This window comes from Carassius carassius, chromosome 42, assembly GCF_963082965.1.
Source record: "Carassius carassius chromosome 42, fCarCar2.1, whole genome shotgun sequence".
In the NCBI taxonomy this organism is placed as follows: Eukaryota; Metazoa; Chordata; class Actinopteri; order Cypriniformes; family Cyprinidae; genus Carassius; species Carassius carassius.
In genome coordinates, this window is record NC_081796.1 from 10,494,328 (window position 1) to 11,054,700 (window position 560,373).

At 39.9% G+C, this 560,373-nt stretch overlaps 3 protein-coding genes and 1 pseudogene across 3 annotated transcripts in view; all 4 read left to right on the forward strand.

The window, feature by feature from the left end:
- Positions 1-29,095: 29,095 nt before the first annotated feature.
- LOC132123875 (leucine zipper transcription factor-like protein 1) lies at positions 29,096-74,955 on the forward strand (annotated as a pseudogene).
- A 55,941-nt stretch (positions 74,956-130,896) lies between these two features.
- Positions 130,897-142,411, forward strand: ccr9b (chemokine (C-C motif) receptor 9b). Its single transcript, XM_059534520.1, has 3 exons — positions 130,897-131,033; positions 131,410-131,450; positions 141,009-142,411. The coding sequence occupies exons 1-3, from the start codon at positions 131,009-131,011 to the stop codon at positions 142,050-142,052; spliced, it is 1,110 nt and encodes a 369-aa protein (XP_059390503.1). The 5' UTR covers positions 130,897-131,008; the 3' UTR covers positions 142,053-142,411.
- A 43,663-nt stretch (positions 142,412-186,074) lies between these two features.
- On the forward strand, positions 186,075-487,307 carry LOC132123790 (transcriptional activator GLI3-like). Its single transcript, XM_059534428.1, has 15 exons — positions 186,075-186,469; positions 225,588-225,761; positions 310,664-310,906; positions 361,278-361,383; positions 410,874-411,079; positions 440,749-440,904; positions 448,918-449,122; positions 453,062-453,278; positions 468,408-468,521; positions 472,343-472,483; positions 481,390-481,539; positions 481,702-481,866; positions 482,324-482,608; positions 483,446-483,842; positions 484,446-487,307. Exons 2-15 carry the CDS (start codon positions 225,629-225,631, stop codon positions 486,689-486,691), a joined length of 4,764 nt encoding a protein of 1,587 aa, XP_059390411.1. The 5' UTR covers positions 186,075-186,469; positions 225,588-225,628; the 3' UTR covers positions 486,692-487,307.
- Positions 487,308-492,688: 5,381 nt separating this feature from the next.
- LOC132123791 (serine/threonine-protein kinase PRP4 homolog) overlaps positions 492,689-560,373 on the forward strand; it is a 117,945-nt gene continuing 50,260 nt past the window's right edge. Inside the window, exons 1-4 of the mRNA XM_059534429.1 lie at positions 492,689-492,811; positions 493,512-494,744; positions 527,962-528,114; positions 553,291-553,434. Coding sequence (XP_059390412.1) covers positions 492,765-492,811; positions 493,512-494,744; positions 527,962-528,114; positions 553,291-553,434 — 1,577 coding nt within the window. The 5' untranslated portion in view covers positions 492,689-492,764. The remainder of the gene's footprint in view (positions 492,812-493,511; positions 494,745-527,961; positions 528,115-553,290; positions 553,435-560,373) is intronic.

The window sequence follows — 560,373 nt, forward strand, 5'->3', positions numbered from 1 at the left end:
TTCATTCAATGTTTAGTGCAAAACTTGCCAAACTGAAAGATGCTTATGTCTAATGAAATAAAATGTTTTTTGCAATGCAGTGAGACAGTTTTTAATGTGTTAGAAGTTAAATGCACAAAAACTTATGTTAGAGGTTCTGGTGAAACGATGCTAAAACAAGCCCACATATGCAATACAGCTTATCTCTCAGCGAGAGAATGTAGCTTTTTACAATGTTAACTGCAAAACTTGCCAACATGAAAGATCTCTCTGACTAATGAACTAATGTGTTTTTTGCAATGCAGAAACACACCTTTTAATGTTTTATGTTCTATTCACATAAACTTATGTTACAGCTTCAGTGCTCAGGATTGTCAGTATAGAGCTACTGAGAGCACTAATGTTTAGTTAGTGGTTCTGGTGAAATGATGCTAAAACAAGCCCACATATGCAATACAGTTTATATCTCAGTGAGAGAATGTAGCTTTTTACAATGTTAACTGCAAAACGTGCCAACATGAAAGATCTCTCTGACTAATGAACTAATGTGCTTTTTGCAATGAAGAAACACAGTTTTTTTAATGTGTTACATGTTCTATGCACATAACCTTGTTACAGCTTCAGTGCTCAGGATTTTCAGTATAAAGCTACTGAAAGCACTATTGTTTAGTTAGTGGTTCTGGTGAAACGATGCTAAAACAAGCCCACATATGCAATACAGCTTATATCTCAGTGAGAGAATGTAGCTTTTTTGCAATGTTAACTGCAAAAATTCCCAACATGGAAGATCTCTCTGACTAACGAACTAATGTGTTTTTGCAATGCAGAAACAGTTTTTAATGTTTTACATGTTCTATGCACATAAACTTATGTTACAGCTTCAGAGCTCAGGATTGTCAGTATAGGGCTACTGAGAGCATTACTGTTTAGTTATTGGTTCTGGTGAAACGATGCTAAAACAAGCCCACATATGCAATACAGTTTATATCTCAGTGAGAGAATGTAGCTTTTTACAATGTTAACTGCAAAACTTGCCAACATGAGAGATCTCTCTGACTAATGAACTAATGTGTTTTTTTTTGCAATGCAGAAACACACCTTTTAATGTTTTATGTTCTATGCACATAAACTTATGTTACAGCTTCAGTGCTCAGGATTGTCAGTATAGAGCTACTGAGAGCACTACTGTTTAGTTAGAGGTTCTGGTGAAACGATGCTAAAACAAGCCCACATATGCAATACAGCTTACCTCTCAGTGAGAGAATGTAGCTTTTTACAATGTTAACTGTAAAACTTGCCAACATGAAATATATCTCTGACTAATGAACTAATGTGATTTTTGCAATGCAGAAAAACACCTTTTAATGTTTTATGTTCTATGCACATAAACTTATGTTACAGCTTCAGTGCTCAGGATTGTCAGTATAGAGCTACTGAGAGCACTAATGTTTAGTTAGTGGTTCTGGTGAAATGATGCTAAAACAAGCCCACATATGCAATACAGCTTATCTCTTAGTGAGAGAATGTAGCTTTTTACAATGTTGACTGCAAAACATGCCAACATGAAAGATCTCTCTGACTAATGAACTAATGTGTTTTTTTTTTGCAATGCAGAAACACAGCTTTTAATGTTTTATGTTCTATGCACATAAACTTATGTTACAGCTTCAGTGCTCAGGATTGTCAGAGCTACTGAGAGCACTAATGTTTAGTTAGTGGTTCTGGGAAATGATGCTAAAACAAGCCCACATATGAAATACAGCTTATCTCTCAGTGAGACAATGTAGCATTTTACAATGTTAACTGCAAGACTTGCCAACATGGAAGATGATTCTGTCTTATGAACTATAGTGTTTTTGGCAATGCAGAAACAGTTTTTAATGTGTTACATGTTCTATGCACATAAACTTATGTTACAGCTTCAGTGCTAAGGATTGTCAGTATTGAGCTTATGAGAGCACTGATGTTTAGTTAGTGGTTCTGGTGAAACGCAGCTAAAACAAGCCCACATATGCAATACAGCTTATATCTCAGTGAGATAATGTTGCTTTTTACAATGTTAACTGCAAAACTTGCCAACATGAAAGATATCTCTGACTAATGAACTTATGTGTTTTTTGCAATGCAGAAACACAGTTTTTAATGTTTTACATGTTCTATGCACATAAACATATGTTACAGCTTCAGTGCTCAGGATTGTCAGTATAGAGCTTCTGAGAGCACTAATGTTTAGTTAGTGTTTCTGGTGAAAAGAAGCTAAAACAAGCCCACATATGCAATTCAGCTTATCTCTCAGTGAGAGAATGTTTTTTTTTTTTTACAATTTTAAGTACAAAACTTGCCAACATGAAATATCTCTCTGACTAATGAACTAATGTGTTTTTTGCAATGCAGAAACTCAGTTTTTAATGTGCTAGAAGTTCTAAGCTTCAATGCTCAGGATTGTCAGTTTAGTTGCTTAGTTAGTGCTTCTGGTGAAAAGAAGCTACAACAAGCCCACATATGCAATACATTTTCTCTCTCAGTGAGAGAGTGTTGCTTTTTACAATGTTAAGTCAATTTAAGTTAAGTAACCTTTATTTATATACCGCTTTAAACAAAATACATTGCGTCAAAGCAACTGAACAACATTCATTAGGAAAACAGTTTGTCAATAATGCAAAATGACAGTTAAAGGCAGTTCATCATTGAATTCAGTGATGTCATATCGGTTCAGTTTAAATAGTGTGTGTGCCTTTATTTGCAATTAAGTCAACGACATCGCTGTAGATGAAGTGACCCCAACTAAGCAAACCAGAGGCGACAGCAGCAAGAATCTAAACTCCATCGGTGACAGAATAGAGAATAAAACATTGGGGGAAACCAAGGCTCAGTTTAGGGGCCAGTTCTCCTCTGACCAGACAAAACCAGCAGTTCAATTCCAGGCTGCAGCAAAGTCAGATTGTGCAGAAGAATCATCTGTTTCCTGTGGTCTTGTCCAGGTTTGACATCTGAGACAAGGACTTTGGAAGGGATCTGTATCTGTGGCTCTAGTTGTCCTGATCTCCGCTGTCTTTCAAGGATGTAGAGGTCCTTTCTAGGTGCCGAACCACCATCTGGTCTGGATACGTAGTGGATCCGGGTGACTGCAGTGACCCTCTGATCTGGATACAGACTGGATCTGGTGGCTACGAATAAGAGAGAAACAGACTAATATTAGCATAGATGCCATTCGTCTAATGATGTAGCAAGTACATTGGGTGTTATGGGAAGTGTTCCCGGTTCCGGTTTACCTAATTAATGCAGCCTAAAAATCCTTTAACGTATTTGGATATTAAAAGCATATTAGTATGTTATGTGTAAGCCAGGTTGAAGAGACGGGTCTTTAATCTAGATTTAAACTGCAAGAGTGTGTCTGCCTCACGAAAAATATTAGGTAGGTTATTCCAGAGTTATGGCGCCAAATAGGAAAATTATCTGCCGCCCACAGATGACTTTGATATTCTAGTTATTATCAAATTGCCTGAGTTTTGAGAACGTAGCGGACGTGGAGGATTATAATGTAAAAAGAGCTCATTCAAATACTGAGGTGCTAAACCATTCAGGGCTTTATAAGTAATAAGCAATATTTTAAAATATATACGATTTTTGATAGGGAGCCAGTGCAGTGTTGACAGGACCGGGCTAATATGGTCATACTTCCTGGTTCTAGGAAGAACTCTTGCTGCTGCATTTTGGACTAGCTGTAGTTTGTTTACTAAGCGTGCAGAACAATCACCCAATAAAGCATTACAATAATTTAACCTTGAGGTCATGGATGAACATTTCTGCATTTGACATTGAGAGCATAGGCCGTATTTTTGAGATGGAAAAACGCAGTTTTACAAATGCTAGAAACGTGGCTTTCTAAGGAAAGATTGCGATCAAATAGCACACCTAGGTTCCTAACTGATGACGAAGAATTGACAGAGCAACCATCAAGTCTTAGACAGTGTTCTAGGTTATTACAAGCAGAGTTTTTAGGTCCTATAATTAACACCTCTGTTTTTTCAGAATTTAGCAGTAAGAAATTACTCGTCATCCAGTTTTTTATATCGATTATGCATACCAGTAGTTTTTCAAATTGGTGTGTTTCACCGGGCCGCGAAGAAATATAGAGCAGAGTATCATCAGCATAACAGTGAAAGCTAACACCATGTTTCCTGATGATTTCTCCCAAGGGTAACATATAAAGCGTGAAGAGTAGCGGCCCTAGTACTGAGCCTTGAGGTACTCCATACTGCACTTGTGATCGATATGATACCTTTTCATTCACTGCTACAAATTAATGGCAGTCATATAAGTATGATTTAAGCCATGCTAATGCACTTCCATTAATGCCAACAAAGTGTTCAAGTCTATGCAAAAGAATGTTGTGGTAAATTGTGTCAAACGCAGCACTAAGATCCAATAGAACTAATTGAGAGATGCAACCACAAACAGATAATAAGAAAAGGTCATTTGTAACTCTAAGGAGAGCAGTCTCAGTACTATGATAAGGTCTAAATCCTGACTGGAAATCCGAACATATACCATTTTTTTATATAGGAATATAATTGTGAGGATACCACCTTTTCTAGTATCTTGGACAGAAAAGGGAGATTCGAGATTGGTCTATAATTAACTAGTTCTTTAGGGTCAATTTGTGTTTTTTTGATGAGAGGCTTAAAAACAGCCAGTTTGAAGGTTTTGGGGACATATCCTAATGATAATGAGGAATTAATAATAGTCAGAAGAGGATCTTTGACTTCTGGAAGCACCTCTTTTAGGAGCTTAGATGGTATAGGGTCTACCATACATGTTGTTGGTTTAGATGATTTAACAAGTTCATACAATTCTTCCTCTCCTATAGTAGAGAATGAGTGGAACTGTTCCTCAGGGGGTGCACTGTCTGATGAGTTACTGTAGCTGACTTCTGAATGGTTACAATTTTATCCCTAATAGTATCGATTTTAGAAGTAAAGTAGTTCATAAAGTCATGACTGCTGTGATGTTGGGGAATGTCAACACTTGTTGAGGCTTTGTTTTTCATTAATTTATCCACTGTATTGAATAAATACCTGGGGTTATGTTTGTTTTCTTCTATAAGAATTTTTTTTTTTCTGTAGGATAGGTTACTTTCCCGCCAAGCAATACGAAATACCTCTAGTTTTGTTTTCCTCCAGCTGCGCTCCATTTTTCGGGCTGCTCTCTTTAGGGTGCGAGTATGCTCATTATACCATGGTGCCAGACTGGTTTCATCAGGTTTTAGCCAGGTTTCTGTCAAAACAGAGCAAATTGGCCTTTATCAGTGGCACACGAGATGCGGTGACAATATAAGTGTCATTGCATTATAATGTTTTTGTTAACCTATACAGTTGAAGCAACTAGATACAACACTGCTGCGATGTTCATTCAAAATATAGAGGAAAAAGAGAATGTGGAGAAGATCTTGTTTACGTAAAAACTGAAACCAAGCCATTCACACAGAATGCATATTTCACACATTTTCTAGAGAGGGATATCTTCTATCACTGTTGCACTCGCGTCTAACACAATAGAGCCACTTGTTTAGAAAGCCATGTAAAATTAAGGTGTGTTCAATTTTTTTCCTAAAACATATCTTGAGACTTTATGGTGGGTTTTCCCCATCCCACTGCATCTCATGTTAAAATGAAAAATGTACTCTGTGTGGGCTTTCACCCCTTTGTATTAAACTATGCATGCACACATGATGCTGTTTTGTTTATAGTTCAAGCTACTTAATTATAATTGGTTTATAAACATTATTTTAAATATTAAGCACTTTTTTTACAGTAGTATTTTCTTATGCTTTGAATAAACGTGCATTAGTAATATTTCGCCCAATGCGTCCTCTTGTGGCCTCAGAAGAGAAGCCAAAAGCTTTTCTTCACCCTAACTGAAATTATGCACTTTAAATTTGAATATAATTCGAATTTTGATAATATTTAATAGCAAATTCAAATTTAGATTTTCAGCCATTTTGACAGCCTTATAAGACTGTGGGCCCTATTATACACCCGGTGCAATGCGACGCAAGGCACAGCGCAAGGCACAGCGCTAGATTCAGTCCGGTGCCTTTTCGCATTTTCCCATCCAGCACCACATCGTTTAATTAGCAAATGCATTTGCACCCATTTGTGTGCCCATGGGCGTGCTGGTCTAAAAAAGAGGTGTGTTCAGGCGCATTGCTGGCGCATTGCTGGCGCATGGCTACTTTAAGGAGCTGCAAATAGACTGCGCCATAGACCAACTCAAACCTGGTCTAAAGTCTAAAGTCAATGGCGCAATATTTTTTTGTTATTTAAAGAGCGTGTTGGTAGAAAATTTGCCTCTGGGTGGGTCAACAGTGCGCGTTGACTTTGCTTATTACACACAGGGATGTGCATCACACAAACATGCCAAATATATATATAAAAAAAGGATTACAGTGTAAAAGAATATTAATGTTTAGGCTACATAACTATAAAAATGGGATGATGGTTAGTCATTACGTGTATTAAAATTAGGCTACCTATTTGCAATTCAGCCTATTAATACTTACAGTATAATGATGAATGAAATTCTACTAAATCCCACACCTTCTACATCTTGGGAAGCTTTGGTGGATTCCTGCTTTTCCTGTAGATGATCTGCTCGTGCGCGAAGTTAAAGCGTTTCTTCGCTTGAGAAGCGTTCAGCTTTTCAACTATAACAACTATAATTGTTACTATAGTGTAGCTACAGAGGAAAGTGATACATATCGCCAATGAATTGTTTGAATTTGGATCTGTTCCTCACACCAATCATCACATGGTTATACAGAGGATTTAAATAAAAAATAAAATACTGTCATGATCATTTTATTTAATGCTTGTGCATGACAGCATACTAATAAAAATTATGTGCCCCCACTCTCTTTTATAGATCAGTGTGTGCCCCATAGTAAACCAAATAAATATAACATGATAATGTTAAATGATCTCTCTCTCTCTTTTCATGTAAGGATTCTAGGATTATTTGTAACGTTATATAACGTTTATAATGTTACCTGATGTAGCATTTGGACCAATCAGACACAACTATTTGTTACATTTAACAAATAATATCTAATGCCTCCTCATCTAAACAAAGGGTCTATGGACCCTTCCCCCAAAAGGAAACAATCACCTCAAAAAGGACAGAACAGGCCTCTGGTTCCCTAGCAACCATAGACACACTATCGTATAACACTAGGTTTACGACACCAAAAAATGTGGCTAAGCCACTCTTAAATCAAGCTTAAAAAACAGACACATAATGCACATAAAAATGCTGAATGTATGTATTCATATATGGATGTATGTAAAATGAATTGTTACTTCAGACTTATGTGCCCTCTAAAAGCTTGATTGTGCCATCCCAAAGAAGCACAAAGTCACTTTTATGGACTTTTAAATTAAATGTTCCCTCCTGGTGGAATGACCTCCCCAACTCAATCCGAGCAGCTGAGTCCTTAGCCATCTTCAAGAATCGGCTTAAAACACATCTCTTCCATCTTTATTTGACCCTCTAACTTTAACACTCACTATTCTAATTATATTCTTAAAAAAAAAAAAAAAAATCTAACTACCTTTCTAATCTTTCTGTATTCTATTTTCTTTTCATTTATTATGCAATTGTGTGTGTGTGTTTGTATGTGTAAAGACTTCTAACACTAGCTTGCTCTATTCTTTTTTTTTATTCTATCTGTTTTCTTTTTATTTATGATATTATTTAAAATACCATGCTATGTGTACTGTGTTAACCTAACTGAGACTTGTTATAGCACTTATATATCATTGCTCTTTTTGTTGTTTTTGATTGCTTCCGCTGTCCTCATCTGTAAGTCGCTTTGGATAAAAGCGTCTGCTAAATGAATAAATGTAAATGTAAAAATGGACTCTTCTCTAATTAATTCATAGAAAAACCTTTCTTTTAATTAATTCACATATCCTTTAGGGCATTGTGTATGCTGTAACTGTTCTTTTATATTGTGTTTTGTGTTTTGAGTTGTGATCTATGAGTTCGTATTTTCATGATCTAAATGAGAGTGTATATTATATGTTGATGCCTATGCAACATATTAGTTTTATAAGAATCTTAAAGATTCTTCTCTTGAACCCCCCAATCTAATTTCATATGCAAGACACCATACTAGGAACAAAGAGTTGTAAAACTTCCCTCCAAAAGGTACCATTCCTCATTAGCTCACTCGAATCCTGAAGGTGTGACATCATCCCCCTATATAGATCACTGATCACCAGATCAGGGTGGTTCTTTTAGATTCAGGAATTCCAGGAGAAGGTGCTGAGCTAAGAGCCCAAAAAACATGCTAAGCTTGTGCCAGACTTCAGCCTTGACTATTCATTCATCAAGATCCTGATGAGATTCGAACTGGTCTCATCAATTCACTTAAGCAGAGACCAACTGCAGCCCCAAAGTGCATCATGACTCTTTATCAAACAGGCGAGACTTGCAAGTATCAAACTTAGTCTTATAAATTGATTATTGGATTGTTGATTGTTGGACTAGTTTAGTTTAAGTGTTTAATGTAGTTAATAAAGTCTTATTTGTATCACACTTGAGGTTGTTCATTTTTGCTCATAACTGAAGTCCCTAATCATGCAGATTTTAGCTACAAGCTCTGAGTAGTATTGTACAGTAAGAAAGTTTATTTTCCTTAACCAGGAAATTAACATTCTTAGAATTGACAGACAGTTGACACTGAGAGGTCAAGTAAATACGTACATCGGATCTAAATATTTATAATTACTCATAACTAGTTATTATTGATTATTCATATATCCCCTTTGAGCCAATTCGTTACACAGATTAGCGTGAAAACAGTGTCGCCCACTGACGCTCACTGCTGCTTCAGCCATCATATGGTAGATTATCCAAATAAAAGTGTGTGTTCAACAAGCTGACAGAAGGCAATCCATTTCTTTGTTGGAAACTTATAAATGACAAAGTAGGCCTATAATTGTCATTATAAATATAAATTTTTCCATTACCACAGAGGCGAATCATAAATTGTGAGTCAAATTCAGCGAACAGTCACGAACTCACTGTACTTTTTATAGTTGTTTCAACAAATGACAATAAAAATCAAATCCCTAGGAGCTTCTGAATAGTTCTGTTGCATTTTAAAATGCTGGTTTAATGCACTTGTGTGATAACAGTGATGCTAAAATACATGCAGATGTGCCGGAATATTAATGCGATATTGAACGTAAAGAGTTTTCCTCTCTTTAGAAAACTGTAGAAAGCACTCGTATTAATACAGGTATATTTAAAGTTAATCTTTTGGGCTCATCTGTTTTTCTGCACGTTATGCGTTATTATTAAGATGTGTACTGTCTCTGTGCATTAAGCGTATTCTTTATATGAGAGGAAAATGCTTAATGTGTTTTAACGCATTGTGTTCACATTTTGAGCTTATATGCATATCTGCACATAGTAGGCTATATGTTTTACAATTTTGTTTTTATCACTGTCTTGGTACATAAAGCCACTTTAAGCATTTTGGAAAAATCTCCTGTTCAAGTTCAGCTAATTCACAAGGCTATAGATAATGCCTGCAAAGAAGCTAATGTTAACTATTAGACCAGCAAATTTAAAACTTTCAAAAACACACAGCAATGCGATTCTTTTACTGAGTGAGAGTCAGTGGGCTTAATCAGTGACATTAACAGATTTACTATTCGACGTCTTCTCCGCAACCTCCTTCCCTTGGTGTTTTTACACATAGAAAGGGTGAATAAAAATACTGCACTGTCCAGTTCCCTTTTATTCAGTCACTCTACATTGCTATGGGAAGTACCCTTTCCTCCAAATACTATTGAAGCCTTATTGAATTACACCAGTGAAACTGGCCAATGGCGTTCAAGCAAGCTAAATATGAGGGGGCTCCCACTCTACATAAAGCAGTACTTTTATGTATTTCACTTAATATGAACGCGATATTGCGTAGCTTGTCAGTGTTACTGTTAATACAGCACATAACCCTAGTCAACTTAATATATATAACAAGGCAAAGATGAATGCACTCTTGGAAGCTGAATGTAAGGGAAATTTTGGAATTTCTGTGGTCTAATATGTGATGTTGTTCTTGTTCATGATGAAATTTTATTTTATTGCTGTAATTAATGTATACCATTAACAAGATGACCCGTTGAATTCATTTTGGAAGTGATGACTGATGAATCTATTTTTCAGTCAAGTCAAGACCCATTTATTTATATTAAACAAAAAAGATTGTGTCAAAGCAACTGAACAACATTAATTAAAAAAAACAGTGTGTCAATAATGTAAAAACACAGTTAAAGACAGTTCATCATTGAATTCAGTGATGTTATCATTCAGCTCAGTTCAGTTTAAATATTATCAGTGCAACCATTTGCAATCAAGTCAACGTTATCCCTGTAAACTTCTCTCTTCAGCTCTCAATGGAGGCAGTTGCATTTCTTTCCTCTCCTCCCTGCTTCGCTTGTTTTCTCTTGTCTCATCTACCTTGAGAGACTTTATCTGAAAGTCAAAGTTGACGTGACATTCAGCCAAGTATGGTGACCCATACTCAGAATTCATGCTCTGCATTTAACCCATCCAAAGTGCACACACATAGAGCAGTGAACACACACACACTGTGAACACACACCCGGAGCAGTTGGTAGCCATTTATGCTGCGGTACCCGGGGAGCAGTTGGGGGTTCGATGCCTTGCTCAAGGGCACCTAAGTCGTGGTATTACCAGCCCAAGATTCGAACCCACAACCCTAGGGTTAGGAGTCAAACTCTCTAACCACTAGGCCACGACTTCCCACATCTGCACTGCTTTCCTAAACTGAAACATGGATTTTATTAATTGACACCATCTTTTCGATGAGGAGCTTGGGTTTGGGGAACCTTGACTGCCCTGCCGGAACGTTTGCAGCTGGCTGACGTGTGGGCGAATTGGTGGGTCGTGTGTCTGGCGGCTCTTTCCGTGGAGGACATTTAAGACATCTACCTTTTCGGAACCATGATAACAGGTATTCTGCTGATTGGATTAGTGTCACGGTGTCTGGTCTCTGTTTCCCTGGGTCTCCACTAGTGGTCTCACTTCCCCATAGGCACCTCACCGCAGGCACTACAATTCCCACAAAGCCTTGTCCCTTCATCACAGTAATTGCACTCCTGTTAATTGCACTCAGGTGTCTTCACTTGATAGTAATTACCCTGCCTATATTAACCGGTCTGTTTCTGTTTGTTTTCATGGAGTCCTTTCTTTCCGTCACCCAGTTTCCTCGCCTTCTGAGTTTCAAGTTCCTATTCCTGTTCCTATCCCTGTTTGTTTGTTTGTTTGTTTGGATTGATTTTTGGTTTTGACCACCTGCTTGTTGGATTCTGAATTTGGATTACCCATTAAAAACAACACTGCTTTTGGATCTCTCGTCTCCTGTGTTCCCGAACGTAACAATTAGGCTTGCCCTGGGTTATCTGTAAGGCTGTCATGTCATGATTGAAGCAGTGGGCAGAGCGGTCAGCATTGAGACTGGGACTATTAAACGCAATATGGATAACATCATGGAGAAGCTCATGGCTTTGGAAAGGAAATTGGAGAATTTGGAGACCAAAAATGGACAAATTAACAATCATAGTGACCGCCAAATGGAATGCGGCTACTAGACCAAACAACTGGTATCTTATCTTCTTTCGGCTTTCTCTACCCTCTGGCCTTGGCTAGCTTGGAACAAATCTCCTGGGCGAGCATTGCAGCAAGACTTCTCTTGCGTTCCTCCCCCCTCTCCCACACACACCTGCTGATTGTTGACTCTGTCTAGGACCTGACCAAGGCTGTCTCCATGGCAACTTGCTGTGACGCTGTATAATCTGCGGACTGAGACATCTAGAGAAAATTGCAACTCTCCAGGCCTACTAATACACAAACTCTTACACATATACAGATATGCACTCACCTCACCTCCCCACCCCCATCCCTCGCCTTCGCCGCTTTGTACCGCCAGTCTGGCAAGCGTGTCTGTGACTAGCGCTTTAATAGCTGCAGGGTAGGATGGCTGCTGCCTGCACTGGATTACCTCAAACCCCCCAATTTCCGTCCCCAGTTGCAAAATCGTGTGCTTATGGTGATGATGTGCCGAGCCTCAAAGGAAAGACAAAACACATTCCACAACACACACATACACACACACACACACACACACACACACACACACACACACACACACACACAAACCTTTCTTAACGTTCTTTACCTTCGTCATTTTATTAATAAGATGTGTTTTGATGGGTTTGTGCTGGGTTAACAGAGTTAATCCTGTTAGGCCAGGATTACAATTTGCTGACTTGTAAATTGGAAATGTTTTTGGAATGAATGTTCTCAAAAAGAGTCATGATTCTGTAACCCTACTCATGACCAGCTCATAAAACTTTATGATCACACTGGGAAACAGAACAGCAAAGCCAGCTCACTGTTACCTTTTCTCAATGTATTCTAAACTGGTACCTTTTCTCAATGTATTCTAAATGTATTGAGTATTGCCTTTTGGTGCATTAGATAATTTCCATAATCAAAAATTGGAGTATCTACAATTTTATCATGTGTTAATCAAACTTTAAATGTGTGTAATTCTGCATATGAATGTAACGTCTTGTTTCTATCAGTTATATATGTCATTTTTGGTATCTGTGGAATCGTCATACTTTGACGGACTCACTTATATAAAGGAAATTAATGTAAAATGTATTAATCTGGAATTACGGACTTGCTAGAATATCACTGCTGAAATCCCATAAGCCATAACTTATTAGAGTGGGTGTTTCCCCAGAGACAAAGGAACGTTTTTCCTGCTTCAGATCGCGGACGTTCATTGGTTGTTTGCGCAAACAGAGGCGTGAACCAGTCACTCCATAAGTAGAACTGACCCAGGAAATTCCACCCTCTCTTGCTCTTGGTCGCGCTCTTGGTCCCCGCTCTGGTTCTATCGTCTCTGATCTCAGCACGGCTCCTTCGGGAGCTTCCATCTCCGTTGTTTTCGTTTCTTTTCCTTACTAAGTTTATTCTCCTATTCGCCTCTCCACATGAGGAAGACGAACTCTGAAACATTACTTTGTTGTTTACTTTGTTAAAATATAGCGCAATTCCGCAGCAGCCCCGGAAGACACGAGAGAACACACCCAATCACAAAGAGACCACATGCAAGTATTATTTTATAGAGAGATTTAAATGCTGCTTAAAGTTTGTCTATTACCTTTTCAAGGTGATTTGATTCGTTGTTGTCTTTCAAAAGGTTACTGTCTGTGAGTTTGCATAACTGAGCACGTAATTCTGTTATCGCGCCTATTCTCTCACCTCTCTCTCTCATCCTCTCTCACTCATCTTCTCTCTCTCTCTCTCCCCCATTTGGATTCTGTTATGTCTTGTACAAAGTTTACTGTCTGTATTGTCGTACTCGTATTTACTCTGTGTGATTTGTAGTTTGATGTATTATTAGTTCAATTATTAAAAACCAATATATATTCATGATTGCTTCTGTCTAAAACGCTCACATCATGAGTCAATGAAATTTCTGATCTTTAGCTACAAGCTCGTTACTTTTCAGTAACCGAAATTTCATAATTATAAGAGAATGTTTCATGGCCAGAAACTATTTTTCCTTGAATTATAAGAAGTGATAACCTTATTGAAAGTTGATAAGTTAATCTTACGGCCGTTTGCTGGACAAACCACTGTTTGATTTGCGGTAATTCACAGTAAGAGATATCACTATAATTGATATGAAGAATGGAATATTGACATATTAATGAGTAAATTACAGTGCCTTGTAATGAGTTATTGATATATACAATTGACCTATTTTTCATCTTCAATAATTTTAATGTAACTGTCATATGAGATATATATATATATATTAATCATATTCCTGATTAATTATTAAAATTCCCTATATATCATTTGAGTTAATTATAATGTACAACCCAGTGCGGCTACACATTATTGGTGGAGAAACGCGGGCATTTCAAACTTCGTTTTGTGAGCAATCCAGTTCAATCTGTGTATATGGTTATTAATAATTTCTGCACGCGCGCTATGAAATTATGTACTTGTGAGATAAGTCGCGAGAGGCAAACTCACTCCTAACTGACTGAGGCAAAAAGCTGATCAGTCAGCACGTTAAGTTTCTATAAATACCTAACAGTATAGTCACTGTTATTTTATGAAAGTAAACTGCAGTATAATGTTAAAAATCTCCTGTTAAGAAAGACCAAGATCTCTCTGCAGTGAGAACATTTGAATATTAATAATTAAAAAGATGAAGAAGTCTCTTTTATTAGTTGCAATATGTAAATCTGAACATGAGCGATGTTCCTGATTCAGTTAAAAAGGCCTTGCTTAGTACATATCGTTATTGAATTTGTGGTGAACCACAGTTATATTCAAAAATAAACAATAAAAACTCCTGGTAAAAAAGAAATTGGCTTAGCTTCCCAATTTTAAACCTAAAACATTTAAATCATAAGTGCTATTTCTATAGATGTTTATGGGAGTACAACAGATGGACAAATTCCTGTTGTTCACATTTGTGTGTTTTGTGCAGTGAAAGGAATCCTGCCTCACACTTTTGCGCACAGAGTTTAGATCACATTGAAGTCGGCTGTAATTCCGCTTACTAAACACCAGAGGGTGTCCTTAGTTTAGAAGTTCAAAATTACGCCCTGCCTTCTGATGTCAGCCTGCATGAGTGCAATTACGCCATCTCGTGGCCGTTTCAGATAATGCACTGCTAATCTATTCCCTTGTGATTTATTGAATTAGATGTCTAAATTCTCAATAATTATTTGCTTTTACAGCTTTGCTCGTGCGAATATTATTTTTCCTTACTTTGACTGTTTACATTTACTTTGAGTTTGGTTCAAACATGATTTGAATTAAAATTTAATTGTTTAATAGTGTAAAACTAGATGTTTCAGGTCAACCACTGATTGACCCACTTAGAAGGAAGTAAGCCATCTAGTGGCAGTCTCCTGTTAAATTGACTCACAGCTCTCAGCTCTCTTTTTAATTCTGTTTTGAATTGCATATTTCTATTATTACCCTTTTTGGATTAATTTCATAATTGTTAATGATACCTTACTGTCATCATTGGTTATTATAGCATATTGTTCTGATTTTCCTTTTAATTCTTCTTACATGCTTATTGTAAATTTCAATTTAAACCAGTTTTGAATTTTTAAGTTTTATGCTCACCAGGTTAAGCACAGAGAGGAGGACGCCCCTTGTGGTGAAAACCAGCTACTTCTTCTCCTGTGTTTCATTCCTGTCTTTTGTTATTTTGATTTTTATTCTTTTTCTTATCTCTTTTGGCTTAGGTTATTTTGATAATTACCATCATTATCATATATTTTTTTGTTGTTGTTTATCATTATTAGGTAAAGCTGTTACCTCTCATTTCTACATATATATTTACTCAGTTGATGTTAAACAAACCAAACCTTAATTAACTTTAAGTTTCCTTTGTTCATCCTTTGTGTATTTGATTGTAGAACTCCCTTGGTGATTGGACAGTCATCTCAGGTTTCCAGTGAGCAAGGGAGCCGACCAGCGTTACCGACACTGGCTGTGAGTGAAACTCGGTTCCTCTTCTCTCGGTCCATTGCGGCATGCAGTGGAGACATCAGCAATTTGGAACTCCAAAGGCAGTCAATCTTTCCAGCCGACACAAACAATGCAATCTCTGGGACCAGTACCTAATCCAGGGCATAAAATGGGGGCCACTCTCTGTTAAGAGAGGGTTCTAGGGAACAGCCCAATTTTGCAGTGCTGTTTGGCAGTTGACATCTTGGTGTTGCCAGGTTGTGTTAAAAGTCACAAGCTGTTTGAGAAGGCACAATGCCAGAGTAATGGAGGGCCGGGGACACTGCAGTTGAGTGTTTGGGGAGCGCCGGAGAGGTTGACCAAGCCACTGGTTTCCACCTGAATGGCTTCAATTCACCCAGGTGAACCAAATGTGATAAAACCCATCCACTTATTATAAGCCACAGAATATTAGATATTCCCCCGGATATATTTTAAGTGTTTGACCCATTGCTTCTTCAAGCCACACCATCTTTCTAGGTTTCCTACCCAGATAGCCCCACTCACCCGTTGGCCCTATCTTATAATCTAGCAGTAGGCTTAGTCCTCCTTATTCTCACTAACACATCGTGTTACTGTTGTTTTTATCTCATTTCAAGTGTTGTGTTTCACTTTTATCTTTTTCTATCCTCTGTTCTGTTGTGATTTGTTTCTTTCATTTCACATAGAGACAGATACCTGTGAGAGCCACCAAAGAAGCTAAATAGTAGAGCGACAACCAGCAGCCGGTGTCATCACGCGACCCCCTAGGCTACTGCCTGTCAAATTTCCATTTCAGGTCCTTTGTTGACCCAAGTTAATTGGCTACTGAACTGTCTGACTGTTTGCATCAGTTAGCCCCAAAATTTTCATAAACGGCACAGCCCGTATGAATATAGCTCGTTAACCATAGAACAGACTTGCATTGGTCTTTTTGTGTGTGTGCTATGTTTCTCTCACCTACAGTGAGCCAGGATGTTCCAGTCATCCAGTCCAGCAGTCCACGGGGGCCACCTCTCGACATGGTTGAAAGCAGTGACGACCCCCTTCCTGCCCAAGGAAGCCAGTAACCTGCAGCACCCAGAACAACTAGACACCGAGCTAGATGGAACTGATGGCACACGATCCAACCCAAAGCGACTACTACAAAGAACTCGCCAGGATCCTCGGAAGCCTAGTTAACATTCTCGTCGCCCAGGCACGGCTCAGTGAACGGAGCAACATCGACCTTGAACAGCAAGCAGCAACGCTCAAGCTTCAAGCGGAGGAGGCCTGGAAGGACCAGGCCCGAACCCAGAGTCACCTTGATCAGCTCCTCCTCGAGACCCAGAACCAGCGCGAGAAAGAGGACGACACAGTTCCAGAGCTACAGAAAGAAGTGGAAAGACTTCACAATGCACTGCAAGATCTTTGCCTCGACACAGATCAAAGAGAACAGCTGGAGAGAGTAGCCCTAAAAGAACTCAACAAAAAACTCCAGCAAGGTGACTGTATCCTAAAAAGAGCAGAGACTGAACTGAAAGAAAGAGACTATAAAACCTGGGCCTGCAAAACACACCTGCAAGCGGCCCGAGCTAAAATCAACGAGCTTACTCTGCAGAGAGACGAGCTCCAAGATGAATTTGACACTGTTCACACAGAACTGAAACATTCTGACAGATTACAGAGTGGCTGGATCGGAGAAACGCACACCACCGAGTTTCTCCCGGCCTGCCACTCCAACCCTTTCAGCCAAGAACCCAGAGCTGAAAAAGGGGGTGTAAGCCCACGGCTCAAGAAATCACCAGCCAGCTTACAAGAACACCTGTCAACAATGGAGGGGGGAGAGCCCTTCCAGAGAACGCATGCCACTGAACCCTGCACGGCTCCCCGAGAACTTGACAAGCTAGCCAGAAGCATCCCTACGTTCAATCCAGATCCTGCAGGAGGACATGACGTTCACGCTTATTTACAAGACATTGACTTTCACTTGCAAACTGTCACCAACGTGACAGATGTGAACACATTGTACCTGTTAAAAATTACGTCCAGCCGTGATGTGCATAGTTTCCTGGATCGTCAACCAGAGACCGTCAAAGCGGACTACCAGCAACTGCTAATAACTTTGATTCTTGAATTCTCTGACCCAGACTCAGACCATGGGCTCCTTAACGCTATGGACCTCAAACAGGGCCGACTTGAAAACCCACAGACTTTCTATAGTCAGCTACGAAAAGCCTACTTCGGAGCATGCAAAGAACCAGGTATGGAACAGGATGTCGACTTAAAAACTCTGTTCCTCCGAAACCTACATGCCAGTTGGAGTTTTCATCTCAGAGTCCCAGCGTGTCCGCGTAACATGACTACACAAGAGTTACGGAACTTAGCCCACAAAGCTTGCACCAAGCAAAAGACTATTTCTGAAAAGACTGTGAAAAACCCCACAATCTCTGTCTCTGAGCACTGCTTGGAGTTAACCCTAGAGGGCGCCCCACAACACCACAGTCACAGACCTTTTTAAAGAGAGTCAATACCGTTCCAAGCCAGCAGAGGGCAACACAATCGTGGTGGTGGTCGTCCAAAGCACCAGAGCGAGCGCTCTGAAAGATTCTGGGACCGGCTACCCAAAAAGAGCCGATCCCCACCATCCAGGACACAAAGCCCCGACAGTCGGCAGTGGAACCACTCTCGACATGACACTGGTAAGCTCAATCCTGAGCCCACATCAGAAAAACAAAGGGCAGCCACGTCTGATACAGCAGAGATCCTGAGGGTGCTGAAAGAGCTTCTTTACATGAAATATCGCAAGAAAGACAAGAAAGGCAAACCAAACATCTTATGTCTAAGCATAAGAACTGAAACCAACACCCTGTCTAACTGCCATCTGTATGAGCCAAGCACCCAGAACACTGCTCATCATCCACAGACCACAGAGCTAACTGTCACATCACAAGGTGACAGCATCACCCAAGCTCCACAGCTGACAGCTACACACCCTGAACGAGACAGCACAGGTCCTCACACCAGGTACCACAAACCCAAGGTACCAGAAAATGCTGTTTGACTACCTGCCTTCGCAGCGAACTACATGAGACCGGTCCTAACCACCCATCGTTCGTCACACTTGCCCCGATGCCAACATTCCTGGGCAGCCTTGTCGAAAAGGGGGTGGGCCGAAAAGGAGTGAGCATGGAAGACCTGATCGACACAGGATCACACCTTACGGTGATCTCATCTCACCTTTTCAAAAGACTCCAATGTGAAGCTAAGAGACAAGATCGAACTCTTACACCTCAAACTTGTGAACTGAATGTACAGTCGTACGCCCAGAAGGACATCCGGTTTGAACAGGTTGCGCCCATTCGTCTGACAATCGGTCCGATGAGTCTAGTACATCCTATTTATGCCTTACCAATGAACACTCATACATTTCTCATTGGCAAAGACCTGCTAGACCACTTTGACCCTTTACTGAGCTTCAAACAGCTAAAAGACTTTGCTCAAGTGTGAGAACCTCTTTCCCTCCAGCCACACAGGTTGCCAGAGCCAGACTGTCAGGTCACAGAGGCCACGGGAACTCCCACAGAGCCAGACTGCCAGGTCACAGAGGTCACGGGAACCCCAGCAGCCAGCCATGGGTACACAGCCCCAACGGCAGACCAAGGCTCAAGTTCACTCCTCTGCACCTTAGTCAATGAACAGGGTACGGTGGTACCAGCTTACACCAAAGGGGTCGCTGTTCGGCTCAACATGTGATGTGGTCAAACCTTAAACCACAAGCTGGGTTTCTTCCAACCCTCACCTGAATGGGTGGAACTCGGACTCACAGTTGAAGCCACACCCCTCACTGAAGTGTCACCTTGTATAGTCTACATCCTGTGCAACAACTGCACGGCAACTGACATCAATATTCCCAAGGCCTACCGGCTGGGATGGCTAGTGATCCATGACTTTAATGACTTTGAACTTGTACTACCTGTCATTAAGTCCATTCCACCTGCACTGATACCCGAAGGGAGAACAAACAACACATTGTTCACTGCACCCTTCAAATCCGTCGCCATCACATGTCATGTCGGTGACCAAAGACCAGGTGTGCAGAATGGATCTGACAGAGGACCACCAGAACGTCAGTGAGACTGATGAAGCTGCTACACCTCTCAATACCAAACTGACTGATGACACACCGATGGAGGAGCCTTACACAGGTTTTCAATCTCAAATGCAGCAAATTCTACTTGACGCTCATTCACTTCAGAGCGATACAGATCGCCAAAGACTCAGACAAGTTCTTTATAAGCTCAAAGAATCCTGTGCCAAAGACTCTTTAGACTGTGGTCTTACCAACCTACACACGGTGCGCATACCTATGCACCCTGATGCTCCTCCCACTTCTGTCAAACAGGACAAGATTCCCATCGCCTCACAAGAACCAGTGCAGGAGATCATCGAATCTATGCTGGAGAAAGGTGTCATTCATCCATGCAACAGCACCTGCTCAGCCCCCATCTGGCCTGTCCTCAAACCTAACTGCGAGTGGTGACCCACCATGGACTACAGGAAACTGAAGGAACAGGTACCGTTGTCACGATGGCACAAGACCCGAATCAGAGGAGCCACAATCTTCCCTACACTTGATGTGGCCTCTGGATTCTGGACCATTCCGATGCAACCGTAAAACCAACACAAGCTGGCATTCACATTTGGCAACCGACAGTTCACATTCTACAGGTGTCCGTTCGACTTTGCCGACTCACCAGCTGAATTCAACATCTGTTTGAACAAAGACTGTACAGACTGTAACTATGCTAGACTCAGTTTCGTGTGCCATCTTCCGTGCTGTAAACAGAATGGTTTCAAAACTGCAAACAACAAGCCAGTCAAACAACAACACCTGTTCCAGCAATGTGATAACATCACAAAAACACACAATGTGACTGTGTACTGGAAGAAGGTAAAAAGACACTTGAAGCTACCAGGTCTAGACAAGGACTTAAAAGATCAAACTGACACCCTTGCCAAAACTGGCACACTAAACAACAGGCTGTGGTCACTCCCAACCCACCCACCCACTTTCAAGGTTAAAGTGATTACACACAGCATAAGAACTTTACTGCCTGCCTCAGAACATCATACGCTGGCTCCGCTGTCTACAAAGACCAACATAGCCGACATGTGGGCTTCTGACACCTCCATAATGACTTTACTTAACCACCTCTCAGACCTCTCCATCCACCCTGGCACCCCGTCTACAGTCAGAATCACAGAACTACACAGAAACGCAAGCAGAGATTGTAGGTGACAGATGGCTCGTCAACACTCCTGTGCGTACAGCTACACTGACCTACGACAAGCATGACACTGCCACCCGTGTCAACCTGCTTGACCAGAGCATGTGGATTCAAGTACCAAAAGTTGCCACCCGACACATTGACATTGCTCCCGTCGACACAGCCCTCCAAGCACTGTCTCGACAGCCCGTTCTGAACCCGTCATCTGCGGTCCGAGCCTGGACTGCTGCCGACACTGCACGGTGCATCTCCACTGTCATTGGTCACACCCTGACCCTTGGAGTGACCTTCATCCTATACAGGAGACTCAACGATGCAAACCTCTACAGCCAAACTCACGACAGCCGTGGCTGGTGGTCTCCGATGGAATCCCCGGAAAGGGGATGCCAAGTCAAAGACAACACCGAACCTCATCAAGCTGAATCCTCAGCTCCAGGAACCACCTGCCATCATGAACCACCTGCCATCATGATCCACCTGCTACACGACCATCATGATTCACCTGTCATCTGCCCATAGTGATGATTGCCGTCGGATGATGTCCACACAGGGACTTCATCCGACGGAAAGGGGGAATGTAGCACTAATGAGCAGATAGTATTTCAGCCATCTGTTCCATATGAATGAATCCCGACTCTCTAACACATTCTGCACTCAAAGACCAGAACGTGAGTAAAACAAGGACCTTTGTTTTAAAAATTCTTCCAACATAATTCACCATTTGGGGCGCCCCGATGTCTGCAATATCCTATGACGGGGTGACATTTATTGCACCTTCGAGACAGTCCAGAGTTACACGCCGAACCTCAAAGGAAAGACAAAACACATTCCACAACACACACACACTGACACACATAAGCACACACACAAACCTTTCTTAACGTTCTTTACCTTCGTCATTTTATTAATAAGATGTGTTTTAATGGGTTTGTGCTGGGTTAACAGAGTTTATCCTGTTAGGCCAAGATTACAATTTGCTGACTTGTAAATTGGAAATGTTTTTGGAATGAATGTTCTCAAAAAGAGTCATGATAATGCAACCCTACTCCTGACCAGCTCATAAAACTTTATGATCCCACTGGGAAACAGAACAGCAAAGCCAGCTCACTGGTACCTTTTCTCAATGTATTCTAAACTGGTACCTTTTCTCAATGTATTCTAAATGTATTGAGTATTGCCTTTTGGTGCATTAGATGTTTTCCATAATCAAAAATTGGAGTATCTACAATTTTATCATGTGTTAATCAAACTTTAAATGTGCTTAATTCTGCATATGAATGTAACGTCGTGTTTCTATCAGTTATATATGTCATTTTTGGTATCTGTTGAATCGCCATGCTTTGACGGACTCACTTATATAAAGGAAATTAATGTAAAATGTATTAATCTGGAATTACGAACTTGCTAGAATATCACTGCTGAAATCCCATAAGCCATAACTTATTAAAGTGGGTGTTTCCCCAGAGAAAAAGGAACGTTTTTCCTGCTTCAGATCGCGGACGTTCATTGGTTGTTCGCGCAAACAGAGGCATGAACCAGTCACTCCATAAGTAGAACTGACCCAGGAAGTTCCACCCTCTCTTGCTCTTGGTCACGCTCTTGGTCCCCGCTCTGGTTCTATCGTCTCTGATCTCAGCACGGCGGCTGAGAGAACAGCCGTTCTCATGGCTCCTTCGGGAGCTTCCATCTCTGTTGTTTTCGTTTCTTTTCCTTACTAAGTTTATTCTCCTATTCGCCTCTCCACATGAGGAAGACGAACTCTGAAACATTACTTTGTTGGACCTTAAAAATATAGCGCGATTCCGCAGCAGCCCCGGAAGACACGAGAGAAAACGCCCAATCAAAAAGACCACATGCAAGTATTATTTTATAGAGAGATTTAAATGCTGCTTAAAGTTTGTCTATTACCTTTTCAAGGTGATTTGATTCGTTGTTGTCTTTCAAAAGGTTACTGTCTGTGAGTTTGCATAACTGAGCATGTAATTCTGTTATCGCGCCTATTCTCTCACCTCTCTCTCTCATCCTCTCTCACTCATTCTCTCTCTCTCTCTCTCTCCCCCATTTGGATTCTGTTATGTCTTGTACAAAGTTTACTGTCTGTATTGTCGTACGCGTATTTACTCTGTGTGATTTGTAGTTTGATGTATTATTAGTTCAATTATTAAAAACCAAAATATATTCATGATTGCTTCTGTCTAAAATGCTCACATCACGAGTCAATGAAATTTCTGATCTTTAGCTACAAGCTCGTTACTTTTCAGTAACCGAAATTTCATAATGATAGGAGAATGTTTCATGGCCTTGAATTATAAGAAGTGATAACCTTATTGAAAGTTGATAACTTAATCTTACGGCCGTTTGCTGGACAAACCACTGTTTGATTTGCGGTAATTCACAGTAAGAGATATCACTATATTTTATATGAAGAATGGAATATTGACATATTAATGAGTAAATTACAGTGCCTTGTAATGAGTTATTGATATATACAATTGACCTATTTTTCATCATCAATAATTTTAATGTAACTGTCATATGAGATATAAATTAATCATATTCCTGATTAATTATTAAAATTCCCTATATACCATTTGAGTTATAATTATTCCTTGAATTATAAGAAGTGATAACCTTATTGAAAGTTGATAAGTTAATCTTACGGCCGTTTGCTGGACAAACCACTGTTTGATTTGCGGTAATTCACAGTAAGAGATATCACTATATTTTATATGAAGAATGGAATATTGACATATTAATGAGTAAATTACAGTGCCTTGTAATGAGTTATTGATATATACAATTGACCTATTTTTCATCATCAATAATTTTAATGTAACTGTCATATGAGATATAAATTAATCATATTCCTGATTAATTATTAAAATTCCCTATATACCATTTGAGTTATAATTATTTATTTATGTACAATTAATTATAATGTACAACCCAGTGCGGCTACATATTATTGGTGGAGAAACGCGGGCATTTCAAACTTCATTTTGTGAGCAATCCAGTTCAATCTGTGTATATGGTTATTAATAATTTCTGCACGTGCGCTATGAAATTATGTACTTGTGAGATAAGTCGCGAGACACGAACTCACTCCTAACTGAGGCAAAAAGCTGATCAGTCAGCACGTTAAGTTTCTATAAATACCTAACAGTATAGTCACTGTTATTTTAATGAAAGTAAACTGCAGTATAATGTTAAAAGTCTCCTGTTAAGAAAGACCAAGATCTCTCTGCAGTGAGAACATTTGAATATTAATAATTAAAAGACGAAGAAATCTCTTTTATTAGTTGCAATATGTAAATCTGAACATGAGCGATGTTCCTCTGATTCAGTTAAAAAGGCCTTGCTTAGTACATATCGTTATTGAATTTGTGGTGAACCACAGTTATATTCAAAAATAAACGATAAAAACTCGTAGCTACCCAATTTAAACCTAAAACATTTAAATCATAAGTGCTATTTCTATAGATGTTTATGGGAGTACAACAGACGGACAAATTCCTGTTGTTCACATTTGTGTGTTTTGTGCAGTAAAAGGAATCCTGCCTCACACTTTTGCGCACAGAGTTTAGATCACATTGAAGTCGGCTGTAATTCCGCTTACTAAACACCAGAGGGTGTCCTTAGTTTAGAAGTTCAAAATTACGCCCTGCCTTCTGATGTCAGCCTGCATGAGTGCAATTACGCCATCTCGTGGCCGTTTCAGATAATGCACTGCTAATCTATTCCCTTGTGATTTCTTGAATTAGATGTCTAAATTCTCAATAATTATTTGCATTTACAGCTTTGCTCGTGCTAATAATATTTTTCCTTACTTTGACTGTTTACATTTACTTTGAGTTTGGTTCAGACATGATCTGAATTAAAATTTAATTGTTTAATAGTGTAAAACTAGATGTTTCAGGTCAACCACTGATTGACCCACTTAGAAAGAAGTAAGCCATCTAGTGGCAGTCTCCTGTTAAATCGACTCACAGCTCTCAGCTCTCTTTGCTCTCTTTTTAATTCTGTTTTGAATTGCAAATTTCTATTATTACCCTTTTTTGGATTAATTTCATAATTGTTAATGATACCTTACTGTCATCATTGGTTATTATAGCATATTGTTCTGATTTTCCTTTTAACTCTTCTTACATGCTTATTGTAAATTTCAATTTAAACCAGTTTTGAATTTTTAAGTTTTATGCTCACCAGGTTAAGCACAGAGAGGGAACACGCCCCCTTGTGGTGAAAACCAGCTACTTCTTCTCCTGTGTTTCATTCCTGTCTTTTGTTATTTTGATTTTTATTCTTTTTCTTATCTCTTTTGGCTTAGGTTATTTTGATAATTACCATCATTATCATATATTTTTGTTGTTGTTTATCATTATTAGGTAAAGCTGTTACCTCTCATTTCTACATATATATTTACTCAGTTGATGTTAAACAAACCAAACCTTAATTAACTTTAAGTTTCCTTTGTTCATCCTTTGTGTATTTGATTGTAGAACTCCCTTGGTGATTGGACTGTCATCTCAGGTTTCCAGTGAGCAAGGGAGCCGACCAGGCTGTGAGTGAAACTCGGTTCCTCTTATCTCTGTCCATTGCGGCATGCAGTGGAGACATCAGCAATTTGGCACTTCAAAGGTAGTCAATCTTTCCAGCCGACACAAACAATGCAATCTCTGGGACCAGTACCTAATCCAGGGCATAAAACGGGGGCCACTCTCTTTTAAGAGAGGGCTCTAGGGAACAGCCCAATTTTGCAGGGCTGTCTGGCAGTTGACATCTTGGTGTTGCCAGGTTGTGTTAAAAGTCACAAGCTGTTTGAGAAGGCACAACGCTAGAGTAACGGAGGGCTGGGTACACTGCGGTTGAGTGTTTGGGGAGCGCCGGAGAGGTTGACCAAGCCACTGGTTTTCCACCTGAATGGCTTCAATTCACCCAGGTGAACCAAATGTGATAAAACCCATCCACTTATTATAAGCCACAGAATATTAGATATTCCCCCTGATATATTTTAAGTGTTTGATCCATTGCTTCTTCAAGCCACACCATCTTTCTAGGTTTCCTACCCAGATAGCCCCACTCACCCGTTGGCCCTATCTTAAAATCTAGCAGTAGGCTTAGTCCTCCTTATTCTCACTAACACATCGTGTTACTATTGTTTTTATCTCATTTCAAGTGTTGTGTTTCACTTTGATCTTTTTCTATCCTCTGTTCTGTTGTGATTTGTTTCTTTCAATTCACATAGAGACAGTAACCTTTAAGAGCCACCAAAGAAGCTAAATAATAGTAGAAGCTAAATAGTAAATAGAAGCTAAACAACCAGCAGCCGGTGTCATCACGCGACCCCCTAGGCTACTGCCTGTCACTCGTTAACCGTAGAACGGACTTGCATTGGTCTTTTTGTGTGTGTGCTGTGTTTCTCTCACCTACAGTGAGCCAGGATGTTCCAGTCATCCAGTCCAGCAGTCCACGGGGGCCACCTCTCGACATAGTTGAAAGCAGTGACGACCCCCTTCCTGCCCAAGGAGGCCAGTAACCTGCAGCACCCAGAGCAACTAGACACCGAGCTAGATGGAACTGATGGCACACGATCCAACCCAAAGTGAATACTACAAAGAACTCGCCAGGGTCCTCAGAAGCCTAGTTCAAAACAAAAAACTCCAGCAAGGTGACTGTATCCTAAAAAGAGCAGAGACTAAACTGAAAGAAAGAGACTATAAAATCTGGGCCTGCAAAACACACCTGCAAGCGGCCCGAGCAAAAATCAACGAGCTTACTCTGCAGAGAGACGAGCTCCAAGATGAATTTGACACTGTTCACACAGAACTGAAACATTCTGACAGATTACAGAGTGGCTGGATCGGAGAAACGCACACCACCAAGTTTCTCCCGGCCTGCCACTCCAACCCTTTCAGCCAAGAACCCAGAGCTGAAAAAGGGGGTGTAAGCCCACGGCTCAAGAAATCACCAGCCAGCTTACAAGAACACCTGTCAACAACGGAGGGGGGAGAGCCCTTCCAGAGAACGCATGCCACTGAACCCTGCACGGCTCCCCGAGAACTTGACAAGCTAGCCAGAAGCATCCCTACGTTCAATCCAGATCCTGCAGGAGGACATGATGTTCACGCTTATTTACAAGACATTGACTTTCACTTGCAAACTGTCACCAACGTGACAGATGTGAACACATTGTACCTGTTAAAAATCACGCCCAGCCGTGATGTGCATAGTTTCCTGGATCGTCAACCAGAGACCGTCAAAGCGGACTACCAGCAACTGCTAAAAACTTTGATTCTTGAATTCTCTGACCCAGACTCAGACCATGGGCTCCTTAACGCTATGGACCTCAAACAGGGCCGACTTGAAAACCCACAGACTTTCTATAGTCAGCTACGAAAAGCCTACTTCGGAGCATGCAAAGAACCAGGTATGGAACAGGATGTCGACATTATAAACTCTGCCAGTTGGAGTTTTCATCTCAGAGTCCCAGCGTGTCCGCGTAACATGACTACACAAGAGTTACGGAACTTAGCCCACAAAGCTTGCACCAAGCAAAATACTATTTCTGAAAAGACTGTGAAAAACCCCACAATCTCTGTCTCTGAGCACTGCTTGGAGTTAACCCTAGAGGGCGCCCCACAACACCACAGTCACAGACCTTTTTAAAGAGAGTCAATACCATTCCAAGCCAGCAGAGGGCAACACAATCGTGGTGGTGCTCGTCCAAAGCACCAGAGCGAGCGCTCTGAAAGATTCTGGGACTGGCGACCCAAAAAGAGCCGATCCCCACCATCCAGGACACAAAGCCCCGACAGTCGGCAGTGGAACCACTCTCGACATGACACTGGTAAGCTCAATCCTGAGCCCACATCAGAAAAACACAGGGCAGCCACGTCTGATACAGCAGAGATCCTGAAGGTGCTGAAAGAGCTTCTTTACATGAAATCTCGCAAGAAAGACAAGAAAGGCAAACCAAACATCTTATGTCTAAGCATAAGAACTGAAACCAACACCCTGTCTAACTGCCATCTGTATGAGCCAAGCACCCAGAACACTGCTCGTCATCCACAGACCACAGAGCTAACTGTCACATCACAAGGTGACAGCATCACCCAAGCTCCACAGCTGACAGCTACACACCCTGAACGAGACAGCACAGGTCCTCACACAGGGTACCACAAACCCAAGGTACCAGAAAATGCTGTTTGACTACCTGCCTTCGCAGCGAACTACATGAGACCGGTCCTAACAACCCATCGTTCGTCACACTTGCCTCGATGCCAACATTCCTGGGCAGCCTTGTCGAAAAGGGGGTGGGCCGAAAAGGAGTGAGCATGGAAGACCTGATCGACACAGGATCACACCTTACGGTGATCTCATCTCACCTTTTCAAAAGACTCCAATGTGAAGCTAAGAGACAAGATCGAACTCTTACACCTCAAACTTGTGAACTGAATGTACAGTCGTACGGCCAGAAGGACATCCGCTTTGAACAGGTTGCGTCCATTCGCCTGACAATCGGTCCGATGAGTCTAGTACATACTATTTATGCCTTACCAATGAACACTCATACATTTCTCATTGGCAAAGAACTGCAGACCACTTTGACCCTTTATTGAGCTTCAAACAGCTAAAAGACTTTGCTCAAGTGCGAGAACCTCTTTCCCTCCAGCCACACAGGTTGCCAGAGCCAGACTGTCGGGTCACAGAGGCCACGGGAACTCCCACAGAGCCAGACTGCCAGGTCACAGAGGTCACGGGAACCCCAGCAGCCAGCCATGGGTACACAGCCCCAACGGCAGACCAAAGCTCAAGTTCACTCCTCTGCACCTTAGTCAACGAACAGGGTACGGTGGTACCAGCTTACACCAAAGGGGTCGCTGTTCGGCTCAACATGCAATGTGGTCAAACCTTAAACCACACGCTGGGTTTCTTCCAACCCTCACCTGAATGGGTGGAACTCGGAATCACAGTTGAAGCCACACACCTCACTAAAGTGTCAACTTGTATAGTCTACATCCTGTGCAACAACTGCACGGCAACTGACATCAATATTCCCAAGGCCTACCGGCTGGGATGGCTAGTGAGCCATGCCTTTAATGACTTTGAACTTGTACTACCTGTCATTGAGTCCATTCCACCTGCACTGATACCCGAAGGGAGAACAAACAACACATTGTTCACTGCAACCTTAAAATCCGTCGCCATCACATGTCATGTCGGTGACCAAAGACCAGGTGTGCAGAACTGACTGATGACACACCGATGGAGGAGCCTTACACAGGTTTTCAATCTCAAGTGCAGCAAATTCTACAAGACGCTCATGCACTCCAGAGCGATACAGATCGCCAACGACTCAGACAAGTTCTTTATAAGCTCAAAGAATCCTGTGCCAAAGACTCTTTAGACTGTGGTCTTACCAACCTACACACGGTGCGCATACCTACGCACCCTGATGCTCCTCCCACTTCTGTCAAACAGGACAAGATTCCCATCGCCTCACAAGAACCAGTGCAGAAGATCATCGAATCTATGCTGGAGAAAGGTGTCATTCATCCATGCAACAGCACCTACTCAGCCCCCATCTGGCCCGTCCTCAAACCTAACTGCGAGTGGGGACCCACCATTAACTACAGGAAACTGAAGCAACAGGTACCGTTGTCACGATGGCACAAGACCCGAATCAGAGGAGCCACAATCTTCCCTACACTTGATGTGGCCTGTACAGACTGTACAACAAAGACTGTACAGACTGTAACTATGCTAGACTCAGTTTCGTGTGCCATCTTCCGTGCTGTAAACAGAATGGTTTCAAAACTGCAAACAACAAGCCAGTCAAACACCAACACTTGTTGCAGCAATGTGATAACATCACAAAAACACACAATGTGACTGTGTACTGGAAGAAGGTAAAAGGACACTTGAAGCTACCAGGTCTAGACAAGGACTTAAAAGATCAAACTGACACCCTTGCCAAAACTGGCACACTAAACAACAGGCTGTGGTCACTCCCAACCCATCCACCCACTTTCAAGGTTAAAGTGATTACACACAGCATAAGAACTTTACTGCCTGCCTCAGAACCGCTTACGCTGGCTCCGCTGTCTACAAAGACCAACATAGCAGACATGTGGGCTTCTGACACCTCCATAATGACTTTACTTAACCACCTCTCAGACCTCTCCATCCACCCTAGCACTCTGTCTAGCACAGAACTACACAGAACTACACAGAAATGCAAGCAGAGATTGTAGGTGACAGATGGCTCGTCAACACTCCTGTGCGTACAGCTACACTGACCTACGACAAGCATGACACTGCCACCCGTGTCAACCTGCTTGACCAGAGCATGTGGATTCAAGTACCGAAAGTTGCCACCCGACACATTGACATTGCTCCCGTCGACACAGCCCTCCAAGCACTGTCTCGACAGCCCGTTCTGAACCCGTCATCTGCGGTCCGAGCCTGGGCTGCTGCCGACACTGCAGCATGAATGAATTGGAATGAATGTTCTCAAAAAGAGTCATGATACTGCAACCCTACTCCTGACCAGCTCATAAAACTTTATGATCCCACTGGGAAACAGAACAGCAAAGCCAGCTCACTGGTACCTTTTCTCAATGTATTCTAAACCGGTACCTTTTCTCAATGTATTCTAAATGTATTGAGTATTGCTTTTTGGTGCATTAGATGTTTTCCATAATCAAAAATTGGAGTATCTACAATTTTATCATGTGTTAATCAAACTTTAAATATGTGTAATTCAGCATATGAATGTAACGTCGTGTTTCTATCAGTTATATATGTCATTTTTGGTATCTGTGGAATCGTCATGCTTTGACGGACTCACTTATATAAAGGAAATTAATGTAAAATATATTAATCTGGAATTACGAACTTGCTAGAATATCACTGCTGAAATCCCATAAGCCATAACTTATTAGAGTGGGTGTTTCCCCAGAGACAAAGGAATGTTTTTCCTGCTTCAGATCGCGGACGTTCATTGGTTGTTCGCGCAAACAGAGGCGTGAACCAGTCTCTCAATAAGTAGAACTGACCCAGGAAGTTCCACCCTCTCTTGCTCTTGGTCGCGCTCTTGGTTCCCGCTCTTCTATCGTCTCTGATCTCAGCACGGCAGCTTAGAGAACAGCCGTTCTCATGGCTCCTTCGGGAGCTTCCATCTCCGTTGTTTACGTTTCTTTTCCTTACTAAGTTTATTCTCCTATTCACCTCTCCACACGAGGAAGACGAACTCTGAAACATTACTTTGTTGGACCTTTCAAATATCGCGCGATTCCGCAGCAGCCCCGGAAGACACGAGAGAACACGCCTAATCACAAAGAGACCACATGCAAGTATTATTTTATAGAGAGATTTAAATGCTGCTTAAAGTTTGTCTATTACCTTTTCAAGGTGATTTGATTCGTTTTTGTCTTTCAAAAGGTTACTGTCTGTGAGTTTGCATAACTGAGCATGTAATTCTGTGATCGCCCCTATTCTCTCACCTCTCTCTCATTCTCTCTCACTCATTCTCTCTCTCTCTCCCTCATTTGGATTCTGTTATGTCTTGTACAAAGTTTACTGTCTGTATTGTCGTACGCGTATTTACTCTGTGTGATTTGTAGTTTGATGTATTATTAGTTCAATTATTAAAACCCAATATATATTCATGATTGCTTCTGTCTAAAACGCTCACATCACGAGTCAATGAAATGTCTGATCTTTAGCTACAAGCTCGTTACTTTTCAGTAACCGAAATTTCATAATGATAGGAGAATGTTTCATGGCCAGAAACTATTTTTCACAGTAAGAGATATCACTATAATTAATATGAAGAATGGAATATTGACATATTAATGAGTAAATTACAGTGCCTTGTAATGAGTTATTGATATATACAATTGACCCATTTTTCATCTTCAATAATTTTAATGTAACTGTCATATGATATATATATATTAATCATATTCCTGATTAATTATTAAAATTCCCTATATATCATTTGAGTTAATTATAATGTACAACCCAGTGCGGCTACACCAGGCTCAGTCTGGGGGCCAGTTCTCCTCTGACGAGTCAAAACCAGCAGTTCAATTCCAGGCTGCAGCAAAGTCAGATTGTGCAGAAGAATCATCTGTTTCCTGTGGTCTTGTCCTGATGGTCATCTGAGACAAGGACAGTGTTTTCTCTACTTCCTGTTGGCCTTCTGTAGCAAATCGTAGCTCCGTGTAGCTGTTTTTTTTATTTTTTTCTCTAGAATCTTTATCTTACTATCACTCTCTGTTTTTTAAAGTGGTAAAATATAACTTAATTCACACCATATTTCTGATATTATCGATCAATCTTATCAGATTAACTTTGATCGTTCACTTTTATTTTATATCCGTGAGTGCAGTACACCTGCAAAGCGTTAGCACTCGTTAGCTTGTCATTAACGTTTTCATTCGAACCTATCGCTGTTTTCTTTTCTCCTCTCGCTCCAGTTTTTCACAAGTTCATCAAACAACCGCAGTAAGAATTTTCATCAAGCACGGTGAGTAATGGCTTCTCCCGTCATTGTTACTTGCACCTCTTGCCACATGTACAGCTTATCTATCTCTGTCGATGATGAGGGATTCACATGTGATAAATGCAGGGAAATAGTTAGGCTAACAGAGAAGATTTCAGAATTAGAGACACGCATCCAAACTTTAATTGAGGACAGTAAGAATGTTAGGGCTCTAGATACGGCTTTGGATGCGTCTAGCTCAGGGATTCCTGTACATTGTTCGGTTCCGGAAACAGAGCCCTTGCAGCAGGGCAACTGGGTGACGGTGAGGCAGCGTAGTCGTGGGTCAAAACACTGCTCTTCTGTTCCGATCAAAACATTAAACAGGTTCTCCCCACTCAGTGATGCACCCACTGAGAAACCTGATGAAAGTGCTCTAGTTATTGGTGATTCTATTGTACGGAACGTGAATATAGAGACACCAGCCACCATAGTCAAATGTTTTCCGGGAGCCAGAGCACCTGACATCTTGGCAAATTTAAAAGTGCTGGCTAATGCTAAACGTAAATACAGTAAGATTGTTATTCATGCCGGCGCCAATGATGTTCGACTTCGCCAGTCGGAGATCACTAAAAATAACATTAAAGAGGTGTGTGAACTTGCAAGCACGATGTCAGACACTGTAATATGCTCTGGTCCCCTCCCTGCTTACCGTGGTGATGAGATGCATAGCAGATTGTCATCACTCAATGGCTGGATGTCTAAGTGGTGCCCACAGAATAACATAGGTTTCATAGACAATTGGACGAGCTTTTGGGGCAGACCTGACCTGTTGAAAAGAGATGGTCTTCATCCCTCCTGGGGTGGCGCCACTCTTCTCTCTAGAAATATGGCAAATAGTCTTAGTGTTTATACTTGACTAACTGGGGCCCAGGTCAGGAAGCAGGCTAAACCGACCGTCTGCTAGCTGCCTCCCGTCACAGAGGTCAGTTAATTCTCAGCACATAGAGACTTTTTCACCTAGATATCACACTATAGAGACTATGTCTGTTCCCCGAACTAGAAAAAACAAAAAACGTCCAAACCAAGTTAAGATTAACAATTTAATTGAGGTTCAACAAATAAAAAACAGAAGCAATATGGATAAACAAATGATAAAGCTTGGCTTATTGAATATCAGATCCCTTTCTACGAAAACACTTTTTGTAAATAATATGATCAGTGATCATAATATAGATGTACTCTGTTTGACAGAAACCTGGCTAAAACCTGATGATTACATTATTTTAAATGAGTCCACCCCCCAAGATTACTGTTATAAACATGAGCCACATCTAAAAGGCAAAGGTGGAGGTGTTGCTTTAATTTATAACAACGTTTTCAGGATTTCTCAGAGGGCAGGCTTCAAGTATAACTCGTTTGAAGTAATGGTGCTTCATATAACATTATCCAGAGAAACAAATGTAAATGATAAATCCCCTGTTATGTTTGTACTGGCTACTGTATACAGGCCACCAGGGCACCATACAGACTTTATTTAAGAGTTTGGTGATTTTACATCCGAGTTAGTTCTGGCTGCAGATAAAGTCTTAATAGTTGGTGATTTTAATATCCATGTTGATAATGAAAAATATGCATTGGGATCAGCATTTATAGACATTCTGAAATCTATTGGTGTTAGACAACACGTTTCAGGACCTACTCATTGTCCAAATCATACTCTAGATTTAATACTGTCACATGGAATTGATGTTGATGGTGTTGAAATTATTCAGCCAAGTGATGATATCTCAGATCATTATTTAGTTCTGTGCAAACTTCATATAGCCAAAATTGTAAATTCTACTTACAAGTATGGAAGAACCATCACTTCTAACACAAAAGACTGCTTTTTAAGTTATCTTCCTGATGTAACCAAATTCCTTAGCATATCCAAAACCTCAGAACAACTTGATGATGTAACAGAAACTATGGACTCTCTCTTTTCTAGCACTTTAAATAAAGTTGCTCCTTTACGCTTAAGGAAGGTTAAGGAAAACAGTTTGACACCATGGTATAATGAGCATACTCGCACCCTAAAGAGAGCAGCCCGAAAAATGGAGCGCAGCTGGAGGAAAACAAAACTAGAGGTATTTCGTATTGCTTGGCGGGAAAATAACATATCCTACAGAAAAGCATTAAAAACTGCTAGATCCGATTACTTTTATTCTCTTTTAGAAGAAAACAAACATAACCCCAGGCATTTATTCAATACAGTGGCTAAATTAACGAAAAATAAAGCCTCAACAAGTGTTGACCTTTCCCAACACCACAGCAGTAATGACTTTATGAACTACTTTACTTCTAAAATTGATACTATTAGAGATAAAATTGCAACCATTCAGCCGTCAGCTACAGTATCACATCAGACAGTGCACTATAGACCCCCTGAGGAACAGTTCCACTCATTCTCTACTATAGGAGAGGAAGAATTGTATAAACTTGTTAAATCATCTAAACCAACAACATGTATGTTAGACCCTATACCATCTAAGCTCCTAAAAGAGATGCTTCCAGAAGTCATAGATCCTCTTCTGACTATTATTAATTCCTCATTGTCATTAGGATATGTCCCCAAAACCTTCAAACTGGCTGTTATTAAGCCTCTCATCAAGAAACCACAACTTGACCCCAAAGAACTAGTTAATTATAGACCAATATCGAATCTCCCTTTTCTGTCCAAGATACTAGAAAAGGTGGTATCCTCACAATTATATTCCTTCTTAGAGAAAAATGGTATATGTGAGGATTTCCAGTCAGGATTTAGACCGTATCATAGTACTGAGACTGCTCTCCTTAGAGTTACAAATGATCTGCTCTTATCATCTGATCGTGGGTGTATCTCTCTATTAGTTTTATTGGATCTTAGTGCTGCGTTTGACACAATTGACCACAACATTCTTTTGCATAGACTTGAACACTTTGTTGGCATCAGTGGAAGTGCATTAGCATGGTTTAAATCGTACTCATATGACCGCCATCAGTTCGTAGCAGTGAACGAAGATGTATCCTATCGATCACAAGTGCAGTATGGAGTACCTCAAGGCTCAGTACTAGGGCCGCTACTCTTCACGCTTTATATGTTACCCTTGGGAGATATCATCAGGAATCATGGTGTTAGCTTTCACTGTTATGCTGATGATACTCAGCTCTATATTTCTCCGCAGCCCGGTGAAACACACCAATTTGAAAAACGAATGGATTGCATAGTCGATATAGAAAACTGGATGACGAGTAATTTCTTACTGCTAAATTCTGAAAAAAACAGAGGTGTTAATTATAGGACCTAAAAACTCTGCTTGTAATAACCTAGAACACTTTCTAAGACTTGATGGTTGCTCTGTCAATTCTTCGTCATCAGTTAGGAACCTAGGTGTGCTATTTGATCGCAATCTTTCCTTAGAAAGCCACGTTTCTAGCATTTGTAAAACTGCATTTTTCCATCTCAAAAATATATCTAAATTACGTCCTATGCTCTCAATGTCAAATGCAGAAATGTTAATCCATGCATTTATGACCTCAAGGTTAGATTATTGTAATGCTTTATTGGGTGGTTGTTCTGCACGCTTAGTAAACAAACTACAGCTAGTCCAAAATGCAGCAGCAAGAGTTCTTACTAGAACCAGGAAGTATGACCATATTAGCCCGGTCCTGTCAACACTGCACTGGCTCCCTATCAAGCATCCTATAGATTTTAAGATATTGCTTATTACTTATAAAGCCCTGAATGGTTTAGCACCTCAGTATTTGAATGTGCTCCTTTTACATTATAATCCTCTACGTCCACTACGTTCTCAAAACTCAGGCAATTTGATAATACCTAGAATATCAAAATCAACTGCAGGCGGCAGATCCTTTTCCTATTTGGCGCCTAAACTCTGGAATAACCTACCTAACATTGTTCGGGAGGCAGACACACTCTTGCAGTTTAAATCTAGATTAAAGACCCATCTCTTTAACCTGGCATACACGTAACATATTAATATGCTTTTATTATCCAAATCCGTTAAAGGATTTTTAGGCTGCATTAATTAGGTAAACCGGAAACACTTCCCATAACACCCTATGTACTTTCTACATCATTAGAAGAATGGCATCTAAGCTAATATTTGTCTCTTTCTCTCTTGTTCCGAGGTCACCGTGGCCACCAGATCCAGTCTGTGTCCAGATCAGAGGGTCACTGCAGTCACCCGGATCCAGTACGTATCCAGACCAGATGCTGGATCAGCACCTAGAAAGGACCTCTACATCCCTGAAAGACAGCGGAGACCAGGACAACTAGAGCCCCAGATACAGATCCCCTGTAAAGACCTTATCTCAGAGGAGCACCAGGACAAGACCACAGGAAACAGATGATTCTTCTGCACAATCTGACTTTGCTGCAGCCTGGAATTGAACTACTGGTTTCGTCTGGTCAGAGGAGAACTGGCCCCCCAACTGAGCCTGGTTTCTCCCAAGGTTTTTTTCTCCATTCTGTCACCGATGGAGTTTCGGTTCCTTGCCGCTGTCGCCTCTGGCTTGCTTAGTTGGGGACACTTAATCTACAGCGATATCGTTGACTTGATTGCAAATAAATGCACAGACACTATTTAACTGAACAGAGATGACATAACTGAATCCAATGATGAACTGCCTTTAACAATCATTTTTGCATTATTGACACTGTTTTCCTAATGAATGTTGTTCAGTTGCTTTGACGCAATGTATTTTGTTTAAAGCGCTATATAAATAAAGGTGACTTTGACTTTGACTTTGACAAGGTCTTTACAGGCAATCTGTGTCTGGGGCTCATCTAGTTGTCCTGGTCTCCGCTGTCTTTCAGGGATGTAGAGGTCCTTTCTAGGTGCTGATCCACCATCTGGTCTGGATACGTACTGGATCCGGGTGACTGCAGTGACCATCTGATCTGGATACAGACTGAATCTGGTGGCTACGGTGACCTCGAAATAAGAGAGAAACAGACTAATATTAGCGTAGATGCCATTCTTCTAATGATGTAGCAAGTACATCGGGTGTTGTGGGAAGTGTTCCCGGTTCCGGTTTACCTAATTAATGCAGCCTAAAAATCCTTTAACTGGTTTGGATATTAAAAGCATATTAGTATGTTATGTGTAAGCCAGGTTAACCCTTGTGCGTTGTTGGGGACATTTTCGTCCACTAGGGGGTAAAATTTAGTCTTATTTTGACCACAACTTTCTCTGTGTTTGAGCTAATGGAATGATTTTTGGTGACAAGTCTTATTTTGACCCATATTTTGGGAAAATGCTCTGAAATTTTTCAAAAACTCAACGGTACACTGTGGGCAAATTCACTACCCTTTCGGGATGTTCGTGGATGAAAACATCCACTAAATTAAACTGCTGTAAAAATGTATCAGATAAATATTTTCTTTCAAATTTTTGGCATAAATCTATTAATCAACCTCAGTCCTGATCAAAACTACTAAATTTTTAAAAAATTTCCAAAATTTTAAGTTTTTAATTACCAAGTTCATAAATGATGTCACTGATTTGGGAAAAAAAAACACACACACAAAATTACATATTTTCAATATAAAAAGTGATTGTGGACTGGATTTTTTTTTGACCTTTTATCACAGTCTTGGGCATGTAAAAGATTAGTAACAAGATTGGCTTTGATGCATTCTTAGTTTTTGTGCAGCATTAGATATACATTTTACATTACATTACATTACACATACATTTTTTCTCCCAAATTTGTTGTTGGTGGCTGTTTTTGCTCCATTGACTTCCATTATAACGACATTTTTTGATTGCAAAGCCATGACACCATATAATCATGCATTCTTGGTTGTTTGTGGTTTTCACTTTTGGGAAGAGATAAAAAAATATTTTTACAGTTGATCACTAGGTGGGACCGTTAACCCTTTAAATAGGCCTGTGCAAAAAAAGGCTTGGTTTCTGGCTTGTATATGGAGTTATATGGAGTATAACAGCAAATTATAGTGTTTGTGTGTGTGTGTGAGATTCTTGATTGTTGGTGGTTTTTCCCTGTTGGGAAGAGGTAACATTTGTTATTTTTTACAGTTGATCACTAGGTGGGACCATTAACCCTTTAGATGGGCCTGTGCAAAAAAAAGGCTTCGTTTCTGGCTTGTATGGAGTTATATGGAGTATAATAGCAAATTATAGTGTGTGTGTGTGTGATAGAGAGAGAGAGAGAAAGAGAGGGTGTGAGAGAGACCTTTGTGCACTTACCTTGATGTACAGTATCTGAAAAAATCAAAATATGCACCTCATGCTCTGAGAACTACATGGAGTAAACAATAAAAATGTTTATGCACCTGCTTCCTTTTGATGGTGAAAAGTACAGATGGCCTATATGTGAAATGCTCCTCTTTTCTTGATGGTAAAGCCAGTTTAAAACCTTAAAATCCTGTAAAAAAATCTACTTTGCATCAAATTTATGAACATAATGTATTATGAACTAAAATGCAATACCAACTTCAAATAAGCTTCAGCATGCTGGAGGGGTCACGCTACATAATAATTTCTAAAACTTTGGTACAAGTCAAGCCCTTTCTCGTGTTGCTTGCTGCTCTTCTCACCATTAAATATCCAGCACGATGGCATGCAAGTGTTTAAATCCACGTACTTTGCTTTTGTTTAGTCTATTCGCTTGTTAAGTCTGATGTCACGTAGCAGCGCTTCCGTGTCCAAACGCTCTATCAGTTACCACGAGAAAACAACAAAAGGTGCTAATATAAACTCACAATGTGATAGAATACTAGCGAAAAAGTTATAATATTAACCTTTAACTCCATACCGAAGTACCAGATAGCCAGACAATGAAAATATAAATATAAAAAAAATATATAAAATTTATTTTTGTTTGGGATGCTGTGAGCACGGAGACTGTAGTGTATATCGTAAGTTTGAAAGCGTTCAACTTAAATTATCAATATGAATAAACAGTGCTCATAAACGGCTGTTGAGGTCATATTCTCAAGTGAAGCGAGTTGAGGCCTGGACCCGGAAACAGCACTTCTTACGTCATCACTTAACAACCGAATACTTTCACCACCATTAAAAGGCAGCAGGTGCATAAATACACTTTTGTTTACTCCATGTACATCTACATGCCAGAGGCATAATGGGCAGTAAGTAAGTAAGTTACTCCATGTAGTTCTAAGAGCTGAGGTGTACATTGTGATTTTCTGAAATACATTAAGGTAAGTGCGCAAAGGTCTCTCTCACACACACTCTCTCTCTCTTTCTCACACACACATACACACTCAATATAATATGCTGTTATACTCCATATAGCTTCATATACAAGTCAGAAACTAAGCTTTTTTTGCACAGGCCTATCTAAATGGTTAATGGTCCCACCTAGTGATCAACTGTAAAAATACAAATGTTACCTCTTCCTAACAGGGAAAACCACCAACAATCAAGAATCTCACACACACACACACACACACACACACACACACACACACACACACACACACACACTATAATTTGCTGTTATACTCCATATAACTCCATATACATGCCAGAAACTAAGCCTTTTTTTGCACAGGCCTATCTAAAGGGTTTATGTTCCACCTAGTGATCAACTGTAAAATTAACAAATTTTACCTCTTCCCAAAAGAGAAAACCACAAACAATCAAGAATGCATGATTACATGGTGTCATGGCTTTGCAATCAAAAAATGTCGTTATAATGGAAGTCAATGGGGCAAAAACAGCCACCAACAACAAATTAGGGAGAAAAAAAATAAATCTAATGTTGCACAAAAACTAAAAATGCATCAAAGCCAATGTTGCTACTAATCTTTGACATGCCCAAGACTGTTATAAAAAGTAAAAAAAAAAAATCCAGCCACAATTACTTTTATATTGAAAATAAGTCATTTTGTGTGTTTTTTTCCCCCCAAATCAGTGACATCATTTATGAACTTGGCAATTAAAGAGTTAAAATCTTGGATTTTTTAAAAAAACATTTGGTAGTTTTGATCAGGACTGAGGTTGATTAACAGATTTATGCAAAAAAAAATTGAAAAAATTTTTTTTTGAATCTGATACATTTTTACAGCAGTTTAATTGAGTGGATGTTTTCATCCCGAACAACTCGAAAGGGTAGTGAATTTGAACAATCCACGAGGCTTAAAGAGATGGGTCTTTAATCTAAATTTAAACTGCAAGAGTGTGTCTGCCTCCCGAACAATGTTAGGTAGGTTATTCCAGAGTTTAGGCACCAAATAGGAAAAAGATCTGCCACCCACAGTTGATTTTGATGTTCTAGGTATTATCAAATTGCCTGAGTTTTAAGAACGTAGTGGATGTAGAGGATTATAATGTAAAAGTAGCTAATTCAAATACTGAGGTGCTAAAAAAATTCAGGGCTTTATAAGTAATAAGCAATATTTTAAAATCTATACAATGTTTGATAGGGAGCCAGTGCAGTGTTGACAGGACAGGGCTAATATGGTCATACTTCCTGGTTCTAGTAAGAACTCTTGCTGCTGCATTTTGGACTAGCTGTAGTTTGTTTACTAAGCGTGCAGAACAACCACCCAATAAAGCATTACAATAATCTAACCTTGAGGTCATAAATGCATGGATTAACATTTCTGCATTTGACATTGGGAGCATAGGCCGTAATTTAGATATATTTTTGAGATGGAAAAATGCAGTTTTAAAAATGTTAGAAACGTGGCTTTCTAAGGAAAGATTGCGATCAAATACCACACCTAGGTTCCTAACTGATGACGAAGAATTGACAGAGCAGCCATCAAGTCTTAGACAGTGTTCTAGGTTATTACATGCAGAGTTTTTAGGTCCTATAATTAACACCTCTGTTTTTTTTTCAGAATTTAGCAGTAAGAAATTACTCGTCATCCAATTTTTTATATCGACTATGCATTCCATTAGTTTTTCAAATTGGTGTGTTTCACCGGGCCGCGAAGAAATATAGAGCTGAGTATCATCAGCATAAAAGTGAAAGCTTACACCATATTGTTTCCTGATGATATCTCCCAAGGGTAACATATAAAGCGTGAAGAGTAGCTGCCCTAATACTGAGCCTTGAGGTACTCCATACTGCACTTGTGATCGATATGATACCTCTTCATTCACTGCTACGAAATTGATGACGGTCATATAAGTACGATTTAAACCATGATAATGCACTTCCATTAATGTCAACAAAGTGTTTAAGTCTATGCAAAAGAATGTTGTGGTCAATTGTGTCAAACGCAGCACTAAGATCCAATAGAACTAATAGAGAGATACAACCACGATCAGATGATAAGAGCAGGTCATTTGTAACTCTAAGGAGAGCAGTCTCAGTACTATGATACGGTCTAAATCCTGACTGGAAATCCTCACATATACCATTTTTCTCTTAGAAGGGAGATTCACATAAACATATTTCCTTTATAGGTTGGGTCATTCTTTCAGTTGATTCCTGTTCACAGTGTCCCTGACTATTACTGTATTCATTTTCAAATAATAATTAATAAGTAACTAAGGGCACAAAAAAGTAAGTCTGTAAAGTTATATATATATATATATATATATATATATATATATTATTGTTTTTAATGTTGTATTCATTTTCCCTCCACAATTATTGGCAGTCATGTTTTCATTCATTCATTCAACCATGGCAAATGCATGGAGAATAAAGGCTCTTGTTGTTGCACTCATTTACTGGAGACCCAAAAATAAATACTCCAAATCGGTGTGGGTAAAACACTACATGGCTCGGAGGAAACATCTTGGCAAGTATTGTAAAAGTAGTGCAAAAGATGCGTCTACACCAAAACGGGGAAGATTTCCGTAAGTATTTTCTGGTCTCACGAGAGGAATTTGATGAGATTCTCCAGGCTGTTGGCCCAAAAATTTCCAGGGAGGATACTTATATATATATATATCTTTATACAATTTACATGAAATAGTATAATATGACAAATAGGCCTATAACATTTGTCTGAAAAATAATAAAATAATTTATAATTGTATTATTTGTAAATATATTTTATTCTCAAGCAATATTATTTATAGCATAACCTGCATTTTTAAAATATAAATGTTTACCACCAATTTATCTTCTGTCTTATATTTTCAGATACCTAGCAACTGGAGACTCATACCACTCAATGTCGTATCGCTTCAGAGTGGGCTGGTCTACAGGGTCCACCATTGTCCCTGAGGTGGCAAAGGCTTTCTGGGAGGGTCTGGTCCATCAGAATAAGATTGGCAGGTGTTAAAGGTCCCGTTCTTCATGATCCCATGTTTTAAACTTGAGTTAGTGTGTAATGTTGTTGTTAGAGTATAAATAATATCTGTAAAATTCTAAAGCTCAAAGTTCAATGCCAAGTGAGATATTTTATTTAACAGAATTTGCCTACAACGAACGACCCGTTTGGACTACATCCCTCTAGTTCCTAAAGTAATGACATCACTAAAACCATTTTTTGACTAACCTCCGCCCAAATGAATACACAAAAAAGGGGGGCGTGGTCTTGTTGCGCTCCGACGGAGAAGAGGAAGAGTTGCGTTTGTGTTTGTCACCATTTTCATCTCGGAGTCCAATCACCTTTGTTTGGCCTTCCCAGGGACGCTGTACTTAGAGATCAATGGTTACAATTTGTGTTTAACTCAGTTCCTGAAAATTATGATCCACATGTAAAACTATGTGCAGCACATTTTGCTGAGGACAGCTTCCTCAATCTCAATCAGTTTAATGCCGGTTTCGCACAAAGATTATTCTTGAAAGATGGAACAGTTCCCTCTTTGTCTGGAGAAGGCGTTGTTTATGGACCACAACCGGTAAGTGTATTTTATTATTTAAGTTGGTGCATTTAACAGTTTTTGTTACTTATTACACAAAGGGCAACACTGTTTAGCTGTTTAGCATTCAGGATGAGGGCGTCGCTGTGCAGGCTAAGAGGTTAACTAGATGTTAGGGCTGTTAAAAAAAAATCAAATGCGATTTTCTTGCGCATCTCGTCAGTAAAAACGCTCCTATGATTATAAGTAAATCTCCAGCACGTGCGTTCAGATCATGATTGCCAGGTTTTCAAAACAAATCCTGCCCACTTGCTTCTCAAAACTACTCCAAAACTAGCCCAATCGCGTTTCCAGGAGGGTAACATGCGCTAAGCTGCTGTCGAATCACAACACAGGAACCGCTGGCACAATCAGAACTCGTTACGTATTTCTGAAGGAGGGGCTTTTTAGAACAAGGAAGACATCAGCCCGTTTTTATGACAGTGAAAACAGCGGTATACAGATAGGTGAATTGTGTGAAAAATACTGTGTTTTTTACACTCGAAACATGAACACATGTTATATTTCACACTTTAAACACAATCAAAGCTTCAAAAAAGCACGAAAAACGGAACCTTTAAAGTGACGTGTCCTCCACAGTCTCCTGCGGAGAAGCAAAACCACTAACCCCTCTGCACCAATGGATGGAACAAACAGCAGCATGCAAGCATCGCCCGTCAAGGTCGCCATCTGAACTACTGCGCCAGCTTAAAGGCATAGGGGTGTACATCATTGAACACCTTACCAAAAAGAACGCCGATATTGCTAGACAAGCGCAGAGTTTATGGAAGCAAAACAAGATACAAGCAACGTGGAGTAGAAATGGTCGTGTGATGATTCGATTAAATGGGACACCAGAAGAAGCAAGAGTAATCATGGATAAGGAAATCATCGATCTGGAAAAGTTTAAATGAATATTATGGGGACATTGCTAAATGAATTTTGTTATAGGCCTATTAAGAGTATTTTAAGTAATGTTAAGTTGATTTCCTCTAATAAGAAGGCTATTTGTGTTAAAAGAAAGACAGGTAAACTTGGATATAAGATTTACGTTAAAAATAGACTGTTTAATGGCCTAAAGACCAAGTATCAACTCTCATCCTATTGCCTAAATGAATTGGATATTTTTAGCATAATGTTTATTAATTTTGTCTTGTTTTTTATTTAATTTTTTTTGCTTGTAGACATTTTATTTATTTGTTTTCTTTTGTTCATTATGTTATTAGTGGGGACAGGTAAGGATTAAGTCTGAATATTAGTAATGAGTTATACAGACCCTGAACATTATATAAACTTAATTTCTAATTTAGGCATTCATAAAGATGATAACATAGATTTATCTGATACATCTAACAACTTATTTGAATTTTAATAATTTTAGATTTATCAGACCCAATAAGTACGACATTGAGAGAGAAATTGATCCTTTAAATTTATCCTTATAATGAACCAAATTGTCAGTATTATACAGAAGAACAATTTAATAGTAAAGTCCATATGAAACAATCTTTATCTGTAATACACATCAATAGTAGAAGTCTATGGAAAAAATTTGCTAAAATTAAAGACTATTTAAACAGTTTTCCAAAGTTTAGTATAGTGGCTGTTTCTGAAACATGGTTGGATAAGGTTAAGGTACTAGATGTAGAGCTAGATGGATATGAACTGTTTGTAATGAATAGGGAAGACAAAAAAAGAGGTGGAGTTGCTATTTATGTGGATTCTAATTTACAATCCAATCTAGTTAGAAAAAATGTGACTGTTAGTTGTATGTATACGACTCCCGGTTCACCACTTGAAATCTTTAATGAATTTATAGCAGACTTGTATCGAAGTCAAAGTGGAAACAGGACCTATATTGTCTGTGGGGACTTTAATGTTAACCTGCTTAATCCGGGAGAACATAAAGGGACCACAGATTTTATTAACACCTTCTATAATATAACATTATTTCCAGTAATAGTAAAACCAAGTAGGATAACAACAACATTAATAGATAATGTTTTCACTAACGAAATGGATCAATTAGATTTAGGGCTTTTAATAACTGATATTAGTGACCAGCTACCTGTTTTTGCAGTCTTCAAAATGTATTTAAAGTAAATTCCAGTTCAGAGTCCAGAATTGTGAGACATAGAACACCAGAAGCAATAGAAGGATTTAGAGATTTCTGAAATCTAGAACAAGATATGCTGAAAATAAATATAAAGAATATAAGAATAAATTGGTAAAAATAATTAGAAACAGTAAAAAAGAATACTATACAATATTATTGATAGAACATAAACAAAATATACAAGGAACATGGAAAGTGCTACATAGTGTAATACATAAGAGAAAATATAAGGGTGAGTATCCAAATAATTTTATTAAAGATAATAGGATTATAAATAATATTAATGAAATTGTAAATGAGTTTAATGATTATTTTGTCAAAATTGTTTATAATTTTAGCAAATAACATCCACAAAATAAATCCATAAACATCGATTCTATCCACAAGAGCTCAAACTTTTTTTTTAAGCTCAACTAACGAAACTGAAATATTAAAAATTGAGATATTGCAAAGAAAACAAATTGGTAGATAACAATTGTATATGTAATTGTATATGATAACAATATGTGTATATTTAAGGAAATAATTTATAATATTGCTCAGCCTTTTACCTTAATTTGTAACCAGTCATTTAAAACCGGTATTTTTCCAAATGAAATGAAAATTACCAAAGTTCTTCCATTATATAAAGATGGTGACAAGCATTTGTTTTCTAATTATAGACCCATTTCTTTGCTTCCTCAGTTCTCCAAAATATTAGAAAAGTTCTTTGTTAAAAGGCTGGATAAATATATATAATTAAATAATATAAACAGAATATAAACAGAACAACAATTTGGTTCTCTTACGAGAGTTCTCTCGTACTGCGTCTTAGCTAAGACGCTATGGGAAAAGTCTCTTTTCACGATACACTGAAGCAAAAAATTATCCTTAATTTTGAATTATTGTAAAGGGCATTTGCAGCAGCACACAGCCATAGGCGAGACGGCTCGCTCGCTCATTGGCTGCTCTGCGGCAACTGCATAAGCCTATCGAGCGCAGGCTGATGCAACATCAGACCAATGAGGGCCTCCATGCCACTTCCCGCTGAAACGGGTGTGGCCTAGCCCTATAAAGGGAGCTCGAAAAGGCTGACTCACCTGAATTTTCATCTCTTCAGCGAAGCTCACGCATCGTTGATCACGAGAAGAAGCAACGCGTCGTCTTATAAGCATCTCAGCGGGACGAGCCATTCCTGAAGCTGATGGCCAACGCCGCCTTCCACTGCCGTTCCTGCTGCGCTCTCCGGCGCCCATATCCTTTTCAATTCCTTTTATCCTGTATGTGTTCGCCCTGCGACACACACTCGTAAAAGAGCTGCGTCTTTTTAAAGATGCCTTCTTGTGGCTCGTGCAGAGCCCCACTCAGCGAGGGAGACCGTCACGCCATCTGTGTTTCCTGCCTGGGTGAAGATCATGCAGCGCTCGCGCTCGCTGACGGCGGATGCCCTCACTGCGAGCTGTTGCCAATGGTGACTCTGAGGACTCGCTTGGCTTTTTTCTCTGAGCCTGTATTCTCCGCTGCGCTGCGGCGCCGTAAAAAGCGCCGCTTCCAGCGGATTCCGGAACCGTCTCCAGCTCAACCGAGCTCGCCGGTTCGCCCTGCTTCACCGGCCTCCCCTGCATCGCTTCCCGATGGTTAGCGCCCGCTGTCTGCCGCCGTGTCTTCCGAGGAAGTCGATCTCAGGGCCGCGTCGGGGGAAGAGGACACGTGCTCTCTGCTAGCTTCGGGCAGTGAGGGCTGGGCAAGCTCCGGGGATCTCGCGCCTTCTGCTCAGAAGCCCAGCAGACGAGCTGACATCGAGAAGGAGCTGATGCGAGTGCTCACGCTGGCCGCGACGAGCCTCGGCCTCGAGTGGTCTGCACCAGCGCCCCCCTCTCGTTCCTGGCTGGATGGTAGTTTCCTTTCGGATGAGCGTACTTCTCCGAACTCAAAGCCCGCCCCATTTCTTCCTGAGCTTCACGAAGAGGTGGCAAAGGTTTGGAACGCTCCATATTCAGCGCGAACTCGTTCGTCTGTCTCACTAGCATTCTCCACACTGGTTGATGCTAAAAACAGGAACTACCAGTCACTTCCGGCGGTGGAACAGGCGATAGCGACGCACCTTTGCCCACCCTCTGCTGGACGGCGGATGAAAGTGGTGTTGCCATCTAAAGCCTGCCGCATGACGTCATCTCTGCTCGCTCTGATCTTTTCTGCTGCTGGGCAGGCTGCGTCTGCACTACACACCATAGCCACGCTGCAGATATTCCAGGGTGATCTCCTCCGTAAGCTGGACGAGATGGGACCTGAGGCTATCTGTCTCGCGGATTTGAGGAGTGCTTCGGATCTCTCTCTTCGCGCTACTAAATCCGCTGCACAGGCCATGGGACGAGTTATGGCTTCCGCTACGGTGGCTGAGAGGCATCTATGGCTGACGCTCTCAGACATGGCAGAGTCTGAACGCACTGCGTTCCTCGACGCCCCGCTGACTCCCGCTGGCCTCTTCGGATCTTCTGTCAACGAGTTCGTTGAGAGATTCGTCGAGGACCAGAAAGCGTTGCAAGCATTCAAGCACTTCCTCCCGAAGCGCTCCGGTTCTGCAGCGAGTCGTGCTAGTCCGGCCCCGCAAAGCTCTCAGCCACACCCCCTGCCTCCTGCTGCTTCATCGCAACAGCGTCAGCAACGCAGCTCGAGACCCCGTTCTCGCTCTACTGGCCGTCGCCCCGCGCCGCGGGGACCACGGCAGAGGATTACGGTGAGGCCGGAAGCCCCGAAGCCATCCTAGCACTCCTAAGAAAGCGCCGGTGTACAAGTCCCGCCGCGGCCGAACTCTCACACAAGCGCGCCGCTGTTTCAGTTCCAGGGATTGTGACTGTCTCAGCGTCTTTTGCAATGCGCAAGCCTGTACAGTTGCCCGCTTTCCTGCACACAAAAACCGTTATCACGGCTACCCAGATATTTCCCGAAAAAGGTGTAATTTCTGGTGTCCCGGCCACGGCCGATGGTGCTATAAATGAAGTGACAATGCCCACTGCTCAGTGCCCATCTCCACATATAAGCACAGCCCTTCACACAGGGCTCGCGTCCATAAAAGTGACTCAGGTCGATCGCGCGCACTACATAGTAAATGTGCCCACTCCTCAGTGCCCACAAACTCTATGTCACACACGTCATGTGGTTTCTGTAAAAACGAAACCCGTGCACGTTCGTTCTGCCCAGGCAGACAGCGAGTCAAAAGCAGTAAATGTGCACGCTTACATTAGCCATTAGCAACCCTTAGCCATTCATGCAGACGCATGGTCAGCGCTTCCAGGGGTTTCGGATTGGGTGCTAGACATTATAAAGAGAGGCTACTCGCTACAGTTTTTTCGACGCCCTCCGCGCTTTTTAGCGCGCGTCGAAACTACGGTCAAAACAGAAGTAGCACACCTACTTCGAGCCGAAATATCAAAACTGTTGAGCAAAGGGGCTGTGGAGCCTGTATCTCAAGCTCAAAGCGAAGGGGGGCTGTACAGCAGATACTTTCTAGTGCCCAAGAAAGACGGGGGTTTCAGACCCATACTGGATCTAAGACAGCTGAACAAAGCATTGGCGAAACGCAGTTTCAAATTGCTTACAACCAGGAGACTCCTCGCGCACATTCGCAGAGGAGACTGGTTCATGTCGATAGATCTGAAGGACGCGTATTTTCAAATACAGATAGCGTCACGTCACAGGCGATACTTGAGATTCGCCTTCGAGGGCCAGACATACCAGTATACAGTCCTGCCGTTCGGCTTGTCCATGGCTCCTCGTACGTTTATGAAGTGCATGGATGCAGCGCTCGCTCCTCTCAGACTCAGAGGCATGCGAGTGCTGAACTATTTGGATGACTGGCTGATTCTGGCTCAATCACAATCAGAGCTCGTGGAACACAGGGCCATTTTACTCTATCACCTCGAGAAACTTGGTCTCAGTGTCAACTGGACGAAGAGTTCGCTGAACCCCAGTCAGACGATACTGTTCTTGGGTATAGCTCTGGACTCACGCTCCATGACGGCGCGGCTGTCGCCACAGCGCGCATTTGGCATTCAGCGCGCAGCGAGCTCTCTCCGCTGCGGCGCGACCTTCTCGCTCAGAGAATTTCAGAAGATGCTAGGTCTCATGGCCTCAGCATCACCAGTTCTTCTCCGCATGCGCCCCTTGCAGTTCTGGCTGAAAGCGCGAGTACCGCGCAGAGCGTGGATATCCGGTCAGTTGCGTCTCAAGGTCAATCAGAGCTGTGTTACAGCCTTGAAACCCTGGACAGCGAACGACTGGTACCAATCAGGTGTAAGCCTGGGGACTTCCTCGAAAGTGAAAATGGTGAAGCGTGTGGTTGACCTGCACGCGCTCTCGGTGAGCCCGACGTGCTTGGAGTTTGGGCCTAATGACTCAAGGGTCATACTCAAACCTAGGCACGGTTATGTGCCGAAATCCCTCAACACGCCATTTCGGGCTCAGGTTATTTCCCTGTCTGCCCTGTCGTGTCAGGAGAGGATGGAGACTCGAGTCTTCTTTGCCCCGTTAGGGCTTTAAGAGCTTATGTGTCTCGCTCCGCTGTCTTCAGACAGACTGAGCAGCTGTTTGTCTCGTTCAGTGGACGTTCCAAGGGAATGGCTGTTTCGAGACAGAGCCTATCCAGATGAATAGTTGATGCTATAGCGTTAGCTTACGATTCCAGGGGCCTTCAGTGCCCACTGGGCATCAGAGCACACTCCACAAGAGGCGTCGCCTCGTCGTGGGCGTGGTCTAGTGGGATCTCCTTACAGGATATATGTATGGCGGCAGGATGGGCCTCGCCGTCTACATTTATCAGGTTCTATAACCTGGAGGTTCCCGCCCTGCAAGCAAAGATGCTGTCGGTATAGTTGAATCAGGGTCCTGATTGGAACTCTGAGATCGCAAGCGCTATGCGCTGCCGACTGTTATATGGGCACTATTGCGTAAGACCCACATTACCACATTGGTCAGGCCTTGCCTTGATTATGTGATGTCATATTGCCGCATCTACGGACGCTGCTAGGGTCATAAAATGGCATGGACATACCATATACAAAATGTTCAAAAGAAAATATCAAAAACAATTGCAATTTTATATAAATTGCAATATATTTTGAACAAAAGGGCATTATATATATTATATGTATATATAATATATATTCTCTCATCACTCCATATTTAACATATGGAATAGAAATCTGGGGAAATACATATAAATCTAGAACTACTCCAGTTTTTCTACTTCAAAAAAAGGTTATCAGAATAATTACATATTCTCCATATAATACCCCAATGAATCCTTTGTTTACCCAGTTGAAAACATGAAAATTCTATGATTTGGTAGATTTGTATACTGTATACAAGACAACATATCCTCCCTCAGTTCTTGCAAGCTATGTTCAGCTTGAGAGACAGTAATTAGGATCTTAGAGGGACATATATGTTTAATATACCATATTGTAGAACCAATTTAGAAAAAAAATGTGCATCAAATAAAGGTGTTCAGCTTTGGAATAGCTTCCCTGATGAGTTAAAAAAGGCTAGTTCATTAACACAGTTAAAATACTTTATAAAGGATTGGTAATGAAAAGATATACTGAATAATGATGATAATGTTAGTAGTAGTAGTGATGATAATAAAAATAAGAAGAATAATGCATATTCTTCTAAATATACATTGAGAATATCATATATTGTCATATAAAATGAATGTTAATTAGTGATGTTTGTCTGGAGTTAAGGGTAGGCATATTAAGCTTTAGCTTCAGCCTACACCTTTTTGGTCAATAAGAGTATACATATCTTTTTTTTTGTAATTATTTTATTTTGTATGGTTATGTATGTGTACATGCATATGTACAATTGTATATATGTACCTGTAAGTTTCATGCTTTCCTGTGCAAAATGATGCAAATGGAATTTTGCTTGTTGACCAAAAAAAAAAAAAAAAAGGTGCTAACAATTCCTTGAGGGAGGCTGTCCATGTGAGGGAAACCTACACATCTTACTTTTCCTCTGTACATGGTGAGGTTCCATGGCAGCATCTGGTGTAGAAGTCCTTCCAACAGACCAAAGGCCTTTTAAGGGCCATCACAGTTTCACAAAAGGCCTTTTTCCAGTTCAGTTTGTATGGTGTCTCTTATTTATGTTCATGCTTAAGCTATTAAACCTATTTAAATTATACTAATTAGAGAATTTAATAATTTATATGACAAATTTCTCTTGGTGCTGGTTGCTAAAACAACAATGCATGGTAGCAATTAACACAAGTTCAAGTAAATGAGTACTCAATCTTTATTAAAGGACAGTGTGTCAGTGAACATAAGTCACTGGGAAGTCATGGCCTAACGGTTAGAGACTCGGACTCGCAATCGAAAGGTTGTGAGTTCGAGTCTTGGGCCGGCAGGAATTGTAGGTGGGGGGAGTGCATGTACAGTTCTCACCTCCGCCCTTGAGCAAGGCACCGAACCCCCAACTGCATAAACCGAACCCCTAACTGCTCCCCGGGTGCCGCAGCATAAAATGGCTGCCCACTGCTCTGGGTGTGTGTTCACTGCTCTGTGTTTGTGCACTTTGGATGGGTTAAATGCAGAGTAGGAATTCTGAGTATGGGTCACCATACTTGGCTGAATGTCACGTCACTATACCGGTAATAGTGTGTGTATGTATGTGTATTTGTATAATGACATGGGTATGACACAGGTATTACAAGGAGAGGGTGACTTATGAGGACATAACCCATGTCCCCATTTTTCAAAACGCTTGTAAACCATACAGAATGATTTTTTTTTTTGAGAAAGTAAAAATGCACAAAGTTTCCTGTGAGGGTTAGGAGCAGGGTTGGTGTAGGGCCATAGAATATACAGTTTGTAAAGTATAAAAACCTTTACGCCTATTCGGTTGTTAAGTCCGACGTCAAGCGTGATGTTTAGCCTCTTCCGGGTCAAAGTACTCCGTTCGTTGTATCCGTACAGCCAAATAGCCATGGCGTAACCTGTGACTTTGTTTACTATCACGTCCTTCTTTAGTGAGGCACCCTTCGCGGTCAAAAAGGGTTTCAATTCTTTTAAATCCAACAGAGTAGTTAGTGTAGATCATCATTCAGGTGGCATAATTAAGGGTAGAGTCCAGGCATCCATGAAAAAGAAGATTTACGAAGTTGAGGTGATTTCGCTGTAAAGGTAATGATACTGTACACGGGGCATTTTTTTAATGAGCAGTGTTGCCGAGCGATGTTGCTTCAGGACTTTCCCATTGAGAATGGGCAACACATTTAGATGTAAAGTATTCAGGTAGAAATGTCTTGCCCATCCTTAATTGGTAAAGTGCCCAAACAACATCGCTCAGCAACATTGCTCAAAAGGTTGCCCAGTGTATCATCACCTTAAACTAGGATAAATTAGCTAGTTGACATAATAAATGTGACCCTGGACCACAAAACCAGTCTTAAGTAGCACAGGTATATTTGTAGCAATAGCCAAAAAAACATCATTAGGATATTAAGTAAAGATCATGTTCCATGAAGATATTTTGTACATTTCCTACCGTAAATATATATATATATATATATATATATATATATATATATATATATAAATGCATTGCTAAGGACTTCATTTGTAAAACTTTAAGGTGATTTTCTCAATATTTAGATTTTATTCACATTCAGATTCCAGATTGTCAAATAGTTGTATCTCAGACAAATATTGTCCTCCTAACAAACCATAAATCAATGGAGAGATTATTTATTCAGCTTTCAGATTATTTATAAATCTCAATATCGAAAAATTGACACTTAAGACTGGTTTTGTTTTTCAGGGTCACATATGCCATGTTCTGTATGAAGTATTTTTTAAAAAGAAAAAAATGTACAGGACTGCTTAAACTTTGGATGTAAATGAAGATGAAAAAGTAAATATGTACCAGGTTTTGGAGAGTTAGGTTAGTTGGCATACTATATAACATAATGACCATGCTAGCTGCAGAAGTATCATTATGATAAACAGTGCTGAGAGTAATGTGTTTAGAAGTGTTAGGGTGAGGGTTAAATTGTTTTCGATACAGATGCATGTTGAGGGTCAGACAGTCAAGTACAACACATGTGAGTGCCCAGTTGGCAGAGACAAGTGCCATCATATGGAAGCTTTGTTGATTTGGGTAGAGAAATTTTTTTAAATTGTTATATTAAATGTTAAATTGAGATATTTCCATCATGTGTAACGATCCTAAATACTATTTCTCATTTTTATAACCATTTTTTTGGTTTGACTTCACAACTTGTGCCTAACTTAAAATCTAGAATCTCTCAATAAAGACATTTGATGGGCTGGTGACCAGCACAGGTTTTTTCCAAGCTGAGGACAAGGCTTTATACTTGCTATCAATACTTGCTTTCAGTGATCAGGAGAAGCAGCAGATTTGAGGAAGCAACAGTTGGCCAGGCTAAGAACGCATTATGGTAAGAAAGCTTATTAATAAAAACAAAACTCTGGTGATTCTGAGAGCCCAACACATTGAAACTTTAACACATGCTAACAGACAACACAAGCATAAATCGAGCGCAGCGTTAGTTCAGTCAGGCCACGGAGGCAAGGCTGTGAACAGCTGATACGGTCAGCTGTCAAATCGCTCCAATCACCACCTCTCTCCTATTAGACACGAGACATATATATATACGTGGCACTACGGCTCGGTAAGTATGCTCAACGGCTTGCAACCCTCCCTCCCTCCCCATTATAAGCATGAGCACATTACTGTGCACCTTCTGGCTGTCGTCTTCTTTGTTTCAGATCACTAAGGCTTCCAAAATCTTAGCTGGTATGGACCTCACCGCTGCGAGACACCCATCTTCATAACCAGGCTACAGGATAGATGTACCATTGCCACATCTACATGATTATTACTGTTTGCTTTAAAGACTTATTAAAAGTCTTAATTGTTATGTATTTCTAAATTCATGGTTCCAGGGGGTTAATGTTAAAACTCTTGTATGTCAATTATTCTGGGAGTAAGAACCCCCATAAGAAACCATACCGCCAAAGATAAATTGTGTTCAATAAACTCAAGTAAACTTGCCAAAGTGGTTCCTGTCTGAACTAAGTTAGCCCTGATGACATGGTGCTGTCATTTCTCTAAGAGAATGTTTGTTGCTTACGAAAACTACGAAAAACCGATATGGATAAAAGCATCTGCTAAAAGCTGTAATATTGCTCAGAATTTAGAAAATGCTTTGCAGAATGTCAGATTGTTTTTACATGAAACTGTAATAAGTGTTGAGCAAAAAAAATTTACCCTAGGGTTATCTCTCAAGGTTGGTTTCTTTACAACAGGTTTGCATATCGCAAGAAAAGGATCACAGCGAGTAACTTTGGTTTGGTCTTGGCAGCAGTCAAGCGGAAGTCTTACCCGCCTTCCTTATTCAAAACCCTGCTAGGCCAGTACAACCTCAATGAAGGATCTAAAGTAAGTTGTAGTAAATAAGTGAATATTTAAAATTAAGGCATCTGTGTCTAAGAATACACTTATCAAGACTAAGTGGTATTTGTCCCCTTCCCCCAAGGCATGGTGTTGTTATACAGGACAAGGGACTGTTTCTATCTAGCAATGGCCTGCTTGGTGGATCTCCTGATGGGATGGTGTTTGGAGACTCCCTGATTGAAGTCAAGTGTCCATGGTCAGCCAGAAACAAGACTATCCTGCAGGCAGCAGAGAATAGGGACTTTAAAACAGACACAACTACTGGCATCAGATCCAGGGAAACCTACACCTGACTGGAGCTAACAGTTGTTACCTGCTTGTGTGGACTCCTCTTGACCTTGTAGTTCTGCCAGTGCTCAAAGACCCTACCTGGGCTGTTAATATTGACACTATGGAGACATTTTATAAAGAATGTTTCCTTCCATACATTCTCTCACAGTTGTTAGTTCTGAAAAACTTTTAAAATTCAAAATAGTGTCTGTTGATAAGCATGTAATGACAAGTTGATATGTCAGTCAGTGTTCATTTTCTCTGTTAAAGCTACAACTTAAAAGTCTCCCTGTTGTTTTCTTGTAAACCTTGATTTAGTGTGTAAGGGATCACTGATAAATAGAATCAAAACGTTTTGTCATAAATAAAATCTAATAAGCTATACTGATGTCCTTTGAATAATCTGTGCTATAATAAATGAAAAATTTGCATTTCACACAATCACGGTCATTTATTTATTATACAAGTTTGTAGGCCTTTCATGCTACACGCACAGAACTTAGATAATTAAATGTATATTAGAATATAATAATTAATAAATCACTGAAATATCATTACTTAAATTATTTGTCATGTGAACACACTACAATAACAGTAAAGCAATCATTGGCAATAATTGCCGTCTACAAATGTTTTGTTTCTGGTTTGTGTACTGTACACTGTAGTTTGTGTCTGTATTTATTTAGCTTGTTGTCCTGTTTGTTTTTGTGTGATCTGTGTATGTACACTGAGAACAGAGTCAAATATGCGAACATACCTGGACTTTACAGTTTTTTTTCAATTGTTTACACGCAATTTTGAAAACGGAGTTATTTTTGTCAAAATATAATCACAATTATCCAAACACCACAATCAATTAGCAAAATTACTAGATTGTTTGCAAAATGACACACTTCAGTCAAAACATATACACATATTTGTGAAAATGCTATTTGTTTTCATTTAACCAACACAGTCATCAATGATCATACACTTATTGCAGACAGTTTCACACTGCTGTGATAAATAAAAAACACATTTGTAAAAAAAAAAAAAAAAAAAATAGATTTTTGGCCAGACATTCTTATTGTATGTAAGAGATAATTTGGGTGACAAAAAATAGTGAGAAACTCACAACATTATTCATGATTTGTTTTGAGATATAAGGAGAATGTAGACAAATAGTGTAGGCCTACTATAACCTTACCAAGCACTGCACAACACTTGATGCTGCAGACTGAATATTTCAAGTATTTATTTCAATACTTACAGTATTTCTTACCATAATCAGTTACAGTAATCAACCAACAATGATATCAATTACTGTAAACAAATAAAATCTATAGACAAATAAAAATGACTGCATGAATTACAGTACATACACTTTGACTCTGAAGAAAGGTAAAGTAAAAGTAAACAGAAATGAAAGAAACTACTGTAAAAGCAACAAGAATACTGTAACTATCCGTCTCTCCGTCTGGCTGGATCAGGCAATAAGATTTCATCCACATCACAGGCTATGTCTTCATTGGCAAGGCACCGTTGGAAGAATCGCCTTGTGTGACGAATCCACCCCTGCACTGAAGCTGCTTCAATAAGATCACATGCCTGTTCGATGGCCTGAATGAGGGGCAAACGCTCATAAGGCCGCAGGTCATATACCTTCCACCGCCACGCTGAAAAAAATCTTCTATAGGATTCAGGAAGGGGGAGTATGGGGGAAGGTATAAAACTTCAAAATCAGGGTGATCATGGAACCAGTTCTGGACCAGAGCAGCCCGATGAAATGAGACATTGTCCCAAACGACAATGTACCGCATCTGGTCCACTTGGTGTAATGCTGTGACAATCTCATGCAATCGGTCAAGAAATGCAAGTATCAGATTTGCATTATAGGGTCCCAGATTTGCATGGTGGTGGAGGACCCCATTTTGTGTGATAGCAGCGCAAAGGGTGATGTTACCCCCTCGCTGCCCTGGCACATTGGTGATTGCCCTGTGCCCAGTTACATTTCTCCCTCTTCTTGTTTTTGCAAGGTTAAATCCAGCCTCATCCACATATATAAATTCATGTTGAATTTCAGCAGCATCCATTTGCAAGACTCTCTAAAACACATTAAAGAAAATAGGATGCTATTCAATATCTATAGCACAGTATTTTTTTTGGTAATCGATACAGTTGCTTCATGTATATTTGATTTTTCTTTAGGATTCGACCTGATGTTGACAGAGAGACTCGTTGGATGTTATTGAAAATATTGTCATCATTGATGATATTGGCTTGGATTTCTCGTAGCCTGATACAATTATTGGCCAAAACCATGTTCACAATGGCGGCCTCTTATGCACGACTAAACATAGGGCCCCTTCCACCTTGGTGTCCTCGACGCTCAATCCTATGTAAAAAAAAAAAAAAAAAGATATATATATATATATATTATATATATAAAATATTATATATATATATATATATATATATATATATATATATATATATATATATATATATATATATATATATATATATATATATATATATATGCAGCCTACTGTCAAATGTCACAGTAAACAATATTGATTATACAAGCTTCAGTTTCAATGTATACTGTGTGGTTAGCTTACCTGTTTTCTCGATGAAATGTCCGAATTACTGACGCAACAGTATTTCTGCTGAGATTTGGTTGAACTCTTTGTCCAGCTTCCATCAGTGTCAGTCCATGGTTGATAACATGGTCAATAAGTGTTGCACGGATTTCTCGAGTCAAATTTGGTCCTCGTCTTCTTTGTTCAGGTTCTATCACCTCTTCAAGTCCTTCTCTACCTCTTCCTCTACCTAGGTGTCTTCCTCTACCTCCTTCTCCTCTACCTATGCCTCTTCCTCTACCTTCTTCTCCTCTACCTATGCCTCTTCCTCTACCTCCTTCTCCTCTTCCTCTACCTCCTTCTCCTTTTCCTCTACCTCTACATCTCCTCTTTGAGCTCCCCCTCTCATTCTCACTCTTCTTCTTCTTCTAACTCCTTCCATTTTTGTTGAAGACAGGTGAACTCACCTGCTGCCTTTTATAGCACACCTGAGTGCTGCGTTTTCAAATTAGCACATGTGTGCTTCCACACCTGGTAGATGTGTTTATCCAATTCGTTCATTAGTGTGGTAATTGGCAATCCGGTGCTTTGTAATTACAAGGAAGAAACCTCACAATCCTTATCTGTGTCTAAGGTGTGAAAATGTGTGTAGAGTTTTACAAATCACTGTGTGTAATGTTTTGCAAAAAGGGTGAAGCAGACATTGTGTGTAATGTTGTGCAAATCTGTGGAGGTGTTTTGCTCATTGGAGTAAAATTTTGCTAATTGTGTGGAAATTTTAAATTTAGTGTGTAAACAATCGTAAAAAACTGTAAATAATGATTCTGATCTTATATCTCGGGATTCCTTCAACAATGCTCAATTATTATAGAAATGAGAAACGTTAACAGATTATCATACTTAAACTGGTCTTACGTTAATGGGTTTCTATGCTACATAATTTAGGCACTTCTTCGGCTTGTCCATAGACTGTTGCCAAATGAAAGCTAACGTTACCCACTGGGGCAAAAGTTTCTTTATTTGTTTAAGATTTGTAACTTACCTTATCAACTGCAGCCATTTCCTCTTCTCTTTCTCGTCACAGGGAAAGTGGTAAAATGACAGTTGAATGTCACTTGTTTTTTAAACTCTGATCTAGTCAAACAACGCGGGACACAGCACGGCGGCATGGTAAATAAAAAAAGTGAGTGAAAGCGGTAGGCAGAGGGGCCGGACTTTGGACCCGGAAATAGAATGGTTACGTCACGACTGAACAACCAAATGGGATGTCCCCACCTTTCACAAAAACAAACGTGTGTGTATGTGTGTATATGTGTCTGTGTCAGTGAACATGTCAGAACTTAATAACGTGTGTGTTTACTGTATGTATGTGCATGTCAGAACATACCAGGCAGTAATTGTGTGTGTGTGTGTGTGTGTGTGTGTGTGTGTGTGTGTGTGTGTGTGTGTGTGTGTGTGTGTGTGTGTGTGTGTGTTTGTGTGTGTGTGTGTGTGTGTGTCAGTGAACATGTCAGAACATAACTGATAGCATTGTTCATTGTTATGTTTACCACATGGAATAATAGTACTGTATTGAAATACTAGGCTTACTTAGATGGTAATTTAGGCGGGACAAAGATTTGCATTCATTCTTCACATTTGGCAAATCAAAACACACCTGGCAGACCTAGAATCCCGCTAACTCTCTTCCAAGCTTAATTTTTCCTCATGACATTTCTATATGATTCGAGCATAATATCATATAGAATGGGATATTCGGAGATGGCAAGGATCGACTTCTCTCCCATGTTGCCGTGTACGATCATAATGAAAGGTCAATGCGAGTGACACTAGGGGGGCGAAATGCGACAATCGTATGCGAATGCGGTTTGCAGTGGAAAGGCGGCTTCAGTACTATAAGTGCATGATTACCAGGGGGGCAGGGTTTCATATTTTATTGAAGCATCCCTGGGCGCCGCCATTGGCTAGCAGACCCCCACCTGCTGTTAGCATTCAATTGACTCCCATTCATTTTGGCGTCACTTAGACAGCGAGTAACTTTACATCTGAGGCGTTTAAAGACTCCATTTGTCCATTCATTATTTCTAAAGTTACACGAAAATATATAAAAGGCCCCATTACCTTGTATCTTACGTTGTGACCCCGTAGAAGCAGTTTTTATAAAAATAGGCTAACGATTGCGTCATAACCTGCAACTCTCTGTCGCACAGTAGAGAAATTACCATATGGACAGGAGGAGAAGCTCGCAGGCAATCTTTTACTTTCTATGAGGCTATCGGGGGGACATGGAGGCATGAAGTCAAGGGAGAAGCCCATAGAGAGTCCATAAAATCAACGGGACAAAATTATTCAACAACGTCTGCAAGATTCGGTGGGTGATTCAGATTTCTCTTGGCACAGCGATTAGAAGACTTACAATTGTCAGACAGGTTGCTCACGTAACATCTACGTCATCAAGCTCAGTTTGTTCTGTTCTGTTTCCAAGTGCAACTCAGAAGCACAACGAGGCTCTTCTTGCCAACGTTCATTGCAAACCTTCCAGTCGTTCATATCATTCCAAGTCTGTTTTTATGACAGTGCAGTTTGATATTCGAACCTTATATTAACGCTATATATTCAATTCTGGTGACGTTTATTTTTCTTGTGGTCACGTTAAAACTCTTTTCTGCATCACCCTGCTGTAATGGTAAGTAGCTTAGCCAGCTAACATTAGCTGAAAATTGGAGAAAAAAAAAAATAAAAAAAAAAAAAATAATGCTTGTGGCTATATTTTAGTAGTTTATTCAACTACGTATTATCTCTGAGCAATAAACTGATCTGATCTCTTAAATAAACAATTTAAAGAGGAGATCTGGAAGACTAGATAGATCTATAAGATCACGTCAGGTTGTAAAATTTTCAGGCCATTAATACCTTTAAATACGAAAAAAAAAAAAATCTAACTCTAAAAATAATGTAATGAAATTCAAGCATATCTGTAACTCCATTGTAGCGTAATATTTTATTATTATTATTATTATTATTTACAGCTACAAGCAATATACCAAAACAAAAGCTGTTCAGAAATCGCAGTAATTTTAGCAGATCGTTCAGTAATCACTCCCCTATAATAACAGTATTGATATAATTAAACAGTTTCTTAAAAGTGTTTCTAATTTTAATTAAACACTGCGTTAATAAGAAACGCCATATAGACAGTAATACAACTACAACCCGAATTCCGGAAAAGTTGGGACGTTTTTTAAATTTTAATAAAATGAAAACTAAAAGACTTTCAAATCACATGAGCCAATATTTTATTCACAATAGAACATAGATAACATAGCAAATGTTTAAACTGAGAAAGTTTACAATTTTATGCACAAAATGAGCTCATTTCAATTTTGATTTCTGCTACAGGTCTCAAAATAGTTGGGACGGGGCATGTTTACCATGGTGTAGCATCTCCTTTTCTTTTCAAAACAGTTTGAAGACGTCTGGGCATTGAGGCTATGAGTTGCTGGAGTTTTGTTGTTGGAATTTGGTCCCATTCTTGCCTTATATAGATTTCCAGCTGCTGAAGAGTTCGTGGTCGTCTTTGACGTATTTTTCGTTTAATGATGCGCCAAATGTTCTCTATAGGTGAAAGATCTGGACTGCAGGCAAGGCCAGGTTAGCACCCGGACTCTTCTACGACGAAGCCATGCTGTTGTTATAGCTGCAGTATGTGGTTTTGCATTGTCCTGCTGAAATAAACAAGGCCTTCCCTGAAATAGACGTTGTTTGGAGGGAAGCATATGTTGCTCTAAAACCTTTATATACCTTTCAGCATTCACAGAGCCTTCCAAAACATGCAAGCTGCCCATACCGTATGCACTTATGCACCCCCATACCATCAGAGATGCTGGCTTTTGAACTGAACGCTGATAACATGCTGGAAGGTCTCCCTCCTCTTTAGCCCGGAGGACACGGCGTCCGTGATTTCCAACAAGAATGTCAAATTTGGACTCGTCTGACCATAAAACACTATTCCACTTTGAAATAGTCCATTTTAAATGAGCCTTGGCCCACAGGACACGACGGCACTTCTGGACCATGTACACATATCGCTTCCTTTTTGCATGATAGAGCTTTAGTTGGCATCTGCTGATGGCACGGCGGATTGTGTTTACCGACAGTGGTTTCTGAAAGTATTCCTGGGCCCATTTAGTAATGTCATTGACACAATCATGCCGATGAGTGATGCAGTGTCGTCTGAGAGCCCGAAGACCACGGGCATCCAATAAAGGTCTCCGGCCTTGTCCCTTACGCACAGAGATTTCTCCAGTTTCTCTGAATCTTTTGATGATGTTATGCACTGTAGATGATGAGATTTGCAAAGCCTTTGCAATTTGACGTTGAGGAACATTGTTTTTAAAGTTTTCCACAATATTTTTATGCAGTCTTTCACAGATTGGAGAGCCTCTGCCCATCTTTACTTCTGAGAGACTCTGCTTCTCTAAGACAAAGCTCTTATAGCTAATCATGTTACAGACCTGATATCAATTAACTTAATTAATCACTAGATGTTCTCCCAGCTGAATCTTTTCAAAACTGCTTGCTTTTTTAGCCATTTATTGCCCCCGTGCCAACTTTTTTGAGACCTGTAGCAGACATTAAATTTTAAATGAGCTAATTAAGTGGATAAAAGTGTAAAATTTCTCAGTTTAAACATTTGCTACGTTATCTATGTTCTATTGTGAATAAAATATTGGCTCATGTGATTTGAAATTCCTTTAGTTTTCGTTTTTATTAAAATTTAAAAAACGTCCCAACTTTTCCGGAATTCGGGTTGTATTTTGCGTACTTAAAATGACTGCATGAATTGGAAAATTAACATAATTCCTATCACACAAACTTGGAATTTGAGTTTTTGATATGAGATAACTTATTTGTATATAACTTTAATCATTTTAAACCAGATATGAAAGTCAGCTTTAAAGTAGTAGTTTGAACTTTACAATGACATTCTTACAGTATAGTAGATTAGTGTTTAAGTGCCATGATGTAACCAAAAGAAGGCGCTGTTTCTCTGTAGTATAATTTTGTGCCACCAACTTTGTCTTTTAAGTCCAGATTGCCATTAAATGTAATATTCTGGACCCTATATCAACAGGCTGATTTGGGGTTTAATGAGCATCATCAGAAAGAGGTAATAAGTTACATGCGCTTTGCCCACTCTAAACGGGCACTGAGACTAAAGACGATTGACTCCTGCTTCCAAGACCTGAAGGACAGTAGGTGAGGGACCACAGTCACTTATGTATTAACAGTATCTTCCTTTTAGCTTTTGCTTCTGTCTTCAGATGTTCTTTTCTGATTTTTTTCTTTCTCTCTTTTTACATCCATATTAAAGGCTCATGGAAGAAACTTGTTCGGTGGAGGACGTATCTGACATGCTGGATGGGCTGCAGGTGCTGGTGCGCGGAGAAGTGGAGATGGAACTCATAAACACAGCTCACACTAATATGCTGCTGCTGCGACGACTCTATTCCCAGGCAGAGAAATTCTACCTAAGATTGCATACAGACATTTCAGAGCTGGAGAACAGGTGAGGAGAAGGAAGAGGTTAAATGGTTGAAAATTAAAGGTTTAAAGCTGGGGGACTCAATAGGCAGTCAGTGGGCCGCATCTGGCCCATCTGCATTAATTTTGTGACCCAGGTCGTGCTGAAGATTAACGTATTTTTTATTATGATTTGCACTCAAAAGTAGTGTAAACATTAGGCAGTGTGACTTTATGTTTGTATCATTTAAATGCAATTGATGCTCCTGTTAAAATTTTTTGGTTGTAATGAGAGGATTCGTCAGTGCAGAACTCAATAATGAGTTTTATTACATCTGTGATGCATATGTGGAGTTTCCGCTTGAGGATGCCCTCTGGCATCCAGTAGGTATGAAACAGACATTGCATGTGTTTAGCTTTCAGTAATGTGCACTAAGTCATATTTTGACCATAAACAGAAAAATATTACTTCTGAAAAAATAATGAACTACAGTTGCTCAAGAATGGTTTGAGTTTGTTTTATACTCTGAGTATGAATTATATATATTTTTTGCATAAATATAGCAAAACAAATGGTTAACAAACTTTTTTGTTCCATACCTTTTTTATTTTCATGTTCAGTATTGTTTTAAATAGGACAAGGACAAGCAAGACTTAGATAAGTAATAAACTGCATTTCTAATTCAGTAAAATTGTAAATATTGTCTTAAACAAAGTCTTATGATGCAAAGAGTAATTTGTGGCCCCTCACATTTTATGTGGTTAAAATGTGACCCGCTTGGCCTCTGAACTAAAGTTCATGTTTACACCAAGATAAATAAAAAATGCTTTAAATTTGGTAAAAAAAAAAAGTAAACAACTTTTTTTAAGTGCATGTTACAGATGTTAATGTGAACAATTTATTAGTGCATATGTTATTTATTTATTAATCAAGGTGTCATTACTGGACCTTACAGTGAAAATTACATAATCTGGTGATGTATGTTATTAATCAATACCCCAAAAGTGACTTACTTGGAAATAAAACCAGCAAATTCTTTAATATATTCTGTATAGTGGCCTGTATACAGTAGCCAGTACAAGCATTACAGGAGATTTATCATTAACAATTAGGGAAGTCGTGGCCTAATGGTTAGAGAGTCGGACTCCCAATCGAAAGGTTGTAAGTTCGAGCCTCGGGCTAGCAGGAATTGTAGGTGGGGGGAGTGCATGTACAACTCTCTCCACTTTCAATACCACGACTTAGGTGTCCTTGAGCAAGGCATTGAACCCCCAACTGCTCCCCGGGTGCTGCAGCATAAATGGCTGCCCACTGCTCCGGGTGTGTGTTCACAGTGTGTGTGTGTTATCACTGCTCTGTGTGTGTGCACTTTGGATGGGTTAAAAGCAGAGCACGAATTCTGAGTATGGGTCACCATACTTGGCTGAATGTCACGTCACTTTCACTTGTTTTTCTGGATAATGCTGTATGAAGCACCATTACTTCAAATGAGTTATACCTGAAGCCCGCCCTCTGAGAAATACTAAAAATAATTTTATTAATTTGTAGCAACACCTCCCCCTTTAAATTAGCATAATTTTGGAAGGCCTTATGATGAATAAGTAGAGGCAGAATGCTTTATTTATCTCAAGAGAACAGAACTGTGAGGCAGGATCTGTCAGTAAATGTGACCCATACACCTGCTCCACTGTCAAAGCCACATCCTTTCCACTGCTCTGGTCGGGCCTCATGCTGAAAGGTCAACTGAAAGTCATACTTTCACTCAAAGCAAGTAGATTTCTTTGTTGATGATGAAGACATTTGTATCGATATAATCGATATAATTAATGTATTTTGTATTTATTTTTTTGCATTTTTTTTTTAGGTTTTAGGATTTAGGTTTCTTGGAGGTGCATGTGATGTTTCCATGTAATCTTTTGTGTACATTATTATTGAGACCAATCTGCTTTCATAAGTGTGCCTCAGCATTATTGAGACCAATCTGCTTTCATAAGTGTGCCTCAGCAAAAATTTAGGGTCAAGTGAAAAAATTTGAGAATCACTGCTTAAAGGGATAGTTCACCTAAACATGGAGTTTGTCATCATTGTCTTGTTTATACAAGTTTTTTTCTTCCTTCGCTTTTATCTTCACACAGTCATAAAAGCTTTTATATGACTTCTAATTTAGAACTCTTGTAAAAAGTAAAATGGACTACAATAAAAATTACAGACAAATCTGAGACACGTAGTAGCATTTACAAACATAAGACTGTGTTCTGTATTATGTTGCTTGTGCAGTATGTGCATCGTGCTTGTGGCTAAGTGTGTTTTATCTCTTTTACATACATAAACAGCTGTATGTGTTTGTGTATGATCCTCCCTCCATGATACATCAGGGATGGGCCTCACACAGAGGGAAAACACCCATATTTGCACGTCCTATGTGTACACCGCAATCTTCACAGACCGTGCACACAGCTAAATGTTTTGCCTACCACAAACTGTTTTCACAAGGAGAAGGAGGGGCTTTATTTTTCCTTTTAGAACAGTGTAACTGACATGCATGTGTTTTTTAGAGGCTCTTCCTCTCTCTTCCTTCTTCGACTCCACCTACAACTAAGAATCCGAGCAGGTGCATCTGCTTTTGTCATTGATATGTCTTTTCTGTAACTTTGAGATATGTATCATCTACTTTTTCATGTATTTTATATAATATTATATTTATATATATATAATATAATATAAATAATATATAATATTTTTGATTTCGTTACTGTCCACTTAAAAGTCATTTGTGTAATTCTGAGGTAAAACATTCATAATATTGTTTTTATTACTATTTTCCTCCCTCTATGACTTGGAATTAAACAGGCTGTTTGTATAACATGAGCGAGGACCTGGTTAAAAATACCTATATATATATATATATATATATATATATACCGTATATATATTATAAATACACACATACACACACACACACACACACATCAATTAACTTATCTCAAAGTATGAATAGTAAGGAAGGAAAAGTATGTATCCTTATGGTTTGACTCCTTTAAAGTTAATTATAACCCCCCCCCCCCCTCTTATTAGAGAGTTACTAGAGCAAGTAGCTAGTTTGAGAAGACTGATTATAAAGCCAACAGCAAGGTGAGTTCATTGCAGGTCTTGACACAACACAACTGTCTCTCATACGTAAGTGTAGTCAGTTATTTTTAATGTTGTTTAATTTGTAGAATATTACGCATGTCAGCTGCAGCCTGCACAGAATTTACACATTTTGCATGTTAATGTGTGAAATACATCTTTTGTTCTTCTAGATTGTCGTGCCATGTGATGTTTTTTCATGCTTATCTATAATGATAGTAAATAAAAATGGTCAAAACATAACTTACCTTAATATCTTGTGATGGGTTCAACCTAAAGATTATGTATTTAATGACCCCATGAAATGCATAAAGTTGAGTTTACCTCAGGTGAGCAATATTAATGGCTTCAGCTAATAAACCACAATAGTCCAATTTTGATTTTGTGTGTATTTAATAAAAAATGAAAATACTACATGACAGTACAATGTTTGTTCATGAAAAACTACATTCAGCATCTACTTTATTTGGTTTTAGGTAAATCAGGAGTCTAGTTAGCCAAAATTAGCACAATTTAATGAAGGAGGAGTGTCTGAACTACCCCAGAAGGTTTTTTTTTAATTTATTTATTAAATCTGGACAAATCAAATATGTACACATTCTGAATATTAAGAAGGTCTGTTTCACTTTCTTTTTAGGAGATTTCCAGACTACAAAGAGGACAATGACAAAATTGAAAGCTAGACTCAGAACTTTGGAATCTCAGGTGAAGTAATGGTGATAATAACATTAATAATAATAATAACTTTTACATTTTAATAGTAAAAACTCAGTATGTCTTTACTAAATTGGTAAACTTTATATATACTGTGGTCCCTGAAACAATATTCTTTTATAACTTAAAACCCAGCTGATATTCTTTTACTATTTTACTTTAAAAGTGTGCTTGTAGTGTTTTATTATTATTATTATTATTATTATTATTATTATTATAAATGATAGCCACTTAGTTTGATATTTTGCATCTAACGCAATGAAATTAAGACATTTTTAATTGTGGCTTAAGTGTCTAATTAGATTTAGGGCCCTTTTATGGTACAATAGCCGTGAGCATTATGTATGAGAAGTCCAAAGCAGAGAGAGCATTGAAAGACCTTCAGAAGAGTCAAGGAGACCAACAGGTATACTTATCTTTCTATGTTACCGCTCCGTCTCGCACACAGCTGTAGCTGTGTCCATGCAGCTTTTAAAGTATACTCAGCCCCGGATGAGCATGGATGGATTAGTTCAGCACATACGCAGTACCACCTAGTGGACTCTTTTTATCTCAACATTCACCTCGCGTCTGAGCTGTTGTATACAGATTGTCTGCACGCAGACGTTGTGTATGGATGTCCACAGACAGTTCTGATGATGAAAATTGCATTATGCAGAACACGGACCACTGAATCCTTTTAAGACAAGTCATGTTCACTCGACAGCCATCTTTAAAACGCCTCTCGGGCATGCAAGTGCAACTACTGTCTCTTTGATTGGGGAAACATCAAATTCTCCAAAACTGTACACTAAGCTTACGATTAAATTTCATATTTAAAATCACCAGAGAAATCTGACAACAACTGTGTCATAAATGTTGTAACGTTTGCTCAGATAGCGTTATAAAAAGCTTATTTTTCAGGCTAGTTCCTTAGAGCATGTCTCAGAGCAGTGACTGTTTCTATAGCAACCACAACTTCTTACGGCAGTTGCAGTGACATGATGACTTTACAGATTAGCGATTGGCTCTTTAATTCAGAGGGTGGGGCTTCCTGTGATTGAGCGGCCATATTGAGCATTGGATTTTTCACCATTCAAAACTATAAGAGTGACATGTCTTGGGTATTCTATAGTCTTTACTTTGGGCATTATTATTCTTTTTCACTATTTTAATTTTAGTCAGTGTGTAGTGTGTATGTTTGGGCATAGAAAAGCTCTACAAAGTTACAAATAAAAGGCAAAAGGCAAAGGTGGAGGTGTTGCTTCAATTTATAACAACGTTTTCAGGATTTCTCAGAGGGCAGGCTACAAGTATAACTCGTTTGAAGTAATGGTACTTCATATAACATTATCCAAAGAAACAAATGTTAATGATAAATCCCCTGTTATGTTTGTACTGGCTACTGTATACAGGCCACCAGGGCACCATACAGACTTTATTAAAGAGTTTGGTGATTTTACATCTGAGTTAGTTCTGGCTGCAGATAAAGTTTTAATAGTTGGTGATTTTAATATCCATGTTGATAATGAAAACGATGCATTGGGATCAGCATTTATAGACATTCTGAACTCTATTGGTGTTAGACAACACGTTTCAGGACCTACTCATTGTCCAAATCATACTCTAGATTTAATACTGTCACATGGAATTGATGTTGATGGTGTTGAAATTATTCAGCCAAGTGATGATATCTCAGATCATTATTTAGTTCTTTGCAAAATTCATATAGCCAAAATTGTAAATTCTACTTCTTGTTACAAGTATGGAAGAACCATCACTTCTAACACAAAAGACTGCTTTTTAAGTTATCTTCCTGATGTATCCAAATTCCTTAGCATATCCGAAACCTCAGAACAACTTGATGATGTAACAGAAACTATGGACTCTCTCTTTTCTAGCACTTTAAATAAAGTTGCTCCTTTACGCTTAAGGAAGGTTAAGGAAAACAGTTTGACACCATGGTATAATGAGCATACTCGCACCCTAAAGAGAGCAGCCCGAAAAATGGAGCACAGCTGAAGGAAAACAAAACTAGAGGTATTTCGTATTGCTTGGCGGGAAAGTAACATATCCTACAGAAAAGCATTAAAAACTGCTAGATCCGATTACTTTTCTTCTCTTTTAGAAGAAAACAAACATAACCCCAGGTATTTATTCAATACAGTGGCTTAATTAACGAAAAATAAAGCCTCAACAAGTGTTGACATTTCCCAACACCACAGCAGTAATGAGTTTATGAACTACTTTACTTCTAAAATCGATACTATTAGAGATAAAATTGCAACCATTCAGCCGTCAGCTACAGTATCACATCAGACAGTGCACCATAGACCCCCTGAGGAACAGTTCCACTCATTCTCTACCATAGGAGAGGAAGAATTGTATAAACTTGTTAAATCATCTAAACCAACAACATGTATGTTAGACCCTATACCATCTAAGCTCCTGAAAGAGGTGCTTCCAGAAGTCATAGATCCTCTTCTGACTATTATTAATTCCTCATTGTCATTAGGACATGTCCCCAAAACCTTAAAACTGGCTGTTATTAAGCCTCTCATCAAAAAACCACAACTTGACCACAAAGAACTAGTTAATTATAGACCAATCTCGAATCTCCCTTTTCTGTCCAAGATACTAGAAAAGGTGGTATCCACACAATTATATTCCTTCTTAGAGAAAAATGGTATATGTGAGGATTTCCAGTCAGGATTTAGACCGTATCATAGTACTGAGACTGCTCTTCTTAGAGTTACAAATGATCTGCTCTTATCATCTGATCGTGGGTGTATCTCTCTATTAGTTTTATTGGATCTTAGTGCTGCGTTTGACACAATTGACCACAACATTCTTTTGCATAGACTTGAATACTTTGTTGGCATCAGTGGAAGTGCATTAGCATGGTTTAAATCGTACTTATATGACCGCCATCAGTTCGTAGCAGTGAATGAAGATGTATCCTATCGATCACAAGTGCAGTATGGAGTACCTCAAGGCTCAGTACTAGGGCCGCTACTCTTCACGCTTTATATGTTACCCTTGGGAGATATCATCAGGAAACATGGTGTTAGCTTTCACTGTTATGCTGATGATACTCAGCTCTATATTTCTTCGCAGCCCGGTGAAACACACAAATTTGAAAAACTAATGGATTGCATAGTCGATATAAAAAACTGGATGACGAGTAATTTCTTACTGCTAACTTCTGAAAAAACAGAGGTGTTAATTATAGGACCTAAAAACTCTGCTTGTAATAACCTGGAACACTGTCTAAGACTTGATGGTTGCTCTGTCAATTCTTCATCATCAGTTAGGAACCTAGGTGTGCTACTTGATCGCAATCTTTCCTTAGAAAGCCACGTTTCTAGCATTTGTAAAACTGCATTTTTCCATCTCAAAAATATATCTAAATTACGGCCTATGCTCTCAATGTCAAATGCAGAAATGTTAATCCAGGCATTTATGACCTCAAGGTTAGATTATTGTAATGCTTTATTGGGTGGTTGTTCTGCACGCTTAGTAAACAAACTACAGGTAGTCCAAAATGCAGCAGCAAGAGTTCTTACTAGAACCAGGAAGTATGACCATATTAGCCCGGTCCTGTCAACACTGCACTGGCTCCCTATCAAGCATCGCATAGATTTTAAAATATTGCTTATTACTTATAAAGCCCTGAATGGTTTAGCACCTCAGTATTTGAATGAGCTCCTTTTACATTATAATCCTCTACGTCCGCTATGTTCTCAAAACTCAGGCAATTTGATAATACCTAGAATATCAAAATCAACTGCAGGCGGCAGATCCTTTTCCTATTTGGCGCCCAAACTCTGGAATAACCTACCTAACATTGTTCGGGAGGCAGACACACTCTTGCAGTTTAAATCTAGATTAAAGACCCATCTCTTTAACCTGGCATACACATAACATACTAATATGCTTTTAATATCCAAATCCGTTAAAGGATTTTTAGGCTGCATTAATTAGGTAAAGCGGAAACGGAAACACTTCCCATAACAACCTATGTACTTGCTACATCATTAGAAGAATGGCATCTACGCTAATATTTGTCTGTTTCTCTCTTGTTCCGAGGTCACCGTGGCCACCAGATCCAGTCTGTGTCCAGATCAGAGGGTCACTGCAGTCACCCGGATCCAGTACGTATCCAGACCAGATGGTGGATCAGCACCTAGAAAGGACCTCTACATCCCTGAAAGACAGCGGAGACCAGGACAACTAGAGCCCCAGATACAGATCCCCTGTAAAGACCTTGTCTCAGAGGAGCACCAGGACAAGACCACAGGAAACAGATGATTCTTCTGCACAATCTGACTTTGCTGCAGCCTGGAATTGAACTACTGGTTTCGTCTGGTCAGAGGAGAACTGGCCCCCCAACTGGTTTCTCCCAAGGTTTTTTTCTCCATTCTGTCACCGATGGAGTTTCGGTTCCTTGCCGCTGTCGCCTCTGGCCTGCTTAGTTGGGGACACTTCATCTACAGCGATATCGTTGACTTGATTGCAAATAAATGCACAGACACTATTTAACTGAACAGAGATGACATAACTGAATCCAATGATGAACTGCCTTTAACTCTCATTTTTGCATTATTGACACTGTTTTCCTAATGAATGTTGTTCAGTTGCTTTGACGCAATGTATTTTGTTTAAAGCGCTATATAAATAAAGGTGACATTGACATTGACATTGACAAATCTCAAAGTCCACTCCAGAGGGAGATATTTCATAAAAAAAAAAAAAAAAATAATCCCTTTACAAGAACTACAACTAACTGCTCTTTGGACTACAGCATTGTTTTCCGGGTTTTGTGATGTCACAAAGAGGCCCATTAGGATATCATTAAAATAATTCCCGCCTATGGAAATTATAATGGTTGGGGGTGGGGAGGGGCGAGGCCATGGTTAGAACGCTTGGTTGAGTGCATCAGACAAGACGACGGTGAAGAAGAAGTGCTGCTATAGCATCAAGTTTTCGTCCATCCATCCATCTTCTACCGCTTATCCGGGGCCGGGTCGCGGGGGCAGCAGTCTAAGCAGAGAACCCCAGACTTCCCTCTCCCTAGACTCCTCCAGCTCTTCTGGGGGGACACCGAGGCGTTCCCAGGCCAGCCGGGAGACATAGTCTCTCCAGCGTGTCCTAGGTCTCCCCCGGGGTCTCCTCCCAGTGGGACGCGCCCGGAACACCTTCCCGGGAAGGCATCCAGGAGGCATCCGGAACAGATGCCCGAGCCACCTCAGCTGACCCCTCTCGATGTGGAGGAGCAGCGGCTCTACTCTGAGCTCCTCCCGGGTGACTGAGCTTCTCACCCTATCTCTAAGGGATCGCCCAGCCACCCTGCGGAGAAAGCACATTTCGGCCGCCTGTATCCGGGATCTTGTCCTTTCGGTCATGACCCAAAGCTCATGACCATAGGTGAGAGTAGGAACGTAGATTGACCGGTAAATCGAGAGCTTCGCCTTGCGGCTCGGCTCTTTCTTCACCACGACAGACCGGTACATCGACCGCATTACTGCAGAAGCTGCACCGATCCATCTATCAATCTCCCGTTCCATCCTTCCCTCACTCGTGAACAAGACCCCAAGATATTTAAACTCCTCCACTTGAGGCAGGAACTCTCCACCAACCTGAAGTGGGCAAGCCACCCTTTTCCGACTGAGGACCATGGCCTCGGATTTGGAGGTGCTGATTCTCATCCCAGCCGCTTCACACTCGGCTGCAAACCGTCCCAGGGCATGCTGAAGGTCCTGGCTTGATGAGGCCAACCTGACAACATCATCCGCAAAGAGCAGAGATGAAATCGTGTTGTCACCAAACCTGACCCCCTTCGGCCCCTGGCTGTGCCTAGAAATTCTGTCCATAAAAATCATGAACAGAACCGGCGACAAAGGGCAGCCCTGCCGGAGTCCAACACGCACCGGGAACAAGTCTGACTTACGGCTGGCAATACGAACCAAGCTCCTGCTCCGGTCGTACAGGGACCGGATAGCCCTTAGCAAAGGGTCCCGGACCCCATACTCCCCGAGGACCCTCCACAGGCCGCCGTGAGGGACACAGTTGAATGCCTTCTCCAAATCCACAAAGCACATGTGGACTGGTTGGGCAAACTCCCATGAACCCTCCAGCACCCTGTAGAGGGTATAGAGCTGGTCCAGTGTTCCACGGCCTGGACGAAAACCACACTGTTCCTCCTGAATCCGAGGTTCTACTATTGGCCGGATTCTCCTCTCCAGTACCCTGGCATAGACTTTCCCAGGGAGGCTCAAGTTTCGTGTTTTATATATATATATATATATATATATAAAATGTAAATTTAAATTAAAAATTTAATTTATGCATTTAGCAGCCGATTTTATCCAAAGCGACTTACAGTGCATTCAGGCTATCAGTTTTTACATATCATGTCTTCCCGGGGAATCGATATATATATATATATATATATATATATATATATATATATATATATATATATATATATATATATATATATATGATCATAATATTGATTTAGCCAAAAAACAACAATAACGTTACCACTCTTTATATGTCTTTGCAATATCCGTGCAAGCAAAGGTTCTGTGCGATCTTCTGTTTCAGTATTCTCAGGGTCTGAATCCGGCTCAAATTGATATGGCAATATTGATGCCATCCTTAACAATACCAGAGCACTTACTTCATTGGCAAGTGCTGGGGCAGTACTGAAACACGTCTAAGCTGTTCGCCAATCACAATGCACTGGGATAGCTAACCAATCACATCACATTTCGTTTTTGGAAGGCGGGCTTCATCAAAGCCGGAACTTATTGAGCCATTTGTGCCAGGCTGGGGAGAAAGGTATTATAATAATGTAAATTATATGAAAAATAATGCATTTTTCAAACCACCAAGCATGATATCATGTTGTAATACACCCCCTAAACAAAATCAAGACTTTGTAAAAGAGCATAAAGTAAATCTTTGATATATCTTTGATATATTTGAGCCAAATTGGCAATTTTATCCTTTGGCTTCATGATGGTAGATATTTGTTTTTGTTCACATTGTGATTTAGATTGTGTTTGAGCCTTTGTCAGTGCCCCTGCAAACTCATAGTGTTATTCAGCATTGTTGGTAATATGATTTATTTTGAGTTGTTGTTTTTTTCTCTCACCACTTCCTTTATAACTTTCCGTTTGGCTTCATGGAAATTCTGTGGTATGTGCTATTTTAATTTTATTGCCAAGTGTTTTTTTGGTAAATTTACAGTTATTTTGTTTGGTAGACTGCAATACATGCTCGGGAGATCACAAATCTGGAAGGCACAGTTGCAGAGATGCAGGCTGACTTTGAAAAGACCCTAAATGCCAAGCTGCTTCTCAGAAAGATCTGCAGGACAGCCTGGTATCTGCTAACCGTGTCCAGGAGCAACTTTCCCTTGCTGAGAAGGTACACTGATTCAGCACTTTAGCACTTATCAGACACTAATCTTAATGTCTGACCTGACTGTTTATACTGAGATCACATTGCAATTTTTTTTTATACATATTCAGTTTAGTTCCACATATGAAAGTCAACTTCAACTTGAAAATACTATTGAAGTCTTGTTTACAAACCTACTGGATTCATTATTTCAAATGATTTATTTACTTAAGGAATTATTATTAATAACAGTAATTATTATTGTTCGTATTTATTGTTTACAAGTGTATCTGCTTATAAACAAATAGGTTAATGTGTTTGATGAATCATATCATGTTTATTTATCCATTAAGGGACTGGAGAAGAATTTTCAACAGATGGCTGCTTACATGAAAGAGATCCTCACTTAAAGGAATGAACAGATTAAAGATTTAAGAAAGAGATTACAAAGGTACAGTATCACTTTATATATTATGACCATCATGACCATCATCATGTTGTGAGAAACTGCCACTGGTTTCAATTAAATATATTTATGAATTTGTTGCATTATATTCCCTCCTCAGCTATGAATCAGATGAGTGAATGTTTAACCTACAAGGACACACATGAAGAGGTCAACTGAGATTATCACTACTGGATCTGATGTATCAGCTACACCTTGTTGTACAGTTTAGTGGTTCACTGTGGATTGGAAATATTATTTGGACACAACACTACAATTTCTTAGTCATCACCTATCTGTATTCTTCAGTGTTTATTGCCTTTTTTTTTCAGTTCACTTTGTTTAAGAAGAAACGTGTTGCCCTTAACTTTGCTCCCTTCTTTCCCGGAAGAATACAGCTCAACACTTTTGTCAAATTCTTGTTTCTGGGTACAAAATACATTATTTTAACAGTATATTGCAGCATAAACAGTATCTGTGCATTATTTCTGTTTTATGTCTGTATGCATACATTGAACTCATCTGCTAGGAGCTTTAGCTGTTGCCCCAAGTATACAAAACTATACAAAAATGTGTGTGCATATAATTTTATAATTAAGAACAGCCCTATGTTTAATGCATTATATATACAGGCATCAATAATGTTTTATTTAAAAAAAAATTGTATTGACACTGTTTTTATTGAAGGAATAATTAACACTAAAATTAAAATGTACTCTCAAGATGTAAGATACATTTAGCCTTACATCGCTTGCTCAGCAATTGATCCTTTGAAGTAAATGGGTGTCATCAGAATAATAGCTCAAAGAGCTGATAAAAACATCACACCAATCAACATGTAATCCAAATGACTCCAGTCAATCTATAAATGTCTTGTGGAGTAAAAAGCATGTTTATAAGAAGCTTGAACTGTGTATATTTCTCTCATGATTCAGACGAGATTATTTTTACACCAGGGAATCCAATATAATGGACAGTTAAGGACTTGTTCAAATTTAAAAGAATTAATAACGTAATTGTTTCTTACAAACACACAACTGGTGAACTGGTGTTGGATTACTTGGTTTATTTATTTATTTTTTCCTTGACTAATTAGATACCGGATGACTTTACTTGTGTTAAAAATAATCTTATTCCCATTTTTACTGGCATTACAATGGGGCTCCAATCCACATAATTTATATTGAACTTTACTGTTTAATATTATTTTGAATCTTTTGAAATATTTTGTGAACAGGTGTATTTACAAGTGGAGACCCCAGTGCTTTAAAATGTTTCCTATATAACACATTCATTCTATATTTATATGCTATCCACAGTATATATTATTTTAAGTGGTTGGGGTCTTTTATTGTGTGAATATTCTAGCAATGTAATATAAGTTTGAAATGTAATTGTTCACATGGACTCAAAAAGTCTGTTCTAACTCATAGATATATCTGATATTTTATCATTATGTTGGCATCATTTGTCGCACAGGCATAGTCTCTAAAAGGGAAAGAGGAAATTTATTGTGAGGTGAGAGAATGTGTTCACATTGTTTTGAACATGCAATATTAAGGACAAAAGATACAGTTAACTCTTGATGTGACCAAAACTTTAAATCTGCCTGTTTATATAATCATGCATTTGTTCATTTGGCTTAAAGAAACAAAACTTTGTGAAAGCATAATGTCTGTTATGTGTACGAAGGATTTTTTTTTTTTTTTTTGTGAAGGGTAATTCTATAGTATGGTGATACTGACTATGCAGCAGCATAGGTGGGATAGGTTTTCATCAAAGTTCCCCAAGGTTTGTCTGTGGCTTGATTTTGAGTTTGGCAGTCTTATTATAGCTTGCACAGTATGATATAGCACCAGCCTTAAAATATTTGTGGTATGGTTAAAAAGAGTATCAAGTGGTAAATTCCTTGATGTTTGTAGTAAATGTTTATAGTGACGCTTTCAAAGCCACTGTCTGTTTAAGTAACCCAGTGGTTTCCTGATTTATAATATGAATGCACATTGGAAATCATGGGTCTGTATGAACTATGTATAGGTTTTTATAAGCAGTAATGTGTATCTAATATTTCAAAGTCTTTAAACTGAACCCACAAAACCTATTAAATGTCACTTCAGAACTTCAGATTGGAGATTTATTAGATGTGGAAATATTTAATAACTGAACTAGATAATTTTTTTTTTTTTTTTAAGATTATAGAAATAGTTTTTTTTTTAGTGCAAGATGAATTTATAAAACTAAGATGAAGAACTTAAGGAACTTTTTTTTTTGGCCCTGACCTTCAACCTTGTAATAATAAACCCTGAAACATTTTGTTTGTAAAACATTTGGGCTGAAAGGCCTTTTGAGGAAGTAAAGGTTCTATTCTTTAATGTTAATATTGATTATACACTGTCAGAATAAAATGGTTGCATTTTATGTATGCAACAGCCTTTAACTGGCAGTCCCTTATGAAAATTAACCATGGTTTTACTAAAGTGACCGTAGTTCAACTACAATATTTGTTGATTTCAATTGTTACCACTACAGAAAACATATTTTAACCCTGTGTAAAAAAAAAATATATATATATATATATATATATATATATATATATATATATATATATATATACAGTAGGAGGACAAGCTAAATGGGCATTAACGCCGCGCATACCGCCGTAAAACATCAATAGCATTATATTATAACATTTTAACATCCTTAAAAACCATTATAAAATTTAAAGTAAGAGTTAATTTAAAATCGTGGGATAGTCTTAGGCTACAGTAAAAATGTAAAAAAAAGACCTTTACACAAAGTCTTACTGCTATTGTCATTAAACAGTCATTACTAGGTATATATATATATATATATATATATAAGTTTGGACACACCTTCTCTTTCAAAGAGTTTTCTTTATTTTCATGACTATGAAAATTGTAGAGTCACAATGAATTCTCAATGAATGAGAAGGTGTGTCTAAACTTTTGGTCTGTACTGTATATATATAGGAACACACACACACGGATTAAAAAAAAAATATATTATCATTCTGGTTTGCTCTTAGCAAAAATAAATAAATAAAATCCTTCAAGTTCCATATGCGGAATGAAATGAGAAAGGTCCAGCATTAAGACCTCACTAACAGCAATAATTCTTATTAACTGCTATTGTTCTTGATTTTTCAAACTGTGTCCAATTATGCCTTAACTGTGTGAGCAAAAATTGAGTATGGTATATTTCAGCTGTTTTTTGCGCTGGTGCCTCACGTGCACATATTCATTGTAAACAGCGCAGTTCAGCATGAGCAGCGGTCTACTGTGGCATATTTTTGCTAATTATAATATTTTTCCGTCGATACTGAAACACACGTGAACCACAAAGCCTATTTTACCTAATAAATAATAGTTTAGCTGCAAATACGCAACATCACGAATATGGAAACATTTGGATGTGTCCAAAATGAGAGAGGTAAACCCAACAGGTAAGCTAAGTGGATGTACTGTATATCAATTTATTTTATTTACTTATTTATTTCGTGTTTATCCCATTTTTTTCATTGCATATGAAAATTTAAGAATAAAAAAAACATCCTACCCCCTAAAAATTCTCTTCACATTCACTTGTGCGCTATTGCACAATACCTTCCTCTCGCGTTGCTCAGTTGTGGACGACGTAAAAGTGTTTGGTATAAAGGTTGCTGTCCCATTTTATACATGAATTGTTAATAAAAAAAAAAATCGAATTATATTGTTAGTTTCATGGTAACATGCAATCAAGGTCTTCTGTTATTTATGTAAAATATATATAATATAAATATATATAATATAATGATAAAGAACTATGTTAAAACTCGTTTTGTAAAATTTTTTCGTCATTTGAATATTGATTTAAAAATAGGTTTAAATCATATATCAGATTTTTTTTTTTTTTTAGGCCATATGCTATTGCCCAACATTAAAAGCAAGTAAAGAAGGCTCCCTTTAAAATCACTTCAGTTGTCAATTACTAAAGCTATTTTTTACATCTTGTGTATTTTGTTGATTATAATGAGAGAACTTGAGTTTAATCGTGAGGACGGTGTATTAATCTGTCCATTCTTTAGAGTTTCAAAGATTTAATCGTGCCGGTTTAATTTTATTCGTTTCTTGTTTTAGGCTAAATAGGCATAAATAATGGGAATGAAATTATACAATGCTTCACAAATATGCAACAATTTCTTAATCAGTTTGCAGACAAATTTCTTTTTCCCAGTAAGTTATGTCAAAATAAAGGACAGGTAACGAAAATGCATGTTGTTTTATTAAAGGAAAAGAAATATTTATATTTAAAATATAAATTAAAATATAGGCATAATATATGAAAATATTGACATTTTGCATATTAATCCATGTAGCCTACCCCCCTAAAATAGGCTACCACTTTTAATGCTCCGATGCAAAGTAAACCACAATTTCATTTGAATAATATAACACATAATTAATATAATATAAATAATACTGCACACCTTTTAAATGTGTCAAATCTAAAATATGGTTTAATACCATGTAGCTTAGAGAAAATATAAGCACAGGCTCAGGCACAGGCTTGACATTTATCCTGCTTGAATTCGTTCTAAGAAATGCACATAACTTCATAAATACCAAACTTTCATCTGTGAATATTAAATATTAAATATATTAAATATTTTACCTGCAGTGTTTTTCTTTCATTTTCCCTGACTAAAGTCATCAAATCTAACACATCAGTGAGGCAAAACTGAAGTGTATTAGTGAAAATGTGTTTTGATGCGCTTGTTTGATAACTTGTGGTTAAAGCACCACTCAGCGGTCAAAGGCTGCAAATGCACTTTATACCGCCACCGCCGCGGTACGTGCGGCGGTAAAAAGCGCCTTTGGAATGTCTACTTGCTGTATATGTATATATATATTACCCAATAAGCTGCAATTAAGGCATATTGAAAGTTAAAAATGTGTTTGAAATATCATGTTACCCATGTTATTCTTAGTAATTGAATTATTTAATAATTTAGTTTAGAAGTATCGTATAAGTATCGATATAGGCAATATTGGCCTTTAACAGTATCAGTATCGTAAAACAAAATAAATGGTAACGCCCATCCCTAGTTGGATTGTTTCCCCCCACGGTGAAAGTCCTGACATTTGCCAAGTATGGTAACCCATACTAGGAATTGGTGCTCTGCATTTAACCCATCCAAGTGCACACACACCATGAACACACCCGAAGCAGTGAGCAGCCATTTTGCTCCAGCACCCGAGGAGCAATTGGGGGTTCAGTGCCTTGCTCTAGGGCACTTCAGCCATGGGTATTGAGGGTGAAAGAGAATGCTGTTCATTCACTCCCTCCCTCCACCTACCACTCCTGCCAGCACTGAGACTCAAACCTGCGACCTTCGGGTTACAATGCCAACTCTCTAACCATTGGGCCACAGCAGCCCAGTTGTATGTAGATTATCACACAAAAAACTCAGTAATATGTGTGTTTACATGCTCATGCACAACAAATCATCTTGCACTTGATCATCTTGTTTCCCAGCCAGCTGCTTGACTTATAATGTGAAGCATTCGTAAAGTCTATATATTCTTCTTTTTCAGTCTGTGTATAGGTAAAATTTTTCCTAGTTGGAATTTTTCCCCCCACAGTGAAAGTCCTGACATTTGCCAAGTATGGTAACCCATACTAGGAATTGGTGCTCTGCATTTAACCCATCCAAGTGCACACACACACACCATGAACACACCCGAAGCAGTGAGCAGCCATTTTGCTCCAGCACCGGAGGAGCAAGTGGGGGTTCAGTGCCTTGCTCTAGGGCACTTCAGCCATGGGTATTGAGGGTGAAAGAGAATGCTGTTCATTCACTCCCTCCCTCCACCTACAACTCCTGCCAGCACTGAGACTCGAACCTGCGACCCTCGGGTTACAACGCCAACTCTCTAACCATTGGGCCACAGCAGCCCAGTTATATGTAGATAATCACACAAAAGACTCAGTAATATGTGTGTTTACATGCTCATGCACAACAAATCATCTTGCACTTGATCATCTTGTTTCCCAGCCAGCTGCTTGACTTACAATGTGAAGCATTCGTATAGTCTATATATTCTTCTTTTTCAGTCTGTGTATAGGTAAAAAAATTTCAGTAGGTTAGTTGTGTATAGGTATAGTATTATGTGAAGGATTTGTATAGTCTGTATTTTTTAGCTTATATATAGGTAAACATTTATATATAGTTTATTTATTGTCAAACTCTGTCAGTAGGTTAGTTGTTTATAGGTATAGTATTATGTGAAGCATTTGTAAAGTCTGTATTTTTTACCTTATATATAGGTAAACATTTATATATAGTTTATTTATAGTCAACATCTATCAGTATTTTAGTTGTGCATAGGTTTATACTGTTTTACTTCATTGTTGTATGTTTTTGGATTATTGTGCGGTTGGAAGATCCAAACATGGCCCATTATAAAATTTCAGAGACAGAATCAGACACTTTTAGATTTTTTATCTGTTGGTATTTGATAGAATCAAAGAGTCCTGAGTGCTCCTTTTTATTGACAGCAGCGGATTCATAAAATATTATCATTACCAATTTGGGAAGATGCACGTATCACATTGTCATTTGCCTTGTAAAAAATCATAAAAGTGTTACTAAGAAACTAACGAGTAACACAGTTTCAGGCAGATTTCCCTCACAGTTTGGACTCTAGCTCCTGCAGCGCAGTTTGAATGCAGTTCGTCCATGAATTAGAAAACATAACTTTCTGCAGCATATTTAATTGTTTAAGGCCATTTCTGGATTTTAATCATACAGTACAGACAGTTTTAAATACCTCCACACTGCCGTCAAATTTGCTCCAATCAGTGCGTGTCTCTAGTTGATTGTGTCAGGTCAGTGTTCTGTACAATTGTTTCTTTCTTTTTGCTAATTTCAGCTGCCAAACAATCAGTGCATCTGTCATCAAGTGGCTAATGTTATACCACTGATATATATATATATATATATATATAAAATTGGAATTATGGAATTGAACATGGAATTGGAATTGAACTGCTGGTTTCGTCTGGTCAGAGGAGAACTGGCCCCCCAACTGAGCCTGGTTTCTCCCAAGGTTTTTTTCTCCATTCTGTCACCGATTAAGTTTCGGTTCCTTGCCGCCGTCGCCTCTGGCTTGCTTAGTTGGGGTCACTTCATCGAAAAAGTGTGGAAGAAAAAGATGCACAACCAACCGAGAGAACCACAGCCTTATGAGGATTGTCAAGCAAAATGTATTCGAGAATTTGAGTGAACTTCACAAGTAATGGACTGAGGCTGGGGTCAAGGCATCAAGAACCAACACACACAGATGTGTCAAGTAATTTGCTGAACCACAGACAAGTTTTGTATTTCATTTGGAAATGGTCCTAGAGTCTGGAGGAAGGGTGGAGAAGCTCATAGCCCAAATTGCTTGAAGTCCAGTGTTAAGTTTCCACAGTCTGTGATGATTTGGGGTGCAATGTCATCTGCTGGTGTTGGTCCATTGTGTTTTTTGAAAAACACTGCACCCGTTTACCAATACATTTTGGAGCACTTCATGCATCCTTCTGCTGACCAGCTTTTTGTAAAGGCTGATTTAATTTTTTTCAGCAGGCTATGGCACCTTCCCACACAGCCAAAAGCACCAAATGTTGGTTAAATTACCTGGTGTTGGTGTGCTTGACTGACCAGCAAACTCACCAGAGCTGAACCCCATAAAGAATCTATGGGGCATTTTCAAAAGGAAAATGAGAAACAAGAGACCAAAAAATGCAGATGAGCTGAAGGCCACTGTCAAAGAAACCTGGGCCTCCATACCACTTCAGCAGTGCCACAAACTGATCACCTCCATGCCACACCGCATTGAGGCAGTAATTAAAGCGAAAGAAGCCTCTACCAAGTATTGAGTGCATGTACTGTAATTGAACATAATTTCCAGAAGGACAACAATTCATTATTTTTTTATTGGTCTTATGAAGTATTCTAATTTGTTGAGATAGTGAATCAGAATCAGAATAAGAATGAGCTTTATTGTCAGGTATATTTACACATACAAGGAATTTGTTCTCTTACGAGAGTTCTCTCGTACTGCGTCTTAGCTAAGACGCTACGGGAAAAGTCTCTTTTCACAAAATACTGAAGCAAAAAATTATCCTTAATTTTGAATTGTTGTAAAGCGCATTTGCAGCAGCACGCAGCCATAGGCGAGACGACTCGCTCGCTCATTGGCTGCTCTGCGGCAACTGCACAAGCCTATCGAGCGCAGGCTGATGCAACATCAGACCAATGAGCTTCGCGCCCTCCATGCCACTTCCCGCCGAAACGGGTGTGGCCTAGCCCTATAAAGGGAGCTCGAAAAGGCTGACTCACCTGATTTTTCATCTCTTCAGCGAAGCTCACGCATTGTTGGATCACGAGAAGAAGCAAGCGCCGGCAGATAGCATCTCAGCGGGACGAGCTATTCCTGAAGCCGCTGGCCAACGGCGCCTTCCACTGCCGTTCCTGCTGCGCGTTCCGGCGCCCATATCCTTTCAATTCTATTATATCCAACTGTTCTTTATGCGTGTGTGTGTGTTCGCCCTGCGACACACACTCGTAAAAGAGCTTGCGTCTTTTTTAAGATGCCTTCTTGCGGCTCGTGCAGAGCCCCACTCAGCGAGGGAGACCGTTACGTCATCTGTGTCTCCTGCCTGGGTGAAGATCATGCAGCGCTCGCGCTCGCTGACGGCAGATGCGCTCACTGCGAGCTGTTGCAATGGTGACTCTGAGGACTCGCTTGGCGCCGCGGCCGAACTCTCACCCGAGCGCGCAGCTGTTTCAGTTCCAGGGACTGTGACTGTCTCAGCGTCTTTTGCAATGCGCAAGCCTGTACGGTTGCCCGCTTGCCTGTACACAAAAAACTTTTTCACGGCTACCCAGATATTTCCCGATAAAGGTGTAATTTCTGGTGTCCCGGCCACGGCTGATGGTGCTATAAATGTAGTGACGATGCCCACTGCTCAGTGCCCATCTCCACATATAAGCACAGCCCTTCACACAGGGCTCGCGCCCATTAAAGCGACTCAAGTCGATCGCGCGCACTACATAGTAAACGTGCCCACTCCTCAGTGCCCACAAACACTATGTCACACACGTCATGTGGTTTCTGTAAAAACCCGTGCACGTTTGTTCTGCCCAGGCAGACAGCGAGTCTAAAGCAGTAAATGTGCACGCTTACAGCCCACAATTACTCACAGACAGCACGAGTCCCACGGGACCCGCTCATTGAAGCGCGCATTGAAACTACGGTCAAAACAGAAGTAGCACACCTACTTCGAGCCGAAATATCAAAACTGTTGAGCAGAGGGGCTGTGGAGCCTGTATCTCAAGCTCAAAGCGAAGGGGGGCTGTACAGCAAATACTTTCTAGTGCCCAAGAAAGACGGGGGTCTCAGACCCATACTGGATCTAAGACAGCTGAACAAAGCATTGGCAAAATGCAGTTTCAAAATGCTTACAACCAGGAGACTCCTCGTGCATATTCGCAGAGGAGACTGGTTCATGTCGATAGATCTGAAGGACGCGTATTTTCAAATACAGATAGCGTCACGTCTCAGGCGATACTTGAGATTTGCCTTCTCGCTCAGAGAATTTCAGAAGATGCTAGGTCTCATGGCCTCAGCATCACCAGTTCTTCAGTTGGACCTGCCCCGCATGCGCCCCTTGCAGTTCTGGCTGAAAGCGCGAGTACCGCGCAGAGCATGGATATCCGGTCAGTTGCATCTCATTGTCAATCAGAGCTGTGTTACAGCCTTGAAACCCTAAACAGCGAATGACTGGTACCGATCAGGTGTAAGCCTGGGGACTTCCTTGAAAGTGAAAATGGTGTCGACGGACGCCTCCACTTTGGGATGGGGAGCGCTGCTCGAGGGCAGACCGTTCTTTGGCTTGTGGGCAGAACGGGAAATCCCTGAATCTAGGGCCACCACGTCTTAGTCCGTTCGGACAACATGTCTGTGGTGTCCTACATAAATCGCCAGGGCGGTCTCAGGTCCCGAAACCTGTACAGGTTGGCGGAGCGCCTCCTGGTTTGGGCTCTGAGAGCAGTTCATGTGCCTGGGCTACAGAATCTGGGTCCAGACAGGCTGTCCAGAAGCAACATTCCCACGGGCGAATGGTCTCTACACCCGCAGACAGTCCAGCTGTTTTGGGAGAGATTTGGCAGGGCGGAAGTGGACCTCTTCGCGTCCCACGAAAACGCTCACTGCCCCGCGTTCTTTTCCAAGAACGAAAGCGCGCTGTCACGGAGGTGGCCGTACTGCCCGCTCTATGATTTCCCCCCTGTCTCCCTACTTCCGCAGGATTTAGAACGGGTGAGGGAAACGAGATGCTCAGTACTGCTTGTAGCACCACTTTGGAAGAACCAACCATGGTTTCCAGATTTGATGCAGCTAGCAGACACTGCCCCGTGGCCAGTGCCGCTGAGGAGGGATCTCCTCTCGCAGGCCAGGGGCTCGATTTGGCACCCTCAACCGGAGTTGTGGTCCCTCCATGTGTGGGCGCTCAATGGTTACCCACTGATCTCTCAGTGGGAGTGCTAAATACCCTCACTCAGGCTAAAGCTCCGTCGACGCGACGGCTGTATGCCTTGAAGTGGTCGGTGTTCTCCAGCTGGTGCACAGCTCGGGGATGTTCACCCCTTAGTTGTGAGGTGACGGAGGTTCTCTCCTTCCTACAGGAGCTGTTGGATAAGGACAGAGCCCCCTCCACGATCAAAGTTTACGTGCTATCGCAGCGTTTTCTGAGACAACGTTCGGTCAGTCCATAGGAAGGAACGATTTGGTCATCCGCTTCCTTAGAGGAGCTAGGAGGCTGAATCCTCCCAGACCTCCGTCAGTCCCTGTATGGGACCTCTCGACGGTTTTTGGAGGCCATGAAAGGTTCCCCTTTCGAGCCTATCCGAACCATTAGCCTCAAGCATGGGAAGCAGGGCTGCTGTCGGTATAGCCGAATCAGGGCCCTGATTGGAACTCTGAGATCGCAAGCGCTATGCGCTGCCGACTGTTATATGGGCAGTATTGCGTAAGACCCGCGTTACCACATGGGGCAGGTTCATGCCGTGCGCACGATTCACTCTGGTTCGCTTCGGCGATGAAATAAATCAGGTGAGTCAGCCTTTTTGAGCTCCCTTTACAGGGCTAGGCCACACCCGTTTCGGTGGGAAGTGGCATGGAGGGCGCGAAGCCTATGGCTGCGTGCTGCTGCAAATGCGCTTTACAACAATTCAAAATTAAGGATAATTTTTTGCTTAAGTATTTCGTGAAAAGAGAGTTTTCCCGTAGCGTCTTAGCTAAGACGCAGTACTCGTTCCCTCTTCTAGAGAGAACCGAGAACCGAGTACGTTTTCGTGACAGAAGCTCGGCAGTGCAACAGAATGACAAAACAAAAACACATACTAAAAGAATAAAAAATACAAATAAGTAGGCAAGGAATAAGAATATACAAATTGACAATTGTATGTGCAAGTATATTACAATAGGCAGTTTTGTAAGTACAGATATATTATGTGCAACATTTGAAGTGTAGACTAAGTATGTGTGTTAGATAAATAAGTGTATGTGTGCATAAATAGTGTTGTGTGTTCCACAGTTATTATCAAGTGTTCATTAGATAGATTGCCTGGGGGAAGAAACTGTTCCTGTGTCTGGTCATTCTGGTGCTCATAGCTCTGTAGTGTTGACCAGATGGCAACAGTTCAAAGAGAGAGTGTGCTGGATGTGAGAGGTCTAGAGTGATTTTGCCAGCCCTTTTGCTCAGTACAGTACAGAAGTACAGTTCTTGTATAGAAGGGAGGGTTGTACCGATGATTCGCTCAGCAGTCCGGACTACCCTCTGTAGTCTTCTGAGGTCAGATTTGGTAGCTGAGCTGAACCAGACAGTTACTGAAGTGCAGAGGACAGATTTAATGATGGAGGAGTAGAACTGTTTCAGCAGCTCTTGTGGTAGGTTAAATTTCCTCAGCTGTCAAAGGAAGTACAATTTCTGCTGGGACTTTTTCACAGTGGAGTCAATGTGAATGTCCCACTTCATCCTGAGAGATTGTGGTACCCAGGAAACTGAATGACTCCACTGCAGTCACAGTGCTGTTCATGATGGTGAGTGGTGGGAGAGCAGGGGGCTTTCTTCTGAAGTCCACTATCATCTCCACTGTTTTGAGTGTGTTGAGCTCCAGGATGTTGAGACTGCACCAGACAGCCAGCTCTTTAACCTCCTGTCTGTAAACAGACCATCCTGAATAAGGCAGATGAGTATGGTGTCATCAGCAAACTTCAGGAGCTATACAGAGGGATCTTTAGATGTGCAGTCATTGGAGTACAGGGAAAAGAGCAGTGGGGAGAGAATGCAGCCCAGGGGAGCTCCAGTGCTGGTTATAGGGGTGCTGGATGTGTATTTTCTCAGCCTCACTAGCTGCTGCCTGTCTGTCAGGAAGCTGTTGATCCACTGACAGTTGGAGGTGGGCACGGAGAGTTAGTTTGGGCAGGAGAAGGTTTGGGATGATTGTGTTAAAGGCCGAGCTGAAGTCCACAAACAGGATCCTCACATAAGTCCCTGGTCTGTCTAGATGTTGCAGAAAATAATGCACTCCAATGTTTACTGCATCATCCACAGACCTGTTTGCTCTGTAGGCAAATTGAAGAGGATCCAGTAAGGGTCCAGTAATGTCCTTCAAGTGGGCCAGCACTTCATGACCACAGACGTTAGAGCCATAGGCCTGTAGTCATTTAGTCCTGTAATTTTGTATTTTTATTTTTTTTTTGGGATGGGGATGATGGTGGAGCATTTGAAGCATGAAGGGACTTTGCACAGCTCCGGTTATTTGTTAAAGATCTGTGTGAAAATGGCGGACAACTGGTCAACGTATGATTTCATACAGACTGATGTAACACAATCTGGGCCTGGTGATTTTTTCCTTTCCTGTTTCTGGAAGACCTGGTGCACCCCCTCTTCGCTGATCTGAATTGCAGGTCTGGTGGACAGGGGGTTGCAGGAGGTGTGAATGGTGTGAGCGATTGTTTGGAGAGGTGTTCAGGGCGGGTTGCAAGAGGTGTGAATGGTGTGAACGGTTGTGTGGAGAGGTGTTCAGGGCAGGTGATGGGTGTTCTTTCAAACCTGCAGTAAAACTGCCAGTTGTTGGTTCTCCACAGTCCTGGGGGATGGTGTCTTGTAATTCGTTATTTCCTTCAGATTTTTCCACACTGATGCTGATTCGCTGGAACTGAACTGAGTCCTTATTTTCTCAGAATATTTCCTATTTGCCACTCTGATCTTCTTTTGTGTGTATTTAGACTGTTTATACAAGAGATTGTCCCCATTCATGTAAGCATCTTCTTTGGCCTGACAGAGCTGTCTGAGTTTTGCAGTGAACCACGGTTTGTCATTGTTGTAAGTTAGATGAGTCCTGGTAGGAAAACACACGTCCATCTTTTTACAGTCCTTTAAACACAGAAACTGATATAAGATGTTACAGAGTCTGTGAGCTCGTCCAGATCGGTGGCAGCAGCTTAAAGAACACTCCAATCAGTGAGGTCAAAACAAGATTGTAAATCTTGCTCTGCTTCATTAGTCCATCTTTTTACAGTCCTTAATACAGGTTTATCTGATTTTAGTTTCTACCTGTAGGTCAGTATAAGATGAACCAAACAGTGATCAGAGCACCCCAAAGCTGCTCGTGGAACAGAGTGATATTCATCCTTTATTGTGGTAATCCAATATATTACTCTCTGGTGGGACATGTGATGTGCTGTCTGTATTTTGGCAGTTCACAGGAGAGATCTGCTTTATTAAAGTCCCAGAGAATGATTAGAACAGAGTCCGGGTGTGAAGTGAAGTGAAGTGAAGTGAAGTGAAGTGACATTCAGCCAAGTATGGTGACCCATACTCAGAATTTGTGCTCTGCATTTAACCCATCCGAAGTGCACACACACAGAGCAGTGAACACACACACACTGTGAGCACACACCCGGAGCAGTGGGCAGCCATTTATGCTGCGGCGCCCGGGGAGCAGTTGGGGGTTTGGTGCCTTGCTCAAGGGCACCTCAGTCGTGGTATTGAAGGTGGAGAGAGAACTGTACATGCACTCCCCCCACCCACAATCCCTGCCGGCCCGGGACTCGAACTCACAACCTTTCGATTGGGAGTCCGACTCTCTAACCATTAGGCCACGACTTCCCCCACAGAGACAGTGTTGTTCTGTCTCTGTTTTTTGATCAGCGAGTTTCTGTAAAGCCAGGCTTAAGTGCGCTTGCGGAGGGATGTAAACACTCACCAGAATGAACGAGTGGAACTCCCGCGGCAAATAGAACGGCTTGAGGTTATTGAATAGTGTTTCTAGCATTTATTAGTGGTGGGCAAGCCAACTTTTGGTGCATTACCACCACCAACTGAACTGGTGTGTGGAGTGACAATGAGAAGGCTTAAAAAATAAATAAATAAAAAATAAAAAAATAAAAAAATTGTATTATACTTACAATGAATCCTTATATTATTTTGAAGATTCCCATGTCTATTAGATAACTTATAATTTTTCTGAATTTCAGAATAACGTTGTTTCCAGCATCTGTCTCTCTTTACTATACGCTCTAAACTGTAATAAAATATGCTCAACTGTTTCAATTTCGACACAAGATTTACATAATCCAGAAGGATCTTTCCTGATTTTATGCAAATTTCCTTTTAAAGATGAATGTACTAATTTTAATCTTGCTATAATTAATTCTTCTCTTCATTAAAAGTCACCTCCATTTTCATTATTTTAAAATCTTACTCGTTTACTAACGTAACCTCGGTTCCCTGAAATACTTCACTCATACTGCGTCGAGGACGCTATGGGAAAAACTCCTTTTTTCTCCTGAACTGAAGCCTTATTCAACCACGCAGTGAAACTGCACGGCTATTGGTTCGTACAGTGTTATTAAAACAAACCAATGGCTCAGCAGTGGTGCTGCACAAACCTATGGTAGCGAAGCCTGCCAAAAAGCCCGCCAAAATGGGCGGGGGATCTGACTATATATTGGCCGCTTCGCCACAGGAATTCAGGTTACTTCGACTGAGGGAACTGAGTTTATGTTAGTAACCGAGTACGATCCCTTTCAATACTTCACTCGTACTGCGTCGAAGACGCTATGGGAACCCAGTTCAATCACGCTGTGCTAAGAAAGGGAGGCGACCAATGCAATCATCCTTGATTTGAGATACCAAGATATGACAATAGCAACTAGGAGCAGAATACGCTCAATGAGGTTATGTCTGGGCTAGCTTGGTCATCCTGTGTTCGTATTGCCTCAGTACCAAGGGGACCGAGTGCATACGAGCAGAGTTTGAATCTTGGGCAAAGAATGACTAGGAGCATGGGAGTGAGGAACAAAAAGGTGACCTTTAGACAGAAAGTATCCTAGCATGAAGTGCCGGGACGTCTAGATTATAAAATCTAGCAAATGTGGACAGCTAATTCCAATTGGCCGGCGTACATATTTCTGCAATAGTCACACCACTAGACCATGCCCAGGACGAAGACACAGCTCTCGTCGAAGGGGCTCTTTCTCCAATTGGGCATTGCAGGCCCAAAGAAAAGTAGGCTAGCTGGATTGCGTCCACAATCCACTTAGAAAGCCTTTGCTTTGAGACCGGTAACCCTCTGGTACAATTTCCAAAGCATACAAAGAGCTGCTCTGATCACCTTATCGGCACAGAACACTCTATGTAGACTTTTAGAGCCCTCACAGGGCAAAGCAGATTCAGCTCTCGATCATCCTCTGTGTTTTGTAATGTAGAGAGAGTAACCACTTGTGGTCTGAAGGGTGTGGAGAGCATCTTTGGTACATAGCCATGCCTTGGTTTCAGGACGACCTTCAAGTTGTTAGGCCCGAATATTAGGCAATTAGGGTTTATCGAGAGTGCTTGCAAATCGCCCACGTGCTTAACAGTCACTAGTGCCAATAGCAAAGCGGTGTTTAGCGACAGGGCCTTAAGGGCTATGGATCGTAGCGGTTCAAAGGGGGCCCTCTTTAGGGCTCTCAGTACCGTGGGCAGGTCCCATGAAGGGACAATGGTAGGACGAGGAGGATTAAGCCTTCTGACCCCTCTCATAAATCGGATGACTAAGTCGTTTCTGCCCAACGACTGGCCTGCAATAGGGGCATGTGACGCCGCTAAAGTCGCTATGTAGACCTTGAGCGCAGAGGGGGATTGTTCCTTCTCCAAAAGATCTAGAAAAAATGACAGTCAAGTCAAGTCACCTTTATCTATATTGCGCTTTAAACAAAATACATTGCGTCAAAGCAACTGAACAACATTCATTAGGAAAAGAGTGTCAATAATGCAAAATGACAGTTAAAGGCAGTTCATCATTGAATTCAGTGATATCATCTCTGTTCAGTTTAAATAGTGTCTGTGCATTTATTTGCAATCAAGTCAAAGATATCGCTGTAGATGAAGTGACCCCAACTAGGCAACCCCAGCAAGCCAAAGGCAACAGCGGCAAGGAACCGAAACTCCATCGTGACAAAATGGAGAAAAAAACCTTGGGAGAAACCAGGCTCAGTTGGGGGGCCAGTTCTCCTTTGACCAGACGAAACCAGTAGTTCAATTCCAGGCTGCAGCAAAGTCAGATTGTGCAGAAGAATCATCTGTTTCCTGTGGTCTTGTCCTGGTGGTCCTCTGAGACAAGGTCTTTACAGGGGATCTGTATCTGGGGCTCTAGTTGTCCTGGTCTCCACTGTCTTTCAGGGCAATAGAGGTCCTTTCTAGGTGCTGATCCACCATCTGGTCTGGATACGTACTGAATCCGGGTGACTGCAGTGACCCTCTGATCTGGATACAGACTGGATCTGGTGGCTACGGTGACCTCGAAATAAGAGAGAAACAGACAAATATTAGCGTAGATGCCATTCTTCTAATGATGTAGCAAGTACATAGGGTGTTATGGGAAGTGTTCCCGGTTCCAGTTTACCTAATTAATGCAGCCTAAAAATCCTTTAACGGATTTGGATATTAAAAGCATATTAGTATGTTATGTGTAATCCAGGTTAAAGAGATGGGTCTTTAATCTAGATTTAAACTGGAAGAGTGTGTCTGCCTCCCGAACAATGTTAGGTAGGTTATTCCAGAGTTTAGGCGCCAAATAGGAAAAGGATCTGCCGCCCGCAGTTGATTTTGATATTCTAGGTATTATCAAATTGCCTGAGTTTTGAGAACGTAGCGGACGTAGAGGATTATAATGTAAAAGGAGTTCCTTCAAATACTGAGGTGCTAAACCTTTCAGGGCTTTATAAGTAAATAAGCAATATTTTAAAATCTATACGATGTTTGATAGGGAGCCAGTGCAGTGTTGACAGGACCGGGCATATATGTTCATACTTCCTGGTTCTAGTAAGAACTCTTGCTGCTGCATTTTGGACTAGCTGTAGTTTGTTTACTAAGCATGCAGAACAACCACCCAATAAAGCATTACAATAATCTAACCTTGAGGAATAGCACACCTAGGTTCCTAACTGATGACGAAGAATTGACAGAGCAACCATCAAGTCTTAGACAGTTTTCTAGGTTATTACAAGCCTATAATTGGGTCCTATAATTAACACCTCTGTTTTTTCAGAATTTAGCAGTAAGAAATTACTCGTCATCCAGTTTTTTATATCGACTATGCATTCCATTCGTTTTGCAAATTGTATCATCAACATAAATGTGAAAGCTAACACCATGTTTCCTGATGATATCTCCCAAGGGTAACATATAAAGCGTGAAGAGTAGCGGCCCTAGTACTGAGCCTTGAGGTACTCCATACTGCACTTGTGATCGATATGATACATCTTCATTCACTATGATTCAGTACTATGATAAGGTCTAAATCCTGACTGGAAATCCTCACATATACCATTTTTCTCTAAGAAGGAATATAATAGTCAGAAGAGGATCTATGACTTCTGGAAGCACCTCTTTTAGGAGCTTAGATGGTATAGGGTCTAACATACATGTTGTTGGTTTAGATGATTTAACAAGTTTATACAATTCTTCCTCTACTATAGTAGAGAATGAGTGGAACTGTTCCTTAGGGGGTCTATAGTGCACTGTCTGATGCGATACTGTAGCTGACGGCTGAATGGTTGCAATTTTATCTCTAATAGTATCGATTTTAGAAGTAAAGTAGTTCATAAAGTCATTACTGCTCTGGTGTTGGGAAATGTCAACACATGTTGAGGCTTTATTTTTCGTTAATTTAGCCACTGTATTGAATAAATACCTGGGGTTATGTTTGTTTTCTTCTAAAAGAGAAGAAAAGTAATCAGATCTAGCAGTTTTTAATGCTTTTCTGTAGGATATGTTACTTTCCCGCCAAGCAATACGAAATACCTCTAGTTTTGTTTTCCTCCAGCTGTGCTCCATTTTTCGGGCTGCTCTCTTTAGGGTGCGAGTATGCTCATTATACCATGGTGTCAAACTGTTTTCCTTAACCTTCCTTAAGCGTAAAGGAGCAACTGTATTTAAACTGCTAGAAAAGAGAGAGTGCATAGTTTCTGTTACATCATCAAGTTGTTCTGAGGTTTCGGATATGCTAAGGAATTTGGATACATCAAGAAGATAACTTAAAAAGCAGTCTTTTATGTTAGAAGTGATGGTTCTTCCATACTTGTAACAAGAAGTAGAATTTACAATTTTGGCTATATGAAGTTTGCACAAAACTAAATAATAATCTGAGATATCATCACTTGGCTGCATAATTTCATCACTATCAACATCAATTCCATGTGACAGTATTAAATCTAGAGTATGATTTCGACAATGAGTAGGTCCTGAAACATGTTGTCTAACCCCAATAGAGTTCAGAATGTCTATAAATGCTGATCCCAATGCATCGTTTTCATTATCAACATGGATATTAAAATCACTAACTATTAAAACTTTATCTTCAGCCAGAACTAACTCGGATGTAAAATCACCAAACTCTTTTATAAAGTCTGTATGGTGCCCTGGTGGCCTGTATACAGTAGCCAGTACAAACATAACAGGGGATTTATCACTAACATTTGTTCCTCTGGGTAATGTTATATGAAGCACCATTACTTCAAACGAGTTATACTTGAAGCCTGCCCTCTGAGAAATCCTGAAAACGTTGTTATAAATTGAAGCAACACCTCCCCCTTTGCCTTTTAGACGCGGCTCATGTTTATAACAGTAATCTTGGGGGGTGGACTCATTTAAAATAATGTAATCATCAGGTTTTAGCCAGGTTTCTGTCAAACAGAGCACATCTATATTATGATCAGTGATCATATTATCTACAAAAAGTGTTTTCTTAGAAAGGGATCTGATATTCAATAAGCCAAGCTTTATCATTTGTTTATCCATATTGCATCTGTTTTTTTATTTGTTGAACCTCAATTAAATTGTTAATCTTAACTTGGTTTGGACATTTTTTTGTATTTTCTAGTTCGGGGAACAGACACAGTCTCTATAGTGTGATATTTAGGTGAAAGAGTCTCTATGTGCTGAGAATTAGCTGACCTCTGTGACGTGAGGCACTGAAAGGAATTAAATTATTTCCTTACGAAATTAACTCCCGAAGCCAAAACTCAGGAGCTCACAGAAAACAGATACCATTCTGCCATGCAATAAAACTGATCTGGAAAAGAGATCTTCAAGGAGTGCAAACAACACCTATTTACGACCTCCTTCCTCCCTCTCCTCTCCTCTCCCCTCCTTGCCTCTGACTCTCACTCTTCTCCTCCAAAAGCAAGAATATCCATATGCCATGTTATATCTTGTGAAAATGTTGTTTTTTCCACTTCATGTTTAGTATCATTTTAAAGGTCTCTGTGCGATTGGTACAATGGTCTCTATTTCACAATATTCATTTATATTATGAGAAAGATCAAGAACTTTTGTATCTTTTGTAAATTGTGTTCTGTTGAGAAGGAGGTGTGTCCCCCTTTAGGGGTCTTTGAGAATGTTTAACTCCAACCAGGTTTGACCCTTATGTGACCGCAGGAACCTATTGAACAAAAATGACCGTTATGTTTTTACAAACTCCAACCAGGTTTGACCCTTATGTGACCGCAGGAACCTTTTGAACCAAAATGACCGTTATGTTTTTACAACTGATTTGAAGATTTCTTTGTTGTCTGGTCTGAGTATTTAAGGGGAGTGACAAAACAGGACGGGGCGATTCTGTAGTCAGATCAGCCCATAGTGTGGAGTATATCTCATATGCTCCATACTATGTATCTTTCTGAAGTCAGGTATATTATTATTTACTCAAAAATGTAATTGTGTTGAACACATTGTGCCCATAGAGCACGTTGTATAGTTGTTTGTGTTACTACCTGTGCACATTGTCTAGTTAAGTTTATTCTCTAAAACACCTGAGTGCTTTGCTATACATTTTAGAACATGTGTCTTAAATTAGAATAACTGTTACATGTGTGACTATGTTAAATTTGTTTGTCTCCTGCGTGGATCACGTGGTAGTTGCCCATATGACTACAGTGTCTGTGCAGGAGCAAAGTTGCCACGCGGTTACAATGTGATTCGCATGTGAACCTGTTTAATGTTTTGATCGGAACAGAAGAGCAGTGTTTTGACCTACGACTACGCTGCCTCACTGTCACCCAGTTGTCCTGCTGCAGGGGCTCTGTTGCAGGAACCGAACAATGTACAGGAATCCCTGAGCTAAACGCATCCAAAGCCGTATCTAGAGCCCTAACATTCTTACTGTCCTCAGTTAAAGTTTGGATGCGTGTCTCTAATTCTGAAATCTTCTCTGTCAGCCTAACTATTTCCCTGCATTTATCACATGTGAATCCCTCATCTGCAACAGAGATAGATAAACTGTACATGTGGCAAGAGGTGCAAATAACAATAGCAGGAGAAGCCATTACTCACCGTGCTTGATGAAATATTCTTACTGCGGTTGTTTGATGAACTTGTGAAAAACTGGAGCGAGAGAGAGGAGAGGAAAAAAGAAAATAGCGATAGGTTCGAATGAAAATGCTAATGACAAGCTAACGAGTGCTAACGCTTTGCAGGTGTACTGCACTCACGGATATAAAATAAAAGTGAACGATCAAAATTAATCTGATAAGATTGATCGATAATATCAGAAATATGGTGTGAATTAAGTTATATTTTATCACTTTAAAAACAGAGAGTGATAGTAAGATAAATATTCTAGAGAAAAAAATAAAAGCAGCTACACAGAGCTACAATTAGCTACAGAAGGCCAACAGGAAGTAGAGAAAACCAAAAAGCAGTAATTCCTTATGTATTATTCAGGATATCGTAATATATTACCACAATGTATTATTCTATACGGCTACCAATATACTGAAAATTCTTTAATATATTGACCATTCATATATTATACATTTACTTTCCACAAGGAAAGTGTGTGATACATGAATTTAAATTGTATTTATTTACAGAGGTATATGATGTCACACTTGTCTGTGTGTGCAGACGTTGTACAGCCCAAATCCGTGAATGAATGTTCCGAAGTGAAGTAAACTTCAACAGATTTCCCATGCTCAGTTAGTAGGGAGCAATGAACACTGTGTAGAGATCATGTAATTCGGAACACAGTTCATGCATGGAGCTCACTTTTAATGAGCTAATAATCTGAACCAGGTGGGTTAACAAAGAGAGACATACAAAATGTGCAGAGCAGGGGGAAGCAAGAACTGGAATTGAGAACCGCTGGTTTAGAGTATGCTGCTTGTTTGTCGTTTCTCCGATTACAAATGCAGACATGTTTGTTTTTCTTTACATGGTGCGATGCAATGCAATGCATATAAAGACAGTATAAGTCATTATAATCTGTAATTATGTCCCAAATTGATGCAACAAATGGCTCGTTTGAAATGGGTTTTATTGTTTTTGTCTTGTCCTGCCACGCTGTCACAATATAGTAAAGGGCGTAACATTTCCGTCACACGCTTAAAGCATTCAACACACTGGATAGCTGGCCAATCAGAGCACCTTGCTTTGTAAAAAAAAAAAAACTATGCGTTTCAGAAAGGCAGGGCACAGAGGAGAAACAATTAAACCAAACACACAAAATAATGTTATAACATGTTACATTATATGTTATAATGTTTTAGCAACATCATATGACCCCTTTAAAGTCTAGTCAGCATAGTTATCAGTGCACAATCAATGCACATTATGTGTCAATAATTACCAGAAATTGCTGCAAAAGTGAAACTGTCTATCTGTCTACTTAAACCCATTGAAACATATTGACAGCATGGAGTTGTTTGGAACTATTGAGAGTCCCATGTCTGAACACCCAAGGACACCTTACAGCAAACAACCAGTGAAATAATAACAATATGAAAATAAAATTATAAAATTTACAGCATAATTACATCCATCACACAAAGAAAGGAAAACTGCAATTCACACATTAGCCTGAGTACAAAGATAAGTTTTTAGACGGGATTTTAAAATTTGAAGACTTTCACAATTCCGTATGTTGGGGGGAAGCGAATTCCACAGCCGAGGTGCCACAAAACTAAAAGTTCTCGCTCCCATTGTAGTTAAGCGAATACGTGGCGACACAAGGGAAATAGAGTGAGACGAAGAACGAGAAGGAGTATAAATGTTTAAAAGATCAGTGAGATACGAAGGAGCCAAATTATGTAAAGCCTTAAATGTGAGAAGCAGAATTTTAAAATCAATACGGTACTTAACTGGAAGCCAATGTAATTGTTGAAGAATTGGAGTGATGTGCTCGCGTAAAGAAGTCCTAGACAGGACACGTGCCGCTGAGTTTTGAACCAGTTGAAGTTTACAATGAAGTTTTGTAGGAAGACCAGAGAGAAGAGCATTACAGTAGTCAATTCGTGAAGTGACCAACGCATGAATTAGAATTGCTGTGCTGCTCTTAGTGAGAGAAGGACGAAGTCGGCTAATATTACGCAAATGAAAATATGCGGCGCGTGTAATATTATTTACATGTGCTTCGGAGGAGAGTGTGCTATCCAGGATGACACCCAGACTCCTGACCTGTTGAGAAGGATAAATTTCAATATTGTCAATAACTAAAGAAGGACAATCAGATTTAGCCAAAGTTGATTTAGTACCTACTAATAAAAATTCGGTTTTGCCACTATTTAGTTTGAGGAAATTACCTGAAAGCCAAGCTTTAATTTCAGATAAACATTCATTCAAAGCAGGTCGAGGAGAAGAACTAGAAGGTTTAGAAGATAAATACAACTGGGTATCATCAGCATAGCTATGGAAATTAATACCGTATTTCCTAAAAAGGAAACCAAGAGGAAGTAAGTAGATCATAAATAAAAGAGGCCCTAAAACAGATCCCTGAGGAACTCCAAAGTTAACTCTATATGACCTTGATTTAAAATTTTTTATTTGGACATATTGATTACGACCTGTGAGGTATGATCTAAACCAGGACAAGGGGTACCCGTGACTCCTATAGATACTAGCCTGTCCAAAAGTATCTTGTGCGAAATTGTGTCAAATGCCGCGCTAAGATCAAGATCAAGTAGGACTAGTATAGTCAGAAGACCAGAATCAGCTGCTATTAATAAGTCATTAGTTATTTTAACCAAGGCCCTCTCAGTACTACGATGAGAACGAAATCCAGATTGGAAACGTTCATATAATGCATTCTTGGACAGGTGTTCATGAATTTGAGCTTTGACACACTTTTCCAATATTTTAGTAATAAATGGCAGGTTAGAAATCGGTCTATAGTTTTCAAAATTTAATGGATCAGCCCCTATTTTTTTAAGAATCGGAGTAATGACAGCGGTTTTCATGAAGGACGGTACATGCCCGGTATCAAGCGAAGAATGAATAATTTTAGTGAATAATGAGGACAGTGACGATACACAGGCTTTAACCAAGCAAGTAGGCATTGGGTCGAGCTGACAAGTGGAGGATTTAGATCTTTGAATATGATCCCGTGTCTCTGCTGTAGGTGGTAGGGTAAAAGAATTAAAAGTAGAATGTACAGTCATTTGTGGGACTAAGAGACTCAGAGGATTTAGAGCTAAATTACTGATAGCCAACTGCTGATGGATCTTATTAATTTTTGACTCAAAGAATGTCATAAAATTATTACATTGTTCTGTAGAACACAGGCTTAAAGGCATGGCATCTGCTGGACAGGAAACCTTCTTTACTAAAGAAAAAAGAGATCTAGAGTTTCCTTCGCTGGCTCCAATTATATTAGTATAATAATCTGATTTTGCTTTAAGCAGAGCTTCCTTATAATGGTACATATGATCACTCAACATATCTATGTGTACCATTAAACCAGATTTAGCAAATAAACGTTCAAGCCTCCGTCCCTTAGTTTTGAGTAGACGCAGATCAGGGATAAACCATGGAGCAGAAACATTAAAAGAAACAGTACGTGTTTTAACAAAAGTAAAAACATCCAAGATCTCAGTTAGTCCACTGTTGTAAACGGAAATCAGAGCATCAGGAGTGGAGAATTTCACTTTGTTTGAGAAGCTGGCCAGTTCATCAGCAAGATTAGAGACATCAATGTTCTTTATGTTCCGAAAAGTGATACTATGGCCCGTCTTTAACTTAAAAACTGTCAACTGAGCACAGAAAGAGACTAGAAAATGATCTGATAGAGACAGGTCAGAAACAATACAATTATATGGTGCTAAACCAGAGCAGCAGATAAGGTCAAGAATATGACCTTTAGAGTGAGTAGGAGAATTCACAAACTGCTGCAAGCCAAAACTGTCCAAACAAGATAAAAAATCACATGTACTTGCATTTCTCAAATTGTCCATATGAATGTTAAAATCACCCAACATAATTACATTGGAAGACATGGCACAAAGGGCAAGAGTGGTGGCGCTGTTCCAAAAACCAGTGTAAACAAACACAGAAAAAGAAAGAAGAGAGTGGATGCTGAGTTCTTGTCATTATTAGTATCTGATAACAGATTTATTCTCACATGTTCTTTATACAGAATATATATTCTGTGAATTATGTGATCTAAAGAGTACTCTGAAGTGAGGACGGAGTGTTATATGTGACGGGCTTTGGCTGCAGCAAGTGACCTAAGTAAGGAGGTGAGTGGCCGAGAAGTGTCTTGTAAATGAAGGTGAACCAGTGAATTTTATGGCGATTGTGAAGGGAGGGCCAGTTAACAGATGAATATAAAGCACGGTGGTGTGTATTGAAGGGTGCATTTGTGGCAAACCTGATAGCAGAGTGATAAAAAGCATCAAGTTTTGAAAGAGAGGACTTGCAAGCAACCCTGTATATAGTGTCTCCATAGTCTAACAAGGGTAGAATGGTCATTTGAATGAGAGTAAGTCTGGCAGAGGTGGTGAATGAATAGCGGTTTCTGTAAAGGAAACCAAGCTTGGCTTTGACCTTTGATTGCAGCTTTGATATGTGAATGGTGAAAGAAAGTGAAGTTTCCAACCAGATGCCTAAGTAGTTATATGCTGTGACTTGTTCTAGAATAGTCCCCTTGCAGGTAGTGATGTTAAGTGCAGGAGGAGGTGTAGTACCCTTATGGTAAAACCACATTATTTTTGTTTTGGAGGTATTGAGAGTGAGTTTGAGATGTGTAAAAGACTACTGTAGTTGGTAAAAGCTATCTTGCAGGGTAGCTTGAACAGCCTCAGGGGAAGAACCTGTGGCATAAAGGATTGTATTATCAGCATATAAGTGAATGAGTGAATTATCAACTGCCTGGGGAATGTTATTAATATAAATTAAGAAAAGTGTAGGGGCCAAGGATGGAGCCTTGTGGGACACCCCTGGTAACTGGGAGAGAATGGGAGAAGCGGTTTTCAAATCTTACAGGTTAAACCCTGTGAGACAGATTATTTGAGAACCAAACCAAAGAGTGATCAGTGACACCAATGCTGCTGAGTCTGTGGATGAGTGTATTGTGGTCCACGGAGTCAAAAGCTTTTGCAAGGTCAATGAAAATAGCAGCACAGTGTAGTTTGTTATCTAACGCAGTTGTAATATCATTGAGCACTTTAGTGGTAGCTGTAACACAACCATACCCTGATCGGAAGCCAGACTGTGGCCCGGAGATGATACAATTCACATTAAGATGATTAAATTCGGATAAGACAGAGATATTAATTATTGGACCAAAAAACACCACACAGAATCTTGTAGATTACAATCTGCAACTAGACGGATGTACTGTTACTTCCTCTACAGTCAGAAATCTGGGTGTTATATTAGACAGCAATTTGTCTTTTGAAAATCATATTTCCAATGTTACAAAAACCGCATTCTTCCATCTTAGAAACATTGCCAAGCTACGAAACATGTTATCTGTTTCTGATGCAGAAAAGCTAGTTCATGCTTTCATGACCTCTAGACTGGACTATTGTAATGGACTTCTAGGTGGTTGTCCTGCTTCTTCAATAAACAAGCTACAGGTAGTCCAAAATGCAGCAGCTAGAGTCCTTACCAGGTCAAGAAAATATGATCATATTACCCCAATTTTACAGTCTCTGCACTGGCTACCTATTAAGTTCCGTATCTGTTACAAATTATCATTACTTACCTATAAGGCCCTAAATGGTTTAGCTCCTGCGTACCTAACTAGCCTTCTACCACGCTACAACCCATCACGCACCCTAAGGTCACAAAACGCTGGACTTTTGGTAGTTCCTAGGATAGCAAAGTCCACTAAAGGAGGTAGAGCTTTTTCACATTTGGCTCCCAAACTCTGGAATAGCCTTCCTGATAATGTTCGGGGTTCAGACCCACTCTCTCTGTTTAAATCTAGATTAAAAACGCATCTCTTTCGCCAAGCATTCGAATAATGTATCTCTTAAATTGTGAGTGTAGTTGCATCTGCATTTTTATTCTTTAGCTTGGGTTAAACTAATTTTACTTTGTTGGATCAGCAGCTATGCTAATGATGTCTCTATTTTGTTTCTATGTTTTGCCACGGGATTTACATCCCGTGGTAACTAGGATTTACACAAGCTCCAGTCTGGATCCAGAACACCTGAGAAGAGATGATGCTGACCCTCAGAGGACCCCAGATGATCCTAACCTTGAATCAACAAACAGAACTAACAATTATTGCTACATGTGTGACTGCATCATATAATTACTATTAATTAATAATATTGATAGTTCATCATCTAGCTGACTACGTCTTGTATTATTATTATTATTTTTATTTTTCTAAAATCCTGTCAAACGTGCACAAACTACTAGCTACTACTAAATATTGTAGAAACATAATTTTCTGTAAAGTTGCTTTGTAATGATTTGTATTGTAAAAAGCGCTATACAAATAAACTTGAATTGAATTGAATTGAATTGATTGATTAGTTGTTTGTTGACAAGTTTTTCCAGTATTTTAGACACACAAGGCAAGACGGAGATTGGCCTGTAATTGTTTAGGTCAGCCTGATCACCACCCTTATACAGGGGAAGCACAACCGCTTCTTTCCAAACAGGTGGAATCCCGGCTGTATGGAGATAGAGATTAATGAGGGCTGTGAGAGGAGCCGCAATGACAGGGGCAGCAATTTTAATAAAAAAAGTGGCAAGATCATCTGACCAAGCTACTTTATTGGGGTCCAGAGTGGTCGATTCCTTCAGGACTTCTCCCACTAAAACAGGCCGAATAGAAAAACTGTGATAAGGGGCTAAAAGGCTGCAGGCATTAGAGGCTGCAGGGGCTGTAGCTATAAGGTTTAGTGCATTGGAAACAAAGCCAGAATTTATGAAGTGGTGATTGAATGCTTCAGCCATGGAATTTTTATTAGTGACAACAATGTCATCCACTTTTAGGGACAATGGTATGGTCCGGGGTTTGTTTTCAAGTTGTTTTACCATAATCCAAAATGCTTTTGGATTCGCACCACAAAGTGTGAACTGTTTTTTTAAAGAATCCAGCTTCAGCCTCCCTCACTGCTTGTGTGGCCTTATTCCTAATTTGGCGAAATAAAAGGTTGTATTCGACAGAATGTGTCTTACGTGCTTTGCGCCAGGCTGTATTTTTTTGCTGAAGCAGAACAGCTAAATCACGATTAATCCATGGGCTGTTGCGTTTTTTTATGCGTATCTTTTTGTTTGGGGCATGTGTGTTGATCACAGCAGTAAGAAGATCTTTAAACAACAACCTTGCATCATTCACGGTGGGAATCAGGCTGACTCTATACCAGTTTACATTGGTCAGATCACGTACGAAGGCTTGAGCATCAAAATGTTTCAGAATGCGTTTAGTAGTGATTACGACAGGCTGTTTTAATCAATTTTAATATATCAACAGCACTTTAAATATGCATATTTCACATGTTAAATACATGTTGAAAAATCAGTGCATTAAATACACATATTCAACACATATATAACACATTAAATACATGTGTAATACACATTAAAAACCAGTTTGAATGGGCCAGGGTCATTGGGTGAAGACTTTGGTCAAACCATTTTTGTGAGTTTAGGGGTGTGTACCATCCATAGGCTAAGCTACCACCATTTAACATGCTATAGATGAGCTTATTCAACCTAATCATGTTGTGCTTTTTTATGTATAGCATATAGAAAGAATTTGTTACTGGCAGCAGATCAAGAGAAAATATAATTCAGACTCCTTCGTTGACCCCTGTGTTTTTGTGTTTATTTAAAAAACGGCATGTGTGGGGGAAAAAAATGAGGCAATTTTATTGTTATCAAATTTTTTTAAATATTTATTTTAAATATACCTTTATATAGGCTATACGAATATGTGTATTTAACACACTGATTTTTTACATGTAGAATACTCTAAAAATATTTTGAGTACTCAAAAAGTATTTTAAAGTGTTGTTGACTTATTAAAATTGACATGTTTTTGGCCCTTTTGGCCTTCCATATGTGTAGGTAGTCAATAGAAGGAGCGCTAGCATCTCCAGGTTACATATGTAACCATGGCTCCCTGACGGGAACAGGTGTTGAAGCGTTTTTGGAATGCCCTGGCAAGACCATGTTCTAAAGAATGTCTAAATCAGTCCAGTAGAGAAGTGAGATGTCGCGAGCGTGGTGATGTGAGCTACAAGAGAGCATAAAAACATATCCGGCAAATGGACGTTAGCTTCTGCTGAAGTGAGTGTCATGTTCCCTTCGGGGAGCCATGGTTACATACTTAACCTGGATATATTCTCCTTGAGGATCTTGAGGTCTCGGGTAAAGGAATGCCCTTACCACGCCAAGGGCAAAGTCCAGGCATGATACAGCAAGTGCCTGAAGATCCACTTCAGTGAGGATATGGTGAGTAAGAATATTGCCTTCAGCGAGAGGAGCTTGTCAGAGAAATCTTCAATGGGTTCAAAAGGAGCATAGAATTTCCTCTGGGTTCATCGCTTCAACACAAGCAGGAGACAGCCATGCCTGGATCCTTGTCAAATCCCACTCCACGCCCAGAGATGAGGTCCTATGTAGAGGAGAAAGCACACTTTTCTTGGCTTTGAGCCGTAACCCCAGCTCTTTCATATGGGCAAGGATGACATCTTGATGCCGAGCTGCCATCTGCTCTGGCTGAGCTAATATCAACCAGTCAGCATTTAATTCAGTATGCGTTGTGGAGTCCCTGGAGTCACAACAGAGCCAAAGCAGCATCCACACACTTCATGATAGTGTGGGGTGAGAGTGACAGGGTGAATAGAAAATCCCGATACTGCTTTGTCCTGCTTCAGGATTCTCCTATGTTGAGAAAGGATGGATACATGGAAGTATGCATGCTTGAGATCTATCGTAACGAACCAGACCTTGGACCTGATTTGAGACACAATCTGTTTGATAGTGAGAAACTTAAACTGAAACTGTTGATAGCGCGGTTCAAAAGATGCAGATCTATGATCAGACACAACCCTCCATCCTTCTTCAGAATGATGACGTAACGGCTGTAGAACCCTGACTATTGGTCAAAAGGAGGAATATGCTCTATGGCCTCCTTCCTCAAGAGAATGTCTACTTCCTGTTTCAATATCAGAGCCTGCTCGGGGCCTACTAATGTAGGAATGACCCCGTTGAAGCGAGGTGGACGAGAACTCTAGAGGGCGTTAGTGAAACACCTCCAACGTGACCAGTGTCTGAAGCATGAATGAAAACATGACAATGAACTTGACATTGGCAAGCGGCAGCCTATGACGTAACAATAAAGTGACTTTGGGTATAAAAGAGCATCCGTGGAATATGTCATCCTCTTCTTTGTCTTCAAGCCTTGTGTATGGAAGCACATGCATTTGACTCCTGAGAGAGAAGGATGTGCTAACTGTTTGCATTCACAGGACTACTAGAGCAGAGGTATGTACTCAAGTTTTTGTCACTGTTTGCATGAGAGTGTTTGCCTCTCAAGGGAGTTGAACAAGCTTAATGCAATACATTCGTGGCTGTTTCTGTTCTTGCCTGATTCAAGAGGAGACTTAGTGTTTGTACAGAGTGTGTTTGGCTCTCTAAGGAGATATAGCTACGCTGTGAGATGTGATTGTGTTGAGAATTCCTTGTATGTTTGCGTTTTGGGTCTTGCGGCTGCCAAAGCAGTTAGTCAGACAGATCACAGGGATTATAGGCGGGGCATGGAAGGAATCTGATGAGGAGTGCTTTCTCTTTCAGCATTCCTTTTTAGTTTCTATTTATTTTACAGAAATTGAACTGTGTATAATGTGAGATATTGATTGTACTGTAATGCCAAAAACCTCTGATATTTACATTATTGGTGAAGGAGGCTGAGCCTTCTCTGAGCCTCCTCATGCTCCCAGTCCAGGTGTGTGTATTAGGTTGAGCATGGTTTCTGCTCCTCTTGTCTAGAGAGTTATTTATGCTGAGCACTCTGCTCCCTAGTATTTTTTGTTTTGCAGTTATTTCAAGTTGTGAGGCTCTCTGTGAGCCTCCCTGATCAGCTGTTCTTGAGCCTGATAGCTCCCCTCTCTTTGATGGTCACTATGTTGAGATCACAGTTCCCATTGTTCTCTCTACAGAGCTCTGTGGCTGTTTTAGGTGTTAGGCATTTGTGCGCCTCCTTGATAAGTTGCTCTTCAGGGTGAGCTTTCGAGTACTCCCCTCACTTTGGGGTCTTTGTATTGAGTACGCTGATTGCACTCCCCTCACTTAGATGGTTGTTATGCTGAGTGTTTGCTCCCTAGAGCTCTGTTTAGAACTTAGGAGCATGGTTAGTACTCCTAGCTCAGTACTGTAGCTTTTTGAGTCGTTATGCAGTGTACTCTGCTCCCTAGAGATCCGCTTATACATTAATATTAGTATGTAGGCTCCCTCTCATTTAAGAGTCAATCTGCTGAAGCCTCCAATCTCCAGAGCTCTACTTTTGGCAGTAATAGGATTGTGTAGGCCCTTTCTTTTTGAGGCTCACTAACTGCCTCTGCCGTTGAGTGTAGCTAGGTCTCCTCTCACTTTAGGGAGTCGTTATTCTGAAACCAACACTTTTAAGAGCTCCCCTACCTGGGTTGAGAGTTGTTAGGTTTCCTTTAATTTAAGAGAGTCATCCTGCTGAGGCCTCTGCTACCCAGCTCCACTTGAGCAGTAATATTAGTTGTAGGCTCTTTCTTTTTGAGCCTCACTAACTGTTTCTGACACTGAGTGTAGCTAGGTTTCCTCTCAGTTTAGAGAGCCATTATGCTGAGATCTCCACTCTTAAGAGCTCCCCTACCAGGGTTGAGAGTTGTTAGGTTTCCTCTCGTTTAAGAGAGTCATCCTGCTGAAGCCTCCACTCTCCAGAGCTCTGCCTAGGCAGTAATATGAGTTGTAGGCTCTTTTTATGAGCTTGAAATTGAATGAATTGAAATCAAAACAAATATTCTCTGCTTATGTAATCCATATGAAACTAAATTGATGTACAGTCTTTCCAATATCTGAGCTCATTATATGCAGTCACCTGTGAGAAAACACCCTCATCTTGATACAAAAAAATAGAAGAAAAAAATCTAGATTCATCTAAATTAGGGTGACCATATGGGCTGTTCATACGGGACACGTCCCAGCCAGGATTTTAATAATGCCTAAAACATCCAGAGCAGTTTGACCAATAACATGCAGGTATTGTACAAAATAGACCAATCGTGGCGCTGCGTGTGAGAAGGTGAGATCTAGAAGGAAGGATCAAAGCGATTCAAATATGCGCACGTGTTTGTTCGTTCGTTCGACTGACTTGAAGCGTCGCTGCGCACAAATCCAAAAAAACAATGAAGATCAGCGTGATCTGACATGAGTTTATTCAGCAGAGAAGATAATTTATGTAATTTATAAATTAGTTAACGTGTTATTTTTACATGAACCTGCACAGATTTTACTAGTTGAGCTTTTCCTGAACATCTTGCCAAACTGAAATGTATTGTTTAACTTTTTTTAAGCTTTTTTTAAGCTGTTACCTTTCAGACAGAGTAATTAGTAAATTAATTTAAATACAATATTGATGATGTAATTATTAATAGTAATTAATTACTTTTTGAAAGTTACTTACCCAACACTGTAGAGGATGCAGAGTGGAGTTCCACCAGATGGTGGCAGGGGAAGAGTACCGGAACTGCTGCGATGCTGAGATGCGAAGAGAGCCGGTCAGCCGAGCAGGGAAGTCTCAGTCCAGCTGTGAGACGTGTCAACAGTGATGCAGACTTTGGTGGGCTTCGTCGCCATAGGCTTGTGCAGCTCCGCTGCCGAGCCATTGGTATGTTTTACACTGCACAAACCAATGGCCATTCAGTTTCACTGCATGATTGAAAAAAGGCTTCAGTTCAGGAGAAAAAAGGCTTTTCCCCAAAGTGTCTTAAGCAAGATGCAGTACAAATGTAGTATCGAAAGGGGAGCCAGATTCAGTGGCGATTACAGGGGTCTAAATCAACACACTCTGAAAGAGTGATATCATCTACCACAGTGTGCTGTTGCTTATGTCTAGCACTGTTTATTTTCCGGAACTAAAAGAGTTACTTGCAGGAGTATGGTTGCGTATGGACATTTAATGCTCCCCACTCTTCCCACATGGGAGGCGCTTGGAAAAGAACGATCCACATAGCATGGTGCATTCTGGATGCATTGCTGCTAAAAACCGGCAATTGTTGACTTACCCATGAGGTTTTTTACTACTCTCATGTCAGAAGTCATGGCAATAATGAATGCTAGACCTTAACTTCCTATTTCTTCTGATACTGACACATTGGAAGTTCTATCCCCTGCAATGCATCTCAATCAAAAGGCTGTACCAGTACCTCTTGGGGACTTTGACATTAAGGACCTTTACAAGAAAGAATGGTGACATGTTCAGTGTCTGGCAGATGCTCTCTGGAAAGCTTGGAGGACAGACTATCTTGCAACAATGCAAGTACGGAGGAAATGGACTAAGAAAAGATGGAACTTTGAGGAAGGTAATGTTGTTTTGCTTAAGGACTCCAATGTGAAACGTAATGAGTGGCTGATTGGACTCATTGTGAAAATTGTAAGATTAATAAGGGAATTAAGATCAATATAACTCAACGGGGATTGAATTACAGTGAATAAGAACTGAATTAGTATGCAAGTTATTCAGAATTAATATTTAACACTCTATCAACTATTCGTCCACCGATAAATTGAGATTAGGGTATTTTATCAATTCTGGACAAGTATTATCCCGTAGCCTACGGTAATAATATCATAAAATTATGATAACTGATTATGAGCAAGGTAACAGAATCTACAGTTTAAGGCAGTAACTTGTAAGCACACAGCACAAGACACTGGTATGTAAAATCAAACAAGGCTTTATTGAACTACTCTAATACACACAAACTAAACTAACGAAAACACACAAACATTCATTTAAACAGTGACAGAGAAAAGTGATGTTATTAACGAAGGGTGAATGGAGTCCCAAGTGTCTAGCGTTAGACATTATTTCTTGACCGCAACCTGAGGGAATCAATCTACTAGCACTTTAATTTTAGTTCGTTTTCTTAATAAGCTTTGCACCAGTTTCAGTCAGAATTAGGAGATATTGTGTACTTGCGTTTGGATGCTCCTTGTGGCTTTGTATGCGTTCCCTTCTGTAACGAAGTTGCTGGAGAGGGATTCTCTGGCGCTGATTGGCTGGCAGTCAGTCGATGATGTGTTCTAAAGGGACAGCAATCGATGGTGAGTGGTTGGTTGGCTTTGCCGGGTGGTGCTTCATTCGAGAGACTTCCTGTATTGCGGGTTGCTATACAACGGAGTTTTCTCTAAGTCTGGAGTGAGTCTTTCTTTTTACAAAGTTCAGCGAATGATCTTACGAAAGAGTTGATGAGTTTTGAGTGAGCTCTTGGTGGTTTGAAGAGTACACGCTGGACGATGGAAAGGTCAGCACAAAACATAGGCAAGAGCCCAAGTCACTGCAAGCAGGGCAAAAAGCTAGGCAAAAAGCAAGGCAAAAAGTTTGTCATTGGTTTATAAGCGTGTCCATCTGACCCGTCCTTCTTAGTGCGACAGCCAATCAGATATTGTCTTGGGCGGGTCAATCAGATATTGTCTACGCCCCGTTCTCCGGTTCTTGCTTGTTAGCATAATGTCCACGTGTTTGCGTGTGTCCAAACTCCTGAGAGTTTAGTTTAAACACTTTAATAAGCAAACTTAATAGTTTAAATATGGTGCATCCTACACACATCTACTTTATATCAAAATTCTAGAAATCATTTACCCATCAAGTAGGTACCAAAGTACATATACTTCCCATAGTTGAGGTGGAAGTAAATAAGGATTTAGCCGTGATAAGTGTTTAACAAACAAAATTAACTTGAGTAATATAAAGCATGCATAATACAGAGAATACACATGTATGAGGCGACTTCTGGTGATTAGTTCCTATAACTGAGGTAGAAAACCCTACAAATAGGCTGTAATGAAAGTTAAACACACAGAAATAATTCCACAGGTTATATAAAACATACATGATACTTAAGATATATGTGAGGTAAAAAAAAGTAATCAATTCAGCATATTGGAAGCAATTTTGAGACCGTTGTTTGTATTAAACCACAAGTTGGTCAAATTTCAGTTTACAGTTTCTCTGGAATTTACAGCGGCAGAAAGGAGGTGTTCCCTGGTTTAAGGTTTTTGTTGATCCTAGGCCAAAGGAATGCCTTAGCATCCTTTCCTTTCCCTAAGGCTGGGGATTTATGCATTGGGGTCACCACAGGGTTTCTTGGCCATTTGGTCTTAAGTTTGGGGAACAAAGAGAAATCTTTTCCTGCTGTCCTGGCATCGCTGGTATGAGATTAGACAGGCACGAAAAGGGAAAGAAGGGTAACATCTCCTTTAGCCATCTTGGCACCATGACTGTGTTTTATGACGCACTAATGGTTCAATGGGGAATTGTTCTGAACTGTGGAATGCGGTGTTGGGTTCTTTTAATGAAATGGACTGCTCAAGGATAATCCTACAAAACCATATCCAGCAGTGATGATAACGTGAGGAAGGTGGAGATAAAGATAATTAAAGAAGGATTTGCAAAAGTATACCTAAGGCCTTTCTCTTAAGTAGTACTACTCCTGCCTGGGAATTTACAGAAGGATCAATAGTGGTATCATAATTTATTATACCAGGTGAGGAGTGTGCTGTTGCTTATGTCTAGCAGTGTTTATTTTCCACCTCCTACTGGACATTTAAGGTACTGCACTTTATTTGCTGTTTACTTTCAGTTTCTCTCAGTAAATGCAGTTGAGAAGAACGTGTATACAGTTCCTATGGGTTATTGATTTCATCGTTTAAACCTTGGAAATATATCTCTGTAAGTGCTAAACTTTATACTAAATAGTGCTTTAAGTGTTGTGTAGACTAAAGTAAAGTGTAAGTTATTTTCTGAAAGTGTCAAGTAGATGAATCACTTTTTGTCCCATGTCCAATTTATTACCAATCTTGTTCTATCTCGAGAGTATTGGCAAGTGTCCGTTGAGGGAAAGTCTTGACAAAAATGCTTTTATCTCTCACTGTGGCCTATTTCATTTCATAGTCCATCCTTCAGTGCTTAGCAATGCCCCTGCTACCTTCCAGAGGGTCATGAACACCATTCTCGCTGGCCTGATTTATAAATGCTGTTCAGTGTACTTGGACAACATCGTAATAGCTTCACCGACCTTTAAAGAACACCTTGTATGCCTTTGCGATGTTCTCTTGAGACTAAGGACACCAGGTCTCTCTCTAAAGTTGATCAAATGTCAGTTTTGTCTAAGTGAGCTCATATACCTTGACTACCATGTCAGGCCAGAGAGTATATCACTAGACCCAGCAAAAGCTAAAGGCGGTGACCGAGTTCAGAATGCCAAAGGACACAATGATGTCAGAGGATTCCTTGGCCTTACAGGCTATTATTCTACACTTGAAAAAACCTACTCATTGCCTGAAAAAAACCCTATTCAACCCCTGAAAATAAATGTTTAGGAGGGATTTGGGATCTGGAGTACTTTAGACCCTATGTAGAGGGCCTCCATGTGATGGTCTATACAGACCATAATAGCCTGAGATGGCTGATGAAATGCCCAAACCCTTCAGGACTTCTAGTGAGGTGGTCCTTATGCCTATAGGACATTGATTTTAGTATTGCACATAAGCCAGTTGTTCAAAACAAGGTCAAGGACACGTTGTCCATTATGACATTTTTTGGGGGATGGATCTTTGTGGCCTCTCCTCAGTCATGCTGACAGACAAAGCACAGTTGAGACAACTACAGGAAAATGACCCAGTGGTCAGTGATCTTTTGTGCCCTTAAGTGTGCTGGAAAAGAGGATGTTGATGAAAAGTATGCCATTCAAGATGGTTTGCTGTATGTCAGAGACCCCAGAGTGACTTGTGGACTAAATCCAATGAAACAGCTCAAAATATTTTACACACATACCTCCATCAGAGGTACTTTGGTGAAATATTACTGTCAGCCACCTCCGAATTACTAAAACATTGACCAGGCTAAGATTAGGTTCTTCTTGCCAAAAATGGCAGAGGATGTGAAGAGATGCATTACTTCATGTTCTGTGTGTCGGTTGACAAAGCCAAGTCAAAAGAAACCAGCGGTTCTGATAGCCACAATTAAACCACAACAGCCTTGGGAATACACTGGAGTAGACTTTGTCAGCCTTCTCCCTTGGGCACAGAATGGCAATTAGTACATTATTGTATTCATTGTCTACTTCTCAAAGTGGGTAAAAAAGCAGTCAGAACAGCGACAGCACAAATTGCTTTAATTCCTGAGTGAAATCTTTGCCAGACTTACCTGATTTCAGTAACCTTTTCGAGTATGTGGTGGAATCCTAGGAACAGAACACAGGTTGACTACATAACCAAATTTTTATGGAATAGATGACCCGGATGTGACATACCTGGAGAACTTAGGAGTTTTCATACAAGATGCTCATTATCATGCAAGAGTAGCTCTAGAGCATTGGTTCTCAAACTTGTCCTGGAGTACCCCCAGCCCTGCACTTTTTGTATGTCTCCCTTATCTACCACACCTGATTCAGCTCATCAGCTCATTTGTAGAGACTGCAAGGCCTGAAGTGGGTGTGTCAGACATAGGGAGACATACAAAATGTGCAGTACTGGGGCAACTTCATGGAGAGGTTTGAGGAAGGATGTAAACAAAGGAAACAATACATTGATACAATATTTTAAATTGTTTTCTGAGTGTGTATGTGAAGATTTATCTCAAAATACCCCACAGAGTTTTTTTTATAGCTTGTTGAAATTGTCACTTTTAGGGTCTGAGCCAAAGCCTGTGCTGTTTTATTTGTGTTTGTCCCCTTTAAATGAAAATGAGCTGGTACTCCTGCCTCTTCTCTTCAGAAGAGTGTTACTGGTGGTGACCATGTTACAGACCTCACATTGCTTCAAAATGCAATTTTTAACTACCACTATTTAAGATCATTCTGGTAGCATGTGAAGGCAGCATTAGTGAAAACAGGCAGAGACAATGGTAGCTTTAGCAACATTAGCCTTACAGAGAGCCAAGAAGCTCTTTTGGAAAACAAAATATGAGGTGTGATGCTTACTTTGTCTGGAGTCTGGACATTTGCACATGAACGCTTGGTATCAATCCTGCTTTTCAGAAGCAATCTTTGCACAACTCCAGCACTGAACTGACCCTCATTTGTTAGGCAGTCCAGTTTAAATGTTAGCAAAAATGTATACGACTTTTCTATTCTTTCCAGGACATTTCCTTTGAAAATTAAATTTAACCACCGTGTCCTCAGCGGTATATGGAGACTCCTGGAACCAGGAAGTATGACCATATTAGCCCGGTCCTGTCAACACTGCACTGGCTCCCTATATCGTATAGATTTTAAAATATTGCTTATTACTTATAAAGCCCTGAATGGTTTAGCACCTCAGTATTCAAATGAGCTCCTTTTACATTATAATCTTCTACGTCCGCTACGTTCTCAAAACTCAGGCAATTTGATAATACCTAGAATATCAAAATCAACTGCGGGCGGCAGATCCTTTTCCTATTTGGCGCCTAAACTCTGGAATAACCTACCTAACATTGTTCGGGAGGCAGACACACTCTTGCAGTTTAAATCTAGATTAAAGACCCATCTCTTTAACCTGGCTTACACATAACATACTAATATGCTTTTAATATCCAAATCCGTTAAAGGATTTTTAGGCTGCATTAATTAGGTAAACCAGAACCGGAAACACTTCCCATAACACCCTATGTACTTGCTACATCATTAGAAGAATGGCATCTACGCTAATATTTGTCTGTTTCTCTCTTATTCCGAGGTCACCGTAGCCACCAGATCCAGTCTGTATCCAGATCAGAGGGTCACTGCAGTCACCCGGATCCAGTACGTATCCAGACCAGATGGTGGATCAGCACCTAGAAAGGACCTCTTTGCCCTGAAAGACAGCGGAGACCAGGACAACTAGAGCCCCAGATACAGATCCCCTGTAAAGACATTGTCTCAGAGGACCACCAGGACAAGACCACAGGAAACAGATGATTCTTCTGCACAATCTGACTTTGCTGGCAGCCTGGAATTGAACTACTGGTTTCGTCTGGTCAGAGGAGAACTGGCCCCCCAACTGAGCCTGGTTTCTCCCAAGGTTTTTTTCTCCATTCTGTCACCGATGGAGTTTCGGTTGCTTGCCGCTGTCGCCTCTGGCTTGCTTAGTTGGGGTCACTTCATCTACAGCGATATCGTTGACTTGATTGCAAATAAATGCACAGACACTATTTAACTGAACAGAGATGACATCACTGAATTCAATGATGAACTGCCTTTAACTATCATTTTGCATTATTGACACACTGTTTTCCTAATGAATGTTGTTCAGTTACTTTGACGCAATGTATTTTGTTTAAAGTGCTATATAAATAAAGGCAACTGGGAGTTCAGTGCCTTGCTCAAGGGTACTTCATTCATGGGTAATGACGGTGGAAGAGAGCACTGTTCATTCACCCCCCCCCCAACCGACAACTCCTGCCAGCACCAAGACTCAAACCTGTGACCTTTGTGTTACAAGTCCAACTCTCTAACCATTAGGCCACAGCTTTTACCATTATAGGCTGGTTGTTTTCAGACACTGTGGCTACAAAACTGTTATAAAAGTGATATACACCTTATAAAAGTGATTTTTGCATTCTGTGGCACTTTTAAGTGTTGCTAGAGACTGGTTGACACCCCCCTCCCATTAATTTTCCTCAGAAAGCTTACATGAACAGTCAGAAATCAGAATCAGAAAGAGCTTTATTGCCAAGTATGCTTGCGCATACAAGGAATTTGTTTTAGTGACATAAGCTTCCAGTAAACAGAGACAACAACACACAGACAAAAAAAAAAAAAAAAAAAAAAAAAAAATTTACAGGAGAATTACAAATTGGCAAATAAATAAGTGTATAAACAATTGTGCTATAGATGATAATGGAATAGGATTGAGTGAGATGCAGGAATGTTCTAGGATGGAGGGGTAACAAATAAATATAAGGATATTGCACATTTTTTCATAAGCATAAGTTTAAGTGGGAAACATTTAACTGTTCATGAGGTAGATTGCCTGGGGGAAGAAACTATTCTTGTGCCTTGCTGTTCTTGTATTTGCGGCTCTGAGGCGCCGGCCAGATGGCAAAAGTTCAAAGATGGGGTGACTTGGATGTGAGGGATCCAGAGTGATTTTCTGAGTCCTTTTCCTCACTCTGGATGTGTACAGTTCTTGGAGGGTGGGCAGAGGAGCACCAATAATCCTTTCAGCAGTCCGAACAGTTCTCTGTAGTCTTCTGATATCTGATTTTGTAGCTGAACCAAACCAGACAGTAATTGAAGTACACAGAACTGACTCAATGACGGCTGAGTAGAACTGTTTCAGCAGCTCCTGTGGCAGGTTAAACTTCCTCAGCTGGCGAAGGAAGTACAACCTTTGTTGGGCTTTTTTCACAATGGAGCCAATGTGATTGTCCCACTTCAGGTCCTGAGAGATGGTGGTTCCCAGGAATCTGAATGACTCCACTGCAGCCACAGTGCTGTTCGTGATGGTGAGTGGGGAAAGTGCAGGGGGGTTTCTCCTAAAGTCCACAGTCATCTCCACTGTTTTGAGCGTGTTCAGCTCCAGGTTGTTAAGACTGCACCAGACAGCCAGCTGCTCAACCTCCTGTCTGTAAGCAGACTCGTCACCGTCCTGGATGAGGCCGATGACTGTAGTGTCGTCTGCAAACTTCAGGAGCTTGACAGAGGGGTCTTTAGAGGTGCAGTCGTTGGTGTACAGGGAGAAGAGCAGAGGGGAGAGAACACATCCCTGAGGGGCACCAGTGTTGGTGGAGCAGCTGTTTGACATGAATTTCCCCAGTCTCACTAACTGTTGCCTATCTGTCAGAAAGCTGGTGATCCACTGACAGATAGAGCTAGGAACAGAGAGCTGGGTCAGTTTGGTCTGGAGGGTTGTTGGGATGATGGTGTTGAAAGCCGAACTAAAGTCCACAAACAGGATCCTCACATAAGTCCCTGTTTTGTCCAGATGTTGCAGGATGAAGTGCAATGCCATGTTGATTGCATCATCCACGGACCTGTTTGCTCGGTACGCAAACTGCAGGGGGTCCAGTAAGGGTCCAGTGATGTCCTTCAGATAAGCCAGAACCAGTTTTTCAAACGACTTCATGACGACAGACGTTAGAGCCACAGGTCTGTAGTCGTTAAGTCCTGTTATCTTGGGTTTCTTTGGAATGGGGATTATGGTGGAGCGTTTGAAGCAGGAAGGCACTTCACACAACTCCAGAGATCTGTTGAAGATCTGTGAAAAGATGGGGGCCAGCTGGTCAGCACAGATTTTCAGGCAGGCTGGTGTAACGCCATCTGGGCCTGGTGCTTTTCTTCTTTTGTTTTTCTTGAAGACCTGGCGCACATCATCTACACAGATTTGAAGAGCAGGAGGTATGGAGAGGGGGATTGCAGCAGGTGTTAATGGTTGTGTAGGGAGATGGTCAGAGTGGGTGTTGGGGGTTTCAAATCTACAATAAAACTCATTCAGGTCGTTAGCAAGTCGTTGATTAGCCTCAGTGCAAGGGGATGGTGTCTTGTAGTTTGTGATGGCTCTCAGTCCTCTCCAAACTGAAGTAGAGTCGTTGGAAGTAAACTGGTCTTCCAACTTTTTAGCGTAGGTCTTTTTAGCCGCTCTAATCTCTTTGTTCAGTGTGTTCCTGGCCTGATTGTACAAGACCCTGTCCCCATTTCTGTAGGCATCCTCTTTGGCCTGACGAAGGTGTCTGAGTTTTACTGTAAACCATGGCTTATCATTGTTGAATGTTAAATAAGTCCTGGTAGGAATGCATATATCCTCACAGAAACTAATATAGGATGTTACAGTCTCTGTGAGTTCGTCCAGATCGGTGGTAGCAGCTTCAAAAACGCTCCAGTCTGTGATGTCAAAACAAGATTGTAAATCCTGCTCTGTTTCGCTGGTCCATCTCTTCACAGTCTTTACTACAGGTTTAGCAGATTTAAGTTTCTGCTTGTAGGTCGGTATGAGATGAACCAGGCAGTGATCAGAACGTCCCAAAGCTGCTCGTGGAACAGAGTGATATGCATCCTTTATTGTGGTGTAACAGTGATCCAGTATATTACTGTCTCTGGTGGGACAGGTAACATGCTGTCTGTATTTTGGCAGTTCACGGGAGAGATTGGCTTTATTAAAGTCCCCAAGAATGATTAAAACAGAGTCCGGGTGTTGTTGTTCTGTGTCTGTGATCTGATCAGCGAGTTTCTGTAAAGCTGAGCTCACATGCGCTTGAGGAGGGATGTAAACACTAACCAGAATGAACGAGTGAAACTCCCGCGGCGAATAGAACGGCTTGCAGTTGACAAACTGCATTTCTAGATCAGGACAGCACATCTTCTTTAATACAGTTACATCTGTACACCACCGTTCATTGATGTAAAAGCATGTCCCGCCGCCGCGCGATTTCCCTGTTGATTCTGCGTCGCGATCCGCTCTGAACAGCTGAAAGCCCGGCAGATGGAGCGCGCTGTCCGGTATGGCGTCATTCAGCCAGGTTTCCGTGAAACTCAGAGCAGCAGAGTGAGAGAAATCCTTATTTGTCCGAGAAAGCAGAAGGAGTTCATCCGTTTTGTTGGGTAGAGAGCGGAGATTTGCGAGATGGATGCTAGGCAACGGCGTTCGAAATCCGCGCTTCCTGAGTCTGACGAGCGCTCCCGCTCGCTTTCCCCGTCTGCGCGTCCTGAAGCGCTTGATCAGCGCCGCTGCTCCTCCGATAACAATGTTCAGTAAAACGTCTGTATAATAGAAATCCGGAAAAATATCATGTGGTGTGTTCTGCCGAATGTTCAGCAGTTCATCCCTGGTGAAACTGATCGTGTTTGTTAAACAAAAAACAGGAAAAACGAACAAAAACAGTACAAACACTGGAGAGCCAAGCACTGAAGCAGCCATGTGCGGCGCCATCTTGGATCATCATGACTGTGCTGTTTTTGCAGACACAGAGTACTGTTTTTCAAACTTTACTTTGACACTCAGAGATTTGTTGATTTTCTTTTTTTTTTTGTGAATAATGACCTGTTCCATGGAACTGACCGTTATAACCTGAGACTGAGACAGAAAACCATAATTACTTCTGACCGGACAGTCAATAGGTGGACTTACCCACATCATACACACAAGTCTGAGGTTAAGGAAGGGGAGATGAAACAATGGTGTTGATTGTCACTTGTTGTTTATTGACAAATGTTCAAGGTTTGATGTTATTAAAATGGGTTTTGCACACAGTTTTCTCACCCTGGAACAGCTTTTCAACTGTGGCATGTATGTATAGTTGTTGAGTGAAACAGGAATTCTCCTTGGTTGTATACACTTGGGGTCAGCCTTTATTTGACTGGGGGAATCTGTAAAAGTAGAATTAGGCAGACACACTCTCTCAGTGGGCACTTGCAGGCGATAAAAGAAGCGAGAGCTGTGAATGAACATCACATGTATGCGTGTAAAGCCTGTCCATATTTTCTGTTGTTCTTTACCCTGTTTGGTTTCTGTTCAGTAACTCAGTTGTTAGTCAATTGTTTTGCAAAAGGCACCATTGTGTGCAGGGGATTGACAATGCTGATAATAAAGAACCACTGAAGAATATACGTGAGTCTTTGCTTACACTTTGCTACAGCCATTCAGGCAAGTTAACTGGCCTCTCCTATTAAGGATTACAAGTGTCATGAGTCAGAGCACACAAAGCCACTAGAAAGCAAGCCTGCAACCTTTAGCCAAAAAAGCATAACGGATAATGCTAACACTTCCAGTTTGCCAGAACGTGGGAAAGGAGACCAGAGACCGTTTTTTAATTTTATTTTATTATTATTAATGTCAGTGAAGAAGAGGTTTTACTATGCTGAATGAACAGTTTTTAGAGTAAACAGCTTATCATTTAATGAAGCGTCAGCCTATTGGCTAATCTCCAACACGTTTTACACTAAGCAATACTTATGGATTGAACTATTATCAGAATTTACACCGGGAAAAAACATCTGTTTTATAAGATAAGTCACTGACATTTTGTGACAGGTAGGATTCAGCTTACAGCATTTCTCATTTATTCCTAATGGTATCTGTAAACAGCAATTGAGTGTCGCACAACTCTGACTGAAATTCAATGATGTCAAGACTGTAATGGGATTGGTTATTAAGAAACACGTGATCCAAGTTGACCGTTACGCTAAGACAATCTCTGAGAGCGTGTTCAAATCTGTCAATCATGTGATCATATCTCCTGCCCTTCCTTGTGAAAAAATAAGAGAGATTTTTCTATTCATGAAATATGAAAACAATTAGACATATGACTGTGACGATATGTTTTCTGTATGTGTTTTTATGCAGCTCATGGTATTTTCATAGCAATAAAGGATGTTTTTGACAAATGAAAACCGGGTGTTTATTTTCAGAGCTATTCTTAATACACATATAATGCATATTGTTGCTCTTTTGTTGATTTTGATTGCTTCCATTGTCCTCATTTGTAAGTCGCTTTGGATAAAACCATCTGCTGAATGACTAAATGTAAATTTAAATGTATTTATGTAAGCGTTATAGATAGTTTGTGTTTCTGGTGTAGAACCAAAGTTTATTTTTCCTAATTTAAAGCTGTATATTGAGCAGCGGACAATGTTAAATCCTTATACAAGATACATGATACAAGATACTGTGTCTTGCATGCAACGAGATACTGTTATATTAGCTGGGTTCTTGTGAAAACTGAAACTTAGAATTGAGAGACATGCATATTTGAAAAAGCTATGTAAACAGTTTTACCTTATGTTTGTTTTAAACTTAAGATGCTAATCATATTACTCATTGCCAAGTAAAAACATCCAAGCATATGCCTTTGTCATCATTAAATCAGTTTTAAAAACAAATCTCAGCACAGAACAGGAACAAGAAACAGGAAGTGGTTTATTACTGCTGTGCTACTCAATTGTACAACTAAATATTTATGGTTATTTCTAATGTGTCAAAAAAACTGACTATTCTTACTGCTTTTGTGCAGTAGAGTTCCATGTACTGCACCAAAAGCCCCCTAGAACTCCAGGTGAATTTTGAGTAATCAAAAACATCTCAGTGTTAGGTTTAGATATGGTGGCTTCACAGCAAGGTTTTGTGATTAGGAGTGCTTTCCTGAATAATGCAGTTAGAAAGTGGTTTGATGTATAGTGTAGTAGTGTAGAATTTCTGTTACTTTTATGTAGTTGTTTGGCCAGCAGTGAATTTTAATGTATTTATCTTTCCTCTAACTTGTGAAGCTAAATTCTTTTGTTGGTTACCAAAGCAGTACTTTGGTAAAGGATGCTAAAGTCAAAGTCAAAGTCACCTTTATTTATATATAGCGCTTTAAACAAAATACATTGCGTCAAAGCAACTGAACAACATTCATTAGGAAAACAGTGTCAATAATGAAAAAATGATAGTTAAAGGCAGTTCATCATTGAATTCAGTTATGTCATCTCTGTTCAATTAAATAGTGTCTGTGCATTTATTTGCAATCAAGTCAACGATATCGCTGTAGATGAAGTGTCCCCAACTAAGCAAGCCAGAGGCGACAGCGGCAAGGAACCGAAACTCCATCAGTGACAGAATGGAGAAAAAAACCTTGGGAGAAACCAGGCTCAGTTGGGGGGCCAGTTCTCCTCTGACCAGACGAAACCAGTAGTTCAATTCCAGGCTGCAGCAAAGTCAGATTGCGCAGAAGAATCATCTGTTTCCTGTGGTCTTGTCCTGGTGCTCCTTTGAGACAAGGTCTTTACAGGGGATCTGTATCTGGGGCTCTAGTTGTCCTGGTTTCCGCTGTCTTTAAGGGATGTAGAGGTCCTTTCTAGGTGCTGATCCAGCATCTGGTCTGGATACGTACTGGATCCGGGTGACTGCAGTGACCCTCTGATCTGGATACAGACTGGATCTGGTGGCCACGGTGACCTCGGAACAAAAGAGAAACAGACAAATATTAGCGTAGATGCCATTCTTCTAATGATGTAGCAAGTACATAGGGTGTTATGGGAAGTGTTTCCGGTTCCGGTTTACCTAATTAATGCAGCCTAAAAATCCTTTAATGGATTTGGATAATAAAAGCATATTAGTATGTTATGTGTATGCCAGGTTAAAGAGATGGGTCTTTAATCTAGATTTAAACTGCAAGAGTGTGTCTGCCTCCCGAACAATGTTAGGTAGGTTATTCCAGATTTTAGGCGCCAAATAGGAAAAGGATCTGCCGCCCGCATTTGATTTTGATATTCTAGGTATTATCAAATTGCCTGAGTTTTGAGAACGTAGCGGATGTAGAGGATTATAATGTAAAAGGAGCTCATTCAAATACTGAGGTGCTAAACCATTCAGGGCTTTATAGGTAGTAAGCAATATTTTAAAATCTATACGATGCTTGATAGGGAGCCAGTGCAGTGTTGACAGGACCGGGCTAATATGGTCATACTTCCTGGTTCTAGTAAGAACTCTTGCTGCTGCATTTTGGACTAGCTGTAGTTTGTTTACTAAGCGTGCAGAACAACCACCCAATAAAGCATTACAATAATCTAACCTTGAGGTCATAAATGCATGGATTAACATTTCTGCATTTGACATTGAGAGCATAGGCCGTAATTTAGATATATTTTTGAGATGGAAAAATGCAGTTTTACAAATGCTAGAAACGTGGCTTTCTAAGGAAAGATTGCGATCAAATAGCACACCTAGGTTCTTAACTGATGACGAAGAATTGACAGAGCAACCATCAAGTCTTAGACAGTGTTCTAGGTTATTACAAGCGAAGTTTTTAGGTCCTATAATTAACACCTCTGTTTTTTCAGAATTTAGCAGTAAGAAATTACTTGTCATCCAGTTTTTTATATCGACTATGCAATCCATTAGTTTTTCAAATTGGTGTGTTTCACCGGGCTGCGAAGAAATATAAAATTGAGTATCATCAGCATAACAGTGAAAGCTAACACCATGTTTCCTGATGATATCTCCCAAGGGTAACATATAAAGCGTGAAGAGTAGCGGCCCTAGTACTGAGCCTTGAGGTACTCCATACTGCACTTGTGATCGATATGATACATCTTCATTCACTGCTACGAACTGATGGCGGTCATATAAGTACGATTTAAACCATGCTAATGCACTTCCACTGATGCCAACAAAGTGTTCAAGTCTATGCAAAAGAATGTTGTGGTCAATTGTGTCAAACGCAGCACTAAGATCCAATAAAACTAATAGAGAGATACACCCACGATCAGATGATAAGAGCAGATCATTTGTAACTCTAGGCTAAAACAGATGTTGATTATGGAGAGCCACTATTATAGCTGCTCTACTAAAAAAATAAGCCGTGTTACAGTAATTTTACAATGAATGGTAAAGGGATAAAATTATTATAAAACTTAACCTACTATATGAAAAAACAGAGTACATCAAGTTGTTGCAAATCTTTCAGTTACATTTCAAGAAGTTCTGAAGGGGGCAGCGGAAAGGCTGTTGTAATGATTATTTAAAAGTGAAACAAACATGTTATTAAAAGTGCACTTTTAAAACACTGGTATTTATTCAAAGTCAAAGTCAAAGTCACCTTTATTTATATAGCGCTTTAAACAAAATACATTGCGTCAAAGCAACTGAACAACATTCATTAGGAAAACAGTGTCAATAATGCAAAAATGATAGTTAAAGGCAGTTCATCATTGGATTCAGTTATGTCATCTCTGTTCAGTTAAATAGTGTCTGTGCATTTATTTGCAATCAAGTCAACGATATCGCTGTAGATGAAGTGTCCCCAACTAAGCAAGCCAGAGGCGACAGCGGCAAGGAACCGAAACTCCATTGGTGACAGAATGGAGAAAAAAACCTTGGGAGAAACCAGGCTCAGTTGGGAAGCCAGTTCTCCTCTGACCAGACGAAACCAGTAGTTCAATTCCAGGCTGCAGCAAAGTCAGATTGTGCAGAAGAATCACCTGTTTCCTGTGGTCTTGTCCTGGTGCTCCTCTGAGACAAGGTCTTTACAGGGGATCTGTATCTGGGGCTCTAGTTGTCCTGGTCTCCGCTGTCTTTCAGGGATGTAGAGGTCCTTCCTAGGTGCTGATCCAGCATCTGGTCTGGATACGTACTGGATCCGGGTGACTGCAGTGACCATCTGATCTGGACACAGACTGGATCTGGTGGCCACGGTGACCTCGGAACAAGAGAGAAACAGACAAATATTAGCGTAGATGCCATTCTTCTAATGATGTAGCAAGTACATAGGGTGTTATGGGAAGTGTTTCCGGTTCCGGTTTACCTAATTAATGCAGCCTAAAAATCCTTTAACGGATTTGGATAATAAAAGCATATTAGTATGTTATGTGTATGCCAGGTTAAAGAGATGGGTCTTTAATCTAGATTTAAACTGCAAGAGTGTGTCTGCCTCCCGAACAATATTAGGTAGGTTATTCCAGAGTTTAGGCGCCAAATAGGAAAAGGATCTGCCGCCCACAGTTGATTTTGATATTCTAGGTATTATCAAATTGCCTGAGTTTTGAGAACGTAGCGGACGTAGAGGATTATAATGTAAAAGGAGCTCATTCAAATACTGAGGTGCTAAACCATTCAGGGCTTTATAAGTAATAAGCAATATTTTAAAATCTATACGATGCTTGATAGGGAGCCAGTGCAGTGTTGACAGGACCGGGCTAATATGGTCATACTTCCTGGTTCTAGTAAGAACTCTTGCTGCTGCATTTTGGACTACCTGTAGTTTGTTTACTAAGCGTGCAGAACAACCACCCAATAAAGCATTACAATAATCTAACCTTGAGGTCATAAATGCATGGATTAACATTTCTGCATTTGACATTGAGAGCATAGGCCATAATTTAGATATATTTTTGAGATGGAAAAATGCAGTTTTACAAATGCTAGAAACGTGGCTTTCAAAGGAAAGATTGCGATCAAATAGCGCACCTAGGTTCCTAACTGATGACGAAGAATTGACAGAGCAACCATCAAGTCTTAGACAGTGTTCTAGGTTATTACAAGCAGAGTTTTTAGGTCCTATAATTAACACCTCTGTTTTTTCAGAATTTAGCAGTAAGAAATTACTCGTCATCCAGTTTTTTATATCGACTATGCAATCCATTCGTTTTTCAAATTGGTGTGTTTCACCGGGCTGCGAAGAAATATAGAGCTGAGTATCATCAGCATAACAGTGAAAGCTAACACCATGTTTCCTGATGATATCTCCCAAGGGTAACATATAAAGCGTGAAGAGTAGCAGCCCTAGTACTGAGCCTTGAGGTACTCCATACTGCACTTGTGATCGATAGGATACATCTTCATTCACTGCTACGAACTGATGGCGGTCATATAAGTACGATTTAAACAATGCTAATGCACTTCCACTGATGCCAACAAAGTGTTCAAGTCTATGCAAAAGAATGTTGTGGTCAATTGTGTCAAACGCAGCACTAAGATCCAATAAAACTAATAGAGACATACACCCACGATCAGATGATAAGAGCAGATCATTTGTAACTCTAAGGAGAGCAGTCTCAGTACAATGATACGGTCTAAATCCTCACTGGAAATCCTCACATATACCATTTTTCTCTAAGAAGGAATATAATTGTGGGGATACCACCTTTTCTAGTATCTTGGAAAGAAAAGGGAGATTCGAGATTGGTCTATAATTAACTAGTTCTTTGGGGTCAAGTTGTGGTTTTTTGATGAGAGGCTTAGTAACAGCCAGTTTGAAGGTTTTGGGGACATATCCTAATGACAATGAGGAATTAATAATATTCAGAAGAGGATCTATGACTTCTGGAAGCACCTCTTTTAGGAGCTTAGATGGTATAGGGTCTAACATACATGTTGTTGGTTTAGATGATTTAACAAGTTTATACAATTCTTCCTCTCCTATGGTAGATAATGAGTGGAACTGTTCCTCAGGGGGTCTATAGTGCACTGTCTGATGTGATACTGTAGCTGACAGCTGAATGGTTGCAATTTTATCTCTAATAGTATCGATTTTAGAAGTAAAGTAGTTCATAAAGTCATTACTGCTGTGGTGTTGGGAAATGTCAACACTTGTTGAGGCATTCAACTAATTGCAAAGCTCTCAAATGACAACTCCAATAAAAAAACAACAACTTAGGCTTAGTTGAAAACCTTCCATCTACCTACATTTTTTCCAAAACTCCAAAAACAAACCTGTACATACAGTTCACTGCAGTTTCCTGCAGAAATGAACACTAGTGGTAGTAAATCACCAACAACTTTTATTCTTGTTCACACAAATTATGATTACAAGGGCAGACAAGTGATGGCCATCCTGCCAGACTTATTTTTATGTGGTTCCTTGCACACTTTTCCCCAAAACACTTTTATCATAGTGCTTGATTTGTAAAATAATACATCTTAATTTTTGCATCACATAACTCCAACTCCATATGTAGGCCTTTGCCTTTTCTGATGTAGTAAACTTGCTTGGCAGCTTCCCTGGTACAGTATTGTACTTGTGATGTTAAGCGCTCAGGTACAAGTCCTGTGAAAAATTAACCATGATAAAAGAGATCAAAGACTTGTAAAATCCATCTAAAAAGGCATGGCTGCTTTAGCAAAATCATTTCATATAAAATTTGCTTTTGCTAACATTATCTGTCAGGTTTAGAGTAGGTGGTATTTCAAATGCTGCACTTATACAAAGAAGATTAGTAGGAGCAGGATATTTAGTGTTTTCATAGCTCAGGTCTTAAAAAAGTTGTTGGAGGCCTTTGTTGTTTTGCCTTAGTCAGTTTGTGGTTATGCTCTGTGTCAAACCGATCTGTGTTCTCATACAAGTCTAGTAATTAGATGAGTCATTGAAAGCATGCAATTCAAATGGGCTTTCAAGTTAGGTACAGAATAAAATGTGGCGTAACGACTACAGATACGTTTCAGATGGAGGTTTCTCACAGGACCAGCTTTAATCTCTGTAACCTCATTCCAACCTGAGTGTAACTAACAAAGCCTAGCTGATTACCCTGTTTAATTAACATCTCCCATAACACACAATGAACTTGCTACATCGTTAGGAGAATGGCATCTACGCTAATATTAGTGTGTTTCTCTCTTATTCCAAGGTCACTGTAGCCACCAGATCCAGTATATATCCAGGTCAGATGGTCACTGCAGTCACCCGGATCTAGTACATATCCAGCCCAGATGGTGGATCAGCACCTAGAGAGGACCTCTACAGCCCTGAATGTCAGCGGAGATCAGGACAACTATATGAGCCCCAGAGACAGATCCACATTCAAGACCTTGTCTCCCATATGGCCATCGGGACAAGACCACAGGAAACAGATTATTCTTCTGCACATTCTGACTTTGCTGCAGCCTGGAATTGAACTGCTGGTTTCGTCTGGTCAGAGGAGAACTGGCCCCCCAACTGAGCCTGGTTTCACCAAAGATTTTTTCTCCATTCTGTCACCGATGGAGTTTTGGTTCCCTACCACTGTCACCTCTGGCTTGCTTAGTTTTGAACACTTAATTACCAGCATTTTTGTTGACTTGATTGCACAGATATTATTTAAACTGAACTGAGCTGGATGATGACATCACTGAATTTAATGATGAACTGCCTTTTTGCATTATTGATGCACTATTTTCCTATTTAATGCTGTTCAGTTGCTTTGACACAATCTGTATTGTTAAAAGCGATATATTGAATTAAATAAAGTAAAACCACCACACTAACTGAGCATTCCACCAGCCGATTAATCTGCTAGCTTAGCCTATGCCTTATATAAATGTTTGTAACCTTCAGCATACTAGTTTAGCAGTGCATTAACCAATTAGCCTGTTGGTTCAGCTGAGTTATAATGTAGCCTACCATCTCAGTACTCTGATTAGCCTGCTAGCTTATCCTATACCCTATATATGTAGATGTTCAAATTTAACATTTATCATGTTATCTTTACATTCTAGGCCATTAGCCTGCTGGCCTTGACAAATGTCAAGTTATGATTTTATACATATTACATATTTCTGTTTGATCAGGCATTACAAACAGGCATTATCCTTAGGGCTCTAGGCAGAATTTATTTAATGGACAGAACACCACATTGTTCTGAACTGGCTTTATAAAACTATAATGTGCTGGTTTTCAAAGAAAAACACATATAAACTGTTGTTGTGAGCGCATGTAGTGGACCAGAGAAAATATAGATTTTCTTTTTTATTCATTTATTTTTTTACATTTTCTCAGGGTGTTTATTCTCACAGTTGATCACAGGTGATTCCTTTTGTCTTACACACTGCTTTTAGCCCTGTATGTGTTACATCCTGTTAGAACACTTTCCCAGACTCTGCACTGCCTGGTCCCGGAGACGTCCGTTTCGTTCTGCGTTATTGTGGTCTAAACTGAGAAAGAAAAACGACAAACCTTTGGGCACGACACCTCATCTTCATAGTACCATCTCAAGTTCCTTTGTAGAAAAACTTGGTACCTGATTAGTGAAACTGTCAAATCAGGTTTTGGTACTGAAACCCCCTTGTATAAGACATGGAGGATGTTTTCAGATGTATGACTTTCACACCAAAAATACTTTGCTCTATATCTGTTTCTCAAGAAAAGTGACAGCCCGATATGACATTTGTGCACCTGCTAACTAAGGACATTGTTTTGACAAATTTAATTTACACGTCGTAAAAATGTTATGTTCAAAATGTACTTAATGTAGAAACATCTTAACCGCTAAAAGTAAAAAAATACATATTTAATATGACTGAATTAATCTGACTACATTAAATTACACCAACAAAAGTTATTTTATCCGTCAGATCACAACTAACAATGTTGCAATATTCTTACACCAAATCTGCAGTGCTCATCAAGATATACCAGTGACTCATTTGTGAAATCAGTTTGCCTAATTTAACCAACAGTTGAGTTGAGTAAAGATTTTTCATTCAGTTTTTGCTCGAGAAGTGCTGTCCCATGACGGGAATAAGCCAGTTATTTGTGAGGGGTTAAAGTAAAAGGAACTAAGTAAATTCAAAGGTCAGAGAAGAAAAAGAGAAAGTGGAAGTAAACAAGGCCTAGAGGGCCTGAAAGCCTAATTGGGTTTTGACTAATCTGACTAATATTGTATTTGATTAATATCAAAGTGATGCTATAAGACAATCTGTCACTTGGAGAAGGTTTTACAAAGGCAGTATCCACATAACCATAAGATTCTGAGTAAAATTCCAATTACACTATAGTGGTTTTGTATGTTGTTTTCAAACACAAAATTAAAGTTTTAGGGGGAACGCAATACTTTGGTGACAGAAGGCAAATGTTTTGCAAGCGAATTCAAGTTTTTTGGGGGAATACAATCATTTTGTGAGGCTCATTGTTTTCATCTCTGTGTCCATTATATAATTAAATTATAGGTTCCCAGTGTGACCACTTACTGCCATATAATGCGACAACATGACCAGATTGTTAGATGTGACAGTAAAATGATATTCAATGCTTGGAGATATGTTTAGTTCTAAAGAATGTTCAAAACACACAGTTCTGTTATTTCATGATAGTGAAAAGTTAGTCACACCCTCCTTATCTAACTTTTATTTTATTTATTTATTTATTTATTTTTCTTTCTTGTTATTTTTGATTCTGTTGTTTTCTCTTCTTCTCTTAAGGTCATGCAAGTCCCTGTATTCCTATGTTAAATTATATTGAATATACAAGCATTACAGGTGAGTTTAAATTTTTGAGTTCAAACAGACATACAAAAAATATGTTTGTGATTCGGTCACAATCACAAGCCAGAGGCGACGGCGGCAAGGAACCGAAACTCCATCGGTGACAGAATGGAGAAAAAAACCTTGGGAGAAACCAGGCTCAGTTGGGGGGCCAGTTCTCCTCTGACCAGATGAAACCAGTAGTTCAATTCCAGGCTGTAGAAAAGTCAGATTGTGCAGAAGAATAATCTGTTTCCTGTGGTCTTGTCCTGGTGGTCGATCTGTATCTGGGGCTCTAGTTGTCCTGGTCTCCGCTGTCTTTCAGGGATGTAGAGGTCCTTTCTAGGTGCTGATCCACCATCTGGTCTAGATACGTACTGGATCCGGGTGACTGCAGTGACCCTCTGATCTGGATACAGACTGGATCTGGTGGCTACGGTGACCTCGGAATAAGAGAGAAACAGACTAATATTAGCTTAGATGCCATTCTTCTAATGATGAAGCAAGTACATTGGGTGTTATGGGAAGTGTTCCCAGTTCCGGTTTACCTAATTAATGCAGCTTAAAAATCTTTTAACGGATTTGGATATTAAAAGCATATTAGTATGTTATGTGTAAGCCAGGTTAAAGAGGTGGGTCTTTAATCTAGATTTAAACCGCAAGAGTGTGTCTGCCTCCCAAACAATGTTAGGTAGGTTATTCCAGAGTTTAGGCGCCAGATAGGAAAAGGATCTGCTGCCCGCAGTTGATTTTGATATTCTAGGTATTATCAAATTGCCTGAGTTTTGAGAACGTAGCGGACGTAGAGGATTATAATGTAAAAGGAGCTCATTCAAATACTGAGGTGATAAACCATTCAGGGCTTTATAAGTAATAACCAATATTTTAAAATCTATATGATGTTTGATAGGGAGCCAGTGCAAGTGTTGACAGGACCGGGCTAATATGGTCATACTTCCTGGTTCTAGTAAGAACTCTTGCTGCTGCATTTTGGACTAGCTGTAGTTTGTTTACTAAGCGTGCAGAACAACCTTCCAATAAAGCATTACAATAATCTAACCTTGAGGTCATAAATGCATGGATTAACATATCTGCATTTGACATTGAGTGCATAGGCCATAATTTATATATATTTTTGAGATGGAAAAATGCAGTTTTACAAATGTTAGAAACGTGGCTTTCTAAGGAAAGATTCCGATCAAATAGCGCACCTAGGTTCCTAACTGATGACGAAGAATTGACAGAGCAACCATCAATTCTTAGACAGTTTTCTAGGTAATTACATGCAGAGTTTTTAGGTCCTATAATTAACACCTCTGTTTTTTCAGAATTTAGCAGTAAGAAATTACTCCTCATCCAGTTTTTTATATCGACTATGCATACCAGTAGTTTTTCAAATTGGTGTGTTTCCAATTGGCCGCGAAGAAATATAGAGCTGAGTATCATCAGCATAACAGTGAAAGCTAACACCATGTTTCCTGATGATATCTCCCAAGGGTAACATATAAAGCGTAAAGAGTAGCGGCCCTAGTACTAAGCCTTGAGGTACTCCATACTGCACTTGTGATTGATATGATACATCTTCATTCACTGCTACGAACTGATGGCAGTCATATAAGTAAGATTTAAAACATGCTAATGCACTTCCATTAATGCCAACAAAGTGTTCAAGTCTATGCAAAAGAATGTTGTGGTCAATTGTGTCAAATGCAGCACTAAGATCCAATAAAACTAATAGAGAGATACAACCACGATCAGATGATAAGAGCAGGTCATTTGTAACTCTAAGGAGAGCAGTCTCATTACTATGATACGGTCTAAATCCTGACTGGAAATCCTCACATATACCATTTTTCTCTACGAAGGAATATAATTGTGAGGATACCACCTTTTCTAGTAATCAAATATGGTTACACTGTCAGTTTACACGTTTGTCAATTAAATTATCATTTACCCTTTTGTTTATTACGTTGTTACCCTTGTTGTGTTTAATGTACCAAGTCTTGTATTTTATGTGTGAGTGTTTATTTATTTATTTATCTCACAGTCACACGTTCATGCAATGTTATCAACAGTATTTCTCCACATAAGTGTTGACTAACTCAAAACAGTAGAAATATTCAGAAATGTCATGCAAGTTGGCACCTTCATTTTAATGTTTATTAAGCACTTCTATTAACTTTTTCTTACAATGCATAGTGAAAGCAATAATAAGCCAGAGGGTTTCATCTTTTTACTCATAACAACCCACATCTCCACAAAGCAGCTTCAATCATTTTAGAGAGGACAGATACAGTTCAGAGCAGAAGGCAATGGATATATAGACTCCACCCAAAATGGATTTTTTTTTTACTTGGTAGATGCAGAACTGTCAAATGCATGGGCTGACGTTACTATTCTCAGACACGTGACTTTGTTTGTTTCTTATAACTAGTTAAAGTCAGTGGGGGAAGCTTATTCATCATTGAACTGTTGTTATACTCTTGGTTATCTGTTGTGACTTCTGAGAGACAGAACATGGATGTCTTTACAACCTCAGACTGTAAGTATCACAATTCATGAAAAATTGTATTACATTTAATATGACCATGTAAACAATAAACAACCTTTTAAAAGACTGAGAGTTATAGATTGATAGGTATATTAGTCATCATGCAAGGCTATTTTTTGGGAAATTTTATTAACTGTTAACTGCTTTAGTCCTCGAAGTTCACTGTAAGTTGATTGAATAAAGTAACAAAAATAACTCAATCTGTGTTTACCTGAATGATTTCGAGCTTCCAGCAAGAATATAAATATGTGTTTTTATTTTTTTATTTTTTTGAAAGGCTTTGAGACTCTTCATCACGGTTTCATGTTGCTGCTCTCTTCCATATAATATTTTGCACTAATCACAAGTTTTTTTAATCTTTTAATAGATGAAAGTGATACTTTTAATTTCACAGATTCGACAGACTCGGTGAGTGTTATTATATTTATAAATTATATTATATTCTGTGAAGTCCAAATTTTTGGTTTAAAAGTCTTCTGTTTTGCATATTATACATTTTTAGTATAATAGTATACTATGTAGTCACATTTTACATTAGTAACACCTTTAACTTATAAGTTCTGAAATACATCATCATGCTTTTTGTCATAACACAATTGTTCAAGTCAACATTAAATGCTGCCCTCAGCAAATCTTATCAGTAAGCAGTTTAGTTCTGTTTCTGTTAGTGCTGTATACTTGTTTGGACATCAGATGTCTTTTTCTAAAAATTTATTGTCAGTCAAGTAAAACTGCTTATCTTTATCTTTAAATCTCATGCACCTCTTGGTTTAAGATCACACAGACAGATTTCACTGTTTCCACCTTTTTTTATTTACAACAGAAAGAAAAGATTTTCCACTGTGTGTGTCACATATCCTTTATCTGTCATGTATGTATGTCAGTATGGAACAGCATTTAGTGTTTTACATGCTCCAAAGGGGGTCTGAGTATGAAGACCCCTGGGGGGAGGGGGTGACACTCTATCTGTTTGTGCACATTTTAAAAAAGGGTTGAAAGAGGATGTGGATGCGGTGTACTTGTGTGGTTTCTCCACTAGAGACACCTGCATCTGAGCTAAGCTGTGGAACATTTCATAAATTTAGATTGTCAGAGCTCGCTGGGGCATGATGTCACACAGAGTCACACTTCACTGATCAACTGGATTACAGCTCTGAAATGGCGAGAGACTGTTGTACCACTGCAGACAGGAAGTGGTTGTCAATTGAGTAGAAGATTGTCTGAAAAGACAAAATGTGGGAAACAAACTTCTAAATTTCATAGTCAGCATTTTGAAAAGTGAGAATCTAATTTCAGTGAAATGAAATCATCAAACTGCCATGGTATGCAGAATTTAAATTAAATGCTAGTAAGATAATTTAAAAGAATATTTAACCCAAAAATTACTTTCTCAACCTCATTTTGTTCCACCACCCCATGATTGAATGAAGTGAAGGAAAAATGAAGAAAAGAGGAGTAGAAGGGGAGGCGGATGGGATGGCAGAAGAATTGTTGCTGGGATGGTGCAATGACAGCCGCTTACATGCGTTAATAGCTATGATTGACAGGACTAAATAATTAGGCTCCTCCAAAACCTATGTTTGGAACTTCATCTTATGAAGCCATATAACTGTATGTATGGCAACTTTAGACATGACACATAAGTTACTCCTCAGGAACTCGAGCTGCGTCAAAAGCGCTTTGGGGAAACGCCTTTGGCAAGATCAACTCTGAATATCGTGTGCAATCAGTCCAATGGAAGAGCGTGACGTCACAGGCGGGGTGACGTAGCGACCAGCAAGCTATAAAGGCACGTGCCACGCAGCTGGCTTCAGCTTCGCGTCTTTCAGCAAGCGCTCTGTGTGTGCATGTTCAAAAGTCTGTCTTGTGTGTCTTTTTTAATATTGTCTGTCCCAATAAAGCAACATAATGCCAAAGAGCAAAGATAAGGCTAGACATATGAAGGGCGAAACCAGATCGCGCTATAAATTGTGTGTTCCTCCCTCCCCACGCTACATCACGGCTGGGGATACACACGATTTATGCATGGTCTGCCTGGGATCGAAGCACGCTGAGTCGGCTCTCGAGGGATGTCCGCATTGTGAATGATTGCCGATGCAGACGCTTCGATCCCGGAGGGCTCTCTTCGAGGAGGGAGCCTTCGCCAGCGTTCCCCGCGGTGCTGGCCCCGCTTCTGCTGAGGCAGAGCGGCTGCTGCACTCGTGGGGTTCGCAGGTGGATCTGGAAGATCGTGGAAACACCCTTATTCGACCCGTCTCTTCGGCCCCGACTGTCAATATTATGGCAATGTCGTGGGGCTCGGTGAGTGAGGGTTCAGAGCGATGCCCCGGGTTGAGCAGACGCTTGCGAGCTATCTGTCACCTGGTTCAGCGTCGTCTCTGAAGGCTCCGGCCTTGCCCACAAAACCGTTAAAAACAACATCCATGTTAATGGGCAAGGGCTATGTGGCAGCAGGTCAGGCGGGGCGTGCCTTCACACTATAGCCATCCTCCAAGCATATCAAGCTGACCTGCTGAGAGATGTAGACGAGGGAGAGGGGATCAAGTCCGACGATATTGCAGAGCTTAGACGGACCGCTGATCTCTCCCTCCGCGCCACCAAAGAGACCGCTCGCGCGATTGGGTGGCCTATGGCAGCCTTGGTGGCCGCGGAGAGGTATTTATGGCTGACCCTGTCTTAGATAAGAGAGCGTGACAGGGTCTGCCTCCTGGACGCCCCGCTTCAAGCCTCGGGACAGGTTCCAAGAGGCACGCAAACAGGCGGCGGCGTTCCAGAGTTTCCTCCCTCGTCGCTCTCGTGGGTTATCTGGGCGGGAGATACCACGCCACAGGCAGGCTCCTCATACCGCGAGGCTCAAAAGCTCTGAGTCGGGGACTTCCAAGGCAAAATCAGACCTTCGTGCAATTATCGAAGCTAGGAAGTCCTCGACAAAGAGGTCCTGATGCCAGAGGCGACCCTGAGGGTAGCCCCTACTGGGGTAGAGCGGTGCCCACCTTATTATACGGTGCCCGTCTCACCCCAGTGCCCTCTAGAGGCTGGTCTGCCAACCCCGCCAGTGTTTCAGGGCGCAGCGGTCTCCCGCGAGTGTTACTCCCAGTTATGTCCGCCCATGAGCGTAGCGGAGCTGGGAAGCTCGCCACCCCTTCGGGGGCCTCTTACACCAGAGATCAGTCTCGAGAGACTGATTCCCTTAGTACATTATTTAGCGAGCGTGGAAACTACTGCCAAATGTATCTCAATGGGTCCTGCACACAGTAGAAAGAGGCTATTGTATTCAGTTCAGCCGTCCACCGCCGAGATTCAATGGGGTTACACCGACAGTCGTCGGCCCCCAGCAGGCTCTGGTGATGGAACAAGAAGTGAATACCCTATTAACCCTCTGGAGTCTAAGGGTATTTTTGGGGCCTGGAGAAGTTTTGTCATGCCCTGAGATTTGTGCTTTTTTCAGTTTCTTATAAATATCTAAATGGGTAAAGTCTAATCTCACTGTAATCAGCCCAAACTGGGCTATAATAATATGTGAGTAGCATGTATGTACATGATTGTATTTTTGAGAAAAAAATGTTTATGCGTGGTTAGTGAAAAACTAAAAATGGTAAATCACTTGAATAAGGCCATAAAACACATACAGAACATTGGTTCCTGGGATTTTTGAGAACTGGAGCTTGTAGCCTAGAATTTTTCTTTTTAAATTATGTGAAAATCATCTTGTTTACTCACTTACAGAAAACAATATATTGATTTAAATTTTCTAAGACACTTTTTGTTGGTAAAAGTCATATGCGAGTAGGCGTCAACTATCATGAATATCATTGTGATTTACACCTGAGAAGACAAAGGCCTGTATAATGAGCTGCATAATGAGCCTTTCAGTCAGCTGTGCCACTGAGAAGGAGGTGTTACAAGAAAGAATGTGAGAACAAAATAAATGTATATAATTTTAAGTTTGTAGTTTATTAAGAATATATTTAATTATCCCACAACATAATTTAATATCCACTTGGGGGAGCAGTTAAACAGTTTATTAGAACAATCAAAGCTGACTTTCAAACTAATTTTTTGCCATCCTTACTCCAGTTACACAATACATTTTAATCCTTTTAACAATCTTATTTTCTACAAAAAAACATTTATTGTTATTATTATTAGCATTATTATTAATGTTGAAAAGAGCTAAGAATATTTTTCAGGTTTTTTAGGGGGAATAAATTGAAAGAACAGCATTGTTTTTACATTTGTTACAGTTATCTATTTGTTACATTTATATTATTTACATCAAGCTTTTGAATGGTATAGTATTGTATATTGTTATTAAAACTTCATAATGTTTCACTTGATTAAACATTTAGTCAGGAATTATAGTTTGGAAAGTCTTTGGAAAAAGTCTAACTAGTAAAATGTTTACACGTTATGTGAAAACTAGTACAAGTATATAAATAAATAAAAAGACACTTACTCATGTTTATGATCTCTGCTGAATAAAGCACTTCATCCTTTTTTTTCTGAGGAAATCCATTTCTCAAATCCTCAACCACATCACATCTTTTTGGGGTGAATTATGTCTTATTCCTCTCGTCGCGAAGCAAACAGTAAAATAAAAGACCTTGAAGAACAGTCTGGCTGCGTTTTCTTCTGTTATGGGCGTATTCAAGCCGTGCGCTTCAGTTTGAATCTGAATAGCGAGTTCAGCGCGGGAGCGTGGTCACATTAGATATAATGAAGGGAGATGTGAAAAACGGACATCGCATTGTTTTCATATGGATTACTTTATCACAGAATATCTGTTTTCGGCGGCACTTGTTTAGTTTAAAAGTAGACATCAAGCTTTCTATAGATATCTCTCTCATGTCTCTTCGTTGAGTATTCACAGAGTTACAGTTCATTTTAATGACGTGTTTGTAAATGAAGATCAGCGCAGACAAAGGCTGCAGACAGCACACCTTGTTTGTTATCTTTATTTTATAAGTGCACAAAGTTTTGTTGTTATTATGTCTGTATCCAAAAAAAAAGTAGACCCTTTACAGATTCGATTGATGAATTGCTCTTATCTGTACGATTAAAACTGAAAGTGTAATTTAAATTCTTTTCGGGGTTATCAGGAGAAAATGACTCATAACGCATATCCGCGTTAATCGACTCCAGAGGGTTAAGGAAGGAGGCCATTGAGGTGGTCCCTCCTCTAGACAGGGAGTCCGGGTTTTACAGCCGGTATTTCATAGTTCCAAAGAAGGATGGGGGGTTGCATCTGATCTTTGACTTACGGCAATTAAACCTCTCAGTAATGTCACTGAAGTTCAAAATGCTCACTGTCAAACAGGTTGTAGCTCAAATCAGATCCGAGGACTGGTTTGTCACAATAGATCTCAAAGATGCATACTTCCATATATCCATCCTTCCACAACACAGGAAGTTCCTGAGGTTCGCTTTCGGGGGCAAAGCCTACAAATATCGAGTACTTCCCTTCGGCCTTGCACTCTCACCCCGCACGTTCACGAAATGTGTAGATGCGGCTCTGGTACCCCTCCGTATGCAGGGCATCCGCATTGTGAACTATATCGACGATTGGTTGATTTTAGCTCAATCAAAGCAGATGGCGGTTCGACATCGAGGTGTCGTTCTCGCCCATATGGGGGAGCTGGGTTTGAGACTGAACGCCATGAAGAGTGTACTTTCTCCAGTTCAGAGAACCACCTATCTAGGCCACCTATCTCCTGCACATGAGGCCCCTGCAGTGGTGGCTCAAGACCAAGGGGTTTTCCCCGAGGGGAAATCCATTCAGAACTATCAAGGTCGCGCGGCGATGCCTTCGTGCCTTAGACATTTGGAAGAAACCTTGGTTCTTGAATCAGGGCCCGGTGTTGGGAGCTCTGGGTCGCCGTGTAATGCTAGCGACAGACGCGTCCCTGACTGGTTGTACATCGGACCAACACATCGGTGGTCTCTTATATCAATCACCAGGGAGGTCTGCGTTCACGCCCCTTATACAAGCTGGTATACCAGATCCTCCTGTGGTCCTAGGGCAAACTCCTCTCGTTAAGAGCAGTATATATTCCTGGGAGATTGAATGTGGGAGCAGACATGCTGTCGAGACAGGGGCCAAGGATGCTTCACCCTGAGGTGGTGAAGCAGATATGGCAGATATTTGGCAAAGCTCAGGTGGACCTCTTCGCGACTTAAGAGACATCGCAATGTCCCCTCTGGTTCTCTCTAGTTCACCCAGCTCCACTGGGACTAGATGCCATGACACAGACCTGGCCGAGGCTTCGTCTGTATGCCTTTCCCCCCACTGTTCTGCTCCCGGGAGTTCTGGCGAGAGTACGCCTGGACGGGGTCCGTCTGTTGCTAGTAGCCCCATTCTGGCCGGGCTGAGAATGGTTCGCCGATCTGGTCTCTCTCCTCGACAGCTCTCCATGGGAGATTCCGATCAGGACAGATCTACTCTCTCAGGCGCAGGGCAAAATAATCCACCCTCGCCCGGAAGTTGTGGGTGTGGCCCCTGAGGGGGCACAGTTCATAGCTTCCGGTCTCTCAACTGAGGTTGTTGAGACCCTCCTCCAATCCAGAGCTCCCTCTACGAGGAAACTGTATGCCCTGAGGTGGAAACTCTTCACCTCATGGTGCAGAGACCGCCAGCTTGACCCTGTTAACTGCCCAGTTGGTACAGTTCTTGAGTTTCTACAAGCTAGGCTCTCTGCGGGGTTAACTCACTCCACCTTAAAGCTGTACGTGGCGGCCATAGCTGCTCACCACGTCCCTTTCGATGGTCAGTCAGTGGGTAGGCACCCCCTAGTTACAAGTGCCCTCCAGTACAGTCCCGTATTCCCCCGTGGGACTTGGTCATGGTCGCTTCTCTAAAGAGAGTTGGAGACCTTCAGGCACTCTCGGTGGCCCCTAACTACTTAGATTTTGCCCCTGGTATGGCCAAAGCATTCTTATACCCTCGAGCGGGTTATGTTCCCAAAGTTCCCTCTGTTACACCACAACCTATCGTACTGCAGGCCTTCTGCCCTCCTCCCTTTCGAGAGCCAGGCCAGGAGAAGCTAAATTGTATGTGTCCAGTGCGTGCGCTGGACGCATACGTCCACAGAGCTGCCCTGTGGAGAAAATCTGACCAATTGCTTGTTTGCTACGGTCCTCCTAAAAAGGGTTCCCCTGCCTCTAAGCAGACCCTTAGTCATAGGATAGTCGAGGCTATCAACCTCTCCTATGAGTCCTCTGGTCTTCCCCTTCCTTTGGGAGCCAAGGCTCACTCTACACGGAGTATGGCTGCCTCTAAGGCCTTTCTAGCAGGTGTGTCCCTCTTGGACATCTGCAAAGCTGCGGGGTGATCCACGCCCTCTACATTTGCCAGATTTTACAATCTCGATATGCGAGCCGCTCCTGGCTCTTCTGTCCTCTTGCCTTAGCTGTTCTCCTCGGATACACACTAGGCAGGGGATTGGTAGTCTGGCAGCATTGGCACATCGTTCCCCAAAATGCTTTTGACGCAGCTCGAGTTCCTGAAGAGGAACGTCTCTAGGTTACGAATGTAACCCTAGTTCCTCGAAGGAACTAGATACGCAGAGCCATACTCCCAGCACCCCTGCTGGCGCTTGCTTCCCTACTCGAAGCTGAAGCCAGCTGCGTGGCACGTGCCTTTATAGCTTCCTGGTCGCTACGTCACCCCGCCTGTGACGTCACGCTCTTCCATTGGACTGATTGCACACGATATTCAGAGTTGATCTTGCCAAAGGCGTTTCCCCAAAGCGCTTTTGACGCAGCGTCTCGTTCCTTCGAGGAACTAGGGTTACATTCGTAACCTAGAAACGTTTTGATGGCAATAACATTCCAATGTCAATGGAAGGTGACCAGCTGTGATGTGAGAAGTTTTGGCCCAATCCCAATTCTACCCCTTAGCCCCTGCCCTTTCCCCTACCCCTCCGTTTCGCGCGTTCACGTGAAGGGGTAGGGTAGAGGTCTACACTGTGCACTCGAGACCCGTCGATCCAGAGTTAATGCAAGTGCACGCACGGGAATAATGCTTGCAGACTTGACACACTCATATTTAATATATTTCAAATCAGCAACACAATCTGAGGTGAACTGTCACATGAATGTTTTCTATGATGCTCAAATTGCGTTAAAGCATATTTTAGGTTGATACAGCTAGCACACATGTGCAGTCTCGAGCGTGTTTCATGTTTCTATGGCAACCAGTGAGGGACACTTCGACTGCCAAACCACTCTTTACATTTTCTCCCATTTTTATAATAATATAAATGAACCGTTTAATCTTAAAGTTGTATTTGTTTAGATTCAGACTCGACGCAGAGCAGAGAGCACAGAGACGTTAGAAAAATAAATAACGTCAGCGGCCATGGCACTGAATGAGCGATTGTTATTATAGTTTAAAAGGGCAAACAGTCGAAGTTATTATGCGAGTTTACTCGAGTCAAAATGTACACGTGCATGTCACCGTGACATCAAGTGGACTTTTGAAGCTGAAATAATGAGTGGATTAAGCTTGGTCTTGGAATAATGAGAGGAATAACATTGATAACTTTCTTGTCGGAGGATTGTAATGCATCACAGGCAGTCAGGTACAAGGAAGAGAGACTACGGCTCCTTAAATTAGGTAAGACAAAAAGCTGTATTTTTCGCAAAAGGTTTATTGACTTGTAATAGCAATTTAAGGTGGAATATGTGACAATTGGGTCCAGTCAGGTCTGTGCCTTGCCGGCGGGTTCGGGTCCAGCTTTCAAATAATATACGGGTCCGATTTTTGGACCCGTGAAGACCTCTAGGGTAGGGGTGTCTCGATTTTCTTTTGGTTGGAGAGGTAGGGGTAAGGGGAAGGGGAAGGGCCAGATAGCCCTTCAAACAAAGATTTTTCGGGACCACACTTCTAACGAAGGGGTATGAATTATCTCGGCAACATGGCTGCTACAGCAAACAAAAAGAAACATAAATGTAAGCTTTTTTTGGCATAAATAAAAATTTTAACGAAAAGTAATCATTTGTTTTATGTTACATTCAATTGTGAGTTCATATTAACGGCCATGTTACTCAAAGAAATGTTTGCAAAAAATCGCTAATATTTGCTAACTTCATCTCATTACAGACTGCATGATAGTGCCACAGCATATGTTTGATCAGGGCGATAACTGCCATAGACATTGATGGGGGCTAATCCCCCCAATAATTAGAAATCGCTAAACCATTTTCTCAAATATTGCCTATTCGAGAGAGATAGACAGAGAGAGAGAGAGAGAGAGAGAAAGAGAAATGGAAGTTGCGTGTAGGCTATTCGCATCTGTGCAAGTGAGTTTACTTAAAAACAGCGATTGTATCCTCTCGTAGCTGGAAAATATAATGTAGCGATTCATTATTTAAACTGTATTTAATAAAAGTCGTGGGGCAGCGTTGACAAGTTTATTTTCTCCTGGATGTGTGTGCTGCACGATTTCCGATATGTGTGTGTGTCAGTAAGCAGCTCATTAATACAGAACGATAATTAAATGCTCTAATGCACACCAGCACACCAGTATATGTGTGTATTTTACGAGAATCCTTAGGGGAATATTGTCTCCCCTACAACTTGACACTCTGTTTCAAGGGACAAGGGGAAGGGGTAGGCGGAGGGGAAGGGGAAGGGGTATATAATAGAATTGGGATGGGGCCTTAATCTTGAGAAAACTTGCACAAAAAATTTACAGAATATAGTACAAATTTCACATGGACATTTTATGATATTTTTATATTATTACATATTGGAGTTTGACAGTCCAAATCTCCCAAAACTTTCATTACATGGAAAACAGGCCAGTATGTTCCTTAAAACTTCTAATTTTTTGCTCCATGGAAGAAATAACATTCCTTCATATGATTGGTATATTTGGTTTTCAAGAAATAAATTTATAAATCAAATGAAATGGTCATTGCACAGAATTTGAAGTGACTAAACATATCACATTTTTGCCATTTCAGACAACTGATACTGATGACTATGAATTGGACCTGGGTGGATTATGTAACAAAGAGATGGTGCGACAGTTCAGTAAAACCTTCGAGCCCCCTCTTTACTGGATCATCTTTGTTGTGGGGTCTTTGGGCAACTTACTTGTTGTCTGTATCTTCACAACTGTGCGTAACCGCCTCAAGACCATGACTGATGTGTACCTGCTGAACCTGGCAGTGGCTGATCTTCTGTTCCTAGGCACATTGCCCTTCTGGGCAACAAATGCTGCTCAGGGCTGGGTGTTCAACCAGGCCATTTGCAAAGGAGTTTCTGCGGTCTACAAAATCAACTTCTTTGCTAGCATGCTCTTACTCACCTGCATTAGTGTGGACCGCTACATTGCTATCGTTCATGTAACCGAAGCACACAACTACAAAAACAAACGAATGCTGTATAGTAAGATAACTTGTGTTTTTGTGTGGCTTGCCTCTTGCCTCTTAGCTCTACCAGAATTTATTTTCGCTAAAGTAAAAAACATTGACTCCCAGAGCACTTCCTGTGTCATGGTGTACTCGATCACAGACAACAACCGTACCAAAGTCTTGGTGTTAGCTTTACAGATCTGTGTCGGCTTCCTACTACCATTGCTTGTCATTGTATTGTGTTACTCAGTCATTATTCGTAAACTAATGCAGGCTCGAAGCTTTGAAAAACACAAGGCTCTAAGGGTCATCTTTGCAGTTGTGGCCGCTTTTGTTCTCTCACAGCTGCCATTCAATGGATATCTGATTGTAGAAGCAGGCCAAGCCAACAATGCCACAATAACAAACTGTGAAGTCATGCAAAGCTTAGATATGGCTGGGCAAATTGTGAAGTGTCTTGCCTACACACACTGTTGTCTGAATCCCATCCTTTACGTATTTATTGGCGTTCGCTTTCGGAAGGATCTTTTCAGCCTGCTTCATCGCATGTCCTGTGGCCTGGGAATGGTAGACAACAGCAAACTGCAACAAGTTCCCAAGAGGCCCTCTGTTATGTCTGACACCGATACCACCCCTGTTTTTTCTTTATAGAATAGCCTACAGTATTGACAACCTTTTAAAAAACTTTACATCTTCAGAGTGTGTCATGTTTAGAGTTATAGGTCCTTATAATTGCAAATATTTTTGGTCAAGGCCTTTGAAATGTGCTTTATGTTAGTATTCATGTATAGTTCTCTGGCAGTACGTGATGGGAGATTATGAAGATTTGTAAGCATTTAACCACCATTTTGGGAAGGATGATTCCAGTTAAAGCAGTGTAATGTATGCGTATAGGTACTATTATGATTTTCATACTTTTCTAGTAAACATGTTGCAAAAATATTGTAAAGTGTAAATAGATTGATAATATGTTGTGTAATGGATTTAGTTTTGTACTATAAAATAAAATAAAAATTACATGAGTTCTTATAGTTTTTTACAGTTTACAATTACAGTTATGTACACAATTACAGCTTGTGGTTGATTGTGAAAGAAATTTCTACATTATTATTTCAGTCTTTGTTTAGATCATAGATTAAGAAAGTAAAATTATCATTTATATTTAGTAGCAGATGTAAGTGAATGATATATATTTAGTAGCAGATGTAAGTGAAAGATGTAAGTGAATGATAAAGATGTTGACTACTGTATATCATTGATTACCTCCAAGTCTTGTTTTTGTCTAAACCCCAGCAGAAGCCACATGGTGTTTTTATCAGTGTGTAATGTATTTTCTGTAGCAAAAGAAAAGTTTATGAATGTGGCTTCTATGCACTGCCATGTTTTTACTACGACTGTTATAGCTGGTGTTGATTGAGGAAATGCTGAATAATTGTGGTAGTAATGGTATAACGGTGTCACAGATTTAGATGGTATTAGATACAGAATTAGACCATGCATGCAGAGTCAACTGCAATGACTTCAGCTGTCGCAACAGTAGTACAGAGTTATGCAAATGCAGGGAAAAGCTGACAACATTAATGGCACAAATATTTATAAATTGTTTCAGAATTGCAGATAGATTGTTTTTATCTTCACAACAAGCAACATTCTTATATGGTGTTACAAAAGTTACAATGCATGTACATAGTATTAAACCATATAAAATATACAGGGCATCATGAATCTTAAAATCACACACACACACACATACACATAGTTGCAATTTATATATTAATAATATTAATTCACTACATTCATTGCAATTTTTTTTTTTTAAATGTGGTTGTGTGTTTTTCTTTGTGGTATTGATAAGGTTATTTTTTCAAAGCATGAGACAAACAAGTATGATGTTATTGAGGTTTAGAGGGTTTAGAGAGAGGCTGTACCTGCAGCCTTCAGGTGAGACCACAGCTTCAACACTAACATCTATTCGTCTTTTCTCTTTCCCTCACACTCCACTGTCTTTCTCTCACTCACTTTCTATCTCTCTCTCTGCTTCACTTACTTCGCACAACAGGAAACTATCAATCATGTCAACAATGTTCTGTATGCATGAAAATGCTATATCTATGCTTCTGGGCTAACACTGTACAGACTATATGTAGTGAATAACTGAAAGATAGGAACCTTTTTTGAAATACCAACTCAAAAAGTTACAACCCGAATTCCGGAAAAGTTGGGACGTTTTTTAAATTTTAATAAAATGAAAACTAAAAGACTTTCAAATCACATGAGCCAATATTTTATTCACAATAGAACATAGATAACATAGCAAATGTTTAAACTGAGAAAGTTTACAATTTTATGCACAAAATGAGCTCATTTCAATTTTGATTTCTGCTACAGGTCTCAAAATAGTTGGGACGGTGCATGTTTAACATGGTGTAGCATCTCCTTTTCTTTTCAAAACAGTTTGAAGACGTCTGGGCATTGAGGCTATGAGTTGCTGGAGTTTTGCTGTTGGAATTTGGTCCCATTCTTGTCTTATATAGATTTCCAGCTGCTGAAGAGTTTGTGGTCGTCTTTGACGTATTTTTCGTTTAATGATGCGCCAAATGTTCTCTATAGGTGAAAGATCTGGACTGCAGGCAGGCCAGGTTAGCACCCGGACTCTTCTACGACGAAGCCATGCTGTTGTTATAGCTGCAGTATGTGGTTTTGCATTGTCCTGCTGAAATAAACAAGGCCTTCCCTGAAATAGACGTTGTTTGGAGGGAAGCATATGTTGCTCTAAAACCTTTATATACCTTTCAGCATTCACAGAGCCTTCCAAAACATGCAAGCTGCCCATACCGTATGCACTTATGCACCCCCATACCATCAGAGATGCTGGCTTTTGAACTGAACGCTGATAACATGCTGGAAGGTCTCCCTCCTCTTTAGCCCGGAGGTCACGGCGTCCGTGATTTCCAACAAGAATGTCAAATTTGGACTCGTCTGACCATAAAACACTATTCCACTTTGAAATAGTCCATTTTAAATGAGCCTTGGCCCACAGGACACGACGGCGCTTCTGGACCATGTTCACATATGGCTTCCTTTTTGCATGATAGAGCTTTAGTTGGCATCTGCTGATGGCACGGCGGATTGTGTTTACCGACAGTGGTTTCTGAAAGTATTCCTGGGCCCATTTAAGAATGTCATTGACACAATCATGCCGATGAGTGATGCAGTGTCGTCTGAGAGCCCGAAGACCACGGGCATCCAATAAAGGTCTCCGGCCTTGTCCCTTACGCACAGAGATTTCTCCAGTTTCTCTGAATCTTTTGATGATGTTATGCACTGTAGATGATGAGATTTGCAAAGCCTTTGCAATTTGACGTTGAGGAACATTGTTTTTAAAGTTTTCCACAATTTTTTTACACAGTCTTTCACAGATTGGAGAGCCTCTGCCCATCTTTACTTCGGAGAGACTCTGCTTCTCTAAGACAAAGCTTTTATAGCTAATCATGTTACAGACCTGATATAAATTAACTTAATTAATCACTAGATGTTCTCCCAGCTGAATCTTTTCAAAACTGCTTGCTTTTTTAGCCATTTGTTGCCCCCGTGCCAACTTTTTTGAGACCTGTAGCAGGCATTAAATTTTAAATGAGCTAATTAAGTGGATAAAAGTGTAACATTTCTCAGTTTTAACATTTGCCATGTTATCTATGTTCTATTGTGAATAAAATATTGGCTCATGTGATTTGAAATTCCTTTAGTTTTCATTTTATTAAAATTTAAAAAATGTCCCAACTTTTCCGGAATTCGGGTTGTAGAAAGTTTTGGAAAACTACTTAAATTCTTTATAAAGTAAGTGTCACCAAGATATGTAAAAGTGAAAAAATTGAGAATTGTGTACACCAGACATGCTAATTGACCACTCGCCTATAGACCATCCACTCAAAGAATACAAGAAAGTAGTTTAAAGTCAATGTCAATGTCAATGTCACCTTTATTTATTTAAACAAAATACATTGCGTCAAAGCAACTGAACAACATTCATTAGGAAAACAGTGTCAATAATGCAAAGATGATAGTTAAAGGCAGTTCATCATTGGATTCAGTTATGTCATCTCTGTTCAGTTAAATAGTGTCTGTCCATTTATTTGCAATCAAGTCAACGATATCGCTGTAGATGAAGTGTCCCCAACTAAGCAAGCCAGAGGCGACAGCGGCAAGGAACCGAAACTCCATCGGTGACACAATGGAGAAAAAAACCTTGGGAGAAACCAGGCTCAGTTGGGGGGCCAGTTCTCCTCTGACCAGACGAAACCAGTAGTTCAATTCCAGGCTGCAGCAAAGTCAGATTGTGCAGAAGAATCATCTGTTTCCTGTGGTCTTGTCCTGGTGCTCCTCTGAGACAAGGTCTTTACAGGGGATCTGTATCTGGGGCTCTAGTTGTCCTGGTCTCCGCTGTCTTTCAGGGATGTAGAGGTCCTTTCTAGGTGCTGATCCAGCATCTGGTCTGGATACGTACTGGATCCGGGTGACTGCAGTGACCCTCTGATCTGGACACAGACTGGATCTGGTGGCCACGGTGACCTCGGAACAAGAGAGAAACAGACAAATATTAGCGTAGATGCCATTCTTCTAATGATGTAGCAAGTACATAGGTTGTTATGGGAAGTGTTTCCGGTTCCGGTTTACCTAATTAATGCAGCCTAAAAATCCTTTAACGGATTTGGATAATAAAAGCATATTAGTATGTTATGTGTATGCCAGGTTAAAGAGATGGGTCTTTAATCTAGATTTAAACTGCAAGAGTGTGTCTGCCTCCCGAACAATGTTAGGTAGGTTATTCCAGAGTTTGGGCGCCAAATAGGAAAAGGATCTGCCGCCTGCAGTTGATTTTGATATTCTAGGTATTATCAAATTGCCTGAGTTTTGAGAACGTAGCGGACGTAGAGGATTATAATGTAAAAGGAGCTCATTCAAATACTGAGGTGCTAAACCATTCAGGGCTTTAGGATATTCCAGAGTTTGGGCGCCAAATAGGAAAAGGATCTGCCGCCCGCAGTTGATTTTGATATTCTAGGTATTATCAAATTGCCTGAGTTTTGAGAACGTAGCGGAAGTGGAGGATTATTATGTAAAAGGAGCTCATTCAAATACTGAGGTGCTAAACCATTCAGGGCTTTATAAGTAATAAGCAATATTTTAAAATCTATACGATGCTTGATAGGGAGCCAGTGCAGTGTTGACAGGACCGGGCTAATATGGTCATACTTCCTGGTTCTAGTAAGAACTCTTGCTGCTGCATTTTGGACTAGCTGTAGTTTGTTTACTAAGCGTGCAGAACAACCACCCAATAAAGCATTACAATAATCTAACCTTGAGGTCATAAATGCATGGATTAACATTTCTGCATTTGACATTGAGAGCATAGGCCATAATTTAGATACATTTTTGAGATGGAAAAATGCAGTTTTACAAATGCTAGAAACGTGGCTTTCTAAGGAAAGATTGCGATCAAATAGCACACCTAGGTTCCTAACTGATGACGAAGAATTGACAGAGCAACCATCAAGTCTTAGACCGTGTTCTAGGTTATTACAAGCAGAGTTTTTAGGTCCTATAATTAACACCTCTGTTTTTTCAGAATTTAGCAGTAAGAAATTACTCGTCATCCAGTTTTTTATATCGACTATGCAATCCATTAGTTTTTCAAATTGGTGTGTTTCACCAGGCTGCGAAGAAATATATAGCTGAGTATCATCAGCATAACAGTGAAAGCTAACACCATGTTTCCTGATGATATCTCCCAAGGGTAACATATAAAGCGTGAAGAGTGGCGGCCCTAGTACTGAGCCTTGAGGTACTCCATACTGCACTTGTGATCGATAGGATACATCTTCATTCACTGCTAACAACTGATGGCGGTCATATAAGTAAGATTTAAACCATGCTAATGCACTTCCACTGATGCCAACAAAGTGTTCAAGTCTATGCAAAAGAATGTTGTGGTCAATTGTGTCAAACGCAGCACTAAGATCCAATAAAACTAATAGAGAGATACACCCACGATCAGATGATAAGAGCAGATCATTTGTAACTCTAAGGAGAGCAGTCTCAGTACTATGATACGGTCTAAATCCTGACTGGAAATCCTCACATATACCATTTTTGTCTAAGAAGGAATATAATTGTGAGGATACCACCTTTTCTAGTATCTTGGACAGAAAAGGGAGATTCGAGATTGGTCTATAATTAACTAGTTCTTTGGGGTCAAGTTGTGGTTTTTTGATGAGAGGCTTAATAACAGCCAGTTTGAAGGTTCTGGGGACATATCCTAATGACAATGAGGAATTAATAATAGTCAGAAGAGGATCTATGACTTCTGGAAGCACCTCTTTTAGGAGCTTAGATGGTATAGGGTCTAACATACATGTTGTTGGTTTAGATGATTTAACAAGTTTATACAATTCTTCCTCTCCTAAAGTAGAGAATGAGTGGAACTGTTCCTCAGGGGGTCTATAGTGCACTGTCTGATGTGATACTGTAACTGACGGCTGAATAGTGGCTGAATAGCCACTGTATTGAATAAATACCTGGGGTTATGTTTGTTTTCTTTGAAGGTGTACTGCACTCACGGATATAAAATAAAAGTGAACGATCAAAGTTAATCTGATAAGATTGATCGATAATATCAGAAATATGGTGTGAATTACGTTATATTTTACCACTTTAAAAAACAGAGAGTGATAGTAAGATAAAGATTCTAGAGAAAAAATAAAATAAAAACAGCTACACGGAGCTGCAGTCACCCGGATCCAGTATGTATCCAGTCCAGATGGTGGATCAGCACCTAGAAAGGACCTCTACAGCCCTGAAAGACAGCGGAGACCAGGACAACTAGAGCCCCAGATACAGATCCCCTGTAAAGACCTTGTCTCAGACGGACGACCACCAGGACAAGACCACAGGAAACAGATGATTCTTCTGCACAATCTGACATTGCTGGGGACACTTCATTTACAGCGATATCGTTGACTTGATTGCAAATGATTGCACAGATACTATTTAAACCAAACTGAGATGATGACATCATTGAATTCAATGATGAACTGCCTTTAACTGTCATTTTGCATTATTGACACACTGTTTTCCTAATTTGTGTTGTTCAGTTGCTTTGACACAATTATTTTTGATTAAAGTGCTATATAAATGAAGGTGACTTGACTTGACTTGACTTGACTTCAAGCAACTTGGGCTATGAGCTTCTCCACCCTTCCTGCAGACTCTAGGACCTTGGTTTCCAAATGAAATACAAAACTTGCTCTCATCTGAATAGAGGACTTTGGACCACTGGGCAACAGTCCAGTTCTTCTTCTCCTTAGCCCAGGTAAGATGCCTCTGACGTTGTCTGTGGTTCAGCAAATTCCTTGAAACGTCTGTGTGTGGTGGCTCTTGATGCCTTGACCCCAGTCCATTCCTTGTGAAGTTCACTCAAATTCTTGAATCGATTTTGCTTGACAATCCTCATAAGGCTGCGGTCCTCTTGGTTGGTTATGCATCTTTTTCTTCCACACTTTTTCCTTAAACTTTTTCACTAAACATGCTTGGATACAGAACTCTGTGAACAGCCAGCTTCTTTGGCAATGAATGTTTGTGGCTTACCTTCCTTGTGAAGGGTGTCAATTATTGCCTTCTAGACAACTGTCAGTTAAGCAGTCTTCCCCATAATTGTGTAGCCTAGTGAACCAAATGGAGAGACCATTTTGTAGGCCCAGGAAACCTTTGCAGGAGTTTTGAGTTTATTAGCTGATTTGTTGAGATAGTGAATTGGTGGGTTTTTGTTAATTGTGAGCCAAAATCATCACAATTAAAAGAACCAAAGACTTAAACTACTTCCGTCTGTGTGCAATAAATTTATTTAATACACAATTTAAGTGAATTACTGAAATAAATGAACCTTTCCACAACCTGTATATACATCATAAAAATATATTTACAGTTACTTACCTTTCATAATCATGCTGGCTGCCGCTGTGTCCCTGAATGGACCGTTAATATATGAACAGAGTGAAGCGGTAACCATATTTAATTCAACACTTGGGTTATAAATAAAAATAACCTAACGAAGAAAAAATTACCCAACAAATTTTAAGATAACCCAACACAGTGACCCAATATGTGTAACCCAGCGGTTGGGTTAAAAAAACAACCCAACGTTTTTCTTACATGAGAATATGCTCTGGTCCCCTCCCTGCTTACGGTGGTGATGAGGTACATAGCAGATTGTCAGCACTCAATAGCTGGATGTCTAAGTGGTGCCCTCAGAATAACATAGGTTTCATAGACAATTAGACAAGCTTTTGGGGCGGACCGGACCTGTTGAAAAGAGATGGTCGTCATCCCTTCTGGGGTGGTGCCGCTCTTCTCTCTAGAAATATAGCACATAGTCTTAGAGTTTGTACTTGACTAACTGGGGCCCAGGTCAGGAAGCAAACAGAGCAGCAAAACCAACCGTCTGCTAGCTGCATCATGTCACAGAAATCAGTTAATTCTCAGCACATAGAGACTCTTTTACCTAGATATCTGTTCTGTGTCTGTTCCTCAAACTAGAAAATATAAAAAATGTCAAAACCAATTTAAGAGTAACAATTAAGTGAGGTTTAACAAATAAAAAACAGATACAATATGGATAAACATATAAGCTTGGCTTATTGAATATTAAATTAAATGTAAATTCAATTAAAAATTTAATTAAATTAAAAATATTATAATATATCAGGTATATCAGGTATATATTATATTAGGTATATATATATATATATATATATATATATATATATATATATATATATATATATATATATATATATATATATATATATAAATTATGTTCTGATATAATAATATATCAGAATATCAGGTCCCTTTCTACGAAAGCACTTTTTGTAAATGATATGATCACTGATCATAATCTAGATGTGCTCTGTTTGACCGAAGCCTGGCTAATACCTGATGATTACATTATTTTAAATGAGTTTACACCCCAAGATTATTATTATAAACATGAGCTTCATCCAAAAGGTAAAGGGGGGGGGGGGGGGGGGTGTTGCTTCAATTTATAACAATGTTTTTAGTATTTCTCAGAGGGCAGGCTTCAAATATAACTCGTTTGAAGTAATGGTGCTTCATATAACATTATCCAGAGAAAAAAGTGTTAATGATAAATCCCCTGTGATGTTTGTACTGGCTACTGTATACAGGCCACCAGGGCACAGTACAGACTTTATTAAAGAGTTTGCTGATTTTACACCCGAGTTAGTGCTGGCTGCAGATACATTTTTAATTGTTGGTGATTTTAATATCCATGTTGATAATAAGATGCATTGGGATCAGCATTTATATACATTCTGAAATCTATTGGGGTTTGACAACACATCTCAGGACCTACTCATTGTCGAAATAATACTCTAGATTTAATACTGTCACATGGAATTGATGTTGATGGTGTTGAAATTATGCAGCCAAGCGATGATATCTCAGATCATTATTTAGTTTTGTGCAAACTTCATATAGCTAAAACTTTAAATTCTACTTCTTGTTACAAGTATGGTAGAACCATCACTTCTACCACAAAAGACTGCTTTGTAAGTAATCTTCCTGATGTATCCCAAATCCTTAGCATATCCAAAACCTTAGAACAACTTGATGATGTATCAGAAACTATGGATGCTCTCTTTTATAGCATTTTGAATACAGTTGCTCCTTTACGCTTAAGCAAGGTTAAGGAAAACAGTCAGACACCATGGTATAATGAGCACACTCGCACCCTAAAGAGAGCAGCCCAGAAAATGGAGCGCAGCTGGAGGAAAACCAAACTAGAGGTATTCCGTATTGCTTGGCAGGAAAGTAACCTATCCTACAGAAAAGCAGTAAAAACTGCTTGATCTGATTACTTTTCATCTCTTTTAGGAAAAAACTAATATAACCCCAGGTATTTATTCAAAACAGTGGCTAAATAAACGAAAAAATAAAGCATCAACAAATGTTGACATTTCCCAACAACACAGCAGCAATGATTTTATGAACTACTTTTCTTCTAACATTGATACTATTAGAGATAAAATTGTAACCATGCAAACGTCAGCTACAGTATCGCATCAGACAGTGCAACCAACAACATGCATGTTAGACCTTATTCCATCTCCTAAAAGTGGTCCCCAAACTGGCTGTGATTAAGCCTCTCATTAAAAAAACACAACTTGACCCCAACAAACTAGTTAATTATAGACCGACCTTGAATCTCCCTTTTCTGTCCAAGATACTAGAAGGATAATACAAATCTTTGTGCTTCATTGTACACTATTGACCAATTTTTTTTTTGCATAGACTAGAACACTTTGTTGACATTAATGAAAGTGCATTAGCATGGTATAAATCGTACTTATATGACCGCCATCAATTCATAGCAGTGAATGAAGAGGTATCATATCGATCACAAGTGCAGTATGAAGTACCTCAAGGCTCAGTACTAGAGCTGTTACTCTTCTTGCTTTACATGTTACCCTTGGGAGATATCATCAGGAGACACACATTAGCTTTCACTGTTATGCTGATGATACTCAGCTCTATATTTCTTCGCGGCCCGGTGAAACATACCAATTTGAAACACTAATGGAATGCATAGTCGATATAAAAAACTGGATGACAAATAATTTCTTACTGCTAAATTCTGAAAAAAAAACAGAGGTGTTAATTACAGGACCTAAAAACTCTGCATGTAATTACCTAGAACACTATCTAAGACTTGATAGCTGCTCTGTTAATTCTTTGTCATCAGTTAGGAACCTAGGTGTGCTATTTGATAGCAATCTTTCCTCAGAAAGCCACGTTTCTAGCATTTTTAAAACTGCATTTTTCCATCTCAAAAATATATCTAAATTATGGCCTATCCTATCCTCGTCCGCTGTGTTCTCAAAACTCAAGTAATTTGATAATACCTAGAATATCAAAATCATCTGTGAGATCTGCAGATCCTTTACCTATTTAGCACCTAAACTGTGGAATAGCCTACCTAACATTGTTTGTGAGGCAGACACACTCTTGCAATTTAAATCTAGATTAAAGACCTATCTCTTTAACCTGGTTTACACATAACACACTTATATGCTTCTAATATCCAAATCTGTTGAAGGATTTTTAGGCTGCATTAATTAGGTAAACCGGAACCGGTAACACTTCTCATAATACCCAATGTACTTGCTACATCGTTAGAAGAATGGCATCTACAATAATATTTGTCTGTTTCTCTCTTATTCCAAGGTCACCGTAGCCACCAGATCCAGTCTGTATCCAGATCAGTGTCACTGCAGTCACCAGGATCCAGTCAGTATACAAACCAGATGGTAGATCAGCACCTAGGGACCTCTACAGACCTGAAAGACAGCGGAGACCAGGACAACTAGATGAGCCCCAGAGACAGATTCACTGTAAAGACCTTGTCTCAGATGACCACTGCACGTGCCGTGCAGCTGGCCTCAGCTTCGAGTAGGGAAGCAAGCGCCGGCAGGGGTGCCGGGAGTATGGCTTTGCGACGCAGCGTCTCGTTCCTTCAAGGAACTAGGGTTACATACGTAACCTTGAGGCGTTCCTTTTCAGGAACTCGAGCTGCGTCTAGCGCTTTGGGGAACGATGTGCCCACGCTGCCAGACTTCCAAATCCCTGCCTAGTGTGTATCTGAAGAGCACAGCTAAGACAAGAGAACAGAAGAGCCCGGAGTGGCTCGCATATCAAGATTGTAGAATCGGACAAATGTAGAGGGCGTGGACCACCCCGCAGCGTTGCAGATGTCCAAGAGGGACACACCTGCTGAGAAGGCCTTAGAGGCCGCCATACCCCGAGTAGAGTGAGCCTTGACCCCCAAAGGAGGGGGAAGACCAGAGGACTCATAGGAGACGTTGATAGCTTCGACTATCCAACGACTAAGGGTCTGCTTGGTGGCAGGAGAACCCTTGTTAGAAGGACCGTAGCAAACAAGCAATTGGTCGTATTTTCTCCACAGGGCAGCTCTGTGGACCTATGCGTCCAGTGCTCGCACTGGACACATACAATTTAGCTTCTCTTGGTCTGGCTCCTGAAAGGGAGGAGGACAGAAGGCCTGCAGTACGATAGGTTGTGGTGTAACAGAGGGAACTTTGGGAACATAACCCGCTCTAGGGTATAAGAATGCTTTGGCCATACCAGGGGCAAAGTCTAGGTAGGTAGGGGCCACCGAAAGGGCCTGGAGATCTCCAACTCTCTTTAGAGAGGTGATTGCCAGTAACAGGGCAGTTTTAATCATCAGATGTCTGTCTGAGATGTCTTGAATTGGCTCGAATGGAGCTTTGCAAAGAGCCTCTAGAACCACAACCAAATCCCAGGGGGGAACACGGGACCGTACTGGAGGTCTCAGCCTCAGCGCACCTCGGAGGAAACGTGTAACTAGGGGGTGTCTACCCACTGACTGATCATTGAAAGGGACATGGAAAGCAGCTATGGCCGCCATGTACACCTTTAAGGTGGAGTGGGATAATCCCGCAGAGAGCCTGGCTTGTAAAAACTCCAGAACTGTACCAACTGGGCAGTTTGCTGGGTCAAGCTGGCGGTCTCTGCACCATGAAGTGAAGAGTTTCCACTTCAGGGCGTACAGTTTCCTCGTAGAGGGAGCTCTGGATTGGAGTAGGGTCTCAACAACCTCGGTTGAGAGACCAGCTGCTAACAGTTGTGCCCCCTCAGGGGCCACACCCACAGCTTCCACAACTCCGGGCGAGGGTAAATTATCGTGCCCTGCACCTGTGAGAGTAGGTCTGTCCTGATCTGTATCTCCCACGGAGAGCCGTCGAGGAGTGAGACTAGATCTGAGAACCATACTCGGCCTGGCCAGAACGGGGCTACTAATAACAGACGGACCCCGTCCTGGTGTACTCTCGCCAGAACTCCCGGGAGCAGAGCGATAGGGGGAAAAGCGTACAGATGAAGCCTCGGCCAGGTCTGTACCATAGCGTCCAGTCCCAGAGGAGCTGGATGAACTAGAGAGAACCAGAGGGGACATTGCAATGTCTCCTGAGTTGCAAAGAGGTCCACCTGGGCTGTGCCAAATACTCTCCATATCTGCTTCACCACCTCGGGGTGGAGCATCCATTCCCCGGGCCTCGGCCCCTGCCTCGACAGTATGTCTGCTCCCAAATTCAATCTCCCAGGAATATACACTACTCTGATCGAGAGGAGTTTGCCCTGGGACCACAGAAGGATCTGGTGTGCCAGCTTGTACAAGGGGCGTGAACACAGACCCCCCCGGTGATTGATATAAGAGATCACTGATGTGTTGTCGGTGCGCACCAACACATGGTGACCTCTCAGGTCTGGGAGGAAATATTTCAATGCTCGATAAACTGCTAGCATCTCTAGGCAATTGATGTGCCATGTCAGATGGCGACCACTCCACAGACCGCGGGCAGGGTGGCCACTCATGACCGCACCCCAACCGGTGAGGGACGCGTCTGTCACTAGCGTTACACGGCGACAAGGAGCTCCCAGCACCGTGCCCTGTTTCAAGAACCAAGGTTTCTTCCACATGTCTAAGGCACGAAGACATCGCCGCGTGACCTTGATAACTCAAAGTGGATTTCCCCTCGGGGAAAAGCCCTTGGACTTGAGCCACCACTGTAGGGGTCTCATGTGCAGCAGGCCAAAAGGTATCACGTTGGACGCAGCTGCCATCAGCCCTAACAATCTCTTGAATTGTTTGACAGTGAGTGACTGGCCTTCTTTGACTCTCTCGACTGATGTGAGGATCGACTCGATCCGAGCAGGAGACAAACGTGCCTGCATCGTGGTCGAATTCCACACTACGCCTAGATAGGTGGTTCTCTGAACTGGAGAAAGTACACTCTTCTTGGCGTTTAGTCTCAAACCCAGCTCCCCCATGTGCGAGAATGACATCTCGATGTCGAACCGCCATCTGCTCTGATTGAGCTAGGATCAACCAATCGTTGATATAATTTAGAATGCGGATGCCCTGCATACGGAGGGATACCAGAGCCGCATCTACACATTTCGTGAACGTGCAGGCTGAGAGTGCGAGGCCAAAAGGAAGTACTCGATATTGATAAGCTTTGCCCCCGAAAGCGAACCTCAGAAACCTCCTGTGTTGTGGAAGGATGGATATGTGGAAGTATGCGTCTTTGAGATCTATTGTGACAAACCAGTCCTTGGATCTGATTTGAGCTACAACCTGGTTGACAGTGAGCATTCTGAACTTCAGTGGCATAACTGAGCGGTTCAGGTGATGTAAGTCTAAGATCGGACGCAACCCCCCATCCTTCTTTGGAACTATGAAATACCGGCTGTAAAATCTGGATTCCCTGTCTAGAGGAGGGACCACCTCGATGGCCTCCTTCCTTAATAGGGTATTCACTTCTTGTTCCATAACCAGAGCCTGCTGGGGGCTGACCACAGTCGGTGTAACCCCGTTGAACTTCGGTGGTGGATGACCAAACTGAATGCAATAGCCTCTTTCTATTGTACGCAGGACCCACTGAGATACATTTGGCAGTAGCTTCCACGCTGCTAAATAATCTACTAAGGGAATCAGTCTCTCGAGACTGACCTCTGGTGTAAGAGGCCCCCGAAGGGGGCCATAATATAATGAATCGGGGCCGAAGAGGCGGGTTGAATATGGATGGTTCCACAATCTCAAACTTTGGGCGCCGGATCTGGCAGATGAGGAAGGAGATAAGGACTGGCCCGTCTCCATTCCCTCTGACAGATCCACCTGCGAACCCCACGAGTGCAGCAGCCGCTCTGCCTCGGCATAAGCGGAGCCAGCACCGCGAGGAACGCTGGTGAAGGCTCCCTCCTTGAAGAGAGCCCTCCGGGATCGAAGCGTCCGCATTGGCAATCGCTCGCAATGCGGACAGTCGGCCCCCTCGAGAGCCGACTCAGCGTGCTTTGATCCCAGGCAAGCCACGCACAGACTGTGTGTATCCCCGCTCGTAATGTAGCGAGGGCAGGGAGGAACACACAATCTATAACGTGGCTTGGAATCGCCCTTTATATGTTAGGTCTTTTGCTTCACTTTTGGCATATTGAGCTGTTTTAGCGATCTTTTAATGGCTAAGGGACAGACAACAATAAATAGGACCAACGGGACAGACTTTTGACATGCACACACAGAGCGCTTGCTGACAGACGCGAAGCTGAGGCCAGCTGCACGGCACGTGCTTTTATAGTTTCCTGGTCGCTACGTCACCCCGCCCATGACGTCACACCTTTCCGATGGACGGATTGCACACGATATTCAGAGTCGGTCTCGTCAGGGACGTTCCCCAAAGCGCTAGACGCAGCTCGAGTTCCTGAAAAGGAACAGATGATTCTTCTGCACAATATGACTTTGCTGCAGCCTGAAATTGAACTGCTGGTTTCGTCTGGCCAGAGGAGAACTGGCCCCCTTCCTGAGCCTGGTTTCTCCCAAGGTTTTTTCTCCATTCTGTCACTGATGGAGTTTTGGCTCCTTGCCGCTGCCACCACTGGCTTGCTTAGTAGGGGACTCTTCATTTACAGCGATATCGTTGACTTGATTGCAAATGATTGAACAGATACTATTTAAACTGAACTGAGCTGAATGATTACATCACTGAATTCAATGATGAACTGCCTTTAACTGTCATTTTGCATTATTGACACACTGTTTTCCTAATTAATGTTGTTCAGTTGCTTTGACACAATCTTTTTTGTTTAAAATGCTATATAAATAAAGGTGACTTGACTTGACGAGACCATACTCCCAGATCCCTCAGACAGAACAAGGTCAAGCCTCAATAGTCTCAAAAAAAATAAAAAATAAAATAAAAAAGGATTCATGTGGAAAACACAGCAAAGTGATATGGTTGTGTATGATTTAGGAATAGGGGATAGCCTTTACATTGGTGAGATTTAGGCAAACTCCAATATTTTTTCAACATTAAAAAATGACTAGGACCTCATGAGGTGTTCACAAATGCAGTGGTTTACAATTGTGGTCCTGGGGACCCATAGCTCTGCACACTTTGTATGTCTCTCTTGTTAAACACACTTGATTCAGATAATCAGCTCCTTAGGAAAGGGGTCCATGAACTAAACTAAGCTTGTGTCGGTAAGGAGAGATGCATAAAATGTACAGTGCTGTTGCCTATATGTTCAGTTAATTGTCAGCCTCTTTCATGTGTGCTTCATGTAAACAATAAGTGGAAATGCATTTAAACAACATTTTAATTAACAGAGTAGAATAATCATGGCTGATAGTAAGACATGCAAACATAAAAAATTAAAATTAAAAATTACAATTCTGCATGCAAAACAGGTTGCCTGCAACAGCCATTTTAGGATAGTTTGTAAGCCACAAACTATCCTAAAATGGCTGTTGCAGGCAACCTTAAGACCTGTTGCAGGTCTTAGTGACTTAGGAGTCCTCTTTACTGCTCCAAACGTTTCACAGATTTAGGAGCTAGTTTTAGTGCTAAAACACTTTGTGAAATACTCTTAGAGCAGAGATTTAGGAGTCCTAAATTCAGGCCTGACATCCATTATTTTTAAGATATTCTCCTAAATCGGCAAGTTATGATCTACTCCTTGTTAGTTTATGTTTTGTGTATATGGGCCAATGTCAACACACAAAAATATAGAAATTTTACATTGATAAAAAAAAAGAAAAAAAAAAAAGAAAAACTGTATTGGATAGGGATAGCACTGGTATTCATGTCAGGTATCACTCCGATATTGCCATTGCCATTTTTCTCAGATAGGGTATCAGTCAGAGAGATTATAATTAAACATTTTTGTGCAAATTATTCAGTGTTATTTCTGAAGCCATACGGTAGCTTAATGTGAGCTACATATTAATATTTAAGTCCTTCTTTTCTCTGCTGTTGCCATCAGTCATTCGTGCAGCCTTTAAACATTGGTGGCGTTAAGTTATGACAGTCAGCTCAGTAAAGCTCTCTCCAAGATCATTCTGTCTTCCCATTATTATACTTTAGTTTGTAAGAACACAAAAGGCCTTAAGATCCATCAGGCAAAGATGGGCTGCCTGCGCCCTAGAAGTGTGCAATGCACAGGACAACCTGGTGAGATGGAGGACAGGCCGGGACCGGTGGCCAACCACAGTACCCAGAATCTCCAGGCACACAGCAGAGAGGGCACAGGCAATACCACTTCGGATGTACTTCTGAGGACAACAGCAGAGTGGGAGCATCCATCACCACTTGCAGGACAGCCAAGAGGTAGGGAAGCAAGCAATCAATTGGCCGGTTGCGTATGCAAGGAAGGATTGGGACAGATTTGACCGGGAAGTGGACGAGGTGTTGGAGCACGTTCTTGGAGGGGAGTTGAACAGGAAAATGAAGGCAATGGCAAGTATTATTTGGAAAATTGGTGCTGAATGTTTTTGGAGTAAAACAGATGAGATCTCACCAAACAAGACCTGCGGAGCCGAGGGAGAATCGCAGGATTAAGGAGATTAAACAACTTCATGCTGATCTCCGGAGGCTCAGGAAAGCTTTCAGGCGAGCTTTGAAGGAAATCCGGGACAACCTGAGAGAGCGTATAACAACCTTACGCCGAGCAGAGTACTACAGGAGAGATTGAAGACAGCGGGCAAAGCAGAGGGAGCAGTTCACCAGGAACCCGTTCGCCTACTTGACTAAGCTCCTGGGGGACAAAAGATCCGGTCAACTTCAGGCATCAAAGGAAGAGTTAGAGAAGTACCTATCAAGTACACATAGCGATCCAGGAAGGGGCACCGAACATGAGATCGGAGAAACCTTGATGAAACTTGGAGAACCAACTATCAAGTTTGCTGATCAAGAACCCTCATGGAAGGAGGTCAACGACTTCCTCAGAAGGGCAAGGGCTGGCTCAGCACCGGGACCCAATGGGATTCCATACAAAGTGTACAAACAATGTGAGCGGTTGAGAAGGAGACTATGGAAGCTGTTGAAGGCGGTGTGGAGGAGGAATCATCTTCCAGACGAGTGGCTCATTGCAGGGGGGTGTTTAATCCCCAAGGAGGAAAATTCATCGAACATAAAGCAGTTTCGTACCATCTCCCTTTTCAATGTGGAGGGTAAGATATTTTTTGGAATATTGGCAAGCAGACTCACCACCTTTCTGCTGAGCAACAATTATATCGACACCTCAGTACAGAAGTGGGGAGTCCCAGGAGTTCCAGGGTGTATCGAGCATACAAGCGTCATTTCAAGATAATTGAGGATGCAAAGCGCAACCATGGAGATCTTGCAGTCCTGTGGCTCGATATATCCAATGCATATGGAACTGTCCCTCACAAGCTGGTGGATCTCACACTACATGCGTACCATGTCCCAGGGAAAGTCCAGCACCTCCTGCAGGAGTATTTCAATCGTTTTAGGATGCGATTCACCTGTGGGGACTTCACCACCAGCTGGCAGCGGTTGGAAAAAGGAATCGTAACAGGATGCACCATCTCGGTCATCTTGTTTGCAGCTGCAATGAACCTCTTGGTTAAGACAGTGGAGAAGCCTAGAAGAGGTGCAGTTCTGGCAAGTGGGATTCAGCAGGCTCCAGTTAAGGCATTCATGGATGACCTGACTATAACGGCAAGATCATTTCCAGAAGGTCGGTGTATTCTGGAAGACCTATGCAAGATTATTGCAGGCGCCAGGATGGAGTTTAAGCCAGCAAAGTCGAGGAGTATTGTGCTGAGAAAAGGACGCGTGCATGACCAGTTTCGCTTCAGGATTGGAGAAGATCTCATCCTCACTGTCAGTGAGAGACCAATTAAGAGCTTGGGAAAATGGTTTAGAGTGGAATTGAATGACCGAGAGAGTGTGAAGGAGATGCTTGGGCAGGCGGAAGCTTGGATGCGAGCCTTGGATAGGAGTGGGCTACCTGGAAGATTTAAACTCTGGGGCAACCAGCATGGTGTGCTTCCAAGACTTCTTTGGCCACTGATTATGTATGAAGTGCCATTAACAACAGTTGAAGCCTTGGAAAGGAGGATCAACACCTTCCTTCGCAGATGGCTGTCAGTCCCCAAAAGCCTTTCTTCAATTGGCCTGTACAGCTCGGGAAGCAAGTTACAGTTGCCATTAACATCTGTGGTTGAAGAGTTTAAGGTGGCCAAAGCCCGGCAGGTGATAATGCTTTGCGACAGTAAAGACCAATTGGTCCGCAAGGCAGATATCACCATCCACACAGGACGCAAATGGTCAGCAAGCAGGGCTGTGGCAAATGCAGAGGCAAGACTACGCCACAAAGACATCATGGGGACGGTCAACCAAGGTAGGTTGGGCCTAGGAGTTATAACTACAGCTAGGTGGAGGGATGCTAATGCTAAAGGTCGCCGCAGCTTAGTTCAGGAAGAGCTCCGTATGGTGGAGGAGGAGGGTAGGCAAGCAAGGGCAGCAGGCATGAAAAATCAGGGCAGGTGGACATGTTGGGGCAGTGTCCAAGGAAGATCATTGGGGTGGAGGGATATATGGTGCATGGAAGAGAATAGGATAAAATTCCTCCTGTGCTCCACATACGATGTCCTACCAACACCAGTGAATCTCCATCATTGGGGGCTGGTTGAGAGCCCAAACTGCACATTGTGTGGGAAACTGGCAAGCCTTGAACATGTGTTGTCATCATGTCAAGCTAGTCTGGCTGATGGAAAGTTCAGATGGAGACACGACCAGATACTTGCCGAGCTGGCTACAGGTCTGGAGGAAGAGACAAGGAAGACCCACAACATCACGAGGACGATAGCACCCCATATGATCAGGTTTGTTAGAGCGGGGGAGAGCTCCAGAGCGACATCGACTGGCTCAGGAATCCTGACATCTGCTATTGACTGGGACATGAGAGTTGACCTCCGGAGATAGCTCAAGTTTCCAGAAGAGATCACTACCTCAACTCTCAGACCAGACATAGTTCTGTGGTCCAGAGCAACAAAACAAGTGGTGTTGCTGGAACTGACTGTGTCATGGGAGAAGAGGAAAGAAGAGGCCCATGAGAGAAAGCTTGGGAAGTACCAACCACTCACCCAACAGTGCCAGCAGGTGGGATGGCAGGCATGGAACTTGCTAGTGGACTTGCAGTCACTTTGGAGTGCCTTGTCCAGACTTGGAATAAGAGGTCCCAGCAGGAGAAGGCTCGTGGCGAATATTACAAAAAGAGCAGAGACCGCATCGAGATGGCTGTGGCTGAAGCGCTGTGAACCATGGAACAGCCCACCGGCTAGGGAGGGAATATAAAAGAGCACTTGCTGTGGAGTTCAAGGGGCTGAGGGGGCTGCCCCAGGATGCTGGGGTTAGCTGTCAAGCCCTCTGGAGGTGTTGTGGGTTAATTGGTGAAACACTGTTGAAGGAGGGTACCCACCTGATGACCCGAAGAAAGCACATTGGGCCCACACCACAAAGCTCAGTAGGTTGGACTTGTAATGTACGAGTGTTGGCCATCACCTCAAATAGGCGGCTGGGATCTTACCCAGCCATTAAGGTGAGAGCGATGATCCTATCGTATTTCAGACTACTTTATTTGTAAATACATGTCTATGATTTTGCAAAAAGGACTTTTATCTTCTTGCGGGAGTTTAATGTTGTTTTGTGTCTTTGAGAACAAAACACGAGCATTGAAAATACTTACAATTATTTTTAGTGTGCACAGTAACTGAAATTTAAAACGGTTAAAAGAAAGGCTCAATAACTGTTGCACAGATTTAATACATTATGCATCAATTTCTCTTTCCTTTGTGCTTTGCACTTTCACTGCAAAGCGCTGCGTGCTGAGTCACAAATACAGTGCAGCATATAGCGCTTACAATGTGCACATCCGGTGTGCAGAGTAATGCGCTTGAAGAGTTAAGATGCGAAAGCATCTACCGTAAGTACCATTTGAAATTTTCTTGTAAAAATTAGCATTTTATAAATATGCCGTTTATTTATAAAGATAGCACCTATTTTTAAAAATTGTGTTTCGTCGATTTCAGAGACGATCAGCTCCACGCGATCAGCGGGAGCTCAGTTCTCATGTTTACAGACGAGAGCAGTCTCGACTCGGCTAGTCCTTCCGACATTTGCCGCTGGCTCTGATGTCTTTTTAGTTGCTAAACATAAAATATAATTTGTTTTGGGTAAATCTAACAGGTAATCTTTGGTCTTTATTCAATTATTAATAGTATGTTAAAATGAAAATAAAAAGAGGCAATACTGTTTGATATAATATTTTGTTTCATTGTAATGTAAGCTATATAGGCCTAAACATTTCCCTGATCTACATTTCTATGGCTATTAATATGTTTAAATGAAAACGAAAGGAGGCAGTGGTGTTTGATATCATATTTCGTCATATTGTAAATATACAATGAGGAAGACGCAGAAAGAAACAGGTCCGGGGGGAGAAACATTCCTGCAGAAAAAAAGTTCCTGGTACAATTGTCCCAGGTAATTTCGTTGGAAACGCGGCATTAGAGGCTTTTGCATCTGAACTCTTATGTCTACAACTCTAGAACTAATTTTAGCATTCTTATTTACTTATATAATTATTATTATTATTATTATGAAGTAGATCCTTATAAGCGTGTGCGTGACAATGATTTGTGCGCAATCATGTCATTGAGCACGGCATCACAAACGATCAGATGCGTGTTAAAGTTACGTTCGTTACTATGCAGCCTGAAAATCATTTCAAACTGGGGACCTAACCTCGGTTCTCTCTAGAAGAGCGAACGAGTACTGCGTCTTAGCTGAGACGCTACGGGAAAAGTCACGAAATGCTGAAGCAAAAAATGATCCTTAATTTTGTATTTTTGTAAAGCGCATTTGCAGCAGTACACAGCCATAGGCGAGACGGCTCGTTCGCTCATTGGCTTGTTCTGTGGCAACTGCACAGCCTATCGAGCGCAGGCTGATGGAACATCAGACCAATGAGGGCCTCCATGCCACTTCCTGCCGAAACGGGTGTGGCCTAGCCCTATAAAGGGAGCTCGAAAAGGCTGACTCACCTGATTTATTTCATCGCCGAAGCGAACCAGAATGAATCGTGCGCACAGCAGAGAACGCAGTACTTGTTCGCTCTTCTAGAGAGAACCGAGGTTATGTTTAGTTACCGAGTACGTTCTCTTACGAGAGCTCTCTCGTACTGCGTCTTAGCTAAGATGCTACGGGAACCCAATGTAAAACGCCGTGCGCGCAGGGATTACACGCCAATAAACCTGAAGCTTACAGTGCACAGTCACCTGAGGGACTCACAGACAGTCCAGGACAGAAAGGGGGAAAGCCCTCCGTCCCATATCTAGCAGCATCCGTAGATGCGGCAATATGACATCACAAGGCCTGACCAATGTGGCAATGAGGGTCTTACGCAATACTGCCCATATAACAGTCGGCAGCGCATAGCGCTCATGAACTCATAATTCCCCTCAGGGCCCTGATCCGACTATACCGACAGCAGCCTTGCTTGCACGGCGGGAACCTCCAGGTTATAGAACCTGATAAATGTAGACAGCGAGGCCCAACCTGCCGCCATACATATATCCTGCAAGGAGACCCCAGTAGACCACGCCCATGATGAGGCGACGCCTCATGTGGAGTGTGCTCTGACGCCCAAAGGGCACTGAAGGCCCCTGGAAGCGTAAGCTAACGCTATGGCGTCAACTATCCATCTGGATAGAGTCTACCTCGAAACAGCCATTCCCTTGGAACGTCCACCGAACGAGACAAACAGCTGCTCCGTCTGCCGAAAGACAGCAGAGCGAGACACATAAGCTCTTAAAACCCTGACAGGGCAAAGAAGACTCGAGTCTCTATCCTCTCCTGACACCGGCAGGGCAGACAGGGCAATAACCTGAGCCCGAAACGGCGTGTTGAGGGATTTTGGCACATAACCGTGCCTAGGTTTGAGTATGACCCTTGAGTCATTAGGCCCAAACTGCAAGCACGACTGGCTCACCGAGAGTGCGTGCAAATCACCCACACGCTTCACCGAAGCGAGAGCCAACAAGAATACTGTCTTGAACGACAGATGCTGAAGGCTAACCGATTGGATAGGCTCAAAAGGGGGACCCTTCATGGCCTCCAAAACCGCCGCGAGGTCCCACATAGGGACTGACGGAGGTCTGGGAGGATTCAGCCTCCTAGCTCCTCTGAGGAACCGGATGACCAAATCATTCCTTCCTATTGACTGACCGAGCGCTGTTTCAGAAAACGCTGCGATGGCCAGCATTTCCAGACAATTGATATGATGGAGCTTTCCCGTTCTGGCCATAGGCCAAAGGACGGTCTGCCCTCGAGCAGCGCTCCCCATCCCGAAGTGGAGGCGTCCGTCGACACCATCTTCACATTCGGGGAAGTCCTGATCGGTACCAGCCGTTCGCTGTCCAAGGTGCCAGAGCTGTGACACAGCTCTGATTGACCTTGAGATGCAGCCGGCCAGACGCCCACGCTCTGCGCAGCACCCGCGCCTTCAACCAGAACTGCAGGGGGCGCATGCGGAGCAGGCCCAGCTGCAGAGCCGGAGATGCTGAGGCCATGAGGCCCAGCATTTTCTGACAGTGTTTGAGCGACACGGTCACGCCGCAGCGGAAAGAACTCGCTGCGAGCTGATTGCCCATCACGCGCTGTGGTGACAGCTGCGCCGTCATGGAACACGAGTTCAGAACTATACCCAGAAACAGAATCGTCTGACTGGGGTTCAGCGAACTCTTCGCCCAATTGACACTGAGGCCGAGCTTCTCGAGGTGATCGAGTAAAAGGCCGTGTGGTCCACGAGCTCCGCTCGTGATCGGGCCAGAACCAGCCAGTCGTCCAAATAATTCAGCACTCGCATGCCTCTGAGTCTGAGAGGAGCGAGCGCTGCATCCATGCACCTCGTAAATGTACGAGGAGCCACGGACAAGCCGAACGGCAGGACTGTAAACTGGTATGCCTGGCTCTCGAAGGCGAATCTCAAATACCGCCTGTGGTTTGACGCTATCTGTATTTGAAAATACGCGTCCTTCAGATCTATTGACATGAACCTGTCCCCTCTGCGAATCTGCACGAGGAGCTTCCTGGTCGTAAGCATTTTGAAACTGCGTTTCATCAATGCCTTGTTCAGCTGTCTTAGATCCAGTATGGGCCTGAGACCCCCGTCTCTCTTGGGCACCAGAAAGTATCTGCTGTACAGCCCCCCCTCGCTTTAAGCTTGAGACACAGGCTCTACAGCCCCTTTGCTCAACAGTTTTGATATTTCGGCCCGAAGTATGTGTGCTACTTCTGTTTTGACCGTAGTTTCGACGCGCGCTGAAAAACGTGATAACGGCTTTTGTGTGCAGGCAAGCGGGCACTCGTGGGCTTGCGCATTGCAGAAGACACTGAGGCAGTCACAAATCTTGGAACTGCAACAGCGGCGCGCTTGGGTGAGAGCTCGGCCGCAGCGGAACTCGAACACCGGCGTGACTGAGAGCTCTGTGGGGCCGACCTAGAGCGGCTAGCTGCAGAACCGGAGCGCTTCGGCAAGAAGTGCTTGAACGCCTGCGAAGCTTTCTGGGCCTCGGCGAATCTCTCCACAAACTCGTTGACAGATGATCCGAGGAGGCCAGCAGGAGTCAGCGGCGCGTCGAGGAACGCAGCGCGCTCAGATTCCTTGATGTCAGAAAGTGATGTCAAATGCCTCTCAGCCACCGTAGCGGAAGCCATAACCCGTCCCATGGCCTGTGCAGCGGACTTAGTAGCGCGGAGGGAGAGATCCGAAGCACTCCTCAGATCCGCGAGACAGATCGCTTCAGGTCCCATCTCATCCAGCTTGCGGAGGAGATCGCCCTGGAAAATCTGCAGCGTGGCTATGGTGTGTAGCGATGTGGAGGCAGTTCCGGTAGGCGCTGCGAGCGGCGCTTCTTACGGCGCAGCGGATGATGCAGGCTTCGAGAAGGATGCCAGGCGAGTCCTCAGAGTCACCATAGGCAGTAGCTCGCAATGAGGGCAGCCGCCGTCAGCGAGCGCGAGCGCTGCATGGTCCTCACCCAGACAGGAGACGCAGATGACGTGACGATCTCCTTCGCTGAGCGGGGCTCTGCACGAGCCGCACGAGGGCATCTTTAAAAAGACGCAGCTCTTTTGTGAGTGTGCGTCGCAGGGCGAACACACACAGGATATATAAGGATACAAAGGATATAAAGGATATAGGCGCCGGACAGCGCAGCAGGAACGGCAGTGGAAGGCGGCGAGGCCAGCAGCTTCAGAATGGCTCGTCCCGCTGATATGCTTCTCAGACGGCGCTTGCTTCCTCCGTGATCCAGCGATGCGTGAGCTTCGCTGAAGAGATGAAAAATCAGGTGAGTAAGCCTTTTCGAGCTCCTTTTATAGGTTGGGCCACACCCGTCTCGGCGGGAAGTGGCAAGAAGGGCGCGAAGCAGAACAAGCCAATGAGCGAACGACCCGTTTCGCCTATGGCTGTGTACTGCTGCAAATGCGCTTTACAAAAATACAAAGTTAAGGATAATTTTTTGCTTCAGTATTTCGTGAAAAGAGACTTTTCCCGTAGCGTCTTAGCTAAGACGCAGTCCGAGAGAGCTCTCGTAAGAGAACTCTGTCTCATTTAAGTTTGACAGGGAGACAGTCACAGTGACATGGAATAAATGACACAGCTTGACAGTACTAAACTTGATGCTCTTGGTCATTGCATGTAACGAAAGTGATATTTCATTATAAAATAAATTCCTATTCTTATTATTTATTTATTTTTTAAACAAAATTATGTTTGCCATTGTAGGTGACAGTGATTGTGTTAAATGACTGCCTTTAACTGTCATTTTGCATTATTGACACACTGTTTTCCTAATGAATGTTGTTCGGTTGCTTTGACGCAATGTATTTTGTTCAAAGCGCTATATAAATAAAGGTGACTTGAGTTGACTTGACATTTTTGGCTGTCCGTTGGTAAATATAGCAGTTGTGATTGCATTAGTGTTCAGAAACTTGAACTTGAAATTGAATTGCATAACATTACTTTGACTGTTTTATTGTGTTAATTCTGGATAATGTATATTATATTTTTTTTATGTGTGTGTGTGTGTGTGTGTGTGTGTGTGTGTGTGTGTGTGTGTGTGTGTGTGTGTGTGCATGTGCGTACATGCGTGTGTGTTTTAATTCACAGACCATGCTCTGTCAAACCTGACATCACCATGCAAGATGTGAGATGCATCATAAGGAATGAATGCAACAACGAAAGCTGCATCATGCAAGCTACTGCAAATAAAGACAGAAAATTGTTGTTTTCATATATTTGTAAAAAATATTGGATTTTTGTTTCCTCCAGGGATTGATTACTTGCATGACCCACCTAAAACATTGTGTTTTAAGATTTTTGACCTGGGGTGTAAATTTGAATGTAGATGTAATTTTATGTTTATTTATATTATGTTTATTTATTTTTTTGAGAAGTTCAGTGATAGCATACAAAAGAATTATCTTCACATTGAAAGTACAATTAAAAGGTATATGTCAAGTATAAAAAATTTATAGGTACATAGGAACATTGTAGTTTACTTAAAGTGCAAAAATATATATAGTATGATGTTAAGTTCACTTGAAGTAAGGTTGTAGAATACAACTAGCATTTTAGCAGTTTACTGAGACTACAGTAAAACAAGACACAAGTATAATTGCGGCACAAAATTAGTAACCTACTAGTTTATCAAGAGTACACTAACAGAACACTTGCATGTACACTTTTAGTATAAGACTAGTAAACTACTAGTTAGCTGAAAGTATAGTAAAGAAGACTTGCAAGTATATTTGCAGCACAAAATAGTAACCTAATAGTTTACTAATAGTACACCAACAGAACACTTGCATGTACACTTTCAGTATAAGAGTAGTAAATTTCTAGCTAACTAAAAGTATAGTAAAAGAACACTTTCAAGTATACCTGCAGCATAAAATTAGTAGCCTACTAGTATACTAAGAGTACACTAAAAGAATAGTTGCACATACACTTAAAGTCTAGCAAACTACTAGTTAACTATGAGTACACTAAGAACTCTTGCAAGTATAATTGCAGTATAAAACAATAAACTAGTAGTTTAGTGAGAGTATACATCAAAGTGTACTTTCACAAGCTAATCGTTTACTACAAGTATAACTATAGTAAACTACTAGTATACTAGTGAGTTCACTTGCAGTACAATGAAAAAATGTGTACTAGTTGTGCACTTAAAGAATACCAAAGTTACACTTTTAGTACACTTAAAAGTAAACCTTTATATACTAAAACATGGGCCAATTTAGTCCCAAGTGGTATACAAGTAGTACACTTACAAGTACATAGATGTTAGTATACTTACTACATGAAGTATACTTAAAAATATACTCCAAAATTAGTTAAGTATACAGAACATAATAAAATGAGCTTGAAGTATACATCTTTTTCGTAAAGGGAGTATTAGGCAACATTATTTGAAAAACAAAGACAATTGACGTACATGAGCTACAATTATGAAATCAAATTGGAGCTATTATGAAAACATTTTGTGCAAATGGCACATGTTTTTCAATGGCCTGCAACTGCTTTGTTTTCTGTAAGCCGAGATGAAAATTCAAATGACACACGAATGAGTCCTTCATGTGGTCCAGTTTTACCATGTTACTTGTGCTTATATGCCTGCACTAAGAATATCTCACACAGTGTCAGTGTCAGGCCTCCTCTGCTTATATATCTGTAGGTGGTAGTGAAACTGGAGAACACTTGGGTTACTTTCCTTTTATCTAGAATGTCTTTTTAAAAGCTCACCATCTTTATTTATTTATTTATTTACTTGTTGTAAATAATTGTTGTTTAAAATAAGTAGCATTTATATGAAATCATATTGCTTTTAAAAATTTAGGTTTTTAACAATAAACAAAATTTTTTAATTCTTTAGGGAGGATGGTGCAATTCAGATTGTTCTCCGATAGATGGCTTACTCCTCAAACAGAATTTGGTGGGTATCCTTTTATTACAGCAAATATAGCTCCACCTAGTGGTGTATACAATATTTAGGTTGAGTCGTGCTCAAGCTCAGAAAAATGGAAAACCAGTGTAAAACAAAAGACCACAACCAACAGTACAGGTGTAGGGGCTAATAAGGCTTTAGTTTTTATGCCCAAAGCATATTTCTCTGCCTCCAACTGTCTTGTTCTTTTTCTCTTGCTACAGGTCAATTACACAAGAGGCACATGGGAAGCCCAAAAGCTATGAAACGAAAGTATATTTAAAAAGTGGAGCAGCACCTGTGTCTCAGAACACCCCATTCATTACAAAACTCCCCAGAGTATGTGTGTGGGCATGCACGATTGTTTATGTATGGGATTTGTATGTTTGTTTAATTCTGTATATATGTGCTTGTGGCTTAATGGTTCAGCCAAAAAGGAAAATTCTGTCTTTTACTCACTCTCATGTCATTCTGTCATTCCCTTTTAATTTGTGGAGTACAAAAGGAGATCTTTTCATGAATACTATGATTTTCGTTGTCCAGATGATTTATATTCTATAAATTTTTCTAGCTGAAAAATGACTCTTATTGCATAATTTACCAACTATTTTCCTGTTTGAGTCATACAGCGCTATACAAATAAAGGTGACTTGACTTGACTATTCTGTCTTGTAATATATTCTTATCAAGTCTCATGTAGCCATTTCATAGTTTTGAATGATGAACAGGTTAGCTGAGGTTTAATATGAAGGCCATTCACCCCTTTCCCTGTATTTATTTGTCAATGCTTTCTCTTTTATTTGTCCTGATTCTCAGGAAGGAATTATAAAATGTTCTTCAATAGCTCTACATAAGCTTTCGACTGGTTTTCCTGGGTGCCAAGCCATCTCAGGATTTGTCAATCAAAACCACAGTGCTGTTCTTATCATCCCTCATCTACTCATCCCCTCAATTTAAAGTATCTTTCTCTCACATTCTTATTTCATCTCAGTCATGCTGCCACTTTTTTGTGGGTTTTACCTGCATTATGATAAGTGTAGTGGACGATGCATGTCATTTTTCACTGTTCTCCTCCGAGTGAGACACACGCACATGTGCACGCACACACATGCAAAGGTGGATGCAATGATGAATGTGAGATTCCTCTGTGGTCGAGAACACTGGAGAGCACAAACATCAATTAATTGTAGGGTAACCACTCCAGGCTATTGTATGATAGCTGAGAACTCTTTCTTCCTTACAAACACTTTCAGAACTTCACTCTTGGAGGTTTTTTTTTTTTTCATGCTGTGAAAGTCTAATTTTATCGCTGCTTAAATTATAATTTTTTTATCATTTGTTCTGCATATTTATGATTCGTTTTTTTATTATTGGTTTATAAACCCTTCGCTTTTGTTTAGCTACATGCAACATAACATACATTTTGTGTTTGTGTCAAAAAGAAGTTGGAAAATCTTTGAAAAAAAAAATATATATATATTGCTTATGATGCATTAGGGTAAAAAAAATCCCAAATTAGATCTTAAAATCTTGATTTTTATATTGAAATAAATCATTTAGTGTAATTGTCAAAAACATTAAGACTTTTTCGTAGGTCCCCTGATTTCCATTTCTTTTCTTCTTCTTTTTTTTTTTCTCAGAAAAAGACAAAAAAAAAGCCAAAAAAAGTGCCAAAGCACTGCAATCTGAAGTCAGAAATTTAATTCAGAATTCAAACATTTCTCTATTTTAAAACCAAATTATCTGCCATGTTAATTTAACAATGCTATAATATAATTTTTTTTATTATTTTTATTGATATAATTTAAAATGTAAAAATGTTTTTACATTTTATTTTTCTCATTTGTTTCTGTTTTTATTTTACCTGAATTAATAGGAGAAACATTTGAGACAGAATTGACAAAACATGTCTCTGTTGAGGGGATAGTTCACCATACTAAGAATAAACTCAACCGAAGTAACAGAACCCTGACAGTTTTTTGTCCATATAATTTAATTCAGTGATCCTCAAACTGTTTGGTTACAAACAGTCTTAAAAATATCAGGTTTAGAACAACATGATGGTGAGAAATTAATTTCCAGTCTTGGGTGAACCATTCCTTTAAATCTCCTGAGCTGTGATAGAGCAGTCTCTTAGCAATAAAATTGATTGTGATCATGACTTGACCAATAAATGGAATTTGAACATTGATGAACCGAAATATATTTATTTATATTATTTTTTTGTATTACCAGAGTATGTACATTAATCTTTTACCTATATACACTGGTGTGTATTAAGGGAATTTGTGCTTGAGTGGTCACAACCCCTCCTTTCCTCATTCGACAAAACTGATGTTTAGAGAGTTTTTTTCTGTTTTATTTTCATTATGATAAGCACAGCCCCTTCAAACACTATAGTCTAGGATCCAAGACAAAAAGCCTCGGTTTGTTTCAAACAAGAGTTACGTCTTTAATGTTGACCATGCAGGCAGCAGTTTGATGAAATATTGATAGCAATTCTCCAACTGATAGCTGCTCCAGCGGGACGGTAGTTCACCTTTCAACGCGAGGAGTTGCTGTAGTGGACTTGCACACCACAGTGTGAGACGTGTGATACATCAAGCATCACAGCATCAGAATGGGTGTCTGTTATTGAACCTAATCACTCAGCTCAGCACAATGTAGTACTGGCTATTGTGTTCAAACAGAGGACACCCCACCCCAAACTCACAAAACAACCCACACAAACATAACTTTTACTAATTTTATTCTCCTGAGAACCAGAAAAAAAGCTTTGTACATTTAGTATTTTTTCATGGAATTACATTGTTTAGAGCAAATATATATAACAAAATTATTTGATATACTATTTTACTTTATTCAATATATACATATATATATATATATATATATATATATATATATATATATATACATATATATATATATATATATATATATATATATATTTCCCTTTTAGTTGGTCACTCTTGACATCATAATGGGATCTCGCAGAGAGACCAATCCACTTCGAGTGTAACTAAACAAGCCAATGGACTTTGACATGCAGATTTTGCATCTGGCTGCCACACAGTGCAGTGCGGGTATAAAAGACACCAGGTGCACCCCATTAATTCATCCTTTAGCTTCTGAGCTGAGCGGTAGTGCATCAGTGCTGCTCTCTACTTTGGTGTTGCAGAGAGACGAGCAAGTGTGGGAGTTACGGCACAGTAGGCATGATCATGGTCTCACGGCGGAGAGAAAAAAAGATCATCCTCGTGAAGACAGCCACACCCCTGCGTGTTTCAGTACAAAAAGAGCAATTATCTAAAAGAGCAACACGGGTGATTGCGTTTTTTTTAATGATGTCTTATCACCTATGCATTTCTCAGTGAGATCTCTATCTGGCGTCTCGGGATGGTCACGATCGCTGTCTCACATGTCTGGGCGTTGAGCATGCTGAGCAAGTGTTCGTGGATGGTGCATGTTCTCTTTGTGGGGACAAATAAGACTTCTTCCACGATCCAGAGGGACACACTGGCCCACCCTGTGGAGAGAGCTGGTCGTTTCCTTCGGTTCGCTAGACGAGTGGATTCTCGGTGGAGTTCGCACTGGTTCTTAGCACCCCCCTCCATTGCCATTCTTACCAGAGGTGCATGAGGAGCTTAAAAGATCGTGGAAGGCATATTTTGCTGCTTGAAACAATTCTTGTAGCTCCTCTGCTCTCACTACCCTTGATGATGGAGCCGCTTTGAGGTACATGCAACTGTGTCAGACTGGCCTTTTCAGGCACGGAGGCAATCAAACACATCCAGCGCTAGTGGAAACCTCCTGCTTTCATCCCGGCTGCAGTCCCTCAGCCTGCTCATTGCTGTGGGCCCACCACTCCCACACAGCAGCCTTCCACCAGGCAATGTCGTGGAAAAAGTGCAAGAGACCTGGAGATGGAGTCATGAAGATGGAGGAGACCGCGTAAAGTAAATGGTGACCGCATCACTCCCTGCCCCAGAGGAGGGCCGGTGGAGAATCCTTTGTTTCTTTAGTTTTTGTTTCACTGCTGGCCCAGAAGCCAGTGGTACCCAAAACTTCAGTAAAAGAGAGGTTTCCTCAGTCTCGGGCTCTCAAGAGGAGGAGAGTTGTGAAAAATGCATTACAGGGTCACTTCCCCCCTCCTCTCTCGCCAGCGGGCAGCATTGAGTTGCCCAAGAGCACCCCTATTGCCCAGTCATGGAACCAGATAGTGGCTGTAGCATTCAAATCCACGCTTCATGTCGTCACATGCCGGGCTGTCACAAGTCTCAAGTCGGGACCCTTTGTTTTCTTCCGCACATGGAAGAATCAGATGAGTGTTACACTTCGCACCCAGACTCCACCCCACAGAGTCCCTGTGTTCCACCACGCTGCTCCACGTACATCAGTGTCTCCACTGGTTCCTCTGGCACAGTCCCCTCGGTGGCTCATGCGGTCCATAGGACTCAGCTACGCGATTTAGTTTGCCCGGCATCCCCTTAAGTTCAGGGGCATCCGGTTCACTTCAGTCAAGGCTGTCGATGCCCCTGTCTTGCTTGCAGAAACCGCAGTCCTGATGGCTAAGGATGTGATAGAGCTGGACCCTCCAGTCGATACAAGGTCTGGTTTTACAGCCCTTACTACATTGTGCCCAAGAAAAGCAGTGGATTATGACCGATCTTGGATCTGCAAGGTTTGAACCATCCGCTTCACAAGTTGCTATTGCAAACGCATTTTCCAGAGCATTCGTTCCCAAGACTGGTTTGCAGCGATTGACCTGAAGGACACTTACTTTCATGTCTTGATCCTCCCATGGCACAGGCAATTCCAGCGATTCGTGTTTGAGGGTCGGGCATATCAGTACAAGGTCCTGTCTTTCGGGCTGTCCCTGTCACCTCAAGTCTTCACCAAAGTTGTGGAGGCAGCCCATGTTCCTTTGAGAGAATGGGGGGGGGGTGCATTCTCAAGCATCTCAACTACTGAGTAATTCTAGCACAGTCTCGCGATCAGTTGTTCGCACCCAACAACCTGATGCTCAGACACCACAGCCAGTTGGGTCTTTGGGTCAACTGGGAAAAGAGCAAACTTGTGCCAATGCAGTGGATCTCTTTTCTCAGCATGGAGTTGGATTCAGTCAGCCAGACAGCGTGCCTCATCAAGGAACAGGCTTAGATGGTGCTGAACTGCCTCAAGACTTTATCAGGTAGGACAGCGTTCTCACTGATATTCTTTCATGGGTTTCTGGGGCATATGGCTGCAGCTGCGGTGGTAGTTTTGCTTGGTCTGCTCCATGTGAGATGCTTCAGCACTGGCCGAGTCCCAAGGTGGGCGTGGTGACGTGGTACTCACCGGGTTCAGATTACAATGGCCTGCCACAGAACCATCAGTCTGTGTTCAGATCCCTTTTTTTTCAGGCAGGAGTGTCTTTGAAACTGACATCCATGCATGTTGTGGTATTCATGGGACTTGGCCTATCCCTGAGCTGCCTTAGAGCTCCTTCGAGACAGAGACGTCTGGTCCACACAGACAACATGTCTCAACTCGCCCACCACCAGAAGCATCTGAGGTCTCTTTGTGCCATCCACTGGAGACTCCACCCCCAGGCAATTCAGTTGATCTGGAGACAGTTCAGAGATGCTCAGGTAGACCTATTTGCATCTCCAGAAACCACTCACTGCCAGTGGTTCTACTCCCTAACTAAGGCAACGCTCGGCACAGACTCACTGGCACACAGCTGGCCATGCAAATATGTGTTACCCCTAGTGAACCTGCTCACACAGACACAGTGCAAGGTCAGGGAGAACGAGGAGCAGGTCTTGTTAGCCGCTCGATATTGGCCCAACAGAACCTGGTTCCCAGAATTCATGCTCCTCATGAAAGCCCCACCCAGGCCGATCCCTCTGAGGAAGGATCTGCTTCATCAGAGATGGGGAACCCTTTGGGACCAGTGTACAGACCTGTGGAAACTCCATGTGTGGTACCCGGACAGGATGCAGAGGTTCTAAGTGACCTACTCCAGGAGGTAGCACTCACTATTGCTTCAGTGCGTGCTCCGTCCATGAGACAGGCCTTTGCACCGAAGTGGAACCTGTTTGTGTAATGGTGTTCCTCCCACCAGGAGGACCCCCAGAGATGTTCGATCAGAGCCGTGCTTTCCTTCTTGCAGCGAGGGTTGTAGCGTAGGCTGTCCCACTCCATCCTTAAGATTTACGTTGCTGCTATTTCAGCCCATCATGACCCATAGAGTGGAAGTCAGTTGGGGGAGTATGATCTCGTTGTGAGATTTCTTGGGGGGCCAGAAGGTTAACCCTCTGGAGTCGATTAACGCGTATACGCATTATGAGTCATTTTCTCCCGATAACCCCGAAAATAACTTAAATTACACTTTCAGTTTTAATCGTACAGATAAGAGCAATACATAAATCGAATCTGTAAAGGATCTCCTTTTGGATCTCCTTTGGATACAGACATAATAACAACAAAACTTTTTGCACTTATAAAATAAAGATAACAAACAAGGTGTGCTGTCTGCAGCCTTTGTCTGCGCTGATCTTCATTTACAAACACGTCATTAAAATGAACTGTAACTCCATGAATACTCAACGAAGAGACATGAGAGACATATCTATAGAAAGCTTGACATGTCTAGACAAGTGCTGCCGGAAACAAATATTCTGTGAAAAAGTAATCCATATGAAAACAACGCGATGTCCGTTTTTCACGTCTCTCTTCATTATCTTCTAATGAGACACGCCCCCTCGCTGAACGCGCTATTCAAATTCAAACTGAAGCTCACGGCTTGAATAAGCCCACACAGAAGAAAAAGCAGTGAGACTGTTCTTCAAGTTTTTTCATTTTACTGTTTGCTTCGCGATGAGAGGAATAAGACCTAATTCACCCCAAAAAGATGATGTGGTTGAGGATTTAATAAATTGATTTCCTCAGAAAAAAAGGATGAAGTGCTTTATTCAGCAGAGATCATAAACATGAGTAAGTCTCTTTTTATTTATTTATATACTTGTATTAGTTTTCACATAACGTGTAAACATTTTAGTAGTTAGACTTTTTCCCAAAGACTTTTTCCAAACTACCATTCCTGACTAAATGTATAATTAAGTGAAATATTATGAAGTTTCAATAACAATATACAATACTATACCATTCAAAAACTTGATGTAAATATAAACAAAGATAATTGTAACCAATGTAACAAACAATGGTGTTCTTTCAATTTATCCCCCCTAAAAAACCTGAAAAATATTCTCAGCTCTTTTCAACATTAATAATAATAATGATAATAATAATGATAATAAATGTTTAGAAAATAAGATTTTGAAAAGGATTTCTGATTGTGTGACTGGAGTAATGATGCAAAAAAAAAATAGTTTGAAAGTCAGCTTTGATTGTTCCTAATAAACTGTTTAACTGCTCCCTCAAGTAGATATTAAATTATGTTGTGGGATAATTAAATATATTCTAAATAAACTACAAACATAAAATTATATAGATTTATTTTGTTCTCACATTCTTTCAGAACTCCTCCCTCTCAGTGACACAAGCTGACTTAAAGGCTCATTATGCAGCTCTTTATGCGGGCCTTTGTCTTCTCAGGTGTAAATCACAATGATATTCATGATAGTTGACGCCTACTCGCATATGAATTTACCAACAAAAAGTGTCTTAGAAAATTTAAATCAATATATTGGTTTCTGTAAGTGAGTAAACAATATGATTTTCACGTAATTTAGAAATAAAAATTCTAGGCTACAAGCTCCAGTTCTCAAAAAAAGGAACCATTGTTCTTTATGTGTTTTATGGCCTTATTCAAGTGTTTTAACATTTTTAGTTTTTCACTTAATCATGCATAACATTTTTTTTTCTCAAAAATACAATCATGTACATACATGCATTTCACATATTATTATAGCCAAGTTTGTGCTGATTACAGTGAGATTAGACTTTACCCATTTAGATATTTATAAGAAACTGAAAAAAGCACAAATGCCAGGGCATGACAAAACTTCTCCAGGTCCCAAAAATACCCTTAGACTCCAGAGGGTTAAATCCTCCTAGGCCTCCATCACTGCCCTCTTGGGATTTGGCATTGGTTCTAAGTGGTGAAAGCTGCCCCTTCATGCCTTTGCAGCCTTTGCCTTTGAAGTCAGTGGAGTTTAAGTTTTTTTTCTATGAAAACCCTGCTCCTGACTGCATTAGCTTCAATCAAGAGGTTGGTGGACCTGCAGGCATTTTCGGTCGACGAATCGTGCCTTAATGTTTGGGTCAGATGATTCCAGTGCAACACAGAGACCTTAGCCTGGCTACGTGCCCAAGGTTCCTACCACTCCCTTCAGGGACCAGGTGGTGTTGCATCATCCTGGGCTCTGGCTCGTGGGGCCTAGATAGCAGACATTTGTAGATCTGCGGGATAGGCAACTCCTGAAATGCTTATTAGGTTTTATAGCTTGCTTGTCGAACCTGTTTCCTCCTGTGTTCTCACCTTAAACAGGTAGTGGCACAGAGAGGCCCAGTTCAGAGTCGGCTTGTGGCGTCCTGGATGCCTAGTTCTCCATAGAGTCCCCTAACCGGGCAGACCCTGTCGAGTCCTCCCACACTCCAGCGGCCAGACATGGCAGAGCGTCCGGCGCCACGCCATTCAGTCAATGAATTCCTAAAATCTGGTGTGAGGCTAGTGCCCATATGAGTGACGCATTTGGGATCCCATATGTTTATTTCCACGGTACAGTTACTAAGGCTGTGTTTCCCCTGGCAGATCACGTTCTGCCATCTCTGAAATTATGGAGCCATGAACCATCTCAAAGACTCACCTCCTACCTGCGGGTGTCGCAGTTGGACAGTGTTATTCCTGCTTCCTGTTTGCCTTGCGGCTGTTTTGTGATCGTAGCTCTGTTTAGCTTTGTTATTCTGTAGAATCACTCTCTGTTATTTAAAGTGATAAAATATAACTTAATTTCCACCATATTTCTGATATTATCTATCAATCTAATCTGATTAATTTGATCTTTTGCTTTTATTCTAAATTTGCGAGTGCAGTGCACCTGCACCACGTTAGCATTCGTTAGCTTGTCATTAGTGTTTCCTATGGGCTTCTTTATGGCATCAGAATCCCGCCAAATGTATTGCAGTCACATATCGAAAAATAATACGAATAGATAAACAATTTAAAAACACATGTTAAATAATAATGCAAAAAAACGAAAAACAAATGCAATTTTTTTTTAAATAACAAACAACACGGTCATGGATCGCAAAATAATAAGAGTGAATCAAAAATGTAAACACATTTAAAATTATATTGCACAAAACTGAAACATGAATTTAACATTTTCCAAATTGAAAAACAAAATCAGGTTTCCTGCTCATATGTTATTTTTTTTGTGTGCTTGTGGTCTTTTCCCCTTTGATCTTGTTTCCACATTCTGCGCTTGCGTTTCTAAATGTTGCAGTTAGTGTTTCATGTAAATCAGGGCAGGCTTCAGCGTCACCATTGGCCCACAAGTTCTGGATTGACAGCTGCTCCTCTAGCCAATCAGTCCAAGGGGGAGTTGACGTCATTCCAATAATGTTCCCCTGATTTACATGAAACTCTAACTGCAACATTTAGAAATGCAAGCGCAGAACGTGGAAACAAGAGCAAAGAGGAAAAGACCACAAGCACACAAAAAATAACATACGAGCAGGAAACTTGATTTTGTTTGAGATTTGGAAAATTTTGAATTCATGTTTCAGTTTTGTGCAATGTAATTTTAAATGTGTTTACATTTTTGATTCACTCTTACTATTTTGCGATCCATGACCGCGTTGTTTGTTATAAAAAAAATGGTTTTGTGCATTATTATTTTACATGTGTTTTTAATTTTTTGATTTATGCTTATTATTTTTCGATCTGTGACTGCAGTACATTTGGCGGGATTCTGATCCCATACTTCTCCTGCTATTGTTATTTGCACTGCTTGCCACATGTATAGTTTATCTCTCTGTTGGCGACGAGGGATTCACATGTGATAAATGCAGGTAAATAGTTAGGCTGACAGAGAAGATTTCAGAATTAGAGACATGCATCCAAACTTTAATTGAGGACAGGAAGAATGTAAGGACTCTAGATACAGCTTTGGATAGCTCAGGGAGTCCTGTACATTGTTTGGTTCCGGTGATAGAGCCATCACAGCATGGCAACTTGGTGACAGTGAGGCGGCATAGTCGCAGGTCAAAGCATCGCTCTTCTGTTCCGATCAAAACATTAAACAGGTTCTCCCCACTCAGTGACACACCCACTGACCTCTACAGCCCTGAAAGACACCGGAGACCAAGAAAACTAGAGCCCCAGATACAGATCCCCTGTAAAGACCTTGTTTCAGACAACCACAGGAAACAGATTATTCTTCTGCACAATCTGACTTTGCTGCAACCTGGAATTAAACTGCTGGTTTCTTCTGGTCAGAGGAGAACTGGCCCCCCAACTGAGCCTGGTTTCCCCCAAGGTTTTTTTCTCCATTCTGTCACCGATGGAGTTTTGGCTCCTTGCCACTGTCACCTCTGGCTTGCTTAGTTGGGGTCACTTCATTTACAGCGATATCGTTGACTTGATTTGCTAATTAATGCACAGACACTATTTTAACTGAACAGAGATGACATCACTGAATTCAATGATGAACTGCCTTTAATTGTCATTTTGCATTATTGACGCACTGTTTTCCTAATGAATGTTGTTCAGTTGCTTTGACGCAATGTATTTTGTTTAAGGCGCCACATAAATAAAGGTGACTTGACTTGACTTGAAACATTTTCTTGAGATATTGATTCATGACAAACAATTTGAAAATTAATCAGATTTAAATTATATTTACAAAACATTTTAAGGATGTACAATTAAAATTAATCACTAAATTAATGTCAGTCATTTTCAAGACCAAGCAGAGGGAGTGGTCTTGGAGAAACATTTGGTATCTCTGAAAGGCCCTGAATGTGCTCAGTACTGGACATCCAGATTTAAAACGTGAGATCTCAGAGAAATTCACTAAAATACAATATCCACCACAGAGAGAAAAACTTCATAGCTGGGTTTCAGGAGGATATGTGTGTGTAAAATGTGAGAAACATATCCAGGTACACTGATTGTTGTGTGTCTTTAACACAAAATATTAAAAAAAAGTAACCAAAATTAAGAGATGGGGAGCCCAGCAACAAAATAAATAAATAACTCAACTATCAGAAACAGGCTGGGGTTCCCCACTCCAAACTAACATTACAAGCTAAGAAGAGCCGGAGGCAGGGCCGGCTCTAGGTTATTTGGTGCCCAAGGCGAGAGAGCCCCCCCAAGAAAAAGAAACTCCACAGTTATTCCATAGTTATTCATTTTTTATTTTAAATGTTCACACAACAACTCTTTAAAAGCAACAACCTGAAGGATACAGTAGAAAACAGTAGAGAAGCATTAAGATCTCACCTCAAGGAAAAGCAGTTATAGTGTTTTCATTTTATTACGTGTTTTCATTTACCCCATCATTTAAAGCACTGAAACCAGCTGTCAGATGTTTTCGCGTCACTCCCGGTTGCTGAGCAGCTGAAAAAGAAATGGACAAATACAAGCAGTGTGTGGACAGTGCACAGTGCTGTCGGCAAAGCCGGCCCTGGCCGGAGGCTATGTGGCAGTGAAGAAGACTGTGGCTGGCAGAGAGAGAGAGTGAGAGAGAGTCCACCTCCTTCCACATTATAGCCTTGTTTCCCCAGCTCAACCAATCAGAAACAAAAGAAGACAAAAAGAAAAAAAATGAGCACTAATATTTGAGGACTCTGGGCTGGGGCATTCGTGAGACACACGTAACACAGCTCCTTGTCAGCGAGTATTAAATATTTAATTTATCATGTTCAATTCCCATTACCTCCACTGTCATCTTACACTAATAATTTAATAACACTGCTAAATGTCATCTTTAGCAAATCTCAAAATTAAGTTTTTCTTATTGTACATTGCAAGGTTTTGATGCCTAAACTTGTAGCATTTAAAGTCAAGTTTAGTTTTTAGAGTTTAGCCAACCAAAATCAAACACACAAACCAGATAATCAAGGGCTTCCGAAAACTGAAAAATGCTGCCTTCGGAGGACGTATTCAAAGGTAGGAAGGTATCAAGGCACGTCCGAATTTAATGTTAGCTGCAGTTCCTGTCTCCTGAGATGCCTTCATTTGGCAGATTTTTGAAGGGCAGCATAGATGTATAATTTGCTGCCTTTGATATCACACAATTCGGTGCTTTCCATTCAGTGACAGTTAAGCTAAAAAATAAGGATGGCATCTAAAAGTTGCAGTCGGTGGTCAGGTTGTGTGTAAACGTACGTTTTTGATCAATGTTTTCCACTTTTGATGTAATTTCTAGCTATAAATTAATGTTGGAATAATGAAATATTCACTTAGTTATCACCAAAGCGCTCTATATTTTGCTGTAGATCATTAAACCGTTACACTGCCTCAGAAGTCTGTCTGAAATCAGTTTCATGAGGTGCCTATTTGCAAAATTGCTGCCTGCAAAGTCATTGCCTCATTCGGCAGCGAGGCAGCAAGTCAGCTACCTAGGTTTTCGGATGCAGCCGTAAAGTCACAGACCAGGTGAAGCAGGTTGGAAATAAACTTTGCAGGACAGTGGGTGGAGTAAAATGAGTGACACCTGCAACACTCACTGGTTTTGAGTCTCAGGGAGGAGCTCCGGAAGGATAAAAGGAGGAATAATGACAGTAAAGGACGAGAGAGGACCAGGCCAGACTATTTATGTTGTTTTATGCAGCAGTCGCCCATGAGGGGCTGCCATTTTTACTTTAGTTTTGTTTATCTATTTGATTATTAAAGGTTTTTTTGTTATGTTTAAATGTTTGCCGGTTCCCATCCCCTCTTCCCGATCTACAAACTTTGTTACATTCCAATCCCACATTTAATTAATTATTACTAATGTAATAGATATTATAAATGTATAATCTTTATAATCCTAATTATACATTCTCTTCTAAAATTGCATAAGATGAGAATAGTGATGAGATGCATAGTGAGAATTAAATTAGCACTATTTGACCCAATATACTTCCTATCAGTAGCCTACAAGCGTGAAATAAGATTTCCAGTGGTGACTCATAAAGTTTGATTTGAGTTGGTGGTAGAAGTGGCCCACATTCTTGTGGCAATAAAGAAAAAGTCCAGGCATGAAATACAGATTTTACATTTATAAATTAGAATATTGATAACTACCTTGAGGGTTTTTTTTTTTTGTCTGTAGACAAAGAAGAAATGACAAAAAGGGATTAAATTGTGCACGCTTGCATACACTGTGTTCATACTTATTTATTTTAATAACCTCTTTGGGCTATTGCACCAATGTAACGAGAAAGAAAGCGATGACACAAAAAATAAAAAAGTGAGTCTGAGACTAAAATGCATGAATAAACGGAGAAGCTGAGTGGAACAAGGGGCGCATAAAGGTCTCATGCTTTGCAAAATTAGCACGCTTTTCCACTCCCGTCCATTAGATAACAAAATTTATGCCACACAGGGCTCAGCAACCCCTCCTTTTTCACTTATCCTCTCTAATCCCTGTCGATAAGACACAACTCACATACTACTTTCATTATGCTGTCATTTCAGAATTCCCCTCTGGATTACTTAACTAGCGGAAGTGGATACAGGTTAACGTTTATTATTTTTGACAGCCTCAAAATAATCTCATAGATTTCCCTCTCTGATTTTAGTACAAGGTGAGGGGCAGAGTGCACACCCATTATCAGCCCACCACACTATTAGATTATACTCACAGACACCAGAAACCTCCAGAGGTGAGACAGAAAGATCCCAATATATATATCCACCAATTGCACCTTAAGAATGCATCTTTTCCACTTTTGCTGGCTGTTTTAGGTTATAGAAGAGCAGGGCCTTCTCCTCTTTAGCCTTTGAGCATACAGTGGATTAGAATAATCTCTCTTTTGTGGAGTGTTTACTGGGCTGAAGACTGAACACTTCAAAATGTGAAACCTCAGTCTGTAAACCAGCTGGTAATCCCCACTGAGTCTTTTCAACAACAACAACAAAAAAAACAAAACAAAAAAGCAAACGAGCAACAGCAAAGTTAAATTGCTGACTTACTATTCATGAATGACAGGACAGGACTGAAAGCTGAAAAACCTGTCAAGTGATGTGACATGTAAGTCTTCATAAAAAAGGATTATGGATTGAAATTTCTGTAATATTTGTATAGTACATATGTTTAGCTACTTTTTCATTTGTTCTTAAATGCATCTTAAAACCAATCTTGTGTGTTATATATCAAATTATGTTGCAGATTCCTTTTTATCTTGAATCAATACAGATTATGTCTATATTATGATTGCATAAGAACCTGTGAAGTGTGTGCATATATGAAAAGTTTTTTTTTTTTTTTTTTTGTCAACAGTAAATTGGTGCATTATTGTAGCTAGTTGTACATGATTATAGAATTATAAAGGTAATAGGCTCAATACAGGCTGGTCTCATGAGAAGTTCCAAAAATAAAAAATAACTTAAATTACGTCCTAGATCAGACTTCTGCAGACTGTTATAAAGTACGTATAAGAAATTGGTACATGTGTTTTGAAAGGTCAAATTTTATTTATTATGGACAATTATGTCATTGTTTGATAAGATGCTTTGTTTTCCAGATTCATCCATAAAAGTTTGCGCAATCTTTAAAAGTGAATTACCATGTGATTTTCCAAAACACTGCTTGGTAAAATGACTATTATTGTTTGTACATAAGTCTCAGGGTGTGCACCGTGTCAGTGTGAGTGAATTGATTCTTGTTTAATTAGGTGAGATCAGGGGCTCAAAGGGGGCCAAAGAGAAACCTATACCCCTTTCTTTCTCCTCAATAAACACTTTGGCACCACTTTTGCTTTTGATGTGTGCTTTGGCTCTTCGAGGCTGGCTTACGTTCTTGGGAGACCAACAGTTACTTGCCTCTAGGCAATCTCAAAATCTCAATTCCCAGAATCCGGCTCCTGTTTGATGGAATGCTTTCGGGAGCAGCTAACCACCCCCAATCCCTGCTCTGACTTACCCCTCATCTCATTCCTTCTCTCCTCTGTGGTCCCTCACTCTCTCATCCACCTCTCTCAAGAGACATTCACCAAGAGAATTGACTGACTGCCTACATGTCAACATCAGTTTCTCCATCAACTTCATCAGAATAGATGATAGCAAGTCAACAACATAGAAAGAGTGTATCATGTGTTATCCATGTCCAGAAATTTAATATCAGACTGATTTCAGCCATCTGCTTTTAAGTATGCGAACTGGTATTAAAAAAAAAAAAGTTACATAGAAAGCTCTTTGGGACAGAAAACATTCATCATAATATTTTTTAAATATATTGATTAAATGTAAATGTAATGTCAGTTCCAATGAATTACGAATGCATAAAATCCCTTTATGTACTCAAATACATATATAAATGTAAGATGTTATGTGTAATGTATGGTTTGTTCAGAGGGTTTTGATTGGCTTGTTTTCTTCTTATACATTTACCTCTGTTTTGGTAACTATAAATCTGCTGCTGGGTACACTGGTTGTTTTGAGCTACTGTATGACTGTTTTCTTTGAATTTGTGCATGGATCTGGTTTATACTTCAGAACTTTACATGTAATTTCCCCCATCTCTTCTCATATTCACAACTGTTCATGTATACAAACACATATACTTTGGGTTATTGTCACAGAAGGTGAGAAGCTTAAAAATCCTTTGACATGTACACTAAATATCAGCATCATTTATCTATTACATGCATATATCATACCTTTTTGTTTTACACTTATAGTTTTAATTTGCTGTATGTGAACAGCATGTTTTATGGTAAATTAATTTTGATCACCAAAATAATACACAACCATTATCTCAATGGTTTTTTCTTTCTGACAGAAACATCAGTAGTGTGTGTGCCATAAATTTGACTCTACTTGACTTCACTTGTCGGCCACGTATGCAGTCAGATCCTGCTTAAGAGATTAGCGAGTGTTTTTCAACTGTGGAAAAAATCAGTTACTGCATCATTGATTGATGGTGAGCCCAGAAGGTCTTTTCTAACATCATAACTTCCCTGTATATTGATTATGTATATTGATTAGGATAGGAATAACCCTAAAGGAGGCACAGTACTCCTTTTAGGTGTACGTTAAGGTCTCACTTTGAGGAGTATTCCCCAATAATCTTATTTAATCATCTTGTATAATCATTATGAATCTTTAGAAAATAAATGTGCATAACAGGATTTCTTTTTCCAAATGAAATCCTAACATATTATATTAATTACTTAATGTTTTAGTCATGTAGTTAAATTAACATTTTAAGTTTTTATTCATTTATTTTTCAGTAGATACTTTTTTAATTTAAATTTGTGCTTGTAGTTTCAGAACCATCTTAAACTTTTTTCTACCCATTTTTATTGAGATTTTATTTTTATTTTTATACCCATTCTTGCTCTTCCAAAGTTCACTTCCATATTTAATGTAAGTGATGCATCCAATACTGTCAGTGTTACACATTTTGTGTACCAAAAAAAAAAAAAGTTAGAAGTTACTTACATATTAACATAAACAAGCACACAACAACCTGTTTTAAAGAGTCCATTTCGTTTTTCCTAGTAAAACGTGACTGCACCGTCTCAGGAAGGTGCGCTGGTATAAGGCAAGGAGGGAAAAGGGGGCAGAAGGAAAAAAAAGGGGAGGCAGTGTCTGCACTCCGGAAGGGAGGAGTCAGGCACAGGGAAAGGGCAGCTGGAGCTCCACACTTCAAACCTTCTTTACCCGAGAAACTCTTCATTTACAGTCTTTACCGCAATAAACATTTATGAATAGACGAGTTTTGTGTTTAGGCTTCAGGTATGTAGCCAAAGACCGGGCGCTAGTTATGTGCTGGACTGCCCCTGCCAAGCGCACGTAGGAAAAAAAGAGAAGACAAGGGAAAAAGAAAAGTCCGCAGAGCAATTTAGGAGTGTAAAGTAAAGAAGCTAAGAGCCTCTGTCTGCAACTAGCGTCGAGAAGAAGTCTGTGAGGAGAGGACAGAAAAGTTTCGCAACTGAACGAGTAAGTGCAAGAAATGTGTAGTTTTTCAGAGACTCTTTGGTTCCACGAAAGTTTTGCAAACAGAAAATGAGAGGGGAAGAGTCGTGTAAAACGTGAAATTCGATACTACTGCCTGTCTGTTGTAAAAATATTAAATGAAATCAGCAGAACTAACGCATTAAAATAGCGTTTATAGGCAGCGTTGGGCTGAGCATTCTGCTTCACAAAAAGTTCAGCAGAGCTGTTTTGCAAACTTTAGGCTCTTATTGTCAAACTCTCTCTATAATATGGGCTCTATCGGGTTTGTTAAAATCTTTTGAAAGTGTCCCAATGTTTTATGCTTGTTAAAGTGATACTGATTTGTAAATAAAAATACCCATCACAATGCAGCGGGTTTCAAAGCTGTGTCTCCTTGCGAAAGTTTAAATATTTCCAAATGCTTATGTTTTTCTCTGGAAACAAAAATGTTATGATAATGGTGAAAACATTTTAATATTGTGTAATTATTACCAATTTTGTCCGTTGCCGTCTCTCCATAAGGGGAAAACTGATAGCCTAAGTTAAATAATTGCATCTGACTCTCTTTTTTATTATAATAGCCTAGTGCGTATTAACAGATTTTATTAGTGGAAATGAACGCCATTTACATTTGAATGTGTGTAGATAAGCTGTTTGGTTTAAACTTTTCCAAACTTTTAACACACCGAAGCCCAGAACAGACTCACAGCTCGGCGACTTCAGAACAACCGTGTCCCGCCAAACCCCTTCTGACAGCTGGGCGCTAACTGAAAACATAGAATCTCATATTTAAATTCAAAATTCACATTTCAGTATATATATAAGACGCATTTTAATAAGACGCACTCATTAATAGGATCAATAAAAGTAAACAGGGCTTGATAGTTCTGCCTATAATATCGTATGTTTGAGGCTTGCTTTCCTTTTATTTTCTATTTTTATTTTATTTATTTACTGCATTTGCTTCTTCAATGCATTTTACGAGAATCTTTTCCAAGTGAATTGCCTGTATTGAAATCTGTATTATAGCTATGAACGCAGGGCTTTATTCAGCGCACATTAAATGCTAAATGCCATGTGTGTGCAATTTTCTCATACAGTTAAACTGAATTAATAATTTGTTATATTCTTTGTAATATGTCAGTTTTTATCCGATGACCTATGAATTTGCATGCTGTGTCAACACATGATAAAAGGAATATTTGACTTTTAATCTCTAAAACCGAACATCCATAACATAGATTTATGCATTTTTTTCTGCCTTTAGTTTATGTTGTTATGAAATAAACATTCATTTGAACTGTTAAATTTGAGCTCTGTGATGATAAGGTGTTCTCTGATAAGATATACCTCAGTGTGATAAAACATTTTTTTGAGTCTGTGTTTATCTCTGGTTTCTATCTTGCCTTTCGGGAACAAATTTGTACATTGTTGGTTTAGCTTTAAAAAGGATATAAATTGTTTAAAATAAGTGATATGCTAGATGCTCTACATTGGGCTTTGCAAGTAACCTGATTTTAAATACTAATGTTACATTTGTTCAACATGCAGTATAGACTTGATCAGATTTTTATTGTTTATAACATCATCAAAAAAAAAAAACTCATTTGCAATGCTTTGATCAAACAGGTTTAATTTTGTGAAAAACACTTGCTTGCACCATAAAATATCCACCACCACTGTCACAAGTTCATATCAGTATTCAATTCAATTCAAATTCAATTTGGTCACTCACCAAACAGTTTATCATACTTCATATATGCATGGCAGCATTGCAGAACAGAAGTTTAGCAGGTCACTTTTGCCATCCTCCCCTTTTTCTCTTCCACCATACTGAGCACACTATGTCACCAGATAATATGAACAAGCGGAGATGACATGCGATTATCCTCATTCCACCCCCTCCTTCCACCCAACGTAAATGCATAAAACCCTCAGATTAGGCCTGCCATTGGAATGGAATGCCCATACCCTTCACTCTCAGGGTGCTGTAGCATCCCAAAGAAGTTCTACCTGTCTTTAAGTGCATATGGGGATGAGATGACTAACAGCGGGCATTGAGATGCTAATTTGGATTTGAATTGCACTCTACTTCATGTCCAAACCAATAAATAACAAATGGATGAGAAATTTGTGTGTCTCTGCACAGCCAATTGTAGGTTGCAATTCTAGAAGTCCTCTCGTGAGCTTTTTATCATGTGATGGCTTGTGGTGATTTGTGAGTGATTTGTTATGATAGATCTGTAGTGCATGAAGGTGACTACTAGGCCTTTTGCGCATATGGCATTTAATCAAAAATAAGACTCCCAGTTCTGTTGTCAGACTGTTGTTTTATTTAATTATTAATATTATTATTATTATTTTATATCCAATGCATCTTGCAGTGTTTAGCATTTCTGACCCAAACAAGCAGCCCCTGATTTGAAATTGCCCAGAAACCTTTATGATGTGGTGCTGTGGCGCTCTGCTTCCACTAATTCCTGTCAACAAATCAGGACTTCCAACTGAAACCTCTTACTTTGATAATCCTCAACTTTGATATGTTCGATATCATGAAAAGGACACAAAGAGTGAAAAAGAGGAAAGGGAAATGAGTAAAAGTGAGTAATTGAGAAAAAGAAGCAATGCTCTCCAGCTGTGGGGCGCGTCAGATGAGAAGTTGAGTGTTTGTCAAAAGTGTTTGCCCATGTTTGTGTCTCAGCGGAAGGGGTCACTATAGCTTTGTACTATAGCTTGCTCTCAAGCTCTCTCTCCTTTTCTTCACCCCCTTCTAATCCCTAGGCCCAGTTATCCCTTCAGGGCATGCCTCAGATCTGCCTCTATGTCAGGACAACCCCTTCCTTCTCTTCTTTCTGTTGCCCTTTCTGTCTTTCCTTTTGATTTATCTCCTTTCACATTCTGTCTTCACTGTCTTTTTTTCTTTCTTTATATATACAGTGGCCCCAAAAAATGTTTGGACATTTATGCCACACATGGATGAAGGAAATGTGTGGATTTTATTGTATAATGTACAAAATATCACACCAGGACCTTTCTCAGAAGTAACTTAACATTTCAGAGCCTTTTTTGTACTTATTTTTGCTATAAATTTTGACTTGTGTTTGTCCCTTCTTTTGATTATACTACACAGTCGTAAATTGTGAGTATACTAATTCATTCACATACAGCCTGCAGGCAGTCACAGGAAATGAGCAGGTTTGTACCAAAGTATAAGAGTGTCCAAAGTAAAGACAAGACATTAACTTCATAAAATGTTATGATAGTCCTTTAACTCCAAACCAGTATGCCTGCTAACCAGCATAAACCAATATGAACTACCACAGAAATTCATAATGGTATTTTTAGACAGGGTGCTACTCACATAGATGTATGTGTGTCATTGTTAGTGCTAAGGTTTATTTTATTTTGTATTTTTATTTTTTCTCAAGTAGGTTGGTACTTGGTTTTCCCCTTCTATTGACTGTTCTGGTTGAAAAAAAAATGTCTGTAAACCTTTGTAAAGTTTGCCAACAAGAGAATTAAGTACTTCCCAGTTTGGTGGCAGGGTGTGTTAAGGACTTGTGATGGAGTGGTTGTGTGTGAATGAGTGTGTTATGTTGGTTTTGATGTAAGGTATTTTCGAACAAATATAAAAACACTGCATATGCACACACATAAATAACAGATAGCCTGCTCCCTATTTGTGATTGATGTGTCTTTTTATCTGCGCTGCTGGTCATTAGAGTGACAGGCATCTATATTACAACCAAGAGGAAATCAAGAATAAGAAGAATTGAAGTTCTTTAACATTCTATAAAGCCCCCCCCCCCTTTTTTACTGATCTTTCATTCTGTCAATATTTTCGATTGTTCTAAAGGATACAGTTAAGATTTTAAACATTTCATAAACAAACAATCAAACAAACAAATTAATAATAAATGAATAAAGAGACAATCTAATAAAAATGTAAAGATAAACTATAAAAATTTTAAAAAGGATATTTAAGATTTTAGAGCATTCCACATTCTTTCACATAAAATATGTTATATTAAAGTATATAGTTACATATAAAGTATATAGTTAAAATAACATTCTACAAATAATTACAAATAAATAAATAATTAAATTAAGAAATACAAATTAAAAAGATTAAAGGTAAAACAATAAACGGGAAATGATTTTTTTTGGTTTATTTATTAATTTAAGTGTCTTAATCATCCACATTTTAGTGACTAAACCTTTAGGTAAGGGAAACAAGGTCAAGGGAATAGCTGAATATCAGATCGATATGTAAAAAGTGCCGGCATGTGTTCTCTCTAAATCACCAAATTTAACTCCTCTAACTCCCGTTTGCCTGTTCTTCATCACGTGTTTTGCACTCTTGTCTGTTCCTTCTGTGTACTTTAATAGTAAATGTCAAAGACCTTGCTATCCCAGTCCCTGAGATAAATAATAACCCTATTTACAAAAACAGAAGAGGAGACTTAACTATATGAGCAAATTTCAGGCATGCCTGAAAGACTACTCAATTGTCATCATAGCATGTAAAGACTAATCGCTTTTTCTCATGCAAAGTGTGCTGGTTTTATAGCCGGGGTATAGATGAAGTGAGAAGGAGCGAGAAAGAGTCGTGTGTGTGTGTTGGGGGAGCGGGGGGTGTATGAGTTGGGGTCTTTGTTTTAACCATACTCCACAGGGAGCTTTGAAGGGAAGAGAGGGGCTATTGGACGGGTCCCTCTCTCTGAACAAAGACCAGTTCCTTCCAAGCAAAGATAAAGGGAGGGGGTGGAGGTAAAAGTTTTACACACTACATCCCTCAAGGAGATTTATGAGTGGAGGGGAGGAGATGGGAGGTAGAGAAGGGAGTCTTTGGAGTCCTCTGTTTTTGATAAAGATAGTCTCCTCAGATTCCCAATATGGCACACAAACTCTCCGAGGGTCAAGAGAGGAGATGGAACAGAAGATAGTGTTGGGTGATTTGACAATGTGCTGTGGGACTGTAGAAGTGTCAACAAGATGAGATTTTGTTATTCTGTTTATACTGTAGCTATTTTATTTACACATGAGAAACAAAAAAAGAAAAAAAGCAATGTAATATGACAATACAGTGCAAGCAACATTGGATGTTATTGTGCTAAAATAATGCAAGTGAAATGTCTTGGCCTGATATTATTTTTTTTTTCATTGTAGTTTTGTTTTGAATATTATTATGAAATATATTTAGTTTGTGTCCTTCTACTTAAAATAATCAAAAAAAATTGTCTGACATGTATTTATTTATAACCATCTATTTGTTTATTTGTTTGTTTGTTTATATTTTAATTCACTGGATTATCCAAAAATGGCTTCTTTAAAATTCTGAAAAAAAAAAAAATAACTGCTATATTTTAATTCAATGAATTATCCAAAAACATCCTTTTTTTGTTTTGTGTTAGTGTATATGAAATATCATAACATTTTGCTCATACTGCCCTCCCCTAATAGAGGAAACATTTAGAGAGAAACAGCAGGATAAATGTGCACATGAGCAGCAGAAAAGCTCTTGCCATATCACTTGAGAAAGCTGTTTTTATCAGTAGGGCTCAGCATGCTTGGGAAATACATATTTTCCTTGTAGGAGGACAAGGTTAGACTTTTCTATGGATTTTATTATTCAGTCACACTTACAACTATAGGTACACACATACACACAGTCCTATTTAGGTTGCTGGCTGCTCTCGGCAGACAGTGAGTGTGCCATGTGCCATCATAAAGGCTCTTCCAGCAGCCGTGGTTTAGAGCGAAAGGTTCTATTTGTCAAAGGTGCTCAAGAGTGCTCCCACTCTCATGCTGCCCTGCAGTTTGGCAGCTACTTGCTGAAGTCATTGTCTGAGAAGAGCCAGGATATTACTTACTGCTCACAGAGAAAAAGACTTGGGGCCCCGGGCAACCAGACTTTATGAATGGGGAATTGGGTTTGCATACTGTGACTTAGTTACTATGACAAAAGAGTGCTTTAGACATGAACTTGATCGGGCTGTCGACCATGTGAGGAACAGAAAGAGAGGAAAACATAAAGTGGGTGGGACAGATGTGTGGTAGGGAATGTTAGTCCATTTGGTGTACTTTGTTGTGAATGATAATTCTAAAATATCCAAATGTTTGATGCTGGTCTTTTTGTATGTGGGTAGTTAGCATGTCATACGTATACGTGGAAGTTGACACTGCATTTGTGACATGGTGAAACTGAATGTAATTTTATTTATATATATGTGTGTATATATATATATATATATATATATATATATATATATATATAAACATTTAAATTTGATGATACAGTATAAAATATTGTAATATATTTTAAATATAAATATATGTGTGTCTTTGTCTTCATATATCATCATCTATACATATCATATACTGTATATGTTTTTCTTTTCATTCGTTATATATGTATTATTTTGTAACACTGTTTGTAAGTCGGGAAGAAGGAGGCGGGAACCGGCGAACATTTAAATGAAACTTTAATAATAAAATAAACACAAAACAGCACGACAGCCCCCTTTTTTTTCAGAGAAAATGTGCTGAGGAGAAAAATAATGCAAAGAAAACAGTAAAAGCGATGAAATGTGAGAAGGGGGGAAGGAAACTGTCAAAAAAGAAAAAGTTTGGAAGACTGCAGAAAAAGGACGAGTGCATAAAGAAACATGGAGAGAGTTAGAGAGAGAAAGAATTGAGCTGCAGTGTTTTTTTCCCCTCTCAGAGCTCAGTGTGTAAGCTTGCATCTACCTCCCAAAGCTGCTTTCACAAAGAGATTTACGAGACACGTTTCTACCGCCATGCATTTCAAACGTGCATCTGTGTATGTATGTCTGCCCACATGTGAGAGTTACTTCATGCATATAAAGTGCATGCGAGCAGAACACTGCAGATTTTCATGTGAAAGTTTCAGATTGGACTATGTTTCACTATGTTTCATTTTACTTGGGCAATGGTATACCTGGCACAGGCATACTGATATTATTTTAATAGGTGTGAATACGTCCTCTCAAAAAGGCTTAAAAAAAGCTCAGATGTCAGAAAATGTATGTGTGCCCTGCATCATGTGTCCTGCCCTGTATTCCTGTGTTCTTCCACATACAAAGGGGGCTAATGATTTTTCAGAATTATGTTGGTTGGCTTTTTGTGCAAAAGTCTTAAGCACTAGTCTCCTCTTATTAGAATGAATGACTCTACTGAACCCGCCTAAAATCACTCCAACATATCCAAACAAAATCCCCCTTGAAGCATCTCATCCTTTTGAGAGGATAGACACTTCACAGATGATAAAATGTCTTGCAGATTAATGTTTGCAACTATTAATCATTCAAGGTTTTTATTTTTTTATTCTTTATATTTGCTTGTAAATTAAAAATTATCAATGAAAGCTTGATGTGGTTCACGCAGCCCAAATAAATATTTTTAATGGCTATTGGTGTGTCTGTTTTTAAAATGTGTTGTGTAACTGCAATTAACCTTCTGCCAGATACACCCCTTTTAAAGAAACATTTTAGGTTCAGTACAAGTTGCGCTGTGTGTCAGCATCAAGACTGTGCTAGGAAAACGTCCCTAGTTTACGAATGTAACCCTAGTTCCTCGAGGGAACGAGACGCTGCGTCGAGCACTTTTGGGGAACGCCTTTGGCAAGAACAACTCTGAATATCGTGTGCAATCAGTCCAATGGAAGAGCGTGACGTCACAGGCGGGGTGACGTAGCGACCAGGAAGCTATAAAAGCACGTGCCGCGGAGCTGGCTTCAGCTTTGAGTAGGGAAGCAAGCGCCGGCAGGGGTGCCGGGAGTATGCCTCTGCGACGCAGTGTCTCATTCCCTCGAGGAACTAGGGTTACATTCGTAACCTAGGGACGTTCCTGTTTAGGAACTCGAGCTGCATCGAGCGCTTTTGGGGAACGATGTGCCAACGCTGCCAGACTACCAAACCCCTGCCTAGTGTGTATCCGAAGAGCACAGCTAAGGCGAGAGGACAGAAGAGCCAGGAGCGGCTCGCATATCAAGATTGTAAAATCTGGCAAATGTAGAGGGCGTGGACCATCCCGCAGCATTGCAGATGTCCACGAGGGACACACCTGCTAGAAAGGCCTTAGAGGCAGCCATACTCCATGTAGAGTGAGCCTTGGCTCCCAAAGGAAGGGGAAGACCAGAGGACTCATATGAGACGTTGATAGCCTCGACTATCCAACGACTAAGGGTCTGCTTAGAGGCAGGGGAACCCTTTTTAGGAGGACCGTAGCAAACAAGCAATTGGTCAGATTTTCTCCACAGGGCAGCTCTGTGGACGTATGCGTCCAGTGCTCGCACTGGACACATACAGTTTAGCTTTTCCTGGTCTGGCTCCCGAAAGGGAGGAGGACAGAGGGCCTGCAGTACGATAGGTTGTGGTGTAACAAAGGGAACATTAGGAACATAACCCGCTCGAGGGTATAAGAATGCTTTGGCCATACCAGGGGCAAAGTCTAGGTAGTTAGGGGCCACCGAAAGGGCCTGAAGGTCTCCAACTCTCTTTAGAGACTTAATCGCCAGTAACAGGGCAGTCTTAAGGGTCAGATGTCTATCTGAAATATCTTGAATTGGCTCGAATGGAGCTTTACAGAGAGCCTCTAATACCACAACCAAGTCCCACGGGGGAATACGGGACCGTACTGGAGGTCTCAGCCTCAGTGCACCGCAGAGGAAACGTGTAACTAGGGGGTGCCTACCCACTGACTGACCATCGAAAGGGACGTGGTAAGCAGCTATGGCCGCCACGTACACCTTTAGGGTGGAGTGAGTTAACCCTGCAGAGAGCCTAGCTTGTAGAAACTCCAGAACTGTACCAACTGGGCAGTTAACAGGGTCAAGCTGGCGGTCTCTGCACCATGAAGTGAAGAGTTTCCACTTCAGGGCATACAGTTTCCTCGTAGAGGGAGTTCTGGATTGGAGGAGGGTCTCAACAACCTCGGTTGAGAGACCGGAAGCTAGGAACTGTGCCCCCTCAGGGGCCACACCCACAACTTCCACAGCTCCGGGCGAGGGTGGATTATTTTGCCCTGCGCTTGAGAGATTAGATATGTCCTGATCGGAATCTCCCATGGAGAGCCGTCGAGGAGAGAGATCAAATCTGCGAACCATACTCGGCCCGGCCAGAACGGGGCTACTAATAGCAGACGGACCCCGTCTCGGCGTACTCTCGCCAGAACTCCCGGGAGCAGAGCGATGGAGGGAAAGGCGTACAGACGAAGCCTCGGCCAAGTCTGTGTCATGGCATCTAGTCCCAGTGGAGCTGGGTGAACTAGAGAGAACCAGAGGAGACATTGCGATGTCTCTCGAGTCGCAAAGAGGTCCACCTGAGCTTTGCCAAATATCTGCCATATCTGTTTCACCACCTCGGGGGGAAAGGCATCCATTCCCCGGGCCTCTGCCCCTGTCTCGACAGCATGTCTGCTCCCACATTCAATCTCCCAGGAATATACACTGCTCTTAATGAGAGGAGCTTGCCCTGGGACCACAGGAGGATCTGGTATACCAGCTTGTACAAGGGTCGTGAACGCAGACCCCCCTGGTGATTGATATAAGAGACCACCGCTGTGTTGTCGGTTTGCACTAACATATGACAGCCTCTCAGGTCTGGGAGGAAATATTTCAATGCTCGATACACTGCTAGCATTTCTAGACAATTGATGTGCCATGTCAGATGGCGACCACTCCACAGACCGCGGGCAGGGTGGCCACTCATGACCGCACCCCAACCGGTGAGGGACGCGTCTGTCACTAGCGTTACACGGCGACCAAGAGATCCGAACACCGGGCCCTGATTCAAGAACCAAGGTTTCTTCCATATGTCTAAGGCACGAAGGCATCGCCGCGTGAGCTTGATAGTTCACAATGGATTTTCCCTCGGGGAAAACCACTTGGTCTTGAGCCACCACTGTAGGGGCCTCATGTGCAGGAGGCCAAAAGGTATCACGTTGGACGCAGCTGCCATGAGCCAAAACAGTCTCTGAAACTGCTTGACAGTGAGTGACTGGCCTTCTCTGACTCTCTTGACTGAGGAAAGGATTGACTCGATCCGAGCAGGAGACATACGTGCCTGCATCGTGGTCGAATCGGATGCCCTGCATACGGAGGGGTACAAGAGCCGCATCTACACATTTCGTGAACGTGCGGGGTGAGAGTGCAAGGCCGAAGGGAAGTACTCGATATTGATAAGCTTTGCCCCCGAAAGCGAACCTCAGAAACTTCCTGTGTTGTGGAAGGATGGATATGTGGAAGTATGCGTCTTTGAGATCTATTGTGACAAACCAGACCTCGGATCTGATTTGAGCTACAACCTGTTTGACAGCAAGCATTTTGAACTTCAGTGACATTACTTAGAGGTTTAATTGACGTAAGTCTAAGATCGGGCGCAACCCCCCCATCCTTCTTTGGAACTATGAAATACCGGCTGTAAAACCCGGATTCCCTGTCTAGAGGAGGGACCACCTCGATGGCCTCCTTCCTTAATAGGGTATTCACTTCTTGTTCCATCACCAGAGCCTGCTGGGGGCCGACGACTGTCGGTGTAACCCCATTGAACCTCGGCGGTGGACGGCCGAACTGAATACAATAGCCTCTTTCTACTGTGTGCAGGACCCATTGATATACATTTGGCAGTAGTTTCCACGCTGCTAGATAATGTACTAAGGGAATCAGTCTCTCGGGACGGATCTCTGGTGTAAGAGGCCCCCAAAGGGGTGGCGAGCTTCCCAGCTCCGCTACGCTCACGGGCGGACATAACTGGGAGTGACGCTCGCGGGAGACCGCTGTGCCCTGAAACACTGGCAGGGTTGGCAGACCGGCCTCCAGAGGGCACCGGGGTGAGACGGGCACCGTATAATGAGGTGGACACCGCTCTACCCCAGTAAGGGCTACCCTCAGGGTCACTGCGACTCTGGAGTCAGGACCTCTTCGTTGAGGACTTTCTGGCTTCGATAATTGCACGAAGATCTGATTTTGGCTTGGAAGTCCCCGACTCAGAGCTGTTGATTGTAAAAAAACATTTTTACAGAGCTGAACTGTTCTTGAGCCTCGCGGTATTAGGAGCCCGCTAGTGGCGTGGGTATCTCCCGCCCAGATAACCCACGAGAGCGACGAGGGAGGAAACTCTGGAACGCCGCCGCCTGTTTGCGTGCCTCCTGGAACCTGTCGACGACGGTATTAACCCTCTGGAGTCTAAGGGTATTTTTGGGGCCTGGAGAAGTTTTGTCATGCCTTGACATTTGTGCTTTTTTCAGTTTCTTATAAATATCTAAATGGGTAAAGACTAATCTCACTGTAATCAGCACAAACTGGGCTGTAATAATATGTGAAATGCATGTATGTACATGATTGTGTTTTTGAGAAAAAAAATACTATGCCTGGTTAGTGAAAAACTAAAAATGTTAAAACGCTTGAATAAGGCAATAAAACACATAAAGAACAATGGTTCCCGGGATTTTTGAGAACTGGAGCTTGTAGCCTAGAATTTTTCTTTCTAAATGATGTGAAAATCATCTTGTTTACTCACTCACAGAAAACAATATATTGATTTAAATTTTCTAAGACACTTTTTGTTGGTAAAAGTCATATGCGAGTAGGCGTCAACTACCATGAATATCATTGTGATTTACACCTGAGAAGACAAAGACCTGCATAATGAGCTGCATAATGAGCTGCATAATGAGCCTTTCAGTCATCTGTGCCACTGTGAGTGAGGAGTTACAAGAGAGAATGTGAGAACAAAATAAATCTATATAATTTTATGTTTGTAGTTTATTAAGAATATATTTAATTATCCCACAACATAATTTAATATCCACTTGGGGGAGCAGTTAAACAGTTTATTAGAAACAATCAAAGCTGACTTTCAAACAAATTGTTTGGCATGCTTACTCCAGTCACACAATCCTTCAGAAATCCTTTTAACAATCTTATTTTCTACAAAAAAAAAAAAAAAACGTATGTTGTTATTATTATCATCATTATTATTAATGTTGAAAAGAGCTGAGAATATTTTTCTGGGTTTTTAGGGGGAATAAATGGAAAGAAAAGCATTGTTTTAACATTTGTTACAATTATCTATTTGTTACATTTATATTATTTATCAAGCTTTCGAAGGGTATAGTGTTGTATATTGTTATTGAAACTTCATAATGTTTCACTTGATTATACATTTAGTCAGGAATTATAGTTTGGAAAAAGTCTAACTAGTAAAACGTTTACACGTTATGTGAAAACTAGTACAAGTATATAAATAAATAAAAAGAGACTTACTCATGTTTATGATCTCTGCTGAATAAAGTGCTTCATTCTTTTTTTCTGAGGAAATCCATTTCTCAAATCCTCAACCACATCACATCTTTTTGGGGTGAATTATGTGTTATTCCTCTCATCGCGAAGCAAACAGTAAAATAAAAAAAAACTTGAACAGTCTCGCTGCTTTTTCTTCTGTTATGGGCGTATTCAAGCTGCGCGCTTCAGTTTGAATCTGAATAGCGCGTTCGGCGCGGGGGCGTGGTCACATTAGATATAATGAAGGGAGACATGAAAAACAGACATCGCGTTGTTTTCATATGGATTACTTTATCACAGAATATCTGTTTTCGGCGGCACTTGTTTAGTTTAAAAATAGACATATCAAGCTTTCTATAGATATCTCTCTCATGTATTTTCGTTGAGTATTCACGGAGTTACAGTTCATTTAAATGACGTGTTTGTAAAAGAAGATCAGCGCAGACAAAGGCTGCAGACAGCGCACCTTGTTTGTTATCTTTATTTTATAAGTGCACAAAGTTTTGTTGTTATTATGTCTGTATCCAAAAAAAAGTAGACCCTTTACAGATTCGATTGATGTATTGCTCTTATCTGTACGATTAAAACTGAAAGTGTAATTTAAGTTCTTTTCGGGGTTATCAGGAGAAAATGACTCAAAACGCGTATCCGCGTTAATCGACTTGATAGGGTTAACTGTGTCGCCGAACAGGCCCGAGGCTTGAAGCGGGGCGTCCAGGAGGCAGACCCTGTCACGCTCTCTTATCTGAGACAGGGTCAGCCATAAATGCCTCTCTGTGGCCACCAAGGCTGCCATAGACCGCCCAATCGCGCGAGCGGTCTCTTTGGTGGCGCGGAGGGAGAGATCAGCGGTCCGTCTAAGCTCTGCAATATTGTCTGACTTGATCCCCTCTCCCTCGTCTACATCTCTCAGCAGGTCGGCTTGATATGCTTGGAGGACGGCCATAGTGTGAAGGCACGCCCCCGCCTGACCTGCTGCCCTTGTCCATTAATGTAGATGTCATTTTTAATGGTTTTGTGGGCAAGGCCGGAGCCTTCAGAGACGATGCCGAACCGGGTGACAGATAGCTCGCGAGCGTCTGTTCAACCCGGGGCATCGCTCTGTACCCTCGCTCATCGAGCCCCGCGACATTGCCATAATATTGAGAGTCGGGGCCGAAGAGACGGGTCGAATAAGGGTGTTTCCACGACCTCGCTATTTCTTCGTGGAGGTCGGGAAAAAAGGGAAGGCTCCGGGCTGGAGGTGGCTGTCTCGGCCGCAGAAACCGCTCATCTAGTTTACTTTTCTGCAGTTCATGTTTTTTTCTCTGCAGGCCACTCGATTTTTAATTTATCAACTGCGCGAGTTACCACCTCCAACAGCTCCTCATACTGGGGTGATAGGGGTGGCGAATCCCTACTAATCGTCTCCACATCCACCTCATCGGATGAAGAGAGGTGGAGTGTCGACCCCTCGCCCTGGGGTGAAGAAACCGACGAGCGTGCTTCCGAACCCAGGGTTTGGGCGCCGGATCTGGCAGATGAGGAAGTAGATAAGGACTGGCCCGTCTCCATACCCTCCGCCAGATCCACCTGCGAACCCCACGAGTGCAGCAGCCATTCTGCCTCGGCAGAAGCGGGGCCAGCACCGCGGGGAACGCTGGCGATGGCTCCCTCCTCGAAGAGAGCCCTCCGGGATCGAAGCGTCCGCATCGGCAATCGATCACAATGCGGACACTCGAGAGCCGACTCAGCGTGCTTTGACCCCAGGCAAACCACGCATAAATCATGTGTATCCCCAGCCGTGATTTATCGTTGGCAGGGAGGAACACACAATTTATAGCGCGATTTGGATTCGCCCTTCACGTGTCTAGTCTTTGCTTTGAGCTTTGGCATTATGTCTTCATTGGGACGGACAACAATAAATAAGACTTACAAGTAAGACTTTTGAACATACACATAAAAAGCGCTTGCTGAAAGACGCGAAGCTGAAGCCAGCTGCGCGGCACATGCTTTTATAGCTTCCTGGTCGCTAATTCACCCCGCCTGTGACGTCACGCTCTTCCATTGGACTGATTGCACACGATATTCAGAGTTGTTCTTGCCAAAGGCGTTCCCCAAAAGCGCTCGACGCAGCTCGAGATCCTGAAGAGGAAAGTGCATTTTTTACAGCATGTTTCTTTTGATTCAAAACTGCAGTTGTTTAAAACCAATTTGTAATTTTTGTTTAAAAAATAAAATAAAATATCAAATAAAACGTAAAATAAAAATACATTTTAGAAAAGTGAAAAGATTAAAAAAGAAAAGAAAAAAAGAATTGTAGTATTTAAAAGAAAAATACATAGTTATAATAAAATGAATCAAATATTGTATTCCTTTACACAGCAGATCCATCTGGAGAAGGAGCAAAAGCTTAAATGCCGGATAAAATTTGCCTGCTGTTTATACGCTAGGCATCCCTGGAAGTGGCATATGTAAATGCCGTTTGTATTGAGACTATGTTCATATGATTAGAGAGTGAGAGGTCAAGATTGAAGTCGAGCAGGAGTGATTTGTCTTGCGCCAAAAGGAGATCAATGTAAAGTGCGTCTTGGATACTCAACAAGCCATGTAAACTCATTTACTTCCTGAGACCTGTCCCTATTTACACGCACACACACACGCGCGCGCACACAAGCAGATCAGTGAAATTACTTGTGTAAAATTAGGTTAATGTGTTAATGATTGTGAGTGAGTCTCTAACTTGATTGTCAAAGTATGTGTGGAAAAATCGGTTTGTATGCATGTTTGTAAGAGATAACTGCATAGATGTTCTATAACTGCATAGATGTTTTGCATTCTATGATAATTTTATTAGTCTGTGATTTATGGATGGTTGCAATGTGCAATGTTCAGATGTTTGAGTTTGCTTTTTATTTGTACTTAAAAGTAAAGAGTAAAGGTTCTTCATTGGTTCTTAACAGAACTGTAGGTTCCTTTCTTAATAATATATTTTTTTTTACTTTTTTTATGCAACACATGTAAAAGAACAGAACAGACAGGTCACTGGGGCTATCACATACCATTATGTTGTTCATATACAGTTAACTTCATATCAGGGGTTGCTCTCCCAATGGTCTCAGAAGAGAAAGAAATAAAGGGGAAAAAATAAATAATAATAATAATAATAATAATAAAATAAAAATCCACCTGTGGAATATTTGTCAATAAAGGTTTCAAGCTCCTCTCATAAAGCAAACAAACAAAAAACAAAACAAAGAAAAACAGACATTGCAGTCCACTTTCAATAACTCAATGTTCTATCCATAATCCTATACTTTAACCATTTTGACCAGTACTTATAAAATTTATCCATGTTTAATCTTAGAGAGTAGGTGAGTTTCTCCATATCATACATATCTTTTACAATCATTATCCATTCTGCTTTTGTTGGTGGATTCTCATGCAACAATTTCTTAGTTATTGCTTTTTACTAGCAACCAATAATAGTTTAAGTAGGTACTTATCTTGAGTATTAAATCAGTTGGTATGTTTCCTAAATATATGGTACCAAAGCTGTTCTCAATTTCAAATCCCAATATCAGTTTTATTTCAGTGATTACCTCTAACCAATAAGATTGAATTGCTGGACACTTCCAAAATATGTGAAAGTAATCAGCCATAGAATTATTACATTGTCTCCAACAGAGTGCAGATTCCAGATTACCATCCTGTAAATATTTTCTTTTTGGAGTAATAAAACATCTTATTATATTCTTCCATGAAAATTCTCTCCACTGACCTGAGCTGGAGGTAGTATACTGTTTTACAAATATTTAGCCATTCTTAATCAGATAAAATTATGTTTGCCTCCTTCTCCCATTTATATTTCACATATAATGTAGAGTGATTTTTAGAAGATTGTATACTTGAATATATTCTTGATATCATTCTCTTATGAGTTCCACTCTTATACGCATCAATAAAAACATTGATGATATTCATTTCAATTTTTTCGTTATTTTTAATATTTTTATTATAATGGTTCCTAAGTTGTAAATATCTAAAGATGTCTTGTTTTTTCTAATATATAGGTGTCAGTAAGATGTTGGAAGCTTTTTAAACCTTTATTGGATGAGATTGTACAATAGTCAAGTCAAGTCACCTTTATTTATATAGCGCTTTAAACAAAATACATTGCGTCAAAGCAACTGAACAACATTCATTAGGAAAACAGTGTGTCAATAATGCAAAATGATAGTTAAAGGCAGTTCATCATTGAATTCAGTGATGTCATCTCTGTTCAGTTAAATAGTGTCTGTGCATTTATTTGCAATCAAGTCAACGATATCGCTGTAGATGAAGTGACCCCAACTAAGCAAGCCAGATGCGACAGCGGCAAGGAACCGAAACTCCATCGGTGACAGAATGGAGAAAAAAACCTTGGGAGAAACCAGGCTCAGTTGGGGGGCCAGTTCTCCTCTGACCAGACAAAACCAGTAGTTCAATTTCAGGCTGCAGCAAAGTCAGATTGTGCAGAAGAATCATCTGATTCCTGTGGTCTTGTCCTGGTGGTCCTCTGAGAAAAGGTCTTTACAGGGGATCTGTATCTGGGGCTCTAGTTGTCCTGGTCTCTGCTGTCTTTCAGGGCAATAGAGGTCCTTTCTAGGTGCTGATCCACCATCTGGTCTGGATACGTACTGGATCTTGGTGACTGCAGTGACCCTATGATCTGGATACAGACTGGATCTGGTGGCTATGGTGACCTCGGAATAAGAGAGAAACAGACAAATATTAGCGTAGATGCCATTCTTCTAATGATGTAGCAAGTACATAGGGTGTTATGGGAAGTGTTTCTGGTTCCGGTTTACCTAATTAATGCAGCCTAAAAATCCTTTAACGGATTTGGATATTAAAAGCATATCAGTATGTTATGTGTAGGCCAGGTTAAAGAGATGGGTCTTTAATCTACAGGTCCTTCTCAAAAAATTAGCATATTGTGATAAAGTTCATTATTTTCCATAATGTAATGATAAAAATTAAACTTTCATATATTTTAGATTCATTGCACACCAACTGAAATATTTCAGGTCTTTTATTGTTTTAATACTGATGATTTTGGCATACAGCTCATGAAAACCCAAAATGCCTGTTTTAAAAAATTAGCATATTTCATCCGACCAATAAAAGAAAAGTGTTTTTAATACAAAAAAAAATCAACCTTCAAATAATGTTCAGTAATGCACTCAATACTTGGTCGGGAATCCTTTTGCAGAAATGACTGCTTCAATGCGGCGTGGCATGGAGGCAATCAGCCTGTGGCACTGCTGAGGTGTTATGGAGGCCCAGGATGCTTCGATAGCGGCCTTAAGCTCATCCAGAGTGTTGGGTCTTGCGTCTCTCAACTTTCTCTTCACAATATCCCACAGATTCTCTATGGGGTTCAGGTCAGGAGAGTTGGCAGGCCAATTGAGCACAGTAATACCATGGTCAGTAAACCATTTACCAGTGGTTTTGGCACTGTGAGCAGGTGCCAGGTCGTGCTGAAAAATGAAATCTTCATCTCCATAAAGCTTTTCAGCAGATGGAAGCATGAAGTGCTCCAAAATCTCCTGATAGCTAGCTGCATTGACCCTGCCCTTGATAAAACACAGTGGACCAACACCAGCAGCTGACATGGCACCCCAGACCATCACTGACTGTGGGTACTTGATACTGGACTTCAGGTATTTTGGCATTTCCTTCTCCCCAGACTTCCTCCAAACTCTGGCACCTTGATTTCCGAATGACATGCAAAATTTGTCCAAAAGTCCAGTGCTGCTTCTCTGTAGCCCAGGCCAGGCGCTTCTGCCACTGTTTCTGGTTCAAAAGTGGCTTGACCTGGGGAATGCGGCACCTGTAGCACATTTCCTGCACACGCCTGTGCACGGTGGCTCTGGATGTTTCTACTCCAGACTCAGTCCACTGCTTCCGCAGGTCCCCCAAGGTCTGGAATCGGTCCTTCTCCACAATCTTCCTCAGGGTCCGGTCACCTCTTCTCATTCTGCAGCGTTTTTTGCCACACCTTTTCCTTTCCACAGACTTCCCACTGAGGTGCCTTGATACAGCACTCTGGGAACAGCCTGTTCGTTCAGAAATTTCTTTCTGTGTCTTACCCTCTTGCTTGAGGGTGTAAATGATGGCCTTCTGGTCAGCAGTCTTATCCATGATTGCGGTTTTGAGTAATGAACCAGGCTGGGAGTTTTTAAAAGCCTCAGGAATCTTTTGCAGGTGTTTAGAGTTAATTAGTTGATTCAGATGATTAGGTTAATAGCTTGTTTAGAGAACCTTTTCATGATATGCTAATTTTTTGAGATAGGAATTTTGGGTTTTCATGAGCTGTATGCCAAAATCATCAGTATTAAAACAATAAAAGACCTGAAATATTTCAGTTGGTGTGCAATGAATCTAAAATATATGAAAGTTTAATTTTTATCATTACATTATGGAAAATAATGAACTTTATCACAATATGCTAATTTTTTGAGAAGGACCTGTAGATTTAAACTGCAAGAGTGTGTCTGCCTCCCGAACAATGTTAGGTAGGTTATTCCAGAGTTTAGGCGCCAAATAGGAAAAGGATCTGCCACCCGCAGTTGATTTTGATGTTCTAGGTATTATCAAATTGCCTGGGTTTTGAGAAAGTAGCGGACGTAGAGGATTATAATGTAAAAGGAGCTCATTCAAATATTGAGGTGCTAAACCATTCAGGGCTTTATAAGTAATAAGCAATATTTTAAAATCTATACAATGTTTGATAGGGAGCCAGTGCAGTGTTGACAGGACCGGGATAATATGGTCATACTTCCTGGTTCTAGTAAGAACTCTTGCTGCTGCATTTTGGACTAGCTGTAGTTTGTTTACTAAGCGTGCAGAACAACCACCCAATAAAGCATTACAATAATCTAACCTTGAGGTCATAAATGCATGGATTAACATTTCTGCATTTGACATTGAGAGCATAGGCCGTAATTTAGATATATTTTTGAGATGGAAAAATGCAGTTTTACAAATGCTAGAAACGTGGCTTTCTAAGGAAAGATTGCGATCAAATAGCACACCTAGGTTCCTAACTGATGACGAAGAATTGACAGAGCAACCATCAAGTCCTAGACAGTGTTCTAGGTTATTACAAGCGGAGTTTTTAGGTCCTATAATTAACACCTCTGTTTTTTTCAGAATTTAGCAGTAAGAAATTATTCGTCATCCAGTTTTTTATATCAACTATGCATTCCATTAGTTTTTCAAATTGGTGTGTTTCACTGGGCCGCGAAGAAATATAGAGCTGAGTAACATCAGCATAACAGTGAAAGCTAACACCATGTTTCCTGATGATATCTCCCAAGGGTAACATATAAAGCGTGAAGAGTAGTGGCCCTAGTACTGAGCCTTGAGGTACTCCATACTGCACTTGTGATCAATATGATACATCTTCATTCACTGCTACGAACTGATGGCGGTCATATAAGTACGATTTACACCATGCTAATGCACTTCCACTGATGCCAACAAAGTGTTCAAGTCTATGCAAAAGAATGTTGTGGTCAATTGTGTCAAACGCAGCACTAAGATCCAATAAAACTAATAGAGAAATACCCCCACGATCAGATGATAAGAGCAGATCATTTGTAAATCTAAGGAGAGCAGTCTCAGTACTATGTATACAGTCTAAATCCTGACTGGAAATCCTCACATATACCATTTTTCTCTAAGAAGGAATATAATTGTGAGGATACCACCTTTTCTAGTATCTTGGACAGAAAAGGGAGATTCGAGATTGGTCTATAATTAGCTAGTTCTTTGGGGTCAAGTTGTGGTTTTTTGATGAGAGGCTTAATAACAGCCAGTTTGAAGGTTTTGGGGACATATCCTAATGACAATGAGGAATTAATAATAGTCAGAAGAGGATCTATGACTTCTGGAAGCACCTCTTTTAGGAGCTTAGATGGTATAGGGTCTAACATACATGTTGTTGGTTTAGATGATTTAACAAGTTTATACAATTCTTCCTCTCCTATAGTAGAGAATGAGTGGAACTGTTCCTCATGGGGTCTATAGTGCACTGTCTGATGTGATACTGTAGCTGACGGCTGAATGGTTGCAATTTTATCTCTAATAGTATCGATTTTAGAAGTAAAGTAGTTCATAAAGTCATTACTGCTGTGGTGTTGGGAAATGTCAACACTTGTTGAGGCTTTATTTTTCGTTAATTTAGCCACTGTATTGAATAAATACCTGGGGTTATGTTTGTTTTCTTCTAAAAGAGAAAAAAGGTAATCAGATCTAGCAGTTTTTAATGCTTTTCTGTAGGATAGGTTACTTTCCCGCCAAGCAATACAAAATACCTCTAGTTTGGTTTTCCTCCAGTTGCGCTCCATTTTTCGGGCTGCTCTCTTTAGGGTGCGAGTATGCTCATTATACCATGGTGTCAAACTGTTTTCCTTAACCTTCCTTAAGCGTAAAGGAGCAACTTTATTTAAAGTGCTAAAAAAGAGAGAGTCCATAGTTTCTGTTACATCATCAAGTTGTTCTGAGGTTTTGGATATGCTAAGGAATTTGGATACATCAGGAAGATAACTTAAAAAGCAGTCTTTTGTGGTAGAAGTGATGGTTCTTCCATACTTGTAACAAGAGGTAAAATTTAAAATTTTGGCTATATGAAGTTTGCACAGAACTAAATAATGATCTGAGATATCATCACTTGGCTGCATAATTTCAACACTATCAACATCAATTCCATGTGACAGTATTAAATCTAGAGTATGATTTCGACTATGAGTAGGTCCTGAAACGTGTTGTCTAACACCAATAGAGTTCAGAATGTCTATAAATGCTGATCCCAATGCATCTTTTTCATTATCAACATGGATATTAAATTCACCAACTATTAAAACTTTATCTGCAGCCAGAACTAACTCGGATGTAAAATCACCAAACTCTTTAATAAAGTCTGTATGGTGCCCTGGTGGCCTGTATACAGTAGCCAGTACAAACATAACAGGGGATTTATCATTAACATTTGTTTCTCTGGATAATGTTATATGAAGCACCATTACTTCAAACGAGTTATACTTGAAGCCTGCCCTCTGAGAAATCCTGAAAACGTTGTTATAAATTGAAGCAACACCTCCACCTTTGCCTTTTAGATGGGGGAAGTCGTGGCCTAATGGTTAGAGAGTCGGACTCCCTATCGAAAGGTTGTGAGTTCGAGTCCCGGGCCGGCAGGAATTGTGGGTGGGGGGAGTGCATGTACAGTTCTCTCTCCACCTTCAATACCATGACTGAGGTGCCCTTGAGCAAAGCATCGAACCCCCAACTGCTCCCCAGGCGCCGCAGCATAAATGGCTGCCCACTGCTCCGGGTGTGTGTGTGTGTGTTCACTGCTCTGTGTGTGTGCATTTCGGATGGGTTAAATGCAGAGCACAAATTCTGAGTATGGGTCACCATACTTGGCTGAATGTCACGTCACTTTCACTTTCACTTTCACTTAGATGCGGCTCATGTTTATAACAGTAATTTTGGGGGGTGGACTCATTTAAAATAATGTAATCATCAGGTTTTAGCCAGGTTTCTGTCAAACAGAGTACATCTATATTATGATCAGTGATCATATTATTTACAAAAAGTGTTTTCGTAAAAAGGGATCTGATATTCAATAAGCCAAGCTTTATCATTTGTTTATCCATATTGCTTCTGTTTTTTGTATATTCTAGCTCGGGGAACAGACACAGTCTCTATAGTGTGATATCTAGGTGAAAAAGTCTCTATGTGCTGAGAATTAACTGACCTCTGTGACGGGAGGCAGCTAGCAGACGGTCGGTTTAGCCAGTCTGTCTGCTTCCTGACCTGGGCCCCAGTTAGTCAAGTATAAACACTAAGACTATTTGCCATATTTCTAGAGAGAAGAGTGGCGCCACCCCAGGAGGGATGAAGACCATCTCTTTTCAACAGGTCAGGTCTGCCCCAAAAGCTCGTCCAATTGTCTATGAAACTATGTTATTCTGTGGGCACCACTTAGACATCCAGCCATTGAGTGATGACAATCTGCTATGCATCTCATCACCACGGTAAGCAGGGAGGGGACCAGAACATATTATATATATATATATATATATATATATATATATATATGATCTGTTAGAAGTTCCCCCTCTGCCTGTTTCTTCAGAACGTTTGTACCACATCTTAGTTTCCCTCTTTCTGACAGATTCTACAACTATATTTGCCTCTTATTTACAGAGCAATTAACACTCACTCACTCGCTTGCCTGCTTGCTCACTCATTCACTCACACACACAAGTGAAACAACTTTTACATGCAAGCACATTTGCAATCCTGTAAAGCTGTTTTTTTAATGGTAGATATGCGTAATGGTAGAGATTTCCAATTTACATCAATGACACTGCAGCAGGTGTCACTTTAAAAGCAGTGCTGTCTCTTTAAAATTTAATTTACAGGATGTGAAACTGACGAAGATTCATAATTTATTTATTTTTTGTCTGTGAAAGAGAATGCTCCAGTTACTTGAGATAAGGGAATGACCACTGTGTTGACACACTTATGGGAAAACACTTGTTTACTCTAATACTAAAGCCTGATTTGTTCACATTCGTGTAGCTGCATGAACCAATGGTGCTTTTATATAAATCAACTCTGATTGCTTTTTCATCAGAAACATTCAACTGAAGCAAAAGTCATTGTTTCCATTACAGCCTTATACCATGGCAGCCTACGCAAATCTTGTTCCCATATCTCAGGGAACCAAGGTTACGTTAGTAATCGGAAAGTTCCTTTTTGAATGGTTTCTCCTTTTGCATTGTTATGGGGAACGCGTCCCATAGCTCTGTGATATAAGCAAGTGCAGAACGAAGCTGCTCTGCCAACCTAGCACTCTTACTGAGGGCTCTTGTAAGCATGAGTCAATAATGAGACACAAGCCTTTTAGGCAGAGGTCTACATAACATAACCCTCTCCACTTACAAAGGGGATTAGCTAGAATTAAGCAGACAAAATTTGTACCTGGTGAAGGTAGACAGCGATGACCAGTCAGCGGCCGCACCAAAAGAAATCGTGCTACCAAACCCAGGAGGAGGCCATTCCTCTGGTGGAATGGGCTGTCACACCCATATGACACTGCATGCATAAGCCAAGGCTATAGGATCTACTATGGAAGCTTCCAAAATTGTATTAGTTATACTTTCAGGGAGCCATACAGGGTGTACAGGAAGCACAAATGTCTGAGAGTGCAAGTCTGAGAATGCAAGTCTGAGAGTGCAAGTGCAAGTCTGCAGCCAGACCCTTCTCAGCCAGAAAGATAATATTGATATGTAATGTGTAACGGGGCTGTTCTAGGTGGGGATTGAACCCGGGTCTGTTGGGTCCAAAGTCACTGAGTTAATGGATTGAGCTAACTCCCCACTAAATGAATCCAAGAGCAGGGATGATCAAATGGCCTGGAGTCGTGGGTCTTCAACAAGACAAAGCTTTACTAATAAAAGGTGCAACAAAACAAGAGAACCCGTGCTTCCAAAAAACAGTACAAAGAAAAATAGACACAAGGGTCCAAAGACTTAAACTTAAACTTTAACAGACTTAGCTTGCAACAGGGAACATAGGCTCAAGACTGAACAAAAAGGCAAGGCACAAACACACTTAAATAGGGCAAGACACAGGTGTGATGCATCAGGCATAATGAGTAGTAGTGTTCAGCAGGAATCTGGTGAGGGTCGCCACCTGCCGACCAGGAGGAAAATAGCAGTCCAGTTAAGGATTCCTTACAGGAGTCCCCCCTCTAAGAACGGCTCCTGACGTTCACTTGGTGGAGTCTTTGGGTGCGACGAAAATCCGTAATGAGCGTAGGGTCCAGAATGTCTCGAGCAGGCACCCATGAGCGCTCCTCTGGGCAGTAACCCTCCCAGTCGACCAAATACTGTACTTTTCCTCGGACCTGACGAGAATCCACCAACCTACGCACAGTGTAAGCTGGTTGTCCATCGACAATACGGGCAGCTGGGGCAGTCTTGTGAGCTGGGGACAGAGAAGAACAAACAACAGGCTTTAGCCAAGATACATGAAACGTTGGGTGAATCCTCATGGACCTGGGCAGCTGTAGGCGGTAAGCTACTGGATTTATCTTCCTGAGGATCTTAAAAGGACCAATATAACGTGGCACCAGTTTGCGAGATTCCACCCGCAGGGGCAGATCTCTGATTGCAAGCCACACCCTCTGACCCAGACGAAGCACTGGTCCCAACCTCCGATGCCGGTTCGCCTGCCTCCACTGTTGTTGAGTGGCCTTCAGTAAAGCTGCCCGGGCCTTCTTCCAAGCCTGTTGATAAACGGCGAACTAGTTGAGCAGCAGCAGGGACACATACCTCTGGCTCCTGTCCAGGGAACAAAATGGGAGGGAAACCGTACTGGCACTCAAAAGGGGACATGCCTAAGGAAGAATGGTAGAGAGTATTATGTGCAAACTCTGCCCAGATTAATCGAGAGCTCCAAGTGGTCTGATTGTCTGCTGCCAAACATCTCAAAGTCTTCTCTATCTCCTGATTCACCCTCTCTGTCTGCCCATTAGACTGGGGGTGAAAACCAGATGACAGACTGATGTCAGATCCAATGAGGCGGCCAAAAGCCTTCCAGAACCGGGAGGTGAACTGGGAACCTCTATCGGAGACAATATCCTGGGGGAAGCCATGAATCCTGAAGACATGCTGCATTAGGAGCTCTGCTGTCTGGCTAGCTGTGGGAAGTTTGGGTAATGGCAGGAGGTGACAGGCTTTAAAAAATCTATCCACCACCACAAGAATGACAGTATTACCTTGGGATTCAGGCAAACCTGTGACATAGTCCAGAGATATGTGCGACCAAGGATGTTTAGGGATAGGTAGAGGATGCAGTAGTCCTTGAGGGTGGGTTCTGAGCTCCTTGTTCTGGGCACACACCGTGCAAGCGGCGACAAAATCACGGACGTCCCTTTGCAACTTTGGCCACCAAAATCTCCTCTGGATGAGCTTGCAAGTTCTAGAGGACCCAGGATGACCAGAGGGGAGGGATGCATGTGCCCACTGCAACACATCAGAACGTAGGCGGTTAGGGACAAAAAGACGTCCTGGTGGACCATTACCTGGATCCGACTGATGCCGTTGGGCCTTCTTAATGGCAGCCTCAATGCCCCACTGGATAGCTGCTATTATGGGGTTCTGGTCTGGCCTCCTCTTCTGGGGAGTCAAACTGCCTCAAAAGTGCATCTGGTTTTGAATTCTTGGAACCTGGGCGGTAAGAAAGAACAAAGTCAAACCGGTTAAAAAACAGTGCCCAGCGTGCTTGGCGGGAATTCAGTCTCTTTGCCTCCCGAATGTAGGTTAGGTTTCTGTGGTCTGTCCAGATGAGGAATGGGTGCTTGGCCCCCTCCAACCAATGCCTCCACTCGTCCAATGCCACATTTACTGCCAACAGCTCTCGGTTTCCAATATCATAATTCTTCTCTGCTGCAGTTAGTCGTCGAGACAGATAGGCGCATGGGTGAAGCCTGTTGTCGACCCTGGCTCTCTGGGACAAGACTGCCCCTACCCCTACATCAGAAGCGTCAACCTCCACCACAAAGGGCAACTCTGGGTCTGGAAAGGTTAAGATAGGGGCAGATGTAAAGAGTCTCTTCAGCTTGTTAAAAGCTTGATTGGCCTTCTCAGTCCACATGAATGATCGGGCAGACTTCTTGGTGAGTGCGGAGAGAGGTTCTGCAACAGCGCTGAAGTTTCTAATAAATCTTCTATAAAAGTTTGCAAACCCAAGAAACGTTGTACCTGCTTCACGGAATTAGGTTGAGGCCATTCCTGCACTGCTCGCACCTTGCCAGGATCCATCTGGATGTTGTCCTTGGAAATGATGAAGCCAAGAAATGGGGTTGAAGACACATGAAATTCCCTCTTTTCCAACTTGACGAAGAGGCTGTGTTTAAGTAACTGGGACAGGACCTGTCGAACATGTTGAATGTGTTCTTGATAGTTGCGTGAGAAAATAAGGATATCGTCAAGGTAGACAAAAACGAACTTGTTCAGCATCTCCCGCAAGACATCATTAATCAGCACCTGGAAGACAGCTGGGGCATTGACCAGGCCAAATTGCATTACCCTGTACTCATAGTGGCCCGTCGGGGTGTTGAAAGCAGTCTTCCACTTGTCCCCTTCTCGAATCCTGACCAGATGGTAGGCATTTCGGAGATCTAATTTAGTGAATATGGTGGCACCTGAAGATTTAATTGTTGAAGAATCTCGATAAGGATCTGCTCATGTTGCTGAATGGCAGCAGCTTGCCCTGATATGGCAGACAGAATACGATCCACATTAGATGGTGGTGGACTCTCCTTCGCTGGATTCATGTCTTCTGGTTCAGTCTTGCTGTAACGGGGCTGTTCTAGGTGGGGATTGAACCTGGGTCTGTTTGGTCCAAAGTCACTGAGTTAATGGATTGAGCTAACTCCCCACTAAATGAATCCAAGAGCAGGGATGATCAAATGGCCAGGAGTCGTGGGTCATTAACAAGACAAAGCTTTACTAATGAAAGGTGCAACAAAACAAGAGAAGCTGTGCTTCCAAAAAACAGTACAAAGAAAAATAGACACAAGGGTCCAAAGACTTAAACTTAAACTTTAACAGACTTAGCTTGCAACAGGAAACATAGGCTCAAGACTGAACAAAAAGGCATGGCACAAACACACTTAAATAGGGCAAGACACAGGTGTGATGCATCAGGCATAATGAGTGGTAGTGTTCAGTAGGAATCTGGTGAGGGTCGCCACCTGCCGACCAGGAGGAAAATAGAAGTCCAGTTAAGGATTCCTGACATAATGCCATTGTTTAACCACTGGCCTTATTGATGTTTAATAAATACATCGGTTTTGCTTTTTAATGTACATTTAGACATGATCAAACACTCCGTTTCTATAAGCTTTTTTTGTGTTTGTGTTGCATATTTAAAAAGGTTCATTACTGACAAGCAAATTAGGAATTTAACCCAATGAAGAAGTTTAAATTATTTATACAAAACATAAAAATAATAAAAACAGAGTTATGTTGCAACTCTGGTACAGCGAGATGCAGTGGGATATACATATGAAAGATGTTTGCATTATTTGTCTACCAGATAATACCTGAATGACAAGATGAATCTAGTCTTAAAATCCTGTAAAAGCTAAGGATATTCTGTGAAAATAATTTGCAGTGTTTTACAAATAACTGATACATATGCATAAGAGACATATTTCTTTCTTGGCAAGTCACGTTGGCATTGTTCATTGGTCGGGCATCGACCAATAAAATGTCTTCATTTGCACCAAAGCCCACTGCTCTCGCACATCTGCATGTACAAGTGCACAAGTGAGTTTTGCAACAGGAATACTGCAAAAGGAGTAGCAAAGGTCAGAGCGCTAGGATTTGAACTTGTCCTGCCAGATCTGAGAGGTTATAAGTACCGACTTGACGTTGTGCAGCGAAACTTAAGTAAAGTGAAAAAGTAAATATGTCATAAACATTTGTGTATGTTATTTTCTTTGTGTGAATGTCATTTTACACATTTGTGACTATTAATCTACAACTTCCAATTCAAAACACTGTTTTTTTATCAATGTCTGTGTGTGCAAAATGAAAGATTTAGCTTTTCACATCAGAGCTGTGATTTACCTTCATATCCATCCCTTTATGACTACAAGTCAAGTCCCCTTTATTAATATAGCCCTTTAAACAAAAAAGATTGTCATAACAACTGAACAACATTAATTGGGAAAACAGTGTCAGTAATACAAAATGACAATTAAAGTCAGTTCAGCATTGAATTCAATGATGACATCATTCAGCTCAGTTCAGTTTGAATAGTATCTGTGCAATCATTTGCAATCAAGTCAACGATATCACTGTGTCCCTAACTAAGCAAGCCAGAGGCAACAGCAAGGAACCAAAACTACATCGGTGACATAATTGAGAAAAAAAGTGTACCCATCTTCTGATGGCTACTTCCAGCAGGATAATGCACCATGTCACAAGAGTCGAATCATGTCAGACTGGTTTCTTGAACATGACATGAGTTCACTTTACTCAAATGGCCTCCACAGTTACCAGATCGCAATCCCTTAGAGCACCTTTGGGATGTAATGGAATGGGAGATTTGCATCGTGGAAGTGCAGCCAAAAAAATTGGCAGCAACTGCATGATGCTATCATGTCAATATAGACCAAAATCTTTGAGGAATGTTTCCAACACCTTGGTGAATCTATGCCACAAAGAAGGCAAAAGGGGGTCCAAACCGGTACCGGTACCTAATAAACTGGCCAGTGAGTGTAGTTATGCAATAAAAGCGTATCAAATGGTTCCAGAAATAATCATAATAATCAATGAAGGTGCTTCTGAAATTAGTGAATCTTAATCGAGCGCAGCATTAGTTCAGTCAGGCCACTGACTTGTCGACTTCCTGCCGTTAAGTGCACTTCGGAATGCATCGGTCTCCAGCGAACGCACCCTGCATTGTCCGCCCCACAGGCTTGCGGCCAGGCAGCATTCGCATCCGCACATCGAGAACTGTATTTGGTCGAACCCTGCCGGAGATCCACTTCAGGGGGCCAAGAACGAATCCCGATTAATACCCGAAGCCAGCCTTGAGAGGTTCAGGATGATGGAACTTGAATCGGAACTTGAACTTGAATCAGGCACTTGAATCGGTCTCTGAGGAGATTCAGGTTCAAGATGCTCACTATTTCCATCATCGTGAGCCAAATTCAATCCGAGGATTGGTTTGTCACGATAGATCCGAAGGACGCATACTTCCACATTTCCATCCTTTCCGTCTCACAGGAAGTTCCTGAGGTTCACCTTCGGGGGTGAGGCATACCAATATCGGGTTCTTCCATTCGCCCTAGCTCTCTCCCCTCACACATTTACAAAATGGATAGATGCAGCACTAGCAACGCTGAGGCTTCAGGGTCTCAGGGTTCTCAATTATATCGACGACTGGCTGATTCTAGCCCAGTCACAAGAGCTGGCAGTTCGGCATCGAGATGTTGTCCTTGCCCACATCCAGAGCCTGGGGTTGAGACTCAACACGAAAAAGAGCGTTTTGGCACCAGCCCAGAGAACCACTTTCCTGGGAGTGGTGTGGGATTCAGTCATGATGCGGGCACAATTGTCTACTGCACGGATCGAATCCATCATGGCCACGGTGACCAGGATAAAGCTAGGCCAGGCCATCACTGTAAAACATTTCCAGAGAGTGTTAGGTCTCATGCCAGAAGCATCCAATATCATTCCATTCGGTCTCCTGCGCATGAGGCTCTTGCAGTGGGGGTTGAAAATCAAGGGGTTCTCCCCGGTTCTCCGTCTCGACAGACACCTCCCTCACGGGCTGAGGCGTGGTCATGGATGGCCGCTTTACTAGAGGAACGTGGTTTTGGGTCACCAAAGAAGGGGCTTCCTGCTTCCAAACAGACCATTAGCAACTGGATTTTCCAAGCTATATCTATGGCCTACCAGGTGCGCAATTTGCCTTCACCTCTGGCCGTGAGGTCTCATTCTACCAGAGGCATGGCATCCTCTAGAGCCCTCCTCTCAGGGGCCCCCATCCAAGAGGTCTGCGATGCAGCAGGATGGGTCACCCCTCACACTTTTATTAGATTTTACAGCCTGGACATTCCATCGACACCTGGCACCCTTGTGCTCTCGTCCTAAGTGTGCCTGTGTGCAGCTTCACACTAGGACAGGCAGGGCTCGTTGTGGCATAGTGGGTACTCGTTCCCCCAAAGTGTCGTTCGACACAGTTCGATGTTCCCTCGAAGGGGAACGTCTGGCGTTACGACTGTAATCCTTGGTCCCCGAGAAAGGGAACGAGAACTGGGTCCCTTTTTGCCACACCTCCCTTGCCTGGGAGCGCTTGCTTCATCACAGAAGCTGTCTCTGTTGTGTGCCGGTGTCCTTTTTATAGCTTCCGCATATGATGTCACACATTACGTCATGACGCAACACCAATCAAGATTGGCTTAGTTTCATTCATACTTCAGAGGCGCTACGCTGAGGGGCTTCCCCCAATGTGTCGTTCGACGCAGTTCTCGTTCCCTTTCTCGGGGGAACAAGGGTTACAGTCGTAACCCGAGACGTTATGTTTGCTATGCATGATATCGTATTACCTCACTGAAAACAGTAAAAGTTAAATTTACCAACAAGCCTTGTTTATCTGTTGTCAAGGCTGTCGATATGGAACTTGCTGCTGCTTTAGGCTTTTCTATTGGGGATGCTTTCATTAAACTTAGCCGACTATTTCAACACACTGTGTTAAATCAGTGATATGCTGTTGTTCAAGCTAACTTAGTGTATCTATAAAGTGCTTGATACTTAAATGTACAGACTGTAATTTTGCTCGTATCAATGCTAAAAATCATCTGGACAAGGGCTAATGCTGTTGCCTAATTCGAGTATTGATATATGCCATACTGCTTTAAAGGGGCATGCTGATCTTTTTAGCTGTTATAAATACTTGTTGCGTTAGCCATCGTACAGGGTCGTACGGGTGCTTGAAATTTAATGCAGTGTTTTTAAGGTTTAAAAACAACAAACAAAATAAAATGCTTGAATTTAGATAAAGTGCTTGAAAATGCAGTGCATTGGTTCATAATAATTTGCTTTCTTACTGAATGATCTATCATTGTTTTTCATAAAATAAGCAGCAGTGTGCTCTTTATTAACAGACGCACTCATATAGAGGAGAGAAAAAAAAATCTTGCTGGAGGTTGCTGCTTCAGTCAACGATAGCTCAAAAATGATAAATTATGGTTAAACCGAGAACTAAATACTTGAGTAACCCCCTGTTAAGTCTGCTTAGTTTTGTTTTCCATGTGAGAGTGTGCGCTTCGAGCATATAAAGGTAAACAAAAATGTCCCTGCTCAGTTCTAAGATTTAGCATTCTTGCTAAATCTTAAGACTGTCGCGATTAAAGTGAAAAGTGAAAAGTGAAAATGAATGAAAAGTGTTATTGTAATATACATTTAAGATCACACAATGCAATCTTTATGCAGGGTTCCCCAGCATTAGGGTAGGTATTATTGGCATTATAAATAATGACACACGGCATTGAACGCTACAGTTGTGTTCAGATCATGCGCTCACTGGACTGGACTCTCTCGAATATCGTATCTGTGTGTGTGCTTTAAACTAAGATACTAACTAACAATACTGTATATGTGTAAACAGGTAAATTACCACAGTTGTAAAGTGCTGGAAAATTGAAATGTCCTTGGAAGTGCATGAAAGTGCTTGAATTTTACTTTGGAAGGTGTAAGAACCCTGGTGTACTATTCTCGGAAACAACAGGAGGCGACGAGGAGTAATTGTCCTCTAAAACCATCAGGAATCACCAGTGAGAAGTCATTGGCTGCATCCGAAACTTTAGGCAGCTGACTCGCTGCATATCGAGTCTCACTCTTTTTTGCTATAACTGTGGGGACCAGCTGTTCTATCCCTCAGGAGGGGATGAACACCCCTCGCTATTTAAATTAAAGAGGGGCCTTCTATTCTCTCCCTCCTTTTAGAGGGGAGAATACCCCTCTGCTACGCCACGATTGGTTGATTATATAGAATACCTGCATATTATTGGTCAAACTACTTTGGATGTTTTAGGCAATATAACAATCCTGGCCAGGATGTGTCCCGTATGAACGGCACACATGGCCACCCTAAGAACACTCCCCCAAACCCCCATTTTTTCTTTCAGCAGCGGAGCCCTGTGCTTTAGGATGACTTCATCTAGTCTAATTTCTGGGTTGTAATAAACTGTAAATGGCAAGTTTGCTGGGGTCTGTGTAGGAATTGGAACTAATTGGAATAATAGAGAATGCCTGTGGGGACAGCAGCCTGTCTTTAAGTAAACATTATGACTTCTCCAGGGGAGCTGTTGGCAGAGGGTAGCTTCTAAGGGATTGGGCTCTGGCTTGATGAATCATGAAGCTGTGGGATAGATAATTTGCTCCTTGATGCTACACCAATAGCGCTAATAAGGCCTTATTAGTGGCCTTATTAGTGTGCTTGACTGTCTGATTGGATGGCTAGCATTGTGCATGAACATATTAAGTAATTGAAACATAGAGCTGTCCCATAGGAAAGAAATTGTGAATAAAACAAAGATTATGGATTTTTTAAAATAATAATAATAATAATAATACAAGATAAATAAAAATATAACTTATTGTTTATTATTTGCAGTATAAAAACCCTGTAAGTCTCTTGAGCTATGAAAGGCCATTCTCTGAAATGTAATTTGTCTAAGATCAGCTGTTGATGTATAGCCAGAGTAGAGTGGTTAGATATATGTGAGTCTAGTTGTAAGTGAGCTGGTGTTTAGAGGTGAACAGTATCTGTTGTGAGTAACTGTGATGTACTGAGATGTGACAGGTACTGAAGTGTGCTCCGAAAGTTCGAGACACCCCTAAAAGCCTTAGTGGCCTCACCTCAACTATGTATCTCAGTCAATGCTAGCATTGTGTGTGTATGAGGTGGAGAAAAAAGAGAAAGACACACAGGTTGGATGCTTTGCATCAGAGAAGGAAACTCTCTCTCTTATTCTTCAGCTTCCTGAACTTTGCATTCAAATAACACCCAACAGCGTGTGCTCAAAAACACTGGATGTAGAATGAGAGGGGATCCCTCCACCCCCACACACCAAAGCATATAATGTAGAGGTGCTAGTACACTTTTTACTCCATATATTACATGTTTTATATTACCTTAAATATGTATACAGTACTATATCCTTACAGATTGATACAGTTGTTGATGCTATTGGGACTATATGTCATACTACATTACTACATGGTGTTAGTTGTCACAATGAAAGTTGACATCAACAGCCTATCATAGTCTTTTCTCTCACACACACACACACACACACAAAGTCTGGTTCATCCTTGTGGGAACTCCCCATAGGTGTAATAGTTTTTATACTCTACAAACTTTATTTTCTATCGCCCTACACCAAGTGTATCTTGACTTTGAAACTGACCATGTTATTTTACCTGCTGATTCAATTTCATTGCAAACCCTTCAGCCATTTACCTACAGTACAGACCAAATGTTACTTTTAAACATTACTATTTTTAATGTTTTTGAAAGAATTTTCTTCTGCTCATCAAGCCTGCATTTATTTGATCAAAAATACAGAAAAAACAGTAATATTGTGAAATATTATTACAACTTAAAATAATAGTTTTCTATTTGAATATACTTAAAAAAAATAATTTATTCCTGTGATGCAAAGCTGAATTTTCAGCATCGTTACTCCAGCCTTCAGTGTCACATGTAACATCCAGTCTATCACATGATCATTTAGAAATCATTCTAATATTCTGATTTATTATGAGTGTTGGAAACAGTTCTGCTGTCTGATATATTTGATGAATAAAAGGTTAAAAAGAACTGCATTTATTCAAAATAAAAAAAATTCTAATAATATATTATCTTTACTATCACTTTTTGTCAATTTAACACATCCTTGCTGAATAAAAAGTATTGATTTTATTTAAAAAAAGAAAGAAAAAAAAATTACTGACCCCAAATTACTGACCAGTAGTGTATATTGTTATTACAAAATATTTATATTTTAAAAATATTGCTTTTTTTTTTTTTTACTTTTTATTCATCAAAGTATCCTAAAAAAGAATCACATGTTCTGAAAAAATATTAAGCAGCAGAAATGTTTCCAACTTTGATAATAAATCATCATATTAGAATGATTTCTAAAGGATCATGTGATAATGATCCTAAAAATTCAGCTTAGCATCACAGAAATAAATGATAATTTAAAGTATAATAAATTAAAAAACAATTATTTTAAATTGTAATAATATATCACAATATTACATTTTTTTTTTCTGTATTTTTGATCAAATAAATGCAGGCTTGATGAGCAGAAGAAACTTCTTTCAAAAACATTAAAAATAGTAATGTTTCCAAACTTTTGGTCTGTACTGTATATGCTTTTGGTTATTAGATTGCATAAGTTTGGAAGCTTTCAAGCAAAAAGCTGAACTTGCTTTTCCCAAATGCATTCTCAAATAAAAATAAATCAGAAAAATTTAACCAAAGTCTTTAGCATAATGTGACAATTACAGGCAGTTGTGTTTAATTAGAGATGAAGGGCAGTGGCCCTCCATGACCAAAACTGCTCATCCCTGGTCTAAAATAATAAATGATGCAAACCATAACACAGGAGCTCTGTGGTACAGCATGAAAATAAGTCTTGTCAGGAGAATTCGTAAGACAATAGAAACTTCTCTACACTAGTGGAAGAAAAAAAAGATGAAAAGCTTAATTAACATCTTTAGAGCCTCTTGTTCTCTGTATCTACTCACTCACTCTCAGTTTACAAACCAATGCGGGCAGAACATACAAACAAACAAGGCAGCTAATAAACCAAGGAGTTCATGCTCACTGGAGGTTTGGTATTGTTGCATGTTCATCATCATTCTATTCTTATCTCCCAAGCAGCAAGTGCAAAAGAGAGACCATGTAAGCATTAATATTACATCGTTGCGCATTTGTTACCCAGGAATGTAAGACATGGCGGGTTCAGTTGCCATTGAAAGTCATTCCCAGTCTCTCTCTGGCACTTATAAAGCATCTTAAGTGGAAAAGGAGAAGAGAGGAAAGCTAATCTTATTAGTGCACAGTGCTCAACACTCACCGATGGACTACAATGCTGAGACAAGGGAGTTTGGTTCACTTGTCCTTGAAACAACCCACTTTTCCTCTTACACCTTCCTTTTCTGAAAACAACAACAGATTATTATTTTTTTCCCCAGTTTAACAGTAACAGTTTTTTTTTTCACTTTAAATAATACAACTGTATTATTTTTCCACTTTCAATAATCAAAAGATTATTTTTTTATAAAACTTAAACATGCTTTATAAATCAAGCCCAAATCAAATCATATATTAAATTATTGTTTATTAATATTACTTAACATTCAAAGTAAATAAGTGAAAACAATCAGAAAATTTCACACTTTAGTTTAAGGCCCAATTCACGCTATTAACAAACCATCAACTATGACTTTTGCCTCAGTAAACTCCTAAATTGTTGCTTATTAATAGTTAGTAAGGTAGTTGTTAATTTTAGGTATTGGGTAGGATTAGGGATGTAGAATATGGTCAGGCAGAATTTTACTCAGAGTTTACCATGGTAACTGACTCTGAGTATAAGCTAGCTCTCTTTCAGAAACGGGCTTGACTTACCCTGCTTTCTCAGGTTTGACAAACCTCCCATTCTGAAACAGAAAACCTAGAGTTTCCCTCATTTCAGGGTTAACATACTCAGAGTTTTCACTTAACCTCCTTTGTGAAATGGGCCCCTGGTCGATATAGTATGATGGATTCATTTATTTTTTTAATTGGCCAACGACCGGCCCATAAAGCAGGGACAGCGGCCCATTGGTTCATTTTCCATACTGACACTGGGCTGGCCCAATCATCTCTTAACAGGCTCCACCCCTCCCCCTCTGTTTCTTGTGTCAGATGCAGTCCAGTGCAGGTCTCTGCAGGAAAGTAATGGGAGTTACCAGATCAGGGTGTTTGTACACCATGATACCTGATTGGTTGACGTCATAGTGACGTTAGGTTTAGGGGTGGGATTGGGTAAGGGGGATCATTTAGATTGCATGATTTAGAAACACCCAGCAGTTTGAAAACACAAACATGGTGATAAACACCCACTTTTGCTCTGCAGAGACCTAAGTCTCGATGCAGTCAGTGGCTCAGAGACAGAAATCTGTGGATTTAGGATGGAGAAACAAAAGCGCAAAGGGGTTGCTGGCCAAAAAAATAAAAATTCTAGAGGTTGATGCCTCAACATGTGCAAAAATTAACCGACAAGTTTAGTGCTGTAGCTTCAGTTTCCAAGCCTACAGTACCTGACGACATTTTGCAAAAACAGGTGAACATAGCACATGGAGGTGACTAGCCATGGCAGCGCCCAGGCAGAGGAGCAGGTGTTTGATAGTAAAGTCAAGGAGGGACAGAGTGAGCAGGAGAATGTAATAGAAACGGTAAGCATGGTAGTTACATGATTAACAGGAAGGGAGTGTTAATCAGTGCGGTTGCAGGAGGATAGTGTCATGATTTAACGTTACCTAAATTACTGAATATTATAATAAGACAACATAATCGTTGTTGCTATTATAAAGTATGTCAGATTGTCACCTACTGCACTAGCTACTCAGTCAGCTAAAGTCAAATAACACAGCATAAGCTATTTTGCATTGTTTTTGTAGCTAGGTTAGCAGAGTAAACTTATTCAATTGCAACTTTGGCTGACTATTCTAATTTTAACCCTTTAAAACTCATAATGGCCGTACGGCCCTTCTCTAGAAAAAAACTTAAAATGATGCCATTGATTATTTTAATTATTACTCAAAATACCTGCATCAAAGCGCCCATGATGAGTTACACGTTGGAAGAGAGGTAGCTAACGCATGATATTTGGGAATAAAAACCTGCCTTGCATTTAGAAAGCTGTATATTTTTGTTTAGCTGTATATTCAACGGAGTAGATATTTTCTCATGTTTCTAATGAATTTCCAATATCATTAATATGCAATATTAACGGTGAGTGAATAATATGAATATCATATAGATAATTAGGACGTTTTGTGTGAGTAATTTGGTAGTATAGTTTGTTTTTCTTTTTTTATGGGAAGTATCTCAACAATACTTAGAGGTAAATGTTGTTAGGTGTCATATTAAAGAGGCTTTTGTGCTCTTTAAAACAAAGTAGCCTGTACTTGCAATTGTAAACTATTTTTCTGCTGTCTGGTTCATTGAAATTTTTTTTTTTTTAGAATTAGCATTATTCTACAATAACATTCTATTGTGTTCTAAATGATTAACTAGCTTTTATAACATGGAGCACATTGTCCATCTAGAAATCCTGCTCTTCAAGAATTACAGGACTATATAACCAAAATGGATCCTTACTAAGTGTACTTTTAATAACTCTTCTAATTAATTGTAATCATCTCTCTCTCTATCCTTATGTATAGTCAAACCAGGTTGAGTTAGCTGTGGAGGAGAGCACCTTTCACCAGGAAGTCAGTCAAGAGAGAGTGAATACACTGGTCCATGACACTTAGTTCTCAGATTTGTAGGGGTTTTTGGGAATGGAATGGTAGATATGCATATCTACAGGGACCACAAGGATGGTGTACTGGTTGGTTATGTCCGAATGATTGTGGTGGATTTCTGATCACCTTCTTTCTGATAACATTTAAAAACATCTTTAGGCTAATCTTCAGATGCTTAAATCTACTTAACGTGGTAATTTTCTTTCTAAAATGCATTGTCATTATGTTCAAATATTAACAGAGGTGTTGAGGCATGCATTGGCACCCCCTTTGGCAGAAATGGCGCTGCTCTCAACTGCACACCAGAGACATAAATCCTAAACCTTAGTCCTAAATCCCACCATTTAGAAGCTGGCTTTATAAGAACTATGCAAGTATCAGAAGCATGCATAACCATTGGAGGCAACATATGTTTGCATGATGGCAAGGTTAAATGGAGCACCTGAAGTAAACTAATTAGAATTTTGATCAAGCCTCTTAATAATTCAAGTGTATTTCAATTTCATGACTTTGATGTACCTTTCACAACTGACTTTCAAATTCCTGCTTTTGTCAGCACAGCGTATAATTTATGTTAAATTGATTTGCTTAATGTGCCTAAAAATTATTATTATTTATTATTATTATTATTATTTTTTTTTTTTTTTTTGAGAAGGCTGAATTGTGGTATTTTAAACCTGTTTAATCGCTTCTCTTTTTGTTAGAAAGGATTATGGACCAGCACACAGAATGAAACACCCTTTCTCTTTCCCACAGCTAATTGGGTGTGGAACACTGTCAGTGCAAGGAATAAGCATTAATATGAGAATTTACATTTATTTTGGGAAACATTGATTTTAATGTGTACTCTTGTGAGCTTCTTCAATTCGGGGCATTTAGATGGCAGGCTTTAACATCCTGGTGCATACTCCAAGGCCATCTCATCTATTCATTTCATGCTGCACACATTGTGATATTGACCAACACACTGAAATACACCTGAATGTAATAAATTTATAGTATTAAATTATGAACAGACTGATGATACAATAGCCTAATGAGCACATAATGAGTAGGGAAGAAATTAGATCTCTTTAATATTTCCCTTTTCCTCCATTTAATCTTAGTAATGATATGAAACAGAGACTTTTGTAACACTTTAGTAATAGTAGAGTCTTCTTTAGAGTTTCAGAAGAAATTACTCGATTTTAAGATAAGCACATCTGAGATTTTAGGATGAACAAGTATGAATCCATAAACTAGTATGAATCTAGTATTAAACTGCTCTCAAACAAAGTATCAAGCTGTGATCTAACATTAGCTAATATGTCAACTATTGTCTCATTTTTATTAAAGTTATAACATCTCTTGATTTTGCCATTTTGTCTCCCAAAATATGAAAGAGCAATAACATTTTCATATATATATATATATATTTCATAATATATATTTTAAAATTAAGATTAAAACAGACAAATTTGAACCTTTTTACCTTTTAAAAACTTTTTGATAGTTGTCCATGTGATTTAATGTAATACATGGAATTGGGAAGTTGGTAAAAACACACAGTCATGTTTAGTGTATGAACTGATTAATTGATTGTTTTTAATGGTGTGTTATTTGTTAATGTTGTAATGTATGTTTATTTTTGTTTATTTTATTAAGTTTAACTCTTCCTTACATGACCCTTCAGGTATCCTGTCTTAATGAGGTACTGAGGAATGCCCAGTTGTCATGGAAACCCAGTCACAGACCATTTCTGCAGCAGAGAAGAAGAAGAAAGTGGAGACCACTGTAGCCACCAAGAGCGCACCCACCCGTGCAGACATTAGTGAGAAGGCCGTGGCCTCCAGCACTACCTCCAATGGTACAGCTTCAACACTTTAACCTCTTCTGTTTAATCTCTTTTTCTTACTTGTCACAGTTAAATCTCCCTCGGACAAACAAACAAAGCTGCTCACTGTCTCACAATGACAGCTGTCAGTGTGAAAAGCTTGTCCCACTATATTTTTTGCACAAATTTGGGCACAGAAGGGCCACCATTCAAGTGGAAATTTAATATTCTGTGGAGGGATATACAAGATTTTTATATATATATAAACAGGGTGGGTAACCTCGAAGCGAGGGTTTACAGATCACAATGCAAGCGGGACAAGTCTCATATTACAGTCATAACGATCATGGATGACAACATCCTGGATCAACACTGTTCATGTACCACAGAGTACGATTAAATTTATTTACATCTAACTAGTTTAATATGGAGAGGCACTGAAATGTAGACCTTCATTTATGTGTTTTTTACTTACACTGTACATGATGTGAGAACAGTTCGCTATTTAGGTTTGTAACAGCACTGACTCAATAACTTTAATGTTAGCTGGTTTTAGTCAGAGATACCTTGCTGAAACGCAAGATAACATACATTTTCTGCTTGAGCAGATGAAAATTGTAACTTAAAGTGCCCCTTTTATGCCATTTCCATTATTGCCTCTCAGATTTCAAAGATGGATCTGTAATTTCTTTACAATTTAATACTATTTAGTCATAATATTAGAAATTAATCGGCATTTGGATGATTTGTAAATAACATAACAGTTTGATCAAACCCTTCAGAACGATTTATCTAAACAAACAAAAATGCATTTCATTCTAAAAATATAGGCATATATATATATATATATATATATATATATATATATGTATGTGTGTGTGTGTGTGTGTGTCTAATTGGATTGATATATAACACTATAATTCATTTTTCATATTTTCCATAACATTATTACATTATATTCTATAGGTTTAATGTATCTGCAGACAATGTAATTACATGCAATTGTCACATAACTGTATATTCAATGTTTTAGAAAAGAGTGCCATTAAATGTAAAGCTAATATTAAGGGTTTTCATGAAAAAAAAAGAACTGAAGAAAGAAAAAAGCTCCCAATAAATATCCAAACAGCAATGATATTAGAGCATGTATTGTTATCATGTATCCTGCATCATTTACATTTATTTTTACATTTGATGTTGATTTGATGAGTTATTACTTATTATTGCCATCATACCAACTGATAATTTATTGACTGATTTTGAATTCATGTTAAAACAAAAATACAACAATAAAAAATCAAGGAAATGCCCTGCACAAATCTGTATTGAGACACTTAATTCAGGTGCAAAATGAATTAATATCTATATAGCGCATGACCACATAGAGATTTGAGAGTGCTCTGGACACAGTTTGAGTGTGAGAGAGATATGTTTTTAAGTGCGCACACTCTCTCCGGGAGAGAGCAGTGTGTATCTGAGATTCATGCTTGCGCATTATATTAATGTGCTTTCATGCTACAGTAAGGCTCTCTCAACATTTGTCAGCAAAATAACGCCATAGTCATTCGAATCCCACTTCCGTCATGGGGTAAAACATTTGCATAATGCGCACCTATGTTCAACATTTGCCGGCCGCGAACAACTTGACCCAGCCCATAGACATGTCATTCTACTAACAACTGTTTCTCTAATCTCTGGAGTTCAATGCGGGATTCAAAAATGCTTGCTGTTGAAAGATGGATCAGTATCCTGTTTATTTGGGCCAGCTGCTCCACTGAATCACAATTTGTAAGGATGATAAATAATAGATGTTTATATTTTCTATAGAGCATTCAGAACTATAATACAGAACTATTGAAATAGGCGTATAGCTTCCGACACCGCTGTATGCCGTAGACCAATCATAACAGATTAGGCCATCTGACCAATCAGAGCAGAGCAAGCTAAGCATAAGCATAAGCATATTTTGAGAAAACTACCTTTGACCTTGCCTGCATGTAATCCTATTGTAGGAGACTACCAAAACAATATTAGGAACCTTAAAAATGGCATTATAGGGGCACTTTAATGAAATATGACAACCAGAAGATGAAAGTTTTGTCTTAATGGGATTGGGGCTGAATGCTAAGGGCCATTTTGCTCTGTTTTGTGCAGGTTTAGGAAATGTAACAAAATAAATTATATTGCCCATCCTCTTAGGATACCCTGGAATCAGTGTTATGATTACCACAGGCACATAGGTTTTTTTTTTCATAGCATTAACACCCTCAAACCAATGAAAGCTTTGGATCTTCCAATGTTACTCTATAGCACTGAAATATAAAGATGTCCGGGTTCCGCTCCTCATTCAACTGATACTTGACTGCCATTGGCTCACCTGCATTTGAGGGGAAGGGCTTACCGATAGGTCAGTTGTTTAAAGTGAAGTGTGTAATTTTTTTGGATGTCAAAAGTACCATCCAAATAACTCTCAAATATTGCCCTATTTTGTTGAGAATCATGACCACTTCGACATAGCCACAGCTGCACCAATAGCCGTGTTTCCACTGTCGGGCCAGTGCGAGCCAGGGCTTAAAACGGGCCAGGCGGGGCTAATAGCTTCGGGCCAGTAGCACAGAGTCCAGAATAGCACAGGGTTTCCACAGCCTGAAGCTCCGCTGTGCTTCACTAAAACCCACCCTCTCAGGAACAACGTCACACAACCTCATCCTTTCACCAACAAAGAGAAGTTATCATAAAACTGAGAAATAAGTTACTGGAACTAGCGCGATCACAAAATTAACATGATAAAAGTGTCCGTTTGTTTGCACGCTTTGTTAAATATTTAAATCCAAAGATTCAATGTTTTACTATAGAATAAGTGATACATTGATCATAATGAATTATTTTATCAGGACACAGTCACACAGAAATAAATGTATTTCTATTTTATTTATTTATTTTTAACGCTTATGAAAATAGCCTGCTTATTCAGTCAAGTCTGTTTCTGTTTATTTGTAACCACAGTAGCCTATACATCACATTTAGAAAGAATGATAATATCTCTACTTTTATAAAAGCTCCCGAACAAAAAAACATTATTATATTTTTATGATCTCTTTATGAAACTCAGATAATATAAGTTACTAAATAAATTCACGATTGTGATAGAGAATAAGAAGCTGACATCTGATTTCTTCAAGCGGTCATATTTACCATGTTTACTTTGGTAATGTTAATGCCTAGCGTGCTTTTGCATCGTTTATAAATATTTCTGCCTTGTATGGTGATTATAATCCACATTGGATCAAGTTATTGCAAACACTCGCTGCTGACTGAAAGTGAGTTTTGAGCTTAACTTATTTAAAAAAGTTGGTAATTTTAATTTTTAATGCTGGTGGTATAGCTGTTAGCTTTCTGAAATGATCCGCGGCGCTGATGCTCTATCTTTTTATAAAAGCTCCCGAGCAAAAAACATTATTATATTTTTATGACAGGCTACCTGGAGCTAAACTCTCGAGACAAGACTTATGACAGATAAAATATGTTACTAAATAAATTCACGATTGTGATAAGAGAATAAGAAACTGACATCTGATTTCTCCAAGTGGTTGCATTTATCACATTTACAATGGTAACGTTAATGTTTAGCGTGCATATAGTCTTTTGCATCGCTTATAAATATTTCTGCCTGGTTTAGTGATTATAATCCACATCGGATCAAGTTATTTCAAACATTCACTGATGACTGAAAGTGAGTTTTGAGCTCGCGATCAAGCCCCGGAAGTAACTGGACTGGCCCTGGCACGCACTAGCATGCAGTAAGAAAAAGAATGTCCTTTTTTGTGGAACAGGGGATACTTAATTGCTTTTATGAGTTCTGCCCCCACACCACCTCACTGTAAGTTATTTCCAGATGAACAAACTCTCGTTCATTAATTAGAGATGGGGGTGGCAAATGAACATAGATGGGGGATAGAGCTCTACTGTTGTGAAAAAAGCATGGATATAAATTGGCTTACTGATTGGGGATTTTTCTTTGTAATGCGAGGGTAATTATTTCTCTGAGCAGCATATGGTTTGTCATGGAAATTTAGCATTGATCATCTAGCTAGGATTCAGTCCCACTCTCAGGGGAGAGACCCAGGGGTTCTCTTTTATAAAGGGGTTGTATTATGCTTTTTTACCTTTTTGATTTTTAGTCAGGGTGTAGAGTGTATGTTTGGGCATAAAAAAGATTTACAAAGTTAAAAAACTCAAAGTCCACTCCAAAGGAAGATATTTAGATTTTTCAAGAACTACAACGAACGGCTTGTTTGGACTACATATACTTTTCCGGGGTTTGTGATGTCACAAAGTGGTCCATTAGAATATCATTAAAATAATTCCAGCCTACAAATATTTGAATGGTTGGGGAATCTGAATCACCAATTGGTGGTGTACCATTACCCTTCTCCTCCAAATAAATGCTGAGGATCTGCAAAAGCTGAAAATACCACCCCACCCCCCAAAAAACTTTCATCATATGTAGCTGTGAAATACACAATTTCCAAGTTTTGAATATATATATATATATATATATATATATATATATATATATATATATATATATATGAAGCTGTCAACACTGAAATAACTTACATCCTATTTACAGATGTACTTTGTTGTTTATGATGATAGAATTTGCTGAACACTGAATAAAACGAAACGCGGTAACGTTATTTATGACGATACAGAAAAACATATAGAACAACATTTTATTGGTGATTGCAGCTGGCAGGCAGCAGCATTTATTAGTGCAAACAAAATAAAGGGCATTTTCCATCCTTTTCCAATAAGCTCCTGTTATCGATGATAGACTACCTAATTCGAAGAGTAAATTAGTGGTGTTTGGTTTTTCGGAGTTGACTCCGGCTCCTGACTCCCACCTCGACACTTTTATCCAAAATGACGTACAAATTAGGGATGGGTGATACCAATTTTTTTTCCATGCGATACAATACTGATACTTTTTGTTACAATTTCAATGATACCAATACCAATATCGATACTGCTTATAATTTTAAAAGTGTATGTGATTTTTCAAAATAATCTTAATTTAATATATATATATATATATATATATATATATATATATATATATATATATATATATATAAATTTGCAGTTACCATGGCTACAAGAACAATGATTTGTGGTGTTATTTATAAAACCATGGGTAATTTTCGTAAGGGAACCTGAAAAAAAAAAAAAAAACCTTTCACATGAATGTGCTTGAAAGTGATAAACGGCCTCATTTTTACCTAAAAGTTTTATAATTTATTTTAATATATATTAAAAATGTATAAGGTGTGCATTGTAGCTGACACCTAAATGAACACATTACAATTGTTTTATGACTGCAAGTCTTTCTCCTCAAATGCTATTGAGCTTCAAATTTGAGTTTGAGCCCATGTGAGCCCTTTAACCCAGGCATAGATGTCCATCCATCAACATGAGGTGCGAGCGGTCGCGAGCGCGGATGGGAGAATGGTGCAGGTTTTTTTTTTTTGAGTAACTGGGATGGTGCCCCCTCTGGGATTTGGTGCCCTACGCAGACTGCGTATTCTGCGTATAGGGAGCGGCGGTACTGCTGTTAACTTTCACGCAAGTCGCGACCGTGCATGCCGTGTTGTGATGGTGAATGGCACATTGCACTGCGCGCAGCCGCAGACCAATCGGTGTTAATGTCATACCACCGCGTCCGCGAGACCTTTTCTTTTTAGATCATACACACACCGTCCCGATTGGCCTGCACACACTGCTTAAAACATTTAGTTATAAAGAAATTATAAATATAATTAAGTATCGATACTTTGCAGAAAATATCGATACCAAAATGGAAGCTTCTGAGTATCGATATATCGATACTGCAGCATCGATGTGCACATCCCTAGTACAAATGAGGACAATGGTAGCAATCAAAATCAACAAAAGAGCAATCTGTAACTGCTATGACAAGTCTCAAGTTAGCTTAAAGGGATACTCCACCCCAAAATGCTAATTTTTTGTCATTAATCACTGTCGTTCCTAACCTTTAAAATTTTTGTTCATCTTCGGAACACAATTTAAGATATTTTGGATCAAAACCGGGAGGCCTTTTACTGTCCCATAGACTGACAAGCAAGTCACATTGTCAAAGTCAGAACAGTCTTTCTGCCAACAGTGGTTCAACCGTAACATTATGAAGCTACGAGAATACCAGTGGTGTAGATTACGCGGGGGCCACTTTTAATATCACGTAAATTCGGTCAAGTGTGTTCACATAGAGGTTTTCAAGAGCTGGTGTGAATAAATTAAAATTTTAACTCAAAGAGACAGGATAGTCTGCGCATGACCTGGTGTTTTATTCGGACCTAGAAGGCGAGCTGAACATCAAGGATCGCTAAAAACACTCCTGTGTGTGTGTGTGTGTGTGTGTTTCATTCATATTAGAAGCCGGAGGGCCCTCTCGCGCAGAAAATCATACCAGGAAATTCCTAATATGGACAACAGCATCCAGCTATGGCTGTATGAAAACCTTGTTTTCACAGAAAAACCTTTTATACAGTCTATGAGAAAAACAGACACTTTTGGAAACACGAAGACATTAAAAATACGATTGCGACAATATGTGTTTTTTCAAGTCATCTCCAGCAGGTGATAAATAAAGTATATGAAAAATGCTATTATTATAGTATAAAAACTATTCTGCCTTATTATGTGATAAAAAAGTGTTTGTAGTATATAAATAAATCATTATTATTTGTTATTGTCCAGCAGTTATAGATTTCTAAGCCAATTAAAAGCTAGAGAAAAATTAAAGTTGCCTATAGTATCCACTACTAGTCAAAAGTTTTTTGAACAGTAAGCTTGTTAATGTTTTTTAAAAAAGTCTCTTCTGTTCACCAAGCCTGCAGTTATTTGATAAAGTACAGCAAAACAGTAAAAATGTTTTAATATTTTACTAGCCTATTTAAAATAACTGTTTTCTATTTTAATATATTTCAAAGTGTAATTTAGAGTGATTTCAAAGCTGATATTTTTTTTTGCATCATTACTCCAGTCACACAAATTCTGATATTCTGATTTGCTGCTCAAAAAAAATAAATAAAAAACTTATTATGATAATATTGAAAACAGCTGAGTAGAATTGTTTTCAGGTTTCTTTGATGAATAGAAAGTTCAGAGAAACAGCATTTATCTGAAATATAAATATTTTGTAAAATGATGCCTTTATCACCACTTTTGTTCAATTTAAAGAATCCTTGCTAAATAAAAGTATTCATTTCTATAATTTATTTTCCAAACATATATATATATATATATATATATTTATTTATTATTTTGTTATTTTAAATAGTAAAAATATTTCAAATAAATGCAGGCTTGGTGAGCAGAAGAGACTTCTTTAAAAACATAAAAAATCTAACTGTTCAAAAACTGTTTACTGGTAGGCTATATAGATAGAAACGTTATATTGTAATATTATATATATATATATATATATATATATATATATATATATATATATATATATATATATATATATCGTGCCCTTCTTGCCACTTCCCGCCGAAACGGGTGTGGCCCAACCTATAAAAGGAGCTCGAAAAGGCTGACTCACCTGATTTATTTCATCGCCGAAGCGAACCAGAGTGAATCGTACGCACGGCAGAGAACGCAGTACTCGTTTGCTCTTCTAGAGAGAACCGAGGTTACGTTTAGTAACCGAGTACGTTCTCTTACGAGAGCTCTCTCGTACTGCGTCTTAGCTAAGACGCTACGGGAACCCAATGTAAAACGCCGTGCGCGCAGGATCACACACCAATAAACCTGAAGCAACGCCCAGGATTTACAGTGCACAGTCACCTGAGGGACTCACAGAGAGTCCAGGACAGGAAGGGGGGAAACCCTCCGTCCCATTTCTAGCAACATCCGTAAATGCGGCAATATGACATCACACAGCCGAGGCAAGGCCTGACCAATGTGGCAATGCGGGTCTTACGCAATACTGCCCATATAACAGTCGGCAGAGCATAACGCTCACGAACTCAGAGTTCCCCTCAGGGCCCTGATTTGACTATACTGACAGCAGCCTTGCTTGCAAGGCGGGAACCTTCAGCTTATAGAAGCTGATAAATGTAGACGGCGAGGCCCAACCTGCCGCCATACATATATCCTGCAAGGAGATCCCAGTAGACCACGCCCACGACGAGGCGACGCCCCTTGTGGAGTGTGCTCTGACGCCCAGCGGGCACTGAAGGCCCCTGTAAGCGTAAGCTAACGCTATAGCGTCAACTATCCATCTGGATAGAGTCTGTCTCGAAACAGCCATTCCCTTGGAACGTCCACCGGACGAGACAAACAGCTGCTCAGTCTGTCGAAAAGCAGCAGAGCGAGACACATAAGCTCTTAAAACCCTGACAGGGCAAAGAAGACTCGAGTCTCTATCCTCTCCTGACACCGGCAGGGCAGACAGGGCAATAACCTGAGCCCGAAACGGCGTGTTGAGGGATTTCGGCACATAACCATGCCTAGGTTTGAGTATGACCTTTGAGTCATCAACTCCAAGCACGACTGGCTCACCGAGAGCGCGTGCAGATCACCCACACGCTTCACTGAAGCGAAAGCCAACAAGAATACTGTCTTGAACGACAGATGCTGAAGGCTAATTGATTGGATAGGCTCAAAAGGGGGACCCTTCATGGCCTCCAAAACCGCCGTGAGGTCCCACATAGGGACTGACGGAGGTCTGGGAGGATTCAGCCTCCTAGCTCCTCTAAGGAAGCGGATGACCAAATCATTCCTTCCTATTGACTGACCGAGCGCTGTTTCAGAAAACGCTGCGATGGCCGCCACATAAACTTTGAGCGTGGATGGGGCTCTGCCCTTATCCAACAGCTCCTGTAGGAAGGAGAGAACCTCCGTCACCTCACAACTAAGGGGTGAATATCCTCGAGCTGTGCACCAGCTGGAGAACACCGACCACTTCGAGGCATACAGATGTCGTGTTGACGGAGCTCTAGCCTGAGTGATGGTATTTAGCCCTCCCACTGCGAGATCAGCGGGCAACCGTTGAGCGCCCACACATGGAGGGACCACAACTCCGGTTGAGGGTGCCAAATCGAACCCCTGGCCTGTGAGAGGAGGTCCCTCCTCAACGGTACTGGCCACGGGGCGACATCTGCTAACTGCATCAAATCTGGGAACCATGGCTGGTTCTTCCAAAGAGGTGCTACATGCAGTATTGAACATCTCGTTTCTCTCACCCGTTCTATCACCTGCGGAAGGAGGGAGACGGGAGGGAAAGCATAAAGCGGGCAGCACGGCCATTTCCGTGACAGCGCGCTTTCGTTCTTGGAAAAGAACGCGGGGCACTGATCGTTTTCGTGGGACGCGAAGAGGTCCACCTCCGCCCTGCCAAATCTCTCCCACAACAGCCGGACTGTTTGTGGGTGTAGAGACCATTCGCCCGTAGGAACATTGCCTCTGGACAGCCTGTCTGGACCCAGATTCTGCAGCCCAGGCACATGCACTGCCCTCAGCGAACGCACGTTGCGCTGAGCCCAAACCAGGAGGCGTTCCGCCAGCCTGTACAGATTTATGTAGGACACCACAGACATGTTGTCCGAACGGACTAAGACGTGGTGGTCCTTGATTTGGGGACAAAAGCGCATTAGCGCGTTCTCCACTGCCAGCATTTCCAGACAGTTGATATGATGGAGCTTTTCCCATTCTGACCACAGGCCAAAGGACGGTCTGCCCTTGAGCAGCGCTCCCCATCCCGAAGTGGAGGCGTCCGTCGACACCATTTTCACATTCGGGGAAGTCCCCAGGCTTACACCTGATTGGTACCAGCCGTTTGCTGTCCAGGGTTTCAGGGCTGTGACACAGCTCCGATTGACCTTGAGACGCAGTCGGCCAACACCCGCGCCTTCAGCCAGCGCTGCAGGGGGTGCATGCGGAGCATGCCCAGCTGCAGAACCGGAGATGCTGAGGCCATGAGGCCCAGCACCTTCTGACAGTGTTTGAGCGAAACGGTCGCTCCGCAGCGGAAAGAACTCGCTGCGCGCTGAATGCCCAACGCGCGCTGTGGTGACAGTCGCGACGTCATGGAACACGAGTTCAGAACTATACCCAAAAACAGAATCGTCTGACTGGGGTTCAGCGAACTCTTCGCCCAATTGACACTGAGACCGAGCTTCTCGAGGTGATCGAGTTAAACGGCCCTGTGCTCCACGAGCTCTGCTCGTGATCGAGCCAGAATCAGCCAGTCGTCCAAATAATTCAGCACTCGCATGCCTCTGAGTCTGAGAGGAGCGAGCGCTGCATCCATGCACCTCATAAACGTATGAGGAGCCGCGGACAAGCCGAACGGCAGGACTGTAAACTGATATGCCTGGCCCTCGAAGGCGAATCTCAAATATCGCCTGTGACTTGACGCTATCTGTACTTGAAAATACGCGTCCTTCAGATCTATTGACATGAACCAGTCCCCTCTGCGAATCTGCGCGAGGAGCTTCCTGGTCGTAAACATTCTGAAACTGCGTTTCATCAATGCCTTGTTCCGCTGTCTTAGATCCAGTATGGGCCTAAAACCCCCGTTTCTCTTGGGCACCAGAAAGTATCTGCTGTACAGCCCCCCCCTCGCTTTGAGCTCGAGACACAGGCTCTACAGCCCCTTTGCTCAACAGTTTTGATATTTCGGCCCGAAGTATGTGTGCTACTTCTGTTTTGACCGTAGTTTCGACCGTAGACCGCACTAAAAAACGCGGAGGGCGTCGAAAAAACTGTAGCGAGTAGCCTCTCTTTATAATGCCTAGCACCCAATCCGAGAACCCCTGGAAGCGCTGACCATGCATCTGCATGAATGGCTAAGGGCTGGATGCGAAGGGCGCTCTGTTGACTGGGGAGGGCGCTGATTACAGCGGGCAGATTGCTCGTCCTCGACCCCATCCCGGTGCTTAACCGATTGGGGGAGGGCTGAGCGGGTCCCGTGGGACATGTGATGTCTGCGAGTAACTGTGGGCTGCAAGCGTGCACATTTACCACTTTCGACTCGCTGTCTGCCTGGGCAGAGTGCACGTGCATGGGTTTCGCTTTTACAGAAACCACGCGCCGTGTGTGACATAGTGTATGTGGGCACTGAGGAGTGGGCACGTTTACTATGTGGCGCGCGTGACCGATCTGAGTCGATCTTATGTGCACGAGCCCTGTGTGCAGGGCTGTGCTTAGATGTGGAGATGGGCACTGAGGAGTGGGCATCGTCACTACATTTATAGCACCATCGGCCGTGGCAGGACGAACGTGCACGGGTTTCGTTTTTACAGAAACCACATGAAGCGCATGACATAGTGATTGTGGGCACTGAGGAGTGGGCACGTTTACTATGTAGTGCGCGTGATCGACTTGAGTCGCTTTTATGGGCGCGGGCCCTGTGTGCAGGGCTGTGCTTACATGTGGAGATGGGCACTGAGAAGTGGGCATCGTCACTACATTTATAGCACCATCGGCCGTGGCCGGACGAACGTGCACGGGTTTCGTTTTTACAGAAACCACATGAAGCGTGTGACATAGTGATTGTGGGCACTAAGGAGTGGGCACGTTTGCTATGTAGTGTGCGCGATCGACTTGAGCCGCTTTTATGGGCGCGAGCCCTGTGTGAAGGGCTGTGCTTACATGTGGAGATGGGCACTGAGCAGTGGGCAGTCACTACATTTATAGCACCATCGGCCGTGGCCGGTACACCAGAAATTACACCTTTTTCGGGAAATATCTGGGTAGCCGTGATAACGGTTTCTGTGTGCAGGCAAGCGGGCAACCGCACGGGCTTGCGCATTGCAAAAGACACTGAAACAGTCACAATCCCTGGAACTGAAACAGCGGCGTGCTTAGGTGAGAGTTCGGCCGCGGCGACTCGTACACCGGCGCTTTCCTAGGATGGCTTCGGGGCTCCCGGCCTCACCGTAATCCTCGGCGCGGGGCGACGGCCGGTAGAGTGAGAACGGGGGTCTCGAGCTGCGTTGCTGAAGCTGTTGTGATAACGGCTTTTGTGTGCAGGCAAGCGGGCAACTGTGCAAGCTTGCGCGTTGCAGAAAACACTGAGACAGTCACAATTCCTGGAACTGAAACAGCGGCGCACTTGGGTGAGAGCTCGGCCACAGCGGAACTCGTACACCTGCGCTTCGATGAAGCAGCCATCGTGAGTAGTGCAGACGCAGCGTCATGCAGCAGGCTTTAGATGGCAACACCGCTTTCGTCCGCCGTCCAGCAGAGGTGATGAAGCAGGGTGAACCGGCGAGCTCGGTTGAGCTGAAGACGGTTCCGGAATCAGCTGGAAGCGGCGCTTTTACGGCGCCTCAGTGCAGCGGAGAATGCAGGCTCAGAGAAAAAGGCCAGGTGAGTCCTCAGAGTCACCATGGCAACAGCTCGCAGTGAGGGCATCCGCCGTCAGCGAGCACAAGCGCTGCATGATCTTCACCCAGGCAGGAGACACAGATGACGTACCGGTCTCCCTCGCTGAGTGGGGCTCTTACGAGCCGCAGGAAGGCATCTTAAAAAAGACGCGAGCTCTTTTACGCACTTCACACACATAAAGAACAGTTGGATATAACAGATTTGAAAGGATATAGGCGTCGGACAGCGCAGCAGGAACGGCAGTGGAAGGCGGCGAAGGCCAGCAGCTTCAGAATGGCTCGTCCCGCTGATATGCTTCTCAGACGGCGCTTGCTTCCTTCGTGATCCAGCGATGCGTGAGCTTCGCTGAAGAGATGAAAAATCAGGTGAGTCAGCCTTTTCGAGCTCCTTTTATAGGTTGGGCCACACCCCTTTCGGTGGGAAGTGGCAAGAAGGGCGCGAAGCGCCCTTATTGGTCTGATGTTGCATCAGCCTGCGCTCGATAGGCTGTGCAGTTGCCGCAGAACAAGCCAATGAGCGAACGAGCCATCTCGCCTATGGCTGTGTACTGCTGCAAATGCGCTTTACAAAAATACAAAATTAAGGATAATTTTTTGCTTCAGTATTTCGTGAAAAGAGACTTTCCCGTAGCGTCTTAGCTAAGACGCAGTACGAGAGAGCTCTCGTAAGAGAACTACATGGTATGTATGTTGGAGCAGGGTTGGAACTAAAATCTACAGGGCCCTCCAGGAACTGAGTTTGACACCCCTGGGATAGGCATATAAATCTCAAACCAGTTGTTTTAAATTAAAGGAATCAGTTATTTAGAATAAAAATAAATAAAATAAAAAAATTGATTAGTATCAACAAAATTTAAATTTTCAGTGCAGAGGAAACACAGAAGCTTCATCGGAAGTGGGAATTCGATGTATTTACCCACTGTTTAATGCAGGACAAGAATGCATTTAACCTGCAGTTACAAATGCAGAAATAATGTTTTGATATATAAGACATAAAATGTTAAATACTCATTTGAAATAAAATAAAATAAATAATAATAATAAAATCATAAGATATTTTAAATGTGAAATTAAAACAGCCAGTAGGTGTCAGGAAGTCACTGTAAATAAGTGAGTAATTGCGATAATTTAAACTGCTGATTCTTTTAGGAAGGAAACACCATCATTGTGGAGAGAGGCAGAACTGTGCTATGGTGGCTGTGTTTGGAATTACTTTATTGTCGAAATAGAGCAAAAAACAGGCAATATAGTGCCAATATGGCGATATGTAAAAAAAAAAATTAAAAAAAGAAAAATTCTCGATATTGTCAAAACATATTCTATATATATCCTGAAATGTTTGCATTTGCATTTAAATAAAAAAAAATAACAAAACATGATTTTCTTTTGTTCATCAAAAAAAAAAAAAAAACTATTTAGATTAAACAGCTAATTTAAGCAGTAAAAAAAAATCTAGACTATGATCACTTACTGCTTTTTATTTAATGGACACATGTAGGCCTATATGTAATTGAAATGCAAAACAAGTACAGAAAGTGCATTCTGTCAACTTTTTATTGCATGCAATTCACAATTTAAACTATGCAACTTGGATAAGTATTTTATTTTAAAATGTTTAACAAGTTTTTTAGCTAAGAACACAAGTCTGTCAACTGTCTGAGGATTTAAGAGAAGCTCTGTGGCATTAATCTATGTTCCTACTGACACAAAAAACCCTCTTAGATGGGGAGCTAGTTGCTGAAGCACATAGCTATTTCTTATATATAAATCTATATAAATGAATACCAAAGACTTTTGCACTGTCTCTATCCATATTATGAAAACTGGTAAATGTAACAGTGAAATTCCCTAATAGTAATTCCAAATAGAATTACTATTCTATAGTACATTTACATTTAATCATTTAGCAGACGCTTTTATCCAAAGCGACTTACAAATTGAGAACAATAGAAGCAGTCAGGTCAACAAGAGAACAACAACAGTATACAAGTGCCATGACAAGTCTCAGTCTAGTATAGAACGCATAGCCAGGTTTGTTTATTTATTTATTTATTTTTAATAAATGAAAAGGAAAAGTGCTAGTATTAGTTGGTTAGGTGCTGTCGAAAAAGATGAGTCTTTAGATGTTTCTTGAAAATGAGTAAAGATTCAGCTGTACGAATTGAGATTGGGAAGTCATTCCACCAGCTCGGCACAGTCCAGGAAAAGGTCCGTGAGAGTGATTTTGAACTTCTTTGGGATGGCACCACAAGGCGTCGTTCACTTGCAGAGCACAAACTTCTGGAGGGCACATAAGATTTAACCAGTGAGTTTAGGTATGTTGGTGCCGTGCCAGTGGTCGTCTTGTAGGCTAGCATCAGTACCTTGAATTTGATGTGAGCGGCTACTGGTAGCCAGTGTAACCTGATGAGGAGAGGAGTAACGTGAGCTTTTTTTGGCTCATTGAAGACAACCCTTGCTGCTGCATTCTGGATCAATTGCAGAGACTTGACAGTACAGTCGTGGCCAAAAGTTTTGAGAATTACATAAATATTAGTTTTCAAAAAGTTTGCTGCTAAACTGCTTTTAGATCTTTGTTTCAGTTGTTTCTGTGATGTACTGAAATATAATTACAAGCACTTCATACGTTTCAAAGGCTTTTATCGACAATTACATGACATTTATGCAAAGAGTCAGTATTTGCAGTGTTGGCCCTTCTTTTTCAGGACCTTTTTGCAGTCGCAATTCGACTGGGCATGCTCTCAATCAACTCCTGGGCCAACTCCTGACTGATAGCAACCCGTTCTTTCATAATAACTTCTTGGAGTTTGTCAGAATTAGTGGGTTTTTGTTTGTCCACCCGCCTCTTGAGGATTGACCACAAGTTCTCAATGGGATTAAGATCTGGGGAGTTTCCAGGCCATGGACCCAAAATTTCAACATTCTGGTCCCCGAGCCACTTAGTTATCACTTTTGCCTTATGGCACGGTGCTCCATCGTGCTGGAAAATGCATTGTTCTTCACCAAACTGTTGTTGGATTGTTGGAAGAAGTTGCTGTTGGAGGGTGTTTTGGTACCATTCTTTATTCATGGCTGTGTTTTTGGGCAGAATTGTGAGTGAGCCCACTCCCTTGGATGAGAAGCAACCCCACACATGAATGGTGTCAGGATGCTTTACTGTTGGCATGACACAGGACTGATGGTAGCGCTCACCTTTTCTTCTCCGGACAAGCCTTTTTCCAGATGCCCCAAACAATCGGAAAGGGGCTTCATCGAAGAATATGACTTTGCCCCAGTCCTCAGCAGTCCATTCACTATACTTTCTGCAGAAGATCAATCTGTCCCTGATGTTTTTTTTGGAGAGAAGTGGTTTCTTTGCTGCCCTTCTTGACACCAGGCCATCTTCCAAAAGTCTTCACCTGCCTGCTGCCATTCCTGAGCAAGCTCTGCACTGGTGGCACTCTGATCCAGCAACTGAATCCTCTTTAGGAGACGATCCTGGCGCTTGATCTCAGCAGGTCCTTTAATGACAGCAATGAAATGCAGTGGAAAGGTTTTTTTGGGATTAAGTTAATTTTCATGCCAAAGAAGGACTATGCAATTCATCTGATCACTCATCATAACATTCTGGAGTATATGCAAATTGCTATTTTTTTTTTTTAAAAATATTATAAAAACTTAAGCAGCAACTTTTCCAATTTCCAATATTTATGTAATTCTCAAAACTTTTGGCCACGACTGTACATGCAGGAAGGCCCACCAGGAGAGCATTAAAATAGTCCAGTCTGGAGAGAACAAGAGCTTGGACAAGAAGTTGGGTGGCTTGCTCTGACAGGAAGGGTCTAATCTTCCTAATGTTGTATAAGGCAAACCTGCAGGACCGGGTCGTTGTAGCAATGTGGTCTGTGAAGCTTAACTGATGATCCATCACAACTCCTAGGTTTCTGGCTGTCCTCGAAGGAGTAATGGTTGACGAACCCAGCTATATAGAGAAGTTGTGATGAAGCAATGGGTTAGCTGGAATCACCAGGAGTTCTGTCTTCGTAAGGTTAAGCTGAAGGTGTCATCTGGTTGGAATGAGAAGTAGAGTTGGGTGTCATCAGCGTAGCAGTGGTAAGAAAAGCCATGCTTCTGAATGACAGATCCTAATGACGTCATGTAGATGGAGAAGAGAAGTGGTCCAATTACTGAGCCTTGAGGAACCCCAGTAGTAAGGTGTTGTGACTTAGAAACATCACCCCTCCAAGACACACTGAAGGATCTGTCAGAGAGGTAGGACTTAACCCACAGGAGTGCGGTTCCAGAGATGCCCATATTTCTGAGGGTGGACAGAAGAATCTGGTGATTAATGGTGTCAAAAGCAGCAGACAGGTCCAGTAAGATGAGTACTGAGGATTTTGAAGCTGCTCTTGCTAGTCGCAGGGCTTCAGTAACCGAGAGCAGAGCAGTCTCAGTTGAGTGGCCATTTTGAAGCCAGATTGGTTGCTGTCCAGGAGGTTGTTCTGTACAAGGAACATAGAAAGCTGGTTGAACACAGCTCGCTCAAGTGTCTTTGCAATGAATGGAAGAAGGGATACTGGTCTGTAGTTTTCACGAAGTGCTGGATTTAGAGATGGTTTCTTGAGCAGTGGGCTTACCCGAGCCTGCTTGAATGCTGAGGGAAATGTTCTAGAGTGAAGAGAGGAGTTGATAATGTGAGTAAGCGAAGATATGACTGAAGAAGAGATCGCTTGAAGGAGGTGAGTGGGGATTGGATCAAGTGGACAAGTAGTAGGATGACTGGACAGGAGAAGTTTTGAAACGTCCATCTCTGAGAGTGGGGAGAAGGAGGAGGTGGTGGCGGCGGATTAAGAAGAGAAGAGAAAGTCTTGAAGAGTGTCCGAGCATCACAAAAGCTGTTAATTTTGTTGTGGTAGTAGGATGTTTTAGCTTTGAAGACATTTGCAGAGAAGGAAGAGAGGAGAGACTGATACACACTGAGGTCGGTAGAGTTTCTTAATTTCTGCCATTTCCTCTCTGCAGCCCTGAGTTTAGAGCGATGTTCACGGAGAACCTCGGACAGCCAGGGGGCAGATGGGGCGGTGCTTGCTGGTTTAGACAACAGTGGGCAAAAGTTGTCCAAGCAAGTTGTTAAAGTGGAGCAAAGAGTGTCCGTAGTGCTGTTCGTGTCCAGAGCTGAAAACTGAGAGAGTGCAGGAAGCGAGGATGAAACCACAGAAGATAGGCGCGATGGAGAGAGTGAGCGTAGGTTCCGTCGAAAGGTGACCTGCGTTGGAGTGTGAGCCGCTTCAGGAGTAAGTGCTAGGTTAGCAGTAATGATGAAGTGGTCTGAGGTGTGCAGTGAAGCAACTGAAGAGTTGTCCACAGAGCAACAGCGCGTGTAGATGAGGTCCAGTTGGTTGCCTGATTTGTGAGTCGCTGTAGTAGACACTTGTATGAGATCAAATGAGGTGAGCAGAGTTTTGAAGTCAGCAGCCTGGGGTTTATCTAGGTGGATGTTGAAGTCACCAAGCAGTACCAGAGGAGTACCATCTTCAGGAAAGTTTGATAGCAGCACATCCAACTCCTCCAAGAAGTTTCCCAATTGACCTGGCGGATGATAAAGGACCACAAAGTGGATTTTAACAGGGTGGGTTACAGTAATAGCATGTGATTCAAATGAACCGTTACCTGTAGGTGATGGCTGAAGATCAAATTTCCATTCTTTTGATATAAGGAGACCAGTACCTCCACCCCTCCCAGTGGTACGAGCAGTGTGGGAACAAGTGAAATTAGTGGAGAGGGCTGCAGGGGTGGCAGTGTCTTCAGGTTTGATCCAAGTCTCAGTCAGTGCCATGAGGTTGAGACCGAAATGAGTAGCAATAGATGAAATAAAGTCTGCTTTGTTAACTGCAGACTGGCAGTTCCAGAGACCAACTGGAATAGAGAGCGTAGTAGTAGTAGAGGTCAGAGGGACAGGCCGTAGGTTTGTCAGACAGGCCTTCCTGCGATGTACGTAGCGTGCTCTTCGAGTGTTAGTAGTGATAGTAGAGATCTGAAAGCACATAGTGACTACAAGTGTAAGAAATATTTGAGGAAAAGCTGTACAAAAAGTAAAGAAAGGGGGAAAAAGCAATACTCAAGTGCCCTGTTGGTGTCCTTGCTCGGTGGAGTCGCGCAGGTAGAGTACTATACTATTACTATAGTCTATGTTTCTCTATTCAAACATCAACGGTCGAGTAAGTGCATTTATTCAGTGATCACTTAAACTCTTGTTATCTGCAACCGCTCTCTTGAAAGCATCTTGTTCTTGAGGGCTTGTACCTTTGGTGATTGTCCATCCAAGTTAAACAACACTTTCTGGATGACTACAAATGTAGCTATGAGTTCTCGTGGGTAGCTGAGGTTCAAGGCGTAAGTCCAAACAGCATGGGCACTGCTATAGCTACGTTCTTCAAAGATCAGAGAAACTCAGTCCCTTCAATCACGATACCAACGTCCACAGGCTTATCCCCTGGTTGGTGTCCTTCAGATTGGACGATGTAGATCCCCATTACCATATGTTCTATGGCTTCTTTGGCATTTCACGCAGTCGCAATCCAGTGCAAAAAAATAAATGAAATATGTTTCATGTGTAGAACAACAATATTTATTAATGACAGTAAACATTAGGGATGCAATGGTTCAAAATGCTCATGGTTCGGTTCGTATCATGGTACGGTTCGGTATGTGCTATGTTCAGGGAAAATAGGACTACTGTCAAATAAAAATGAAGAAAATAAGAACAAATAATTGTGATAATGTTCTTATGTCAGAGAAGGAAGGAGACCAGGGTCGGCGTTTCTGAGGCTCGTGGGTTTCTTTATTAATCAACAAAAATTAAACAAAGTCGTGCCACCTGCGCATTCGCTTAATTCAAACCACTGCTGGGCAATTCACAGTCTTGCGTTTCGCGATCCTGCTTGAGTCCCCACGAGTTCTCAGCTCTCTCTCCCCTCGCTGGTTAGCGGCTAGCTTAAATACCGCTTCCCCACGCCAATCACTGCAATGAGAAGCAGGTGTCACTCGTTTCTCACTTAACCCACTTACCACTGCTCGTCTCTTCACTCTTCACTTTGCATCCTTCATGCGGCGGAGCCACTGGAGGGGCGCGTGGTCCGAGCAAAGGGTGAACTCCCGCCCCAGGAGGTAGTAGCGAAGGGTGAGGACCACCCACCTGATGGCCAAACACTCCTTCTCTATGGTGCTGTACTTAGTCTCTCTCTTTGAGAGCTTTCGACTAATGTACAGCACCGGGCAGTCCTCCCGGTATGTTTCTCTATTCAAACATCAGTGGTCGAGTAAGTGCATTTATTCAGTGATCACTTAAACTATTGTTATCTGCAACCGCACTCATGAAAGCTCTCATAGTAGAGGAGTGTAGAGCAGTCCACAGTGACATGTTCCTTTTTTTGGACGCTCGGCGCGTTCTTTTGGGAAATTATGTTTGAATTGGAAATATTCGATATTCCCGATGTTTTCAAATTTTACATTATCGTAAAAATTATTCCAATATTATCGCCAATATTCGATACATTGTCCAAACCTACACTAAAAAAAAATTATCGTTGGTCTAACTTAATATAATTATGACATCCAAGAGCAAAATTCATCTTGAACCAACAAAATCAAATAATTTTCATTTGAATCATATTTCAGAATTTATCTGTAAACTATTTAATCTTGAGCCAATTAATCTTAATCACTTAATTTAGAAAACCAGAAATATTATGTCAACTTCAACTGTTAAATTAATTGTAAATTATTTTTTACTTCAAACAAATGTTTAATTACTGACGTCTATCAAAATGTAATTTAATGCACAAATAAAAAGTTCTCAAAGTGAATGTTTTTCTTATATAAAGGCAATTTTTCAGGTGAAAAAAAATTCCATCCAAGAAAGATGAACAATATTGATATTTCAATGTATATTCACAGCTAATACCTTCTTGCATCAAGATTTAGTCTTTTGAGACTACACACGTAAGATAACTTACTCCAGCATCTTGTTCTTGAGGGCTTGTACCTTTGGTGATTGTCCATCCAAGTTAAACAACACTTTCTGGATGACTACAGATGTAGCTTTGAGTTCTCGTGGGTAGCTGAGGTTCAAGGCGTAAGTCCAAACAGCATGGGCACTGCTATAGCTACTTTCTTCAAAGATCAGAGAAACTCAGTCCCTTCAATCACGATACCAACGTCCACAGGCTTATCCCCTGGTTGGTGTCCTTCAGATTGGACGATGTAGATCCCCATTACCATATGTTCTATGGCTTCTTTGGCATTTCACGCAGTCGCAATCCAGTGCAAAACAAATAAAATATGTTTCATGTGTAGAACAACAATATTTATTAATGACAGTAAACATTAGGGATGCAATGGTTCAAAATGCTCATGGTTCGGTTTGTCTCATGGTACGGTTCGGTATGTGCTATGTTCAGGGAAAATAGGACTACTGTCAAATAAAAATGAAGAAAATAAGAACAAATAATTGTGATAATGTTCTTATGTCAGAGAAGGAAGGAGACCAGGGTCTGCGTTTCTGAGGCTCGTGGGTTTCTTTATTAATCAACAAAAATAAAACAAAGTCGTGCCACCTGCGCATTCGCTTAATTCAAACCACTGCTGGGCAATTCACAGTCTTGCGTTTCACGATCCTGCTTGAGTCCCCATGAGTCCACAGCTCTCTCTCCCCTCGCTGGTTAGCGGCTAGCTTAAATACCGCTTCCCCACGCCAATCACTGCAATGAGAAGCAGGTGTCCCTCGTTTCTCACTTAACCCACTTACCACTGCTCGTCTCTTCACTCTTCACTTTGTATCCTTCATGCGGTGGAGCCACTGGAGGGGCGCGTGGTCCGAGCAGAGGGTGAACTCCCGCCCCAGGAGGTAGTAGCGAAGGGTGAGGACCACCCACCTGATGGCCAAACACTCCTTCTCTACGGTGCTGTACTTAGTCTCTCTCTTTGAGAGCTTTCGACTAATGTACAACACCAGGCAGCACCCCCCCCCCCACCTCCTGGGACAGGACCGCGCCCAGCCCCCTGTCCGACGCGTCGGTCTGCAACAAAAAGGTTAGGAGAGTGCAGGAGCGGTCGACCGCACAGGGCAGCCTTAACTCGGGTAAAGGCCTGTTGGCACTGCTCCGTCCATTGGACCGTATCTGGTACCTCCTTTTTAGTGAGGTCAGTCAGTGGGCTGGTGAGGTCCGAATAACCAGGAATAAACCTCCTATAATATCCCGCCAGCCCCAGGAACTGCCTCACCTCCTTTTTGGTCTTGGGTCTGGGGCAGGTCGCAATCGCTGCCGTCTTGTCAATTTGGGGATGCACCTGCCCGTGACCCAACTGGAAGCCCAGATACCTTACCTCCACCCACCCAACCGCGCACTTCTTCGGGTTGGCCGTTAGCCCCGCCCGTCTCAGGTAGGCTGCGGCATATGCAGCACGGGGTCGCAGCACTCGATCCATGAGACGCTGGAACGTAGCGGGTGCCCCGAACAAGCCGAACGTAAGCGTCACAAATTGGTGTAATCCGAACGGCGTGGTGAAGGCTGTTTTTTCTTTAGACATGGGAGATAAGGGGATCTGCCAATATCCTTTTGTTAAGTCCAATGTCGAGTAAAAACGAGCCGTACCTAACCGATCGAGCATCTCGACAATCCGCGGCATTGGATAAGCATCAAATTTTGACACTGCGTTCACCCTGTGATAGTCCACACAAAACCGCACCGAGCTGTCTGTTTTAGGCACCAAAACTATCGGGCTCGCCCAATCACTGTGGGACTCCTCGATTGCTCCCAACCCCAGCATTGCTTCTTATTCTGCCTGAACCACTTTTTTTCTTGTGTTCAGGTAGTCTATATGGCCGGCTGCGAACTACCACGCCCGGCTCCGTCTCAATATAACTGCCCAATGTCAGTGAGCTGCGAGGGTGAGAGGTGATCCCCTCCCTGGGCCAGGGCAAGGGATTTTTCTTTAATGACCGCCTCTGGCCGCCTCCGCCCGAGATCTTCCTCTCCGCTCACCGCCGTCGCTAGCAACACTGACTCCTCTTCGCTCCATTTTTTTAGGAGGTTGAGGTGGTAAATTTGCCGCGAGTCGCCTCTGTCTGTTCGTACTACTTCATAATTGAGATCTCCTATTCGCTGTGTAACCTCAAAGGGTCTTTGCCACTTTGGAACTGGGGGTTGGCAGTAATACGAGCACTTTATCTCCCGGTGCAAATTCTCGGAGCTTAGTTCCCTTGTTATACAGCTGGCTTTGTCTGCCCTGGGCCTGAAGCAAATTCTCCATAGAGAGCCGCCCCAGTGTATGGAGTTTTGCTCTCAGGTCCATGACATATTGAATTTCGTTCTTGCTATCTGAACGTCCGTCCCAAGTTTCTTTCAGGACGTCCAGCACCCCGCGGGGCTGGCGTCCGTAAAGAAGCTCGAAGGGGGAAAACCCCATGGAGGCTTGGGGGACCTCGCGCACAGCGAATAAGAGGGGTTCTAGTCATCTATCCCAATTTTTCGCCTCTTCTTGTACGAATTTACGAATCATTGTTTTCAAAGTTAAATCGTTCGACCAGTCTGTCCGTTTGTGGGTGATAGATGCTGGTACGTACCGCTTTAATGCCCAACAATTTGTATAATTCGCGTAACGTGCGTGACATAAACGCGGTGCCCTGGTCCGTGAGAATCTCTTTTGGGATTCCCACGCGGGAGATTAAACGAAACAGGGCGTCCGCCACACTCTTTGCTGAGATGTTGCGGAGCGCCACTGCTTCGGGATATCGTGTTGCGTAATCCACTATGACTAACACAAAACGATGTCCCCATGCTGATCGTTCTAAGGGCCTGAAGAGGTCCATACCAATTCATTCGAAGGGGACCTGCACTAGAGGAAGAGGGCGCAATGGCGCTTTTGGGGTGGCCGGTGGGTTCACCAACTGACATTCCCGACAAGATGCGCACCATCTGCGAAAAAAATCGGGTCATTAGACGATTTAATGTGGCTGTCATACCTAAATGCCCTGCCATTGGATTACAATGCGCCATCTGGTAAAGCATTTCCCGACGGCTCCGAGGTACTAATAATTGGATCGTATCTTCCTTTGTCTGAGCGTCATGGGTCACTCGATACAACCGGTCCTTAATAACGGCAAAATACGGATAAGAGCGCATGGTCAGGATGGGGGACCTGCCCATCGATGGAACGGACCTGCTCGAAAGCATGTTTGAGGGTCTCATCCTGGGACTGCTCCAGAGGAAAGTCATCGCGACTGGAAAGGTTTAGCCTCGCCAAATCGCTCGGTTCCCCTGAAGTTTCCCCACTGGGTCCTGGCACAGATTTTCCCACCTGAGCGCTCGCCCCGCCCTCCGGCCCTCTCTTCTTCCCAGAGGCATCCACTGTTAAACACCCCAATAATTGTTCAAAAGCTGGCCAACTGGTCCCCAAGATTAGTGGATGCCGGAGGCGCGGACTAACGGGCACCTCCACATAATGCTTTTGTCCCCTAAATTTGATGGCTATGGCTTTTACGGGGTATTCCACTATATCCCAGTGCACACACCTCACCTTAACCATGCGGCCCGTATCCAATGCCCCGGATTGTATCAGGCTTTGATGGATGGAGGTCTGGTTACAAGTTACAACCTGAATCCACCAAAGCCTGATAGGTACCCCCCTTAATACTCACAGGTATTTGGTACAACCCGGCTTGATCGGGGGCAGCCTGCGGGTCGTCCGGGATCCGGACCAACGTCCCCACCTCCATGACCGGGCACCGATTCACGAAATGGCCCGATTCACTTGTACTTCAATACAAGTATGTCCAAGCACGCACTAATAAAACACTTTAAACTTTCCTTTATTTTATCACAGTAATAATGAGCTAATTTTCTAAACCTATATATATATATATATATATATATATATATATATATATATATAATTAGCATGAGATGTAGGGCATTCAATTTTTCAATTTATTAATATTCAAGTTATTATTTCCAAATAATGTTTAGTGTCGCTACATAAACAGTTCTGAAGAAAACAGGCAATCGTGCTCTACCGATGAAGCCGAAGCTGAATAATATCACATTTTCCTGTGCAATATGCAATATAACTGAAATCAATATAAAATGTGAATGCTGCCCTGGAAGACAAGTTTCGATCATTATATTTCATACAAGCAAAGATCAATTTGTCTTTAAATCATGCTTTAAATACAGCTCATTTAATTACAGCAAGTATAACAATAATAAAGCCTAATACAATGATGTGCAGAAGCAATTACAACGGACAACACAGTGATAAGTTTAAAGTGTATCACGTTTAAGATGCTATAAAACATTACGAATTTGAATATGTAAAAGGAGTGAGGGAATCACTTACAGTCACAGTATTTATCTGTGCAAAATTACAACGCGTGCATCCACTTGACCATCGTCAAATGTCATAGGCCTAGTGCGCATGTGCTCTATACTGTATTCCTCACTGCCTGGCTGCTTGATTAACATCAAGCATATAATTGTATTTACATTGACATCATTGTTTGTTAATTAGTTTTCACATTAATTTGCAGTGTTCTCGTCTTTATTTGTACAGAAACATCACCTACAGCACGCTCAACAACAGTCGCACGAATATGTTAACTGAAACAATCTAGCAAAATAATGCTTACAACATGACTAAGAACTAAGGGACTACCGCATTAATGTTAAATTATGTATATACATGCAGGCGTTTATATCGATTTACTATGTTTCATCGAGTATGAACGTGACTAATATAGTAGTCCAAATATTCCAATAAGCGGTCAAATATCCGCTTAATGTTGAATTCTGACTTATTTTAAAAAAAAATACTCTCTATCAGCACAATCAGATCTTTGGACTTATCAATTCTACAGCATTCCACTCATAGACTGGACTCCATCATGTTAATGGCGCCTGCGATAACTGACGAGGTCATCAGCACATGCGCAAAAGTGGTAGTTAAAAATAGTAGTTTGACTCGAATCATTCTTTTTCGTTGTTTCGGCAGAAATTAATTGAGCTCTTTTAAGGTTGTATGGATTTAGTTCATACTGATTTAAAATAATTGTGTACATCCCTTAAACTGATCAATTTTATTTGTTCCAAAATGCTCTATTTATTTTTATTGAACAACACCCAGATTTCTTTTTTTTGTTTTTTTTGTAATATGGTGTCTAAAATGCAAGTCTCTTAATTAACTTCTTGTTTACTGAACTGTTGTAAAAAAATCTGTTTGTGATCATGCTGATTTTTAAAGGAAAAACGGCACTCTTCATGTGATATTGATTTACTATATGAAATTATATATTTTCTATGCCTATATCTTCAATTTTGTGATCATTCTAAATGCATTTTAACAGACTGAAAGAATGCACTCTTAATGCACGTGCACTAGTCTAATCTACTAGACTTCAAGGCACTGTAGGAATTTTGTTTGGTTTTTGGCAAAATACTGATAATGTCAAATCGCACATCATTAAAATAGCAATTACAATATTATCACAGACGATATATATCACACACCCTGCACCACTGACTTTTTGGCTAATTTGTGCAAAACCTTTTGATAAAAGGTCAAAGCTTAATTTTAACCACCAATGCAAAGAAGCAAGTATTTACCTTACCTCTACATGCTTGCAAAGGGTTGATGTCAAAATTTTATAAGCTGCTAGTTTGGTCTTTCTGGGCAAAAACAACTTACACTGCATAATAGAGCTTAAATATGGCCAGGGCTTAACTTAATTTCCATTGAGTTCTTAATTTCCAAGTTTCGTTTTCAGCTGGGTCTGCACCGTAACACCTGTCTTGTCCGTCTACATCTTTCTTTTGATTTTAGCGCCAGTTTGTTCTCCTTGCCATTATTTACTTAAGTAGTTTCCAATGAGCAATGTTTACTCAGTAATTAATGTGTTTTGAAATGTAGTGAAGTACAATATTCAAACTAAATATACTTAAGTAAAGGTAAAATTACAGATTTTAAAAACTACTTTAAAAAGTAGAAGTACACAAAAAGCTACTCAATTACAGTAACGCGAGTAAATGCAATTCATTACTTTCCACCTCTGGATAAAAGTATGGGCAAAGGTCGTTTCTGAACAACTACAGCTATCCAACGCATGTGTGCATGGCCCGTTTCAAACAGACGCGAATCATGCTTCTGCACCTCTCACGGACTGCACTGCAAACAGATTTTCACTCATTTTTTTTTTTTTTTACTCTTTGCTGATATACTGCACTCCATTGCCAGACACTTTATAGAGATTTGAGAATCATTGAAGACATCCATGATTTCGGGGTTGACAATTAGAAACGATTCCAGTGCTGGAGTCGACTCTGACTCTAGAGCTATTCAGAGACTCTTTTGGAGTCGATTCCTCATCCCTAGTGTAAAGCTATTGTCATAAGGAGACAGCAGCAATTGTGTGCTCAACTTGAAGCAGACAGATCGGTGTATGAGATCAAAATACAGCGAGAGTGACTTACCCTTTATTTACACTGCACCCATCTGCTGCATGTTGTTGCTCCGACATAGTGACAAGAGCTAGTCAGTGCTTGTGTTTATATTTCAGAAGTGTGCTGCTTCACTAAAGATAGGTGTCTGGCCTATTTTTGAAGAGTGTGTACTCGAATATGCATTAGATCCGCTCTCGCAATACTTTGATGTCATACACTGATTAGTCTGTGCAACGCTGCTTCAAGTCGAGCACACCTATTGGGTTTGTGGTGTTGTTGGGTTGTTTTACACACTAGGAAACTTATAAGTGCCATATGTCATTGCATTGCTATATCACTGATATCACGATATGACACTTTTTTTATCATGTGAAAATAATTTTTTTATTATCTGCATAGACACTTCTGTGTCAGCCACGCCATAAGGATACATTTTCTACGTGCATTTATGCTTAGATTTGAAAGAAAACAGCATATCCTTGGGGCACGGCTGACACAGAAGAGCGTACGCTGTTTGCGTTCAGCAGGTGTTTTCCAAAATGACGCTACGGTGATATAGGGAGAGACAGAGGAGACGAATTGTTGAATTAAGTTTTTTTTTTTTTTTTTTTTTTTTTTCTTCTTGTACAAAAAAGTATTCTTGTCACTTCATAACGTTACGGTTGAACCACTGATAGCAGATGGACTATTCTGACGATGCTTTTCATACTTTTCTGGACCTCCTGGTTTTCATCCAAAATATCTTAAATTGTGTTCTGAAGATGAACAAATCTTTTACGGGTTGGGAACGACATGGGGTAAGTGATTAATCATTTTGGGGTGGAGTATTCCTTTAATTTGCAATCCGTGGCCAGAGGAAGGCTAAGCATTGCCCAGCCTTACATATGCTCTACCTATGATGTGGTATTTTCAGCTATTCTCATAGAAAATCCTGGCTAAGGTCTTTATGATTCATGACCTGTTTGCACTATTACTGAGCAAACTGTTTGTAGAATTCATCTTCGAGGCAGAGTGTGATGGAAAATCGAACAAAAATTGACATTTCAATGGTAGGCCGGTTTTTCATCATTTTTTTAAGCTCTGATTCCAGTATGCAGTCCTGACCACAAGCTCTCAACAGAACCGTAATGAGGCATCTATCACAACAGACCCTAGCCCCCCCCCCCTCCTCCAAGGGTGTTACCACAGCCATTAGATAGCTTACACATTCCTGGTGTGGTTATAATTACCCCACATTCTCTTGGTCTTCCAGTACTCATAACCTCTTATCTGAAGTAACATAAACCTCAGTCAACTTTAACCCATGTCTGGGCTGGCCGCTCAAGACTAACAAAAGGCAATTGTGAAAGGCCCTACAGTGGCAGCGGCCAATTGTCCCGCCTCTTTGACAGACCCTGGATCAGCTAAATGCTGAAACTGATCCAAGATCAGTCCAGGCCTGTTCGAGGATCTTCACAAAGGGAAACCCCAAAAAATGCAGTGAGAATGTGGAATTAGAGTTTAGAAAAAGTTTGATTTCAAATGAGAAAAAAAAATCACTGGAGTATTTCAAATTAATGAAAGATTTGTAGTTTAGATTCTGTATATAAATATATATATATATATATATCTATATATATATATATAAAACTGTGTATATATAAAATGTATATATAAAACTAATCATATATGTATAATAAAATAATTGTTACTATTGTTATTATTATGTGTTTATTTATAAATAATAATTATATCATATGCAAAAATAGTTTATTTCTTGTAATTTTTATCAATAAATGATTCATATATATATATACAGTACAGACCAAAACTTTGGACACACCTTCTCATTCAAAGAGTTTTCTTTATTTTCATGACTATGAACATTGTAGATTCACCCTGAAGGCATCAAAACTATGAATTAACACATGTGGAATTATATATGGAATTATATACATAACAAAAAAGTGTGAAACAACTGAAAATATGTCATATTCTAGGTTCTTCAAAGTAGCCACCTTTTGCTTTGATTACTGCTTTGCACACTCTTGGCATTCTCTTGATGAGCTTCAAGAGGTAGTCACCTGAAATGGTCTTCCAACAGTCTTGAAGGAGTTCCCCGAGAGATGCTTAGCACTATTCTTATAAATACACATGTCAACATGTGCTACAGTGAAAGAGACATTTGTATGGGGTGGAATCAAACCCATGACTTTGGGCTGTTAGTTATGCTTTACCTATTGGGGTACAAGAATATCCAATGCATTTCTCTTTTCCCATTTCCTTCTATTTTACCTTACCTTTACCTTTCCACTTTCTCTAACCACATGGCGTAAAAGTTGATGTAAAGTTTAGCTGGAGTCTGTAATTGTGCATGCTTTGTGGGGAGCATTCCCACATGGTTAGCTAAAGACTGGAGCAGGAATGGAAAGCATTTATCTGTGGACCGGCTCCCCCGGCCTGACAGCTTAAAGGAACCGAATGTGCCACCACAATGGCCTGACTGGTCCTCTTTGGAAAGAGCAAAGGGAGGGGGGGTTTCCCTTCTCTGCAACTCACATCATTAGCTAGGCAGGTGGATCACAAAGTCTTCTGATTCTATTGTTGCTGCCTGGACCGTAAGAGGGAGAGAGAGAAAAAGAAAGAGAGAGATGTTCGTGTGCTTAAACTGAATAAACACGGTCGTCATGGGATAATTTGTTAATTAAAAAGGAGAAAGGGGCAAAAAGGCACCTACTGTTTAGAGTGAGAGAGAGGACAGAGGGACATAGAGAATGAGAGTTTCAAAATCGTTTTGGTATTGTTGGTTTGTCATACTTTTTCATGGATGCCAGGGTGATGTAATGAACAGGAATTGAAGGAAGCATGAAGAACGGAGGGAGGGAAGTGAAGAAGCAAGGACAAATAGAGGAAAAAAGGAGGGAAAACTTTGGAAGTTTGTCAGGCAAATTGTTTCTATTCACATTTTCAATAATTTGAATAGTGTTCAGTCTAAATCGTGTTGGGGAAGCCTCTTTGAAACTTTTCAAAATTGAGGCTACTAATAATTAACATTTTATAAATACATTGAAATAAATATTTTTATATATCACTGTAAAACAGTGTAATATGTCACACAGGTGTCTGTTCAGAGGCTAAATGAATCTGTGAATTATTTGAGGTTTTAAGGGTTTTTAGGGGCCATTGCAGTTGATTTTCCTAGAGAAAAACTGTCTTTTTTTTTAGTTAAAACCAGTGGAACGGATCTATATTGGAAAATGGATCTTGCACCTTGGTGATAAAAGGCTAAGGTTTAACTTTCTGAATGAAATAATAGTATTTTTTTTATTTGTTTGTTTTTGCTGATACACTGTAGCTTTAAGTTTTTTAATACTGAAAATTAATATTTTGAGATTGTGATAAGCCTTTATACCTCCGGAAATAAGATGGGCCTATCAAATGGATGAAAAGAGAGCCCAAGTGAACAGAAAGAGAGGGCAGAAGGGACATCCCTCTTTTTTTAAGCAGCCACTTAAATGATCAACAGCAAATAGAGTCGAATGTCATCTGACAGAAATAAAGTTCCTGTTAGCAGCATGGACGGAAAGTAATTTACAGATAGTCTGTCCTGGCCCATCTTTGTGGCGTGCAGATAAGGGTTCATTTCAGCAGGCGGATAGCAGCTACTCTCCCTTACTCGGCCCTATTCTGCGACACCTGTGATAACAGCTTGTGGAGCCTAATTGAAAATGGGGCCTCAAAATGGATTTTCTTCTTTCCTCTTCCTGTCTCTCTCCCTCTCTGAGCTGTTTATTCTGACGTTCTTTTCATTTTTTTTTCATCCTGTCTGACCTGCCCCATCCCCCATTTTTTTCTCTGATTGTGGCAGGGCTGTTACACTAACAAGGAATTATTGAATTGATGTGTGTTCTATTTATTTATTTGTGCTATTTACACAATGTTCAAGTTTTTTTCCAAGTTTGTAGGTGTCCAGGCACAGAACAATTAAATGTAAAACAGCACTGCATAGCGTTCAATGTACAAATTTAATATACAATCAAACCAAAATGTATTCAGACACCTTCAACATTTCTCACATTATCACAGTTTACTTGCTATAGTTTGGAAAATGGTAATAAAATATGACGTTCTCAGAGTTAAACTGTCAGAACAAATTAATCTTGATAGTGTTAGCTAACTTTGATAGAAAGATATCTAATGAATTACAATCAACAAAAACTTCAGACAACTGTTAGTATGACAATATTTACACATCTATCAATACTTTGTTGACCAATTACCAAGCAATGCTTAATTTTGTTTAGATTGTGGTGTGAAAAGGTTCTATTAGCAATTCAGAAAAAAACACATAATTAAAACATGGTGCTTTATATGGTGCTGAATAATTTTTGGTCCCAATTTTATTATTATCATCATCATCATCATCATCATCAATATTATTATTATTATTATTATTATTATTATTATTATTATTATTAATAATCAATTTCACTAGTGGTCCACTGTATGAAGAACTCTTGGGTATAATATGTCACAGTTCACTTTATTTTGCTATACATGCATAAAAGTATTATAGTGTCCCGCACCTACTAGTAAAAAAAAAATTATATATATGTATATGTATTGTCTGAATAATTGCTGGTTTGAATGTGCATTAATTCTTGTTAAAACTGCATTAATTCTTGTTCAGTCAAGAGCAGTGTGTGATTTTCTTTCTTTCATTTTCTTGGATTAACATTACAGCAGCTATATAGCTAAATTAGGCGCTATCACTTTAACCTGTTAGCCAGCACCCCGACGCCCTCATCCTGAAAGCCCCTAAACTCGCACGTGTCAGTGTTTATGAAAAGATTAAATGAAACGTGACAAATTTAATCTTGACAATCTATGTATCATTATAAAGATCTAAGCCTCAAGCATCGACGACAGATCGCTGTTTTTCAATGGAAAGCTTATAAAGACAGTATTTGCTACATTTGTGTAAGCAGTACACATAAAAACATGAGCAATAGAAACGCTGTACATACCAGATCCGTCGTAATAACGAGTCATAAACACATCCACAGCTGTAAATCCCGGTTTAGTTAGAAAGGTAAGGGTCCACTGAACGTCATCTCATGAAGCATGTTTTGCAGCATACAGTGTCACAAACAGAATGAGACAATCCACCAGAAAAAAGAATGAATGAAAGATAGGTGAAAGATAGTATACTTGAATTCTGGCTTAATATTTACAGATATTAGTCCATATCGTGATTTGATGTAAGTGCAATGACCTATTTTTGATTAATTCATTCAAAATTTGGCAAATTCCGTGCCATTCCGCGTTAAACTGTAAATTCCATTTTTATGACTGGATTTTGCGATTCCCTCCACGTTTTCTGCACCGCGGAAATCATAGGGCCCTAAGTTGTGGTATGCCAGCTATCTTGCAATGGACACACGCCACGACGTTCTCTTTACGTTTGCCCGCGTCCTCAAATCAAAACACTGCTGACTCCTTGCAGTATGCCATTTCGGATGCAGTGCTTGTGTCTCCTTCCACTTTGTGGGTGACGTAAACGCGTTGTGTCACATTAAAACAATCATTTGCGAAAGAACCTGACATGAGATTTAAAATAAATTAAAAGAGGCTTAGAGGCAGAGGAATTTGCTTCGATCATTTTTTGTAACCGAGTTACTCGAGGAATTGTTTCAGCCCTAGTTGAATGTGAATGTATCTGCATGATTACCATCTGTTTGAGTGCAAATCAGCCCAAATCAGCTCGCTATTACTGTATGATCACGGCTATCAAAATGGACACGTCTATGTGAATAGAGAGAGTGGATTATTTACTTCAATGGCACATTTGTGTTATTACCATCTGTATAAGTGGCCATCAGCACTTATTTGCATCGTAATTCATAGTAAATGCTGCATTTCTTGCAATCTCAGGATTTTCTGTAACTGGCAAACAAAGTTAAATCTTTTTTTTTTTTGTCATTTTTATTTTTCTTACTCAAATATTCTTATTGTATTTTTCTAGTGCTCAAATAAATCACTTATATGATGTGTAAGTTTCTGTCTAGTGTTTTATAATGGAAAAAAACTATGCAGTGATATGTTTACTGACTAAATAGTTTGTAGAAGCTTTAAGTACTATTGGGAAATATTTTTTCTTATATATTCTCATAAAAATATTTGCAGGAGTCTCATTTTTCATGAATCTTATTCAGATTTGAAATAGAAACTCATGAGACATGTGACTTTCAACCCATTACTTTTCTAGATTGCTCCAGGTATCATTTCATGTATTTTCATCTCAAATAAAAAATATTTAAGTGTGGTAAAAAAAAAAAAAAAATTCAAGGCACTTCAGTGTCTATAACTTTTAATATTTTTGAGCATTATCAAATCTGGTTGATAAAAAGTAAAGCCCAAAGGATCTTCTTTCCAAAGACACCAAAATTATGTTTGTAACACACTGAAGTAGGAAACTGTTACAATTATAAGTTTGGTAGAACACTTTCAGCTGTGAGTCCCATAATGGGTGATGCTTAACAGTTTAAGAGACAATGAATCCATCCAATATAATACACATCAGATTTTTTTCTAAACTTTTTACTTTCACTTAAGACATAACCGACAGTTTTTTTTTCCGAATATATTTTCCAAGACGGTACGAATTTGACGGTGTATGTATTTGTTGGTACAAGATGCCTTGAACAACATGCTATAACTCCTGTAAAATCCGCCCTAAACATGCCTTCACTGGACTACGTCACAAAATACAAAGTTCAACCAGCGGAAAAAAAAAATCCCTTAAAGGGTTTCACCTAATCGTATGTTAATCTTGAGTACCTATAGAGTAGTACTGCATCCTTCATATCTCCAAAAATCTTTAGTTTTATCATATTTATAAAAAAATACAGCTTTCCGATTTCTCTCCAGAAAAAGCTGAGCTCCTGGAGGCGTGCGGTGGGCAGAGCTATAATACTGATGTTTCGTGTTGTTTCCATTAACATACATTCACTTATGTGCTGATTTCCAACAAAAGACAGAAATCTGATGCAGTTGTACTTACAAGAATGGGGTCTTTTATCACTGGGACCGCTCAATATTTTAATAGCAAACGATGTGCAAATCCAGCGACGACCTGGGCCTTGTTTATAAAACATTCGCCACTGAAATGACGAGAACACACAAACACACTTGCTATACTCCGTGGCTGCCCTGGAAAAACAAACTTAATCCACTGTTCATGTAACGCTGGGTTCTTTGGGAAGCTGAACATGGTAAACTTTCACTCACATCCAAAAACATACTTATTTGGAAACATTCTCGAACAAATCCTCAGCAGCGCTTCCAATGATTTCCCGAGTAAGCACGGTGATGGGTGTGGTCTCGCTTTCCTCTGGTCGACGTGTGCACGGGCGTGCTTTTCAGAGAGAAATGCTCATAAGGAGTTCCGTCATCGTCTACGTCATTAGATCCACGATCTAAAAAAACCAGCCGAAACTTTTACCCACCCGGAAGTAAGATTTTCAGCACAGAAATTCTCCATTATTCGTCCAAATTATTTTTTAAAACTTTGGCCATGTTTAGCATGTGAATCCATCTCTTTAACACTGTGAACAACTCTTGATTACATTAAACACCATTGTAGCCCCCCTTTAACAAATATATCAGATGCTGTCATTTAGTCTTTATTTCCAAACGTGGTTACCACACGCAGCTATTGACTGACCACGAACAGGAAATAGAACTTATTTGCTGCATCTTTTATTGGTTAATGTATTGCAGTCTTGCTGTTTTTTTTTTCTTTTCTTTGAACAATTACATTTTGGGCTAAAAGTGTGTTGTAACGCAAGCGTAAACTGAATACTGTATACTGAACATATACCGAGTAAAATATGACTCAATACTGCATTATTGACACTGTTTTCCTAATGAATGTTGTTCAGTTGCTTTGACGCAATGTATTTTGTTTAAAGAGCTATATAAATAAAGGTGACTTTGACTTAGTAATGCCTTACACTACTGCATTACAGCAAAAAGTAATATGTTACTGTAATGCATTACTTTTTTAATACGTTTCTCCCAACATTGGTGATATCTAGGTGAAAGAGTCTTTATGTTGTGAGAATTAACCGATTTCTATGGCATGAGGCAGCTAGCAGACAGTCGGTTTGGCCATTCTATCTGCTTACTGACCTAGGCCCCAGTTAGTCAAGTGCAAACTCTAAGACTATGTGCCATATTTCTAGAGAGATGGTGGGAAAAAGATAAGCTGCAAGTGTCTTGTGAAATTTTAAGGGACAGTCTGATACAATACCAGAAAGCAGTGAAAACAACAAAGTTTAAGTACTTTTCAGATTTGATTGAAAGAATTTTCCACAATTCAAGAGCACTTTTTTCCACTTTCAACCCTTCATGTAATCTCCCACCTACAGAGTCCATGGCTATTTGTGACAAATTCCTTTTTTTTTTTTCTTTTTTTTTTTTGTGGACAAGATAAGGGATATTAAGCTAGATATTCCCTCTCCATGTCAAGATCCCTCTTTCCCTCACTTTACCAGCATCTTAAGTCAGTTTGAGCCTGTAACCCTGTCTGCTCTACAAGATATTGTAAACCAGCTTAAACACTCTGGATCCTCCTATGACATTCTTCCTCCTAAGTTTTTGTAAGAAGAGTTAGAGTTAAGGTTTTTAAGGTTATTGGGCCTACTGTTCTTAAGATTATAAACAAATGCCTTGTAATGGCAATGGTTCCAGCTGACATGAATGACAAGCCATTGTACATACACTTCTTAAAACTAATTTAGATCCGACAGTGTTGACAAATTTTAGGATAGTCTCAAATCTCTTTTTTTTTACGTCAAAAATTATAGAGAGCTTTCGGATTAATAATATTTTTTAAGTATTCCAATTGGGTTTTAGGAAAAACCATTCCACAGAAACAGCACTGGTTAAATTGCTTAATTATATTTTACTAACTCTTGATGCTGCCAGATTGCCTGTGTTGGTGCTTTTAGGTCTGAATACAATTCACCAATCTATTTTGATTTCTCATTTGGAGCACTGGGTGGCATTCATGGTAATGCTTCATAAATGGTTTTCAATATTATTTTAAGTGAAGTAAAGTCACCTTTATTTATATATAGCGCTTTAAACAAAATACATTGCGTCAAAGCAACTGAACAACATTCATTAGCAAAACAGTGTGCCAATAATGCAAAATGACAGTTAAAGGCAGTTCATCATTGAATTCAGTGATGTCATCTCTGTTCAGTTTAAGTAGTGTCTGTGCATTTATTTGCAATCAAGTCAAAGATATTGCTGTAGATGAAGTGACCCCAACTAAGCAAGCCAGAGGCGACAGCGTCAAGGAACCGAAACTCCATCGGTGACAGAATGGAGAAAAAAAACTTTGGGAGAAACCAGGCTCAGTTGGGGGACCAGTTCTCCTCTGACCAGACGAAACCAGTAGTTCAATTCCAGGCTGCAGCAAAGCCAGATTGTGCAGAAGAATCATCTGTTTCCTGTGGTCTTGTCCTGATGGTCATCTGAGACAAGGTCTTTACAGGGGATCTGTATCTGGGGCTCTAGTTGTCCTGGTCTCCGCTGTCTTTCAGGAATGTAGAGGTCCTTTCTAGGTGCTGATCCACCATCTGGTCTGGATACGTACTGGATCCGGGTGACTGCAGTGACCCTCTGATCTGGATACAGACTGGATCTGGTGGCTACGGTGACCTCGGAATAAGAGAGAAGACCGTCCTTTGGCCTGTGGTCAGAACGGGAAAAGCTCCATCATATCAACTGTCTGGAGATGCTGGCAGTGGAGAACGCGCTGATGCGCTTTTGTCCCCAAATCAAGGACCACCACGTCTTAGTCCGTTCGGACAACATTTCTGTGGTGTCCTACATAAATCGCCAGGGCGGTCTCGGGTCCCAAAACCTGTACAGGCTGGTGGAACGCCTCCTGGTTTGGGCTCAGCGCAATGTGCGTTCGCTGAGGGCAGTGCATGTGCCTGGGCTACAGAATCTGGGTCCAGACAGGCTGTCCAGAGGCAATGTTCCTACGGGTGAATGGTCTCTACACCCGCAAACAGTCCGGCTGTTGTGGGAGAGATTTGGCAGGGCGGAGGTGGACCTCTTCGCGTCCCACGAAAACGCTCACTGCCCCGCGTTCTTTTCCAAGAACGAAAGCACGCTGTCACGGGAATGGCCGTGCTGCCCGCTTTATGCTTTCCCTCCCGTCTCCCTCCTTCCGCAGGTGATAGAACGGGTGAGAGAAACGAGATGTTCAATACTGCTTGTAGCACCTCTTTGGAAGAACCAACCATGGTTCCCAGATTTGATGCAGTTAGCAGATATCGCCCCGTGGCCAGTACCGTTGAGGAGGGACCTCCTCTCGCAGGCCAGGGGCTCGATTTGGCACCCTCAACCGGAGTTGTGGTCCCTCCATGTGTGGGCGCTCAACGGTTACCCGCTGATCTCGCAGTGGGAGTGCTAAATACCATCACTCAGGCTAGAGCTTTGTCGACACGACGTCTGTATGCCTCGAAGTGGTCGGTGTTCTCCAGCTGGTGCACAGCTCGAGGATATTCACCCTTTAGTTGTGAGGTGACGGAGGTTCTCTCCTTCCTACAGGAGCTGTTGGATAAGGGGAGAGCCCCATCCACGCTCAAAGTTTATGTAGCGGCCATCGCAGCGTTTTCTGAAACAGCGCTCGGTCAGTCAATAGGAAGGAATGATTTGGTCATCCGGTTCCTCAGAGGAGCTAGGAGGCTGAATCCTCCCAGACCTCTGTCAGTCGCTATGTGGGACCTCGCGGCGGTTTTGGAGGCCATGAAGGGTCCCCCTTTTGAGCCTATCCAATCGGTTAGCCTTCAGCATCTGTCGTTCAAGACAGTATTCTTGTTGGCTCTCGCTTCAGTGAAGCGTGTGGGTGATCTGCACGCACTCTCTGTGAGCCAGTCGTGCTTGGAGTTTGGGCCTAATGACTCAAGGGTCATACTCAAACCTAGGCACGGTTATGTGCCGAAATCCCTCAACACGCCGTTTCAGGCTCAGGTTATTGCCCTGTCTGCCCTGCCGGTGTCAGGAGAGGATAGAGACTCGAGTCTTCTTTGCCCTGTCAGGGTTTTAAGAGCTTATGTGTCTTGCTCTGCTGCCTTTCGGCAGACGGAGCAGCTGTTTGTCTCATTCGGTGGACGTTCCAAGGGAATGGCTGTTTCGAGACAGACTCTATCCAGATGGATAGTTGACGCCATAGTGTTAGCTTACGCTTCCAGGGGCCTTCAGTGCCCGTTGGGCGTCAGAGCACACTCCACAAGAGGCGTCGCCTCGTCGTGGGCGTGGTCTACTGGGATCTACTTGCAGGATATATGTATGGCGGCAGGTTGGGCCTCGCCGTCTACATTTATCAGGTTCTATAACCTGGAGGTTCCCGCCTTGCAAGCAAGGCTGCTGTCGGTATAGTCGAATCAGGGCCCTGAGGGGAATTCTGAGTTCATGAGCGCTATGCGCTGCCGACTGTTATATAGGCAGTATTGCGTAAGACCCGCATTGCCACATTGGTCAGGCCTTGCCTCGGCTGTGTGATGTCATATTGCCGCATCTACGGATGCTGCTAGATATGGGACGGAGGGCTTCCCCCCTTCCTATCCTGGACTCTCTGTGAGTTCCTTTTCCCGTAGCATCTTAGCTAAGACGCAGTACTCGTTCGCTCTTCTAGAGAGAACCGAGGTTACGTTTAGTAACCGAGTACGTTTTACAAATGCTAGAAACGTGGCTTTCTAAGGAAAGATTGCGATCAAAAAGCACACCTAGGTTCCTAACTGATGACGAAGAATTGACAGAGCAGCCATCAAGTCTTAGACAGTGTTCTAGGTTATTAAATGCAGAGTTTTTAGGTCCTATAATTAACACCTCAGTTTTTTCAAAATTTAGCATTAAGAAATTACTCCTCATCCAGTTTTTTATATCGACTATGCATTCCATTCGTTTTTCAAATTGGTGTGTTTCACCAGGCCACGAAGAAATATAGAACTGAGTATCATCAGCATAACAGTGAAAGCTAACACCATGTTTCCTGGTGATATCTCCCAAGGGTAACATATAAAGCGTGAAAAGTAGCGGCCCTAGTACTGAGCCTTGAGGAACTCCTTACTGCACTTGTGATCGATATGATACATCTTCATTCACTGCTACGAACTTACGTGCGGTGTCCCTCAAGGCTCTATTCTTGCTCAAAACTTGTTTTCTTTGTACATGCTTCCTCTGGGGTAAATTTTTAGAAAACACACAGATGATCCCATATCTATCTGTGCTAGGAATATAATAACAACGGTCTGGATGCTCTGCTGGTGTGCCTATCTAAGGTTAAGGCTCGGATGTCCCTAAACTTTCTTCACCTTAATGAAGGCAAACCTAAGATTATAATTTTTGAAAAAGTCGCTAATTCCCCTGGCTTAAATCTTGTCCACTTGTCTTCCTGTGTGAAACCAGTAATGTGGAATTTGGGGGTCTATTTTGATATTGCTCTCAAATTTGATGAACAGATTAGTACAGAATTCAAAAGAAGTTTTTTCCATCTCAGAATCTTAGCTAAAGTGAAACCATTTCTATCATTCAAGGACTTTGAAAGGGTCATTCATGCTTTTATTTCAATGAGGCTCAATTACTGTAATTCCCTTTTATGTTGTTATAAATCAAGTGTCTCTTAACTGACTTCAAATGGTACAGAACGCTGCTGCTATGCTCCTAACTAGTATGCGTTATCAGGAGCACATTACTCCAGTGTATCTTTTATTACTATCTTTGCACTGGCTCCCAATTCTTTATAGAATTGATTTTAAAGTCCTGCTGCTGGCTTTTAAAGCTCTGAATAGGTTAACTCCTCTATATCTGTCTGATTTTTTATCTGCTCACAATAAACAGCAATTATTATATGATGCAATCACACTTATAATAAAAATTTGGAAGTTCTGTATGTTGTTTCAGGGTTAGCATCATCTGAGGTCCTCTGAGGTGGTGACTTCCCAGGTGTTCTGGATCCAGACTGAAGCTTGTGTAAATCCTAGTTACAAAACAGAGAAACAAATAGAGACATAATTATAGAGCTGAAACAACGAATCGATTTAATCGATTAAAATCGATTATTAAAATAGTTGTCAACTAATTTAGTCGTCGATTCGTTGCTAAATAACTTTTATTTGCTGTAAGCGGCTCATTTCGTGCATATTTCAAATCTGCGGTGACCAAAGTGTTGCAGTAATGAGCCACCGGAGGTTTTACTCAGCCAGTACAGCAGGAGAAGTAGCGAATAGCCAATAGCTGGCCTCGTTTTATGTCACGTGCTTCCCGAACAGCGTCTCTGCAGCATTCAGCGTGATGTAGGAGCTGGGAGTACTTTACTTTGAGCCTTCAAAAAAGAAGAGAAACCTGTAAACTCTGCACTACTGAACTGTTTAAGGGGATGTTCACATATCGCGTCTTTTGCGTGCTCAAGTTCGTTATTTCCAACACCGCACCGCATCGAGTTAAAAACATTTCAACTTTTCAGAATGCCGCAAGCGCACCGCGGGTCATGTGACAAGAACTAACCAATCAGCTTCATCCTTTCCCGTAACAATGTTAAAAGCTCAGTCAAAATGAAAGGAACAGCTGATCATAGTTGTATATGGATTTTCATTTTGAAATAAATTTAGTAGCAGAGCTACTGCAAGCGATTTTTTGAGCTGCAAATCCATTTATCCTTTGCTGAAATTTCCGCGTCTTCAAGGAGAGAGCACGCCATGGTTGCTTAGCAAAGGCAGACGCCTCAGGGGCGCTTCTGCCCGAGCGCTTTGGAAAGAAGGAGAAAGCGGCGCGCCTAGCGTTTTCCACGCGTTTTTAGGCGCGATTTGTGAACGGCCCCTAAGACTTTCATTTGTGCAGATTCTCCAGTACAATGTTGTTTGCAAATGTTTAGTCGTAAAAGCTGATAACATTGCTTTTTAACAGTTAACATTTAAAGCTTTACAAACATGTTCTGTGATCAGTTCATAATTCAGTCGTGCAGCCTAATTATGACTGAATGAGAGAGGTAAATGTTTAAAGATATTTGAAATGCACTTTTTTTCTAAGTATTCACTGCTCTTTTTCACACAGCAGGTTTTTTGTGTGTGTCCAATTTTTTTTTCTGGACAACCTTCTGATGGATTTTACTTTAAATTGTGAGTTCAATTCAGGTTTCATGCCATTGGCACTTTTTTCAAAGGACTGTTTACAATTTCACAGCAAAAGCTATAAAGCTGTTTCTCAGTAAATAATAAAATACAATGCACTGCAATTTTATTCTGTTTTATCCTTATTCTTCGTGAAAATATGGTCTGAAAGATTCCTTAATAAGCTTTGTTCGGGATGTTAAACTACTTTAGGAGCTCTAAGGACTGCCATGGTGAAAACATTATTTAAAATCTCCTTGTGAAATTTGCTAGAGTATGGGTCAGTGTTGTAATTGCAGAAGAGTTCGACAAAGGATTACTAACACAATAAAACAACTCCAGGTATATTTTTGATGATGATATGACAGTGCAAAATGGTTAAAATCTCTTAAAAATCTATGCTGAAGGATAAAGACCATTTATTAATAATTTACTTGGGGAAAAAATGGAAAAAACTAAAATATAAGTACATAAACCGATTAATCGATTAATCGTAAAAAATAATCGACAGATTAATCGATTATCAAAATAATCATTAGTTGCAGCCCTACATAATTAACATAGCTTCTGTTCCAACCAAGTGAAATTAGTTTAACCCAAGCTAAAGAATAATAATGCGCTTTTGAACAGATATAACTGCAGTCCAAAATTATGAGATGCACTATTTGAATGCTTGGCGAAAGAGATTGTTTAAATATAGATTAAAAACACGTGTCTCTGAACCCCAAATATTATCAGAATCAGAATCAGAAAGAGCTTTATTGCCAAGTATGCTTGCGCATACAAGGAATTTGTTTTAGTGACATAAGCTTCCAGTAAACAGAGACAACAACACACAGACAAAAAAAAAAAAAAAAAAAAATTTACAGGAGATTTACAAATTGGCAAATAAATAAGTGTATAAACAATTGTGCTATAAATGATAATGGAATAGGATTGAGTGAGATGCAGGAATGTTCTAGGATGGAGGGGTAACAAATAAATATAAGGATATTGCACATTTTTGCATAAGTTTAAGTGGGAAACATTTAACTGTTCATGAGGTAGATTGCCTGGGGGAAGAAACTATTCTTGTGCCTTGCTGTTCTTGTATTTGCGGCTCTGAGGCGCCGGCCAGATGGCAAAAGTTCAAAGATGGGGTGACTTGGATGTGAGGGATCCAGAGTGATTTTCTGAGTCCTTTTCCTCACTCTGGATGTGTACAGTTCTTGGAGGGTGGGCAGGGGAGCACCAATAATCCTTTCAGCAGTCCGAACAGTTCTCTGTAGTCTTCTGATATCTGATTTTGTAGCTGAACCAAACCAGACAGTAATTGAAGTACACAGGACTGACTCAATGACGGCTGAGTAGAACTGTTTCAGCAGCTCCTGTGGCAGGTTAAACTTCCTCAGCTGGCGAAGGAAGTACAACCTTTGTTGGGCTTTTTTCACAATGGAGCCAATGTGATTGTCCCACTTCAGGTCCTGAGAGATGGTGGTTCCCAGGAATCTGAATGACTCCACTGCAGTCACAGTGCTGTTCATGATGGTGAGTGGGGAAAGTGCAGGGGGGTTTCTCCTAAAGTCCACAGTCATCTCCACTGTTTTGAGCGTGTTCAGCTCCAGGTTGTTAAGACTGCACCAGACAGCCAGCTGCTCAACCTCCTGTCTGTAAGCAGACTCGCCACCGTCCTGGATGAGGCCGATGACTGAAGTGTCGTCTGCAAACTTCAGGAGCTTGACAGACGGGTCTTTAGAGGTGCAGTCGTTGGTGTACAGGGAGAAGAGCAGAGGGGAGAGAACACATCCCTGAGGGGCACCAGTGTTGGTGGAGCAGCTGTTTGACATGAATTTCCCCAGTCTCACTAACTGTTGCCTATCTGTCAGAAAGCTGGTGATCCACTGACAGATAGAGCTAGGAACAGAGAGCTGGGTCAGTTTGGTCTGGAGGGTTGTTGGGATGATGGTGTTGAAAGCCGAACTAAAGTCCACAAACAGGATCCTCACATAAGTCCCTGTTTTGTCCAGATGTTGCAGGATGAAGTGCAATGCCATGTTGATTGCATCATCCACGGACCTGTTTGCTCGGTACGCAAACTGCAGGGGGTCCAGTAAGGGTCCAGTGATGTCCTTCAGATAAGCCAGAACCAGTTTTTCAAATGACTTCATGACGACAGACGTTAGAGCCACAGGTCTGTAGTCGTTAAGTCCTGTTATCTTGGGTTTCTTTGGAATGGGGATTATGGTTGAGCGTTTGAAGCAGGAAGGCACTTCACACAACTCCAGAGATCTGTTGAAGATCTGTGAAAAGATGGGGGCCAGCTGGTCAGCACAGGTTTTCAGACAGGCTGGTGTAACGCCATCTGGGCCTGGTGCTTGACTTCTTTTGTTTTTCTTGAAGACCTGGCGCACATCATCTTCACAGATTTGAAGAGCAGGAGGTATGGAGAGGGGGATTGCAGGAGGTGTTAATGGTTGTGTAGGGAGATGGTCAGAGTGGGTGTTGGGGGTTTCAAATCTACAATAAAACTCATTCAGGTTGTTAGCAAGTCGTTGATTAGCCTCAGTGCAAGGGGATGGTGTCTTGTAGTTTGTGATGGCTCTCAGTCCTCTCCAAACTGAAGTAGAGTCGTTGGAAGTAAACTGGTCTTCCAACTTTTTAGCGTAGGTCTTTTTAGCCGCTCTAATCTCTTTGTTCAGTGTGTTCCTGGCCTGATTGTACAAGACCCTGTCCCCATTTCTGTAGGCATCCTCTTTGGCCTGACGAAGGTGTCTGAGTTTTACTGTAAACCATGGCTTATCATTGTTGAATGTTAAATAAGTCCTGGTAGGAATGCATATATCCTTACAGAAAGTAATATAGGATGTTACGGTCTCTGTGAGTTCGTCCAGATCGGTGGTAGCAGCTTCAAAAACGCTCCAGTCTGTGATGTCAAAACAAGATTGTAAATCCTGCTCTGTTTCGCTGGTCCATCTCTTCACAGTCTTTACTACAGGTTTAGCAGATTTAAGTTTCTGCTTGTAGGTTGGTATAAGATGAACCAGACAGTGATCAGAACGTCCCAAAGCTGCTCGTGGAACAGAGTGATATGCATCCTTTATTGTGGTGTAACAGTGATCCAGTATATTACTGTCTCTGGTGGGACAGGTAACATGCTGTCTGTATTTTGGCAGTTCACGGGAGAGATTGGCTTTATTAAAGTCCCCAAGAATGATTAAAACAGTGTCCGGGTGTTGTTGTTCTGTGTCTGTGATCTGATCAGCGAGTTTCTGTAAAGCCAGACTTACTTGCGCTTGAGGAGGGATGTAAACACTAACCAGAATGAACGAGTGAAACTCCCGCGGCGAATAGAACGGCTTGCAGTTGATAAACTGCGTTTCTAGATCAGGACAGCACATCTTCTTTAACACAGTTACATCTGTACACCACCGTTCATTGATGTAAAAGCATGTCCCGCCGCCGCGCGATTTCCCCGTTGATTCTGCTTCGCGGTACGCTCTGAACAGCTGAAAGCCCGGCAGATGGAGCGCGCTGTCCGGTATGGCGTCATTCAGCCAGGTTTCCGTGAAACACAGAGCAGCAGAGTGAGAGAAATCCTTATTTGTCCGAGAGAGCAGAAGGAGTTCGTCCGTTTTGTTGGGTAGAGAGCGGAGATTTGCGAGATGGATGCTAGGCAACGGCGTTCGAAATCCGTGCTTCCTGAGTCTGACGAGCGCTCCCGCTCGCTTTCCCCGTCTGCGCGTCCTGAAGCGCTTGATCAGCGCCGCTGCTCCTCCGATAACAATGTTCAGTAAAACGTCTGTATAATAGAAATCCAGAAAACTATCATGTGGTGTGTTCTGCCGAATGTTCAGCAGTTCATCCCTGGTGAAACTGATCGTGTTTGTTAAACAAAAAACAGGAAAAACGAACAAAAACAGTACAAACACTGGAGAGCCAAGCACTGAAGCAGCCATGTGCGGCGCCATCTTGGATCTTATCCAAGGATCTTATCAAGAAGGCTATTCCAGAGTTTGTGAGCCAAATGTGAAAAAGCTCTACCCACTTTAGTGGACTTTAGTGCTATTTCCATGCAATTCTAAAACTTCCAAGTTAGTTTTTCTCCATTTGCACTTAAGACTACAAGTTTCTTTCTTGAGAGAATGGGTATTACTGTTATACCATGGCAAAGTATGTTTCTCTCTAACATTTTTCAATTTGATGGGGGCAACAGCTTCTAATGTATTAGAGAAGATAGTGCCAATGTTGCCATTCATTTTGTCTAGTTCATGTTTATTTTTGGATACACAGAGCAGTTTAGATAAATCAGGCAGGTTATTTGCAAATCTGTCTTTGGTGGCTGCAACAATAGTTCTGCCCAGACGGTAACGCTGAGCCATATAGTTAAAGGCAGGGTAGGTAAAAAATGTATAAAAAACTTTTATTCCAAATTTGTTTAAACTTTATTTATATATCAATACATAATTAAAATGTAAGTACTCTGAAAAAGAAAGTATAAAAATCGAGTGTCTGTAGACCTCTCACGACTGTTTTAAAGACAGCTCATTATTTCCATTCACTCCACCCCCTCCCTTCTGGGCTCCTTCCAAAGCCTCTACTACGGCTCGCTAAGTAATGTTATGTTAGCTATATTACGCAGCTACGTGTGCTAATGACACATGCTTCATGAAAAAATAAACAAAAAAATATGTATGATCAAAATACAAAAAGAAAGATTTACCTGTCCAGCAGAAATAAAGCCATCAAGGAGTCACTTTTCAGTCCCTTGAGTTCCCTCAGTTCTCGCCATCGCTGGAAAGCCACGCTGATATTAACTCACGTTTTATTTCTTTGTTTATCCAAAGACTTTTTGTTCATTGCCTTTTCTTGTACTGTTACTGTCTTCCTTTTTTTGCCTGGTTTGCCTTCACTAACTGCATAGGCCAATACTGTGAATTTTGCTTGCTGTTTCTCTGCCATTGTTTTGGTATTCCTAGGATCCGTGCCTGTTGAATTCCTCAAATCAAACGTGCGCGCGCAAGTGGGCAGGTCATGTGTGGCAAAAGGGTGGCGAGAGAGTGACAGTTGCCTAAGCCAATCCTATGTTTCGTCCCGATTGGAAATAATGAGCTGTGTTTAATGCAGATTAAACGGTCTAGAGTCACTCGATTTTTATACTCTTTTTATCAGAGTACTTACATTTTAATTATGCACTGATATATATATAGAAAGTTTAAACAAATTTGGAAGAAAGTTGTTTATAAATTCATTACCTACCCTGCCTTTAATATCAGTGATAAGTAGAATGCACGATACAAGGAAATGGTCATTGAAACCATCACTTTGAGGTATGATATCTATATCAGTAAGATCGATTCCATGTGATTTAATTAAATCTAATGTATGATTTAAATGATGAGTGTGCCCGGTCACATTTTGCTTGACTCAAAAAGAGTTTATTAGGTCTGTAATTTCAATCTATGAGTATGTCATGATCTATGGTGTTGAATTCAGCACTAAGATCAAGTAAAACTAGCAATGAGATGCAGCCTTGATCTGACGCAAGAAGCAAGTCATTTGTAATTTTAACAAGTGCAGTTTCTGCGCTATGGTAGGGCCTGAAACCTGACTGAAATTCTTCATATGGCTGAAGAATCTACAGTCGTGGCCAAAAGTTTTGAGAATTACATAAATATTAGTTTTCAAAAAGTTTGCTGCTAAACTGCTTTTAGATCTTTGTTTCAGTTGTTTCTGTGATGTACTGAAATATAATTACAAGCACTTCATATGTTTCGAAGGCTTTTACCGATAATTACATGACATTTATGCAAAGAGTCAGTATTTGCAGTGTTGGCCCTTCTTTTTCAGGACCTCTGCAATTCGACTGGGCATGCTGTCAATCAACTTCTGGGCCAAATCCTGACTGATAGCAACCCATTCTTTCATAATCACTTCTAGGAGTTTGTCAGAATTAGTGGGTTTTTGTTTGTCCACCTGCCTCTTGAGGATTGACCACAAGTTCTCAATGGGATTAAGATCTGGGGAGTTTCCAGGCCATGGACCCAAAATGTAAACATTCTGGTCCCAGAGCCACTTAGTTATCACTTTTGCCTTATGGCACGGTGCTCCATCGTGCTGGAAAATGCATTGTTCTTCACCAAACTGTTGTTGGATTGTTGGAAGAAGTTGCTGTTGGAGGGTATTTTGGTACCATTCTTTATTCATGGCTGTGTTTTTGGGCAGAATTGTGAGTGAGCCCACTCCCTTGGATGAGAAGCAACCCCACACATGAATGGTGTCAGGATGCTTTACTGTTGGCATGACACAGGACTGATGGTAGCGCTCACCTTTTCTTCTCCGGACAAGCCTTTTTCCAGATGCCCCAACAATCGGAAAGGGGCTTCATTGGAGAATATGACTTTGCCCCAGTCCTCAGCGGTCCATTCACTATACTTTCTGCAGAAGATCAATCTGTCCCTGATGTTTTTTTTGGAGAGAAGTGGCTTCTTTGCTGCCCTTCTTGACACCAGGTCATCTTCCAAAAGTCTTCGCCTCACTGTGCGTGCAGATGCGCTCACACCTGCCTGCTGCCATTCCTGAGCAAGCTCTGCACTGGTGGCACTCCGATCCCGCAGCTGAATCCTCTTTAGGAGACGATCCAGGCGCTTGCTGGACTTTCTTGGACGCCCTGAAGCCTTCTTTACAAGAATTGAACCTCTTTCCTTGAAGTTCTTGATGATCCTATAAATTGTTGATTTAGGTGCAATCTTAGTAGCCACAATATCCTTGCCTGTGAAGCCATTTTTATGCAACGCAATGATGGCTGCACGCGTTTCTTTGCAGGTCACCATGGTTAACAATGGAAGAACAATGATTTCAAGCATCACCCTCCTTTTAACATGTCAAGTCTGCCATTCTAACCCAATCAGCCTGACATAATGATCTCCAGCCTTGTGTTCGTCAACATTCTCACCTGAGTTAACAAGACGATTACTGAAATGATCTCAGCAGGTCCTTTAATGACAGCAATGAAATGCAGTGGAAAGGTTTTGTTGGGATTAAGTTAATGTTCATGGCAAAGAAGGACTACGCAATTCATCTGATCACTCTTCATAACATTCTGGAGTATATGCAAATTGCTATTATAAAAACTTAAGCAGCAACTTTTCCAATTTCCAATATTTATGTAATTCTCAAAACTTTGGCCACGACTTTACATTTGTTATTGTATTTCTGAAGTTATTTATTTTATCAGTGAAAAAATTCATAAAGTCATTACTATTAAACATTGAGGGAATATTTAAATCAGGTGGTGTCTGATTATTTGTTAATCTAGCCACTGTGCTAAATAAAAACCTTGGATTGTTTTGGATATTTTTTATGAGTTTGTGTATATGCTCAGCCCTGGCCGTTTTTAGAGCCTGTCTGTAGCTTGACATACCAGTTTTCCATGCAATTCTAAAAACTTCCTAGTTAGTTTTTCTCCATTTGCGCTTTAGACTACAAGTTTCTTTCTTGAGAGAGTGGGTATTACTGTTATACCATGGAAAAGTATGTTTCTCTCTAACATTTTTCAATTTGATGGGGACAACATCTTCTAATGTATTAGAGAAGATAGTGCCCATGTTGCCATTCATTTTGTCTAGTTCATGTTTATTTTTGGATACACAGAGCAGTTTAAATAAATCAGGCAGGTTATTTGTGAATCTGTCTTTGGTGGCTGCAACAATAGTTCTGCCCAGACGGTAAAGCTGAGCCATATAGTTAATATCAGTGGTAAGTAGAATGCATGATACAAGGAAATGGTCATTGACATCATCACTTTTTGATATAGGATTGATATCTATATCAGAAAGATCGATTCCATGTGATATAATTAAATCTAATGTATGATTTAAATGATGAGTGTGCCCGGTGACATTTTGCTTGACTCCAAAAGAGTTTATTAGGTCAGTAAATGCAAGTCCTAATACATCATTTGTATTATAAATGTGAATGTTAAGATCTTTGACAATTAGCGCTTCATCAGCTGTAACCAAAAGGTCTGAGAGAAAATCTGCAAAAACTTTTAGGAATCCTGTATAGCGCCCTGTATACTGCCCTATACACAGTAGCCAGAGCAAGAGATACAATAGATTTATTTTGCATATCTGACAGTGTAACATTAAGCAAAAGTTAAACCTGTATTCTGTTTTCTGGGTAACATTGAGAATATCACTATCTATTGTTGCAACACCTCCCCCAATGACCAGTCTGACGGGGGTCATGCTTAAGGTCTCTTAGGTCTTCCAACCAAAGACTATTAAACATTCCACAGGCTAAACTGAAATTAAGAGGCGACTGAGCCTTTGTGGTTTCTGCTCCGAAACTCTGGAACAGCCTACCATTCTCTATGAGAACCGCCTCTACACTGAATGAGTTTACATCAAAACCCATCTTTTTTCTCTGGCTTTTAACTCTAGTTAATTATGTTGTGTCCACACTGTTTTGTTCTGTAATTTGTTGTTCTGAGTGCTAATGTAGTTTATATTTGATTGATTTAACAGCACCCTGGTCAACATTTGTTGTTTTTATTGGTGCAATATAAATAAAGTTGAGTTGAGTTCTCCTGACCATCGACACAATATGGACCTTGTTGCTGTTATGTTTCTTGACCTAGTTTTCCTTAGTTTTACATTTACGCATTTAGTGTCTTACAGTGCATTCAGGCTATATATATTTTTTGTTTTGTTTGTTTTTTTACCTGTATGTAAGTAGTTTCCTTGATAGTTAATTCTGTTCGTTTGTATTCAATTAATTATCCTCATTTTGGTCTGTGTATGTAAGTTGCTCCCTTTCAGTTCTTCCTGGTGTAACGACTGGGTGAAGGAGTGGCAGGAAGCGAGTGTGAGATTAATGAGATTTAATGAAGACAATGAGACAATACAAAACTAAGACACAAATAATGCTGGGAGGAATTCACAGTCCAAGATGGTGGTGAGGAATGACAAATCCGGAAGGCAGAGGTGAGTTGGCAGCAGGAGAGGGTGACACAGGAACTGCGGGGAAGCGAGCCGAAGGTAAGTGGTGTTGCTTGGTGGTGGGTTGCGTAGAGTGGACCGAGTTCCGGGGAGACACGGACATCCAACGCAGAAACACACAAGAAAGCAAGGCATAGGTTACAAACATGGAACAACGCTCTCACGAACACAAGACGCTAGACAAGCCAATATATAGGGATGAGTAATGAGTGACAGCTGTTGCTGATGACAATTAACGGAGACGCCCACAAATTAATCAGTGCTGACGCATAACACACAGACTTCACCCACAAAGTGCAAAACCCAGAGATCACGGTTTACCAACCGTGACAGTACCCCCCCCCCCCCCCTCTAAGAACGCCTCCTGGAGTTCCCAGAAGGGCCTACCTGCTGATTGTAATCATCAATAAGGGAGTGATCCAGTATGTCCCTAGCAGGTACCCAACTCCTCTCCTCCGGACCGTAACCTTCCCAGTCCACCAAGTACTGGAATCCTCGTCCCCTCCGTCTCGAGTCCAGAATACAATTAACCGAATAGGTCGGTTCCCCATCTACGAGACGCGGCGACGGGGGAACCGGGGTAGGTGGATTAATACGTGAATAAAACACGGGTTTAATTTTGGACACATGGAAGGCGGGATGTATCCTCCTGTACACTGGAGGTAGTTTGAGGCGGACTGTCACCGGACTAATGATCTTGGTGATAGTAAAAGGGGCAATGAATTTGGGAGCTAATTTGTTAGAAACAGAACGGAGAGGAATATTGTTCGTAGAAAGCCACACCTTTTGACCCACAACGTAAACGGGAGGCTTTGACCAGTGGCGATCGGCCTTGGCCTTAGTGCGCTCCCTCATCCTGAGCAGAGTCTCGCGGGCTCTGGTCCAGGTGCGGTGGCACCTCTGGACAAATACGTGAGCGGAGGGGACCGCGACTTCAGATTCCAGACTAGGAAAAGCTGGTGGCTGGTAACCTAAGCTGCACTGAAATGGAGAGAGGCCCGTGGCTGACACTGGTAACGAATTGTGAGCGTACTCCACCATAGAGAGTTGTTGGCTCCAGGAAGAATGATTCTTGGAGACCAAACATCACAACGTTCTCTCTAAATCTTGGTTGGCTCACTCAGACTGCCCGTTACTCTAGAGATGATAACCCGAAGACAGGCTAAACGTCGCTCCTAGCAACTTACAAAATTCTTTCCAAAATTTGGATATGAATTGGGATCCCCTGTCCGAAACCAAGTCTACTGGGAGGCCATGTAACCGAAAGACGTGATCTAGGACAGTGACCGCTGTCTCCTTGGCTGTCGGTAATTTGGGCAAGGGAATGAAATGTGCCGCCTTCGAGAACCGGTCTACTATGGTCAAAACGACCGTCATACCATTAGAGGGCGGGAGGGCGGTAACAAAATCTAGTGCCATATGTGACCAGGGTCTCGAAGGGACAGACAGCGGTTGAAGAGGCCGGTTAGACGACTTACCACTGATGCAAACTGAGCAAGCTAAAACAAAATCGTGGACGTCACGAGCCATAAGTGGCCACCAGAATCGTTGTTTAACCCCTTGGTTCGGCTTATCCCTGGATGACAAGCAACGTTAGAGCAGTGACCCCACTGAATAACTTCGGACCGTAACTCTTCCGGCACAAATAAACGATTCGGTGGGCAACCGGGCGGAGGCGGTACCCCTTCTAAGGCCGTCTTGACCTTCGATTCGACCTCCCATACGAGTGCTGAGACGACTATTTTCTCAGGTAAAATACACTCGGGAGTCACCGGGCAGGCAGAGGGATCAAAAAGACGTGACAATGAATCGGGTTTGACATTTTTGTAACCCGAGCGGTACGACAGAGTAAAATCAAAACAACTGAAAAAAAGTGCCCACCGAGCCTGCCTGGAATTGAGTATTTTGGCAGTTCTAATTTACTCTAAATTCTTGTGATCGGTCCAAACAATGAAAGGTACCCCTGAACCTTCCAACCAGTGATGCCACTCCTCTAAAGCTAATTTGACGGCCAACAATTCTCTGTTACCAATGTCATAATTGCGTTCAGCAGGAGATAACCTATGAGAGAAAAATGCGCAGGGATGCATCTTATCGTCCGAGGCAGCACGTTGGGAAAGAACTGCTCCTACCCCCACCTCTGATGCGTCGACCTCCACCACGATCTGCCGTGTGGGATCAGGGGCTACAAGGATGGGAGCCGAACCGAAGCGGCTCTTGAGGTTGGTAAATGCAGTTTTGGTTGCATCCGACCACCTGAACGGAGTACTGGGGGAGGTCAAGGCCGTCAGAGGTGAGACTAGTTGGCTGGAATTACAAATGAAACGTCGATAGAAATTGGCGAACCCCAGAAACCACTGTAGGGCCTTACGGGAATCTGGAGATGGCCAATCTATCACAGCCTTAACTTTGTCAGGATCCATACATATTCCCTCGGACGAGACGATATACCCTAGGAAGGGAACAGACTGTGCATGGAATACACATTTCTCCGCCTTGACAAAAAGCCCATTATCGAGTAATCTCTGGAGCACTCCTCTGACGTGTTGAACATGTTCCTGGAGAGATGAAGAAAAAAATCAGTATGTCATCCAGGTAAACATATATAAACTGATCTACCATGTCTCTCAACACGTCATTAACGAGTGCTTGAAAAACCCCTGGCGAGTTGGAGAGCCCGAACGGCATCATCAAATATTCAAAGTGCCCTCTAGGAGTGTTAAATCCAATTTTGTGAATACGGATGCTTCCTGTAACATCTCAAAAGCTGAAGACATCAACGGTAACGGATAGGTGTTCTTTATTGTGATGTTGTTCAGCTCTCGGTAGTCAATAAAAGGTCGCAGAGAACCATCCTTCTTACCCACAAAAAAGAATCCCACCCCCGCTGGAGAAGAGGAAGAACGGATGAACCTCGATGCCAAGGAATCAGAAATGTATTTCTCCATGGCCTCCCTCTCCGGAATAGAAAGAGAGAAAAGTTTGCCTTTAGGCGGAGACTTACCTGGCACTAAATCTATAGCACAGTCGTAGGGACGATGTGGAGGAAGAGAAGCAGCACGGGACTTACTGAACACCTCCTTCAGGTCCAAGTACTCTGCGGGCACGTTTGATAACACCATGGTCTGTGGGTGATAGACGCTAGTTGGAATCGATTTAATGCCCAATAATCCATACAGTTCGCGTAGCGTACGTGACATAAACGCCATGCCCTGATCGGTGAGGATCTCTTTTGAAACCCCCACCCGGGAGATAAGACGAAACAGGGCATCCGCAACACTCTTAGTGGAAATGTTGCGGAGGGTCACTGCTTCAGGATATCGTGTTGCATAGTCAACTATGACTAATGCAAAGCGATGTCCCCGTGCAGATCGCTCTAATGGCCCGATGAGGTCCATACCAATTCTCTCGAAGGGGACCTGCATTAAGGGAAGGGGGCGCAAAGGCGCTTTTGGGGCGGCCAGTGGATTCACCAACTGACATTCCGGACAAGACGCGCACCACCTGTGCACCTTGTCGTGAATGCCCGGCCAAAAGAAACGGGTCATGAGGCGATTCAGTGTTGCTGCCTGTCCCAAATGGCCCGCCATAGGATTAGAATGAGCCAGATGGAAAAGCATTTCCCTGCGGCTCTTCGGAATCAACAACTGGGTTGTATTCACTTTTGTCTGAGCGTCTTGGGTCACTCGATACAACCAATCTCTTAAAATGGCAAAATACGGATAGGTGAGCGGGTGGGCAGGTTGGAGAGGCTGGCCATCGATGGAGCAGAACGCATCGAGAGCAACACCAGGCCCTGCTGGACTTGAGAACGGATCAGGAGCGGCGATTCCACACCATCCTTCAAGCCCAGCAGGAGGACCACGAGAGGTTCCGGAGCTGAATCGACCGGGAGGTTCGCGCCGAGACCACCTGGGACTCGCCCGAGAGCAGGGGGATCAGACAGACTGGCCATTGGTCGCGGGGCCAGCCGCGCGCTTCCGCTGATTTTTCAAACAGTTCTAGGAATACTTCCGGGTCATCTTGTGGTCCCATCTCGTGGAGGGGTAAGTGAGTGGGTACCGCGGGCGGTCCCGTGGCCTCAGCGCGAACCTTCCATTCGAACCAGTTCCATGTCGATCCATGTTTCTCTGCGTCACTTTTTGCATAACTCCGGATCGTCAACACCAAGCTTTGTTGCAATTACTTCTTAGGAATTAAATACTTTCTCTGAATCTTTAAAGTCTGTCCACAAGTGATTGTACAGGTGTGGATATATTTGTGCAGCTCAGCTATTTGACACACCAGTGTATTCAGGAGATGTTGCTCTACTGTAGGACCTGTTTGCATGTTAAAAAAAAGGTGGAGTTTCAGAACACACCCACCGATTGCATAATTGCCATGGACCCCAATGAAAAAACTCAAAGGTGTTTAGGAGCCAAAGCAAACTTTCTAAGAGAGTTCACTTTGGCTCCTAAACACATTTGAGCTGTTTAGAACTGCTGAAACGAACTCAAAACAAACTTAGTTTCGGCCTGATTTTGTTCAAAATGACGTCATATCAGTTCATTCTTCGATTGCGTTTGAAGTATACCAGGGCCTTAAGGATCAACAGTTGCACCTTCAAAAGTTTCAGTGTGTTATAGGTTTTACGCAAAGTTGTTTCCTTTCACACTGAAGCTCAGACATTCATCAGAGTTGCACGGCACTCTAAAATACCTCTGCTAATCAACCAGTTTCCTTTTTCTTCTCTTCATCTGTCTCTCCCTGCTTGGTCCATCATGCATTTGTCTATTTATAGGGACAATTTTTTTTTCAGATTCTGGTCTTTAAAAAGGCACCCAATGGTTGCCTTCTAGCACAATACATCAGGCATCAAGTTTTTTTTAAATATTTATTTATGTGATCTAAACCAATTTGACATAAAATATTTATATTAAGTATGATTTCTTAAGCTCATATTTCAATAATATCACTACACTTGCAATAATTTAGAAGGTCTGCACTCATAGTAACATTACCATGTTCATGGTTCTTTGTTGTCAGTTAGTGGTCCTTTATCTTATTTTATTTTTTTATTTATTTTTTTGCAAGTTTTATTTTTTATTTTTGTAAGTTTTATTTTTATTTGTTTTTATTTTCAAATTATTTATGGGTTTAACAGGACTGTTCACTCATGTGGTGGCTATTCACCAGTCGCCCTATAAGGCACAAAAAAATGTGCCGCTCAGTCGCTAGCATAGGGCATGCTGCTCCGCTTTATACAACAACATTTCGCCGTCATTGATAAGGTGCTTAGTGGCAAGCAAATTAATGAATTTGGCCTCTTTGAGAGTGGCTTTCTCATCAGGATGGGGGATGGAAAAGAGCAAGGAGCAGTGAGGAATGTGGGTGTATGGAAGGGTAATCCCGTTCCGGATAAATGGTTGATCCTTCTCATTCCTCAGATATCAAATGTCAGAAGTTAAATTAGCCTGCTATCCCCTGATAGGAGTTAACATGCTTTTAAATGCGAGGAGATGGGAAGGGGCCAGAGAATTCCAGCCCCTGTGGGACAGCAGGCAGGTGCCTTTGAACTGTCTAATTATCCCACTCCCGTTAACTGTCTTAATAAAGCCTGCGCTGTCCCAGTCTCAATAGCTTGGATGTATTCTACAATCCTGTAATAAAGCAAAACAGCTACAGAGGAATTATACAACTACAACAATAATACAGTAAATATAATTATTAATTAATATAATTGTAATATAAATAAAATTTTACTATTTATATTATAAATGTGATTATTGTAATTATTATTAATAATGTTCTGCTTAACTACATTTACAAGTCTAATGTTCAGAATTTACATGAAGCTATTTTCTTGACCTTTTACAGTATTAAAAGCCTTGTGAAAAAGATGTGGTCTGGGCCAAGTGTTAATTTTGTCTTGCTGATTTGTCCATAATCTGAGAACCTCAGATTTGTCTCTGATCTGTTTGCTGAGTGAGTGGAGGGATATGCTAATGGTCAGGCACAGCAGAAAGCTGGCATATGCACAGATCATTACCCTCCATCCATCCAAAGCACACCAGCATCTCAGCCAGCAATTGCGATCCCTCCAGAAACCAGAGTAAACATTGTTTCATTCAATTTCTCTAAAATTACCACCGTCAAATCTAATTTTTAAAATTTTTCCAGAGTTTTTGTCTACTGGAATGTCTTTTTTTTTTTATTGAATAAAAGTCTATATTGACCTATTTTTAATTTGTTTTATTTTTTACTAGAGTGAATTTAGTATAAGTTTAAAACAATATTAATTGCTTATTATGTGCACAAAGGAAACTTTTATTGCTTAGTGTATTGCTAGTATTGCTTGCTCTTTCATAGATCAGGACACTTGTTTTAGCTTTTTTTCATTTACATATTATGATAATTTCAGATGTTCCTCTTACAATTCCCTTGTCCTTTTTTTCCTTTCCTATTGTTTTGAAGACAAGATTTCACATATTCTGAAAATTACAAAATGTAAATGTGTTGATTTTCAAAGCCATTTGATCAATAGCAAGCCAAAATTGTCATGACCTTGATACCTTTGACATTTTGGGTCTCATGCACTTTGCATGAAAAGTGTGACCATTTCCTGCTTTCAGCACCTTAACCTGGTTTTGGTCTATACCTGCTAGCATCAATCATGCTCCATTATGTACTCTGATCAAGGCCTCGGATTGGCAAGTGAAATGCTTTAGCAGCGGTTGATGTGAGTATGGGCACTGCATCAGCAACTGCAGAGAAAAGGCAAACTCTGAATAGCCCAAATGCACCATTGTCCCCCCTCTGATGTGGCACATGCTTTTTCTAGCACAATCATGTGCTCTTGAGCATGTCTGAGTATCGAGACCAGCCTCTCAAATGCTGGTGCTGTATCCAGAAGACCAGGGGGAGGAAAGAGACAAGGATCCCAGGGTGATTTCAAGCTTCTCTGTGATGCTGATTTGAGGTGAGCATGGAGAAAAGGAAGAGGCCTTGACTTTGATTCATCCCAGCTTTCCACTACTGCTGGAAAGGGATTCAGGGACTTCCAGCATTCCTAGGTCTCTGTAGAGGCCTAGCGGCAGCATGTGCTACACGAAACTATGGGATACAGTGCACAACCAAATTGAAATGTATGAAAGCTGTTGATTTAGCAAAGATCCTTGTCAGTAGTTGACAGACAAAATGACATCATTTATTCTGGCTAAAAGCTCCAGTTCTCAAAAATCCCGGGAACCAATGTTCTCTATGTGTTTTTTTACTTTTTTCAAGTGTTTTAACATTTTTAGTTTTTCACTAACCACGCATAATATTTTTTTTCTCAAAAACACAATCATGTACATACATGAATTTTACATATTATTATAGCCCAGTTTGTGCTGTTTACAGTGAGATTAGACTTTACCCATTCAGATATTTATAAGAAACTGAAAAAAGCACAAATGTCAGGGCATGACGAAACTTCTCCAGGCCCCAAACATACCCTTAGACTCCGGAGGGTTAAGGATATGTTGGTTTGGCATTAAACCTCTACTAGTGAGGGTTAAAGGATAAGTCTTTAAGAACCCTTTTCCTTCCTACTGCATGGGGAGCCAAGGAGGTGGAATATACCACACACTTGTAGTAATCTCCTTGCTCTTCCCTTCCTAACAAGTTCTCCATCTCACTCTCCTTTTGGGTATTTTTACAAACAATTCTGCAGTCTTTAGCACAGGAGAGAGGTGCTAACGGGAGGTGGCGTTATTATGCATGCGTCAAACAGAGGAATATCTGCATCTTTTTCACATTGTTAATTGCAGCCTCTCCTGCAAGTTGATTTTGTGATGTTATATGGTTAAGGTTAGGGACAGGTTTGTTGGTATGGGTAGGTTTAAGATTTGGTTATAGGGTTACAGTGTACAGGGGTCAATTTAATTTTAAAGGCAGCAGGGTTCAATCTGTTTATATTATATTGCTTAATTGTTTATGTTATATTTTTGATAAACAGGTATTTTCTTTTAAAAATGATTTTGTTTGAATTTGTTTATTTAAGATTCAAGGAATGTCCTGTTTCATGATATACTGAAGTGTAGTATACAAATTTGAGTGCATTAGCTAAACCTAATCAGCCATAATACCCATAAAGATACTAAAAGTTAGCAATCATTTATAAACATTTACAAATGATGAATCATTTCAACATTAGATTGGCTGCTGTAAAAACATGAACAAATTATTAATAAATGACTAGTAAAGATGTCTGAATAGGGTAAATTCAGGTCTTTCGGGACACTTTTTGCCATCAAGATGACTGCTCATTAAAGGGATAGTTCACCCAAAAATGAAAAATTGATGTTTATCTGCTTACCCACAGGGCACCCAAGATGTAGGTGACTTTATTTCTTCAGTAGAACACAAACCAAGATTTTTAACTCAAACTGTTGCAGTCTATTAGTCTTATAATGTAAGTGGATGGGAATCAAGGCAAACATACAAACAAAATCATATCAAATCCTGCAGTTCATGACGATACATTTGTGTGTAAAGACACAAAACAATCGGTCTGTGCAAGAAACTGAAAAGTGTTTAAATTCTTTTTACCTCTGATTCACGCAATGTACTGTTAGAACTCTCCTGAGCACATCCTCCTATGCACATTCTCAGCAGTAGGCATGTGAGGTGTCTTCTTTTTCTTCTTTGCTTTATGGCAGATCTCTCAAATGGACCACTGACACTCTATCTACAATCTCAATTAGGAGGGTCAATGGTCCACTAAAGCAAGAAGAAAAAGACGACACCTTACGTGTCTGCTGCTGAGAACGCACATAGGAGGACGTGCTTCCGGCTTCTCAACGGATCTCCTGCTGCCATCCGGCGCTACTGAAAGAGCAATGAGAACGCTGTTCTCATGGCGGTGGCATGCCACGCCACAGCTGTGGCACATGCAGAGCCCCTCTGCATTACGGTAACGGCCACGGTGAGTGCGTCTTTTGCCTGGGCAAACCCCACGCTGAGGCGGCACTTGCCTAGACTTCATGCTCTTATTGTGAGAGCATGAGTCTCGCCTCTCTGCGCTTGCGGATCGCTTTCTTTCAACATGCCCTCCCATCTTCTTCCTCTGGCAAGATGGCTAGGAAGAGACAGTGGGGTAGAGGGGCTCAGTGCATGAACTTGTGTGAGCCCACGGCCCAGCACCCACATGCCTCACCCTCTCCAATGAGAGAGCCATCCCCCATCCTTTTTTTCATGTCCAGAGCAGTGTCCCTCGACTGAAGGGAGTAGAACCGGATGACGCTGAGGTCCTCCGCGCCGAAGTGATGACTCTGCTAAGGAAGGGATCCATAGAAATAGTTTCCCCCTCAGAAAGTGGATTGGGGTCCTACAGCCATTAATTCCTCCTCCCCAAGAAAGATGGCGATCTCAGACCCATCTTAGACTTCAGACTCCTGAACCTCTCCCTCATGAGACGGAAGTTCAGGATGTTAACATTGAAACAGATCCTCACTCAGATTTGCCCCGAAGACTGGTTCTTCTCACTGGATCTGAAAGATGCTTACTTTCACATCCAGATAGCCCCCCGTCAAAGACAATTCTTGAGATTCACGTTCAAGGGCGTGGCTTACCAATATACAGTCCTTCCGTTCGGGCTTTCTCTAGCTCCTCGCACTTTCACAAAGTGCATTAACACGGCGCTTTCCCCTCTGAGGCAGATGGGAATCTGTGTTCTGAATTATCTAGATGACTGGCTCATTCTGGCCCAGTCACGAACTGAGCTAGAGTGCCTAGGACTCGGGGTCAATTTTGCCAAGAGCTCACTGCTCCCCAGCCAGAATATCACGTTCCTGGGTGCAGTATTCGACTCAGTCCGAATGAAGGCTATAGTCTCACAAGAGTGTGCCCTGGTAATTCAGCAGCTCGCAGCTTCCACCAGGAACAAACCTTGTTTCCTTCTGAAGTTCTTGCAGAGGATGCTAGGGCTGATGGCTTCTGCCTCCCCAGTTTTGCAGCTCGGCCTTCTACGAATGCAGCCTCTGCAATACTGGCTGAATTTCTTATGGAGCGCATATGTCCGAACTCCAACACGAAACCGAAACTAGAGCAGGACATGAGTGCCGGGATCCAAACACCACACTCCAACAAGGAACAAGGCACACATATATGGCAGGAGTGTCAGGGCTCTATCACAAAAAAAAAAAACTAGACCAAAGTGACAGAACCCTGACAGAATGAACTACTTTAGTAAAATGTATGATGGGGCTTAACAGTATTTTAAGGTGAAGTGTGTAATTTCTAGGCCAAATGAAATGTCCCAGACTTGTACTACTGGCTGAGCTAAGTTGGGCTGATTTTGTTTCTTAAACAAAAGGATCAATATTTTGAAAATGTGCAATAGTATATTTTAACAAACAGATAGTATACACCTCACCTCTAACTATTAGATTTTTTTAGTAGAAAAAAAGTTATCTACATTTTCCTATAAAATAGGGCTTCACAAAAAATCTTGTCAGTAATGCTGGTTCTTTAATCAGCGGTAAATCTCCATCACGGACGAGAACCACAATCATATTTAGTGTTCGTCAAAGTGTTATGTTTTTCAAAGGTTTCTAACAGACTTTACCATTCTTGCCCTAAAATGTAAAAAAAAAAAAAAAAACAGTGTACAAAAGATGGGAGCAAGAAAGAGGCAGGGGGAAAAGGGCAGAGAGTTTGTAAGAGGAAAACCATATACATTGGGGACGAAAGAGGGAGATCCAGTGAGTAGAGAGAGTAGCCTAAATCAAGACCCAGGGAAAGTGAGTGGATAAAAGTGAGAGACAGAGATCAAGAGACACACAAAGAACAGGAGAGAGAGAGAGAGGGAGAGTGCCAGGAATAGAAAGTTGAAGCTGAGCTGTTGAGTTTATTCCTGTGGTACTGAAAGCTGGTGAAATACTAGAGCCTGGACCGTATGCCTCTGATCAGGGCGGCAGCAAGCACAATTACCTTCTTTTCAAATCCTTCAGTGACACCATGGGAGAAAGGAGGACTTTGAAACTTGAAATGCAGGGCGCTCGCTTTCAAACCTCAAACGCAAGCAGGAAAGGGCTCTGAAATTTGTTCAGTGCTCCCCATCCTCCATTAGCTTGTTTCTTCCTCTCGCCTCCAGGCATTTAAGCGATTTTTGAAAAGATGTTAAGAAATTCAATCACTACAGAGAGAGAGAGGGAACACAATCATTTTTTCCTCTCTCTCCCTCTCTTTTGCCCTGTTTTTTTTTCTTTCACTGGAGGATGCTTTCCCCCCAGTCCACAGAGAGCAAGCTTGCTCTTTTTGAATCGAGGTGAATAAACGGGTGAATCTGTCGAGCAATGGTGGAGCCAAAAATGCAAAATGAATAAAAGAATGCTGAAAAAAGGAGGAAATAAAAGAGAAGAGTTGATGGTCAGGGCCATGGAAATCCTTCTCATCTGCCTCCTGACATGTGTAATCTCAACATCAGAGCTTCACTGAGCCCAGAGTGCAATAGCACACTCATCTCCATCTAAAAGTCTTCAGGAAACTTTTGAACTCTGTAACATGGCTCAAATGGAAATTTGTTTATGAGCAAGCTGCCTTAACGAAATTGCTAGAGTTCCATCCCCTTTCATTGTCCCTTTGGAAGGAGAAACCTCAAATGAGTACTGTAATATCTCAGTTATTTCTTCAATGATATTAAACTGAGAGGAAATGGAGATTTTTGCTTAGGTCAAAATCTGCTTTTTGCTTTTTTTTTGCTCTTAAATGTTTCTTCTGTAGCGTTAAAGAAGAGACCTCAGAAACATCTCAAACTGTGCTCAGATTAGCAAAAGATACAAAGATTTCAATATGAACTCAAACTTAAATTAAATTGTTAGAGATCCATCCATCTTTATAGTCCCATATGAAGGGAAAAACGCTATGGAGTACGTGCGTTGTGGACCCGCATATTCTAACACGCTCTTTAAATAACAAAGAAAAAACATTGCGCCAGATTTTAGACTAGGTTTGAGTTGGGCAATGGCGAAGTGTGCTTTTATTTCCTCAAAATAATAAAGCATCTGAACACACCTCGTTTTCAGACCAGCACGCCCATGAGTGCACAAGTGGACACAAATGCATTTGCTATTTAAACAATGTGGCACAGGATAGGAAAATGAGAACTGCATCAAGCTGAAACTAGCAAAAACACTTGCACCGCACCTTGTGCTGGGCGTATGATAGGGCCCATAGTAATAGTGTTAATAAATGCTTTATTAACAGGTATTCCTGCTATAATTCATGATTCATTCAGGTAGTTTTAAAATATTTAGTAGTTGTCAGATAACTATTTTTCTGAACTCATCTAAAGTAAGGACTATGTTTTTGTTTAAACATAGCTTTTAAAAAGGAGATTTAGAGGCGTAGTTATCTTTGAAACAGAAAAAGGAAACAAACAGAACAAAGTGATACAGAACATAAAAATATTTATTTCAAGATTTAAAACATTTAATTGTACCACTTTACACTTGATTTACAATGAAAAATAAACCTCTTCAATGTCATAGAAGATTTATTTCAGGGACAAGGTTTTTTTTTTTTTTCAACAACTGCATTAGATTAATTTATCCTCTGCTGGATTAGAGAATAATAATAAAGAGAATAGGTGGAGTAAATGAAGAGTAATGGAAGGAGAGAGAGATTATCAGATATGTCACTCTTCTACTACGGAATCAAGAGGCTATTGACCTTCTGCCTCTGATTGTTTGCAAAGCCACAGTGTTGGGCCTGTGAAAAAGTACATCTCAATTAGTTTAACCCTCTGTTCATAGTCTAACCCTCTGGATAGTGTCCGGGGTGGTGTGGCACTTGTGTCACTATTGAACGATGGCCTTTGTAAATGCTGAAAGAATTCAGGCTCTAGTGAAAATGAGGGAATAAAAGGCCTTCATGCAGACTGAGAATTTTAAATTGAGCTTTTGATTTATAAGCTTGTGAAATTATATTTCATTTCATTCAAGTTATTTTCTGTGAGGACTGTTCGTTCCCTTACTTTCATACACCCATAATGCAGTATCGTCTTTCAAATCTATGTGTGTGCGTGTGCCTGTGTGTCTGAGGATATTAACAGGATGATATTTAAATCCCTTTATGTTAATATTGTGGTTTTATGGGAGCAGGCCTATTAATCCTGCTTTAACTGTAAGTGCTATTATTCCTCCAATAAGATCATTGGCTATGCAGTATAGGATTAAAGACTTACTGTATAAACGTAACTGATGCTGTAATTTTTCATGGAATCTTGAATACTATTTATCATGATTGATTGTGATGTGTATTATGTGGTGATACATGGAATACAATCTTTAATCCTCACTGTTTTAATTATTATATTTTTTTCCTAGCTGCAGGACAGCATGCTGGGACAAACGCTAACTTTAGCTTCAGCTCTATGGGACATTGGTGAGAGCTTCGTGCTTCCATGACAGAATTTCAGAGAGATTTTGAAGCAGCTAGAGCAGCATAAGCAAACTAAAAAAACTCTTCCAAACTGGAGGAGGCTTACAGTTTGAGCTTAATGACCTGAGCCAAAACTGTTCTTGCATGCCAAAAAACAAGCACTCCATTCCACCAGCACTCACTGATTCCATTTATTGTGTCAGAGTGGCTTTTGCAGGCTTTCTCAAGGCCTGCACTTGTTTTACTTTGCAAAAATATATAGTGTCGTATAGTCTAGAACAAGGATAATCAATTAAAGTTCCAAGAAGTCCGGACTCTATATTTCCCTTCCAGGGCAGGTCCGGACAATACTTAGATATAAACAGATATAATATAAATAGGAATATATATACATTTACATTTGGGCAGCTTTGCAAAAAAATAAAAATAAAAAATAAATCTAAAGCCTAAACCTAATCCAAAGTCTGAGAGCCAAAGCGGTGGTGTCTGAGAATTTATGTAAACACACACACATCATCAGTTGCGTCCAAATTAGATAGGAATATTAAAAGGCAAGACTACACTAAGTAGACATAGAAAACACCTCTTTTACCGCCGCGGGTAGCGCCGCTGCGCCGTCTATTAAGTGCATTTGCAGCTTTTGACCGCTGAGTGGCGCTTCAACCACAAGTTATCAAACAAGCGCATCAAAGCACATTTTCACAAATAGACGCAAATTTTTCGCAAATTGTGCCTCACTGATGTGTTACATTTGACTGCTTCAGTCACGAAAAATTAAAGAAAAACACTATAGTTTAAATATTGACTATATTTAATATTTAATATTCACAGATGAAAGTTTGGTATTTATGAAGTTATGTGCATTTCTTAGAACGAATTCAAGCAGGATAAATGACAAGCCTGTGTCTGAGTCTGTGCTTATATTTTCTAAGCTACATGGTATTAAACCATATTTTAGATTTGACACATTTAAAAGGTGTGCAGTATTATTTATATTATATTAATTATGCGTTATATTATTCAAAAGAAATTGTGGTTTACTTTGCATCAGAGGTAGCCTATTTTAGGGGGGTAGGCTACATGGATTAATATGCAAAATGTCGATATTTTAATATATCATGCCTATATTTAAATTTATATTTTAAATATAAATATATTTTTTCCTTTAATAAAACAACATGCTTTTTTGTTATTCGTTACCTGTCCTTTATTTTGACATAACTTATTGGGAAAAAGACATTTGTCTGTAAACTGATTAAGAAATTGTTGCATGTTTAAATGTGAAGCACTGTATAATTTCATTCCCATTATTTAGGCCTAATAAAAAAAAGCTTTAGTAATTGACAACTTAAGTGATTTTAAAGGGAACCTTCTTTACTTGCTTTTAAAGTAGGGTAATATCATATGGCCTAAAAAAAAATCCCAGTTTTTTTTTTTTTTTTTTTTTTAGAAAAATAAATCTGATTTTTGATTTAAACTGATTTTTAAATCAATATTCAAATGACGAAGAAATTTTACAAAACAAGTTTTAATATAGTTCTTTAGCATTCATTTAGCAGTCAAATTTATAACTGCAACAAGATGATTTAAAAAAAACAGTACTGTTAAACCTAAATGCTGGAAAGACCTTTATTTTTTTTTATTTTATTTTTTTTTAATAGGCTACTAGCAGCTCAGCAGTGAGTCAGTGTCATGGACGGAGGACCTGTTAATATATTTTCTAGTTTATATTTCCATCTCGTTATGCCACTGGTTTTTTTTTTTTTTTTAGAACTTATTTGTAAATAGAGCAGAAACTTTCTGTGTGTCTACACTGGATGAGAAAGTTGTCATCTGTGCCCCACAGCAAAAGTGTGTCTAAACTTGATGACACTATAGTGTCACTATAGTGTCAAATCATCTGAACACAGTGTCAGAACATTTTGTCATACTGATGGGGATCGTGTCCAGTGTATCCATCACTGTGTTCTGTTGTCTTTTGTTGGATTGTTCATCTTGTGTGCGTTGTAGACCTGCCGTGCGTTTTTAATTGTTTTATTTTACAGCCCTGCTTGTTTTAATGTTTTTATTAAATATTTGTATTGACTGCATGGTCATATTATCGAATTATTTACTGCCATGCGACCTACAAAAGTGAAGCTTGGCGAGTCGATCAACAAGCATTGCTGCAGGTTGATTTTTGGCGGATGTGCTGTGCTTGTGTTCGAGCGGTCGTCTTCATTTCGTCGGGTGAAACATCTCTCACTCGCAGCAGAGTCTGTGAGCAGCAACAACTTCCCCTCCACGCGCACTGATACCAGAAACACGCTCCGCCTTCACTCCGTGAATAAAGTATTTCAGTATGTTTGAAATGTTATGTTCATAACATAGCATATAAAATAATAATAATAATAAAAAAATAACAGGAGAGTTTCAAAGTGGCTTAAGCTATGTGTAAACTTTTTTCCCTATATCACATGCCAAACTAATAACATTGTAAGCATTACATCTTTAATTGCTGCTTTCTGCTGTGAAAATTTTGTATGTGATGAAAATAACATCTTTGTCAGTTATTTTATCTAAAAAGATCGATTAACTTCTTCAAGATTTCTAAATCAGATAGCATGCTGATAATGTGGCACTGTAAGATTACATTTGTTTGAACGCATTATTGCAAAAGCGATTGAGTGTGAATCTGTTTAAATCATGCTTTAACCCGAAAATAATCAGTAAAAGAAACAGACAAACTCTTAACATCCCGCTCGATTCTTGCAGTCATTGTAACCTTCTGATCAAGCTAAATATGTTTAACATGAATTCTTGCTGAATATGCAGTTATATGGCTGTTGGAATGAATTGTACTCGTGATGGAGCGCTCTTGGAGCAGGTGAAAAGAGATTGAGATTTTCAGATTGAGGCGAATACAACTTATTGATCATGAGCCCAACATTTAGCAAGGCAGGAAAACATTCATTCTAACTGAAGGAAGACGTATTTCACTGAGCTAATGCTGTTAGAGAGAGAGAGAGAGAGAGAGAAACGAGTCTAGGGCTATTCTTAAACTTTGAGCTCATTATATTGAAGTACAAATCCAAACACCAGAAACTTTATGCATTTTATTTATTCACATGCTGTATGGTTGAAATAATATTTTAGTTCACAACTTTAAGTTCCGTTGTTTAAAAAGAATTGCTTTATTGGCTAATGTTTCATAAACCTTCAGTTGTTATGCTCTAAAATCCATGCCATTATTAATTTCACAGTATTTTTACCACCTAAATGACTAATCTTTAAAGTCACAATTATATAATGGTCAAAATTACTCAGGCCAATGGTATTTTTTAATGACATTATTTTATAATTTTTTATTTTATTTTTTTGAATAATTGTAGCCTAAATAAAAAGGTAAAGCAAAACAAATATTCGGATTGTCCCTTATTTTTTCCCTTGTTTTCTTAAAGAATAAACACGTATTTTTTACAAGAATAAACATGATAACATATTATTAATTAATAAAAATAATTTAAGCAATTAAAACCTTTTTTTTTAACTTGAACTTAAATAGGCTACTATTAAACTTAACTTTAAATTCTCAAGGAGTTTATAAGTAAAAAAAAAGTTCTAAATTATTATGATAATTCGATTTTTTTAAATGAACAATTCCTGTATAAAATGGGACAGCAACCTAGTGGTTCTCAACCTTTTTTTCCAGCGGGCTGCACTATGGTCTAAGTGCAAGTCGCATATAATTTACATATTACGTCAGCAATACAAACCAACCTGATTTATAATATTATAGCCTAACTATTATGATATATAATCTATTACATTCATTGAAATAAACAATTCTACTCCCCATTAATAAAACACCTGATGCTGTCGGGAGCTGACCAATTTTTTGAGATTCAGCTTGAAAGGAGTAACAGCACAAAGAAGTTGCAATTGTAACGCCTGTGTTACTTTCCGCATGAGCAATCCGGACGCAGACATGGCCCACGCGGACGCAGACTTCTTCAATTTATACTTCTGACTGCGCAGGCTGATGGCCAGCTCTGCAATTGCCCAGAATTATTGCACATCTGACTGTCTTTATATTCTTTTATTGACGGATTGCACTGGCTCGAGTAGCAATGAGCTTCTTCACTCTGCCTGCACATGTGCAATTTTTGCTTTTGAAGCCTACTGACCACGCGCACCTGTCCGCGCAGTCGTCTGCTCAGAGCCTCGGCACACACTCTCCAATGACGATTTTTATGCCACGCCTACCTAGCGGTCCATAGCGGACTCGCGGACGCCGAAAGTTTGACAGAGGCTTTAAGATGCAGGCTTGCATGACCTGACGCGCAACATTTCAGAAAATGTGTGTTCACAAATGTAGCCTATTTTGATCTAAATATGGAAAGCACTTTTGAATTTAATAATATGAGGTTCTCTCCAGAGATGTTTTGCCACATTTCTTCAATTAAGGATTGCTACGTAGTGTTTCCATTTGCCTGAACTTCAAGTGAGTTGCGCGACAAAAAAACGAAAATCCAGCACTTCTCCTTCAATACTGATACCGCGACTATTCACAGTTTGTACATGTTCATTCGTTGGCATTTTTTGAATTTCTTTTTTTTCTCCCTTAAAAAAACAAATGTGTCCATTCTGATGCGCAATTTTACTTTAAAGGCAATTTACCTAATGGCTGTTGATGACTATTTAAATTGAATTCTGCCAAAGTGCGCGCTTGTATGTGTTCGTTAAATGCTTATGCCAGTAGGTCTGGTCATGTCTGAAAATAATATATGAAGAAAAAAAATTCACATAAAAACATTAGGATATAGCGTATATTTCATTAGTAGCATTTTTTTTTTTAATTGATGTAAAAAAATAAAATTTTACAAACTGATAAAGTTTTTTTTGTTTTTTTTTTATTCAGCATGTGGTGCTGGCCGCATTTGAATTCGTGACGGGCCGCGGGTTGAGAACCACTGCTTTATATCAAACATTTTTAAATCGTCCACAGCTGAGCATCGCGGGAGGCTGATCTGCGCCAGAGCGCGTGAAGTGAATTTAATGAACAGTCATTTTCAGATGCAATGAGAAAAAAAAAAAAAAAAACCTGGTTAGCCTAGATTAGTCCCAGGCTCTGTTCTGAAGTAAAATAATTATAATTACTGTTAACCAAGAGTAACAAATTTTAACGGATTAATCGCCTATTTTCATTTGCTGAATGTTTTCTTTATTTTTTATTTTTTAAACACGCTGAAAAATAAATTAAGTTTGTCAGAGGAAAAAAATATATGAGTCGTGTATACGTTTCATTTTAAGGGATTAATCACCTATTTTCATTTGCTGCATTTTTTTTTAAACGCTAAAAAATAAATCAGATTTTGTGAGAGGAAAAAAATAGGCTATAAGAAAATATTTTACAACCAATCCCTTAAATTTAACAAATTTATCAGAACAAAACAATAATTAAAAATATATAATTCTAATGGATAAATATAATTGCAGTATATAATAATATAGGCTTAGTAATAAAAAAACAATAATAATAATAATTTAAAGCTAAGCATAAGGTAAGGTTGGGCTTTCTCAATCGGGAGATATCCAAACGTTTCCATATTCGTGATGTTGCCCATTTGAAGCTTAACTATTATTCATGAGGTAAATAGGCTGTGTGCTTTTCAGTATCGATGGAAAAAAATCATAATTAACAATATGTCAAAGTGCTCACGCCAAATGTCTGGTGAACGACTGCTGTTTCCAGTGAATATGTGTGTGAAGCAGCAGCGATCAAACAGCTGAAACAAATAATACTTAATTTTTGGTCACACATAAGGCATAATTCAAAAAAGCAAAGTGTTGGTAGTTTGAAAAATCAAGAATAATAACAGAGTTAATACTAATTATTGCTAAATGCTGGACCTTTCCCATTTCGCTCTGCATATGGAACCTGAAGATTTTTTTAAACCAAGAATGAACCGAAATGAAAATGAAATTAAAACATTTAGCTTATATATATATATATATATATATATATATATAAATATATGATCCTTTGTGTAAAGGTCTTCTTTTAATTTTTGTTTAGTAGACTGTAGCCTAAGACTATCCTACATTTTAAAAATAAACAAATTGTAAATAATTTATGTTCTTTTTTTTTAATGTTACAATGTTATATCATAATGTTATTGTTGTTTTACTTACTGCTATCTCATTTTATAACTACATTCATTTCGCAATGCGTCCCTTTGCGCCACCTGGCGGTAGTTTCGCGAATGATTTCAACATGCGACTGAATTACAGTTACCGCTGCGGCGGTACGCGCGGCGGTAAGCCCCAGATAGGCTGGCCACCTACTGTATGTATGGCAGAAAGCCATATTACTTAGAAAATATACTTTATGGGGGTTCAGGTTTTTCCTCTTGAAGTCTGGACCATTATCATGTTTTTGTTAAAATAAGTATATAATAAAAACAAGCATAACAACAATGTGCATAACAATCAAAGCACTTTCAGCATACTGATTAAATGTTTATATATAGTCGGAAAAAGTATTTTTTTATTTGAACGTTCAGAACAGAATGGCAAAATGCCAAAAACCGTTGCAATATTTTGCAAACGTTGCAATCTGTTGCAATATTGTTCTCATTTCAGTAGCTCTGTTTTTTGATGCTCTGTTCACTTTAAACTGTAGAAATGTTGCTACCATTGTTGTGTCCCGCAGTCCGGTTGGAACCAAGCCTGGGTCTGGAACTGGACCGTGGTTCGCTATTTGAGGTTGCAGTTTTTAAAATGCTATCATACAGAAATCTGTAAGTATCAGCTTCTGATGGGCTTGTCTTATTTTTCTATGCAAATGTGACAGGGGTAGCTCATCCAAAATGACAGTTCTTTTATAGATACTTTCATGTCATAGCAAATTTGTATGATTTTATTTTTTTATGTGAAACACAAAAGGAGAAAAGATGCAAAATCACCATAAAAAGTATACCACTCAAAAAATATTTTAATTAAATTTTATTTATTAAAATAAGCTAAAGCAACATAATTCTGACTCCGTTTAATTTAATTATGTGCACTGTAGTTTATTTCATTGGCACTTACTAAAACTGGCTAGGGGATTTCTTGTTCCCAGCTTGCTTTGCATGTGACTGAATGAGGAGAGTAAATATTGGAACTTAGTGTTTGTGCCAAATGATAAAATGAGGAAATTTTACTTTTTATAATTTTCAGTTATGTTGGAATTTAGAAGGAGATGTTAGGATTTTGTGAAGCTTGGGTTGGGGATGGCTACATAATCAATGCTGCATGTTTAGTCAGTCACACTTTATTTTAAGGTCCAATTGTCTGCGACTTTTGTCTCAATGAACTCCTAATTTGTGGCTTATTAATAGTTACTAAGGTAGTTGTTAAGTTTAGGTATTGGGTAGGATTAGGTATGTAGAATATGGTCATGCAGAATATGTGCTTTACAAGTAATAATAAAGAGCCAATATGTTAATAATAGGCATGCTAATGAGCAATTATATATAACTATCACATAAAATAACACAATAGTCTCTTGCAAGTGCAGTTAAACAGTTTATTAGGAACAAACAAAAAAACTACACAAACATCATGGTTGCAATATTAAAAACAGCGGCAGGAAACTTGAACAATATTTTGAAGAGACTCATGGAAGTGTTTGCATCACATGGTCTTAGCTGTGGTCCAGGTTCCTGTGTGGGCAGGAATCTCAGAGCTTGTGGAACATGTCAACATCAGTCTCTGTTTTCATTGACAGGGTGGGCTGCTTTGATTTGGCTCTCTTTACAACAGATTATTTTACACTGTTATTCTCACTTCTGAAATCAAAAAAGTAAGCATGCTATTTACACAAACATAGGCGGAAATCGCAGGGGGTCGGGGGGGGGTCCGAACTGCCCCTATCTGAGGGTTGTCCCCCCCAAAATATATTGAAATATGTGTATTGTAAATAATATAATGATATATTGTTAAACTAATTGTGTAAGTAGTAAAACAATACAAATGCAAACTGAGCAACAACAAAAAAAGTTTTAAACATCTCGAGTTCCCCCTGCTTTGCCTCACAGTGCTTTGGTCCACTGCCTGCTCCCCTTTTACCTCACACACACACAGTCCGGTGTGAGAAAACAACGTGTTTCAGTTGTTGTGGAACTCAAAGTCTAGCTTACTTTATTCACATTAAACATCGGATGACGTGATTATTTTCTCTTTAATATACAACCCGAATTCCGGAAAAGTTGGGACGTTTTTTAAATTTTAATAAAATGAAAACTAAAGGAATTTCAAATCACATGAGCCAATATTTTATTCACAATAGAACATAGATAACGTAGCAAATGTTTAAACTGAGAAATGTTACACTTTTATCCACTTAATTAGCTCATTTAAAATTTAATGCCTGCTACAGTTCTCAAAAAAGTTGGCACGGGGGCAACAAATGGCTAAAAAAGCAAGCAGTTTTGAAAAGATTCAGCTGGGAGAACATCTAGTGATTAAGTTAATCTCTTCAGCAGCTGGAAATCTATATAAGGCAAGAATGGGACCAAATTCCAACAGCAAAACTCCAGCAACTCATAGCCTCAATGCCCAGACGTCTTCAAACTGTTTTGAAAAGAAAAGGAGATGCTACACCATGGTAAACATGCCCCGTCCCAACTATTTTGAGACCTGTAGCAGAAATCAAAATTGAAATGAGCTCATTTTGTGCATAAAATTGTAAACTTTCTCAGTTTAAACATTTGCTATGTTATCTATGTTCTATTGTGAATAAAATATTGGCTCATGTGATTTAAAAGTCTTTTAGTTTTCATTTTATTAAAATTTAAAAAACGTCCCAACTTTTCTGGAATTCGGGTTGTAGATGATGCTGAGTCATTAATAAGTCGTGTCCCAAAAATATTATTGTGTACCAATTTACTTTTGTCACCGACGTAGTCTGCGCTGTTAGCGATTATAACAGGCGTTTTATACAGGTGTTTACCTAGCTTGTTTAATAACGTCTTACACACACCCATAGTGTACGCATATACAAGTCTTGTACGTTAGATTAGACTAGTGCGGGTGCGCATTTAACAACCGCTAAGTGAAAGAGAAGGGGAGGGGGAGGCCAGGGGAACCAATCAGCATCGAGTGTTCACTTTCATCGCTAAGGAGTGCTGAGAAAAGTAACATCATAGAGGAGGCTAGCCTCCCTTCTGGAATATCAACCAACCATCATAGAGACATAAATTAGATGCTATTAGTTTGAACCTGTTTTTATACAGTCTATAGTTTGAACGTCTCCCGGAGCGGCTGGGCTGATAATTTACCAAGTATTTATAATGAGTAGCGATATTGAATATATTTTCTTTACGGTTTCTGTCTAAAAGCTGCCAAAAAGCCATTTTAAAGTGGTTAAGCAAATAATAATAATAATAATAATAACAATTGGCGGGGATCCCCAGGCCAATACAATTAGTTTGCCTCCTCTATTTTAAAATTCACGAGCCGCCACTGGTCGGTTTATTTCATTTATTAATATAGTTAATCTAATATAACATCATACTAAGAGTGCAGTTGTTCTCCATATATTAGCATAACAAATGTGATTTAGATTTTTATAAAAATTGAATAAACAAGAAGTTAATATTAAGTGCATTTTAGGCACCATATTGCCTGTTTTAGCTCTATTTCACCTACAGCAGTAACAGCACTAATTGCGTCTTTGAGAAACACACTGAGGAGGTGTTTCCTTAACTGAATCCACTTTTTATTATTTTTTGTTTTTTCCCCTGTCTTTCACGTCTATACCGATCTCACTATACAGTTGTGTGAGGGTGTATGTCTAAGAGTGTGTATGCCTTCATTTTGCTAGGCATGGCAAATGTTTTTATATACCGTATTTTCCGGACTATAAGTCACACTTTTTTTCATAGTTTGGCTGGTCCTGTGACTTATAGTCAGGTGCGACTTATTTATCAAAATTAATTTGACATGAACCGAGAGAAATGAACCAAGAGAAAACATTACCGTCTACAGCCGCGAGAGGGCTGTAGCCTCTCACTGAAAACAGAGCCCTCTCGGGGCTGTAGACGGTAATGTTTTCTCTTGGTTCTTGGTTCTAAATAAATGCGACTATAGTCCAGTGCGACTTATATATGTTTTTTCTCTCATCATGACGTATTTTTGGATTGATGCGACTTATAGTCCGAAAAATACGGTATGCATATTTTAATTATAGCCTAACTGTGAAGCAACAACATAGCTATTAAATGTGCTATATAAATAAATAAAAGTTGAAGTTCAAATTCCATTGTATTTTGGCAAGTAACAAAGTACAGTACAAATACTTCGTTACATTACTTAATGATACATTTTGGTTATCTATACTTTACTTGAGTAATTATTTTTCAGCCGACTTTTTACTTCTACTGCTTACATTTTCACGCAAGTATCTGTACTTTCTACTCCTTACATTTTAAAAATAGGTTTGTTACTGCTATTTCATTTTGGCTTGTTTTCATTCCGGCTTGTCATCATTCAAAAAAAAAAAAAAAAAAAAAAACTATCCAGATAAATCTGGATAGCCCATCCGGATGGAGTGAATTTGATTGTGGTTGGATGAGAAGTATAAACATATACCATTCCGACACCCTATTGGTCTGTACGCGATCCATCGCACCTGCACATGACACAAATCGCTTCACACTCCAGCAAGGACATAGCCAGTTTTGGGTTTGTTTATCAAAACATATATTTCTTAAAAAAGAAGGGTTGGGTATGGAACCAGTATCCGATCGCCTAAGAGTCAGTCCCCTTAAATTTCATATGAAACGGTCTCCTCTCCGTCTTTCAGCGCGCTCTTCAACCCGCAGACCACAAGCGGAGCAGCGCATGCGCACTTAAACACAAACAGAGGACACAAGGTATGTGTTTATTGATAGATTGTTAGAATACCCGTATCGGTGCAATTCTTTGTCATAAATACAGTTTACAAAAGGTCACAAAGAAGTAGTGGGTTTCCCATCTGTAAAGTTTTCGCTCATCACACTACAGCTGTTTCCTCCAGCGAAAATCAAGCCCTTAACACATATGAACGAACTCATACTTTAATTACACTCTTTTTAAATATACTTAATTTAATCATACATACTTTATACATACACTACTGTGCAAAATTCTTAGGCACGTTAGTATTTTCACTTAAAAAAATGGTGTTCGGCCAATTATTTATATATTTTGCTGTAGTGTGTCAGTATAAAATATCAGTTTACATTTACAAACATTCATTTTGCCCTTGTCAGACTGCTTGTGCATTCAAAATCGCACTAGATTATTATTAATGGCAAACTGATATTTCCTACTGACACACTACAGCAAAATATATAATAACTGACTTAAAACCCTTTTTTGGGGTGAAAATACTAATGTACCTAAGACTTTTGCACAGTACTGTATTTTAAAAACGACATTGTTGCTACTTTATAAAGAATGAGCATACAGTCATTCACAGAACTGATTAAAGCCAATGACAGACAGCACTCATTTTAACTAAGTATCAAAGAGATTGACAGGGCTAGAGTAGAAACATGTGTGGTTTTGTATTAAATAATGACCCAGATTGTGAAATACATTTATAAGCCTTAGATTAAGGGAAGCACAACTTGGGAAATGAGAGCATCCAAGGTGAAAGCTATGGATTTATTTTAAATATTTGTAATGTTCTTTATTATTATCCATAGTTTTTTTTTTGTGGTTCTTTTTTTGTGTGAAAGTATCGGTTCAGGTACCGTTTAGGTACCAGTACCATTTTAAAAGTATTGCAAAGGCACAGGACCCTACTTAAATTTATTATTTCTCACTGGCTCATATACCAAATGGGTGCTTTCTCTTCGTCCTCCACAAATTAAGCTATTGTAGGTAGTTCGGTTCGGTGTTCGCGATTGATGACGCGATTGACAATGTTGTGATAAGTAGGCTATACCAACTTTGTAACTCATTCTCCCCCCGAACACTGAACATAGCAGATGTATGTACCGAATATACAGGAAGCTATCAATCAAGAAGGTATCAGGATTATGAGTTATTTTTCATTTTTAGTTTTTGATTATTCACTTGGATTAATCATTCATTTTGACAGCACTATAATGTTTGTCAATGTCAATGTCACCTTTATTTATATAGCGCTTTAAACAAAATACATTGCGTCAAAGCAACTGAACAACATTCATTAGGAAAACAGTGTCAATAATGCAAAAATGATAGTTAAAGGCAGTTCATCATTGGATTCAGTTATGTCATCTCTGTTCAGTTAAATAGTGTCTGTGCATTTATTTGCAATCAAGTCAACGATATCGCTGTAGATGAAGTGTCCCCAACTAAGCAAGCCAGAGGCGACAGCGGCAAGGAACCGAAACTCCATCGGTGACAGAATGGAGAAAAAAACCTTGGGAGAAACCAGGCTCAGTTGGGGGGCCAGTTCTCCTCTGACCAGACGAAACCAGTAGTTCAAATCCAAGCTGCAGCAAAGTCAGATTGTGCAGAAGAATCATCTGTTTCCTGTGGTCTTGTCCTGGTGCTCCTCTGAGACAAGGTCTTTACAGGGGATCTGTATCTGGGGCTCTAGTTGTCCTGGTCTCCGCTGTCTTTCAGGGATGTAGAGGTCCTTTCTAGGTGCTGATCCACCATCTGGTCTGGATACGTACTGGATCCGGGTGACTGCAGTGACCCTCTGATCTGGACACAGACTGGATCTGGTGGCCACGGTGACCTCGGAACAAGAGAGAAACAGACAAATATTAGCGTAGATGCCATTCTTCTCATGATGTAGCAAGTACATAGGTTGTTATGGGAAGTGTTTCCGGTTCCGGTTTACCTTATTAATGCAGCCTAAAAATCCTTTAACGGATTTGGATAATAAAAGCATATTAGTATGTTATGTGTATGCCAGGTTAAAGAGATGGGTCTTTAATCTAGATTTAAATTGCAAGAGTGTGTCTGCCTCCCGAACAATGTTAGGTAGGTTATTCCAGAGTTTGGGCGCCAAATAGGAAAAGGATCTGCCGCCTGCAGTTGATTTTGATATTCTAGGTATTATCAAATTGCCTGAGTTTTGAGAACGTAGCGGACGTAGAGGATTATAATGTAAAAGGAGCTCATTCAAATACTGAGGTGCTAAACCATTCAGGGCTTTATAAGTAATAAGCAATATTTTAAAATCTATGCGATGCTTGATAGGGAGCCAGTGCAGTGTTGACAGGACCGGGCTAATATGGTCATACTTCCTGGTTCTAGTAAGAACTCTTGCTGCTGCATTTTGGACTAGCTGTAGTTTGTTTACTAAGCGTGCAGAACAACTACCCAATAAAGCATTACAATAATCTAACCTTGAGGTCATAAATGCATGGATTAACATATCTGCATTTAACATTGAGAGCATAGGCCGTAATTTAGATATATTTTTGAGATGGAAAAATGCAGTTTTACAAATGCTAGAAACGTGGCTTTCTAAGGAAAGATTGCGATCAAATAGCACACCTAGATTCCTAACTGATGACAAAGAATTGACAGAGCAACCATCAAGTCTTAGACAGTGTTCTAGGTTATTACAAGCAGAGTTTTTAGGTCCTATAATTAACACCTCTGTTTTTTCAGAATTTAGCAGTAAGAAATTACTCGTCATCCAGTTTTTTATATCAACTATGCAATCCATTAGTTTTTCAAATTGGTGTGTTTCACCGAGCTGCGAAGAAATATAGAGCTGAGTATCATCAGCATAACAGTAAAAGCTAACAACATGTTTCCTGATGATATCTCCCTATAATGTTTATTGTATATAGACAACCATACAAGGGTAATTGTTACTAAGCCTGCCCTGGGTACACCAATGTTCTTGTCCATTGCCCACGCAGATTCCTGCAGCTAAGGTTGGATGTACATTTACATTCCATTAAAGGTTATTGATGATATGCCTCTGAAGTTTGACTTTTTGCACCATAACAATACTTATAGGCAACTAGTCATCATATCTAGTTCTTTAATGTATCTGCATTGTACTAAAGTGCGTTAATTTCCAATGGGCATATATGCGGCTGAAAGAGGTAGCCTAGTGCATCCCAAATTTTTAACATGAACATTTTAATATAACATTATAGTCATTATGGCCTATGGCCTTTAGAAAAAATTTTTTTTTTTGAGGAGGGGTAGTGCACAGTAGGCCCCTGTGGCGCGGCCTAAGCTTTTGTTCTTAATGTCATTTTTTTTCCTTACATTACTTTTACTTTTATACTTTTAAGTCGTTTTTTAAACCAGTACTTTTACACTTTTACTTGAGTAAAAAGTTTGAGTTGATACTTCAACTTCTCTTTTTAAACCCTAGTGTCTATACTTATACTTGAGTAATGAATGCCAATACTTTTGACACCACTGTATTTTGGTGGCTTGATTGTGTAAACAACTTCAAAAACATTGCAACAAAAAAAATTGTTTTGAAGAATGTTTTCGTCAATTTAGTCAGCTTTTTCATTGAACCAAAAAGAAACTTTGAGAAGAAGGATAATGGAACGGTCTCCATGCAATAGTAAGGCTTTCCTCTTTGTACACATATCCTTAAGTACAATTTTGCCTGTTTTATTGGTGTCCCCTTCAAAACTTGCTCGTGAGAAATGTTATGTTTATTGTCACCCCCAACATTTAGATGAGATTTTCGCCCCTGGATATCGTTGTAGATGAAGTGACCCCAACTAAGCAAGCCAGAGGCAAGGAACCAAAACTCCATCGGTGACAGAATGGAGAAAAAAACCTTGGGAGAAACCAGGCTCATTGGGGGGGGGGGGCAGTTCTCCTCTGACCAGACAAAACCAGCAGTTCAATTCCAGGCTGCAGCAAAGTCAGATTGTGCAGAAGAATCATCGGTTTCCTGTGTGTAGATGTTTAGTTTACAAAGTAATTTTATGTCAAAACCCATGTAGGAGAAAAATAGGATAAATGTCAAGATGTTTAGGGTCAAGGTCTCGTATGACTTCTAAAGACGTTGAATGTACTGTAATGCACATGCTGTGTGGACTACTTTTATGGAGTTTGTATTTATTTATTTATTTTTGTAAGCATTTAGGAATTAACTCTCACGTTCCACTAAAAGAAAGTCACACAGGCTAGAAACAACATAAATGTGAGCAAATAATGACAAAATTGTCACTGTACTTTTAAATGACATCATTGGTAACCTCATTGATTCCTACAGCTGCAGATATTAACTGAACTCCTTAAAGTTAAAAAGCATTGACTGATGTTATTTAGCAATGAAAATGTATGGAGTGGTAGAAGATTTTTCCAGAGCACTGAATTATTGGCTTCTTAACTCCTTTTTCCAGCCTGAGAGGTCCTAGTTTGGGTCAGATGATGGGGTTGTGTGTCTTCAACAAAGATCTTCGCAGCCCGGTGAAACACACCAATTTGAAAAACTAATGGATTGCATAGTCGATATAAAAAACTGGATGACGAGTAATTTCTTACTGCTAAATTCTGAAAAAACAGAGGTGTTAATTATAGGACCTAAAAACTCTGCTTGTAATAACCTAGAACACTGTCTAAGACTTGATGGTTGCTCTGTCAATTCTTCGTCATCAGTTAGGAACCTAGGTGTGCTACTTGATCGCAATCTTTCCTTAGAAAGCCACATTTCTAGCATTTGTAAAACTGCATTTTTCAATCTCAAAAATATATCTAAAATACGGCCTATGCTCTCAATGTCAAATGCAGAAATGTTAATCCATGCATTTATGACCTCAAGGTTAGATTATTGTAATGCTTTATTGGGTGGTTGTTCTGCACGCTTAGTAAACAAACTACAGCTAGTCCAAAATGCAGCAGCAAGAGTTCTTACTAGAACCAGGAAGTATGACCATATTAGCCCGGTCCTGTCAACACTGCACTGGCTCCCTATCAAGCATCGCATAGATTTTAAAATATTGCTTATTACTTATAAAGCCCTGAATGGTTTAGCACCTCAGTATTTGAATGAGCTCCTTTTACATTATAATCCTCTACGTCCGCTACGTTCTCAAAACTCAGGCAATTTGATAATACCTATAATATCAAAATCAACTGCAGGCGGCAGATCCTTTTCCTATTTGGCGCCCAAACTCTGGAATAACCTACCTAACATTGTTCGGGAGGCAGACACACTCTTGCAGTTTAAATCTAGATTAAAGACCCATCTCTTTAACCTGGCATACACATAACATACTAATATGCTTTTATTATCCAAATCCGTTAAAGGATTTTTAGGCTGCATTAATTAGGTAAACCGGAACCGGAAACACTTCCCATAACAACCTATGTACTTGCTACATCATTAGAAGAATGGCATCTACGCTAATATTTGTCTGTTTCTCTCTTGTTCCGAGGTCACCGTGGCCACCAGATCCAGTCTGTGTCCAGATCAGAGGGTCACTGCAGTCACCCGGATCCAGTACGTATCCAGACCAGATGGTGGATCAGCACCTAGAAAGGACCTCTACATCCCTGAAAGACAGCGGAGACCAGGACAACTAGAGCCCCAGATACAGATCCCCTGTAAAGACCTTGTCTCAGAGGAGCACCAGGACAAGACCACAGGAAACAGATGATTCTTCTGCACAATCTGACTTTGCTGCAGCCTGGAATTGAACTACTGGTTTCGTCTGGTCAGAGGAGAACTGGCCCCCCAACTGAGCCTGGTTTCTCCCAAGGTTTTTTTTCTCCATTCTGTCACCGATGGAGTTTCGGTTCCTTGCCGCTGTCGCCTCTGGCTTGCTTAGTTGGGGGCACTTCATCTACAGCGATATCGTTGACTTGATTACAAATAAATGCACAGACACTATTTAACTGAACAGAGATGACATAACTGAATCCAATGATGAACTGCCTTTAACTATCATTTTTGCATTATTGACACTGTTTTCCTAATGAATGTTGTTCAGTTGCTTTGACGCAATGTATTTTGTTTAAAGCGCTATATAAATAAAGGTGACATTGACATCAAGCATTAAACACTGTAAGCCCTGCAAAGCCCTGTAAACTTGCTCATCTCTGCCCCATTTTCGACCACTGGAGACTCTGTCCCTTTGGGATACATGTCCAACTTTGCCCGTCAGAACAGATAACTTGCACACAGGAACATGGGGAAAGTACTTCTCTTTCTCTGTGTGTGTGTGTGTGTGTGTGTGTGTGTGTGCAGGAGAGTGGCAGGGACAGTGTTAAAAGACTGGTAGAGGCAAGGAGTGAAGGAAAGAGAAAGAGAGAGAAGGTGGATAGTTTCTGGGTGTTGATACTACTCATGAGACCATTTAATGGGCAGTTTGGAATGCAGGGAAAAGACTCAGCTGCCATCTCAGTGGGATTCTCTGTCTTTGAAAAAAGAGGGAGAGTGAGAGCAAGCTTGTGGGAAATACTTGCCTTACTGCTGCTGTGATGTTGAATGTTGGCCTGTTTTATTTCACAGAATGTGGCAAGCACAAACCCAGAGACACTCCATTGCTCTTGTGTGAAACTGTGAACCGGCACATTTGTCTGGAAGAGGCCAAGCCCAGGAGGCTTTGCACACAAAACCCATAAAGAGCTCTCTAAAAAAATATCTAAAATTTTTTTTAGAGAGCTAAAAAAAATATACCTAAATTACGGCCTATGCTCTCAATGTCAAATGCAGAAATTTTAATCCATGCATTTATGACCTCAAGGTTAGATTATTGTAATGCTTTATTGGGTGGTTGTTCTGCACGCTTGGTAAACAAACTACAGCTAGTCCAAAATGCAGCAGCAAGAGTTCTTACTAGAACCAGGAAGTATGACCATATTAGCCCGGTCCTGTCAACACTGCACTGGCTCCCTATCAAACATCGTATAGATTTTAAAATATTGCTTATTACTTATAAAGCCCTGGATGGTTTTGCACCTCAGTATTTGAATGAGCTCCTTTTATATTATAATCCTCTACGTCTGCTACGTTCTCAGAACTCAGGCAATTTAATAATACCTAGAATATCAAAATCAACTGCGGGCGGCAGATCCTTTTCCTATTTGGCGCCTAAACTCTGGAATAACCTACCTAACATTGTTCGGGAGGCAGACACACTCTTGCAGTTTAAATCTAGATTAAAGACCCATCTCTTTAACCTGGCTTACACATAACATACTAATATGCTTTTAATATCCAAATCCGTTAAAGGATTTTTAGGCTGCATTAATTAGGTAAACCGGAACCGGAAACACTTCCCATAACACCCTATGTACTTGCTACATCATTAGAAGAATGGCATCTACGCTAATATTTGTCTGTTTCTCTCTTATTCCGAGGTCACCGTAGCCACCAGATCCAGTCTGTATCCAGATCAGAGGGTCACTGCAGTCACCCGGATCCAGTACGTATCCAGACCAGATGGTGGATCAGCACCTAGAAAGGACCTCTACTGCCCTGAAAGACAGCCGAGACCAGAACAACTAGAGCCCCAGATACAGATCCCCTGTAAATACCTTGTCTCAGAGGACCACCAGGACAAGACCACAGGAAACAGATGATTCTTCTGCACAATCTGACTTTGCTGCAGCCTGGAATTGAACTACTGGTTTTGTCTGGTCAGAGGAGAACTGGCCCCCCAACTGAGCCTGGTTTCTCCCAAGGTTTTTTTCTCCATTCTGTCACCGATGGAGTTTTGGTTCCTTGCCGCTGTCGCCTCTGGCTTGCTTAGTTGGGGTCACTTCATCTACAGCGATATCGTTGACTTGATTGCAAATAAATGCACAGACACTATTAACTGAACAGAGATGACATCACTGAATTCAATGATGAACTGCCTTTAACTATCATTTTGCATTATTGACACACTGTTTTCCTAATGAATGTTGTTCAATTGCTTTGACGCAATGTATTTTGTTTAAAGTGCTATATAAATAAAGGTGACTTGACTTGACTTGACTCTAAAACACAAGTTAGCACTAACACTGCCTCCCTCACTACCCAAAGACTTAGTGTGACCGGACTTGTTCCACATTTATTGCCTTTGTCTGTGGGTCTTTCTGCCTATAACTGTCTTTGTATTTGTGTTTGCCTGTCTGTAGGTATATATAATCACAAATTACCAAAAAAGGTGACAATCCGTTAATTGGGGATACAGTATAAACCCAGAAGAACATTCAGTTATTGAAACATATTCTGGAAATATAAAATTTACAGTGCATGTATAATTATTATGCACATTGATATTCTGATCATGTTTTTTCCAAGCATGTTACCAATTCTAAACCACATATATCTTAATAACTACTATTAATTTTGTAGTTGATCATTTATAAGTGATATGTAATTGTCCATGAAGGCTGGAAGTGAAATTTGTTTTTTTGCATAATTATTAGGCATGTTTTCTTTCACAGATAAAATAAACCAAAAAAATTAGATTTAACTCAGACTGGAAGTCAATAATTGTTAAATGTCCATGAGAAGGATGAAATATTAATGTCAATGTCAAGTCACTTTTATTTATATAATGCTTTAAACAAAATACATTGCGTCAAAGCAACAGAACAACATTCATTAGGAAAACAGTGTGTCAATAATGCAAAATGACAGTTAAAGGCAGTTCATCATTGAATTCAGTGATGTCATCTCTGTTCAGTTTAAATAGTGTCTGTGCATTAATTTGCAATCAAGTCAACGATATCGCTGTAAATGAAATGACCCCAACTAAGCAAGCCAGAAGCAACTGCGGCAAGGAACCAAAACTCCATCGGTGACAGAATGGAGAAAAAAACCTTGGGAGAAACCAGGCTCAGTTGGGGGGCCAGTTCTCCTCTGACCAGATGAAACCAGCAGTTCAATTCCAGACTGCAGCAAAGTCAGATTGTGCAGAAGAATCATCTATTTCCTGTGGTCTTGTCCTGATGGTCATTCAGGACAAGGTCTTTACAGGGGATCTGTATCTGGGGCTCTAGTTGTCCTGGTCTCCGCTGTGTTTTAAGGGCTGCAGAGGTCCTTTATAGGTGCCGATCCACCATCTGGTCTGGATAAGTACTGGATCCGGGTGACTGCAGTGAGCCTCTGATCTGGATACAGACTGGATCTGGTGGCTACGGTGACCTCGGAATAAGAGAGAAACAGACTAATATTACCATAGATGACATTCTTCTAATGATGTAGCAAGTACATCGGGTGTTATGGGAAGTGTTCCCGGTTCCGGTTTACCTAATTAATGCAGCCTAAAAATCCTTTAACAGATTTGGATATTAATGCAATACTAGAACTTGAAAAGTTAAAGCATGAGCATTGGATAGCAAAATGCTCATTGGGTCAGCAGGGTCAGAAAAAAAAAACTTGTTAAGAAGAAAAGAGACATGTTAACTGCAAAAGAATTAAGAATTAAGGTGAAGAATTAGGGGTGTAACCATCAGGAACCATTTAGATTCCAGTGCCACCATTTTCCAAAATGCAAACTACCTGGAGTCTCCAGAAGTGAAGTGCAATGTGTCAGGTTCTCAGAGACTTTGCTTGGGTAAAAAAAAAGTCCCCCAAAAAAAATGACCCTCACTTTAAGTCATGTCTGTTTTATTGTCAATTCTTCCACATGTACAGTACATACATACAGAAAATTTTAATTGCGTTACTCTCAGACCCTTGGTGCATGAACATTAAATACAGATAATAAAATATAAAATACAACTATACAAATATACAAATAGGTCATGTAACAAGAAAGATAAGTAAAGCAGCACAAGGCACATGGCAGATAGAGTGCAAACCAGTGAAGTAAACAATGCTGATATAATAATTGTAGTGCAAACGAGTTATTCAGTCTGATTAAAGTGTCAGAAATCTCAGAGAGCAGGTGGGATCACCTGCGATGCAGAGGGCTTTACGGGTGAGACGAGTTCCATAAATGCGTTTAACAGTCTTCCAGCAGGAAGCGTTACAGGTGCCATACCACACAGGAACTTAATAAGAATAACATGCTGAAGTGTTGTGAAATACATGGAGACTGATTTATTTAATAGGCTTTACAGACAGATAAGTTGAGAGTGACTCTTGATGGACCAGCATCACATCCTCTTATTCCACTCTTTCAAGAATTTATCTTAAGACGAAATGGTTCCTGATGGTTTCACACTTAATTCTTCACCTTAAATCTTAATTGTTTTGCAGTTAACGTTTCTTTTCTTCTCCACCCTTTTTTTTGATCCTGTGAGCATTTCACTGTCCAATGGTCGTGCCTTAAGGGGTTAAGGCATGACCATTGGACAGTGAAATGCTCGTGAAGAAAGGATAAGAGTGCCTAATAATTATGCAAGCACTGTAATTGTTTGAATTATTTTATTTTTTTATATATTGCCACTGCCAGTTTATGTAAATAATGTTTCAAAATAAGCAGCTTTAAATATTATGTTTGGGGAGGCCAACTGGTTGAGAAGTTAAAAAGTTGACTGCTGATTTAGGCCATAACTAGATTGTGCTGTAAAATGATATAACTTTCTTTTTATTTCTCTCTTATTTAGAGGATGACAGTTCACGTTCCCCATATCTTCGTGAGCGGCGTAATGCCATCAGTGGGCAGGCCATGGTTCTGGGCCTATCAGGAAAACTGAGTGAGGAACCATCCACCTCTACAGAAGACCGCCCCCCATTAGCGAAGAAAGAGCTTCATAGCTCTCTGCCCCACCTGGTGGACTATACCCTCCCCTATCGGGGGACACTGTTTGCCATGGACCCTCGCAATGGATACCTGGACCCTCACTATAGTGAGTTACTACTTTTTCATGTTCTTTGGCCATATCGGGACAAACACCCACTTACTCAGTTTTTCAGTTCCAATTTGTCTATACATTTTTGTGTTTTTATCCAAAATAAATGTTAGGCCTATCCTAAAGGCATATTCCACCCAAAATATGTGAAATAAAAAATATATACATATGTTTAAGAGAATGTCCTATCTGCTTTCTATCTAACAAATAATAGACAGCGACAATAAAGTTATATACAAGAAATGTGTTTGAGGAACAAAGTGAAATTTGATTTGTTACTTACTGAAAATCTGCCTCCTGCTTTACATTTTTGGGGAAACTTATTCATATAGAAGTTATGTTGTCTCAGTAATGTGTTTTGCATAAGAGTGTAACCATGAACACCAAGTACCTATAGACTGTCCCTATAAAACTCAAGGACGAATGTTTAGCGCAGAGCTAGCACCCTCTGTGAGGCGAAAGCCAAAGCTGCTAATTGATTGATTGGGTCTGACGGTTGACTAGTTGCCCTTTCTTTCTAATTCGCTCTTGCTTGTCTTTTAAATTTTTTCAGAGGAGAAGTTAGTATGGGGGACGTTCTTCTCTGCTCCCTAATTCCCTCATTAGGGGCAGAGTGTAAGCACACAACTCTAGTCTCACTCATCAACGGCATGATCAAAGCACCACAGAGAGGAAAGCAGTCAACCCCCTGCCTTTCTCTTGTTTGTCGCACCATCATTTTTCTAATAATCATGAGAGACTCTTAGCAAGAGAGTGAGAACATGTGAATTGACAGGATATAGTAAAGGAGATAAATAAAGGGAGAGAGAGACAGATGAGGCTAGTCAAAGCCTTTTAAGAGGTTAATTTTGCAGACCACCATTGCCTGACCATCACATATGGATGAGGATTCAATGTGATGGCTTGTTTATTTTGGATGAATTGGCCTTAAATTGTGTTTGACGGTGTAGTCTTAATCTATACCACTTAATGAAATGCCCTTACCTTTGTTCTTTCTTGCAAAACCATTTACTGTATCACTGTTTGTTTAAACTACTTTATACGCAGTCTTGTGCTTCGTTGGTCTAGTTTTGTTCCATCCATCTTAATGCATAAAAGGTCAACTGACCCAACATATTAACTAATAAAAGCCTGACCACCTCAGCAAATCTGCCACTTACTTTGTACAGAAAAATTGAGAGAAATAGGCAGAGAGTGGTTTAATGGGGGAGTCAGTACCAGAGATAAGGCAAAGTATAGATAGTGTTGATAAAGCAAAGACCTCTGAAACAATCTATCTATCTATCTATCTATCTATCAAAATAAAATAAAACTTATGAAAAGGGACATGACATACAGCCAAGTATGGAGACCCATACTCTTGCTTTGCTTCTATCCAATCCAAAGTGCGCGCACGCACGCATGCACACAGCAGTAAGCAGCCATTTACTCTGCGGCGCCCAGGGAGCAGTTGGGGGTTCGATACCTTGCGTGGTATTGGTGGCCCGAGACTCGAACCCACAACCTTAGGGTTAGGAATTAAACTCTCTAACCACTAGGCCACGACTTCCCACCTTATGCTTTTAGACCAAGAAAAAAGAGTTAAGGGAAAATAGAGAGTTATAATATGGGGAGCAACAGACTGAAGGAGCAATGCAAGAAAGAACAAAAGAGAAAGAGGGTTGTTCTGGGTGGATGGAGCCTGTAGGGGGGAGGCTGGGACGAAGGGTGCAGGGTGAAAGGGTAGCGGGGGTCAGAGGTCAGGTGGAGAAGGCAGACACTGAAACAGAGGTTCAAAAACAGCATGTGAAGTCAAAGGGGCCTCTTAGTCTTTACATTTTCTCTGCGTGGAGGATCACCAGAGCAGCAATTAACTGTGGAATGGAGAAAGTTGATGGAATAAATTCTGGAAGGACTGGGAGGCCCTGTCCTTATCTCACTGACTAGGAAGAAGTTCATTCTTGAGAGATATTTCACAGATAAGCAGAGCAGAGTTTCAAAGTTATTTTAAACTAGTTACCTAAAACTTCATAATTTGCATATGCATTTTTCTCACAATAAGGGAACAAGAGATAACATGTAAAACATTTTTATTTTCTTGTAAGCCCTTGTTTTTTGTTGTTGTTTTTTTTTTGCTGTGACATTTGAAACCCATTTTGTCTAGACTGAGAAAAATGTCTGATGTAGTTCTGTGAATGAATAAAGGGCTCTGTGTTCTTTGTGGATCATAGATGTGGTGTACACTCCTCACCGGAGGGGATTATGAGAGGCCAAAACCCTTTAACTAACCCTCCCGAGCCCTATCACCCCCTCAGCTCTTTAAAATCCATGCTGGCGCCATTCACTCACTTCCACAGGCTTTGAGGTGTGAAAAAACTTGACCCCCATACACATACACACACTCATGTGCGACAGAGCCTCTCTGCCTTTCTCTTTCCCTTTTGGAGATCCATCAGCTCATAAATTTGTCCCAGGTGTGTGCTAGTATAAGTGTGAGCCCATGTTTGTGTGTGTGAGTGTCTGATGGAGAGCGAGTCAGGGCTTTTTGTGCTGCGTATGCACTAGTACTACAGGCAGGTAAAGCATGATTACTCTTCCTATGGCGTGTGTCAAGGCCTAATGTGACTAAATGAGCCTCCACCTGCCGCCTCTGCACACCTGGTCAACACAGCAATACACAGTGGGTCACACTGGGAGTGGGTGTCAGGAGTAAAGAACCAAATGACAAGTGCAATATAAGAGGGAATGTACGGATATTATAGATACACCAAGAGCCTCTGATAATGTCCCACAAATCTCCTCTCTATTCCTTTGATCAAGGCGCTAATACTAAATTTACACAAACTCCTCGCACCCACAGCAATAAGTGCATAAAAGCCTGACACATTTAGAACAAAGATTGCACAGGATATATAGCCCTCGTTTTGAGCATTAGACGAAACTTCATTAGCCGTCGTTCCTGAGCCTTATCCTCTTTTCTCACACAAACACTGGATAAGAGTCCCATATCCCGATTAGCACCATTCACAGGGCGGATAAGACGACGGGATTGAAAGATGGATAAATGAAGAGAAGAGCAATAATTCTGTGGAAGTGTGAAATGCGGCTAGCACTGTAACATCTGTTTATATTGTCCACTGATTATCAGGTCATCAGGCCACAGCAACAGTGAGGCACTTGCTGGCGTTGCAATTCTCATCTCTCTCGAGGAAGTGGAAGATCCATCTCTTCCCTCTCTTTGTCCTCTTTCCGATTTCTTTGTATTTTTTTTAAACAGATGTGCTCTTTGCCAGTAAGAGCCATGTCCCATTATGGGAATTAATTAATTAATTTTAATGTTTTCCTTTTATATGAATTTTAAGATTGATTGCAAATGTTTTGAACAAGAAGAGCAGGGAGGGACAAAATCTTGCCGTTCTGTGAAGTTTAAAATCTTGTAAATACATGATTGCCCCAGTAGATAAGCCATAAACTTTCCTTAGCAAACTCGACTGAACAATAGGTTTATGCATGTTCCTCAATACAGTCTTGGCTGTTGTTACGGTCCTAAACCATTTGTGACTTTTCACAAACGCTTTCCTAAAGATCTCAAGAGTTTAGCTCTTTGAAGCCCCCTTGTCCTTGACATTCAAGCCCACAAGTGTCATTACTGCAAAGAAGGTGGACTCCTAAGCCTACTTAGTGCCGGTCTGCAACTTCTCAGTGCTAAATATTGTCCCCACTTTTAAGCAAACTGGTTCCCACCTTTCGCTTGATCAGCTGTGTGGGGCTACAGTTTCTGTCCTCTTTGTTCCTTCTTGGATAAAGATCTACCAAGTTTCCTGAAGCCTGTAATCCTTTACCAAAGTCTTATTGATTCCTCACACCAGAGCCCAGAAAAACCCACATGAGGTGGAACTGATGATATCCCACCAAACAGACACATTCTAACATCTGTCACTGCTTTTATCCTGTCTGGTCACCTCTACATTGGTGCACACCATATTAGAGTTTATTCCCACTTCATTGCCCTTGGTGGAGCATAGCAAGGCACCGCTGGCCAAACAAAGAACCTGTCGAGGGCATTCTAAGATTATGAAAATAGTTGAGCTTGACACTGATATATTGGATGCATAGTGCTGTGTGTAAAAGCCCTCTTCCCTCCAAAGTCAAACTTTCACTGACCGTTGAACTGTAAATGTCTGCTGACAAAAAGACATGAACATCACTAGAACAATTGGTGTATTCTGGATAACCATATCAAATTAAGAAATTGATTTGGTTGCTTAACCAGGATTTTTCTTGGACATAATGATTCTAAATGTAAACTTACATCCATTCTGTTTTTGGCCAAGTAAAACCTTTGGTCACTTCTTAAGACCTTTTCTAGAACTTCCCCCATAGTTGTGAGTGTTGATGAGATGAGTTGAAGTATAGTTCCCTTTCAAAAGGGACACGCTGTGTCTTGTAGAGGGCTCTAGGGGAACATGACTGGTGTCTGAAGCAAGAATGACAAAACAACAATGAACTTGACATTGGCAGGCGGCAGCCTATGACGTAAACAATAAAGGGACTGTGGGTATAAAAAGCACCTGCGGAATATGTCATCCTCTTCTTTGTCTTCGAGCCTTGTGTATAGAAGCACATGCGTTTGACTTACGAGAGAGAAGGATACACTTACTGTTTGCATTCGCAGAACTACTAGAGTAGCCATGCTGCGAGATATGATTGTGTTGAGAATGCCTTGCTTGATTTTCTTTGAGAATTAAGTGCCTCACACCCACGTTACGGTCTCACGGCTGCCGAGGCAGTTAGTCTGACCGATCACAGGGATTGTAGGCGGGGCATGGAAAGAATCTGACGAGGAGTGCTTTCTCTTTAAGAATTTCATTTTTTTTTACACTGACGTGACATACAGAATTTCTTTTTGTTTTTATTTATTTTACATAATAGGAACTGTGTATAATGTGAGATATTGATTAGAGTTCAAATTCTGAAAACCTCTGATATCTACATTATTGGTGAAGGAGTTTCCTGACTTGGTTTAATAGCAAGTTTTTTGAGTTGTTAGGCTCTTGTTTGAGCCTCCTCATCCTCTCAGCCCAGGTATGTGTATTTCGGTTGAGAATGGTTTCAGCTCCTCTCGCCTACAAAGCTATTCTGTGCACTTTGCTCCATGGTATTTTTGTTTTGCTGTTATTTCAGGTTGAGAGGCTCTCTTTGAGACTCCCTGATCAGCTGTTCTTGAGCCTGGTAGCTCCCCTCCCTTTGAGGGTCGCTATGCTGAGATCACATTTCCTAGTGTTCTCTCAACAGAGCTCTGTGGCTGTTAGGTTCTTGTGGGCCTTCTTGATAAGTTCTTCAGGTCGACCTTTCACGAACTTCCCTCACTTGAGGGTCTTCGTACTGAGTTCGCTGATCCATAACGGTGGATAATTGCACTCCCCTCACTTTAGAGTGTTGTTATGCTGAGTATTTGCTCCCTAGAGCTCTGTTCAGCACTTAGGAGCATGGTTAGTACTCCTAGCTCAGTACTCAGTTATGCAGTATACTCTGCTCCATAGAGCTCTGCTTAGACTGAACTATTAGTATGTAGGTTCTATCGTGATCCTCACTAACTATGTCTAGCGTTCTGTGTAGTCAGGTCTCCTTTCATTTTAGAGAGTATTTATGCTGAGACCTCCACTTTTTAGAGCTTCTCAATTAGAGCTAATTGTTGTTATGCTTCCTCCCATTTAAGATAGTCGTTCATTTGAAGCCTCCACTCTCTAGAGCGCTGCTTAGGCAGTATTAATGAGTACAATTTTGTGCGAAAAATGACGGAAACTGCTCCGCATGTGAGCAGGTTGTTACAGTACCAAGTTCTGATTGGCCAATTGCCGCTATTTAGTTTGTGAATCATCGTAAGTAAATATAATATCATAAGTAAGAATTTTAACATTTAATTTGCATGGTAAGTTTTACATAATACACATATTATTCTAAAAGAGATGCTTTGGGGTGATGGTGGTTTTACCAAGGGGATGCTTTTTGTCATTTTTTTTTTCAAACAGGGGATGCCATCCCTCCGCATCCCCCTTCAATTCGAGCCCTGTATATATTTTAAATGAACACACCTTGTGCTCACTCTGGAATCTGATTACATTGTCAGAACTTTGATTTGATAAAAAGAACTGTCTCATTAGTGTCATTTGTTCTGTAGCCTGCACACTTTGGTGTGTGTATTTTTAGGGGAGCAATGGCCTAATTGGAGAATATCCTCTAACTAACTTGTCTCTCTTTCTTGGTGTCTCATAGCTTAATAATAATAATAATAATAATAAATGTTTCAGTTGAATCAAAATAAACAGTTTCTGTGTGCATAGAACTTTTAAAAGTCTGTAATGTTATTTAATGGTTTTGGACATGGGGTTTGGAATCTTCATTGTCATGTTATTTCTACGAGGTTTTGCTTGTAGGTTGGAATTCTGATTGTCATAGTGGCTTGTTAAAGGGGCCTTACATGTCAATGTCACCTTTATTTATATAGCGCTTTAAACAAAATACATTGCGTCAAAGCAACTGAACAACATTCATTAGGAAAACAGTGTCAATAATGCAAAAATTATAGTTAAAGGCAGTTCATCATTGGATTCAGTTATGTCATCTCTGTTCAGTTAAATAGTGTTTGTGCAATTTATTTGCAATCAAGTCAACGATATCGCTGTAGATGAAGTGTCCCCAACTAAGCAAGCCAGAGGCGACAGCGGCAAGGAACCGAAACTCCATCGGTGACAGAATGGAGAAAAAAACCTTGGGAGAAACCAGGCTCAGTTGGGGGGCCAGTTCTCCTCTGACCAGACGAAACCAGTAGTTCAATTCCAGGCTGCAGCAAAGTCAGATTGTGCAGAAGAATCATTTGTTTCCTGTGGTCTTGTCCTGGTGCTCCTCTGAGACAAGGTCTTTACAGGGGATCTGTATCTGGGGCTCTAGTTGTCCTGGTCTCCACTGTCTTTCAGGGATATAGAGGTCCTTTCTAGGTGCTGATCCAGCATCTGGTCTGTATACGTACTGGATCCGGGTGACTGCAGTGACCCTCTGATCTGGACACAGACTGGATCTGGTGGCCACGTTGACCTCGGAACAAGAGAGAAACAGACAAATATTAGCGTAGATGCCATTCTTCTAATGATGTAGCAAGTACATAGGGTGTTATGGGAAGTGTTTCCGGTTCCGGTTTACCTAATTAATGCAGCCTAAAAATCCTTTAACGGATTTGGATAATAAAAGCATATTAGCATGTTATGTGTATGCCAGGTTAAAGAGATGGGTCTTTAATCTAGATTTAAACTGCAAGAGCGTGTCTGCCTCCCGAACAATGTTAGGTAGGTTATTCCAGAGTTTGGGCGCCAAATAGGAAAAGGATCTGCCGCCTGCAGTTGATTTTGATATTCTAGGTATTATCAAATTGCCTGAGTATTGAGAACGTAGCGGACGTAGAGGATTATAATGTAAAAGGAGCTCATTCAAATACTGAGGTGCTAAACCATTCAGGGCTTTATAAGTAATAAGCAATATTTTAAAATCTATGCGATGCTTGATAGGGAGCCAGTGCAGTGTTGACAGGACCGGGCTAATATGGTCATACTTCCTGGTTCTAGTAAGAACTCTTGCTGCTGCATTTTGGACTAGCTGTAGTTTGTTTACTAAGCGTGCAGAACAACCACCCAATAAAGCATTACAATAATCTAACCTTGAGGTCATAAATGCATGGATTAACATTTCTGCATTTGACATTGAGAGCATAGACCGTAATTTAGATATATTTTTGAGATGGAAAAATGCAGTTTTACAAATGCTAGAAACGTGGCTTTCTAAGGAAAGATTGCGATCAAATAGCACACCTAGGTTCCTAACTGATGACGAACAATTGACAGAGCAACCATCAAGTCTTAGACAGTGTTCTAGGTTATTACAAGCAGAGTTTTTAGGTCCTATAATTAACACCTCTGTTTTTTCAGAATTTAGCAGTAAGAAATTACTCGTCAGTTTTTTATATCGACTATGCAATCCATTAGTTTTTCTAATTGGTGTGTTTCACCGGGCTGCGAAGAAATATAGAGCTGAGTATCATCTAGGGCTGCAACTAACGATTATTTTGATAATCGATTAATCTGACGATTATTTTTACGATTAATCGATTAATCGGTTTATGTACTTATATTTTATTTTTTTCCATTTTTTCCCCAAGTAAATTATTAATAAATGGTCTTTATCATTCAGCATAGATTTAAGAGATTGTAACCATTTTGCACTGTCATATCCTCATCAAAAATATACCTGGAGTTGTTTTATTGTGTTAGTAATCCTTTGTCGAACTCTTCTGCAATCAGAACACTGACCCATACTCTAGCAAATTTCACAAGGAGATTTCAAATAATGTTTTCACCATGGCAGTCCTTAGAGCTCCTAAAGTAGTTTAACATCCCGAACAAAGCTTATTAAGGAATCTTTCAGAACATATTTTCACGAAGAATAAGGATAAAACAGAATAAAATTGCTGTGCATTGTATTTTATTATTTACTGGGAAACAGCTTTATAGCTTTTGCTGTGAAATTGTAAACAATCCTTCAAAAAAAGTGCCAATGGCATGAAACCTGAATGGAACTCACAATTTAAAGTAAAATCCATCAGAAGGTTGTCCAGAAAAAAAATAGGACACACACAAAAAACCTGCTGTGTGAAAAAGAGCAGTGAATACTTAGAAAATAAGTGCATTTCAAATATCTACATTTACCTCTCTCATTCAGTCATAATTAGGCTGCACGACTGAATTTTGAACTGGTAAACGACAAACTGATCACAGAACATGTTTGTAAAGCTTTAAATGTTAACTGTTAAAAAGCAATGTTATCAGCTTTTACGACTAAACATTTGCAAACAACATTGTACTGGAGAATCTGCACAAATGAAAGTCTTAGGGGCCGTTCACAAATCGCGCCTAAAAACGCGTGGAAAATGCTAGGCGCACCGCTTTCTCCTTCTTTCCAAAGCGCTCGCGCAGAAGCGCCCCTGAGGCGTCTGCCTTTGCTAAGCAACCATGACGTGCTCTCTCCTTGAAGACGCGGAAATTTCAGCAAAGGATAAATGGATTTGCAGCTCAAATAAATCGCTTGCAGTAGCTCTGCTACTAAATTTATTTCAAAATGGAAATCCATATACAACTTTGATCAGCTGTTCCTTTCATCTTGACTGAGCTTTTAACGTTGTTACGGGAAAGGATGAGGCTGATTGGTTAGTTCTTGTCACATGACCCGCGGTGCGGTTGCGGCATTCTGAAAAGTTTAAATGTTTTTAACTCGATGCGGTGCGGTGTTGGAAATAACGAACTTGAGCGCGCAAAAGACGCGATGTGTGAACGTCCCCTTAAACAGTGCAGTAGTGCAGAGTTTACAGGTTACTCTTCTTTTTTAAAGGCTCAATGTAAAGTACTCCCACATCACGCTGAATGCTGCAGACATAGACATCATATGATGTCTATGGCTGCAGAGACGCTGCTCGGGAAGCACGTGACAAAACAAGGCCAGCTATTGGCTATTCGCTACTTCTCCTGTTGTACTGGCTGAGTAAAACCTCCGGTGGCTCATTACTGCCACACTTTGGTCACCGCAGATTTGAAATATGCACGAAATGAGCCGCTTACGGCAAATAAAAGTTATTTAGCAACGAATCGATGACTAAATTAGTTGACAACTATTTTAATAATCGATTTTAATCGATTAAATCGATTCGTTGTTTCAGCTCTAGTATCATCAGCATAACAGTGAAAGCTAACACCATGTTTCCTGATGATATCTCCCAAGGGTAACATATAAAGCGTGAAGAGTAGCGGCCCTAGTACTGAGCCTTGAGGTACTCCATACTGCACTTGTGATCGATAGGATACATCTTCATTCACTGCTACGAACTGATGGCGGTCATATAAGTACGATTTAAACCATGCTAATGCACTTCCACTGATGCCAACAAAGTGTTCAAGTCTATGCAAAAGAATGTTGTGGTCAATTGTGTCAAACGCAGCACTAAGATCCAATAAAACTAATAGAGAGATACACCCACGATCAGATGATAAGAGCAGATCATTTGTAACTCTAAGGAGAGCAGTCTCAGTACTATGATATGGTCTAAATCCTGACTGGAAATCCTCACATATACCATTTTTCTCTAAGAAGGAATATATATACATCTGAATAGGCTGGTGAGAAACTGTAAAGGCCCTGATATACTTCAAACAAAGTTTGTTCTCGTTCTTCGTTTTGGGGCAACAAGAAGTTTGAAAAGACTGAGCAACGGTATACTGTTAACAAACTTTCCAACACCCCCACACTGCTGGAGGCGGGTCGTACATTAATGTAAACGTGACACAACGCTCGTGCCTATACCCTAAACAAAACAAAGATGAAATGAAGTGTAGGCAATCTAGAAGTGAGATGGGCACCAATTGTCAGAATATTATAGACAAAAGAATAATGATTAGCAGCAGTTCAGAGTCAAGTATCATGTTTAATACAAAAGAACCATTCCATAATCAGTCCTTTATGGGAAGTGTGAATGGCTCATAGTCTGAAAACTTTGTGGAGAAAAAAAAATATTGGAGTCATTTTGTTTGTTTATTTTATTAGTGTTCATTTATTTTATTAAACTGGATAAATCGTTACACCTTTTTATATTTTATGTGGTGTCATGATTTACTTTTTGATAAAAACAGGTTTATTATATATATATTATTTATAAAAAGGTTTATTATTGTATATTCGTTTGGCATTTAATTACTGTAAACCCTTTAAATTTGCTTATTGGAAGAACAAAAGCAGCAGCAATATGGTGTAACATTTATTTGAAACACATGTATTTGGTACTTGCTACCTTACATCTTTCCTGTTTCCTTTCATTCTTTTCATGTCTTTGGAAAACTTTTTTGTCTCTGATGTTTCTCTGTATCACTTTTTGCATAACTCTGGATCATCGACACCAAGCTTTGTTGTAGTTTCTTTCTAGGAAATAAATGCTTTCTCTGAATCTTAAAATTCTGTCTGCTAGCGATCGTACAGGTGCGGATATATTTGTGCAGCTCAGCTATTTGACACTCCAGTGTATTCAGGAGATGGTGCTCTACTGTAGGACCTCCTCAGAATGAGGAATGAACCAAGAAAAAAAAATGTGCCTCAAAGAAGGTGGAGTTTCAGAAGTCAAGTCAAGTCACTTTTACTTATATAGCGCTTTAAACAAAATACATTGCGTCAAAGCAACTGAACAACATTCATTAGGAAAACAGTGTGTCAATAATGCAAAATGACAGTTAAAGGCAGTTCATCATTGAATTCAGTGATGTCATCTCTGTTCAGTTTAAATAGTGTCTGTCCCAACTAAGCAAGCCAGAGGCTACAGCGGCAAGGAACTGTCTCTCTGTCGTCTCTGGCTTGCTTAGTTGGGGGACACTTCATTTACAGCAATATCGTTGACTTGATTGCAAATGATTGCACAGATACTATTTAAACTGAACTGAGCTGAATGATGGCATCACTGAATTCAGTGATGAACTGCCTTTAACTGTCATTTTACATTATTGACACACTGTTTTCCTAATTAATGTTGTTCAGTTGCTTTGACACAATCTGTTTTGTTTAAAGCGCTATATAAATAAAGGTGACTTGACTTGACAAGTTAATATCTTAAACTGCCAATATTTTTACTGTGCTAATTAATAGTGTTTTCACTATATTTTGGAATTTCATACCCACTGTAGAGTTGACGGCTCATTCAATGAATCCGTAAAATAGAAATTCTGTCCAAATTCCCTATAAAATCTTAAATGATTCCCTTTGAGCTAAATTGACCTGTTTCCCTTACACCTGAATATAAGGAGTCTTTCTCTTCCAGCCTTCATGGACAATTATATATTACATTTACGCATTTAGCAGACGCTTTTATCCAAAGCAACTTACAGTGCATTCAGGCTATATTTTTTTTTTTTGTGTGTGTGTTCCCTAGGAATTGAACCCATGACCTTTTGCACTGCTAACGCAATGCTCTACCACTGAGCCATAGGAACTCTCTCTATATATATATTACTTAAAAATGATTAAATACAAAATTAATAGTATTTATTAAGATTTATGTGGTTTGGGATTGGTAAAATGTGCTTGGAAAAAATATTATCAGAATATTAACGTGCCTTATTATACACGCAGTGTAAATCATTTAAGTTTTAGTTTTAAATATAAATTAATACATGCTATAATACTTATGTTCATGTTAATTAATATCGTTAATGTTAATAACTGAAACCTTATTGTAAAGTTTTATATATTGTTTTGTGTTCTATTTTTGTTTCAGATTCTTGATGGTTTGTTTAACCCTTTAATTACCATTTCACTTAAAACCAGACTGCCAGAGGGTTATTGTAAATGCATGTGCCCGCTGGGCACAGTTTTCCTGATGCCACCAGGGTGGCGATTGCACTGATGGCTCACCATCACTGCTTTCAGCTATATTTACTATTATGATTTTATGTGTGGTAACTAGTTACTTAACACAAGAAAAGCTAAGACAGAGGGGAATGGAGGGAAAGAACTCTAGGTTGCGGGAAGGGGGTAACTAAGCAAAAAATGAAGTGAAACAAAAGAATGGGCGCTAAAGGAGGTGAGGCCAATCACAGACTTAGCATTGCCTTCAAAGATGGCTGGGACAGGTGGCAGCTCGAGACAATCTCACTCTGCAGAGCAGCATCCTTTCAGGAGGAGATAAAGGATCCCTCTGTCCATCGTCCCCCTCGTCATCTCCCACCATTCCCCCGCTCTCCTCACCTCTCCTCTCTTCTCCTGCGTGGCACTCTGTGCTGGAAGCTCTTTGATGTGTGTGAAGTGGGATGACTGACCGGGTCTGTGCCTCTGGAAGGGTTCCGCATTAAGGTCTCTGAGGTGCTCTCTACTCGGCACTCTCATTAAGGCAGTGGGGTCAGGTTAATCAGCTTTAAAGTTTATACACATACTATTTTGCCTGCCAGCCCTGGGCAGCCACCTGCTTGATAAAGAAGCAACAAAGGAGAGCGAGAGACAGAGAGATTTTGCACTTTCTTGCTCTCCTAAGGCAGAGTCATCAAGGATTATTTAGGAAGTTTTTGTTTGGTGGGACAGAATAAATGGATTACAACTCCTGCTTGTTTCTGGGCCATAACTCTCAAGGCCGGGATACACCAAGCTGACTTCAAAGAACTGGCGGCGAAAGCTGATGTTGTGGCCTCACGTCAGCAGCGTCAGACTAGACAGCTATGATTGAACACACCATAAAGCTGTCCATATAAACAACTATCAATAGTATATAATCATCATTCAAAAGGAGAAACCAAAACAAAAATATACAAGATAAACCCAGATATACGAAATGTAAACTGTACATCCAATCAGAGATATCACTCTCACTGAGGGCCCCAACACTCAACGCCAATTCAATTGCAGAGGAGTGGAACACACCAAATAAACTAGCCGACCATCGCTCACCATGTCCCGGCCTTCAGGGTGCTAAGGGATAGAGTAAAGTGTAGAATTTGGATGCATAAACAAAGAGGAACAAGTGACAAATGTGAAAAAATTAAAATGCAGGGAGTTGTGCTGATTTATCTTCTGTTAGAGCAGGTCAAGGATTCTGAGAACATCAGCTGTTGAAACAGAAGCTAATTTTATTTAAAGTGTATTTAGAGTTTTAAATTCAGAAAGTGAAGCAGCTAACATTTTTCAAGCAGGAAGAGAAAAGCTAGTGACAAATAACAAGTTTGAGAGTAAGACAAATGGAGCCAGTTGTTAATGGTGCAGGTATTAATATGCCCTGAGGTGCCAACATATCTACCCCTGTGACCTGACCAGGATTACATAGATTACCTCAATACAGAATGATCACTCTACACCTTTTGTTGTCTCTTGTTCAAAAGAGGCACATGGGTATTATTGTCTTACTGGCACTTCTTAATTATCCCACTGTGGAATGTTCAGAAATCAATAGAAGGAACCTGTTCTGTGACTGGCTCTGTTAGTGCTAAAGCCACAATTAGACCAACTTCTCTTCTCCTGATATCTCCTTTTTTACTGCACTGTAGAAAAGCATAATTAAGGTTTGGCTTAGTTCAACAATTTCTATATTCATACAGGGGGTAGTATAGGAATAGGAATATACATAGTAACCTTTTTTTAATCTCTTTATTATATGTCATTATATAACATTATAATATCATATTAGATTTGTTTGTCTTTCAAAATTAGTTTTACATAATAATTTAAAAAAAAATTTGAGATGTGCAGAACTACATATTTTTAAACAAGCTGATGGTTTGACTGAATTAATCTATTTTACCTGACTAAGAAACTGATCAAAAGCATTTCCTCAGGGCAGTTTACATAAGGTGTGCACTTGCATTCAAAAAAAGAACAGAACCAAATGTTGAATAACCTCCGGATTTTTTAGTATAAAAGTAGTCAAACTCTCTCACTTATACTTCAGCACAGAATCTTTTTTTTTATATATAAGTGGGTGTAATTTGTTAACATTTAACTGAGTGTTGAACAGCAGAGAGGGCCAGAAACCTACAGTCCGACACTCACTTTAACAGCCAAAATATTTATCCACCCTCCTCTCCTTCCCTCCCTCCATACTGTATCTCTGCTTTGTGTCCTCTGCCTGCACTTCACCACCTAAATTCCAGGCACATTTGGTGCATTTGGATAATAACCGACGACCTGGATGGTGCCTTGAATGGCTGACACCGCAGTCGGTGTATGAATGAGTGTATGAATGGGTGAATGTGAGGCAACTTGTAAAGCGCTTTGGATGGTCATGTGGTCTGTTGAAAGCGCTATATAAATGCAGTCCATTTACCATTTACCATATATACTGCTGTAATTAGACCATTACAGTTATAGTTATAGTCACCACCCCATTAGTGTCGTTCCAGTGCGCGCACACAACATAGAACAGCACAGAGCCACATTACTGACAAAATCACCATTCTCACTCCCTTTGCTTATCACACATCTGAAAATGTATCATGCTATTCTTGTACTCATTCATTGAGGCAGTGACTTCAGTGTTAGTGTTAAAACAGTAAATGGGATATAAGAATGTCCATGAATAAATAAATAAATAAACTTGAATAATATGTGGCAAGTTCTAAAAATCATCTCAGGTTAAGCATGTAACCATGGTTTCCTGAGAAGGGAACAAGACACTGCATCTTCTAACAGTCACTATGAGGAATGCCTTCAGCGTAACTGGTGTCTGAAGGGCAAATAGTCAAAATACAAATATTTTCCATAATATTTTCCATAATCTGTTCTCTTTTTTCCATACTTTTCCAAACTGTGCAAGTACTAGTGAGCCGAGGAAAAGCATTTTATTTTACATAAACCTCTAAAATTACTATGCAATAATGAGTTTGTGAAGTAAATGAGTGTAAAATCTATGAATGATATAAGCGCAAATGAAATAGCAGTGTTGCAGTTGCCTTTGTCCATGCTTTTCCTGGAAATTGCTTAAATCAATTTACATATTTTCAATCTGCGTAGGAACTCTTACTGTTTTCATTAGAAGATATTTAAATATTTATTTATCGGATCATGAAAGGTCCCCAAGCTGGGACTCGAACTCAGATCACCGAAGCACAAATTCAGTACATTTCAAAACACTGCCTATGCAAGGGTATCAGCTCTGACTGTTAGAAGATATTTAAATAAACCTTATAATCATAAATTATAATCAAAAATATTAGTTTGGTTAAGGCTGTAAAACTATACACATAATAGTCTTCTCAAGTAACTGTATGTCAAGTAACATCTGGTTCAAGCCCCGATTACTTACCGTTTTATCTGAATACAGATACAAATAATTTTGTGATTGTTTTAGATACAAATACAGGCACACCCCTATTAACAACAACCTGTTTGTACAGGACTTTTCCCCCTCTCATACTGAGGTTTGACATTGCAATGAGTGGTCCTCTAATTCTGTGAACTGAGTAACTTGCTGTCTTAAGCTCCTCAAGGCACTCCAGATTGATTGGCCTTCCTGGCCTCCTTGATTGACTGACCTTGTGGTCAGGGTCTGACATTGCTCCCCTCACTTTGGACGGTTACCTCCACACCTAGACTGAGCTTACGAATCCTACTCTCAGTATGAGAGTCAGGTACTCCACTTTCGGAGCTCTGTTCACAGCTTGGAAAACCTCCTCTGCCTCCTTGCTAGGCACTTTACACTTGATTTTGACAGTGCTCCCCTTATTGCGGGTGGGTCATCCATTGGGCTGGGTAAAAATATAGATATCTCGATTTTAAGCTATTCTCATTTTTACAGAACGATATATATTCTTAAATCCCAATAATCAATTAGTCTAGCCTGTTTTCAGTTAATGGACAGAACATTAAAGCACACCTCCCATCTAATAAATATAAATCATCAGCCATTATATTGCAGTATTTAAACAATAAATGCAGTTTATGCACTGATTTATGATGAGTTAAAGATCGCTGTAGCATTTCTGTTCAACAGACACAGCAGCATGTAGCGCACGTGAACTAAACATCTCCTCCACATTAGTACCAGGTTCAGCACAAAATAAACATGACCTAATATCCGAAGGTAAGTTAAAAGAAAGAGTAAAAGTTTACAATCTGTATCATGTCTTATGTAATCACTCAATCAGTGTTTCAACTGCACAAAGACGTCAATATAACATCTTATAAACAGTGTTAATTTCGTTAACGAAGACGGCGACGAAAAATATTCGTTAACGAACATTTCTTATGTGACGAAGACGAGACGTTGACGAGCTAAAAATAATATCTGATGACGAAATTATGAACAAATTTATGCCGCGGTTTCGTTAACTAGACGAGACTGGACTATAATGTTATTTGAGGACTACTGGACATTCAAAATGCATCCTATAGGCTTTTGTCCTTCAAAATGTGTGTCCCTGTCATTGGATTGCGATCGGATAAGAGCCGTTCGCATATCTAGTCAGTATAGCAGCCGCAGTGGATGGATAGACTAATATAACGCGAATTAGTGATCTGTGCTCTCTCTCGCACGCGCGCTCCACTTTCTCAGTTCTCACATACAGCGCGCAATCAGTTCTCAGCGCTCAAATACACACACAACAGTCCAAATGTTTATCGTGTAGAGTATCTCATGTAAATACAGTCGGTTATGGATTAAGTGAACGCGAATAGGTGTTTTGAAAATTTAACATGTGTCAGTATTTCATGCATGCCTTCCATCTTAAAGGGACAGCATTCCAAATTAAATACCTGTCATTAATGTTACCCAACAAAAGATGTAAAGTAAATGTATACATGTTAAGAAAAACCTACTGTATCTAAAAAATGAGTTTAATTTGTATCTATATTGTATTTGTCTAATTGTGCTTCTTTAAATTTAAATATACATATATATATATATATATATATATATACATATATATATATAATATTTGTATAAGTTGCTCCTTTTTTCCCTTCTGTTAAAGGGACAGTTCACCCAAAAATGAAAATTGCCATAATTTATTCATGATTTTCCAAATTCAGTCCTTGATTCAAATTTCTCATAAGCTTAATTGATTTGGCTCTAAAGAGAGAATAATTAATGATTATTTTCATTTGAAAACTACATATAAAATAGCTACCAAAATACATTTTGGCAACTACAGTTTGGCTAAAACTATTGACTAAAAGTAATGACTATAAAAGTTGACAAAAATGCAATGACTTTTCGTCGAGTAAAACTATGAAAGACTCAAATGACTAAAATGTGACTATTTAAGCATTTTCGTCTCAAGACTAAGACTAAGACTAAATCAAAAATGCCTGCCAAAATTAACACTGCTTGTAAACAATGCCACGTAACATCACATTTACTTCAGAAAGCATATCTAGTGACCATAAACTCCTTTAGGCTAAAGCAAAATGTTAACAAATATTCTAAAAACAGTTATTAGTTTTTCTCCAAAACAAATCATCTAAAGTTTAGGCTATAAAAACGTCAATCCAAAAACAAATTAATTTAATGTGAAGCTGATGCCTACCTCTCTCATTCGGCACAAATTAAAATGTATACATATTCCTGACGTATCTGGATGCTAAAATATGATTTATTATATAGTGTTTGTACTTTCATCGACATAAAACATAATCCTTCACATCGGCTTTATCCACACAGTGAGGCATGGTCACGCTGAATGCAACAAATTTTGTACAACAGTGTAACTTTTTAATTTGTTTCTTTAACTCTATTTTATTTTGATAATAAACAGGCTTCAATATAGAAAAAAATATGTTGTGTGTGCATGTAAGGTTATAACAATGCTGGTTGGTTATACAGAAGCAAGACATTATTCAAAGCTGTCAAGCTTTTACAAAAATAATTAAAATTCAAATAAAAAGAAAACTAGGGGCCCACTCTCGGTTGTTTCATTTTCTTTTATGAAAACTTTGGAACGTGTCACAATGAAATGTAGTTTAGCACATTTTTTTTTGTTTTATATCTGTCAAAATGATTTAAGCTAAATATATTTAGTGTATATGCCTATATTATTTTTTATGTAGGCCTATAGTTTTCTCCATTCACAGAAGCGCTGCAGGTGCGTGTGATCTGTTGAGTTCATCTCACACTATCCTCAGATAAACTCTAAGGGCTGTGCATTGCCATTGCGACTTACCTATGATGAGTTCACAGCTTAGCAGACATTTCACTCATTGGCTTCATTGTCACATTTGCATAGGACGTACTACTGGAATTCGTGATTGGTTGACGGCAAATAACAAATATTAAATGGAACTATAAAATAACGTTATTAACCGGTTAATGGCTTTTTCTAAATTTTCGATTCTGTTCGAAAATATAAAATTTGATTTAGTTTCTGTTTCTGGTTCTGTTCCTGCCAAAATGTCATTCATTTCCGGTTTTTGGTTTCATTTCTTGAACCAGTTCAGAGCCCTGATAAAAATACAGTATCAAATGTATTTTATGGCTGGCAGTGCTCCCCTCAAAAAGCGGCTGTGTCATCCATGAGTCTACAGCTCCCAGAGTGAGCATATGAGTTCTTCCAAAGAATGATTGCTTATCAATTGAGAATTTGTTATTTTTGTAGTTTGGCGGTCGCACGGCATATGCCTGCGAATACGGGAAAAACTGCATTCCATATGGCTCTCATACAGAATTATTCTTTGATGCTTTAAATATGGGACAATTCCATATTATACTGGCCAGGGGAGGGAGAAAAATCATCATGCTCATTAGGCCTTGTGTCCAGCTGTCCATCAAGCCAAGTTTTTTTTTTTATTATTATTATTATTAAAGAAATAAGCAGGGAGCTCTGCAACTTATTGCTAGCTAGCAAGGTTTAGTCAAAGATTATATTGTTTAGAATGCGTGGTAAACATCTCCCAAGATGCTGGGGTCACAGTGTTTTTTTTTGTTTTTTTTTTACCAATTGGGATTGATATATTTGATACATTTCATATGTTTATTTATTTTAATTTTGATGATTATATCTGACAACTAAGGAAAATCCCAAATTCAGTATCTCGGAAAATTTTAATATTACTTAAGACCAATAAAAAGAAAGGATTTTTTAAAAATCTTGGCCAACTGGAAAGTATGATCATGAAAGGTATGAGGCTCCTTTTGCCTGAATTACTGCAGAAATGCGGCATGGCATGGAGTCGATCAGTCTGTGGCACTGGTCAGGCATTATGAGAGCCCAGGTTGCTCTGATCGTGGCTTTCAGCTCTTCTGCATTGTTGGGTCTGCCATATCGCATCTTCCTCTTCACAATACCCCATAGATTTTCTATAGGGTTAAGGTCAGGCGAGTTTGCTGACCAATTAAGAACAGTGATACCATGGTCCTTAGACCAGGTACTGGTAGCTTTGTCACTATGTCCAGGTGCTAAGTCCTTTTGGAAAATGAAATCTGCATCTCCATAAAGTTGGTCAGTAGCAGGAAGCATGAAGTGCTCTAAAACTTCCTGGTGTACGGCTGCGTTGACCTTGGATCCAGAAAACACAGTGGACCAACACCAGCAGATGACATGGCACCCCAAACCATCACTGATTGTGGAAAATTTACACTGGACCTCATGCAACATGGATTGTGTGCCTCCCCTCTCTTCCTCCAGACTCTGGGACCCTGATTTCCAAAGGAAATGCAAAAAAAGCATAACTTTGGACCACTCAGCAGCATTCCTGTCCTTTTTGTCTTTAGATGCTTCTGACGCTGTCTGTTATTCAAGAGTGGCTTGACACTAGGAATGCAACAGCTGAAACCCATGTCTTGCATACATCTGTGCGTAGTGGTTCTTGAAGCAATGACTCCAGCTGCAGTCCACTCTTTGTGAATCTCCCCCACATTTTTGAATGGGTTTTGTTTCACAATCCTCTCCAGGGTGCGGTTATCCCTATTGCTTGTCGCTTTTTTCTTCCACATCTTTTCCTTCCCTTCGCCTCTCTATTAATGTATAGTGATATTCAAATTTTCTGAGATACTGAATTTGGGATTTTCCTTAGTTGTCAGATATAATCATAAAAATTAAAATAAAGAAACATTTGAAATATATCAGTCGGTGTGTAATGAATGAATATAATATACAAGTTTCACTTTTTGAATGGAATTAGTGAAATAAATCAACTTTTTAATTATATTCTAATTATATGACCAGCACCTGTATATACTGTATGAAGAGCTTGGTTCCAAAACGCTATAAATACATTTTGATTAATTTGAGTACAAATGTGTTTTCTTTACCAAGAAAGTGGAAAGATGAAAACCTATTCTAATCCAGATTTACATTTTCAAAGATTTAATATAAAAAATAGTTTTTAAATGTTTACCCCAAAATGCAATAAATCCATGATATGCTTTTGTTGTTGTTTTCAAAATACATTGAATCCATTGAATCAATATGAAAGTTATTTTTCATATTGAAACTGTTGAAAATACACAACATAGTAAATTCATCCACATATGACAGCCTCTGAACTTGGTCAATACTAATCTTATATACAGGCACTGGATTAAAAATACATTCATCAGTCATCGCTTCCACAATAAATTCAGCGGGTCATCTTGTTTGCTATAAATTAATTACAACAATAAAAATAAAATTTCATTATGAACAAGATCATGAACAACATCACATTAGACAACAGAAATTCATTTTCATCCAAATTCATCCAAATTGACATTTTCTTTTACATTCAATTTCCAAAAGTGCATTCATCTTTGCCATGTTACATTCATTTAATTGACTAGTGCTATATGCTGTATTAACAAAAACATAAATGGCATTAATGGAAACATTAACACTGACAAGATACACAATATCACGTTCATAATCGAATGTGATTCATTTAATAAACACAATATTGCGTAGCTTGTTGGTGATATACGGTTCTGTGTATTAAATGTCGCTCCATCTGTAAGGTACCAGTACTATTAATCAGAGAATTTCTTTACTGATGAGATGCGCATGACAATCACATGCGATTTATCATGCAGCCCTTGTTGTTGATCACAAAGTACAAAGTAGATTATTTAAACTACGATACATTACTGTCGAGAGTGTGCGGAATGGTGTGCTGTGATTGGTTGAGTGGATATATCGCATTCTACAGAGAAAGGAGACTGGCATTTGTCACGGTTTGAAAAAAAAAAGAAGAAAACATAACCTAATAACTAATAACTTTTTAATACCGACCAGATACAATACTGATTTTGCTGGAAACTACTTTTTTTGTTTTGTTTGCTTGAGTAGTTGCTGCTGGATGAGAAAGCAGGGTGCTAGTACGTTCTAAATCTAAAGAAGGCCTTGCAGAAGCAGAACCGACGAGCCATTTTATAATATCCATATTTTACGCGATCCATAAAATGCTGTTAAAAAACACAAGGCACATCAAGTCACATCAAAAAGCTAAAGACGTAATGACACATGAGACACCGCAATGCAACCAAAATAAACAGATATCAACTATATTGTCTCATTTTTATTACATGGGCCTGACTTTTTCTATACCCCTCAGGTGGGCTTTGGCTAATTCTCACGGCCATCGTTCAGACACGGGCCGGGCCTCGGGCCCGTTTTAGGCTTCTCCTTATTTTTATATTTTAGACATCCATCAATTAGAGATTTGATTAGGCTTAAGCTAGCCGCAAAGCACCGGCAAAAGTAATTACCATAAATGTGACGGGGGAAATAGTAAGGAGGTGTTTGAATTATTTACTAATAAACTAGCGTTTTCTGAGTCTGTGTCGCAAAGATGAAGTCGCCAATCCTGAATCGCAATCTCCTCAGACGTACCTTTAGAGGGAATCTGCCTTTTATGGATTATGATTATAATGAAAGAGTTTTTGTTTTCAATTTGTTTTATTTCTTTAAGTCATTTAAATCTTTCTATAGATATAATTATCATATCTATGAGGCATGTTTTTGCTGAGCCTCAGTTCATTTATGTACTCCTGCTAAAGATGAGACGGCAGAAAGCGCATCATGTTTGTTTTCTTTATTTTATAAAAGCACAACATTTTGTTGATGTTGTGAGTCCATACAAACAAAAGTAGACCCTTTGCAGTAACAGATGATTACTCTTACCTTTATGAGCAAAACTGATGGCGTATCCACTGAAAAAAAAAATCTCAAAGCTTCTCCGAATATTTAGCACACATTTATCTAGGTCTAACGTTTAAACATTATTAGATGCTTGAACTTAATATCTGTAGATTTTATTTTAGGCAAGTCATGATGATTTGAGAAGGCTAAATTGATCTAACATAGGCTCACTGTCTTGGTCGTTACTTTAAAAAACCTAAAACTTATATTTAACAACAAAAATAATAATGCTCCAAACGTTTTTCTAAATTAACTTAATAAAAAATTGAAACAAAATATAATCACTTTGGTATTACATACATAACTGAACTATTTTAATAGTTGAAACAGTAGTATAAGCTGTTTAGGGAGAAGAGAGAAAAAAAGATGGGCTCGGCTCGGGTCAGTAATTCTGATAAACTGTTGGACACAGGCCGGGCTATGGCCTAAACGCCTCGGGTAAAGGCCAGGATAGGGCCTAAATTTTAGGACCGTGCAGAGCTCTAATCTTTTGACATTAAATATCACTTAGTTAAGTTCAAAATACACAAAACTACATTTCAGTCATGACAACTCTCACCGCAGAAAGATGTATTTATCAGCCATTTTAACTTTCAGTACAAACACGTATTTTAGTACGTGTTGCATTCCATTCTTTTTTTTAGAATAGAATGCAACTTCACGACTGTTTGAACCAATGAGCATCATGCTATGTCTAGCAAGGTTAATTCCCATCATGCTTTTGGTCAGCGCAGCTGTAGCAACTGCTCTTGACTGCCCGGCCAATTCGCTGTTGTGAGAGATTTTTGTCTCATGTCAGCGTGACTTCATAGTAACGTGGTCCGCCCTCGGACGCATTTCTAACTGGCTTGCATGTTGTGGTGTCCATCAGTGATCGGTTCTGAGCAGATATTGCTCATCTCAAATGAGCCTAATATATATGGTTACATGGATTAGGGAGCACTCTTGATTGTATGGGCCCAACAAGCCAATTAGCGATTAGTTATATATAAATATTTATATTTACAGATTTTAAATATATTTTTCACTTGAACCTTTAGTAGAACCACATTTTTTTATTCATTTTATTAATAATTTTTCTAAGTTTTGTTCCCTTTCAGTCTCTTGACACCACGTCGGTGGCTGACGAGAATGGGATATCGCTTCGATAGACCAATCTACTTCGAGTGTAAACTAAATGAGCCAATGCACATTGGCATGCAATAATTGCATCCAGCTGCCGCTGATCACAGCATGAGTATAAGTCCAGTAGCAATGGGACTGGGGCCATTGATTGACCCATGGTACTAGCTATGGTCGATTCGGTCGAACAGACGGCACACCTCACAGAGGAACGTGCACGGTCGGTGCTAGCCTGCTTGAATACGTTCAAGCTCCAGCACTGGCTTTATGGTCCCGAGGTGGGCATGAAAGCATGGCACTCACTGGGTCCAAGTTACACCGGCCTGTCGCCAAACCCTCACCCCGTGGTCAGATCTTGCGTTTCTCCGGGCAGGGGTGCCCCTAGAGCAGATCTCCAGGCATGCTGTGGTTTACACAGATACCTCCACCACTGGCTGGGGGGACACGTACAGTGGGCATGCAGTCTCAGTGGTTTGGACATGCCCGCAGCTGCAGTGGCACATCAATTGCTTAGAGTTGTTAGCAGTGCACCTTGCCTTGAACCGTCTCAAAGGTCACTTACAAGGCAAGCATATGCTGGTCTGAATGGACAACACATCAACCGACAAGGTGGTCTGCTCTCCTGTCGCATGTTGCAACTCGTCCGCCACCTCCTCCTCTGGAGTTGGAAGGTTCTGAGGTCACTTCGTGCCATTCACATTCCAGGCCTGCTCAATTGTACAGCCGATGAGCTGTCTCAAGCAGTGCTCCCGGGAGAATGCCGACTCCATCCCCCAATGGTCCAGCTGATTTGGAGACGGTTCGGAGCTGCTCAGGTCGACCTGTTTGCTTCTCCAGAGACCTCTCACTGCCAGTTGTTCTACTCCCTGACTGAGGGAACTCTTGGCACGGACACACTGGCACACAGCTGGCTGCAGGGCCTATGCAAATATGCGATTCCCCCAGTGAGCCTTCTAGCACAGACACTATGCAAAGTCTGGGAGGACGAGGAACAAGTCTTGCTAGTCGCGCTGTATGGGCCCACCTGGTTCCTCAAACTAGTACTCCTCGCGACAGCCCCTCCTTGGCCGATTCCTCTGAGGAAGGATCTACTGACTCAGAGATGGGGCACCATTTGGCACCTGCGTCCAGAGCTTTGGAAACTCCATGTCTGGTCCCTGGATGGGACGGTGAGGTTCTAGGTGACCTATACCAGGAGGTAGTGGACACCATCACTTCGGCAAGAGCACCGTCTACGAGACACGCCAAGGCCTTGAAGTGGAACCTGTTCATCGAGTGGTGTTTTTCTCAGCGAGAGGACCCCCGTAGATGCCCGATTGCTGTCGTGCTTTCCTTTCTGCAGCAAGGGCTGGAGCGAAGGCTGTCTCCCACCTCCCTCAAAGTCCAGGTTGCCGCTTTTGCTGGGTATCATGATCCTGTGAATGGGAAGTCTTTTTCATTGAAAACTCTGCTCCTGCTTGCACTGGCCTCCATCAAGAGGGTAGGGGACCTGCATGTATTCTTGGTCGACGATTTGTGCCTAGAGTTTGGTACGGCTGACTCCCAGGTAATCCTGAGGCCCCGGCCCAGCTACTTGCCCAAGTTTCCCACTAATCCCTTCAAAGACCCAAGTGGTGAACCTGCAAACGCTGCCCCTGGAGGAGGCAGACCCAGCCCTGGCTTTGCTCTGTCCCTTCCAAGCATTGAAATGCTACGTCGACCTGACACAATGCTTCAGGACCTCAGACCAGCTCTTTGTCTGTTACAGAGGCCGGTCTTTAAAGCAGAGGATGGCCCACTGGATTGTGGATGCCATAACCCTGGCTTATCAGGCACAGGGTGTGCCCTGCCCGTTCAGGTTGCGAGCTCACTGAACTAGAAGTGTTGGATCCTCCTGGGCATTAGCTCGTGGCACCGCTCTGACAGATATTTGCAGAGCTGTGGGCTGGGCGACCCCTAACACATTCGCTAGGTTCTATAGCCTTCATGTAGAGCCGGTATCCTCCTGTGCTCTCACCTCAAGTTCCAAGCAGAAAGAGTACGTTTTATCCAGTGTTATCCAATCTCATCCAGTGAGGTAGTGCTTTGACAATGGTGAGTGGAACTACTTGTTCCGAGCCCCGGCCTACACCTAATAGGGGCGCAGGCGGCTCGCACAGGGCACTGGAAGGGGCAGCACCCATGGCGCTTTGGTAGGGATCCCATTCTCATCGGTCACCGACGTTGCGTTGAGTGTGACCTACTGAAATGGAACGTCTTGGTTATGTATGGTAACCCTCGTTCCCTGAAGGAGGGAACGGAGACGCCACGTCGCGTCGCCAAGGTTTCTGTACTGATGCTGTGCTGCCGGGTCTTCGGCTCGGCTCCTCAGCGAAAACCTGGTATGCATTACACTTGCTGCCTTCTTATACTCACGCTGTGATCAGCAGCAGCTGGATGCAATAATTGCATGCCAATGTGCATTGGCTCGTTTAGTTTACACTCGAAGTAGCTTGGTCTATCGAAGCGATATCCCATTCTTGTCGGTCACGACGTGGCGTCTCCGTTCCCTCCTTTAGGGAACGAGGGTTACAATACGTAACCAAGATGTTTATTAGTATTTTAATTTGGTTAAATTAAAATGTTTAATTAAAATATTAGTAATAATAATGAAAATGAATTATGATATCAGGACAGTTGTATCACCCTGAGTTCATGCCACCCTATATATATATATATATATATATATATATATATATATATATATATATATATATATATATATATATGTATATATATATATATATATATGTATATATATATATATATATATATGTATATATATATGTATTAGGGGTTGAATGACTTTTGATTTTTTTAAGTCGACTTTTATGTGATGAAAGACGAGTTGAAGTGGACTAGTTGCTGATGACGTTATTAATGAACAAATAAGTCTGGAGCTGTAAAAAAAACTGTATACAGTTATGGCATATCACACAGCACTGTGTATATGGCTATTGCTCCTATAACAGCTCATTTTTATCAGTTCTTTTGCCTTTGGGTCATTTTATTTACGTTAAAGTGCAGCAGAGCATTAGATTAGAACAGCAATTAACTTACCTGTACAATAAGCAGTTTAGAATGTGCGTTCTCCCATTCAATTTCGAGCATCCAGTAATATAATCACACATCGTGTGGACCTTTCGGAGTATACATTTATTTTTCATTATAAATGTTTGGAAACGGTGCGAAATTGTGGAAGTTCTTCAAAAATGGTTTATCCTGTTGCGCCCTCTATAGGACCGGCGACTAGTCGACATAGTCGGTGCAACGCCTAATGTAGAAAGAAAGAAAGTGGTGGCATTTGCCAAGTATGGTTACCCATACTCGGAATTGGTGCTCTGCATTTAACCTATCCTAGTGCATACACACAGCAGAGAGAAGGGAACACACACCAAGAGCAGTGGGCAGCTATAGATCCAGCACCCAGGTTCAGTGCCTTGCTCAAGGGCATTGAGGGTGGAAGAGAGCGCTGTTCATTCACTTCCTCCCACCTATTACTCTTGCCAGCACCAAGACTAATATATATATATATATATATATATATATATATATATATAAATTCAGTGTGTGTGTTTGGAAAGAATGTTATTGCCCGAGAGATGTTTGAAGGATGGTCATGATCTTATACTGTTAATCAGTGAAAGTTTTGTCTTCTTGGCTTCACTTATGACTTTTTAAGTGGCAGAAGAACAGAGGCAGCTATTGTTTTCACAATTTGATCTGTTGGTCACAATTTAGTTGTCTCTTGATCAGGGATTTAACATTACTCCAATCGTCCAAAGAGCACGTGTAATTAAACTTTAAGAGAGAGAATGAGAGAAGGAAAGAAAAAGTAAGTCTTTATAAAATGATTATGGGAATGATTTTAGTAAATGCTTCAGGCCCTATCACCGTCCTTAAAAAATAAGCTGTAATTGTAATAATTTTCACACTCTCTTTTCTGTTCAATGAGTGTTTGTGTTCCATCAGAAACTAATGAGTCTGGTCAAAGTTTGCCTTTAATCATCTCTTTCATTAAAACCCTTCATAATCACGTCTTAATAAATGCAGCATGAAATAATGACAGCAAAAAAAAAACCCTCTGCATTATGCATGGCTAAAAAAGTGGTAGTTCAAAAGGAAGGAAATGGTAATTTACTGCATGCTTTTGAAATAGATTAAACAAAACCAGTAAATTCAGAAAAGTGAGCTACTTAGTAACTTCACATTTTAAATATATATAAATATATATATATATATATATAAATATATATATATATATATATATATAAATATATATATATATATATATATATATATATATATATATATATATATATATATATATATATATATATATATATATATATATATAATGCAAAAACGTCCCTTGTGGTCCTGGTCTTCTTCAGTGGTTTATCTACGTGTTCATTTGGCAACATAACATATATATATATATATATATATATATATATGTTACCATATATATATATACATATATATAACATGTATACCACTGAAGAAGACCAGGACCACAAGGGACATTTTTGCATAATATATATATATATATTTATATATATATATATATACTAATTTTAATTAGTATATTTTTTAATTTCTTCTCCAGATGGTGAAAACTGTAAGCATACACAACATGCTCTTAGAAAAACTGAGCTTTAGACAGACGAAAATAAAAGTCATTCATTGGCACTTTAAAATGCATTTCCCAACTAGACAATACAAAATACATTACTTAAGATCCTTATTAACACATATATATACTTAAGGCATTGCCTTGACAGTGCTTTAATGAGAATGGAGACAGATTGCTAACCATACCATGCTGGATTTCACCTGCTCTGTTTACCATGAAACCGAAACCAGAAGTTAGCGCAGCTGAACCGCAAATAAAAATGTCCGCTAATATTTTTTAAATAAAACTTACAAATAAACATGAAATACTTGAGAAACTCTTAGAAATGCTTTTTAAACATTTTAAACAATTTAACTTATTTATTAAATTATTAACTGCCTTAAGGGCAACACATTCCCTGCCTGACCTCTCTGAGGTCACTATCAACAACAAAAACTTAGCGGGAATCAGTCCTTTGGCAAAAGAAGAATGACTTCAGTAACTAGTCGCAAAAAGGTCTTTCTAGTGCTTTTGTCATTTACTGTGACCTCGACCTTCCTTACTCGATTGTCCTTCCCAGGGGAAAGTTGCCGTGACTCTACTCATGAGCCAGCTGTTCCATGGAATCTGCTTGTCCTTGAGCAAAACAAGGTCACCAACTTGCAGGTTTCGACAAGATACAGTCCAATTCTGTCTCTGCTGCAATAAAGACAGGTACTCTCGTCTCCAGCGTGTCCAGAACTGGTTGTCAAGAGCCTGAACTTGTCTCCATTGCTTGGTGTAAAGGTCCTTGTACAAGAAATCTCCAGGAGGAGGTATAAAGCACGATATCTGGGTTAGCAGCATAGAGGGAGAGAGAATGAAGGGATTGTCTGGATCGGACGAAACTGGAAGGAGTGGCCTGGCGTTTATAATTGCAGACACTTCAGCCATAAGTGTGCACAATACATCGTGAGTGAGTTGCACCTTACTTTGAAGCAGCATTGAATCCAATATTCTCCGTGCAATGCCGATCATGCGGTCTCAGGAGCCTCCCATTTGGGACGCATGAGGCGGGTTGAATTCCCAACTGCAACCTTGATCATTCAGGTATAGTAGCAGAGCTTTGTCCATTCCTAACTCCTTGGAAGCCCCAATGAAATTAGTGCCACGATCCCATATACGTTTTTTGGCAGGGCCTCTCAGAGCAAAGAAGCGTCTCAGGGCATTTACACAACTGCTGGTGTCTAAGGACTCAATTACCTAAATGTGCACAGCTCTTGAGCTCATGCAGGTAAGCAGGATAGCCCAACGCTTACTTTGTGCATGTCCACCTTTGGTACGTCTGGTGGTTACTGTCCAAGGCCCGAAAACATCAAGGCCGACGTAGCTAAAGGAAGGACATGTTTTCAATCGTTCCGGGGGAAGATCTGCCATGAGTTGCTCTTCCTGCTTTCCCTGCAGTTTGCGACAGATAACACACTTGTGGATAAATGAATTAACTAGTCTCTTTCCACCGACTATCCACAGACCTCCAGCCCTTATCGCACCTTTTGTTAGGTGACGACCCTGGTGCTTGACCTGTTCATGGTAGTGGTGAGTGAGCAGGATAGAGACATGACTGTCTTTTGGGAGAATTATCGGGTTTTTTTCAGAGTTCTCGAGCTCTGAGTGTTTGCGTCGACCTCCAACTGAAATTATGCCGTTGTCCAGGACTGGGCTGAGCTTTTGCAAAGGGCTTTGTTTGACGATGGATTTGCCAACGTTGAAAGCAGACAGCTCCTTTGCTAAGGTGGCCTGTTGCACTTGTTGGAGGATGACATGTTTTGCTTGATCCATTTCATCTGGTGTACGAGGAAGCTGACATATGTGCCACCCTTTGCATCCATGGTTTGAATTGGAGCCGTTGAAAGATTTTGCCATGTGAATGAGGAAGGTGACTGCACGGACCAAAGACTTGAAGGTGGAGAAGCGCTCAAAGCGCTTACAGGAGACTACTTGAAGGTGAGTGGCACAAGTTCTCACTTGTGGCCTGATTTCACAGTCTTTGTCAGGCTCAACTAACTCAAACTTGTCGTTTTAATTTTTTGCCTCTGGGGGTGAACGACGGATGAAGGAGAGTCCAGTGAACCAAGTTGTTTTTGTTAGTTGAGATGCTGTGAGCGAGCGTGATGCGTGATCCGCTGGGTTTTCCTCGGTGCGCACATAGTGCCACTGCTCCGGCTTTGAAGACTGGCGAATACGATGCACTCTGTTGTGAACATATGTGTAGAATCTTTTTGATTCGTTGCAGATGTAGCCCAAGACCACCTTGCTGTCTGTGTGAAAGTGAACTGCAACAAACTCTATGTCCAGCTCATTCCTGACAAGATCAGCTATCTCTACAGCCAAGACAGCAGCGCACAGTTCCAGTCTTGGTATTGTGGGCTCTGACTGAGGAGTTAGTTTTGCTTTACCCATGACAAACCCTACCTCAACTTTGTCATTTGGATACAGAGCTCTCAAGTAGGCTACTGCACCTATTGCTTTGGTCGATGCGTCTGAAAAGACATAGAGTTCTTTACGCTTTGCCTGACTGAGAGAGGTAGATGTGTACGTTCTTGGAACATGGAGTTCCCTTAAGTCCTGCAGCGAATCCCTCCAAGCTTTCCATTTGCTCTGCTTATCTTCTGGAAGTGGTGTGTCCCAATCAGAGTTTTCTGAGGTGAGTTCTCTGAGTAGAGCTCTTCCTTGAATGGTGACTGGTGCTAATAAGCCTAGTGGATCGGAGACACTATTAACAGATGACAAGACACCTCGACAAGTAAATGGCTTGTTTGTTGTGGCCAAGACACCTCGACGAGTAAATGGCTTGTTTGTTGTGGCCACTGAAAACGTGAATATGTCTGTCATGGTTTCCCAAATTAGGCCTAGACTGCGCTGTGATTGTGTTTCCTCACCACTCAGATCCAGATCTTTCAGGACTGCTGCGCAATCTTCAGGAGAGAAGGCTTGCATGACTACTGGTGAGTTAGAAGCAAACTTATGCAGGCGCAGATTGGACTCAGCAAGTGAAGCTTGCGTTCTTTGGAGCAAGTCGATCGCTTCGGCTGGAGAAGGCACAGAAATCAGTCCATCATCGATGTAGAAGTGTCTCTCCACAAACTTGACTGTGTCAGCCCCATAGTCTTTTGCTCCAGCTTCAATGGCCTTGCACAGTCCGTAAACAGCCACAGCGGGAGATGGAGAGTTCCCAAACACATGGACCTTCATTCTATAGTCAATGACCTCCTTTTCAACATCATTGTCCCTGTGCCACAGAAAGCGCAGATAGTTCCGGTGATCCTCACGCACCATGAAGCAGTGAAACATCTGCTGTATGTCGGCCATGACAGCAATGCTTTCTTTACGGAAGCGGACCCCGATGACTATTGAGTGAGACACCGTCCTCTTGGGCACTGGAATCAAAAACTACCCTGATCTTGTTGGGTTTTTGAGAGTGGTAGACCCCAAACGTGGGTAGATACCAGCATTCTTCTCCTTGCTTAAGTGCGGGCGCTGTCTCAGCGTGACCGCTGGAGAAAATCCCTCCCATAAACTCCACGTATTGCTGCTGCATGTGGGGTTTCTTTTGCATGCTCCGTTTTAGAGACAAAAAATGTCTGACTGCTAGCTCTCTATTGTTAGGCATTTTCTGGCGAGGCTCTTTGAAAGGAAGTGGGGCGACCCAGCTATTGTCATCGTCTCTGTACATACTTTCGTCCATGATCTCTAAAAAGAGTGTGTCATCTATGGAGGGAGCTGGCTCATTGTCGTTTTTTGCTGCGGTTGAAAACTGATTGTCCCAGACTTTGCTTTGGAGCCTTAGTGTGCCTGTTAATGTGTGGTGTTTCCTTGAGCTGTCGGAAGTTATCACACTGTCCAAAAACTGTGGGGTGGCCATTTTCAAGATTACACACACCTCCCCGACTACGACCCACCCTAAATCTAGGCGCTGGGCGAAGGGCGCATGATGAGGGCCATTAACTTGTTCCCTTACTTTGTGTGCACGTAGAACATCTCGCCCTAGCAGTAGAAGTATTTCTGCCTTATGGTCTAGCTCTGGAATGTACTTTGCTAGGGACCGAAGGTGTGGCTGGTGCCGTGCAGCGTTTGGTTTTGGGATCTCGCTTCTTTCATTAGGAATGTCCTTACATTCAATGAGAGAAGGGAGTGGGGTTACCACAGACCCATCTAAAGACTCAATGTGAAAGCCTTCAGCCATTTTCCCCCATGTTTCAACGAGGCCTGAACATGTTCTTAGATCATAACTGACTAGTTTATGTTTAATGTTGAACAGATCAGAGAACTCTGGCCTGGCTAAGGATCGATTGCTCTGATCATCGAGTATGACGTAAGCCTTAACCGCACTGTCCTTGTGACCCTCTGGATACACCTTTGTGAGACATATTTTTGAACAAGAGCGACCCCACTGACCTGGACCGCACACTTTGGTGCATGTTGTGGTTACTGCGATGCTGTCTGAGATGTCTTTTCCCTCCCCGCCATCCTTTTGTGCGGGAGCAGGAGCCTTGAAGGTTTGTGGTGGAGGGCCAGGATGCATTACTGTTTCGTGGCTTGTACTTTCACAGTCGGAGCACTTTACTGTGGATTTGCAGTCCTTAGCAAGATGAGTGTCCGAGGCACAGCACTTGAAACATATTCCTTTCTCTTTGAGGAAGGCCTTTCTTTCATCGAGCAGTTTGTTCCTGAATGTCCTGCATTTATTGAGTGGGTGGGGCTTATTGTGCAGCGGGCAGTTGCTTTTAAAGTCCTTGTTGGGGGGTATAATATTAGTTTTATTTACGGAGATGGGTTTGGCGGAGCTAAAGTTTCTCAGGTTGGGTGTTTCTAATTTTAATTGTGTTTGGCTTGGATCGTTACGTCTCTAAGCTTCTTTGCATATGAACTTGCAAAATTAACTGAAAGGTGAAAAGCAGTCATGATGATCCTCTTTATATTGTGAACTTAGTGACATCCCCTTCTCCTGAATTCCATATGGGAGTTTGTCCACAATTGGCCTGATTCCGCGTGACATGTCAAGATGGAGAAGACCGGGCAGATACCCATCCTCTTTTGCTCCTTGAATCTCCTGTAACAGATCCCCAAGTTCCCTCAGTTTCACATTATCCTTTGCTGTCATTTTAGGAAAACTGTCCAATCTCTGGAAGAGCGTTTTTTTGATGATTTCAGGAGCCGCATAACACTCATGGAGTCTGTCCCATGCTTTCTGTAAAGTTACTGCAGGGTTATAGACATACACAGACTGAATGCGTTTAATTTGACTGCTTGACTCCTTTCCTAAGATTTTTGTCATCAAATCGAGCTCTTGTGTTGGCGTGAGGTGAACTTCTGCTGTAGCCCCGGTAAATGAGGAGAGCCATTCTCTAAAATTCTCTGGTTTGTCATAATATTGGTATAGACCTGAAGTGATGAGGTCACGACGTGCCATATATTGTGCAAGTGGCTCTGCTTGGTGTGACGTGCTTGCAGGTGAGTTGTAGAGAGGCACGAAAGGGCTGGAGAATGGGTTGAGTGCGTGCTTAGTTTGTTTACTTTTTGGTTTAGTCTCACCTTTAGGAGAGGAAAATGTGGTGAAAACTGTAAGCATACACAACATGCTCTTAGTAAAACTGAGCTTTAGACAGACGAAAATAAAAGTCATTCATCTGCGCTTTAAAATGCAGTTCCCAACTAGACAATACAAAATACATTACTTAAGATCCTTATAAACACATATATAAACTTACGGCATTGCCTTGACAGTGCTTTAATGAGAATGGCGACAGATTGCTGGCAATACCATGCTGGATTTCGCCTGCTCTGTTTACCATGAAACCGAAACCGGAAGTTAGCGCGGCCGAATATATATTATATATATATATATATATACTAATATATATATATTAGTGGTGTGCCGTCGGGCGATAAAAAAAATATATATATTGCCGTTAATCTATTCTCAAAGTTGGATTGAGAGCTGGGTCTATACTAAGCAAGCTATGATGAAATTCACCTTGATATTATAGCGCGGATGTATACCTAGCCGAATCTGTAGGGGGCGAGAACGAGTCTTTAAACCTGTGTTTATGCCTACTGTGAAATTACCACATCAAATGTGATGTGCTAACATGGTGCGCACGCAGAGAGAGAGCCACGTATCACGGACAGCGATACTAAGCAGAGCTCTCTTCTGCGAAGTTCTCCTCCAAGTCCCTCCTGCCCTTAAACGAACAAAAACAAATCGCAGTTTAAATAAAGAAAAAGATGTAAAAGAGCATAATTCAGCAGCGCGGTGTTCTGTTGTTCAGGGCTCACGCAGAGACGCGTCTCAAAACTCAGTTACGTTCGGGAAAGCAGGAACACAGGAGACGAGAGATCCAAACGAAGTGTGAGTTTAATGGGTAATCCAAATTCAGAATCCAACAAGCAGAGGGTCAAAACCAAAAATCCATCCAAACAAACAAACAGGTAAAGGAACAGGTACAGGAATAGGCACTAGAAATTAGCAACGCCAGGAAACTGGCAGGGTAATGACTGTCAAGTGAAGACACCTGAGTGCAATTAACAGGAGTGCAATTACTGTGATGAAGGGACAAGGCTTTGTGGGAATTGTAGTGTCTGCGGTGAGGTGCCTATGGGGAAGTGAGACCACTAGTGGAGACCCAGGGAAACAGAGACCAGACACCATGATATTACCCCCTCCTCCACGGAGCAGCTACCAGATGCTCCACCCAAACACAAGAAAAGACCAAGGAACACAGAGACCAAGAGGGAGCTGGAGTGGCGGATGACCAGGGGGAGGGACGGAGGGCCAGGTAATATAGGTAAACAGAGACAAGAAGTGCAAAAAAAAAAAAAAAACAAGGAGACCAGGAGGGAGGTGGACTGGCGGAGGACCAGGGGGAGGGACGGAGGGCCAGGTAATAGAGGGTAACAGAGACAGGAAGTGCCAAAAAACAAAACAAAAACAAGGCACAAGTCCCGGAGAGAACAGAAAGTTCAGTGGCCCAGGGCCGAACCGACAGGGCAGGAATCCAGGGTGGAGCAAGGTGGAATTGGAGCCATGCGGCCAGACAGAAGCCCACCAGGGCAGCGCAGAAGACCACCACAACCGTGCGGTTGAGACAGAAGCCCATAAGGGCGGCGCAGAAGACCACCACATCCTTGCGGTCGAGACAGAAGCCCACCAGGGCGGCGCAGAAGACCACCACGTCCGTGCGGTCGAGACAGAAGCCCAACAGGGCAGCGCCGAAGACCACCACATCCATGCGGTCGAGACGGAAGCCCACCAGGGTGGTGCAGAAGACCACCACAACAGTGCGGTCGAGACAGAAGCCCACCAGGGCAGCGCCGAAGACCACCACATCCGTGCGGTCGAGACAGAAGCCCACCAGGGCGGCGCAGAAGACCACAACAGCTGTGCGGTCGAGACAGAAGCCCACCAGGGTGGCGCAGAAGACCACCACAGCCGTGCGGTCGAGACAGGAGCCCACCAGGGCGGCGCCAAAGACCACCACAGTGGGATCGATGACACAGGAGAGCAAGTCTGGTTAGGCAATTCTGAAACAGAGAACATGAACAAGTTAAGGGTGGCCTCGGTGGCCACGACCGGATCAGTCGAGTGCTCAGAGAGTTCGGCTGCGACGTGACGAGGCTCTGGAAGTTCCGCAGAGACGTGGAGAGGCTCTGGTAGTTCAGCAGAGACGTGGAGAGGCTCTGGTAGTTCAGCAGAGACGTGGAGAGGCTCTGGTAGTTCGGCAGAGACGTGGAGAGGCTCTGGTAGTTCGGCAGAGACGTGGAGAGGCTCTGGTAGTTCGGCAGATACGTGGAGAGGCTCTGGTAGTTCGGCAAAGGCGTGGAGAGGCTCTGGTAGTTCGGCAGAGACGTGAAGAGGCTCTGGTAGTTCGGCAAAGACGTGGAGAGACTCTGTTAGTTCCGTGGTGTTTAGACTGGATTCAGGAAGATCAATGGTGACTTGACTCTGCTCATGAAGATCATTGGTGACCTGACTCTGCTCATGAAGATCATTGGTGACCTGACTCTGGAGTCGGTGACTTGACCTGACTCGACTCTGGAGGGTCAACGGTAACTTGACCTGACTCGAATCTGGAGGGTCAGTGGTGACTTGACCTGACTCGACTCTGGAGGGTCAACGGGAACCTGACTCGACTCTGGAGGGTCAACGGGAACCTGACTCAACTCTGGAGGGTCAACTGTGATTTGACCTGACTCGACTCTGGAGGGTCAACGGTGACTTGACCTGACTCGACTCTGGAGGTTCAACGGGAACCTGACTCGACTCTGGAGGGTCAACGGTGAATTGACCTGACTCGACTCTGGAAAGCTCTGCAGAGGCGCTGGACAGGGGGCCATCTTATGCCATTACTCTGGACTGGCGGCCATCTTGTGCAGTGGCGCCTGGCCGGCGGCCAACTTGTTCTGTGGCGCTGGGCTGGCGGCCATCTTGCACTGTGGCGCTGGGCTGGCGGCCATCTTGCGCCGTGATGCTGGGCTGGCAACCACCTTGTGCTGTGGCGCTGGGCTGGCGGCCATCTTGCACCATGGCACTGGGCTGGTGACCACCTTGTGCTGTGGCGCTGGGCTGGTGGCCATCTTGTGCAGTGGCGCTGGGCCGGCGGCCAACTAGTGCTGTGGCACTGGGCTGGCGACCACCTTGTGCTGTGGCGCTGGGCTGGCGGCCATACTGTGTAGTGGTCCTGGGCTGGCGGTCCTCCTGTCTGTAGACCCCGGTCTAGAGTCGGCCATCCCACCGGGAGAGACAGGTGTGGCTGGGGTATCCCACGGAGGCCGATGTTGTAGGTAGAAAATTAATTGCCAGAAATCAAAAGCGTCCAACTGATCCATTTCCTTTCTTGGCACCGGGTCATCCAGACCGGTGTTGAAAATGTCTTTCAGGGCCGCATCATTATATCCCATACCATCCGCCAGGGTCCAGAACACTCTTGGCGGAGGGTGGTTAATCTGATGAATTTCGCCCTCCGCTACACCATACTGGCTGGGGAACGGGAATGAAGTCCCACACCGCTGGATTTCGACATGATGGAGTCCTTCTGTTACGTTCGGGAACACAGGAGACGAGAGATCCAAACGCAGTGTGAGTTTAATGGGTAATCCAAATTCAGAATCCAACAAGCAGAGGGTCAAAACCAAAAATCCATCCAAACAAACAAACAGGGAAAGGGAAAGGAACAGGAACAGGAATAGGTACTAGAAACTAGGAACGCGAGGAAACTGGGTGAAGGACTCCATGAAAACAAAACGAAACAGACCGGTTAATAAAGGCAGGGTAATGACTATCAAGTGAAGACACCTGAGTGCAATTAACAGGAGTGCAATTACTGTGATGAAGGGACAAGGCTTTGTGGGAATTGTAGTGCCTGCGGTGAGGTGCCTATGGGGAAGTGAGACCACTAGTGGAGACCCAGGGAAACAGAGACCAAACACCGTGACAAACACTTGAACACCGAATCTGCTTCTGTTTGCTCTTGTGCCGACAAATACATACAAAATATGTCAAAATACCCGCCTTAGAAAGTATGCTCGAAAAAACTGTCAGTTATTTCTTAAGTGAAAGTAAACAGTTGAGGAAAAAAATGGGATATGTATTATATTGGATGCGTTCATCGTCTCTTAAAGTGAACGCGCCTAATTTAGCTATAGCTGCTGTAATGTTAATCCAAGAAAATGAAAGAAAATCACTCACTGCTCTTGACTGAATTGCTTTGTAGTTTTACAAGAATTAATGCACAGTCAAACCAAAAATTATTCAGACACCAGATATACTTTTTTATATATTTGACTAGTAGGTACAGGACACTATAATACATTTATGTAAGTGAGTATTGCAAAATTAGGTGAACTGTGACATATTATACCCAAAGAATCTTCATACAGTGAACTACTAGTGAAATAGATAAAAAAAATTGTATATCAAAAAATTATTCAGCACCTTATAAAGCACCATGTATTGCTTATGTGTTTTTTTCTGAATTGCTAATGCAACCTTTTCACACCACAGTCTGAACAAAATTAAGCATTGCTTGGTAATTGTTCAACAAGGTATTGATGGTAGTGTAAATATTGTCATAATAACAGTTGTCTGTAGTTTTAGTTTGATTGTAATCCATTATAACATTTCTATCAAAGTTATCACATTATCAAGACAAATTTGTTCTGACACAGTTAATAATGTGAGAAATGTTGAAGGTGTCTGAATAAATTTTAGTTTGATTGTATATTTCATTTTTACATTGAAGACTATCCAGTGCTATTTTAAATTTACATTTACACCTACAAACTTTAAAAAAACTTAAACATTGTGTAAATAGCACAAATAAATAAAAACATACAAATTAAACAATTTCAAACAGGGCCCATTGGTACAACCTTCACCTTCGCTGACCCCAGCTACAGAAGCAGCAAGGACTCATTTTGCTTTCACACAGGATGCGTTTGCAGCCTGCTACTCGGTACGTAAACGATCGATTACCTGGAACGCACTGACGGGCCGCAACCGCGTGAACACTGGAATCCGTTAACATGGGTGCGTAAAAAAATACGAAACGCATACGCACTGCAGACAGATTATGTATGAAATAGGCGTAAGGTTGTTTGCACCTTGTGCAATGTGGAATTCGTTTACAGCTTTCTCAAGCAGTTTGTGATGCATTTTGGAAACAGGAGATGAGCCCGTGGTCTAATGCACCACCTGGCTTGAGAAACCCCTTCTCAAACACTTAACATTACTTTAGTCATTATGTTATTTGGGAAGCACACTTATTCGGAATGTTTTCGGCAGAATTCAAATGAGCCATTTTAATTTAGATTAATCTAGATTAATTCCAAGATTACACTGAGATTAATCTAAAAATCTCAGTTAAAAAAATATAATTAAAAAAATTATAATCTATGCCCACCTCTAATATATATATATATATATATATATATATATATATATATATATAATACATTTTAAAAAGGAAATAACATAAGAACTTAAGAATAGTTACATATGAGAACATGCACATACAATGTATATACATATATGGTGATAAATACAGTATATTTACATGTAACACCTAAAATATGAATTAATAAATATGCAATGTGCAATATATGTGCAAACCTTTATACCACATATTAACACAGACTAATGGGTAATCTATCAAAAGCCACCTTTATTTTCTATTAATCAGGAAGATAATAAAGAGCTACACAGTATTAAAACCACAAGAGGCCTTGCATATGGTCAGATAAACTTAACAGTGCAACATTTTTAAACAGTACCATTGAACAGAAAATATACAAAATATAAATTATAAATGAAAGCAATTTCAATGACCAATGTCTATTTTAAATATTCAGCAGTACTGTTATAAAATATAAATAACATTTCTATAAAAAAAAACAACAACAAAAAAAATATATATAAATAAATAAAAACTGTGGAAAAGCAAAGAAATATGCCAAAAGAACAGTGCGTTATCCTGGTTAGGGGTCCATCTTGGTTGTTCGCCGATTTAAACGACCAAACTTTTGCACTTCACCTGGTGTCTTAGCTCGCAGATTCTACTGTTGATGGATTTTCTGACATCAGCTTCCTTGGCCGTCAGAAACTGGTTTACAACACAGGGAACTACACTAATTTTTTCCACTGGTGGCACTTGCGCTACTAACTTTTTCAGTTACTGGCGCAAAACATGATTTGGTCGCACAAATTATTTATAGTAAGTACTGGATCATAATGAACAATAATGAAACCGTATTGCATACAGATGTGCTTTTTATTTTACTTGCCATCTTTTAAACCACATGCCTTGTTCTATTTATTACAGTACACAGTGCATTGCTCCGTCTTATAGCTGGGGTTAGAGAGGATATTGTTGTACACTGTTGTACAGTGGGCCCTGTTTAAAATTGTTTAATTTGTACTGTATGTTCATTCTATTTATTTATTTGTGCTATTTACACAGTTTACATTTTTTTTAAGTTTGTTTTTGTTTTTTTTGTCTTCACTGTAAAAATAAAATACACAATCAAACCAAAATGTATCCAGACACCTTCAACATTTCTCACATTATCACAGTTTATTTGCTATAGTTTAGAAATTGGTAATAAAATATGACAAGAACTCAGGGTAAAACTGTGTCAGAACAAATTCCTCTTGATAATGTCATATAACTTTGATAGAAAGATATATAATGGAATCAACCAAAACTTCAGACAACTGTCAGTATGACAATATTTACAATTACCAAGCAATGCTTAATTTGGTTCAGTCTGTGGTGTGAAAAGGTTGCATTAGCAATTAAAGAAAGAAACACTTAAGCAAAACATGGCCAGGTCCCTAATTATTATTTTTTTTAAATCAATTTCACTGGTTGTCTGCAGTATGAAGAATTTTTGGGTATAATATTTCACAGATCACTGTATTTTGCCATACTCACTTACATAAATGAACTAGTGTCCTGCACCCACTAGTAAAACAATATAATCAATTATATCAGATTTTTGGATTGACTTCGGATAAATTCTTGTTAAAACTTCAAAGTAATTCAGTCAAGAGCAGTGAGTGATTTACTTTCATTTTCATACATTAAAGACACTGACAGCAGAGCTAGTAAATTAGGCGCGGTCACTTTAAGAGACAGTGCATCCATTATAATGATACACATCCGATTTCTTTCCAACTCTTTACATTCACTTAAGACATGACCACAGACTTTTTCGAACACACTTTCCAAGACGGGTATTTTGACATATTTTGTATGTATTTGTTGTCGGTTCAAAAGCAAGAAGACTTTGAGACGCGTCTCTGCTTGCACCCTGAACACCAGAACACCGCGATGCTGAATTGAGCTCTTTCGCTTTTCGCTCTTTTTTTCTGTTTATTTAAACTGCGATTTGTATTTGTTCGTTCAGGTACAGGAGGACGCGAACGTCCTGAAGGAGAGCTCAGTTCAGTGCTGCTGTCTGTGAGACGCGGCTCTCTTTCTCGTGCGCACCGAACACAGCACGCGAGTAACCAGCTGCTCAGTTCAGCTTTCCCGCATCGCGGTGCTGAAGCCAACTTGATTTGTTGAATGCTCAGAGCACGTTATAAAACGTATTCTTAAAATACACATTTCTGTTTTATTAAATGCTCATATTTAGTGGTGGGCCGTTATCGGCGTTAACGTGCTGCGTTAATGTGAGACTCTTATCGGGCGATACAAAAAAGTATCGCCGTTAATCTATTCTCAAAGTTGGGTTGGGAACTGGGTCTATACTAAGCAAGCTATTTTGACTTTCACCTTGATATTTTATGTAACTGACTGGCTGAGGCCAGCATAAAAAGATGCTCAGGACAGTTGACGGGCCACTGCTGCGCATCGTCACGAAATCTTATCTTTTTCACGTGTTTTTAAGCCTTACCGCTTGTCGAAACATTAAAGCATCCAAACACTAGACGCGGAAAAGCTGAACAGAGCTGCTGATTACTCGCGCGCTGTGTTCGGTGCGTATGAGAGAGAGAGCCGCGTATCACGGACAGCGACACTAAACCATGCTCTCTTCTGCAAAGTTCTCCTCAAAGTCCCTTCTGCACCTGAACGAACAAATACAAATCGCAGTTTGAACAAACAAAAAGATGTGAAAGAGGCCAATTCGGTATTCACGGTGGTGTTCAGGGTTCACACAGAGAAAGGCGTCTCAAAACACTTCAACATCGAATTTGCTTATTTTTGCTCTTGTGCCGACAAATACATACAAAATATGTCAAAATATCCACCTTGGAAATTATGCCCGAAAAAAACTGTCAGTTATTTCTTAATTGAAAGTAAACAGTTGAGGAAAAAAATGGGATGTGTATTATATTGGATGCGTTCATTGTCTCTTAAAGTGACCGCGCCTAATTTAGCTACTAGCTGCTGTAATGTTAATCCAAGAAAATGAAAGAAAATCACTCACTGCTCTTGACTGAATTACTTTGTAGTTTTAAACAGTCAAACCAAAAATTATTCAGACACCAGATATAATTTTTGATATATATAGCAAAACGTCTCAGGTTACGAATGTAACCTTGGTTCCCTGAGTAGGGAATGAGACACTGCGTCCTCGAGGGGTCGCTATGGGGAACACCTCGTCGTGACCCGTGTCTGAAGCATACAATGAAAAAACGCCAACGTGTTGGCCGGCGACAGCCTCTGACGTCACTACTGGTGCGACTATAAATAAGCGCCCGGAGAGCACGTCATTTACTTCTTCGTCTGAAGCTTGCGTCTGAAGCATGGCTCAGGAAGCTAGAGGACGCAGTGTCTCGTTCCCTACTCAGGGAACCAAGGTTACATTCGTAACCTGAGACGTTCCCTTTCAAGGGAACTTCGAACTGCGTCCTCTAGGGGTCGCTATGGGGAACAGTATACCCATGCCGCCATGCTGAGGGGAGTGCAGGCCAGAACCATGGCAAACACTAAGTACCAACTCTACCATTTCCATGGGAGTTGCCCCTGGGACGTTTAGACGACTGTCCGTGACATTATCCCTTACAGCCAGAGGCCTAGGCTACATACCTGTAGGGCCTCGGCCCAGGGTAGAGCTCAAGGCTTGGAATCAAGAAGGATTCCTTTAAAGGGATATGGCTAAGAACTTAGCATTTGTACCAGGTCTTGCCTGTCACACAGGGGCTACCGCTAGCTTACGCATAAGCTTGCTGAAAGAGCTGTCTCAACAGTTCTCTAGTAGCAACACCCTGTTTAGATAGGTATCCGAGGATACATAGGTGGAGTAGCGCCCAAGATGAACGGGGCTTTTACCAACTCAAGAAAGGGCACGAAGCAACCGCGCGAAGCCCTCACCATATAGGATTTTAGAAAGAATGCAGAATACTAGTGTGCGAACTTACCACAGTGCGGATTTCAGAAAGTGTGCAAAGACACTTACCATAGCATGGATTTCAAATACTGTTCTAAGGAGGGGCTCTGGTGGCACTCCGATAGAGCAGATCATAGATGCTAATGTTGCATTTCAAAGAAACAATACTGGAGCGCTCTGGGGAAAAAACAGAGAACTCCGTCACCTACAGCCTACAGCCTCTAAGCTCCATGCGGGGGCGCACCCTCCGCCTGCGAGAGGAGATCTCTCCTGACAGGAACCTCCCATGGATTACCGTCAAAAAAGAGAAATCAGGCCCAGGAATCGTACCTGGCCAGAACAGGGCTACTAACAGCAGCCGAACACCATCCCGGCGCCTCTCTCCAGAACTCCCGGGAGCAGAGCAATCGGGGGAAAAAACTTAAAGCCTCGGCCATTTCTGTACAATGGCGTCCAGCCCCATTGGAGCTGGATGAGTCAGAGGAAGCCAGGGGGGACAGCGCAATGCTCTCTTGAGTCGCAGCAGATCCACCCGAGTCTGGTTACAACTTCATCACCTCAGTGTGAATCCGTCATTCCCCGGGCCTCGGCCCCTGCCTCAACAGGATGTCTGTTCCCATATTAAGATGCCCAGGAATGTGACTGCTCTCAGCAAGAGAAGTTCTCCCTGGGACCACTGTTGAGGGACTTAAGCGGCCAGGAGGCCCCATAGGGTGACCTGGCCGGACATCAATGAAATTCCCTGCAGTGCTGAGCCAGCTTTGATGATCAGAGTTTTTTTTTTTTTTGACACATAACCACCAGCAATTTAATACACAAGTATATACAGAAAGGGTTACAATTTTACTCTACCCACCGTCCTGTATTGGAGCCCCCCTCAAGGGGCGCCTCCTTTTAGTCCGGACCATCAGTAAGGTGGTTGTTCTGTGAACATAAAACCATCCAAAAACATCATAAGTCCAGCATAGGAGACTGTTATGCAAGAAATTCCCCACCTAACCTCAATTAGGTGGAGAGCTGGTGGTTACATGGGAATCAGGGAAAGGAGCATAAAAAACAGAGGTTAAAAAACACCCAAGGGAATGAGTAGCTACGTTAGGTATCGCTCCAATTCGGACGAGAACGCTGCCTCGTCTGAATCACATCCCTCAGGTCCTGCTTACCTCCTCGTAACCCACGATTCCTCTTTACCTTACCTGTTGGCGGGGGAGGAGCGTGAGCCACAACACTAGCCTTCTGCGCCTGTCTTTAATCCTCAGATCGAGACGGGCCAGGACCCCTATATTGTTCGGGCTCGGACCTGGACCTTCGTGGAATGAAGGTTTTAAAGGCAGCTGAGCGCGCCCTTGCCTCCCTGAACTTCTCGACCACTGTCTCAACGGAGGTACCGAAAAGTTCGGAAGGTGAGACTTGTTCTTCTCGGAGCATCGAGAAGAAAGCCCCTTTCTTTCCTCCCGATGTATAACTCGTATGCTGAAACCGATGGATGCGAGAAGAAAACGGCATTCTTTCTCAATTTCTGCATGTAAATCAGGCAAAAATGGAAGGCTCACCTGGGCTGGAGGGCTATGGTCAGACAAATAACGCTCGTCGAGACGACCTCGTGCTAGTCCAACTTTGCAGTGGCGCGATCCATAACCTCTAACAGCTCCACATACACAGGGCAGGAGGATTGGGGACACTCAGCTTCAACTTTTTCGCCACCCTCAAACATCTCCTGCTCTTCCTGGGCAGAACCCAGCAGAGCACTAACTTCAGTATCAGAAAGGGTTAATGGCAACACATCTTCCTCCTGAAGTTCACTCTCGTCTGCCGCCAAAGAGCGCGAAAGGGAAAGTCCCTCTCTAAACTCCTCAGCGAGCTCCATCTGTGATCCCCACGAGCTCATTCTCCTCCGTGCCTCAGCAGCGGCGGGTCCTGAACCGCGGGAATCAGACGTCCGTCCCTCTTTCCTCAAAAAAAGAGACAGACGAGAGCGGAGCTTTTTGATAGAAAAACGCTCGCAGTGCACGCAGATCACCCCCTTAAGGACATCGCGTGCATGTTCTTCACCCAAACAAGAGATGCAAAGACTGTGTGTGTCATCAGGTGTCAAATAACGCCGACACGGATGTACACACTGTCTAAACGCCTTACTAGTGGATGCCATGATAAACAGAGAAAGATCGCTCTTTGTGTGGTTGTTCTCTCAGAATGCACGCTTCAAACAAAACAGTCAATGAAGACGAAGAAGATAATGACGTGCTCTCCGGGCGCTTATTTCAGAGGCTGTCACCGGCCAACGCGTTGGCGTTTTTTCATTGTATGCTTCAGAAACAGGTCACGATGAGGTGTTCCCCATAGCGACCCCTAGAGGACGCAGTTCAAAGTTCCCTTGAAAGGGAACTGTAATAATGTGAGAAATGTTGAAGGTGTCTGAATAAATGTAGGTTTGATTGTATATTTCATTTTTACATTGAAGACTATCCAGTGCAATTTTTACATTTAATTTTATTTGGTTTCTGTACCTTGACACCTAAAAACTTGAAAAAAACTTAAACATTGTGTAAATAGCACAAATAAATAAAAATAAACGAACATACAAATTAAACAATTTCAAACAGGGCCCACTGGTACAACCTTCACCGGGTCCCCGCTGACCCCAGCTACGGCCCTGCTCACGCCTGTTTCACACATACTCCATCTGCGGTGCGTATGCAGTCCATGTGCGTTACGTATGTGGTGCAGCACGGACTCGATGTGCTTTCACACAGGACGCGTTTGCAGTCCGCTACTTGGTACGTAAACGATCGCTGCACTGCTGCAGACGCAACGCTCCTGGAACGCAACTGGAATCCGTTAACATGGGTGCGTAAAAAAATATGCAACGTATACGCACTGCAGACGGAGTATGTGTGAAACAGGCGTAAGGTTGTTTGCAACTTGTGCAATGTGGAATTAGTTTACAGCTTTTTCAAGCACTTTGTGATGCATTTTGGAAACAGGAGATGAGCCCCTTTTCTAATGCACCACCTAGCTTGATAAACCCCTTCTCAAAGACTTACCGTTTTTCAATTTTATTTGGGAAACACACATATTCTGAATGCCTTCGGCAGAATTTGAATGAGCCATTTTAATCTAGATTAATCTAGATTAATTTCAAGATCACAGTGAGATTAATCTAGATTAAAAAAAATTAATCTATGCACACCACTACTCATATTAAATCATAGCATAACACATAAGTAGGTACAAAAATAATCAGTGATACATTTGCAACTCCATAAAATTTTGGGTCGCAATGGCATTTCAAAAGGTCGCATATGCGACCATTTTGGTCGCAGTGTAGTTCCCTGCAACAGCACCTGTGGAACAGAACAACAATGATTACCATACTCTACCCCTGCTCACTCCTCCTGCTACCCCTCTGGTTTGAGAAAATCTCGACCCCCTCACTCCGGTAGATTCCGGAAAGCACCAGCTCTGAAAACTATTTACCTAGTAAAACTTGAAGTTTCCTCGGGTCGAGAGCCTGCCGACGATCAGCAGTGGGATCTAGCTTGCTAACTCCTCCTTTCAGGTTGGACTTGAGGAGGACATCTACACTGAAAAGCCCCATCAGCAGCACCCGTGCCATCCCATTGGGGGTGGTACAAGCTTTTGCAGTCTCCCAACAATGTGATGACACAGTGACTGTTCCATCATTCCCGACTTTCACCTTTTGTAAACAAACAAACTATAAATAAATAAGAGCATAAGCAAATAAATAAACAAGGAAAATCAGCACAAGCAATAGAACGACAAAAAAACTTTTAATTTTTAAAGGCATTGTTGCCAGTACTGGTATCTTCATCACCAAACTCTAGGCATTTTGCTTTTCTCACTTCCCGCTCAAAGTATTACGCATGCGCGAGCTCAGTCCTTCGTCGCGTAAGCAGTCGGTGCTGAGTGAGTAGAGTATGTATGCTAATTGATCTGCCACAATATGCAAGCCTCTATGCATGCATACCTCCAAGATCCAGTGTGGAGGATTGAACATTAAAACGCAAAGTACATTTTTATGAATGAAAAAAATCTATGAATATGTTTATAATCTTTCTAATTTACAGTTAAGGGTAAACTGTTGCTTGTGTAATGCAGATTTTTGTCTTCACTATTTTCTTTAGGTTATATAGCTATACCATGCATGTCCATGCATATGCTATGGTTATTTATAATATATTTCATATATGCATGTGCTATATATATATATATATATATATACAGTGTTGGGGAGTAACTAGTTACATGTAACGGCGTTACGTAATTTAATTACAAAATTATTGTAACTGTAATTAGTTACAGTTACTAAGAAAAAATTAGTAATTAAATTACAGTTACTCATGAATTTTTTTTACGATTACAAAGGGGATTACATTTGAATATTTACCCACATCCACATACAGATTTAACTGATTTCTTTCCCAAATTGCACTGACTATTCTGAGACATACCGCCCTAATCATTTCCGGGATGCGGAAATACAGTCTGGTTCGTAGAATCCAGTCATAAAAACGGAATGCCTAACGCGGACGGAATATGCCACATTTTGGATGACTAAATCAAAAGTAGGTCAGTACACTTGAATCAAAACATGACATCGACTAGTGTCTGTGAATATAAAGCCCCAAAAATGCAATATAGTGTCTGTGGAAATCAGGCGCGGACTGGACACCGGGAGAACCGGGACAATTCCCGGTGGCCTGGCAGCCGATTTTGCGAATTTGCAGAGAAGCAGAACTGCTGTTCAGGGTTTCAGGTCAGTTTCATCTGTAAAGATGCTTTTTTGTCTTTGTTTTTTTATTTATTTAATCAAGCTGCAGCACGTTGCTCATCAGTCATCACTCAAAATACTATATAAAAGACATCATTATTATCTGTTGTAATGTTACTATAGTAATTTAGCTGAAAAAAAATTCAGATTTTTTTTATAGGTTTAGGGGGAGCTACGACAGACAACAACACAACCCTTACGAAAATTAACATTTTAATATTTAACTATAAATCCAGAGAAAATGGTTACTATTGTTTAACTGTGATAACCAAAAATGTAAAATTATTTTACAAATCCATTTGCAAAAGAACAAAAAAGGTTATTTTACTTTTATATAGGCTAATAAAAGCATGGTAATTTTTTGTAAGAGAAAAACATGACTCGTGTACAGTATTAGGATTTTTCTATAAAGATATTGTAGTATTGTAGAGTATTGTATTGTAAAGTATAGTTTTGTTCAATCTTGAGTATTAAAGTCACGAGAGAGATGGATAACAGGGCAAAATAAAGAGACTGAAGAGAAAAATGGAAGTGAAGGTGCAGTTCAGGAGAGAACTTTTAATTATTTTGCATGTCCCCAAATTAAAGATTTAAACCTTTTTTATGTCAGGTCCATACAAAAAATAGTTTTGTCCATGAATTTGTTTGTATGAGTTTGAATTTTCCAGTCTGATTTTTTTCCCAGTCCGCCCCTCCTGTAAATTAATGGCAAAGATATGGTTTCATTTACTACACATAGGCCTACTGAAGCTCACAGTGTTTTCAACCTCTGCTACCTCAATATAGGAGTACGAGCACATAAACATAATTTCTAGAACTCTGTGTCACTTCATGTGCATTTTACTTATTTTGAGAAAACTATCATCATATACAGAGACAGCAGTTTCAAAAAAACACCAATGTTTCAGGAGTTTATTACACAGAATACGTCACATGCTTATTAGATAACTGTATTTAAGTTGATGTATATGCTTTTATTTATTATTCTTTAATTTTCACAAATTTAGAAAAGTAATCAAAAAGTACTCAAAAGTAATTAGTTACATTACTTTAATAAAGTAATTGAAAAAGTTACACTACTATTACATTTTAAACAGGGTAACTTGTAATCTGTAACCTATTACATTTCCAAAGTAACCTTCCCAACACTGTATATATATATATATATATATATATATATATATATAGATAGATAGATAGATAGATAGATAGATAGATAGCACATGCATATATGCAGTTTTTTATATGTATCAATATATATACATATATGGTCTATGCATATATTGCAATATATTTGAAAATATAAATATTAAATCCCATATATTAGAATATATTGCCTAATGCAATATATTTTTGTTTCATAAGGGGCCTGATGTTAGTGCTGCATTTGGCAGCTTGTATTGTATAGAATTGGACTCAGATGTTGGGCATTGATCCCTGGGCACACCCTTTAAACACTGTGGCACACAGTTGACAGATGTTTACAAGCGAAAAAACATGTCTGCTTCTGCACCCTCCCTTGTTACAATGCCAGAGCCCACTGCCATTCTTAATTACTGTTGCTAGGTTTCACTTTATATGCTCTCCGTTTCAGTAACAAAAAGTATCATGATAATACCAGGTTTGATTGATCAGATTACAATAGTATTACAATCTGGTTCCAACACTATATATTTAAAAGATGTGAAAAATTTTAATTCTCCGCAAACCAGCAAACGTTTAGTTACATTTTGTGAGCAAAAATTTTTATACTATGGAAATGTATGAAGTACGACTCACATCTCTCTGATCCAGGTCCTTGGAATAATCCTAATCTACCAACCAAGCATCCACCACCCCAACCCCTCCTCAACCATTACAGCGCCCCTGATTTTTATTGGAACTTTAAACTGAGAAGCTACTGTATATTTCTATAATCTATAAATTAAATAAGGATGCTTACGTTACACATAGACCCACATTACACGCACAAGATTTGTCAAGTATGGTGAAAACAATGAAACAATAAAAATCCTCCACATTTTCACTTTGATTAGATTGCTCAAGCATGGTCCCAGATAACATGCACGGTACCTTCAACAATATATTTTATTTATGCTAAAAAAAAGTCTAACAACATATGTTTTTAATTCACTTTTAAAATTAGCTTTGCTTGAGGAATGAAAATATAGTAATTATTTTTTGCCATGTTAGTTTTAATTTTTATGAATCCACGCTACTAAACAAATTACTGTCTACCATGGTATTTATGTTTAAACATTTAATCACAATTCTTTTTTTAAAACTCTCTTTTTCATTTTACAGCTACACCTCAGTTCTTTCCTGGTTTTCATCCTCCAGTACCAATCGATGATAGACACACACAAGGCCGATACATTTATGAACCCTCGCCAGTACCTCCGCTACACGTGTAAGTAAATGCACAGACTAACACAACTTTACTTATGTCTATTCCCATGTTTAAAGCCACAATGAATGTAATTAAAGCCACCTTCTATTGAGTGTTAAAGAAAGACACTACAGTTAAAGCCATTGTTTTTGGAAATATATATATTAAAAACCAAGATGATGGCATGTGCACATGCTGTGGCTTCTCTCTCTCCTGTCAAAACGGCATTTTTGTGTTTTTAGTCTTGTGAGTCGCAGTGTTTTTGTACGTCTTCATCGCGTCTACCTGTCTTTAAGTGCGCATACAACCATGAGTTTCTGGTCAATGTTGGCAGAACCACATTTTTAGAGTTAAATTCCACGCACGACGAAGAGCTGCAGGATCTCAGTCTGCTCCAGAGGCCTACCACATCACCAGCCCCCACTACTGCATCTCACCCACAGCGGAGGCACCACAAATGGCATGAGAGGAAGCAGAAAAGGGGTAAGCGCAGAGGTATCCGGGCTAGGCTAACAGCTAACACAAGCCAGACAAGCCAGGCTTCCCCACCATTTTACTGGCTAATGTACGCTCTTTGGACAATAAACTGGACTACATCTGAATACTAAACTCAACTCAGAGGACTGTAAGAGACTGTTGGGTTTTTGTGCTCGACCAGCTAACATGCTATAGAGTGGACAGAGTTCTCGTCGAGGTAGGTAAGACCCATGGTGGCGGGCTTTGTGTTTACATCAATGATGTGTGGTGCCGCAATGCTATTGTGGTCTGCAAACACTGCTCTTGCCTGGTGCAGTTAATTTTTATTAAGTGCCGGCCGTTCTATCTACCGAGGGAATATATAGCTATATACTACTTGTTGCTGTATACATCCCTCCAAGCTCCAACAACAGCAACAGGAGCGAGGCACTAAATGAACTGTACCAGCATATCAGTGAGGAGCAGACAGCCCATCCTGATGCTTTTCTCATCTTAGTTGGGGATTTCAACCATGCAGACTTAAAGAGTATGTTTCCAAAAATACACCAACACATAGACTTTCCAACACTGGGAAACAAGACTTTGGACTTTGATTACACCACCCAGCGAGAAGCGTACAAGGCCCTCCTCCCCCACCACCACCTCAGACCACATCACTGTCATGCTAATTACTGCATACAGACTGCTTGTTAAAGTCGCCAAACCAGTTCACAAACAGATCAAGTGTGGCCGGAAGGGTCATCAGAGCTACTCCAAGACTGTTTTACTAACACTCACTCTAATATGTGTAAGCAGGCTGCCACATACAATAACACCACAGACCTCCAAGAGTACTCAGAGATGGTCACTGCCTACATCACCAAGTGTATGGATGATGTAACAGTCACAAAGACCATCACTGTCTGGGCCAATCAGAAGCCGTGGATGATAGTGGAGGTGTACAGACTCCTGAAGGCTCGGAACGCTGCCTTCAGAGCTAGATATGAGGTGGGCCTGAAGACAGCTAGGGCCATCTATCTCGAGGCATCAGAAAGGGCTAAGAGGCAGTACTCCAGGAGGATAGCCCATCGATTCAGTGACAGCAGAGACACTCTGAGTCTGTGGCAGGGGATACAGACCATTACGGACTACAAACCCCACCTCAGACCTGTGGCAGCACCATCTCCCTGCTGAACGAACTGAATGCCTTCTTCACTCGCTTTGAGGCACAAAAGTGCACCACTGCACAGAAGACTCCACCTCCTCCCGTCGACCAGGTGAAGATACTGTCCCCGGACAGGCTGAGGAGAGTCCCCAGCTGGATCAATGTACGCAAAGCTCCAGGTTTTGACAACATTCCTGGGCGTGTATTGAGAGATGCAGTGCAGTGGAACTCACTAATGACTTCACAGACATTTTCAGCATCTCACTAACCCAGGCTGTCATCCCAACATGCTTCAAAGCTACCACCAACATTCGAGTCCCAAAGAAGCTGTCTCCATCCTACTTCAGTGACTACCGTCCTGTTGCACTTATTCCTATTCTCATGAAGTGCTTTGAACGGCAAGTCATCCACCACATCAAGTCTGTCCCCTACCAGTTTGCATATCGATCCAACTGCTTGACCGATAATGCCATAACCACTGCCCTCCACTCAGCACTCAGACATCTGGATAAAAAAGACTCATACGTCAGAATGCTGTTCATAAACTTCAGCATTCAACACAATCATCCCTCAACAGCTCATTCACAAACTGGTCCAGCTGGGGCTCAACACTTTCGCTGCAACTGGCTGTTGGACTTTCTGACTGGAAGAGCTCAGGCAGTAAAGGTCGGCAGCAACCCATCCAGCACCATCACACTGAACACTGGGGCCTCCAAAGGATGTGTGTTGAGCCCCCCTCTTCACTCTGCTGACCCATGACTGCACACCATCACACAGCTCCAACCTTCATTAAGTTTGCAGATGATATGACTGTTGTGGGTCCCATTAGCAACAGAGATGAGACAAACTACATGAGCAAGGTGAGCCGCCTGGCCGTGTGGTGCAGTGACAACCATTTCTCACTGAATGTGGAGAAGATGAAGGAGATTGTTGTTGACTTCAGGATAGTGTGCACTCATGTTCCTATGACCATCAAAGGTGTGACTGTGGAAAGAGTTAGCAGCACCAAGTTCCTGCCTGTGCACACCACAGAGGACCTCTCCTGGACTGACAACACCGCAGCACATGGCAAGAAAGCGTCTCTACATCCTCTGCAAACGGAGGCACCATTGCTAGCATTCTGACTAGCTGCATCACTGTCTGGTTTTGTGCCTGCAACGCGTCCTGTAGGAAGACCCTTCAACACATAGTGTTGTTTGTGTGTGAGAGATTCTTAATTGTTGGTGGTTTTCCCTGTTGGGAAGAGGTAACATTTGTTATTTTTTACAGTTGATCAGGTGGGACCATTAACCCTTAAGATAGGCCTGTGCAAAAAAAAAGGCTTAGTTTCTGGCTTGTATATGGAGTTATATGGAGTATAAAGTCAAAGTCACCTTTATTTATATAGCGCTTTAAACAAAATACATTGCGTCAAAGCAACTGAACAACATTCATTAGGAAAACAGTGTGTCAATAATGCAAAATGATAGTTAAAGGCAGTTCATCATTGAATTCAGTTATGTCATCTCTGTTCAGTTGAATAGTGTCTGTGCATTTATTTGCAATCAAGTCAACGATATCGCTGTAGATGAAGTGATCCCAACTAATCAAGCCAGAGGCGACAGCGGCAAGGAACCGAAACTCCATCGGTGACAGAATGGAGGAAAAAACCTTGGGAGAAACCAGGCTCAGTTGGGGGGCCAGTTCTCCTCTGACCAGACGAAACCAGTAGTTCAATTCCAGGCTGCAGCAAAGTCAGATTGTGCAGAAGAATCATCTGTTTCCTGTGGTCTTGTCCTGGTGGTCCTCTGAGACAAGGTCTTTACAGGGGATCTGTATCTGGGGCTCTAGTTGTCCTGGTCACCGCTGTCTTTCAGGGCAATAGAGGTCCTTTCTAGGTGCTGATCCACCATCTGGTCTGGATACGTATTGGATCCGGGTGACTGCAGTGACCCTCTGATCTGGACACAGACTGGATCTGGTGGCCACGGTGACCTCGGAACAAGAGAGAAACAGACAAATATTAGCGTAGATGCTATTCTTCTAATAATGTAGCAAGTACATAGGGTATTATGGGAAGTGTTTCCGGTTCCGGTTTACCTAATTAATGCAGCCTAAAAATCCTTTAACGGATTTGGATATTAAAAGCATATTAGTATGTTATGTGTATGCCAGGTTAAAGAGATGGGTCTTTAATCTAGATTTAAACTGCAAGAGTGTGTCTGCCTCCCGAACAATGTTAGGTAGGTTATTCCAGAGTTTAGGCGCCAAATAGGAAAAGGATCTGCCGCCCGCAGTTGATTTTGGTATTCTAGGTATTATCAAATTGCCTGAGTTTTGAGAACGTAGCGGACGTAGAGGATTATAATGTAAAAGGAGCTCATTCAAATACTGAGGTGCTAAACCATTCAGGGCTTTATAAGTAATAAGCAATATTTTAAAATCTATACGATGTTTGATAGGGAGCCAGTGCAGCGTTGACAGGACCGGGCTAATATGGTCATACTTCCTGGTTCTAGTAAGAACTTTTGCTGCTGCATTTTGGACTAGCTGTAGTTTGTTTACTAAGCGTGCAGAACAACCACCCAAAAAAGCATTACAATAATCTAACCTTGAGGTCATAAATGCATGGATTAACATTTCTGCATTTGACATTGAGAGCATAGGCCATAATTTAGATATATTTTTGAGATGGAAAAATGCAGTTTTACAAATGCTAGAAACGTGGCTTTCTAAGGAAAGATTGCGATCAAATAGCACACCTAGGTTCCTAACTGATGACGAAGAATTGACAGAGCAAGAAATATAGAAATATAGAGCTGAGTATCATCAGCATAATAGTGAAAGCTAACACCATGTTTCCTGATGATATCTCCCAAGGGTAACATATATAGCGTGAAGAGTAGCGGCCCTAGTACTGAGCCTTGAGGCGATATGATACATCTTCATTCACTGCTACGAACTGATGGCGGTCATATAAGTACGATTTAAACCATGCTAATGCACTTCCACTGATGCCAACAAAGTGTTCAAGTCTATGCAAAAGAATGTTGTGGTCAATTGTGTCAAACGCAGCACTAAGATCCAATAAAACAAATAGAGAGATACACCCACGATCAGATAATAAGAGCAGATCATTTGTAACTCTAAGGAGAGCTGTTACATCAAGAGGTTTTGGATATGCTAAGGAATTTGGATACATCAGGAAGATAATTTAAAAAGCAGTCTTTTGTGGTAGAAGTGATGGTTCTTCCATACTTGTAACAAGAAGTAGAATTTACAGTTTTGGCTATATGAAGTTTGCACAGAACTAAATAATGATCTGAGATATCATCACTTGGCTGAATAATTTCAACACTATCAACATCAATTCCATGTGACAGTGTTAAATCTAGAGTATGATTTCGACAATGAGTAGGTCCTGAAACGTGTTGTCTAACACCAATTGAGTTCAGAATATCTATAAATGCTGATCCCAATGCATCTTTTTCATTATCAACATGGATATTAAAATCACCAACTATTAAAACTTACATGTTTCACGTACATGTATGAAAATCGGTACACACATGTAACTCTCCAATACCTACAAAAAAGTTTCTAGGAGCAAAATTCTAAACCCAACAGGAAGTCGGTTATTTTTAATATTATGAGCAAAATTTGTGTCATTTTTGCCATTTCCATGAGTTGTATTTTAACGAACTCCTCCTAGAGACTTATTCAGATCAACACCAAATTTGGTATGCCTAATCTAAAGGCCTTTGCGATGTTAAATTGAGAAGATTTTGAGTTTTCGTCGAAGGGCGTGTCAGTGGCGGCCTGGCGAATTTTCGATGATTCGCCATGAAAAATGAAGTTGCTATAACTCAGACGTACAATGTCCAATCTGCCCCAAACTTCACATGGTTGATAAGATTCTGGAACTGAATAGATTGACATGCCCATATTCAGTTATAGTCATAGCGCCACCTATTGGCAACAGGACGTGTCATATTTTATTCTGCGAAGAACTACTCCTAGAAATTTTATGACATCAATGTCTTTTTTGTGGTCAGTCTAATCTAAAGGCCTGTGCGATGTTAAATTGTGAAGATCTTGAGTTTTCGTTAAAGGGCGTGTCCATGGCACCGTGACAAAGTTCGATGTCTCGCCATGGGAGTAGAAGTTGTTGTAACTCAGGCATAAAATATCAGATCTTGTCCAAACTTCACATGTTTGATAAGAGTACTGACCTGCACACATCTGGAGGCCAATATTCCATTGGGTGTGGCAAAATGGCTCGATAGCGCCACCTATACACTTTCAATGGAGTGCGCCTCGAGCTACGTGTCACGTACATGTACGAAAATCGGTACACATATGTAACACACCAATAGCTACAAAGTCTCTTGGTACGAAATCCGAATCCCAACAGGAAGTCGGTTATTTTGAATTTTCCCTGCAAAATTGGTGTTGTTTTTGCCATTTTCAGGGGTTGTACTTTATCGAACTCCTGCTAGAGATTTATTCAGATCAACACCAAACTTGGTCAGTGTAATCTTAAGCCCTTTGCGATGTTAAATTGCGAAGATCTTGAGGTTTCGTTAAAGGGCGTGTCAATGGCGGCCTGACAAATTTCGATGTTTCGCCATGAAAAAGGAAGTTGCTGTAACTCAGACATACAATGTCCAATCTGCCTCAAACTTCACATGTTAGATAAGACTTCTGCCCTTAACAGATCTACATGCCCATATTCCATTATAGTCATATCGCCACCTGCTGGCAACAGGAAGTGGCATATTTTACGCTGCGACAAACTACTCCTTGAAATTTGCCCGGGTGCAAGGGCCCGTTCATCGCTGCTTGCAGCCTTAATTTATAATGTTTTTGATTTTGATATAAATTATGACTTGATAGTATTTTTTTCTAATGTGCATAATATTATCAGTTCTTGTCTAGGCAGAAATATCATAGGAAGGGGTGTCAGTGTGTAGTCTAACGGTATTGTAGTACACAGTGTATTAGTTCTGTTTCAGTGGGGCATGATCCATACATCTCCATGGTGATCTATAGTTCTTTGTCAGAGATCAAAGTCTGGGTTAACACACTGTCAAGAGACGTACTATTGAGTATGTCAGTTGCAGAGATAGACATGGCAGCCTGTTAGTGCTTGATTCCTTTAAAACTGCTCATCAGGCCCTGTCAGAGTAGTTGTTACACACTCCTCACTCACACAGCTATTCTGCAAGCTGTCACATGTAGCACAACAATGCCCCACCTCAAACCCAAGCCAGGAAATTCTTTCTTACTGATGTACAATTGTATGTAAACTCGTATTAAGAAGTCACACGCTTCAAGATAAGAAAAGTTTGCTACAGTAGCTGTTGTGATTCTATGCCACTAGCGATGCCAAAACGAATTGCAAAAATGGTTGTATAAAAGTACACAGGTAGTCTGGATCATTTCATTAGCAGACTTAATTTCTGATTGGCTGATTGTGCTGGTCAACCAGGTATTCCAAAAAAACAAAGACAAAAAAGCTATACAAGCAAGTCTTTTTTTATCAAATAATTACTGGATAAGGATACATAACATTTTATAGAGACTACTATTTAAAAAGTGACGTGACATACAGCCAAGTATGGTGACCAATACTCAGAATTCTTGCTTTGCTCTCAGTAACGGCTGGTGAGACTTTTTTTTTTTCAAAGAGACCATATCATAAGAGAAAGATCATATGAGACTTCATTCAAAAACATAAAAAAATCCTACAAACCCCCAACGTTTGACTGTTGTGTATTTAGTCACAATATGAGATAAAATTTACAATTACACAACAGTCAAAATCGCAAGTCACTTTATCCTTTTGTGTGTATTTTGTGTTGACAATTTTTTTAAATATATATTGTATAGTAACTAAAATTAATTTTACATGAAAGCAAAGTCTATGTAAGTGTTCACAGTTTGTCAGGTCAACAGTCTTGAGCTCTCTATAAGGGGGTCTCAGCTTCACATTTCTGCAGAGTAATCGTTTTTCAACTCTCTTTGTCATGTTCTTTACTTCTCATCTTCTTTTTTAATTTTCTTGTATTCAATTCAGCATTAAAGCACACTGTGTTCCCTTTTAAAATAACAGCCTATGTTTGCTTTTTTTATACATTTTTTCGTCATCTGTCTCCACTCTTTACTTTCTGTCAACCTTTCTTGCTCTGTCACAACATGCAAAACCATTGTACCTCTATGGCGAGATAAGTTAAATGGGGCAGCTTCTTGGTCCGTATTACGATTGTGTATTCTTCATCATTACATCCTCTGTTTCTCCCACCTCCCCCCTCCCCTCTCTCAATCGCTGATAGTCATATCTCTCTTGTGCCTGTTACACTGCTAAGAATAATGAATTTTTTTTATGTCACCTGCTTGCTCTAACCCATGTGCTAAAGAGAGGTTTGAAAGAGAGGGAGAGACGTGCGCTGGGGGCTTGATTGATGTCCAGTGTCAACATAAACAAAATGGCAAATATAATTTACTATTTAGCTTATGCAGAGATAATGGGGCAACACAAGGCTCAAACAAGACTCAAACAAACATCTTCCACGGTTTATCATTTGCTGGAGAGATATACTGTACAAAGCATGGGTTTGAGGAAGAGAGGGAAAGCAGGTGAAATAAATTACAGGTGGGGCAGCTGTAGTCACAGTACATGCTTGACTTGCTGCACTTGCTTTGATGTGGAGAGACACACTTTTATGCACATACTTAACAGAGTGTGAGCCGTCCTACAAATCACTTCACTTTAGAGTCTATGAATATGAAAAAGAGCGATAACAGTGTCCAGTCCCATTAATATAGTTTAGTGACATGGCAAGAACCTTTATTTAAAGTGAAAGAAAACTGATGGTAGTAAGTGTTCTGTGCGTTTTCCGTTTTCTGGCACCATTTAGATATATATACTCACCGGCCACATTATTAGGTACACCTGTTCAATTGCTTAGTAACACAAATTGTTAATCAGCCAATCACATGGCAGCAAAGCATGCATTAAGCATCTAGATGTAGTGACGATAGCTTGCTGAAGTTCAAACCGAGCATCAGAATGGGGAAGATATAGACCCCTTAAAAGTTTGTAAACATTCCAACTTATCCGGGTGGGTGGGGCTTAGCTGGAGGCAAAAAGAGGCGCAGACGCAATGTTGACAAGCGTAAGCTAGCACATTTTAGGAGGGATTTATTAAACATGGATGCAGAAGAAGGTTCGGAACTGTCAGAATATGTACAGTCCCTGACTCTGCGGGATCGTGACAGCTTTTTTTTTTAATTAACTCTCGCGGATGGAAGCAGGCTACCTGACCCCTATGCCATACGGCCAAATGAATTACTTTTGGGTGGTATGGGGAATTTGGTCAAGGCTTATTTTCTAATGTAACCTATCGCTGGGCTAACTATGATTAGCAATGTGTATTATTTTAAGAGACCATTCAAAGGATGGCACACATATCTATCGCTGTATGTTTGTTTAACATTTAAACTAGCTAGTGCTGTAGGTTGGCATAGATTATTTTACCTGATATGAAGTGTGCACTGCAAACACAAGCATTATTTATTTTCATCTCTGTCCAGTCTGTACGCCGTATTACATTCAACCACAATTGTCTTCTTGATTTCTGTGAAGGAATGTCTGCCGGGATCCGGTAAAACTTTAGTTTTGAAACAAAAGTTCTGTTCCTTCTATTCTGGCAGCCAAAAACCCAACAAGAAGACATTTTAAAGTCAAAACCTCAAACTTTTAGCGCACCTGCTATGAGTTCTGCCTTATGTTTTGCCTCCAGCTAGAGCGGTGACGTCACAGTGACGTAGGCGATTAAGGGGTCAATGGGATTTAAGTGACTTTGAATGTGGAATGGTTGTTGGTGCCAGACAAGTTGGTCTGAGTATTTCAACTACTGAGTTTTTCACGCACAACCATCTCTAGGGTTTACAGAGAATGGCCCGAAAAAGAGAAAATATCCAGTGAGCGGCAGTTGTGTAGACAAAAATGCCTTGTTGATGTCAGATGAGAATGGGCAGACTGGTTAGAGATGATAAAAAGGCAAGAGTATCTCAAATAACCACTCGTTACAACCAAGGTATGCCGAATACCACCTCTGAATGGTCAACACATCGAACCCTAAAGCAGATGGGCTAAAGCAGCAGGAGACTACACCGGGTGCCTCTCCTGCCAGCTAAAACAGGAAACGGAGCCTACAATTCACATAGACTCAACAAAATTGAACAATAGAAGATTGGAAAAATGTTGCCTGGTCTAATGAGTCTCGATTTTTGCTGCAACATTCAGATGGTAGGGTCAGCATTTGGCATAAAGAACATGAAAGCATGTATCCATCCTGCCTTGTCTCAATGGTTCTGACTATTAGTGGTGGTGTAATGGTGTGGGGGATATTTTCTTGGCACACTTTGGGCCCCTTAGTACCAATTGGGCATTGTTTAAACACCACAGCCTACCTGAGTATTGTTGCTGACCATGTCCGTGCCTTTATGAATACAGTGTACCCATCTTCTGATGGCTACTTCCAGCAGGATAATGCATTATGTCACAAAGCTCAAGTAATCTCTGACTGGGTTCTTGAATATGACAATGAGTTCACTTTACTCAAATGGCCTCAATAGTCACCAGATCTCAATCCAACAGAGCAGCTTTGGGATGTGGTGGAATGGGAGATTCGCATCATGGATTTGCATAGAATATATAAATTATGGGATATTATTAGTAATAAGATGAAGATGAATTTGCACTCCCAGTTAAATGAGAGGAGGAATTTAGGTGCAGTAATTTCATTTGTGAAAATTTGGCTAAGCTAAAATGCATATGGCAGTCAGATGTTATGTGAAAATGCACATAACATAGACGGCAGATCAACCAGTCTTCATCTGGGGGACTCTAATACTCTTTCATTAAAAGAGACTCTTCAAAACCTGAAGCAATTAATTGCCCACCCATTTCTTATGCACACAGGATCTGTTTCACGATAACATCAATGATGCATAAAGGGCAATATGTAGATCACACATTGGTAGCTTGGATCATAATGGTATCCATTTTCTGCCAAAGTACAGACAGCTTGTTATAAGGGAGAAAATAGTGAAAACAAAAATGTAAAAATTAAACAAAATAAAAACCGGTTTGGGGCAAGATTAAAGAGTCTTAAAGTGTTATTTTTACACCACAAATTGTGATGTTTTCTCTGACACTAAAATCATAATTTATTTATTTATTTATTTATTTATTTATTTATATCAAACAATAAGCTTTGGTTCTCTAAAGGTTTTACGAAAAACTTTAATGAAAACAATTAGGAGGGTTTTAAGATGAACACAGGAATTGAGAGCTATGATACAAAAAGCAATAATTTATTTAAAATGTAAGGTAGAGGACTGATTATCAAATCAAGATGTAAGGAGTGCTTGACAAGATCTAAACAACATGATGTGGCAGGACTCGAGACGTGTAAATAGTGATATTATAGACATACATAATTTTAAATGGGTTAATGATTTAAATATGTTTTATGGACAATATGATGTATAGCTGCCAATAGAAAGAAGGTTGAAAGAACTGGGATTCGGTGTGTGTTTACCTATTTGCTTGACAGAAAAAAAAAAGATTAGAATGTGCCTTGGCAATATTAGGCCCTGCAAAAAGCACCTCACCAACCCCCCCCCCTATATATATATATATATATATATATTGCAATTTGTGTACATGCCACAAATAGGGACAGAGGATTCTATTCTCACTATGGTTGATTTCTAGTCACTTTCAATAAGCAAAGGCTTATGTGCGTTTTATTTTAATTTTTTTAAACCCTGTGGGTTGAATCAGATATTACGTTATTATATACGGGGTCACCACAAGGATGTTTTGTTAACTCTGTTATTTTATTCATAATCAAATGAGATGAGAATGCAGTGAAATTTATAAATTATATAAATATAGAGTGATATAGGAAATGTCACAAACTGACGAACATTAGAACAGTAATGTATATTGCTTAAAAACTACTGTATGTGAATTAAGAAAAGTAAACCTTATGGGAACCTGATTTTAACCCTTATGGGAACTTGATTTTATTTGTCTGTCATTTTGAAATGAGCATCTCTGATTAGTTGACATTTATCCATGAATTAATTATATTGATTACTATTACAGGACAGAAAGCCATAATGGTAGGCAAACTTCTGCAAAGTCTAATCATGTCATATGTCTTTTTGCAATGCAGTACCTTTTCTGACATTTTCAAATCCAAACTTCATCACACAATAGAGTAGGGACAGACAAATGCATCATGGAATTTAGAATTTAGAATTTTGACAGTAAACACCTACAGTGGAAGACAATAGATCTCATTTACCTCCATTGTAATTGCGCCACCATTCCTTTTGGCATCAGTATTTCTTTTTTTTTTTTAATTGTTTAAGACAAGTTCTCCTTGGTGAACAGAATTAATCATTATTAGCACTCTTAAATATATGCCTAAAAACAGGCAGGATATTATTGCAGTACTTTCCCATGCAGCTTCTCATTACAGCTTGTAATTACAGTAGCTTTCACCTTGCGGCAGTGCCATCAATCTACACAGCCTAAGTGTAGAGCCACAGAGTGGGCATCTATGAAAAAAAAATTATATATATATATATATATTTATATATATATATATATATATAAGAAAAACACAGTGGTAATGACCATCTCATTTCCTTCGACCAGTGCTGATTTGCTGGTTGATGAAGCAGAGCTAGTCCAGTCCTGTCCTATTATTTGAGAAGGCTTTAATTGAAACATGTTTATTTATTGCCCCATTTGTGCTGAGTGGAAGCTGATAGTGTTGTGAACTAACTGACACTAATGGCTGTGATATGAGGGGACAGAATTAAATTAAAAGCTCATAAAATGAAATATGCTTCATATTAGCTGTTTGACACTTAATTTGCCTCCGAATGAGCAGAGGAAATCACAAATTAACTGTCCTTTGTGTTTTCTCCCCCTCCCCCGCGGCAGTTTTATTAAGCCATGGGAAAGCACAATTACTGTGGAGGATAATCGTGAGGGTTATGAATTCATATGGGAGAGGGCAATGGTGTGGTATTCAATAATGAATGGAGGAGGGTTGTGTCGTGTAATGTTGCTGTTCAATTTATTTTAATAAATACATAGGAAATCTTACACTCTTACAGGAAGTCAGGTGTTCTGCCAAATCTTATTTTATCTTAATCTCAATAAACTACCCACCAGGCCACATCTCTGAATCTTTGTTTTTGCCAAATTGACTATTTCGAATTATTTGGAGCTTTTATAGTACTTCTATCTATCTATCTATCTATCTATCTATCTATCTATCTATCTATCTATCTATCTATCTATCTATCTATCTATCTATCTATCTATCTATCTATCTATCTATCTATCTATCTATCTATCTATCTATCCATCCATCCATCTATCTATATATTATAATTTATTATTTTATTTTTTTTTAGAAATATTTTATATATTGAAAATAATCATTTGATTCATTAAGTCACTATACTTAATTATTTTGACCTTACGCCCTGACCTGGGAATAGCTTGGCTCTATTCATCTCAGTTTAAACTGATCTCTTCTCTCTTTAAACAAATTTAATAAATGCTAAAGAGACACTCTCTGCCGGGCATCTGTTTGTGAATGCATCTTACTGACTTGCTCATAATATCTGGTGCTTAATGGTAAGTTTCCCTCACTGATTCAATGTCTCTTTTACTTTGGTGTTATTTCCTCAGCCAAACAAAAGACTCTTGCGCACATTTAAAGCCTAAGTGACAGGATTCAGTCTCCTTGGTGACTACTCTGAACAAACAGAGGCATTTGCCGCAAATCAATTGCCCAACACCAGAGTTTACTCAAGAGTTAGAACTTCTTGTGCTCAGAGCAAGCAATAAGAAAACACACTACTAGACACACTGCTTAATAGACTCACTGGATTTGCTCAACAGTGCAGCTGGTTACTAGGGCTCCATGTATAAGACAACAATGTAGTCAAAAACTGAAACGTTTTTCCCATTGCATTTTTTTTAAGTTTCACGTATACACAACAACATTTTCAAAATGATAAGCATTTACACATCCATGAAAACAGCCCAAAACGCTGTATTACGTATACCAGGCCAGTAGTTGGCGTTGTCACCTTGTTAGTAAACAGTGCCTGTGGGCAGTGACAACTAAATGTTGTATATGATGCGTCTGGTGAAGTAAATCCAAATTTTGCTGAAGAAGCGTTAGCAAACTCTTGCGCAGCAGCAACAATTTGTACTCCGCCATTGTTGTGTGTTTTTTTTTTTTTTTTATCGGCACGTACTGTGCATTTCTACATACCTAATACATACTATGCACTATGCAAAAATTTGCACTTTGTTTTCAGTCCCCAAACCCCATTGTCATGTAAATGAACTGGCAAAACGCATAAAAAGTTTCCCACTTTTGGCTGAAAATGTTGTTGTGTAAATGGCCCCTAGAACTTATTTTTTTTAGATTGGAAAACATATGCTTGGTGAATCAAAACTCTTACAATTTTTGAAGTACATTATGCTGTCATCCACAGTCTGCACTTTGTGTTCTATGCAATCAGTAACCACTGAATTGAGCCTAATATAAAGCCATGAGAAGAAATTACAAGTACCTTAACCATTGATTTCCCAATCACTAATTTGGGTCAAATTAATAGCTGCAATAGTCCTAGTCTTTCCCCAGGTAGTCAGTGAGATTTAACTGGACATATTTTATGGTTGCTGTTCTGAGAAATGTTTTTGTAGGCAAAAATTAAATGATCAGGCTGTTTTCTCATGTGTTCCAATGTCATAATAGAGTATAATCTAATATAAATTAGAGAGTTTTATTTTTATTTTAACAATGGCTCAGATGATTCACAGTACTAAAAAAATCATGTTTATACATAGGCCACTTCAAGTTTGTTCTCTCTCTCTCTCTAGCGTCTTTACTCCCACTCCCACTAAGTTTGGTAACCCAGATTTTTGTGGTTGGCTGAAGGCATTGAAGCATTGTTTGTTAGTGAGCTTTCTTAGTGATGAAAGTTAAGCAAAATAAACAAAATAAGACCATATGACAATTTGTATTGATTTTGATAATACTGCTGCATTTTTAAGCCTATTTTAGAAAGCAAGTCACAGCATAAAATTGTGGTGCATGTATGCACTGTTTGTGTGTGTGTGTGTGTGTGTGTGTGTGTGAGATTCAGTGCTTTGAATTTTGTTATTTACATAAACTGTTGTCAGGGTGCCTAATCTGTGCACAAAGTGGTGACGCTATGGTTAGCATAAAGAACAGTCTCTTATCTCAACAGCCCCTGCAGATGCAAGCATGTGCGCGCTTTCTTCATATACACTCTCTATTTTTTATATATATATATATAAATTTACAGGGCCCATTATAAGGTTTGTCCCCAGGGTGGGTCTCAGCCCCAGAATAAAAAGGGGGAAAAGGAAATATATATATATATATATACACGCACACACACACACATAATGTTTTCAACATTAATAATAAGAATACATATTTATTGAGCATAAAATCTGCATTTTAGAATGATTTCTTAAGGATCATGTGATGCTGAAGACTAGAGTAATGGCTGCTGAAAATTCAGCTTTGTCATCACAGGAATAAATTCCACTTAAAAATATATGTTTTTAAATATTTATTTTTAATTGTAATATAATTTCATAATATTAATATTTCTGTATTTTACACAAAAACATTAAGCATGGAAAGTAATTATCAATCATGTGTTGGTATGTGGCCTGTCAATATATTTTCAGATGTCATCATTGTATGGTATAGGAGATTTTCCAGAACATTTAGCCGTATTCATCTTAAAAATTATATCGACTCCTTTTAACTTGAGGAATAAGTTAGAATCATGTACAATTTCATGGTTCTCAAATAGTGAGGAGGAAAAGTCCATAAAGAACTGTAATCATAAATATATCATTGTAATAGCTATTCTAATATCTATAATAGCATGTAGACTCAGTCTAAAGAAGGTCCCCCTTCATGCCTTCCCATTCCAGATTTAAAAGCTTAGCTTTCTCCTCTCTATTTCTCTATCTCTCTCTCACTTTCTCTTTAATTCCTTTATCCTGCTCTGTGGTGTGAGAACAGGCGGTCAGGCAGTGGCTGGCCTCATGATTAATGATGTTTATACTTGACAGAAAGCTCCTTTATTTATCTGCATTGCTGCTTAGCAGATATCATCAGTCACCTGAATGAAAAATATTCACTCATACCAATTTTGCAGTATAATTGAGTGGAGTCACTTCCCTTCTGTCATCTTTTACCTCAATTTTTCCTCCTCTTTCTTCTCTTCTGCTATCTGGCTGTCTTATCATCGCCCTAGTAATTTTCACACTGCGTCGTAAGATATGGAGAGGCTGGCTTTAGTCGTATATGACATTAAGCCTCTTCAATTTTCACAAGAGAAGAAAAGGAGAGCGAGAGAGAGAGAAGGGAAATGAAAAGAAAGTTGCATGCCACTTTATGGAGATGTTTGAGAGTGGACAAAATATATTTTTTTTCTCAAGCAATTTCAGGATTTGGAAAAAAGTAAGATAAATTCCTTATGAGAAATGAAAGAAGACTGGGGTAATATATATATATATATATATATATATATATATATATATATATATATATATATATATATATATATATATATATATATATATATACATTTAAAATTTAAATTTAAATTTAGCAGACGCTTTTATCCAAAGTGACTTACAGTGCATTCAGGCTATCAATTTTTATCTATCCTGTGTTCCCAGGGAATCGAACCCCCAAACCCCAACTGAGCTACAGGAATATATATATATATATATATATATATATATATATATATATATATATATATATATATATATATATATATATATATATATATATATATATATATATATATATATAGGAAGGTGGGTATTTTGGAACTATTCAAGCATACAAAAAACAGATGAGCAAAAGAAATCAAAAGCAGAAGATTCATTCACATGCCATTTCGTATGAATAGAAGCATATGAATTTGAACAAAAGTGTGATCCTGAAAAAAGAAAAAGTATTCTTTATCTGTTCTTGCTGTATTTTTTATTATTTTTTTAATATGTTTATAGAATAAAAAATATATTGAGTAAAACTGATTATTGCTAGCCTGGTAATACCAAACTCTGCTACTTCGCTTTGCTTCATAGTCTGGAAGGGCATAATTGACAAGCGTTTACTTTCTCGTGGGGGGGTGGGGGGTTGGGCACTTGTCTGAAGTTTAAAATCATTTGTGTACCTTAAGCCAATCACATAACATTTGATTCCCTTTCAAGGGAACTTCAAACTGTGTCCTATAGGGGTCGCTATGGGGAATACCTCGTCGTGACCCGTGTCTGAAGCATACATTGAAAATACACCAACAAGCTGGCCGGCGACAGCCCCTGACGTCACTACCGGCACGACAATGGATAAATTGGCGCCGGGAGAACACGTCATTCTCTTCTTCATCTTCACTGACTGGTCTGTTTGAAGTGTGCGTCTGAAAGAACTGGTAAGAGCGATCTTTCTCTGTCTATCATGGCGACTACTAAGCAAGCGTTTAGACAGTGTGTGCATCCGTGTCAGCGTTATTTGACACCCGATGACACACACAATCTTTGTGTCATTTGTTTGGGTGAAGAGCATGCACGCGATGTCTTTGAGAAGGCAATCTGTGTGCATTGTGAGCATTTTTTTCAATGAAAAAGCTCCGCTCTCGTTCGTCTCTCTTTCCGAGGAGAAAAAGGGCAGCCATCTGCTTCCCTCGGTTCAGGACCCGCCGCTACTTGCCATGGAAGTGCGCTAGCAAGGTGACACTGAGAGGTCCTCTTGACGAGTGTTATCTTTCTGACCATAGCCCTACAGCTCAGGTGAACCTTCCATTTCTGTCTGATCTCCATATAGAGATCGAAAAGTAATGGAAGAGGCCATTTTCTTCTCGCATCCATCGGTTTCAGCATAAGAGTAATGCTGACATCGAGGCGATGCAGGAAAGCAGCTATGAGAGGATGCCCCCTTGTAGAAAGAGCTTTCTTTCTGTGGAGGAGACAACCTCTCCTTATCTCCCTCCTTGCCATCTAAACCCCTCAGAATACATCTCGCTTAAATGGCAAGGGATACGCAGCAGCATGTCAGACTGTGGCTTCATTACACATGATGGTGGTGCTTCAAGCATATCAGGTTGATATGCTAAAAGACCTGGATAAAGGCAAGGGGCTTTCTCCTGATCAGGTAGCCACGCTGTGCCGCACCGCAGATCCCTCTCTCCATGCTATACCAAGCAGGCCGCCTCCGCCATGGGTCTATGGCGGCCATGGTGGTAACAGAGAGACATCTGTGGGTGAAACTGGCAAACATCAGGAAGAAAGAAAAGGCTTTCTTCTCAATGCTCAGGTTTTGCCTTTCGATCTTTTCTGTACCTTTGTTGAGACGGTAATCGAGAAGTTCAGGGAGGCGAAGGTGCGCTCAGCTGCTTTCAGATCCTTCGTTCCACGGGGGTCCAGGTCTGAGCCCGAAAAACATGGGGGTCCTGGTCCTTCTCGATCTGAGGAACAGAGACGGGCACAGAAGGCTAGTGTCGCAACTCACGCTCCTCCTCTACCTGTGGGTAGGAGTAAAAGGAATCGTGGGTCACAGGGAGGTAGGCAAGACCTAAGGGATGTGATCCAGATGAGGCATTATTAGAGCGAATTAGAGCGATACTTAGTCTCTACTCGTTCTCTTTGGGTTTTTTTTTTTTACATCTGCCCTTATCCTTCCCTTCCTAATTCCCCTGTAACCACCAGCTCTCCACCTGACCAAGGTTAGGTGAAAAGTTCTTGAATAACTGTCTCCTGTGCTGGACCTATGATGTTTCAGTTGGTTCTATGTTCATAGTAACCAACTTATTGATGGTCCGGACTAAAGGGAGTCGCCCCTTGAGCAATGCTCCAGTGCAGGTACCAGGGTGGGTCAGTATGATCCATTCTGTATATACTTGTGTATGTATCAGATTGCTGGTGGTTATTTGTGTACTAATCTTCTGTGAGTTTTTTTGCAGTGCTCAATTACAGTGTTTACTAAACACTCATCGGCGTTATGTCCAGCCGGTATGATAGCCCTGATTCCGGCTTCATGTTTCCGGTATCAGGTGGCCAGATCACAGGTTTCTGCAGGAGCCTTCTTGATCATCAGTCCTGGCATGGTACTGCAAGGAATTTCATGGATGTCTGGCCAGGTCACCCTGAGGGGCTTCCTGGCCACTTGGTTGTTGCTGACACATCAAGCAGGAAGTGGAAGTCTTCTTGTATATGCTGCCTTAGGTGATGCTCCCCTCACCAGAGATTTGTAAATTTGAGCTTCCCTCTCCCATGCAGTTCAGCACCTCTGCGATACTTAGGAACCTTTAAGTAAACACGCTAAGCTCTGTGTACTTTCTAAAATCCACGTAAGTGGTTAGTGTGCATTCAAGACTCCGTGCACTTTCTGAAATCCTATATGGTAAGGGTTACGCACTCAGCTTCGTTTACTTTCTTGAGATGGTTAGACCTTGGTTCCATGGGCTCCACTCAGCCAGTGTGTATTTATTTATACACTTCAAGCATCGCTTCCCTCAACATGAGGGGCTATTTTGTTGGTTCTCGTGGTAGTTTAGCAGTGCTCCTTTTTACCAAGAAGGGTCGCCTATGAGTGCGCTACTCACTCTCTCTCTCTGAATTCGGAGTTTGCATATGAGCGCTCCAGCATTATTTCCACAGATCGAGTTAATGACTCTTAAACATATGAGCTGCTCTATCAGAGTGCCACGAGAGCCCCCTTCTTAGAACAGTATTTAAAAGGAGTAGGGAACAAGACACTGCATCCTCTTGCTCCCTGCCATGCTTCGGAAGCAAGCTTCAGACAAACAAGTGAATGATGTGTTCTCCCGGCGCCTTTTTATTCATAGTTGCACAGGTAGTGATGTCAGGGGCTGTTGCCAGTCAACTCATTAGTGTTTTTTCAATGTATGCTTCAGACACTGGTCACGACGAGGTGTTCCCCATTGTGACCCCTAGAGAACGCAGTGTCTCATTCCCTACTCAGGGAACCATGGTTACATTCGTAACCTGAAACGTTATGACGTGTTATGCGCTGGCTCTGCTGCATTGAACTCTCCAGTTTCTCGTTGACGATCGGTAACAGTTGAACAGTTTCTCCATGTCCGCTATCATTTACGGTTTCCCTAACCTAAACTACAATCTTAAATTCAGTGCATAGCACTTAGCATCTACGTCACGGCTCTCAACCCGCCCTCTGTTCGTTGAGTGGATGGCTGGTGCGAAGCCAGAGAAAATCTGGGAGCTGGTTTGCTATCTCAGACTGAGTACAGAAGCGAACTGAAATTGAGCGAAAGTACAAAGTCTGACGTAGTCAGGCTAGATTATTGCAGCATATCAAATTATTTTATTTATACTGACCAAAAAAATATTTGAAATAAAGTCTAATACCTGAAATTTTGCTTGATATTGTTTCAGATTGGTTCACAAAATGCCAAGGCATGTTATCCCCCATTAACACTCTGCGTCATTAGCAATGCCAAATAACACACTGCTCACCCGGGTATTTGAGGCTGGTGTTGTGCAAAATCAGGTAGCAGCTTCAGTGAGTCATTTCACACCACCACACTCTGTCTAGTTTTGTTCATATAAAACAAAATCAGTTGAAAGTAAATACATGTTTTTAACAGCAGACGGCACCAGGATGTTTAATGGACTAATAATCTTTATGGTAAAGAATGCATAAAAAAAAAAAAAAAGAACAGGAGATAGAAATCTTGACAGGCTAAATCCATGTAATCAGATTCAGGCGATTTAAGGAGGACATCTGTCAGTTACTCAGTGTTACTAAATGGGCTATGTCTTTTCTTAATTCACTTGAAAAGGCACACTGCCTCTCACATAATTCTATCACTCACTACCTCACAACTGATTGTCAAGTAAATGTATAACATATCTTTATCCAGTTTTTTATTTATTATTATATTTTTTTTTTATTACAGATTCTGGAAATTACATAAATTTAAAAAATAAATAAATAAATGTATTTATTTATTTTATAACCACACAAAAATCTATAAATCTTCTATCGCAATCATCATGCATAGAAAGAAATGTATACATTTGGATTCAGTGATTAATTCCCAGTAGTAAAACAGATTGCACTCTGGTGTACTTTATTTCATTAGTGGATGAGTTAATGTGAAGGAGTTTGCCATGTATTTGTGTGCTATAGTGTTGGGCCCCTGTAGGGGAGCTGGCTAGAAATGTGCAGTTTCCATTAAGAACTGCTGAGCAGTGATTGGGCCATGGTCTCTCGCACAGGGGGGCAGTTACAGTGTTCAGCCAGCTTTACAGAACACAGCAATAAATCCTACCTGCTCTCAGCCAGAAACCCTCTCCTGCTCTCTCTGTCCTAAACACTCCCCATCTTTCTTTCATGCCACTGACTCTTAAAGAAACTCTCTTAAAACACTATAAACGTATGTTACATGGGTAAGGTATTTTATGGAGCTGCTAAAACATCTGATTGCTTGGAGTAAGGTGGCCAGACATTTTGAGAATTAATCTCTACTCCTGTACTGTTAATAAATTTCTCTAATTTTGTTGAGTTGTTTATTATTTTTTACAACTGTATTTAACTATAATACCAAGCATTTTCCACTGATATTTGTTAACTATGTTTAAACCTTATCCTCCCTTTTTTAAGGAGGACCAACTATCTATCTGTGAGTGCGGTCATCATGTTAGGATGTGTACAAAATCATTGTCATTAAATTTTCCTTCTCTGTAACACTTTCCTTTTCAATTGCAATCACTGGTTTCAATCACATATTCAAACAAATATAGGATTTCAGGAAACTCTTTGCCAAATATTGTATTAATATTTTCAAATACCCTCCCAGAGGAAAATCTTTTTCATGGGTTTCTCAAATGTTTCTCCTCACATGCTTTATGAGACACAAAAATAGAAACAAATGAGACATCTGTTAATATACAATATAGAAATATAAAATAATTGTAATATATAATAAATAATACCTCCGATGATTTGGTTTTCTATAAATTTGATGAGAAATGTCTGAGTTCATATAAAAATCTCTGTACTTTCATTGCTATAGAAGCCTATTTCTCCCCAGAAAAAAACAAACAAACAAAAAAAAAAACGCTGAAACTTTTTTTTTCAAAGTTGCATCTTTAGATATTGCAGTGTGGTTTTCTTTATTAGTTTAATTGTTATCTTACAATTATAATCATTATAATTATAATTGGTATTATTTTTGTCATTATTTTTACTATATTATTATCATTATTATTATTTTACTCTGAGGCAGAAATCTTGCTTTTGAGGAAATATCTAAGAAGCAGGAGACTTTAATTCTCCATTCGTGCTTAATTAATCTTATAGTTGTCTAGAAGAAATAATTGAGATTTTAAAGAAATCTTATTGTGATTCACTTTATTTTGTATAAGTTAAAGCTGAATATATGTGTGTTTGTGCACATGCAAATTTATGATAGAGTGTGTTTTTCAGGTCTTCTGTAGTGAAACGTATGATGTTTTCTGCTATGTGCTACACATTTATACACACCCACACACACATGCACGATTCGAGCCTCTCCAAAATGTAATGTTTTCTCTCATGATTAAATATCAACGCACTGCTCATGACAAGATGGATCTACTGGTATGACTAAAGTAGGCTATTACAGCACACATCCTGCATGCCTGCCTTTAACATGGGGGAAAAAATATGAGAGAGACTTTTGGGGGCAAAAAGGATTTTTTTTTTTTTTCATCCTGTGGTAATTTTTTTCCACACACACTGAGACCTCAACTGAAATGTTATTTTACAGTTCGAAAGTCCCTCAAACATACTCATAATACACAGCCTACATCCTTGCCATGCCTTATCTCAGTCTCTTCTTGCGTTTGTCCCAGTTATGATAACTCCTCAAGGTGGTTATGTGTCAGATCGACACCATCCACGGGTAACATAACTTTGTCTTTGTGTTAAGGTCTGGGCATTGTTTCCATTCCGTGAGTCTGAAGATGGTAGCAACTTTGAGATGAATAAGAACTGATATATTCTCTTTCTTTCTTTTTATTGTACTGAAATAGACACTTCTCTCCTGGCCTTCTGTTTTCTCTTGCCTAGTGCTAGAGGGCCAAGAGAGCACCTCACCATGAGAGGTTGAACTCACATATGCTACATTCACTCAGTTAACAAGCGTTAAACTTCTCAAAAATGCATCTCTCAAGCAGAACTATTGAATTTTAAAATACTTTATTGCTCTTTGGGATTGAAACTTTTGAGTAGTGGGTACTTTTTAATGTACCATATGTCCCTTAAAATGTCAAAAATGTTTTGAACAATAAAATGTAGCAAACACTTTAAAGACAGCTGTTTTTCTTTTTTATCTGTTTTCACATTTGAAAGTCCAGCAAAATAGCTAACTTCATTCATAGCTTACTTGTCTTTGATGTCTCAGTTTTAGTTTGGACTTCCTGTATGGTTTTCTTCCTGTTGTTTGTAGTGCCCTTATCTTGACCATTTAAATTACGTTAATTTATACCAGAAAAAAAAAATTTCAAACAGTTTGATGGAAGCTTTGCTTTGCAGAGCATAAATGTTTCCTTTAGAAGGGAAGAAGTTGCTGTTTAGTTGCCCAGCAGTGTGTTACTGTGATGTTGAACAGAAACAAACAGAGCTGAAAGATTGTGTAAATGGAGATTATTTAAAAAAAATAAAAAATCTACAGTTCATCTGGAATTTTGCAAAAAATCATTTTACACCAAATGTCTAGCAGTTTTGGTTGTAACGCACACTCTTTTATACCTGATAGATTGGTGCACTTATATGCTTTGCAAACAAAAAATCTAAATACATATTTCTGTATTTATAAAATAACTAAAACATAATATACTAAAGTATTATTATAAATAATCATTTTATACATATATATTTTATGATTATATACAAATTATATTAATCTATACAAATATCTATACTATATTTATTCATTTATTCCTTTGTAGTATAAAACTACAAAGCACAGATAGAAACTTACTTAATGTTTCTGTCCACTTGCATTTTCACTGTCTCTCTTTCACTGTCTCAAGGCCACAGAAGGGGACAGTGAGGCAGTCCCCTTGGGTCCTAAATGGAGGAGACATTCATTTAGTACATTTATTTAGTAGAATATTCAACTCCACCCCTTTCTCCCATCAAACCTTTTCATCTCAACATTTTCTCTGCCCCTCACTTACTGTGAGTGTGAAATGACTCCAATAAGAAAGAATGCTTGAGTGTGCAGAAATTATTTTGCCATCTGATTTTACATCAATAATTAGTTAGATGTTTTGGCTCTTATCAGCTGAAGTGTTTTTATGCTGTTTTCTCCTGTAGCTTAATATGCTGTCGTTTGCAGGTTGATGTGGAAACAACGTGTGAACAGCATACTAGTATTACTACTCTTACTTTCTCTTTTATTATATCTTTATATAGCATAAATAGTAAAAGTAGTATGCTAGTGTGATTGTTGCTGTTCAAAATAGCACTAGCATATTACCTTTACAACTACTGTGTACATAGTGTTTTAACTTTGCATATTATGCAAATATTTAGGTATAGCGTAACCTTCCATTTCTACTGTTATGTATGATCATTTAATGCAGTCCATCAGTCTGCCAAGTTAACTTTATACAAAAATAATGTAAGAACATTTTTAAATTTTTCTCCTCAAGAAAACTAGACACCAATTACTAAATAAAATTGATAAAATGAAGAGACCATTTGACAATAATGTAGCTTAATAGATTGAAGTTGTTGCATAATATGTTCTGTTTCACATTTAATAATAAAATTATACTGTGAAGTAATCAGTAAATATTAAAGGAATAGTACACCCATACAATAGAGGTTAACAGTCAATGAAACTGTTTGATTACCAACATTCCTCAAAATAATTTATTTTGTATTCTGCAGAAAAAAAGTAAGTCCTTCATTTTTAGGTGAACTGTCTCTTTAAACTAGTGTTCCTAAATACTTCTGATGGTCTTAAGTCACTAGGGTATATTTTTAGCAATAGTCAAAAAAACAAAAAACAATAAAAAACATTGTATGGGTCAAAATTATCGATTTTTCTTTAATAACAAAAACCGTTAAGATATTAAGTAAAGATCATGTTCCATGAAAGCAAGGCAAGTTTATTTATATAGCACTAGTGCTTTACATAAAAGAAAGTAAAATAATCATTAAAAAAATAAATAAATAATATAATCACAAAAATAAAACAAGGAATTTAAAAACTTTGAAAATGATTTAAACATTTGAGATTTTAAATGTATCAAAAATGTTAACTGTAAATATATCAAAACTTAATTTTCGATTAGTAATATGCATTGTAAGAATTTATTTGTACAACTTCAAAGGCAATTTTCTCAGTATTTTGACTTTTTTGCACCCTTAGATTCCAGATTTTCAAATAGTTTTATCTTGGCCAAATTTGATCCGATCTTAACAAACCATACATCAATAGAAAGCTTATTTATTTAGCTTTTGGATGATATATAAATAAAAAAATTTACACTTCAGACTTTTGTGGTCCATCATGCTCACGTAATGTTAATGGTAATGTTAAGAAACCCTTTAAAGGGAACACTTTTGGCCAAATGGTTCAAATGTCCCTCATTGTTTACACATAGCCTGACATACATTTACAATATATGCTAATACACATCCTGTCTTTCAGTATATCACACACAAGCATGTGCATACATGTTTATTATTTATTTATTTATTTTATGTTTCTGCGCTTCTTGTTGCCAGTATTTCTCACCCTCATGTTATCTCTCCAGCACAATAATCATACATCATTCACCACACCCTAATTTTTCCTTGACACCTCTTGCTATTTTCTTCTCCCTCTCAGGTTAGTTTTTACATTTTCTAAGCTTTTCTGTCTCTCTCTCTCTCCAAGTGTGTCTCTCTTTTTCTCTTCTTTGATCTCAGTGAAAAGAGGAACATTAAAAAGCAGATGTTTCTGCTGTAGGGGGCCCTCTCCAGCTTTCCCTCATCATTATCTTGTCCTCTCCTCTCTTTCACCACTCTCTTCTACTCCTTGCAACCCTTAACCCAAAGAAAACTTGGGCATTTAACTTAAAAATACAATTGAATAATATTTTACTTTCATATTTTAATATTTAATATAATAATAATAATAATAATAATAATAATAATAATAATAATGTGATGTTTTTATTTAATTTCTGTTTGGTACTACTATAGTGACCTTTACAACATCATCACTAATGAATGCAGCTAACAAAATTTATTCTGCCTCTCTTCTCAATATCAGATACACAAATGCATCTACCGTATCTCTAACAATGTATGGTGTTGCAAGCTAATAGTTTTTAGAGTCCTGCACGGGTTCACGGGTGACCCGCAAATTTGGCTGAAACGGGGGAAAAATATCCAACTGTGTCGGGTACGGGTGCGGGTCGGGTCGGACACAGGGGAAACACGAGTCTAAACACGGGTCTAAACACGGGTTCAAAACAGTCACGTGCAAACGTAAAAATAGGCCTATGTTCCACTTATAAATTATTTTTTAAGTTTTTCCTCTTAAAAAAATCACAACCGCGCGAACGGCTGCATGAGTCATTAGTTAACAGACGTAAAAGATCAGCCAGCTGTGTTTTTTTTCGTTGTTTTTGTTTTCCGTTTATATATATATATATATAATCTGAATTAAAATGTGTTTGATTTAAGCCTACATTTCAAAATTTGTGTCATAAAATTATATCGCGCATAAGCTCCACTAACATGATCGTTATAAAGGTGTTTAAACAACAATACACTTCAACTTGCATATATTTGACAATCGGAATATCAGATATTTCATTCCATAGCTAACACATTTGTGAATATGGGCCTAATCTAGGCTATCCAGGGTTTTTTTTTTTTTTTTTTTTATTGCATCTGAAAATGACTTTGTGCAGCTCATTCACATGTGCGCTCTGGCGCAGAACCGCCTCTCGCGATGCTCAGCTGTGAACGATTTAAAAATGGGAGCGTTCGACTTGAAGCACAACCTCAGATGGTGATATGATTTGCTCTTTTGTTGTTCTGTTTTCTTTCAGGATTAAAAATACCACAAATGAAAGCGTTTATCTGTATTTCCGACTGATGAGAACTATGCATATACATTCGTAAATCAGTCAATTTTGTATTTTATTATGAGATATTTTATTCTAATGTGATCAGTGACTCAAGCACTGATGGACCAAAGAGCACGTATTTCGACATTTGCAGTCAAAACGTGAAATATAAATTCTCAGAAAATGCATTTAATACCAATATATTAAAACGTCTGTTTATATACTCCATTAATAAAGGAGCCCAGACATTGGTAAAATATCAGTCCACATGCGTTTTATATTTAATATGAGGGAAATAGACATGCATGCATGCGTGACACAAAAAATCTTTAACTTTTAGGTAGCAAAATATTTTTTAGGGTCATTACATTGTCTGCTATATATTTGCTTCTTATTTATTAAATACGGGCAATTGATTGATAAAACATTGATCAAAATTAAGATAAAATGTATAAAAAAAACAAATATCTTTTAAAAAGAGTTTTCCATAAAACAAAACTTAATGAAATCATGTTTTACCAAAAACAGCGCTGTTGCTAGGAAGGGCGCCTCGTGAGTGGATGATAGCTCTGAAGACGCCTAGCAATGATATACCTTTAGTGGTAGTATACCTTTAGTTAAGTTATACCTTAAGAGTCTTCGTATCGCGTTAAGTTGTTAAGTATGTTGCGTTTCATGCGTAACGGAGATTCCAAAGCGCTCTTCTTTGGTCAGAACCATGGATAGCGATTGCGGATAGGTCTGTCCTATGCACCGGAATTTTTAACAATGCAACAAAATATTTAAAGAGCATCAAGCTATTAAAATCTATATTATGTTTACGCACAGATAACATAACAGTAGGCTATATTAGTCAATATTTTTATTAGGTTAAGCAGTGATTGGATTTTTTTTTTTTTTTTTTTTTTTTTTTTACGTTTTTAATTTAAGGCCCACCCACAATTGGTCTGGCCCATCCAAAACTGGAATCCTGGCGCCATGCCTGGGCCACACTGAGCTGTGCGTAATGCCCACAGACGTGAAGTGAATCAGACAGATGCTGTCCTGTACTGTCTGAAATTGCTAACTCTGTGGCGAAGCATGTGCAAAACAGATTTAACTAATCATGAAGTCAATCAGGATGCATAACACAGCCTACTATAGGCCTACACCCAACATTGTCTGATGTAGCCTAGACGAAATTGCGTTACTCAGTTTTGTGGTAACGTTAGCCATGTTCTTTATGTACCGGCTTTTTGACAGCTTCGGCTGAGATTGTCCTTGTGTTAATGCCAAAGGCCGTGTAATAACTTCTGTATGAGCTGGCAATAAAATTTGAAAAAAGTGTGTCTAATGTGATTGGCTTAACTGATTTGATTTCGGGTGCGGGTCGGGTGTCGGTTCTATTTTAAGCGGGTCGGGTCGGGTGCAGATTTTAATTAGTGCTGCTGTCGGAAAACGGGTCGGATGCAGTTTTAAGCACTGCGGGTACGGGCGGGTGCGGATTTACAAAATCGGACCCGTGCAGCTCTCTGATAGTTATTTTACTCTCACCACATGTATATATTTGTAGAACGGCTTCTCTGATCATAGCAGGGAGCCATTACTCCAGTTTGTTTAAACTGCAAAAGTCACAATGTTTTTAAGCTCTGCTGCAAGCATAATATTAACACAATGTGACACCATTTCCTGATGAGGAATAACACAAACACGTGAGACCAAATTTGTTTATTCCAACTTTTCTCTGCAAGCACAGTCTCACAAGAAGAAACAGACTTGAATTAACATGTGACGTGTAGAAGGAAAGGATGAGAGAGAGAGAGAGAGAGAGAGAGAGAGAGAGAGAGAGAACAATGTGGGGGGTCAAGAAATGGTTTCCATATGTGACACCCTCTCTCTTTCTCCTGCAGTCTGTTCATGATATAACCATGTGTACCTAATCATACCTAATCAAGTGGTGGGACGCATCTTCTTGCATTCTCTGTCTTTCTTTCTCTAAATGTCAAACAGACCTCTGTCATGCTGATTTATGAGTTCACCCCCTTGAATACAATGTTAAGATGCACAGTCAATGCTATTAGCTTATATATGTATATATATATATATATATATATATATATATATATTGTGATGAGTCAGCTGCCTCCTCCCTGAGTGTCACCGGAACCCCGTCCTAAATCGCCGCCCTTCACCAGGCTCCCGACTGGAGTGGGTGTGTGAGAGTAGGGGCGCTGGACGAGTCAGGGCTGGCGGCGTGTGATGGGGCACACCTGAAGGAAATGGAGCCTCATCACCGCCGCTGTTTAAAAGCCCAACGCACCTCTCCTCGGGAGACCGGTCTCTTCCCCGTGCATGCACACTGGTGTCCTCGTGGGTCCAGGAAGGGTGCATTGAGGGACTCCCGTGCCACTAGAGACTTTTTTTTTTCAAATTGCATGCATCCTTTTTTAAATACATAATCCATTGTTTTCTTACTTGTCTTTCTCATAATTATATACTATTGTTCCAAGAGGTTTTTTTTTAAAGAAATTAATATTTGACAATAAATGGACCACAAGTGACAGTAGACATTTATAAAGTAACAAAAGATTTTTAGAAGACTTTCTATTTATGAATGAAAACTATGGCCTCAAAAAGTATAATCATTTATTCAGCTATCAGTTGTACTACTATCCTTCATGTTAGAGCTCTTCAGCACAGACACAACAGTGTGATGGTTAATCATCCTGTAATGCTCTGTTACACATAGAGTTAAACAGTTAAACTCTGTTAAACATGGTAGCCTTACTGGGAGGAAGAAACAAAAGGCTGTTTGTCTTCCTGTACCTTCTAAAACAACTTAAGAATCAATGTATAAAGGTACTGTGAGGCATTTTGAAATGACCGCTATCGATTTATGTGTTATGTGTTTAGAGGGTGTTCAGCACAGTTCATGTTAGGTTTTTTGCTACTGCAAAGGCGATTGATTTTGTAGCAGTTGTGAAAACTACTATTGCAAATATTGATTTTGTAGAAAGTGTCATTGTAGGAGATAAATAATCATTGTAGGTCCTTTAATCAAAATAGTCAAAAGATTAATCTTTCCTCGATAGAGGCCATACTTACCAGAGCATTGATATGGTATGAGTATATGTTTATTTGATTCTTTAGTAGTTTGTAGCTAATGTTTACTGACTGTGAAGTAACACCATGAAGGTGCAGTCACTCACACATGCATGCCTGCTACTGGTATGCTGTAGCATGGATATGGGAGTGTGTGTTATGGGAGTAAGTATAAACATGTCTTGAGATTGAAGATGTACAAAATGGCCCATAGTGCTCCGTGAGAAAGCATGGCAAGCGGTTGACTTAGATCTCCCCAAAGCTAAACAAATATTCCTTAACATGTGAACATGAAAGTGTATGGTGAAACTAAAAACTGGCAGATCCTTTTATCTTAAAAATACTGTGAAGTAGAATATGCCTGTATACTTGTTGTAAAGTCCTATTGCGAGCCTGCTCTATACTACAGGAAGATGTTTTTGAATAACATTGTAACCTTATTTCCATACTGTAGTGAAAAACTACATTCCTTAAACTTTGCAATGGGTATGTGTCCAGAAAACAAAAGAGTGTTGCTTTTATAATCACTGAAAAGGCTAAGGCTAATAAATGTACAACCCGAATTCCGGAAAAGTTGGGACGTTTTTTAAATTTTAATAAAATGAAAACTAAAGGAATTTCAAATCACATGAGCCAATATTTTATTCACAATAGAACATAGATAACGTAGCAAATGTTTAAACTGAGAAATTTTACACTTTTATCCACTTAATTAGCTCATTTAAAATTTAATGCCTGCTACAGGTCTCAAAAAAGTTGGCATGGGGGCAACAAATGGCTAAAAAAGCAAGCAGTTTTGAAAAGATTCAGCTGGGAGAACATCTAGTGATTAATTAAGTTAATTGATATCAGGTCTGTAACATGATTAGCTATAAAAGCTTTGTCTTAGAGAAGCAGAGTATCTCAGAAGTAAAGATGGGCAGAGGCTCTCCAATCTGTGAAAGACTGCGTAAAAAAATTGTGGAAAACTTTAAAAACAATGTTCCTCAACGTCAAATTGCAAAGGCTTTGCAAATCTCATCATCTACAGTGCATAACATCATCAAAAGATTCAGAGAAACTGGAGAAATCTCTGTGCGTAAGGGACAAGGCCGGAGACCTTTATTGGATGCCCGTGGTCTTCGGGCTCTCAGACGACACTGCATCACTCATCGGCATGATTGTGTCAATGACATTACTAAATGGGCCCAGGAATACTTTCAGAAACCACTGTTGGTAAACACAATCCGCCGTGCCATCAGCAGATGCCAACTAAAGCTCTATCATGCAAAAAGGAAGCCATATGTGAACATGGTCCAGAAGCGCCGTCGTGTCCTGTGGGCCAAGGCTCATTTAAAATGGACTATTTCAAAGTTGAATAGTGTTTTATGGTCAGACGAGTCCAAATTTGACATTCTTGTTGGAAATCACGGACGCCGTGTCCTCCGGGCTAAAGAGGAGGGAGACCTTCCAGCATGTTATCAGCGTTCAGTTCAAAAGCCAGCATCTCTGATGGTATGGGGGTGCATAAGTGCATACGGTATGGGCAGATTGCATGTTTTGGAAGGCTCTGTGAATGCTGAAAGGTATATAAAGGTTTTAGAGCAACATATGCTTCCCTCCAAACAACGTCTATTTCAGGGAAGGCCTTGTTTATTTCAGCAGGACAATGCAAAACCACATACTGCAGCTATAACAACAGCATGGCTTCGTCGTAGAAGAGTCCGGGTGCTAACCTGGCCTGCCTGCAGTCCAGATCTTTCACCTATAGAGAACATTTGGCGCATCATTAATGTCAATGTCAATGTCACCTTTATTTATATAGCGCTTTAAACAAAATACATTGCGTCAAAGCAACTGAACAACATTCATTAGGAAAACAGTGTCAATAATGCAAAAATGATAGTTAAAGGCAGTTCATCATTGGATTCAGTTATGTCATCTCTGTTCAGTTAAATAGTGTCTGTGCATTTATTTGCAATCAAGTCAACGATATCGCTATAGATGAAGTGTCCCCAACTAAGCAAGCCAGAGGCGACAGCGGCAAGGAACCGAAACTCCATCGGTGACAGAATGGAGAAAAAAACCTTGGGAGAAACCAGGCTCAGTTGGGGGGCCAGTTCTCCTCTGACCAGACGAAACCAGTAGTTCAATTCCAGGCTGCAGCAAAGTCAGATTGTGCAGAAGAATCATCTGTTTCCTGTGGTCTTGTCCTGGTGCTCCTCTGAGACAAGGTCTTTACAGGGATCTGTATCTGGGGCTCTAGTTGTCCTGGTCTCCGCTGTCTTTCAGGGATGTAGAGGTCCTGTCTAGGTGCTGATCCACCATCTGGTCTGGATACGTACTGGATCCGGGTGACTGCAGTGACCCTCTGATCTGGACACAGACTGGATCTGGTGGCCACGGTGACCTCGGAACAAGAGAGAAACAGACAAATATTAGCGTAGATGCCATTCTTCTAATGATGTAGCAATTACATAGGTTGTTATGAAGTGTTTCCGGTTCCGGTTTACCTAATTAATGCAGCCTAAAAATCCTTTAACGGATTTGGATAATAAAAGCATATTAGTATGTTATGTGTATGCCAGGTTAAAGAGATGGTTCTTTAAGCTAGATTTAAACTGCAAGAGTGTGTCTGCCTCCCGAACAATGTTAGGTAGGTTATTCCAGAGTTTGGGCGCCAAATAGGAAAAGGATCTGCCGCCTGCAGTTGATTTTGATATTCTATGTATTATCAAATTGCCTGAGTTTTGAGAACGTAGCGGACGTAGAGGATTATAATGTAAAAGGAGCTCATTCAAATACTGAGGTGCTAAACCATTCAGGGCTTTATAAGTAATAAGCAATATTTTAAAATCTATGCGATGCTTGATAGGGAGCCAGTGCAGTGTTGACAGGACCGGGCTAATATGGTCATACTTCCTGGTTCTAGTAAGAACTCTTGCTGCTGCATTTTGGACTAGCTGTAGTTTGTTTACTAAGCGTGCAGAACAACCACCCAATAAAGCATTACAATAATCTAACCTTGAGGTCATAAATGCATGGATTAACATTTCTGCATTTGACATTGAGAGCATAGGCCGTATTTTAGATATATTTTTGAGATGGAAAAATGCAGTTTTACAAATGCTAGAAACGTGGCTTTCTAAGGAAAGATTGCGATCAAGTAGCACACCTAGGTTCCTAACTGATGACGAAGAATTGACAGAGCAACCATCAAGTCTTAGACAGTGTTCTAGGTTATTACAAGCAGAGTTTTTAGGTCCTATAATTAACACCTCTGTTTTTTCAGAATTTAGCAGTTAGAAATTACTCGTCATCCAGTTTTTTATATCGACTATGCAATCCATTAGTTTTTCAAATTGGTGTGTTTCACCGGGCTGCGAAGAAATATAGAGCTGAGTATCATCAGCATAACAGTGAAAGCTAACACCATGTTTCCTGATGATATCTCCCAAGGGTAACATATAAAGCGTGAAGAGTAGCGGCCCTAGTACTGAGCCTTGAGGTACTCCATACTGCACTTGTGATCGATAGGATACATCTTCATTCACTGCTACGAACTGATGGCGGTCATATAAGTATGATTTAAACCATGCTAATGCACTTCCACTGATGCCAACAAAGTATTCAAGTCTATGCAAAAGAATGTTGTGGTCAATTGTGTCAAACGCAGCACTAAGATCAAATAAAACTAATAGAGAGATACACCCACGATCAGATGATAAGAGCAGATAATTTGTAACTCTAAGAAGAGCAGTCTCAGTACTATGATACGGTCTAAATCCTGACTGGAAATCCTCACATATACCATTTTTCTCTAAGAAGGAATATAATTGTGTGGATACCACCTTTTCTAGTATCTTGGACAGAAAAGGGAGATTCGAGATTGGTCTATAATTAACTAGTTCTTTGGGGTCAAGTTGTGGTTTTTTGATGAGAGGCTTAATAACAGCCAGTTTGAAGGTTTTGGGGACATGTCCTAATGACAATGAGGAATTTATAATAGTCAGAAGAGGATCTATGACTTCTGGAAGCACCTCTTTCAGGAGGTTAGATGGTATAGGGTCTAACATACATGTTGTTGGTTTAGATGATTTAACAAGTTTATACAATTCTTCCTCTCCTATGGTAGAGAATGAGTGGAACTGTTCCTCAGGGGGTCTATAGTGCACTGTCTGATGTGATACTGTAGCTGACGGCTGAATGGTTGCAATTTTATCTCTAATAGTATCGATTTTAGAAGTAAAGTAGTTCATAAAGTCATTACTGCTGTGGTGTTGGGAAATGTCAACACTTGTTGAGGCTTTATTTTTCGTTAATTTAGCCACTGTATTGAATAAATACCTGGGGTTATGTTTGTTTTCTTCTAAAAGAGAAGAAAAGTAATCGGATCTAGCAGTTTTAATGCTTTTCTGTAGGATATGTTACTTTCCCGCCAAGCAATACGAAATACCTCTAGTTTTGTTTTCCTCCAGCTGCGCTCCATTTTTCGGGCTGCTCTCTTTAGGGTGCGAGTATGCTCATTATACCATGGTTTCAAACTGTTTTCCTTAACCTTCCTTAAGCGTAAAGGAGCAACTTTATTTAAAGTGCTAGAAAAGAGAGAGTCCATAGTTTCTGTTACATCATCAAGTTGTTCTGAGGTTTTGGATATGCTAAGGAATTTGGATACATCAGGAAGATAACTTAAAAAGCAGTCTTTTCTGTTAGAAGTGATGGTTCTTCCATACTTGTAACAAGAAGTAGAATTTACAATTTTGGCTATATGAATTTTGCAAAGAACTAAATAATGATCTGGGATATCATCACTTGGCTGAATAATTTCAACACCATCAACATCAATTCCATGTGACAGTATTAAATCTAGAGTATGATTTCGACAATGAGTAGGTCCTGAAACGTGTTGTCTAACACCAATAGAGTTCAGAATGTCTATAAATGATGATCCCAATGCATCGTTTTCATAATCAACATGGATATTAAAATCACCAACTATTAAAACTTTATCTGCAGCCAGAACTAACTCGGATGTAAAATCACCAAACTCTTTAATAAAGTCTGTATGGTGCCCTGGTGGCCTGTATACAGTAGCCAGTACAAACATAACAGGGGATTTATCATTAACATTTGTTTCTTTGGATAATGTTATATGAAGTACCATTACTTCAAACGAGTTATACTTGTAGCCTGCCCTCTGTGAAATCCTGAAAACGTTGTTATAAATTGAAGCAACACCTCCACCTTTGCCTTTTAGACGTGGCTCATGTTTATAACAGTAATCTTGGGGGGTGGACTCATTTAAAATAATGTAATCATCAGGTTTTAGCCAGGTTTCTGTCAAACATAGTACATCTATATTATGATCAGTGATCATATTATTTACAAAAAGTGTTTTCGTAGAAAGGGATCTGATATTCAATAAGCCAAGCTTTATCATTTGTTTATCCATATTGCCTTTGTTTTTTATTTGTTGAACCTCAATTAAATTGTTAATCTTAACTTGGTTTGGACGTTTTTTGTATTTTCTAGTTCGGGGAACAGACACAGTCTCTATAGTGTGATATCTAGGTGAAAGAGTCTCTATGTGCTGATTAAACGAAAAATACGTCAAAGACGACCACGAACTCTTCAGCAGCTGGAAATCTATATAAGGCAAGAATGGGACAAAATTCCAACAGCAAAACTCCAGCAACTCATAGCCTCAATGCCCAGACGTCTTCAAACTGTTTTGAAAAGAAAAGGAGATGCTACACCATGGTAAACATGCCCCGTCCCAACTATTTTGAGACCTGTAGCAGAAATCAAAATTGAAATGAGCTCATTTTGTGCATAAAATTATAAACTTTCTCAGTTTAAACATTTGCTATGTTATCTATGTTCTATTGTGAATAAAATATTGGCTCATGTGATTTGAAAGTCTTTTAGTTTTCATTTTATTAAAATTTAAAAAACGTCCCAACTTTTTTAAATTATTTCTGGGTCATTATTTAATACAAAACCACACATAATGTTTCTACTGTATCTCTGTCACTCACTCTGATTTTTAGTTAAGATGAGTGCTGTCTGTCACTGTCTTTAATCAGTTCTGTGAATTACTGTATGCTCATTCTTTATAAAGTAGCAACAATGTCGTTTTTAAAATACAGTACTGTGCAAAAGTCTTAGGCACATTAGTATTTTCACCCCAAAAAAGGATTTTAAGCCAGTTATTTATATATTTTGCTGTGTGTCAGTAGGAATTAGTTTGCCATTAATTTGAATAATAATCTAGTGCGATTTTGAATGCACCAGCAGTCTGACAACGGCAAATTGAATGTTTGGAAATGTAAAGTGATATTTTATACTGACACACTACAGCAAAATATATAAATAACTGGCCGAACACCATTCTTTTGGGTGAAAATACTAACGTGCCTAAGACTTTTTCACAGTAGTGTATGTATAAAGTACGTATGATTAGATTAAGTATATTTAAATACGTGTTATTAAAGTATGTGTTCGTTCATATGTGTTAAGGGCTAGATTTTCGCTGGAGGAAACCGCTGTGGTGTGATGAGTGAAAACTTTACAGTAGATGGGAAACCGGCTCCCTCGTGACCTTTTGTAAACTGTATTTATGACAAAGAACTGCACAGATACAGATATTCTAACAATCTATCGATAAACACATACCTTGTGTCCTCTTGTGTTTAAGTGCGCATGCGCTGCTTATTCACTCCACCCGGATGACGCGATTTATCTGGATAGTTTTTTTTTTTTTTTATGATGACAAATGAAAACAAGCCGAAATGAAATAGCAGTAACGAACCTATTTTTTAAATGTAAGGAGTAGAAAGTACAGATACTTGCGTGAAAATGTAAGGAGTAGAAGTAAAAAGTCGGCTGAAAAATAATTACTCAAGTATAGATACTCAAAATTTATACTTAAGTAATGTAACAAAGTATTTGTAACAAAGTATAGATCAGCTGTGAGTTGACTTAATTCATGAAGATCAACTGTGAATTGACTTGATTCAAGAAGATCAACCGTGACTTGACTTGATTCATGAAGATCATCCATGACTTGACTTTACTCATGAAGATCCACTGTGACTTGACTTAATTCATGAAGATCAACCTTGACTTGACTCATGAAGATCAGCTGTGACTTGACTTGATTCATAACGATCAACTGTGACTTCTCTTGACTCATGAAGATCCACTGTGACTTGACTTGATTCATGATTGGCAGCTGTGACATAACAGGGCGCTGTTGTGTCTGCCATTTTGTGAGCATGCTGTAGTGCAGCAGCCATTACACGAGTGAGTGCGGGGTCGCATTTCTCCACAACACCCACAATGAATTCTAAACCAACAGTCCACAAAACATAAACCAATAAACTACTCAGTAATGAACGAGGACCCTTTTTAACCACTTCTGACTTTAAAGGCTGGTTAAGACCATCACAGAAAAAAGTCTGTTAACATACAGTCACGTAATTCTGAGCCATTTGACAAAGCCAAATATTCCACAATGTAACCCTTGAGTGATTGTGTGCCCTGCTTCAGCACTAGCATGTTCCTTGGTGAAGCCACTGGATCCTTGTTTGGCCAAGTATTCTCTAATGGGGCGAATGAGACATAAGACTTGCGGATCCATATGCAAGGCTTTATTTCCAAGATGTTGTCATATAACAGGCATGGGTCAAACAATGGCAAACAGGTTCAACGTGGCCAAAACACTAGAGGAGTCCAGTAAACAGGTTTGGTCGATCTCCAGCGAACACTGTCCAAACAGGGTAAACCAAAGGGGTAATTTTGTATCCTTCCAATCTCCTCTGTGGGACGCGACCGGTGAGTGGAGCAGGTGTCGCTCATTTCCCAATCACTCCACCGGCCTCGCTCCGTTCCCACGGCAATCAGCCCCGCCCCACTCGTCAAACCCGGTCTTCCTTCCTGGTATTCTATTACTTTTAAAGTTTTCTCGCTGGTGAATGATATATATATATACAGTACAGACCAAAAGTTTGGAAACATTACTAATTTTAATTTTTTTGAAAGATGTTTCTTCTGCTCATCAAGCCTGCATTTATTTGATCAAAAATACAGAAAAAATGTCTTATTGTGATATATTATTACAATTTAAAATAATTGTTTTTAAATTTATTATACTTTAAATTATCATTTATTTCTGTGATGCAAAGCTGAATTTTTAGGATCATTATCATATGATCCTTTAGAAACATTATAATATGATGATTAATTATCAAAGTTGGAAACAGTTCTGCTGCTTAATATTTTTTCAGAACATGTGATACTTTTTTAGGATACTTTGATGAATAAAAAGTAAAGATAAAAAATGTGTTTTTAACATATAAATATTTTGTAATAACAATATACACTACTGGTCAGTAATTTGGGGTCAGTAATTTTTTTTTCTTTCTTTTTTTTTTTACATAAAATCAATACTTTTATTCAGCAAGGATGTGTTAAATTGATAAAAAGTGATAGTAAAGAAAATATATTATTAGAATATATATTATTAGAATTGTTTTTTTTTTTTTGAATAAATGCAAAAAAAATTTTATTCATCAAATATATGAGACAGCTGAACCGTTTCCAATACTCATAATAAATCAGAATATTAAAATGATTTCTAAATGATCATGTGATAGACTGGATGTTACATGTGACACTGAAGGCTGGAGTAATGATGCTGAAAATTCAGCTTTGCATCACAGGAATAAATAATTTTTCTTTAAAGTATATTCAAATAGAAAACTATTATTTTAAGTTGTAATAATATTTCACAATATTACTGTTTTTTCTGTATTTTTGATCAAATAAATGCAGGCTTGATGAGCAGAAGAAACTTCTTTCAAAAACATTAAAAATAGTAATGTTTCCAAACTTTTGGTCTGTACTGTATATACAATGAACCTTAAAATGTTTTATGTTTTTAAAGAAGTCTCTTCTGCTCATCAAGCCTGCATTTATTTGATCCAAAGTACAGCAAAAGCAGTAATATTGTGAAATATTTTTACTCTTTAAAATAACTGTTTTCTGTTTTTTAAAATGCAATTTATTCCTGTGATCAAAGGGGAATTTTCAGCATCATTACTCCAGTCATCAGTGTCACATTCTCATTAGAATCAAATCATTCTAATATACTGATTTGCTGATTATCAATATTTAAAATAAAAAAATTACATTTTGAAATATATTCAAATAGAAAACAGTTATTTTAAATAGTCTAGTAAAGATATTACATAACACAATTTTACTGTTTTGCTGTGCTTTGGATCAAATAAATACACACTTGGTGAACAGAAGAGACTTGAGTGGTAGTGGATCGCCTACTATAGGCAACTTAATTTTTCTCTAACTTATAACTTTTAATTGGCTAAGAAATCTATAACTGCTGGACAATAACAAATAATAATGATTTGTTTATATACTACAAACACTTTTTTATCACATAATAAGGCAAAATAGATTCTATACTGTAATAAATGCAATTAGCACTGTATTGTTCATATACTTTATTTATTACCTGCTGGAGATGACTTGAAAATCATATATTGTCACAATCGTATGTTAAATGTCTTCGTGTTTCCAAAAGTTTCTGTTTTTGTGTGAAAACAACTGTTTTCATACAGCGATAGCTGGACACACTTGTCCATATTAGGAGTTCCCTGGTATGACTTTCTGTGAGAGAGCGCCCTCCGGCTTCGAGTATGAATGAAGTGTTGCATGAGTGTTTAGCACTCTGTGATGTTCATCTCGCCTTCTGGGTACGAATAAAATAGCAGGTCATGCGCAGACTATTCTGTCTCTTTGATTTTAAATTTATATTTATTCACACCAGCTCTTGAAAACCTCTATGCGAACACATTTGACTGAAAAAGTGCGGGGGACGAATTTCCATGAATTTCCACGCCCATGATTTTCCAAGATCTCCAACGGCACCTTGAACAAACCTCTGGCATTTTGAGCATTGGTTACACTGCTCAACGCTGCAAAATATGTTGTTAATAGAAACCTTTGACACTCCACGAAGCGTAAACACAAATACGCACTGGAGCATTTGCCAGATCTGTTTCGCCAATTTCCTAGTTTTACAGTTTCAACCAAAGGGTTCTTAGCACTCTCTAGCACCCCCCTAAAATTGTTCCTGGCTTTTTAACAGTTTATTTGCCTTGTGGTTCTATGCGCCAACATTTAAGTGCTTTTTCTTCTCTATTGTAAATGACTGTAGGCCGAATTGCTCAATAGTGTGTTGCGGCACCTTGTTCAGAGGCATGAATAAGACGAAAGCAAACAATTGTTTCCCGTTTAGTGTGTAGGCACTGTTCATCTGTGATTCACTCACTTTATCTAGTCACACACTGTGTGAAAGGGCCTTCAAGGAGCAGAAAACTTTTCAAATTTGTTTGATTTGGTTATTTTACTATTCTTTACTATTATAATTTTAATAAAATATTTTATATGTATATTTTCATTTAGTAAATTTAGTATATTTAAATTTAATAATTTTGTATCATTTTCATTATTTTATTATGTGCTTTTGCCATTTTTATTCATTTGCTTTTATTTAGCTTTAATCTTTCATTTTTTAAGTACTTTTTAACTACTTGCGTTATACTTATATGTTCATTAGTATACTTTTAAATCAATAATTTTACTTGTACTTAAGTACCAATTAATCAAAGTAATCTACTTCACTACTTTTACAATCACAATTCATTATTCAGTATATGATTTGATGTGACCTTGCAAAAATAAAATGTGATAATAGGTTAGTTGCATATTGCCGCCATCTTGGATTTTCGGTTTAGAGAGTGTGGGCAAAGCCATCTGAAGGCAAGCATGCACCCTTTAGCCAAAAAAAAGCATAATAGCTGATGCTACTGCTTCCTCTTAGGCAGTATGTGGTAAAGAAAACCAGATAACTTTTTTTATGAATGAATGAATGAATGAATGTTACTGGAGGAGAGGTTTCACTGGGCTAAAAAAAAAAAGTGAAAAAAGTGCAAGTGACCTGACATACAGCCAAGTATGGTGACCCATACTCAGAATTTGTGCTCTGCATTTAACCCATCCATAGCGCACACAAACAAACACACTGTGAACACACACCTGGAGCAGTGGGCAGCCATTTATGCTGCGGTCGCCCGGGGAGCAGTTGGGGGTTCAGTGGGCCCCTCAGTCATGGTATTGCTGGCCCGAGACTCGAACCCACAACCTTAGGAGTCTAACTCACTAACCATTAGGCCACAACTTCCCGACAAAAAAATAAATAAATAATAATAATACATTTAAAAAATGCTTTTTAGAAGAAACAGATTATAATTACATTGTTTGACAGCCTAATTTTCAGAAAATGTTATACTAAAAAAATAGTTTTTGATTTAACTATTTTTAGAGTTTACACCGGAAAAAAAAAAATACATTTATAAGAGTCACAGACTTTTGCAACTGGTGGGATCCAGCTAACATCATGTCTCATTCATTCCTATAGTATCCATAAACGCTGATTGTCATAGCTACACAATTTGTTTTTCCCTCACCAATTATTGTACAAATTACTTGTTTCTCTAAAATGTTTGTATTACATTGAACTAAAATACATATGCCTGTGAGACATCAGTTGATATCATAAATATCCATTTCTCAATTCTGCACATGCATCAGCTTGTTCCATCAACATTTTCACAACATATTTTAATATTTACATTTACACAGTTATCTTTGTTTCAAACATATTTTTAGATGAAAACACGGGCTTTAAAAATATAAAATTAATAAACAGTTATGACTTTTTTAAATATTTTTTTTTTTAGTTATTTAGTTATCTAGCCAATTTTGGTATGAATTTACCCATAGTAAAAATGTATTGCTCAGTAGTTGCTTTTCCTAAGCTCGGGAGACTTAGATGAGATTCTCATGTATTTCTCATTTTAGTATAAACAGCATTTCAGATATTTCTTCTAAAATTCCTTAGGAGAAATGGAAGTAGACACAAATGAGACATGAGAAATGTTTGAGAAAAAAAAAGAGTCAAAACAGAGAATGTGGTGAAAGAAACAGAATATCTCTTAATTGTCTTGCTGCGATCTCTATCAAGACTCCATTACAGGAATATTTTATTGCTCAGTGGTTGCTCCTTCTAACCTCAGAAGACTTAGTTGTGATTCTCGTGTACATGTATTTCTCATTTTAGTCTCAAAAGTATCTCAGATGTTTCTCCTAAAAATCCTTAGGAGAAATAAAAGTAGACAAACTGAGACTGAGACTGAGACAGAAATAAAAAATACAATGAAGAGATAAACATGTGAGAAACATGGGAGATCTCTTTATTGTCTTGCTGCAATCATAAAATTAAAAAGATCTCGTTACCATTTACATTACCATCACTATTTCTCCTAGACAGAAATGAGGCTACCTTAAGATTGAATGGAAACTTTTGCTTGAGTCTTCTGCTTCTCAAAACTGTCTCCTCCCACATAGCAAAAGTCTTCTGGCCCAGGTCCAGGCCAAACAATCACTTTTCCCTCGGCCCAAGTGCTGCAAAGAATGACGGCCCTGAAGTGGCCCAGAACTGGAATAAAGACAAGGGCCACACATGGGCCATAACTGGCCCGAATCAAAACAGGTTTTATTATTAGTGCCAATTCTCAGCCTTAAGTAAACCAGAATCCTCAAATCTGAGTCACACCTGAGCCTTATATAGCCCAGACCCAGAATCTTAATATTTCATATTTTTGCATTGTGTATTACTAACATTGCCATTATTCATTTTGTGACATGCTGTACAGACAAACTATGCCAATAAAGTAAATTAAACTGAATAGAAAATCAGACTTAAAACCCACAAATCATGTAACTGTGCAATAAAAAAAATGTATTGCATTGATTTTTCTATTTATTTTTATAAAGAACAAATCAACCAATAAAGAGTTAGTTTATAAAGTTTACAGTCTATAAGAGAAACGTAACAGATAGACACATGTAACTTAATCATAATAATTTATTACAGATGTGTCAAAGAGCAGTACCACAGTAGTCCAAATGACGATGCATTGCAGTTGCAGTCCTCTCTGGCAGCATATAATAGTAGTGCGAGGAGCAGGGCATAATTTAAGTTGTTAAATGCTGAAAATACTATACCGATCCACTCTGTCAAGGCGCGCGTTTCTCATTCAAAACACGCATCACTGGAAACATGGCATTTCGCAATCTGTGACGAAACCGATGAGAGCCAATGAGTAAAACTTGTTGTAAAACTTCTTAACGTCACATTTTAAAATTGTTACTATAGCTAGAGAGGAAGGCGATACCAGGGATGGGCGATACCAAATATTTTGTTTTCGATAAGAAACGGACACTTTTAATGGCCAGTATCGTCGATATCGATACCAATATTATACTTTTAGATTATGAAGTTTATTTAATTATTATGAGTACAATGGGTAAAAATACCTACTTTATATTTGAAATGCATTTTAACATTCAATATGCCTTAATTGCAACTTATTAGGTTATATTTTTGTTTACACATGGTTAAAATATGTTTACTGTAGTGGTAACCAAGGAAATCTACAAATACTATAGTTAAACTATGTTCACTTTACCATGGTTCATTGTCACAAGGGACTGCCAGTAATAGTCTGTTGCATGCATAAAATGCAACCTTTTTTATTCGGAGAGTGTATGATTTATATTAACAATACAAAATCGAACATGAGCAATATGAACTTTTAACATTCAAATTTAAATTAATGTACTGCACAAACTAGGGTACAATTTCAATTACAATATAGCCTATTTTTTTTTTTCTGCATTGTTCATGAATGGTTTGAATTTGGATCGGTTCCACACACCAAGCATCACATGGATACAGAGGATTTAAATAAAAATAAAATACTTTCATGATAATTTATTTTATTTATTTATTTAATGCTTGTGCATGACACCATACTAATAAAAATGATGTGCCCCCACTATTATAGATCAATGTGTGTCCCATGATAAATCAAACAAATATTACATGATAATGGTTCAATGATCTCTCTCTCTCTCTTTTCATGTAAAGATTCTAAGAATATTCGTATAAAGAATAATATATAAATATATATATAATATAATATAATATATATATATATATATATATATATATATATATATATATATATATATATATATATATATATAACCATTATCATGCAATATTGTATTTATCTCGTTTATCATGGGTCACATAATATGCTGCCAGATCATAGCCTGATTTGGGCCAGACTCCTCCCACCAACAATCGGCCCTCATATTGTTTGCCTGATCCATGCCATGCCATCATTGCCACACATAGCCCAGCTCTGGCTGAAAGGGTACATGCCATTGCCGACAGGAGGCTAACAGTGCCAGCTTGAGGCCACACTCCTTTAAGACCAAAGAAGTTCAACTAGATGAATCTCTATCAATTGAAAGTCTATGTGTAAATGTGGCTCTATCCTCACGCATGATGTTTAACATCCTTGTAGTGTATAACCCACCATCGAGTTGCCTAAAATTTTTTTATCAAAATTTGGAAAAAATTCTTAAATCTTTTAAGTCGAACAGTGAGGTGCTTATTTATGGTGATACTAATGTTAATTGGTTAAATAAATCCAGTAGAAAACAACTCAAAGAACTAACATCAAAATATGACTTTCATCAATTTGTAAATGGACCCACTCGCTTGACAAAAACATCACAGACAGCAATAGATTTAGCTTTCTCAAATAAGCCGGAAAGAGTCTTAAAAACATACAATCTGGTGTGTGGCTTGTCAGATCATAACATGATATTAATTTCCAGAAAACTCTCAAAAAAACGTCTAAATGAATATAAATATGACCGAAAGGCAACCAAGTTAATAATCCCCCGCAAGGATCTTATTAAATTTGAGAATGAGTTAGCAAACACTAATTGGGATGAAGTCTCTCAACATAGTCAAGTGAACGAGTGTTGTGATATATTTACTTCTACAATGAGTAACATTTTAAATAAGTCCTTAAAACAATGTAAAAGGCCACAAAGAAAAGTACAGCTTACATGGGTAAGTGATGCAGTACGACAGTTAATAAAAAAAGAGATTTTGCTTTAAAAACCTATCTTAAAACCAGATATGACACAGATCTGATGTTATTTAAAGGTTTACGAAATCAAGTAGTGAAAGAATTGCGCAACTAAAAAGCAAACTATTATATGAAAATTATAACTGAAGCTAAAGGAAATTGTAAAGTAATGTGGAAACAAATTAACAGTCTAATTAAACCTAATGCAAATACAAATAACTCGTATGAACTAAAATGTGAAGAAAAAAACATATCAGACCCTGTCCAAGTTGCTAATGCTTTTAATCAATTTTTTATTAAATCAGTACAAGATCTTGCTTCTAATTTTTTAGATGACGAGCCCAATAGTGTCAACTTAAACATATTGCCATCAGCAAATGAGAATTCCTTTAAAATTAGAGAAGTGGATCAGGCAGTGGTACTGAAAGCTATTTCAGACCTGAATATTAATTTATCCAAAGACAACTATAACATAGACACAACTTTCCTCAAAAAATATTCTCAAATTATCATTCAACCTTTGACCCACATTATAAATGTCTCGATTAAAACTGGAATATTTCCAGACGCGTGGAAAAAGGCACTGGTTAAACCCATCTTTAAGTCCGGGAATACCACAGATGTTAGTAACTATCGACCAATAAGTCTAATTCCGGTAATGTCAAAAATACTAGAAAAAATTGTTTCAGAACAGCTAACACAATATTTAGAAATACATCAGTATATACACGCTCAACAGTATGGTTTCAGACAGAACCATTCCACTGAATCAGCCATCTGCGCATTATTGGACAATATTGTGCAGCCGCTTGATAGATGAAACATCGTGGGTGCGGTATTCCTAGACTTAAAGAGGGCATTCGATACAGTAAACCACAGCCGTCTTATTTCAAAACTGTCATCTTATAATATGTCACCCCAAGCATTATCATGGTTTGAGTCATACTTGCAGGGCAGAGAACAATGTGTAGTCATTGATCATGTAAAATCTGCCCCATGTAAAATTAAGACCGGAATCCCTCAGGGAACCATACTGGGGCCTGTTCTCTTCAGCCTGTATGTGAACGAGCTGCCTGAAGTGTGTCCTGAAGTTGGCCTTCACATGTATGCCGATGACACTGTGGTTTATGTGTCTGGCAAAAGCCCTGTTGTTATCGGCAATACACTGACCAAAAGTCTTGAGAAAGTGTCTAATTGGCTAAATAAATCATGTTTAACACTTAATCGGAGGAAAACTAAATCAATGTGTTTCTCTATAAAAAGAACGAGGATAATAAAGGACCTTAACGTTAAAATGAATGGTGAACTCATCGATCAGGTAGAACAAGAAAAATATTTAGGAGTGATTTTAGATTCTCAGTTAAATTTTAAAAGTCATATTAAAAATATCTCAAGAAAAATGAAGGCCAGTATGAACTGTTTCAGAATGATCAGGAACAGTCTAACATTTGAATGTGCTCATGTCTTTCTGAACACTATGATCATGTCCCACTTGTCGTACTGCACCACTGTTTGGTCCCAGACTAGCCAAACTACTCTAAAGCCTATTGAAAGGCTTTATAACCGTGCCTTAAAAATTTTAGATAAAAAGCCCATTCGATTCCATCACTGTTACATTTTAAGTAAGCATAAAATCTTAAATTTTGTTAATTTTTTTCATCTTAGACACATAAAGTTGTTTTTTAAATGTTTGACTGGACTTGCACCTGAGCCACTTTGTAAATTTGTGAACAGACTGGATACCTCCAGATCAACAAGAGCGGCTACATGTGGAGACTGTAAAGTCCTGTTTTGTAAAACATCTTTTGCCCAAAATGTTTTTTTCTGTGAAAGGAGCCAATTTGTGGAACTGCCTTCCTACAAATATAAAGACTTTAACTAAACTGTCCACCTTTAAAAAACTAACAAAAGCCTGGTTCATAGAGCAGCAGCAGTGTGATCATGCCATATGAGATGTGTAGCTGGATGTATGTGAGGTGTGCATCTGTGTGAGTTCGAGGGAATGTGTTTATTTATTATACTTATCTTTATTAGTGCTAACTGGTTTCTGGACATTTCATTGTATTCGCTGTAATTTTAATTTTTTTCCTCATTATCTTGACTTTTAAAAGCTCTTCTAGGGACAGGTGTTGCGAATTAGCCATGGCTATAAACACTGGGATACATGCATCAGATTGTTCTTTATGTAATAATCTATGTTTATTTTGTATCTGTCCCTATTCAAATAAACAACAAATAAATAAATAAAATAAATTTGGGCCAAGTCTGTTTGCTATGTGGGCTGAGGCAAAAACTCTAACACTCTCACGATGGTCTCTTTTTAAAGCTTTAAAAAAGATCTCAACAACATCACACACACTGTGCTCAGATATTTCTCCTTATCTAGACTCAACAGCTCTCACATTTGTCTCCTCTAAATTTCAGAAGTGATCTCAACTTTATTAAGTGTGCACCAAGTCAAATGCCTCAATATGAGCTCAAACATTTCTTCCATGTATTAATAAACAAATAAGTCAATTAATAATCAAGACTGTATCATAAGCCATTTATGTGTCTTTCAGCAAAGTAAGCTCCAGGGTTACATTTTCTGTAGATCACTTCTGATTACGGCATCTTGTATATTACTATTTCCAACAACAAATTATGTGCCTAAGTACTTAAACATTGTCTTATAAAAAGTAGCATTATCCTTATTTCTGCATAATTTCTCTCTCAATATAGCCTTCATCTCTGAATTTATGATTTTCCCCCTTTTATTTAGTGCCTTTCAAGTATTTGACTTGATGCACACATTGTAAAGTTGTTGAGATCTATTCTAAAGCTTTGCAGGAGACAAATATTAGACCCCCAGATTATTTAGCTAACGAGAAAAATCCAAGCATAGTGTGTGATGTTGTTGAGATCTCTAATCTAAACTTTTGACGAGACAAATGTGAGCGATTAAGAGTCTCTAGCTAAGGATAAATATCTGAGCACAGTGTGTGATGTTGTTGAGATCTATTCTGAAGCTTTAAAAGAGACAATTCTGTGTCAGCCATGACACAAGGATACATTTTCTACGTGTATTTACACTTTGATTTAAACCAAAACAGTGCATCTGTGCAGCATGAGTGACACAGAGGAGTGTATGCTGCTTGCGTTAAGTGGATATTGTCCAAAATGGCACTATGGTGAAGCAGAGAGACACAGAGGAGACAAATTGTTGAATAAAGTCATTATTTTTGTTTTCTTCACATCCAAAAAGTATTCTCGTTACTGCCTAATGTTATGGTTGAACCACTGATGGCAGATGTACTATTCTGACGAATATATATATATATATATAGTTTAGTTAACTATGACAACAGTGGATGTTTTTTTGGACTGATACAAAGCAACTAAATAAGATTCAGTGCTGCATTGCTTATATACAAAAGCATCTCTACTGACTGGCTTTTACCTTGCCTTAAACCCTTAAGAATTCTCTTGAATGGTTTGACAGCACTTCAAGAGAAAGTTTTGTTGAGGAACAGACCAAACTCTTTCATTAGTGGCTGGTGAAGTAGACTCCGGAGACTGACAGGAGAGAATTCATAGGGGACAAGCTTTAGTGTGTAATTGGGTCCATCCGGTCCATCTGGTCCTTCTGAGAGGTCACTTGAAGACAAAGTTCTCAACAGGAATTTACTGTAAATGTTTTCTTGTTTTCTATGTGCCTCTTTTTTATTTTAATATGTTTGCAAGAGTCAGTTATGTTCTTAATTTTTTTCATTTTATTTTATATTTTTTATTATTTCATTTATTTAATTTTCCTGTATACCTTATATTATTATGAAAGAACCTAAGTGTTTTATTGTTTGTTTGTTTGTTTGTTTTTATCCTTAATCACACATGGACAGTCCTGCTTCAAAATAACTTAAATAATAATATTTTAATAGGGGCTGTTTACGAAAACAACACAACAAAATCCAGATTTGAGTGACACCCATCATCTCAAGAATATATGGCAAAGCTTTGTGGGTAGCAGTAAGAATTCCTGGCAGCCTCTGTCTGATTAAAATGTGATGTGTTGAAAGTTGGCTTTGATCTTAGGAAATGTCTGCGAGGGGAGCAGTTGGAATTTAGCTTGGGCTTTTTCCCTCCCGCTTACTCTGTGATTTGGCCCTGCAGATGGAGGCAGATAGATAGTGTCACCATTCATTTCCTGCTCAAGCTCCTACACTGTTCTGTGTAGACACTAGACCTGGAGCAGGGATCCAAAATGAATAGATCACATGCCGAGCTTTTGTGGTTTGTGCAGAGCTCTGCTCTCTTCTATACTTTTCTCTAAATGTATGCATGTGCTTTGGATTGTACATGCACATATAACATGGCATTTTGCAAATAACCCCCCCCCCCCCCAAGACTTGGAACATCCCACCCAACGGAATGAGTGGAAGAAAACACTGTATGAAAAAGACTCCTAAGGTGCTTAAATGCTTTTCTTCGTCTCTGATTCCAGGACTCCTGCACTGGCGGCCAGCCCGGCATTTTCGGATATCTCCCTCATCCGGATCTCACCACACCGGAACCCTTCAGTGGGGGCGGAGTCACCCTTTAACCCCCCACATCCATACATTAATCCCTACATGGACTATATCCGCTCACTCCATAGCAGTCCCTCTCTGTCCATGATCTCTGCGGCCAGGGGCCTTAGTCCCACAGATGGTGAGTACCTCAGAGACTTGTTCTAGGCTTGCTAAAATTATTTTCAATTCTTCTAAATGTCAACCTATTGTGAACAGAGCAGACAATTTTAAGTATTAACTTCTAAATTGTACACATCACATGTCCTTCAGAAATTGATAATACCTTAAATTAATCTATCTATACAGTTTTATCTAACTCATTCTGTCAATCTATCTGGTGAGGGCCGAGATATGGCACTCATATATCCCTCATCTGTCTGTGATGCTTCTTTCTTAAGGGGGGAGAACATAGTTTGATCGTTTGGACACAAGAGGCCTGTTAAGAAGCCATTTTGGTTTTATGTGTGAAGTCAGACTGCGAAATCCATTACAGGGTCTCTGTGGTATGCTGGCCTCTTGGCCTTCTCCTCAGGCATGAAGTTTTAATTGAAGCCTGAAGCACAAATACCAAAGTGGGGGAATCAGATGGGCCTCTCACAGGCCACATATAATCAAGATGTATCGAACTGTAGTGCTATCTAACATCAGCCAGGTCATACTATCTACCATGTGTTTCAAAGGAAGACAAAAAGCATTACCATATAGTTATTAACTATTCCCAGATAAGAACCCAGAATAAGGGCAAAATTAAACTTGTTGATGCGGTTTGGTTTGATGTAACCTTTTGGTATTCTTGGTAAAAAGCCATTTGTTGAGTAAAATAAATCAGATTGAACAAATATTTAAATTAAACATAAGTAAGTTTTTATGTTAACTCTTTGATAGAATTATATACTCCAGTTTGCTGTATTTGAATGTAAACTTTTTAAATGGTGTCTGTAATAAAAACTTGTTTTCATGACAGATTTATTAGTACATACATTAATGAAAAAAACATTAAGTAAATATTAGGGATGGAACGGTTCAACTTACTCACGGTTTAAGAGTCATGGTTTCGCTATACTGTCAAATAAAAACAAAGAAAACAAGAATAATATATCTAACTACAAGCAACAGCAAAAATAAATACAATAGAGTAAAGATACAAATAAAATGAAATGTAAAACAGCGTTGCATATTTGATTGTATAAATTAAAGATGAATCGTCATTAAAGTAACAAAAGCTTTCAATCAAGAACAGTGAGTGATTTCTTTGTTGTTGCTGTTTGATTAATATTAAGTTCTTCAACTTTAAGAGAATACACTGATCCGGTGCACTGATACAGTATGTTCAGCCGACTATGTCTGCTATTGGACACTTACCAGGGCATTTTGACACATCATATTTTTTGTGTGTGTGTGAATTTGTCAATTTAAACAAAATATTTCAGAGAGAGCCTAATTTACGCATGTTCTGACGTGCAGGTTTGAGGTGCTTCAGCTGAGCACACACACAAGCTTGCAGCCTCTGGCTCTTAAATGTGTACACTGGCAAAGCTTAAATGAGTTTAGTTTAAACACAGATATCAACGTGCGCTGTTTAAGCAAATAAAGCATCTGGCACGAGTGATTTCATTGTTAAGTCAATTCAAGTACGGAAATAGACAACCTCCGAAAATCAGCGAAACACATTTTTAAATAAACCGCATATTTGAGTTTAAAACAACTATATTCTCGCATGAAATACTTTTAAAACTACATTTCATGACATGATAACAGTCATATTTAGAAAACTATCGGAATAAAAATGGTGGTTGAAAAAGCTTTGTGAACTCAACTGGCAGAAGCCCCCCCATGCAGCGAATTCGCGTCTGTTGCAAAGTTAATTTCACGCGCGAATGAAGCGTATGAACTCAAAATGTTCAAGCGTCCAACTATGCGTGAATTGCGCGAGTTATTCGCACAAGTCGCGTCTGGTTTGAACACAGCATTAAATATTAAGTACAGTAACATGTCAGCATGTGTTGATGTGAGGTGGTTCATAAGATTTGAGTTGCTTGTAGTGATGTGTCGTTTGTGAACGAATCATTCTTTTTGAACAAATTTTTTAGGTGAACGAATCATTCTCGTTCACACAATCCACTGACTCATATTTCTCGTTCACTGAAGTTCGTCCCTCCACAGCAGCGCGGCGCTATTAGCAGCGCATGCGCAGCTTGGTGAATCGGGTAGCTCTGTGAACTGTTTCATCCTGTCAAAGAGTTACTCAACCTCGAGCCAATAGCCTTCAAGTATGGCATGTGATGGAGCATGTGATTTGTTGAATGTAGTGAACGAATACGCCCTTCAATGAACGAGTTTCATATGAGTCTGAATGAGATCTAGAGATCTCGTTCGTAAATGAAATGACTGATCTGATATCCATGTCGTTCGTGAACGAGCTGAATGATTTAGTTAATCTCGTTCGTGAATGAAATGACTGAACTGGTACACATGTCGTTCGTGAATGAGCTGAATGATTTAGTAAATCTCGTTCGTGAATGAAATGACTGAACTGGCACACATGTCGTTCGCGAACGAGTTCAATGAACGGATACATGTTGTTCGTGAATGAAATGAATGAGAGTAAACTGGGTTAGTCTGCCATTTAGCATTTCAATCTCGCAAAATGTAAAGTGCAGTTATAGGTACTGTGCACATACAATTTTCATATTTAGCATACAGAACTCCATGTTTAATCCCCGATTTATGAATGTGAATATATAATATACAAACTGTCTGACCAAACAATTAAAATGCTAATTAGGCAAGAAAACATTGTGCTTTGTTCATCTGAACAACTTTATTAGACTTTATATATTAAATGCGATTATGCACACATTTTAATAAAGCCAGATCAGTTTTTGTAACAAGTGAATACGTTCGTTGACTTAAGACATAACACATAATACACTCTTTTTTGCCACCTGCTGGCATATTTTGTGTAATACGAAGAAATTATCACTGAACGAATCAGTGAACGATTCTGAATGAATCATTTTGGTGAACGAACTGAAAATGAACGAATCTCTTGAAAGAATCATAATTTCCACCACTAGTTGCTTGAGGCAGACGTGGATAAAGTCTTTTTTCCTGGGCATACCGTGCATTTTACAGAAACATTCTCGCCTTTAATTTCCGGTACTTCCAGTTCGACAACGCCATTATCGCTGATGCCGTCGTGTTTAGTGGTCATTCAACCAAATTGTAGTAACGCGACACTTTACATTCTCAGTAAAGGTAATGGCGTTGCAACAATGGGATAAGTAATTAATTAGATTATTCTGTTACTGAAAATTAAACTCCGTTAGTAACACCGTTATACTTAAACGCTGTTACTCCCAACAAATGACTGCTCATATTCCAGCATACAGCATTCGCATTGAACAAGAGAATGGTTTTCCAGGTGTTTTATTTTATTATTATTATTTATTTATTTTTCACTGTACGTATCCAGACCAGATGGTGGATCAGCACCTAGAAAGGACCTCTACTGCCCTGAAAGACAGCGGAGACCAGGACAACTAGAGCCCCAGATACAGATCCCCTGTAAAGACCTTGTCTCAGAGGAGCACCAGGACAAGACCACAGGAAACAAATGATTCTTCTGCACAATCTGACTTTGCTGCAGCCTGGAATTGAACTACTGGTTTCGTCTGGTCAGAGGAGAACTGGCGCCCCAACTGAGCCTGGTTTCTCCCAAGGTTTTTTCTCCATTCTGTCACCGATGGAGTTTCGGTTCCTTGCTGTTGGGGTCACTTCATCTACAGCGATATCGTTGACTTGATTGCAAATAAATGCACAGACACTATTTAACTGAACAGAGATGACATCACTGAATTCAGTGATGAACTGCCTTTAACTATCATTTTGCATTATTGACATACTGTTTTCCTAATGAATGTTGTTCAATTGCTTTGACGCAATGTATTTTGTTTAAAGTGCTATATAAATAAAGTTGACTTGACTTGAATTGACTTGACTTGACTGTTGTTGTACTGGTAAGCCAGAATTTGCATCCATCAACAGAAACATACATTAGCTGAACCTTGTCTGTTTTACGTGTTATTTAAAGCAAACCATATTACAAATGGGTCATCAGATTTGTAGGTGTAATCCTAATAAAAACCGTATGTCCTAGCGCGTGCTGAACCGTGTATATAATTAGCATCAGACAAACTATAAAATTATTATTCCAAGTGATTAAAAGATTAAACTAAATATTTTGGGGAATCAATTAAGTGGCGATATGCAGTATGTAAATAACCACTGAACAAAAGAAGAAAAAAGCAGTATGGCGCGCTTTTTCTTAGCGTGTTTCCAGGGTGACTCGTGGATTCACCACTCTGTTGAGAATGTCTTGTGTGTTAACCGTGAATGTACTCTGTTGACTGAACTTACTCCCAGATGTGTTTTATGAACCAGCATACCTCAGGTAAACAAGGTTTCATTGAACTATTGAAATGAAAATGTCATGATATTTCCACTATGATCAGTAGATTAAATTAAATTAAAATTAAATGTATGCATTTAGCAGACGCTTAAGCAATTTACAGTGCATTCAGGCTATCAATTTTTACCTATCATGTGTTCCCAGGGAATCAAACCCCCAACATTGCGCTTGATAACGCAATGCTGTACCACTTGAGCTACAGGAACACTAGATAATACTAACAGTAGATGACAGCAGAGGATTGTCCATAGTCTCATTTACCATTTCCACTCCATTTTGATTTTGGATTTATATTTTAGATTAAATTAAATTCAATTCCAGTTTATTTGTATAGCGCTTTTTACAATACAAATCATTACAAAGCAAATTTACAGAAAATTACGTTTCTACAATATTTAGTAGTAGCTTATCAGTGGTGACTGTCAGTTTGTGCGTATATGACAGGATTTTTCAGAAAAATGTATACAAGACGTAGTCAGCCAGACAATGAACATTATTAACAGCAATTATTATATGATGCCGTCACACTTGTAGCAATATGTGTTAGTTCTGTTTGTTGAGTCAGGGTTAGCATCAACTGGGGTCCTCTGAGGGGTCAGCATCATCTCTTCTCAGGTGTTCTGGATCCAAACTGGAGCTTGTGTAAATCCTAGTTACCACGGGATGGAAATACATTAGATACATTATTCGAATGCTTGGTGAAAGAGATGTGTTTTTTTAATCTAGATTTAAGGAGAGAGAGACAGTCAAGGAGACAAGTCACACTTGAGTTGAGCTCCAGATAAATTGAGATAAATTGCAAGAAAAATAAGATTTATTTGCTAACAAGCTAATGAAAAAAGAGGATTCAACATACAACAACATCTAGACAACATCTAAACAAAGATTTTGTTTAATCTGGACAGTTTTATTTTTTACACTGTCACACCTGAATTTGAGGAAAAGTTCAAGAGAAGCTGATCACAGGATAACCTCTGCAGAAGAGGATACTCATGTTGGAAAAGGATAACATCAAGCAAAACAACAACAGCCACTATAAGAAAACTTGTAGGATAAGAGAGGTAAAAACATTTTGAATAGACAGTGTTATTTATCTCTCTTTGGACTTTTGCTTGATTCCTGTTTGAAAGAACAGCACAGAAAAAACATTCTTGGACATTTTGGACACAACTGGAATTTTAAAGAAATCAGTGAAAGTCATATTTTCCCCATTTTTGGCTTATTTACTCATTTTTACCAGTTGTATATCTCCACTGGGAGATGATAAACAAAAACAATTCAAAACAGTGGCAGTTATTTCAGTTGATCGTTTACATTCCAAATCAATGATGGCCAACGCATCATTCTGGCAACGCCCCTTCATCTACCCTCAGAAGAGCTCTGAGGCCTCCAGGCTGATGCTCAGACACAAGCAGATGAAGGAGATGCCCGACACACTGTTTGCGGATCTACAAGAACACAGTGCCATGAACAACCTGCTCTTTTACACCGAACACAGCCCTTTATGGCACACTGCCTTCTGTCAACATCTCACCTTTACCAAGAAAAGAGGCATCTGTAAAGGCAGACAGATCTTAGCATTTAAAGATGCTGAAAAAAATGATGAAACAAGATTTTTGACCCTGAACTTGTATCAAAATGGCACTGTCATGGCCCAGGGATCAGAGTCTGCTCTCAAGATCTTCATTGAAGATTTTGAATTAATAAAAAAGCTGGCACTGTCTGATGAAGTGGACAAGACTATGAACATTGTTCCCTCTCCTGAAAAATCAGTTCTAATGACGACAGTGACTTCAGCAACTACCATTCCATCTCCAATGTCAAGAATGAAAGACAACTTTTCACTTCTGGAAGTAGAAGTCGTGGAGATAAAAGAATTAATACTATCCCACCTGAAAGACAACAACATGGAACAAGTGACAATTGACTTAAAGAACTTAAAACAAGAAGTTGAATCTCTGCAGAGACACAGAGAAGAAACTTTAGGAAGACAACTAACGGAAGTTAGAAAAGAAATGCAGGAGGAGTTATCGGCCTTGAAGTCAGTACTCCACACCAAAGATGAACTCATCACAGATCTGAAAGAAAGACTCAACTCTGTTTCAGCACCTAAAGAGTCTTCTGCCAAACCCTTGACTCGTCCAGAGATGCTCATGGAAAACCCTCAACCTGAACAGCAGCCAGTGGAAGAAGAGCCTCACTGCTCGACTGATCCTGCACCCCAGATCCACAGCTCCTCTGCACAGGACCCGGGAGAAACACATGCTCTTATCCTGACGGACTCTAACGGGAAATATGTCAATGAGAGACTTCTGCTACCAAACATGAGTGCCAAGAAAATCTGGTGCCCAAACACAAGAAGTGCTTTTCAGATCCTGTCTGAGAGTAAACATGAAAACTACAAGCACATCGTAATCCACACAGGGACGAATGATTTAAGGTAAAGATACATCTCAATAAGCAAGGAGTGAAAGTCTTCGCCAGAGTGCTGAAAAGCACAGCCCTTGGAAACACAGCAAGAAACTCCGATAACAGGCGAAGCCTTCGTCCTCCAGCAGAGCCCAGACGGACCACCGGACCTCCATCCCAACACAAGAGCTACACAACACAGAGAAGCCCTCGTCCTCCAGCAGAGCCCACATGGACCACCGGACCTCCACCCCAACACAAGAGCTACACAACACAGAGAAGCCTTCGTCCTCCAGCAGAGCCCACATGGACCACCGGACCTCCACCCCAACACAAGAGCTACGCAGCGGCCGCTCAACAACCACAGAACCCTGCAGCCGCTGAACTCAACCAGATCTGACATCTGCTGAATGTCATCTGCACCAGGCTGAGGACATAACCTGCATAGCACACACACACCTATTCATGAAATCATTTAAAATCAGTTGTTGGAATATACAAGGTCTGCACTCTTCTACTTTTGGTAATAAGACTGCAGACCAAGACTTACTCAGCAGTGTAACAGACATGGACATCTGTATCTTTCATGAGACGTGGTGTCGTAGTAATGAGAACTTACATTGTCCAATAGGATACAAGGAACTTATGGTTCCTTCATCAAAAAATTCTCAAATTAAATGTGGCCGAGACTGAGGTGGAATACTTATATGGCACAAAGACGATTTAAAACATTTGATTAAAGTTGCTAAAAGTGGAAAATCATCCATTTGGCTTGAAGTGAAATCCGTCATATATCAGTCTAATCTTTATCTCTGTGCAATCTATATTCCACCTCATGACTCTCCCTATTACAAAGAGCAAAGCTTCCCAACATTACAGACTGACATCTTACACTTTTAGTCCAGAGGAAACATCCTCATCTGCGGAGACTTAAACACCAGAACAGGGCGAGAAATTGATTATGTAAATATTGTAGATAATGACCACATCCCCAATGACACCACGTTTCATCCCTCATCTAATATCACACTGAGAAACAGCTATGATACTTCAGTGAACATTAGTGGAAAACAAATGTTGAAACTCTGTAAAGGTTTAGGATTTATACATCATTAACGGCAGAACTCGTGGAGATACATTAGGTAGATTCACTTACTGCTCCAGATTAGGAGCCAGTGTGGTTGATTTTTCAATAACAGATATTGATCAAAGTTTTATCAATGCCTTCACAGTCAGACCTCAGCTCCCGATGTCCGATCACTGCCAAACTGTGCTTTATCTGAAAGCCCCATGTCAAATAACCAAAACTGCTCCACCTGAAGCTGAAAAAACTGAGTTTATGTTTCCTCTGAAACATAAACTCAAGTGGAATCAATCCAACTCAGAACAATTCAAAGAAAATATGAACAATCCGACTACAATCCGAAATGCTAGATGACTTTATGTCCACTGATTTCACCTTAGATATTAATGGAATAAATTTAGCAACAAAAAACTTAAATAACATATTCATAACATTGATAACTCTATCTAATATTAAACAGCAAACCAAACATAGAACCAATCGACAGAGAAAGAGAAAGGATGTCTGGTTTGATGATGAATGTGCCGGTCTCAGAAAAGAACTCAGGAGACTTTCCAACAAAAAGCACAAAGATCCGTCCAGCCCGACATTACGGCTTTCTTACTCAGACTGTCTGCAAAAGTACAAAACACTTCTGTGGAAAAAAAGAGAAAAATATTTTCAAACTAAAATTGAAGAAATTGACGATTCAATAGATCAAAACACTTTCTTGAACCTATATAAAAAACTTGAAAAACCCAAATTAGAGATATCACTCCAGAATGGCACAATTTGGAAATCTTACTTTGAAAATCTGTATCAAAAAATTGAACCGGCCGACCTCAACCAACCTCAGAGTAAAATAAAGAAAACACTAGAAGACATGGAAAAAACTATTAAGAATTATCAAAATCCATTAGATAAATCAATAACAATATCTGAAATATTAGAACATATTAAAAATCTTAAATTAAAGAAAGCATGTGGACAAGATCACATTAATAATGAAATGCTTAAACTCAGCAGTCCCAGCATGATTCAAACAATAGGCAAATTATTTAATCTGATGTTCTGGTCCGGACACTTCCCTGAGATCTGGTCTGAGGGACTCATCACCCCCATATTTAAGAGCGGCGATCGATTCGACCCCAACAACTACCGCGGGATAAGTGTGGGCAGTGTGTTGGGAAAACTGTTCTGCAGTATCATACACACACGCATCGTCTCACACATCTCAGCACACAACATCTTAAATAAAGCACAGATTGGCTTTTTACCAAAACATCGCACATCCGACCACATCTACTCTCTCCACACTCTAATCAACAAGAACATCAACGACAAACAAAGGAAAATATTTGCATGTTTTGTAGACTTTAAAAAAGCATTTGATTCAATTTGGCATGATGGTCTACTGTACAAAATCCTACAAATTGGCATTGGCAGAAAAACGTTTGATATTATTAAATCTCTGTACACCAACAGCAAAAGTGCGGTGAAGATTGGTAACCGCAGAACCGCGTTCTTCCAGCAGGGCCGTGGAGTGAGGCAGGGCTGCAGTCTGAGCCCAACTCTATTCAACATCTACATCAATGACCTGGCGTCAACGCTGGAGAACTCTACTGCGCCCGGCCTCACTCTACAGGGGTCAGAGGTCAGATGTCTGCTGTATGCAGATGACCTGGTCCTGCTGTCCCGCACACCTGAGGGCCTTCAGCAGCCTGTCCCTGCTGGAACAATACTGTCACGACTGGGCCCTGACCGTCAATCTGGACAAAACCAGAGTCATGGTGTTCCAGAAGAAAGCCAGATCTCAGGGACACAAACACCAGTTCCTGTATAAAGGCCAGGTCCTGCAGCACAGCTCTAGTTACAGCTATCTGGGCATCGACATCAGCGCGTCGGGACGCTTCGGTCTGGCTGTGAAAACACTCGGTGAAAAGGCTCGGAGGGCTTTCTATGCTATAAAGTCACGATGTGGACACTTAAAATTACCCATTAAAACCTGGATAAAATTATATAATTCAATAATAAAACCAATTCTTTTATATGGACGTGAAATTTGGGGACCAGTACTAAATTTTAAAAATTGGGATAAAACATCAGTAGAAAAATTACAATTGGAAATTGGCAAAAATGTTCTCGGGGTTCACAGAAACACGTCCACTGCGGCCTGCAGGGCTGAGCTGGGCCTGTACCCGCTGAACATCGAGATCCAGAAGAGATGTGTTCAGTTCTGGCATCACTTCCATCAGTCTGACCCAGAGTCAGTGCAATATAAAGCCCTCCTCGCCAATGAAAGCTCAGCAGAACCTCATCCTCTGAACTCACTCGCTCTTCAACTCGTCCATCAGAATATAGTCCCCATCAACCCCAAACCTTTTATTAACGATATCCACAAACATCTAAAAGTCACTCATGATGAAGCATTAAAAGCACATTTTGCCCTCCAGAATAAACTGCAATGTTACTCGGCCCTCAATAGAACCACTAAATTGGCCAGTTATCTATTTATTAAGCATTTTAAAGGAAGACAAATCCTCTCCAAATACAGATTAAGTGACCATGATCTAGAGATAGAGAGAGGAAGACATATACAAACATGGACAGAGAGAGAGCAGAGGATCTGTAGACACTGTGACCTACAGCACATCGAGGATGAGGAACACTTTCTGCTCTTCTACTCTAAATACGCCAGTATAAGAGAAACCTTTCTGCCCAGATTTGAAATCTTAATTCCATCATTCTCTGTACTGAGCGACACTGAGAAAATGTTCTTCTTACTGGGAGAAGATGATAGTACAGCTGCACTAGCGGCTAAATATGTGTTAGCTATTCACAACGCCAGAGTCAGCTAATTCTCTAGAGAGACCGACTGCATTTATTCATTTATTAGGATAAATTGTAGAGATGTTCCGATACCCTTTTTCTCTTCCCAATACCGATTCCGATACCTGGGCTCAGGGTATCGGCCGATACCGAGTACTGATCCGATACCTGGGTGTGTATCTGTATATACAGCTGTATATACTACTAGCCCTGTGTAAATTTCTAGAATTATTTTATGGTGTGCTCCAGACTTATCCCTTGATAAAACATGAACAAATACATGGTTAACTACTGTATTTATTACAGTATTTTTATTATCTGACATGAATTTGACAGTAATATTATTTAATTTCTTAAGCGAAAAAGAACTTCAAATGCAGCCAAAAATCTAACACCGCAAACTAAAAAAGGTATTTTAGTATTTTAGTTTTACAATATTAGTGTATAAAAAACTGCAACAAATAAGTCTAGGAATATAAAAAATTCTATATTAATCAAATAATCTCTTTACAACAAAACAAGTAAAAAACAAGCAACCGTCTAGGCATAATTATTATTATTAATAGAGACGTATTATTACTACATAGAGATGTAGCTAAATCTACTGTAGGCTACAACAGTAGCTTAATATATTGTCAATTTACTTGCCATGAAGATCTTTGAGTGTCTGTGTTTATGATATGACAGTTTTCTCAAATGAAACGTTAAATTCTCATGAAGTGACGGTTTATGCGTTCATGTCCTCATATAGTGACACACAACATAGACTACAAAACAGCGAGCTGCCGTGCATCTGCGCCCGTCTCCCACAGAGATGTAGACTTTGCAGGAGTAATATTTAAATAGTATTTTGCAGTTTAATATTCATAGACACTAGTATATATATATTTGGCTACAGTCTGGAGCCCTGCGCTTAGACTAACACGGAAGCGACTGAACGCAGCTGCGGGTAACGAATATACTCAAACTTACTACCGGTTCTACAGAGACGCTGGTATCATCACATTTTAAAATTTTCAGCATCGTTTTGGTAGTGAAGTGCCAGTACTTGTGGCATCCCTAGTCGCCGTTTTACTGTCTGGTTGGTCCAGTCTGAAATACTGCTAAACAGCGGACATACTGCTAACCACTGATCTGTAATATAGAAGCGGCTTCACTGTCTGTTGGCAGTTTAGAACGCGATGAGCGATCCAGTCATATATAGATCAGTGCATCTAACGCGTTTTCATTTCTTCTTCGCTGCTCTAAACAGGGGTTGCTTGTGGCATTACAGCACATCGTCCTGTGTTTGCAATGCATTCTGAGCAGCGAAGAAGAACCGTGCAGCGGTTAGGCAAAGCTAGCGTTCATAACTAGGTCTTGAAAATGGTATCGGATCGGTATATGGGTTCATGTACTCGCCGATGCCGATGCCAGAATTTGTTGTTGTATCGGAGATATTTCCGATACTAGTATCGGAATCGGAACAACTCTAATAAATTGTGTTTATTTATTTATCTATTTATTTATATTTACTATGCTACATATGACATGATCTGTACATATATGTTTTGTTTGTTTGTTTTATTATTTATATATAATATGTTGATGCTTTGGCAACATTGTGTTTCACAGTCATGCTAATAAAGCTCATTTGAATTTGAATTTGAATTTTGTGTGCCTGAACTCCGAAAAGTGAAAGTTACGTGACATTCAGCCAAGTATGGTGACCCATACTCCAAAGTGCACACACACAGAGCAGTGAACACATTGTTGGGGTAATTGGGGTAATATGATCATATTTTCTTGACCTGGTAAGGGCTCTAGCTGCTGCATTTTTGAAGATGCAGGACAACCACCTAGAAGTGCATTACAATACTCCAGTCTAGAGGTCAGGAATGCATGAACTAACTTTTCTGCATCAGAAACAGGTAACATGTTTCGTAGCTTGGCTATGTTTCTAAGATGGAAGAATGCAGTTTTTGTAACATGGGAAATATGATTTTCAAAAGACAAATTGCTGTCTAATATAACACACAGATTTTTGACTGAAGAGGAAGTAACAGTACATCCGTCTAGTTGCAAATTGTAATCTACAAGATTCTGTGTACTGTTTTTTGGTCCAATAATTAATATCTCTGTCTTATCCGAATTTAATAAGAGAAAATTATTGGTCATCCAGTATTTTACATTTTTAACACACTCTGTTAGCTTGGATAATTTAGAAGTTTCATCTGGTCTCGTTGAGATATATTGCTGAGTATCATCAGCATAACAGTGGAAACTAATCCCGTATTTTCTAATATTATTACCAAGGGGCAACATGTATATTGAAAATAGAAGGGGACCTAGGACGGATCCTTGTGGCACTCCATATTTTACTGGTGATAAATGAGATGACTCCCCATTTAAATAAACAATATGGTAGCAATCGGAGAGGTAGGATCTAAACCATCTTAGAGCCTGCCCTTGAATACTTGTATAGGTTTGTAATCGATCTATAAGTATATGTCATGATCTATGGTGTCGAGCGCAGCACTAAGATCAAGTAAAACTAGCAATGAGATGCAGCCTTGACCTGACGCAAGTAGTAGCTAATTTGTAATTTTAACAAGTGCAGTTTCTTTGCTATGGTGGGGCCTGAAACCTGAAATTCTTCATACAGATCATTTTTTTGCAGGAAGGAGCTCAATTGAGCAGACACAGCTTTTTCTAAAATTTTAGACATAAATTGAAGATTTGAAATAGGCCTATAATTTGCCAGTTCACTAGGACCTAGTTTTGGTTTCTTAATAAGAGGCTTAATAACCGCCAGCTTAAATTTTGGGACGTGACCTAAAGTTAACGATAAATTAATAATATTGAGAAGCGGTTCTTCGGCTACAGGTAACAACTCTTTCAGTAATTTAGTGGGTACAGGATCTAATAAACATGTTGTTGGTTTAGTTACAGTGATAAGTTTATTTAGCTCTTCCTGTCCTATAGTTGTAAAGCACTGCAGTTTATCTTTGGGTGCGATGGATGAAACATACTTGGTTACTAAACGTAACCTCGGTTCTCTCTAGAAGAGCGAACGAGTACTGCATCTTACCTAAGACGCTACGGGAAAAGTCTCTTTTCACGAAATACTGAAGCAAAAAATTATCCTTAATTTTGTATTTTTGTAAAGCGCATTTGCAGCAGTACACAGCCATAGGCGAGACGGCTCGTTCGCTCATTGGCTTGTTCTGCGGCAACTGCACAGCCTATCGAGCGCGGGCTGATGCAACATCAGACCAATAAGAGCGCTTCGCGCCCTTCTTGCCACTTCCCGCCGAAACGGGTGTGGCCCAACCTATAAAAGGAGCTCGAAAAGGCTGACTCACCTGATTTATTTCATCGCCGAAGCGAACCAGAGTGAATCGTGCGCACGGCAGAGAACGCAGTACTCGTTCGCTCGTCTAGAGAGAACCGAGGTTACGTTTAGTAACCGAGTACGTTCTCTTATGAGAGCTCTGTCGTACTGCGTCTTAGCTAAGACGTTTCGGGAACCCAATGCAAAACGCCGTGCGCGCAGGGATCACACACCAATAAACCTGAAGCAACGCCCAGGATTTACAGTGCACAGTCACCTGAGGGAGTCACAGAGAGTCCAGGACAGAAAAGGGGGAAAGCCCTCCGTCCCATATCTAGCAGCATCCGTAGATGCGGCAATATGACATCACACAGCCGAGGCAAGCCTGACCAATGTGGCAATGCGGGTCTTACGCAATACTGCCCATATAACAGTCGGCAGCGCATAGCGCTCATGAACTCAGAATTCCCCTCAGGGCCCTGATTCGACTATACCGACAGCAGCCTTGCTTGCAAGGCGGGAACCTCCAGGTTATAGAACCTGATAAATGTAGACGGCGAGGCCCAACCTGCCGCCATACATATATCCTGCAAGGAGATCCCAGTAGACCACGCCCATGACGAGGCGACGCCGCTTGTGGAGGGTGCTCTGACGCCCAATGGGCACTGATGGCCCCTGGAAGCATAAGCTAACGCTATGGCGTCAACTATCCATCTGGATAGAGTCTGTCTCGAAACAGCCATTCCCTTGGAACGTCCACCGAACGAGACAAACAGCTGCTCCGTCTGCCGAAAGGCAGCAGAGCGAGACACATAAGCTCTTAAAACCCTGACAGGGCAAAGAAGACTCGAGTCTCTATCCTCTCCTGACACCGGCAGGGCTGACAGGGCAATAAACTGAGCCCGAAACGCGGTGTTGAGGGATTTCGGCACATAACCATGCCTAGGTTTGAGTATGACCCTTGAGTCATTAGGCCCAAACTCCAAGCACGACGGGCTCACCGAGAGCGCGTGCAAATCACCCACACGCTTCACCGAAGCGAGAGCCAACAAGAATACTGTCTTGAACGACAGATGCTGAAGGCTAACCGATTGGATAGGCTCAAAAAGGGGGACCCTTCATGGCCTCCAAAAACCGCCGCGAGGTCCCACATAGGGACTGACGGAGGTCTGGGAGGATTCAGCCTCCTAGCTCCTCTGAGGAACCGGATGACCAAATCATTCCTTCCTATTGACTGACCGAGCGCTGTTTCAGAAAACGCTGCGATGGCCGCCACATAAACTTTGAGCGTGGATGGGGCTTTGCCCTTATCCAACAGCTCCTGTAGGAAGGAGAGAACCTCCGTCACCTCACAACTAAGGGGTGAATATCCTCGAGCTGTGCACCAGCTGGAGAACACCGACCACTTCGAGGCATACAGACGTCGTGTCGACGGAGCTCTAGCCTGAGTGATGGTATTCAGCACTCCCACTGCGAGATCAGCGGGTAACCGTTGAGCGCCCACACATGGAGGGACCACAACTCCGGTTGAGGGTGCCAAATCGAGCCCCTGGCCTGCGAGAGGAGGTCCCTCCTCAACGGTACTGGTCACGGGGTGACATCTGCTAACTCCATCAAATCTGGGAACCATGGTTGGTTCCTCAAAAGAGGTGCTACAAACAGTATTGAACATCTCGTTTCTCTCACCCGTTCTATCACCTGCGGAAGGAGGGAGACGGGAGGGAAAGCATAAAGCGGGCAGGACGGCCATTCCCGTGACAGCCCACTTTCGTTCTTGGAAAAGAACGCAGGGCAGTGAGCGTTTTCGTGGGACGCGAAGAGGTCCACCTCCGCCCTGCCAAATCTCTCCCACAACAGCCGGACTGTTTGCGGGTGTAGAGACCATTTGCCTGTAGGAACATTGCCTCTGGACAGCCTGTCTGGACCCAGATTCTGTAGCCCAGGCACATGCACTGCCCTCAGCGAACGCATGTCGCGCTGAGCCCAAACCTGGAGGCGTTCCGCTAGCCTGTACAGGTTTCAGGACCCGAGACCGCCCTGGCAATTTATGTAGGACACCACAGACATGTTGCCCAAACGGACTAAGACGTGGTGATCCTTGATTTGGGGACAAAAGCGAATCAGCGCGTTCTCCACTGCCAGCATTTCCAGACAGTTGATATGATGGAGCTTTTCCCGTTCTGACCATAGGCCAAAGGATGGTCTGCCCTCGAGCAGCGCTCCCCATCCCGAAGTGGAGGCGTCCGTCGACACCATCTTCACATTCGGGGAAGTCCCCAGGCTTACACCTGATCGGTACTAACCGTTCGCTGTCCAAGGTGCCAGAGCTGTGACACAGCTCTGATTGACCTTGAGATGCAGCCGGCCAGACGCCCACGCGCTGCGCGGCACCCGCGTCTTCAGCCAGAACTGCAGGGGGCGCATGCGGAGCAGGCCCAGCTGCAGAGCCGGAGATGCTGAGGCCATGAGGCCCAGCATCTTCTGACAGTGTTTGAGCGACACGGTCGCGCCGCAGCAGAAAGAACTCGCTGCGCGCTGAATGCCCATCACGCGCTGTGGTGACAGCCGCGCCGTCATGGAACACGAGTTCAGAACTATACCCAGAAACAGAATCGTCTGACTGGGGTTCAGCGAACTCTTCGCCCAATTGACACTGAGGCCGAGCTTCTCGAGGTGATCGAGTAAAACGGCCCTGTGGTCCACGAGCTCCGCTCGTGATCGGGCCAGAACCAGCCAGTCGTCCAAATAATCCAGCACTCGCATGTCTCTGAGTCTGAGAGGAGCGAGCGATGCATCCATACGAGGAGCCACGGAGGACTGTAAACTGGTATGCCTGGCCCTTGAAGGCGAATCTCAAATATCGCCTGTGGTTTGACGATATCTGTATTTGAAAATACGCGTCCCTCAGATCTATTGACATGAACCAGTCCCCTCTGCGAATCTGTGCGAGGAGTTTCCTGGTCGTAAGCATTTTGAAACTGCGTTTCATCAATGCCTTGTTCAGCTGTCTTAGATCCAGTATGGGCCTGAGACCCCCGTCTCTCTTGGGCACCAGAAAGTATCTGCTGTACAGCCCCCCCTTGCTTTGAGCTTGAGACACAGGCTCTACAGCCCCTTTGCTCAACAGTTTTGATATTTCGGCCCGAAGTATGTGTGCTACTTCTGTTTTGACCGTAGTTTCGACGCGCGCTGAAAAGCGCGGAGGGCCTCGAAAAAACTGTAGCGAGTAGCCTGTCTTTATAATGCCTAGCACCCAATCCGAAACCCCTAGAAGCGCTGACCATGCATCTGCATGAATGGCTAAGGGCTGGATGCGAAGCGCGCTCTGTTGACCGGGCAACGGCGGCGCTCGGGTGTGCTGCGCATTTGAAGCGGGGAGCACGCTGATCACAGCGGGCAGATCGCTCCTCCTCGACCCCGTCCCGGCGCTTAACCGACTGGGGGAAGGCTGAGCAGGTCCCGTGGGACTCGATATGTCTGCGAGTAACTGTGGGCTGCATATGTGCACATTTACCACTTTCAACTCGCTGTCTGCCTGTGCAGAGCGTACGTGCACAGGCCTCGTTTTTACAGAAGCCACGCGCCGTATGTGACATAGTGTATGTGGGCACTGGGGAGTGGGCACGTTTACTATGCGGCGCGCTCGACCGATCTGTGTCGATCTTATGTGCGCGAGCCCTGTGTGCAGGGCTGTGCTTACATGTGGAGATGGGCACTGAGGAGTGGGCATCGTCACTGCATTTATAGCACCATCGGCCGTGGCCGGACGAGCGTGCACGGGTTTTGTTTTTACAGAAACCACATGACGCGTGTGACATAGTAATTGTGGGCACTGAGGGGTGGGCACGCTTACTATGCAGTGTGCGCAATCGACTTGAGTCGCTTTTATGGGCGCAGGCCCTGTGTGCAGGGCTGTGCTTACATGTGGAGATGGGCACTGAGGAGTGGGCATCGTCACTACATTTATAGCACCATCGGCCGTGGCCGGACGATTGTGCACGGGTTTCGTTTTTACAGAAACCACATGACGCGTGTGACATAGTGATTGTGGGCACTGAGGAGTGGGCACGTCTACTATGTAGTGCGCGTGATCGACTTGAGTCGCTTTTATGGGCGCGAGCCCTGTGTGAAGGGCTGTGCTTATATGTGGAGATGGGCACTGAGCAGTGGGCATCGTCACTACATTTATAGCACCATCGGCCGTGGCCGGGACACCAGAAATTACACCTTTTTCGGGAAATATCTGGGTAGCCGTGATAACGGTTTTTGTGTGCAGGCAAGCGGGCAACCGTACAGGCTTGCGCATTGCAAAAAACGCTGAAACAGTCACAATCTCTGGAACTGAAACAGCGGCGCGCTTAGGTGAGAGCCCGGCCACAGCGGAACTCGTACACCGGCGCTTCGATGAAGCAGCCATCGTGTGTAGTGCCGACGCAGCGTCATGCAGCATGCATAGATGGCTTTCCTAGGATGGCTTCGGGGCTCCCGGCCTCACCGTAATTCACTGCCGCGGTCCCCACGGCGCGGGGCGACGTCCGGTAGAGCGAGAACGGGGGTCTCGAGCTGCGTTGCTGAAGCTGTTGTGATAACGGCTTTTGTGTGCAGGCAAGCGGGCAACTGTGCAGGCTTGCGCATTGCAGAAAACGCTGAGACAGTCACAATTCCTGGAACTGAAACAGCGACGCGCTTGGGTGAGAACTCGTACACCTGCGCTTCGATGAAGCAGCCATCGTTAGTAGTGCCAACGCAGCGTCACACAGCAGGCTTTAGATGGCAACACCACTTTTGCTGCCGTCCAGCAGAGGGCGGACAAAGGTGCGTCGCTAGTTCCTGTTTTTAGCATCATCAGTGTGGAGAATGCTAGTGAGACAGACGAACGAGTTCGCGCTGAATATGGAGCGTTCCAAGCCTTCGCCACCTCTTCGTGAAGCTCAGGAAGAAATGAGGCAGGCTTTGAGAAGTACGCTCATCCGAAAGGGAAATACCATCCAGCCGGGAACGAGAGGGGGGGCGCTGGTGCAAACCACTCGCGCCCGAGACTCTTGGCGGCCAACACGAGCATTCGCCCCGGCTCCTTCTCGATGTCAGCTCGTCTGCTGGGCTTCTGAGCAGAAGGCGCGAGATCCTCGGAGCTCGCCCAGCCCTCACTGCCCGAAGCAAGCAGAGAGCGCGTGTCCTCTTCCCCCGACACGGCCCTGAGATCGACTTCCTCGGACGACGCGCCGGCAAACAGCGGGTGCTGCCCACCGGGAAGCGATGCAGGGGGGGGCGGTGAAGCAGGGCGAACCGGCGAGCTCGGTTGAGCTGAAGACGGTTCCGGAATCCGCTGGAAGCGATGCTTTTACGGCGCCTCAGCGCAGCGGAGAATGCAGGCTCAGAGAAAAAGGCCAGGCGAGTCCTCAGAGTCACCATGGCAACAGCTCGTAGTGGGGGCATCCGCCGTCAGCGAGCGCGAGCGCTGCATGATCTTCACCCAGGCAGGAGACACAGATGACGTACCGGTCTCCCTCGCTGAGTGGGGCTCTGACGAGCCGCAGGAAGGCATCTTAAAAAAGACGCGAGCTCTTTTACGAGTGTGTGTCGCAGGGCGAACACACACACATAAAGAACAGCTTGGATATAACAGAATTGAAAGGATATAGGCGCCGGATAGCACAGCAGGAACTGCAGAGGAAGGCGGCGATGCCAGCAGCTTCAGAATGGCTCGTCCTGCTGATGTGCTTTCTCAGACGGCGCTTGCTTCCTCCGTGATCCAGCGATGCGTGAGCTTCGCTGAAGAGATGAAAAATCGGGTGAGTCAGCCTTTTCGAGCTCCTTTTATAGGTTGGGCCACACCCGTTTCGGCGGGAAGTGGCAAGAAGGGCGCGAAGACCATTATTGGTCTGATGTTGCATCAGCCCGCGCTCGATAGGCTGTGCAGTTGCCGCAGAACAAGCCAATGAGCGAACGAGCCGTTTCGCCTATGGCTGTGTACTGCTGCAAATGCGCTTTACAAAAATACAAAATTAAGGATAATTTTTTGCTTCAGTATTTCGTGAAAAGAGACTTTTCCCGTAGCGTCTTAGCTAAGACGCAGTACGAGAGAGCTCTCGTAAGAGAACTGAAGTGTTAGACGCTGTAGAATCTACATTCGCTATTGTATTTCTAATGTTATCTATTTTATCAGTGAAGAAATTCATAAAGTCATTACTATTAAACGTTGATGGAATATTTGAATCAGGTGGCATCTGGTTATTTGTTAATTTACCCACTGTGCTAAATAAAAACCTTGGATTGTTTTGGTTATTTTATATGAGTTTGTGGATATGCTCCGCCCTAGCAGTTTTTAGAGCCTGTCTATAGCTGGACATACTGTTTTTCCATGCAATTCTAAAAACTTCCAAGTTAGTTTTTCTCCATTTGCGTTCAAGACTACGAGTTTCTTTCTTGAGAGAGTGAGTATTACTGTTGTGCCATGACACAGTACATTTTTCTCTAACCTTTTGCAATTTGATGGGAGCAACAGCGTCTAATGTATTAGAGAAAATAGTGCCCATGTTGCCAGTCATTTTGTCTAGTTCATGTGTATTTTTGGGTACAAATAGCAGTTGAGATAGCTCAGGCAGGTTATTTGCGAATCTGTCTTTGGTGGCTGGAACAATAGTTCTGCCCAGACGGTAACGCTGAGCCATATAGTTAATATCAGTGATACGCAGCATGCACGATACAAGAAAATGGTCTGAATATTAAAACTCCCATGATTAGCGCTTTATCAACTGTAACCAGAAGGTCTGAGAGGAAATCTGCAAATTCTTTAAAAAAATGATCGGCCCTGGTGGGCTATACACAGTAGCCAGAGCAAGAGATATATTAGATTTCTTTTGCATGTCTGACAGTGTAACATTAAGCAGAAGTATTTCAAATGAGTTAAATGAGGCGAAAAAGCCTAGGACGCTACTAGAAAAGATTACAATTATTAACAAATAGCAGTTTCTGTTCTTTAAACCATGACAACTGCCATTCATTTAAAGCAACAAGTCTACTGAACCTTTCGTGTCCTCATCAATACGTTGGCAGTGGTCCTAAACCGTCTCGATCAGATCCTGAAGTCCCTCTTCAGCATCTCTGTCTGCCGCAACGTGGTGTCGTTAACCCCGGCATGAAGCACGACCGCTCTGGGGTTCTCGTCGGCCTTCAGGATTGCGGGTATCTGCGCAGAAACATCGAGAACATGAGCCCTGGGGAAACAATGAGTGTGCACTTTACCTTCGGCTAACATAGCACGGACATGTCGGATGATGGAGTCTCCGATGATCACAGCATCACGTCCCGTCTCGCAGAGTACTCTGTACTCTGATACTAAAGGCCCTGATATACTTCAAATGAAATTAAAGGAAGAAATTATTTGACATCATTTTGAACCCAATCAGGCCGAAACGAAGTTCGTTTTGAGTTTGTTTCGGCAGTTTGTGTGGGTAGGTGTGAAACTCCACCTTCTTTGGCACAAATTCTTTTTCCCTGGTTCATTTCTCATTTGACAGAGGTCAGGCAAGAGAGAACAATGTCTCCGGCCTAGTCACTAGCAAGATGAATACACTGGAGTGTTGAATAGCTGAGCTGGCACAAATATATCCGCACCTGTACGATCGCTCACGGAGAAATACAAATACACTTTTTATACAAATACGCATTTAATTCCTGGATAGAAATTGCAATGAAACTTTGTGTTGATGACCAAGAGTTATTCAAAAAGCAACGCAGAGAAACATCTAAGACAAGTTTTCTTAGATGTGAAGATATAGTTAGTAAATTAGTAAAGATATAAGGTAGCAAGTACCAAATACATGTGTTTCAAATAAATGTTAACACCATACTGCTGCTTCTGCTGTTGTTCTTTCAATAAGCAAATTTAAAGGGTATAAAATAAATGAAATGCCAAATGAACATACAATAATAAACCTTTGTTTTTATCAAAAGTAAATCATGACATCACATAAAATATAAAAAGGTGTAAAAATTTATCCAGTTTAATATAATGAATGAATACGTCTCTAGGCTACGAATGTAACCCTAGTTCCTCGAAGGAACGAGACGCTGAGTCAAAAGCGCTTTGGGGAAACGCCTTTGGCAAGATCAACTCTGAATATCATGTGCAATCAGTCCAATGGAAGAGCGTGACGTCACAGGCGGGGTGACGTAGCGACCAGGAAGCTATAAAGGCACGTGCCATGCAGCTGGCTTCAGCTTCGAGAAGGGAAGCAAGCGCCGGCAGGGGTGCCGGGAGTATGGCTCTGCGACGCAGCGTCTCATTCCTTCGAGGAACTAAGGTTACATTCGTAACCTAGAGACGTTCCTCTTCAGGAACTCGAGCTGCGTCAAAAGCGCTTTGGGGAACGATGTGCCAACGCTGCCAGACTACCAATCCCCTGCCTAGTGTGTATCCGAAGAGCACAGCTAAGGCAAGAGGACAGAAGAGCCAGGAGCGGCTCGCACATCGAGATTGTAAAATCTGGCAAATGTAGAGGGCGTGGACCATCCCGCAGCGTTGCAGATGTCCAAGAGGGACACACCTGCTAGAAAGGCCTTAGAGGCAGCCATACTCCGCGTAGAGTGAGCCTTGGCTCCCAAAGGAAGGGGAAGACCAGAGGACTCATAGGAGATGTTGATAGTCTCGACTATCCAACGACTAAGGGTCTGCTTAGAGGCAGGGGAACCCTTTTTAGGAGGACCATAGCAAACAAGCAATTGGTCAGATTTTCTCCACAGGGCAGCTCTGTTGACGTATGCGTCCAGCGCTCGCAGTGGACACATACAATTTAGCTTCTCCTGGTCTGGCTCCCGAAAGGGAGGAGGGCAGAAGGCCTGCAGTACGATAGGTTGTGGTGTAACAGAGGGAACTTTGGGAACATAACCCGCTTGAGGGTATAAGAATGCTTTGGCCATACCAGGGGCAAAGTCTAAGTAGTTAGGGGCCACCGAGAGGGCCTGAAGGTCTTCAACTCTCTTTAGAGACATAATAGCCAGTAACAGGGCAGTCTTAAGGGTCAGATGTCTATCTGATATATCTTGAATTGGCTCGAATGGAGCTTTGCAGAGAGCCTCTAACACCACGACCAAGTCCCACTGGGAAATACGGGACCGTACTGGAGGTCTCAGCCTCAGTGCACCGCGGAGGAAACGTTTAACTAGGGGGTGCCTAGCCACTGACTGACCATCGAAAGGGATGTGGTAAGCAGCTATGGCCGCCACGTACACCTTTAAGGTGGAGTGAGTTAACCCCGCAGAGAGCCTAGCTTGTAGAAACTAAAGAACTGTACCAACTGGGCAGTTAACAGGGTCAAGCTGGCGGTCTCTGCACCATGAGGTGAAGAATTTCCACCTCAGGGCGTACAGTTTCCTCATAGAGGGAGCTCTGGATTGGAGGAGGGTCTCAACAGCCTCAGTTGAGAGACCGGAAACTATGAACTGTGCCCCCTCACGGGCCACACCCACAACTTCTGATTATTTTGCCCTGCGCCTGAGAGAGTAGATCTGTCCTGATCGGAATCTCCCATGGAGAGCTGTCGAGGAGAGAGACCAGATCCGCGAACCATACTTGACCTGGCCAGAATGGGGCTACTAGCAACAGACGGACCCCGTCCTGGCGTACTCTCGCCAGAACTCCCGGGAGCAGAACAGTGGGGGGAAAGGTGTACAGACGAAGCCTCGGCTAGGTCTGTGTCATGGCATCTAGTCCCAGTGGAGCTGGGTGAACTAGAGAGAACCAGAGGGGACATTGCGATGTCTCTTGAATCGCGAAGAGGTCCACCTGAGCTTTGCCAAATATCTGCCATATCTGCGTCACCACCTCGGGGTGAAGCATCCATTCCCCGGGCCTTGGCCCCTGTCTCGACAGCATGTCTGCTCCCACATTCAATCTCCCAGGAATATATTCTGCTCTTAACGAGAGGAGTTTGCCCTGGGACCACAGGAGGATCTGGTATACCAGCTTGTATAAGGGGCGTGAACGCAGACCTCCCTGGTGATTGATATAAGAGACCACCGATGTGTTGTCGGTGCGCACCAACACATGATGGCCTCTCAGGTCTGGGAGGAAATATTTCAATGCTCGATACACTGCTAGCATTTCTAGACAATTGATGTGCCATGTCAGATGGCGACCACTCCACAGACCGCGGGCAGGGTGGCCACTCATGACCGCACCCCAACCAGTCTGTCGCTAGCATTACACGGCGACCAAGAGCTCCCAACACCGGGCCCTGATTCAAGAACCAAGGTTTCTTCCATATGTCTAAGGCACGAAGGCATCGCCGCATGACCTTGATAGTTCTGAATGGATTTCCCCTCGGGGAAAACCCCTTGGTCTTGAGCCACCACTGAAGGGGCCTCATGTGCAGGAGGCCAAAAGGTATCATGTTGGACGCAGCTGCCATGAGCCCTAACAGTCTCTGAAACTGCTTGACAGTGAGTGACTGGCCTTCTCTGACTCTCTTGACTGAGGAAAGGATTGACTCGATCCGAGCAGGAGACATACGTGCCTGCATCGTGGTCGAATCCCACACTACGCCTAGATAGGCGGTTCTATGAACTGGAGAAAGTACACTCTTCTTGGCGTTCAGTCTCAAACCCAGCTCCCCCATATGGGCGAGAACGACACCTCGATGTCGAACCGCCATCTGCTCTGATTGAGCTAAAATCAACCAATCGTCGATATAGTTCAGAATGCGGATGCCCTGCATACGGAGGGGTACCAGAGCCGCATCTACACATTTCGTGAACGTGCGGGGTGAGAGTGCAAGGCCGAAGGGAAGTACTCGATATTGGTAGGCTTTGCCCCCGAAAGCGAACCTCAGGAACTTCCTGTGTTGTGGAAGGATGGATATATGGAAGTATGCATCTTTGAGATCTATTGTGACAAACCAGTCCTCGGATCTGATTTGAGCTTCAACCTGTTTGACAGTGAGCATTTTGAACTTCAGTGACATTACTGAGAGGTTTAATTGCCGTAAGTCTAAGATCGGACGCAACCCCACATCCTTCTTTGGAACTATGTAATACCGGCTGTAAAATCCAGACTCCCTGTCTAAAGGAGGGACCACCTCGATGGCCTCCTTCCTTAATAGGGTATTCACTTCTTGTGAATGGGGCCTGCTGGGGGCCGACGACTGTCGGTGTAACCCCATTGAATCTCAGCGGTGGACGGCCGAACTGAATACAATAGCCTCTTTCTACTGTGTGCAGGACCCATTGAGATACATTTGGCAGTAGTTTCCACGCTGCTAAATAATGTACTAAGGGAATCAGTCTCTCGAGACTGATCTCTGGTGTAAGAGGCCCCCGAAGGGGTGGCGAGCTTCCCAGCTCCGCTACGCTCACGGGCGGACATAACTGGGAGTGACCCTCGCGGGAGAGTGCTGCGCCCTGAAACACTGGCAGGGTTGGCAGACTGGCCTCCAGAGGGCACTGGGGTGAGACGGGCACCGTATAATGAGGTGGACACCGCTCTACCCCAGTAGGGGCGCCTCTGGCGCCAGGACCTCTTTATCGTGGACTTCCTAGCTTCGATAATTGCACGAAGGTCTGATTTTGCCTTGGAAGTCCCCGACTCAGAGTCCCCGACCCGACGTGGGGGAGCACGAGTGGCGACGCTCTGCTTTTGAGCCTCGTGGTATGAGGAGCCTGCCTGTGGCATGGGTATCTCCCACCCAGATAACCCACAAGAGCGACGAGGGAGGAAACTCTGGAACGCCGCCGCCTGTTTGCGTGCCTCCTGGAACCTGTCGATGACAGTATTGACTGTGTCGCCGAACAGGCCCGAGGCTTGAAGCGGGGCGTCCAGGAGGCAGACCCTGTCACGCTCTCTTATCTGAGACAGGGTCAGCCATAAATGCCTCTCAATGGCTGCCATAGACCGCCCAATCGCGCGAGCGATCTCTTTGGTGGCGCGGAGGGAGAGACCAGCGGTCTGTCTAAGCTCTGCAATATCGTCAGACTTGATCCCCTCTCCCTCGTCTACATCTCTCAGCAGGTCAGCTTGATATGCTTGGAGGACGGCCATAGTGTGAAGGCACGCCCCCGCCTGACCTGCTGCCACATAGCCCTTGCCCATTAACATGGATGTTGTTTTTAACGGTTTTGTGGGCAAGGCCGGAGCCTTCAGAGACGACGCCGAACCAGGTGACAGATAGCTCGCAAGCGTCTGCTCAACCCGGGGCATCGCTCTGTACCCTCGCTCATCGAGCTCCGCGACATTGCCATAATATTGAGAGTCGGGACCGAAAAGACGGGTCGAATAAGGGTGTTTCCATGATCTCGCTATTTCTTTGTGGAGATCGGGAAAAAAGGGAAGGCTCGGGGCTGGAGGTGGCTGTCTCGGCCGCAGAAACCGCTCATCTAATTTACTTTTCTGCAGTTCAGATTTTTTCTCTGCAGGCCACTCGATTTTTAATTTATCAACTGCACGAGTAACCACCTCCAACAGCTCCTCATACTGGGGAGATAGGGGTGGCGAATCCCTACTAATAGTCTCCACATCCACCTCATCAGACGAAGAGAGGTGGAGTGTCGACCCCTCGCCCTGGGGGGAAGAAACCGACGAGTGTGCTTCTGAACCCAGGGTTTGGGCGCCGGATCTGGCAGATGAGGAAGGAGATAAGGACTGGCCAGTCTCCATACCCTCCGCCTGATCCACCTGCAAACCCCACAAGTGCAGCAGCCGCTCTGCCTCGGCAGAAGCGGGGCCAGCACCGCGGGGAACGCTGGCGAAGGCTCCCTCCTCAAAGAGAGCCCTCCGGGATCAAAGCGTCCACATCGGCAATCGTTCCCTCGAGAGCCGACTCAGCGTGCTTCGATCCCAGGCAGACCACGCATAAATCATGTGTATCCCCAGCCGTGGTGTAGCGTGGGCAGGGAGGAACACACAACTTATAGCGCGATCTGGATTCGCCCTTCATATGTCTAGCCTTAGCTTTGCTCTTTGGCATTATGTTGCTTTATTGGGACAGACAACAATAAATAAGACTCACAAGACAGACTTTTGAACATGCACACACAGAGCGCTTGCTGAAAGACGCGAAGCTGAAGCCAGCTGCGTGGCACGTGCCTTTATAGCTTCCTGGTCGCTATTTCACCCTGCCTGTGACGTCACACTCTTCCATTGGACTGATTGCACACGATATTCAGAGTTGATCTTGCCAAAGGCGTTTCCCCAAAACGCTTTTGACACAGCTCGAGTTTCTGAAGAGGAACTTAAATTAAGTAACAAAAAAATTAAGTTTTTTAATTTGTCAATATTTTTTTTCCACATCATGCTAAAGTTTAAGACTATGAGACATTCACACTTCCCATAAAGGAATGATTATAGTTCTTTTGTATTGCAAACATGATACTTGACTCTGAACTGCGGCTAAACATTATTCTTTTGTTTATAATTTTCCAACCATTGGTGCCCGTCTCACACCTAGATTGCCTACACTTAATCGTTGTTTGTTTTTAGGGAATATGCGCAAGAGTTGCGAGTCATGTTTACATTAATCTACACCCCGCCTTCAGCAGCACGGGGGTGTCGGAATGTTCAAAAAAGTATCGCTCAGCCTTTTCGGACTTCTTTTTGCCTCCAAACGAAGAACGAAAGCGATCTTCGTTTGAAGTATACTGGGGCCTTAATGTTCTGAGCATTGTCACCAACCCTCTACAGACATCTTGGCAATTGAATCGCCATTGGCTAGTATTTATTTTATTTTATTTGCCAGGCTGGATTCATGAATATTGATCAGGTTTTTTGCGTTAGCTCGAACTCATTTGCTGAAATCAAAAGAGGGATGATAATAGGTGAATGCCACCCAATAAGATTGCCATTTGCACATTAGCTCTGCCCACTACTGGAAAACCCTTTAAAAGTTCTTTAAAAGCAGAAGAATTCCAAAGGAACGCCGTTATTTTGACAGGAAAATAGAACAAAGAATATCGTTTTAATGTACTGCATAATTGGCTTCAAGGTGGTGTGCCTGCAAAGAAAAGAAAGACAGAGCTTTACATATCGTTTTTTTTTAGGAACTTTTTGCCCCACATGCACGACAAGTCATTTAGACATTTGCAACAGTTAGTTTTTTTACACATACAGATTTCTTCTATGCAGTCAATCTGTTTTTCAGTTCTTTAAACTGTTGTTTTCACTTGCAAATCACACAGGCCTGCAGTACTTTTGACCTGTTTAAGCGAAATCAACGTGCCAAAAGTGTAAGCATGGAAAAATTTGTCTGAAGGGTCTAAAAGAAAGCTTCGGGCACATCCCTTATATAAATTTTGAAATTATAATTTTTAATCATATTTTACATTCCATATGAAGCCACCAGTTCAACTTTGGTGGGAGTTTAATCGCTCTTTCACTTAATTTTTTATTGTGCTTGCCTTCCAACCATCTTTTTATTTATTTTTTCTCCAAGATGACAAATTTTGCAGTGCTTACACTTTGTTACATACTCCACCAGCAGAATGCCTCCTGGTTCTGGTGGTGCACCATACTGAGGGTGCATATTCATTGTTAAAAATTGCCCATGCCATTCCCCAGTCCATTAGTTCGATGCCAACATTTCCCATTTAGTAAATCCACAAGGCTACACGTGAATGGGAAATGAGGCACATTACAGCTTAATGTAAGAGCCAAGGCAAGAAGGAACAACAGAGACAATTAAGAAAGCCCCCCCCCCCCCAACCCCTCCCTCTCTACTTAAGTCATAATACCCTCATTGAATTAACTTGGAATTTCTTCTTCCATTCACACAACCAATCAGAGATGCATATTCCATGCATTCAGTTTGATTCAGTCAAGATCCTTTAATCTGCTCTTTTAATTTATTCTGGGAAAAACAGGATTTAGCCACAACACTACGTGCTGCTAAAATTCATTTGTATTTGCATTGAGATGCACTGTGTCAGTCTTTCTCTCATTCATTTTCTCTTTTTGTGTGTATGTGTATTTGCCAGTGTGCTCTCTCACTTAATTGTGTTGTTTGCATAGAAAAGCGTGTTGCCAAACGTTCATTTTTAGGATGCATTTCTAGGACCTGTTATCACACTAAAGTGTAGGATAAAGATAGAGGCAACACATGAAAGAGAGACAGAACAAATCAAAGAGAAAGGAAATTTATGTTCACCAGTTCATTCATCTAAAATTCAGCCCTCTTTCTTCCGCCTAAATAAAAATAGTTAATTAGTTAAACTCGTATAACTTAATTTCTTCTGTGAAATTGAAAAGAAGATATTTAGCAGAATGATCAGGCACTCTTCTCCATATAATGAAAGTGAATGGGACCTGAGGTTGTCAAGCTCCAATAATGACAACAAAGCACTATAAAAGTATGATAAAAGTAGTCCATACACCAGGCTCCAGTACTCCCAAAGTCCAGACTCATGTGCTATATTCCAAATCTTCTGAAGTCAAAACCATTGATTTACAAGTTTAAGAAATTAAAAAAGGTCAGTTAATTAAGACTTGTAGTAACATGTATATGTTACTACAAGTCTTGAATAACTGACCTATGTATTTCTGTACTAGTGTTCAAAAGTTTAGTGTTGTATCTTTTAATGTTTTAACGTTAAGACATTTCTTATTAAATTTTACTTATTTTATCCTTGCTGAATAAAAGTCTTAATTTCTTTTTAAAATCTTACTAATTCAAAACTTTTGAACATTAGTGTATTTTTCTAATGACTGATGTTTTATGTCATCATTTGATGCTTCAGCACCCCATGCCAGTTTGACCACAGCAGACTATTACCACCAGATGGCCCTACTTGCAGGTCACCGCAGCCCGTACACTGACATCATTCCTTCAGTGGCATCCACATCAGGTCCTGCAAGCAATGTCCTGCATATGGAGTACCTGCAGGCTATGGAAAGTAAGTTCTCCACTTGCTTACTTTTTTCTGATGTCTACCATCAACATACCCATCCTCTAATCAGAGGGGCAGGTTTACAATAGGCTGAGACTATTTATACACAGAATTGTGACCACTGAAAAAGCAAAAGCTATAAGTATGTATGTATTTTTATGTGAGAATATATGCAAATGAGTTATTTTGAAGTATAAATAGGAAATTAAAGGCACAGTGAGTCCAAGAGAGGAGAGGTGGACTGGCCTGTTAGTCTCTGATGAGATTGCATTTAGTTAGCCTGTCACCGGCTTCCCTGTTCCTCAAAAACTAATTAAAACTATTCAAACTTCCATGGCTATCAGAAAATTAATTGCTATTAAGTGGGAATTGGAATGTCCCACTATTAATCACTGGAGAAATCCTTTCTTCTGTGGGACTGTTTAAGATTAATAGACTGAAATAAAACAATTAGGGCCATTGGCATCCCCCTACTTCAAATCACCTGTGATCAGCCCTTAGTAACACTTCACATTTAACAATGTGTGTTCCATGCCAGCCAAATTAACACTTTAAAGCTTTCTTTAATTATATATAGACTCTGAGAAGGGGAGTGAATGAGTAGAAGTGCGTTATCTAGAAGCTTTTGTAAGTAATGGGGATGGGATAGCACAGTTGTAATTTAGAGCTCAGTATAATTACTTTTAGAGAAAAACTGTTGAATTAATGAATTAGCCTGTTCTGCGTATGTGTCCAAGTCATGCATTTTTAATGAATTAGCCAATGTCAGTCAAGCTCAATTTGGACCCTTTGTGTAATGAAGATGGATCTTTAAGGAGGAACTATTGTTCCCCTTCAGGAACTACAGCTGTGTCAGAAAAAGCTATGGGAATGCTCTGAATCACATGTGTAATCAGTCCAATGAAAGGGTGAGACATCATAGATGGGTGATGTAGCAACCAGGAAGCTATAAAAGCATGAGAGGTGGAACCGGCGTCAGCGGCGTCAAGTGGAGTAGCAGCTGCACCCATTGGGTTCGCAGTTGGATTTAGTGGAGGGAATGGAGATGGGCGAGTCCAGGGCTTAATTTGTGCCGGAACAAGCCGTATCCGAATCTGGCACCTCCTAAATACGATCCGGCACCTCATTTTGGCAGATCCCTCTCCTCCAGGGGCGGCGTTTCCGTATGGCAGACAGAGAATAGCCAGATATGTGCTGTGACAAATTATCCAAAATTAATATCTCTATTATAATTCGTTATTATAATTTTACATCACAAGGTTTTAGAAATATTTAACCAATGATAAGTATTTAAAGGAGCTTGTAAAACTTCGTAATGCCATTGGATCCTCAAGCTCTTGCGAAACCTCGTCGCTTCACCCCGCCTCCACTCAGATTGCGCGTGCACACAGCCTGGAGGAGACAGATCTCTGCTTATTTGCAAAGCAAGGGTAAACAAATAACTTTGAATAGTACAGCATTTCTTTACTCAAACACAATGTCTGTAAAGACTATTGTTTTTGTGTCTTTGAAGACTGGAGAAGTAGTTTTTTTTGCCATCTAGCCAATATACTTTTGTACGTTTAAAATATCCTGTGCATAAGTGCTTAATCGTTTATATCATGAGCTTTTGGCCAAGAGTATTAAACAGCAAAAAAAAAAAAAAAAAACTAAAAATAAACGTTATATCCTAACCTGTAAAAGGTGATAATGGCATTTAATGCGCTGCACTTTCCTCAGATGTGGACAAAACACAGATCTCCATATTCGCTAGCCAAAGACCTTGTTAACTCCATTTGAGCTTGTTTTTTATATAGCCTGATGTTACTTGCAAGTGTCTGATACAACACCAACACTGACGATGCAGTGTTGTTTAATTATTGATTTGTTCCCCCTATTCTTTCTTTTACCCCCTGTATAATGTAATGTAATGTAGAGTGTGCCATGAAACATTTTTATTTGTCAGCACACATCAGACATCATATTGTTTGTATTTGGATGCTTAAACTCAACAAACTATGGAAAATAACTCTTTTTAATACTCGCGAGTCAGCTTTATACGCACGAGCTTTGGATGTGACTGTGAGGACACATAATACAGCCTTTGGAGCGCGTGAGTACCAAATGGCTTAAAATTCTTAAAAAGGTGTGGAAATTATTATACATTTTTTGTGACAATGCAACAATGACCCGATTAGTCAAGTCACATTAGTCAGGTCACAGATGCGCTGATGAGAAGCGTGCTCTGAGAGAGTTCATGGATTCAAATGACTGATTTAATCTTAGACTTTGTGTGGATTTATTTTATTATTCAAACCTACAAAATATGTTGAATAAAAGCAGGAATTTCCCTCATTCTAAACTTGAAAGCTGCAAGATTTATTAAAACCATGCGACACATAGTCCCCCTCAGAAAAGTTTTTAGGCATGGAAATTGTTGTTTTAAAATAGCATGGCATTTCCATGTTATTCATGACCTTACAGACCCTATAAAATTGCGCGAGTGCTCCGTTACCTCTCCCTTCTGTAATCGCGTGTCAGATCCGTTGCCCTGCTTTGTTCCGGTACCTCGCAATTTACACATTAAGCACTGGGCGAGTCTCTATCTTCTACTTCACCTGCCAGATCCAGCCTGTGCAATTGGGTTGTCCATGGCAGCTCTGTTGGCAGCAGAGAGACATTTATGGTTGACCATGTCTGATTTGAAAGAGAGAGACAGGGTCTTTCTCATGGATGCCCCACTTGTGCCTTCTGGTCTGTTTGTCAATTCCGTCGTCGACAGATACCAGAAGGCTCGTAAACAAGCGGCGACGTTCCAGCGGTTTCTCTCTCACTGTTCTCCAGCTCTGGCCATGTACCAGCTCCTCATACTGGGAGATTCAAAAGTTGGGGGCCTCCAAGGTGAGGCCTGATCTGAGGGTCATGCTTCGACAAAGTGGACCTGACAAACAACATCCAGGACCGCTAAGGGTGGCCCCTACTGGGGAAGAGTGGAGTACACTGCATTACAACATGTCTGATTCTCCTCAGAGCCCTTAAAAAATCAGTCTGCTAACCCTGCCAGTGTTCCATGGCAGTCTCCAGCGAGCAGTTAGTTTAGTCGTCTCCTGCTGGTCCTTCGCTTCAGGGCACCGAGCTAGCAGCTCCAAGTACATCAGAGACCAGTCTCGAGAGACAGGTTCCCTTAGTAAACTATTTAGCAGTGTGGAAACTACTACCAAATGTATCTCGCTGGGTCCTGCAGGCTATAGAAAAAGGCTGTCACATTCAATTCGGTGCTCCGCTGCCGCCTTTCATCTGGGTCTTTCCCACATTGGTGGGTCCCAAGCAGGCTCTGATATTAGAACAGGAAGTAATCCGCATAGTAAATTATATCGACTAATGGTTGATTCTGGCTCAATCAGAGCAGATGGTGGTTTGACATCAAGATGTTGTTCTCACCCATATGAGAAAGTTGGGGTTACGATTAAACACCAAGAAAAGTGTGCTTTCTCCATTACAGAAAACCAATCTAGGCGTAGTGTGGGATTTGACCATGATGCAGGCACGATTGTCCCCTGCTCGGATCGAGTCGAGCAGTTTCAGAAACTATTGGGGTTAATGGCAGCTGCGTCCAACATAATAGCTCTTGACCTGCTGTACATAAGACCCCTACAGTGGTGGCTTAAGACCAAGGGGTTCTCCCCAAGGGGAAACCTACTTCGCATGATTAAGGTCATGTGGCGATGCCTACATGCCTTGCACATGTGGAGAAAGTAGGGTTGTGCCGATAGACGATAGAATCGTGTATCAATGATAGTCAGAGATATGGACGTAAGCAGATTTCTCTGTCGATAGTCAAGACGATATTAGGCTCATTCTCCTATTAATGTAATAAATAATAATAATAATAACTATAAATATTTTTATTAGGCGGCCTATTATAATTCGGCTTTCAAACTGCCCAGCTATTTCACTTCAGCACCGCATTTCTCTCACAGACACACACACACACACACACAGCGTGCGTGCGCGCAAAAGAGGATTGCTGAAGAAGTTGAAATGCTTTGACTCGGATAACTCATTAAATCCATGAAAGGAAAGATAGAAAACGAGGAGTTGATGTCACACACATTTAATGGCTGCTATGCGCTCTTCTCATAAATGAGAGATTAACTCTTTCTTAGCGTTACAAATAAAGTAAAGACAAAATAATAACAAGGCAGCAGAGCGAACTTATCGTGGTTCACACGTAGAAGGACTCTTATGTGAAACTATGTGAGAACCACTATGGATGATAAGTTCGTTCTGCCACCTTGTTATTATTTTCATGCACTCCGCACTATAATGTGATGCATTCAAAATACAGTTTTGGCCGTTACAAAGTCTATATATAATTTATTTCATTGCACTTTAACAAGTAATTTGAACGGTCTTTATATGTGCAATATTTTAAACGAGCCCTCACTAACTGAGTTTAATGGCACAGTTATGTTAGAATCCATCTCATTCTTGTTTCTGTGGCTCGTCATGAGGTGCGCGGTCCGGAGCGCTGTATGACTGATGCATCAGTTCAATTCAACTTACTCCAAATATATGAACTTACCTGTTTTAAATACTTTATATTTAATGTGTTTTTTTATGTCCAATATTAGTGTTAAACTGTTGGACTTTAAATTAAATCTACTATTGATTTTCACCGTTGACTGATTTTGACTGATAACTTCCTTGCGCAGATGCGGCACATTTAGTTGTGTCCGACTAGCCTATATATGAACCAGCTGTTTTAAATACAGTATTTTATTTTTAACATTAGTTTATCAGTATGTTTGAAAGTATATTTTTTCGATTATTGGTGATTCCATAGGCTCTCTCGCACACACCTGCACTGTTTAAAACACCAAATAGTTATGCTATGAAAAGAACAAAGAGTCTCTCTTACTCCACAAATGCACGATTATATCGTGTATCGTCAATCTCACGGGCTGACGATATGACGATCTGAAAAATGGCCATATCGCCCAACACTAGGAGAAAGCCTTGGTTCTTGTTTCAGGGCCCAGTGCTGTGAGCTCCTTGTCGTCATGTAATTCTAGCAGCAACTCTGAGTGGCCACCCTGCCCACAGTCTGTGGAGTGGTCGCCATCTTACGTGGCACATCAACTGCCTGGAGATGATGGCCGTATTTCGAGCATTGAATCATTTTCTCCCAGACCTAAGAGACTGCCATGTGTTTCTGTGCACCGACAACACAGCAGTGATCTCTTATATCAACCACCAAGGGGGTCTGCACTCACGCCATTTGTACAAACTAGCAAACTAGATGCTTGTGTGGTACCAGGGCAAAGTCCTTTCACTGAGAGCAGTACATATTTCTGGGCATGTGAATATGGGAGCAGACACCCTGTTGAGGCAGGGGCCGAGGCCTGGGGAATGGAGGCTTTACCCAGAGGTGGTGAAGCAGATATGGAGAATTTTTGGCCAGCCTCTGGTGGATCTGTTTGCGATTCAGATGACATCGCGCTGTCCCCTTTGGTTCTCTCTGACTCATTCAGCTCCCCTGGGGCTGGATGGCATAGTACAGATGTGGCCGAGGCTTCATCTGTATGCTTTCCCCTGATCCCTCTTCTCCCGGGAGTACTGGAGAGAGTGCGCCAGGACAAGGTCCATCTTCTAGGCAAGAACGGGGCTACTAATAGACCTGATTTCTCTCCTCGATGGCACTCCATGGGATATTCCAGTCAGGAGCGATCACCTTTCACAGGCGGAGGGCGCAAAATCCCACCCCCACCCGGAGCTGTGGAAGTTGGGTGTGGCCTCTGAGGGGGCACACCTCGTAGCTTCCGGTCTCTCAACCGAGGTTGTTGGCCCCTTCTTACTTAAACTTTGCACCCGGCATGGCAAAAGTATTTCTCTACCCTTGTGCGGGATATACTCCTAAGGTCCCCTCTATTACACCACAGCCTATCATGCAACAGACTTCAGTCCTCCTCCCTTCAGGGAGCCAGACCAGCAGATGCTTAATTGTACGTGTTCAGTGCGAGCACTGCCAGAGCTTGCTTCATTCCTAGAAGCTGATGCCTTTTCCACCTCACGTGCTTTTATAGCTTCCTGGTTGCTACGTCACCCATCTATCATGTCTCGCCCTTTCACTGGACTGATTATTCCAATTTTTCCACACTTACATTTACAATTCATATTCACATTTACATTTAAGAAAAATTAATAATAATTTGATCAAGCATGTAATATTTATTAATCCTACAAATAAGCAATTATTAGTGGTTGGTATGGCTTGGGCACTTTCTTACTGGTTCGGCTTTTCACCCATCATGGTTGAAAACTAGTCCAGTGATTCTCAACATGAATGGCTCCAAGACCCCTCATTCTCCACAAAATGATTAAACCAATGAGAACCAGTCAAACTGTTTTACCAAGCTGAACTGGCTTGTGCCTCTAATAAACCAGCACTGAAATCAGTTAACTGCATGGCATTTTAATTTTTCTTATCTTATTTACTGCTATAAGGTGTTTTGTGCACTTACAAACAGTTTTTTTTGCTTTTGTTTACCTATCATAGTTACAGCAGTAAACCTTTTAAACGTCCTTAACCTGCCTGTTCCAGTAATATACTGTACCAGGACTGCTAATCTGATATATTAAAATATGTGAAAACATTGACCTAGCTAGTGATCATCTATCACTGATCAAGTAACCAGGAAAATAAATAAATAAATCAGAACCTTTTTTTTTTTTTTTTTTTTGCAGTTCATTGACCTGTAAATTTTATGTTTTGGCCAATTCGTTTTGCCTGTCATGATTATGCTAGTCAAGCTGTTCTACTTACAGTAACTAAAAAATAAAAAATAAACCAACACTGCCGATGTAAAACAAGTTTGTCAAAAACGGGAACACTGAAGTGCATTCATACAAGCATTAGTTGTTCTACCATCTTAACCAGCTCATTTCATAGATTTTTATTGATTTAAAACTAGTTAAGACTATACTTTAGGTTTATGCTGATTCAAGCTGTTAAATCACGGGTCCGTACGGTTCTAAGCAGAATGCCAGCAATGCAGTAATATGTTCGAAATGTGGGAATACACACACACACACACAGAGAGAGAGGGAGCATTATTTAAATGTGAATGACAGACCCTGTAATCACTGTATGTGTCAAACAAGAAACAGATAAGGGAAAGAGTCAGAGAGAGAGAAAGAGAGAGCGTAATCTTGTTTTGTTTGCGTGCTTTCTCTTAAAAAATGTACAGAACAACTGAAAGAAAAAATTAGTCACAAAGTCATTTGTGTCATTCCACACAACAAAAGACCACCATCCCCCCGCACCCCTCTCTTCCCCTCCTCCTTTCACTTCTCCCTCCATTTCTCCCTTCTTTTTTGTTTGTGACATTCGCGAATGGAAAGACAAAAGTCATTTCTTAATCTCTAGGTGCCAGTCATTGTGTGTGAGTGAAGGGCCTGTCTGCATTCAATCTACTTTCTAGTGAAAGCTTTTCAAAAACAACCCAGTGCAATTCCATTCAGCATTAACCCACTATTCAACCCAATTAAAAGATGATTCAATATCGCAGTGACGCTACCAGAAAGCAGTTAGAAAAGTTGAGCTGCAGTTATGTGTTTTTACAGTGTTTACAAAATACAACAGATTATGATGAAGAAATTGCATGTTATTAACAAGATAATTCTTGGTCAGTAAATCTTTCTGCGTGGTAAATTCTCAAAAACAATATACGAACCACAAGAGAATAGGGACTTTTATGGAAATGAGGTCAGTGTCCGACTGTTGTGCGCTTCACTTCTCTCTCTCTCTACGATAGTAAAAGCTAGCTCTTTTTATCGATAGCTCTTTAAAAAAATTAACTATTCATTTAAATTATTAAATTAATTTCAGTAAAAAAAATAAAAAGTTTTAATAAAAATAAATAAATAAAAATAAGTAAATTTAGTAATAAATAAAAAAGATTTTTATAGATTTTTGTACTTGTTACATAACATACTATGATCTTTCTTTGATTTCTGTCTCTGTCTGTGTCTTCTCAGCTTCACGATTTCCAAGTCCTAGGCTTATAAATCGGCCCAGCAGAAAACGACCCCTTCCCAGCTCCCCTTGCCTGTCTGACCCCAGTTTTGACCTGCAGGCCATGATTCGCACCTCGCCCAACTCTCTAGTCACTATACTAAATAATTCCCGCTCCAGCTCATCCACCAGTGGATCCTATGGACACCTCTCAGCTGGTACTATCAGGTATACACAACAATGAATTAAGATTTGAATTATTTTTATTTTTTTTATCTTTTTTTTTTTACAAAAATGTATTATTATTTTTTTTCTGATAGGTCTTGAAGCTGGATTTCCATTATTTTAAGCTACATTATTTTATAAAAAAATGTACATTAATAAAATTGTATTGTCTATTATATGAAATAAGCAAGTCCTAAAGGGATAGTTCACCCAAAAATGAAAATTATGTCATTAATGACTCACCCTCATGTCGTTCCAAACCCGTAAGACCTCCATTCCTCTTCGGAACACAGTTTAAGATATTTTAGATTTAGTCCAAGAGCTTTCTGTCCCTCGATTGAAAGTGTATATATGGTATACTGTCCATGTCCAGAAAGGTAATAAAAACATCATCAAAGTAGTCCATGTGACATCAGAGGGTCAGTTAAAATTTCTTGAAGCATCGAAAATATATTTTGGTCCAAAAATAACAAAAACTATGACTTTATTTATTTAACCGGTTCTTCTTAGTGAACCGGTTGAACCAGTTTACCAAATCAAACTGAATCGTTTGAAACGGTTCTTGTCTCCAATAAGCATTAATCTACAAATTATTTAAGCTGTTAACTTTTTTAACATGGCTGACACTCCCTCTGAGTCAAAATAAACCAATATCCCGGAGTCAAGAACCGGTTGCATCGGTTTTCAGATCACCAGTAGTGATGGGAAGTTCGATTCTTTTCAGCGAACCATTCTTTCGGACAGTTCAATAAACTGGTTGAAAAAAAATACGGTTCACCAGTTCTTTTGCGCTCGACGTAATGGCGTCATTGGCGATGATTGCCCTTCATTCAGGCCTTCGGTTTACCTGCGCTCATAACATTATCACAGAATCAGTTCAGAATCAATCACCAAAAGAACCAGTTCAGATGCGCTGTGTGTCAGTTTGCTTCACGCTGAATCACATATGTGCAGTATTATCAATTCCTCGGTTCTCAAATCGGACGCGTTCAACAGAAACGGTTCTTGACTCGAGAACGAGTCAATCGGTCGTTCGTTATCTGGCTCGGCTCAGTGTTCATCTTCAGTTCTCTCTACACAGCAGTTCAGTCAGTGTACTGTTTGAGTAAATGAATTACTCCGGGATAGTGGTTTATTTTGACTCAGAGGGAGTGTCAGCCATGTTAAAAAAGTTAACAGCTTAAGTAATTTGTGGATTAATACTTATTGGAGACGCGAACCATTTCAAATGATTCAGTTCGATTTGGTAAACTGGTTCAACCGGTTCACTAAGAAGAACCGGTTAAATCGAATGATTCGTTCGCGAATCATTCGATTTAATAGTGTTTGTTATTTTTGGACCAAAATGTATTTTCGATGCTTCAAGAAATTCTAACTGACCCTCTGATGTCACATTGACTACTTTGAAGATGTTTTTATTACCTTTCTGAACATGGACAGTATACCGTACACACACTTTCAATGGAGTGACAGAAAGCTCTCAGACTAAATCTAAAATATCTATAACTGTGTTCAGAAGATGCACGGAGGTCTTACGTCTTTGGAACGACATGAGGGTGAGTCATTAATGACATAATTTTCATTTTTGGCTGAACTAACCCTTTAATTTCTCATTTGATGGGTTTTAAAGTAAAGTTTACCAAAAATTATTCATTTATTGACCTTAATGTCATTTCAAACTTGGACACTTTAAGAATCCAGGACAAAAAAAGCAATCCGTGCTGAACATTTGACGGCGAAATAAACGATGGAACACAGATAGTGTTATTAGGAGGACGCATGTTAACATATTCATCCTGTCCTCCCTCTCACTCGTCTGTCTGATATGCATCACCTGATTGATGTTCTCTCCAATAAGCTGAGAAGAGCTTTACTCTAACAATGCCACAATGCAATCACTCACGCTGGAAAGGAGGAGAGGATGGGAGAATGACTAATGAAAGGGTCATGAAAAGGGTATGGGGACAGAAACACAAGCTGTAATGGGAAAGAGAGAGAATCTGTTGTGGATGAAGTGAATAAAAGTGCTCACTCACTTTCTCTGAGGTGTAATTCATGAACACGTCAACCAGAGGGTGTTCGCTTACCATTCTGCCTTCTACTCACACGTATATCTATTTCAAAGACTATATGATTAATGTTTTTTTAAGTGATCCCATTACATGGGGCACAGTTGATTTGGTCAGTTCATAGCAGGAGTCCATACAGACAATAATATAGGATCATAATATAGGATAATAAAGCTTTTGTCACAAAAGTGAAACTTACTTTTAGAGGCTAATCAGAATTCAGATACTGATCAACCAAATGGATTGAAACTTTATCAGTGTTCCTTTAATTTGCTCCTAAAAGTCCTTTTAAATTTGTCCCAGTCACAAGACAGATATACACTATTGTTAAAAAGTTTGGGGTCTGTAAGAGTCTTGAATGTATATACATTTATTTGATAAAAAATACAGAAAAAAATAATAATGTGAATTATTTAAAATAACTGTTTATATATATATATATATATATATATATATATATATATATATATATATATATATATATATATATATATATATATATATATATATATATATATATATATATATACATTCCTATGATGACAAAGCTAAATTTTCAGCAGCCATTTTTCCAGTCATTCTAAAATGCTGATTTGATGTTCAAGAAAAATATCGTATTGATTATTGCTTAATATTTCTGTGCAAATTTATTTTAAATGGAAATCTCATTTACATCCATTTAATGCTTTTTTGCTGAATAAAAGTTTCTTTCAATACAAAATCTTCTGACTCCAAACCTTTGAATTATGGCAGTTGTGGAATGACACACACTTTCTGAAATTTTATTTCCTCAGACTTCCTCAGACTAAAAAAAAAAAGAAAAATTCAACAAATTATCATAAATTGGAATTGATTTATTTTAATTTTTTAAGCATATGCTGTATTAAGACATTATCAAAAGTGTAATATTCCATAAGTACAATATTAAATGTTAAAAAGGAGATTATCACAGATTGTGCAGCATGTCCGAAAATCAGAAGTTGTTACATTTGAACAGTCTTGTAAATTCTGTTTCAAGTTGATGGGTGGATCTACAATGAAGACACAACTACTGTAGTGTCCCTGGTGATGTGTCACTCGTCTGCCATCCAGCAGCACTTTTAGGAAACGACGTTACCTGGTTTGGGTGGGGGTCTCTGAAAGAGAAAAGACAACAGAAATGGACCTCTTTCCTCCACTGAGAGTGATTAATCAGTGTTTTTTTTTTTTCTAAAGCTATTTAAGCAATAGTGTGCTTAAATACAGCTTTTATGCTCATCAGTTGATTCATCTTACATGAACTACCTTGGAACTTAAAAGGGGTTATGTTTTTTGTTTGATTGTTTGTTTGTTTTTAGTAGGATAATCAGTTTAATACATGCTGTGTGTAACTTTATTACAAATAAAATGGTTATTATTATTAAAAATATATATTTTTCTGAATCCTGAAAAACACACACAAAAATATTAAGCATCACAACTTTTCAACTTTGGCAATGATAAGAAAATATTATTGAGCATATTAGAATGATTTCTGAAGGATCATGTGATGTGAATATGTGGAATAACGTTTGCTGAAAATTCAGCTTTTTATTGTTACTTTTAAAATAGAAAACAGTTGTTTTAAATTGTAATAATATTTTGCAATATTACTGTGTTTATGGTATTTTTAAGCAAGACTTCTTTCAAAATTTTAAAAAATCTTATAGATCACAAACATTTGAACTGAAGAGTATTATAAATAGTATTAATAATGAATGAATGAATGAATATTCAATAACAAATATTATATAAATTAAGGAGTTTATAATTTACCACAAGACCAAATTTCACTAATAAACATAATTTATTAATTTAATTTAATTAAAAAAAATCTGTTTATTTTGTCTTACAGCCCTGCATTGAGTTTTGCATATCCTCAGACATCTGTGGCACTGCAAATGCATCAGCAGCTGATCAGTCGGCAACCGGGCATTGTAGGTTCTGCATTTGGACACAGTCCGCCCCTTGTGCACCCAGCTTCTGCCTTTGCCACCCAGAGACCTGCTCCTGGCATCCCTCCCTCCAGCATGCCACCTACAGAATGTTCCATTGCCTCAAATGACTCACAGGTCAGTTCTCACTTCTGTACGGGGACGTGCGGAGACCTTTGGAGGGACAGGTGCTCAAAGTACTGTATAAAAGGGGCACATGGAGCATGGCTTTAAATAGGGCTGTGCTTTTTCTGATACGTGTATCGGAAAATTTTTTACAGCAGCAAATGCAGTTTTTAAAAAGAATCACAGAGCAGAAAAGACCAATTTAAGTTTAAAAGTTAAAGATTTTTTTTTTGTATCCCTTAATTTCTGGAATTAGAAACTGAATAATATTATTGATGCTATTATTGAATTTACATGGTATGGTGGTTTTGCTGTTGTAAACTCTACTTTTGCTGTTGTAGGAAAAACAAAATTTTAAATAGAATTCTATTTTAAGCCTGTTCTGAATTTATTCATTTTTTGAATGACATAAATAATAAAACAGGATTGATAAGTATAATTTGGAGGATCAGTATAAGCCTGTTTTACCAGTGTTGTGATAATTATTTTTAAGGCACTCTACATTTTTACATTAGAAACTGTAATAATAATAGTTCAAACTATGAATAGTCAGTTAACATAAAAAAGACAAAGATAATCTCCAGAGCATGCACACGTTTGTTCCCACCACACATCAGGATTTCTAATCGTAAATATTAAACATGATGAATATTTATCATTCGCGATCAGGGCGGCTCCGACATACTTCCGATCAGGTTCGGACATTCTTAACACACCTCACACCAAGGGAAAATCTGATAAAATAATCTGTAGAACCATCAAGATAATCGGGACATAGCTAGGATTGTCGGAAGGAGGCAAATCAGCCCAAAATCAACCCGATTATCTTTTGGTGTGTACCCAGCATAAATCATAATTATAAGAAAGTTTGCTAACACTTTCTATGAAGCCCGTATTTATAATACATTATAAGGATATTCTTAAGGTATTATAACGAATGCATAATGCATTATAAAAAAAAACTTATAATATGTTGTACCATCTCATGAATATTCATAAGAACAGTTTTAATATATTATAATATTTACTTATTTGTGGTTATAGCTTTTAAGAGTATGATGATTTATATAAATATTTCAAGACAAAGACCTCTCGATGCCCTTTAAACTTTTCCCAATCAAACATCAAGAACAAAAGAGAACAGGCACCTTTGATAATATTGCTGTGTGTAGAACTACATTAGCTACATTTTTTAATTTAATAAATATTTGATTTTAATCAAATGTAAATTTGTCCCCCACACTTTATTTGGGCAGTGTGTTTGCATAGATGTTTCTAGATTTAAATTCAAAGAATAAGTATCGATAGTCTTTGCATAACCTGACATTTTATTCATATCCAAAATGAGGAGATGTGAATATCAGGAGTGATGTGTGTTTTATTCATACTGGAGGACGGTGGGCGCTCTCATGCAGGAAGTGCAAGACAGACTCATAGAAGTAATATATTATGACATGCAGGAAATCCCTAATATAGACAAAAGAATCCAGCTATCACTGTAGCTAAGCTAAATAAAAAGCAGAAACGTTTTTACTGATGTAACGTAAAAAAACAATAAAAACACGGTTAAATATATGGTTTATGTGTGCTTTTCAAGTTATCTCCATGTGATAAATAAATAAACTATATGAATAATGCAGAACTGATTGACATTTAGTGTAGAAACTATGAAATATATTTCCTGTCTTATTCTGTGATAAAAATGGCGAAAAGGTGATCGTGGTAGCCTTTAAACCAATCATAAAATTGTCATTAGGAAAATATTAAACAAAAATGTTATAGCCCCTTGCTACAGCTAATGTTACTTCCACAGGCTACACACAGAAATATAAAGCTTTGCCTGCTCTCTTCACGTCATTCTTTTAAAATAATAATAATTTAATAATGTAAGTATACAAGCACAACGCTCCACTGAGAACTCTACCTACCGGCAACCACGGACGTTATTAAAGGCATTCTAACATGAGTGATCTACCCGGAAGAGATCGTCAGGTGAAAGGTCATCATGTGGATAATTTCATTTACAACTAAATTCATGAATTTTACTAATAGTTCGATTGGGCAGGCCTTCAGAAAAGTGCATTTAATAATAAAAAAAATATGCCTTTACAAAATGGCACTTTGGGCATCCAGGGGGAAAAGAGCAGATGCTCAAGCACCCAAAACAACCCCCCTCCCACTCCACGTGTCTGCTTCTGTATTTATTATATTTTTGGCTATTAATAATAATAGTGGGGAAGATATGATAGAAACAAGACAACAACAAGTTTAGCACAGGCTGGATTTGAACTTTTATTTTCCATGCGAGTACCACAACTCTGAGCATGTGTAAACCACTAAGCCATGGTTCCAGCCTTCATATATTAGAATACAGATACAAAGATGGAGAACTAAAAAGAGATTAAGTGAGATTTTCAGTTTAAACAACAAAATGCATTTTTAAAGGTGTGCTATTATACTCTTTTACAAAGTCTTGATTTTGTTTTGGGGGTGTACTAGAATAGGCTGTCATACTAGGTTCACATATCTTCAGATATTTTACATTAATACAATATCTCTCTCTCCAGTCTGGCATGAACTGCTCGAATAGTTCCTGTATCAAATGTAGGCCCGCCTTCTGGAATACGAGATGTACTGTGATTGGTTAGCTGGGCCAGTCTGTGCTATAATTGGTTTACTGGGCCAGTCTGTGTTGTGATTGACAGCACTCGGCACCTGGTCGGAAAATGTCCTACCTCTTACCAAAGCTGCTTGCTGCGAGCTTCAGTTTAACCCTTATGCATTGTTGGGGACATTTTCGTTCACTAGGGGGTAGAGTTGAGTCTTATTTTGGCCCCAACTTTCTCTATGTTTGAGCTAAAGGAATGATTTTTGGTGACAAATCTTATTTTGACCCATATTTTGGGAAAATTTTTCAAATTTTTCAAAAACTCAATGGTAAACTGTGGGCAAATTCACTACGCTTTCATTATGTTCGTGGATGAAAACATCCACTAAATTAAACTTCTGTAAAAATGTATCAGATAAATATTTTTTTCATATTTTTTTTTTCAATAAATTGGTCAGCTCCTGACAGCATCGGGTGTTTTATTAATGGTGATTATTTAAACCAGTCATCTATTACGATGTTTCTCCATAACAAAAGCAGTTGCATGAATACTAAAGTTTGAAACAAAAATGAAACCATCAACAGAAATACTGAACAGGTATTACCCTCCATGTTTAAAAATACAAGCACAGCTGTTTAGAGGTTAATGACGTCACATAATTTACTGGTATTTTGGAATGGATGTGTGAATGGTGCTTTTCCGGAAAAAAGACGGAATGTTGTTGACTGTGTGAACAGCGCAAATGGGGCAAACACAGCCACCAACAACAAATGAGGGAGAAAAAATGTAAATCTAATGCTGCACAAAAACTAAAAATGCATCAAAGCCAATGTTGCTACTAATCTTTGACATGCCCAAGAATGTTATAAAAAGTTTTTTAAAAATCCAGCCACGATTACTTTTATATTGAAAATAAGCCATTTTGTGTGTTTTTTTCCCCCCAAATCAGTGACATCATTTATGAACTTGGCAATTAAAACCCTCTGTAGTCGATTAATGCGTATACGCGTTATGAGTCATTTTCTCCTGATAACCCCGAAAAGAACTTAAATTACACTTTCAGTTTTAATCGTACAGATAAGAGCAATACATCAATCGAATCTGTAAAGGGTCTACTTTTTTTTGGATACAGACATAATAACAACAAAACTTTGTGCACTTATAAAATTAAGATAACAAACAAGGTGTGCTGTCTGCAGCCTTTGTCTGCGCTGATCTTCATTTACAAACACGTCATTAAAATGAACTGTAACTCCGTGAATACTAAACGAAGAGTTATGAGAGAGATATCTATAGAAAGCTTGACATGTCTACTTTTAAACTAAACAAGTGCCGCCGAAAAATATTCTGTGATAAAGTAATACATATGAAAACAACGCGATGTCCGTTTTTCACGTCTCCCTCCATTATATCTAAAGTGACCACGCCTCCGCGCTGAATGCGCTATTCAGATTAAAACTTTTTTATTTTACTGTTTGCTTCGCGATCACAGGAATAAGACATAATTCACCCCAAAAAGATGTGATGTGGTTGACGATTTGAGAAATGGATTTCCTCAGAAAAAAAAAAGAATTAAGCACTTTATTCAGCAGAGATCATAAACATGAGTAAGTCTCTTTTTATTTATTTATATACTTGTACTAGTTTTCACATAACGTGTAAACATTTTATTAGTTAGACTTTTTCCAGACTTTTTCCAAACTATAATTCCTGACTAAATGTATAATAAAGTGAAATATTATGAAGTTTCAATAACAATATACAATACTATACCATTCAAAAGCTTGATGTAAATATAAATGTAACAAATAAAGATAACTGTAACAAATGTAATAAACAATGCTGTTCTTTCAATTTATTCCCCCTAAAAAAACCTGAAAAATATTCTCAGCTCTTTTCAACATATGATAATGATAATGATAATTAGACTCCAGAGGGTTAAAGAGTTAAAATCTTGGATTTTTTAAAAACATTTGGTAGTTTTGATCAGAACTGAAGTTGATTAACAGATTTATGCAAAAAAAAAAAAAAGTGAAAAAAAAATATGAATCTGATGTCAATGTCAATGTCACCTTTATTTATATAGCGCTTTAAACAAAATACATTGCGTCAAAGCAACTGAACAACATTCATTAGGAAAACAGTGTCAATAATGCAAAAATTATAGTTAAAGGCAGTTCATCATTGGATTCAGTTATGTCATCTCTGTTCAGTTAAATAGTGTCTGTGCATTTATTTGCAATCAAGTCAACGATATCGCTGTAGATGAAGTGTCCCCAACTAAGCAAGCCAGAGGCGACAGCGGCAAGGAACCGAAACTCCATCGGTGACAGAATGGAGAAAAAAACCTTGGGAGAAACCAGGCTCAGTTGGGGGGCCAGTTCTCCTCTGACCAGACAAAACCAGTAGTTCAATTCCAGGCTGCAGCAAAGTCAGATTGTGCAGAAGAATCATCTGTTTCCTGTGGTCTTGTCCTGGTGCTCCTCTGAGACAAGGTCTTTACAGGGGATCTGTATCTGGGGCTCTAGTTGTCCTGGTCTCCGCTGTCTTTCAGGGATGTAGAGGTCCTTTCTAGGTGCTGATCCAGCATCTGGTCTGGGTACGTACTGGATCCGGGTGACTGCAGTGACCCTCTGATCTGGACACAGACTGGATCTGGTGGCCACGGTGACCTCGGAACAAGAGAGAAACAGACAAATATTAGCGTAGATGCCATTCTTCTAATGATGTAGCAAGTACATAGGTTGTTATGGGAAGTGTTTCCGGTTCCGGTTTACCTAATTAATGCAGCCTAAAAATCCTTTAACGGATTTGGATAATAAAAGCATATTAGTATGTTATGTGTATGCCAGGTTAAAGAGATGGGTCTTTAATCTAGATTTAAACTGCAAGAGTGTGTCTGCCTCCCGAACAATGTTAGGTAGGTTATTCCAGAGTTTGGGCGCCAAATAGGAAAAGGATCTGCCGCCTGCAGTTGATTTTGATATTCTAGGTATTATCAAATTGCCTGAGTTTTGAGAACGTAGCGGACGTAGAGGATTATAATGTAAAAGGAGCTCATTCAAATACTGAGGTGCTAAACCATTCAGGGCTTTTTTAAGTAATAAGCAATATTTTAAAATCTATGCGATGCTTGATAGGGAGCCAGTGCAGTGTTGACAGGATGACAGGACCGGGCTAATATGGTCATACTTCCTGGTTCTAGTAAGAACTCTTGCTGCTGCATTTTGGACTAGCTGTAGTTTGTTTACTAAGCGTGCAGAACAACCACCCAGTAAAGCATTACAATAATCTAACCTTGAGGTCATAAATGCATGGATTAACATTTCTGCATTTGACATTGAGAGCATAGGCCGTAATTTAGATATATTTTTGAGATGGAAAAATGCAGTTTTACAAATGCTAGAAACGTGGCTTTCTAAGGAAAGATTGCGATCAAGTAGCACACCTAGGTTCCTAACTGATGACGAAGAATTGACAGAGCAACCATCAAGTCTTAGACAGTGTTCTAGGTTATTACAAGCAGAGTTTTTAGGTCCTATAATTAACACCTCTGTTTTTTCAGAATTTAGCAGTAAGAAATTACTCGTCATCCAGTTTTTATATCGACTATGCAATCCATTAGTTTTTCAAATTGGTGTGTTTCACCGGGCTGCAAAGAAATATAGAGCTGAGTATCATCAGCATAACAGTGAAAGCTAACACCATGTTTCCTGATGATATCTCCCAAGGGTAACATTTATGGGGAAGTCGTGGCCTAATGGTTAGAGAGTCGGACTCCCAATCGAAAGGTTGTGAGTTCGAGTCCCGGGCCGGCAGGAATTGTGGGTGGGGGGAGTGCATGTACAGTTCTCTCTCAATACCACGACTTAGGTGCCCTTGAGCAAGGCATCGAACCCCCAACTGCTCCCCGGGCGCCGCAGCATAAATGGCTGCCCACTGCTCCGGGTGTGTGCTCACAGTGTGTGTGTGTGTGTTCACTGCTCTGTGTGTGTGCATTTCGGATGGGTTAAATGCAGAGCACAAATTCTGAGTATGGGTTACCATACTTGGCTGAATGTCACTTCACTTCACTTCACTTCACTTCACATATAAAGCGTGAAGAGTAGCAGCCCTAGTACTGAGCCTTGAGGTACTCCATACTGCACTTGTGATCGATAGGATACATCTTCATTCACTGCTACGAACTGATGGCGGTCATATAAGTACGATTTAAACCATGCTAATGCACTTCCACTGATGCCAACAAAGTATTCAAGTCTATGCAAAAGAATGTTGTGGTCAATTGTGTCAAACGCAGCACTAAGATCCAATAAAACTAATAGAGAAATAGACCCACGATCAGATGATAAGAGCAGATCATTTGTAACTCTAAGAAGAGCAGTCTCAGTACTATGATATGGTCTAAATCCTGACTGGAAATCCTCACATATACCATTTTTCTCTAAGAAGGAATATAATTGTGTGGATACCACCTTTTCTAGTATCTTGGACAGAAAAGGGAGATTCGAGATTGGTCTATAATTAACTAGTTCTTTGGGGTCAAGTTGTGGTTTTTTGATGAGAGGCTTAATAACAGCCAGTTTGAAGGTTTTGGGGACATATCCTAATGACAATGAGGAATTAATAATAGTCAGAAGAGGATCTATGACTTCTGGAAGCACCTCTTTCAGGAGCTTAGATGGTATAAGGTCTAACATACATGTTGTTGGTTTAGATGATTTAACAAGTTTATACAATTCTTCCTCTCCTATGGTAGAGAATGAGTGGAACTGTTCCTCAGGGGGTCTATAGTGCACTGTCTGATGTGATACTGTAGCTGACGGCTGAATGGTTGCAATTTTATCTCTAATAGTATCGATTTTAGAAGTAAAGTAGTTCATAAACTCATTACTGCTGTGGTGTTGGGAAATGTCAACACTTGTTGAGGCTTTATTTTTCGTTAATTTAGCCACTGTATTGAATAAATACCTGGGGTTATGTTTGTTTTCTTCTAAAAGAGAAGAAAAGTAATCGGATCTAGCAGTTTTTAATCCACAGCAGTAGGATATGTTACTTTCCCGCCAAGCAATACGAAATACCTCTAGTTTTGTTTTCCTCCAGCTGCGCTCCATTTTTCGGGCTGCTCTCTTTAGGGTGCGAGTATGCTCATTATACCATGGTGTCAAACTGTTTTCCTTAACCTTCCTTAAGCGTAAAGGAGCAACTTTATTTAAAGTGCTAGAAAAGAGAGAGTCCATAGTTTCTGTTACATCATCAAGTTGTTCTGAGGTTTTGGATATGCTAAGGAATTTGGATACATCAGGAAGATAACTTAAAAAGCAGTCTTTTGTGTTAGAAGTGATGGTTCTTGCATACTTGTAACAAGAAGTAGAATTTACAATTTTGGCTATATGAATTTTGCAAAGAACTAAATAATGATCTGAGATATCACTTGGCTGAATAATTTCAACACCATCAACATCAATTCCATGTGACAGTATTAAATCTAGAGTATGATTTCGACAATGAGTAGGTCCTGAAACGTGTTGTCTAACACCAATAGAGTTCAGAATGTCTATAAATGCTGATCCCAATGCATCGTTTTCATTATCAACATGGATATTAAAATCACCAACTATTAAAACTTTATCTGCAGCCAGAACTAACTCAGATGTAAAATCACCAAACTCTTTAATAAAGTCTGTATGGTGCCCTGGTGGCCTGTATACAGTAGCCAGACCTCTGTGACGGGAGGCAGCTAGCAGACGGTCGGTTTAGCCAGTCTGTCTGCTTCCTGACCTGGGCCCCAGTTAGTCAAGTATAAACACTAAGACTATTTGCCATATTTCTAGAGAGAAGAGTGGCACCACCCCAGGAGGGATGAAGACCATCTCTTTTAAACAGGTCAGGTCTGCCCCAAAAGCTCGTCCAATTGTCTATGAAACCTATGTTATTCTGTGGGCACCACTTAGACATCCAGCCATTGAGTGATGACAATCTGCTATGCATCTCATCACCACGGTAAGCAGGGAGGGGACCAGAGCATATTACAGTGTCTGACATCGTGCTTGCAAGTTCACACACCTCTTTAATGTTATTTTTAGTGATCTCCGACTGGCGAAGTCGAACATCATTAGCGCCGGCATGAATAACAATCTTACTGTATTTACGTTTAGCATTAGCCAGCACTTTTAAATTTGCCAAGATGTCAGGCGCTCTGGCTCCCGGTAAACATTTGACTATGGTGGCTGGTGTCTCTATATTCACGTTCCGTACAATAGAATCACCAATAACTAGAGCACTTTCATCAGGTTTCTCAGTGGGTGCATCACTGAGTGGGGAGAACCTGTTTAATGTTTTGATCGGAACAGAAGAGCGGTGTTTTGACCCACGACTACGCTGCCTCACCGTCACCCAGTTGCCCTGCTGCTGGGGCTCTGTTTCCGGAACCGAACAATGTACAGGAATCCCTGAGCTAGACGCATCCAAAGCCGTATCTAGAGCCCTAACATTTTTACTGTCCTCAATTAAAGTTTGGATGCGTGTCTCTAATTCTGAAATCTTCTCTGTCAGCCTAACTATTTCCCTGCATTTATCACATGTGAATCCCTCATCAGCGACAGAGATAGATAAACTGTACATGTGGCAAGAGGTGCAAGAAACAATGATAGGAGAAGCCATTACTCACCGTGCTTGATGAAAATTCTTACTGCGGTTGTTTGATGAACTTGTGAAAAACTGGAGCAAGGGAGAGGAGAAAATAAAACAGCGATAGGTTCGAATGAAGACGCTAATGACAAGCTAACGAGTGCTAACGCTTTGCAGGTGTACTGCACTCACGGAAATAAAATAAAAGTGAACGATCAAAGTTAATCTGATAAGATTCATCGATAATATCAGAAATATGGTGTGAATTAAGTTATATTTTACCACTTTAAAAAACAGAGAGTGATAGTAAGATAAAGATTCTAGAGAAAAAAATAAAATAAAAACAGCTACACGGAGCTACAATTTGCTACAGAAGGCCAACAGGAAGTAGAGAAAACACTGTCCAACAGCAACACCCGCAGGCAGGAGTCAGTGAACAGCAAACCGCTTTTTGATACATTTACATGATACATTTACAATGATACATTTTTACATTTTTTTTTGAGTGGATGTTTTCATCCCGAACATAATGAAAGGGTAGTGAATTTGAACAATGCACAAGGGTTAAATATTGGGTCAAAATCAAATCAATTTGAGCGCAATTTAAATCCAGATGATTGTAACCACTCTAAGCTCTGTCTTGGGAACACTAGCGCGTTTCCGACATATAGTGATAACACTCGTTGCCTTCTCTAGTGCAGCTCAACCAGGTATCGTCCCATTTGCCAATCTTTGTGATATCGCAAATCCTGGAAAATATGCATTGTAGTCCAAACGAGTCATTCGTTATAGTTTTTGAAAAGTGATTTCTGTTAAATTAAATATCTCTCTTTGAATTGGACTTTGAGCTTTGTAGCTTTGCAGATCTTTCTTATGCTCAAACAGCAACATTACAGACTAACTAAAGTTGAAAAAGTGAAAAAACATAATAGCACCCCTTTAAAATAATTTAACATGATTGCTTTTAGGTGTTGTATTAAACAGCAACAGAAGTCGTTTACTTTTCCCCTTGACAGCTTAAATTTATTCAGAGCTTATCATTATACGTGCTGGAGCTTTTTATTTTTGTGTGTGATTCATGAAAGTACACACCACCAACACGACAGCATATACATAACAGCATAAACAACAGAGAACATGTGGCTGCAGGTAGCCCTCCCTCACAGACAGGCCTCATGGGAGTTTTTCCCTTGTGTGCGCATAGTTTCTGTGTTTTGTCTCGATGTGGAGAGCCTGTGTGCTTGCCTAGAAGGCACCTTTGAGAAATAACACCCTGCTTGTTAGTAGCAAAAATCGTTCCACCTCCACCATTAATCAGACACCGATACATTCCCAAACCTTCTCTTTGAAGGATGAGCATAAAAGTGTTTTCCTTCTACAATTTTTTTTTCACCTGATCATGCCCTGTCCATTTATACTCACAGAGTTTGCTGGAATAAAAACTGTATCATGTTGTTTTTATCTGTCTTCGAATCGATTCCTGTTTTTGTGCTTCAGTAACAGTTAACTCTTAGTGTAATGGTGAATGAGTTTTCCCGAGATTTTCTCAATACCAATCTTTCCTTTTAAGCCATTACAGCCTCACTACTCTTTCCTAGATCAGTATCATCCATTTCCCCCACCTGACCCCAGAGAAAGCACCAGCTTCTTTAATAGAAGGGCATCGTGGAACATTTGTTTCACCATGTGGTCGAAAAAGAACAATTAATGAAAAAAGGAGAGAAGGTGTGAACATTGCTCAAAATGACAGACAGCGAAATATCAGATCATTGTGTTTTATTGAATCACTACTCTCTATAAGATCTAATACACTAAATGTGGTGTACATTATATTTGTAAGATTGTCTTTAAAGTGTATTTTAAATTTATTAGCTGGCATACTTAAGAAGGATAGTTCATCCAAAAATGAGCATGCTGTCATCATTTACTCACCCTCAAGGGATTAAAAACATGTATGATTTGCAATGACTTTAGAAGAAATGGTACACTATTCATATGGACTATATTTAAGGTAATGTTTGGTCTTTCTTGTGTACTTTTCTTGCATGGAACAGCCTGGTCATGTTGCTAGATAACCTTTGCATTTCCTCTTCAGTCAAGGATGTAACCTTTAACCAAAATGTAAGATCAATTTGCACAGCAATAATCAGCTACACTCAGTTATACTCAACTATACTCAATACTCAATGCAAACAATTACTTTTCTGGCTTTGTCTTTGGTAATATCTATCAAATGTAGTAAACATAAACACTTATTAAAGCCACAAAGCAAAAATAAATAAATAAATACTCAGCAAAGTTAAATGTTTTGATAGGGGAGTCTGGCAGAATGAACCTTCAGAGCCAAGGAATCCTGCTCTCTCATCCAAAGAATGTTACTTCTTTCTCTCCCACTGAGTGCTTTTTCTTTACTGGCTCTTGCCAGTCACTTGGGACTTCCTTTGGCAGAGAGTGAGAGAGATAGTGGCAGTGAATTAGTCGATATAGTCAGAGGAGGGGTCATTGCTGTTCAGGGAGAAATTGTGAATAATGTCTGTGGCATTATTTAAATGTTGGCTTATTTTTTACTTATTTATTTTATTTCTCTGAAGTGGATTTGTAATATATACTGTATGCATGTTATTACACTACCAAAATAAGGATAATTTTTTGGAATGGTACCATGTTAATATCATGCATTTTCTACATGTACCATTACAGTACAGTGTTATACTCTTAAGTACTGTGGTAATATCACTATTAAATAATAGTATTTTAAACATCACATTTTGGACAAACAATATATATATATATACAACCCGAATTCCGGAAAAGTTGGGACGTTTTTTAAATTTTAATAAAATGAAAACTAAAAGACTTTCAAATCACATGAGCCAATATTTTATTCACAATAGAACATAGATAACATAGCAAATGTTTAAACTGAGAAAGTTTACAATTTTATGCACAAAATGAGCTAATTTCAATTTTGATTTCTGCTACAGGTCTCAAAATAGTTGGGACGGGGCATGTTTACCATGGTGTAGCATCTCCTTTTCTTTTCAAAACAGTTTGAAGACGTCTGGGCATTGAGGCTATGAGTTGCTGGAGTTTTGCTGTTGGAATTTGGTCCCATTCTTGCCTTATATAGATTTCCAGCTGCTGAAGAGTTCGTGGTCGTCTTTGACGTATTTGTTGTTTAATGATGCGCCAAATGTTCTCTATAGGTGAAAGATCTGGACTGCAGGCAGGCCAGGTTAGCACCCGGACTCTTCTACGACGAAGCCATGCTGTTGTTATAGCTGCAGTATGTGGTTTTGCATTGTCCTGCTGAAATGAACAAGGCCTTCCCTGAAATAGACGTTGTTTGGAGGGAAGCATATGTTGCTCTAAAACCTTTATATACCTTTCAGCATTCACAGAGCCTTCCAAAACATGCAAGCTGCCCATACCGTATGCACTTATGCACCCCCATACCATCAGAGATGCTGGCTTTTGAACTGAACGCTGATAACATGCTGGAAGGTCTCCCTCCTCTTTAGCCCGGAGGACACGGCGTCCGTGATTTCCAACAAGAATGTCAAATTTGGACTCGTCTGAACATAAAACACTATTCCACTTTGAAATAGTCCATTTTAAATGAGCCTTGGCCCACAGGACACGACGGCGCTTCTGGACCATGTTCACATATGGCTTCCTTTTTGCATGATAGAGCTTTAGTTGGCATCTGCTGATGGCACGGCAGATTGTGTTTACCGACAGTGGTTTCTGAAAGTATTCCTGGGCCCATTAAGTAATGTCATTGACACAATCATGCCGATGAGTGATGCAGTGTCGTCTGAGAGCCCGAAGACCACGGGCATCCAATAAAGGTCTCCGGCCTTGTCCCTTACGCACAGAGATTTCTCCAGTTTCTCTGAATCTTTTGATGATGTTATGCACTGTAGATGATGAGATTTGCAAAGCCTTTGCAATTTGACGTTGAGGAACATTGTTTTTAAAGTTTTCCACAATTTTTTTACGCAGTCTTTCACAGATTGGAGAGCCTCTGCCCATCTTTACTTCTGAGAGACTCTGCTTCTCTAAGACAAAGCTTTTATAGCTAATCATGTTACAGACCTGATATCAATTAACTTAATTAATCACTAGATGTTCTCCCAGCTGAATCTTTTCAAAACTGCTTGCTTTTTTAGCCATTTGTTGCCCCCGTGCCAACTTTTTTGAGACCTGTAGCAGGCATTAAATTTTAAATGAGCTAATTAAGTGGATAAAAGTGTAAAATTTCTCAGTTTAAACATTTGCTACGTTATCTATGTTCTATTGTGAATAAAATATTGGCTCATGTGATTTGAAATTCCTTTAGTTTTCATTTTATTAAAATTTAAAAAACGTCCCAACTTTTCCGGAATTCGGGTTGTATATATATATATATATATATATATATATATATTAAACTCTACTTTCATATAATATTAATGAAATAAAAGGCCACTTAAGTGTACTTAAAGAGAGTACAATTGCATGATCACATCTGTCTCTGAACACTATTACATACACTTTTAAAAAGTAGACGTTGTCAGTTTGTAAGTACAACCCATCGTTTCATTACAGTTTCACCTTCCAGTTAGGCACATCAACGATAACTCCTTCAAAAACTGACAGAAATCTTGGAGTTATGATTGATGATCAACTGACTTTCTCAGACCACATTGCTAAAACTGCCTGGTCCTGCAGATTTGCTTTATTCAGCATTAAGAAGATCTGGCCCTTTCTTTTGGAACATGCTTCACAACTTGTTCAAGCACTTGTTCTGTCCAGGCTGGACTATTGCAGTGCTCTCCTGGCAGGTCTTCCAGCCAGTTCTATCAAACCTTTACTATCAACCCAGAACATGGCAGCAAGATTAGTTTTTAATGAGTCAAAAAGAATGCACGTCACACCTCTGTTTATCAGTTTGCACTGGCTACAAATATCTGCTTGCAAAAAATTTAAGGCATTATTGTTTATACAAAGCCACCACTGGCTCTGCACCCTTAAATTCATTACTTCAGACGTTTGTACCTTTACGTTCCGCAAGTGAATGTTGCTTTATCGTGCCATCCCAAAGAGGCACAAAATCACTTTCACGACTTTTTCATTAAATGTTCCCTCCTGGTGGAATGACCTTCCCAACTCAATCTGAACAGCCTCTTCAAGAATTGGCTAAAAACACATTTCCACCATCTTTATTTGACCCTGTAACTCTAGCACTTTTTTCTAATTATTTTCTTTAAATAAAACTGCCCCTTTTAGACTTGCACTCTATTCATTTACTAACTACTTGTTTTCTTTTTAAAAAGCATGCTCTATTCTTTTTTCTATTCTGTTTTCTTTTTTCTTTATTATGTATTTAAAATACAACAACAACCTTGCTATAGTACTGCGTCAAGCTAACTGAGACTTGTTATAGTACTTGCATATCATTGCTCTCTTGTTGATTTTGATTGCTTCCATTGTCCATTCCATTCCATTTGGATAAAAGAGTCTGCTAAATGACTACATGTAAATGTACATTGAAGTAGTACACTTGAACCATATTTCAAAAACAGTAGAAGTAATTATGAAATTAAAAATAAGCATTCATACTTAAGTATATTCTAGGTATATTATTTCCACACTAATAAGTTATATTTTTTAAAGTATATTAACATATGTTTCTATTTCATAAAGGGTACGATTTTATTCTTTGATTGATCATGGTAATGCTATGTTTAGACATAGACCATGGAAAAACCATGGTATTCTTTGAAGCACCTTGGACTACTACCTCATGAATATGAATACTGTAGTCATTCAATATCCAAACTGAATTTGGACCTATATTTTTGATAATGATGATGATGATGTCATTTTTTATATGTGTTTTTAAAATATTTGTTTCTAGAGTAAACCCACCAGTGAGTCGGCTGTGAGTAGCACAGGGGACCCCATGCATCACAAACGCTCCAAACTCAAACCAGATGAGGAGCCACACAGCCCCAGAGCTGTTAACGTGCAGGTATGCACATGTGCATATATATGTTTAGGTCTAAAAAACACACACACACAACCAAAAAAAAAAAAAAAAAAACAGTCCTCCAGGAGATTCTGCACATGCAGCAAGAGCTTTAGGACAAATTATGTGAAGCTGTAAAGCTATATATTTGCGTGTTTGATTTGGTCGCCTGTTGTGGCACTGCTTCAGAGGTGATAAGCACCATTGATCTCCACAGCTTCAGAAGGAAAATGTTTTTCTTTTAATCAGATGCTTAACTAAATGGAAAAATTATATATTTTCTGCAATGCCCTTTATAAATGACGGTTGGACACCTGCTGGATGGCATACAGATGCATCTCAAAAAATTTTAATAACATGGAAAAGTTCTTTATTGTTTTGTAATTTAATTAAAAAAAAAATCAAATGTTCTTATATTCTAGATTCTTAAATATTTCAGTATTGTTTTTTTAATTCTGATGTTTATTACGTACAGCTTAGGAAAATTAAAACTTCAGTATCTCAAAAAATTTGAATATTTTCTCAAAGATCAATCAAAAAAGCAAAACAGAAATGTTCAAAGATCTCCTAAGCAGGTTTAATTATGCACTCAATACTTGGTTGGGGCTCCTTTTACACAAATTACTGCTTCAATGCAGCGTGGCATGGGGGCGATCAGCCTGTGGCACTGCTGAGGCATTCTTGAAGCTGAAATTGGGGAACAATTTAACAAACAACCAGAGACTAAATATAAAGGAAACCGTTTATGTTGTCTCACTTTCTACAATTGACCTATGTCAATTGACCCCTCTAACGCAGATGAGCCAATGGCGGTTGAGTTTCAGTTGCGAGGGGACCGAAACTCTGACATCTTTAGGTTTTAGTGCCACAGAGAAACATTGAAAGATCCGAATATTTCATTGGTTTGATGGTGTTTATGCTACAAAAATGGAAAAACAATGTGCCATGGATACTTGTAACACTGATTCCAGGTATCCTGAGAGGATGGGCAATGGAACTTATTTGATTAAATTTCCTAAACCCTAACAAAATGGAGCAAAATGTCCCTAAGCATTCAACCCCAATCCCAAGGAAGAGCAAAATGTTTTCTGGTTGTCATACTCTCATTAGGTTACAATTTTTATCTGCTCAAGCAGAACATTAAGGTCATCTTTTGCTTCATCAAGGTGTTTCTGGCTAAAACTAGCTAATGATAAAGTTAGTTAATCCACTAACGTTAGTGAGTAAATAGCTAATTGTTCTCACATTATGTACAGTCGTGGCCAAAAGTTGAGAATTACATAAATATTGGAAATTGGAAAAGTTGCTGCTTAAGTTTTTATAATAGCAATTTGCATATACTCCAGAATGTTATGAAGAGTGATCAGATGAATTGCATAGTCCTTCTTTGCCATGAAAATTAACTTAATCCCAAAAAAACCTTTCCACTGCATTTCATTGCTGTCATTAAAGGACCTGCTGAGATCATTTCAGTAATCGTCTTGTTAACTCAGGTGAGAATGTTGACGAGCACAAGGCTGTAGATCATTATGTCAGGCTGATTGGGTTAGAATGGCAGACTTGACATGTTAAAAGGAGGGTGATGCTTGAAATCATTGTTCTTCCATTGTTAACCATGGTGACCTGCAAAGAAACGCGTGCAGCCATCATTGCATTGCATAAAAATGGCTTCACAGGCAAGGATATTGTGGCTACTAAGATTGCACCTAAATCAACAATTTATAGGGTCATCAAGAACTTCAAGGAAAGAGGTTCAATTCTTGTAAAGAAGACTTCAGGGCGTACAAGAAAGTCCAGCAAGCGCAAGGATCGTCTCCTAAAGAGGATTCAGCTGCGGGATCGGAGTGCCACCAGTGCAGAGCTTGCTCAGGAATGGCAGCAGGCAGGTGTGAGCGCATCTGCACGCACAATGAGGCGAAGACTTTTGGAAGATGGCCTGGTGTCAAGAAGGGCAGCAAAGAAGCCACTTCTTTCCAAAAAAAAACATCAGGGACAGATTGATCTTCTGCAGAAAGTATAGTGAATGGACTGCTGAGGACTGGGGCAAAGTCATATTCTCAGATGAAGCCCCTTTCCGATTGGGGCATCTGGAAAAAGGCTTGTCTGGAGAAGAAAAGGTGAGCGCTACCATCAGTCCTGTGTCATGCCAACAGTAAAGCATCCTGACACCATTCATGTGTGGGGTTGCTTCTCATCCAAGGGAGTGGGCTCACTCACAATTCTGCCCAAAAACACAGCCATGAATAAAGAATGGTACCAAAACACCCTCCAACAGCAACTTCTTCCAACAATCCAACAACAGTTTGGTGAAGAACAATGCATTTTCCAGCACGATGGAGCACCGTGCCATAAGGCAAAAGTGATAACTAAGTGGCTCAGGGACCAGAATGTTGAAATTTTGGGTCCATGGCCTGGAAACTCACCAGATCTTAATCCCATTGAGAACTTGTGGTCAATCCTCAAGAGGCGGGTGGACAAACAAAAACCCACTAATTCTGACAAACTCCAAGAAGTGATTATGAAAGAATGGGCTGCTATCAGTCAGGATTTGGCCCAGAAGTTGATTGAGAGCATGCCCAGTCGAATTGCAGAGGTCCTGAAAAAGAAGGGCCAACACTGCAAATACTGACTCTTTGCATAAATGTCATGTAATTGTCGATAAAAGCCTTTGAAACATATTTAGTGCTTGTAATTATATTTCAGTACATCACAGAAACAACTGAAACAAAGACCTAAAAGCAGTTTAGCAGCAAACTTTTTGAAAACTAATATTTATGTAATTCTCAAAACTTTTGGGCACGACTGTACAGTGTAGGTCAAAAACACATAAACGAAGGTCTACATTTCACTGCCTCTCCATATCAGACTGGTTAAATGTAAATTAATTTAATCTACCCTGCACTACATGAATCCTGTATGTTGTCATCTGCAATCGTGACCACTGTAAAATGAGGCTTTTCCCGCTTGCATTGTGATCTGCATAAACCCTCACTTCCAAATTAATCTTGTTACCCACCATATTTATTTTAAAAACCTTTATATATCCCTCTATGGCATATTTAAGTCCCAATGGAATGGTGGTCCTTTTGTGTCCCAAATTTATCAAAAATATCTTGGGACAAGGTTTTCACACTTACCGATAAGTGCATAAGTGCAATTGTTAAGAGAGGGAACAGTGAAGGCCTGTTATGTGTCTGGTGTGTGTTCAAGTAGTTGTGTTCAACTACTGCCACTGTTAGTACATTGTTAAAGGCATCTAAAGATTTATATGCCCTCAGTTTCTATTTACTATACATGCTGTGTGTCATGCCACTCCAGTCAGATCGCCCTATCCATTGAGTGAGTGTACGAGTCAGCCAATCTGGTTTCTTCTATTAAGGTTAATATTTTCAAATCACAATCATTATCCCACACAGTGAGTGACATTACAAATTCACATAAAATCAAATTTTCTCTAGTCATAAAAAAAAACAAGTAAACAAAACTTGCTAGCTAGCATTAAGTGAAGCAGTCAAGGGAATCTTTCTGCCTCCACTTAAGCTATGCCCATAAAAAAGGTCACAGTGTTTACTAACTGAAAAGGGGTCTATTGAGGATTTTTTTTCTTCATTATAATATCAGGACAGTTGTACCACCCTTACATTTTTTACAATTAGTTCCCATTTGTAATCAGAAATTAAAATAATGCTTATTATAGAAGTGGTGTATTCAAGTCATGCATGAATTGAATTTGTATTTTTGAATAAATAAACATTTTCTAAAAAAAAATTATAATTTTTATTGACTCATATGCCCTCACTGTTTTGCTGCATGTGTTTGTGCAGGAGCAAACTGATGGAATGACGCTGGTGAAAAAGGAGGGTGATAAAGAGGAGGGCAAGCAGGAGCCGGAGGTGGTGTATGAGACCAACTGCCACTGGGAGGGTTGCTCCAGGGAATTTGACACCCAAGAGCAGCTTGTGCATGTAAGTGGACACCATGTTTATGTTATTAAATTGAAATATAAATCGAAATGTTCAGTCTCTTCATAGAATCATTCATGATAAGGCTCTCAAACAGTGGAAAAGACAAACATATACACACAAACACCTTGAAAGCCTATACATGGCTTCAGACATACTTTTTTTCACAACCACTCTCCCAAGCTCAAGTAGAGAGTGAAAGGACATGAAAGTCCACTTTCTGTGAAAATACACCAGTCCCCTTTAAACATTTCTCTCTGTACAACACATACGGACATTCTTTAACTACTCTTTTGTCCTATAATCCATACAAACACACACATCCACAGAAACACCCACAACTCCCAAAGGCATCTGATACAAAGATTCCCAGTTCTCCACAGCTGTCTATCCCTTCTCTGACATGGCAATCCATGGCAGCCATGCTAACCCCTATCTATAATTGAAAGCCTCCAGTTGGAATGGCCTGCATGACACATTTGAAGTCTTGTCCCCAAAGCTTAAAGATCTTGCCAACTTCTTGCCTGTGCATTTGAAAGAAGGATATATGTACATTTTGCTATATATAACAATTATTTCCGTTTTTTGGCAAAATATTTAATTCAGCAATTAAGTTGACAAATTACACAGACATTGATTTTCAAATCAAAATTTTAGATTACATTTAGTTAAAAAATCTCTCTCTCTCTCTCTCTCTCTCTCTCTCTCTCTCTCTCTATATATATATATATATATATATATATATAGATATATATATATATGGGGTGTGATTTGCTGGGGGGAATGCGTGGGATTTCTGGTCAATGTATCCCTGCCTCTTAATTTTTTTTTTATCCCCGGTGGGATCACAAAACTTATCACGGATCCGTGGTTTGATTAAAGTAAATTTTATTTTAAAATGCGCTACTTGGCTGGCTCTGAGTTGCCAGCTTGACGACTAAGATATTCTGTTGCTTCTAACTCTATTTTACAAGCAAGTATATCAGTCACAGCACAACCACTGACTTTATCGTATGTGTATTTGAATTCATTAGACAAGGTCGTTAATAGGATTTTAGTGCAGATTAATGTTTGAGAGCTAGTTATGTAGTCTTAATGGACTGCGTTTCAGTCATTATAATATTAATTCCGTTGTCTTACAAAAGAAACATTAAAATATAGTAATAAAAACAGTTTTATTGAGACTTTGGCTGAATTAAAATGCAGTATGTGAGCATAAGGAGGCAATAAAATACGACGCACTTACGTCATAAATATGCTAATTAGTGCATGACTTCATCTAGCAACATTTAGCGACTTTTCAGGCGGGGTTTAGCTACTTTCCACTGAGAGAAGTTGGCAACACTGCAGTGGAGCTGTGTGTCGAAACCATGGTCGAAACAAAGGAAGGCAGCATATTCAACATATTACTGAAGCGGGAATAAACATCACAATCTGATTATCTGTTTCTATGATGACAAGCAGAGTTAGTGTCCCAGTCACACCGCTGAGAATGGCCAAAGTTACACATACGGTGTTTCACTCAATTGAGGCTAAAGCAAAGGTTTTTTGATTACTCACTCTTGCAGGGTTGCCAACTCTCACGCATCTGGGGTGAAACTCACGCTTCCAGCATCAATCTAACGCTGAAGTCCAAGCGTGAGTGTCACGCCAGATGCGTGAGAGTTGGCAACCCTGCTCTTGAGCATCTGCCGCGAGTGATTTCAATGTTAAGTTAATGTAGAGGTCCTGCGGCGCGAATGAGGCATTTAGCGCGGTGCGGGCGGGTCCAGTTCGCGCAAATGAGGCAAATTGACTCGCACAGATAATGCATCTGGCTTTTCTATCATTTCACTGATTTAATTCTTGTGTGTTTTTTCATTGTGCTTGATCACATTTCATATGTGTGGGGAAAGATAGGCTATTAGAGTAAAAAATATTGCGTAAGGCTGCTTCATGAGTTAATAAGAAAAAAAGATTTTACAATTCCTGCAAATGCAGTGATGAAGTTCATGTTCTCATGATTTATTTTTATGAATTAAAATGTTTCAAAACACCCCCCCCCCTCTGTTTTTTTTCACAAATCGCACCCTGTATATATATATATATATATATATATATATATATATATATATATATATATATATATATATATATATATATTAGTGGTGGGCATAGATTATTTTTTTTTCATCTACATTAATCTCACTGGAATCTTGGAATTAATAAAATGGCTCATTTGAATTCTGCCAAAGGCATTCAGAATATGTGTGCTACCCAAATAAAATTATGACTAAAAGTCTTTAAGAACGGGTTTCTCAAGCCAAGTGGTGCATTAGACCAGGGGCTCATCTCCTGTTTCCAAAATGCATCACAAAGTGCTTGAAAAAAATGCTGTAAACTAATTCCACATTGCACAAGGTGCAAACAACCTTACGCCTGTTTCACACATACCCCGTCTGCAGTGCGTATGCATTTCGTACTTTTTTAACGCACCCATGTTAACGGATTCCAGCATTCACACTTGGGCTGCACGATATTGGGAAAAAATGACATTGCGATATTTTATTTTTCTCCGATATATATTGCGATATGAAATCTAATCTATTTTTTCTTACAAACAAAAATGGGGTGAGCACACTTACATTCTCGTTTTAAATGATTTAAACATAGACACCATCGTGTCAATTGATTAATATGCACAAGGGAGAGAGAGCAAGACAGCGCTCGTGTTGTTTGAAGACGGTGAGCGGGCGGCCGGGGCTCGCTCGCTCACTCTCTCTCTCGCTCTCTCGCTCTCTCTCTCTCGCCAATCTCTCTCTCTCTCTCGCGCTCTCTCTCTCTCTCTCTCTCTCTCTCTCTGCCCTGTTAAACTGACAGGACTTAAAAACACATGCAAACCTGCTCCCGAGCAGGTTTAAGCTTACGGACCTGTTGCTATGACAGCAGCTCCAGGATGAGCTTCGAAGAACCAAATGATCCAAGATCACACCAAATCGTCAACATTCAAATCCAGCTAACTAAGTTAGCGACGTACGAAGAACGGGCCCCTGATCTCATCATCATCCAGTCTGTCTGGAATGCCATGAAGAAACTAAACAAACTAAGACAGACTAAATCCAGAAGAACTGTGGCAATGTCTTCAAAATGCTTCAAGAAACCTGCAAAGCTACAGTACTGTGCAAAGTTTTAGGCACTTGTGCAAAAATGCTGTAAAGTGAGGATGCCGTCAAAAATAATGCCATAAATAGATTTTATTAATTAACTTTTATTAACTTAACTAAATTAAATCAACATTTGGTGTGACCACACAATGTGTTAAAAAAGCTTTTGTCCTAGGTGCACTTGGGCATTGTTTTTCAGATAGCTTTGCAGGTAGGTTTCTTGAAGTGTCTTGGAGACATTGGCACAGTTCTTCAGGATTTAGTCTGTCCCAGTTTGTTCTGTTACTGGTGAGATCAGATGGTCAGATGATCAGATCACTGTGTGGAGCACAGGCTGTTGTCAGACTCCTTGTGCAAACAAAAAATCTCACTGGATTATTACAATTAATGGCAAAAAATTGTTTTGGAAATGTACTACTGACACACTAAAGCAAAAGAAAGAAATAACTGACTTAAAACCATTTTTTGAAGGTGAAAATACTAGTGGCCTAAGACTTTTGCACAGTATTGTGAGTAAATATGATTTTATTCTATCCAAACTATCCATTAACAATTTAAAAAAGTAATACATTAATGAAATAAATTATTTATATCAATATCCCATATTCCTCAAATTGTTTGAAATTATTTATTAGGATTAACCCCTTGAGATGTAACATCTCATTTTCGAGGGGGTCCCAAAATACAACATAACACAACATAACACAATATAATAACATGAAAGTGACGTGACATACAAGTATGGTGACCCATACTCGGAATTCACACAGCAGTGAACACACACACCAAGAGCAGTGGGCAACCATTCATGCTGCAGAGCCCAGGGAGCAGTTAGAGGTTCAGTGCTTTGCTCAAGGGCACCTCAGTCATTGTATTGAGGGTGGAGAAAGTGCTGTACATTCACTCCTAGGCATGGGCCGATTACCAGTTTTAAGGTATTCTGTGATTTGAAAAAGTCATGATTTCAAAACTACTAATATTTTCCATTATAGTGCTCCTGCGGTATGCACTGTTTTTCATGTCTCCTTAATGACTGAAAGAGTAGGAATCCCTCAGGGTGAGTATAGTGTAGAGCAGTGGTTCCCAACCTCGTGGCCCACACAACCAAACATATATGTCTGCGCGGCCCACTGCAAAACAATTTACTGACCCCGCTATTGTTGGGTTAATAACTTTTTAATTTCCATATATCAAAGCAATGTAAGACCACTCCCCATATCCTAAAACCTCAATAAGATTTTTTGGAAGGAGAAAAAATAATAAAAATGTAAGATTCCAAACATTCTTATTAAATGTCTTATCAAACTTTTATTTAGATTTACTAACCTACACCATTGATGTGCTAGCAGTTATATAAATAATTGTTTTCTAAAATATAGTGGCTCAGTGATGTCAGTGTATTTTTCCCTAAATAGCACAGTGTAAATTTAGGTTGAAATATAGGTTTTATTTGTGTAGAATTTTTTTTTTTTTTTTGATTATTTATTTATTTTATGCTGGTGTGCCTTTTCAGCTATATGAAACATGCTCACACCATGACGCATGGCTAGGCTCTTTTATCAACACAGTTTTAGCACTCTTGATTAGATAAACATCAAATCTCTGCAATTTAGCACACGTATCTGCACTACACAGTCAGCATAAACCAGCCGGATGTCAATTTGTGCTAATTTATTTAATTATTTCCCCCTTTTTCTTTATTTCTATTTGACTTTTTCCCTTGTATTTTCAAACACTCTGACCCTTATACCCCAACTACAGGTGCCTAAATTTTCTCCCAGTGTTTCTCCTTTTTTAACATATTTAGACCTATATCCTTTTGCCCCTCCAGAGTTCATTTGTACTCTTACTTGCTGTTTGGCAAGATTTAATTTCAAATCCTCTCTCAGACTCTGTCTCTCCCTCCACTCTCATTTTGGTTCTGACTGATGGTGGCGCTGTGGGGTGGTCTATGTCTTTGTGTGCTTATGGTAAGAATGGCATATTTAAGCTACTCCGTGCTCCTCCCTGTGCTGGGGGAGATAAACTAGGGCTGAGTGGGAATCTGGCTGCTGGCAAGAACCCTTTAATTGGCAAAATGTAGATTTTTTTTTTTTTTATCAGGCAGAGGATTAGACACCTTATCTGTCTGGAGTATCTTGCACAGAGATGAAAAGGCTGCACTCAATTACTCATGCCAATTCACTCCCCCCATGCACATTACTATTGTTACTCTCTCATACTCGCTCTCCCTCTTGCGCGACATCTTTTTATGCCTTTTGTCAGCTTTTCTCACTTTTTTCATTGCACTTTGGCAACTGACGTGAGAAAAGAGAGAATGATTTATAAGTGTGCATTTGATAACGCTAAACGCTGTTGAAGATCCCGGAGCTTTGTGAAATTGGTGTGAAAACAGGCACTTGTCATGCGTGGCTGCATTTTAATGGTGCAGGCCATGGCCTAGAAAAACTAGCTAGATAAGAAGACAATACAGATGAATTTAAAAGGACTGCAAATTAGGGCAGTCATGCATGTGTGCACTATGATGAAAAGCTCTGTATGTAATCAGAAAATATTCTACTTCACACAGTCAATTTTGCTCAACAGTAAGGTATGAAAACAAAATGTATATCTGGAGTTATGCCCCAGTGTGTATGTGTTTGTATTTGCATGCAACAAACAAATAAATGTAAGAATCTTTGTTCCTTCCTATGAATCTGAGAGTCCCAGCGGTTGCTCTCGTCCTTTACCGTGGCAGGCCGGAGATTAATAGATCTCTCCTCGGAGCCACGAGCATAGCATCAGCAACTGTTAGTCTATTTCTCTCGGCCATAGCCACGCTCACTTACAACAATGTCATCATCCGCTCAATAACCATTGCCATTACATCAGGCCATCAGGGCATTAGTGTCACCCCCCTCGCAACACTTCCTTCTCTTCCTTTTCACTCCTTTTATCAGCATGGCCAGGTCATGCATCACGCACGACACCATTAAGCTCATTTGTACAAGTGAGTGTGCCAGCATTCAGGGATGTGTCGCAATTTCTCTCTGCCGGTTTCTCCACATTATTGAGCGACAGAGCCGGCAGACAGATCACACAGGGAATCCTTCTCGTAGTGAGGTATAGGGAGGATGAAAGAGAAGTTTTAAATCGAGTGTTGATAAATATTCATTAATCCAAGGCAATGTACTCAAGTTTGGGGTTTTTATTAGCTTTTTTTAGATTGTGATTTTTCAAAAAATGTAGCAGAAAATTGTAAAGATCATATGCTGCTATTAGACATTTTATCTAATTTAATAATACTTTCATCTACTGAAAAAAAATAATAATAATATAAATATATATATATATATATATATATATATATATATATATATATATATATATATTATTTTTTTATTTGACTTTTTTATGCAAAGACATCTGGTGTGAATCTTGTCAGTCTCATTACACCCGTTTAAATGGATAAAAATACATGTTGATTGGTCCTGTGTTCATGCACACTATTGAGTGATACTTTAAAAGGCTATGTCTTTGGCTGTATACACACTAAGCATTTCAAAACTGAAATAAACATTGGCCTTATAAAGTAGTTCTATACACCATGTTTTATGGGAGAAATTAATTAGATGGTAATACAAACTGAAATCTGGGCAGTTGCTTTCAATTAAGAACATTTTCATTGTGTTAATTTGCCGTAAAATCAACCCAGACGTGTGACTTTTTGTCTAAAAGGAATTTTTGAATGACAGTCTGACTTTGACTTCTAGTGATGCAGAAGTGCAAAAATAGAGTGTGTGCATACACATTCACTCGCACACACACAAATGTGCATGTTCCTCCCCCAAACTCTGTGAAAGTTTGGCTGCAACTGCAGCGAGGTGACAGGGAGGACTGTGATGCTTTTTTTGTGTCATGAAGAGGAATAGAGGATGAGCTCTGCTCTCTGTCTCTGCTGCCACCTCTCACTCTTTTTTAGAAGCTGTTTTATTCTGCCTGTTCTTGGCCTTCCTGCTGTCACTCTGGTCTGTCCCCTCTTCTGCTCTGTATGTGAGGAGAGTCAACTCACTGACAATCTTTCTTTTTCTGTTTTTTTTTTTGGCTTTTCTGTCTGTCTTTCTCTCATATATTTTTCCCTGTCTTCCATCCACGATTTTCTGTCTCTTGTGAAGATGCTCCATTCCTTTGGAATTCATTAATCCTGCTCACTTATGTTCAGGATATTGTGTCTGTCCCTTAGAAATCAAATAGCCCCGGGACAGGAAAAGCACTCATAAGTGCTGCACAATGTTGTCTTTGTGTGGATGGCAGATGTTGACCTCATCTGCTCAGTGTTTTTCTTTGAAACCTACAGCTTTTCACAACTCCCTCACTCACTCTCTCTCTCTCTCTCTCTCTGTGTGTGTGTGTGTGTGTGTGTGTCACAAAGATGGCCAGAAAAAAAAAAAAGGTTATATAGAGAAATGAGAAGGACCTAAACAGAGACAGCATGTTGAGAGAAAGATAGGATAAATGCAACAGGGAACTGATGGCTTGAAGGAGAGAAAAATAGAAAATTAAAGAGAAAGAGAGGAAGTACTGGGGTTTAGTTAAGCCAGAGGTGACAGTATCAACAAGAGGGGTGAATAGAGGTGCTAGGCTGCAGGTGGAAAGCTCTGGCATTAGAGATGCTTTCACTAAACTTTCGACATCTTTCACCCCCAAATGCATTTTTTCAACCCCACTCTTGCTCCACCCCTCCCGAAGGCTTAGATTGAAAGTTGCCACAGTAGCACAACTGTCAGCACTTGTCAGGGCAAGGCCAAAGGCCTGTAGTGATGGAAGGTGACAGGATTTTATTTGAAATCCCTTTAAATCAGACACTGAGACTCACAAACCATGCTCACTCACAACAGACTGAGCAGATGAGAGAGAGAGAGGGAGAGAGAGAAGAAAGAGAAGAAAGACTAGAAAAGGACATTGAAAGGTGACAAATGAGAAAGAATAACCGTGTGAGGAAAAGCAGGTGTTTTGTAATTGTCTGGTAAATCACAATGACATAAAAATTCACAATTATCAAAACCATGGTCAATTTTTTTTGCCTTGTTTCATAATTGCCTTTTTATCATATGATTTAGATTTTTTTATGTCATAATTATGATTTAGTATGTTATGATTTTGACTTTTTGGGTCATAATTTTGACTTCTGACTATTTTGGATGTTTTGTTGCTATTTCAAATGTATTATCTCGTAAGTACTGTATGACATAGTATGTTATAATTTCAGATTTTTGTCCTAATTATTTTTTATCAAAGCATGATTTTTATTATTATTATGTGGCAGAAATACAAACTGCATGTAAAGCCTGACAAAAGACACTTTGAAGATAAAGACAGGCTTCTTTCGATTTTAAACAGGAATTTAAATTTTGATCCAGATGGTTTTGTAAGTTCCCTTAAAGTGCTGGTGCTGACAAGTAGACAAGACACTTTAACATTGGACATCCTCCTTAGTGTAAACCCTGGTTTTATAATGTTGAATTTCTACCATAAGTTCAGATATTACATAGATATTATTAATGTGTTAATGTCTGGAAACATCTGAAACATTTAGCTGCAGTAGACTTGCAGTGCTTGCTGTGGTTAAGCAGTTGATGAGCAGTTGTTTAAGGCTCAATTTTGTGGTCCTGAGGCCCTCTAGTGGCACAATAATGCAATTGAATATTTCACATAAAGTATAATTGTCTTCTGCCATATATCATGTTATTCATTAACATGAACGTTGACCTTCTCTTCCTCTCACAGCACATAAATAATGATCACATCCATGGAGAAAAGAAGGAGTTTGTGTGTCGCTGGGAAGAATGTTCAAGAGAGCAGAAACCCTTTAAAGCCCAGTACATGCTGGTAGTGCACATGCGCAGACATACAGGAGAGAAGCCTCATAAATGCACGGTGAGAATTAAAATAAATACATATGGTGGTTTTTGTTTTCAGACATTCGTTTCAGTAGGTAGGACAAATTTTGATGTGGGCTTACCTGAGAAACTACCTGTTTCAACAGCCTGGGTCTGTCTAGAACAAATCAATATAACTTTGTGTCCTTTTCTCTCTCAGTTTGAAGGCTGTTCGAAGGCCTACTCCAGACTGGAGAACCTAAAGACACATTTGCGCTCACACACAGGAGAGAAACCCTATGTGTGTGAACATGAAGGCTGCAACAAAGCCTTTTCCAATGCATCAGACCGAGCCAAACACCAGAATCGCACACACTCCAATGAGGTAATTTACATACATGAATATACCAAGTATTAAACAAGGTACTTTGTTTCTAACACACAGGTTTGGACATGAAGAGATTATAGTCATTAAATCAAAATGTACCTTTACTTTATTATTACATGTTCCTGGTCTAATCTTGAACGATTCAACTGTGCACATTATTGCAACAGCAAAAACAACACCTTCAGTGAAGTATAATTTTCTTCTAAAATATGATGACATGTTTCATCTCTATATCTTTCAGCCCTTTCAAATTCCTGTCATATAGCAATCATGTGCAGCTAGCTATTTTTCTTCTTTCCTAATTTTATTGTTGAATATTATTTTCATTCAGAATGCATCAAATGTTTAAATTGGGTTGCAACTACCATTCATGTTGACTTTAAGTTGGTAACATAGGTAGAAAACATTTATTTCTATAACATGCCAATGCTCCCTCTCCTTTAATTTTTCTCAGAAACCCTATGTGTGTAAAATCCCTGGTTGCACTAAACGATACACTGATCCCAGCTCTTTACGGAAACATGTTAAGACTGTACATGGTCCTGAAGCACATGTTACCAAGAAACAGCGTGGAGATACATACCCGCGTCAGCCCCGAGAACCTAGAGGAAATGGACAAGGTCAGTCACCAGGACAGGTGCCTCTCAGACCGATCACTGACCAAAGGGAGTATAATCATGCTGCCTCAAAACAGGACGAATGTCTACAAGTCAAGTCAGTCAAAACAGAGAAGCCCATGGTAAGCCTCCTTCCATTTAAAAAAAAAGAAAAAAAAAATCTATGCTAAAGTTTCAACTCCATAAATAACTAAACTTTTAAAAAAACTAACCTTTTATGTCTTTTGTCTAACTAATGTTTACCCTTTCCTTTCCTGGTTTCATAACTGCTCAGCTAATACATCCAGCTACATCTTGCCATGCAGGTTCAAATTAATAACTGAATATTTTTTTGTCCACTACCACATGCACTGCTTTTCCTCTCTTACTAAGAACAGTGGGTGATAAGGTGAGAATGGTGATGTCATTATAGGTCTGATCTTTTCTCTCTTTTCACTACTCATTTTGTCCTTTCAATTCTGGGCCATCTGGAACAATTATTCAGGCAATGGTCAACAGCATCATGGCATATCTTACATTATTATAGTTATATATATATATATATATATATATATATATATATATATATTCAGCATGGTGCATCCTTTTTGTCACAATAAATATTGTTGACTATAGTCACATGAGTATTATATCAGCTTGCATGATAAAGCTAGTAATTGTATGTGTATTCGGATCTGCAACTTGGTTTTAAATCGGTGAGCTGTGTCTGCACTTGTGGTTTCATTGTGTTCCGCTTCATTCTTTAAGTCTATGTTGAGAAAGCAGCTCATAGTAATCATAATCAAGAAAGATACAAGCTTTCTTGTTCCACTACTAAAAAAGACAGCTCATTCTATAGCAGCCGTTTTCAAATTGCAGCATAGACAACAACCAATATTTCTAAATAAAAAACAATATTTCTAAATAAATATATTAAATAACATTTAAAACAAATGTTCTCTCCTCTCCTCCCCTCTAAGACGTCTGAGCCAAGCACTGGCAGTCAGTCTTCATGCAACAGTGACCAGTCCATCGGCGGCCCCCATATCGGCTGTGGAGACCAGCTTGTTGTGAACAGCATTGGGATTGCGGGGCAGGAGGCAGTTCTTAAGGACCAGGAAAATGAAAAGGAGGATGAGGAAGGAGAGGGAGAGGAGGAGGATTCCCCCATTATGGACTCTACAGTATCCACTGTAACAACCATGTCAGCAACACTAGCTTTGCAGACTCGCCGAAGTGTAGGACGGCCCCTACGCTGGATGGAGCATGTTAAGATGGAGAGGTTAAGGCAGGTGAATGGAGCTGTGCCTAGGTTAGGACATATGTCCCCAACACCGCCCCCTAAAGGCCAGGCCCTGCCTGCCCTCCTAGGAAAGGGTAAGTCTGAGGGTGTAATCACACCAGGCAGTCTGAACCGTACCTAAGCATATTTGACCCCCAAAGTCAAGTTCATTTGACTAGTGTTCCCGCTTTGGCCCGCTTGTAGAGGTGGGCTTGGTTCATATTTTATGAGCACTAACAATGACAAATTACGAAACTCGAGACACATAATGTCAATTATACAACTGTTCCGTTTTACCAATATCTCTTAACCAATCTATCAACCAAGATCTTTTAAACAACATATTATACATGTGAGTGTACTATGTGTCACTGCACCCTAAATGGCTCAAAGTAATAAGACACAGAGTATACATTACGATGTATTCTTTGATGCTGAGTGAGAGCGCTTTTAGTCCAGTTTTCTTTAAAATTGTTGCATCATAAAAATCTGCTTAGGCCTGGAAAGTGCAATATGAATGTGCAATATGAATGCAGGCTAGCAGGGGAGTGGAGAGGGGGTACAATCATGTTTGGGCATGGTACAAAACATTTAGTTTAATTTTTGGATGAACTTACCCATTAATGACTAATTATGACTATAATGGTATCATAATGATAACATTAACTTCTCCTAATAAGAGTATCTCTCATCATTAGGTTCATGCCTGGGTAGGAGTAGTTCTGTGGGGGTCCCCAAGCCTCCTCCATGTCCTGAGCCATCCAACACAGAGCTGACAGTGCTGAATTTGCTGTGTGAGCGCCGCGACAGCAGTGGCAGCAACACCAGCTCGGCCTACCTGAGCAGCAGTCGTCGATCCTCTGGCATCTCCCCCTGCTTCTCCAGCCGCCGTTCTAGCCAGGCCTCACAGTCTGAGCACAGCCTCCATCGGCGTATTCACAATCTCAGTGCCACTGACTCTTATGATCCTATATCTACTGATGCCTCACGACGCTCCAGTGAAGCCAGCCAATGTGGAGGTGGAGGAAGTTCAGCTGGGATGGTATACATTGGAAGAGGAGGTATCGGAGGAAGTGGATTGGAGGCAAGAGGTGGTCTGAACCTCACTCCAGCTCAACACTATCACCTGAAAGCCAAGTATGCCGCTGCTACAGGTGGGCCTCCTCCCACACCCTTGCCAAACATGGAGCACATGAGACTAAAGACACGTCTGGCTTTGATGGAAGATAAACAGAACATGGGCCAACTTACACTACCACCTCTGGTCAGGCCACGTCACTGTAGTGATGGTACGCATAACTTACATGGCAGTCAAGCAGTGTATCAACCAAGGGGACTGTACCCTGTTGAAGGTCCAGGGAATAATGATCGAAGAGCTAGTGACCCTGTGCGTACATGGGATGCTAGTACTTTTGGCTTGCCACAGTTACAGCGTTTCAGCAGTTTAAATAACATGAATTTTCTGCCCCATATTGCTGGTAATTATTATTTAGATAGAGAAGATAACAGTCTGAGCTTACAGAACTACATCTTTCAGAGGAGTCTACATTCACCTCCCAGCATTGTGGAGCAATCAGCACTTGAGGACTTGGAAATTCTGCCGGATGACTTTGTGCAGTATCTTCATTCTCAAGATCAAAAATCAGATCACAGCCATAACAGTGATTCCAGTCCCCATAGATCCAGTTTTAACCAGGGTACTGCAGATGTCCAGAACTTCCTCAAACCACAACAGCAACAGGAGGAGTCAGAAGGAGAAAGCAATAGTAAAGATATAATGCCTATCCAGTGGAATGAAGTGACCTCTGGTAGTGCTGATGTTTCTCCTCTCAGGCAGCAGAGGTGCGGAAGATTGTCAGACCAGAATGGCACCGTGAGCAACGCCTTTGGTCGCTTTGGAAACATGGTTGTGCAGCAACAAATGCATACAGAGTTCATGGATCAACACTCAACACTTTGTATAGATGGTGTCCAACACATGGCAGGTATGAACTACAGGTGCATATATCCAGAGCAACATCAACATATTGCAAAGCCATCCCAACAACTGTCCGGGACTAATCCAAGCATTAAGACTGAGTCTTCTTCAACCTGGAAAATGGAATCAAGGCACAACAACTTTGGTCAACCAGACTTCTCTCATATCCCTTTGGGCCCCCTCCGTCGTAGCTGTACCCAACAGACAACTATAACCCAAACCAACCTCACGGAAAATCAAACAGTAACACATCAAATCAGCAGCAACCTTTTGTTGCAAAGTCCATCTAACAACAGCTTGTCTCCAGCAACACTACTGCCTCACCAAGCCCAACCTTCTATGACTCAACCACTATTCAATAGTGGCAATAGAAGCTTAAATCACACACAACCCTACTTAATTCAGCAGGATATCAACGGTCATAACGCACATTCATCCCAGCAGCAAAGTTTGAGAAATGTAACCAATCACTCTCTTGTAAATCAGGTTTCAGGACTGAAGCTTGAGGCAGATGATCATCTTCATTCCAACACTTCTATCCAGCGACAAAAGCCTGTGTTTATTGCTGATTGTTTTGACATGTCTAAAACTTCATCTTCTCATAACATAGCACAGTCAGGTCTAATGGAGTCCTTGACAGCTGAGACAGAAACACCTTCTGAGGCCCTTCTGTCCCCTGGGATTGATCAGGTGACCAGTACAGTAGAAGAAAGTCGAGGTTTCTTAGATAATGTTGGTTTAGATAGTTGTTCCATACTTGAGGATGGTTCTGAGCAGGGTAGTGTGGTGTCTGACATTATCAGTCCCAATTTTTTCCAGGGTCTGTCTGGAACTTTCTCTCAGCTGTCTACTCCTCGTGTTTCAGCTCCATTTCATCCAGGAACTAACAACATGGCTATCGGTGACATGAGCTCTCTCCTCACCACCCTCGCAGAAGAAAGCAAATTTCTGGCTATTATGCAGTAATCTGTGCACTCCCCGAAATTGTTACACTGTTGTAGATAAGACAAATTTAACAGACTTATGTATGTAATGTAAAGATGTGGGATAAGAAAGAAAGTTATTGCTTTATACTCATTAAAATAGATTATTAGGCGATGTTGACAAAGAGTTGGTACACAATCTTAAATCTGTCTCATCTTCCTAGAGACATTTCTGGAATAGAGGCTATTTTAAAAACCCTTCTTTTATACTGTTATATGACGATGACAGATGGAGACACTGGTCTTCTTTTTATCACTTTGAATCAGTATTCTCTGTGTTGTTGATATTTTTATGTTTTGTTGTACATTATTGGTACAAGTGCATGATCATTTTCTTATTAAGTGTAAACAGTGTTCACTTAACTATGTAGGTTAACTCATGTTATGTATCTTTATTGTTGAGTGCACTGCATACTACAAAGATGGTGTGAATATGCACAGACTTAACTGTCATTAGGTCTAAACAGGGTTGAATATCACTCTTTACAGACCCAAGTGTCATATTTTGATTAAAATATCTAAATGTATTTTAAATGTCTTATATCAACAATGTTGCAGTGATCATGTAAGTCTTAACAAATTGACAATTTTTTTCCCCCGACATGGCAAGTAAAATGGACCACTTTGTTGTGCAAGGGTATGATAAGTGTAGCGCAAAATGCTAGAGTTGATCATTTAATCTCTTGATTATATTTACTGTATCCTTGTAAATAAATGTTAATATTTTTCTTCATTTTTTATATTGCAAAATTTACATTTTGCATAATTTTGATTATATTGTTAGTGACTGGTGTTGATGTTTAGCAGTGCATTGACAAAAAGAGCAAAATCTCAACATGTTGCTCATTGCACTATTTTTTTATTTGTGGCCAAAATATGTTGAAGCAATGGTATCAAGTCATGTTTAAATTGATCCAAATATATTAGTAATTGTATTTGTTATCTGGTTTATATCAGTCAGTTGTGTGCTGTTTTTGTTACAGCAGTGCAGTGAATCTATAGTGAGAGAGTGTCTTTGCTTATCTATACAAACCTCTACTTTCCCACCATAACACCAAGACACATCAAGCTCCACTAGAGCAAAGACACTTTTTAGCAGTATTAAAACTAACCTGCAGTTTCTACATGCATACGTACAGTGTAGTAATTAGGTTCTGTTTGTTTCTGTATGGTTATTTAAAAATTTTATGTAGTTGTGCATCAGAATATTTCTTTCGTTTTAAACATAGAACTGGTATGACCTATTCCTCTTTAAAAGGACTAGAGGCTTCGAGCTTAAGGTATGTGCCTTATCAACGCTTGTCCATACAAAAGAGACACTGCCAATTGTTTTTTTTTTTTTTTTTTTTTTTTAGGAATTGAAGAGAAATAAGTTGTGTATGGAAAGAGTCCTGTGACTTCACGTTACATTGAACATCACATTTTGTTGGTTAGGCATTGAGAAATGTTGTTTTTTAATAGTTATTACATTGTTTTTTTATGCTTGTAAATACATAGTCATTATGAAGACTAGTTAAGAGTTTAGGTGGCATCAGGGGTCAGAATTAGTATAAGTATCCTACTCTATTAAACAGGAATCCCTTTGCCCTGTCTTACATTCAGACATGTGATCAAAATAGAATAACGATGCCTAGCACCCTTAGACTGGGAACAAAGTCTAAATGCTCTTTTTTATATCAGATTACAACAAATGTTTGTATGGTTTTAATAAAAAAATTAATAAAATATGCAATGGTTGTCTTTGCTGGTGAGTATTTGCTATTAATTTACTGTACAATGTCAATGTCACCTTTATTTATATAGCGCTTTAAACAAAATACATTGCGTCAAAGCAACTGAACAACATTCATTAGGAAAACAGTGTCAATAATGCAAAAATGATAGTTAAAGGCAGTTCATCATTGGATTCAGTTATGTCATCTCTGTTCAGTTAAATAGTGTCTGTGCATTTATTTGCAATCAAGTCAACGATATCGCTGTAGATGAAGTGTCCCCAACTAAGCAAGCCAGAGGCGACAGCGGCAAGGAACCGAAACTCCATCGGTGATAGGAATGGAGAAAAAAACCTTGGGAGAAACCAGGCTCAGTTGGGGGGCCAGTTCTCCTCTGACCAGACGAAACCAGTAGTTCAATTCCAGGCTGCAGCAAAGTCAGATTGTGCAGAAGAATCATCTGTTTCCTGTGGTCTTGTCCTGGTGCTCCTCTGAGACAAGGTCTTTACAGGGGATCTGTATCTGGGGCTCTAGTTGTCCTGGTCTCCGCTGTCTTTCAGGGATGTAGAGGTCCTTTCTAGGTGCTGATCCAGCATCTGGTCTGGATACGTACTGGATCCGGGTGACTGCAGTGACCCTCTGATCTGGACACAGACTGGATCTGGTGGCCACGGTGACCTCGGAACAAGAGAGAAACAGACAAATATTAGCGTAGATGCCATTCTTCTAATGATGTAGCAAGTACATAGGGTGTTATGGGAAGTGTTTCCGGTTCCGGTTTACCTAATTAATGCAGCCTAAAAATCCTTTAACGGATTTGGATAATAAAAGCATATTAGTATGTTATGTGTATGCCAGGTTAAAGAGATGGGTCTTTAATCTAGATTTAAACTGCAAGAGTGTGTCTGCCTCCCGAACAATGTTAGGTAGGTTATTCCAGAGTTTGGGCGCCAAATAGGAAAAGGATCTGCCGCCTGCAGTTGATTTTGATATTCTAGGTATTATCAAATTGCCTGAGTTTTGAGAACGTAGCGGACGTAGAGGATTATAATGTAAAAGGAGCTCATTCAAATACTGAGGTGCTAAACCATTCAGGGCTTTATAAGTAATAAGCAATATTTTAAAATCTATGCGATGCTTGATAGGGAGCCAGTGCAGTGTTGACAGGACTGGGCTAATATGGTCATACTTCCTGGTTCTAGTAAGAGCTCTTGCTGCTGCATTTTGGACTAGCTGTAGTTTGTTTACTAAGCGTGCAGCAACAACCACCCAATAAAGCATTACAATAATCTAACCTTGAGGTCATAAATGCATGGATTAACATTTCTGCATTTGACATTGAGAGCATAGGCCGTAATTTAGATATATTTTTGAGATGGAAAAATGCAGTTTTACAAATGCTAGAAACGTGGCTTTCTAAGGAAAGATTGCGATCAAATAGCACACCTAAGTTCCTAACTGATGATGAAGAATTGACAGAGCAACCATCAAGTCTTAGACAGTGTTCTAGGTTATTACAAGCAGAGTTTTTAGGTCCTATAATTAACACCTCTGTTTTTTTCAGAATTTAGCAGTAAGAAATTACTCGTCATCCAGTTTTTTATATCGACTATGCAATCCATTAGTTTTTCAAATTGGTGTGTTTCACCGGGCTGCGAAGAAATATAGAGCTGAGTATCATCAGCATAACAGTGAAAGCTAACACCATGTTTCCTGATGATATCTCCCAAGGGTAACATATAAAGCGTGAAGAGTAGCGGCCCTAGTACTGAGCCTTGAGGTACTCCATACTGCACTTGTGAGATCGATAGGATACATCTTCATTCACTGCTACGAACTGATGGCGGTCATATAAGTACGATTTAAACCATGCTAATGCACTTCCACTGATGCCAACAAAGTGTTCAAGTCTATGCAAAAGAATGTTGTGGTCAATTATGTCAAACGCAGCACTAAGATCCAATAAAACTAATAGAGAGATACACCCACAATCAGATGATAAGAGCAGATCATTTGTAACTCTAAGAAGAGCAGTCTCAGTACTATGATACGGTCTAAATCCTGACTGGAAATCCTCACATATTTTCTCTAAGAAGGAATATAATTGTGTGGATATCACCTTTTCTAGTATCTTGGACAGAAAAGGGAGATTCGAGATTGGTCTATAATTAACTAGTTCTTTGGGGTCAAGTTGTGGTTTTTTGATGAAAGGGTTAATAACAGCCAGTTTGAAGGTTTTGGGGACATGTCCTAATGACAATGAGGAATTAATAATAGTCAGAAGAGGATCTATGACTTCTGGAAGCTGCATCCTAACAGTATAGAGTTTTGTGTCTTTATTTAAAATCAACACTTCATTTATTAAGAACAGCACGTTCTCACATAACGCAGTGGCAGCCCCTGTGTAGAATGAATAATCGATTCTCGAGGCATCGATGTCAACAAATTCAGCACTACCTCTAATGTAACGTCGCACATAAGGATGTTTGTCTTAAGCAGCCTCCTAAGGGAATATGGCTAGAACAGATGTACCTTTAGTTAAAACATAGCCTACCTTTAGAGTCTTCCTAGTGCACTAAGGGACAGCGTTATCGGGAAACGCAGCCCAGGACCTTGAATGCGTAAATTGCATGGCTGTCTGTTGAGCAGGTGTAGGGAATGTTGATCCTGGAGGGCCGGTGTCCCTGCAGAGTTTATTTCCAATCCTGAAAAAAAAAAAAAAAAAAGCCTACCTATATACTGAAGACCTTCATTAGCTTGTTCAGGTGTGTTTGATTAGGATTGGAACTAAACTCTGCAGGCACACCGGCACTCCAGGATCAACGTTCCAAGTGCCCATGCTGTAGAGGGACATAAAGCTCTTGGATTTCATCAGAAATGTATTTTCTTTGTGTTCCAAACAGGGATGCTAATATTGACTGTTTAACTGTTAACCGAGACGAAAAAAAAAAAAAAACTATTAATACTTAATACATTTTTTTTGTTTTTTTTTCTGCATGGTGAAAGAAAAGTATGCTATTTTTTAACCCACCGGGGAAAATCAAGCCTGGGCAACAGTTTAAAAGCAGACTATTAAAATCTATTTTGAAAAAAAAAAACACTGACTTTTCATCCTGCATCCAACACAAGCTTGACTGATCACAGCTGGAGGATTTGCTGCTCAACAGATCCTGAGCTCTTTGACAAATATCTTATCTTGCAAGATGTGCTTCCTTTAAAAGAGTGCATGTGAACGCAAAATTGAAAGTGAAAGTAAATAATGAGTGCTCATTCAAAAGTGATTTAAAGGTTCCCTGATGCACAAATTATACATACCAAAATTATATACAATTTGATGCTTGTGGGAGCAAGCAGTAGGGTGTTGACACAAAAAATCACTGGGGCAGAACACACACGTTGCAGAAGTGGGGCAGTAATGGTCAGAAATTCAGCGGGAGCATCATTAAGAAAACAGTTCCATGCAGAACTCTACTCCAGACTATCCACACAGCAAGTTGATTAATAAAAACTAGACACATTGTGCTTTTACACCGAGCTATACCTGAGTAACTATGTTGAAAAAAAAAAAAAGACTCTTTAAGGTGCACGGAAGGATTCACTGTTTTTTTATTTTATTTTTTATCTTAATTTGTTAATTATGTGAAAACTATTTAGTGTATGCCTAATTAATACAAAATACGGTCTCTCAAAGTATTTAAATTACAAATCAGATTAGATTTTTTTTGGAGTGTATGGAGGTGTATGGAGGACGGAGAGTGCCACAATAAATCAAAATTTATTGATTTAATAATTCAAACATAAAAATGTATATAAATACAAAACTTTTAAATTGACAAATTAATAGACATATTTAAAGATTTATATTTAATTATTTTTTAAATGTATTTTAATAAAAAAATGTTTTAATGTATAAATAAATAGACAAATTTAAACTGTTTATTTAATTCTTATTTATTTTTAAGTGGCACTCTCAGTCCTCCATATGAGTGACATGCTGTACTCCCTTTACTATTTTGCAATATTTTAAACAACATTTTGATAATTATTGTACAATTTTTATTAATGCATCTTTTCTAACTTAATATTAATTGATACTATGTGGATTATTTGTACTTTTGTCACACAACAGGACTAATTAAAATCAAATAGCAAAGCAAAGCGCTATTACAATTTTTTTTAAGACTTTCACCACCTACAGAAATACGTATGCTACGTTTGCCTTTCAAATAAATTCTCTGCAGTTGTTTAAACGGGCACTAGAGAGCACACGCTCTACTCTTCTCTCTGGTCTTTCTCATAATCTCACTGCAGAAGAAGAAGACCGCGAGCCACTGCTGAAACAAAATGGCCGACGTAGAAATGGATTTACGGAGCAAGAGGGTAAAAACCGGGTAAGAGCACGTGCGTTGTACCCCATCAACATCGCATTTTAGAGCATGGATGGTGGTGTTTAGGCAAAAGGGACAGATGTGGTCAAGTTTGTGTTGTTCTCATAGTTAACTTTAAAGATTTTGCTCTCTATTTTTCTCCTTGGCTAGTGTTAGTGTGCTAATGCTAAATGTTCTTATACAAGCAGTCAGTTGTCAAGATTCATTTGTTAGAGGTGATTTCCGTTGGTTTTGTGAACTCTTTAGTTTTAAAAACTTTGAATTGTGGCATGACATATACTGTGTTTAAACATTTTATTTTGTTAGGTTCTTTGTTAAAATAGCCGTTAATTTTGATATGACATTGTCAACACGCTTAATTAGTTCGTTATCTATCGAAATTTACAAAATGTCTATTAGATCATAAAAATAATTATAATTAGTCGTCCCTAGTCCCTAAGCACATTCACAGACCTAATGTTACCTAGATAAATTTGTTGGTGAGTTATATGGTTGGTATTTGTGTACTTCTGAAGAACACCATGTTGCCTTGAAAGCATAACAAAATCAAAAAATATTATTTGGTTGCTAAATAAGCGCAAAACGAAATAAAATATTTTGTTTAAAATGTATGTGATGAGGAAAAACTGCAATGTGACCCTTTATTTTTGTTACGTTTTACTGGTTCTGCATGTTAATATGCTAATGTTATTTATGTTTACAGACAAGAGGATTTGCATAGTCCAGAGAAGAGTGGTAATGGGGATGAAAACGGTGACATGTTTGGAGAGGATGAAGAAGGTGAGGAAGAAGTGGAGGTGAATGGAGAGAAGCAGGACAGCAGTTCCAAACATCACAGCAGTGGCAGCAAACACAAGAAAAAGAAACATAAGCACCGTAGTAAGCACAAAAAACACAAACATGTGTCTGAGGATGATAAGGACCGCAAACGGAAACATAGACATAAACATAAGAAGCACAGGCGCAAAGAGGAGCCGCCATCCTCACTCTCTGGGGCCATCAACAGGAGGGCCAAGGATGGCCCGCCATCACTGGGCAGTGCAACCCTGGATGACAAGGCACTTCTTGAAGACCTGGAGAAACAAAGAGCACTGATTAAAGCTGAGCTGGACAGCCAGCTGATGGAGGGGAAGGTTCAATCAGGAATGGGCCTGATTCTACAAGGTTACAATTCCGGCTCAGAAGAGGATAGAGAGGGACAGAGGGCACGTAATGGGGAGCAACGGCAAAGAAGCAGTGGGGGCAGAACCCGCTCACCTAGGGACCAGAAAAGCCGGGGGGGTAGATCCAGACGGGACTCAACGGACACCAGCAAACCAAGTGTAAAACGACGCAGCCGCTCTCTTGAGAGAGTTTGTAGGGATGCTAAGCTTGAACGAATTACCAAAATTGTGAAAGAGATTAAGGAGCGTAGCAGGTCCAAAGAAAAAAAACTTTCCCAGAGCAGGGACAAATCGAGGGAGTGTGTGAGGAAGTCCCAGTCTCCGTCTACAAGAAGACGGTCTGCGGAGAGAAAATCAGATCAGAAGGGTCGTTCTGATCGATGTTCCTCTCCTCATGTAACTGAGAAGCGGGAACAAGTTGCACAGAGATCAGACTCACGAGGGCACAACAGCCAGTCACGAGATCGACGATCTCACTCTAAAGATGCCCGGGTATGTCGTTCGGAGGCAGACAGAGAAACAAGGCCTGGAAAGTCTTCATCCAAAGACACCTCATCTGGTAAAGAGAATCGGTCTCCTCATCAATGTCGAGCTCTTAGCCCTCCACGTCGACGCAGTTCCTCCCCTCGCCATAGGGACCGCCAGCCCAACCATCCCCCATCGGGTTTTGCAGACCGGAGTTCCAAACTGAGCCACTCACCGTATAGAAACAGGTCACCAGCCAAAAGAGGACGAAGTCGCTCAAATGAGCACCGGAGAGATTCCCCTTCCAGGTACACATCAACACACCATTAAAGATTTTTTCATCATTTATCTACCCTCATATTGTGCCAAACCTATTGAACCTGACTTTCTTTTGTAGCAAACAGTTATTTTGAAAAGTAGGGTCCAGTTTTATTCGGAGCATCTTTTATGTTCCACAGAAAAAAAGTCATTCAAGTTTGGAACAACATGAGGCAGGGCTCGAATGAACTTTTTTTACTTGGTAGCACTGGTGCTCTCAACTTTAAAAAGTTAAGAGCACCCGCAAAATTTTAGGAGCACCAACCAAAAATTAATGAGCACCACTACTACAAATTTGACGTACCTATTAAGCTCACCAAAAACTACATTGAGTAATTTTTTGAGCACAAGATATTGGTTTCAGTACAACACGTTATGTTAAATTAAAAGATTAATCTCTACACAAAAATATTAAATATTATTTTAAATGACAAAAGCGTTTAAATAAAGATATCCATCATTAAATGCAAAAAGTCCGGCTGTGCTTGGGTACTAGTGTTGCACGATTAATTGCGATTGTCATGCACATTTTGTCAGTAAAGCTGGTTATGTGATTAGTAGTAAATAATCACCTGTTTTCAGGTGAAGCAGCATTTACTACACCGAGCCGTAGTTCTCTGACAAGCTATGCAAAATCATGTTCACAATCGCAGATGTTATAATCGTTAGATTATGAAATCGACAAAATCTTTCACAATAATGACAGCTGTTTGCATATCTCAGGGGTCGGCAACCTTTTTGGCATGACATGCCATCTTTAATTCTTCTGGTTAACCACTGTGGCCCCCCACCCCCAATGCATTCTGTACAGTACAGTGAATAAAGTTTTTTTCAAGTCAAGTCACCTTTATTTATATAGCGCTTTAAACAAAATACATTGCGTCAAAGCAACTGAACAACATTCATTAGCAAAACAGTGTCAATAATGCAAAAAGGGTATATAACACAGTTTCACCTAATCTCATGTTAAAGGTACAGTTTGTAGGACCTGCCACGAGAGGGCGCACTACCAAAACAATAACAATCGCGTGGTTTGATGACGCTAAGAAGGAGCGTGGAATGATGGGATTTGTTGTCTTCTACCCAACCGCTGACAGCCATCAATCAGACGGAAAGATAAATCATGAATTTAACACGAGTTCAACATTTGTGCGAGTAGATTACATACAAAGTCAATGCAAAGACGCGATCAGACGCATCCTCGCGCAGGTCTAGAGACGCGATGCCCCGCGTTTGCAGGGTATGCCGCATAATACTAATCTTGTTGATCGTTATAATAGCATACGTTTTCTGTAAAGATACGAATCAAAACAACTCGCCTGTCAAGTAAAACACAAGCAAGATCGGCATCTCTTTCTAGTTGAAGTTTGTCGCGAAGCTACTTCTGCATTTGTCCACGACACTGTTGTCATGTGGTTTCTACGTCAGTAAAGGCGGTAACAAAGGGTAACTAACATCATTGACAGGCGACTACACTGCCCCGTGTCACTGTTTAGAATGGGAATTTTTTCATGATTTACAAGTAGTTGAAAACATTAGAGATATTGTTAGTAATCAGCTGGACAAAATATATAACACTAGCCTAGTGATTTTTGGATATTTTACTGCAAATATCTTACAAATTGTACCTTTAATCTTGAGTACCTATAGAGTGGTACTGCATCCTTCATATATCCAACAAGTCTTTAGTTTTATTATATTTATAAAAGAAAAATACAGCTTTCCGATTCTTTCCGGAAAAAGCAGAGCTCCTGGTGGCGTGCCGTGAGCGGAGCTATAATACTAATGTTTTGTGTCGTTTCCATTTACATATTCACTTATGTGCTGATTTCCAAGAAAATACAGAAATCTGATGCAGTTGTACTTACAATAGGTGGCCAGCCTATCTGGGCCTTACCGCGGCGGTAACTGTAATTCAATCGCGTGTTGCAAAGGGACGGATTGCGAAATGAATGTAATTGTAAAATGAGATAAAGGAAGTAAAACAACAATAACATTATGATATAACATTGTAACATTTAAAAAAAAACATAATTTCTTTTTTACAATTTGTTAATTTTTAAAATGTAGGATAGTTTTAGGCTACAGTCTACTAAACAAAAATTAAAAGAAGACCTTAACACAAAGGATTATATACATGCTATTTTTATTAAACAGTAAATAAATATAAGGCCTATATATATATATATATATATATATATATATATATATATATATATATATATATATATATATATATATATATATATATAAGCTAAATGTTTTAATTTCATTTTCATTTCGGTTCATTCTTTTTTTTTAAAAATCTTCAGGTTCCATATGCAGAGCGAAATGAATATGGTCCAACATTTAGCAATAATTAGTATTAACTCTGTTGTTATTCTTGATTTTTCAAACTACCAGCATTTTTGAATTATGCCTTATGTGTGACCAAAAATTAAGTATTATTTGTTTCAGCTGTTTGATCGTGTTGGTGCCATATTCACTGGAAACAGCAGTCGTTCACCAGACATTCGGCGTGAGCACTTTGACATATTGTTGATTATGATTTATTTTTCTCGATACTGAAACGCACACAGCCTATTTACCTCATGAATAATAGTTAGGCTTCAAATGGGCAACATCACAAATATGGAAATGTTTGATTTCTCCCGATTGAGAAAGCTCAACCTTACCTTATGCTTAGCTTTAAAATTATTATTTTTTTTTTGTTTTATTACTAAGCCTATATTATTATATACTGCAATTATATTTATCCATTAGAATTATATATTTTTAAGTATTGTTTTGTTCTGATAAATTTATTAACTTTAAAGGATTTGTTGTAAAAAAATTTTCTTATAGCCAATTTTTTTCCTCTCACAAACTGATTTATATTTTAGCGTGTTTAAAAAAAAAACATGCAGCAAACGAAAATATGATTGATATTTGATGATATCATATGTGATTGATCCGTTAAAATGAAACCTATACACGACTCATATACAGGACCTTCTCAAAAAATTAGCATATTGTGATAAAGTTCATTATTTTCCATAATGTAATGATAAAAATTAAACTTTCATATATTTTAGATTCATTGCACACCAACTGAAATATTTCAGGTCTTTTATTGTTTTAATACTGATGATTTTGGCATACAGCTCATGAAAACCCAAAATGCCTGTCTCAAAAAATTAGCATATTTCATCCGACCAATAAAAGAAAAGTGTTTTTAATACAAAAAAAGTCAACCTTCAAATAATTGTTCAGTTATGCACTCAATACTTGGTCGGGAATCCTTTTGCCGAAATGACTGCTTCAGTGCGGCGTGGCATGGAGGCAATCAGCCTGTGGCACTGCTGAGGTGTTATGGAGGCCCAGGATGCTTCGATAGCGACCTTGAGCTCATCGAGAGTGTTGGGTCTTGCGTCTCTCAACTTTCTCTTCACAATATCCCACAGATTCTTTATGGGGTTCAGGTCAGGAGAGTTGGCAGGCCAATTGAGCACAGTAATACCATGGTCAGTAAACCATTTACCAGTGGTTTTGGCACTGTGAGCAGGTGCCAGGTAATGCTGAAAAATTAAATATTCATCTCCTTAAAGCTTTTCAGCAGATGGAAGCATGAAGTGCTCCAAAATCTCCTGATAGCTAGCTGCATTGACCCTGCCCTTGATAAAACACAGTGGACCAACACCAGCAGCTGACATGGCACCCCAGACCATCACTGACTGTGTGTACTTGACACTGGACTTCAGTTATTTTGGCATTTCCTTCTCCCCAGTCTTCCTCCAGACTCTGGCACCTTGATTTCCGAATGACATGCAAAATTTGTCCAAAAGTCCAGTGCTGCTTCTCTGTAGCCCAGGTCAGGCGCTTCTGCCGCTGTTTCTGGTTCAAACGTGGCTTGACCTGGGGAATGCGGCACCTGTAGCCCATTTCCTGCACACGCCTGTGCACGGTGGCACTGGATGTTTCTATTCCAGACTCAGTCCACTGCTTCCGCAGGTCCCCCAAGGTCTGGAATCGGTCCTTCTCCACAATCTTCCTCAGGGTCCGGTCACCTCTTCTCGTTGTGCAGCGTTTTTTGCCACACTTTTCCCTTCCCACAGACTTCCAACTGAGGTGCCTTGATACAGCACTCTGGGAACAGCCTATTCGTTCAGAAATTTCTTTCTGTGTCTTACCCTCTTGCTTGAGGGTGTAAATGATGGCCTTCTGGTCGGCAGTCTTACCCATGATTGCGGTTTTGAGTAATGAACCAGGCTGGGAGTTTTTAAAAGCCTCAGGAATCTTTTGCAGGTGTTTAGAGTTAATTAGTTGATTCAGATGATTAGGTTAATAGCTTGTTTAGAGAACCTTTTCATGATATGCTAATTTTTTGAGATAAGAATTTTGGGTTTTCATGAGCTGTATGCAAAATCATCAGTATTAAAACAATTAAAGACCTGAAATATTTCAGTTGGTGTGCAATGAATCTAAAATATATGAAAGTTTAATTTTTATCATTACATTATGGAAAATAATGAACTTTATCACAATATGCTAATTTTTTGAGAAGGACCTGTATTTTTTTCCTCTGACAAACGTTATTTTTTAGCGTGTTTAAAAAATAAAGAAAACATTCAGCAAATGAAAATAGCCGATTAATCCGTTAAAATGTGTTACTCTTGGTTAACATTAATTATAATTATTTTACTTCAGAACAGAGCCTGGGACTAATCTAGGTTATGTATGTTTTTTTTTCATTGCACCTGAAAATGACTTTGTTCATTACATTCACTTCATGCGATCTGGCGCAGATCAGCCTCCCGCAAAGCTCAGCTGTGGACGATTTAAAAATGTTTGTTATAAAGCAGTGGTTCTCAACCCGCGGCCCGTCACGAATTCAAATGCGGCCTGCACCACATGCTGAATTTAAAAAAACAAACAAAAAAAAACTATCATTTTGTAAAATTTTATTGTTTACATCAATCAAAAAAAAAATGCTACTAATGAAATATAAGCTATATCCTAATGTTTTTATGTGATTTTTATTTTCTTCATATATTATTTTCAGACATGAGCAGACCTACTGGCATAAGCATTTAACGAACACATACAAGCGCGCACTTTGGCAGAATTCAATTCAAATAGTCATCAACAGCCATTAGGTAAATTGCCTTTAAGGTAAAATTGCGCATCAGAATGGACAAATTTGTTTTTGCAGGGAGAAAAAAAAGAAATTCAAAAAATGGCAGCGAATGAACATGTACAAACTGTGAATAGTCGCAGTATCAGTATTGAAGGAGAAGTGCTGAATTTCCAATTTTTTTTTTTTGCCCCGCAACTCACTTGAAGAAGTTCAGATAAATAGAAACACCATACACCAGGGGTCTCCAACCTTTTTGTGAGTGAGGGCTCCCTGAAGGGATAAAATAGTCTTGAGGGCTACTTGTTTTATATAGGCACACACACACGCGCACACACACACACACACACAAAGTTTCAAGTTTTGAAAAATACAACAACAAACTCTAATATTGTTAAATATTATGACTAATATAATAATAATGACTGATAAATATTATGATAATTACCGTATATACCCGAATATAAGACAAGTTTTTTGTCCTAAAAATAGGCTTTTTTGTCCTAAAAAAAATGGGGGGTCGTCTTATATTCGCAATATAGACAAAATCACGGGGGGAAAGGAAGAAAGAACAACGGCATAAATATGAAATAGTGACTGAATGATATACTTTACATACTTGCATGTAAAATTAGAAAAGCAACATAATATCTGTGTTTAACTAAATTAAAACGCTGCTCCTCTGCCGCGCGATACGCAGAGAGAACAAGAGAGGTGCGCGCACGAGACGCAGAGCGAGAGAGAGAGAGAGAGCGAGAGACAGACAGACAGACAGACAGACAGACAGACAGACAGACAGACAGACAGACAGAGAGAGAGGTAGAGAGACAGAGAGGTAGAGAGACAGAGAGGTAGAGAGACAGAGAGGTAGAGAGACAGAGAGGTAGAGAGGTAGAGAGGTGCGCGCGCGAGAGACGAAGAGCGAGAGAGAGAGAGAAAAAGAGAGGTGGGCGCACGAGACGCAGAAAGAGAGGGATAAAGAGACGTGCAGATTCTAAATATTTTAAATTATTGAATTATTTTATTATGTTTTAATGGTATATGAAATGTCACCAATAGTTATTTTCTCATTTTATGCCATTATCATAAAAAAAAATGAAAGATTACAATTCAGGCTATTTATAGAACGTGCTCGGCGGGCGACTCAGAGACTCCACGCGGGCTACCAGGTGCCCGCGGGCACCATGTTGGAGACCACTGCCATACACTATGTAACAATCCTTAATTGAAGAAATGTGGCAAAATATCTCTGGAGAGAACCTCATATTATTAAATTCAAAAGTGCTTTCCATATTTGGATCAAAATAGGCTACATTTGTGAACGCACATTTTCTGAAATGTTGCGCGTCAGGTCATGCAAGCCTGCATCTTAAAGCCTCTGTCAAACTTTCTGCGTCCGCGAGTCCGCTATGGACCATTAGGTAGGCGTGACATAAAAATCGTCATTGGAGAGTGTGTGCCGAGGCTCATGAGCAGACGACCGCGCGGACAGGTGCGCCTGGTCAGTAGGCTTCAAAAGCAAAATTGCACATGTGCAGGCAGAGTGAAGAAGCTCATTGCTACTCGAACCTGTGCAATCTGTCAATAAAAGAATATAAAGACAGTCAGATGTGCAATAATTCTGGGCAATTGCAGAGCGGACCATCAGCCTGCGCATTCAGAAGTATAAATTGATGAAGTCTGCGTCCGCGCTGGCCGTGTCTGCGTCCGGATTGCTCATGCGGAAAGTATGCAGGCGTTACAATTGCAACTTCTTTGTGTTACTCCTTTCAAGCTGAATCTCGCAAAATTGGTCAGCTCCCGACAGCATCAGGTGTTTTATTTATGGGGAGTAGAATTGTTTATTTCAATGAATGTAATAGATTATATATCATAATAGTTAGGCTATAATATTATAAATCAGGTTGGTTTGTATTGCTGACGTAATATGTAAATTATATGTGTAGACTTGCACTTAGACCATAGTGCGGCCCGCTGGAAAAAAAGGTTGAGAACCACTGATATAAAGGTTGCTGTCCCATTTTATACAGGAATTGTTCATTTAAAAAAAAATCGAATTATATTGTTAGTTCTAATTATATTGTTAACACAAGTTAATTTAGAACTTTCTTTTTTTACTTATAAACTCCTTGAGAATTTAAAGTTAGTTTAATAGTATTTAAATTCAAGTTTAAAAAAAGGTTTTAATTGCTTAAATTATTTTTATTAGTTAATAATGTTATCATGTTTATTCTTGTAAAAAATATTTGTTTATTCTTTAAGAAAACAAGGGAAAAAATAAGGGACAATCCGAATATTTGTTTTGCTTTACCTATTTATGTAATCTACAATTATTAAAAAAATAATAATAATAATGATAATAATAAAATAATGTCAATAAAGAATACCATTGGCCTGAGTAATTTTGACCATTATAGTATTGTGACTTTAAAGATTAGTCATTTAGGTGGTAAAAATACTGTGAAATTAATAATGGCATGGATTTTAGAGCATAACAACTGAAGGTTTATGAAACATTAGCCAATAAAGCATTTTTTTAAACAACGAAACTTAAAGTTGTGAACTAAAATTTTATTTCAACAATACAGCATGTGAATAAATAAAATGCATAATTTTCATAACATTTCATTATTCATAAAATGCATAACGTTTCTGGTGTTTGGATTTGTACTTCAATATAATGATCTCCAAGTTTAATAATAGCCTAGACTAGTTTCTCTCTCTCTCTCTCTCTTTAACAGCATTAGCTCAATGATATACGTCTTCCTTTCGTTAGAATTTTCCTGCCTTGCTAAATGTTGGGCTCATGATCAATAAGTTGTATTGGCCTCAATCTGATTCAGTAAAGTCAAACCGCAGACAGTGAAGCTGCATCACTGAGCGCGCGGGACTCGTTGTGAGGCGGGAACAGAGGATTCCGCTTGGTCTTAAAGCCTGCCGCAAACATCGACGATCACAAATAACAATGATTTTCTTAAAATAATGATTAATTATTAATTGGTGATTTGTTATTATCATTATGGTCTTGTGAAAAGAATAAAATTATGAATACAATGAGTAGTGCTGCTGAGTGCAGGCTTGTTTCAGCCCAGTAACACACCGTTCCTCAGAGCCAAAACACAGACCGAATTCTGTTCAGCTGGAGGGGTTGGGTTTTGGATAGTTATGCATGGCTTGTGGGGGTTGAGATAAAGGTGTGATTTGCTTTTTCATATGGACAGTGTCTTATGAGGCTTTCACTTGCTGAACTGGTTTATATAGGACTGTTGTTTTGGTTATATTCACAGTGCTGGCTCTTTCTGACGAGAGAAATGCAACATTCGCAGATTTCACAATTTGTTTTCGTTTAAAAAAACATTTCAAGCTTTCTGTAGATATATTTTTAATGTACCTATTTGAGACACCACAATATTATGTTAATTAAAAAATTATACATTCATTATCATGAAAAAATTAAAGTGATGAGATGGCGCCTCCCTGTCATTAATGCACATTAATAATTTTTGCACAAACACTTGAATATGAGCTTATCACAAGTAAAATTCATGCCAACAGCCAACATGTTTAGCTTGATCAGAAGGTTGACTGCAAGAGTCGAGCGGGATGTTAAGAGTATGTCTGTTTCTTTTACTGATTATTTTCGGGTTAGAGCATGATATAAACAGATTCACACTCAATCGTTTTTGCAATAATGCGTTCAAACAAATGTAATCTTACAGTGCTACTACATTATCAGCATGCTATCTGATTTTGAAATCTTGAAGTTAATCAATCTGTTTAGATAAAATAACTGACAAAAATATACTGTTATTTTCATCACAAACAAAATTTTCACAGCAGAAAGCAGCAATTAAAGATGTAATGCTTACAATGTTATTATTTTGGACTTGTGGTATAGGGAAAAAAGTTTACACAAAATAGCTTAAGCCACTTTGCAACTCTCCTGTTATTGTTTTTATTATTATTATTTTATATGCTTTGTTATGAACATAACATTTCAAACATACTGAAATACTTTATCCACGGAGGTGAAGCATGTCTCTGGTATCAGTGCGCGCGGAGGGGAAGTTGTTGCTGTTCACAGACTCTGCTGCAAGTGAGAGAGATGTTTCACCCGACGAAATGAAGACGACCGCGGCTGCACAAGCACAGCACATCCGCCAAAAATCAACCTGCAGCAATGTTCGTTCATCGACTCGCTAAGCTTTACTTTTGTTGGTCGCATGGCAGTAAATAATTCGATAATATGACTATGCAGTCAATACAGATATTTAATAAAAACATTAAAACAAGCAGGGCTGTAAAATTAAACAATAAAAAACGCACGCCAGGTCTACACCGGACACAAGTGGAATGATCTAACAAAAGACAACAGAACACAGTGATGGACTGGACACGATCCCCATCAGTGAACTGATGCTCGTTCTGTTTATGATGAAATGTTCTGACACTGTGTTCAGATGATTTGACACTATAGTGTGATGTCATCAAGTTTAGACACACTTTTCGCTGTGGGGCACAGATGACAACTCTCGCGTCCGGTGTAGACACAGACAGTGACTGCTCTATTTACAAATAAGTTCTATAAGGAAATAAAAAAACTAAAAAAAAACTAAACCAGCGGCATAACGAGATGGAAATATTAACTAGAAAAAATATTAACAGGTCCTCCGTCCATGACACTGACTCACTGTGGAGCTGGCAGTTTTAATCTGAACAGCTCTTAAAGCTGAGTGGATGGTTAGATGCATGATGGGCTAGTATTAAAAAAAAATAAAGGTCTTTCCAGCATTTAGGTATAACAGTACTGTTTTTTTTTTAAATCATCTTGTTGCAGTTATAAATTTGACTGCTAAATGAATGATAAAGAACTATATTAAAACTTTTGTAAAATTTCTTAAAAATCGGTTTAAATCATAAATCAGATTTTTTTTTTCTAAAATAAAAAAAAAAAAAAACTGGGATTTTTTTTTTTTAAGGCCATATGATGTTACCCTACTTTAAAAGCAAGTAAAGAAGGTTCCCTTTAAAATCACTTTAGTTGTCAATTACTAAAGCTTTTTTTTTTACATCGTGTGAATGTTGTTGATTATAATGAGAGAACTTGAGTTTAATCGTGAGGACGTTTTATTAATTCTTTAGAGTTTCAAAGATTTAATCGTGCCGGTTTAATTTTATTCGTTTCTTGTTTTAATGGGAAAGAAATTAAACAGTGCTTCACATTTAAACATGCAACAATTTCTTAATCAGTTTACAGACAAATGTCTTTTTCCCAATAAGTTATGTCAAAATAAAGGACAGGTAACGAATAACAAAAATGCATGTTGTTTTATTAAAGGAAAGAATATATTTATATTTAAAATATAAATTAAAATGTAGGCATAATATATTAAAATATTGACATTTTGCATATTAATCCATGTAGCCTACCCCCCTAAAATAGGCTACCACTTTTAATGCTCCGATGCAAAGTAAACCACAATTTCTTTTGAATAATATAACGGATTATTAATATAATACAAATAATACAGCACACCTTTTAAATGTGTCAAATCTTAAATATGGTTTAATACCATGTAGCTTAGAAAATATAAGCACAGACTCAGGCACAGGCTTGACATTTATCCTGCTTGAATTCGTTCTAAGAAATGCACATAACTTCATAAATACCAAACTTTCATCTGTGAATATTAAATATATTAAATATTTAAACTATAGTGTTTTTCTTTCATTTTCCGTGACTGAAGCAGTCAAATGTAACACATCAGCAAGGCAAAACTGACGTCTATTTGCGAAAATGTGCTTTGATGCGCTTGTTTGATAACTTGTGGTTAAAGCACCACTCAGCAGTCAAAAGCTGCAAATGCACTTTATACCGCCGCCGCCGCGGTACGTGCGGCGGTAAAAGAGGCGTTTTCGATGTCTACTTAGTGTACATGAATGGGGTCTTTTATCACAGGGACGGCTCCATGTTTTAATAGCCAACGAAACACCATTGTACCCCCCCCCCCTTTAAAGATACAAAAAAAAAAAGCAGCCTATTTGATTTTTATGGAAATAGTTCCTGAGTATTTTTTCATTTTTTTTTTTAAACTTTAGAAAAGTTTCTTGAATATCAGATGTCAAATATACAGTGTGACTGTACTGAGCACCAGTGTATGTGTGGGTGTGTGTGACAAGGACAATGGATTAAAACCATTCAGATGGATGCACGTGTGTGCGCACACCACTCACACACAGAGATCTGAGATCGCGCTGTGCAAAAAGTAACATTCAGAAGCTCATGTTTAGATTAATTGTGCAGCCCTAATGGGTACATGTTTGTACCTTTTAAGCACACCCCTGTTCCCATTTAAGCTCACGTTTAATTAAAAATGTAAACAACCTTTTTAAAGGGGGGCTACAATGGTGTTTCATGTATTCAGAGATGTTCACAGTGTTAAAGAGATGGATTCTCATGCTAAACATAGCCAAAGTTTAAAAAACAATTTGGACGAATGACGGCGAATTTGTGTGCCAAAAATCCTATTTCCAGGTTGGTACAAGTTTCGGCATATTTTTTTTCGATTGTGGATCTAATGACGTAGACGATGGTGGAACTCCTTACATGAGCATTTCCCTTGGAAAAGCGCACACGCCGACCAGAGGAGAGTGAGACTGTGCAAATCAACACGCTTCATTGGGAAATCGTAGGCAGCGTTGTGTAGGATTTGTTCAAGAATGTCTCCAAATAAGTGTGTTTTTGGATGTGAGGGAAAGTTTACAGTGTTCAGCTTCCCAAAGAACCCAGCGTTACATGAACAGTGGATGCAGTTTGTTTTTTCAGGGCAGCTACAGAGTGTAGCAAGTGCTTTTGTGTGTTTTCGTCATTTCAGTGATGGCATACCTCCAGGAGCTTGGCTTTTTCCAGAGATATTCGGAAAGCTATTTATCTTTTATAAATATGATAAAACTAAAGACTTTTTGGAGATATGAAGGATGCAGTACTACTCTATAGGTATTCAAGATTAACATGAGATTAGATGAAACTGTGTATGTTATGTACCCTTTAAAGTATTTTTTTTTTTTTTTTGAAATGTACAAAGTCAATCACACAAAAAAAAGCATTCAATTTGTTTAGTTATATATTCATAATAAAGTGTCATTTAAACACACTGCGACATCTAGACTAGTCCATGTTCAGCTGAGTAACACAAATTTAAAAATCAAATTAAACAAACGGATTAAAATTTTCATTCACAGGGTTGAACACAGAAACTAACCTCATTATAAAGCCTCTTATAAATGGATGTCAACTTACCTATAGTCTCTTATGGCTGGAATACACTACCCAATTTTTGCCACGATTTTCCACTGATTTACATTCTGGAGAAGTACACAGTAGTTGCCAAAGATCAGAACCAGTCTGCAGATTTGAGTTGACAGAATCTATAGAAAATCAATTAACTTAAAGGTGCAATAGGTGATTGTCTTCAGAAACATTTTTTGTTATGCTGATTTAAGGTCTCTTTACATCCTAAATGCATTCATTAAGTGGTCTAAATTTATTTATTCTGTGGAAGGTGTAGTAACCAAGACATGTTCATCCTAGGGTTGTGCCGATAGATGATGGTATTGTGTATTTACAACAGACAGACATATCAACGATAGCAGATTTCTCTGTCGATAGTCAAGACAATATTAGTCTCATTCTCCTATTAATGTATTAAATTATAATAGTAATAATTTTTATTTTTATTAGACGGCCTATTATAATTCAGCTATCAAACTGCTCAGCTATTTTACTTCAGCACTGCATTTCTCACACACACGCGCAAATGAGGATTAGAGCTTGTAGCTGGTGAAGAAGTCCCCACAAACCACAAATCCACAAACAGACGTACATCGTCTGTAGATATAAGGTATTTCATTGGACTTTAACAAGTAATCTGAACGGCCTATATATGTGCAAAATTTTAAACGAGCCCTCACTAATGGAGTTTAATACCACAGTTATGTTAGACTGCATCTCATTTTTGTTTCTGTGGGGGTGTGTCAAGCTCGTCATGGGGTGCACGGTCCGGAGTGCTGTATGACTGATGCATCAGTTCAGTTGAACTTTACTCCAAATAGTACTTACCTGTTTTGAATAATTTATATTTGTCATGTTCGTTTATGTCCAATATTAGTGTTAAGCTGTTGGACTTTAAATGAAATCTACTAATGATTTTCACAATTTTTAATAGGTGTGCAGTATTTATATAATAAGAATTGTGTTATATTCTAAAGAAATTGTGGTTTACTTTGCATCGAAGCATTAAAAGTGGTAGCCTATTTTAGTGAGCTAGGCTACATGGATTAATATGCAAAATGTCAATATTCTCACATATTAGGCCTATATTTTAATTTATATTTTAAAAACTTTAATAAAACAGCATGAATTTTTGTCACGCACTACTTTGTTACTTGTTACCTGTCCTTTTTTTGACTAGGGGTGTAACTATTCACTCGTTTTCTTGATGCATCGCTTACAAACCCTGACGATTCATATGCATCGATCTTGAAACATGATTTTTGAATCGTGAATCACCGATCTCGGACAGTAATCGATTTAAAATGCTAAGAATCAAATGAATCGTGATTTCTATAGCGATTCAATGCGTTCAAAATATATACATATTAAATTACTACACGCACAAATTAATGGAGACCTTGAACAGTGCTCGTTTCTCCATCTATTCTTCACACGCTCCACTGTTTACAACCTGTGACCATCAAAGGATTGCGCTCGTGCTCCGTTATTCTCTGACACAGCTGTTGTGTGATTTCTCCTCAGGATTGTGGCCAGTAAAACTAAAGTGAAGTAGCTTCAATTACCTGAGTAGTCAAAAGCTGCATATCTATTGCATGGACAGAGCAGAAATATAAGTCAAGTCACCTTCATTTATATAGCAGGGCTCCAAACAAAAAAATCGAGTAATTATTTAATTTATTTAAATTATTTATTTCACATTTTAACTTTTTAATCATACTGACGTGTTTGTCTCATCTTTTCTTGACTTTATCAGCATTTTAATCTATCTTGTAGATGACCTGGAAATGAAGGTTCACTTAAAGTGGGAGCTAAATGTCTTTTCCAACTTGAAACATACAGTCATGCGTTTTTTATTACACAAAATCTGTACCAATATCATGGACCATAAGCATCACTTGGCCCCTGAGTATAGTTTGGGGTCCTCCTCAATGCATCCTGTCAATGTTGTCATACTCTCTTAAAAATAAAGGTGCTTCATGATACCATAGAAGAACCTTTTTTTCCTGTCTAAATGGTTTCATAAAGAACCTTTAACATTTGAAGACAATAACAGATTATGAAAAGGTCAGAAAGCGTATTTTGCGCGCTCAAGTTCGTTATTTCAAATGTAGGCGCGCGGTATGCATGCGTGCTCATAATGGAAGCGACGCGCTCATTTTTTTCCAGGCGCGCCCGCACTGCATCGAGTTAAAAACATCTCAACTTTTCAGAATCCCGCAAGCGCACCGCAGGTCATGTGACAAGAACCAACCAATCAGCTTCATCCTTTCCAGTACCAACGTTGAAAGCTCAGCCAAGATGAAGGAACAGCTGATCATAGCTGTATATGGATAGCCATTTTTAAATAAATTTAGTAACAGAGCTACTGCAAGCGATTTTTATTGCTGCAAATCCATTTATCCTTTGCTGAAATTTATGGAGAGAGCAGGTCATGGTTGCTTAGCAACGGCAGACACCTCAGGAGCGCAAGAGCCCGAAGGCTTTTGGAAAAAATCTGAAATCGGCGCGCCTAGCGTTTTCCACGCGTTTGTTTGAATTTTGTTATGAATTTGGAATAATTTTAAAGCTGATACTTTGTAAATTAAAAAGTAACAAAGCACAAAGCTTTTTGCGATTACTGGACGGCAAGTGCACTTCAAATAATGTTCATGCATTAACAGAACACAGCATGGACTAAGATCTTGTTAAGAAGAAGCCTTATGATTATAAACGAGAACTGTTAACGATATTACCAATATCCACACAGATGACAGCTTTACCTGTTGTAGTTTGTTCAAGTTATGAACGAAATAGAGGCTGTTTTTCTGCACTTTCTCTTCAAGTCTCCATCATTTCTCTCTTTCGCACGTTTATCAGGTGTGTGTCAGCGCTGCTGCGTGGCAGATGAGGACTGTTTAAAACTCTTTTCCCACTAAAACTTCGATGCGCATTCTCTCAATGCGCGAACATAACAAAAGATGTGAATGCAAAACAATCAGGAAAAAAGGCATTACATGCAATTTTTTAAGAGATAGCATGTAAACACATAGGCCTAGTCGCCAGTGGCGACCTCAGCAAAAACTTCCCTCGCATTTTAATATTTATGGTCGCAAATGCGACCGTTTTAGTCGCAGTTTGGAGCCCTGGCGTTTTAAACAAAATACATTGCGTCAAAGCAACTGAACAACAATAATTAGGAAAACAGTGTGTCAATATGCAGAATGACAGTTAAAGGCAGTTCATCATTGAATTCAGTGATGTCATATCTGTTCAGTTTAAATAGTGTCTGTGCATTTATTTGCAATCAAGTCAACGATATTGCTGTAGATGAAGTGTCCCCAACTAAGCAAGCCAGAGGCGACAGCGGCAAGGAACCAAAACTCCATCGGTGACAGAATGGAGAAAAAAAACCTTGGGAGAAACCAGGCTCAGTTGGGGGGCCAGTTCTCTTCTGACCAGACGAAACCAGTATTTCAATTCCAGGCTGCAGCAAAGTCAGATTTTGCAGAAGAATCATCTGTTTCCTGTGGTCTTGTCCTGGTGGTCATCTGAGACCAGGTCTTTACAGGGATCTGTATCTGGGGCTCTAGTTGTCCTGGTCTCCGCTGTCTTTCAGTTTACAGCCGCGCACCCCGTCCGCGTGCAGGCAATTTTTGAGGCCGCAAGGACTGATGCGAGGTTGTCCGCGAGCCCTCTTGTTGACAAAAATTACATAATGCGGACTGTGTGCGAATACGGATGGTCAAATTATACTTTGGCCTTTATCAGTGGCGCACGAGATGCAATGACCATATAAAAGTGTCATTGCATTAGAATGTTTTTGTTAACCTATACAGTTGAAGCAACTAGATGCAGCGGTGCTGCAATCAATCAAAATATAGCGGAAAAAGAGAATGTGGAGAAGATCGTTTACGTCAAAACTGAAACCAAGCAATTTACACAAAACGCATTTCACACATTTTCTAGAGAGGGACGTCTTCTATTACCCTCGCACTCGTGTCTCACACAATAGAGCCGCATGTTTAAACAGCCATGTAAAATTAAGGTGGGTTCAGTTTTTTCCAAAAACATTTCTTGAATAGTTTTCCCCATCCTACTGCATCTAATGTTTAAATGAAAAATGTACTCTGTGTTATTGGCTTTCACCCCTTTGAATTAAACTATGCATGCACACATGGTGCTGTTTTGTTTATAGTTCTTTAAGCTACTTAATTAGGGCTCAAGCTCGAAGGGGCGAATAGCCCTATTGTTCCCGTAAGGATTATTCTTATTTAAAAAAAAAAACATTTTTTAAACCTTTTGGGGGTTTTGGGGGGCCTTAACATGCTCAAAAACCCGGGCGTGGCACAGGAACTCTACAGCGCCCCCTGGAACACAGTCAGAAATCTTGAACCATAGCTCACACATACTTACATGTGTGTATATATGAAACTCTGTACACTTATAGATCTTATTGAGCCAAACAACTTTCACGCTCTGTCATAGGCTCCGCCCAACAGGAAGTCAGCTATTCAGGGCCGTTTAAAAAAAGCATGCTCTGGAATTTGAAATACTCCTGAGGACTTTCAACCGTTTGCCTCGAAACTCGGTGAACATGATCTCAAGACATTGGGGATGCAAAATTGCCAGGGGATTTTTAATTTCTCAAAACGCTTGCCTGTGGCGAGGCATTGAAATTATTGCTAGAAATGAGAAACAGGAAATGACTAATAACATCCATATACATTTCCTCAAACTTCAGTTTATTCGTTGTATGATGCTGCTCGCATAGATGTGATTAATAGGAGTCAAATGTATAGCACCACCAACTGGCAGCAGGAAGTGTCATTTTCAAAATGCTTTGAATTCAGCATCTTATTTTTACTCGATTTGCTTCAAACTTCATCAGAATAATGACAAAACATGGCCAATGTAAATCTGTTGAGGGGATATTGATATCTAATATAGTGTTGCCATGGCAATGTGTCAAACTTGAATATTCTGTTCTGGTGATTTTGAAGCTGATAACAAGCTCAGAATTACATGAAACTCGAAACACATATCAGTATTAATGATAGTTAGGACGCTGCTGAGGCTTAGACCTGGGCGTGTCATGGGGCTCTACGGCGCCCCCTGGAACACAGTCAGAAATCTTGAACCATAGCTCACACACACTTGCATGTATTTATATGAAACTCTGTACACTTATAGATCTCATTAAGCCGAACAACTTTTGCTATTCATGCAATAGGCTCCGCCCAACAGGAAGTCGGCTATTCAGGGCTGTTTCAAAAGTGCATGCTCTGGAATTTGATATACTTGTCTTAGGTTTTTTATCCGATTGCCACCAAACTCGGTCAATATGACCTCAAGACATAGGGGATGAAAAATTGCCAGGAGATTTTTGATATCTTGAATGGATTGCTCATGGCGAGGCGTTGAATTTATGGCGAGAAATGAGAAACAGGAAGTGTCTAATACCATCCACATACATTACCTGATTTTAATTAAACTTCATCAGTTTGTTAGTTTTATGATGTTAGTCGCATAGTTGTAAATATTCGGAGTCAAAGTTATAGCGCCACCAACTGGCAGCAGGAAGTGTGTCATTTTCAAAATGCTTTGAATTCAGCATATTATTTTTACTCTATTTGCTTCTAACTTCATCAGAATAATGACAAAACACAGCCGATCCAAAACTGTTAAGGGGATATTGATATCTAAAATATTGTTGCCGTGGCAACATGTCAAACTGGAATAATTTTCAGGTGATTTTGAGACGGATAACATGCTTAGAATTTCATGAAACTCGAAACACATATCAATATTAAGGACATATAGACACTGGCAATAGCTCATAAAAGGGCGTGGAGGAGCCAACAGGAAGTCCGCTATTTTGGTTTAAATGTGGATTTTCGGAAAAAAAATATGGCTGTGACTTAATGCATACTCTCCCAAAAATGAAAAATTTCACACCAAACTTTGTCAACATGATGCCAATATACGTAAGATGCTAAATTGTGAACGGATTTTGGATATGTTTAACGTGTTGCCATGGCAATTTATTAAATAACATAAAAAAATAACAGTATTTTCCTTATATCTTTAAAGTTCTTTATCCTAACACTTCAAAAAAAAATTACATACGGAGAATAAGTCATTCTTAGGAAACATGGTTAGTTTCAAAACTCTATCATACTCGGGGGCCACAAAAAAAATTAAAAACTGTCACTCTGTATGTGTCAGATGTATACTGTAATACAGTGTAATGACCACCAGATGTCACCATAGGACCACAGATCTTACCTCTCTAGGTAATTCTATACTTATCAGAAATTCTTCTAGCATTTTAAAATTATTTAAAAATCTTTAGTGGTAATATAGTTTTATATGATTGGTTTACAAATGTTCATAGATAATTAAAATAACTAGCATGATCTAAAAATGAACAATATAATTTAGTTAAACTTATTTACTTGCTCTTTGACAAAAGTCATGTGGCTCGCCAGATCTCTTACCTTTTACCAACAAATGATCCATTACAAAAAAATAATACATGACTAGAGATCAGCAATTTGTTTCACAGTTTAAATAAGCTGATAAAAGGCTTTAAATAGTATTTTTTTTACCCGCCAATGTGCGTTTTCAGTGCGCATTCAATTCAATTCAAGTTTATTTGTATAGCGCTTTTTACAATACAAATCGTTACAAAGCAACTTTACAGAAAATTATGTTTCTACAATATTTAGTAGTAGCTAGTAGTTTATGCACGTTTGACAGGATTTTAGAAAAATAAAAATAATAATAATAATACAAGACGTAGTCAGCTAGATGATGAACTATCAATATTATTAATTAATAGTAATTATATGATGCAGTCACACATGTAGCAATAATTGTTAGTTCTGTTTGTTGATTCAAGGTTAGGATCATCTGGGGTCCTCTGAGGGTCAGCATCATCTCTTCTCAGGTGTTCTGGATCCAGACTGGAGCTTGTGTAAATCCTAGTTACCACGGGATGTAAATCCCGTGGCAAAACATAGAAACAAAATAGAGACCTCATTAGCATAGCTGCTGCTCCAGCAAAGTAAAATTAGTTTAACCCAAGCTAAAGAATAAAAATGCAGATGCAACTACACTCACAATTTAAGAGATACATTATTCGAATGCTTGGCGAAAGAGATGCGTTTTTAATCTAGATTTAAACAGAGAGAGTGTGTGTGAACCCCGAACATTATCAGGAAGGCTATTCCAGAGTTTGGGAGCCAAATGTGAAAAAGCTCTACCTCCTTTAGTGGACTTTGCTATCCTAGGAACTACCAAAAGTCCAGCGTTTTGTGACCTTAGGGTGCGTGATGGGTTGTAGCGTGGTAGAAGGCTAGTTAGGTACACAGGACCTAAACCATTTAGGGCCTTATAGGTAAGTAATGATAATTTGTAACTGATACGGAACCTAATAGGTAGCCAGTGCAGAGACTGTAAAATTGGGGTAATATGATCATATTTTCTTGACCTGGTAAGGACTCTAGCTGCTGCATTTTGGACTACCTGTAGCTTGTTTATTGATGAAGCAGGACAACCACCTAGAAGTGCATTACAATAGCCCAGTCTAGAGGTCATGAATGCATGAACTAGCTTTTCTGCATCAGAAACAGATAACATGTTTCGTAGCTTGGCAATGTTTCTAAGATGGAAGAATGCAGTTTTTGTAACATTGGAAATATGATTTTCAAAAGACAAATTGCTGTCTAATATAACACCCAGATTTCTGACAGTAGAGGAAGTAACAGTACATCCGTCTAGTTGCAGATTGTAATCTACAAGATTCTGTGTGGTGTTTTTTGGTCCAATAATTAATATCTCTGTCTTATCCGAATTTAATTGGAGAAAATTATTTGTCATCCAATCTTTTACATTTTTAACACACTCTGTTAGCTTAGATAATTGGGAAGTTTCATCTGGTCTCGTTGAGATATATAGCTGAGTATCATCAGCATAACAGTGGAAGCTAATTCCGTATTTTCTAATAATATTACCAAGGGGCAACATGTATATTGAAAATAGAAGGGGACCTAGGACGGATCCTTGTGGCACTCCATATTTTACTGATGATAAATGAGATGACACCCCATTTAAGTAAACAAAATGGTAGCGATCGGACAGGTAGGATCTAAACCATCTTAGAGCCTGCCCTTGAATACCTGTATAGTTTTGTAATCGATTTATGAGTATGTCATGATCTATGGTGTCGAACGCAGCCCTAAGATCAAGTAAGACTAGAAATGAGATGCAGCCTTGATCTGACGCAAGAAGCAGGTCATTTGTAATTTTAACAAGTGCAGTTTCTGTGCTATGGTGGGGCCTGAAACCTGACTGAAATTCTTCATACAGATCATTTTTATGCAGGAAGGTGCTCAATTGAGCAGACACAACTTTTTCTAATATTTTAGACATAAATGGAAGATTTGAAATAGGCCTATAATTTGCCAGTACACTAGGATCTAGTTTTGGTTTCTTAATAAGAGGCTTGATAACCGCCAGCTTGAATGGTTTTGGGACGTGACCTAAAGATAACGACGAGTTAATGATATTGAGAAGCGGTTCTTCGGCTACAGGTAACAGCTCTTTTAGTAATTTAGTGGGTACAGGATCTAATAAACATGTTGTTGGTTTAGATACAGTGATAAGTTTATTAAGCTCTTCCTGTCCTATATTTGTAAAGCACTGCAGTTTATCTTTGGGTGCGATGGATGAAACTGAAGTGTTAGACGCTGTAGAATCTACATTCGCTATTGTATTTCTAATGTTATCTATTTTATGAGTGAAGAAATTCATAAAGTCATTACTATTTAACGTTGGTGGAATATTTGAATCAGGTGGCGTCTGGTAATTTGTTAATTTAGCCACTGTGCTAAATAAAAACCTTGGATTGTTTTGGTTATTTTCAATGAGTTTGTGGATATGCTCTCAGTTTTTAGAGCCTGTCTATAGCTGGACATACTGTTTTTCCATGCAATTTTAAAAACTTCCAAGTTAGTTTTTCTCCATTTGTGTTCAAGACTACGAGTTACTTTCTTGAGAGAGTGAGTATTACTGTTATACCATGGCACAGTACGTTTTTCTCTAACCTTTTTCAATTTGATGGGGGCAACAGCTTCTAATGTATTAGAGAAAATAGTGCCCATGTTGTCAGTAATTTCGTCTAATTCATGTGTATTTTTGGGTACAAATAGCAGTTGAGATAGATCAGGCAGGTTATTTGCGAATCTGTCTTTGGTGGCTGGAACAATAGTTCTGCCCAGACGGTAACGCTGAGACATATAGTTAATATCAGTTATACGCAGCATGCACGATACAAGGAAATGGTCTGTAATATCATCACTTTGGGGTACAATATCTATAGCAGTAAGATCGATTCCATGCGATATAATTAGATCTAGTGTATGATTAAAACGATGAGTGGGCCCGGTGACATTTTGCTTGACTCCAAAGGAGTTTATTAGGTCAGTAAACGCAAGTCCTAATGTATCATTTGCATTATCAACGTAAATATTAAAATCTCCCATGATTAGCGCCTTATCAACTGTAACTAGAAGGTCTGAGAGGAAATCTGCAAATTCTTTTAGGAATTCTGTACACGGCCCTGGTGGTCTATACACAGTAGCCAGAGCAAGAGATACATTAGACTTCTTTTGCATGTCTGACAGTGTAACATTTAGCAGAGAACACGAGCACCAGGCAAACAATGAGTGTGCACTTTACCTTCGGCTAACGTAGCACTTACGTGTCGGACGATGGAGTCTCCGATGAACAAAGCTTCGCGTCCTGTCTCGCGGAGGGGAGCGAAGCGGTTCCGGATGGAGATGTCGAAGGCAGGAGGGGGAGAAGTCGTCGCCCGGGACCCGGCTCGCGTCCTCCGCTGTGGATGCACCCAGGGTCCGTGGTGTCCCGGCGTCGCAGTGAAGGACATCTGGGAAGATCGCGTCCTGGGTGCACCGGGCCTGTGCAGAGAAACACACGGAGTAGACGTGGTGGGACTGTTAGCAGATCCCTGTATACTTACCCCGGACTTGTGAGCGTCAGCCCGGGATGATTCCAGCGTGGCTCTCCGCTCTCTCAGCTGGGCCTGCCTCACCTCCAGGTCGCGAATCTGCTTTCCCACGGCCTCGAGCTCGAGCTGCACAGAGTGGAGACATTCATCCGCCATTAAAGCAAGTAACAGTGAGTACAGCAGTGGTAATGTGTGTGAATAGAGTATTAGCAATGTAATCGCAGTTAGCTGCAACCACGCCGTTGATGCTAACGGGCTAAAAGCTAATAGCGGACCCGGGAGATCAAAATAAAACTAGTGATAGCGAGGCACTCTGATTGTTTTTGTTGTAGAATACAATAGAGGATATATTCACACGTTATATAAACGGAGACGATGATGTATAAAATTGATTTTTGAGTTAAAAATAGTCAATGAAAAGAATATAGTGACGGAGCTCAAACGCAGTACAGCCACCAACAACAAACAGGAAGTGACGTCCTGTCACAGGACAAAACCTGCATTCAGTGCTGTTCGCGAGAGTCATGACAGCAAACCACTGACTTGTCTATGGTAACAGAGCTGATATACTCAAAATCCTATGTAGCTTGTTAGTTTGTGGCAATAGCGAGAAAAAAAGTTTTATTACCACAGAAAAAAGTGTAAAAGTATGAAAAAAGTCACAAGACTGAAAACATATACTTTGTGCCAAGAGCCAGTATGAAACATTTTGCCAGTTACTTTTGCTTTTTCCACGTAGCTTTCAGCGGGAGGGACTGTTAGTATTAATAAAGGAACTAGGGCTGTCCGATATGGACAATTTTTTTTTTTTTTTATTGAATTGATTTCGAGTGTAATCACGATTTTGACACACACAGACATGCTTTACTATGACATCCTGTGACATTATCTGAATTTACATAATCTCTTGGATGTAACAGTAAAACTGTTCAGCTCACAGATGAAGACTAAGCTGCAATGCAAGCAAAACTATTTCACAAATGCTCAGAGGTCAATAAAATCATTACAAAACACTTATAAATTAAAGGATTTGATAACACTGTAAAATAATGTCTCATTTGTTAACATTAGTAAATGCATGGGTAACACTTTATAATAACTGCACTCATTAGCTAAGCATTAGTAAATAGTCAGTTCATGCTTTATAAAGCCAAAATAAAAGGTCGGTAGGTCGGTCTATATATATATTTTTTTCAAGTTTCAATGTAAAAAAAAAAAGTAAATTTTTGTGATGGTGATGACGTCGGTATGAATTTAAACAAATAAGCATATCGTGACGTCACTGACTGGGTCTTCAACCCGTGCCTTCGGAGGCATTGCAAACCTCATTTTGATGCAGGCTATATAGACCACAAACAAATTTAAATCTTTGTCAAAAACATGTTTATTGCATGAATTTCAGGTGAGAAAAAAAATGAGGTACTGTTTTACTTGCATCCACCGGTACGTATCAATGCAACCTACAAATGAGAGAACATTTACTTTGCTTTCTTGGGTTGTCACTTTTGTGAAAAAAATCCTGAAACCAAGCCGTTCACACAGAACGCATATTTCGCACATCTCATGTTTTTAAATGAAAAAAATGTATCCTGTGTGACTGGTTTTCCGCCCTTTTTATTTATTTAACAATGCATGCATACATGATGCTGTTTTGTTTATAGTTCTTTAAGCAACTTAATTAATAATAATTGGTTCATAAACATTATTTTAAATATTTTTTTCACAGTCATGTATTCTAATGCTTTGAATAAACATGCTGTAATATTTTGCTCGATGCGCTATCTTGAGCCTCAGAAGATAAGCAAAAAGCTTTTCTTCACCCTAACTGAAATTATGCATTTAAAATTCGAATACAATTCAAATTTTGATCATATTTAAGTAAAAAAATCGAATTTAGTTTTTTCAGCTATTTTGACAGCCCTAGGCGATTCAAGCCCGAAACTGTATGAGACTGAATACCGGCTGAATTCACATTTCTGTTGTAAAAAGAGAAACATTGTGCAGAAGTATTATTTGCTCTTATGCGTGTTTGTCCGAAGCTGCAGTTGCTGTGTGACGCCTGTTCAAAAAAAAAAAAAAAAAAAAACCTGGACGCGCTCCGAGAAAAGGTCGTTACAATCATTTTCTTATTTTCGTTTTCGAAACTTGTGTTGGTTGATTCGTGCTTGATTCGTGCAATAGATTTTCGAACATAAAGTGACAGTCGACACGGTCACGGTTTTAGACTAGAGAGGAGAAAGGATGGGGAAAGATCTGGGCACAGTTTTTCCAGAACTTTGTGCCAAGTTAAAGCGGTGTCGAGCTGTTTTAATGAATTTTTTTAGATGTATTATGGTGCCCGAACCCGTATGACTTTGAACAGTGACCCCGCGAACATTTAGTTTACTGCAGCCGCAGCCATCATTACCAAACGCGAACCGTTGACTCTGACAGTGAGTGAGAGTATGAGACGAAGCGAACGCACAGGCCACAGTGTGACATCCGTGTAAACACAGATGACGTAAAGGGTTTTTTTTTTAATTAAAGATAGCCTTCATTTGTATGTAGGCCAAGGCAATTTATATATTTACAATACTTAAATATAATTAATAGTATTTTATTGCGTTTGTATTAGTTGTTTGAGGAGTAAAAAAATAATTGGTCGGTCTTAACGCAAATTTACAATCGGCAAGTCGGTCGGACTAAAAGCAAAAAAAATTAAAAATTGAGTCGGTGCTAAATTGACAGGGTCGGTTGGGTTACAGCAAACAAGAATATTTTTAAGGATGGCCTTAGTAAGTTTATAAATACAGCTATAAATAAATTGTTCTTGGTTTATAAGCACATATATTACAAAGGAGATTAAAGGCTCAGTTATTTTTATAAGAAAATTAAACAAAATAAAAATACAAAAATAAACACAACCCAGATTGATACAGAACTCAGAAATATTTATTTCAAGATGCAATAATAGGAAACTGTACACTTGAATTTTTATATATATATACATAAAACAAGGAGAGGCCACAAGAAGTTTGAGATCATGTTTAATGGAGCTCAAGTAATAAAGAAAGACATTTGTTATGCATCTACATCCGTCTGCATGGACTCTGATTGCACACGATCTAAACTTTCTTACTTCTGTTATGAACGGCAAAGACATTGGAAAGCTAGTACATTATATATTTATATTTCATTTTTTTTATCAAGTGTACAGCTGTACAGTTAATTTTTTCATCTTGAAAAAAAATTCTGTGTTCTGTATCCCTCTGTGTTTAACTTTTTAGTTTGGTAGATGTTCCTTTAAATCTCCTTTGTGAATGCTTTAAATGTATAAATGGTCCTCACTTTAGATGAGCTCACAAAAATAGATAGATGGCAATTAAATCTTTTATAAAAACCTTACTTTATCATTAATTACAGCAGGAATATATGTTAATAAAGCAGTTATTAACACACTGACCAACAATTATCATGTCTAAATAATAAGATTTATATATTTACACTGACATAGTTTATTAATCATTTAATTTCACTTTCTTAATGATCTCATGAACCACTGACAACTCCTAAATAACTGGTTTGTAAATAACGTAATTTATAAATGATAAATTAATCCTTAAAGTATGAAAATACAATGATTGAACTTTATAGATATGCTGAAGAAACCTTTATAGCTGTATTAATGAACTGCTTAATAATGCCTATTAAAGGAGTGCTATTATGCTTTTTCACTTTTTCAACATTAGTTAGTCTGTAATGTTGCTGTTTCAGCATAAAAAAGTTCTGCAAAGTTACAAAGCTCAAAGTCCAGTTCAAAAGGAGATATTTTATTGAACAAAAATCACAATTTAAAAGCTACAATGAATAACTTGTTTGGACTACAACAAATATTTTCCCGGATTTGTGATATCACAAATATCAACGAACGAGATGATGCTTTGGTTGAGCTGCACTAGAGAAGGCAACGAGTGTGATATGTACGTAGTTGACCATGAAGGCTGGAAGAGAAAAATAAACTCCTTATATACAGAATTATTAGGCATTTTTTCCTTTACTGATAAAATGGGCCAAAAAAAGAGGTTTAACTCAGACTGAAAATCTAAAATTATTAGATCCGCATGAGAAATATTCCAAATTAGAGCAGTACAGTAATTGCAAAGTTAAGACATGACCACTGGACAGCAAAATGCTTACTGAGTCAGATGGGTGGAAGATAACAGAAACACGTTAAATGCAAAACAATTAAGAATTAAAGTGAAGAATTAGGTGTGAAACTATCAGGGAAAATTTAGTCAACAACACCACCAATTTCCAGAACTGCAACTTTCCTGGAGTCTCCAGAATTACAAGGTGTCAGGTTCTGAGAGACTTTGCTTAGGTAAAAAATAAAAAAAATTACTTAATTAGATTAGCATGAAGTATTGTGAAATGCAATATATTATAACTTTATATATAGGCTTCATGAAAACCTCCACTTGTACGACAGTTTGAGGAATATATCTTCCAGAATCTGGCGTTAAGATTTAGGAGCTCAGTTTTATTCCATCTCCTATCCTGAAAAGTCTGTCTTGCAGAATTGACTAAAAATGAATCTTCACTAGGGCTGGGACAAAGCGTCAAGGTCATCGATGACGTCGACGCAAAAATACGTCGACGCAAAATATGCACATCGATTCGTCAACCTGTTTTTATTTCTCTAAAAAACGTTTGCAAAACGTTTACCTTATGTGCGCTGAATATACGCGATGGCCGGATCAACATTCTGTCCAACGTTATATAACCAATCCAGGGGTTTTTCTGCATTGATCTTTTTTTTGGTGGCTTGTCAAAGCCTTATTTGATCGGTGAGTGATTAAGAATAGAATGACTGTGCTGCGCCTGACAGGGCGCGTACGAGAGAGAGCCCCGGCTGCGTGCGCGCAGTCTTCAAACAACACGAGCGATTCTTGCTCTACCTCTCCCTCGTGCATATTAATCAAAATCATTAAACACGATAGAAAAACTCAAGTTTCACGCGCGCTCGCGCACTCAGTCTTCAAACTATATGAGCGCTGTCTTGCTCTCTCTCTCTCCCTCTCTCCCTCTCTCCCTCCCTCCCTCCCTCCCTCGTGCATATTAACCAAAATCATTAGACACGATAGAAAAAGGGCGGAATGCCAAAGTTTCACGTGGAGCATTCGGAGATTTTTTTTTTTCTCCATGACAGGCTGCTGGCTCCCACTGTTAATTTTTTTTTGTTTGTTTTTTTTGGAAAAACACTCTCTGTATTAGCTTAAAGCCCTCAAGTTTACATTGGTTACTGTATTCTTTCAATTGCTCTAAACAAGTATTTTGGGTGACCTTTTTTATTGAATGCTAGACATCAAGTTGTTGTTTTCATCTGAAAGAAGAACTTTTTTTCAGTAAGCTAGGCCCTATGTGTTCAGTAAGCTTGTTTCAGTAAGCTGTGTGTTTTCAAGGCTTCCAGGTTTTATTGAATGCTATCTCTGTACAAGTGCAAAGTAATGCATTCTTAGTCAGTCTTTTATTTTGTAATTTTAAGAGCAATAAACATATTGCAATGTTAAGGAATTCATGTTTTTTTCATTCAGATATGTAAATCAACATGTATAAATTGTTAGTAGTCAATTAATGGGGAGATAATCGAAATCGAATCGGTCTGGAAAAATTAATCGTTAGATTAATCGATGCATCGAAAAAATAATCGCTAGATTAATCGTTTAAAAAATAATCGTTTATCCCAGCCCTAATCTTCACATTAATCCTTAAATCTTTTGCAATTCTTTTTGTAATTTCCTCTCCACCTGTTTTTTTTTTTTTGGTCAGCATTTTTTTTTTTTGTCCAATGGTCGTGTCTTAACTTTGCAATTTGATAAAATGTGCTTGGGAAAAAATCACAATAAAACAATATTTTAATGTTTAAGTTTGGAATATTAACAGTCATTAATAAATGCTATATAATTATTGTTCATGTGAACATAGTTACTGTTAAGTAATGGAATCTTATAGTGTTAAAGTAATTCTTAAAGTGTTACAAAAGATATATATATTGTTCTGTGTATGTGATTTCAAAGTCTAGATGATTTCGATTAACCCTTTAACTGCTGTATCCCTTAAAACCTGACTGCCAGAGTGTTACTGTAAATGCATGTGGCTGCTGGGCACAGTTTTCGTGATGCCACCGGGATGGCGTTGCACTGATGGCTTGAGCCCGCCACCTCTGCTTGCAGCTATATTTATAATTGGTTTATAAACATTATTTTAAATATTATGTACTTTTTTCACTGTGATATTTTCTTATGCTTTGAATAAACGTGCATTAATAATATTTTGCCCAATGCGCCCTCTTGTGGCCTCAGAAGAGAAGCCAAAAGCTTTTCTTCACCCTAACTAAAATTATGTATTTTAAATTTGAATATAAATCGAATTTGGATAATATTTTATTGGAAATTCGAATTTAGTTTTTCAGCCATTTTGACAGCCCTAGTTCGCACAGCTGCATTGTCACGAAATCTCATATAAACAGTAGCTGTGAAGATACGCGGGCATAGAGGAATGAAGAAACTAGTTGTCAGCGCTGTCCTGTGATTAATCACTAAAGTAGCTTAGAATCTCAAAACTTATTATAGCATAATTTTATACTTTTGAAGGAACTAGGCTATTAACAACCCACTGCTTTACAATAATATAGAGACGGTATGACTAATTCACACATGCAATCACTCATACTGTTACTGTGCTAATTTATCTTTATCTGATCTTTATCTCTTACACCATGCAATAATGTAGGCCATAATCGTCCAGCCCTAGCACTTCCATTAATGCCAACAAAGTGTTCAAGTCTATGCAAAAGAATGTTGTGGTCAATTGTCAAATGCAGCACTAAGATCCAATAAAACTAATAGAGAGATACAACCACGATCAGATGATAAGAGCAGGTCATTTGTAACTTTAAGGAGAGAAGTCTCAGTACTATGATACGGTCTAAATCCTGACTGGAAATCCTCACATATACCATTTTTCTCTAAGAAGGAATATAATTGTGAGGATACCACCTTTTCTAGTATTTTGGACACAAAAGGGAGATTCAAGATTGGTCTATAATTAACTAGTTCTTTGGGGTCAAGTAGTGGTTTTTTGATGAGAGGCTTAATAACAGCCAGTTTGAAGGTTTTGGGGACATATCCTAATGACAATGAGGAATTAACAATAGTCAGAAGAGGATCTATGACTTCTGGAAGCACATCTTTTAGGAGCTTAGGTGGTATAGGGTCTAACATACATGTTGTTGGTTTAGATGAATTAACAAGTTTATACAATTCTTCCTCTCCTATAGTAGAGATTGAGTGTATACAGTATACAGTGTTTATGCACTGTATAAACACTAAGACTATTTGCCATATTTCTAGAGAGCAGAGTGGTGCCACCCCAGGAGGGATGAAGACCATCTCTTTTCAATAGGTCAGGTCTGCCCCAAAAGCGTGTCCAATTGTCTATTGCCCCGTTTCCACCGCAGGAACTTTACCCAGGAACTAGGGACTTTGGCCTGGTACTCGGTGTGTTTTCACCGCAGGAACCAGGAACTAAATAAAGTTCCGGGTAAAAAAATGCCCCTCAGAAAGTCCCTGCTGGCGAGGTGGTACTTTTTCAAAGTTCCGGAACTTTCGGGGGCAGGACTTGGGCGCTAAACATCCTGATTGGTTGAGTTCACGCAGCATTGGTTGAGTTCAACCACCATTTTTTTGGATCAACATTTTCAAAATATTACTGTTATTGTGTCATGAAATGTAATTTTAAAAGTATTTCAGGCGAGAATGTAGATGTTTAAAACTCAAATCTGTGGTTTATTTATAAAGACAGCGCCTATTTAAAAATGTGTTTCGCCGATCTCAGAGACTGTGAGCTCCACGCGATCAGCGGGAGCTCAGTGATCATGTATCCGCTGAGAAGCAGCCTCACCTCGGCTAGACCTTCTGATATGTGCCGCTGGCTCTGATGTCTCTTTAGTAGTTAAACATAAAATATAATTAGTCTTGGGTAAATCTATGGTCTGTATTCAATTTATCTATATGTTAAAATGAAAATAAAAAAGGCGAATCTATATAATATTTTGTTTCATTGGAATGGCTGTATATACACATATCCCTGAACTAAGTACATTTCTGCAGCTGTTATGTTTAAATGAAAACGAAAGGAGGCAGTGGTATTTGATATCCGATTTCGTTTTATTGTAAATATACTGAGAGGAAAATTGCATTAGCCATGGTCAGCTGAGTTCAAGCAGCATTTATTCGGATCATTTTCAAAATATTAGTGTTATTGTGTCATGAAATGTAATTTTAAAAGTATTTCAGGCGAGAATGTAGTTGTTTAAAACTCAAATCTGTGGTTTATTTATAAAGACAGCGCATATTTTCGCCGATCTCAGAGACGGTCCACGCAATCAGCGAGAGCTCAGTGATCATCTATCCGCCGAGAAGCAGCCTCACCTCCAAGTACCTCGGCTAGACCTTCTGATGTGTGCCGCTGGCTCTGATTTCTCTTTAGTGGTTAAACAAAATATAATTCAGCTGCGGGGTAAATCTAACAGGTTTTCTTTGGTCTGTATTCAATTTATCTATATGTTAAAATGAAAATTAAAAAGGCAAATTTATATAATTTCGTTTCATTGTAATGGCTGTGTATATATATATATATATATATATATATATGTATATCCCTGAACTAAGTACATTTCTGCAGCTGTTCTTATGTTAAAATGAAAACGAAAGGAGGCAGTGGTATTTGATATCCTATTTCTTTTTTTTGTAAATATACAGAGAGGAAAATTGCAGTAGCCATGGCCAGCTGACTGAAGTTATCAAGTACACTGCTGTTTACAGATTTACCGGACTTGCTCGTCGTGGACATCACACTCCCGAGACAAATGCACAAAGTCTGAACTACCGAGGAGGATGCACATCCAAAATCAGCGTACTTTGTATTGAGAAACGCGCGCAGAGCTACGTCACCAGTCTATTTGCCTAATCTTCCCAGTACTTTACACCGCCGTGGAAACGCAGAAAGCAACAGGTCTGGGGGGAAAAAAGTTCCTGGTACAAATGTTCCGGGTAATTTCGGTGGAAACGCGGCATATGAAACCTATGTTATTCTGTGGGCACCACTTAGACATCCAGCCATTGAGTAATGACAATCTGCTATGCATCTCCTCACCACGGTAAGCATGGAGGGGACCAGAGCATATTACAGTGTCTGCCATCGTGCTTGCAAGTTCACACACCTCTTTAATGTTATTTTTAGTGATCTCCGACTGGCGAAGTCGAACATCATTAGCGCAGACATGAATAACAATCTTACTGTATTTACAATTAGAATTATCCAGCACTTTAAATTTGCCAAGATGTCAGGCGCTCTGGCTCCCGGTAAACATTTGACTATGGTGGCTGGTGTCTCTATATTCACATTCCGTACAATAGAATCACCAATAACTAGAGCACTTTCATCAGGTCTCTCAGTGGGTGCATCACTGAGTGGGGAGAACCTGTTTAATGTTTTGATCGGAACAGAAGAGCGGTGTTTTGACCCAAAAATACGCTGCCTCACTGTCACCCAGTTGCCCTGCTGCAGGGGATCTGTTGCCGGAACCGAACAATGTACAGGAATCCCTAAGCTAGACGCATCCAAAGCCATATCTAGAGCCCTAACATTCTTACTGTCCTCAATTAAAGTTTGGATGCGTGTCTCTAATTCTGAAATCTTCTGTCAGCCTAACTATTTCCCTGCATTTAACACATGTGAATCCCTAATCTGCGACAGAGATAGATAAACTGTACATGTGACAAGAGGTGCAAATAACAATAGCAGGAGAAGCCATTACTCACCATGCTTGATGAAATATTCTTACCACGGTTGTTTGATGAACTTGTGAAAAACTGGAGCGAGAGAGGAGAGGAGAAAAGAAAACAGCGATAGGTTCGAATGAAAACGCTAATGACAAGCTAACGAGTGCTAACGCAATGCAGGTGTACTGCACTCACGGGTATAAAATATAAGTGAACGATCAAAATAAATCTGATAAGATTGATCGATAATATCACAAATATGGTGTGAATTAAGTTATATTTTATCACTTTAAAAAACAGAGTGATAGTAAGGTAAAGATTCTAGAGAAAAAAAAGAAATAAAAAAAAAACCGCTACACGGATCTACGATTTGCTACAGCAAGGCCAGCAGCCCAACAGGAAGGAGAGAAAACACTGTCCAACAGCGACACCCGCAGTAAGGGAGTCACACACACCCAACAGCTCTGAATCGCTCCTGAGGTGCTGTGATAAGTGTCTACATCATATGTACAGTTCCATTGAATGATAAATGTTTTAACAATGCTGATGAACCGAAAATACGAGGGAAACTGTTAAAATAACCACATAATTAACAACGACCTTGAAATAGGAGTGCAAGGTTTATCTGATTATCAGATGCATGAAAGTAGCATTTGTTGCTTTAGAAACCGACATCAGACAGCTTGTAAGACTCCAAAGAGAGAGGAAAAATTTAAATCGCATAATGTTTTTTTGACCCCGATTTTTCAACTCAAAGATCTCATACTTTTTATTTGTACACAAAGAAAAAAGGTTTCCTGTGTGATAAACTGCCTTAGCATCAGAATAGTAGACTGTAATATTGGACAGTCTGTCTGTAATATTTTTAAAGGTGATTTTGTTGTTTGATATGTATGCTTATAACTGTTGGTTACAAACATGCCCTATTATGAAATAATTTATCTGGCAAATGCTTCATGTCTCTTAGGAAGCGTCCTCATGTGGATGGAGCTGGGAGATCGCGGGAAACAAGTCCTGCACGGCGCAGAGTGAGTCGTTCACCACTCAGACGTAGGTCTGTATCACGTCGACAGTCTCGCTCCTCACCCAGAAGGCGAAGTCGATCACCCCTGAGACGCAGGTGAGGCACAGTGAAAAATACTTCTTTGAACTAGGGATGCTAATTTTCCACAAGTTAACCGAACATTAAACGCTAACTGATAAGATTATAATATTAAATTAGTATTGAATAAAAATTAAATAGCCAAGTGACTTTGTGACCTACAAAAAATAAAATAATTTTTCATACATTTATTTTAACCCTCTGAGGTCTAAGGGTGTACTCACACTAGGCACGGTTGCCATGAACCGGGCCCGAGTACGATTGTCCGAGTACGATTGCTGCACTTTTGGAGCGTTGCAAAACCGTGACGTTACGCGTCCTGTTCCGTGCTCCAGCACGGTTAGCGCTCACACTGCATGCGAACCGCGCCTGAGTCCAACTGAACCGTGCTCTGGCCCACCTCTTCCAAGCGGGCCAGGGCCGGCTAATCGAGCCGCGCCCGGGCACGGTTCGGAGCACTCACACTAGTCAAACGAACCGCGCTTTGGTGGTCAAACGCACTCGGGCACGGTTCAAACTGGCTAGTGTGAGTACACCCTAAGAGTATTTTGGGGGCCTGGAGAAGTTTTGTCATGCCTTTACATTTGTGCTTTTTCAGTTGCTTATAAACATCTAAATGGCTAAAGTCTAATATCACTGTAATCAGCACAAACTGGGCTATAATAATATGAGAGCAGCATGTACATGATTGTGTTTTTGAGAAATCAATGTTATGCGTGGTTGATGAAAAACAAAAAATTGTAAATCCCTTTAATAAGGCCATAAAACACATACAGAACATTGGTTCCCAAGACTTTTGAGAACTGGATCTTGTAGCCTAGAATTTTTCTTTCTAAATTATGTGAAAATCATCTTGTTCACTCACTCACAGAAAACAATATATTGATTTAAATTTTCTAAGACACTTTTCGTTTGTAAAAGTCATGCGAGTGGGTCTCAACTATCATGAATATCATTGTGATTTACACCTGAGAAGACAAAGGCCTGTATAATGAGCCATTCAGTCAGGTGTGTGACTGAGAGGAAAGACTTACAAGAAAGAATGCGAGCACAAAATAAATGTATATATTTTTATGTTTGTAGTTTTAGTATACATTTAATTATCCCACAAAATAATTGTATATTCACTTGGGAGTGCAGTTAAACAGTTTATTAGGAACAATCAATGCTGACTTTCAAAGCTGAATTTTTAGCATCATTGCTCCAGTCACACACTGATTAAAAAAAAAAAGAAAATGGGATATTGGTTTTTGACTCAAAGGGAGTGTCAACCACATTAAAAAAATGAATAACTTAAGTAATTTGTGGATTAATGTTTACTGGAGACACAAAACGTTTCCAACTATTCAGTCCGATTTGGCGAACTGGTTTAACTGGTTCACTAAGAAGAACCGGTTAAATCGAAATATCCGCTCACGAACCGGACATCACTAGTACTAAGGGAAGAGATATTAATACATAGTGTATTAAATGTGTGCGTTACTTTGAGCCTTTTCTTTGAACTATTTTAGACCTCAATTACTGCGTCAGTTATAGCGCCACCTTTTGTCAAAAGTGGGGGGGTTAGTTTTAGCTACAGACACCAAACTTGGTACATAAATTGGTCTTATCAAGACGGACAACTTTCTAATTCACAGTCATAAGCTACGACCAACAGAAAGTCAGCTATTTTGATTTGAATATGTATTTTTCGGAAATTACAGCTGTGAATTAATGCACAGACGTTGGCGGGACTCACAAATAACGGTGTGCTAAGCGAATAAGTTTTGTGAAGCGCTTCGTGTTTTCGTTTCACCACTGAATGGGATTCTCATCTGGTGGAATACATGGCTCCAGCAAGAACTGTTCCCACTCGTCTCAGCTGGACTCTCTGTAATCATCGCTGAATAACTGGCTCAGCCTTTTCCGACGAGTGGGCATTGCCACATCCTCTTCATCGTTGGTGACGGCGACTGCATCCGCACCACTCGCATTAAGGAAAATGTTCTGATAATGTTCAAAAAGTTTTTTTCTTTACTACTTCTCTCATGTTTTCGTCGAGGAACCTGAGATGTTTGTGCCAAAGGGTCTAGGGCAGACGCGAGAAGAGGAGTTTTCACTGCATTCTCCAAGTTAGTGGTGTTTATTTGTTGCTTGAGAGATGCTGCAACAATGTTCTTGAATTCGGTCACTTTCTATGATTCTCCACGGCATATTTGAAGTACTGTAGAAGACCGCAGTTCTTAGGGGCCGTTCACTTATCGCGTCTTTTGCTCTCTCAAGTTCGTTATTTCCAATGTAGGCGTGCGGAATGCGCGTTCATAATGGAAGTGACGCGGTCGCGATGCGCTCGCGGTGCGACGCGCCCGTTTTTTTCAGGCCCGTCCACACTGCATCGAGTTAAAAACATCTGAACTTTTCTGAATGCCGCAAGCGCATCCGCAGGTCATGTGACAAGAACTAAAAATTCAGCTTCATCCTTTCCTGTAACAACGTTGAAAGCTCAGCCAAGATGAAGGAACAGCTGATCATAGCTGTATATGGATTGCCATTTTGAAATAAATTTAGTAGCAGAGCTACTGAAAGCGATTTTTTTTGTGCTGCAAATCCATTTATCCTTTGCTGAAATTTCTGCGTCTTCATGGAGAGAGCGCGTCTTTGGCAGATGCCCCAGGTGCGCTTCTGCCCGAGCGCCTTGGAAAGGAGAAAGCCTAGCGTAATAAAAAAATTATTTAAGGATTTGGTAACACTTTAAAATAATGTCTCAATTGTTAAAATTAGTAAATGCATTGGTAACACTTCATAATAGCTGCACTCCTTAGCTAAGCATTAGTAAATAGTCAGTTCATGCTTTTATATAGCCTTCTCCCAAAATTAATAGTCATTAGTAAGCATTTTATAAATACAGCTATAATTAAATTGTTCATGGTTTATATGCACATTTATTTTGAGGAGATTAAAGGCTGTAATCTTCCTAAAAAAATAAACACAACACCGATCAATACAGAACTCAGAAATATTTATTTCAAGATGCAATAAAAGGAAACTGTACACTTGAATGAATATATATATATATATACAGTACAGACCAAAAGTTTGGAAGCATTACTATTTTTAATGTTTTTGAAAGAAGTTTCTTCTGCTCATCAAGCCTGCATTTATTTGATCAAAAATACAGAAAAAAATGTAATATTGTGATATATTACAATTTAAAACAATTGTTTTTAAATTTATTATACTTTAAATTATCATTTATTTCTCTGATGCAAATCTGACTCTTTAGGATCATTATCAAGCAATCCTTTAGAAATCATTCTAATATGATGATTCATTATCAAAGTTGGAAACAGTTCTGCTGCTTAATATTTTTTCAGAACATGTGATACTTTTTTTTAGGATACTTTGATGAATGAAAAGTAAAAAAAAAAAAAAAAGCTATGTTTTTAAAATATAAATATTTTGTAATAACAATATACACTACTGGTCAGTAATTTGGGGTCAGTAATTTTTTTTTTTTAATTAAATCAATACTTTTATTCAGCAAGGTTAAATTGATAAAGTGATAGTAAAGAAAATATATTATTAGAATATATATTATTAGAATTTTTTTTAATAAATGCAGTTCTTTTTAACCTTTTATTCATCAAATATATTAGACAGCAGAACTGTTTCTCATAATAAATCAGAATATTAGAATGATTTCTAAATGATCATGTGATAGACTGGATGTTACATGTGACACTTAAGACTGGAGTAATGATGCTGAAAATTCAGCTTTGCATCACAGGAATAAATAATTTTCTTAAAGTATTCAAATAGAAAACTATTATTTTAAGTTGTAATAATATTTCACAATATTACTGTTTTTTTCTGTATTTTCGATCAAATAAATGCAGGCTTGATGAGCAGAAGAAACTTCTTTGAAAAACATTAAATATAGTAATGTTTCCAAACTTTTGGTCTGTACTGTGTGTGTTTGTGTGTATATATATATATATATATATATATATATATATATATATATATATATATATATATATATATATATATATTAGTAGGAGCCATTTTGGGGATGATAAAGGTTTTGTCCACTGGGTGGTGCTGTGGCTATGTTTAATTAGAGCACCTGAGCAACAAGTGTGTGTTGGTAACTGGGAAGCACAGTTTTTGAGCTCATGGCTGAAAAGCTCGTAAGGCGGATACTAGTTGTATTTGGTCCATAAGGTATGGCTTTGTGTGTACATGTGAACAAGGAGAGGACACAAGAAGTTTGAGATCACGTTTAATGGAGCTCAAGTAATAAAGAAAGACATTTGTTATGCATCTACATCAGTCTATATATATTTTCTCTCTCGCTCTCTCTCTCTCTCTCTCTCTCTCTCTCTCTCTCTCTATATATATATATATATATATATATATATATATATATATATATATATATATATATATATATATATATACAGTATGTATGTGTCTATATATATATATATATATATATATATATATATATATATATATATATACAGTATGTATATATATATATATATATATATATATATATATATATATATATATATATATATATATATATATATAATAGTACAGACCAAAAGTTTGGACACACCTTCTCATTCAAAGAGTTTTCTTTATTTTCATGACCATGAAAATTGTAGATTCACACTGAAGGCACCAAAACTATGAATTAACACATGTGGAATTATATATGGAATTATATACATAACAAAAAGTGTGAAACAACTGAAAATGTCATATTCTAGGTTCTTCAAAGTAGCCACCTTTTGCTTTGATTACTCCTTTGCACACTCTTGGCATTCTCTTGATGAGCTTCAAGAGGTAATCACCTGAAATGGTCTTCCAACAGTCTTGAAGGAGTTCCCCGAGAGATGCTTAGCACTTGTTGGCCCTTTTGCCTTCAGTCTGCGGTCCAGCTCACCCCTAAACCATCTCGATTGGGTTCAGGTCCGGTGACTGTGGAAGCCAGGTCATCTGGCGCAGCACCCCATCACTCTCCTTCTTGGTCAAATAGCCCTTGATGCCTTCAGTGTGACTACAACTTTATGAAAATAAAGAAAACTCTTTGAATGAGAAGGTGTGTCCAAACTTTTGGTCTGTACTGTGTGTGTGTGTGTGTATATATATATATATATATATATATATATATAATTGCATACGTTTATATTTCACTTTTTTATCAAGTGTACAGCTGTACAGTTCATTTTATGCATCTTGAAAAAATATTTCTGTGTGTTCTGTAACCCTCTGTGTTGTTTAACTTTTCAGTTTGGAAGATCAATGATCCTTTAAATCTCCTTTGTGAACGCTTTAAATGTATAAATAGTCCTCACTTTAGATGAGCTCACAAAAATAGATAGCTGGCAATTACTAAATGTTTTATAAAAACCTGGATTTATCATGAATTACAGCTGGAATATGTCAATAAAGCAGTTAACAAACTGACCAACTATTATCATGTCTAAATAAGATTTATATAGTTACACTAAAATAGTTCATTAATCATTTAATTTCACTTTCTGAATTATCTCATAAACCACTGACAACTCCTTAATAACTGGTTTGTAAATGCAATAATTTATGAATGATAAATTGATCCTTAATGTGAAAATACAATGATTGAACTTTATAGATATGCTCAATAACAAATTATTTACAGCTGTATTTATGAACTGCTTAATAATGCCTATTAAAGGAGTGCTATTATGCTTTTCACTTTTTCAACTTTAGTTAGTCTGTAATGTTGCTGTTTCAGCATAAAAAAGTTCTGCCAAAGTTACAAAGCTGAAAGTCCAATTCAAAAGGAGATATTTTATTTAACAAAAATCACTTTTTAAAAACTACAATGAACAAATTGTTTGGACTACAAGCATTTTCCAGGATTTGTGATATCACTAATATTTACAAATGGGATGTGAATTGGTTGAGCTGCACTAGAGAAGGCAACGAGTGTGATATATATGTAGTTGACCATGAAGACTGGAAGAGAAAAACAAACTCCTCATATTCAGGTGTGCAGAATTATTAGGCACTTTTTCCTTTACTGATAAAATGAGCCAAAAAAAGACATTTCACTCAGACTGAAAAAAAACAAAATTATTAGATCCTAATGAGAAATATTCAAAATTAGATCACTACATTAATTGCAAAATAAAGACATTACCAATGAACAGCAAAATGCTTACTGGGTCAGAAGGGTCAGAAAAAAAAAACAGGCGGAGAAGAACAGAAACACGTAAACTGCAAAAGACCCTAGTGGATTGTTCAAATTCACTACCCTTTCGAGTTGTTCGGGATGAAAACATCCACTCAATTAAACTGCTGTAAAAACGTATCAGATTCATATTTTTTTTGCATAAATCTGTTAATCAACCTCAGTCCTGATCAAAACTACCAAATGTTTTTAAAAGATCCAAGATTTTAACTCTTTAATTGCCAAGTTCATAAATGATGTCACTGATTTGGGGGAAAAAAAACACAAAATGACTTATTTTCAATATAAAAGTAATTGTGGTTGGATTTTTTTTTTTTACTTTTTTATAACAGTCTTGGGCATGTCAAAAATTAGTAGCAACATTGGCTTTGATGCATTTTTAGTTTTTGTGCAACATTAGATTTAATTTTTTTTCTCCCTAATTTGTTGTTGGTTGCTGTTTTTGCCCCTTGGCTTCCATTATAACGACATTTTTTGATTGTAAAGCCATGACACCATGTAATCATGCATTCTTGATTGTTTGTGGTTTTCCCTTTTGGGAAGAGGTAAAATTTGTTAATTTTACAGTTGATCACTAGGTGGGACCATTAACCCTTTAGATAGGCCTGTGCAAAAAAAGGCTTAGTTTCTGGCTTGTATATGGAGTTATATGGAGTATAACAGCAAATTATAGTGTAAAAAAAAATCCAGTCCACAATCACTTTTTATATTGAAAATATGTAATTTTGTGTTTTTTTTTTCCCAAATCAGTGACATCATTTATGAACTTGGTAATTAAAAAGTTAAAATCTTGGAATTGTTTTTTAAATTTGGTAGTTTTGATCAGGACTGAGGTTGATTAATAGATTTATGCAAAAAAAATTGAAAAAAATATTTATCTGATACATTTTTACAGCAGTTTAATTTAGTGGATGTTTTCATTAGGGATGTGCACGGATAGTCGAACATTCGAATATTCGTTCTGCTCTAATTATTCGATAAATAAAAATGATATTCGAATTTCGCAAAAAAAAAAAAAAAGTTCACAATAAAACCTAATTTGGTCACTTTCTGTGATTCTCCACGGCATATTTGAATGTGTATGCAAGCAAAAAATAATTAATGAATGATTAAGGGGCCATTCACATATCGCGCCTAATAAGGCGTGGAAAAGGCTATGCGCGCCGCTTTCTCCTTCTTCCCAAAGCGCTCGGGCAGAAGCACTCCTGAGGCGACGCGTTCTCTCCATGAAGACGCGGAAATTTCAGCAAAGGATAAATGGATTTGCAGCACACAAAAAAATCGCTTTCAGTAGCTCTGCTACTAAATTTATTTCAAAATGGCAATTCATATACAGCTATGATCAGCTGTTCCTTCATCTTGGCTAATGCTGCGTTCCAGGCAGGTTTTTGAGCCTGTAAGTCACGATTTCAAACCACGACTCCAGGCAAGTCACGCCAAACTTCCTGAGCGCAAGCAATTGTAGCTAGATTATTAATTTTATTGCAATGTTATATTGTCCTAAAATCTTTTTTTCAACGTGCACAACACTGCATCCATAGGCAATATTATCCGCAGAGGCTGCCATTGTCGTTTCGCAGGCTATGTGACGTCAGAGTTCGTAACTCGGAGTACATCTATCTAGTACGAGTTCACGGGTGGGAAGTCACGGGTTTGACTGCTGTTCCAGTGCACTTTCACGGGTAGAAGGTTGAAAAAACACTGGTTACGGGTTGCCTGGAACGTGGCATAAGCTCTCAACGTTGTTACAGAAAAGGATGAAGATGAATGTTTAGTTCTTGTCACATGACCTGCGGTGCGCTTGTGGCATTCTGAAAGTTGAGATGTTTTTAACTCGATGCTGTGCGGACGCGCCTGGAAAAAACGTGACCGCACCGCGTGCGCATCGCGACCGCGTCGCTTCCATTATGAGCGCGCATACCGCGCACCTACATTGGAAATAACGAACTTGAGCATGCAAAAGATGCGATATGTGAACGCCCCCTAAAATAACTGCGGTCTTCTACAGTACTTCAAATATGCGGTGGAGAATCACAGAAACTGACAGAATTCAAGAACATTGTTGCGGCATCTCTCAAGCAACGAATAAACACCGCTTACTTGGAGAATACAGTGAAAACTCCTCTTCTCGCGTGTGCCCTAGACTCTCGGCACAAACATCTCAGGTTTCTCGATGAAAACATGAGAGAAGTAAGAAAAAAAAAACTTTTTTGAACATTATCAGAACAATTTCCTTGATGCGAGTGGTGCGGATGCAGTCGCCACGAAGAAGATGCAATGCCTACTCGTCGGAAAAGGCTGAGCCAGTTCTTCAGCGATGATTACAGAGAGTCCAGCCGAGACGAGTGGGAACAGTTCTTGCTGGAGCCATGTATTCCACCAGATGAGGATCCCATTCAGTGGTGAAACGAAAACACAAAGCGCTTCACAAAACGTATTCGCTTAGTACACCGTTATTTGTGAGTCCCGACAACGTCTGTGTCGTCAGAGTGCGTTTTCTCCACCGCCGGCCTTATTGTTAACAGACTAAGGAGCCGACTTTCCCCCGATCATGTTTACATGCCCGTATTTCTTAACAAGAACATTTGAAACAATAGAAAAAAAGCAAAAAAGATTTGCTGACAGTTTAAAAGTTAAGTGTAAGCTACATTCTGTACAATAGCCTAATTGCTGCAGGCTGCTTTACGTTTTTTTTTGTTCCCTTTTTTTTTTTTTTACTTTTAATCTGTACTTTTGTTTGTTTGCACGCATTGTTAAAGGTTTTCAGCTACAAAACACGATGTTCAAGCTTATTGTAAGCTTGTTCAAAATGACGAAAACAAATGTTGCTGAAAAATAACGTCTGACTCATTAAACTTAATTTAAATAAACGAATATTCGAATATTCGTTTTTTGTGAGCTCAAATATTCGAATGTGATATTTGTGGAAAACGCCCATCCCTAGTTTTCATCCACGAACATCCAGAAAGGGTAGTGAATTTGCCCACAGTGTACCGTTGAGTTTTTGAAAAATTTCAAAGCATTTTCCCAAAATATGGGTCAAAATAAGATTTGTCACCAAAAATCATTCCATTAGCTCAAACACAGAGAAAGTTGTGGCCAAAATAAGACTCAACTTTACCCCCTAGTGGACGAAAACGTCCCCAACAACCCACAAGGGTTAAGAATTAAAGTGAAGAATTAGGTGTGACACTATCAGGGAGCATTTAGTCTACAGCGCAACCATTTTCCAGAACTGCAACTTTCCTGGAGTCTCAGAATTACAATGTGTCAGGTTCTGAGAGACGTAAAAGATCCCAAAAAATGACTTGATTAGAATAGCACGACGTATTGTGGAATACTATATATTAAGACTTTATATATAGGCTTTATGAACAGATAGGACTAGCATCACCTCCTTTTATACGACGGTTTGAGGAATATATCTTCCAAAAAGGAACGCCGCTCCCTGTACATAGAGTATGCAGTCTTCGTAGGGCACCAACTCCCAGAGGGGGCACCATCCCAGTTGCTCAAAAACAAAAAACATGCGCCATTCTCCCATCCGCGCTCGCGACCGCTCGCACCTCATGTTTGCGGCTGAATGTTCAGAAATGATGGATGGACATCTATGCCCGGATAAAGTACATCAGCAATCCGGCACAGAGAAAAGAAAACTAAAGAAAGTAAAAAAAAAAGTTGACTTGACATTGGACATTCGAGAGTCTCAAATTTAGGGACCGTCTCTAAAGTTACATGTGATATTGTTATACACTTTTCTAACGTCAGTAGCATTTGAAGAGAATGACTTACAGCCATAGAAACAACTGTAATTGTTTATCTAGGTGACATCTATAATGCACAATTAAATTGAATGTTTGATATTTATTAAAACAAACTGTAAGACATGTAAATGATGCTACTTTTTCACATGGGCTCAAACGCAAATTTGAAGCTCAATAGCATTTGAGGAGAAAAACTTGCAGTCATAAAACAATTGTAATGTGTTCATTTAGTGTCAGCAACAATGCACACCTTATACATTTTTTATATGAATTAAAATAGTGTTACTATAAAGTTATAGATATTGTTCAGTGTATGTGATTTCAAAGTCTAGATGGGTTGGATTAACCTTTTAACCGCCGTATCCCTTAAAACCTGACTGCCAGAGGGCTATTGTGAATGCATGTGCCCGCTGGGCACAGTTTACCTGATGCCACCGGGGTGGTGTTGCACTGATGGCTTGAGCCCGCCATCGCTTCTTGCAGCTATATTTAGGGCCCGAGCATCGATGGTGCAAGGACCCTCTAGTTTCTGTTCCGTTTATTAGCGCCCGAACACTGCAGTGCGAGGACCCTATTGGAACTGCTCCGTTTCTCCTTCTGCTCCTTCTCCTTCTCCTTCTCCTTCTCCGAAATGAATCGCATTTTTGAGGGCCTAAACATGCTCCAAAACTCACGAAACTTTGCAAACGCATCAGGACTGTCGAAAATTTACATCTGATATAGGTTTCAGAAGTGGGTGAGGCAAAATGGCTCGATAGCGCCACCTGTTAAATTTCAACGGAGTGCGCCTCGAGCTGTGTTTCACGTACATTCATGAAAATCGGTACACACATGTAACACACCATTACCTACAAAAAAGTCTCTTGGTACAAAATCCAAAACCCAACAGGAAGTAAGTTTTTTTGAATTTCCTGTATGATTTTTGTGCAGTTTTTGCCATTTCCATGCCTCGTACTTTGACGAACTCCTCATAGTTTTAATCGGATTATCTTAAAATTTAGTGAGGGTCATCATAAGACCTTTGTGATTTTAAATTGCGAAGGTTTTGAGTTTTCGTCAAGGAATGTGTCCCTGGTGGCTGACAAAGTTTGATGTTTCGCCGTGAAACAGGAAGTTGCTGTAACTCAGGCAAGCAATGTCCGATCTTCCCCAAACTTCACACGTGTGATAGGTGTTCTGTCCTGAACAAACACCCATGACCAAATTCATTTATAGTCATAGCGCCACCTGCTGGTAACAGGAAGTGACAAGGTTAACACTACTATGGACTCTTAGGAACATATTAAAATACATCAATAAGTGTTAAATAGGCTGGCAACATACTAGATACATACTAATACATGCTAGCAACACTTAGCTAAGTGCTAAAGCATGCTACTAATGTAGTGAAAAAGGAAGTTTCTGTAACTCAGACAAGCAATGTCCGATCTTCCCCAAACTTCACACGTGTGATAGGTGTTCTGTTCTGACCAAACACCCATGACCAAATTCAGTTATAGTCATAGCGCCACCTGTTGGTAACAGGAAGTGACAAGGTTAACACTGTTATGGACTCCTAGGTACAAATTAAAAAGTGTCAAAAAGGGTTAAATAGGCTTGCAAACTTCTAGAAGCATACTAAAACATGCTATTAACACTTAGCTAAGTGCTAAAGCATGCTACTAATGCAGTGAAAAAGGAAGATGCTGTAACTCAGGCTAGCAATGTCTGATCAGCCCCAAACTTCACATGTGTGATAGGTGTTCTGTCCTGAACAAACACCCATGACCAAATTCAGTTATAGTCATAGCGCCACCTGCTGGTAACAGGAAATGACAAAGTTAACACTGTTATGGACTCCTAGGAACAAATTAATAATCAACAAGTGTTAAATAGGCTGGCAACATACTAGATACATACTAATACATGCTAGCAACACTTAGCTAAGTGTCAAAGCATGCAACTAATGCATTGAATAAGGAAGTTGCTGTAACTCAGGCTAGCAATGTCCGATCTGCCCCAAACTCAGGACATTTGACAAGAGTCCTGTACTGAACACATCAACATGCCGGTACTCCGTTATAGTCATAGCACCATCTACTGGCAACAGGAAGTGTCATGTGTAACACTATGGACTCCTAGCATGTGTAACAATGTTATGGAGTCCTAGCAACATATTAAAAAGTGCCACCAAGTGATAAATACACTGGCAGCATGCTAGAAACATACTGAAACATGTTAGCAACACTTAGCTAAATGCTAAAGCATCATATTACTGCAGTTAATTAGGAAGTTAGTGTAATTCAGGCATACAGTGTCCAATATGCCCCAAATTGAACAAGTTTGATTAGAGTCCTGTCCTGAACACATCAACATGCCCGTATTCGATGATAGTGCCACCTGTTGGCAACAGGAAGTGGCATTTTTAAAACTGTTATGGACTCCTTGCAAAATAATAAAAAGCATCAAGAAGTGTTAAATAGGCTGGCAACCTTCTAGAAGCATACTAAAACATGCTAGCAACACTTAAAGTGCTAAAGCAAGCTCCTAATGCAGTGAAAAAGGAAGATGCTGTGACTCAGGCAAGCAATGTCCAATCTGCCCCAAACTTCACACGTTTGACAAGGGTCCTGTCCTAAATAAATCAAAATGCCCATATTCGGTTATAGTCATAGCGCCACCTGCTGGCAACAGGAAGTTTCAGTTTTAACACTTTTATGCACTATTTGCAACACAGTAAAATATGCCATTGTGTGCTAATTATGCTATAAATATTTTCAAACATTCTAACAACACTTAGTATGTGCAAAATGATGCTAATAATACAACCCGAATTCCGGAAAAGTTGGGACGTTTTTTAAATTTTAATAAAATGAAAACTAAAGGAATTTCAAATCACATGAGCCAATATTTTATTCACAATAGAACATAGATAACGTAGCAAATGTTTAAACTGAGAAATTTTACACTTTTATCCACTTAATTAGCTCATTTAAAATTTAATGCCTGCTACAGGTCTCAAAAAAGTTGGCACGGGGGCAACAAATGGCTAAAAAAGCAAGCAGTTTTGAAAAGATTCAGCTGGGAGAACATCTAGTGATTAATTAAGTTAATTGATATCAGGTCTGTAACATGATTAGCTATAAAAGCTTTGTCTTAGAGAATCAGAGTCTCTCAGAAGTAAAGATGGGCAGAGGCTCTCCAATCTGTGAAAGACTGCGTAAAAAAAATTGTGGAAAACTTTAAAAACAATGTTCCTCAACGTCAAATTGCAAAGGCTTTGCAAATCTCATCATCTACAGTGCATAACATCATCAAAAGATTCAGAGAAACTGGAGAAATCTCTGTGCGTAAGGGACAAGGCCGGAGACCTTTATTGGATGCCCGTGGTCTTCGGGCTCTCAGACGACACTGCATCACTCATCGGCATGATTGTGTCAATGACATTACTAAATGGGCCCAGGAATACTTTCAGAAACCACTGTCGGTAAACACAATCCGCCGTGCCATCAGCAGATGCCAACTAAAGCTCTATCATGCAAAAAGGAAGCCATATGTGAACATGGTCCAGAAGCGCCGTCGTGTCCTGTGGGCCAAGGCTCATTTAAAATGGACTATTTCAAAGTGGAATAGTGTTTTATGGTCAGACGAGTCCAAATTTGACATTCTTGTTGGAAATCACAGACGCCGTGTCCTCCGGGCTAAAGAGGAGGGAGACCTTCCAGCATGTTATCAGCGTTCAGTTCAAAAGCCAGCATCTCTGATGGTATGGGGGTGCATAAGTGCATACGGTAAGGGCAGCTTGCATGTTTTGGAAGGCTCTGTGAATGCTGAAAGGTATATAAAGGTTTTAGAGAAACATATGCTTCCCTCCAAACAACGTCTATTTCAGGGAAGGCCTTGTTTATTTCAGCAGGACAATGCAAAACCACATACTGCAGCTATAACAACAGCATGGGTTCGTCGTAGAAGAGTCCGGGTGCTAACCTGGCCTGCCTGCAGTCCAGATCTTTCACCTATAGAGAACATTTGGCGCATCATTAAACGAAAAATACGTCAAAGACGACCACGAACTCTTCAGCAGCTGGAAATCTATATAAGGCAAGAATGGGACCAAATTCCAACAGCAAAACTCCAGCAACTCATAGCCTCAATGCCCAGACGTCTCCAAACTGTTTTGAAAAGAAAAGGAGATGCTACACCATGGTAAACATACCCCGTCCCAACTATTTTGAGACCTGTAGCAGAAATCAAAATTGAAATGAGCTCATTTTGTGCATAAAATTGTAAACTTTCTCAGTTTAAACATTTGCTATGTTATCTATGTTCTATTGTGAATAAAATATTGGCTCATGTGATTTGAAAGTCTTTTAGTTTTCATTTTATTAAAATTTAAAAAACGTCCCAACTTTTCCGGAATTCGGGTTGTACTATAAAACAGGAAGTGTTTGTAACTCATGCATACAATTCCCAATCTGACCCAAACATCACATGTTTTATAAGAGTACTGGCCTGAACACAACTAAAGGCCAATATTCAATTATAAGTATAGCGCCGCTGGCTGGCAACAGGAAATTACTTATTTTATACTAACTTAAACATGACTTGTCTGATCTGCCAGAAACTTTGCATGTTTGGTAAGAGTCCTTGCCTGAAGACATTTACATGTCGATATTCAGTTATAATCATAGCGCCACCTGTTGGCAGCAGGAAATGTGGCACAAATATTTACTATTTTATATGCATATGGCCCAACGTTAACTGCTCCTCCTATGGGCACCGGGTGGTGTTGAGCCCGAGTGCGAGGACCCTTTCATCGCTGCTTGCAGCTTTATTATAATTATTTTTTTTTTTTCTGAAACTTTCTCAAAGTCATGAAACTTGGCACACACGTCAGAACTGGCAAAAGATTAGGTATGATATGGTTTGCTAAGGTGGGTTTGGCAAAATGGCTCGACAGCGCCACCTATAAATTTTCAACGAAGTGCATCTTGAGCTAGGTTTCACGTACTTGTACGAAAATCGGTACACACATGTAACACACCAATATCTACAAAATAGTCTCTTGGTACGAAATCCAAATCCCAACAGGAAGTCAGTTATTTTTTTTCTCAGCTAAAATTTTGTCTTTTTTCCATTTTCAGGGGTTGTACTTTAACGAACTCCTCCTAGAGATTTATTCAGATCAACACCAAAGTTTGTCAGTGCAATCTAAAGGCCTTTGCGATGTTAAATTGCGAAGATCTAGAGTTTTCGTTTAAAGGCGTGTCCATGACGACCTGGCGAATTTCGATGATTCGCCATGAAAAATGAAGTTGCTATAACTCAGACATACAATGTCCAATCTGCCCCAAACTTCACATGTTTGATGAGACTCCGAACCTGAACAGATTGACATGCCCACATTCAGTTATAGTCATAGCGCCATCTATTGGCAACAGTAAGTGACATTTTACACTGCGGTGAACTACTCCTAGAAATTTTATGACATCAAGGTCTTTTTTGTGGTCAGTCTAATCTTAAGGTCTGTGCGATGTTAAGTTGTGAAGATCTTAAGTTTTCGTTAAAAGGCGTGTCCAAGGCGCCGTGACGAATTTCGATGTCTCGCCATGGGAATAAAAGATGTTATAACTCAGGCATAAAATGTCCGATCTTCCCCAAACTTCACATGTGTGATAAGAGTCCTAGCCTGAACACATCTGAAGGCCAATATTCCCTCGGGTGTGGCAAAATGGCTCGATAGCGCCACCTATACACTTTCAAGGGAGTGCGCCTCGAGCTATGTTTCACGTACATGTACAAAAATCGGTACACATGTAACACACCAATACCTACAAAAAAGTCTCTTGGTACGAAATCCGAATCCCAAGAGGAAGTCGGTTATTTTGAATTTTCCCTGCAAAATTGGTGGTGTTTTTGCCATTTTCAGGGGTTGTACTTTAACAAACTCCTCCTAGAGATTTATTCAGATCAACACCAAACTTGGTCGGTTAAATCTAAAGGCCTTTGCGATGTTAAATTGCGAAGATCTAGAGTTTTTGTTTAAGGGCGAGTCCGTGGCGGCCTGGCGAATTTCGATGATTCGCTATGAAAAATGAAGTTGCTATAACTCAGACATACAATGTCCAATCTGCACCAAACTTCACATGTTTGATAAGACTCCTGACCTGAACAGATCAACATTCCCAAATTTAGTTAGTCATAGCGCCACCTGCTGCCAATAGGAAGTGAATGCTTTACGCTGTAATGAACTACTCCTAGAAATTTAATAAAATCAACATTGTGTTTTGGTCAGTTTAATCTAAAGGCCTTTGCGATAGTGAATTGTGGAGAACTTTTGTGGAGCTTTTGTTAAAGGGCGTGTCCATGGCACGGTGACACAATTTGATGTCTCGCCATGGGAACAGAAGTTGTTGTTACTTAGACATAAAATGTCCGATCTTCTCCAAACTTCAGATATTTTGAAAGAGTCATAGCCTGAAGACATGTAAAGGCCAATATTCAGTTATAATAATAGCGCCACCTGTTGGCAATCGGAAACATCATGCAGGAAGATTGGCAGATATAAATGACTTTGACATATTCCACTTATATTTACAACTTCTAATGCATATTTCTCGCCGTTCACTTTTTTACTAAAGCCGCTCGCTGGAGGTGAGCCGGGTGCGAGGGCCCGTTCATCGCTGCTTGCAGCTTTAATTTAGATTTACAGTTCATTTAAAAACTCTGGTGTGTATAAATAGTAAATATCATCGTGTCCTTAAAGTTTTTTTTTTTTAACCCTGATAAGAGTTATAGGAGCATTAAATAAAGAAACTTCATTCTAACGCTTATTATTTTAGTGTTAACCGTGTTAATTACTCTAATAACAGCCTTCATTTCAATCCAGCATTAAAATTAAAATATTTAATAATATTCATAACTGAAGATGTTTTCCACAGCCTTGCACTCTATTTGTGGCGGCATATATATGCAAATTCATTCTCTGCCAGCAGGAGGCACTTGTAGTGGGAAAGATATAGGTTTCTCCGGTAACGGTTGTTATCAAATAAGCACTGAGCCTGCTTACAAACACTGCTCAGGCATTACAGGTAAGATTAAATGAAAATTACATCCGTAATTTGATGAGAAATCATAGAGAAATAATTTTATTCATCATGCATGAAAGCGACAAACTGCATTAACAAATTTTATATATTTGATAAATGCAAATAAATGCTGTTCATTAAACTTTATATTTATCAAAAAATCCTGAAAAATAAATTGCATCACCATTTCCACACAAAATATGAAATAGCAAAATTGTTTTCAACATTGATAATAATCAGAAATGTTTCTTGAGTCAAATAAATTGTAATGATTTCTACAAGATCATGTGAAAAAAAAAACTGGAGTAGTTAAGAAAATTCTGCTTTGCATCACAGGAATAACATTTTTTTTAACATAGTTTGACACACTTTTTTTTTTTTTTACTTTTTTGATCATATAAATTAATTTGTATTCCACTGACAAGCTACACTATATTGAGTTCATTATTGAAGATGAATCGCCTTCGATAATGAACTCTATATAGCGTAGCTTGTAGGTCGAATCTATTGTTCGATATATATTGCCCAGCCCTACGTGAGACACTTTTTCTTTTTCTTTTTTTTTTTCTTTTTTTTTTTTTATAAATGGATGGGCGCTTTTATTAAACTTCTGGACTGATGCGTGCAACAGTCACTGAGTGGCAATAAACCGCTTGAAAGATCAAATCTTTATTTATTTTCATTTTTTTAACTCCAACTGGATTCGTCTGAAAGTCGTATACACCTAGGATGACTTTAGGGTGAGTAATTTATGGGCTTATTTTTATTTTTGGGTGAACTAACCCTTTAAGTGAACTAAGTAAAAGTGGAGCAGGGGCTTACTCAGTGAAATATATCTGTAGGCACGTGCTCTTAAGAAAATAAAATAAAAATTTGTATAGCCAAAAAAAAAGTTTAACTGATTGTATTCGATTAAAATTCTTATTTTCGGTTAACGCTTAAAAGATTTTATGCCATTTTTAAAAGTTTTCAAAATTCTTTTTACAGTACCATTAGTACCATCTCAATTCTGTACGCACTTGAAGTCACCCGCTTTCAAATGCATCTGTGTATTTTTTAATGCGCGTTCTAGTTTAGAATGACAAAATCATAAGTTTTTATTTACAACGTTTGCGTACTTTAACCTATCACACGCATCTCTATTGAATGCAATAGCCAATCAGAGGTGTTAATTGTATGTTAGTCCAGTGTTTTCCATTCATTAACTAGACTGTGGTGGCACGTCATGTTTCAAAAACAAGAATTCTTTAATGTTGTGTTTCAGGCTATTGCTTTGGCAAGTATCCATCAAACTAATTAAAACCGAAAGCATAATATGACTCAAGTCTGTTTGCACTGCTTGTATCAAAGTGCATGGCGCACACGATCAGCTCGTGATCTGATGTTCCATTTTGAGGGAACTTCGAACTGCGTCCTCTAGGGGCCGCTTTAGTGAACACCTCGTCGTGACCCGTGTCTGAAGCATACATTGAAAAAACACCAACTTGTTGGCCGGCGACAGCCTCCGACATCACTACCGGCGCGACTATAAATAAGCACTGGGAGAGCACGTCCTTATCTTCATCTTCACTGATTGTTTTGTTTGAAGCGTGCATCTGAAAGAACAGGTAAGGGCGATCTTTCTCTGTTTATCATGGCGACAACTATCAAGCGTTTGGACGATGTGTGCATCCGTGTGGGCGTTATTTGACACCCGATGACACACGCGATCTTTGCGTCATTTGTTTGGGTGAAGAGCATGCACGCGATGTCTTTGAGGAGGCAATCTGCGTGCATTGTGAGCGTTTTTTCAATGGAAAAAGCTCCACTCTCGTTCGTCTCTCTTCTGAAAGAAAAGGGGGAAAAAAAGGCAGTTCAGGATCTGTTCAGGATCTGTCCGCATTGAGGCGTGGAAGAGAATGAGCTCGTGAGAATACAGGTGGATCTGTCTGAATGGTTTAAAGAGAGACTTTCCCTTTCGCGCTCGTAAAAAAAAAAAGAAAAAAAAAAAGAAGGGCGGCGGACAAGAGAGAGTCTCGGGAGGATGATGTTATATCTTTAACACTTTCTGATACTGAGGTTAGTGCTCTTCTGGGTTTTTACCCAGGAAAAGCAGGAGATATTTGAGGATGGTGAAAAAGCTGAGGCTGAGCCTTCTCAATTCTCCTGCCCTGCGTATGTAGAGCTGTTTGAGGTTATTGAGCTAAAATTACCTTTTGACCATAACCCTCCAGCTCAGGTGAGCCTTTTATTTCTTCATTATCTCCATACAGAGATTAAAAAGAAATCAAAGATGCCGTTTTCTTCTCGCATCCATCGGTTTCGGCATGAAAATAATCTGCCGACATCGAGTTGATGCGCAAAAGCGCCTATGAGGGAATGCCCCCTATAGAAAGAGCAAAATTCTTTTTATAAATTTATAAATTTTTATCTGTGAAATTTTTATTTATTTTTATTTTTTTCCTTTCTGCAGGGGAAACATCCTCTCTTAATCTCCCTCCTTGCCATTTAAGACCCTTCAGAAAATCATCTCGCTTAAATGGCAAGGCATACGCAGTAGCAGGTCAGGCTGTGGCTTTATTACACACAATGCTGGTGCTTCAAGCATATCAGACTGATCTGCTAAGAGACCTGGATAGAGGCAGGGGCCTTTTTCTGATCAGGTAGCTGAGCTGCGCCGCACCACTGATCTCACTCCGTGCTACCAAGCAGGCCGCCTCTGCCATGGGCAGGAAGGACTATGGCGGCCATGGTGGCAGCGGAGAGACATCTGTGGATGAATCTGGGAGACATCGGGAGGAAAGAAAATGCTTTCTTCTCGATGCTCAGGTGTCGACTTCTGATCTTTTCGGTATTTCCGTTGAGACGGCGATTTGAGCATGCCTCACCCGTTAGATTTAGCGCCTCTGCGATGCTTAGGAACCTTTAATTACACATTTAAAAATCCACAAGTGGTAAGTTTGCACGCAAGACTCTGCAAACTTTCTGAATTCTTATACAATAAGGGTTACGCGCTCCGCTTCGTTCCCTTTCTTGAGATGATTAGACCTTGGTTCCTTGGGCTCCATTCAGCCAGTGTGTATATGTTTATACACCTCAAGCATCGCTTCCCTCAACATGAGGGGCTATTTGGGTGATTATCGTGGTAACTTAGCAGCGCTCCCCTTTTTCCAAAAAAGGGTTGCCTATGAGCACGCTACTCTGAGCTCGGAGTTCTCCTCTCATATGAGACTGAGTTCTCTGTTTTTTCCCCAGAGCGCTCCAGTATTGTTTCCATAGATTGAGTTGATGACTCTCAATCATACTGTTTTGAGATGCAACATTCCATCTATGAGCTGCTCTATCAGAGTGCCACGAGAGCCCCTCCTTAGAACAGTATTTGAAAATCCATGCTATGGTAATTGTGCACGTGAAGTCTCTGCACACTTTCTGAAATCCACACTGTGGTAAGTTCGCACGCTAGTATTCTGCGTTCTTTCTACAATCCTATATGGTGAGGGCTTCGCGCGGTTGCTTCGTGCCCTTTCTTGAGTTGGTAAAAGCCCCGTTCATCTTGGGCGCCACTCCCCCCATGTATCCTCGGATACCTATCTAAACAGGGTGTTGCTACTAGAGAACTGTCGAGACAGCTCTTTCAGCAAGCTTATGCGTAAGCTAGCGGTAGCCCCTGTGTGACAGACAAGACTTGGTAGAAATGCTAGGTTCTTAGCCGTATCCCTTTAAAGGAATCTTTCCTGATTCCAAGCCTTCAGCTCTACCCTGGGCCGAGGCCCTAACAATTATGTTGGGTATGTAGCTTAGACCTTTTGGCCATAAGGGGTACTGTCACAGGCAGCCGTCTAACGTCCCAGGGGCAACTCCCATGGAAATGGTAGAGTTGGTACTTAGTGCTCGCCATGATTCTGGCCTGCACTCCCCTCAACTTGGCGGCGTGGGTATGCTGTTCCCCAAAGCGGCCCCTAGAGGACGCAGTTCGAAGTTCCCTTGAAAGGGAACTGTCTCAGGTTACGTATGTAACCATAGTTCCCTGAGTAGGGAACGAGACACTGCGTCCTCTAGCTCCCTGCCATGCTTCGGACGCAAGCTTCAGATGAAGAAGATAATGACGTGCTCTCCCGGTGCTTATTTATAGTCACGCTGTTAGTGATGTCGGAGGCTGTCGCCGACCAACAAGTTGGTGTTTTTTCAATGTATGCTTCAGACACGGGTCACGACGAGATGTTCCCCAAAGCTGCCCCTAGAGGACGCAGTTCGAAGTTTCCTACTCAAGGATGGCTCAGAATGGCTCCGTTCCTGAATGTGTTGTAAGTTTAGCACGTATTTGGGAACTCAACGGCCACCAGTTATGCATAACTTGCACATTTTCATAATTTTCTACATTTTAATGGGCAAACGTTTACAGTATTTCATTAAATTAGTAATGTTTGTAAACCCATTTTCACATAAGTTTTTCACCAAAATAAAAGCTTCATTGAAGTTTCCGCCAAAAAATTTCATGGGTTTATCTCTTGCAAGCATGGCCTAAAATTAACAGATGCACACAGAGAAAATACTCTACAGGTACAGCAAGCTCACTGTTCGGAAGAAAAATTAGAATATCATCAAAAAGTTGATTTCACTAATTTCATTCAAAAATATTTATTTCTTTTAATTTTGATTATTATAACTGACAACTAAGGAAAACCCCAAATTCAGTATCTCTGAAAATTAGAATATAACTTAAGACCAATACAAAGAAAGGATTTTTAGAAATCTTGGGCAACTAAAAAGTATAAAAATGAAAAGAATGAGCATGTACAGCACTCAATACTTAGTTGGGGCGCCTTTTGCCTGAATTACTGCATAGTTCACAGTCTTTGTAATGTGTCACCAATACATTTGTAACATTTATAATGCATTCAGAAACAATTCTCAGTATTGACTTTAAAGGCACTTAATAGAACTGCATGTTTATGGAAAAGGCTTTTATTAAAAAAAAAAAAAAAAATCCCAATGGAAGTTGTGGTTCTCATGATTATTTAGAGAAAAAAAAGACATTAGAACAACTAAACAATCAAATATAATTTATGAATGAATTAGGGCTGTCACTTTTAGTTCGAAAATCGATTACACAATCGATCGGACCAACCAAAAAAAGTTTCGAAAATGAAAATAGGGAATCGATTTTAACCAAATATGTACACTATTAATTTTAAAAGAATTACACAATTAAAAAATATAGATGTAACAAAACTCACAAACAAGCAGAAAAAGAAAATGAAGAATTCCGAAAGTGCAGTATGCATTGCGAATGCTAGACAGAAAATACCAGCAATTTTACGCACCTATAAGACCCAGTGACGTCGAAAGCGACCTCTTATGCTGCGTTCACACCAAACGCGAATAGAGCGTCTGTCGCGAATGATTTCAATGTAAAGACGCATTTACGCGCGTCTGGAGATCTCGCTGCGCGGTAGAGGCGAATTCGACTCATTTGCGCATCTAGTTACAGGAGATTCTGAGTTATGAAAAGGAACATTGCAAGCTGACAGCGACCGGCTTCTGTGGTGGAAAATTGGTAGTTATACCCCCACCTTGCGCAACTGTACCTGAGTGTCCCTGGGACATCAGTGCAGTCAGAGCGCGTCTTCTCAACAGCTGGACATATAGTGAATAAAAAACACTCTGCTCTGGACCCCGAAAATGTTGATCGACTTGTTTTCCTGTCCAATAAATTTGTTATGGCCCTAACCTTTTTGCGCGTTTCATTATGCCTGCCTAGTGCCGCCTAGCCTATGTGTCGGTTACGTTCAATAAAAAAAACACACATGGCTTGTTCACAAGTCCATTTAATGTTTCATTTTTTGAACAGTTGTTTGAAATGGATTGAATAATTTAAAATAATCTTGGAAATTTTTGAATTGCCTTAATCATAAATGCAGCCGGGTTGAAGCCTGCAGTGATGTTTTTCTTTTGTTATGGCAGCTGTCCCCTCTGCATATATATTTTTTCGAGAATGTTGCACTCCTGTTGCTGTTTATTCTGCACGAAACTTCATGCCAATAAATAAGAAAAATTGCTGACTTGTGCGTTTCCAGCGCTCTCTTTATGTTCGTCTGTTATTTGACGTTGAAAAGGGTAAACAAATTTTTTTTTTTAGACATGGAAAATCGATTTTACAATCGATTCAATGAACACTTATGTCTTAAATCGAAAATGATTTTTTCACAAAAGCGACAGCCCTAGAATGAATGATTCAATGACTTCCTCAAGATGTACTTATTTCATAACTGGATGATTCAACATTCTTGAACGATTCTCATATTTAATATTAAGACAAATAGATTTTAACAGCTCCTATCGCCACCTACTGGCATTACAATGTAGTTAACTAATCTTTATTTAAAGTGTCAAATTACTTTCAAAAGGTGATTTACTCTATTTTAATCAGTACCATACACATCATACACACAGTTTATATCTGAACTACAAACTTTTAACCCAGTACTTCTGTGACTTTAATGTTTGTAACAGAAATAATGACACTATATGGCTGAAAATACTGTTAAGCTGTTTTATTTCATGACAGATGACAGCTGCTCTCTTTAGGTCAATGGCAGCACAAACGCAAATTTAAATGCTCAAATCACACTGGTGTGATCGTTTTCTGCAGGGATGAACCAGGTGATCACAACATTGATCGCACAAGTCAAAGGTTGAGGAATGAAACAGACAAATCATTTAATTTAGGAATGGAATCATGTTGGTGTTTGAATCGTTTTTGCGATCTTTAAAGATCTATTAAATTAAAGTTCTTTGTCATGTTGGTGGTGACACCTCTCTTACAACATGTTTAGCTATCACAGATATTATACTTAGCTTTTATTGGCTTCTGATCGCAAATGTAGGCAACTTTGGAGCACTTAGATTAGCGAGCAAGGTCTTGGCAGATCGCTAGGTCTAGTCCCCACAGATAAAAAAAAAAGAACGCATAGGAATCAATTGGTGAAATCGAAATTTTTAGTATCCGATTCCTGACCTTACGTATCCGATTCTGGAATCAATTGTCGATTCCCAATCCTAGCAACAAGTCTGTGTTGGCTTTAGCAACTTCTACAGATAACTTAAAGCACGAACACAAATAATGTTTAAGGGTGCTTTCACACTAGCACTTTTGGTGCACACCCGGGTTCGATTGATGTCAGAGTTCAGTTCAAGAGGGTTGATGTGAACGCTGTCTTCCGTACTCGTATGAGCACCTGCGAACCGTACCCGAGTCCGCTTAAAAACGGTAGTCTGTGGTACGCTTCATGTGAGCTCTGGTACGGTTCGCTGCTTATGTGAACGCAATCGTACCAAATCGCGGAATTGAACCGCTTTTAATGACAAATTATTTGATGAAAATGTGTGTTTGTGTGTGTGTTTCACTCACTTTCCTGATGAGCGTGACTGACGCGCTACAAGCAGAGAGCTGTACATCTCATTTATGTTCACCTTCAACGTTCTTTAGAGCATTTTCAGTACATTCGTAAGACAGACGCAAGTGCCGTTATGTACCGAAGCTTTATAAACAAAACGAACAGTTCGAGAACGTAATACAAAAAAGTTCAGAGTAATGTTATGCATTTGCCGCCTTCTCCTGCGCTGTCGTTACCAAGCAACGGGGTAAACAGCTGCTGGCTTGATGACGCAAGCGAACCACGGTTAGGACTCAAATATTATAATATGAACACAGTCCAGCGGGGGCAGGGGGAGGGGGGAGCAACCGAACTCTGGTTCGGACCAGGCAAGTGAACCAAGTGTGAAAGTACCGTAAAATATGTAGGGTTTTATTTTGGGGGGATGGGGGGTGCATGTCTTCGTCACCTTTTTCACCAAAGATGAGTTTGCATCCCTGCAGTTCAGTGTGATAACTGTGGGGTGGTGTTGGCGCAGTGGATAAGACACATGCCATTGGTGTGAGAGACCCGGGTTTGAATCCACTGTGAGACACCAATGTGTCCCTGAGCAAGACACTTAACCCCTAGTTGCTCCAGAGGCGTGCGACCTCTGACATGTATAGCAATTGTAAGTCGCTTTGGATAAAAGCGTCAGCTAAATGAATAAATGTAAATGTAAATGATAGTGTTGTTAGTTATTTGTGTAATGAACTGTTCTGTTTTGGTGGGTCTGCTGAAAGGGACCGGTTTGGACACTCCAGACCACGGCGATCCACCTCCAGAGAGCGTGAGAGGAGGCGACGGCGAAGTCGGGATGAAGACAAGTTCAAAGGCAGTCTGTCAGAGGGTATGAAAGCAGACCAAGACGACTCCTCTGAAGAAGTGTGAGTAATAGTGTTATTTTCAAGGAACTTAAGGAGTTAACTGAACTGTTATTGTCATCAATGCTCATCCATGCATAATAATTTTAATAATCTTTCTAATAATTCATCTAATTTAACGTGGCCTGAGAAAATCATGCCTTTTTTGGTTTGTGAAATCTGAGAACGTGCTGCACACACGTTGTGACTTTTGTTAAATAGCTTAAAATAGCTTACAGTAGGTGGACAACCAGAATAGGTAACCGCCACGTATATCACTGCCGCAGGGCCATGCCGTTAACTGCAAGTCAGTTACATGTTAACTGAATGTAATTGTAAAATGTTGGTTTGTAAATGGAGATGAAAGGACGCAGTAAAGTAACAATAACACTATAATATAAAATTGTAACATCTTTAAAAACCATTAGAAAATTTACAGTGAGTTAATTGCAAAACGTGAGAGTCTTAGGCTACAGTCTACTAAAAATTTAAAGAAAGGCTCTTATGCATGCTATTGTTATTAAACAGTCATTACACACACACACACATATATATATATATATATATATTAGGGATGGGGGAATTAACGCGTTAATCTTTGCGATTAATTTTAGATGTTTAACGCGTTAAAAAATAATAATGCAATTGACGCATTACTTTTTTTTTTTTTTGCCTCGTTTCCATGACTTCCTATTGCTTATTGTGAATGTGCCGAACAGTCACCCTGTCATGATGGAGATGAACAAGGATGGAGTCTTAGGAGGAATGTTTACATTTAAAAAGTTGCCTGATGGCCTGTTTGATAAAACAAAGATGGTGTGTACGATTTGCAAAGCTGAATTCAAATATTATAGAAGCAATTCGTCTTTAATCTACCATTTAAAAGCAAAGCACCCAGGTGCTAGCAACATAACTAGCGAGGCTACAGGAGCGCCTCGCCAATCCACGTTACTAGAGTGCTACAGTAATCGTGGCAGGCCATTGACCAAACCTGTAACTGATAAATTAACCGATGCTTTAGCTAAATGGATAGCTAGAAACTGCCACCCAGTTAGCACTGTGGAAGACGAGGGACTGAGAGAAATCATGCAAATTGCATCAGGAGACACGTCTTACAATCTACCCTCGAGAAGAACGATTATGTCGAGAATACACAGTTTGTATGACAGCGAGAGGGCGCGAAGGATGGACATTTTAGAGAAAGCAAAATATGTCGCTCTCACAGGAGATCACTGGACAACGGTGAGCAATGACAACTACTTGGGTGTCACAGCGCACTTCATAGATGAGTGGCGATTGCATTCGTTTGCCCTTACTGTGAGTCAGACCACAGAGCGCCACTTTGCAGAGGTATGCGCTGAACATTTTTTGGAAGTCGCCAAAGAATGGAAAGTGGAGCAAAAGTTAACAACACTGGGGACGGACAGTGCTCGGAACATGACGGCAGCAGCGAGACTACTACCATTTGAGCACCTGCCCTGCACGGCCCACAGTGTGCAAAGAACAATCACGGTTTCTCTTGAGCCTTGCAGGTTAGTTAATATTATGCTAGTATCTCTCTGCTATGTTTGTTTTACTCCTCTCTCTCTCTCTCTCTCTCTCTCTCTCTCTCTCTCTGTGTGTGTGTGTGTGTGTGTAATGTATGTGTGATAGGGGATGTTCTATTACTCTCTCTCTCTCTTTGTGTGTGTGTGTGTGTGTGTGTGATAGGGGATGCTCTATTACTCTCTCTCTCTCTCTCTCTCTCTCTCTCTCTGTGTGTGTGTGTGTGTGTGTGTGTGATAGGGGATGCTCTATTACTCTCTCTCTCTGTGTGTGTGTGTGAGATAGGGGATGCTCTATTACTCTCTCTCTCTCTCTCTGTGTGTGTGTGTGAGATAGGGGATGCTCTATTACTCTCTCTCTGTGTGTATGTGTGATGGGGATGCTCTATTACTCTCTCTCTCACTCTCTCTCTCTCTCTCTCTCTCTTTCTCTCTGTGTGTGTGTGTGTGTGTGTGTGTGTGATAGGGGATGCTCTATTACTCTGTGTGTGTGTGTGTGTGTGTGTGTGTGTGTGATGGATGCTCTATTTCTCTCTCTGTGTGTGTGTGTGTGTGTGTGTGTGTGTGATAGGGGATGCTCTATTACTCTCTCTCTCTGTGTGTGTATGTGTGTGTGTGTGATGGATGCTCTATTACTCTCTCTCTCTCTCTCTCTCTCTCTCTCTCTCTCTCTCTCTGTGTGTGTGTATATGTGTATGTGTGTGATAGGGGATGCTCTATTACTCTCTCTCTCTCTGTGTGTATGTGTGTGATAGGGGATGCTCTATTACTCTCTCTCTCTCTCTCTCTCTCTCTCTCTCTGTGTTTGTGTGTAATTTATTACAATTTACTGACATATTTCAAACATTTCCACTGCAGAAATGTGACTGAACTCCTGGGGGGAGAGCAATACATCTCCTGTTCAGTGGTGTTACCAGCATTGTGCCACCTGTTCAGAGTTATGGAGCCATCAGATGATGATCCGGTCTATGTGTTGAGGTTCAAGAAGGTGTTTACCACAGACCTAGCTAAACGTAAGGAAAGCACCAACCTCACATGGCTGAAGATCGCTACTGCCCTGGACCCCAGGTTTAAGGACCTGAAGTGTCTTCCCAAAGACGAAAGGAATGAGGTGTGGAAATCAATAATCAACCTGGTAAAGGAAGAGAGGCTGGCACAACAACCATCTGCAGATACAACAGGAAAACAGCCACCGAAGAAGAGCAGGATGTCCGTCTTCTTGCTTGGTTCATCTGATTCAGATTCAGAAGATGAAGAGTCCATAGACAACTCCCTGGACCGCTACAAATCAGAACCCAAAATTGACATGGACCAGTGTCCACTGCAGTGGTGGTCAATGAGAGAAGGAGCACATGTCCTGCTGGCTGGCATTGCACGCAAGTACCTGTCAACACCTGCAACCACAGTGCCTTGTGAGAGGTTGTTCTCACTCTCAGGCCACATTGTCCAGAAAAAGAGAGCTGCTTTGTCCCCTGATAATGTAAACCGACTGGTCTGTCTCAGTTGCTGGCTTAATGTAAAAGAGTAGGCAAAATCTTTGGGTGAAAAAAAATAAACATTCTCCTTTTGTTATTCATATTGCAAAGACTTATGTTCGTTTTTGAAATTCAACTGGCACTTAAACATTTTTTTTTTAAAATATATTGTTGGTGCATAAAGAAATTATTTATTTTGGCCAATTGGCTTAAGTTCTAAACTGATCTAGACTTTTTGATGACCTTGATGGTTTTAATATTCAACTTTCACTTTGTTTATAATGTTGCTGCACACATTTTATTTGATGGGAACAGCTACTCTGTGGTTCTGTGGAGAGTCTGTTTACAATTCAAATGTCATTAAAATGTTATGTCATTAAAAACTTTGTGTTGTTTAATTTAATTAGGTGATTCTACATTTAAATATTGATGATAACAAGCTTGGGGGAAAACACAATTAATTGCAATTAATTACAGAAAATGTGCAATTAATTAGTTAATTTTTTTTAATCGATTCCCAGCCCTTATATATATATATATATATATATATATATATATATATATATATATATATATATATATATATATATATATATATATATATATATATATATATATATACACACATATACACACACACACACACATATATACATATGTGTGACTCTACAGTTTTCATATATAGAAGCAGATTAGTCTCAAATATAATTCACGCAAAAAACACGATTCACACATGTATAGACAATTTCACATGCATGAAACCTATTTCACGTACACACAAAAAAAATTCACGTGCGTGAAAAAAAAATATATTCACAAAAAGCAATTCACAAGCGCAAAATAAAATTATATATTTATAAAATACATTTCACAAATGCAAAAAAACTATTTGTAGATATACAACTGTGCACAAAAACCTTTGAATGTTTAAAACGTACGAGTGTCTGAATGTACGAATCGTCATTTACTACGAATCCACTCGGATTTGTGTGTTTTTGAGACTTTCCTAGCAGAGCTCTCTTCCCACGTGGGTCTCTCGTACTCTTTAGCCAATCAGATGCGAGCTTACCATTCAACCAATCATATCATAAGCCACTGAGTGCATTCAAGGAGCACGATTCTGCGCACCTTTAGCGCAATATGGATTAATTAGAATGGAAATTAAGCCTTTACATCAGTAATCCAGCATGGCGAATGAAGAACGGGAAGCACGGGTAAGAGTTTAGTTTATTACACATTTTATCGTTTACACATTCAATCAAGACAGTTTTTCTAGTTAGAAAACTAGTTAGAAAAAAATACAGTTGTAACGGGACAGTTACAGTAATTATAAATTAAACTGCAATCAGGATAGTAAAAAGAAAGACCTGTAAAGACAAAAGTAACATTTTGAGAGTTGTGAAATTATAATTCTAAATCTTGTTTTATAAATTGATGTCTGTTAGGTCAGTGTGTACTTTCTTACAGTAATACATTTTAAAACATGTAGCCTAGTCATTGTTAACCACTACATTGAAGCAATGTAGTTCGATCAAGATAAACAGCATCACATATTTAGAAACGTTGTTTAATTTGTAAATATATTGTCTGTACATTGTAATGCATCTTTCTCTTCTTATAATTTAGGAATATCTAAAGCAGTATATTCTTCAGCGACTTCATGATCATTTAGTTCAGGGATTGCCAAAGTGTGGTGCGCGAGAGGAAAAATGTAATGGCAGGCTGTTTTTTTTTAAATGGGATTTTTCCATACAATAAAAAAACATGAACAGTAAACATTTCCTTTTTAATCGCTTTTATTTTAAAAAATATATATAATTTATTAGTTTTCGATGGAAAAGTAGAAGACAGATGCTGTCTTCAATGCACTGTTCTTCTTTTATGTACTGCAGGCTAATATGCGTGCCAACTCGTTTCATTCATTCCATAATATATATTATAAATATGCTTAACTGGCTGAAATCAGAGAAACTGTCAAGTCGGACATCTTATGATAAAGTTGTTAGTCAGGAGGAGAGGGGCCAAGAGAGAGTGAGGATTTGAAGGCAACAGAGACGAAGAGAATAGAGAAAGAAAATGAGCAAATAAAAAATCTTGAAGAAATCTCTCTCTCGCTGCAGGCTGAGCGACTTTTGCGCTGCACTCGAAAAGTTCCAGATGCATTCTCTTTCTTTTTATTTTATGTTTGAGCCTATGCTCTTTGGAACTTAATTATGTTGTAGATCGTGTCTAGGTTATTGTTGCACTTGAAAAGTTTCAGATTGATCCTCGTTTTTGTTTATTTTATATATTTCGGAGCTTATTCTCTTTAATGATGTGGATCGTTTGTAACTTCATTGGAATTTAATTCAATGTACTGTCGTTCTAATTTTCCATAACCGTTATGTTATGCAGCGGTTCCCAAACTTTTTTTCCTGTGCTCCCCCTTCTATGTCCCAACCGGGTTGGCGCACCCCCATTCCCCACTTAAAAAAAAACGCAACAAAGCTGTCTTTTAACGCCATATAAAGAGTCATGAACAAAGAACATCAACAAAGTTTCAATATAATGCAACAAAGCACAAGCTTCCACTTTTAAGAGGACGAGTGACAGACACAGGCTCAGTAACAGAAAGCACGGTTATTTTCAGCCGCATAAAAGAAACAATATGCTAGGCCTATTAAATGACCATGGACCTAGCAGCAGCATCATCTCAACCCGCGGCCCGTCACGAATTCAAATGCGTCCCACCATGCTGAACACAATAAAAAAATTTTTTCAGTTTTACAATTATTATTATTTTTTACATTATTTAAACATTTACTTAAGAAATATAAGCTATAGCCTAATGTTTTTTTTATGTTAAATTATTTTGTTTCATATATTATTTTCAGACATGATCAGACCTACTCACATAACATTACTCATTTAACGAACACATACAAGCGCCCACTTTGGCAGAATTCAATCAACAGCCATTAGTTAGGTAAAATTGAGCATCATAATGGTCAAATTTGTTTTTAAGGGAGAAAAAAAAGAAATGTGAAAAATGCCAGCGAATGAACACGTATAAAAAATAATAGTCGCAGTATCAGTAGTGAAGGAGAGTGCTGGATTTTCGGTTTGCCCCGCATTTTACTTGAAGTTCAGGCAAATGGGAACACCATATATTACATGGCAATCATCCTTAATTGAAGAAATGTGGCAAAACATCTCTAGAGAGAACCTTATATTATTAAATTCGAATGTGCTGTCCATATTTGGATCAACATAGGCTACATTTGTGAATGCACATTTTCTGCAATGTCGCATCAAGTCATGCTCCCGTGCGCGTCTTACAGACTGCATCTTAAGCCATATGTTAAACTTTCCGCGTCCGTGGGGTGACCGTTATGGACCGCTAGGTAGGCGTGACGTAATCATCGTCATGGGAGAGTGTGTGCGGAGGCTCTGAGAGGACGAACGCGTACCTCACTTTTTTTTTTTTTTTATGACCGCGCGGACAGGTGCGCGTGGTCAGTAGGCTTCAAAAGCACAATTGCACATGTGGAGGCAGTGTGTAGAAGCCCATTGCTACTCGAACCTGTGCAATCCGCTTGCACTTGGACTTGGACCATAGTGCGGCCCAGTGGAAAAAAAGGTTGAGAACCACTATAACATATATAGTTACAAATTAAACAACGTTTCTATATATATGATTTTGTTGATCTTGATCGAACTACATTGCTTCAACGTAGTGGTTAACGATGACTAGGCTACATGTTTTAAAATGTATTACTGTAAGAAAGTATACACTGACCTAACAGACATCAATTTATAAAACAAGATTTAGAATTATAATTTCACAACTCTCAAAATGTTACTTTTGTCTTTACAGGTCTTTTTACTATCCTGATTGCAGTTTAATTTATAATTACTGTAACTGTCCTGTTACAACTGTATTTTTTTCTAACTAGTTTTCTAAC

Bases quoted from the DNA above. Each gene is read 5' to 3' on its own strand.
- ccr9b (XM_059534520.1), top strand. From the start codon at position 131,009: ATGGATGTCTTTACAACCTCAGACT. The intron at 131,034-131,409 runs GTAAGTATCACA...ATCTTTTAATAG, and splicing joins TGTCTTTACAACCTCAGACT to ATGAAAGTGATACTTTTAAT. The intron at 131,451-141,008 runs GTGAGTGTTATT...TTGCCATTTCAG, and splicing joins TCACAGATTCGACAGACTCG to ACAACTGATACTGATGACTA.
- LOC132123790 (XM_059534428.1), top strand. From the start codon at position 225,629: ATGGAAACCCAGTCACAGACCATTTCTGCAGCAGAGAAGAAGAAGAAA. The intron at 361,384-410,873 runs GTAAGTAAATGC...CTCTGATTCCAG, and splicing joins CCAGTACCTCCGCTACACGT to GACTCCTGCACTGGCGGCCA. The intron at 453,279-468,407 runs GTCAGTTCTCAC...ATTTGTTTCTAG, and splicing joins TTGCCTCAAATGACTCACAG to AGTAAACCCACCAGTGAGTC.